The following is a 576716-nucleotide window of genomic DNA, read 5'->3' on the forward strand; positions in this document are numbered from 1 at the left end:
TATTTCATGGCAATAACTGTGATCTGGTCTGTGTTATGGTCTAATAAGATCCTCTAGTTCTGATGGTCCTGAGAGTGGTGCTTAGATAGAAAATAACATGCAGTTAGTCTGTCTCTGTTACCTAAAGTTTCATTACAGTCAATAGTAAGTGCTGGTAACTAGTGCATCTTGCAGGTCCTTGCAAACATGAAGCTTATAATTAGTTTGGACAGGAAGCAGGATTTTATTCTTTTTGCATGTGGAAGTTGTAGTTGTTTACTTTGACTGAATGCCAGATATCTACTGAACCTGTGCCCAGTCCTCCGGACGGAAGGGGAGGGGGGGAAAGGGGGGGAAAAAAAGGGAAAACACAATTGCCAAATCGAAGCTGCTAAGAAAAGATGGTTTATGTATTTACACAAAGAGGGAAAATGATATAAACACTATACATACAGAGGAGAACTAAAAATAAAGATACTTCCCCACAACCAATGCTCTTTTTCCCCCAAAGGAACTGCCTGAACTGCTCCGCTCAGTACCTGGAAGAGAAGAGAGAGCTCGCTTCCTTCCTGTCTGTTTATATATCTGGGCTGACATAACATGGTATGGAATATCTTATTGGCAGAATACACATCAAATGACCTATCCTATTTCCGTTTTTCTTCTCAGGGAGAATAACAAACCCATTACGCAAGTTCAGCTGGTTGCTGTCTAAAATGGTGATGTTCTTGCAGAAAGACATCAAAAGATGAGAATAGTGACTTTGTAGATATTGATATCTGAAACATAAGCGTGACAAATATCTCTAATTAAAATTTTGGAGACGGCCAAATAAAGTGAAACAAGGAACTTTATTAACAGCGCGCTGAGTTCACCGAACTCATGACCAGGTCCGAGCACACCCGAATGGGAGGGATGAGCCCTTTTAAGACCCTCTGATTTACATAACCACTCCCTCGCTCCTCCCATGCCAAGCCTCGCTCTTTTCTTCCTTAAAAGGTGATATAGTCTTGCAGTCCATTGGTTGTTTTAACCAACCTATCAAGTTGTTTCCCTGCCCCCGGCTGCATGGTCCCTTGGCAGTGAGCCCAGACTGGTCTTACTGCCTTACATGCTTTCTGGCCTGCCTGCACAGCGTAACTGTAAGTAACAGTAAGTAACTGTAAAGTGAACAGTAAGCAACCCACCAGTCCTCGGCCACAAAATGGCTCCCCAACTCCCCAAATAAAATGGCCTCCAGGTATCTCGGCACGAGGCAACCATGGAAACCCCTGCTTGTAATAAAATCGTCTTATTCATTTCCTACAAAAGATTGAGTCTCCTGAATCTTCTAGGACCTTCACTGCCTTTTGATTGTCCAGAACCAGGACAAATCAGGAGTGTTGTCTTCTGACATCAGCAGAGCTGGGTGGGTTTTGCTAACCAGGTTTTTAGCAGTCTGAAGATTGCCTTGGTTGTGTGAAAGATAAAGCCCTAGGTGGAAGTTGCCTAGGCTTCTCCAATTTTGGTGCTGTCATAGCTTTATACTTCTTGGTGAATTTTCCACACCAACAGTCTCTGCTAGAGTAAGATAAACATCAGGCTTCATTGTTTTTCTAGCTCGGACCTTAATGACTGTCCTATTGAAAGGCTAAATAACCTTGGCACACTGGCTGAATTGCTTAAGGGAAACCTCATCTCCCCCTGTAGCCAGGTGGGGTGGGGAGCATTGGGCGGTAGACTGGAGGAGAGGAAATTTGCTCACTTCTGCCCTGCTTCTTTGGTGAGGTGAAGGGAGACCTCAGTTTCCACTGTTGCTTATTTCCATCCCCCTCTGGTTCCATTGCCTTCAGTACTTGGTGGTTGCTTTGCTGAGACTCGCAGTAGCTCGAGAGGGGTCCTGGCTTGTCCCTCTACCCCATGCACACTGTGATGCCTGCTCTGAGGACTGCCATCACTGCCTGGGCACCTTTTGGAGCTACCAAGGACCAGCGCAAATCTGTGGAGGAGTTTCTAACCCCCTCCACTCTGATAAACGGTGAGAGAGTCCTTGTGGTGCTCATCCTGATGTCCCAGACTGTCTGCTGCCACTGAGACCCATCATTGCCACATGGGGTTTATCTGGAAGTCGGCACTGCTCCCTTGGCTGGCCTCTGCACCTCCCAGAGCCCAACAGCGCCCCCTGCCGGCCACCAGTGAGTAACTGCAACCTTTGCTTCTCCCAAGGCACAACAGCGCCCCCTGCTGGTTGAAAGGGAGTCACTGCAGCTCCCGCATTTTGCTGGGGCCCAACAGCGCCCCCTGGTGACCATGAGTGAGTCACTGCAGCCCCTACCTCCCACTGCGTGCCAACGCCCCCTGCTGGGTGTGGTTATAACTGCGCCGAAAGGCAAAAAGTACTTCATTGTTTTCGGTGCAAGTCGTGGTTACGGAATAGTTGCTTGTTCTGTTTTGTTATATATATATATATATATATATTTAGTAAAGAACTGTTATTTTCTTTTCCAAACCTGAAGGCCTAAAGTCTCTTCATTTCAAAGTTATTATAACTTAGAGGGAGGAGTTTGGTTTTTTCTTAACCTGCCCTCCTTAGCAAACATTTTTGTCTTGTTAAACTAAGACAGGTGCAATTGTCTTTTTTTTTTTTAAATACCAGTGAAAGTTAAATATGGGGAAATTTAGATTCCTCCTTCTGAAATTTCTGTATAAATAAGGGCACTTGGTGCTTCTGAAATTTGAATAGTTATAAAGAAATTGAGGGCAATTCTGTTGGATGTTTACTGGATATAGCTGGCAGATTTTGATTAAAGCAAGGATAGGCATCAGTCTGTACTAAAATGTAAAATACATCTGTTAGGCAGAGACACTGGGATAATAGCAAAGATAGATGTGAGATTAGAAGATTTTATTTTTAAAGTAATGCTAATCATATTGCTTAACTTTCATGATTGAAACTTGCTCTATTTATGGAAAACATGCACTGTTCAATCCCCCTTCCACATCATGCTTTTGAGAGGGGCTCTGGATATGTGAGCCTTTGCCTAACTCCAGTTTTTTGATGGTGAGCACTTCCTTTGTCTTCCAAACCAATGCTGTCTTTATTTGTAAGACCTATTTGTATATTTCTTTCTTCCTTTGTATAACAATAGTTTAAGAATAGTAATCCTTGAAATGAACACTTTTATACTGGTAATGAGAAATTATTAATTTCTGTAGATTGGAGGGTGTTCTATGCTAATTATTGATTGACTTGCCAGAATAATAATCTCAACTAACAACTTAGTGGGTATTAAGAAGAGTGTTTGTTGTTGTGGCGGTCAATAAAAATACACTAACAGTCAAGTTCAGAGCAAAATACAAGTCTCTATTTTTCGCATGTGCCTTTTTATATCCCTTGTTAGTAGCAAGCAGCAACTTTTTTTAGGTAAGCAAGCAACAGTGTTTTAATTGGCTATTATTTATTGCTGATATATTTGGCAAGGCTCAAGGCTATATTGAGGTTCCCACAGGACTGTCTTTTCTTTCATTAGGGCTGCATACATAGTTTTCTTATCTCAAGGATATACTCGCAAGTTTCCCAAGTCAATATCTTCTCCCAGAGAGCTGACAGACCCACTGTTAACCCTATTGCCTAAAGAAAATTCAGGGAGAAAAAAAACTCCGAAGCAAATTAGTTTTGGAGGTGAGATAAGGAAAGGGTTTTAATTTGTGCCTCTGAGGCATAAGGTTACAAGACGCATGCAAGTCCCTCTGTACAGATGTTACAATTTATAATATTGTCTGTCCAATCCCAGATATTTCTACCCTGTGGCTTTTGCCCTGATCCACCCTTGGTTCGCCCCTGGGGAATTGGGGCTAGGGGCTTTTCGAGACCCTCTTTTCATCAATCATCTTCTTCAGAGTACAAGAGGCATATATTCACCCAGTTCTTGACTGTACTTTTGCGGTTTAGGCCAAGGTACAAGCGTTCTCTAAACAAAATAGGCCTACTTTGACAAGAGACTAAACATTTTCTAATGGAATTCAGGAGTAGAATTGATATGGGGAGCATGGAATGGGGTGATAGGGTTGGGGAATGTGTGTAGTTACCATGCTAAGGGTAAAGGAATAAATGCTGCTACTTCTAAATCTACTTCTACTATATAACTACTTATAAAGCTTATAAAAATTAGGAAAATCAAAAAAACTAGATGGACCTTAAGGCATCAGTCCCCCCTTTAGAAATTGGACAAGACTCAAAGATCTTGTTCAATCTCTACTACTTAACATTATATCAGTAAGATGATTAATACTTATAACACTAATCATACAACAAGCTATTATGCAGATCTAACACTATATTCTACAAACATGAATGGTTGTTCTATTTAGGTTTAGTTTGGTAACTATGAAGTAAGTCTGTAGAAGATATCTTTGGAAACTTAATGAGATGCTTTTCAGAATTATCCAATATATATAATTTAAACTTGTTACCAAATTTCAGCCAAATCTATAGTGCAAATTCAGCACTCACTCTCATGAAGAATGTTGGGTGCATTTTGCTAAAGCCGAATGTAAATTTAGGTTCTAAACTTAATTCATAGTTACTGGTAGTATTAAACAATACAGACAGGAAAAAGCTTAAACATTATTTTAACAGTCCTTGTAATGGTCTCTGTTGTTCTACTCGTCTCAGGAACAGAGGTTTTTCTCTTCTGGGTAGCAAATTGAGGATTCTTGATAATAACTCTGACCACGATGGAGATGGTCTGCTGGATTTGAAACAGTTCTTTTGTTTGGCTTGCAAGAGTTTCAGTCCCATTGTTTAATATAGACTCAGTTCTTGGGCTGGAACAGATGAACAGGAGTTCATAGACTTAGATGACACGATGAATCCCTGCAGTTCCTGCAAAGCAGATCTTAAACCATTAAACAATTTTACAAATAAACTTTCCTCTATGTAAATAGGAATCATGTTGTTTTCCGCCTTGGATTGTATGTGGATCTTTAACATGGCTATAGGCAAGGCCTGAATCCACATAATTGATGTTTCTTGGCAAACCCTGTTTATTTTTGTTTTGTGAGTCGATGAAGTGTGACTGTCTGATGTCAATTTCACAGGAACTTTGAATCTTGGAATTCCTGCATTTTGACTGTGTGAGAGGAACTTGTGCTTTTATCACGTAAAGTGATTAACTGCCAGTCACAGATTTAATAGGCCAATCAGGAGCTTACTTGAAGCAGGCTGCATTTGGATGCAAACAGCACCCTGGCAGTGCCAGTAGCTCATCACAGAGAGCTTATACTCTCTGGACAGATTCTAGGCCTTATTGGGGGCAGGCTGTCCTGTTCCAACCTGTCCCAGACTGCAGTCGATCATCTTTACCTCATGAAGTGGTTCATACAGGGGCCTCTTATCTCCATGGATAAAAGCATCCTCACGTATTGAGTTAGGTGCGTTTATATATGCGAGCACCAACAAAACAATAAAGCTAAAAGTGATTATAAGCAAAGCTTTTAAGTAATTTAAACAAATCATCTTAACAACTATGTTACCAGTTTGCTTTAAAAATTGCAGGCAATGATGTAAGTCAGGTCTTAGGATCTCATGGATTTCAGAAAACTAGTGCTGCCTCAGCACTTAAGCTACTTTCTTATCCTTTTTCTGTCTTAATATAGGATTTCTTCTGTGTAATTCAGCATTCCTAGATGACACTAGATAAGAAAGCATTTTAAGGCGTACAAGGTATATAAATATGATTTCACAATCACATGAAAATCTTATATGGACTTTTCATCAGATCACTCCTTCAGGAGGAATTTTTCACAAGCTGCAGTAGCTAAAGAGACAGATGTTTTAAACAGTGTTTACAAACTGCTGGAGCAAAATATATGCAAGTACAAACTTTAAAATAATTCATGTAGCAAAAACAATATAAGCTTTCAATTCTTCTACAATTAAGCTAACAACAAGAGAAGCTCAAAAGTAACACAGAAGATAACAAACATACAATAATCATAGCATTGTTTGGTTTTTATATATGTACCACCTTTAGAAGTTACAAGTTGATCTTACAACAGTTCTCAACTGTGTCAGAAGTTTTTTATGCTAGCCTTTTGTTTACTCACTCTTGACTCATTTCAGGAATTTTATTGCAGTCCAAAACTCTTTGTCTTGGTGTATTTTACTTGCAGTTAATAAGGCATTAATTTACTGTACAAAAGTTGCTTTTATGATTCTCAGTTTGAGTTCTGGTCGCACAGTTTTGAGGTCTGCTTGCTGCAAAAAGCTTTCTGCAAATATTCAATCTCTGAAACATTATTAGTTTACATTCAAAATAAAACAGTATCCTCCCCTTTTGGTTTTTATCACAACTCCCCCCTAACTGAGTTAGGGTAGAGACATTCATTCACAGGCTATGAACCTGTAACAGTTTTAGAATACAGGGGACACAGGAGTCAACAGTTCTTTCAGTCTCACTTGTTAGGGACAAATCAGTTGCTTTCCTTCAGATCTACACAGCTCCCACAGCTTTTTGAGCTGAAGATATGTTGCTGATACTTCTGAACTATAGCCTGTTTCGTCATCAGATGTGTTTGTGTCAGAGATACCATTGCAACTACTACATATACTGCACCGACGGCTTTCAGCTTTCATGTTTGTGGGTGTTGTTAAAAGTTCTATCCTGGTGGAAGGGTATGGATCATGAAGGGTTGGGAGGGCTAGAGGGAGAGTGACAGCTCCGTCTCTGCCCCTAATGGCAGAACCAGAGGCTCCGATGTCGATTGGGGCTGGGACCTCGGTTACAGACACTGCTTCAGCTCTTTCTGCAGCTTCTGCAGTTTTAGCCGACATGTTGCCTGTAGCTGCCAAGGTATCATGGGTAGTTGTGTCTGTACCGACCACAGTTGAGGAGCAGTCTGCGTTTACTGCAGTCCCCACTCCGTCTGCAGGAGCGGCAGCAGCTCCTGTACCAAACCCAGACTCTAACTGTCCCGCAGCTGGACTTGCTCTCCCTGCACCAGCGGTCAGCGCCGCCCTCAGGGCAGTGTCAGCTCCTGCTGCTCCCGAGGGAGCTGCCGCCCTTGCGTTTACCACACTGGCCAAAGCTCCTTCACTAGTTGAAACAGCTGAAACCTTCCCCCCCCATGTTGGGACAGGCTGTACGAATTCCGTTGCTCCCGGCCCTGCTCCACTCGCCATGGGAGCAGGCACTCCAGTTGCCGTGACAACCGCAGAGTTGTGGGCTGGTTTTAAAACTTTCACAATACTTGCACTCACGGCAGCTGCTTGTGCAGGGTCAGCAGCAACGGGGGAAAGGGTTACTTTCCTTGCCATGCCCAGGGCAGCTCTGATCCCCACAGGGGCAGGACTGGGTCCCGTTGCTTCTGCAAAGTCAGTGGCCCCAGCACCCCCCCATACCGCAACGCCAAATGGTTTTTAGAGCTTTCACAGCACCTGCATTTACTGCCCCTGCCTGTGTCACACTAGCAGGGGCTAAAGCCAGAGTCTCCTTGTCAACCAAAACAACAACTGGGACAAAGTCTGCCTGTCCCTGCCTGTATGAGGGTGAATTTATGCTGATACTTTTGGTCTGTGTTTGGTCCAGACAATTGTAAAAGTTTTGTTCTTTCCCTGCCAAGTTATAAGACAACAAGTACTGATAGATGGGTACCTCGTCCTTGGAGAGAGAGCTTCTTGTATAAACTGTTTTAATTGGTGTTCTGTGATTGGCTAATCGTCCTCCAAGGTCGCTTGAAGGAGAAAGTGAAGACTATAATGATGAAGGACGCCCTCGAGTGCAGTACGCAGGCGCAGGGAAAGCCACACGTGCGCAGAAGAGATGCACTTACATTACAGAGGGGGTTAGACTGAGGGCCTCTGGCTGGGCGGTGCTGGCCACGCCGGCCTAGGTTGAGGTCACTCAATTGTATAAAAAGCAGATAGCTCTTTCTTGGAAGGGAGCTAGCTTCACCTCAAGGACAACATTGCCTTTGGCAGGGATGCCTGCCAGTTTGTGAACTTACTGACTCTCCAAGGATGCAACTTCTGCTATGGGTAATTATAGGCATGCTAGGTCGGTAAGATAACTTTATGGGCAACAGCTGGGTAACTGGGGAGGTCGTGCTGGGGGCTTATTTCTCTCCTCCTTCCTCCCTTTTGGGTTTGTTCATTTTGTTGGCCACCTCTTGGTAATAAATATTGGGTTTTGTTGAGCTTTCAAAGGTGTCATGGTTTCAGGTTTCAGTATGCTCGAACCCTCCCTAATATATATTTGGCGATGAGGATGGGATACTGAACATGAAACACACCGTTGCCAAGAACAAAGTAGAATTCGCAGGTGGGATGCATAGCCTGTGGAGTGAACTGCTGGTTTTTGTAGGAAATTGGGCTAGGGTGGCAGGCTACAGAATATAGCTGATTCCCTATGCTTCTGTTGATCTTCATCTTCTGTCTATGATGTTGTTGTGATACACTTGGTTTTGGCTGGGATAGAATTAAACTACTTCCTGATAGCTGTTACAATACTGTGGTTTGGATTCAGTGTGAGAATAACACTGATAGTCCTGTAATATTTCAGGCTCTGTAGAGAGCTGGTGCACATGAAAGCTGGGAGGGAGCACAGCCATGAGAGCTAGCTTGAACAGGCCAAAGGGATATCCCATGCCGTGGAATATTATGCCCAGCATATATGCTGGGAAGAGACATCAGAAGGGACCAATCACTGCTGGGAGTGGCAGGGTTGGCTGGTTGCTCTCTGACAAGACTCTTTCTGAGTCAAGAGTTAGTGTTTGTGAGCACGTCAGGGAACTATGGGTGAAGGACATGGTGTTAAAACGTCGGGATGGGGGTTGTACTGTTACCCCTTTCGTCGAAGTGTCCTGGGCGGACACAGGAGTTTTGATATTCACTCAGGGATTGTACAGGAGTCAAGTCCAGTGCCGGGCTGCTGCCCCTGGAGCCTCCAGGGAAAGAGGTTTCCCTGGGTGGGGGGCTGCGCCAGGCTCTGTGTTATCTGTAGCTAAGACCGAGACTCGCCAGGGGAGGGGTTTCCCTAGAAAAACTGTACCGGACTCTGTGCTACCTGTAGAAAAAACCGGGACTCGCCAGGGGAGGAGTTTTCCCTGGGGAGGCTGTGCCGGGCTGTATTAATTGTGTTTTAAACCAGGGCTGTTGGGGAGAGGGGCATTCCCTCCCGGGGCCATGCCGGGATGTGTTCCTAGCTGAGTTTACCGGGAGTTCATGCGGGGGGGCTGACAGGAGCCCAGCAGCAAACTGCAGCAGGCAGAGGAAAAAAAAAGATAAAAAGCAGCTTTTATTCTCTCAGGAATGCCTTATAAAGTTCCAGGGATTCTGCTTTGAACTCACCAGATCCAGGGACCGGGAGGATCTCCCTGAATAATACTTTTGGTGTGCACTGGAGTCCTCAGGTCCTGGAACCCATGGAGCAACAACAGCACTGTCCCTCCAGGGGGTCCCCAATTTGTTTCCAATGCTTCAAGAATACAAAATAAACTAAATACCAGTTTCCAAAAGCATATAAACTTATAAGTCCGTACTTCACAAGTTAATATCCAAAATACCAAACCCCAAAAGGATTGTTTGAAGATTCCTTTTTTAGAACCTGAAGTACCCATAATACAAAATAAACCAAATACCAGTTTCCTAAACCAAATAAATCTATAAGTCTGGACTCCCAAATTAATATCCAGAATACTAAAGTACAAAATACTAAAACACGAAAAAACAAATAACCCACTGTAGTGGGTTTCTGTGGCTGGGTTTTGGGGAGGGGCTACAGGAGTAGCTTCTGTTAGAAGCTGCTAGAAGCTTCCCCTGTCTGGTGGAGCCAATGCCACCCGGCTCCAGGATGGACTTCCTGCTGTTGGCCAAGGCCGAGCCAATCAAGAGTGACAGTAACGCCTTCGTGATAACATATTTAAGAACAGAAAGGTATTGTGCTGAATGAATTCCAGCCAGGGAAGAGCGGAGTGAGAACATGGGAATGACAAAGTAGACGCCAAGGTCAGTGCAGAAGGAGGGGCAGGAGGTGCTCCAGGTGCCAGAGCTGTGGCCCCTGGGGCCCGTGGTGCAGGCCACAGTGAGGCAACTGTGCCCCTTGCAGCCCATGGAGGACCATCAGGGTGCAGAGACCCACCTGCAGCCTGTGGAGGAGCTCATGCTGGAGCAGGTGGATGCATGAAGGAGGCTGTGACCCCGTGGGAGGCCCAAGATGGAACAGGGTCCTGGACCTGCAGCCCATGGAGAGGGAAGCCCATGCTGGAGCAAGTTTTTCCCGGGTAGGACTTGTGACCCCTGTGGGGGACCCACATCGGTACAGCTCATTTGTGAAGGAGTGCACCCCATGGAGGAGTGACCCATGGGGCAGCACTTTGGGAAGAACTGCTGCCCGAGGGATGGACTCATGCTGGAGAGGTCTATCAAGGACTGTCTCCCATGGGAAGGACCCCATGGGAGCAGGGGAAGGACTCCTCTCTCTGAGCAGAGGCAGAAACAACAACTGACCGCAACCCCCATTCCCCATCCCCCTGCACTGGGGGGGGGGGGGGGGAGGAGGGAGAACATGGAAGGAAGGAGGGGTGGGGGAAGGTATTTTTAAGACTGTTTTATTTCTCACTCTTTGGCTCTGATCCTGTTAGTAATAAATTTAAGTACTATCCCCACTTTGAGTCTGTTTTGCCTGTGAAGGTAATCAGTAAGTGACCTCTCCCAGCTCTTATCTCAACTCATAATCCTTTGTTGGTTTTTCTTCCTCTTCTCTGTTCACTTGCAGAGGGAGAGTGAGAGAGTGGCTTTAGTGGGTACCTGATATCCAACCAGGGTCAATCCACTATACCTGCTCAACATGTATGGGTAGGAGACCAGAAGAATGCCTTATTTATAAAATGCAACTGGAACTTACCTGTGTCCCAGACTGGTCCGGAATTCTGAGGTCCTTCCTGAGAAAATCTTGTTGCTGGCATGAAGATCCAGAGATCCCTTGAATCCACAGGAGAGCAGGAAGAGTGTCCCATCTGGGTTGCCAATTCTTTTGCCTAAAATTGTCTCTTATACCTCTAAGACTCAATTTGTGGGTTTTAGCATGCAGGCATTCTTTTATTACAATGTACTGGAATGATTCCAGCATGCCGAGAGTGTATCACTTCACATTTCCTGGTAGCTGATTATGTGGTGGGGCCTCCTCAGCACGTGTCACCTTTTCTTCCTCATCCTTGTCCTCATATAATAGTCCAAAATTTTCACCTTGGGCCAGTTCATGATGACTTCCAAGATCCCTGGGTGACTGGGGTTTCCTATTTGAGCTCATTGTGTGATCAGCGTGACCGACTTACTCCACGTAGCATCAGAGGCATGATGTGTGCAAGGGACTTTCCCTTTGAACATCCAACCCAGCACTGTCAGTTGGGGTGCCAGGAGGAACTGTGCTTCGGTGCCAACCACTTCTGAAGCAACTCAAACCCCTTCATAAGCTGCCAGTATCTCTTTGCCAGTTGAAATGTATCCTTTGTATCCTTGACTCCAGAACCCCAGGAGTCATCCTCGAGTCTCCCAGGATACTTTTTACCAGAGTCTCCAGGAAGGACCATTCTCCCCGGCTGCAGTGTAGAGCACATTTTTCACATCTTGTCCTGTCCTGACTGGCCCAAGGGCTACTGCATGAGCAATCTCCTGCTTAATTTGTTCCAAAGCTTGTTGTTGTTTAGGACCCCACATAAAATCATTCTTCCATGTCATATGATAGAGAGGGCTGACAATCCGACTGTAATCTGAAATATGCATCCTTCAAAAACCCCCAGTGCCTAGGAAAACCTGTGTTTCCTTCTTACTGATTGGTGGGGACACAACTGCTATTTTGTTGACCATGTCCATTGGAATCTGATGATGTCCATTTTGCCATTTGATTCCTAAAAACTGAAATTCCCTGGCAGGTCCCTTGACCTTACTTTGTTTTATAGCAAAACCAGGCTTCAGGAGGAACTTTGTTATCCCTTTCTCAAAAACGTCCTCTGCTTTGTTGCCTGTATCAGGGCTTAATTAGATGTTGATACTTTGATCTGTGTTTGACCCAGCCACTTGTGAAAGTTTGTTTTTTTCCTGCCAAATTATGAGAAAACAAACACTGATGAGAACTTCGTCCTTGAAGCAAGCTTCTTGTTGTCTCAGTTTGATGAGACTGGAATGTTTTGCTAAAGAGACTGAGTTATGAGATAGACCAAACTCCTCTCTCTCAGCAATTGTAAACCCAAAATTAAGGGGCTCTAATTGAGGAAGTGTGGGAAAAAAGAAGAAATAACAACCCTTTGTTAAAAGATATATATATATGTTGGCAAGAACAGTAACAGAACACAAAACCAGCTAGATAATAGTCGTGTACCCAAATGTCCCCTTCAAACAAAAGAAAAGGTCTGAGTACTTCTCTGTCCTTTAGCGTGGTTCTAATCACGGTTGGCAGGGGGCGCTGTCGGATCACTGGAGGTGCAGAGCATGCAGTACTCTGTGTTGGCCTGCAGGGAGCGCTGTTGGATTCTGGCGGTCACCACGCGGGAAGGGGGTCTGGGGGGTGGTCACGGATTGTGGGAGAAGCCAAAAAGAAAATGGGGACCCTTCCCTCAATGGAAGAAGGGGGAAAGGAAAACAGTCCACCCCCAGGGAATTCACTGTTGTTCTCAGATGACAGTGTTTCTAGGCTTCTCCTTTTTTCTTCCAGTGAGCACAAAAGTCCCTGATGAAAACACAGCAGGTTCGACCTGGAGACAAAGACAGTTTGCAAGCAAACCGAGACGAGTGGTCAGGGCTGACCAAGCCGAGAAAACCAGAAGGACCCGCCTCTAGGCTTTTTCTCCAAATGCACGCGTGCAAACCCCGTCTCCGTTCCAGAGAGAAAACACAGCAATCTGTCCTCTCCCTTCTGAGGATGGTCAGCAATTTCCCCAAAACTCTTCCCCCTCTCTCCAGTCTTCGATGGGCCATTGGTAGGAATGCAACTGACCAACTAGGTTCTTTGTAATGCTAATCGCCCCTCTTTCCATTCAAACTCCGTCTTTCCTACAGTGGAGGCAGGGGGAAGAAAAATTCTCCCCCCCTTGGATTTCTAACCTATAACACTTGTATAAACTCAAATTAATTGGTGTCTTCTGACTGGTTCATTGCCTTTCAAGGGTGCTTGAAGGAGAAAGTGAAGAAGAGGGTGATGAAGTAAACCTCTAGACTCATTTGGGAAAGACTCCCCCAGGTGCAGCACGCAGGCATGGGGGAAATTCCAGAGTACCCATGCATGTGCAGAAGAGATGTTACTTGCATAACGAAGGGAGGGACTGAGGGCCTCTAGCTGGGCGGTGCTGGCTACACCTGCCCAGGTAGATGTCATCAGTTAACTGTATAAAAAGCAGTTAACTCATGTTGGATGAGAGCAAGCTTCACATCAAAGGACAAGGTTGCCTTTCGCGGGGACGTCCACTATCTTGTGAACCTGCCGACTCTCCGAGAATGCAGCTTCTGCTTTGGGGAATTCTAGGCATTCTGGATTGGTAAGACAACTTCATAAGCAACACCCGGGTGACTGGGGAGTCATACTAAAGGGCTTATTTTCCTTCTCTCTCTCTTGGGTTTGTTCGTTTTGTGGGCCACCTCTTAGTAATAAATATCAGTTTTTGTTGATCTTTCAACAGTTTTTGGTTTCGGCATCCTTCGAACTCTCCCTATTACAGTTGCCCCATACAATGATGTCATCAAGTGTTCTGGAGCCTCACCCTTTTCCAGTGCAGTCTGAATCAGTCCATGGCAAATAGTGGGGCTGTTTGTCCATACCTGAGGCAGTCGGTTCCAGGTGTACTGGACACCCCTCCAGGTGAAAGCAAACTGTGACCTGCACTCTGCTGCTAAAGGAATGGAGAAGAACGCATTAACAGTGTCGATGGTGGCACCACTTTACTGCCTTGGACTCCAGTTTGTACTGAAGTTCAGCATGTCCGGCACACCAGCACTCAGTGGTGGTGTGACTTCATTCAGACCATGATAGTCTACTGTCAGTCTTCACTCTCCATTGCACTTACACACTGGCCATATAGGACTTTTAAAGGGTGAGCAAGTCTTGCTGATCATTCTCTGGCTCTCCAGTTCATGTATCATCTCATGGATGGGGGTCATGGGGTCCCATTTGGTGCAGTATTGTCAATGGTGCACTGTTGTGGTAACGATCAGTAGTTATTGTTCCTCAACCCTCAGCAGTCCCACAGCAGAAGGGTCCTCTGAGAGACCAGGCAAGGTATTCAGCTGTCTAATTTCCTCCTTCTCCACAGCAGCTATCCCAAAAGCCCAACGATGCCCTTTTGGGTCCTTGAAATACCCTCTCTTGAGGTAATCTATGCCAAGGATACACGGGACCTCTGGGCCAGTCACAAGGGGGTGTTTTTGCTATTCACTCCCAGTCAAGCTCACTTCATCTTCCAGTGCAGTCAACTGTGGGGATCCCCGTCACCCCAGAAATAGAGATGGATTCTGCCCCTATATATCTTGATGGCATCAGGGTACACTGTTGTGCTGGTGTCAACTTATACTCTTGTGTTTCTTATGTGCCATTGAATCCACACAGTCCAATAGATCCGATTTTCCCTTTCCTCCACCTGGCTGGAGGCAGGGCTCCTCTAGTTCTGGTCATAGTATTTGTTGTTCACTTCTTGTAAATATGAACTGGAGGTCCCTTCAAGAGGATTGGAAGTAACATCATCCCTTCTATTCTGTCTGACGACTTGACAACTGGAGCGACATTGATCCTTGAATTTCCTGTGATGGTTGTTCTTCCTCTCAACTCACATACCTGTGCTGCAGGGCAGAGGTGAGTTTTCCATCCCACTTCCTCATGTCCCCTCCACGATCACGCAGGTAAAACCACAGGTTACCTTGTGATGTGTCCCATCTCTCTCGATCAGGGGGGCATTTGCTCCAAATAGCAGAGCATGCGCCATACTGGTGGGGCATGGGACCCTTCCTCTCTAACTTCCTTGAGTCTTCTGAATTTGTCCTCAGTCTTGGACAGTCTTTCCACAACTGAGGCGCAGGTTGGTAGGGAGGAAAAAAGATGATTTTCATTTTGCCAGAGTCGGGTAGTCACCTGAAGCACTGTTTGTTCTCCTTCTCTCATTGACATCAATGCCAATGTGTTGGCATGTGACTGTGGTTTGCTCCGTACAAGCTACTGCCACATGGAGTGTGTGCACTGGACCTCATCTGGATCTACAGGGGACTGTTTGTTTTTTGAATCCCTATAGATTACCTGCAGTACAGCTAATTCTCTCAGGTACTGGATACCTTTCTCCATGGCATTCCACCTCTTTGAGCTCACTACTGGGTCATCCTTGAGAGAATAGCTTTTCTCATGCTTGACAGGAGTTGCCTCCAGAGGCTGAGGATTTCTGTCCTCTTCCCAATCCCCTTGTCAGTGCCCACATCCCGGGGCAGGGATGCCAGTTGTTTGGCTTTACTACCATCTAGTTTCATATCATGACCCACGATATCCCAACATCGGAGCAGCCAAGTCACCAGGGGCTCACCCAACTGGCGGCTGAAATCTTTTTGCATATCTCGCAGCTCACCCCAGGGACAGGGATTGGGTGATTATCTCTGGCCCTGCCTCTTCCTCCTGTTGTAAGGGCCCTGCTTCCTCTTCATCCCTCACTAAGGGAACTGATTTTGTCTTGCATTTCTTCAACTGTATAGGTACGACTGCTATCAGCACGGGTTGTTCCTCTGGTTCAGCTGCAGTTTGAGTGACCACAGTGCCTGTTGGTCTGCTTTCCTCCTCCTCCCCCTGAGGGTGCTGTCTGGTGACGAGCAGTGTCTGATAAATAGTAGCCAGGGCCCAGCACATTGCATAACTTTTAGTGTCTGGAATTACCACAGTATTTTTCCTTTACACATTTTATCACTTTATCAGGGTCCTGTAGTTGTTCAGGGGTGAACTTCCAAACCATTGGAGAAGTCCCCAAAAACTTGCCCATGTCCTCCCACCTTCCATGCCACTCATGACTACCCTCAAGGCAGATCTCTGAATGACCTTCCTAAAATTCTCTTTTGTAACTCTAAACATGGTGTGGACCACACTGAGGAGACCTGGCAGACTTAGCAACAAGAACATGCTTTCCTTAACATCCAAGGGGAATTCAGAATTGCCAAAAGCTGTTGTACCAGGCCTGAAGGAGGAAAAGGGGGTGAAAAGCTGGAGAAAATCATCCTCTCCTTTTCCCCTCACAGACTGGGTACGGTTATTAATGAATTCCCAGAGGTAGCACCTGAGGTAAGGGCAGGAGAGCAACACTGAATACACATCCCAAATGACCCTCATTGCCCTTGATGTTATCATGTCATAAACTGAACAAAAAAGCAATCCTGATCCCTCTCCCTGCTCTGAAAAAGGGCATTGCCAGGAGCACATAGTGAATATATAAGAATATACACAGGGTAAGGTACCACAACCATGTGAACAGACCAAGCAACATTGTGACCAGTGGCTCCATATCTAAAACAGCAAATGCTTAGATCAAATTTGTTTCCAACCCACGCTGGTCAGATCTGTTGTTATCTCAATGCTTCATGCCACACGTTGGGTGCCAAATTGACTGTCATGGTGTAGGAATGGTACTCCCCAATTTAGTTCTTCACTAATGCCACAGTGCTGCTCGCTCCTCCCTCCCTCTTGTGGGTTACTGGAGAGGAGAATTGGAGGCACAAAAGGTAAACATCATGGGTTGAGAAAAGAACAATTTACTGGAAACAGCAATGAGATAAGAAAATGAACAGTAACAGCAACGATATTAATAACAAAATTGTACAAAAGAGAGAGTGATTCACATGCAAAAGTACTCACCATGGTGCTCACAACAACAGTACCAGATGGCTCCCTCTGCCATGGTGTTTCAGTCAGAAAGAACCTTTCCCCAGAAGAGACTCTGTTTCCCCCATTCCCGGAAAGGACATGAGGTGGTATAAAATAACCTTCTGGTTCTGGCCATGCCCCCTCCTGGCTACTGCAAAAAATTACCCCGTCCTGGCTGGAACCAGGGCACATATAAACGTGTTCACAGAGATTTCTGCAGTGTTCGTTTTTGCAGCTCTTTGTCCAGGTAGTCAAGAAAGTAACTTTCTTGAGACGACCTTAGGAAAAGAATTGAAACTGAAATGTTTTGTTGAGATGATGGAAATGAATACTTTAGTAGGATTTTTAAAATCAGGTTACACTGCTATGCGTGGTCTGTCCCTGGAAATTCAGGAATAGAGTTCTTGTGTCTTGTGGGGCTTGTCACCCTGTGAAGTGAATTTGTATTCTTTGTAGCTCTAGTTTTTCTGACTTCTTTTAGTCTAAAAGGATTAGAGTTCTTGCGAAGTTGAACTTGACTGTAGAGGTTGAAGTCAGTAACAATAAGGTTGAGTGCCTGTGGATCAGAATCAGGGGGAAGGCCAACAAGGCTGATATCCTGGTGGGAGTCTGTTACAGACCACCCAATCAGGATGATGAGGGTGATGAATTATTCTACAAGCAGCTGGCGGATGTCTCAAAATCGCCAGCCCTTGTTCTCATGGGTGACTTTAACCTGCCGGATGTCTGCTGGGAACTCCACACAGCGGAGAAGAGGCAGTCTAGGAGATTCCTAGAGTGTATAGAGAATAATTTCCTGCTCCAGATGGTAAATGAGCCTACCAGGGCTGGAGCCCCACTAGACCTCCTGTTCACAAACAGAGAGGGACTGGTGGGAGATGTGGTGGTTGGTGGACATCTGGGCCACAGTGATCATGAAATAACAGTTTTCAATACTCAGGGATGCAAGGAGGGCTGTCAATAAAAACTCTACGTTGGACTTCCGGAGGGCAGATTTCGGCCTATTCAGAAGACTAGTTCAGAGTGTACCCTAGGAAACAGCCTTTGAAAACAAAGGGGTCCAGGAGGGATGGACGTACTTCAAGAAGCAAGTTTTGAAAGCACAGGAACAGGCTGTCCCACTGTGCCGAAAGGCGAACCGGCAGGGAAGACGACTGGTCTGGCTTAACAGGGAGATTTTGAAAGAAATTAGGGTAAAGAAGAGAGCTTACCGATCATGGAAGAAAGGGCTGACTACTCAGGAAGAATTTAGGAATATAGTTAGGTCATGTAGAAAGAAAATTAGAGAGACGAAGGCACAACTTGAACTAAATCTCGCCACCTCTGTGAAGGATAACAAAAAGTCCTTCTACAGATACATCAGTAGCCAAAGGAGGGGCAAGGAAAACCTCCATTCTTTACTGGACATGGGAGGGAATATAGTTATCAAAGATGAGGAAAAGGCTGAGGTATTTAACATCTTCTTTGTCTCAGTTTTCAACAGTAAGACAGGTTGTCCTGGGGACAACTGGCTTCTGGAGTTTATAGAAAGAGACAAGAATATGAACAACCCCCCTGTAATCCAGGAGGAAACAGTTAGTGACCTACTGAGCTGCTTGGATCCCCACAAGTCTATGGGACCAGATGGGATCCACCCAAGAGTGATGAGGGAGCTGGCGGAAGAGCTCGCTCCATCATCTATCAACAGTCCTGGCTCACTGGGGAGGTCCCAGATGATTGGAAGTTGGCAAATGTCACGCCAATCCACAAAAAGGACCGGAAGGAGGACCCAGGAAACTACAGGCCCGTCAGCCTGACCTCAGTGCCTGGCAAGGTTATGGAGCAGATCATCCTCAGTGCAATCACACATCACCTACAGGATGGACAAGGGATCAGACCCAACCAGCATGGGTTTAGGAGGGGCAGGTCCTGTCTGATCAACCAGATCTCCTTTTATGATCAGGTGACCCACCTGGTGGATGAGCGGAAGGCTGTGGATGGTCTACCTGGACTTCAGCAAGGCCTTTGACACCATCTCCCACAGCATACTCCTGAAAAAACTGGCAGCCCACGGCTTGGACAGGGGTGCTCTGCGCTGGGTTAGGAACTGGCTGGAGGGCCAGGGTTGTGGGGGCTTTTTGGGGTGGGGTTTTTTTTTTTTGTATTATATTTTTTATTGTGATTGCTTTCCCCCTGTCATGGGCAGAATGGGAGCTTCAGACAAAGTTTATTAGAGAAGCCCTCCCACTGAGTCATAAGGTGCAGAAATTGCCTCCTTGCTTTCTAAACTCCCTCTCAGAGAGGAGCCTGGGTGTGGCTGGATGCAGTCTTAGCCCCAGACTTTGTCAACAGTTTTATTTCTAAAGGATTTTACAGGTGTAATTGAACCTTTGTACAACTTTGTCCTGATGGCAAACCAGATATATAAAAATGAATGATTTATTATGATAATAATTAGACTAAAAGATCCTAATCAGAATTATTTACTACACAGTATAGGTAGCTATATGATATGAAGGAGTGTTTTAAAGTCTCTTAAAGAATCACTGGCAAAGGTATCAACAAAACCAGGTTTAATATAAAAGTGAAAGCAGGACAAAGATTGTTGGCAAGGTTCACTCTACTACTTACGAGATGGTTAAAGCACACAGAAAATAAACAATCAAAAATCTAAAATCAATCAATCTACAATCAGAAGCAACCTAGGCTGGGGGGGCAAGGGTAGGAAAGGATAAGGATAAAAAGGAATAAGGAAGACCCTCATTTCAATTCACAAGGTTCAGTGTAGATCCCTTTGCTAAACTGAGCCCCAGACTTGACTGACAGTTTAGGCCCTAAGGTTTTAACAACACTTAATCAATAGCTTAAGTTAAACAATTTAACAAAGGATTCATATAGAATTTCTATAGCACAACAGTAACTCGCAGACCTAACTTATGAATCTAACATACTTAAATATCTAGGACAGCAACATTCCCAGTACATGGTCACACACACACACGCACACAGACCTTAAGAGTCTGTACAAGGTATATACCTGTGAAGAATTCCCCTCGAATTCAGTGAAATATGTCAGATGCCTTTGCATCTTCTCAACAGGTGAAGAGTTGAGCTTTAAGTAGTCAGGGGTATTAGCCCAGGCTCTGTTGTTGGCAGTCCTCTGAGTACATCAAAAGTGAGGGTTCACTGTCTCTGAGAGGCCCCATTCAGAGGGAGATTGCTGGTTTCAGCTGCTGCAGTCCAGGAGAGCTCAAAGGGTCTCACTTAGGACCACTGTTTATAGTGATGCCTAACATGGGAGAAAATACCTCTCCAGACAATGTTAGTATAGATAAGATAGAGAGCAACTCTTTAATGAAGGCCTTCTGGTGCACAGAATACGAAGCGCACACCCATGTCCAGGGGTTCTACAATTTTGTAGTTCTAATCCATCCAATCTGAGAACTATCTGCCCCCAGATCCTCCCCAGATCTACCCGTCCCCACACGCCTCCCCAAAACTGAGTCAGAGGTCTCAAGACCCCTTTCTTCCTCATCTTCCTCCTCCTCCTTCTGGCACACATTATCTTTCGAGCTTCTCCAAGGTTCCGGGCCTCCAAGGTTGCTTTGGCTACAATGATATCTTGTTGTTCTAGTCTAGAGTGCATATGTTCTTAAACAGGATATGTTTGCTAGAGTCCTTTCTTGAAAAGAATTTTAAACAAGCTTTAAGAATTTAGAAAATTTGATATGAAGCGTGAGAGTAGGGTTTGGTAAGTGTCAACTGATATTCTAAAGTGTGAGAAACTGCACAACTACATTAAAATCTACAAAAAGCTAAAAATCTTAAAAATTCTAAAGCATCGATAGAGTCACAAGAGAGTTGGCTTTAGTCATAATAATTTTTCATCCTGGCTGCAGTTTGGGTCAGTAACTTTCTTTGAAAGTTCAATAACAAAAATGTTATTCCACTTGGGTTGTTATTCAGACAAGAAAAATAAGTTTCCAAGGCTGTTCATTAAAAAACAGGAGCTCGTTCCTGTGAACAGACGGTGTTTCTGATAAGCTCAAGAGGAACTTGGCCCAGATGCTATTCATCAAGGCCAAGGCTTAAGGAGCATTTCTGTGATCAGTGTGACCCGAGGGGGGATGCACCACCACACTATAACTAGTATAGTGCACTATTTTTGAAGCAATATTGAAACAATTATATTAAAGCTAGAAAAAACAGTCATTAAGTAGAGATTGATGTTACTCGGCCATAACAACAACCATGGGTAAATCTCTTTCACTCAGCCTTGAGGAGTAGCCTTAAGGGTTGTCCCCACCCAAGGGAGTGAATCCGAAAAGTCGGTCTAAGAAACTGCTCAGAGACTTTGATCTTTTGAGCAGCAAAGGTATTTATTTGCAGCGCTGGGAGCAAACCAGCTTGCGCTGGACAAACTTGCTCACCAACTCTTCAGAAAATCAACATTTTTATACAATTTTAGATGTGATTAAATGCATATTCAAACGATTACAACATCTATCAATACATATTAAAAATAGGCGGAGAATAGGTGGAGCTTGGGGCGGTGCTTCTCTTGGCACCCCATTTCGAGGGGTCATTCTCATCTTCCTCCATGGGGCAGGGGGCTTTAACTCCTCTTCCTCAGCTTGACCTTTCTTCTTTTCCATTGTTCTTGACCCGCTCACTGAAGCTCGGAAAAGGCCCTGGCTCCAGGCCTATTTCTCCTATTCAAATGTCTACCTGATCCTGCTGTATTCCTAATTTATTGCTTCTAGGCCTATTACATGTTCTTGTACTGTTCTCTTAAGCTTTTGGTCCAGTAAGTAGAACAGAACGGGTACAGATCGTTTTAGATGTTGATAACTTGTTTACAGGCCCAAATTTCTTAGTTAACTCTTTTGGACCTAACCCCTTGTATCATTCCCCCCTTTTCGTTTAGAATTTACGAATTCTTTCGTCAAGCTCTAATTGATTTTGATAGGTATGCATCACTGCCCAAATTATCTGTATCCTTCTGACCATGATGCTTGATTTGTACCATAGCCAGATAGTTAGGATCAGCAGTATAATCATGCCAGCTCCAATTACTAATATTGGATGGACCAAATAGTGGAACACTTGTGATGCCGTAGGGGAGTATCCAGTGAAGATGTCCCACCAGTGGTGTTTTCCTACTTTTTCCACTTTGGTTAAAACAGTTTTTATGTTCTCAGTGTCGTGTTCCACTTGCCAGAGCATTCGTTTAGTCGTTCTGTTCACTTCTTGGACCAGTACTTCTATATCAGGATGTTTAAGCATTGCCTTGAAAAGGTTAATGTTCATTCCTATCTGCAATTTTGGCACATCATGATACATTATATAATCAGCTTCAATCAATTGTCTAGTAGTCACTGGAACAGTATAATCAAAGTCACAACCTGTGATTCGAGTAAAATTACACACACAAAAATTAGTACCATTCGTGATTTCATGACAAGCATCTATAGTAAAATTAGCACAAAGGGTCCTAACACATGCACATCCATTTCCTACCTAATAGACTTGTGATTGGGCTTTAGCATGAGGAAACATCTCAAAGGTACACAAACTATTCTCAGCATCTAAGCATAAATCTTCATTTTCTACTACAGCATTTTCACAGATATACCCCAATTGTCCTTTAGGAGTACATGCCTCAATACTGACCGATTGCCACTTTTTCTTGGTGTGATCGTAGCTTGCCCAGACATTATGGTCTATTGGTTTGACAATTACATTCTGATGTATGGCTCCTAATGTCAGGATAGGAAAGATGGTCCTTCCTTTAGCTGCCCTGATAGTGAGTACATAAGCTTCAATTTGTTCATGTTGAGGGTTGTAAGTGAAATTCACTAATTGCCACCACGCTTGGTAATCTTTCTCAAATTGTGTAGTGGAACTATTCCTAGCTATTACTTCCCTTACTTCTTGTGGTAATATTCCTGAAGTTCCTTCCCTTAGTATTCCTGCAGCTACAGATTGTACCCACTGTTGAGTTTGGAGACATTGTATTACAAGTGCAAATCTTTTATGGATGGTACCAACATAGTCAACGATTTTGGTGAAATCTTTTGCAGTGTGATTAGCTACTAATGTTAACAATTTAACTGCCAATGATTGTGTTTCTGCCAGAGTGAGTAAAGATGATCTTAAAGGGACTTTAAGTTTTCCTAGATTTGATGTGACAGCACTCAGTTTATTCACTAGTACTTCTTGATCTATGGTGTTTAATACACCTAATCCTGTACCGAACCACCCAGTTACATCCCTCCGAGTCCTGGTATGAGGGGATCTGGCCTCCATCCATGCATACCAGCCTTTAAGGGCTGGTTGTATATAAGGTTGACAATCTTTTTGTATACTTGATATGTTCACTTGGAGATTTATTCGAACTCTTTTCAATGAGTATGTGGGATCTAACAACAGCTTTTGCTCATTTGAGTACCTGATCACATACGGTCCAGCAAAAGTCAAATTGTGAATGTTACTACAGGTTGGAGGAGGAGTCGTGGTGGTGGTGGTTGTGGTGGTGGTGGTAGTAGTGGTGGTAGGGGGTTTGGTGGTCGGGATACTTGACGAAGCATTAATTATAAATCTCCTAGTTATGTTTCCTTCGTCAAGTAACCACATACATAATCCAGAAACTGATGTGTTTAGAATAAAGGCATGCCAACACTGATCAGAATCACATGCATGTCCACTAATTGCACTCCCAAAATCATACGGGTAGGTGAGTTTTTCTCGCACTGTATCTCGTACAGTAACCTCAGTTTTGGGTGACCAATCAGTCCGTTGTCAGTGGTTTATATACTCTACATCCAATTCGGGTTTGTTCTCCAATTTTTCCTATTAAGGTACTTGTAGTGTAAGGACTACCAGTGTGGTTCCAATTATTTAGTACTCTTGGTCCTTGAAGGACTAGGACAGATGGGTTATACTCATTCAACTTGTTTGGAAGAAGGGGGAGTTCTGGGTCTATGAAGAATTGTAGACCAGAACTCTTGTTATAGGCTTGGGACCATAATGATTCTTGGGCAAGAATTTGATCAAACACCACTATACTTATCAGTCCAAAGATCAGCACTGAGGAGGCTTGACAGTAGCTGATTCTTCTCCCGAGGTCCATGTTCCCTCCGGAACCCTCTTGACTCGAGAGTAGTGGATCCACGTGGGTTTCTCTTTCACCCGGATCGCCGTGAAGGTGGTCATCAACACCTGGAAGGGTCCATTCCACTTCTCTCGTAGTGGATCTCCTGAAAGATTTCTAACATATACCCAATCACCAGGGTTGAATGGATGTAACTTACAATCAGGCTGCTTGGGTTGATGTTCCAGCACTACTGTAGCATTTTTCTGTAATTGTTTCCCAACAGCCATAACATAATCATACACATACTGATTACCAATTTGATCTACAGCTTCACTGTTCACTGTTTGCATCATGTAGGGTCTGCCAAACAAGATCTCAAATGGGCTCAATTTCTCTTTTGATCTTGGCTTGACCCTTAATCTAATTAAAGCAATAGGTAAAGCTTGATACCAATGTAAATTTGTCTTGACATATTTTAGCAATTTGTTGTTTAATGAGATGATTCATTTTGTCTACTTGTCCACTTACTTGGGGTCTGTAGGGCGTGTGCAATTGCCAATCAATTTTCAAAGCTTTACTTATTGCTTGTACCACCTCTGCACAAAAATGTGAGCCCCTATCTGAAGAGATACTCTTAGGTACTCCAAATCTTGGTATAATTTCATTTAACAGGACTTTAACTACTTCCCTTGACTTATTTGTTCTGCATGGAAATGCTTCTGGCCAACCAGAAAATGTATCAGTCAAAACTAATAAATAACGGTACCCCCCTTTTCTTGGAAGTTCAGAAAAATCAATTTGCCAAATCTCACCAGGAAAACTTCCTCTTTTTATTGCTCCTAAATTAATTTTAAGTTTAGTGTTTGGGTTGTTTTTCAAGCAGAGTTCACATCGAGACGTGACTTGCTTTATTGTGGTGAACAAATTTGGTCCTGCTACTCTAGTTTTTAAGTGTTGATAGAGTGGATCCACACCCCAATGAGTTTTATCATGTTCTGTTTTCACAAATTGCCATATCAATTTTTCTGGTAATACTAATTGACCTGTCTTTAATTGTCCCCATCCATTTTGTAGCAGCTTACCTCCGTTTTTATGTATCCACTGATGATCTGTTTCCTGATACTCTACCTGTTGATCTGTGTCTAATCCTTCTGGGACTAGAGCTGCTATTGGTTGTTCAGTACCCCTTGCAGCAGCCAATTTGGCTTCTGCATCTGCTTTTCTGTTTCCTATCTCTGGAACGGTGTTGCCTTTCAGGTGTCCCCTGCAATGTATTATAGCCACCTGTGATGGGAGTTGGACGGCTTCTAGCAATCGTAGGATTTCCTCAGCATGTTTTACAGCTTTTCCTTGTGTGGTCAACAGTCCTCTTTCTTTCCAGATCGCTCCGTGGGCATGTACAACAACAAAGGCATATTTAGAGTCAGTCCAAATGTTGATTCACTTTCCCTTTGCTAGTTCAAGAGCTCGGGTAAGAGCTATCAGTTCTGCTTTCTGGGCTGAGGTTCCTGCAGGTAAGGGGTTGGATTCGATTACCTGTTCTGTTGTAGTTACTGCATAACCAGCCATCCTTGTGCCCTGTTTCACGAAACTGCTGCCATCTGAGAACCAGTTGTCTGCATCCTGGAGGGGTTCTTCTTTGAGGTCTGGGCGACTGGAGTACACTGCTTCAATGGTCTCCAAGCAGTCGTGTACAACAGGTTCTGCTGGGGCTTTTCCTTCTAGGAATGAAGCTGGGTTGACAATGTTAGTCACTTGAATGGTCACATCATCTGATTCAGCTAGGATTGCCTGATACTTCAGGAACCGAGAAGGTGACAGCCAATGGTTCCCTTTCTGTTCTAGCACTGCAGATACAGTATGGGATACTAACACAGTCATTTTCTGTCCCATAGTAAGCTTTCTGGCCTCTTCTATGTTTACAACCACTGCTGCAACTGCTCTCAGGCAGGTAGGCCATCCTCTGCTTACCTCATCCAGTTGTTTGGAGAAGTAGGCCACTGCTCTTTTGTGTGGTCCCAGTTGTTGAGCCAAGACCCCTAAAGCCATCCCCTGACATTCGTGCGAGAACAACCAGAAGGGCTTCATCACATCGGGTAAACCCAACGCCGGAGCCCTCATGAGTTCTTGCTTCAGTCTCTTGAAGGCTTTATCTGCTTCAGGGGTCCAGGTTATGTGATCTTTGTTCGCTTTCAGCAGATCATACAAAGGTTTTGCAATTATCCCATACTGATATATCCACAAACGACACCAACCTGTCATCCCCAGAAAGGCTCGGAGGCTCCTCACTGTTTCTGGTCTGGCTGTCTGGCAGATGGTTTCTTTCCTCGCTGTCCCCAGGGATCTTTGTCCTCCCGATACTTCATATCCCAGGTACACGACTTTCTCCTGGACCAACTGGGCTTTCTGTTGAGAGACTCGATAACCACTTAAACCCAAAAAGTTTAAAAGAGATATTGTCCACTGAATACAGTCCTCTTTTGTTTCTGTTGCTATCAGGAGGTCATCTACATACTGCAGAAGTACGCCTTCTCCCGGTGGCTGTTGCCATAGTTCTAGCTCTCTGGCTAGTTCATTACCAAAAAGTGTGGGGCTATTCTTAAAACCTTGAGGCAAGACCGTCCATGTGATTTACATCTTTCCCTTTGTTAACAGATTCCCATTCGAAGGCAAAAATCTTTTGACTTTCCTGTGCTAGGGGTAGACAGAAAAAGGCATCTTTTAGATCCAACACTGTAAACCAAATCAAATTGTCCCTTAATTTAGTCAAAAGTGTGTAAGGGTTTGCCACAACAGGATGTATAGTTTTGGTTATTTGATTTACTGCTCTCAGATCTTGTACCAACCTGTAGGTTCCATTCGATTTCTTTACTGGAAGAATTGGAGTGTTAAAATCTGATTCACACTCTATCAGCAGTCCTAATTTCAAAAAGTTTTCAATTATTGGTTCAATTCCTTTTCTGTCCTCTAACCTCAGTGGATATTGTTTCTTTGCTACTGGTTTAGCTCCTGGTTGTAGTTCTATCTGAATAGGAGTTGCCCATTTTGACTTACCCGGGCTGTCAGTAGCCCATACCAGGGGGTACACCTGATTCATGATTTGATCAATATCTTGATTGTTTGGCTTTGGTTCCATGCAGCTCATAGCTAAACTCAGAGCTGCCAGCAATTGTTCTTCTTTCACCTTGAATTCAATTTTGCCTTGCTTAAATTTTATTACAGCTCCCAAATTTTCTAATAAATCTTTACCCAATGAGGGTTTAGGTGAACTTGGTAAATACAGAAACTGATGCAATCCCATTTGTTTCCCGATTTTAAACTTCAGAGGTTTTAAAAAGAAGGCTTTTTCTGACTGGCCAGTGGCACCAACAACTTGTACATAATCATCAGTTTTAGGTATCAATTCTTGGTTTAAAACCGAAAATGTTGCCCCAGTGTCGATCAAAAAATCCAGTTTTTCTTCTTCTTCCCCTAACCGAATTGTAACCAGCGGGTCTGCCAGGGAAAAACCAACCGGTCCCCGTCAATCACTATCTTGATGGGCTATGACAGCCCCCCCCGAATTTCTGTTTGCCCGAGTGGGACACTCTCTTTTCCAGTGTCCCTCCTTTTTACAATAAGCACACTGATTTTGACTTATCTCTGTTTGCCTAAAGGGTGAACCTCCCCTTCCCCGTGTTGCTTGCCCCTGGCCACGACCTCTGTAATATCGTCCAGCTGTTACCGGGTTCTGTGTTAAAACTGCAATCATTGCTCTTGTAAGCCTTCTGTCTTCCCTCTTATCCCTGTTGTTATATACTTTCCAGGCTTCATTCATCAAAACTTCTAAATCTTTATTGGCAGGGTGATCTATTTTCTGCAATCTTTTTCTAATATCAGGGTTACTTTGTCCCATCAATAACCCCACTAAATGCAGTTTACCTTCCTCTGATGATGGATCTAAGGTGGTATATTTTCTCATAGCAGCCCTCAGTCTATCCAAAAACTCTGTGGGGGTTTCATTTCGTCCCTGCCTTACATCATACAAAGCTGCCCAATTTACTGCTTTAGGGATAACATTTTGTAATCCCACCTTAATCAAATCTCTATATTTCATCAGCATTCTATAATGTTCTGAATTGTTTGGATCCCAGTTAGGTTGTTGCAATGGAAAAATTTGATCTACATCTCCTGTTAGAACTCCCGTGGCAATCTGGCTCACCACCTCTCGTCTAACTGTTTTTATTACCAGGTCTTTCTCTGTTTCTGTCAGTTCTGATAGCATCAAGTCAATATCATTCCAGTCTATTTCTTGGTTCTTTGCAATCAATTCAAATCTCTTAGCCACTTTCTCAGGATTTTCTCTGAAGCACTTAGCTTCCTCTCTCCAACTATTCAAATCACTAGCCGAAAAAGGTACTTTCACTTTTGCCTGCGTGCCTGTCGGTGCTATTACCTGATGCAGAGGCACTAACACATGACCAGTCCCTGCTGTTTGAGCCCTTGTCTTGACCCCGCTCCTTCTTCTACCACCTTGTGCAGAAGCCTGACCATGATGAGTGCTACTTATCCCTTCCTCGGGGTCATCTACACTCTCAGCTATACTTCTGGAATCATCTGCTCCTAATCCCGATTCCTGCGGGCTGCCTGGTCCTTGCCTAGTTGTTCCGGTCCTCTAAAACAAGTTGACTGCAATTCCTGAGGGTCCAAGATACTATCTCCATCACTCTCTCTCCTTCCCAGCTTAAGACACCTCTGACCTATGCTACAGGCATCACAGCAATGCTTTTTCGGCTTAATATTTTTCTGATTTCTTTCTAATGCCAGCACAAGAGGGTCCTGGGGGGCTACATTAATTCCACAACTTTTCTACCACTCTGGTTTATTCCTTAATGTAAAAAACATGTCGGCATACATGACTTCATCCCACTTTTGCTCCCTACGGAGAAATAACATAAGCTGCAAGATGGTATTATAATTAAGGCTCCCCTGTGGAGGCCATTTTTTACCATCATCCAAAGTATACAAAGGCCACCAATTCTGGCAATATTTTAAAAAGGTCTTTTTGCTCAGATTACCCCCAGGAGTTCCTCCTAATTCCTTCCAATGACTCAATATACATCCTACAGAAGTCTTGGAATTTATCTCCTTACTTCCACCGATTCCCATTATGGAAGCAGGGAATTAGATCTGAAATGTGCTAACAACCACAACTACTATATTCTACACAATATTCAACCACCAAACCCTAATACTGGTTTTCAACAAAGATTTCCTAGAATTATCAGCTTTACAACCAGCTTCTAAAATCACTAGTTCTTATAACGAACTTGCACTAATACAAAAATCCACAAGATGTCACCCTTAGACCACAAATACACCTGGCTCTCACAATGAGCCTATATATCCGCATAAATCCACAAGATACTGCTGTTAACCACCAAACGCCCACTTTTATAACACAAAATCCAAACCAGATGTTAAAATTCTGGGCGTATTGAAAGATACACTGGCCTATGAATCCTACAACAATGATACCTAACGCACCTAGTTTCCTCTATAGTTTGATTATTTCCACATCTAACACAATACAAATTTAAAGCCCAACCTAACCTTATTTCTTGGGAGGATCCTGGTCCTAGAATATACTTAAAACAGTTGTTACATAGAGCACGCACATACAATGAACAATTGCAAAATGGAGAGATCTTAATTCTGGGTTTTAAGCTGTGTGGTATATTCACAGTCAATTTCTCAGATCCCCTCCCCATACAAATTTAACAGGATGTTTCTATGATTGGTTTAGGTTGAACAGAGATTTCAGAAGTTCGAAATTGCCGACAACACAAAGCAAGAAAACAGAAAATTAGCAAAGCGATATAGCACACACAAACTGCTATGACAATTGCTATTTTCCAGGAGTACATAATAAAACATAGACAAAAGAATAACCAAAGGAAACGTAGGTGCTTTGTTTTCCTTGATGTAAACACTATTAGGCCAAGTACAAACAAAACTAGAACATACCAGCCCAGAGGGGTTATTCCCCAGGAAGAACGTCCTCTCCCGTATTCCCTGCGAGACGGCATCCCGTTTTCGACTTACGGGTATCCAATAACCAGAACCAGAATAAACAAAACCAGAAACCAGATATAAATACCTTTTATCAATAGGCAGTGTTCTTGTCCAGCCCCCGCAGGAGATCACCGAAGGAGGGAGCCCCTTCGGGTAGAAAGACTTACCCAAGGGCACCCAGGGGGTCCCGTCCTCCGAGGGTCTCCGCAGACGGGTGGAGAAGGTGTGCTGCCGCAGGTCGCCAAATGAATCCGAAAAGTCGGTCTAAGAAACTACTCAGAGACTTTGATCTTTTGAGCAGCAAAGGTATTTATTTGCAGCGCTGGGAGCAAACCAGCTTGCGCTGGACAAACTTGCTCACCAACTCTTCAGAAAATCAGCATTTTTATACAATTTTAGATGTGATTAAATGCATATTCAAACGATTACAACATCTATCAATACATATTAAAAATAGACGGAGAATAGGTGGAGCTTGGGGCGGTGTTTCTCTTGGCACCCCATTTCGAGGGGTCATTCTCATCTTCCTCCATGGGGCAGGGGGCTTTAACTCCTCTTCCTCAGCTTGACCTTTCTTCTTTTCCATTGTTCTTGACCCGCTCACTGAAGCTCGGAAAAGGTCCTGACTCCAGGCCTATTTCTCCTATTCAAATGTCTACCTGATCCTGCTGTATTCCTAATTTATTGCTTCTAGGCCTATTACATGTTCTTGTACTGTTCTCTTAAGCTTTTGGTCCAGTAAGTAGAACAGAATGGGTACAGATCATTTTAGATGTTGATAACTTGTTTGCAGGCCCAAATTTCTTAGTTAACTCTTTTGGACCTAACCCCTTGTATCAGGAGGAATCTCCACACACACTCCAAAAAGGGATATGCCATTAAAAAGTGGGACTGGGCTTTTATCCTTGTTATAGGTTATAAATCTGAGAGGTGAATTTTTTCTTTCCCTGCTTCACTTTAAGAAAAATTGGGAGTTGGAATGGGAGGGGGGAAGGGGAGGTCATTAGCCTCGCAAAAGAAATGGCTGGCCAGACTGCATTCCTGGCTAATGACCCGTTGAATGCTGGAGTGAGGGGGGAGAAGGTTTTGGAGATTCGGGGAACTGACCGCCCAGACAGAGGACAGGGCGGACTGAGGAGTTCTCTCGCCGGGACGGAGACAGGGACTGTACCCGGGTATTTCTGGAGGAAAAACCTGGGAGCCAGTTTTTCTGGTTCTTTCGTCCTGGTGAGGCCTGACCACTGGCCCTGCGCCGCCACTGCTTCGTGACTCCCGCCGGGACCTAGTGGTTGTTTTTCTTCTTTTCATCGGAGAGGTCTGTGCTTGCTGGGAGAGGAGAACCTTGGAACACCGTCATCTGGGAACACGCCCCCTGCCGACCACGACAGAGAACTGCAGGCCCTACATCTTCAGAGATTCAACAGCGTCCCCTGCAGGCCACGATTAGGACTGCACTAAAGGACAGAGAAGTATCCATTCAGACCTTGGTTGGTGTACTGGTGGTGGTGGAGCAGGGACCTTCAACTGCTCCTTGTGCTGGGCTGGTTGCTGTGTCTGGACACTGCCTGTAGATAGTGGGAGTTAACTAAGGGGAAATAAAATAGCTTTATTTTGGAAACTCTCTTTATATCAAACTGCCAGTTGTACTTTTAAGATGACTGTATTGCATCTGAAATGGTTTATAACATGTCCATATTGGTTTGATGGGGACTATCAAACTGAGGGTGTTTCCATGGTTGTCTGAAGCAAGTGCAAGTTTATATTGCTGCCAGGAAGAGGCTCTCACTTTCACTGGTTTTCTGCTTCAGACCTGTTATCAAATTGTGCTACTCATGGGCTGCATGGTCAGCAAGATGAGGATATTCTTTAAAAATCAGGTTCAGGTTATTTGGGCTCTGTTTCCACAACTGTACCACTTAATCCCCGTAGGAGTGTTTCAGATATTTTTGTGCATGCCTTTTTCCTTAAAGTATCCTTTCATCCTGAAAAACAAACAAGGTTCAAATAGCAAATTGAGACCCAGTGGAGTTAAGATATCTTAAAACACAGTGGGCTAATTCCAGACAATCATAAGTGAAGCTATTAGCTTATCTTTCAGAGAGGTTAGTGCTCTCTGTCATGTTCTCTATTAAGGGTGTTTGTTTTTATGTTTTTCATTGCTTATTGTGGTAGGCTCAAATCATGATGAACTGACTGATACTTTAATTGTTGAGTACCCATTCCTTGACCGCCTGCCGTAGAGGATGGTCGCCAGGTTGCGGGACCAGGTCGGGTTGAGTCGGGCCGGGAGGATACTGGGAGGGAGTCGGGTGGGCCTGAGAGATCCCCGGACCAGCGGGAGGGTGGGTGGGGCAGTCCTGTTTGGGGGAGGGGGCCGGGTGGGACTGTGGCCAGTGGGAGGGCGGGCGAGGAAGTCTCGTTTGGAGGGCGAGGAAAGGCCTGTGGTGACATGGGGGGAGTTAAGGTTAGGGTGTGTTTTTCTGGAGTTGGGGGTTTTAGGCTGGACTGGGGCTGTGGGATAGGTGCGGGGACCCCTTATCTGTGTGCCTGTACCGCCCAGGTGTGTGTCAGGATCGCTCCCTGTTCCAGCATTATTGTAGTGAGGGTGGGATGTGCTGGGCTTCTGCCCAGGAATGGTTTGCTTTGGAATTATAGTGTCTTGGAAGGGTGTTTAGGGCAAGGGAATGTCCTTGGGTTTGAGTGTAGGCGACTGGGGGGAAAAAGTAGGGAGAGAAAGGCTCATCCAAATCATTTTAGTGGGGGAGAAGCTTGTGTGCCTTTATGAGGTTGTGAACTGTGCTGGCAGTGGTACATTCCTTCGGCAGGGTCTCCCATGCCAGACAGGTCAAAACTGAAGGGTCAGATAAAATGTGTCCATGGGCAGGATGGGCTCGCTAGCCTTCCGGCAGTCATCCTAGGAGAAGGACAACTCTAATTCCAAACCCTGGCAGATGGAGCTCGCTTAGCCCTGTAAGGCCATCCATCCAAGAGATATACCTACGTCCTGAGGACCTTGCTGCCACCGTCCAAGCTTGCTAGGCCCTGGCAGATGAATCTTAGGAGTAAAGGGTGGGACCAGTTCTGCGCATGCTGTGCCTCACCTAAAAAATCCACTGCGCAGACTCGAAGGATATATCCACATTTGTAATGCCCTGTAGCGACAGGCAAGGGTCAAAACGGCAGGTGATAAGGTGCACTGAAAGCCGCAGACCCAACCCTGCATGCAGGCGGTTTAGGACACTGGTCACTTGAGACTGACCCTAGAGATGACAATCTCTTTCAACAGCATCCTGAATGACCAAGCAGCCTTTTTCAAAGAGAGCACTGCTTGCTCCACACGGAGAGGGGCCTAGAAAAGGTGGCCTAACCAAAGCTCATCTCCACCCTTCACCCAGTTGGTTAACTGTGGCCAATGGGCATCTTCTGAAGCGGTCAAATAAAGAGACAAAGGCATACACCTGCCTTTAAAGGTGTGTTCAAATTGACACTAGCATGCTGGAACATCAGAACCATGCTTGATACTGCGGATAGTGGACGTCCTGAGCATCGCTCTGCCTTAATTGCCCATGAACTATCACATCTCAACATGGACATTGCTGCTCTCAGCGAAGTTTGTCAATTATGCGCAGATTGGGGTGATTACAGAGGATTCTATGAGGCTTTGAAAGCAGTGTACGGACCTACACATCAGGTTCAAAGCCCTTTACTCCGTGCAGATGGTCAAATGCTTCTCACAGATAAAATTTCCATTCTGAATCGATGGTCCGAACATTTTCAGACTCTTTTCAGTACCAGCTGTGTAGTTCAAGGCTCAGCAATTCAGTCCATCTCACAACAACCGGTGAAAAATGAATTGGATATTGCCCCTACTATGGGAGAAACTCTTAAGACCATACAACAGGTGAAAACTGGCAAGGCAGCTGGGGTTGATGGAATTCCACCTGAAGTCTGGAAGCATGGGGACCTTGCACTCCATGCTAAATTTCACGAGTTCATGGCGCGCTGTTGGGAACTAGGCAAACTACCATCAGACCTTCATGACGCAGTCATCACCACCTTGTATAAGAAGAAAGTAGTTAAATCAGACTGTTCAAACTACTGAGGTATTACTCTGCTCTCCATTGCTGGTAAAATCCTTGCAAGAATACTTTTGAACAGATTAATTCCTGCTATCACAGAAGGAATTCTACCTGAAAGCCAATGTGGTTTCAGAGCCAATAGGAACACCTCAGTCAACTGCAAGAGAAGTGTAGGGAACAGAATAAAGGACTATGTAACTTTTGTTGATTTCACCAAAACTTTTGATACTGTGGCAGATTTTGGAACGATTAGGATGTCCCCCCAAGTTCCTCAAAATGATCATCTCACTCCATGAGGATCAACATGGCCAAGTCAGATATGGCAACGCACTTTCTGAGCCCTTTCTAATAACCAGTGGTGTGAAACAAGGTTGCGTTCTTGCACCAACTCTATTCACAATCTTCTTCAGCATGATGCTCCAAAGGACCACGGCAGACCTCGATGAAGAAGACGGTATCTACATCCTATATGAAACCGATGGAAACCTATTCAACCTAAGGCAACTGAAGACCCATACTAAGACTTAAAACCATCTTGTCCAGGAGCTACTTTATGCTGATGACTGATATGTGACCCACACAGAAGCAGCTCTGCAGCGTTTAACATCCTGCTTTGCAGAGGCTGCTGAACTTTTTGGGTTGGAGTCAGCTTGAAGAAGACAGAAGTTTTCTACCAACCTGCACCTCAGGAAGCCTTCCATCATTCCCACATCATCATTGGCAAATCAGATCTCAAGTCAGTCCAACAGTTTAATTATCTGGGAAGCATCATCTCCTCGGACGGTAAGATTGACAAAGAGATAGACAACAGGTTAACGAAGGCATATAGAGCTTTCAGAAAGCTTCATAAAAGAGTTTGGTGTAATAAACACCTGAAGAAAAGTACGAAGATTAGTGTTGACAGAACCATTGTACTGTCTACTCTTTTATATGGGTCTGAATCATGGGTCATTTACCACCACCACTTGCAACTCTTAGAACACTTCCATCAGCTCTGCCTCTGTACAATCCTAAACATCCACTGGACTGATTACGTGACTAATGTGTCTATTCTTGAATAGGCAGCGGTTACGAGTATTGAGGCCATGTTGCTGAGAACACAACTGCGTTGGGCAGGACACGTCTCAAGGATGAAGGACTACTGCCTTCCTAAGATCCTGCTCTATGGTGAACTTGCCACTGACTGCCAGAAGAGAGGAGCCCCGAAGAGGAGATACAAGGACTCCCTGAAACAATATCTCAGCTTTGGCCATACTGATCACCATCATTGGTCTACTCTGGCCTCCAATCGGGAGACATGGAGACACACTGTACGTAATGCTGCTGCTTCTTTTGACAACACACGCAGAAACATTCTTGAGGAGAAAAGGCAATGCAGAAAGAACCGTGTCTTGCCAATACCGCCTAAGGAGACTCCACTGTGCCTTTTGCAACCGGACTTGTCTATCTCGCACTGGCCTTTTTAACCATCTGCGTACTTGTAGCAAGTGTGGATAGAATCCTTCTCAAATCTTCATTCGGGAAGCCTAGCCATGATGATGATGGCTCGTTCCTTGTGAATGCTAGTGAACAATTGGGTATTGAACACATCCTTGTCCATACAATCACAGCAGTGTGCTCAGTTTTCATCTGAGCATTATTGTGCACCAAATTCGGTGCTAGCCAGCTTGCACCAAAGCTGCTGCCCTGACAAGTTTTGTGCTGAGGCATGTTCATACATCTAGGCTGTGTAGGAGGTGTACCCCAGGGATGCAGGGTGAAGCATTCTGAGTCTTGTAGTCTCCAGAAGTACACTGACACACATGGGCAATATGTGTTCTACTGTGATTGGGTCTAGGCAAATCATATGCTCCCTGAAGGGTATATAAGGTGGCATTTTCCTTTAAATAACAAGTTTGGCTGCTTGCCATCTGAGCTGCTGAGTCGTACTTTATTATATTACATTAATAAGCCACAGGGATGCAGTAAAAGCACTTTGCTGCTTGTTTGCACATCTCCTTCTGCCCAGGTACACCACTTGTAGGTTGTCCTTAGTTCCCTAAATTTGCAGGTTTTACTTCCCACCATCATGGGACAGAAAACAGGCAGTTGACGTGACTGTTTTGACCAGTCGAGAGATCTCTTTCCAATTATCATTACTACTATAAACCATGCTTGTCAATTAACCTTGGTTTAGATGTTGTGAAAACACAGGAGAAATAATAAATTTCTTGTTTCAAATTAGTGGTAGAGGATGAATGAGAATGAAAGCTGACTGCCACAAATGGGATAGTACTGATGTGCAAGGGTGTGGTTTTTCTTGTTGTTTTCTTTGTTACCATACAACCAAGGTATGTTTAAAGCAGGGTAATAGATAGTTTTGTAAATAATTTCTTTAAACATGAGGGAGAACATAAAAATATTGGCTTCAGAGGCTGTATTTAAAGGTAAGGAATGAAACACAGTAATCAAATCCAACGACAAAGTGTCATTGAATTGGACATTCCTTTAATGCAGCATGCTGGGGGTCATGAGGAATAATTCGCTATACGTACCCATTTTGATACAGTTTTCCAGGATTTAAATACATTGTAACATCTGAAGCTTCCTTCCAAAGATCCACCCACCCCATTACATCATAAACCCATTCTCTGGTTTCATCTTGATGTTCTTTCATGGAGCAAGACTGCCGTCTAGCATCCTTTTTCTGGCAAGAATATGAGGAGGGGGCTCGAAAGGGGGCTTCTGACTTCCTCATCGTCGAAGTCTTCCTCGTGTTCTTTGAGTGACCTGGCCCACGTTGGCAGGTTCCCTAGCATGTGTGATTAATTTTGCTGACCTCTAGCCTCCTATCTGATTGTTCTAGCTATCACTAAGACGCTTACATTCATCACTAGTTAATCTAAGTCTCTTCTCTATTTAAACAATTCTTTACTGAATTTACTTCTTAACAAAAAACTTTCTATTGATTAAGCTTTCTGGAGTGTGCAGACCTTCTTGAGTTAATTTCCTCTAGGTGCACCACTCAGCATTTTTTAATTAGCTCGAGTTTTTTATCTTCATTTACTGACACTAAACTAATCAAAATGGCAAAGTCCAGGAAAACATAAATTCCTTAGTTGATTAGGATACAGCTCCTTACAAATGTCAGAGACTGCTAAATTCCTAAACTAGTTGTGGTAGAGTGTGGTGGGTTGACCTTGGCTGGACACCAAGTGCCCACCCAGCCACTCTATCACTCCCCTTCCCAGAGGGACAGGGGAGAGAGAGTAAGGTGGGAAAAAAGAAAACAACTCGTGGGTTGAGATAAGACAGTTTATTTAAAGCAAAAAGCAAAGTGAAGCTTGCGCTCACAGAAGTGAAAGATAGCAGGGTTTATTCTCTACTTCCCATGAGCAGTGATGGTCGGCCACTCCCGAGAAACAGGGCTTGGGTATGCGGGACGGTTTCTCAGCAGGCAGCCATTAGACAATGAATGCCTGCCTTCCTGCTCCTTGCCTCAGCTTTTATATCTGAGCTGACGTCCTATGGTCTGGAATATCCCTTTGGTCAGTTTGGGTCAGCTGACCTACTTGGGTCCCCTCTCAGGATCTTGCCCTCAACTAAGGAAGGAATGTTACAGTGCTGATGCTGTGCTCAGCAGTAGCCAAAACACCGGTGTGTTATCAACACCCTTCTAGCTACCAATGCAAAGCACAGCACTGTGAGGGCTACTGTGGGGAAATGAACTGCAGCTCAGCCAGACCCAATACATAGAGGTATAGTTCTCTAATTCAGGATCATAATTTCTCTTATAAATGAGAGGTAAGAAGTAGAGTGGGCATTGACCATGACCTCATGTATATGTGCAGGAAAGCAGTTTAATGATAGACAAGAAAGGAACAGTCTAGTTTATGAATGTGACTTCTGTGTTAGCATTCTGAGTGGGTATGAGAGTGGTTAAATTCCAGGCATCAAAACAAGACAGCAGACATTAAAGAAATTTAAGGAGTGATACAACTGGAGCTAGAATTTCAGTCGAGTAGCAGATAGAAAAGTCTATATGTTAAATAACTGGGAAAACCTGTGAGATTTTGATGTTGTCTGGAAGTAGAGGTCTAGACAGATCCCAGTCAGCTGACAAAAATACTTTTTATTTACTTTATTTCCTCCTTTACTGTAAAGATTTCAATAAATTCAATAATAGTGTATTAAAGCTACTTTCTCAGGAGTCTCTGTATAGAGTTTGTGGTAAAGGCAGGAAGAGTTCAAGCTACTACATTTGTATGTTATATGGGTATCAAATCAGTACCCTGCCTTAACTCTTTTTTTTCCTTTCAGATTTTCTATTTTGTACATACATTGCTTTGTATATACTGTATATGATGACTTCAGTGAGCAGTGAACGCACCCGGGGCACTCGGGACAAAATGCAAATTTCAACCACACAGCCAACACAACCACAGAAACAAGTAGTACAGGTATGTGCTACCATATAATCTTCTTTGAGTTTAAAGTGAGCATGCAATGATATGCTTTTCTTCTGTAAGTCAGTAAAAACTGAGAAAAGGTGGGGGGGATATCACGGTCTAATTTGGAAGACTATGTTTGATATCTTGCTTTAATTGCTTAGTTATCCAGCACAGCATTAAGTTGTCCCTGTATTCTTGTCTCTGGAGGAGCTTTGCGTTCTTCAGCAACATTTATTGATAGTGAGGAATTCTATGCCTGTCCCTGTCAGGATTTCTGTCCTGTGACCTTAGTGTCTTTAGAGCTCAGCTCTTTCATATGCCAGCTTCATGATACTAGAAGATTTCTGGTCAATTAAGGAATTCGGGTGGGCGGGAAAAGTTTTGTTAGATGCATGTTGTGTTCTATAGCATGATGCAGCATATTTGCAAATCACAAAATCCTAAACTTCTTGTGCAGTGCCTTCAGAAAGTGAAATGAAGATGGGTTTTCACTAGCAGACTGAAATTATTTTGAGTATCTGAGAGATTGAAATTAAGATCTTACTTCATCGTCTTGGTTCTCAGCAGCAAAGTTGTGTGCTTGCCTGTGTTACAGAGTGCAAAATGTCTCTGCTCCTGGCAACTCATTATTCTCTTGTTAGGTACTTCTCAAATTTATATTCAATTCACACAGAATCACAGAACATGCTGAGTTGGAAAGGACCCACAAGGATCATCAAAGTTCAACTCCTGGCCCTGCACAGGATCATCCCCAAGAATCACACAGTGTGCCTGAGAGCATTGTCCAAATGCTCCTTGAGTTCTGGCAGGTTTTGGGCTGTGACTACTTCCCTGGGGAGCCTGTTCCAGCACCCAACCACCCCCTGGGTGAAGAACCTTTTTCTAATATCCAACCTAAACCTCCCCTGACACAACTTCAGGCCATTCCCTTGGGTCCTGTCACTGGTCACCACAGAGAAGAGATCAGTGCCTGCCCCCCTCTTCCCCTCATGAGGAAGTTGTAGACTGTGATGAGGTCTCCCCTCAAGAATTGCCTCAGTTCTCAATCTAGAGGTGCTCCCCTGGGAAATCGTCTTATTTTCTAGACTGATCTTTAACATTAAGGGGTTCTTCTGTTTTGTACAATATTATGTGACCTCAAGCCCTTATCTCCTTGTGTTACAGTGCTTTGCATAGTGATGATTCATGCTAATGTGTGGGTTTAGAAAGTGACTTTCAATAGATAAAGTTGAATTTGTTTTTGCTTTATAACAAGTAAGTCTGCAGGAGGTATAACGAACAGATTGACAGAAGTGATGGGTTCTCCTTTTTTGATGTTTGCAAGACAGCAGTGGAGTACTCTGTCCAGTTTTGGGTTCCCTGGCACAAGGCAGACATTGGCAAATGGGAGCAAGTCCAGTGAGGAGCTGTGAAAATGGTTGAGAGGCTGGAGCACAGGATGAATGAGTGGTGGCTGAGGGAACTGGATTTGGTCATCGCTAAGAAGGCAAGACCAGGTTGTGTCTTCTATTCAGATACCTCATGAAAGGGTATAGAAAAGGTTAAACTAGGTGAAGCCAGCCTCAGAGACAACTGCACAAGTTTGAACACTGGAAATTCCAGCTGTTGAAAGGAAAAAATTGTTTACCATTGTGGTAGTTTGGGCTAGGCCTTCCTTGGTGACCAGTTTGTAATCAAGGAAGGGCCCAGATTTTACCCAGTATTCCCTACGATTTTTACGTAAGCCAGACTATAATAAGAAAGGAGGAAAGGCCTTCGCTCTCTTTCCTTCCGGCGGCTTGGAGGTGCAGGTTCCCTGCTGTTGAGTCTGCCGTGTTGGGGAGCGAGGTCTGGTAAGACCTTGTCGACCTTGGGAGGCGGAGGTTGCCGGCGATTGTTCCAGAGCGACTCTCGGTTGTCCCAAGGAGAGTAGTGAGATATTTCTTTGCTAACTCTTTTAGTGGATAGATATTGGGCTACTAATTGGGAGATATATATATTTTATTTTGGTTTTGCTCCTTTTCCCTTCCCCCCTTCCCTTTCCCTTGTGAAATTGTATATATTTCAATTGTATATAATTGTAACATAAGTGTAAATATATTTATATATATCACTTTAACTGTCTCTCTCTCATTTCGGGTTTTCTTAGTTGTTTTTTCTCCCTCTTCTCCCTGAGGTTTGGGGGGGGGGAATGACAACACTTCTTGTGGTAAGGTTTGGAGACTTGGCAGGGAGCCAGCTTCAAACCATATCAACCATGAACACGGGCATGGATTAGAGAGGTTGTGGGATCTCTGTCTGGCCCCAAGTCGCTTCTCTGATGGGACACGCTCTCAGTGGGAGGTTGCACTGAGTATCACTAGGGGACCTTGTCAACTGATGTGATTTATTGATTTTAAGCATTGTCTTACAGACCTTTTACTGCACTTTGTCCACTTATTCTACCTCTAGCATAGTAGATATTGGTTTAGTCATTTCAGTGGAAAAGATGGTTATTTAATATACAACAGTTATGTTTTAGTGCACCATGTAGTTTAATTGTTAAGATATCAGATGGACCTCCCTCCTTATGCTTTACAGGTTAACAAAAATGTGGGATTTTACTGTTCAATTACCACTGATTCATTTTTTGAATGTAGAATGATATTGCTTTCTCAAATGGAGATTTCATTGTCATAATCACATTGATCATAATTTAAGTTTTTTAAGAAATTACATCACAGTTCTTTTTCATTGTTTCTGGATAATAAACATACCATTTTATTATAAGATCTGGGCCTATTACTGTCACTTTGTGTTTTGCACATTTCTGTTTTCTGGTAGTTCGAAGTTGTTAAAAATTTCCTTCACTCTGTTATGCTGCAAAGATTATCTTGTAAGCTTGAGTAAAGTTTTAGCTGTCTTAAAATGCTACCATTTTCTTAGTTGCAATTGAAACTTAATTATACTCTTTTATAGGATACTAGGAAGTCACTTGTAACAATGGTGCCTTAAAAACAAAGAAGAAACACTCACTGGAAAAAAAACAAACAAATTTTTTTGACACTGATTTGGTATTTGTGTAGTAAATACATCTTGTGGGGTTTTGTTGTTTTTTTTTTTTCTTCTGAATCTTCAGTTCTATTTGTGTGCAATCCACTGGCACAAATGTTAGTAATACTGCACCTGACTGTGTTTCTAAGCTTTCTCCTTACACAGGAAAACTAAAGATATTGTTACTCATTTAAAAGTGTTATAAAGTTTGTATATTTTTCTCTTCTAACATGGACTTGAAAAAATTGGTTTATGGAAAAAGGAATCTTAATGGTTTCCTGTTTCTGGTCAAATATTCTGTCATGTCTGTACAGAAATTACATTGAATGTTTTTATTCTGGATATCTTTTCACTAACTAAAAAGTTGCTGTGGGCATGAGGAGGCTGAAGTCAGAGCAAGAAGATGGATCAAGAGGATTTAATTTCTGAAACCAGCAGACCTTTTATTTTTGCTCTCTGCTGGAGGGTGGCATCAGGACTGGCACAGGAAACTCCAGAGCAGGCTCTCTGTGTTACCGAGTGACATAGGAAGCTGTCAACATGACACTTTGAAAATGTGAAGTACTTATCTAATTGTCTTGGGACATTGAGGAAAGCAAGTATCATTTCCCTCAAGGAACTGGGACAGCTGCAGTAACTTCTCAGCAAATAAGTAGCTGATGTTGTATGATGGAGTAATTTTTTTAGACTCTTCTCAGGATTTACACTTGGAGACCTCCTCTAGAGCTTGCATTTGTGGTAAACTCCAAAAGCGAAGCAGTTTGAAACTGACAAAGTCTGAACTCATGAGGCACAGAATTTCATGTGTGTATCCTGTGAAGTGAGACTGCCCAGGATGAATCCTTTCTGTCAAGAATTTCAGGGGATGATGTGGTACCCTTCTCAATAATGAAGTCTTCTGCAGCACATCAACTCACATTTTGGGTCCTGGCTCTCTTCAGTATCAACCTTCTCTAGCATGAACCTCTTCTGTTTGAGCAGAAATCAAATGAGGTCCAGGTTTATGTAGCATATGGTATTTTCATGGGAGTACAGTTCAAGTAGGCTGCAGATGCTGCACTATGATGAGTGGCCTGTATGATGTGACATTAGTGCTTTAGAATTTTTTTCCTCTGGGGCAACCATAACCTATTTGGGTTTATGTCTCTTTACTGCATCCATCCATTTTAGTATTTCAGCTGTTGGAGAAGTTGCCAGCATGGCTTTGTTGTCCAGAAACGTCACAGAAGCACCAAATATTTCATCAATAGCAAGATTCTTTAGCAGTTTTCAGAGACTGGTATTCAGTTATAAAGAAAATAAGTGCAACCATTCACAAGCAGAATCTTGAGGCATGACTCAACCTCTTTAAGTGCTCATAAAACTACAGTCAAGTGGTTGTTGGGAGAGTCACAGAAGGTGATGTGAGCAGGCATCATCAGATATGTTTAATTTAGAAATGCCATTGCCAGTTTGTTATGATAGAACTCTATCTCTGCAGTGGTAGATACTAAATAAAAGTAATATCAAAGTGCAAGTTTCTGTGGTAAATTCTATTTCATTATGTGGTTGTCTTCTCTATGTGGTGACCTTTAACTGTGGTTCCAACATGTTGGAACATGTTGAAATTACTTCTGTTTTAGTTAACTTTTTAACTATGAAATGGGCATAGAGGAGATATTAATCCCTTCCCTGTAGCACCTCTGTGCTCGTTGTGTATGTTCTTTTTGAGAACCTTGAGAGAAAAAAATAAAGGGACACTCTCTAGTGACCAGTGACAGGACCTGAGGGAATGGCCTGAAGTTGTGTTAGGGGAGGTTTAGGTTGGATATTAGAAAAATGTTCTTCCCCCAGAGAGTGGTTGAGCACTGGAACAGGCTCCCCAGGGCAGTGGTCACAGCACCAAGCTTCTCTGAGTTCAAGAAGCGTTTGGACAACACTCTCAGGCACATGGTGGGATTGTTGGGGTGTCTTGTGCAGGGCCAGGAGTTGGACTTTGATGATCCTCATACGTCCCTTCACACCCAGAATACTCTGTGATAACTAGGAGATACTTCTAAAAAATATAGTTTATTTTTGTGAACTTTATTGGATGTATTTGTTTTTCAGGCAACAGCAGAACAGATTCGCTTTGCTCAGATGATCTATGATAAGAATGATGCAGATTTTGAAGATAAAGTGAAACAAGTATGTTTCTTATGGTACAGAGTTTTTATGCCCTGCAACAAAACTGACTTGTGTTTTGGAGCTAGAGCATCTGTTTCTGATTTAGATGAAGGACAGAAGTTTAACTAGAAAAAGGTGATCTTACTGCACTGTAAAGTCCGTTTTCAAGAATCTGTGTGGCAATATAGCTATTACTATATAGTTATACTGGTGTATTTTCCTTTGGTGGTTTTTAAACCAAAACTCATCTGTGCTAATCTCTTCCAGACTATATCTCTTTAGTATGGTCCTGATGCTTAATGATTGTCAGAATAGAGTGTGCATTCAACTTGTCCACATGTACATGCACATGGGAAAAATGTCACCTTTGTAAACTGAGTTTGCCAATATACTGTCTGTTTTTCAGGAAAAGTAAAAATCATAGAATCATAGCTTAAAGGTAAATTTAAGTATTATTTAAAAAAACATCTGACCTCCCAGATGTGTGTATGCATTAAAATGATAAATTACACCGTGAAAATGAAATCTCACACCATTTCCTCTACCGTGATGAGTTTTCTGAGTGTAAATGCTCAAACTTCCTTTACCCAGTTATGGCTGAGACCATTAATTCAAGCAGTATTGAGAATCTGTGTCCCTGTTCTTCTGTGGATATTGGTGATTTTGTCCTAGTGAACACATCACCACTCACAAAGAACTGAGGAGTACACCCAGAAGGAGAATTATCTTGAATGCATTCATGCAGCAGACAAGCAAATGTCTTTACTTTTTCTTTGTAAAACCTCCTCTGAAGCATTAAGTACTTTTTGTTGTTATAAACTTGTTTTATTGATGTGCCAGAAGTGAAGTCTTGTACTTCCTGAAGCCAAAGTACCCTCATCAACAGTGCCTGTAGCTGTGCTGGTGGGAAGGATAAGAATTAAGTTCTGCATAGGAAATCTCCAAGCATAATGTTAAAGGGGAAAAAAAAGTGAAAGAGTGCTTTCTTGATTATCATTTAATTTGTGTTTACCTTTATTTAGTATTTTATTTTACTCTGACACAGTAGCTATGCACTTTTTTGGAATCTGTGGTGGTACTAACTCTTGTTTTCTTATGAAGATAATTTGGATATTTTAATATATCTGACTCTTACTGCCAGCTTATGGAAGTGACGGGGAAAAACCAGGATGAGTGCATAGTGGCACTACATGATTGTAATGGGGACATGAACAGAGCAATTAACATATTGCTGGAAGGAATTTCAGACACGGTAAGGTTTTACTTTCCTATTAAACCATTCTTTCTGTTTCTACTTCTTAGAAGTGATTGAGAAAGTCATATTTTGGAAGCTTTCAATTTCCATGTCTCCAAATTCTTTTGAAGGAAATGGAGATCAGGGCAACTTTTCTACTTCATGAATACCTTAGAGTAGGCTGAACCTTGAAAACATTGAGGGTGTTTAACTGGTCTCTTGCAGAATCTTTTGGCTTTCATTTACATGCAACAATTTTAACTGCAGCAGAAATCATTGCTCTGTCAGACACAGGTCTGTTTTTTGCTGCAATGTTTGTAGAACCTCACAACCATGAGACCTGAGTCTAAGTGTTTGCCACAAAGGACAATCTTTATAAACCTAAAGGGCAGGCAGATATTTTAAGTTGTGCAACTGCTGTAGGTGTGCATTGCCAGTATTGAAGTTGGAGGAGGTTTCCACATCTGAAAGTTGCATTGACAATGCTACTAATAGCAGAAGAGGATACAAGTATCCATTCACTGTTGCGCATTTGCATGACTTCATTCAAAACCAGAAAGAGGAGACTAAACAATGTGTATATACTGATGCCTTAAGCCCCTAATGTTTTTTTATTTTTCTAATATTTGTAAGACTTGTAAGTTTTATAAGTAGTGGAAGTAGACTCTAAAAGCAACCTCCCTTACATCCCTTTTTCTGTAGCACCCTTGTTTACACATTCCTTAACCCTCTTACCCCATTCTATGCTCCCCATATCAATCCCACTCCTGAATCCAATAGAAATGTTTAGTCTTTTGTCAAGGCAAGACCTAGATTGTTGGTAGAACAGCATATCAGGACCTAAACCACAGAACACGGTCAAAAACTGGGTAACTATGTACCCTTTGTGCTCTGATGAGGAGGAAGATGGGATGAACAGGGGGTCCCAAAAAGCCCCCAGACTCATTTTAAGGGGGTGGACCCGGGGCAGAACAGAGTAAAGGCCACAGGGTGGACACATCTGGGATTGGATGGATGGTATTATAAAATGTAACATCTCAGGCACAACCGGCACGCATCTTGTAACATCTTTAGCCTTGACAAAATAAACCCTTTCTTATCTCACCCCTAATTAACTGCTCCGGGAGATTTTTTCAGCACCTAAATCCCATGGCAACAATACCAACAAATAATGTCACTTAGAATGTTGCACTGAGTAATTTTCTATCCCAAGAGATACCAGGAAAATATCTTGTTGCAGTTGAAGCTTTTGCTGGAGGGACTTCCTACAGTTTGTCCAAGACAGTATACTAGATTCCATCTCATCTAAATTGGGAAAGAAACCTGGATTTCCTTTCTTAATGTTGAATATTCAGTAGTTCCTGTGATTTGTTAGGATGTGTAGTCTGTCTTATTGTTATCGAGGAAACCTACCCCCACACACCTTAAATCTAGAACGTATAGTGTTCTGACTGAGGGGACTTTCTTTCCTATCTCCTTTTCATTTATCAGAGGTGAGGTCATCTAGAACACAGAAATATATGATACTGAGCAAATTGGCAAGTTGGGAATAGAAGAGAGCATCTCATCTTGATTAAATCTGTGGTGGTAATGTGATGGTTTTGTGTTCTCTTGTACTTCTTGTATTTGCCATTTTCTAGTTAAAATAGTTTTCTGATTGATAGAGAGTTTTAAATGCTTTCTTCAGCAAATTTTTTCTAAGCAATGACAGGGAAGAAACTTCCTGAACTCATCAATTAGAAGGAACATATCAATATGTTCTGCTCTTTTGACAAGTCCCTCTGAACCCACTGCACTTTGTAGACAAAATGCAACTCGAACAAATACAGAGAACTTGAAAGGTTCAAGAAGGAAGGAGTATTAATTAGAAGGGGTCCACATCAGAGTGTGAATAAATTTATTCTTCTTTATGCAAATTTGTGGGCCTCTAACTTGAAGACCATTATACTCCAGAACATTTTAACTGTGGATTTGATGTAAGGTTGGAAGCAGAGGTGGTACTAGTTCTGAATGCAGATTCCCAAATCTCTTTTTCTAGTTTCACTCTACTTTGATATTCTAGAAGGTTTTTTTACCTCATTTGGAAGAAAAAGAGTCTATCCAAATTGAGGAATTAAAAGAACAAGGAGTGGTAGCTAGAATGTCTATTTATAATTTCTTTGGTACTCTGCCATTTTTGGTTTTTTTTTTTTTAATGCTGTGATCTTTAAGGCTTTATGCTGTGTGACTGTTAGTCTTCGTGAAGACTTGCAACAGTTGCGTCAGTCTGGTTTTGGATAGACAGAGACTTGCGGATGAGAGTAGAGTAGGGCGTGTTTCTTTGGTCAAGACTTCTATTCATTTAACTTCCTACAGGTATAAGATCCATTTTATACCTGGCCATGTGTTACTTCCTAAACCTTTCAAGATAGAACAAAAGGGACCTTTCAGATTATTCTTCTTTCCATCTAAGATCAGGTCAGCAAGAAGGCTTCTGTTACATATTTTTGAAGGTCAGGCCCACAGTTGTCATTTGGGTTGTCTCAGGCATCCTCAACTGAAATTGTAATCAGTTAACTCCCTTACAAAAAGAGATGGTTTCAATAGTCTATGATGGATTTCTGTGCCCAAAGGTAGCACCATACTGTATCTCAAAGGACATGACCAACTTTTTGAGGTTTTCCTCAAAATTATATTTTGGGAAAGCATGGATCCAATGCTTTCATAGACATTCTTTTACTGATCCTTCCCAAGTCATGTAAAACCTTACTAAGGAGAGACTGCTTCCTCTTAAGCTTTGTAGACTCATCCAGTTTTGGGTATTTGTTAAAATGGTTGAAGATCTTTTGGCATCATGCCCATCAGTGAAATAGTAGTGCATTCTGAACTATATAACTTGGTTCTTCAGTTGTCAGTGCAGGTATATTTTTTTCTTCTGTGAAATGTCTAAAACTTTAGAAGTGTTTTAGTGTGTAATACAGTTACATAGTTTTCTGCCTCACAAATAACGTGGTGTTGCTCAAATATGTAGTTTTCTACTTCTAATCTGTGCTGTCTGCGCTTCACCTTGACCCTGAGATTAGGTCAGTTGGTTAGAGCATGGTGCTAATAATGCCAAGGTTGTGGGTTCAACCCCTGTATGGGCCATTCATTTAAGAGTTGGACACGATGGTCCTTGTGAGTCCCTTCCAACTCAGGATATTCTGTGATTTTCTGAGATAGGACAGAACCTGAAAGTATTGATAACTAACCTTTTTTGTTGGTTGCAGGTGCCTGTCAGAGGTTATGGTTTTATGTAGTGCCACCTCATTTGTGTATGCAAATTTACCACTCAAATATCTTACCTAGACTATAAACTCCTAGAGATGGGGACATATACATAAACCTATCTGCCATCTTAATGGTTTACAAATAATACCTTTCTTCTTTCCTTTGCATCTAATGGCTCAATAGACTAACCATGCAATTGTATAATATATGAGTTGCTGTGCTATTCTTGGAGAGTGTTTTAGTTGTTTTATTTTCAACTTCTACAGAACTGATATGATCCCTGAATTTATTTTAAAGATGGAGTTTAATATTAAAGCTAAAGCTCCAGTCTTCCCAAGTTATTGTTTTGTCATTCTATCTCTTGGTACTTGAATTCTAGTACATCTGGATAATGGTTACCCCGAGTCATGTACTTACTCTCAGCAGTCTCTTGTTCAATGATGCTTATAAGCATTTTTTCATTTCCTTTGGAGAAAAGGATAGATCTGTACATGCTCCCTTGCTAGATTTATGGAGGTAGTTGAGAGGGAAACTGTTGCTTGCTTTGCAGATTTTCTGTGTTGTGGTGGTATCTAGGCTTCCTTGAACTAGTAAAAGGCCATTATAGCCAGAAATATTTGGGATTCTCACATTCCATAAGAAAATCCAACTTTTAAAACTTGTTTTTTTCATCTCTTTCCAAAAATACAGCTTATGTTTCTATTTGTGTGAATGTAGCTTGCAAGTTTTACATATGTGATGTTATGCAAATATCTGGTTTTTTCCCATGAGCTGGAGGGCTGTGAGGTAGAAGTATGCACTGAGAGCTGTCTCTTCCTTTTTGATTTTTGTATCTACTTCTATCCAAATAGACTTCTTGGGAGACTGTAGGGGGAAAGAAGAAAAGCCTTGGAAAGGAAGGTTTGGAAAACAAAGAGAACAGAGAGAAACGAGGGGACAGAGAAATGAGCCGCAGATGGGGAAGTTCCAACAGACGGGGAAGAGGAGGCAGCCATGACCGAGAGTGTACGTACAGGGGTTCATTTTTAAAGATTCAGAAACTTTTCTTGCAGCTGAAACTGACTGAGTAAGGAGCAAATGCTTAATGGAATAAAGTCTGTCCAAGCTATAGCTCAGCGCTGAAAGGGATCATAACGTGTTTATGCAACAGGTATGCTCGATGTGTCAATGTGACTTGGTTTTGGGATGGTCTGTGTTTATTCAGAGACACTCGATTTAAATTTCTGTCCTTTTTTGATTGATTGATTGATCTTGTACAAATTGCTGTTCTTTTTCTAAGTTTTATAATTGACTCTTTGTAAGACTGCTTGAAAAGCAAATATGTTGTTGCACAGCTGATACACTTTTTTTTCTTTTAATGAAAAAATTATCCAGCTTTGATTACATCTCCTTTTATGAGTGGGAGAACCTGAAGATGTTCTCATCTTTTTATAAGGGGAATGAAAAGACTGGGATCATTATTACTCTCTAGCATATGTTACTCATAAGCCAACCAAAGGTGAGTTTCTACAACACAGAAAGTTCTTTGTGGATTGAAACATTTAAATTTTTTCTACAGCTTATACAGGTGCAATAATGCATTGTACAAAAGAAAACTGATGTTTCCAAGGTAGGTAACATCACATTAGATCACCATTGGATGCACATTGCTTTTTTCGCTTAAGTTTTATCAGCAGTATCAAAGCTATATACATTGCCTGTAAGGGCCATACACAACACTGACAGATGAGCAGAGAAACCAGAATAAAAAAAGTATGTTTAACTTTTCACTTAAAAGCAGGAAAAATATTTACAATATTAGCCAACTCTTCTAATTAATTATTGGAAAATCTTCAAGTATTGTGCCAGTGAAGACATTGTGAATCTTTGTAGAATAATGACAAAGATAGGAAAAAATAGTAATAAAACTTACAACTATGCTTAGAAACATTGAAATCAGATCCATCAAAATAAAAGTGAGGGGCAAAATTTTTTCCAGAACCAGATGCTGCTTGTCTCTTTTTGTAAACTGGAATTAAAGATTTTTTCAGGTCGTTACCAAATCTTGATATCTCTTCCCAGTCCAGGCATTAATGGTTTTGTTGCTGCCATTAGGAAAAGTTGTGCAGGGCAAAATTTCAGCAGTGTTTTAAGTGACCAGTCTTTTTTTTCCCTCAAAGAACCAGCTATCTTTTGGAGTACTTCCTCGGGAGTTTTCCATTAAATAGTTAAGGTGCAGTGCTTTTCTAATGCCTCATCTTCACTCTGTTGTTATCCCTCTGATTTAAATACAGAGGAGAGTTCTTTTGAGTTTCCCTGGTTGTACAGGGATATGTGGTATTGGCAGACAGAAGAGTTGGTGTTCTTGGTTATTCTTTCACTGTTGCCATTCAACCTGTTATTGAGAAAGCATAGTATGAGGCAGCTTTATTTCCTACCTCATTAAAGAGGTGAGACCATAATTATTAGTGTAGGCTGCAAAACACTGCCTTTCTCCCCCCGAAAAACCCAACCCAAATGAAGTGCGTCTGCTGAGGGACATTTCCCTCTTATTAGATATTTTGCTTCCTGTAAAGGTTAAATGCATGCAGGTACCCCCAAAATACCAGACAGTGGAAGGATTTAGGAGAATTTATTTCCAAAGTCAAGAACACTTAACATCTCGGTACAAAAACTGCACCAGGCCTAAGAAAGACACCCCCCCTGTTCTTCTTGGGCTTTTATCGTCCCCGACCCCCCTCGCCATGGGGTCTTCAGATATGTCTGCAAGAACTCATCTTCTCTTGTACCCAGGGAGTCAACTTCTCTGGAATGTGGGAGGAGAAAACATCTAAAACTGTCTCTGGGATAGATGCCTCTTTCTAGGCAGGAAAGCTTTCTTAAGAGAAATAAATCCTCATCTCCTTGTAATAACTCTTCCAGAAGGGTCTTCTACACTTACACTTCCTAATTGTCTAGTGCAAGGTAAACATAACTTGCTTGTAGCTAGGCTCCAAAGAAGAAGGGTGACTGAGATGTATTAACCTACTGACTTTAAAATCTTGCCTTTTCTTTTGAGATTAAGGTTAAGCAGATGGCTATACTGTCTCATGTATGAGTCTCTTAAGCTGTCCTCTCTCCGCAGTTAGAGCTGAAGAGAATGGAGTGGGCAACAATCAAGGAGACAGGCCTTCAGACCGTGGGAAACGTGGCCATGTGAGAGGTGAGATGGTAGCATTGGTGCAGGACTAGCACCAATGATTTCATATCCTGAAATGGGACTCTCCTATTTACTTCTTTAAACACTTCTTTTTAAGCATTTGTTGGTTATCCTTTGGTTTCATAAGCATTTCAGCCACATTTAATTTAGGTACATTCCTCTCCCTTACCCCTTGTCATGTCTTGGTCTCAGAACAACTTAAAAGAATTGACACAGACCACTTTTATGGTAATTTCCTGTGTAGCAGGCTGGTGTGCTCTGGGCTCCACAGGATGTACCTTGGCAGCAGGAGAGTACAGGATTCCATCTGTAGAGCTCTCGGGAAAGAATTTGATGTGTACTTGTGCTGTTTCTTTGGGGTGAATCTGGTTGTCAGGCTTGCCTTCTGTTTTCGGTAGCCAATTAGAGAAAGTACAAACCACCTTATAGGTTTTTTGGTAACAGAAGGAATCCGGTATAGAGGGTTTGATGAGAAGAACTGTGGAAAAAGAATACTGCAGAGTCTTAGGTACAACTCTGATCCTATCCTATAGAAGAGGTAGGAAAGGTGTTGATAATGGATTTGTGGCAGTTGAGCCACATTAGAAATCCAAAATCCAATTTCCAGGCTTCCCCCCACCCCTTCCCACAATTTATCCTGACACTGGAGAGAAACTTTCAGGCCAGAGGCTTCTACAGGGGAAGGGGAAAGTATATACATTTATTTACACAAATAAATATAGTGTACAAACTAAAAGCAACTATATATATATATTTACATTTCTGTCAGTCCTTTTAGCCCCTCCCTTTAACTTTAGTCCAGGAAGAGCCTTTCAAGGCTGATATATAACCAGTCTCTCTCTCTCTCTCATGGGAGTGTTCTGGGCCCGAACGCTCCCCCCTCACCAAGCTCCGCCTGTTTGTTGCAGTCTTTCTCCTCACGAAGTCCAAGAAAGTAGCTTTGAGTCCTTGCTCCTCCGTTTGCTGTGTGATCTCTCCCTCTCGATCTCATACCTCGGTTCGTAGGCTGCTGCAGTGCAGTGTAGTTCAGTTTATCAAGCGTCCTCCAAGTCAGTTTTCGGCTGCCCCCGCTCAGCTTCAGCAGGCAACTCCCGAGCTCTTGGCCTGTCTCCAATTTCGCCTGGGATTCTTCTCCCGAGCTCCGGGCCTCCTCCTCCGGCCCATCTCTTGGCTCAGCCCCAATGCTGAGCCTCTCCTCCACTTCACAGCGGAGGGAAAGAAAAGCCCCCCTCCACAACTTTAACTGCAGAAAGGAGGGGGAAGAGAGGGCTTGGTTGCAAAGCCTGCCTCTCCTCTTACCTCAGGTGCTGCAAATTTCTTCCTTCACAGCACACACTCCAAATACTGCCTCCAACTCCGGCCCAGGCAGAGTCAGTGGGGCCACAGGGCTCCCCTCTCCCTCCCGGAGGGGGGAGAAGGAGTCCAGCCACCCCCTGGTCTTCTCCACCTACACGCAGCAGACACCAACAGCAAGACACCAAGACTGCCAACAGCTTCCGGTGCTGTGTATATATGATTTTGAGCAGAAGCGAACAACATGGATGGTGATTGGCTCTCCAGGGAACACTGCCCTGCACCCAATCACCTCTGAGCCCCCTCTCTCTCAAGGGGGGACCAATTTCAACCCATGACAGGATTTGATTTAAAATTAAGGGATGTGTAGTTGGTTTGGATTTTCATGAGATGGAGCGTAAAGAGGCTTGTTTCTTCTTAGAGCAAGAGGAATGAAAATGAGTAACTTAGGTACAGTGCAGATTGTGTGGGGAAGTGGGTATTAAATGAGTTAAATTGATGAAGTGCATAGCAGAGCTAATGTACTTAAGTAATGTCTGATTGGTGAAAATCTCTGCCTTCAAAGGGCTCTTTTCTTTGGAATATCCAGTAATGAGGCATTCAAAGACAGGCACATCCAACTTCATTGTCTCCAGATCTGCATCTTGAAGGAGTGGAAAGATGCAAAGACGTGTAGCTTCCAAAGGGTTGCAAGAATGACTCGATTGTGTCTGTGAATCAGCAAATACCAAATGGCATATGCAGAGAGGTAGCCTTGTGGGGAGGGTGTGGTACAGTTCATAGCTACAATTTTTTTGTATGTTAGCACTGTTGATGGAATGTAAATATTTCAGTTGTTTGTTTTATAAAATAATCCTTTATACTGAAATTATAAAGGTAGGACTTCTTAAAATTGCAGGAAATTAACCTATAGGTTAATTTCAAATGCAGTCTGTTTTTTGCTTCGTAACCTTATGAACAATACACTGTTGGTCTCTACATGAATATCATATGTCTTAAGCCAAAACACTGACCTATCTGACTGAAGAATCACAGAATCACAGAATACTCTGAGTTGGAAGGGACCCACAAGGATCGAGTCCAACTCTTAAGTGAATGACCCACATGTTATTAGCACCATGCTCTAGTGTACGTAGTATTGCTATATCTCTCTACCAAGTATTTTAGACTGTACATTAATGTGAGAAAAGTATCTTAATGAAGTGTTTTCAACTGTCTGTGATAAACTGGTTGACTTCAGTATCACTATATTACAAGTGTGTGTATTCTGTGTCAGGAAATATCTAATTACATTTTATAATGCAAACCTGTCCTGTTTTTTGACCAGGACAGAGTTAACTTTTTGCAGTAACTGTGAAGGGGTAAAGCCGAGAGCCGTGTGGGTGTGGCTAGGAGGTTATTCTATACCACCTCATGACACTGGGGGGTGTGTGTGTGCTGAAGTAAGGGACTCTAGCTTCTGGGAAGGAGGGGGCAAAAAAGATGATGGAGGGTCCCTCCTGCCATTTGTCGCAGGGGTTGCAAGGTACCAAGTCGTTCAGTGAGCACTTTTTTTGCATATAAATCACTCTCTTTTTAGACACTTTTGTTATTAATAATGTTACTATTACTGTTGATTTTCTTATCTCATTGCTGTTTCCAGTAAATTGTTTTATCTCAACCAGTAATCTCTGCCTTTTGTATCTCCCACCAGAGGGAGGAGAGCAAGTGGATGGGAGGGGGCACTAAATTAGGGACTGCCAGTCCTAAACCATGACAAAACCCTTGAAATCTGCAGGGAATTGTATAAAGTTGTGTAATTTACTTCTCAGTATTTCAGGGATGCATGACCTCCTTTCTTTGGATATTAGTAAAAATAATAATAAAAATCTTCCTGTCATTTTATCTGGTAGTCTTTCTTTTCTGTTACACAGAATAGTCAAATGTGGAATAAAGTACTTCAGCTGCAAGTAAATAGATGGCTGGTAATCACTACAGAACCCTTTTTCCAAAATGTTTAATGCAATGTGTGTAGTAATCTAGGGGTCAGCTAATATTTGTGGAACGTACTCTCTCTCTCTATTTTAAGCTACCTGCTCAGGGTTATCTTACTGGTTGCTTTCTAGGGGAATATTTACTGGACCATTGTGTTATTGCTTCACTGTAGAACAATATAATTTTAAGAAATTATATGCACTGAAAATAGCAGAAATGGTTTTGACACTGGTGAAAATATGATGTTCACTGAGGGGGAAAACCCCTGCTAATGAGTATTTCAATCTTGGTGCTGTAGACACTAGCATGTTTAGGAAACTGGTTGATGGAGTCCCTTGGGAGGCAGTCCTGAAGGGCAAAGGGGCCCAGGAAGGTTGGACATTGTTCAAGAAGGAAATCCTAAAGGTGCAGGAGCAGGCTGTCCCCATGTGCTGAAAGACAAGTCGGTGGGGAAGACCACAGGCCTGGCTGAACAAAGAACTTTGGTTGGAACTCAGGAAAAAAAAGTGTATTAGCTTTGGAAGAAGGGGTAGGCAACTTGGAGGACTACAAGGATGTTGGGAGGAAATTAGAAGGACCAAAGCCCAGTTAGAACTTAATCTGACTACTGCCATAAAAGAGAATAAAAAATCTTTCTATAAATATATCAGCAGCAAAAGGAGGGACAAGGAGAATATCCTTAATTGGGTGTATGGGGAAACATAGTGACAAAGGATGAGGAAAAGGTTGAGGTACTTAATGCTGCCTTTGCCTCAGTCTTTAATAACAAGACCAGTTGTTCTCAGGGTACCCAGCCCCCTGAGCTGGAAAACAGGGACAAGAAGCAGAATGAAACCCACATAATCCAAGGGCAAATGGTCAGCAACCTGCTACACCACTTAGACACACACAAGTCAATGGGCCTGGATGGGATCCACCCAAGGGTACTGAGGGAGCTGACAGAAGTGTTCACCAAGTCCCTTTCAATCATTTATGAGCAGTCCTGGCTAGCCACCTACAAGAAGGGTCAGATGAAGTATCTGAGGAACTTCAGGCCTGTCAACCTGACCTTGGTGCTGGGGAAGGTCATGGAGCAGATCATCTTGAGTGCCGTCATGTGGCACGTACAGGACAACCAGGTGATCAGGCCCAGTCAGCATGGGGCTATGAAAGGCAGGTCCTGCTTGATCAACCTGATCTCCCTATGGCAGGGTGACCTGCCTAGTGGATGAGAGAAAGCCTATAGATGTTGTCTACCTGAACTTTAATAAAGCCTTTAACGCTGTCTCCCACAACATTCTCCTGGAGAAACTGGCTGCTCATGGCTTAGATGGGTACACTGTTGACTGGGTAGAAAACTGACTGGATGGCCAGGTCCAGAGAGTGGTGGTGAATGGAGTTAAATCCTGCTGGTGGCTGGTCACTAGTGATGTTCCCCAGGGTTAAGTATTGGGGCCGGTTCTGTTTATCAGTAATCTGGTTGAGAGGATCGAGTGCACCCTCAGTAAATTTGCAGTTGACACCAAGTTGGGCTGGAGTGTTGATTGCTGGAGGGAAGGAAGGCTCTGCAGAAGGATCTGGACAGGCTGGATCAGTGGGCTGAGGCCAATTGTATGAGGTTCAACAAGGCAAAGTACCAGGTCCTGCACTTGGGTCACAGCAATCCCATGCAGTGCAACAGGCTGGGGGCAGAGTTGCTGGAAAGCTGCCCAGCAGAAAAGGACCTGAGGGTGCTGGTCAACAACTGTTTGGACATGAGCCAGTATGTGTCCAGGTGGCCAAGAAGGCCAATGGCATCCTGGCTTGCATCAGAAATACTGTGACCAGCAGGACCAGGGAAGTGATGGTCCCCATGTACTCAGCACTGGGGTCAGTTCTGGGCCCCTCACTACAAGAAAGTAGAAGTTTTCAAAAAGCATGTGGATGTGGTACTTGGGGATATGGTATAGTGGTGCTGGGTCAATGGCTGGACTTGATCTTAGAGGTCTTTTCCAACCTTAGCGATTCTATGATTCTAAAAATGATTAGTAGAGTACATGCAGTATACTGTGAAACTGATTCAATGCTTCCAGCTTTATGATAACTAATAAGACAAAATCATTTGAATTGTAATATATCATATAAATATGATAATATATTGAATATAACTTCAGTGTTTGTTTTGGTAATATGGAATACCTAGAATGTGAATTTTCTATACTTAGCCTCCTTATTTCTTCGTAAGGCTTAAACCTCTGTCACCTTGGCATCTGTTGGGTGGACGGCTGGCTCTGCATTTCCATAGCAGAGACCAGGACTGTTTGATTACTGTCTAGTCAGAGATAAGCGCAAATCTAAGGTGTTACCTGCCCGTCCAGTCCGCATTTCCTTTTCCTTTTAGTTGTTCTTAAGCCTCTTTCTTAACCTTAAAGTGTCTTCATCTAATTTAAACCTGTCAATGTGAAAATCTGAATTTCAAAATAAAACAACTGTGTTGCAGTGAAAGGATTTGGGTCTGCAAGCTCAGCAAACTGGATTTTCTACAGAATAGATTATTAAGTTAATCGACTAGTCCCGAGTTGTGATACTATATACCTTTCTCATGCTCCCACGTAGTGTGCATTTGTTTTGTGGGAAGAAATGTTGTGAAGAAGATGAACAATTCTTTCTATGCATGGATGGTACCAGAGTGAAGATGTGATTGTTTGATAATGAGTGTTTTGAACTCCCAGTGGGTTTTAGTGGAAACAGAAAATCTCACTATCTGCTTGGGTATGTGTTGACTTCTCTAGAATTAATTCCAGAAAAGAAAAATATAAATTTAATAAGTGATGGCTAATATGAACCTAGTCAACTGTGGGAGGTGTGGGGGAGAGTAGGAAAAAACCCCCTAACAATACACAGTTGATCAGAGTTACAGTGTTAAAGGAAACAAAAACATATTTTAAGTAGTTCGTTGTTTAAAATTACGTTGGATAGGGTAGTAGCTTAATAACTGCAGGAATTTTGATTGAAATCAACTGTAAACATAGTTGCCCAGTCCTGGGTTCCTGGAACAGAAATGAATAAGCAATTCTGCCTTGATATCTTAGGCAGCTGTTTGTAGATCCAAGTGTAAAAGAATGTGAAGAAATGTTATGAGATTTTATATGAGGCAGGACAGTAATTTTGTTATTTGCCTGATGTTCATCATTTACTTTTGTGTTCAATATGCTGATTGATTGTAAGAAAGTCTATTCCTTTAGACTCACTGGAAGATTTAATGAGTTACTGTCAAGTCACTTGTTCTTTTTTTGTTGGTATATAGAAATGTTGTTAGAAAAAATGCTGATTGTGAATTACCACAGGAAAAAAATTTTTTAGTAAACATTGACCATTCCAATCTAAACATATATATATGCATCTTTTTAGAGTAGTGTTAAAGCTATACTTTTATGGTAAAAGCATAAACTGGCATTACTGCTGGAGGAATTGATCTTGTCTATCTCCTGGTACATCTGAACTTGATCAGAGGATTGATCTAAGTTTAACCAAGCCAAAAAAGTAAAAATGGGGCAGGCAGCATGGTAACTGGGGACAACAGGGGTTTTGGTGGCTTATCCTAGGGTAAAGGTGACTGGTTTCCTGGCATTTAGCAAGCAGGAAACTGGTTTGAGGAGCTGATCCAACAGTGAACTAATAATTTTGTTTTCTGATAGTGGTTTTGTGCTCACTCATTTTGTGACAGTATGTGCAAAACTTAGTGCAGGAAAGAGCAGAGCTAGTGATCATGAATCCACATTGAAATGTGACTTGCTCTATTGTGGTAAATAAATTTGGTCTTGCTACTCTAGTCCTTAAATGCTAATAGAGTGAGTCTAAGCTCCAATAAGTTTTATCATGTTTTACTTTTACAACTTACCACACTAATTTCTCTAATAGTATTAACTGACCTGTTTTTAGTTAACCTCACCCATTGTCTAACACCTTACCTTCATTTTCATATATCCACTTATAATGTTTCTTGATATTCTACCTGTTGATCTGTGTCTAGTTCTTCTAGCACTAAAACTGCTACTGGTAGTTCTTTACTTCTTGCAGCAGCTAATTCAGCTTCTGCATCAGCTTTTCTGTTTCTTATTTCCAGGACAGTGTTACCTTTCAGGTGTCCTTGGCAGTGCATAATTGCCACCTGAGAGGGAAGTTGTACAGCTTCTAATAATCGTAGAGTTTCTTCAGTATATTCTACAACTTTTCCTTGAAGAGTTGAAAGTCCTCTTTCTCTCCAAATTGCTCCATGAGCGTGAACTGTGCCAAAGGCATATTTGAAGTCAGTCCAGGTGTTAATTTGTTTTCCTTCTGCCAATCCTAAAGCTCGAATGAGAACCATCAGTTCTGCTTTCTGGACTGAGGTTCCTGCGGGCAAAGGATTTGATTTGATTACCTCAATAGTGGTGGTCGCAGCATACCCAGCCATCTTCACACCTTGTCTTATGAAACTGCTGCCATCAGTAAACCGGTCTTCTGCATCCAGGGGTGGTTCTTCTTTAAGGTCCAGGCAGCTGCAGTACACTGCTTCAATGGTTTCCAGGCAGTCGTGCATGACAGGTGCAACCGAGATTCTTCCTTCTAGGAATGAAGCTGGGTTAACAATGTTAGTCACCTGAATGGTTATGTCATCTGATTCAACCAGGATTACCCGATATTTCAGAAACTGGGAAGGTGACAACCAATGATTTCCTTTCTCTTCCAGTACTGTAGATACTGTGTGGGACACAGTCATTTTCTGTCCCATTGTAAATTTCCTGGCTTCTTCTATATTTATGATCATTGTTGCTACTGCCCTTAGGCAGGTGGGCTATCCTTTGCTTACTTCATCCAATTGCTTGGAGAAGTAGGCTACTGTTCTTTTGTATGGCCCTTGTTGCTGAGCCAGGACCCCCAGAGCCTTTCCTTGTCATTCATGCGAGAACAAACAAAAGGGCTTCGTTATGTCAGGCAATCCCAAGCCAGAGTCCTCATGAGTTCTCATCTCAGCTGTTTGAAGGGGGTTGCTTCGGGGGTCCAGATGAGGTTGCCCTTAGTTATTTTCAGCAGGTCATATAAAGGCTTTGCAATTAGTCCATACTGATATATCTATAAACAACACTGACCTGTCATTCCTAGAAAGGCTCGAAGGTTTCTCACCATCTCTGGTTTCGGTGTCTGGCAGACAGTTTCCTTTCTTGTTGTCCCCAGTGATCATTGTCCTTCAGATACTTCGTAATCCAGGTACACCACTTGTTTCTGCACCGGCTGTGCTTTCTGTTGAGAGACTCGATACTCATTTAAGTCCAAAAAGTTTAAGAGGTTTGCTGTCCATTGAACACATTCTCCTTGTTTTTCAGTAACAATCAATAGATCATTCACATATTATAAAAGTACACCCTTTCCCGGTGGTGACTGCCATTGTTCCAATTCTTTAGCTAATTAATTCCCAAAATTGTGGGAATATTTTCAAACCCTTAAGGTAACACTGTCCAAATGAGCTGAGTTTTCCTTCCTGTGGTGGGATTTTCCCACTTGAAGGCAAATATCCTTTGACTTTCCTGTGTTAAGGGAAGGCAGAAAAAGGTATCTCTTAAGTCTAATACTGTGAACCAAATTACACTTTCTTTTAATATTGCTATAGGTTTGCAACAGGTGCATGTATATTTTAGCTATTTTATTTACTGCTCTTAAATCCTGAACCAACCTATGTGTTCCATTTGGCTTTTTGACTGGTAAAATTGGGGTGTTGAAATCTGATTCACACTCTACAAAAACCTTAATTTCAAAAAGTTATCTATTATTGGCTCAATTCCTCTTCTATCTTCCAGTCTCAGTGCATATTGCTTCCTAATTATTGGGTTTGCTCCTGGCCATAATTCTATTTCAATGGGAGCTGCCCTTTTCGACTTTCCTGATGTTTCAATAGCCCAAACTTCTAGGTATACCTGATCTAAAATTTGATTGACATTTGAATTACCCTGGCTTGGCTTCACATAGCTCATTGCTAAACTCAGAGCTGCTATTAATTGTTCTTCCTTTACCTTAAGTTCAATTTTACCTTGTTTGAATTCTATTACAGCTCCCAGATTTTCTAGTAGGTCTCTGCCCAATATGAGTTTGGATAAATTTGGTAAATACAAAAACTTGATGCATTCCCATTTGTTTTCCAATTTTGTTCAAAAGAAAACTTTTCTGATTGGCCAGTGGCACCCACGACTTAAACATATTTATCACTTTTAGGTATTAATTCAAAACAGAAAATGTAGCTCCAGTATCAATTAGAAAATCTAATTCTTCTTTTTCTTCCCCTAGCTTAATTTTTACCAACAGGTCCCCTAGGCACTGGCCTGCCGGCTCCCCCCTTCACTCAGTATTCTGTAAGCAACAACAACCCCTCCTATGCCTGTATTTCCACCTGTTAATTCAGGGCATTCCTGCTTCCAGTGTCCCTCTTTTCTGCAATATGCACACTGGTTCTGACCCAACCTTGTCTGTCGGGGAGGTAAACCTTACATCTGTTACACAAGGCTCATACATATAACTAACAGTTGCAAAACTGACAAATCTTAATTCTAGGTCTTATCCAAAGTGATGTGCTTATAGTTAACTCTTCAGCACTACCTCTTATATAGTAACTCTTAACATGATAATACCTTTAACTATATGCTGCTGGATGTTTTGAGGTAAGCAAGATATATCAGGTATACAATAACAATATTTGGCCAAATACAAACAAAACCAGACCAGACCAGACCAGAGGGGATATTCCCCCGGGAGAGCGTCCTCTCCTGTGTTCCCTGCGAGACGGCGTCCCTCCTCGACTCAGGGGTATCCAGAACCAGAATAACCAGACAAAACCAGAAACCAGATACAAATACCTTTTATCAATAGGCAGTGTTCTTGTCCAGCCCCCGCAAGAAGCCACCAAAGAAGGGAGCCCCTTCGGGTAAAAAGACTTACCCGAGGGCGCCCAAGGGGGTCCCGTCCTCTGAGGGATTCTGCAGCCGGGTGGAGAAGGTGTGCTGCCGCAGGTCGCCAAATGAATCCGAAAAATCGGTCCAAGAAACTACTCAGAGACTTTTTATCTTTAAGCAACAAGATATTTGTTTATTCAACGTTGGGAGCAAACCAGCTCGCGCTGGACAAACTTGCTCAAAGGTTTCACACAAAATCAGCATTTTTATACAATCTTCAGATGTGATTAAATGCATATTCAAGTGATTACAACATCTATCTATGCATATTAATAATAGGCGGAGTATAGGTGGAGCTCAGACGGGGCTTGGGGCGGTACTTCTCTTGGCCCTCAATTTTGGTGGGTCTGGGGGTTTAACTCATCTTCCTCAGCCTGACTCTTCTTCTCTTCCATTGTTCTTGACCCGCTCACTGAAGCCTGGAAAAAACCCTGGCTCCAGGTCTATTTCTCCTATTCAAATGTCTACCTGATCCTGTTGTATTTCTAATTTATTGCCTCTAGGCCTATTACATGTTCTTGTACTATTCTCTTAAGCTTTTGGTCCATTAAGTAGAACAGAACGAGCACAGATTGTTTTGGATGTTGGTAACTTGTTAGCAGGCCCAAATTTCTTAGTTAACTCTTTGGGGCCTAACCTCCTGTTTCAATCACTAGTAAGAAAGACTTCTGTTGTAGTAGTTCTGATTTAAATAGGTTTAAGTTACTGTGGGATTGCATGCTCTGAATTGTGGTTTGAAGCCCTGTTTGCTCACTGACATTTTAGTCATTGTTAAAAAGTGTAAAAAGTTTACAAATACCAGATGGGCATTCACAGTTGCTTCGTGACTAACTTCTCCATGTTAGAAGACTGTGTACCTGTTATTTGTTGTAAGACCATGTTTTAATTATGGTCGCTGAGAGAAGTAACTTTCTTAGCATGAGAATTTAAGATCATACTAGTGATTTGGATGTGTTAGAGAATATCAGTCCTTCCCACTGGCATCTTGCATTAATGACCATGATGTATGAGATTCTGTGTCAGGGTGGTCTTTCAGTGGTGAATATTCACTGTCCCATATTTTGAATCAGTTCTTCATAAGTGTCTTCTAGCTTTAAATTTAGTTCTAACCCTGCTGGTTTGGTACTGTCCTTTTGTCTTCATTAGAATACTTTTTGTTGCTTTTGTTGATTAAACTTAATTTCAGTTTTGACAGAAAGCATAGACATAGCTTTATGAAGTTATAGGAATCCACTTGAAATTCAAGTTCAGGATTAACTTTTTATACCAGATCACTTTGAAAATGCCTTGCTGACTAGTAGTCTAAGACTGCATGGAAATTCATGAACAACACAATTTCTTTCTAGCAATTTCTAAAACTGTTAGAGGTTCTTATTGCTGTTTTTAGCAGTAGTTTATTGTGCCCATGCTGGTACAGCATCTTACATATGCCTTGCTTGCTAAAACTTCATCTTATGTTTAATATGCTAAGGTTATTCTTTCAGACTTTTGCACTTGGGAGACTGAGGAGACTTACTTCCTCTTCTAAAATCTATTTCTACTTTCATGCTAGCTATTCCAGCTAATCTCTTTGTACCTAATGTCTGCCTCACTCAAAAATATTTCTGCTTGACTGTTACTGTGATTCTCAGCTCCCAATCAGACTTGTAGTTGAGTTTGTAACAAAACTGTTTATCTCTCTTCTGTGCATCATTAGTAAATGGTATTTAATGATGTATTGATAGCTGTAAAAAGTAGTGTCCCAAAGTAAACTTGTCTAGCTGCTTTTACTCTTAAAAAAACCCAAACAAAACCAACATTTACTAGGCAGAAAGATAATCCAGAAGTGCACTGATTTCTAGAGCTATGACCCTGTAAATGCCATGAATCGGCTTCCCAGATTGGGGATTTTAGGTGAGCGAAGGAGAGAAGAGCAGTAGAAGAGGTAGGCTGAGCAGGGAGGTTCAGAGACTGAGTTATCAGATGGATACTGCAGGGCTCTGTGACACTGTTTATGACAGAGCAAAGAGCACACTCCATGTGTGGGCTCAGTGAAGAGGGATAGTGATTGCCCTGTTGCAGTTGTTACCTCTTTCCTAACCTTTGTCTTCTCTCTAGATTGTGAAAAGAGAGCAAAGAGGGGGAAATGACCTAGTGTCAGACTTTATTCTTCTGTGTTCTTGTTGTTCTGTGTTGCTAGATGGGAATCCTTCCTCTGCAGGTTTCCATGATTGTCATTCTGTATAAAATATGGGTAAACCCTTTCATCAAAACGTGGATACAGCTATCCTGCTAATTTGATGCTTCTAAGAAGTCCTTGAAAATGTAGGTAGTAGATATTTGTATTGGGTATTTGTGGCAAGGTTTTGGTAGCGGGGGGGGGGCTACAGGGGTGGCTTCTCTGAGAAGCTGCCTCATGTCCAACAGAACCAATGCCAACTGGCTCCAAGACAGACCTGCTGGTGGTCAAGGCTGAACCAATCAGCAACAGTAGTAATACTTCTGTGAACATATTTAAGAACGGGAAAAAAATTGCACAGAAGTAATTGCATCCAGAGAAGAGAGGAGTGAGAATATGTGAGAGAAACAACTCTGCAGACACCGAGGTCAGTGGAGAAGGAGGAAAGGAGATGCTCCAGGCGCCAGAGCTGAGATTCCCATGCAGCCCATGGTGCAGCCCATGGTGAGGCAGCTGTGCCCCTGCAACCCATGGAGGTCCATGAGGGAGCAGAGACCCACCTGCAACCCGTGGAGGAGCCTCACACTGGAGCAGGGGGATGCCTGAAAGAGGCTGTGACCCTATGGGAAGTCTGCACTGGAGTAGGGTCCTGGCTGGACCTGTGGTCCTGTGGAGAGAGGAGCCCATGCTAGAGCAGGTTTACTGGCAGGACTTGTGACCCCATGGGGGACGCAGGTTGGAGCAGCCTGTTCCTGAAGGACTGACCCCATGGAAGGGACCCACACTGGAACAGTTCGTGAAGAAATGTAGCCCGTGGGAAGGACTCGCATTGGAGAAGTTTGTGAAGGAGTCTCCCATGGGAGAGACCCTATGCAGGAGCAGGGAAAGGACTCCTCTCCCTGAAGAGGAAGCAGTGACAGAAACAACATGTGATGAACTGTCCGTAACCTCCATTCCTCGTCTCACTGCACCGTTGGGGGGGAGGGGGTAGAGAGTCAGGAATAAAGTTAAGTCTGGAAAGGAGAAGGGAGTTGGGGGGAAGGTGTTTTTAAGATTTGTTTTACTTCTCATTATCCTACTCTGATTTTGATTAGTAATAAATTCAATTAATTTCTCCAAGTCAGGTTTGTTTAGCCTTTGACGGTAATTGGTGAGTGATCTCTCCCTTGACCATTTGTGGAGGGGAGTGATAGAGCAGCTTTGCTGGGCACCTGGCATCCAAACAAGGTCAAACCACCACAATATTTTAGAGGTCCAGAAATGTCTTTTAAAACATGGACAGTGAACTAGGGCAAGGAGAAGAATGAGTGGTGAGGGGAGGAAAAGGAAAGTCATTAAAATAGGAACTTTCTAAACTGGATTTACCATGTCTTGGAGCTGCTGTTTATTTCGCTTAGATGGTCCCCTGAAAATAAGGGGTAATTTTGATCCAAATTTGAAGCATATCATGGGTAATTCTGATGTTTGGACAACCAGTGTATCAGTGACTTAGGATTATAACTTTTGTACTCTGGTAAACTTGTAGTTGTTCAGTGACTTTTTATAGCCACATAATTTTGTCATTAAAATAAACATTGCGTTCTTCTCAGTCAGTAGCTCTTAACCTCCTCCTGTTCTTGTAATACCAAATAATATACATAGTCTTCCTCAAAAACCCCTAACAAACAAAACCTCAGATATTGAGGTTATAAAAAGGAAAAAATTCCACCAGAACTATGTAGAAATATGCCACATGTAAGAAATAGTTTCTAACAGTTTACATAGATGTGCTTTATGCATGGTTAAGTAAACAAAAATTTTCATGCCTTCTTAGCACTGTGCAACATACCATTCACTATATTAAGAATCTTGTTGTGAGGAAAGATTACGTGCAGGCATCCCAGATACCAGGCAGCGGTGGATTTAGGAAAATTTATTTCTGAAAGCTGAGAACACTGACATGATGGTGCAAGCACTGGGCATCCAAAGCACACACACTGTTCTCCTCAGGGCCTTTTATCATTTACCTGGCCCTCTGCTGCGGGGGCCTTCAAGCACGTCTGTGAGAAACTTCTTTTGTACCAGGGAGTCAGCCTCTCTGAAAAGCAGGATAAGAAAACACATAAGACTATCCCTGGGAAGATGTCTCTTTCCCAGGCAGCAAAGTTTCCTTGAGCTACATAAACCCTTGTCTCCTCGAGTAAATCTTCCCAAAAGATTCTTCTATACTTACACTTGTAAACTGAGGTCAGTAATCAAAATTGGAGGTAACAAATATTTGTTGTTGTTAAAATAGAAATTAATATTCTTGTGAGTGTTAACAAGGAAGTTTGAGTAATTTGAATTGAATAATTTTCATGTCAGTAGTTATGCTTAAGGGGGAATCAGAAGGAATGTGTGGTCACAGGTTGGTGAAAGCACAGGAGGGTAGGGGTGGACTGAGTCAGAGAAGGAAGCAAATGGAATATTTAAACTTTCTCCTCAGATAAGAAGTGACAGGGAATTTCTTGAGAGATCAAGGTATGCAGGGAGGCTGGGATTCTAAAGCATCTTAGGTAAGAGTAAAAAATTAGACAAAATTTTGAACAGTGATTTAGCAATAGCAGTCTAGTGGGATGATTCTTTAGGTGAGTCCTTTTCTTGGCATTTGGAGCTACTTCACTAGATACAGAAAAGATAGCAAAGAATTGCAAGTCCTGCTGAAACGCAAAGTCTTAGATGAACTGTGGCTTACTTGCATGTGTTAGGGAAATTTGGGAAGTAAATGGTATTTAACTTTAACCATAGTACTTTTATTTCGTCAACCATAATATTTTCTAATGTGACAGACTAGCAATTGGTGTCTCCTCTGCTGTTGCTGTTATATGGTGTTTTTTTTCCTAGGGTTTGGACGTGGCAGAGGGAGAGGAGCGGGGAGGTTTTCAGCCCAAGGCATGGGGTAAGAAACATGCAGAGCACAGATTTTGGCAAGGATCAAACTCACCGTCAATATTAATTGACAACGTTGCCACTGTATATGTCTTTAATATTGCTGTATGATTAACCAATATAGATGTAAAAATTAAAAAATTTCTTAGATTATGAATGGATTATTTTTGTCTTAATACAGTATTTCTAACTAGACACACATATGCAAACCTAATGTAAATTCACTTCATGTTAATATCTCAAACTTGGAGAACCCATTTGTACCTATCAGTAGCAGCCATCAGTAGTGCCTTGGAGGCTGAAAACTCTATGTGGTGCATATAGTTTTAAGTCAATTTAAAAAAAGATTTGTTTCAGTGCAATGTAGAACTTTCAAGTTCTATATAAAACCAGAAAGACTAGTGATCCTAAACTTTCTCCTGTTTTTGAGGTTTCATGCTTTAGCTGTTTGGACATACATTGACCGTAAAACAAACTTAAAAGAAGTTACTCAGCAACTCTAAAGTTTGTTCCAAGTTTTGTTGGAATAACTTGCTTCATGAAGTGTAACCTCGACTACTTTTACTTAGTGTTTGCCTTTAATGACATTTCATGTAACATCAGTGATGTCATGATGAACAGAAGACTCATTCTACTTTTCTAATAATTCTTCTTGTTCATACTTGTAGATGATAAACTGAAAAGAGGTTTTTCTTCAATAATTCTTTTTCACCTTTTAGCTGCATCTGTGTGTTTTGGCATTGGTATCAGGAGTGCATTCTGAAATAGTCTTACTGATGTTCCAACTCCTGTCCTGTACAGGTATGGTGCTCTGAAAGGACATGATACTGGTTTCTCATCAGTAAGCCACCTGCTGAGAAACTGTCAGCTGAGAGAAGCTTATCATTGTGCATATAAACTAATGCTTTATAAGACTGAAGGAGTAGGTATGCTAACTGCTTTTTCAGGAATTGTTGGTTTGGTTCAGTTTCTCTACAGTAATTTTTTTTCAGTCTCTTAATTTTTCTCCTTTTATCCCTCTTTTATCTGTGTCTGCTCATAGAGGAAAAATTTCTTTTGAAACCAAAACTATCAAGATTATGTGGAAATCAAGAAGTTTAATCAAATGCAACTTCAGATAAAAATGATGACACTTGTGTTCATTGAATGACCCATGTGTTCTCTTCCATTTTTAAACTTTTAAAACTCTAGGACATTTAACCCTGCAGACTATATGGAGTCTTCTGCCACTGATGGCTTTGGGACAAAATCAGATATTTGGGAGACTGGTCAGAATGATGCAGATGATGGAACTGGTAAGATACTTCAAGAAGTGGAAGGATTGAAATGAAGACCTGTAACAAATTGCAGTTAAAATAACCATTCTGTTCGTGTTCAGTTAACTTCTGAAAATGTGAATGCATTTCATGTGACACAGATAATTTTTATAGCTTAACTGCTACTAATGTGCAGAGCACGTGCTGTAGCCTGTGTGACTCATTAAAATGAAGGGAAGGCAATTTTCAACTTTTGTTTTAGTACCAACAAACCCTTGAGAGACAAAGGCATTTGAAGAGTTGTTGGATGAGCCTCGTATGTGTTAAAGGAGAAGCCACTGCCCGAGTATTCTCACACCATTCAAGGAGTCACACACATACCACCTGAGAATTTAACTGCTTAGACCAGAGTCCCTTCATAGTGGGTGACTCCAGTGAGCTGATGAGTTCCCCTTTTGACTCTGTGCTCACACACACACTTGCTCTCAGGCATGCTTCCTCCTCCTTCAGGCTTGACTCTAGGTTTCCCATAGAAGAGTCTCAGGTGTCTGATTTTATAAAAATAAATAATTTAAGAGTGGTACAGCAGCAGGTCAACTAGACCTGGGTGCTTCTGGAGAGGGACCCCAAACAAAGAAATCCCTGGGCTTTTATGCCCTCACAATCTATGCAACCATTCTTCACCTGTTCTTCACGCACCTTGCATGCACCTCTTGATCCAATGGTGATTTTTGGTCTGGGGTCTTCTAACCCCTTACTGGATTCTTTCTCTGTGTCCATGTAGACAGGCCATTAACTGTTCTTATCTTGTCAAGTTGCAGCTTCTGCTGACGACTGTAGCCTCCTTATCTTCTGGTTTGTACTTCTTGTGCACTAGCTCAGTTGACAGAGCATGGGAAACTGAAAAGTTTTTGATTTAGAGTAAGCACTATGTAGCAACAACTAAAACATCACTGTGTTATCAACATTATTGTCGTACTAAATCAAAAACACAGCACTGTAACAGCTACTAAGAAGAAAATTAACTATTCCACTTGAAAGCATATCTAGGTGAAAGTGAATTTTTTTGCATGTCACATTAACATATATTCAATTTACTTGAAATCCAGTGTCCAATCATACACAACTAGAATTAAATGTTAAACAACAGTAGCATTGGGACAATGAACTTTCATCGTGCTGATTAACTCTATCAAAGTTAGATTTTGAACTGTATCCAATTTGCAAAAAAAAAGAGCTTTCATTGGGTTTTCCAAGGGTTTGGTCACCCATTAGATAAAAATCTATGTCAAGTAGCTCCCCTTTAGTCTTGTTAACTTTATACCACAATGGGTCATCCATTGATTTTATACTTAGTCATGAAGTTGTGGTCCTCTGGGTCAACAGCACCAAGAGTAATGGGATGTCTCACTTCATCTCTTTGGTGTATAGATTCTTTCCAATGCAGTTATTTGTTAGCTGGTTGGTTATTCATAACTTGTTTGACATGAGAATGGTATATCCAGTTTTCCTTTCCTAAAACTTTAACAGCAAAATTAGAACACAATAAGACAGTATATGACCTCTCCCATTTGGGTTCTAATCTGGATTTTTGTGAAAATACCTGAATTAACATTTCCATCTCCAGGTTGTATATAAGGTACCTGTATTTCAGGTTTTCTTTTTTTCTTCAAACCCCTTTTCCATATATGTTAGACACTCTGCCTAGTACTTCAGAATTTTTGACAAAATGAAAATGTCACTGACCAACTGGAGTGCATGGAGCTCCGCCTAGGAATGGACGAAGAGATGGACGAAGAGATGACCGAGAGTTTATGGGTCAGGATTAAAGGGAGAGGAGGGACAGGTGCTATTATAGTGGGGGTCTGCTACAGACTGCCTGACCAGGAAGATCGAGCAGATGAGGCCCTCTACAGGTAAATAGGAGCAACCTCACATTCACAAGCCCTGGTCCTCATGGAGGGAGGACGACTTCAACCACCCCAATATCTGCTGGAGGGGGGCACCACAGAAGGGCATAAGCAATCCAGGAATTTACTGGAATGCATTGATGACAACTTCCTTCTCCAAGTGATAGAGGAACCAATGAGGAGAGGTGATATGCTGGACCTTGTTCTCACCAACAAGGAGGGACTGGTGGGGAATGTGAAGCTCAAGGGCAACCCAGGCTGCAGTGACCATGAAATGGTGGAGTTCGAGATCCTTAGGGCAGTGAGGAGGACGCACAGCAAGCTCACTATCCTGGTCTTCAGGAGAGCAGACTTTTGCCTCCTCAGGGATCTGCTTGGTAGTGTCATAGGATAAAGCCCTGGAAGGAAGAGGGGCCTAAGAGAGCTGTTTGATGTTCAAGGATTGTCTCCTCCGAGTTCAGGAGCAATGCATCCCTACAGAGGGGAAGTCAGGCAAAAATGCCAGGAGGCCTGTGTGGATGAACAAGGAACTCCTGGACAAACTTAAACACAAAAGCGAAGGCTACAGAGGATGGAAGCAGAGACAGGTAGCCTGGGAGGAATACAGAGAGGTTGTCCAAGCAACCAGGGATCAGGTTAGGAAAGCTAAAGCTCTGATACAACTAAACCTGGCCAGGGATGTCAAGGGCAACAAGAAAAGGTTCTGTGGGTAAGTTTGTGATGAAAGGAATACTAGGGAAAATATGGGCCCTCTCTAGAAGGAAAGGAGAAACCTGGTTATTCGGGACATGGAGAAGGCTGAGGTACTCAATGACTTTTTTGCTTCAGTCTTCACCAGCAAGTGTTCGAGCCACACTATCCTAGTTGCAGAAGGCAAAGGCAGGGACTGGGAAAATGAGGAACTGCCTGCTCGAGAAGATCAGGTTGGAGACCATTTAAGGAACATGGAGGTGCACAAGATCAAGTGCACTGGAAAAGGAGAAATATAACTCCCATTTTTAAAAAGGGAAATAAGGAAGACCCAGGAACCTACAGGCTGGACAGTCTCACCTCAGTTCCTGGCAAGACCATGGAGCAGATCCTCCACTAAACTATGCTAAGGCACAAGGAAAACAAGGAGGTGATGGGTGACAGCCAACATGGCAAATCATGCCTGACAAATTTGGTTGACGGGGTTTACAGATGTGGTGGATGAGGAAAGAGTGACTGACGTCACCCACTTGGACTTGTGCAAAGCATTTGACAGTCCCGCATGACATCCTTGTCTCTAAACTGGAGAGACAAGGATTTGATGGGTGCACCACTCAGTGGATAAGGAATTGGCTGGATGGTCACACTCAAGGAGTTGCAGTCAAGGGCTCAATGCCCAAGTGGAGACCAGTGATGGGTGGCGTTCCTCAGGGGTCAGTATTGGGACTGGTGCTGTTTAACATCTTTGTTGGTGACATGGACAGTGGGATTGAGTGCACCCTCAGCAGGTTTCCTGATGAGACCAAGCTATGTGGTGCAGCTGACACACTGGGGGGAAGGTATGCCATCCAGAGGGACCTTGACAGGTGGGCCTGTGCAAACCTCATAAAGTTCAACAAGGTCAAGTGCAAGGTCCTGCACCTGGGTCAGGGCAATCCCAAGCACAAGTATAGGCTGAGTGGAGAATTAATTGAGACAAGCCCTGGGGACAAAGACCTGGGGGTGATGGTTGATGAAAAAATGGATATAAGCCAGCGATGTGCAATTGCAGCCCAGAAAGCCAAGTGTATCCTGGGCTGCATCAAAAGCAGCATGGCCAGCAGGTTGAGGGAGGTGATACTGTCCCTCTACTCTGCTCTTGTGAGACCCCACCTGGAGTACTGCATCCAGCTCTGTCATGGTTTGAGATCCCCAAAATCTAATTCCCTAGTCCAAACCCCCTCCTACATCTCAACCTGGTGTGATATGAGTTTTCCAGACAACCACAAGACTCAAATTGGGGAAAAAATATATTACAATGACTGTACAAATAAATACTACAATACACTATATACAATCTTAATTATCTCTACCATGACATGAGTATTTACAATGGATCAAATCTCTTCTCCCCTCCAAATAAAAGTCCAGGAGGGAAGAAGGAAAGATCCTTTCCAACTCTCAGGGCAGCAGCTTCTTCAGAGTAGCAGTCTATCTCTCTCATGCATGCAGCTGTAGCTGGATCTCTGCCAGCACACACGAGGGGATATCCAAGCCCCTCGGCCACTTGTCCTCCAAGCGAGGTTCTTCTTCCGTGGACTGCGTTTCCCAGGACAAGGGGCACTATCACCACGTCATATCACAAAGCTCAGGGGTCTTCGTGACGGTCCTTATCTTCAGGGGATTCAAGTTCCCTACAGAACTCTGTGCTCTGCCTCAAGCAGCAGGGGGGCCAAGGTCAACCCCTCCGCATTCTTTTGTCTGAGCTTTTTAGCTCCTCTCTGCAGTGCTGCTGCAGTTTTAGGACTTCCATTCAGTAGGAGTCCATCCTTTCCACTTAGGAAAGGTCACAAAAGGAGTTTGGGGTTTTAGTTTCAGTTCTTACCCCAACTTCCTCTCTCTCTCTGCTGGTTCTCTCTCGACTCTCTCAGACACCTCTGTGTCTTCCTTGCTCAGCTGCATGCTGTTTTGCTGCTTCTCCAGTTCAGTTCTTATCTGTTGACTTTTAGCCATAGCCTCTGTTCACTGCTACCTCTGCCGCTGCTCCGTTTGTCCACTCATGGTGGAGAAAACTTCTTTAGCTTTCAGCCACAGGCACTTAGCCCAGCATTACGCTATTCCAAGTCCCTGCAGCTCCCCGCTGCTTTAAACTGAATGGCTTTAAACTGAATGAGAATAGATTTAGGTTAACTATTAGGAAGAAACTCTTCCCTGTGAGGGTGGTAAGGCACTGGCACAGGTTGCCCAGAGAATCTGTGGATGCCCTGTCCCTGGAAGTGTTCAAGACCAGGCTGGATGGGGCTTTGAGCCACCTGGTCTAGTGGAAGGTGTCCCTATCCACAGCAGGGGGGTTGGAACGAGATGATCTTTAAGGTCCCTTCCAAACCAAACCATTCTATGATTTAACAACAAGTCGGGCAACTACTGGTGATTCTTTTTGAAGCAGCATAAGTTCTTGGTGCTGATTATCTATCACTGCTCCCACATGAGTCTTCTTGTGAAACTGTCTAGCCACAGTAATTATGTATTTCTTTGGTAGTATTGGTTTCACTGTAGTTGTCTATATTCATTCATTTTTGTTTGCTTCCCATTCTTTCCACTGTTCTTTTTGATATGATGAACGGTCATTCTCATACATTTTGTGGTCTGTTAAATTTGGCTGTTTACTTTCGTCTATTGCTGGAATCACAACCATGCATCATCTTGGAGGTTGTCGGGCTGCAGTTTTCATGGTTGTTTTGACTAAGTCATTCCCTCTGCTAATTTCTGTAGCGCCCTTAGTATGGACTGGGCAGTATATGACAGCAATTTCTATAGGTAACTGGATTGATTCTGGACAGTTATATATTTCTTCTCCATTGGACACTTTCCTGATCAAGTGATGAATCCTCATTCTTTCCATAACATTCCTGTTGTGTGACATATCCTGAAGGCATTTTGAGAATCTTAATAAATATTGAGTCATTTACCTTTTCTCAGATGTGCTACATGTTTTAAAGCTACCAGTTCTTCTCCTTGTGCACTCATCGTTGCTGGTAGAGGTTCAGCTTCCGTTACTTGCCCATGGCTGGTCACAGCATATCCAGTCTGTTGTTGTCCATGCAGGTAGTAAAATGAGCCATCTACAAACAGAATTAGGTCTGGATTCTGCAAAGGCACATCAGTTAAATCTGCTTATGGTTTACTTGATATGTTCATCATCTACTCACACGTAATGTTGTTCCCCATCATCAGGCAAATGCATTAGGGATGCTGGATTCAAGGTATTGCATCTTTTCAAAGTTGCGTTATCTGCCATTAGAAGAATTAGCTTGCATCTGTGTGCCTGTTGCGGCAATAAGGCTTGGGTTGCATACTGTTTCAACAGTATTTCCACTTTGTGACCTAAACTGTTACAGGGTATCCCAGAATGAGGGGACAGACCCCATGCAATAAGTTCTATGTCCTCATTTCTTGTTGCTTCTGTCTGAGGCTTCATTAATTCTCGTAACTCAGGACTTCGTCAACAAAATCCCACAGTTCTAAGAAACCCTCACAACTGTTTCTTTGTAATCAGACGTGGAAGATTTATTTATAGCTTCTATTCTTTCTGGGTCTATTACTTGCTGCCCTTCCCTTAGGATAAACCCTAAATATTTAACTTCCTCCTGACACAACTGGAGTTCGGATGGAGATGTGGGGATGACCTTTCTCTGCTAAGGCAGTATGTAGATGTATAGTATCTGTTCTACAGGCGTCTTTATCTGTACTTTCTTTTAGCAAATCATTACATATTGTACAAGAGCTGATTTACCCAGTAGTTTTATGTCTTTCAAATAATTTCTCAGTATTTGTGAAAAAATTGTAGGATACCATAGGGAGGCTCATCCAGGTTAATTGTCCATTCCATGTAAAGGCAAACTTGTCTGTCCCTATCTGAGGAATGCTAAAGGCAGTGGTTAGATCAATCACAGTAAAATATCTTTCCCAATGTGATATTTGTAAAAGTATGATAGAGGAATCAGGCACTACTGGATGAGGAGCCACAGTGTGCTGATTAATTAGATCTTGTGCAAAATGGTATTCCAGGTCCCTATCTTCGTCTAATCTATTGGGTTTTTTTACAGGAAGTATAGGACTATTATTTAGCGACACACACTCTCTAAAAATTCCTTGAGTTAAGTACTGGTCTATTTGCTTTTGAATTCTCTTTTCAGCTTCTTGGGGATTAGTATACTGCTTTACAGCTGGGGGCAGGTTTCCTCCATGTTTTTGTTTATGGATTGAGCTGAAACTAGTCAACCTAGATCTGTGCTAGTTTTACTCCACAACTTTGTTGGTACTGATTTCAATATTTCCAGTATTTTTAGCTCACTGCGGGCTTTCAGTGGCCACAGTCATCATTCTTATGATTATTAAGCCTGTTCCTTCAGGTCACAAGTGTAATTCTATGTCAAGAGCCTGTGAGAGATCTCTCCCTAACAGGCATGTTGGAGAGTCCTCTGCTAATACAAATTGCCCCCATACACTCTTGTTTCCTATGGTTACTAATAGGGGTTTACTTGAATTCTGCTCTTTGTCCTGTGACTCCATGTATTAAAATTGTCTGTGGTCCTAGACTCTCTTTGGTAAAATTCACAAGGGATAATGTGACTCCTGTATCTACCAAGAATTCAACTTCACACCCTTCAACTTTACCTATAGTATGTCCCTGTTGGTCCAAATGAATTGCCCACATATGAAAATTTTTTAATCTTTACACACACACCTCCCCCCCCCCCGAATCTGCAGGGTCCCTTTTCTATAGTCATTGTGATTGTGAGTTTTCCTGGGACAATTTTCCCTGGTGACAATTTCTACCTTTTGTTATTTCCTGTGGCTGGAGTGGACATTCCCACTGAGTATGTCCTAAATTCCCACAATAACAATGCTCACTTCCAGCATTCCTTCCTGTTCCTCTTTCCTTTTTTCCTGGTCTTAGTTCAGATCTTGTATCTGGTCTTCTCACTCCCCGGTCTGTCCTTCACTTGTAAATTCCTTGTTAAAGATGCAACCAGTAAATTTATTTTCTGTTGTTTTGTTTTTCTCCTTTAATCTGCTCAACTTTTTGCCTTACCTCGTGCCCATCATATACAAACACAGCAATACTCAAAATCTTTTGCGCATTCTCTCCCTACCACCCAGGCATGTGTTCATTAAAGTATTTCTGTATATTGGAGGCTGCCTGATTCACAAAGACATTAATCATGAGCACATCATAAAAATTCTGCAACATCAGTCCTCTATGTTTTAGCAGAGCTTATTTGGAACCATCTACAGAAATCACTCAGATGCTTATTGGGTCTCTGCCTGTGTTCTTGTACTTTGGTCCGGTTCATCCCCTGTTCCCCACATGCTCTAATAGCTTCTACTAAATTCCAGAACCCTGTTTGAGAGATGGCTTGATCCCCTGCATTATTATAGTCCCAGTTTGGATCATTTGCTGGCCAGGGGTGTCTGTTACCTCTTGCCTGTTGAGTCAATTCAGAATACTTATTTATCTCTCTCATCAGGTTGGAATAATTCCTTCAGCAACACCTGGGTATCTCCCTAGTTCAGATTGTGTCCAGTGCATATATTGGAAAATAGTTGAGTGCATTTCTCAGCATCCTTCCATAGTCTTGGCATTTTACATCCCCCATAGAGCCAAGTCACCAGGATTCCAAGGTGATTTTGTAAATATTTGCAATACAGGTGGGGGTCCAGCTGCAGCTCTCTGTTGCATGGCAACAGGATTAGGCAAGACATTAGGAAGCATAGGATAGAGTCCGTCAGCCAGCAGAACAGAAGACAGACAGGAAGCAATAGGTGGCACAGGCACAATTGGGCAATTATCTAAGGCTTGTCCGGGCCAGTAGGTTTACCTACTGCAAGCATTATCTTTGGTGATGCCTCTTTCATCCCACACCTGACTTGGGTGTTTTCTCTCCCACACCTAACCATCCCAAATGTACCAGTAATCCATTTATCCTGGGAACCTATCTTCTAGTCGATGTTGCAGAAAGGTAAGTCTGTGCTGGTCAAAGGTCCCTTGCAGTGGCAACCATTCTGCCAGGGTTCCACCTCTAGGTATAAATGGCCGGTCTTCTTGACATAAAATATCTGTGTGCTTCTTTTTGATAGATTTGCTGAACCAAAAATTCTTTTCCAGTTTTGTAGTACCTTGACCAAGGGCCCCCCCTTTTCTATGCTGGGTATATTTCCCATCACTTATTTATCCTTGTGCGCTTTACTCTGATCAGGCCAAGCACCAACCCTTTCTCCTTGTGCAGTTTACACTGATCAAGCCAACCTCCCCCCCTCTGTTTCCACTAAGTCTACTCATGGAATTTTGACACACACTCACTCTTGGGGTCACTTCCTCCTTTTTCAGGCTCAACTCTAGGTTTCCCACAGCAGAGTCTCAAGTGTTGGATTTTATAAAAATAAGTAGTTTAATAGAGTGGTACAGCAGCAGGTCAGCTTGAGCTTAGGTGCCTCTGGAGAGGGACTCAGAACAAAGAAATCCCCTCAAAACACAGCACTGTACCAGCTACTAGGAAAATTACTAAGAAAATGAACTCTATTCCAGCCAAAAACATATCTAGGTGAAAATAAAGCTTGCAGCCTAAGGCTTCAGCACATCCAGCTACTCATGCTAAGCAAGTAAAGCTAAGCAAATGGCATACTAAATCACACAATATTATGACTCTTAAGTGATTCATTCTTATTTAAAATTTATTAAGTTAAACAACTCGTATCTCTCACAAGTCCTACTAAAAGTGATTGGTTCATAGGCATTGAGCAGTAGGGTGTGAATATTTAAGTAGAAAAAGAAAAAACACATTTACGAATATGAATCCACTCAGTGACACTGGGATGGTTTTGGCAGCCCCACCTGTATAATATAAGAATGTGAGTCTCTAAGATGGAGAATTCCAAGATCTGCCACTTTTGAAGAGAAGAATTAATTAAAGCATGAGTAGGCAACTGAATGAAAGCCAAAAGAGCAGTTGTCCTGTCTGAACACAGAGGCAGCTGTGTGTTTCTGTATGAAGTTTTAAGTGGGAAGTGCCCAGTCCTGACCAAAGGCAAGAGACAGATGTAGTTTGGAAAGGAACCTTTTAACAGTGATCTCGTGGTGATTCAGAAATGAAGTGTGTGACCTGCTTGTCTGTGATGGGAAAAACAGGATACCTTTCTGCTTCCCATATTCTGTGACAGGAGATAAAGACAAAGGAAACTCTGCATCATGTATGTTATTGTCTGCACCACCTAGTGATAGAATTTTTTTAACCCAGCAAAGGGTAACTTTTCTGATGTCTTCATCACTGAAGCCTACTCAGATGATTTTTCATCAACCCCTGTGTCAATTGTGGAAGGAGAAGACTGATACTGGAGGCCAGAGCATGCTCCATTGGGATCTGCTGTGAGCCTTTTGAGATGCAGCTTTCTAAACTTCATACAAGCCAGTTTCCACTTAACCAGAGAAGACAATAAAAGGCTCAGAGTTTAGGAGAGCCTATGAGTCTTGTCACTCTGAGTGCCTTCTAGTCCAGTATAGGAGAGTGACCTTGAGTATATTAATGGCTACTGAAAGGGAGTACTCTGGCCAAATTATGGTATCTTTCCAAGAAATTACTTTTAAAATTACTTGGTACTATGGTGCAAACAGAAACACATCTTTTACTTTCACTCATGTTGGTTTTTCAAAGAAGTTTATCAGATAATAAGAATACCTAATGACTTGAAAATTCCCCTTAGGAATACTGATACTGTTGTTTGCTATATGGTAGCAGAGAGCAAAATATGTTGTCACAAGTATTGCAGAAACAATAAGGTTAGCTAAAGAAAGAAGATAGAGAAGAAAGGTATGAGGACACTGGACCAGAGGTAGAAAATTCACTGATTAGTTATTAATGAATGCAACTGTAAGGCTTATGCATGACTTTGACTTGTGTTTCACTTCCTAAGTGAGTTCAAATGTTTTGTGACCCTCTCTGTTAACTCAGGGTAGCCTTCATGTGCCTCCCTTATGGCAGCCTCTGTTCCTTCTTGTAGACATCTCCTCAGTCTTCAGTAATGGAAGAATTCTACCTAGGAATAAGAGTATTTTTGGTGTTGGTAAACAGATCCCCATAAGAGTATGAATGTGCCTACATGAGGGGTGTGCTGCTAAGCAGAAAGATAGGTGGAAATTCAAAGTGTACTAGTTGACATGTGGAACTTTTGTTTGGATGCCAAGTGCATTGTTGCTGTTAGGCTGTGCATGTGTCACTGAGAACCGCACTGAACTTCAGTAACACAACTCAAGGCGTGCATGGAAAGTTGAGGAGCAAGGTGTGAGAAGGCATTTGGGAATTTTCCCTGTCCTTGTCGGATTAATGAATGAGTGTCAGTGTGGAGAGTTCCTACAAAATCTTTGGGGGTCTTGGATGGTCTTGATCCCCCCTACAGTCCATGCCTACTTCCTAATCTCATTCTTGCACTTGTGCTGTACTGTGTTGTGCTTATCTTCGGGAACTAGAACAAGGACGTTTGTCCCAAAAAAGTGCTGCCCTACCTTCTCCAGCCACATCTTGTTCTTTCTCACAGTGTATTACTACCAATAATCCTTGGTTGATCTTCCCAACAATCCTTGATTGGCTCCACAGCCATCCAGTTATCGGTGTTTGAGACATACACATTAGTCCCTTATCTTCTGGGTTTCTACATCTCTACGTATATGACTCTAGGGAGTGTGTTTTGTTTTAGTGTTTCTTCTTTAGACAAGCTGTAGAAATGTCAGAAATAAGTCCCTGAACCAAAAAGACTTCTTGAAAAAGAGTAGGCTTTAAAATTGAATCATTTAGTTTTGTCCAAGTGGGAAACACTTTCAACCTTGTGATGGAAAGCATCTTGAGGGTTATTAGAGGATGCTGCAGCTGAGGCAGTAGTTTTAAAATAGAAGAGAGTGCTGAGAAGGAAGATGGAAACAGAGGTGGGGAGGGGAAGGAGTGGCAGACAAGATGTGGGACTGGAAGCAGGTTGTACGAATTTGAGCAGTTAATCACAAGTATTAGTTTTCAATTTTTTTCCCTTTTAACTTACAGTGTTGTTAGGTTACTTACAAATCAACAGACTCAGTAATAAATATGTTACCAATGTGGAGTTACTAAAGATGTGAATGAGGGTGATGTGTATGTATGGAAACCAATAAAGGCTGCAGTGGGCTAGCAAAGGATTTCAGATAAGTGTATACAGAGAGGAAGGGCAAGATGGAAATCTGTCTTTATTCCTCATTACTCAGTCCTATTTCTACTTTAATATTAAAAAAAAATAAATTATCTCATACTGGCTACACAGAGAATTAGTATCTTTCATCTGCAGTTACATTAAAAAGGAGGTAACTGGGCAACTACCTGGAGAAACAAAACCAATTTTGCATATCAAAATGTTTTCTAAAGACATCATGCAAATATAAGCTCTGTGGAGTTTTGAATACTTAGTATTTCCTTTTTAAGCCAGTGGGAAATGATCAATATTAACATTTTCAATTAAAAATAAATACACTATTTGTTTCCAAAATGTACTTGCCCCCATACGTGCACTGAAAGCACTCTAGAACCTCTTGTCCTGAATTGTTGCAGATGCCAGAGGAATCACAGTATCCTGAATGAAAGGTGTTTCTAGGTGCACTGTTGTGTAATCCTATAGAAAAGCTAGTTGGTTCTGTGGAGGTAAAATTTAGTGTTGTTGGCTGAAATACAAAAAAAAGAGTAAAGGGCACATCTTCAATGGTTCATAATGTTTAAGTGTGATTGTATTTCAAATAATTCAGCATTGGGTTTTCTAAATCCTAATTTTTATAGAAGTAACATACAACTGAAAGGTAAAGAGAAGGGACAGGTAGGAGGAAACAAAACAACCAGTCCTCATTGAAAAGGGAATAAACTTGAACAGCATAATTGATATTTTTTTACAGGCATGCTGAATGTTCAGTCTCAGCTTTTTTTGTAATGTACAAGTCCATGGGAGATCCTGAACCTCAAATCACAAAAGTTCTTATAAATAAATTATGTTGGAGGTGGTCACTTCTCAAATTAGGTTACAAAAAATGGTATTATATTCTGGTAATTTAACGATACTTCTACTTTGACAGAGTTTCATAAATTTAACATAGAAACTTAATTTGTTATTATCTTGGCTATGAGCAGTCTAAAATAACTCTGAAACTGAAGAACAACATGAAAAAATAAATTATAGTGTAACTGTCAAGGGGAAGAAGGGAATTGTGTAGCTTAAAAGTTACAAGGAAGTTTTTTTTTTTAGGACTGCTGAAAAAGTCAGAAGGAACATTTTAGGAAACTTTCAGGTCATTCTAGAATGTGAATGTAATCCAGAAGGAAAGGATTATTACATAAGTTTAGGATAGAACAAAAAAAAAATTATTTGGGGGCTAATATCTATGGCTGATTATTCAAAAGAGAAAAAATCAAATAGTGTGACACGAAGTGAGGAATTGGAGAGAAATAGTTGAAGCCTTACCAAAAATATGTAGTATACTTTTTATTGGCTTTATAACTTTCTAAAACTAGACTTGTTACTAAGGGAAACAGGAAAGAATTGTGATGCTTTGCATGGCTTGGGGAAAAGGTTGGGAAGAGGATATATGGAGCTGCAATAATGTCAAGGTGGATTTTGGACTAAAAGGAAATTGTGCTTGTGGCAACATCAGACTTAGAAACCCATCAATAGGAGGAAGATGTTAGCAAACTGGATTTAGTGCAGAGAAGACCAGTGAAATAACTGAAACTGGAAGGACTGAGTGGGAAAGGTAGAGTGTTAAACAATAATAATAAACTTAGTAGTTTGAGTAAACTAATAAAAGAGTGATGTTGTGCTCAGTATTTAAAAAGACTAAACCCACAGAACCACGGTCATAAGTAGGAGCAACAGATAAATGTTTAAATTGAATATCAGGAAACTGTCTCAAGTATTATTCTAAGTAGGTTCAGTCTCCCAAAGGTGGTGGGGAAGCAATGGATCCCCTACCCTCTCACCACCAGGCAGGAAGAGGGGACCTTAGCAACGGAGGGGAGTGGAACAGGCTATTGCTTAGGGTGGCAGGCAAATCCCCTCCTGACCTACCTCACCTCCCCAGGTGCCTCTATACAATAGGTATGAGACCCTAAAATCTGAGGACCAGGGAAACAAGAATGTGGATGAAGGTATTCTGGGATAGAGGGATCACCTAGGGCAGGGCAACCCACCCCCCACATCAGGACTTGCTCAGTTAAGAAAAAAAGAAAGGTAGTAGTCATTGGTGACTCCCTTTTGAGAGGAATGAAGGGCCTGCTAAGCTGACTGGACCCAACCCATAGGGAGGTGTGCTGCCTCCCTGGGGCCTGGGTAAGAGACATCACCAAGAAACTTCCCAGTCTGGTACAGCCCACTGACTATTACCTGCTACTGGTTTTCCAGGTGGGCAGCTACAAAGTCCCAACAAAAAGGTTGCAGACAATCAGGAGGGACCTCAGGACCTTGGGACAACTGGATGAGGGATCTGAAGCACAAGTAGTGTTCTCTTCTGTCCTGCCGGTTATAGGGAATGATGGGGCAAGAAGCAGGAAAACCATGCAGATGAACACCTGGCTTTGAGACTGGTGTTACCAGCAGGACTTTGAGGTTTTTGATCATGGGTCAGTTTATACAACACTGAGCCTGCTGGCAACAGAAGGGGCCCACCTGTCTCAAAGGGGAAAAAGGATCTTAGCTCAGGAGTGAGCAGCGCTCCTTGAGAGACCTTCAAACTAGATTGGAAGGGAAATGGACAGGACAGGGCCAGGTTCAACAGAGATAAGGTGTGGGAAGGGGAGAACTATTAGTGACCACCTTAGTATCAAAAGGAGGCTTAAGAAGGGATACCTCGAGCAAGCACAAGCAGACAAAGATGTAACCATGGGGCATCCCCTTGCACCCCTACTGGGATGTTGACACACTCAAATACTTCTATAAAGTGTCTGTACAGCAATGTACGCAGTATGGAAAACAAACAGGGGGAACTAGAGATCTGTGTGCAGTCACAGGGCTTTGATCTCATTGCCATTTCACAGACATGGTGGAATAGCTCACATGACTGGAATGCTGTCATGAAGGGCTACACACTGTTTAGGAGAGACAGATCAGGAAGGTGCAGTGGTGGAGTTGCCCTCTGTGAGGTAACACATGGAATGTATTGAGTTCTGTCTTGGGGTGGATGATGAGCAAGTCTGGGTTAGGATGAAAGGGCAGACCAGTAAGGGTGGCACTGCTGTGGGTGTTTGCTACAGACCACCTGATCAGGAGGAGGAAGTGGATGAGGCCTTCTACAGGCAGCTTGAAGCAACCTCACAGTCACAGACCCTGGTTCTTGTGGGGGACTTTAACTACCCTGACATCTACTGGAAAAGTAACACAGCAATGCACAAACAGTCGAGGAGGTTCCTGGAAAGCACTGATGACAACTTCCTGATACAGGTAGTGGAGGATCCCACAAGAAATGATGTGCTGTTCCACTTCATACTAACTAAGGTCTTGTTGGAGATGTGAAGGTTGGGGGAATCATTGTGGACTTCAGTATCATGTGAGGAAGAAGTAGGACAGCAAGTAAGATTGCAACCATGGACTTCAGGAGAGCTAAATTTAGCCTCTTCAGGGATCTTCTTGGAAGAATCCCATGGGAATAGGCCCTGCAGGGAAGAGGGGTCCAAGAGAGCTGGTCAGTATTCAAGCATCCCTTCCTCCAGGATCAAGAACGGTGCATCATGATCAGTAAGAAGTTGGGCAAAGGGGGCAAGAGACCTGCATGAATGAACAAGGAACTCCCACCATTACTCAAGCATAAGCAGGAAATACGCAGGAGATGGAAGCAGGGTCTGACCACTTGGAATGAATATAGAGAGGTTGTCAGAGTAAGTAGAAATGAGACAAGGAAGGTCAAGGCCCATCTGGAATTAAATCTGGCCAAGGATGTCAAGGACAGCAAGAAGGGCTTCTTCAAAGACATCAATAACAAAAGGAAAACTAAGGATAATGTGCACCTGTTACTAAATCCAGGGGGGAATCTGATAACAGAGGATGCAGAGAAAGTTACTAAACATCAGTGCATCAGTCTGCACCTACAAGACCAGACCTCAGGAATCTCTGATCCAGGAGACCAGGGTAAAGGAATGTTGGAAGGAAGACTTTCCCTTGGTCAAGGAGGATCAGGTTAGAGAATTCCTAGGAAAATTTGGCATCCACAAGTCCATGGGCCCTGACGGGATGCACCCATGAGTGCTGAGAGAGCTGGTGGACACCATAGTGAGGCCACTCACGATCATCTTTGAAGGGTGGTGATGATCAGGAGAGGTGCCTGGGGACTGGAAGAAAGCAAATGTCACCCTGGTCTTCAGAAAGGGCAAGAAGGAGGACCCAGGGAACTACCAGTCAGTCAGCTTCACCTCTATTCCTGGAAAGGTGATGGAACACCTCGTTCCGGAGGCAATCTCTATCCAATGGAAGGCAAGAAGGTTATCAAGAGCAGTCAACATGAATTCACTAAAGGTAAATCATGCTTGACCAAACTGATTGCCTTCTACGATGAAACAGCTACCAGGATGGATCATGTTTTTGCATCTGTAGGATCATTTCCTGTAGCTTTCTCGTTGCTGCATGCTTTGGACTGCACGCTGTGCTCCAATGTTTGCCAAATAAACTCTGCCACAAGTTATGGGAAGAAACATTTTGCAGCTACAATGGAAGTTTATTGACTCTGTTACTGCTGTTATATGAATTATATATGTTTTAAGAGAAAATTGCTCTCTCAGGGGAAGGCACTGGGGTATTTTTGCCCTGAGGAGAGAGTTAAGACATTTGAAAGGAGCCTCCAGAGACATGTCTTAGATCTTGAATTTGAGTATGTTGAAAGTAGGATTATGGACGTTGGAGCAGGTGTTGTGGTCATATTTTGTTCAAGCTCTGTATAAATTTGTGCATTAAACTGGGAGATCCCATGGGAGAGTTGAGTAATCCCTTATTGTAATAGGAGGAAGTTCTAATGTTTACAATTAATCGCTGGTTGCAGACGTGTTCATGCAAATTATGTCTGGTACCATAGTGGCTAAAAAAATACCTGAAGTCAGAAATTAAAGGGAACCCCCCCCTTTCCCAAAATTGTAAATCTGCAAAACAGTTTTCTAGAGTTTCCCATGTTTCCAACCACTATCTCCTTGCTTTGTGTTCCACTAATAATGAAAGCAGGATTGCTTACAAAGCAGAATGGTTGAAATATGACATTATGCTTTTAGCTTGTAATTGTTTTCTTTCTTTCCCCTAATTACAATAGGACCATGGAAAAACTCAGTAGAAGAATGGACTGCAGAAGACTGGAATGAAGATGTAAGTGTGCCTTGTTAGACTGATTGATTATTTACCCTTTTCAGAGTTTCTGTGTTGTCTTCAAAAACTAAATGTTTGAAGTAATACTTTGTATGCATGCAGCGATATTTCTTATTGTGTTTCTTGCCACAATTCCTGTTTAAAATATATATATTTAGATAAACTTATTTTTAAAATAAAATTGAATCAAGAAATATTAATGTTTTTTACTGGGTGGACAATACATAGATAATAAAATTTTAAGTTTTATCCCAAGTTAAGTATTTGTGAATTATAATTCTACACTGCTCAATGCTGATGTGTGTTAACTGCATACTTCCCCCTACTATTATGTGAGGATTTTAAGCCATATTATCACAAGACTTTTATGGAATTAAGTGCTGAAGTTTACTATCAACTTTAGACTCCTCGTTTGATGCTTTTTGTTTGAAATCTTCATAATTGTTCCATTTAGCCCACTTCATGTTCATAATCTTAAAAAAGGAGCTGGTAGTATGCTGATGTTGGCACTTGATTGCTTCATTCCTGTTGCTTCATCATGATGTGTTGTCTACTTACAAGAATTTTGGTTCTCATTCTTTAACAGGCAAGAGATGTCTTCATGTCTGCAAAATAATTGACATTGTGATCATCATGCATGAAAATTGCATTCGTGATTTTAAGTTTTCAGTTATATTAAAGCGTAAGCAGTTTAGAAAACAGACTAGATAGCAAGAAATGTGGAAAGGAAAACTTAGCTTTTAAGAAGTCTTTCTTTTTTTATATGAACATCCATTATTTCAAGTTTATTTTCAGAAGAGTAAGAGATTGTCTCAGAAGTCATTCCTTTTGCCTCCTCCTGTAGGGTGGTATGTCAGCGTTATCCCTAGAAACGTGTGAATGTGTCATATAACAGATATGAAAACTCCATTCTTACCTAGCAAGAGGGACACGTCTTTCGAGAAAATGAAAAGAAATTCTAAAATTCGTAGGTTTTCTGTATCAGTTACTGTCCTCAAAAGCTGGCAGCTATTTTAAACCTGTCTTCTATTTCTGCAGTATATGCTAGAAATAAACTAAGGGCTAAGGATACTGAAAAATTATGGCCTTGTTCTCACCCTTGTTTGCTGGTACAATACAGCATTTGTAATACAGGAGGGGTGTTGAGCAATGCTGACTAGGTAATTAGCTATTAAACCCAAGTAATTTGTACATGAATCTTGAAGGAACAGCAAATGAAATCTCTAGCCTGTTGTTAATTTTTATTAATTTTGGTGTGCTGGAAAAATCCCTGTAACCTAGGAGAAAGTTGTTCATATGCTGATGATCAGAAAGAGTGAATGAAATAGCAAGCTGCAGACAAATTAGCCCAAAACATCCCTGGGGAAAAAATAAAGTAAAATTGATTCATCGGATTAAAAAAAAAAAAAAAAAGGAAGTGCAAGAATGCAATGCAGCTTGTGTCATTCAGTGTAGTTTTACGAAAATAGGTTCACTTCAAATAAACCTGATATTGGTCTTAAAGTAAATTACAAGTTAACTTTAAAGATAGAGTATGTCCTTGTAAGAGATTTAATCTACATCTTTTCTTCTAAATATAATTACATGCTTTCATGAAACACATTAAGTGGATTGAAATCTACCATGCAAATTTCAGCCAATAATCTTTTGCAGGAGGGCCCTTATTAAACATGGGCATTTCTAGGAGGGCTATAAAGGAATCCAGTCCCAGCCCAGATGCAATCTAGTGTCTTTATCAATGATTTGGAAGTAAAAATAAGATCACTGCTGAATAAAATGTATGGAAAATAAAAAAATTATTGGAATGCAATTAAAAGTAAGTCAGTCATACAGAAATCTGGACCTCTGCTAGACTTGACCTGTTCAAATGAAAAATACTTTAATATAGCCAAGTGCCCATTTGTTTAATAGGAATAAAGGCACACCTCCAGAATAAAGGGCTGGTGTCTAGAAAGCAGCAACTGAAAAATTTTCAGCATTGTAGCAGATGATGAAAAAAGAACGGCTCAGCATGATCTCCTAAAGGGCTGATGCTGTGACAAAAAAACCCTATTGTAGACTTTTTGACCATAGTCACTCTTCCCTGTCTCTTAATCATTCTTGATTTATATTTTTGTATGTGGACTCTTCTGAACTTGATTCTGAAATACTACATCCAATTTTTTATTGCTTTTACAAAACAAAAAATGTGGAAAATACCTGGAAATATTTACTGATAGCATTGGTGTTTGAGAGTGAGATTTTTAGTTTACTGAATCTGAAAAGGTTAGCATATAATGGGCTCTTGTTTTAGTCTAGCAGAAAAAGGCATAATATGAACCTGTGGCTGGAAAATGGAGCCATGCATTTAAACGTATAGTAAACAATTCTAGCAGCATGACTAATGATTGAAACAACCAAGGAAGTTGATGTATTTGCTGTCTGCAGGTAAAGACCAAGTGTTTTTCTGAAGAATATTTTTGTTTAAATGTTGTGTTCTCTAATCAGATACAAGTTAGGTGCAGGTGAGTGAAATTTCGTGTTGTTTGACCTGAGAATGATTTGATTTCTGCGACCTAATAGTCCTTTCTGGTATTTATCTTTCGTAGTGAGTATTGAGTGAGTATAGTAGGTTGTCAGCATACTAATTAATAGAGGAAACTACTTGCAGTGAAAATAGGAGGTTGTATAGACAATGAAGGACCAGACAAATATTGAGCGTCTGTAGATGGTTCTGGATTTTCCTCTTAAAATTGTGATTATATTCTCCTGGCTAATTAAAATAAAGTTTAACTACAGAAAGTATCAGAAGAGGAGAAATACAATACATACAAACTGCTAGAAAGTGGATGAAGGCAAAAATTTTCTGTACAGTATTGGTAGTCTTAGTTTTTATTTGAAACAATGGCAACACTTTAAAAAAAAATAATGTATTTTAGTGGGAGTGTTTCCTTTACCAGGAAGCAGCGTGAGAACTTGTTTTAATTTCTTTACCTTCAGTACATCATATCAAAACACTAATAAGGTTTTGTTATTTCTGATTTGTTGCTGTTGAGTTTTTATGAGAATGCCAGAGTATATTTTCCTGTGCTCCTCACTTATCAACTGGTCATAGGAGTTGATAGCTAGTTGTTAAATATATTGTCTGTTTGGTGATTGAAGAATTATTTTTATCATAGAAACAGGAGCTGAAAAGCACAGGCATTTCACTGCAGATGACAGAAATACCCTTGTGAGGCTACTGCTTGCAAATGGTTCACAACTGTTCATTCAGTGGGAAAATGCCAGAGCTTCAGTGGAAGATTTGCGAGTGTAGTGTACAGTGAGCATAAATAACTTTGTTAGGAGTTGATATTGCTTCTAAGAAATGCTAAAGACATCTGTGTAATAAAGCTTTTCAGCTGCTGCTGCACGTTTTGACAAATGCTGTAATCCCAGCAGACTTCTGAATTAGATGCTTGATTGGAGTTTGTGGCAGTGAGTTTGCCACAGGGTGTAATGTAAACTTCAATGTAGCCAAACTGGTAGCTGGAGATGTCTATTTTGCATGCTGGTTCAGTTGAAGAGAACATTTTCTCTCACACATCGAGCATGCTTTTGCATTGTCACAAACATCCTCAGGCTCCTTGATTTGATTACTTTTCAGGATTCATCAATGTTTTGGCCATGGTTAGTCTTATTCTGGGGTTTGTGAGCATAAGAAACTGTTGACATTACTAAGAATTTGCTATTTAACCAAGAGATTGCAGACCATAGTCTGCTGCTTGTGTCATTAGCTGACCTCCTTGTACCATATAATGCAGGAATCTCATGACACCACAGAAAGTACAGTACACGTTGTTCTAAAATAACACATATAGTGGGGAAAGGGCTGAGCAATAGAGAAATAGCCTTTTTAATTGGAAATATGCTTGAGCTGAATCTTCTTTCTTTGTTTTGGTCAGTACACAGAGTTGCGGGCTGGCAGCATTATGCACAGAACAGAGTTATGTTCCACAAATATGGGATTAAAATATGTTGTATTGGCAGGAAGGGAAGGAAATGGAGGAAGGAACTATGGTGGCATTTTTTCATGACCCAGTGTAGTGCTAGGAGAGCACATGAAACATTTGAACTTCACCTCTGAGTAGTAAGTGATTTGCTCCCAGTCAGACCTTCTGCATCCTGCTTAAATCAAGTGTTTCACAGGAGAATACCAAGCAGATGATCATGTACAGGGACATACATGCTTTCAGTAGAGCTGTTCATGGGATGGCAGATGAAATTGGCTTATGTCCGTGATGTCCTTTAAACTGGGCTACTAGCAATTAAAAAGGCATCGTTTCCTGGAAGAGCTAGATTCAAATGTCACATTCTGAAGGGATTCTTTGTGCATATCTCTGCCTTGTTAAATCAAACCTGTACTGGCTTAAGACTTCTTCTGGTTTGCAAGTATTCCTGTCAATAGAAAAGCTATTAAAAAACCCTCAAACAGGAAACAACCAACCCCCCTACAATCCAAAATCACCCCCTTTCCCCCCCAAAATGCCAACCAACCAGCTCCCCGTCTCCAGCTACCTGTGCAAGCATCTATCTTTATTGTAACAGCATGGTGGGAGCAGTACAGTTTTCTGCTGTGGATGGTCTGACTTCTTATACTAGTAAAAGCAATTACACAGTTCTGCCTTTATTATTGTTTTTAAACTCATGCTTTCAGAACAATCTATTTAAGATGTTATTACCACCCCTAGCAGAACTGCCAAGAAGAAACCACAAATGCTAGTTCACTGTACATACCTGAGTGCAAACCTGCCTCCACCAGTGATGTGAGCTGAAATGTAAAACACAGGGATACATGAAATTAATGGGAATGGTGCAATGTGTTAGACTTCTGCAACAAGGTTTATCAGAGTTGCTCTATGGAGTCCTGAATTATGTCTACACACTGATGATATACCAGATGTCACATTAATTACTTTCTAGTGGTATAGTTTTCAGTTAAACTATTTCCCAAACTGATGTAGTTACATTAGTATACTATTCAGTGTTGAGTAGATCAAATTTCCTAAGTTTAATTAAATTGGTACTTAATTCTGTGGAGAAGACTTTGCTGAAGTTTGACTACATGTTTTTGTCTTTTTAAGCAGAGCTGCAGCATAACTGGTTGTAATGATAGTTTGACTTTACTTTTATCTTAAAAGTGCATGATCAAGATGGAATTTCTGAAGATGTCACAGAACTGAAGTGTGAGCATGTGTATGATTAAAATAACTCTCCCCCCCACACTTTTTCAGCTTTCTGAAACAAAAGTCTTTACTGCTTCCTCTGTTCCAGCTGAGAATCATGTGACTCCTAGGCAGAGGTAAGCTCTTCTTCCACAGTTTCCCTATACCTTAAAAACTTTCTGCTTGGTGAAGCAATGCTAGTTTGCACATATAAAATGTTGACTAAAACACAGGGCAGCCTTGGTCAGAGATTGGTCAAACTAGTTTCAAAATTGTGAAAGTCTTGCTTTTGTGGGTTCCTGTGTTACCTATTATTGACTACAGAAGTGGAGTCAAACTTACCAAATCCGTGAACACAATACTGACAAGACCCTGTCTTCTGCACAGACTGCTTATAGGCAGGAACAAAAGTAGCCTGGAAGAAAACTTTGGTGCTGTTGAAAAGGAAGTTCTGGCTTTGCTGTCCAGAAAATGAAAACCCTGCCCCTGTAGATGCAGAAAGTGTTCAGAGCATAGTGCTTTGACAAATATGTTGACAGAAAAGCTTGTGTTGCTTACCAGGAAAATCTCCTTGCCATCACAATTTCTTCCCTTAACTGATGATATAGAATTCAGATAGAGAATGAAAAATATGGCAGTTGCTGCCTTTGCTTGTCTTTGTCTTCACCAAATGCATGGTCAATTATGTGGAATCAATTGCCTGCATTAGCCTCAGAGAGCAGGTTATGGTAAGACTTCTGTAGTTGGATAGCATGAGATCTGAAAACTAGATGACCTAATGGTCCCAAACATCCTGATACAGCTGTACTGCTGTACTTCAGACTGCAGTAAAATTTTCCTTATAACATGGGTGTGACCTGGAGGAGGCATGATGTCAGTTGACTTACAGTCTATATTCCATTCCTTTCCTTCTTAAAGGTGATGTGGCAGGGGGATTGGACTAGATGATCTCCAGAGGTCCCTTCCAACCCTAACTATTCTGTGATTCTGTGATATGCTCATATGTTCATTGTTTTAATGCAAATATTCTTCCAGTGGATGTCCCTCAAATTATGTTAGAAAATAGTTCATCAACTCGAATCCTGGTGTTTTGTTTTGTGGTTTTTTTGTTTTGGTATTTTGGTTGGTTTTTTACTTGCCATAAGAAAGGCTTGGACATTAAGAAATCTATGCTAATCAAAGTGTTGGAAGCAGCTCTTCAGCCCAAGCCTGTGGTATATTTAGGATAAACTTAAATCAAAATTTTTTAAGTAGATTGTTTTATTGTCTGAATACTTTGCTTTTCTTTGGATAAACCTGTGTTAAACATGTGTAGGCATTAGTAAGCCTTGTTAAATGTAAGAAAATTCACATTTCTCATCCTCCTCAGGTATGTGTGGTAGAGTAATTTTGGATATGTGCCTACTATAAAAAACTTAGCTTTTATTTCTGCTGCTCTTGTGACTTCCATACAATCACATATTTACTCAATTGCTGCATGTGACTTCATTCTTTACTGTCCTAATACCCACCCCATACAAAGGTAGGACTTTTATCCCTTGCTCTTTTTAAAGGAATAGCGTGATATACAGAGAATGTGGATTATTGATATATAATGGGTTTACAACTTAAATACAATGTATCTTTTATGACTTATCTCCAGTTACTTGGTTATATTAATCATATAGGTTATTTATGTGATACATGATGTTATAAATTTGATAATGTTTGAAATGAGAGCAAAGACAATTTATATTCCAGCTGTAATGGTAGGTTTCAGCTAGCAGAATTTTCTGGCAAAAACCTCTCTTCTGCCTCTTTTGTATGGCAGACAAGCAATATTTGAAAAGACTGTTAATGAGTAATAATTCTGTTGCTGGTACAGCAGCTTTAGTATTGTTTGTGCTTTCTTCAGTTTTAGCACAGTCTAATCATTGTGTTTATTCCAAACTTTTCTTTGTCTTATAGCATTGATTTGGTAACACTGTTTCAAAAGCCTGAAAAGCCTGTGACCTTTACCCAAGAGACAGAAGGCAACTCATTTGAGGTTCCCCAGCAGCAGACCTTTGGCCAAGCCCTAGTCTTCACAAATTCTCAGCACAGCACCCAGATGGCATCAGGAAGTGGCAGTTCCAGTGCTGTAAACTCTTATTCTCCTCAAAGTCTGGTAAAATTATTTTATGCTTTCTAAATATTCTTCATGAGTAAATATTTCAGGTTAAATAACTTTTCCAGTATGGGTCATTTCATGAGATGTTTCAATATTTATAAAATTCAGGTTGCAGATGTTGAACGAATTCTTAATTCTATTCCTTCCATTCACACACACACACAAAATAAAGATTACTTTTTCTTTCTGGTTTTGCTTAGTTGTTTCTTGGTTCACATGAAGTATTAATTTTTGAGTAGAGAGCAGATGAGTTTACTGCATGCGTATTTAGGATGAAATCACTTGTTTATAGTGAAGAGTTCTATGCCAGAAAACTGTGATGTGTTATTTGCAAGCACATATCTGACTGCTTTTTGTGAAAACCTGATTATTTCTGAGTCAATTGTGATGGTTTGAAATTGGGCACTTGAACTGATTTTCAGAGAATAAATGCAACTATTAGTTGCTATTTTGAGATGCATGGTTACAGAAAATCAGTATTGTAATCAGTGATGGAAGTTGTATCAGTGATAACCAGAGAGGATCTGGTCATATGCTCCAACTGCTGATTTTTTTACTGGTCATAAATTAAAACACAAGAAGTGCCACCTCAACATGAGGAAGAACTTCTTTCCATTGAGGGTGGGAGCACTGGAACAGACTGCCCAGGGAGGTCATATAGTCTCCTTCTCTGGAGACGTTCAAAACCCACCTGGACGCGTTCCTGTGTCACTTGATCCAGGTGACCCTGCCTTGGCAGGGGGGTTGGACTGGATGATCTCCAGAGGTCCCTTCCAACCCTAACAATTCTGTGATTCTGTGATTTATTAGTAATCTAGGAGTGAAGAGGTTTTGGTTGTTGATAAATACCAGCTGTAGGCATTGATCCTACGGTTATGTTCAAATTATTTATTAAATACACACCTCCACTCTTTCCCCTTTTTTTTTTTTTATTTTTTTGTGTCTTTTGGTAGTCTGCAGTTCTTTGTTCTGGCTTTGGTGAACTTGGGTCCTCTAAATTGACAAACTCTGCTGGATCTCAAATCTTGGACCAATTGAAATCTCCAGGTTTGGGTCAGTTTACCTCTCAACAAAACAATAATAGTTCTACCACCACTACCACATCATCCTGGGATCTAAAACCACCCATTACTCAGTCCTCAGTCCTTAGTCAGTTTGGTAAGTGCTTTGACATAGCTTTCTCTCTCTGTTAGTCTATAAGATTTCTTAATGCATATAACAGTTTAAAATGGCCTTAAATGAAAAGCTTTTTTAAAAAACCATAATCCTAATAATGTAATTGGTTACAGCATTGTGTTACACTTAGTCGCTGGTAATAGACATTAAGAATATATCACAAACTAAGTTTTGATAGGCTTAAGCCTATCTATAAATGTCACTGAATCTTTAGAGGTTGTTGAGCCTTCATGTAGTGACATCTTTGATTTTAATATGCTTGAATATTTAAGTGGAACTTTGATGTGACTTTGTGTTGTGGTATAATCCCAGCCAGCAGCCAAGCCCCATGCAGCTGGTTGCTCACTCTCCCACCAGTGGGATCTGGGAGAGAACTGGAAGGGTAAAAGCTGGAAAACTTGTGGGTTGAGATAAAGACAGTTTAATAGGGAAATGTCTCGGGTGGGAGTGGAAGGCTTAGACAAAATTTATTATAAAAGCCCTGCCGTTGAGTCACGAGGTGAAGAAAGGACTCCCTTGCTTTCGAAACCCCTGCTCAGAGAGGAGCCTAGGTGCAGCTGAATCCTATTTTAGCCTCAGATTATGTCAACAGTTTAAAGAATTACAGAGGCGTGATTGAACCAGTTTTGTCCCACAGGCTTTATTGATTAACAAAAGGAGAATATTTATATAAAATGAATCATTTATTATTACAAATGATCAGACAAAAGATCCTAATCAGAATTATTTACTACACAGCAATATAAATGCTAAAACTACTAGTAGTATAGTATAAAATAGAATAATGCACTATACTGAAGCAATTGTTAAAGCAATTATAGTAAAGTTAGCAAAAAGAAATAAAGTAGAGATTTGATGTAGCTCACCCATACCAACACTCATGGGGAGATCTCTTCCTCTTAACCTGGAGGAGTGTCCTTGGAGGGCGTCCCCACCCAAGGGAGGAATCTCCACACATACACCCCAAGAAGGGTTATGTTAGAAGAACCTGACTGTATTAAAGGGGACTGGACTTTTATAGTATAAAGTGATTAACTGCTAGTCACACAAATTAACAGTCCAGCTACCAGCTTATCTGTCAAATCCTGTTTCAACAGCAGGATGTGTATTCAAAGTCTGGTGAACCAGGCTGGTTTTAGTATAATCAACACCAAGACAGCACCCTGGAGCAAGCAGTTGAACTTGCATGATGGCTTGCATGATGGTTTGCATTGTATGCATTCTCTGACTGGATTTTAGGTCTGATTGGGGTAGGCTCTCCTGCCACAGCAAAGCAAAAGCCACAAGCAAAGCAGAACAAGGAATTCATTCACTGCTTCCCATGGACAGGCAGGTGTTCAGCCATCTCCAGGAGAGCGAGGCCCCATCATGTGCAACAGTTACCCAGGAAGACAAACAGTATCACTCCAAATGTCCTCCCCTTCTTCCTTCTTCCCCCCACTTTATATACTGAGCATGATGCCATATGGTCTGGAATATCCCTTTGGTCACTTGAGTTTGGTCACCTGTCCCAGCTGTGTCTCCTCCCAGCCTCCCGTGCATCCCCAGTCCCCTCCCCAGCATGGCAGTACAAAAAGCAGAAAAGGCCTTGGCTCTGTGCAAGCTCTGCTCAGCAATAACAAAGACATCTCTATCCTATCAACCCCATGTTCAGCACAAATCCAAAACACAGCCCCATACCAGCCACTGGGAAGAAAATTAACTCTACCCCAGCCAAAACCAGCACACTTTTTTTCTCAACAAATCCTGGAAAATACCCATTTCCAGTGTGCCTATGTTGCTTCTAGGTTGTACCATATTTTGTCTTTTTTCCCAATTTTTTCTCTTCTAATCATTCCATGAATTTTGAATGAGTACTATATAATTTCTTCATAATGTGCATCACATCTCAGTGTTCTTTCCCTAGTGTGAAGTCCATGTGTGCTGAAAATGATGCAGGTTAAATGATGCATTTTGTCTATTCATAATTGTATGGATTTTTCATTTAATTCAGTAAAATTAGTAGAAAGAGTAAAAATGACACAAACTTGGGTTTTGCAGTGTAGTTCCTAGCACTATTCTCACTGTGAAGAGTGATAGGTCTTGTATCTCTCTTGTGTGTATGCTTCCAGATAGGTAAGCACCGAATTTGGTAGCAGTTATAATCTTTGACATGCAGAAATTCTGAAAAAGTTTATGTACATTTTAAGTTTCTTTCTAATGTACTTCAACTGGATAAAAAAATCTTCACACTGCAAATGCTGTGAATCTCTTACAGTTGTTGACCAGTGCTCTAAGACACTTTTGGTGTCTGAAACTATGAAAGGGGAAGTCTTGGGAAAAAGCCCGTCAGCATCCAGTGTCTCTTGACTTTCAGCCATATTGAGATGGTAGATGACTTCCTATTTGTGTTGTTTGTAGGGGCAGGGGAACCCTAACTCATAATACCACTAAGTTGCAATTCCAGACCCCTTGGAAGTAGTCACATTTTATCAGCACAGTCAGTTGCAGTGAAACTTGCAGTGTTTGACTAAAATAATCTATAACAGTTTTTGAGGCCTAATGTGTGATACTGTTACGTGATGTCATGGTTTGAGAGCTCCAAAATCCAATTCCCTAGTCCAAACCCTCTCCCACATCTCAACCCAATTTGAGATGGTTTTTTTTTCCAGACACCACACAAGACTCAAATGAGGGAAAGGGAATATATTACAATGACTGTACAAATAAATACTACAATACATTATATACAATCTTAATTATCTCTACCATGACATAAGTATTTACAATGGATCAAATCTCTTCTCCCCTCCAAATAAAAGTCCAGGAGGGAAGAAGGAAAGATCCCTTTCCAACTCTCAGAACAGTAGTCCCTAAGGCAGCAGGTTCTCTTCTCTGCAGCAGCTGTAACTGGATTGTTGCAGCTGGATCTCTTCCAATACACACAAGGGGGTCTCCTTTCACCCCTCTTGGCTCTCCTTCGACTCCAAGCGAAGGTCTCACCTGTGGACTGCCAGCAGGGACAAAACTCGCTTCACCACAGGCATATCACGAGTGCAGGGGCATCTTCGTGAAAGTCCCTTCCTCAGGGGATTCACCCCTGAGTCAGAACGTCTCGGACAGCTTTCAGTTGAAAGCCTTTGCCTCAAGAGTTCTACCAGAGTTCCTGTGCTCTGTCTCAGGCTGCCAGCTTGGCAGCAGTGGCGAGGGGGGGTAGCCAAGGTCACCCCCCTCTGCATTCCTTCTCCATCCCGGTCCAGCTTTCCAGAACACTTTGAGCTTCTCGGCTCCTCTCTCTCCAGTGCTGCATGTTGCATTTTAGGACTTCCATCCAGTAGGAGTCCACCACCCCAACTTAAGAGGGGTCTCAAAAGGGTTTTGGGGAGTCTGGTTCAGTTCTTACCCCCAAAACTCTGTGTAGAGCTCAACTCTGCTCCCTCTGCTGCTGGCTTTCTCTCAGTTCTCCTTCCAGGAGTTCTCTTTGTGTGCTGCATGCCTTTGTTGTTGCTCGGTCTTATCTCATCTGGCTCTTTGCCACTGCTCCGTCCACTGCTGTTCTGCCGCCACTTTTCAGTGTCTCTTGCTGCGGCTCACAGTGGAGAAACATCTCCCAGCTCATAGCTATAGACACATAGTCCAGTTTAACACTGTTCCAAGTCTCTGTAGCCCTCCTGCCAGGGGCTGGGGGGGCCCAGAGGCCCCAAGGGGCTCCGAGCCCCTTCCTCGTGGCATTCACAACATGGCTACCTTCTTCTACCACCAAACCTACAACTACCTTCTCTTCCATTCTGGTTGTGATATGTTTATATTTTGCAGAAGTGCTCATTGGGTAAAACTTCAAAACTTCAAGGGTCACCACCCCCTGGGGTTTTACCATTTTATAACTTCAGGGGGAAAACTGCTTCCCCCCACCACACGTGACTATATGAATAGGTTTGGGTTTATATTTTTTAAGAAAGCCAAGGTAAGCAGCTCTGGTGCAGGTGCATTTTGCAGCGGAGCAGGGGATCTATGAGGGGGGTGTTGGTGATGGTGTCCTGAGCTGGGGAAACCCCAGGAGAATGCTGAGACTGGCAGTTTGCATGAGAGTGGCTGACGAGGCATGGACAAGGCCCTGAGTAATGACAGCTACCCCCTGTGGCACTTCAGCCAGGGCATGGTGTGGCAGGTTGTGCGGGAGGGCATGCAGGAAGGGTGCTAAGGCCCTGCCAGCTCAACCAGGGAGCAATGGTATCCACCTGGCAGACAGCTACGGCCTCTCTAAGCTCTGCACCCACCATGACTGAAACAGCTGTTTAGGCAGAGCTCTGATGGGAACATGCTGCTACTCAGGTGTCAGGCTGAAGGGTGGGTCCTGCTCTTATGCCAGTATTGGACAGCAGTAGTGAGCACACCTGTGGGAGGTGTGCCCAGGTAGAAAAACTCCTCAGCTTAGTGACAGAGCTCCAGGAGGAGGTGAGTAGGCTGAAGAGTATCAGGGAGTGCAAGAGAGAGACTACTGGAACTAAACCTTACCTTTCCTGGGACAGGCCCAACAGACAGACTAGGCACATAATAGGGAAGATTCCCTATCTTCTTTCTGCTTGGCTTAACATGGTGACTTAAAGGATAGGGGGTAATGGCGACAAGTTCCTAACCAATGCAGCAGGCACCTCTCATCTGTGACTACCCCACCTCCCCAGGTGCCCTGGCATAATAGGTACAAGGCTCTGCAAGTGGAACTGAACAGTGACAAAAGACAATAGTATATCTAGCATGCAGGTGTTGCTGAGGTTAAGTCAGCCTATGCCCTGCATCAAGACTGCTTCCATAAAGAAAAAAAGACCAGTCATTGTTATAGTAGACTCCCTTCTGAAGGGAACAGAAGGCCTCATATGCAGACTGGACCCACTTCTTAAAGAAGTCAGTTGCCTCCCTGGGGCCCAGGTAAAAGATGTGGTGAGAAAGCTTTCTATGCTGGTGCGACACTCAGATTATTGATTTTTTCAGGTAAGCAGCAATGAAGTTGCAAGGGCAATCAAGAGAGACTTCAGGCCTTTGGGGTGACTGGTTAAGGGATCAGGAGCACAAGAAGTGTTCTTCTCTGCCCTTCCAGTTGCAGGCAATGATGAGAGAAGAAACAGGAAGAGCCAGCAGATTGATACCTAGCTCTGAGCCTGGTGTCACCGGCAGAATTTTGTTTCGTTTTGATCACAGGTCAGTTTATATGACACCAGGCCTACTGGCAACAGAGGAGTTCACCTGTCTCAAAGGGGGAAAAGGATCTTTGCACAGGAGTTAGCAGGGCTCATTGAGAGATCTTTAAACTAGATTCAAAGGGGGAAGGGGATAAAGCCAGGCTCACTAGAGAAGCCTATGGGCAGCACACCAATGTTTGAGATACGCTGTGCCAGTGAGGTCCTTTGGTCTGCCACCTCAGTGGAGGTAGGGGATGGAGATCCATGTGGTAGCAAAGACACAAAGGTTACTGATGTGTTAGAAATCCCAGAAGTGCCTGAGAATGATCACACATGAATTGGGGCTTCTCCCCCCCAAAAAAGTGGCATGACTGAAGTGGATCTACACCAATGCCCACAGCATGGGCAACAAACAGGAGGAGCTAGAAGCCATTGTATAGCAGGAAAACTATGACATGGCTGCCTGTCTCAGTTTGAAGAGACTGGAAAGTTTGCTAAAGACGATGAGTTAAGAGACAAACCAAACTCCTCTCTCTCAGTAATTGTGAATTCAAAATTAAGGGGTTTTAATTGAGGAAGTGTGGGAAAAACAGAAGAAATAACAACTCTTTATTAAAAGATATATGTATGTTGGCAAGAACAGTAACAGAACACAAAAAAACCCCTAGGCAATAGTCCTGTACCCAAAAACTCCCCTTCAAACAAAAGAAAAAAAAACAAACAAAAAAAAGTCTGAATGAATACTTCTCTGTCCTTTAGCGCAGTCCTAATTGTGGCCTGCAGGGGGTGCTGTTGGGTCACTGGAGGTGTAGAGCCTGCAGTTCTCTGTGTTGACCTGCAGGGGGGGCTGTTGGATCACTGGAGGTGTAGAGCCTGCAGTTCTCTGCGTTGACCTGCAGGGGGTGCTGTCGGGCTCTGGCGGTCACCACGTGGGGAGAGGGGTCTGGGGGGTGGTCTCGGATCGCAGGAGAAGCCAAAAAAAAAAAACAACGGGGGGGCCCTTCTCCCAATGGAAGAAGGGCAGAAGGAAAAGCAGTCCACCCCCACAAGACTCACTGTTGTTCTCAGATGACGGTACCCCAAAGCTCCTCCTTTTCTCCCAGCGAGCACAGAGACCTCTCCGATGAAAACACACCAAAACTCGGGCCAGAGGCAAAGGCAGCCTACAAGGAAGCCGAGGCCAGCGAAAGAAAACCGACCTCAGGGCTCCCCTCTCCCAAAACTGCCCGCACACAGACTGTCTCCCTTCTCCAGAGTGAACCCTGCAGTCTGATCTCTCCCCTCTGACAAGAGCCAGCCACTCCCTCCCAAAACTCCTCCCTTCTCCCCCCAGCCTCTGATGGGCCATTCGGTAGGGATGCAGCTTGGCCAGCTAGATTCTTTTGTAAGGCTAATTGACCTTTTTTTTCATTCCTACTCCGTCTTTCTTACAGTGGGGGACAGGGGGAAGAAAAATTCTCCTGGATTTCTAACCTATAACACTGCCATCATGGAAACATGGTGGGATGATGATTCACACAACCAGAAAACTGCAATGGATGGCTATAAACTCTTCAGAAGGGACAGGCAAAGAAGGAGAGATGGAGGGGTAGCCCTGTGTGTTAGGGAATGTCTTGATTGTCTGGAGCTTGATGATCGTGACAACTGAGTGTTCATGGGAAGGAATCTGAGGGAAGGCCAATGAGGCAGATATTGTAGCAGGAGTCTGTTATAGACCACCCAACCAGGATGAAGAGGCAGCGAAAAAATATTCTATAAGCAGTTGGGGGAAGTCTCATGATTGCTGGCCCTTGTTCTCATGGGGGACTTCAACTTGCCAGATATGTTCTGTAAATACAACATAGCAGAGAAGAAACAGTCTAGGAGGTTTCCGGAGTGTGTGGAAGAGAACTGACACAGCTGGTGAGTGAGCCAACTAGGGAAGGTGTCCCACTGGACCTACTGTTTGTGAACAGAGAAAGACTGGTGGGTGTTGTGGTGATCAGAGGCTGTCTTGAGCACAGTGACCACGAAATGATAGAGTTTTGGATTCTTGGAGAAGTGAGGACAAGGATTAGCAGAACTGCTACCTTGGACTTTCAGAGGGCAGACTTGTCACACTATCATATGTCACAATGACAATCAAGTATTGATTGAGCATGCATGAGAACCCAGAAAACTACTACTCCCATGATTCCTTGTCACATTCTTCCTGCCACATCTCCCCTCTCTCTGTTTAATTAACAAGTTGTGAAACAATAAGTTTTTAAACATTCTTATCATAACCAATCTTATTTCAACTATTTATAAAAACCAGGGCCTATCGTCACAAGGCCTTTATTGAACTGTTTACAACTTTATTGGTTCGTGCAATATTCAAGCAACCTCAAATTATCCAGGGTTTGAAAATGTGTATAACCTTTTATCTGAGGGTGACTTTGTGTAATGGCATCATCTTTATTTGAAAGGGAAATGTGTTGGGTTGTAGATGTTGTGTTTGAGGTGGTGTTCTTTGAGGTAATGTTTAAAACGTCTTGCTATAAAGTATATTGCGTTCACACACACATACATATGTCCACTCAACTTTTTCATTCATACTCCAGTGGCCACCGTTTCATTCTCTCCTCACACATGCATTCTTAAACCCTTTATTGTGTTAGAATCATGGAGTTTTGGTTTTGTATTGGTTACTGTTTGTGTGTTTCTTTTGGTTCTGTTGTATCATTTATTGCTTCTTTGTGATTGTTCCTGTTTTGAAGAAGTGTTAATGTAGATTTACACATATAGGGACTAGATCCATATCTCTTTCCCCCCCTTTTTTTGTGTTTTTAGAGTATGTTTCTTAATGTGTGATGTGTTCCTTTTACTATTGTTGGTTGTGTTTCTTTAAATCTAATTTCTTTACTCATTTTATCTGGTGATTGCTTCTGTTGAAGGGGAGGGCCAATATAAGGCCTGATACCGCCAGAAGGAACCTCCCGCAATTTAGCACTCCTTGATACACAGGCATATATCTCCCCTCCATTTATGAAATCTACTGGTCTTGATCATTGCCTAGATACTAGACCTTCAATCACAATTGGTGCTTTGGAAGGTGAAAGCATTTTAGTTTTATGTTGGTATTCATACCTGCAATGGTTTGCATCATCACAGTTTAAGAAATTTAGAACATATGATGTTCCTATAAGTGTTCCTGATCCCCTTCTTTTTTGCCTTTGAAGCATTTTTTGTGTGTAGTTGTATTATTCTATTTGGAATGTGTGTGTGAATGGATGTGTTTTATGTGAGAGATTCTGTGTGATTAACAAGGAATTATGTGGTGTGTATTGTTCTAGGTAAATGAGGGTTAGTGAAATCTCGAAGGAAGGAGACTTCGAGATGTGAAAGTAACTCTGTAGCATAGCATGAATCAATTATAACATTCTTAGCTTAATTACAAAACAACTTAAATGTGCTAAGTACATGAGTAAGTTGTAGACTTGTATAGAACCTGGTCCAAGGTTTGTACCTTATTGTTCAATTGTCCTTTGTTCAGATGCAGGTGGTCTCAAACTTGTTCATTTCTTGTAGTTGTTCTTTATCCTTAAAAACAATCTTGGCAAACATGTTAATAACAGTTCAGTCTATTTTAGATGAAAGGTGGGCAGGAATAGATGCGAGGATCAGGTGGATCTGTAGTTTTTGAAGTAATAGCAGTGATTCACTCTATGTTATAGTGTCTTTTGCTTTTTGGTTGAAGGCTTTAAAGATAATCTTTTGTTGTGTAGTTTTCTTTGGAGATTTTATTGTTGGTCCTGTTGAATTTTTCTGGAACGTTTTACAGTCTCCATTTCTAATAACATCAGTTAGAGCAACTATAACCAGGTTTAATCCAGTCTCTTAGGTAGTTGTGATTTTCAAGCAGCTATTTTGCACTCTTGTTGACATTATGTATGTTGTTTTGTGACAGCAAAATGTTTTGAGAATGTTTGAATGTAACAAATATGGGGATGTTTAAGATTCTATACTTATTATTTGAATAACATTATTGTGATAATTGCATGTATGTGGATGCATTTGAGAATTTAATAACTTCTAATAATTTTTATTTTTAAAGTTATTGGGAATTGAATGAAAAATAGGGAAAATTTTTGAAGCTGTAGTGTTCTGGTTTTGTGGAGATAAACTTAAATGTTCTTGGTTAAAATGACACTAATTTACATAGTGAAAAATAATTACAAAGGCTTTTAGGCAATAAGGAGAATTTTTCTCTCTTTTTATACTATGAAGCAGAAGGTTTCAAATCCTTTTCTTTACCTTGAGTTCAGTAACTGATTGGTAATCAGCATGCAATTGATGCTGAAACAGCCTGTATGTGAATTTATTTAGCTTAAATCTAGCTCCCTAGTAAATTGTCCATATTGCTCCAGTTTCCGTAATGTGTAGCAACTTTGTTTGCTGATTGATAAAAGGTTCATCCTGCACACTCCATCACAGCTAGAAGAACATGAAACTGCCAAACCAAATAAAAGCTTTGTATCAGCCAGCTCTACATTTAAAAAATATGAATTAATGAACATACTGGGCTTTAAGATGGTGAGATGTTAAATTTCATTCCGTGTGTAAATGTTTTTAAACTACCCTCTACCCTTTATTTTCATTGTCAAGAAAACAATTTACAACACTTTTAAGAAAACTGATTTGAAGGCAAAAAACTACAAATGTTACAAGCAAAACTTATATCTTCTTGACAATGCAAAATGCAGCGGTATGAGTGAATAGTTAGCAAAGTTTTAGTTCACCATGTCCTGCCTTCCTTTTCCACGTTATGTAAAAAAGGAGATTCTGAGTGAGGGGTTTGCTTGTCGTCTTCCTCACCCAAAGGTAAATTACTTATTCGTTTAGCCAAGGAGTTAGTAGGAAAGTTTCCATAGGAACAGGAATAGCAGCAGAAAATGACAAAATCTAATTCCACCCAATTGTTAAGCAGTAAACTACTGTTATTATGTTTAAGGGGCAACACATTATTTCCTTTTTTGCAAAGGCAATCATGCAAGTATTTTTTACCCTTTTCCTTAACTAAAAAGTAAGTTGTAAAATCTTGGTTTTCAAAAACTTCATTCTTTTCTAACTCTGAGATAGGGGTAAAAAGCATGAAAATCCATCTTTCTTTAGGTTTGAGAGATTGATAGATTAGTGAAAGGGTTTCTGTACATAGTGAGGCTGTGTTTATATGGTTTTCTAGTAGTGTATGTAAATGCATTACCTCTGTTTTAAGGAAAGGTCATTGTTTTATTGATTTAGGGCTACCTGTTTCTTGGGTCACTTGTGGGTTCAGCTGCAATAAAACTGCCTTTGGGAAAAATCTGCTGTCAATTGACTTTCTCTTTGACAGAGGCAGTCTCTGTTCTACAGAATGAGTGATTTCAGTGGGTCCAATGGAAACAGAGTTTATGTCTGGGTTATTGCTGGTTATAATGTTTGTGTTTTGCTTTGGGGATGCTAGTTTAAGAAAACTTGTTAAATAGGTTTGGATGTTTTTTAAGGGCCATTGTGAGGTTATATCTGTTCTGCTGTTAAAAATGTTTGATATTCCTGTCTTTGCCTCCCATTCTAATTGTTTAATTTGGGTATAGGCCAATTTATGCATGTTTGTGTTTTGAGTGGATTTAGAGGTGTGTATTGATGTATGTTGCAACTTTGTGGAGCATTTTTGGGCTTCTGTTGTATGAGGGTTTTGTTTGTTTTGCTTTCTTAAGGCTCTTGCAGTGACTGTGTATAAAGAATTCTGTGTTTCTGCAGTTGAAATTGTAACTGGTCGTTTCTTTGCTACTAGTTTGACTTTCCATGTTGTGTATGGCACATGTTGTGTATATTGTCTAACAGCATTTTAAAATAGTGAGAAGTAAATACTTGATTTGGGGCCCCTCTTATTATTCTTACCCCCTGTAACACAAAAGAACTTTTTATAATAGCAAATAATCTGTCAATTAGTAAAGTTGTCCTTTTGTGACTTAGAAAATTAAACATGGTAGCTGATAGCTGTATGTCTGTTGTGTTTTGCAATGTTACCTCTAGATTGTTTGTTCTGTCAGTAGGTGGATTGTGTTGTCCCAGCTGAAATTCTTGCAGTACAAAACCAACAGCTGTCATCACCAGCAATGCAGTCAGCACACATACTGTCCACTTCAAAGTCGGTAGCTTTGACTTTGCTGATGGTCTGTGCTTGGGCCGGCAGATGTTCTGTGTGCTTTCCCAGTCTGCATCCTTTTCCTTGAGCTGAAGTAGTAGCTGTAACCACATTTGCTGTTCTTCCTCTTTTGCAGGATCCAAAACTGCTTGTCTTTTTTCTGGTTCTGTCGTCTCGCTGAGTTCAGTTTGCCACAGCTCGGCTAAGCTTTCTAGGGCGTCAATTTCTCTTCTTCCTCCTCCATCAGGCCGTCTTTGGTGTAGAAGCTGTTCTGAGGCTGGCAAAGGCTGTGGGTTGGTTTCTTGGTAGGAGAGCCATGGTGATGCTTTAACTCTTGTGCATTTATTGTGAGTTGTTTGAACTGGTGGTGATGGAAAAGGCACTTTCACTTCCGCCTCACGGCCAGAGCAAGCTTGCTGTGTCCATATTGCTGCGTGGTTGTTCTGCAGCGGCCTCATGGCCGCTGCGCAGCCAAAGGGTGTTAGTGGACCGCCCTGACCCCCGCAACAGCAGTCCTTCCGTTGCTCTTTCGTCACAGCCCCCGCTGCTGCTGGTGCCCTAGCCCCGAGCCCCAGCCGCCCGGCCGCGTCCCTGCACTCTCTCTGCGGTGGTCTCACGGCCGCCGCATAGCTAAAGGGAGATAGCAAATTCTCTTGACCCCTGTAATGGCAGCTCGCCTGTTGCCCCCCGGGTGCAGCCCCCACAGCGCCGGCACTGGTGCTCTGTACCCCCGCCAGCGTTCCGCTCTGCCGCGGCGCAGCCGCTGCCACGCCGCCTAACCCAGCCACCGCCCCAGCCCCCTCGGCCACCGTTCCGCCTGGCCCGGCGTATGGTGCGGGGGGCGCAGCCGTAAGCTGCAAGGCAGCGGCTGCAGCTGCGGCCGCCGGCATGAAGCTGGCAGCTCCCCACGCCGCCGCCGCCCCGGCCCCAGGCTGTCCCGGCACCGCTGCAAAACCGGCGGCTCCCGGTGCCTGCAGTGCAGGGGCTGCTACAACCGGGGTGGGCGAAGCGGCCGCGGGTGGTCTCTCAACGAAACTACCCGCCGGCCACGCTGCCTGCTTGGGCGGCGGGCACCCCAGGCAAAGCCCCAGTCGCCGACCCCGCGCCATTCCCCCCCCAGCCCGGGGGGAGGGGGCGCGGCCGTGAGCGGCTCTGCCACGGATCCGGCCGCAAGCCACGGGACCGCCACTCCCCCAGCCCCGTGCCGAGAGGCACAGGATCCCATGGCAGCCCCGGTCGGCAACGGAACCCCCGCTGTAGGGACCATGCACGGCGCGGCGGGAGGCCACACGGCCGCGCACGTGTGGGGTGCACCGCCCGTGGCGAGCGCCGTGCCCGACCCCGGACACGCGCCAATGGCGGCGGCTGGGGGGAGGGGGTAAAAGGAGCACATGGTTCCAGGGTGAACCCAGCGCCATGTGCTCCCAGACTACACGCTGCCGCTGCACTCTCCCCGCCCAGGGCTCCCCCTCCCCCCCATCTTTCTCCGCTAAGGTGCACCGTCCCTGCTCTATTGGTTTCAGGCCACGCGGTCATTGGGGGGCTGGGGCAAAAAGGTCCGCTGTCCTGGCTGTTTTTGCTTCTTTGTAATGTAAGTTCAAGGCAGTCATAACCTCTCTCCATGCTGCTAAATTTTTGATAGCTTCTATATCCCATTCACTTGTTTTTTTAATTAACTTGCTTCCTATTTTCCTCCAAGATAACACTTGGTGAATGCCAGTTAAAGGTAAAGCTGGTTCATTTATAGAAATCCAATACATTAAGTCCCAAAGTCTATTTCTTTCTATATTTCTGTTCTGTTCTTTTAAAAAATGGGTTATAGCTTCAGCTGTCTTTTTAATTTCTAAGGAAAACGTCCTCTTATGAGAATTCCTCCCTCCCATTTTGCCAGTTTCTGGTTACCTCTGTGTGCTGAAGCTCTGTTGTCTTTTCTTCCGGTCCTTTTTTCTTCCTTTTTTGTCCCTTTTGCAGAGGTAATCCAGCGTGCTGTATTCTTCCTTTTTAATCCTGGCGAGATGGACACCTCTGGACAGGTTCCCCAGAGCTTGCTGCTCCTGGTTCCCGGTAACCTGCTGTTGTGCCGATGCGGGCAGCCATATAAGGTGTTGTTTAAGGCACGAACCGCACTCAGACATGAATGCCCGAGCAGAACTGAAGTTTATTTCAAAACACTTCGGTTTAAATACAGCGCTTAAACATGTCACGTGATCTTTCAACCAATGACAATCAAGTATTAAATGAGCATGCGTGAGAACCCAGAAAACTACTACTCCCATGATTCCTTGTCACATTCTTCCTGCCCCACCAAGCCCCTTTCAATCATTTATGAGCAGTCTTGGCTTACCAGGGAGGTCCCTGAAGACTGGAGTTTAGCAAATGTGATGCCCATCCACAAGAAGGGTTGGAAGGAGGATTTGGGGAACTTCAGGCCTGTCAGCCTGACCTTGGTGCTGGGGAAGGTCATTGAGTATATCATCTTTAGTGCCATCATGCGCCAGGTACAGGGATGAGGGAAAGGCTGTGGATGTGTCTATCTGGACTTTAATAAAGCCTTTGACACTGTCTCCCACAATATTCTCCTGGGGAAACTGGCTGCTCATAGCTTGGGCAGGTGCACTGTTGGCTAGGTCGGTAACTTTGCAGACAATGCCAGGTTGGGTGGGAGTGTTGATCTGCTAGAGGGTAGGAGGGATCTGGACAGGCTGAATCAATGGTTCAAGGCCAATTCTATGAGGTTCAACAGTGCCAAGTGCTGGGTCCTGCACTTGGGTCACAACAACCCCATGCAGTGCTACAGGCCGGGGACAGAGTGGCTGGAAAGCTCCCTGTCAGAAAAGGACATGGATTGACAACCAGCTGAACATGAGCCAGCGTGTGCCCAGTGACCAAGAAGGCCAATGGCATCCTGGCTTGTATCAGCAATAGTGTGACCAGTATAACCAGGGAAGTTATTGTCCCTCTGTACTTGGCACTGGTGAGGCCACACCTTGAATCCTGTGTCCAGTTTTGGGCCCCTCACTGCAAAAAAGAAATTGAGGGGCTGGAGCAAGTCCAAAGAAGGAAATGGAGCTGGGGAAGGGGCTGGAGCACAAGTCTTATGAGTAGTGGCTGAGGGAGCTGGGGTTGTTTAGCCTGGAGAAGAGGAGGTTCAGGGGGGACCTTATTGCTCTCTACAACTACCTGAAAGGAGGTTGTAGCCAGGTGGGGGGTGGTGTCTTCTTCCAGGTAACGAGTGACAAGATGAGAGGAAATGGACTGAAGTTGCACTAGGGGAGATTTAGATTGGATAGTAGGAAAAATTTTTTCACAGAAAGGGTTGTCAAGCATTGGAATAGTCACCATTCCTGGAGGGATTTAAAAACCATGTAGATGTGGTGCTTAGGGACATGGTTTAGTTGTGGACTTGGCAATGCTGGGTTAACGGTAGGACTTGATCTTAGACATCTTTTCCAACCTAAACATTTCTATGATTCTTAATAATGCTTGCCCACAGTTGTTTAAATAAAGTCGAGAATATTGACAGGAAGCTGAACATGAGCCAGCAGTGTGCCCAGGTGGCCAAGAAGGCAAATGGCATCCTGGCCTGGCTCAGGAACAGTGTGGCCAGCAGGACCAAGGAAGTGATTCTTCCCCTGGACTCAGTGCTGGTGAGGCCACACCTCAAGTGCTGTGTCCAGCTCTGGGCCCCTCAGTTCAGGAAGGATACTGAGGTGCTGGAGCAGGTCCAGAGAAGAGCAACGAGGCTGGTGAAGGGACTCGAGCAGAAGTCCTATGAGGAGTGGTTGAGGGAACTGGGGTTGTTTAGCCTGGAGAAGAGGAGGCTCAGGGGAGACCTCATCACTCTCTACAACTCCCTGAAAGGAAGTTGTAGCCAAGTGGGCATCGGGCTCTTCTCCCAGGCAAACAGCAGTAGGTCAAGAGGGCTTGGTCTTAAGCTGTGCCAGGGGAGGTTTAGGTTGAATATTAGGAAAAAATTTTTACAGAGAGAGTAATCAGACATTGGAATGGGCTGCCCAGGGAAGTGGTGGATTCTCTGTCCCTGGAGGTTTTTAAGATGAGACTGGATGTGGCATCAGTGCCATGGTCTAGTAACCACGGCGGTGTTGGATCAAGGGTTGGACTTGATGATCTCGGAGGTCTTTTCCAGCCTGATCAATTCTGTGATTCTGTGATTAGGTGTTGGCCTTATTATTACAATGGTAATATTAAATATGAAACTTGTGTGATGTCTGAAAGACTTGCACATTCTATAAAATCTTAGCTGTCCAGTGTGTCAAGTCACCCACATTCTTTCAAAAAGGGTAGAAGCATGAATAACAGAGTTCAATGCTTTAATTTTGATATTTCTTTTTCCCAATACTGACCAGACTTGAAATCCCAGCCTGAACCCTCCCCAGTTCTGAACCATCTGGCCCAGCGACAGCAACAACAAACACAGGCAGTCCCTGTTTCTCCTCCTGGGCTGGAATCCTTCTCCTCCCAGGTAAAACTCCACAAGCCATCACCAGTAGACACTTCTACAGCTGTTAGCAAAATGTTACAGCTCTCCACTATATCTATGGATAACCAGGCAGTTACTGCCCACCAAAACCAGCAGAAGCAGATAAAACCACCAAAACGGAGGATAATTCCATCATCCAAGGTGGGTAATTGAGTTTGTCCTTAGTAAACATATAAACATACAAAAGCTTGTATCAGCAATAGTGTGGCCAGCATAACCGGGGAAGTTATTGTCCCTCTGTACTTGGCACTGGTGAGGCCACACCTTGAATCCTGTGTCCAGTTTTGGGCCCCTCACTGCAAAAAAGAAATTGAGGGGCTGGAGCAAGTCCAAAGAAGGAAATGGAGCTGGGGAAGGGGCTGGAGCACAAGTCTTATGAGTAGTGGCTGAGGGAGCTGGGGTTGTTTAGCCTGGAGAAGAGGAGGTTCAGGGGGGACCTTATTGCTCTCTACAACTACCTGAAAGGAGGTTGTAGCCAGGTGGGGGGTGGTGTCTTCTTCCAGGTAACGAGTGACAAGATGAGAGGAAATGGACTGAAGTTGCACTAGGGGAGATTTAGATTGGATAGTAGGAAAAATTTTTTCACAGAAAGGGTTGTCAAGCATTGGAATAGTCACCATTCCTGGAGGGATTTAAAAGCCACGTAGATGTGGTGCTTAGGGATATGGTTTAGTTGTGGACCTGGCAATGCTGGATTAATGGTGGGACTTTATGATCTCAAGGGTCTTTTCCAACCTAAATGATTCTATATATCAGTTTCTAGGGAGAAGGAAAGCAAAGACCATGTTCTGTTTCTTGTTTATAAAGCAGAAAATTCAAAGCTGAATAGTTTTTAGGTTCAAAATACAGTGTTGTCTTTTCCAAGCACATATCTGATTGCTCTGCATGGAAAATGACTGTTGCTGTGTGACTTTTGGATTGACTTAGTAGCCACAAGATTAATATTGGCTGAGGGGGATGGACACAGATGACACTTTGATATTGTAGAACAGTATGGCTTTTTGTTTCAGCTCCAGATCAGGGCACAGCATCGATAAATTTATTTCGGGTTACAAGAATGTAGTTAATTTATGTAAAGTGGGGGGTTGTCACAGATCTAATTAGCAGCAAAGTCTGAGGCAGTAACTGAAGAAGCCTGTAGTTAAGGGATGAGAGGATGTCATCTACTGATATCTTTAATACAGATAGTGCATGCAAAGGAATTATGCTGGGTTTTTTCCTCCTTTAAGATTCCTGCCTCTGCAGTGGAAATGCCTGGATCATCAGATGTGACAGGATTAAATGTTCAGTTTGGAGCTTTGGAGTTTGGATCAGAGCCTGCACTCCCAGAATTAGGATCAACTTCAAGCAGTGAGAATACCAACCAGGCAACCAACAATAGCTTGTACACAAAATCTCTAAAGTATGTGTGAGTTCCCCTCCTGCCTCCTTGCATGTCTTCTTTAAGGGGTCAAAACTGCCAAAAACATCAAGGCACAATTACCACATAATGGGAGGGGGAAATATGATGACATGTAAGGTGAACGAACGTGAGCCAGCAGTGTGCCCAGGTGGCCAAGAGGGCCAATGGCATCCTGACCTGTATCAGCAATTGTGTGGCAGCAGGACCAGAGAAGTGATTCTTCCCCTGTACTCAGCACTGGTAAGGCCACACCTCAGGTGCTGTGTCCAGTTCTGGGTCCCTCAATTCAGGAAAGACATTAAGATGCTGGAGCAAATCCCTGGTGAAGGGTCTGAAACACATGTCCTATGAGTAGTGGCTGAGGGAAGTGGGGTTGTTTAGCCTGGAGAAGAGGAGGCTCAGGGGGGACCTCATCACTCTCTACAACTATCTGAAAGGAGATTGTAGCCAGGTGGGGGTCAACCTCTTCTCCCATGCAACTAGTGACAGGACAAGAGGACATAGCCTCAAGCTGCACCAGGGGAGGTTTAGGTTGGGCATTAGGAAGAATTTCTTCACAGAAAGGGTGATTAGATATTGGAATGGACTGCCCAGGGAGGTGGTGGAGTCTCCTTCCCTGGGGCTGTTTAAGGAAAGACTGGATGTGGCACTTAGCGCTCTGGTCTAGTTGACCATGGTGGTGTTAGGTCACAGTTTGAACTCAATGATCTCAGAGGTCTTTTCCAACCTAATCGATTCTGATTCTGTGAAGTGTTTTCTGTGGATGGCATCTTAAAGGAGAAATTTATTTTCCAATGACAATCAAAATCTCCCTGGATGGGTTGATATGAAGCTGGAGATGACATGAATGTAAATAATTTTATAATTAAGCTACCCTTTGTAGAATTGCTTTCTCGTGTTTAATTGTCCTGATTTTCAAATTTTTTTAAGGGTTTGTTCCTCACAGCATGATTTTTTTCCTGCTTTTGGTTGAGGAGAGATGACCCTTGTACCATATATGTGTATTAGTAGATTGGCACCAGATTACAAATCTGATGCTTCTTTGGGATGAGAAAAGAAACTAGTCTTTCAGTATGTAGAACCTCTTACTGAAATGCTAAAATGGTCAATGATAAATGCCAGCGTACCAGTAACCCATTTTTTCTTCCTTATTCATTCAAAAATTGACTTCAATAAGTTTTCTGAAGCTAATTCAGAAATATTATTAAAAATGAATTTTCACATTAATTTCTAGTTCTATAAACTAAAAAAAAAAAAAAAAACTGTTTAGAAAGTAAAACAATCCTGCATTTTAAAGTACTTTTCTTCTTCGCATAATTCTGTTAGACAGCTACTTTAATGACAGAATTCTATTGTAAAAAGAGACTGGGTGTTTCTCATCATATACCAGACTTTATGTATCTACTTTTTTAAAAAATTTGGTTTATGTTCATAAATATATCCTTTGAGAAGGTGGAAACATGACCAAAAAGTGCTTGTGTTGTAAACTCTTGTTTTCATTGGGCTGGCAGGAGGAAGATGAATGGTGCTTAGTGCAGGTGATGGTTTTGAATCAGTGATTACTGGGGACCAAAGGAAAATTATATATTTTTTCTCATTATTAGATTTTCTAGTATAAATAATGTAGATTTGACTGCATGTTTAAAGTAGTTCTAGATAACTATATAGGAGCTGATATTTTCACAAAGGTGTTTGAGATGTCATTTACCATTTTGATAAATAATTTTTACTTTTTCCAGTGATCCTTTGAATACCTCTTTGCCAATATCCAATACAGTACAGGACTCCACCTACACAACCTCTGCCATCAGCTCTTCCAGTCTGACCTGCTCATCCCAGAGCACCAGCCCAGTAACAACTTCCTCCTATGACCAGACTTCTGTGCATAGTAGGATAGCGTACCAAAGCTCCATGGCTCCGTCTGAACCAACCCCTGTTGCAGATACAGTGAGTGAATTTCAGAAATAAGACTTTGAAAAAGAGGAAATATTCTTATCCATATTAAACTTGTATTACCCAGATATAGTAATATTTTAACCAAGCCAAGTGGTATTTTTTGATTCTCAAGTCCACTCTGTTGTTTTTTCTTTTCCTATTGTGTAGCTGTTTTTTGTATTTGATATATGAGTCTCTGCTTTTATGGGTTTTGACGTCTTAAATTGCTGTTTGACGTTTATTCTTAATAACACAACATTCTAGTTGAGTTTCCTTCCCTGAAGCTTAGTTTTTAAAAAAGGAACTATCTCTGTATGTAAATATTAGTCATGGTATTTTGCCATAACTTGACAATTTCTATCCAAAGGCATATTATTTATTAAATTAATATGGCACCTAACAAATGGATCCCAAACTGTTTTTGACCCTTCCAGCATTACTCTTTCGTTGGATGTAAATGGCAACGGGAATTAGTTACATCTTTTATTTTAAAAAGCATAGGGAGGGATTTAATCTAGGACAGAGAGAGTCTCAGGAGTATTCAAAAGCACCTACTCTATTTGTATATGGAATGTAGGTTTGTTTAAGAGAATTTAATTTATCAAATATTTAAGGAACTTGTGAGAGTTTGTAAGTTTATTTACTCCTGGCCTTTGTTATGTAATGGCTGTCACACTTGTCTTCTGCACTAGCTCATATGTACTGGTGAGGATCAAGCATAGACTATCTACTTCTGTACTCCAGCGTTATCCAAACAACAATTGGTGCCTCTCAAGTCTTATCTTTCAATTGAAAAAATTAGCGTCTCTGTGTAACTTGTATAGTTAAAATTGTGAGTTGCATTAAATCAAAAGCACAACCATTTCCTGTATGTTAATGCAATTCTTTCTTTCATATTGGTGTGAATCTGAAGTTTGTGTTATATACAGTACATGGGATGGTGTCCTGCTGATGGGTGTATTATGGGCAGTGTATGGGATTCTGTATGTTCAGGACACCTTGCACTTGAGACAACTTTATTATGTGGTTTTATTAAAGGCTGTAAAAAAAGTTAATTTTTTGTCTTTTTGGTCTTTCAATTTAGAATTGAATATAGAATTTTGCATGAAGCATGTTCTGTGTGTCATTCGGTCTGAAAATTTAATGTACCTGTAGGATAATTTATTCATCCATTTCTCCTTTGTTTACAGAATGGGCACAGCAGTGTTAGAACACAAGCAACTCTTGACAGTAAGTTTACAAAGCTTGGTTGTGCACAGGGCTTTCTGACCTTTCCTTAATACTTGCCGTGCGTACAACTATAGCAGTCACATCTGGTTTAAGGTTTTATATTGTTCTCACTGGCTATTTTTTTTGTTCTCACTGGCTATTTTTTGACTGACTTTTGAGTTTATTTTGTATTTGCATAGGATATACTATTTGCTGCTTGACTAAAACTGAAGTATGAAAGCAGCTCTATTAAATCTACAAACCTAAGCAGTCTTAGAATTAAAGAAGCTGCTTTGCTGTTGCTTTTTCTTTTGAATTTATCTGCCACAAATTAATATAAAATTTAAAAAATTATAGAATTAAAAATTAATATCAAATTTCTTAGTAATTCTTCCAATTCTCAGTTGGGAAGCTCTGAGTAGCATTTAGCTGTAATGACACAAAGTCACATAGTCTGAATGCAGCTCTCACTGGGTATAGTGCTACTTGTGCCCTGTTAGAAGCTCTGTCAGGTACCTTGCTGCCTTGCAGTGGAGTAACAATAACACAGTACTGGCTCTGATACAGGCATTACTTTGTTGCCTAAAATCAACTCTTAAAGAAATCTCTAAGACTCAATTAGTCAGTTTTAGAAACCAGGCATTCTTTTATTACGATGCGCTGCATGATCACAGCACGCTGGGTGCCCTGGGAATCATTTCCCAAAGTGCACGCAGAGGTGTCTCCACTACAGTTTATACATTACATGGTTATTCATTTTTTGTTCCCCACATTTTTGTTACATATTCATGACATTTACTGACTCTTATTAGCATATATACATATCCTGTGACGGTTTGGAGCTGGATCCCCACCAAGTTCCCAACACCACAGCAAAAGCTTCCCCCCCAAAAACCAAGGGAAAAGGAAAAAACCAAAAAACCTAAGAGAACCGAGATAACAGAACTAATGTAATATATATATATATTTACATATATTACATTTATATACAATTACAAAAACTGTATACACATAAGAAAGAAACTCCCAACACCCAAAACCAGAAAAAAACAGATATACCCAATAATAAAGAACTAACAAATGAAATCTTAATACTTTCCTTGAGAAAACAGAAACGTCTCAATCCACGGTCACTGCATCTCCTTCTCGAACTCGGAAAGAAGGCAGCAACCTATCGACAAACCACAGGCCCCACAGCCCCACGGCTGGAGGAGCCACAGGGAGGGCTACTTTCCTCCAAGTACGCCAGAAGAGAAGAAAGGGCTCGACCTTCTCTCCCTTCCTATTTACATGTCTGCTTACGTAAAGAAATAGAATGGAATACTGGGATATGGTACTTCCTTAGTTTAGACCTGGTTGCCAGGAAGAGACCTAGACCAAACCATTACAATCTCTGAGGGACTTCATTGGGGATCTCATGTCTGGAGCCCCCAAAGTTCGAAGTGACTTCCTTATGAACTTCTTTAAGACAATACGCCTGGTTATAGAGTAACTTGGTGTTGCTTGGCTACTGCCTCAGTTCCCTTCTTCACTGTTTCCTTACTTTGCTTGGTTAGTCCCTTTAAATCACTATATGGAGTTTTTATGGTACATTCCGCTGCAAAAACTATTAGTTCTTGTTACATCTCAAAACTCAGATATCAACTGTTATCTTCATCTTGGCCACTTTCTAATGTGGTATTTTACTTGTACCACCCCTACAGCTCTCTTCCTGGAGTTAAAATAATTAAATTATAGTATTCAATATTCTGACCTTTATGTTCTGCTCTGTGGAAGTTTTCAAGGGCTGCAGTGTGAATTAACATCTTTTGGAATTCCAACATTTCAATTTTAAGTCTATCTTCCTCTTAAGCATCTCTTCAGGTAGGTCATTAATAGGGCAGCCTTTTTTTTTATACTTCTGAGTAGAAAGAAGTTGAACATTCCAACCTATAAACAATGTTTTGTTAGTGCTAACTTGAATTTAAATGAGCAGGAAAAGTGTATATGCCCAAAGAGTTACCACCTGAAAGATTGTTATATATAAAAATAACTTTTCAAGTGGAAAACTTTCTTAATCTTGTGTACAGAATTAATAAACGATTTATGAAATTCACTACAGGACTTGTCTTTTTGCTATGGAACGCAAAGATCTGAGAATTCCTAATATTTTTGTAATTATTCTCTAACGTTTTTATTAGTCCCCTTTTCTGTGCCAGTTCCTCTTTGAGAACACTTTTGGTTTTTTCTGTTTCTCCAGCACATAAACTGGAATCAGTCTTCTTATATGTAACTATTTCATGCATGCAAACTATTTTGTAATTCTCTCTTCTTAACATTGTCTTATCAATGTCTTCTTTGACATTTTCACTTCTGTATGTGCTGATAATTTTCTTAGTTCATGGAATCATAGAATGGTTTGGTTTGGAAGGGACCTTAAAGATCATCTCATTCCAACCCCCCTGCTGTGGACAGGGACACCTTCCACTAGACCAGGTTGCTCAAAGCCCCATCCAGCCTGACCTTGAACACTTCTAGGGACAGGGCATCCACAGATTCTCTGGGCAACCTGTACCAGTGCCTTACCACCCTCACAGGGAGGAGTTTCTTCCTAATAGCTAACCTAAACCTACTCTCCTTCAGTTTAAAGCCATTCCCCTTTGTCCTATCTCTACATGCCCTTGTAAAAAGTCCCTCTCCAGCTCTCTTGTAGGCCCCCTTCAGGTACTGGAAGGCTGCTACAAGGTCTCTCCGGAGCTTTCTCTTCTCCAGGTGCAGAAGTTTGCTACACATGTAGCATTGAAATTTTATAAATCTATTGTAGGTGAACAACTTAAAGGGAAAAAATTATAGTTCTGTTGCTGTTTGAATTTTCATTAATAGCCTGGTTCTTGATACTGTTACTGGTTCTTAATGGTCAGGGTTTTTTAAACCAAGGGGACAACACTGTTGTGTTCCTGGATCCAGACTGGGATGTCAAATATGCTGGAATTTGTCTTTGAATGTCTATTTTTAACTTGTTGCAGCTACTTCATCAGTTCCTGTGCTTAAGACAGAACCTTCTCCCTCACTACCTTCTGGTGGTTCTCTGCCCAACATGGTGTCCACCACTGCTTCACTTCTGCCTTCAGCATCGCAGCATGCAGCAACGTTGTGCAGTTTGCCTCAGTCCAGTGATCTGGCTAGCAGCTCACTCTCCCAGTTAAGCAGGTACAGTAGGAGTTATGATAAACTGAAAGGGGTTCAATTGTGGGGAAAGGACAGATGTAAGGGTGATTGTGTATGGGGCTGTCAGGCACAAGGGTCTCCTTTTCTGACATTAACTAGAATTAGGAGAGAGATTCAGAAGAGACCAGGATATTTCTGGTTGCAAGGTATGAGCTCTGGGCTGCTGCCCTCAAGTTTTCATGGTATATAAAAAAACTTTGTGTTTCAAGGAGCTCTTGCTTCAGTGATGTCACCTAAATTCATTTTGTTTTTCCTACTTTGCCTGCATTGCCTACTCTTTGTTTAGTGTCGTATGTTTGAAATAATTCCCTAATAATTTACTTCCTGAATAATTTTGAAATATTGTATTTTCATTTATATTTATATTTCTTAAAATTAGAAAATAGAAATAATTTCACAGGGAAAGTGTGTGTCTTTTTCTAAGACATTTCTTTAAGACACTTTGAAATATCAGATTGGTGTTCCTGGAAGTGCATTTAGCACAGCTTAGCTCATTCGCACTGTCTGATTTTTCAGTGCCTGTTACTCGAGCTTTGTCCTTGGGCAGGTGACATCCTGAGGCTGTACTGGTTATGTTTTAATACTCACCTTTGTCATGGCTAGGCTTCGCGAACGAAGATTTGGGAAGGCTCTATCCACATTTGTTACAGGCACGCTGGTGGCTTATGAGGCTAATACGTGACAGACATCTGATTGCAAAAGGCACAGCAGAAAGACTCCTTAGATGGTGTATTCTGCAAAACACGTTCTTTCTGCATTGCCTTTTCTCCTTGAGAGTGATCCTGCGTGTGTTCTCAAAGGAGACAACTGCATTATAGATGGCGTGTCTCCAGGCCTCCCGATTGGAGACCAGAGTAGACCAGTTATGGTGATCAATATGGCCAAGGCTGAGATGTTGTTTCAGGGAGTCCTTGTATCTTTTCTTCAGGGCTCCTCTCATGCGGCAGCTGGTGGCAAGTTCACCATAAAGCAGGATCTTAGGGAGACGGTGGTCCTTCATCCTGGAGAACTCACCTTTGTACCGTATTTGTTAATATAAGAAACTTATTTTATGGGCTATCACAGTGTTTTTTGTGTTTCACAACTAGGACATGGTCTCTTAATACACTAGTGTTTTCTGTTGAATAAAATGGTAAATGTGTCAAATAACAAGAATTAATCCATTTACATTGAAAACATCTTCTCCCGACATTTGTTTGTTGAAAAGCTGTGTACATTGGTAGAAATTTTAGTTGGAGGATTGATACTGTTGGACAGATAGAAATAGTTTTCTCTGTACTTCATTTTTTTCATTAAATGGTAGTAGGATATTATTTAAAGGAAATATATCTGTAGGGGTGTGTGTATATATACACATATATATATATGTGCATATATATACACACTCCTACAGACAAGTTTTTCTTTAAATATCTACTATGTGTGTATGCGTATACCATACCTACGATTTTTATTCTTTAATATTCTGCTACCTACTCCGTGTTTGTATGTATATGTGTGTATGTACACATGCATATATATATATTAAAAATAGTTCTAAGGAAAACTGATTTTGTTAATTCTTTGCAATTTCTTTCTAGCTCCCTTTCCAATCATCAGAGCAGCCTGTCCCCTGCCTCAGTATTGTCTTCAAGCACATCACATGTGGTAAGTCCTATTTGCATTTCCACAGATGTTTGGCATATAGTCAGTTTATCTGATGCTAAGAACTGAAACAAGAGCTTTATCTCAGGGAAGGAGGACTGCCAGGTCTCTAGTGTTAAAAAGTCTTTACCACTTGTGATTTGTATTAGGTCAAGAATAGCTATCACAGAGATTTGCCAGTCACACAACTGTAGAGGAAATTTTTGTGCCAGCAAGGGGGGATAGAATAAAGAAAAAACTCTTATAACAAATATGTTTAAAAAAACAAATAAAACTTTAGAAGTGGCTGTCTCAAACTGCTCTAAAATGTGGACTGTTAGCAGTCTCCACTGGAGAGGTTAACTGGCAAAATTGCAGGTGATGGAATGATGCATGTCATGAAAAATGCCTCAGGGACAGATGATTTTAGAGTTACCATGTGACGTTGCCACCTGTGTATTAAGGCATTAGAGATAACAAGACAAATGGTAGTGAACACAGTGCTGTAGATGAGGTTGCACAAATGAAAGTCGGAGAGATGCTGCCTGTACAATCCCAGTTGGGGTGTGCAGATAGGTTACTGCTTTTCTTTATTCTTGAATTTTGGTAGTGCTCCATCTCTGCTGTATATATAATTAAAAATCACCCTTATCCAAATGTCCTTCTTTCTGTTGTCAGAGTTCTTTTGGCTTCTGTGTGTTGATGACACTGTTTGCAGGTGTGATCACCTTACAGCTAAGGCACTGTATTGTGGTGGATTCAAAACCAGGAACTCCTTTATCCTCATGGGTTCCTGTAATACATTGGTCTGCGTTTTGGTTTACCCGCATTGACTCTATGTGGGGCACTGCAGTTTTAATCTTTTAAATTCCACAAATGCATTGAGGAAATCACAATAGGCAGTGTCCTGTATTTTGAAACAAATACTGTCTTTTGGAAGAACATAGGAGTTTATTTAACATAACAATACTAGCTTAAAGGAGTATACAAGCAAAAAGGGCAAGAAATAATGAAATGGAGTGACATTTGAGTTACTGTAGTATAATTTTGTGATGATATAACAGTTGGAATTTGACTTTCATGTAATAATTTTCTTTGAATCGCAAAAAAAAAATCACAAGCATGCAACTTAGTTGCTTGCCTTTACATAGATAATGCATTATTTTTACATGTGCTGCTGTTACTTAAAGATTGTTGGTTTTGGTTTTTAGTTTTGTTCCCTCCCCCAGCATCTTTCACTGTGCCTCATTTGCTCTGTGATCCTCATTCTTTTTGTCTCCTTTCTAGCACACTAGTATTGAGAACACAACTTCGCTCCAGCCCTCAACAACCTTTTCAACTGCTTCAACCTCAGCCACTAGCACCACCTCCTCGGTTGTCAGCATGGCAAGCAGTATGAACACTACAAACAGCCTTGGCCTGAGCGTTACCAGTGTGTCTGCCACCACACGGGCAGCTCCCTTAGTGTCTTCAGGTTGGCAATATTGACAGATCCGTGGATAGACAGAGGATTTCAGTCAGCAGGGCTGTCAGTTGAGCATCTTGGCCAACCATAGCTATACTAAGAAATCCACCACTCTTGACTAGCATTTTCAGCATGCTTTATTTGCTGAATTATAAAATAAAGTTGCCTGGGTTTGTGTATTTGAAATATTTGTTAGGATGCTATGTGGCATTTGTGTAGCATATTCCATCCCCAAAGAGCTTTAAAAAAATAGAAACCAGAGCAGTTCTGACTTTGGAAGTTTTGGACTAGGAGATTCACCCTTTTGTACTCCAGCTCTGGCTGTGAGTTCACATTAACTTTAATTTCAGTCTTCTCTGTGACTTGAATTCATTTGACAGTATCAAACTACTGCAGTGTCCTTATTATGATATGCCACATCCCTACTGCCACTCTAGAGAAAGGAAAAAGTGTGATGTTTGTGTCATTTCCACAGAAAATAGCACTTCAGAGAAAGGAACCACAGAGAAGGTTGGGAGGCTTTCTACACTGAAGTGAAAGCAATGCTAAATTCTTTTTCTTTAATCAACTGAACTGCTAAAAGGAAATCCTATGGAGGGAAGCGAATGATTTAAACATTAAGATGACACTCACAGAAGAATTTGTCATTTCCATAACTTGTAAATAAAGTGTCTGATGACTGGTCAAAGTGCTTTTTTTACTCTTCTACTTCCTAGAACTCCTTCACGTAGGCAACTGAAACCATTTCAATCTCCTCTTTGCTATTCTCATCCGCAGTAAGTCACCCACAAAAAGTATGCTGGCAACATTTAGTGCTTCCAGTCTATTGCACTATTGTTGACAGAGCAGCAAATGAAAGGAGATAATTTGCTTAGACTGAGAACAGTGCCTGATTTTGCCTTCAGGAGATTGACAAGGAAAGGAGAGTTCCTGTAATTCTTGGTAATTCTCTTGGTCAGAGTAAATAACAAAATCAGATTGTTTTCTGATGGGACTGTTTTCAGTCTTAAGTGCCTGTGCTTTCCTTCCTTGAGGCATGGGTAACTCTCCAGGCTATTTTGAGTGTTTTCATCAACCAGCACAAATTCTCTGCGTAGTTCTGCTCTTTACAAGCTAGACAATGCAGCTGCCAGGACTCATGAGCTATCTGTTCAATGCTGAGACTTTCTTTCTAAAGACTTAATAAAGTGTCTGTATTTTGATTCTACAGGCAAAGCTCCCCCAAACCTGCCCCAAGGTGTACCACCCTTGTTGCATAACCAGTATATTGTGGGACCTGGAGGACTTCTGCCTGCCTACCCAGTAAGCAATTTAATTGTTCGTCATTAATTGTTTAAGCCTTGGTGCAAGTGGGCCCTCCAGACCTCTACTGTCTATGCCAAGGCATTCTGTTGGCACATGTTGTACCTGGAATTCTTGTTCCAAATGCTGAAGAATGTGAAATGTATTCAGTGAGGGTTTACTGTTGATAGTAAACTGTATAACTGTTGGTACAGACCTGATCTGGCTGCTCTTGTAGCTAAACATGCATGTTGCTATGGTTTTCAGTGTTATCAGGTTTTAGGCCCTTTGAATAAAATTAAACCCATTTAGGTTTGTGTTACTGGAATAGATAGTATTACATAGTGTTATGGTTTAGCTAAATGAAGAAGATTTTCTTGTTTAATGTTTTCATATCATCACATGGTTTTGGAGAGCGCAAGGGGACACCTCCCCTCTCTTCCCCTTGCTAACAGGACTGGAACATGCTCTCTCTGGTTCTAGAGGGCAGAAGCGCAGTTGAGCTCCTCTCTGTCTCTCGTTGTGGTTCTGGTCTCTGGTCAGTTTTCCCACCTCGCTGCTGCTGTTGCTGCTCAGCTGGGTTGCACCTTCGAACCATGCTGCCTGTGCTGCAACAGCTGTCCCTGCAGCCTCCCCTCTGCTTGAAGTTGGGGCAATCATCCCTGCCACCTGGAACTGTCCCTGCTGCCTCCCCGCTGCTCGAAGCCACTGCAATGGTCCCTGCTGCTGTTTGCTGCCATTACTGCCCTGGAGTAGTGCCGCTTGCAGCTGCCACTGCTACCTCCACTGACTGCTGCCGCCACTGCTGCTGCCCCTACTGCCTTGGAGTAGCACCGCTGGCACCACTCTGCACACCAGTACTCCCCCTCCCAGGTCTGAACATGACCTCCGTTGGGACTGCGTTGCCATCTCGGCGGCATGCACTGAAAGAGTGGTTGTAGGTGACATTCTTTTCTGTTATTGTTTGTTTTTTTCTTTTGTTCTGTTTTGTTCTCCATTTTTAGTAAAACTTATTAATTTTCATACTTCACTTGAATGCTTGTAATTTCAAAAAAAAATTGTCATTTTGGAGGGGGGAGTGTTTTTATTCCATCAGAGGTCCCGCCTCCTGGGACATATCGTCAGTAAACCAAGACAATAATTGGGCACCCAACGTGAGGCAATGAGTGAAAAAGTGGAAAAAGAATAAACAGTTTTGAATAAACCATTTGTGTATTGGATATAGAACTCCTCAGGCATCATATTGTTTGATTTATTCCTGTTTATTTGGCATGTATTCCTGCATATGTAGTTCCCATTCATAGGTGTTTATCTCAAAATGGATTCTAAAGCAAGATAGCTGTGGCTATTTTAAGTTTGTAACTTGGATTTGTGGGTTGTAAATTCATGCCTATAAATCTCCTTGGAATGTGTTTTTCAGGGTTGTTTTCCTACCCTAACCTAAACTGTTATCATTGGGGGTTTCATGATAATGGCACCCAATCTGGGGGAGGAACGCAGGGGAGCGTTTTCTCCCAATTCTTCACCCATTTCTCCTTCAGGTCTGCCACAACAGTTTTTGAAGAGTTTAAATTCTCTCTACATGTTAGAGATACCTTACTCTTTCTGGTATGTTTGGCAGTTTGCATTATGATGCTCTTTCTTATGTATGAAGGTAGGACCAAGATCTATCAGGAATGTGTCCAGAAGCCTACCCCAGGAGTGGATAGTTTTGAGTGGCATGGGTTGTGGGAGGACATGGGTAAGTTCTTGGAGAATGTTTCTACTCCAATGACCTGGAAGTTCACCCTTGAACAACTGCAAGACCCTGTCAAGGTGATGAGATTGGTGAGGGAAAAGTGCCACGGTAGATCTATGGAGGGGTAGCTTGTGGTTGCGTGTGGAGCCCTGGTCACTGCCTACCGAAAGCTGCTCAGTATGGTGCAGCACCTCCAGGAGGAAAAGAAAGGGAACAAAACACCTGACACCATGGCAACTCAAAGTGTAACAAAACCAGAGGGACAACCCAGGCCAATAGAAGTTGCCCCTATCCAAAAGAGAAAATATAAGACCAAATCAGTTCACCAGGTAGACGATGATGGGGAGGCAAGACCCTCACAAATAACAGACCCAGAGTCAGAAATAATCACCAAATCCCTTTCATTTGATAATCTCCACAACCTGAGGAAAGACATCACTTGATGACCGGATGACCCATTCTATCTTGTTGATTGAGTCTGGGATCCTATGGGTGAAGTTGCACTGCTTGATGGTACCGAAGCAAGGTATTTAGGATCCCTGTCTCAGGATGCGGGTATTTACCAGGGGGTTGTAAGGGAGTCAGAACCCCTTCATCTCTGGGCACAGCTTTCAGAAGCGTAAGAGAGAGTTTGTTTACAGAGATGACCTGCAGGGGCATCATCTTTGCACCTGGGAGACCATGGAAGATGGGATCCGATGCCTGAGAGAAATGGCACTGTTAGAGATACTTTTCGCAAGGGACAGGCAATCCAATAGAGACCCTGATGAGGTCAAGTGCACATCACAGTTGTGGTGGAACCTCGGACACACAGGGCCACCCATATATGCTAATTTCCTGGTGACAATGCACTGGAAGGAAAACCAAGAAAGAGTGGGCACTATCTTGAGTAAACTCAGGACATATAATGAGATTGTCCATGCCCTGTTATGACCCCCTATCTCTTCTGTAGAAAAATTAGTTGCAGGCCTCTGAGCACTAACTGAGGAAGTAAAAAATGACCACAAAAAACTCAGAGGGGAGTTTAAAGAGAGCATTGTCCATGTCTCTTGCCAGTGCAAACTGAGACCCCTGCTATCTGAAACAGGTGTCCCCTGACTAGGGAGAGGGGGTGCACCACATGGAGCAACCTGTGGTTATTCCTACGCAAACATGGGGAAGGACATTGGTAAATGGGGTGGAAAACCCAACTTGCTTATCAACATGGGCACGTGAGTTAAAAGGAAAAATGGCCAGAAGCAATTCCACAAGGATGGATGTAGCCCCAGTCTCCCGTGGGCAAGCCCCTAGACAGAACCAGAGCGACGATAACATGTCTGATCCCTTAGAAGACACCTCCCGTATGTACTCACAGGGAGAAAGCCATGATTACCAAGACCAGCATTAGAGGGGCGCTGCCCTAAGCCAGGTAGAGGCACAGGATAACCGTGTCTATTGGACTGTGTGGATCTGATGCCTGGCACATGAGACCCACAAGAATACAGAGCTTTGGTTGACACTGGTGCACAATGCACTCTAATGCCATCAGGGCATGTGGGCGTGGAGTCTATTTCAATTGCTGGAGTGACAGGGGATTCTCAAGAGCTGACAGTGGTGGAAACTGAAGTGAACTTGATGGGGAAGGAGTAGCAGAGGCAGCCCATTGTGACTAGTCCAGACGTCCTATGGATCCTGGGTATCGATTGCCTAAAGAATGGGCATTTCAAAGATCCAAAAGGACATCGGTGGGCTTTTGGGATAGCTGCTGTAGAGACAGAAGGGATTAAACAGTTGAATGCATTGCCTGGCCTCTCAGAGAATCCTTCTGCTGTGGGACTGCTAAAGGTTGAAGAATAGAAGGTGCCAATCACCACTGCAACAACGCATTGTGGGCAATATCGCACAAACCAAGACTCCATGATCCCCATCCATAAGATGATCTGCAAGCTGGAGAGCCGAGTGGTCAGCAAGAATTGCTCACCCTTTAACAACCCACATTTGGCTCATGCATAAGCCCAATGGAGAATGGAGACTGACAGTGGGTTATCATGGCTTGAATGAAATTACCCCATCGTTGAGTGCCGCTGTGGCAGACATGCTGGAGCTTCAGTATGAACGGTGAGTCTAAGCAGGCAAAGTGGTGCCACCATTGACATTGCTAATGTGTTTTTCCTCGCATTCCTTTGGCAGGAGAGGGCTGGCCACAGTTTGCTTTCACCTGTAGGGGCATGCAGTACACCTGGAACTGACTGCCCCAGGGGTGGAAACACATGCCACCATCTGCCGTGGACTGATCCAGGCTACACTAGAGAAAGGTGAGGCTCCAGAACATCTGCAGTACATTGATGACATCATTGTATGGGGGGAACATGGCAGAAGAAGTCTTTAAGAAAGAAGATCATCCAGATTCTCCCTGAAAGCCGGGTTTGCCACCAAATGGAGTAGGTCAAGGGACATGCCAGAGAAATCCAATTCCTGGGAGTGAAGTGGCAGGACAGACGCCATCAGATCCCAACAGAAGTCATCAAGAAGATAACATGCAATGTCTCCAGTGGCCCAGCAAGAAGGAAATGCAAGCTTTCCAAGGCACCATAGGTTTCTGGAGGATGCACATCCCAGAATACAGCCAGACTGTAGTCCTCTCTACTTTGTAACACGCAGAAGAATGAGTACCAGTGGGGCCCCAAACAGCAACAAGCTTTGAACAGTATGAAATAGGAGATCGCTGATGCTGTAGCCTTGGTACAGTCAGGACAGGACCGGAGGTAAAACGTGCTCTACTCTGGAGCTGGGGAAAATGGTCCTTCCTGGAGCCTCTGGTAGAAGGTGCCTGGGGACCACTTGGATTCTGGAGCCAAAACTATAGAGGATCTGAGGCCAACTACACTCCAATGGAGAAGGAGATTCTAGCAGTCTATGAAGGAGTTCAAACCACCTCAGTAGTGATCAGCACGGAAGCACAACTTCTCCTGGCACCCCGACTACAAGTGCTGGGGTGGATGTTCAAGGGAAAAGCTCCTTCCACGCTACATGAAGTGGATTGCCTTGATCACGCAGCTCACCAGAATCAGGAACCCTAATCGCCCTGGGATCTTGGAGATAATTACAAATTGGTCTGAAGGTGAGAATTTTGGTCTGGTAGATGATAGAACAGGTGGCATGTGCTGAGGAAGCTCCACCATACAACCAACTGCCAGAGGACGAAAAGCTCTACACTCTCACTGATGGTTGCTGTTGCATTGTAGGCATGAACCGGAAATGGAAAGCAGCTGTATGGAGGCCCACATGACGAGTATCAAAAGCTGTGGAAGGAAAAGGTGGATCAAGTCACAGAGCTCAGAGTCATCCAGCTGGCTTTGGATATTGCTGAACAAGAGAAGTGGCCAAGACTTTACCTCTACACTGGCTCGTGGATGGTGACCAATGCTCTGTGGGGGTGGCTGGAGAGATGGAAGAAGGACAATGGCAATGTAAAGGGAAACCCATCTGGGCTTCTGAAATGTGACCCAGGTAGCGAAGCTGATTGTGGGAGTCTGCCACATAGATGCACATGTGCCCAAAAGCCAAGCAAATGAAGAACAGGCAGACTGAGCTGCCCGAGTCAAAGTGTCACAGTTAGACCTTGATTGGCAGGACAAGGGAGAGTTGTTCCTAACTTGATGGGCCCATGATGCCTCAGGCCATCAGGTGGGCGTGAGACCAAGGGTGGATTTAACCATGGACACTCTCCCAGGTTATCCACGATTGTGAACATGCACTGCAATCAAGCAGGCTAAGAAAGTAAACCCCTGTGGTATGGTGGGTGATGGACCAAGTATAGATATGGAGAGGCCTGGTAGATTGATTGCATCACACCATCGCAAACTCGCCAAGGTAAGCTCTATGTGCTCACCATGGTGGAAGCAACCACCAGATGGCTGGAAACGTACTCTGTGCCTCAAACCATGCCCAGAACACCATCCTGGACCTCAAAGAGCAAGTCCTGTGGTGACATGGCATCCCAGAGCAATTGAGTCAGACAATGGGACTCATTTCAAGAATAACCTAGTTACCACCTGGGCTAAAGAGCAGGGTATTGAGTGGGTATATCATATTCCCTATCATGCACCAGCCGCTGGGAAGGTTGAATGGTGTAATTACTGTTGAAAACTACTTTGAAGGCATTGGGCAGGAGACTTTCAAGCACTGACATCAGCATTTAGCAAAGGCTACTTGGTTAATCAGTACTAGAGGCTCTGTCAACTGAGTCAGCCCTGCCAATCAGAGTCCCTTCCACTGTAGAGGGAGATAAAGTCCCCATAGTGCACTGAGAGATAGTTAGGGAAATGGTTTGGTTTTGTCCACCCCAAGCAAAAGCAAACCCGTTTGTAGGATTGTTTTTGCTCAAGGGTGGGTTGCACATGGTGGGGGATGCAGAAAGATGGAGAAACACGATGTATACTTCCTCTGGGGGACCTAATTTTTTGTAAAACTGTCCACTGTGCCTGTATGTATATACTTGTAAATGTGTATATAAGTGGAATAATGTGTGTATGTGTATAGTTGGAAAGTTCAAATTTGATATAGCATGATGGTATGAAAAAATTGCATTGGATAATGTTATGGTTTAGCTAAATGAAGATTTTCTTGTTGAATTTTTTCATATCATCACATGGTTTTGGAGAACGCAGGGGACACCTCCCCTCTCTTTCCCTGCGCAGGGTGGAGGCAGGGAGGGATGAAGGGTCCTGATGGGAAATACGACGAGAACTTAATAGGATAAACTTGCTAACAGGACCGGAACACGCTCTCTCTGGTTCTGGTGGGGGGTGCGAGGGCAGGAGTGAACACAGTTGGGCTGCTCTCCCTCATCGTGGTTCTGGTCTCTGTTTTTCCCACCTTGGTGCTGCTGTTGCTGCTCAGCTGGGCTGCGCCTTGAGCCACACTGCAACCATCCCTGCCTCTGCTGCCACTGCTTCTGCCTTAGAGTAGCGTCGCTTGCAGCTGTCACCACTGCCCACTGCTGCTCGCCCCGCACTGCCGGTGCCACTCTGCACACCAGCACTTCCCCCACACCAGTACTTCCCCCCCCTCACCTCCACACATGACCTCTGTTGGGACTGCGTTGCCGTCTTGGCAGCATACACTGAAAGAGTGGTTTTAGGTGACATTCTTTTCTGTTATTGTTTGGTTTTTTTGTTTTGTTCTTTCTTGTTCTCCTTTTTTAGTAAAACTGTTATTAATTTTCATACTTCACTTGAATGCCTCGTAATTTCAAAAAAAATTCATAATTCAAGGGAGGGTTTATTCCATCGAGGTCCTGCCTCCTGGAACATATTGTTAGTAAACCAAGACACATAGTGATGTAATAGTAATAGATAGCACATAGTAATGGTAGAAATGTGCCATGTGTCCTGTCTGTCATACTTTGGAAGATTGCACATAGCTTTTTGGTGTCTGACCAGGATCAACATATTTTTGGTTATCTGGTTTTGAATCAGAAACTTTATTCTAAAATTTTTCTATATCACACCAAATGCAAGGGTTGCTTTGTGGTCTAGTCATCAAATCTTAAATCTTGCTGCTCTCTGAAGTAATGATTACAGCAAAGAGGGCTGTTCCTCTTACTCCCAAACCTGAATGCCCTGTAGTTTTTTCGTAAGTTGAGGAATGATGCATCTGCAAAAACTGTATTGAACATGGAACAGTAATACACTCCTCAGAGGACTGCTGTCATCAGGAAACAACATCAGATTAAAAAGCCATTTTAAGCTTAGCTCTACTAACCTTAAAATGCTACAGTAGACCATGATAGCACAATGAACATATAGCTGTACACCTTTAAAATAGAATGGACCTAGGTCAAACTCTGTTTAAACAGAACTCCAAATTGATCAGCATCAGAGAAAAGTGTTATAATGATCTTGTATTTTTATCTGTCTTTAAGCAGATTTATGGTTATGATGATCTCCAGATGCTTCAATCCAGGCTGCCAATGGTAAGTAAATGACTTGGTTTATTTAATTTTAGACCAGTTGTCTTCAGTGTTGATCATTTGTGCAATGCAATTTAGTTCATTTAATGGTGATTAAGAGCTTATCTTTATATTCTATATTCTGTTTTTAATTATCCACAAACAGTTTTCTAGGTGGTAAATTGATACAGCGAAACTGTTGCATTATGCGTTTGTCTATTTGCAAATAGAAGCAAATGTGCTCTGTGCTTCTGAGTGGAGAAATTTCCAATTGTTGTTCTAGTTAGAGTATGACATCTTGTCAAATCTAGTTGAAGTCTGAGTGTCAATGTTTTTTTACCAAGAAGTAGGGTTGAACAGCAAGTATACAAATTGGCAGCCAGTAGGTGCTTCTGACAGGTTTTGGAGGCACTCATAGGTACAGGTCTCTGTGTGTGCATCACAGCAACAAATGCAGGTGAGCTGCAGGAGGGAGAGTATATGAAGTTTTCACAAAAAACCTCAGCCTAGATTGTGGAAAAGGAAAATATTTTTTTTTTCAGAAAGTAGAATAAGGGTCTTGAAGGGAACATTTGGTAGTATGTTACTGAGAAAAGTCACAGGATTAAGTGATGCAGTGTATTTATAGAGGCAGAAATCGAGCAATGAGCAGTGATCTGAAAAGAAATATCACTGAATGAATGCCATAGATAAAGGTCCAAGTCAGAACCAGGTCTTTAATGGGGAGTCTGGGGATAGCCAGAGTCAGACAGTCAAAGGTGAGTACAGGGATATCCCAGACAAAACCCTGTCAAACTCAGGCAACTTTATTTTATAATTCAGCAAATAAAGCATGCTGAAAAGCTAGTCAAGTGTGGATTTCTTGGTGCAGTTATGTCTGGTCTTAGGAGGCGTGGCTGAGGGAACTGGTGTTTTTAAGCCTGGAGAAAATGAAGCTTAGGAGACTTGAAAGGAGGTTGTAGAGAGGTGGATGTTGGTCTCTTCTCCCATGTAACAAGTGATAGGACAAGAGGAAATGGCCTCAAGTTGCTCCAGAAGAGGTTTAGATTGGATATTAGGAAAAACTTCTTCACAGAAAGGATTGTCAAGCATTGGAGCAGGCTACCCAGGGAAGTGGTTGTCTTTTCTGCAGCTGAACTTTCCCTTCCTGCCCGAGTCTCTTTTCTGTCTGTAATGTCCTGGTGTTGGTTGTGGTCTGTTTTCCTTTCCCTTGTGTGCCTTTGTTTTCATATTAGCTGATCCTTTCACATTGGAAGGATTTTGAAATTATGTTGTTTGTAAGAGTCTGGGGAGCCCCCTCCTGGAGCAAGGGCCTGGGGGCGTGACGGCAGAGGCGGCTTCCAAGGAGGTGGCTCTGGGTGTAGGCACTTGATTGTTGGATGTGTTCCTGGATACAGCTGCCTGTGTTTGAAGCTCCTGAGAATGAGTAAGAAAGGCTTTCCTTCAGATATATATTGCTCCTCCTCTTACTGGGTTGGGTCCCGACTGTGGTCCCATGTGTGTGTGCCTGTAGCAGGAGTCTTGTGCTTTCTCTACCTCCTTGCCTGAGGTGGCTGGAGAGCAAAGAAGAAAATGCCCCCTGTGAGGCTGTTTGTAAACAAAGGGTCTTGCGTTTGGGATGACCTTGAGCCCCTGTGCCCCTAGAGGAGGGGTGTCCAAGAGTCTTTTGGAGGTGGAGCTGAACCAGCTAATCTAGTTATAAAGCTCTAGTAGGAGGAGAAGGAGTGGCAGTTTCACTTGCTGAAGTTTTAAGGTCCCCTACAACAGTAGGGATCACATTCTGCTTCTATGAGAGCCATTATCACGTTTTATCAAAGCTTTTGGAGCAGGGGAGATGTGTGTGTGGTGGTGGTGATGGGCTGGGAGCCATGGTCTAGTCAGGCAATGTTGTGTTGGGGGTGCTGCCTTGGGGTGCTGGCATACCTAGGTGCTATCCCTGCAGGAGGCCATGGCTGGACCTTGTCTGTGTTGCCCTAGAATAGCTCATGGCTGTAAGGTGTTTTCAAGCAACACAATGAGACATTTGTCATGAAAAGTGATCTCTGCTGTGGCTCTCCTTCATGTAATCATAGAATGGGTTGGGTTGAAAGGGACCTTTAAAGGTCACCTAGTCCGATCCCCCGGCGATGAGCAGGGACATCTTCAACTAGATCAGGTTGCTCAGAGCCCCATCTAACTTGGCCTTGAATGTTTCCAGGGATGGGACATCCACCACCTCTCTGGGCAACCTGTGCCAGTGTTTTACCATCCTCATAATAAAAAAAGTCTTCCTTATATCTAGTTTGAATCTATCCTCTTTTAGTTTAAAACCTTTACCCCTTGTCCTATTGCAACAGGACGTATTAAAAGTCTGTCCCCATCTGTCTTATAAGTCCCCTTTAAGTGTTGAAAGGCCACAATAAAGTCTCCCCTGGAGCCTTCTCCAGGCTGAACAACCCCAACTCTCTCCAACAGGTCCATGTCTTCCTTTTACTGAGGACTCCAGAGCTAATGATTAGTTGGTCTAAACCAAGACAAGAAGGTGGGAAATGTTGAGGAGATACTAAAGAGATGATTCTGATGATGGCTAAACCCTGGCAGAGGTTTTCCAAAGAGGTTTAGGGAAGTTCATTCTTGGGGACATGCCAAAACAAAGAGTGGACAGGGCTGTGGAGCATGGGGTCTGCAGAGTTCTGTTTGGAGCAGGTGTTGAGTAGAGGTCACTTTCTCCCACCCCAAAGGCTTGTTCCTGTGCTTCTGAGACAAGAGGCACTGACATGCTTTTTTGTAACAGGTCTTTATTTTCTGTTGAATAAATAGGTGAATAAATAGTTAAAAACTCTTGTCAAATTAAATAGAATAGATGAGTAGTCAGTGGAGGCTCAGGGTCCATAGATGTTCTTGTGGTGGCTGCTGCCACCAGTCATGGGAGGTAGGAGGACAGGGGTGGAGATGGGGCAGTGGTCCAGAAGTGGTGGTGGTGGCATGGATGGGGCTCTATGTGTTGGGCGGGGTAGTTGGGCTAATCACGCATGATGCAGGTGTTGTGAAGATGTTGGAAGCCGGCATGAGCTTCTAGGCAGATGTGGTCCCAGGCACAGGGTTTGTGGTGGGTGCAGAGGAAGTCCTGGATGCACCCAAATATTTGTTGATGCTGAGCAGCAGGTTGCAGGGCCTGGCCTTTGGAGTATGCCATTGGCTGGCACATACTGCCCAAGCTGCTGGATGTGGTGCAGGAAGCTGATGCTGTGTCTCAGCGTCCAGTGGTGGTGGGCAGGGGTGTTTGAGCTGCTGAGGGTGATGAAGCTGCTGGAGGATACAGTGTGGTGGCAGCAGTTGCTGCAGGTGTAGGAGGGTTTTGGGGAAGAGGAAGGGTGCCTGCTGGTGGTGGCAAGGCTGTGACATGCTGGGAACCATGGCCTGGAAGAGCTGTAGGCTGTCCCAGGGGAAGGTGGTGTCACAGGGACGAATGAGAGTGGTGGTGAGACCCAGCAGGAGCACCAGGGTGCCATGCCACAGGCAGGGCTATGGGGTTGTGAGCACAGCCATGATGACATGTTGGGATAGCAACATGGGGCAGTTTTGCTGTTGATGGTTTTTTTGTGGTTTCTCCTTTCCCCTGGGCAAACTCTGATGACTGTTGTGTTCTGCTGAATTTCCCTTCCTGACCAAGTCTCTTTTCCTTATGTATATGCCAGTATTGGTTGTGAATTTTTTTAGTTTTGGTGTATTTGTCATCTTCGCTTTTGTGTCAATACATCATTTCTTTTTACATTTTGGATGATTTGTAAAATGATGTATTTCTTGGGAATCTCAGGAACTCTCCAAGTCGAGACATCATTTGAGGAGGTAGCTCTGGGTCTAAGCACTTGAACATTGAATGTTTATTGATGAAGCTTCTAAAATCTCATTGCTTCCCTTTCTCTGTTTGAACCTTCGTGATGGGAGATAAGAAGTCTTTTCTAAGCTTTTGTTTATTGAATGAAGGGGATGCAGCCAGAAATATTTTTGTATAGGGTGATTTTTACTCTTTTTGCCAGTTGAGGAATTTTTCATGACTGCTGTCTCGTGCTGCATGGAGGAAAAGGTCCTTAACAAACAATTCCATTTTTCCAATTTCCAGTGTTTGCATGGTGGAATGCTTCTGTCTTATGTTATGTCCTCATACTACTGGAACTTCTCAGCTTCTCTCTCTCTTTTTATCACTGTGAGTGCATCATTTCTTTCCATTTTTAAAATTATTTCTCAATGGTCTATTTTGCTTTGGAAGTCCAAGTGCAATCTGGTGCTGAGGGTAGGTGGTGAGGGTGGCCTTGTCCAGTGATGCTTTTGAATACATCTCCGGGAATGGACATTCTACAACCTCCCTGATCCCACTTCTAGTGTTGTATCACCTTAATGCTAAAGATAATAATGTGTTTATTCTTTCATGTTTGAATTCCCTGTATTCCAGCTTGTGTCATTACCACTCCTCCTCTATGTTTTTACGTCTGAGGAGGATTTACTTTCTTCAGCCGCCTCAAGAAGACAGAGCCAATGAGGTTGCCCCTGACTGGCGTCACAGGGTAATTCTGGTTAGAAGAATATCAGGAGGACCGTAGTACAACCTGGGAGTTGTATCTTGAGGGGTCGCTGTGTACCTGGATATATTTGGTCCCACTTGTTTTCTTGCTCTCCAGCTGCATGGGAAGTGCCCATTTGTGTTTGCATGGAGCAGTGTCCTTGCAGTGATGTGGTGATGGAGGTGATTTGAGCATGAAGAACAACCTCTTTGTCCTGTTTGGGAGGAGGTCAAAGCTGCTGAACTTTTCTGTTGCCTTGCTCAGGCTTACCTGTGTGTCATGGTTTAACCCCAAGTGGCAACTAAGTACCACACAGCCACTTGCTCACTTCCACCCCACCCTGGTAGGTTTGGGAGGAGGATCAGGGAAAAAAACCAAATCCAAAACTTGTGGATTGAGATAAGAACAGTTTAATAAATGAAACGAAATAAATATAATTATAATAATAGTAATAAATAGAGGGGAGAGAGAGAGAGAAAACCCAAGAGAAACAAGCAATGCACAATACAATTGCTCACCACCCACTGACTGATATTTGGCCTGTCCCTGAACTGCAATCAACCTCCCTTCTGGGTAACTCCCCCAGTTTATACTGGGCATGATGTTCTATGGTATGGAATATCCCTTTGACCAGTTCAGATCAACTGTCCTGGCCATGCTCCCTTACAGCTTTTTGTGCACCTGCTCACTGACAGAGCATGAGACACTGAAAAAGTCTTTGACTTAGGGTAAGCACTACTGAGCAACAGTCAAACCATCAGTGTGTCATCAGCATTATACTGAACCCAAAACAGCACTGTAACAACTACTGAGAAAAAATGAACTCTGTCCCAGCAGAAATCAGGACAATATCCACCCCTTATTCCATACCATGTACACCTGCCAGGTCCCACGCTTCCCAATACTCCATCACCTTTCATGTCTTTTGATAGATACATAGATATCATTCCTTTAGTCTATGGACCATCTCTATAAAAGTCCACTGAGCTCATTTAGTCCATGACTTTAGGCTCCATCTGTCCTAACAGTCTTTCAGGCAGGAAAGGTGGTGTGTGGTGTTGGATTGTTGCATGTTGAAGCCAGTTCTGATTACATCACAGCTGCACTCGTTCAGTTTTATGAAAGTTCATTCTTCATTAATGCAGGTGTTGCCCGTAACGAAAACACAAACCAACAGAGTGCCGGTTATGGGTGCTTTATTCGGGGCCCCGGGAACCTGAGGACTAGCGTCCCAAGTCAGGATTCCGAAGACCCTCATTTTCAGTTCAGTTTTTATACCTTTACACAAACATGTCTACGTGCAGTTCTTACTTGTAAGCAGTTACACTTAGTTACAAACACAAACTCATATTTCATACTGATAACAATTGGTAATCATCTACTTTTAATCATAAATCTGTTTAAGTTGTCCTACTCCATAGAAACCCCATAGAAACCGTTCAGCAGACCCTTACTGTATCTAAGGTAACAAATCGTTATATACATGCTTGGCTAAATCTTTTGATTATTGTTCCTACCTCTTCAGTACATTCCATTCTCACGAACAAGGCTGCTAACCTACTACTTTGGAGTGCTGCTCTCTAGGCCTACTCTCCTACTAAGCCTTAGCCATTCTACTAAATTTGAATCATTCTGCAACATGTCCCCCCTTTTGAGCATTCTTCAGGCTTTTCCTGCAAGGATGCTCAAATGTAGCAATCTTCAGGCTGCAGTTTCTTGATGAACAGGAGGTGATCCATCTTGCGGTGAGATTACTTCTTTTCTTGTTATGGCTTTCATGATGCGTCTCGTATGTTGACCTTCTTTTACAATCATTCCTAAAAGACACTTATAAACAATCATGGCTATAACAATAATTATTACAATCAATATTCCGTACTGGATAACAGAAGATATCCATCCTGAAACATGAAGACCTAGGGAGCTGAATAATTCTCCTATCCAATTGTGTTCTGCTTCCTTTGTAATTCATGAACATTTTCGTCAATTTGTTCTAATTGACTAATATCTTTCTCTACTTCTTGAGTGACATTTGGGATGTGCACGCAACAATGGTCGTCCTTTGCATGCAGGTATCCACAGACTCCGTGTTCCTTTAATAGGATTAAATCTAAAGCCATTCGATTCTGTACTGTCATCCTAGTGGTGGCTTGTAATTGTAAATTTAGATCTTTAAATCCTTTCTTAGTGACCGCTGCTAGCCTTTCAGTTTGCCCATTAATTTAAACAACATCTCTCTGTTTCGGTATGTTGAGATTGGTGCAAACAAAGATTCTAATACCCATCCAAATTTAACTCCTGCTGATGGTTCATGCCAATCTCCCAACCTCAAGTCATCAATGTCCTTACTAATTTCTCTTTTTCCCCGTGGTTGTATTTCTACTGATGTTAACTTATCCTGTTTCCAGAATGGACAGAGAGTAGGTATCCCTAGTGTGACAGGCACAACAGGACCATCTATTGGCATGTGGGTGGTCCACTGGCCATGCCCCATTACCCACACTAAATTTCCTGGACTCCTAACGGTGGTGGTACGACAATCAATGTTTCTCACAGATCCTTTAATAGTATGATTATATCCTCGACATTCACATCCTAACTGCAAGAGTGTTTTGACTGGTATCAAGTCTATTTCATCGTCTGGGGTATCGCATGTGTATATTCGAATACAATTCCAATTCTCCTTTGTACGTGTTTCTGTCCTCCAATTATGATTTCCTCTATTACCTGCAGAATAGTTTGATTCTTTTTCCCTTTCCAGTGAATACACCAGTGTACTTTTCCAATATAACTATAAGTCTAGTAGGCTGGGTCCCCAAATCGTTTGCCACTCCTCCATAGTTGTAGAGCTAGTAATATTTTGACATACTTCTTCTTGTTTTTCTCGTTTATTTGAACTGGAACTTTAGAACAGGGGTATGTACCAAATCTGTAACTAAACAAGATCCTTTAATTGGCCAATGTCTTCGCCTGTTACCCATGTCCCAACTACTACCCATCGGAAAAATCCGGGCATCTGTTCACATTGTTTTTTGGTCATTTTGTCTTTTAATAAACATGCATCTGTCATTTCATTCCATGTTTTGGTTACAAATCTGCAATTCCATGTAGTATTCTTAAACACTTTAGGAATTTCTGGCACTGGAATTATTCCCCATGGGATTGGGTCTCCTGCAGCATAAGGCATAGGGAGACATGCAGTGATTTTTGTAACATTCTGTACTTTCCCAAAATCACGAATTAGGCCTACGACTAGGTTTCTTGTTCTACTTCTCGATCTGGAATCTGCAGGTTACTTACTTGCCGGGTTGTTCTTTCAATCTTTATGTGGACGACAGTAATTCCAGTATCCCACCAGTCATCTCTATTTATCCAGCAAGTATATTGGCCCTCATCTTCTCCTCTTCGTATTTCTTTGATTTTTAAAACTATTGCATCTGCCCTCTTTTCAATCTGATGTCTCTTCCCGACTTTCAAGTTCTGTCCTTTAAACCACCACCCGTATTCAGAATACTGTCCTTCTGAAATTTTGCAACTTAAAGTCAGATCGCTTCCTTCCTGGGCCGGGTAAACACTGTATTCTGGTCTAACTCTTACTCCTTGATGTGGTACAGCCACTGCTGTCCTTATCCCGTAATCTTTTTCTTTTCCACATGAGACCACACAAAGAAATGTACCCTCTGTTTTTCCTACTCTGGGATCAGAAATATTCAACCACCCTTTACCTTCCTTACTATTAGACCACCAGCTAACTCCTTGATTTTGTGATTCCCAAGATTGATTTGTCATATTCAATTTCCACCACTTTACTTTAACTGATTTCTGACAATTATCAAATTGGAAGGCACAATTGATTTTAAGGGAGGACCATCCCACATGTCAATTGTTTCCTAGTGGGCATAACTCGCACTTTGGTCACCGTTTTCTGGGTCGTGTTTATTGTCCGTATTTCTATATGTTCATAATCAAAACTTTCCCAAATCCAAACTACACATATATGTTCCTTCCATAGCTTTAGACACTTTGGGTACCTGCAGGACGGTATAACCTTTTTGTGTTCGCATCCCAAACTGTCGTCACTCCTTCTGTCATGGCTCGATCTTGATCTCTCCATCTCCATTTGACTTTGACATCTCTTAATTCAGCTCCCTGGTCATCAGAAAACAGACAGGTTAAATTCACATCAGTGTACTCTGGTACAAATAATAAGGATCTGGGGTCTCAATTCTCACGGTGGTCTCTGCTAAACTCATCAACCCCAGGAATACTACGATCCTCAATGGTTGGCTCGAAATACCATCCTTGTAGGTGAGAGAGGTTCTACTACGACCACGAGACTGGAACCTTCTTGATTCGGGTGTAATGGATCCAATTGTCGATTCCCTCGACCTTCACCGCCGTGTAAGTGGTCATTATCACCTGGCGAGGACCGTCCCATGTTTCCTTTAACGGTTCCACCGACCAGTTTTTCACATAGACTTGGTCTCCTGGAAATGTCATGAACCGGATTCTCCAGGGGCAGAGGTCGATTCCACTGCAGCGCTCCTCTGAGGGCTGTGAGAGTTTTATTTAAGGATAACACATAGTTAAACACTGCTTGATCCCCCACCACATGAGGATCCCTTGATAGGTAGCTGCATGATAGGGCTTGCCATACAATATTTCGTATGGACTTACTCCTATTCTCTCCCTGGGTTTAATCCTGATTCTCAGCAAGGCAAGGGTAGCGCTTAGGGCCACGGGATTTTTGCTTCTTGACAAATCTTCTTTAATTGACCCTTCAATGTCTGATTCATCCTCTCTACTTGTCCACTAGATTGCGGTCTCCATGGTGTATGGAGATTCCATGTTATTCCTAATATAGCAGATATTTCTTGCACTATCCCTGCGGTAAAGTGTGGCCCTCGATCAGATACCCTAGAGGTACCCCAAATCTCGGAATATTTCTCTCAGAAGAGTCTTAACTACTTCCTTTGCTTGATTAGTCCTGCATGGAAAGGCTTCTGGCCATCCTGAAAAGGTACAAACATACTAACAAATACTTATAGGATTGGGCCTTAGGCAACTCAGAAAAATCTATTTGCCAATAGTCTCCTGGTAACTGTCCTATCTGTACTTTCCCATTTGTACCTGTTTTCTGACCACTGGGTTATTTTTAATACACATGGGACACATTGCATTTACCCTTTTTGCTAATGTTAACATCTGGTTTGAGAGAACCTCATTTTCAGAAATTTTACCATTGCTTCTGCACCCCAGTGGCACTTGTTATGTTCCGTCTCGAGTACTGCTTTCATTATTCTGACAGGTAAGATTACTTGTCCTATGGGAGTAATGTACCACCCTTTAATTTTTTCCTTGCTTTTGTTATTTGAGCTAATTTCTCCTTCTTGTGAATAATATGGTTTTTCTTTCATTTCTGCTATTGCTGGATTATTCCGAACGGGTAAAGGAGCCATCTGAGTCCATACTCTCTCGCGGCTCGTTTAGCTGCTTGGTCAGCTTGTTGATTACCTTGAAATTCTCGTCCGGGATCAGTCTGATGTCCTCGACATGCATTATTGCCACTGCCGAGGGCTTGTATATTGCCTCTAGCAATTGTAGAATTTCTTCTCGATATTCAATTGATGACCCTTGAGAAGTAAGAAGTCCTTTTTCTTTCCAGAGTGCTCCATGAACATGAGCTACTCCAAAACATATTTGGAGTCAGTCCATATATTAACTCTCTTTCCTTGACTTAGTATTAAAGCTCTCACCAACGCCCATATTTCGGCCTTTTGCGCAGACGTACCTGGGGGTAGTGCGTTTGCTTCTATCACTTGTTGTAGAGTTACCACTGCATACCCAGCATACATGGTGCCATTCTCCACAAAGCTAGATCCATCGGTATACAACTCCCAGTCCGGATCTGTCAATGGCTCATCCTTCAAGTCTCTTCTACTCGTGTAGACTTGCTCAATGGTCTCTACACAGTCATGTTCCAGGTACCTTTCCTGTGTAGACCTAAGAAATTCTGCTGGGTTGAGATGGTTAGTGATTTTCAGTTCAATATTACCTTGCTCTCTTAGCAAAGTCTGATACTGTAACATGCGGCTAGATGAGAGCCAATGCCCCCCTTTTTGTTCTAAAACTGCTATGACCATGTGGGGCACGTACACCACCATGTGTTTCCCCAGAGTCAATTTTCGTGCTTCTTGAATTAGAATAACCGTCGCTGCCACAGCTCTGAGGCACCCCGGCCATCCCCCTTACTGCGTCCAGCCGCTTGGAGAAATGCACCCAACCGGTCTCTTCCAGGATCCTAACCGCTGAGTGCGTACTCCTAAAGCTGTTCGTTGTCTCTCACAGACATAAAGCTGGAATTCTTTGGTTAGGTCCGGTAGTCCCAGGGCAGGTGCTTCACTGAAGGCTCCTTTCAGTTCTTGGAACGCTTTTTCCTGCTTCGTCCCCCAGGTCAGCTTGGGTTCTTTTACTGCTTCATGTAATGGTCTGGCAGTATTCCGAAGTTAGGAATCCACAGCCTGGCACCATCTGACCATTCCTAGAAAAGATCTTAATTCTTGATATTTCGGGGGTACTGGGATAGCACATATTGCTTGTGTACGATTTGCACCCAAACGCCGAACTCCTTGTGAAATTTCACATCCCAGATAAATAACTTTTCTGTTTTAATAGTTGAGCCTTTTCTTTTGAAAACCCGGTAGCCTGCTTGCCCCAGCATGTTTAACAGTTCAATGGTTAACTGACGACAGAGTCCCTGTTCTGTAGCTCCCAGGAAGATGTCATCAACATACTGAAGTATTATATATGAAAAAGGAGATTCTTTTACCTGAGTAGTCTTCCATTCTTCAAGTTCTTTTGCTAACTGATTACCAAATATCATAGGTGAATATTTGAATCCTTGCGGTAACTGAGTCCAAGTAAGCTGTCGCTTCCGTCCAGTCTCTGGGTTTTCCCATTCAAAGGCAAAAATCTTCCAACTTTCTTGTGCAGTGGTATGCAGAAGAAGGCATCTTTTAGATCAATCACTGTAAACCACTGAAATCTCTCAGAAAACAGATGTTAACAAGTTGTAAGGTTAACTACAACCGAGTGGATATCTTTTATGATGAGATTTACTGCTCTCAAGTCTTGTACTAACCTATACTTACCATTAGGCTTTCTTACTGGAAAAATGGGAGTATTAAACTCTGACTCACATTCTTTTAATATCCCTAAAACTAGAAAACTGTGAGATCATTGGGGCTATTCCTTTCCTAGCTTCTAAACTAATTGGGTATTGTCGCACTCTAACAGGTTGTGCTCCTTCTTTTAATTCTATTCTAACTGGAGTAGCAGCTTTGGATTTTCCAGGGACCCCTGTTTCCCATACCAGGGCACTACAGCCTGTTCTATTTCCTGCGGTATCTCTTCCTTTTCTACCTCTTTTACAACAAAAATTTTTTGCTAAGTTCTCTTCCGGAATTTCTATCTTGACCCTTCCTTTTTCAAATATAATTTTAGCTTGCAAGGCTGAGAGCAGATCTCTTCCTAGCAAACATTCAGGACTATTGGGCATGTACAAAAATGATGATCTAATTCTTTTCCTCTAAATTTGATATCTAGGGTCTTAGAAACGTCTTTTCCTCTATTTGTCCTGAAACTCCTACCACCCATGCAGTTGAATCACTTAATAGCCTCATCAATTTATTCATTGCCGAAAAACTAGCTCCAATATCCATTCTAAATTCTGTCAACTCTCCCTCTACTAATAATTCCTGGTAAATTCTTAACCTTTTATAATCTCCAGACACATTCCGATCCCACTCGGGATCTTCCTGCAGCACGAAATCATTTACTGTTCCTCCCTTCGCTCCAACTGCTTCCCGCAAAGGGGTCATCAATCTAGGGGGTGAGGGCGAAACGTCTGTCTCCCTTCCCCCTCCCCCGTCTCTTTTCTCTACTCCTTCCCCTTTCTTTTCGCCCCCTCCGAGTCCGTTCTGCTAGCGGAGTTCTATCAAAACCACATTCTCGCCCTCTCGTTACTTCCTCATCCGAGGACGATTCTAACGGGGGCATGGTGGGTGATCGTGCCCTCACATGTGAAGGGAGACTATCTCCCGGGGGCGCACTTGGAGTTATGCTGGGGGAGACTAACAAAAACACATCTTCCTCTGGATCTTGACATCCTATACATTTATCATCCAATTCTTTTAACACCAACATACCACATTCCTTTGCCATTCAGTCTTACGTTCCAAATAATAAAACAAATCTAAATACGGTATTTCATTCCACCTCTCATTCTCTCGTAAATTTTGCATCAAGGGGGTTATAATTTCCGAAGTTAATGTACCATTCCTAGGCCACTGCATTCCTTCTGTCTCATATTGAGGCCATACATTATTACAATAATCAATCAATTGTCTCTTACTTAACTCTTGTCCGAAATTTCCTTCCTTCCAATGTTTTAACAAGCAACCAAGCGGAGAATCGCTAGGGATATCATTTTCTGCACAAGATAGTGCCCTAAAGGTTTTAAAAGGCATCATAGTCACACACACTGTACAGTCACACAATAACAGTACAATACGAACAGCAAACAGTACAATACAAATAGTAAACAGTTCGATACGAACAGTATAAACCAATACCTTCCTATACCAACTTGTCAAGTCTCGCTATGAGTGACAAGTGCTGGTTCAGCGCGGCTTTCGCCCCGTCTTACGACCAGCGCCTAGGCTTCCCAATAAAACCTTTGCCCAACCCAGCGGGTAAACTCACGGTCCGTCTTATGGGCAGGCTCCCAACCAACAAACCTGAAAGAATAAAGCACCTCCGGGCTTACCTGGATGGTTGTCCGGCGGGCGCGGGGTCGGGCACGGGTCGATGTCTCCCCAGAAATCACCTGGTTGCCGGCATGGAGTGGATCAGCTCGTGAGCCGCCCCAGCTACCCCCCGGAATCCCATCTGGTTGTCGCCCAGAAAACTGTTGCCCGTAACGAAAACACAAACCAACAGAGTGCCGGTTTATGGGTGCTTTATTCGGGGCCCCGGGAACCTGAGGACTAGCGTCCCAAGTCAGGATTCCGAAGACCCTCATTTTCAGTTCAGTTTTATACCTTTACACAACATGTCTACGTGCAGTTCTTACTTGTAAGCAGTTACACTTAGTTACAAAACACAACTCATATTTCATACTGATAACAATGGTAATCATCTACTTTTAATCATAAATCTGTTTAAGTTGTCCTACTCCATAGAAACCCCATAGAAACCGTTCAGCAGACCCTTACTGTATCTAAGGTAACAAATCGTTATATACATGCTTGGCTAAATCTTTTGATTATTGTTCCTACCTCTTCAGTACATTCCATTCTCACGAACAAGGCTGCTAACCTACTACTTTGGAGTGCTGCTCTCTAGGCCTACTCTCCTACTAAGCCTTAGCCATTCTACTACTAAATTTGAATCATTCTGCAACACAGGGATTGGAGGGGAATCAGGTTCATATTTCCAGAATGGATGTTGCAACAATGGATGTCACAAAGTGCACAGCGTGATGATGCATATAGCTGCCACAGAAGTGATACTACACAGTGTTATATAGTTTTTAACACCATACAGTTAAATTCATTGGCTATTCTCACCTAAAATCCAATCCCTTTGAGGCACATACAGACTTCCCCATCCTCCCGCATCACCCACCAAGTGCACCCAGGTCCCTGAGCGAAAGCAATCCCATAGATGGATTTGCATATGGCTGAGGTAGGAATAACCCAGACTGATTCCCCCAGCATATTTTTAATGTGCACTACAGGAACTTTATCCTCTTCAACAGTATGTAAAAGTTTTGATTGGGCAGGGTCAGCCTGATTGGCAGATCCTCTAGTGATGACTAACCAGGTGGCCTTTGCTAAATGTGTATCCCAATGTTTGAAGGTCCCACCACCCATTGCTCTCAGTGTAGTCTTTAACAGTCCATTGTATCTTTCAAACTTTCCAGAGGCTGGTGCATGACAGGGAATGTGATATAACCACTCAATGGTTCTTTGGCCCAAGTGTCTATGAGATGTTTTGGAAATGAGTCCGGTTGTCTGACTCAAATTCTTTCTGGAGTACCGTGTCACCATAAGATTTACTTTTCAAGGCCCAAGATGGTGTTCCAAGTGGTGGCATGGGGCATAGGGTATGTTTCCAACCATCGCAAGCACATGGCGCTTGCCTTGTTGGGTTTGTGGGCATGTGGTATAGTCAATCTGCCAGGCCTCCCCATATTTGTATTTCAGCCATTGTGCTCCATACCACAGGGGCTTTACCTGTTTGACCTGCTTGATTGCAGCACGTTTCACATTCCTGGATAACCTGGGAGATAGTGTCCACGGTCAAGTCCACCCCTTCGATCACAAGCCCATCTATATGTTGCATCTCTTCCTTGATGGTCCGAGGTGTCGTGGGCCCATGGAGTCAGAAATAATTCACCCTTATGTTGCCAATCCACAACCACCTGAACCACTTCAGTCTTAGCAGCCTGATCCACCTGCTGGTTGTTCTGATGTTCTTCAGTGGCCTGACTCTTGTGTACATGAGCATCTACATGACATATCTTCACAACCGGGTTCTCCACCAGGCAGCAATATCTTGCCACAATGCAGCAACCCAGATGGGTTTACCCCTGTGCTGCCAGTTATTCTGCTTCCATTGCTGTAACCACAGGGCATTTGCCACCATCCATGAATCAGTATAAAGTACTGACCATTTTTCTTGTGCAACCATGTCCAAAGCCAGCTGGATGGCTTTCACCTCTGCAAACTGACTCCCCCTCCCCTTCAGCAGTTTTTGTGACTTGTACAAAATTCCATACATCCTTCCATCTCCAATGCTTTCCTACAAGACGGCAGGACCCATCAGTAAACAAGACATATTGCTTCTCACTTTCTGGTAATTTATTATGTAGTGGGGCCTCTTCAGCACGTCACCTCCTCCTTTGGTGACATTCTGAAACCTTTGCCTTCTGGCCAGTCCATGATGACTTCCAAGATTCCTGGATGACTGGAGTTCCCTATTGGAGCTTGTTGTGTGATCATTGTGACTCACTCACTCCATATAGCATCAGTTGCATGATGTGTAGGGAAGAACTCCCCCTTTGAACATCCAGCCCAGCAGGAGGAGCTGTGCTTCAGTACCAATCACTTCCAAAGTGGATTGAATCCCTTTGTAAGCTGCCAATATCTCCTTTTCAGATCCTCTGTATCCCTGACTCCAAAACCCCAGGGGTCAACCTTGAGTCTCTTCTGGTGCTCTCTGCCAGAGACTCCAGGAAGGACTGTTCTCCCTGACTGCAGTGTAGAGCACATTTTTTGCATCTTACCCTGTCCGGACTGGCCCAAGGGCTACTGCATGAATAGTCTCCTGCTGATTGTTCAAAGACTTGTCATTGCTCGGGGCAACTTCTGCCAGGTCACTTGATATAGAGGGCTGACAATCAGACTGTCATTTAGAATGTGCATTCTCCAAGATCCCACAACACCTAAGAAGCTTGTGTGTGTTTCTTGTAAGTTGGTGGAGACATTGCTGTTATTTTGTTGGTATCTGATAATTCCTGTCTTGCCATTTTATTCCTAAAAACTGGATCTTCTGTGCAGGTCCCTTGACCTTACTTTGTTTTATGGCAAAATCATCCTTCAGAAGGATTTGGACTATTTTCTTCCCTTTCTCAAAACTTATTCTGCTGTGTTGCCCCCTCACAATGTGTGGTGGTTTGACAGCCCCCAAAAATCCAATTTCCAATTTCCAAGCCTTCCCCCAATTTACCTCAACACCGAAGAGAAGTTTTCAGGCAGGCACAACTCACTATAGGGGAAGGGAATATATACAATTTATTACTATACAAAATAAATACTGTACAAACTAAAAGCAATTGCATACACAATATTAACACAATCCTACCACCCCTCGGACCCCTCCCGCAATCAGTTCAGGAGAAGCCCTCAGGCTGATAGTTAAGCAGTCTCTCTCTCATTGTGGTATCAGGGAAAAGGGTTCCTCTGACCACCCCCCACCAGTCTCAGCTCCTTGCTGAGGTCTCATTTTCATCACGAGGTCCAAGGAGATATCTCTGAGTCCTTCCTCCCTGGTTTCATGAAGGTTCCTCCCAGCAGTAAGATGCTGTTTTAAGTCCTTACCCAGAACACGCCTGCTGCTAATGGCTCTCTCACTCTTCTCCAGCTGCTGCAGCTCCCAGTTTTGGTAGTCCACGTCCAAACTGATGTAGGCACCTCTGGGCCTCTCTCTGGCCCACCTCCAATTTCTGCCTGGAGTTCTTCCAACTTTTGCAACGAGTCGCAACTGTTTCTCCTGGCAACCGAGCTTTCAGCCCGTCTCCTTGGCTCAGCTTCAATACTAAGCCTTAAAATTCACCCCCACCAGTCTCTATGCAGTGGGGGGAAGCCCCCTAGCTTAACTACAGGCAGCTAAAGGACAGCTCTAGGCCCAGGGCCCCCACAAACCTGGGAGGGGGGGCAGTTCAAACCAAGACACAATGATACCATCAATGTATTGCAGATGTTCCAGAGTTTCACCCTGTTCCAGTGCAGTCTGGATCAGTCCATGGCAGATAGTAGGGCTGTGTTTCCACCCCTGGGGCAGTCAATACCAGGTGTACTGGATACCCTTCCAAGTGAAAGCAAACTGTGGCCTGCACTCTTCTGCCAAAGGAATTGAGAAAAACACATTAGTGTTATCAGTTGTGGAACCACTTGGTTTCCTTTGACTCCAGTTCCTATTGAAGTTCTGTCATGTCCAGCACAGCAGCACTCAGAGGTGTTGTAACTTCATTCAGGCCATGATAGTCTACTGTTAGTCTCCATTCTCTGTTAGACTTTGCAACTGCCCATATGGGGCTGTTAAAGGGTGAGCAGACCCTGCTGATCACTCCTTGGCTCTCCAGTTGATGAATCAGCTTATGGATGGAATCATGGAGTCTCGACTGGTGTGATATTGTGGCTGGTGCACGTCTTGTGGTAGCGATTGTCACTTGTTCTTCAACCTTCAGCAACCCCAAAACAGAAGGGTCCTCTGAGAGACCAGGCAAGGTAGACAGCTGCTAACTTTCCTCTGTCTCCAGGGCAGCTATACTGAAAGCCCACCAGTACCCTTTTGAGTCCTTGAAATGCCCTCTGCTGAGATAGTTTATTCCAAGGATGCACGGAGCCTCTGGTCCAGTCACAGTGGGTACTTTTGCCACTCATTCCAAGTCAGACTGATTTCAGCCTCCAATACATTCAGCTGTTGGATCCCCCTGTCATTCCAGAAATAGAAATAGCTTCTGCACCTTTATAGAATCATAGAATATCCCAAGTTGGAAGAGACCCACAAGGATCATCAAAGTCCAGCTCCTGACCCCTGCACAGGACAGCCCCAAGAATCCCACCATGTGCCTGAGAGTGTTGTCCAAATGTTTCTTGAACTCTGGTGGGCTTGGGGCTGTTCCAGTGCCCGACCACCCTCTGGAGGAAGAACCTTTTCCTAATATCCAACCTAAACCTCCCCTGACACAACTTCAGGCCATTGCCTCAGGTCCTGTCACTGGTCACCAGAGAGAAGAGATCAGTGTCTGCCCCTCCACTTCCCCTCATGAGGAAGTTGTAGTCAGCTGTGAGGTCTCCCATCTCTTCTCCAGGCTGAACAAACCAAGTGACCTCAGCTGCTCATTGTGTAGCTTCCCCTCAAGGCTCTTCACCATCTTCGTTGCCCTCCTTTGGATGCTCTCTAACAGCTTAATATCTTTCTTATATTGTGACTTCCAAAACTGCACACAGGACTTGAGGTGAGGTCGCGCAAAGTAGAGCAGGACAATTCCCTCCTTTGACCAGCTGGCGATGCTGTGCCTGATGCTCCCTAGGACATGGTTGGCCCTTTTGGCTGCCAGGGCACACTGCTGACTCACATTTAACTTGCCATAGCTTGATGGCATTAGGGTACACTGTGCAATGGTATCTACCTAGAGCCTTATACTCCTGTCAGTCCGATGTTCAGGCCATCAAACTGATGGCTATGGATTTTTTGGATGTCCACGCAGTCTAGTAAACCCAGTTGTCCGTCTCTTCACCTGGCTGGAGGCAGGGCCTCTCTAATACTGATCACAGGATTCTCCACTTAGTTCTTGTAGAAATGGATTAGAACTTCATTCCATAGAATCAGTTGTGAAATCAGCCCTCCCATTCTGCCTGGGAATCTGTCCCCTGGAGCAACAACTTTCCTGGATGAACCCCCATTTGTGCTTGTTTTTCCCTGCAATTCCTGCACCCGTGCCTCTAGGGTCGAGGTAGGTTTTCCATCCCACTTCCTCATACCCTCTCCATAGTCCCACAAGTAAAACCACAGGGTATCCCATGGTGTGTACCTTCTATATACTCTCTCAAGGATGAAAGGACATCTGCTGTCAGTTGCTGAAATACAGCCCCGTACAGGGCGAAGCAACACAGCAAAGCACAAGCAGTCCAGGAGGTTGCTGGAAAACATTAATGACTTCTTGACACAGATGGTGGAGGAACCAACAAGCTGCTTAACCTTATACAAGGAAGGTCTTGCTGGAGATGTGAAGGTTGGGAACAGCCTTGGTTGCAGTGACCATGAGATTGGGGAGTTCAGTATCATGTGAGGAAGAAGTAGGACAGCAAGTAAGATTGCAACCATGGACTTCAGGAGAGTTAAATTTAGCCTCTTCAGGGATCTTCTTGGAAGAATCCCATGGGAATAGGCCCTGCAGGGAAGAGGGGTCCAAGAGAGCTGGTCAGTATTCAAGCATCCCTTCCTCCAGGATCAAGAACGGTGCATCATGATCAGTAAGAAGTTGGGCAAAGGGGGCAAGAGACCTGCATGAATGAACAAGGAACTCCCACCATTACTCAAGCATAAGCAGGAAATACGCAGGAGATGGAAGCAGGGTCTGACCACTTGGAATGAATATAGAGAGGTTGTCAGAGTAAGTAGAAATGAGACAAGGAAGGCCAAGGCCCATCTGGAATTAAATCTGGCCAAGGATGTCAAGGACAGCAAGAAGGGCTTCTTCAAAGACATCAATAACAAAAGGAAAACTAAGGATAATGTGCACCTGTTACTAAATCCCGGGGGAATCTGATAACAGAGGATGCAGAGAAGTTACTAAACATCAGTGCATCAGTCTGCACCTACAAGACCAGACCTCAGGAATCTCTGATCCAGGAGACTAGGGTAAAGGAATGTTTGGAAGGAAGACTTTCCCTTGGTCAAGGAGGATCAGGTTAGAGAATTCCTAGGAAAATTTGGCATCCACAAGTCCATGGGCCCTGACGGGATGCACCCATGAGTGCTGAGAGAGCTGGTGGGCACCATAGTGAGGCCACTCACGATCATCTTTGAAGGGTGGTGATGATCAGGAGAGGTGCCTGGGGACTGGAAGAAAGCAAATGTCACCCTGATCTTCAGAAAGGGCAAGAAGGAGGACCCAGGGAACCACCAGCCAGTCAGCCTCACCTCTATTCCTGAAAAGGTGATGGAGCGCCTCGTTCTGGAGGCAATCTCTATCCAATGGAAGGCAAGAAGGTTATCAAGAGCAGTCAACATGAATTCACTAAAGGTAAATCATACTTGACCAAACTGATTGCCTTCTACAATGAAACAACTCCCTGGGTGGTTGAGGGGAGATCAGTGGACAGTGTCTACCTGGACTTGATCAAGGCTTTCGACACTGTCTCTCAAAACATCCTCATAGGCAAACTCAGGATGTGTGGACTGGATGAGTGGACAGTGAGGTGCATTGAGATCTGTCTGAACAGCAGATCCCAGAGGATCATGATCAGTGGTACAGAGTCTAGTTGGAGACCAGTCACTAGTGGTGTCCCCTAAGCTTTAATACTGGTCCCAGTACTGTTTAAATTATTCATCAATTACTTGACTGAAGGGGCAGATGCTTCCTCATCAAGTTCGCTGACGACACAGAGCTGATACCACAGAGGGCTGTGCAACCCTTCAGAAGGACCTCGACAGGTTGGAGAGATGGGTAGAGAGGAACTGTCTAAAATTCAACAAAGGCAAAGTGCAGGGGCCCGCACCTGGGCAAGAATAGCCCCAGGCACCAATACAGGCTGGGGGCCGACCTGCTGGAAAGCCACTCTGTGGAGAAGGTCCTGGTGGACAACAAGTTGTCCATGAGCCAGCAGTGTGCTGTGGCGGCCAAGAAGGCCAATGGGATCCTGGGGTGCATTAGGAAGAGCATTGCCAGCAGAGCGAGGGAGGTGATCCAGCCCTGGTGATGCTGCATCTGGAGTGCTGCGTCCAGTTCTGGGCTCCTCTGTACATGAGAGACATGGAACTCCTGGAGGGAGTGCAGCAGAGGCTACGAAGATGGTTAAGGGACTGGAACACCTCTCTTATGAGGAAAGGCTGAGGTAGTTGGACCTGTTCAGCCTCAAGTAGAGATGACTGAGAGGGGACCTCATCAGTGTCTATCAGTATCTGAAAGGAGGTGTCAAGAAGATGGAGCCAGGCTCTTCTTGGTGGTGCCCAGCAATAGGACAAGAGGCAATGGGCAGAAACTGATGCACAGAAAGTTCCACTTGAATATGAGGAAGAACTTTACTGTGCGGGTCACTGTGCACTGGAGCAGATTGCCCAGAGAGGGCATGGAGTCTTCCTCACTGGAAATATTCAAGAACCATCTGGATGCAATCTTATGCGATGTACTCTAGGAGAATCCTGCTTGAATGGGGAGGTTGAACCAGATGACCCCACCGGTGGTCCCTTCCAACCTTACCAATTCTGCAATAACCCTCTGAATTTCTGGAACTCCCAGGTCAGTTTATCGATGTATTGGGTCTGGCTGAGCTGGAGTTCATTTCCCCACAGCAGCCCCCATAGAGTTGTGCTTTGCATTGGCGGCTAGAAGGGTGTTGATAACACACCAGTGTTTTGGCTACTGCTGAGCACAGCATCAGCACCGTAACATTCCTTCCTCAGTTGAGGGCAAGATCCTGGGAAGGGACATAGTCAGGCCAGTTGACCCAAACTGACCAAAGGGACATTCCATACCATCGGACATCAGCTCAGATGTAAAAGTTGAGGCATGGAACAGGAGGGGGGCATTCATTGTCTAATGGCTGCCTGCTGAGGAACCGTCATGCGTACCCAAGCCCTGCTTCTCAGGAGTGGTCGACCATCACTGCTCATGGGAAGTAGAGAATAAACCCTGCTATCTTTCACTTCTGCACACTCAAGCTTTGCTTTACTTTTTACCTTAAATAAACTACCTTATCCCAACCCACGAGTTGTTTTTTCCACCTTACTCTCTCCTCTGTCCAACTGGGAAGGGGAATGATAGAGCGGTTGGGTGGGCACCTGGCATCCAACCAAGGTCAACCCACCACAATTGGACAGTTTGTCTACAGCTGAGATGACGGAGGAAGAAATACTGTCTTCATATTCCCAGAGATGGTGAACTGCTTCGTCCATTTTTAGTGGTGTATTGTCTTTCCAGATTAACGTTGCCAATGGGTTGGCATGAACAGTTGGTGCGCTCTGTACACATTTCTTCCACATGGGTTGTATTCACAGGACTTTGGATCTATGGGGGATTATGCATTGTCCAGGTCATAGTAAATAATTTTTTGCTTGGCTAATTCCCTCAGGTATTGGATATCTTTCTCCATTGCAGTCTCACATTCACAAGCCCTGGTCCTCATGGAGGGAGGATGACTTCAACCACCCCAATATCTGCTGGAGGGGGGCACCACAGAAGGGCATAAGCAATCCAGGAATTTACTGGAATGCATTGATGACAACTTCCTTCTCCAAGTGATAGAGGAGCCAATGAGGAGAGGTGATATGCTGGACCTTGTTCTCACCAACAAGGAGGGACTGGTGGGGAATGTGAAGCTCAAGGGCAGCCCAGGCTGCAGTGACCATGAAATGGTGGAGTTCGAGATCCTTAGGGCAGTGAGGAGGACGCACAGCAAGCTCACTATCCTGGACTTCAGGAGAGCAGACTTTTGCCTCCTCAGGGATCTGCTTGGTAGTGTCATAGGATAAAACCCTGGAAGGAAGAGGGGCCTAAGAGAGCTGTTTGATGTTCAAGGATTGTCTCCTCCGAGTTCAGGAGCAATGCATCCCTACAGAGGGGAAGTCAGGCAAAAATGCCAGGAGGCCTGTGTGGATGAACAAGGAGCTCCTGGACAAACTTAAACACAAAAGCGAAGGCTACAGAGGATGGAAGCAGAGACAGGTAGCCTGGGAGGAATACAGAGAGGTTGTCCAAGCAGCCAGGGATCAGGTTAGGAAAGCTAAAGCACTGGCAAAAGTAAATCTGGCCAAGGACATCAAGGGTAACAAAAAAAGGCTTCTATAGTTACATTGGTGATAAAAGAAAGACTTGGCTGGATGGTCACATTCAAAGAGTTACTGTCAAGGGCTCAGTGTCCAAGTAGAGACCAGTGATGGGTGGTGTTCCTCGGGAGTCGGTATTGGGACCAGTGCTGTTTAACATCTTTGTCAGCTTTAAGCTGAAAGAGGGTAGGTTTAGATTGGGTTGTAGGAAGAAATTCTTCACTGTGAAGTTGATGAGGTACTGGCACAGGTTGCCCAGAGAAGTTGTTGATGACCCATCCCTGGAAGTGTTCAAGGACAGGTTGGATAGGGCTCTGAGCAACCTGGTCTAGTGAAAGGTGTCCCTGCCCATGGCAGAGGGGGTTGGAACTAGATGATCTTTAAGGTCCCTTCCAACTCAAACCATTGTATGATTCTATATATCAGGCATGACATTTTATGGTATGGAATATCCTTTTGGCCAGTTAAGATCAGCTGTCCTGGCCATGCTACCTGACAGATTTTTGTGCACCTGCTCACTGACAGAGCATGAGACAAGTCCTTGACTTGGGGTAAGCGCTACTTAGCAACAACCAAAACATCAGTGTGTTATCAACAGTTTTCTCACACTGAATTAAAAGCAGCACTGTACCAGCTACTAAGAAAAAGTCCAGCATCAGCAGGAGATGCCTTTGGACTTGGAGGACTGTGGTGGGTCCCTGAGAGTGGCCTGCTGTCCGGAGCCTTCAACCAAGGCAGGAAGCATCAGTAGGATGGGCTGCAGGAGGGAGGCTCATCCCGGCCTGTCTGCGGAGACCCTTTCTTTGCCTGTCAGATACATGTATGATGACCTCCTTCTCCCTTTCTGCTCTGTACAGCACAGCAATTTTCTCTGGTGCATGGGCTGTGTCACAGACTGGCCCCGGCTTCACCAGGATCCTGCCTGTTTCCTTGTTGGCACAGGCTCCTGACTGGAAAAGGTGCGAGTGGTGCTGAGCAATCCCAGCCCTGGCTGCTGTTGCCTCTACTCAATCTGTGGCTACTGATGTTGGCTGGAAATGGGCATTTGACACAGGTGTGTTTGGTGGGGGGCAGGAGCAGGTTGACTTTTCATCTGACATATGAATGTGTCCACGCTTTTGAAGCAGATGCAAGCTTTGAGGTGAACTTGGTCCCAGGGGCAGGCACTGTTGTTGTGGGTGCAGATGAAGTCCTGGATGAGCCGGAAGTATTGGTTGATGCTGAGAACAACAGGTTGTGAGGCCTTCAAAGAGCATGCCATTGGCTGGCACGCGTTGTTCCAGGTGGTGGATGTAATGCTGGAGGTTTTTGAGGAGGTCCTACCATGCCTGGTGATGACGAAAAACCCGGTCTGAAAAACTGCTCAGAGACTTTTGTATCTTTAAGCAGCAAGGTATTTGTTTATTCAACATTGGGAACAAGCCAGCTCGTGCTGGACAAACTTGTTCGACTTGAAAGTGCAAAACTAAGCCATTTTATACACTTTAGATACATGGTTACATCATTTATTATACATATTAATAAGTAGGTTAGTCTCTGGATGGAGTCTTTCAAGGCATGCACAGTCTTCTACTCTGTGGGTCTTCTCCTCAAGCCTTCATCCCTCTGGTGGTTGCCACACACGTCTTCCTCAATTTGACCACTTCGATTAGATGACCTGAATTCTTCAAGTTTGCAAAATCCTGGCTCTGGGCCTTCTAGATCTTATTCAAACATCTAGTTTACCTAATTTATTACTATGTGTATACTACTCCTTTCTGTAATAAGGCCTTTGGTGCAGTGAGCAGAACAGAACATGATATTAACCATTGCTCCTAAAATGTTCTTCTGGCAAAACAGGTATTGGGGTTTTTTAGCAGGCCAAGATATCTCAGTTAACTCTTTTAGGTCTGGCTCCTGTTTCAGTTCCCCCCTTTTCTTATGACTTGCAAATTCTTTTGTCAAATTTCAAAGGCAAAGAGTTTTGGTTGATTTTCATAATTGCTCATATTATCTGCACTCTTTTGATTATGGTGCTTAATTTATACTACAGCCATAAATTGAGTAATGATAACAATGCAACGGCACTCACCAATACTAAGATTGGATGCATTAGGAAATGGAATACCTGAGAGGCCGTGGGGGAGTATCCCAGAAAAATATCCCAACAATGATGTTCTCCTGCTTGCTGTATCTTTTCTATATCTGGGTGTTGGAGCATCTTCTGGAAGAGACTGATATCCATCCCTATTTGTAATTTAGGTACATCATGATACAACAAATAATCATTTTCAATTAATTGCCCAGTAGTTATTGGAATTGTATAGTTAAAATCACAGCTTATTATTTTAGTAAAGTTATAGAGACAAAAATTATTCCATTTGTAATCTCTTGAAAGATCTTTTCCTATACAATTGGCATGCCCAATATAGGGTTGAGATCATGGCCACTCTAATGATCCAGTCCAGGTTATAGTCACCATATTTAATAAGATCCCAATAGTCAGTCGGGTGAACTTGAGAGTGATTGGTCCTATGGCTTCTGAGGTCCATGGTTTCTCAGGGATTCTCTTGACTCGGTAGTAGTGAATCCAAGTGGGTTGTTCTTTTATCAGGACTGCTGTGAATGTGGTCAGCAACACTTGGAAAGGTCCATCCCACTTTTCTTGCAGAGGGTCTCCTGAAAAATTCTTAACATATACCCAATCACCAGAAGTGAATGGATGTGCTTTACAATCAGGTTGTTTAATCTGATTTTTCAACACCACAGCAGAATTCTTATTTAGTTGTTTCCCCACAGTTATAACACAATCATAAATATATTGATTGCCTATCTGATCCAAAGCTTCACTGTTAATATTGTTCATTCCATAAGGTCTCCCATACAGAATTTCAAATGGACTTAGCTTTTCTTTAGACCATGGTTTGACCCTGATTCAAATTAAAGCAATAGGTAAAGCTTGGTACCAATACAAATTTGTTTCTTGACAGATTTTAGCTATTTGCTGTTTATTGAAATGGTTCATCTTTTCCACTTGCCCACTTACTTGGGGTCTGTAGGGTGTATGCAGTTGCCAATTGATTTTTAGTGCTTTACTTATTGCTTGTACAGTTCGTGCACAAAAGTGTGAACCTCTATCTGAAGAGATGCTCTCAGGCACCGTGGTATAATCTCGTTCAACCACTTCTCTTGATTCATTTGTTCTACATGGGAAAGCTTCAGACCATTCAGAAAATGTGTCAGTCATAACTAAGAGATAACAGAACCTCCCCCTTTTCTTGGGAGCTCAGAGAAATCAATTTGCCAAATTTCACCTGGGAAACATCCTGTTTATTGCCCCTTGGTGTATTTTTGTTCCAGTATTTGGGTTATTTTTCAGACAAAGTTCACATTGGGATGTGACTTACTCTATTGTGGTAAATAAATTTGGTCCTGCCACTCTGGTCCTTAAATGCTGATAGAGTGAGCCCAAGCCCCAATGAGTCTTATCATGTTCTGCTTTTACAAATTGCTGCACTAATTTTTCTGGTAATATTAACTGACCTATTTTTTTGTTGACCCCACCCATTGTCTAACACCTTACCTCCATTTTCATGTATCCATTTATCTACTACTTGTACTTTGCTCTTTTCAGCAGTTTGCCTGGCTTCACTGTCAGCTTTTCTGTTACCTACCTCTGGGACAGTGTTACCTTTCAGGTGTCCTCGACAGTGTATAATTGCCACCTGAGAGGGGAGTTGTACAGCTTCTAGTGATCGTAGAGTTTCTGCAGTATATTTCACAACTTCTCCTTGAGCAGTTAAAAGTCCTCTTTCTTTCCAAATTGCTCCATGAGCATGAACTATGCCAAAGGCATATTTGGAGTCAGTCCAAATGTTAATTTGTTTTCCTTCTTCCAATTCTAAAACTTGAATGAGAGCTATCAGTTCTGTTTTCTGGGTTGAGGATTTGATTCGGTTACCTCAGTAGTGGTGGTCACAGCATACTCAGCCATCTTCACACCTTGTCTTATGAAACTGCTGCCATCAGTAAACCAGTCTTCTGCGTCCAGGAGTGGTTCTTCTTTTGAGGTCTGGGCAAATGGAATACACTGCTTCAATGGTTTCCAGGCAGTCATGCATGACAGGTTCAGCTGAGATTCTTCCTTCTAGGAATGAAGCTGGGTTGACAATATTAGTCACCATAATGATTATATCATCTGATTCAGCAAGGATTGCCTGATATTTCAGAAGTCAGGAGGGTGACAGCCAATTATTTCCTTTCTGTTCCAGTACTGTTGACACTGTATGGGACACCAACACAGTAATTTTCTGTCCCATTGTAAATTTCCTGGCTTCTTCTATATTTATGATCACTGCTGCTACTGCCCTTAGGCAAGTGGGTCATCCTTTGCTTACCTCGTCCAATTGTTTGGAGAAGTAGGCTACTGCTTTTTTATATGGCCCTAGTTGTTGAGCCAGGACCCCTAGAGCCATTCCTTGTCGTTCATGCGAGAACAACCAGAAGGGCTTCGTCACATCAGGCAATCCCAGCACCAGAGCCCTCATGAGCTCTTGCTTCAGTCGGTTGAAGGCTCCACTTGCTTCGGGGGTCCAGACTAGGTTGCCCTTAGTTATTTTCAGCAGGTCATATAAAGGCTTTGCAATTAGTCCATACTGATATATCCATAAACGACACCAACCTGTCATTCCTAGAAAGGCTCAAAGATCTCTCATTGTTTGTGGTTTGGATGTCTGGCAGATGGCTTCCTTTCTCGTTGTCCCCAGAGATCGTTGTCCCCCAGATACTTCATATCCCAGATTCACCACTTCTTTCTGTACCAGCTGTGCTTTCTGTTGAGAGGCTCAATACCCATTCAGGGCCAAAAAGTTTAAGAGGTTTACTGTCCATTGGACACATTCTTCTTGTTTTTCAGTAGCAATCAATAGATCATCCACATATTGTAAAAGTACACCCTCTCCGGGTGGTGACTGCCATTGTTCCAATTCTTTAGTTAATTGATTTCCAAAAATTGTGGGAATATTTTTGAACCCTTGAGGTAACACTGTCCAAATGAGCTCAGTTTTCCTTCTAGTGGTGGGATTTTCCCACTCGAAGGCAAATATCCTTTGACTTTCTTGTGTTAAGGGAAGGCAGAAAAAGGCATCTTTTAAGTCTAATACCATGAACCAAATTAGATTTTCTTTTAATTTTGTTAAGAGGGTATATGGGTTTGCAACAGCTGCATGTATGTTTTAGCTATTTTATTTACTGCTCTTAAATCCTGAAACAACCTATATGTTCCATTTGGCTTCTTGACTGGTAAAATTGGGGTGTTGAAATCTGATTCACACTCCACCAAAAGCCCTAACTTCAAGAAGTTATCTATTATTGGTTCAATTCCTTTTCTATCTTCTAGCCTCAGTGCATATTGCTTCCTAATTACTGGGTTTGCTCTCGGCTGTAATTCTATTTGAATGGGAGTTGCCCATTTCGACTTTCCTGGTGTGTCAGTAGCCCAAATTCCTGGACATACCTGTTCTAAAATTTGATTGATATTTGAATTATCCTGGTTTGGCTCCACATAGCTCATTGCTAAACTCAGAGCTGCTATTAATTGTTCTTCCTTTACCTTAAATTCAATTTTACCTTGTTTGAATTCTGTTGCAGCTCCCAGATTTTCTAGTAGGTCTCTGCCCAATAGGGGTTTGGGTGAATTTGGTAAATACAAAAACTGATGCACTCCTATTTGTTTTCCAATTTTGAACTTAAGGGGTTTCAAAAAGAAGACTTTTTCTGATTGACCAATTGCACTCATGACTTGAACAAACTTATCACTTTTAGGTATCAATTCTTGATTCGAAATAGAAAATATAGCCCCATTATCAATTAGAAAATCCAATTCATTTTTTTTCTTCCCCTAGCTTAATTTTTTACCAACAGGTCCCCTAGGGGCAGGCCTGCCGGCCCCCCCCCCACTCGGTACTCTGTAAGCAACAACAGCCCCTCCTGTGCCTGTATTTCCACTTGTTAATTCAGGGCATTCTTGCTTTCAGTGTCCCTCTTTTCTACAATATGCACACTGGTTCTGTCCCAGCCTTGTCTGTCGAGGAGGCAAACCTGACATCTGTTACACAAGGCTCATACATATAACCAACAGTTGCAAAATGGACAGATCTTAATTCTAGGTCTTATCCAATGTGGTGTGCTTATAGTTAACTGTTCAACACTACCTCCCATGTAGCAATTCTTAGCATGATAATACCTTTAACTATGTGCTCCTGAATGTTTCAAGGTGAGCAAGGTATATCAGGGACACAATAACTTTTCCAAAAACAAACAAGACAACACAAAATGACAATAAACACACACAAAACTATTAACACAATAGCGGCGCCCCAATCCCAAGTTCATAGGTTGGTTATGAACTTAAGGGAACCAATACCATAAACAAAAGAACAACCAAAAGGAAACTTAGATACCTTGTTTCCCTCAAAATAAACAATATTTGGCCAAATACAAACAAAACTGGAACATACCAGCGCTAAGGGGCTATCACCCCAGGAAAAGCATCCTTTTCCATTACTCCCAGTGAGACAGTGTCCCGTCTTTGTCTTATGGGAACTTCAAAACCAAACAAAACCCTAAACCAAGTAAGATACAAATACCTTTTATTAATAGGCAGCAAGTCCTTCTCCACCCTCGCAGTAAGTCGATGAAGAGTGGAGACCCTCCAAGTAAAACTCACCCTGAGCTCTGATGGATTCTGCAGTCAGATGGAGACGGTGCTGCTGCGGTCGCCAAATTGATGCCGAAAAACCCGGTCTGAAAAACTGCTCAGAGACTTTTGAATCTTTAAGCAGCAAGGTATTTATTTATTCAACGTTGGGAACAAGCCAGTTTGTGCTGGACAAACTTGTTCGACTTGAAAGTGCAAAACTAAGCCATTTTATACACTTTAGATACATGGTTACATAATGTAACATACATATTAATAAGTAGGTTAGTCTCTGGGCGGAGTCTTTCCAGACATGCACAGTCTTCTACTCTGGGGGTCTTCTCCTCAAGCCTTCATCCTTCTGGTGGTCGCTATGAATGTCTTCCTCAATTTGACCACTTCAATTAGGTGACCTGAATTCTTCAAACTTGCAAAATCCTGGCTCTGGGCCTTCTAGATCTTATTCAAACATCTAGTTTACCTAATTTATTACTATGTGTGTACTACTCCTATTCTTTCTGTAATAAGGCCTTTGGTGCAGTGAGCAGAACAGAACATGATATTAACCATTGCTCCTAAAATGTTCTTCTGGCAAAACAGGTATTGGGGTTTTTTAGCAGGCCAAGATATCTCAGTTAACTCTTTTAGGCCTGTCTCCCGTTTCACTGGGCATCCCAGTGTTGGGGAGTGCTGAGGCTGCTGAGGACGGCAAAGAAGTGCTGGAGGATGTGGAGGGCAGTGGCGACAGCTTGCTGTAGGAGGTTGATGTGGAGGAGGAGGTCGAAGGCAAATGGTGTATGCTGGTGGTGGCAGGGCTGTGGTGGGCTGGGGGCCATGGCCTGGAGGAGCTGGAAGCTGTCTTTGGGGAAGGTGCCATTGCAGGGACACAGGTGGTGGCAAGCGAGGGCAGTGGCAAAAGCCAGCAGGAGGAGCAGGAGCACTGGGGCACCATGCTGCAGGTAGGGCTGTGAGTCCTGTATGGGTGGTGCTGGGCAGGAGCCTGGTCAGGTTTGGTGGTGGGTAAGGGTGAAGAGTGTGCTTGGGGTGCTGCTCGGTAGCCAGCTTTATATGGTTTGGTGGCTTTCCTTTCATCATCATCATCTAGACAGCATTTCCATTTTCAGTTTAGCTTTCTTTCTCCTGAGGGCTGCTGTCAGGGTATGGGGGGAAGTCTGGTTCCTGTGTGTTAAGAGTATGGATTTGACTTTTGCCTAACAGAGCCCCTCCACAGACTTTCACTGAGACAGCTTCGCAAAGTTGAATATAGATAATTTATTGAGGTGACAGATATAACAGATTCAGAATTGCTGTTGATAAATGCACTTGCTGTGTTAACACTAAATATCCTAAGGCTAGCCAATGAATAATTGAGCTAAGTTGACAATTCACAGTTCACTAAGCTTAACTTCACATTTAATTAAGCTTTTAAATGCAATTTCTTACCTAAAGAGGCATCCCTGCTAATGGAGAAAGGAAAATGAGTCAGACCTGTCAATCTGCCCAGCAATCAGTGAAGTGTCTCCTCTTAACAAGGTGTTTCTTCTTTCCACTGTTTACAAAGTACCAGATTTATAATCTTGAGGTGATGAGACTAAGTCATATTTTATAAACTTCTAACAAGGCTTGTTATGTGTAGATAAGGGGGTGTGAGGCTAATGTCTGGTAGAGAGACATGGGTGCTCTTTGTGAGGCTTCTGTGGTTGTTTTTCTAGCTTCATTCAGACAACACTGAACTATGAGGCCTCCACCCGGACATCATTCAGTTGTTAGGAATGCCTTTGCGCAAGCCAGGTACAAGATAAGCAAGTGGCTCAGTTCATGTTCTTGCTCAACTAGTCTCATCAATTCTCCACATTTTGACACAGCAAGCCTGGCAGTTTTCCACACTGTGCTCTTATGGTTCAGCAAGCGATGAAAGCGTGGCAGCAGAGGCTTTTAGGGTAGCTGTACTGGGGATGTGTTTCAGGGTTTCCCTTTTGTCTCTTTTGTGAGTGACCTTGCTTGTTTTTATTTTCAAGTTAGTCAACCAACATCTATTTTTCTTATTTTATGCTCTGTTATTATTTGTATATATTAGTTAATGCATGTTGTCTTTTATTTGCTATTGACAAACATTTTTAGTTTGTTGGGTTTTTTTCTTTTTTTTTTCGTCCCACCTTTCCCTATAGCAGCTGCAGCCTTGCTGGTGGAAGGGTTTTTCCTCTCTGCAAATATCTTAAAGAATGTTTTTGGGGTCATCTGTCATTTCCCCCTCCCCCCAGTTTTTCCTCAGTGTGTTGATATTTATAAATACATGCATAAATGTTGTGAAGGTTTTTTCATCGATTATTCATGCGATGGTTGTGGTTTTAGATATTGGGATATTTTTATTGTGCTTTGAATTTGTTGTAGAAATTAGGCAATATTAGGTGTATGGGATGCAGGAACTCCTGGGAATATTTGTCTTTGACATACTGGTCTGTTCACATCTGGAAAGTGAAAGTGGACAGAGTCCCAAATGCAAGTTGTCACTGCTTCCTAGGAAGCTTCCAGTAGTGAGAGGTACTGGTGGCTGCTGATACAGTGAGTTGGGGGAGGGGTATGTGCATATCTTTTTAAATTTAATTCAATTTCTGTGAGGGAAAAATTGCATGCAGGTACCCCAGATACCAGGCTATTTAGAAAATTTTATTTCTGAAAGCCAAAACCAGTAACAGTACGGTGCTAAGCACTGGGCATGAAAAAATGCCCGCTTTTGTTCTCTCGGGGCCTTTTTTATAGCACACTTGGCCCCCCCCGCAGGGCCTTCAAGCATGTCTGTGAGAGCTTGTCTTGTAACAGGGAGTCAACCTCCATGGCAGGCAGGAATAAGAGAAAACACATAAAATTATTCATGGGAAAATGTTTTTTTCCCAGGCAGCAAAGTTTCCTTGAGCGAGCATTAACTCTTTCCTCCTCGAGTAATTCTTCTGAAGATTTTTCTACACTTACAATTTCTTAATGTCTATGTTGATGCTGTAAATTCTCACTGTGTTGTGTTTTGGGTTTTTTGTTTGTTTTGGTTGGATTTGTTTGTTTGTTTTATTTTTGGTGTGTATTACATTGGGATATGCTATCTTTTCTATTAGTCTGTTTCAGGTTGACTGTGTAGTAGAGATCTTATAAATGCCTTAGCTGGTGTGCATGGTACCTAGCAAGCTGTTTGGTATAGCTTACATCTATTACATCAGATCACTTATCATTTTTCAGTCCTTTTCTGTCTTCCATTTTGAGTCTCTTCCTGATATTTCAGTTTTGACTTTAGGTACCTTCTCCTGCATCCCTTCTGTAGGTCAGGAAATAGCTGTGTTGTTTGAAGAGCAGATGTTTTCTTATGGGTGGGCATGAAGTGTAAAGATAACTGGTTTGCACTAGTATTTTCTAATGATTTTTGTTTTGAATGTGTATATGCAGAGGTGTGTGGGATAGGGATATTCAGTGCTGATGTTGTTTTCCTGTTGTGGTTAAACCCAGCCAGGCACCAAGCCCCATGCAGCTGCTCCCCCACTCCCCCACCAGTGGGATTGGGGAGAGAATCAGAAGAGTAAAAGTGAGAAAACTTGTGGGTTGGGATAAAGACTTTAATATGGAAAGCAAAAGCCGCATGCACAAGCAAAGCAAAACAAGGAATTCATTCACTGCTTCCCACAGACAGGCAGGTGTTCAGGGCTTTGTGCAAGCCCTGCTCAGCAATAACAAAAACATTTCTATAATTATCAACCCCATGTTCAGCACAATTCCAAAACACAGCCCCATACCAGCCACTGGGAAGAAAATTAACTCTACCCCAGCCAATACCAGCACATCCCCCACCTGAGGGGCAGTGGAAATAACTGCAATCCTTAGACCCTGTTCTCATGCAGATTTGGTTATATTTTGTCAGGTTTATATGAGGGAAAATGCTACCGTGTCAGTTCTAATTCATGTCCATTGAATCCTGTTCAGATCTCTTCTCCAAATCTGCTTTTTGTGTTATGATGTTCCTCAGGAGATGGGAGTGCTGCTTTTGTGTAACCTGCAAAGACTTTGATTAGGAATTTGGTTGTGTTTTGTTATGTGATTCACGTTGGAGTTGCTGAGGTGGAATTACCTGGGAAGGAAAGGATGATGAAATATGTCACTGTTTCAAGTTACAGAAAGTACCTGCAATACTAAATCTTTGCTGGATGGTTTCATGTTCAGGGATGGAGGACTGGGTTTAGGAGACAGGGGAGGGATGCACAGAAATGCAGCAAGGTGGAAGGTGCTGGGGAATTTGCAGAGAGGGGTACGAAGGAGGAAGATGCTTTTCCAGTGTTGAAGATTGTGTGGAAATGGATATCTTAGTAGTTAAAGTATTAATTTTTGATGGATTTGAGGTGGTAAGGAGAAAACCATGAGAATTAGGAGGAAAATCACTTAGTAGAGTACCAGCCCCACATGTGGAGTTTACCCAAAGAGGGGAAGGCAAACTTTTCTCTTGTCCCAAACTGAAGACAAAATGCTGCTTTGGTTTTGCTGGCATGTCCTGTCATCTTGAAGTGTGAGCTTTCTAGGGTGAGGACTGTCTTACCTTCCTATAGAAGAATGATCTAAGGCAGTGGTCTCCACCTTTTTTGATTGCACCACCTCATCAGTAAAAAATTTGTGAGCACTCCCAATATATTTTTATTTATAAATTATATATGTATACTATTGCACTAATATGTATGTTATAAACCATACATGAAAATAAAAAAAAAAAGGATGAGAACAAATTTTTATTTTCATGCTATATTTTTAATTTTTTTAAACCTTATTTATTAATGGTACCAAACCCAATTTCTTCATGCACCCCAATGGATTTTCTTGCACACTCCACTTTGGAAACTACTGATCTGAGTTCTCTTGTAACATAGTTTAATTAAATTTTCCAGTCATCAGGTGGTAACTCTTTTTCACGTTTTTTTAGTATTTGTGCTGATTTCCTAGCTGATGTTTTTTACTTTTAGAAAACAGGGCATGGTAAAACCTTTAGACTACATCCAATCTGTGATTATGGTCCTGGCCTGACCCTAGGTCTTTGGCCCCTGATGGTCTGTTGCTTTTCCAGTCACAGTCTCACCAGAATATGACAGCTCAGAACTAAAGGTTGGGAGGGGTAAGCATTTAGTTGTTGCCTTTAATTTACCATAAAGAGATTAAGTATTTGTATATGATATTAAAAATGTCTGTAAAATAGGTTTATTTTGAAGTTGAGGATTCAGGTAAATCTTCAGCTATGCTGTAAGCGATGTCAGCTGCTGCCCAAACTTCCTTTAGTTCTTCCTTTTAAAATTTTCTTATGCATGTAATACAGGGTTCATAAGAGTTGTCCAGCTCTGTTTTGGTTTCAGCTATTGATAAATGATGTTGTCTTTTTCTAAGGATTACTATGGAATTACATTCCCTGCTCCTGCAACCTTGACAGGCAGAGATGGAAGCCTTGTTAATAACCCCTACTCAGGTGAGTGCTATTTAAACACGAGGATAGTGAGTGAGATGTGCTGGTCATCCTGCTGTTGTTGAAAGAGCAGTCATTTTTCCCTTCTGTAGGCAATTAAACTCATCAGTCCAAACTAGACAAACAAAAGCGAGCATCTCTCTCAACTCTGACACTGATTAGTTTTTTTTATTGATTTTATTTTTCTTCATGATTTTGGTCAGTAATTCATATGTGACTTGGAGGTTCTTGGGAGTAAGTTGGATAACCTTTGAGAGTAAGTGCAAAGTTGTTACAAATTTAAATGGTAGTGTCATCTAGCGTTCTTCCCAAGCACATACAGGTGCTTGAAAAATATTCCATAGCTTGATCATTCTTCTTGAAATTTGACTGGCTTGCTTTCCTTTGTTACTGCTATTTTAGTACTTCTGTGTTCTCAGGAGGAGCTGCACCTATCAGGCTCCCCCTCACCCTCCTCAAATCTGATGGACTTCATTCCCAAAAGCACGTGGTCTAAGAAGCCCTTGTTCATTTCTGCTCTTACTCTTCGGTTATTGTTGTGCAAAGATTACGTTAATGCCATCCAGGATTTTCAGCCAGTGGTTTTCTTTCACTGCAATCTGATTACAGCTTAAAACTGTAGCTATAGGTGTTATAATTCCTATAACGATGATATTAAGTGTTGTCATACTTTTGGGTAACGAACATAAAGGAATACTAGTTGGGAATGAGATAGATATGAGTGATTTATGTCACCTCACTAAAAACATGTGAGCATGTTGCTCTGTCATGGCTAGGCTTCGCAAACGAAGATTTGGGAAGGCACTACCCAGGCTTGTTGCAAGCACGTTGGTGGCTAAAAAGGCCAATATGAGATAGACATCTCCGGTTGCAAAAGGCACAGCAGAAAGACTCCCCAGGTGGTACACTCTGCAAGGCACAATTCTTTCTGCGCTGTCTTTTCTCCTCAAGAGTGATCCTGCGTGCTTTCTCAAAAGTGTCAGTAGCATTATAGATAGTGTGTCTCCAGACTTCCCGATTGGAGGCCAGAGTAGACCAGTTATGATGATCAATATGGCCAAGGTTGAGATGTTGTTTCAGGGAGTCCTTGTATCTTCTCTTTGGGGCTCCTCTCTTGTGGCAGCCGGTGGCAAGTTCACCATAAAGCAAGATCTTAGGGAGGTGGTGGTCCTTCATCCTTGAGACGTGCCCTGCCCAATGCAGCTGTGTTCTCAGCAACATGGCCTCAATACTTGTGATTGCTGCTTGTTCTAGAACAGATGTATTGATTACATAATCTGACCAGTGGATGTTTAGGATTGTGCGGAGACAGCGTTGATGGAAGCGTTATAGGAGACGCAGGTGGTGGCGAATCATGATTCAGATCTGTATAAGAGAGTAGACAGCACAATGGCTCTGTAAACACTGATCTTTGTACTTTTCTTCTAGTGTTTATTTTGCCAAACTCTTTTATGGAGTTTTCCGAAGGCACTATATGCCTTTGCTAACCCGTTGTCTATCTCTCCGTCAATCTTACCATCTGAGGAGATGAGGCTACCTAGGTAATAAAACTGCTGGACTGATTTGAGCTCTGATTGGCCAATGGTGATATGGGGATGATGGAAGACTGGTGCAGATTGATAGAGAACTTCTGTCTTCTTTAAGCTGACTTCCAGCCCAAAGAGCTCAGCAGCGTCTGCAAAGCAGGATGTTAAACGCTGCAGAGCTGCTTCTGTGCGTGCAACAAGGGCGGCGTCATCAGCATAAAGCAGCTCCCGGACAAGATGATTTAAGGTCTTGGTGTGGGCCTTCAGTCGTCTTAGGTTGAACAGACTTCCATCAGTACAGTATCGAATGTAGATACCGTCCTGATCATCGAGGTCTGCCGTGGCCCTTTGGAACATCATGCTGAAAAAGACTGTGAATAGGGTTGGTGCAAGAACGCAACCTTGTTTCACACCATTAGTTATTAGAAAGGGCTCAGAAAGTGCATTGCCATATCTGACTTGGCCATGCTGATCCTCATGGAGTGATATGATCGTTTTAAGGAACTTGGGGGGACAACCTAAACGTTCCAAAATCTGCCATAGACCTTTTCTGCTCACAGTATCGAAAGCCTTGGTGAGGTCGACAAAGGTTACATAGAGACCTTTGTTCTGTTCCCTACACTTCTCTTGCAGTTGTCTGAGAACAAATACCATGTCTGTGGTACTCCTGTTGGCTCTGAAACCACATTGGCTTTCAGGTAGAATTCCTTCTGCTATAGCGGGTATTAATCTGTTCAAGAGTATTCTTGCCAGGATTTTGCCAGCAATGGAGAGCAGAGTAATACCTCGGTAATTTGAGCAGTCTGATTTAACTCCTTTCTTCTTATACAAAGTGATGATGACTGCATCTCAAAGGTCTGATGGTAGTTCGCTTAGTTCCCAATAGCGCACCACAAACTCATGAAATTTAGCATGGAGTGCTTGGCTCCCATGTTTCCAGACTTCAGGTGGAATTCCATCAACCCCAGCTGCCTTGCCAATTTTCACCTGCTGTATGACCTTAAGGGTTTCTCCTAAAGTGGGGGCAGTATCCAATTTGTATTTCACCGGTTGTTGTGTGATGGACTGAATTGCTGAGTCTTGGACTACACGGTTGATACTGAAAAGAGTCTGAAAGTGTTCAGACCATCGATTCAGAATGGAGGTTTTGTCTGTTAGAAGCATTTGACCATCTGCACTGAGTAGAGGTCTTTGGACTTGGTATGTAGGCCCGTATGCTGTTTTCAGAGCCTCATAGAATCCTCTGTGATCACCTGTGTCTGCACATAACTGAGTTTTTTCAGCTAGACTGATCCACCACTTGTTCTGGATGTCATGGAGTTTCTGTTGGAGCTTGCTGCATGCAAGACGAAAGACTGTTTTTCTTGCGCGACAGGATGGCAGTGCAAGGTGAGCTTGGTGAGCGGTTCTCTTCTTCCTCAACACTTGGTGAGCAGTTCTCTTCTTCCTCAACAATGCTACTCTGTAGGCTGCCAGAAAATGCAAGTGTTCAGGAGTTTTTCTGCTGCATAATCATTTCTCTCAGGAGGTTGCTTTTGGGGTAATAACCAAATTTCCTTTCCTACTTCTTAAAAAGGTGGCCCACGATGCAAGTCTTGCTTTCTTGGCCTTCAGCTATTGTCTCCAGAACTTTGGTGGTGTGAGGAACCAGACATATTAACTAGTCATGCTTGACAAATAGACATTGACAAAAATATACCTATCACTTCCTGTAAATCCTAACTTGCTTTCAGCCCATGAGGCTTTGCTAGTCAGTTTAACCTCCAGGAGAGTCACACTTTAACCCAACAACTATTTGCTCTTTGGCTATTTGCCATACTTTTGCTTTTAGCATGTTTTATTGCAATGATCTGATATAATGAATCTGCTCAGACTGTGTGAGATAGGTGAGTATTGGTATCTCCATTTTATCAATGGATTAGCTATGGCATGGAGTTCTGTGCCATGAACAGGCAATGTCCCTGTGGCCATCAGGAACAGAGACTGGGAGAAGGCCTCCCATGAACAACTGCAGGCTTTCAAGTGTAGGATGTGTCTTCTTCTGTAGTTGTCTACTTGTATTCAGAGGTTTTGAATCCTTTGAATTCTCCACTTTTGGAGTAGCTTTGATAGCTTTTCTGATCAGTTCATTCTTTTGCAGGTGACATAACAAAATTTGGCCGTGGGGATTCTGCCTCCCCTGCTCCTACTACCACGCTCGCCCAGCCGCAGCAGAACCAGCCGCAGACTCATCATACAACTCAGCAGCCATTCCTCAACCCGACCCTGCCCCCAGGGTACAGCTACACTGGGTTACCTTATTATGCTGGTGTGCCCGGTGTACCCAGTGCATTCCAATATGGGCCAACCATGTTCGTAAGTGTGACAGCCTAAACTGTAACCCTCCCTGTGTGCCTCTCTGGTTTTGATCTCTCCAGCCCAAACCTTCTACATCTTAGAATCACAGGATGGTTTGGGTCGGAAGGGACCTTAAAGATCATCTAGTTTCAACACCCCTGTCATGAACAGGGGCACCTTTTACTAGATCAGGTTGCTCAGAGCCCCATCCAGCCTGGCCTTGAACACTTCCAGGGATGGGGCAGCCACAGCCTCTCTGGGCAACCTGTGCCAGTGTCTCACCACCCTAATTGTAAAAAACATCTTTCTTATGTCCAATCTAAATCTACCCTCTTTCAGTTTAAAGCCATTTCCCCTTGTCCTGTCACTACAGACCCTGGTAGAAAATGTTTCTGTGTCTTTCTTATAAGCTCCCTTTAAGTATTGAAAGGCCACAATAAGGTATTCCTGGAGCCTTCTCTTCTCCAGGTTGGATAACCCCAGCTTTCTCAGCCTTTCTTCATGGGAGAGGTGTTCCATCTCTCTGATCATTTTCATGGTCCTCCTCTGAACTCACTCTGACAAGTCTGTCTTTCTTGTGCTGGGGGCCCCAGAACTGGATATGGTACTCCAGGTGGGGTCTCATGACAGCAGAGTAGAGTCATATTTCCCAGTCTGCAAGGGATCTCCAAAAACATGCAAGCATGAGAAAATACCTGCAGTCTCTTCCCCAAGAAAATAGGAAATTTAGAAGTCTAGAACTCATGCATTCCTGTGCAGATCACTATAAATAGCAGACAGCTGCAGCTCATGGACTTGGTGTTCCTGAAAGCCTGTAGCACCCTCTGGATAGTCAAAGGGAGACCCAAAGCTGAATCAAGAGCCAAGAATGCCTAGGAAATCCTTTTGAGGATGGAGGAGATTCCATTAAGTCAGAGAGCATGGAGTCTCAGGAAAGAAAATGTTATTTGGAAAGAGGTGATGCTCCAAGCAGAAAGATAAATGAGTCTATTTTAGGGTCCTGTAGGACTGTGTCTTATGTAACAGCCTCAGGCAGCAGTTGATGTTTCATTTGATTCTGTGGGTGAGAATTTGCTGTTTACAGTCAGCGTATGAAAGAGGTTTAATAAGGCGAAGTGCTGGGTCCTGCACTTGGGTCACAACAACCCCCTGCAGTTCTACAGGCTGAGGGCAAAGTGGCTGGAAAGTTTCCTGGTGGAAAAGGACCTGGGGGTGCTGGTCACCAGCTGCCTGAACATGAGCCAGCATGTGCCCAGGTGGCCAAGAAGGCCAATGGCATCCTGGCCTGTATCAGGAACAGTGTGGCCAACAGGTCCAGGGAAGTGATTCTTCCCCTGTACTCAGAGCTGGTGAGGCCACACCTCGAGTGCTGTGTCCAGTTCTGGGCCCCTCACTGCAAGAAAGAAATTGAAGTGCTGGAGCAGGTCCAGAGAAGAGCAACGAAGCTGGTGAAGGGTCTAGAAAGTAAGTCCTATGAGGAGCGGCTGAAGGAGTTGGGATTGTTTAGCCTGGAGAAAAGGAGGCTCAGGGGAGACCTTATTCTCTCTACAACTACCTTAAAGGAGGTTGTAGCCATGTGGGGGTTGGCCTCTTCTCCCAGGCAACTAGTGACAGGACAAGAGGACATAGCCTCAAGCTGCACCAGGGGAGGTTCAAGTTGGACATCAGGAAGAATTTCTTCACAGAAAGGGTTGTTAAGCATTGGAATGGGCTGCCCAGGGAGCTAGTGGATTCACCATCCCCGTAAGTGTTCAAGAAATGACTGGATGTGGCACTTAGTGCTATGGTTTAAATGGCATGGTGGTGTTTGGTTGAAGGTTGGACTTGATGATCTTGGAGGTCTTTTCCAACCTTAATGATTCTATGATTCTAAAGAAATATGCAGCCTGTTCTGAGAGAGGGTTGTGCTGCAATCAGAGGGGCAGCTCTGGCAGAAAACTTGCATAAAGCAATTTACTTCTGGAAGTGTGAGTGTGCCATGTCCCTTGTCAGCCCAGTGCTCTGAACTCCAGATTGAATTTTCCACATGAAGGGAAGGTGACTTCTCCACTAGATGGCAGAGGGAGCTTGTGTTTTGTGTGCTGTTCCCTGATAAAGTCTTCTGTTTCCTTCCTTTGTCCAGGTACCTCCAGCATCTGCTAAACAGCATGGAGTCAACCTTAACACCACCTCGACTCCTTTTCAGCAAGCAAGTGGCTATGGGCAGCATGGCTATGGAGCAGGTATGCTTACCACTGTGCTTTTCACATGCATGTCTGCAGAGCTGCTTGCTCACTGTAACACCTTGTCTTGTACACACTGGCAGGCTATGATGACTTAACACAGGGAGCGGCAGCTGGAGATTACAGCAAAGGAGGCTACAATGTGTCATCTCAAGCACAAAACAAATCTGCTGGCACTGGACCTGGGAAAGGTAACATGAGGTTGCTCTTGACTGGGATTTAGTAGGGCCAACTCCCAGTGCTGTACAGTCAACACAGCAGCCAACTCTAAACAGGGTCATGATCCAAGCTGTTTCTCCATCTCCCATATACAAAATGCTTTATAATGGCCCAAGCGTTCCTTCTAAACCTCATGGCTGAACTTTGCACAAGGATTTGTGTGGCTGATGCGCAGCTTTGTCCACAATTATACATTGGAGAAATGATGAGCTGTTACCTCTGCCAAAGTTTTTTTGCTGAAGAATATAGTGATCCTGCAGCAGTGCTGTGTTTTTGAAGCCTAAGCAGTTGAATGCTGTTGCTGAAATAGTTCTCTGCAAAATGAAGACTAGATTGAGTTTCTTGGTAGGCACTTGAGGCAGCCGTGTGTTAGGGTTGAACAGGGCACTTCATACATCTCTGGGCTGTTTAGCTTCTGTCTGTACACCCTGTAATGATGCCTAAAAGCCAGAAAATAACTCTCTAAAACTCTTTTGAGTATTAGAAAGCAAAAAGCACTCATTTATTTAGAGCATGCTGGGTGCATAGGAATCATTTCCAAAGTATACCCCCGAATTACAGAGGTTCTACAGTTTTTATATTATAATATCTAGACATTACATCATCTGTTACACCCACTTCCCAAACCATCCCTCCCACAGTACCACCTTCGCCTCCCGAATTTGAGTCGGTGGTCCTAAAATGTCCACCCCTTTATCTTCATCTTTGTCTTCCTCGTCATCTCTGTCCTCCTTGGAATGGCTTCAAGGCCTCTGGGTAGCTTTGACTACTTATATCAAGTGGTGTGACTGTCATGTCTCTTTCTTAGTACATTTCTACAGATAAGTAGCTCTTCACCTTGCTAAAATCTTTTGTCTGTTGAAATTCTTGACAAGGAATGTTAAACAGCATTTTCAGAAATCTTGTACGAAGGTACTTAGCGAGCTAAAAGTACTAATGAGCTATACTAAAATCTTCTATAGATTTTAAGGTATCAGTAACTCATTGCCTTGTTTCATGCCTGGAAATGTTTCCTTTGTGACTGTAAAGGCTGAAGAATTTACACAGCTCATATGAAAGCTTTATTCTGCACATGCTGGTTAGACCTGAGAAGTGTGTACTTAACTGCTTAATGCTAACTAGTTCATCCTTGGACTTAAGCAAATACCAAGCATTTGCTGTGCATTTGAAACACTGTCTTCAGCCAAGAGGTAATCACGCTCTCCTCTGTGGAGAAGCAATCCAAAAAGGAGCAATGTCCTAGGAAGGGAACAGCCATAGAGCAGTGCACACCCTCTGAGTCCAGTCCTCTGATTTACTGGCCAAAGGAACAGCTGATTTTATTCTGATCCAAGTGAAATTATTAGAGCCAGTCTTTATAAGACTGAATAAGTGGCTGATTTGAGAATCACCTTGCTGGTGAGTGTTTCTGAGCCTGTTATGGCACCAGACTGTCCAGGTGGAAGCCAGACTGAATCAGTGATATTAATTTTCTTGGGGCAGAGGAGCATTGCGGACCTCACCCTTCTGCAGGATGTAAAAGGACAAGGGCTCAAATGTGTAGCAGATGCTGAGTCTCATTGCTTAGTGCACTACTGGAAAGTTCTTGAATGCTACAGTAGAGCCAAATGCACCCCTAATCTTAGGGGAAAGCTGCCTTTTTGTGAGCTTAAATGAGTGTTTGGTGCGGCCAACTGCTGCCTGGTGAAGTGCATTTGAATCCAAGTGGTAACCACTGGGTTGTGAATGTGGGTGATTTATCCCAGTGGACTGGTTTCCGGCTTTGCAGTGGGAGTGAGGAACCAAGCCATTTCTTCTGTTCCCATATGGAGTACTCTGACAGCATGGAGAACCCCATTGGGTGGGCCAGCAGCAGGGTGTGGGGTGCAGTGGTTGTAGACAAAGGTGCATCCACTGAAGCTGCCAGAGGTGCTGGGAGAAAAGCATGGGGCTCATGCTAGGTGGTGGTTGACTTTCCCATTGTTGGTGGATGCTTTTTGTTTTCCAGGTGTTTCTGTGACCTCAAGTAACACGAGTGTGCCTGATATCAACGGCTCAGTCTATAACAAGACTCAGGTGAGTAATGCTGGACCCTCCTCCCCTGTGGTCTGTGGCCAGGCTGATGGCTCCCCTTGTGGAGGAGGCTAGGGCCATTCCCAGACCAGTTGGTCTCAGGGTCAACAGGCTGTGGCATTTCTTATTGTCTCTGTTTGCTGTTGGAGAGGAGTCTCGCCCTCTGTCCCACTGCTTCTGCCATGTCAGCTCCTGATGGCAGCTGCTGACATAGGTGCAGCACTATGCTGCCCAAGCTTCCCCACATGTGCTATGTCCTGGGTGCAAATGAAGTGTGATGGCACTAATGCTTTTGGTAAAAGTATCCCCCAAAGCAAGTGAGTCAGGGGGAGGAAAAGTAGTTCTTGGGTTTTTGTTGGGCTGCCCTGGGTAGGTCAAGTAATTTCAGCCTGAGCCCCCATAATGTGTGAAGGACTAATTTCAGGCAGTTGCTGCCATCCCATGTCCCACTGAATAAAAAGAGGTCAGGGAAAAAAAGGGCATAGTAGCTGTGGAAATGAAATAATGAAAGCATTAGTGCAGAAGAACGGATGAAAAAAGGAGCTGAAACTCATCTGATGAAGTGCTTTCAGGTGTAACTTGGCATGCTCATGGGGTTGGTGAAAGTTTCAGGTGATGTGTCTGGGGCACTCTTGTTCTTGTTTGGTCACCATTGGGCTCCTCACACCAGTCTGATGCTGTCCTCCTCACCTCCTGTGCAGACATTTGACAAGCAGGGATTCCATGCTGGCACACCACCTCCTTTTAGCCTACCCTCTGGTCTCGGATCGACTGGGCCCCTGAACCCTGGTGCTGCTCCGGGTTATGCTCCAGCCCCGTTTCTCCATATCCTCCCTGCACATCAGCAGCCTCATTCCCAGATGCTGCATCACCACCTTCATCAAGATGGGCAGGTAAGTCAGCCCCTTCCACATCTACGGTATGCCTGAGGGCAGATTCCCAGCAGGATCTTGGGGGTTTTTGCTTTGCTCATTGGGAAAGGGCCTTGACAGCAATTGTAGACTAATAGACTCAATGCTGTTGATCAGCTTGGGGAGGGAATCTCATTAAGTTCAGCAAGGGGAAATGGCAAGTCCTGCCCCTGGGGAGAAACAACCCCATGCACCAGTATATGCTAGGGGCCAAAACAGTTTGGCAGAATAGGCCCTGGGCGTTCTAGTGGACACCAAGTTAACCATGAGCCAATAATGTGTCCTTGCTGCAAAGGTGGCCAATGGGATCCTGGGCTGCATTAGGAGGAGTGCTGCTAGCAGGTTAAGGGAGGTGATCCTTCCCTTCTGCTCATCATTGGTGAGTCCTGTGTCCAGTTCTGGGCTCTCCAGTACAAGACAAACATGGATGTATGGGAGAGTCCAACAAAGGGGCACAAGGATGATGAAAGGACTGGATCATCTCTCTTATCAGTAAAGGCTGAGAGAGCTGGGACTGTTCATCCTGGAGTGGAGAAGGCTCAGGGGGGGTTTCATCAATATATATATATATACCTGAAGGGATGGAGCTAGGCTCTTGTCAGTGGTTCCCAGTGACAGGACCAGAGGCAATGGGCACAGGCTGAAACACAGGAGGTTCCCTCTGAACATCAGGAAACACTTTTTTACTGGGATGGTGACAAAGCACTGGCACAGGTTGCCCAGGGAGGTTGTGGAGTCTCCATCCTTGGAGCTGTCTGGTCCTGAGCTGGTGACCCTGCTTGAGCAGAAGGATTGGACAAGATACCTCAAGAGGTCCCTGCCAACCTCAGCCAGGCTGTGTGATTCTGTGAAGAGACCATCCTAATGTGGGGTGTGGAGAGATGGACTGTGAGGTCTGAAGCCGAGGCAGGCATTGATGTCCCCTGGCTGTGGCAGGAGAGCAAGATGTGAGCACTTGTACTGTAATTCTGGGGGAAAAATCAAGCATCCCCTTGCAGGTTGCATGTTGGCTCCAATTTCTGATTTGGTTTTACCAGCTCATGTATTTCTTTTCCTCACTATAAATGTTCCCAGAAAAAACAGTGTTCTGCTTTAGAATCCAGAAATAGGAAATGACTTCTCTTTCTGAATGTGTGGCATCCTTGGCTGGTGCACCGCCTCCGTTCATCTTGGGAGAGCTCCTTTGTTGTCCTGTCCTGCTTCTCTCCTTCCTTGTCCTTGAACCTGTCTTGGGTGGGAGGTGGTGGGATGGTGTGTCCCCACACTTCTGCTTGGTTTCTCTGTGACTGTCCTGGATTGCAGGATGCAGAGATGTTGCAGAGCAGAAACAGATCCATTGCTGTGTTGAGTGGGAACTCTTCTGCTGATGTATGGACAGGCTTGCTTTCCTGGGAGTGCTGGTGCTCATCTCTCCTTTCTTTCCAATTTCTAGGGTGGATCTGGCCAACGCAATCAACCCAGCACCATGCAGCAAAAATCTCAGGCTACCAAAACCACCTATGGCACTTCTCCATACTGGACAAACTAAATCTGAAACCGGGGAAGGGGGGAGAGAATGAAAGGAGAGGAGAGAGAAAAAAAAAGAGAGAGAAAGAAAAAAGCCAAACCCCATTCCTAGAATTAATAGAAGTAACTGCTCAGCCAAATGTCTGTGCGGGGAGAAGTGCAGCTAGCCAGCCAGCCATCCTCTATGTGACTCGCCTGCTTCCTCTTTGAGTTGCTGTTGTATGTAATATATTTATGTATGTATTTGTAAATGTAATAGAGCCTAAATGTGGTTTTCTGCGTCTTGCAGCCTGTTTTATTTTCTTTGTAGGAAAACTTATTATTAATTTCCCATCTGCACCAGGGCATCCTTCCATTTTTTTAAGCTTTATAACTCTGTTGAAAGACAAACTGTGCCATGTTTTTGGAGCTGGAGCCCATTTATTTAATGCAGTTCTGAATTCAGGCAAATAAGGAGACCTGCCTTTCCCCCTCCAAAAAAAAAAAAAAAGAATCAAGATGTGTCCTGTTGGTTTGATTTCTGTCCTCAGCCCCCAATATAGCTGTTACTTTAAAGAGATAAAAAAGGGGCAGGGGGAAGGAAAAAGTTTTGTGAGTCTTCCCCTTTTTTTCATCTCCTCCTGCTGTGGAAGATGAACTCTCATGGGCAGTTTGTACACTGTGGCCCTGAGCTGCAGTCTCACCTTTTTATTTTTCAATTTTTTAATAATAAAAGCCTTTTTTTTGTTTTGTGCTTTTTGTTTGTTTGAAATTTTTTGTTGGGGGGGGGTTGTGTGTTTTGGTGTTGGTTTTTTTTTTTCTTTCTCTAGCAAGAGACTTTGGATGGCTCAGTGGGTCCTGCAACTTCCTTTCCATCATTAGAGGCAAAAACTATGTAGCGGTTTCTTAAATAAAAGTATAAGCTCTGTCTTCTACCTCTTTTTGCCTTGAGCCACCCTGCCCAGGAAAGACATAGCTACTTGATGAAAACTTTACTTGTCCCTCCCCATTTTTTTCTAAAACAAGACCCTGGAGGCAACTCCTGGTTCTTCTTGTTCTGCACCAGTGTGGTGAACGTTTTAAGAGTTTCATTTCTTTTTAGCCCTTCCTCCATCTAATAAATATCTGAGCATATCACTGGTGTTTGTCTGCATTTTCAAAGGCCTCGAGCAGTTTTGCTTTTACAGCCTGTCCTTTTATACCTCCTCCTGCTGGGAGGGTAAGAGCAGGAGATGGGTCTGCAGGGGATGCTGAATACCATGACAAAGGTGAGCGCACCTTGGTACTGAGAGCTCATAGGCAGCTGCAGTGGGGATGGGATCCTGGGGAGCACTCCTGCTGCAAGCATCGTGTCTCTGCATTTGCTGTCCTCTGGCATTGTGCTCTGTCTTTGGCCCTGTGGAGCAGCCTGGAATGGTAAGGAGGGAGCACAGCAGCACTGCCCTCCCTTGCTTTGCCCATGAATTCTATGGCATCCACCAGGAGGAAGGTCAGTGGTGAGGGCATCTGAGGGATAGCTCCTGCCCCAGGCTCATCCTCCTGAGCATCCAGGCCTTGTGCAGCAGAGGAGGTGGGTAAATATGAAGCCATGTGTGTCCATTCAAGAGGTGAGGGGCTTTTTTTGCACTTCCCAAATCTGTTTCTTACAAGGGGAAAAAAAAATTGTTTCTACCATGAGGACCACTTTTCTTAGTCACACTTTCATCACCTCTCAGATTCTGTGGGATCTAGTTGGCTGGGAAGAAGTCACCCAGACCTCCATCTACCTCTGGAGCAGCACAACAGGAACTGCACTGGCATTTGATAATGGTCAAACTTCAGCAGCTGCTGAAAGCCCTTGGCAGCTGCTGTCCCACTGCCACTGGTTTTGGGGCCTGAAATGTTTCTGCAGGCTGGGGACTTACTGTCTCCCCTCCCTCCCCTGGCAAGCCTAAACAGGATGTTTTCCCCTTTCCTTATCCTGTCAGCTCCAGCAGGGCTCTTCTGCAGAAATTTCCTCTCTAAGCCTCTGTTTCACAGTCTGATGGTAGAGCCAAGGTTGTTCTGCTGCACTTGGACATCAAGGAAATGGAGAAAAAAACCCACTCCACTCCCCCAAAAAAACCCCAACCACTGCACAAGGGGCAGCCAGGTTTGCCCAGTGCAGGGCAGCTTGGAGCATTTGTCCTGGCTTTGGTACAACACCTTCTGCTAGATTAGGAAGCTACTGGCAGCTCAGGGCAGGCTGGTGCTATAGAAGCCAGGCAGGAGCTACAAGCAGGCCTGATTCCAGTCAGAAGGCCCAGACAGCACCATCCTGTTCAGTTTCATTCCCCAATGTGGAGACTTCTCTAGGCAAGCAGCTCTGCAATGCCATCGCCATTCCTCCAGCATGGCTGTGAAGCAGAAACATTCAGGCCCCAACTGTCAGGGGTGACAGCAGGTCTGTCAGCAACCTGGCACTTATCGACGAAGCAATAGACATAAACCAGATTACAGTATACCCCTGAAAGGAGGAGAACACACAGCATGCAGAGGAATGTGGGCAACCTTCAGAAAGGAAGAAGATGGAAGACAGAAACGGACTTCCTGTACTCTGCTCTAGCTGGGTCATGATGGCTCAACAAAAGCTGTGTCAGCATGTTTGCTATTTTGCAGCCAATCCTGATGTATTTATACATGAAGACACCAATAGTAGATTGACGTGTATGGCCTGATGTATGTTTATATGAAGGCACCAATAGTAAGTTGACATGTGTGTTGTGTGAAAAGTATAAATGTCTGCAACCTGTTGCAATAGAAATCTTCCAGCCTTCTTGCTATCCTGTCCCTGCTTTGGAAGAAAATTCTGTCGCTTTGCCCGTCTCAACATAACAGCGACACCCAACCACATTTGACTCAGCAGTTGCTGTGCTGCCAACAATGTCAATTGTAGCAAATGCAATGCCTGTACATGTGTCCTGCTAATTTTAGCACTTGCAAAACCAAAAACTTCTGCACTCTTGAGCCATCGGGGAACAGCATGGGCCAGGCAGGATGAGCACTCCAAAGGGGTGGTTGGCAGTGATTACCTCAGTAACTCTGACTCTTCCGCATGAGGTCAAAGCACCTCGCCCCAAAAAACAAGCTTCCCCCACCTTGTCTGACCATTTCAGGAGTGTCCTGCTCCTGCCTTCCCAAGGAACTGGCCACCAGCAGTACCCCAGCCCCATGGCAGCAGCACCTTTACCCCAAGTCCTTGCATCCCTGCTGCAGTCATATGACACCATGAACTATCTTCTCCCTGCTCTTTCCTTTGCTGACTTAAGGTGAATAAATAAATATAACAGCAAAGCCCATGGCCTTTTGCCAAAGTGCTTTTCCAAATCAGCTTGTTCTTTACTCTTAGGTGTAGGCAGCTGTCAAACAGCAGCTTTATTTTTCCAATAACCTTGTAGATATTTATGTATATGTATAGGCATTGATACTGGAGCACCACTGAATTTGTGAACAGCTGTTATTCAAAGCTTTAACCTATGCAAATAAACCAACTCAAATAACAGGGAAGTAACAGTACTGGGATATTTTCATTTCACATTTTTATTAGTAGACAGATGTGCAGAAAAGACAAAATATAACTACTGAAGGGTAAGACAACACAAAAATGCATCAGTTAATTGTTTCTGGTAAATTATACCGAAGAAAAAAGGAAACCATCTAGGATTTCAGCTTAGAAAACTACTAAGAAATCTAGTGTACCCTGTTGGTTTCAGAATGGTTGAAAACTGCATTTGAAAGGGCAGGTAGTTGCAAATGTAAACACTAATACTGGCTGAGCTGAGAAAAAGGTTAAGAAAAAAACAGAATACAAAGATCAGGTAAATGTTTTTCCACAATTTCTTAAATAGTTTAAAAAAAACCAAACAAAACCCCAAACACAATACCCTCATATTTCAGTTGGTATCCCAAAAAAGGAAACCAGCAAGTCAACAAGAAATGACACTGCACAGGGCAGTGGGGAAGAGAAATTAGTCTGGTTACTGTCAGAGCTCTCAAAATAGGTTGCTTTTTGTCTTTAAGAAAGGGTAATAGAAAAGTCATGATAATGCATCTTACAACACCAAGCTTCAAAATACAACTCACTGGAGAGTATACAGTGAAGATGGTAAAAAATACAAGGGAAATCCTGAAAGATGCAGTATAATTTCAAACCAAGTCATCAGCACAGCCAGCGTTGCCATACTCTGCTCCTTCATGCCCCTAACAGCCCCCCAAAGCTGGAGACCTGTGTTCCTGTCCCAGTGTGGCCCTGAGACCAGTCCTGCATCCAGGAGTGCCAGAGGCTCATTTTCTAACTCTGGCACTGCCCTCACAGGGCTGGTATGAATCTGGGGGATGGGGGTGTGCCCCACACTGTAACTAGATGCAGAGGAGCCCTGCTGCTGGCTCCAAAAAGCACCAGGGACTGAGTTAGTCCTTGATGGAAAGATGACGTGAAGGAGCCCATGTGGGATGCTTTAGGAGGGGTCCAGCTGCCTCTCCAGGTAACAAGCAAGCAGGAGGGCAGACCATCACATAGAGCACCAGGGACAAGGTTTCACCATTTGGGCTGCCTTCACTCTGCCAGGGGTAGAGGGATGCACACTAACACACCCCAGGGTAGGGACTGTTCCTGCTGCAGCAAATCCCAGCCAAGCAACATTTTGAAAACAGATCTGCCTTGCTCGCTTCAAACAGAGCCCCACAGGCCTTCCTCCCCTCCCCAATGGCTGCCTTCCCCTTCTCTCCAGGCAGCACATCTTGCTCACTCTCATCTCATCCTGGGACACAGCCACCAAGCTGATCACAAAACAAAGTTTACTCTCGAGCCTACAGTTCTTATCAGGGTGACTGCCTCTGTACCTGTCAAAACAGAGGGCCTCACCCAAGTAGGGCCAGCACCTCCAATCTCCTCCTGGAGCTGCCAGGGCTAAGCACAGGAGGGCATGGCTGGCTGCCAATCCAAGGATCACATGAAAGGTGAATTCAGGGCACTGCACCACAGCTGAACAAGAGCACACTGCAACAGGGTGAAGGTGCTGAGGGATTGTGGAAGAGGATTCTGCACACAGGATCAGGGCATCAGCTGAAGCATGCTGCTGAAGAGCCTGTCAAACCCTGCTGCTGGCTTTCTCTCCCAGCCTTAAAGCACTGTGTAACCTTCTCCTGTAGGGCTGCACACATCCACCCGTGCCCCAGCCAGCCAGGCAGGGGAGAGCCCAGCACCTATCCACCCCTCTGCCCCATGTCCCAGCAGCCACTGCAGGCACAGGGACAGCCTGGCCGCCCCAGTCAGGTAGCAAAGGGAGCTTTGTCTTCTGTCAACCCTACAGAGCTACAGCAGAGCTGCATTTACCAACAGGTGACCTACATAAGCAACAGAAAAAAGGCTCAGGCCAGCACTGCACTTGGGCTGGAAGAAGCAAGGGCTACTAGCGAGCACTGGGGAAGGGGACTCTCACATGGCCGAAAAGAAGTTCAGGATGAATGCTGACCAACTGGGCAGCGGGATACACTTGTTTTCCTCCCTCGCTAGAGGGGCAGCTGGCAGCAGATTCCAGCAGAATGGAACTTTTTCAACCCCAACCTAGTCTGAAAAAAAATAAATAATGCAACCCAGGGCTCAGTTGTACAGATGTGAAGTGTTAAGTGTTTATATTTTAGGGTTCATATCACAAGCCTTTTTCAGAGACAAAGCTGACTCTGTCCTCTGGGGATCCAGGAGCCAGCTATTTCCTACCTTGAACAGGCTAAACAGATTCCTGTACCTTTCAGTAATATCCCATCAAGCTCAACACACAGTAGCTTTACACTCTCCACCCCACACCTCATTAAGGAAAAGCCACCATCACAAGGCTAAATGAATGTACACATGCTATTATTGTAAATGGAGTAGCTAAACCCTGGCAATTTGCTCTTCCCAGTAAATGCAATACTTGAACACCTGAAAATCCATCTTCCAATGGGTTTGTTCCAGCTTTAAATGCATTAAACATCTCAATGCAAGACTGAATTTAATTCAAGAATCTAAACACAAGCAAACCTGTTTCGCTGTATTTCATAAAGAAGTGGAAAACGAAGTTTCTTTTTTAAAAAGAAATCATAATACAGTGATGAAAGGGTTAAGAATGCAAGAATTCAGACATTCTGTGGAGGGTCTCTAAGAGGTCCATAAAAAAGGAGCAAACAGATCCATACAACAGGAGACAGCAGGAGACAAAGTTTTCTTGATCCCCCCCCTCCCACCACCACTTTTTTGTTGGACTGCTGCTAGGTTACCACTGCTCCCTTCTGGCCTGAGTTGACAGGGCAGTACAGGGGCATAGAGGGAGCAGGTCACGATTCCTCATTGCCAGAATCATCATCATCGTAACAGTCGGCATCCTCCTCCTCCTCGTCTTCGTCATCAATGTCATCATCGTACAAGTCGTCGTAAAGCAAATCCGAACTGTTGTCGTTGGAAGGCACTTTAGTTTTGATGCAGTACTCAGCCAGTGTAGTGGGGACCTTCACGCCATCCTTCTCAGCCTCAGCTTTGGTAGCCAAAACCTGTTTCCTGTGGGGAGGAGGGTACAGCAACATGAGCAGGGCCATGTGCTGGCAGCAGCGTGGCTCAACTCCCCACCTCCCAGCCAGCCCCTGTCCAGCCCTCCTGGAAGCTCAGAGACAGGAGAGCTGATGTTTGGCTGACGCACCACAAACAGCACTAGAAACAGCATTAGTTCCTGCAGCCTAGGCTTTGAAGCACTCCAAGGGTGTTAGCAGCACACACACTCTCAACAACATATGAAATCAATTATTCTGCAGGACTCCACGTTAGAAACCTGCCAGAGCTCAGAGCAAATCCCATTACATCTGCTACAGAAGGGATGGTGGGGGATTTCCTAAGATGACTTACTGCGGTAGGTTCAGAGATGCAATCCACAGCCATCCTCCACCACTGATGACTCTACCCCAACATGTTCAAAACTGCAATTCCCACAAGCATTTGTCATCTCTGAGCTCCCACTGGAGGGTAAGAGCAGTCAGCATGTGGCTGCACCCTGAGATTCAGCTATAACCCCAGCACTTCCTGGAGATAGCAGGAAACAGGTGTTTCTCATCACCCCAAGATGGGCTCTGGCTGCTGCCTCTCATCAGCACTTGGGCTGTGTATTGTTGCTGCCTCCTGGCAGGGAGGAAAGCAGATAGTGTAGTGGGTTGGCTTTTGGATTTTTTAGGCCTTCCTTAGCAACGGGAGTCAGAAATCTAAGGAAGTATTCCATATCATCCTTTAGCATAACACAACATATAAATATGGCGCAGATAAGAGAGCTCGCTCTCTTCTCTCTTCCGGTGGCTGAAGGCGACAGGTCACTCCGCAGACGGTCTTTGCTTGTATAGGCCAGGACCTGACTGCTCAGACCTGCTGTTATCTCCGGTCCCTCCAGGAGGCATGGGAAAGTTGGTTGGTGCTTCACACAGTTCTACTGTCTCATTCAGGGAAGTATTTAATTCGGGTTTTTTTGTATTTATTCGCTAGCTCTCTATTAACGGGTATATTTGGAGGATATTTGTTTTTAGGGTTTTTTTATCCCTGCTTCCCCCTCCCTTTTCCTTTTTTTCCTCCCAGGAGCTCCCTATTGTGTGTACAATATATTCAAATTGTATATATAATTGTAAATATATATATAATATATATATTTTTGATATAATTCTGTTTCGTCTGGACTTCTTTCACTTTTTCTGTGGTTCGTTTTCTTTTTCCCCTTGCTTGAGAGAGCGGGAGGGAGGAGGAGACAGCTTGGACTCGGCAAGAGAGACAGGCCAAACTGACACACATTTTTCATTGGTGGCCCATACGGGGAGCGCTGAGTGTTTTGGTTAAGTTTGGTCTGTTTTGAAAATATTGTCTGGGAAGACAGCCAAGCTCAGGTTTTGTTTTGTAAACAAATCTATTGGTTTTGGAACAGAGTCCGAGGATGCCGCCAGAGTCCGGGAAAACTGACAAGCGCAGTTTGTGTTTACAAAACAATTACCGGGAAAGTAGCCAAGAAAGCTTTGTTTGTATAAACAAGGGTTTGTTTGGGAACATGGAGAAAGAATAAAGGTAAACAATGGGAAGTGCTAACTCTGCCTTCTTTAGCCATTACCGCAGGAGCTCCGAAGATAACCATAACAATGATCCCGAAATCGGCATCGCCTGACAGTCCCATAGCACAAGGGTTCTCCTTTTAAGGGCCATTTTACCCATTTCCTTTCTGATTTTGGCAATGTTTGTGCCTGTCCTGGGCTATCCCATTGGGAAACGTCCAGGCCCAGAGGATGAATGTTACCAATACTTCTCTTAATTTCGACATCAAAGGCCTAGTAAAGGAGATCCCCATGGTTACAACTGACTCCAATTATTATCTAAATTGTGTTGCAATGATACTGTTATTGATGGAGGTAATGGAAGTGGTTTTTAAAATTGGAAGAATGGTGTTGTATTGCTTTCCCTGTTGTAGGAAAGATCGCACCTCAAAGGGACTCGCTGGAACTTTGGAAAGGGCTTTGGACAGGCCAGTCCCCGGGTGGCATGGAGCCTGGGTAGATTTCGGTAAATTAGTAGGACGTGTGTCACCTCGCATTAATTGGGAGTTCACGCCAGAACAAATGTTTGATTCTAGTGAGATGGCCCACTGTTTAACAAAAGGGTGTTTTTCCTACGAGGACCTGAATATGCGATTCTCCACTTTGTGTTGGGGCCTGACTAGTGCTTATCGAGCTGCTGTAGACCACTTTCAACGGGTTAAGACTGGGACAGGAGCTCAAACTATGCCACTTGAGACCAGTGGTGTTCCCATTGAGTCTACAGGAAGTGGGGCCAAAACACAGCTTAAAGTCAATGCCGTTTCTACTAAGTCCACTAGAAATGGGACTCAAGCTAAAAACCAGAAAGTCATTGTTACCCCTATAAAGAAAAAGAAGACATGGACAAGGGAGACTGCAGAACCTACAGACCCATCTCCACAACTGGAACGCACGGAAGAAGAAGAAAGAGGAGAAAAAGATGGAAGAGTAGAAGGACCTATCCCGTCCACGCAGGAAGTAGTGGACGAAGAAGCGACAGCAACAGACGAAGGAGCGGCAGCAATGGACAAAGGAGCGGCTGCAAGCGAGGAAGGAGCGACAGCAACGGACGAAGGAACGGCTGCGAGAGAGGAAGAAGCGACTGTGACAAAGGAAGGAGAGACTACAAGAAAAGAAGAAGCGACCGCAATAGAGGAAGAAGCAGCTGCCAGAGAGGAAGAAGCAGCTGCAAGAGAAGAGGCGTGCCCAAAAGAACTAGGGGTGCGTCCAAAGGAAAGTAGAGTGGTATCAAGAGAAAAAAGGTCAAAGACAGTACAAACAACCCGTGGCATATTGTCACTTGACAATTTATATCCTGACTACACATTCAGTGCTTCAGAAGACGTAAAGAAGGGGCTAAAGCGTTCCCCTCAACCTGAGGGACAATTATCCCTACCCCTCCAGACTCAACCTTCTCTTGGAGGCGTGGATGATTGGATGAGGCCCTTATCTCAACACCCAAAAGACTACTCGCTACCTCCACCTAATAGGTATGGCAAACAACGTAGAAGCTCGTTCCCGTGGCACGCTCAGTTCCCACCTCCACGCGAGACATAAAAGAGGAGGCGGGAGCGGTTTTGCATAAGAGCGCAAGAGTAAAAAGGAAAGTGGAAAAGATTCTACGTGGGAGAGATGGACGGGAAATAATGTGAGAAAGTGAAATTACATGATCACTGACCCCAAGAGAGATTCGAGATTTACGAAGAGATTACATTTGCTTGCCTGGTGAACAAATCCTCACCTGGCTGGTGCGATGCTGGGACAATGGGGCTAATAGTCATGTGCTTGAAGGTCATGAAGCACAACAATTGGGATCCCTTGCCTGAGATCATGTCATAGAACAAGAAATGGGAAAGGAGAGAATGGCGTCAAGTCTTTGGCTCCGAATCCTCCACGCTGTGAGGGAAAGATACCCATTTAAGGAGTATCTGACGAGATCTCCAAGAAAGTGGAACACTGTGGAAGAAGGCATCCAATACCTACGGGAATTGGCCATGCTGAAGATCATCTATTCTGATCCAGACAATTATGACATCTAAGTTCCAGAGAGTGTTCCCTTCACACAACCGATGTGGAAAAAGGTAATTAAAGGTGCCCCTAAACCATATATCTACTGTTTGATAACCGCATATCATCCAAAGATGGATGAACAAAGCGTGGACACCATGTGTTCCTGGATACGGAGCATAGCGGAAAATCTGGAAGACTCCTCTGATCCCCTACACTGACCCACCTCTGATAGGGAAAGAATGGAGAGAGTTCATGAATACTCCAGATATGAGGATGACCCTAGAGACAGAGATGACAGAAGTTATAGAGATTACAGAGAAAGGCCAATGGGACGAAGACGACCTCGACCTAGACCTCGATCTTGGTCTCAGTCTCACTCATGGTCTCCATCATTCACATGTCGAAGGAAAGAAAACCCTAAGCCTCGATCACGTAACCAACTATGGGCATATCTACGTAGCAAAGGAGAAAAAATGAAGAAGTGGGATGGTGAACCCACTTCCAAGCTCGAAGCTAGAGTGAGGGAGCTGAAACAAAAGGACACTGACAAGAAAGTTGTCTACGTGGTAGATACAGAATTTTTAGAAAAGAAACTGCAATCACCGAAACACAACAGGATGGAGGTCCGCTTCAACGATGACAAAAAGGCCTCTAAGAAGCCAAAGTCCAGTGACAAATGCTCTGATCAAGACTAGTAGAGGGGCCCTGCCTTCTGCCAGGAGAAGGAAAGATAATCGGGTTTAGTGGGCTGTGTGGGTTCGATGGCCTGGCACATTGGACCCTCAGAGATACCAGGCTTTGATAGATACTGGAGCCCAGTGTACTTTAATGCCTTCGGAGCATAAGAGTACTGAGACTGTTTCTATTTCTGGAGTGACAGGAGGGTCTCAAGAGTTGTCAGTGGTAGAGGCCGACATGAGCTTGACAGGAGACCAATGGGAAAAACATTCCATTGTGACGGGGCCAGAAGCCCCTTGCATCCTTGGTATGGACTACTTAAGAAGAGGATACTTCAAGGACCTGAAGGGCTATTGGTGGGCGTTTGGTGTAACCATGGTGATTGAAGAGAAGTCCAAGCAATTGTCTGCCCTTCTTGACCTCTCAGAAGACCCTTCCATAGTGGGACTACTGCGAGTCAAAGATCAAGAAGTGCCAATAGCCACGACAACCTTACACAGGCGACAGTATCAGATGAACCGAGATGCTGTGATCCCCATCCATAAGATGATCCAGAAGTTGGAAAGTCAAGGGGTGGTTAGTAGAACACACTCACCCTTCAACAGCCCCATCCGGCCTGTACGTAAATCTGATGGAGAATGGAGACTGACTGTGGACTATCGTGGCTTAAATGAAGTCACGCCGCTGTTGAGTGCTGCTGTGCCAGATATGTTGGAGCTCCAGCACGAGCTGGAGTCCAAGACAGCAAAGTGGTACGCCACCATCGACATTGCCAATGCGTTTTTCTCCATTCCCTTAGTGGCAGAGTGCAGGCCACAGTTTGCTTTCACCTGGAGGGGCGTTCAGTACACCTGGAATCGACTGTCTCAGGGATGGAAGCACAGTCCAACCATTTGCCATGGACTGATTCAGACCACACTAGAGAAGGGTAAGGCTCCAGAACACATCCAGTACATCGATGACATCATTGTGTGGGGGGACACAGCAGAAGAAGTTTTTGAGAAAGGACAGACAATCATCCAAATTCTCCTCAAGGTCAATTTTGCCATCAAGAAGAGTAAGGTCAAGGGACCTGCCTGAGAGATCCAGTTCCTAGGGGTGAAATGGCAAGATGGACTGCGCCAGATACCAACAGACATAATCAACAAGATTGTAGCAATGGCTCCACCAACAAACAGGAAGGAGACCCAAGCTTTTCTGGGAACCATAGGCTTCTGGAGGGTGCACATCCCAGAGTACAGCCAGATTATGAGCCCACTTTACTTTGTGACCTGTAAAAAGAACAATTTCCAATGGGGTCCTGAACAGCAGCAAGCTTTCAGGCAGATCAAGCAAGAGATTGCACATGCCGTGGCTCTTGGACCAGTCAGAACGGGACCAGATGTAAAGAATGTACACTACACTGCAGTTGGAGATAAAGGTCCCTCCTGGAGCCTCTGGCAAGAGGTACCTGGTGAGATACAAGGGCGACCGCTGGGTTTCTGGAGCAGAAGCTACAGAGGTTCTGAGGCAAATTACACCCCTGTGGAAAAGGAAATTTTAGTGGCGTATGAAGGCATATGAGCAGTTTCAGAGGTAATTGGTACTGAAGCACAGCTCTTCCTGGCACCCCGATTACCAGTCTTGAGCTGGATGTTCAAAGGGAAGGTGCCCTCTCCGCATCACGCCACCGATGCTATGTGGAGCAAGTGGATTGCTTTGATTACGCAGCGTCTCCGAATCAGGAACTCAAATCGCCATGGAATTTTAGAAATTATAACTAATTGGCCTGAAGGTGGGAACTTCAGTCTGGCAGATGAAGAAGAAGAAGAGCCAGGGAGTCAAGCTGAAGAAGCTCCACCATATAATCAGCTGCCAGATGAAGAGACGCGCTATGGCCTTTTCACCGATGGTTCCTGCCATATTGTAGGGAGGAGCTGGAAGTGGAAAGCAGCTGTTTGGAGTCCCATCTGACGAGTGGCGGAAGCCACTGAAGGTAAAGGCGAATTGAGTCAGTTTGCAAAACTCAAAGCTGTCCAATTGGCCCTAGACATCGCAGAGAGAGAAGGATGACCAAAGCTCTACCTATACACCGATTCATGGATGATAGCCAATGCCCTATGGGGATGGATAGACCAGTGGAAAAAGATGAATTAGAGACATAGAGGAAAACCCATCTGGGCTGCTGATTTGTGGCAAGACACTACTTCCAGAGTGAAGAAGCTGAATGTGAGAGTCCGCCATGTAGATGCTCATGCATCCAAGAGTCGAGTTAATGAAGAACATGCTAATAACATACAGGCAGACCGAGCTGCACAGGTCAAGGTATCATAAGTAGACCTAGACTGGCAACAAAAGGGAAAATTGTTCCTAGCTCGATGGGACCATGATGCTTCGGGACATCAGGGCTGAGATGCCACCTATAGATAGGCATGAGACCAAGGGGTGGATTTAACCATGGACACTATTTCTCAAGTTATCCATGACTGAAACCTGTGCCGCTATTAAACAGGCAAAAAGGTTGAAACCCCTGTGGTATGGTGGACATTGGGACAAATATAAATATGGGGAGGCCTGGCAGGTCAATTACATCACATTGCCACAGACCCGCCAAGGTAAACACTATGTGCTTACCATGGTGGAAGCAACCACTGGATGGTTAGAGACATATTCGGTACCACATGCAACGGCCTGAAATACCATTCTGGGTCTCGAGAAGCAGGTCCTGTGGAGACATGGCACTCCAGAACACATTGAGTCAGACAATGGGACTCATTTAAAGAATAATCTAGTGGTCACTTGGGCACAGGAGCATGGTATTGAATGGGTATATCACATTCCATATCATACACCCACTGCTGGGAAAGTTTAAAGGTGTAATGGACTGTTAAAAACAACTCTGAAGGCACTAGGTGGGGGAACTTTCAAAAACTGGGATAAACACTTAGCCAAGGCCACCTGGCTAGTTAACACTAGAGGCTCTGTCAACTGAGCTGGTCCTGCCCAAGCAGAATCCCTCCACACTGTAGATGGAGACAAAGTTCCAGCAATCCATCTGAGAGGTATGTTAGGTAAGGCTGTTTGGATTACTCCTCCCTCAGGCCGAGACAAACCCATTCGTGGGATTGTTTTTGCTCAAGGGTCCGGAAATACCTGGTGGGTAATGAGGAAGGATGGAGAGATCTAGTGTGTGCCTCAAGGAAACCTAACCTTGGGGAAAACCTAATTATGTGCTTTGAGTTGTATTTTGCAGGAAACCAGACACCAAATGAGAAAGACTTGAACAAAACTGATACCAGTATCCAATGATGTCCGATGATGAGATGACCCAGACCAGTAAACCAGTCCTAAACCCAGAACTGTGACTGTAACCAAGGAGGCAAAGGATCCGAACTGAACTGATGTTGATACTGATCTTCAACAACAGAAAACAGCCTCGAAAAATAAACAAGGACTATATATATATGTATAGATATGCGCGAGATATAGGTGTTACGTAAAGAAATGATATGGAATAAGGGATGGAGAATGTAGTGGGTTGGCTTTTGGATTTTTTAGGCCGTCCTTAGCAACGGGAGTCAGAAATCTAAGGAAGTATTCCATATCATCCTTTAGCATAACACAACATATAAAAAGGCGCAGATAAGAGAGCTTGGGCTCTTCTCTCTTCTGGTGGCTGAAGGCAACAGGTCTCTCCGCAGACGGTCTTTGCTTGTATAAGCCAGGGTCTGACTGCTCAGACCTGCTGTTATCTCCGGTCCCTCCGGGAGGCATGGGAGAGTTGGTTGGTGCTTTGCACAGTTCTGCTGTCTTGTTCAGGGAAGTATTTAATTTGGGTTTTTTGTATTTATTCGCTAGCTCTCTATTAACGATTATATTTGGAGGATATTTGTTTTTAGGGTTTTTTTATCCCTGTTTCCCCCTCCCTTTTCCTTTTTTTCCTCCCAGGAGCTCCCTATTGTGTGCACAATATATTCAAATTGTATATATAATTGTAAATATATATGTAATATATATATTTTTGATATAATTCTGTTTCGTCCGGACTTCTTTCACTTTTTCTGTGGTTTGTTTTTTTTCCCTTGCTTGAGAGAGTGGGAGGGGGGAGGAGACAGCTTGGACTCGGCAAGAGAGCCAGGCCAAACTGACACAGATAGCAACCTGTCCCTTCACTCCCACCCACCTGCTCCTTTTGCCATACTCTGTTTATGTAATACATCCAGCTCTACTGAAGCCAGTGGAGATGGAGGGGACTAAGATAACCTCCCAGCAAGGTTCTTTGCACAGCTCAGGTCAGCCCTGCATAGCTCCAACCAGGGCTATATCCAGCTAGCAGAGTCAATGTAGATGTCATATTGCCCCAGGCAAGCATGACAGCAGTCCCACTGCAGTATGGGCTGCCCATTTGCCACTCCACAGCAACCTTGGCTCAAGTTTACATCATCTCCCTACAGCACCTGATGAACCATAAATGTCTCAGCAAAGGGCAGTCAAGACTGAACAGTTCTTCCAGCTAATCAAACCCAGCTGTGGAAGCACTTGCCAAATCCTACTGATATTCCTTTGAATTGGAGGGACAAGATTATGATTCACGAGTGCATTAAGCACATAATTAGTAGGATGAAGGCAGTTTGAATCACTTCCCAAGAAATGCAAGCAGCACTCAAAGGCAAGCAGGGACTTCGACAGGAATTTAATACTAACCAATAGGTTTTGCAGAGCATCATGCTAGATTAGTCTGAAAAAGAACAATATGAAGACAGATCAGCCCAGTCCTCCTGCTCCAGAATTTTGCACCATTTCTGTCCAGAAGCATGGACTTGGAATAAAGCTGTCAAATTCATTTTGAAAGGAGCAGCCACAGTGAGAAGCTGGTTGCAGCAAATTCTGAAAGCAGCCTGTGTCATAGGATTCAAAGCAGGAGGCCAGTAGCACAGCATCACACACAGCAAAGCTTACCTTATGATTTCAGCATACTCCTTGTCTTTTCCTTTACTGTCCCTCCATTTCCTGAACATGACTGATGCATCCACATTGGCAGGAGAGAATGTGTTGGGCTCATTAAGCAAAGAGATTACACTCAGTAAGATAGTCCTGAAAAAGGTAATAATGACAGCAGTCAGACCTAACACATTCATGGATTCTGGATGCTGACAACTTCTTTAGGTGATGCATCAGAAACGTGTTTAAAGTCAAAACTTAAGTGAAGAATAATGAAGGATATCTAAGTGTAGTGGGTTGGCCCTGTCTGGATGCCAGGCACCCACCAAAGCTGCTCTATCACTGCCCTCTGCATCTGTACAGAGGAGAGAAAATATAAGGAAAGGTTCATGGGTTGAGATAAGGACAGGGAGAGATCACTCACCAAATACCATCATGGGCAAAATAGACTTGAATTGAGGATATTAATTAAATTTATTACTAACAAAATCAGAGCAGGATAATAAGAAGTAAAATAAAAACCCCTTTCCCCCATCCCTCCCTCCTTCCCAAACTCTACCTCCTCTCCCCCAGAAGCACAGTGAGATGGGGAATGGGGGTTACGGCCAGTTTATCACATATTGTTCCTGCCGCTGTTCAGGGAGAAGAGTCTTTCCCCTGCTCCAGCATGGGGTCTCTTCCATGGGAGATAGTCCTCCATAAACTTCTCCAACACGAGTCCATCCCATGGGCAACAGTTCTCCATGAACTGCTGCAACATGGGTCACTTTTCCACAGGGTCAATCCTTTAGGCACAGGTTGCTCCAACGTGGGTCCCCCATAGGGTCACAAGTCCTACTAGGAAACGTTCTATCATGGGCTCCTCTCTCCACAGGTCAGCAGGTCCCTGACAGGACCATGCTCCAGCACAGGCTTCCCATGGGTTTACAGCCCTCTTTCGGGCATCCCCCTGCTCCAGTGTGGGTATCCTCCATGGGCTGCAGGTGAATCTTTTCACTCCTGTTAACCTTCATGGGCTGCAGGGGCACAGCTGCCTCACCATGGACTGTACCACAGGCAGCAGGGGAATCTCAGCTGCAGTGCCTGGAGCACCTCCTCCCCTTCTCCTCCACTGACCTTGGTGTCTGCAGAGTTGTTCACATGTTTTCACTCCACTCTTCTCAGGCTGCAATTACATCTGTGCAATAACTTTTTTTCCTTCTTAAATATGTTATCCTAGAGGCATTACTGTCATTCCTGATTGGCTCAGCTTTGACCAGTGGCAGGTCCATCCTGGAGCCAGCTGGCATTGGCTTTGCTGGACATGGGGGAAGCTTCTAGTAGCTTCTCACAGAAGCCACCCCTGTAGCCCCCTCTGCTACCAAAACCTGGCCACACAAACACAATACACTAAGGACAATAGTTGAAGTAAGAGAAGATACTTATGAACTTCAGACCCTGGTCATTGGTGTAGGGAAGATGATGCAATACAAATCTCAAAGACCTAATCTGATGACAGACTATCATGTCCGTACACGTCTGTGACAGAGTAGGAGGCAAAGCTTGCATCAGACCAGAATTCAGTTTGTCCATACCACCCATAGATGGTGCAGGGTTGGAAACCTGCTCGGTGAGCCTATTCCTCATGACATTCAGCCTCCCAGCAGAAAGCCAGGTTCTTTGCCTACCCCCAACACTACAACCCAAGAGCATCAAATGAGGCTGCACTGACTTCCCTGTCCCACAGTGTATTAAGAGGTTGGAACTGTGGTCAGGTCTCTCCTCTCCTCAGCCTGTGTGCCAAGACTGCTGTAGCAGCACTTAAAAAACATCTGCACTGTCTTCCCCTTGCTGTACTCAACATCCAGGCAAGTCGCCAAGGGCCCAGCAAGATTCAGCTGCTGGTACTCAGCAAAGGCAGCATGAACCAGTCACATAACCCCTGGCAGACAGAAAGCCTTCCTGGATTTATAGCTGCCCTGCTCTGCTGGCATTTACCAGGGACAAACACCACTTCCCTTGCCCAGACCCCTCTGTATTTCCTACAACCCTTTGCAATTCAGAGATTGAGCCCTTTGTTCCTCACGCAGTGTCACAACTAGCACAAAACTCAACAGCAAGTCCCATCAGACAGCTCTACACACCTGGCCACCTGGCTATAGCTACCACCACAACAACTTCACATGTCTGAGGTGATCCTACTGGCAACAGTTTTCAATTTGAATGGAAGGGAAGAACAAGAGACAAGGAATAAGTCTTGAAATACAGCAGTACATAACAACTGCTTTGCAGAACTCGATTAAAGGAGACTACAGCCCCAACTGTAGTTCAGAGCAGCGCATGCTGAGCACATCTACCAAGCATATCATATATCTGGGATACAATTCCAGGAAATACTTGGCCATTTGGATGAAGAGTTTCTTGAAAGATTTTGGAACTAAACACTTTCATCTGGCCAGACTGTTCAGCACAGTTATCAGGAGAGTCATATACAATTTACTTTCCAAATAATATAATTCAGTAGGAAAAAGAACAGTAGCTCTGGAAAAAACTGTCTGGTCAGACTGGAATGACATGCAGAAGAGAAACCATCTTTTACTTCAACTCAAGAATTCATTTAAAAGTCTTTGAATTCTCAGCAATCAGGCTTCAAAGCCAGCATGTCAGCTACAGCATCATTACTGTAAAGCAAGCAAAATCTAGAGAAGGCTGAGGACAAGAATTCACATCTGGATGTAGCACCTGTTCTACCACACTTCCACCAAGAAAGTGAGGAGAAGCCAATTTCCACTACAGTGCCCCAGACTCCAAAGTCACTGCAAAGCTACTTAAACACACCAAGGTAATTGTCTATTAGAGGTGAGACTCTCTGCACTCTTCATTCCTGACCAGCACATTAGATCAACTCCATCACTGCTGATATCCTTAAGAGTTGGACAGTCTCCTCCAACTCAAACCCTGCTGCTGTGGGTAAGCAAGGTGAACAAAGTACAGTAACAGGAAGGGATCCCAACACAGGGGATCTGACAGGACAGAACTATAAAAAAGTTCAACCATGTGTGACTGAAAACATCCTCAGCATCGGATACAAACTGCACCAGACTGGATACAGACTGACCCTCTCCAGTACTGTCATGGATCTGTTTCTCCCTTAGGCAAGGTTGTTCTGGCATGTTGTTTCATGCAAGTTGTTTGCATGAAGAGTGGGGATTTCAAGCCCACCTTTGCTTTCTTACATCCCCTACTCCATTCTGGAGAACAGTTGGTGTTTAAAAAAAAAAAGGACAGGTTAGCCTCAAATGCCTCTGGTACTTAGTGATCCTTTGGGTCTTTTTGTCAGGAAGAAAGCTACCTGGCTAACTGCTCAAGATATCACACTGCAGGACAGGAGACACACAAATACTGTAAGGCAAATAGCAAGCAGAATTATGCACCAAGTTATTCCTACTGGGTCCAAATACCCAAAAATGTTCTTTTCCACTAGTGGTACCATGGAACAGTTTGAAAAATCTAACTGTAGGAGAACAATGACTGGGAAAGAGCAGAACATTTGAGATAATTTGTTTTAAGAGCATGAAACCCTGTGAACAGGACAGAAGTCTCCACATTGTTACCCCAGCATCAGGACACCAGCATCAGCACTTCAGACAACTTGATAAGTCTGGTTCCCATCCAGTTCAAGACCTAAAGCTCCCAAAGTCTTAAATTCTGTTCCAAAACTTTCCCAACACAGGCCTTAGTCTTGGAGAGAGATGACAGGTCTTTGAGGTCACTGCTGTACATCACAGATTAACAGTTACCTGACATTTTGGGTAGGGTTCCACCTCTCAGAGGGCAGCTCTCCACTTTGTGGGTCATCTACAGGTGGGTGAAGAATTGAAATACATACATCTCCATTCTGCAAGACAGAAACAAAAGTTGAGAATAGCCTGGCTTGAGGTAGAGGTCTGATGACACAGCCAAGCCAGCTGACCCAAATTGGCCAAAGGGATATTCCATACCATATGACATCACCTCAGACATAAAAACTAAGGAAAGTAGGAGGAAAGGGGGAGGCATTCGTTATTTACAATGTTTGCCTTTGGAGCAATTGCTACACATTCTGAAGCCCTGCTCCCCGGGAAGTGGTCAGGCATGACTTGCTGATGGGAAATAGAGAATAAATTTTTTTTTTATTTTTCCCTTCACTTCTGCATGCACAAACTTTCACTTTGCTTTAGTAAACTGCCTTACCTCAACCTACGAGTCATTTTCCATCTTATTTTCTCTCCCCTGTCTGTCTGGGAAGGGGAGTGATAGAGTGGCTTGGTGGGCACCTGACCCAGGTCAACCCACCACAGTCTTTTGGGTGCCCAAACGTGGGGTGAGACAAAGGCAGTTACACATATATGTATTGCATGCTATAGTAATAGTAGTTATTGAGTAGCAGGCTCGTGTGTGGGACATGGAGTTTGTCAGCTGCACTGCTTATCTCTTTATTTTGCTGAGTTTGGGAACATACTAATACAAACAAGCTCTAAGCTTTGTCCTGCCTTGCTGTGCTGGGTGAGTTATTTCACGGATAAGGGAATACATCTTCCTCTCCCTACCCAGGATTAATGTGAATGGTTTTATTATGCAGGTTCCTGAGGTCCTTGCTCATCCTTATATGAGTTGTTTAATACCACTAATTAATACTGTTAGTACATTATGGCGTTTGTGGAATCTGGTGTTGTCCTGATGCAAGAGAAAACAAATCTTGGATGAGGCAATATTGAAATGTGCCCTGAAGCACCTGGTCCCTGTGTGTCAGTGTGTGTGGAAGGATTTGGGCAGGTTCCTAGGGCAGTTAACACCTCCCATTACGTGGGACTTCACACCTGAACAGGTATTTGACCCTAGCAAACTGACACGTCACCTGATGGAAGGGTGCCTTGCCTACCCCAGTCAAAACCAGCAGCTTCTTGCCCTGTACTGGGGCCTGACCTGTGCCTATCAAGCCGCAGTTCAGTACTCTCAGAGGACTGTAGTGGAGGCAGGGACCCAAACTGCAATGGAGGACACTATGGCTGAGGTAGGGACTCAAACCACAACAACTACAGTCATCGCCCCAGTAGTTAAAAAGTGGACAAAGAGAACAACACATCCATACCATTGATTTGAAAGGGAGGAAGGGAAGGAAGAAGAAGAGGAGGAAGAATCAAGAAAAGAAGGATGTGATCAAGAAACCAGTCATTCAACAAAGAAATTGGAGAAAGGAATGAGACAAATCAAACAGGAAATCGAAGTTATCAGACCTTATTCTGACCTTATCAGAACTTCAAGACTTGTGAAAAGATTACAGCCACCAGCCAGGTGAGCGGATTCCTACCTGGCTGCTTTGATGCTGGGATAAAGGGGCTGACAGTCAGCAACTGGAAGGTCATGAAGCCAAATAACTGGGATCCCTTGATAGAAGTCAGGGAATTGAAAGAGGAATTGGAAAAGAGGCAGCAATTTGCAGTCTCTGGAGACAACTCCTCTCAAGTGTGAGGGCAAGATATCCATTTAAGGAAGATCTTGTGAACTCCCCAGGAAAGTGGACCACTGCAGACAAAAGTATCCAGTACTTGAGAGAATTAGCAGTGCTGGAAGTCATCTATAGCAATCTAAAAAGTGATGACATCCCTAAAGATCCAGAGGATGTCCCTTGCACCATGGCCATGTGGAGGAAGTGCCCCTCCATCATATTCCAACAACTTGTCAGCAATGTATTACCAGGAAATGGATATGCTAACTCTGGAGAGAGCATCTTCCTGGCTGCAAAACTTTAAAGAAAATCTCTGTACCTCCTTATCCCTATGGGCCAGCACCTCAGCTCTCAGGAGCAACCCAAGAAATCAGTCCTCTCCTGCCCTGGTCAGAGGGGAATGAAACCCCAAACGCAGGCCATGTGGTGCACTCTGGTTCTTTCTGCAGGGTCAGGGGAAGGACATGAGGAAGTGGGATGGTGAACCCACCTTTAATCTGGAAGCCTGGATATGTGAACTGAGAGGGAAGAGAACTGTTAAGAAGGGGTCACCCAAGAAGACTCTCAGTGTAGTTGCCACAGACACAAGAAGGCAATCAGCGATCTCCCAGACATGAAAGGACTGAAATCACCTCCTTTGATCCTGGTAAGGGGACTTTTGGTCTGGCATTGCAAGTGTCAGACAGGGAACACTCTGACCAGGAACAGGAATAAAGGGTCCCTGCCTTCAGCCAGGAGGAGGAAAGGGATGACCAGGCATACTGGATTGTGTGGCACACCAGATCCACAGAAGTATAAGGCTTTAGTAGACACTGGTGCACAGTGTACACTGGTGCCATCAGGGTATAGAGACATAGAACCCATCTGGCTCTCTGGAGTGACAGAGGGATGCCAAGAATTGTCTGTATTGGAGACTGAGGTGAGTTTAACAAGGGAAAAGTGGGGAAAGCATCCCATTGTGACTGGCTCAGAGGCCCCTTGTATCCTTGGCATCAGCTACCTCAGGAGAAGATACTTCAAGGATACAAAGGGCTTTTGGTGTAAGTACTGTGAATACAGAGAAGATCAAGTAGCTATCTACCCTGCCTGGTCTCTAGAAGATCCCTTCATTGTGGGATTTCTGCAAGTTGAAGACCAGCATGTACCAATTGCTACTGGGACAGTGCACTGGCAGCAATATAGCACCGAGACTCCCTGGCTCACTCACCTTTCAGTAGTCCCATATGACCAGTGCAAAAGTCTGACAGAGGGTGGAGGTTAACAGTAGGCTATTGTGACCTGAACGAAACAATGCCACCATTGAGTGCTGCTGTAGCAGACATGTTAGAACTCCAATATGGAGTCGAAGGCAACCAAGTGGTGGACTGCAACTGACATTGCCGATGCATTTTTCTTAAACCCTCTGACAACAGAGTTCAGACCACAGTTTGCTTTCATGTGGAGGGGTGCCCAATATACCTGGAATTGACTGTCCCGGGGGTGGAAACATGGCCTTTCCATCTGCCATGGACTGATCCAGACTGCGCTGGAAATGGGTGATGCCCCTGAACATCTACAATATATTGATGACATCATTGTGTGGGGCAACACAGCAGAAGTGGTGTTTGATAAGGGAAAAAGAATAATTCAGATTCTTCTGAAAGCTGGGTTTGCCTTAAAGAAAAGCAAGGTCAAGGGACCTGCACAGGAGATTCAGTTTTTGGGAATAAAATGGCAGGATGGATGTCATCATGAACCTACGGATATGGTCAACAGGGTAGCAACTATGTCTCCACCAGCTAACAAGAAGGAAACACAAGCTTTCCTAGGCCTTGTGGGGTTCTGGTGGAGGCATATTCCAGGTTACAGTCAGATTGTGAGCCCCCTCTATCGAGTGACCCGGAAGAAGAACCATTTTGAGTGGGACCTTGAGCAACAACAGGCCTTGGAGCAGATCAAACAGGAGATAGCCTGTGCAGTAGCTCTGGAGTCTGTTTGAACAGGACCAGTTGTGCAAAATATCCTCTACACGGCAGCTGGGGAGCATGATCTCACCTGGAGCCTCTGGCAGAGAACACCAGGAGAAAACCCGAGGTTGACCATTGGGATTTTGGAGCCACGGTTATGAAGGATCAGAAGGCCCACTAAGCTCCAACTGAAAAAGAGATATTAGCAGCCTATGAGGGGGTTTGAGCCACCTCAGAAGTTGTTGGAACAGAAGTATGCCTCCTCTTGGCACCGCGATTGCCTGTGCTGCACTGGATGTTCAAAGGGAACATCCCCTCAACATATCATGAAACCAGTGCTACATGGAGTAAGTGGGTAGCTTTGATCACACCCCAATTTCCCAGGAATCCTGGAAGAGATTATGGACTGGCCAGAAGGCAGTGATTTTGGAGCATTGCCTGAGGAGGTGGCTGGTGCGCAAGAGGCACCACCATGTAATGAGTTATCATAAGACGAGAGAGGCTATGCTCTATTTACTGATGGATCTTGCTGTGTGGTAGGAAACTATCGGAGGTAGAAAACTGCTGTGTGGAGTCCCACACGATGAGTCAATGAGACCACTGAAGGACAAGGTGAATCAAGCCAATTGCCAGAAGCGAAACCATCCAACTAACCCTAAAGATTGCCGAACGAGAAAAGTGGCCTGCGCTATATCTCTATACTGATTCCTGGATGTTGGCTAAGGCCCTGTGGGGGTGGCTACAACAGTGAAAGAAGGTCAATTGGCAATGCAGGGGTAAACCCATCTGGGTTGCTGTGTTGCGGCAGGACATCGCTGCACGGGTGGAAAACATGACTCTGAAAGTGCCTCATGTCGATGCTCACATGCCCAAAGGTCATACCACTGAAGAACATCAGAACAATGAGCAGGTGGATAAGGCTGCCAAGATTGGAATAGCCCAGGTAGACTTAGACTAGGAGCAGAAGGGTGAGCTATTTATAGCCTGATGGACCGATGAAACATTAGGACATCTAGGAAGAGATGCGACATACAGATGGGCTCGTGATCGAGGGGTGGACCTGACCATGGAGGCCATCACACCGGTCATTCATGAATGTGAAACACGTGCTTCAATCAAGCGAGCCATGCGAGTAAAATCTCCCTGGAATAGAGGGTGAAACAGGAACAAACCTAAAAGAGTTAACTGAGATATCTTGGCCTACTAAGAAACCCCAATACCTGTTTTGCTAGAAGAATATTTTAGGAGCACTGGTTGATATCATGTTCTGTTCTGCTTACTGCACCAAAGGCCTTATTATAGAAAGAATAGGAGTAGTACACACACAGTAATAAATTAGGTAAACTAGATGTTTGAATAAGATCTAGAAGGCCCAGAGCCAGGATTTTGCAAGTTTGAAGAATTCAGGTCACCTAATTGAAGTGGTCAAATTGAGGAAGACATTCATGGCGACCACCAGAGGGATGAAGGCTTGAGGAGAAGACCCCCACAGTAGAAGACTACGCATGTCTGGAAAGACTCCGCCCAGAGACTAACCTACTTATTAATATGTATGTTAAATTATGTAACCATGTATCTAAAGTGTATAAAATAGTTTGGTTTTGCACTTTCAAGTCGAACAAGTTTGTCCAGTATGAACTGGCTTGTTCCCAACGTTGAATAAACAAATACCTTGGTGCTTAAAGATAAAAAAAAATCTCTGAGCAGTTTCTCGGACCGAGTTTTTTGGAATCAAGGGCAGCGGCTGGATTTCCAATATGGTGAGGCCTGGCATATTGACTACATTGGACCACAGCCATGAACACACCAAGGCAAGAGTTACATACTCACCATGGTGGAGGCAACAACTGGTTGGCTGGAAATGATGGTAAAACCAGCATAAAATGACTGCCCAGAAACAGTTTTAAGTCTTTAAGCAGCAAAGGTATTTATTTCGAGCAACGTTAGAGAACTAACCAGCTCGCGCTGGACAAACTAGATCCGAAGTTCTCAGTGAAAAGTCAGGTAATTTATACATTTTTGATGAGGGATTATAATATTTTACATGAATATTCATTACAGTTACATCATCTAGTTATAATATTCATATCAGGAGGGGTTCAGGTGGAGCTCGAGGCAGAGTCATCCTTTTGGGTAAATTCTTGAGGGTCATTCCAACTTCTTCGGCCTTATAGAGGGTCGTTTTCTTGTCCCTCATCATCATGAACTTTTTAACTCTTCCTGACTACGTGCGAAACTCTTCCTAAAAACTCCTTTACTCAGGCTCTCCACCCCCCCAAAATGTCCATCTTTTCTAATTTATGACTACTAGGCTAACCTTTTTGTTATATTTCATTAGGATAGAGCATACCAAGGACAAACAGGCCTCTCGGAGCCTGATACCTTCTCTCCCTTAATTAATCTCATAACACGTTTTCTGTCTCTGTCATTACAACCTAAATGCAGCATTCCTCAAAGTGGTATCTGTGAGCCTCTTCTCAGAGCAGGATTTTAGCCTCTAAAAATCCTTCCTCTGTTTCAGAAACATATCCTGTAAACCAGAACACAGCTCGAAACACCACCTTAGGACTTGAGAGACACATTTTGTGGTGACATGGTACCCCAGAGAGAATTGAATCAGACAATGGGACTCATTTTCAAAGCAACCTCATAAACTCCTGGGCAAAGAAACACATCATTGAGTGGATGTACCACATTCTCCATCATCCACAAGCCTCTGGGAATATTGAGAGGTATAATCATAGAATCAGAATCAGCTCGGTTGGAAGGGACCTCCGAGATCATCAAGTCCAACCCTTGATCCACTACCGCTGTGGTTGCTAGACCATGGCACAAAGTGCCACATCCAGTCTCTTCTTAAAAACCTCCAGGGACAGTGAATCCACCACTTCCCTGGGCAGCCCATTCCAATGTCCGATTACCCTCTCTGTAAAGAAATTCTTTCTAATATCTAACCTAAACCTCCCCTGGCACAACTTGAGACCATGCCCTCTTGTCTTGCTGATAGTTGCCTGGGAAAAGAGACCAACCCCCACCTGGCTACAACATCCTGTCAGGGAGTTGTAGAGAGTGATGAGGTCTCCCCTGAACCTCCTCTTCTCCAGGCTGAACAGCCCCCAGCTCCCTCAGCCTCTCCTCATAGGACTTGTGCTCGAGTCCCTTCACCAGCCTAGTTGCTCTCCTCTGGACCTGCTCCAGGACCTCAATATCCTTCCTGAACTGAGGGACCCAGAACTGGACACAGTACTCAAGGTGTGGCCTCACCAGTGCGGAGTACAGGGGAAGAATCACTTCCTTGGACCTACTGACCACACTGTTCCTGATCCAGGCCAGGATGCCATTGGCCTTCTTGGCCACCTGGGCACACTGCTGACTCATGTTCAACTTCTTGTCAGTCCAAACTCCCAGGTCCCTCTCTGTCTGGTTGCTCTCCAGCCACTCTGTCCCAAACCTGTAGCACTGCATGGGGTTGTTGTGGTCGAAGTTCAGGACACGACACTTGGTTTTGTTGAACCTCATCCCGTTGGAATTAACCCAACTCTCCAACCTATCCAGGACCCTCTGCAGAGCCCTCCTGCCTTCCAGCTGATCGACACTTCCCCCTCAACTTAGTGTCATCTGCAAATTTGCTGATGATGGACTCAATCCCCTCATCTAAATCATCAATAAAGATATTAAACAGAACTGGGCCCAACACTGATCCCTGGGGGACACCACTGGTGACTGGCTGCCAACTGGATGCAACACCGTTCACCACTACTCTCTGGGTCAAAGGTTTTGCTGAAGTCCAGACAGACACATCCACAGCCTTCCCCTCATCCACCAGGTGGGTCACCTGATCATAGACGGAGATCAGGTTGGTCAAACAGGACCTGCCCCTCCTAAACCCATGCTGACTGGGTCTGATCCCTTGTCCATCCTGTAGGTGCTGTGTGATTGAACTTAGGATGATCTGATCCATAACCTTGCCAGGCACTGAGGTCAGGCTGATGGACCTGTAGTTTCCTGGGTCCTCCTTCCCATCCTTTTTGTGGATTGGTGTGACATTCGCCAGCTTCCAATCATCTGGGACCTCCCCAGTGAGTCAGGACTGTTGGTAGATGATGGAGAGCAGTTTGGCGAGCTCTTCTGCCAGCTCCCTCATCACCCTTGGGTGGATCCCATCTGACCCCATAGACTTGTGGGGATCCGAGCAGCTCAGCAGGTCACTAACTGTTTCCTTCTGGATTACAGGGGGGCTGTTCATATTCTTATATCTTTCTACAAGCTCCAGAAGCCAGTTGTCCTCAGGACAACCTTACTGTTGAAGACTAAGACAAAGAAAGTGTTAAATACCTCAGGCTTTTCCTCATCTTTGATAACTATATTCCTGCCCATGTCCAGTAAAGAATGGAGGTTTTCCTTGCCCCTCCTTTTGCTATTGATGTATCTGTAGAAGGACTTTTTGTTATCCTTCACAGAGGTGGCGAGATTCAGTTCAAGTTGTGCCTTCGTCTCTCTCATCATGGCTAGGCTTTGCGAATGAAAATTTGGGAAGGCACTATCCACATTTGCTACAGGTACGCTGGTGGTTTATGAGACCAATATGTGACAGACATATCCGATTGCAAAAGGCACAGCAGAAAGACTCCTTAGATGGTGTAATCTGCAAGACACGGTTCTTTCTGCGTTGCCTTTTTTCCTCGAGAGTGAGCCTGCGTGTGTTCTAGAAGGAGACAGCTGCGTTATAGATGGTGTGTCTCCAGGCCTCCCGATTTGAGACCAGAGTAGACCAGTTATGGTGATCAATATGACCAAGGCTGAGATGTTGTTTCAGGGAGTCCTTGTATCTTTTCTTCGGGGCTCCTCTCATGCGGCAGCCAGTGGCAAGTTCACCATAGAGCAAGATCTTAGGGAGGCGGTGGTCCTTCATCCTTGAGACATGCCCTGCCCATCGCAGCTGCGTTCTCAGTAACATGGCCTCAATACTAGTGACAGCTGCTTGCTCTAGTACAGATGTATTGGTCACATAATCTGACCAGCGGATGTTGAGGATTGTACGGAGGCAGCGTTGATGAAAGCGTTCTAGGAGACGCAGGTGGTGGCGGTAGATGACCCATGATTTGGAACCGTATAAGAGAGTAGACAACACTATGGCTTTGTAAACACCGATCTTGGTGCTTTTCTTCAAGTGTTTATTACGCCATACTCTTTTGTGGAGTTTTCCAAAAGCACTATATGCCTTAGCTAACCTGTTGTCTATCTCTCCATCGATCTTACCATCTGAGGAGATGAGGCTACCAAGGTAGTTAAACTGTTGGACTGATTTGAGCTCTGATTGGCCAATGGTGATGTGGGGATGATGGAAGACTTCCTGAGGTGCAGGTTGATGGAGGACCTCTGTCTTCTTTAAGCTGACTTCCAACCCAAAGAACTCAGCAGCATCTGCAAAGCAGGATGTTAAACGCTGCAGGGCTGCTTCTGTGTGGGCAACAAGGGCGGCGTCATCAGCATAAAGCAGTTCCCGGACAAGATGGTTTAAGGTCTTGGTGTGGGCCTTCAGACGCCTTAGATTGAATAGACTTCCATCAGTACGGTATCGAATGTAGATACCGTCCTGATCATCGAGGTCTGCTGTGGTCCTTTGGAGCATCATGCTAAAGAAGACAGTGAATAGGGTAGGAGCGAGAATGCAGCCTTGTTTCACGCCATTCTTAATTAAAAAGGGCTCAGAAAGTGCATTACCATATCTGACTTGGCCGTGCTGATCCTCATGGAGGGAGATGATCATTTTAAGGAACTTGGGGGGACAACCTAAACGTTCCAAAATCTGCCACAGACCTTTTCTGCTCACAGTATCAAAAACCTTGGTGAGGTCGACAAAGGTTACATAGAGACCTTTGTTCTGTTCCCTACACTTCTCTAGCAGTTGTCTGAGGACAAATACCATGTCTGTGGTGCTCCTGTTGGCTCTGAAACCACACTGACTTTCAGGTAGAATTCCTTCTGCTATAGTGGGTATTAGTCTGTTCAAGAGTATTCTTGCCAGGATTTTGCCAACAATGGAGAGCAGAGTAATACCACGATAGTTTGAGCAATCTGATTTAATACCTTTCTTCTTATACAAAGTGATGATGACAGCATCACGAAGGTCTGATGGTAGTTCACCGAGCTCCCAACAGCACACCACAAACCCGTGAAATTTGGTGTGGAGTGCAAGGCCCCCATGTTTCCAGACTTCAGGTGGAATTCCATCAACCCCAGCTGCCTTGCCAATTTTCACCTGCTGTATGGCCTTGAGGGTTTCTCCTAAAGTGGGGACAGTATCCAATTCATACTTTATTGGTTGTTGTGTGATGGACTGAATTGCTGAATCTTGGACCACACGGTTGGTACTGAAAAGAGTCTGAAAGTGTTCAGACCATCGATTCAGTATGGAGGTTTTATCTGTTAGAAGGGTTTGTCCATCAGTGCTGAGTAGAGGACTTTGTACCTGGTATGTAGGCCCGTATGCTGTTTTCAAGGCCTCATAGAAACCTTTGTGATCACCCATATCTGCGCATAATTGAGTTTTTTCAGCTAGATCGATCCACCACTTGTTCTGGATGTCACGGAGTTTCTGTTGGAGTTTGCTGCATGCGAGACGAAAGGCTGTTTTTCTTGCTTGACAGGATGGCAGTGTAAGGTGTGCTTGGTGGGTGGTTCTCTTCTTCCTCAACAAGTCTTGGATTTCTTGGTTGTTTTCATCGAACCAGTCCTTGTTCTTCTTGAGGGAGAACCCTAAGGATTCTTCAGAGGATTGCAGGATGCTGTTTTTAATATGGTGCCAGATTGTTTCAGGAGAGGAATCTGCAGAAACTGTGGGAATGTTTTCAAACTTGGTTTGAAGGTTTGCCTGGAAACTGTCTCTTACTGTGGCTGATTGGAGATTGTTAACTTGGAGTCTTCTCCTTGGGATACTGTCCCTTTTTGGTTTGAATTTGAGCTTAAAATTGAGTTTACAGCACACAAACCGATGGTCTGTTTGGCATTCTGCGCTGGGCATCACGAGGGTATGGAGGACATTGCGGGCATCTCTCTGTCATACCAAGACATAATCAATGAGGTGCCAATGCTTAGAACGGGGGTGCATCCAGGTTGTCTTCAGACTATCTTTCTGCTGAAAGATAGTATTAGTGACGGTGAGTTGTTGCTCTGTGCAGAATTCTAACAGAAGTCGACCATTATCGTTGCAGTTTCCAACACTGTGCTTGCCTAATACTCCTTTCCAGGCTTCAAAATTCTTGTCTACTCTGGCGTTGAAATCACCAAGGATAATGATCTTATCGTCTGCAGGAACTTTTTGGGTAAGGAGGCGCAGGTCGGTGTAAAATTTATCTTTTTCAACAGGGTCAGCTTGGAGAGCTGGGACATATATACTAAAGATGACAACATGTTGCTTGTTGTTTAGTGGAAGGCGTAGGGAGATAATGCGGTCAGAGTGACCTGTCGGCAGATTTTCGAGTTTAGGATCAATGGAGTTTTTGATCATGAAGCCGACTCCTGAGAGGTGTTTTTCGGTTCTAGGCTTACCTGACCAAAAGAGTGTGTAGCCGGCACCATGTTCTCTGAGGCTGCCTTCTTCATGAAGGTGAACTTCACTGAGAGCGGCAATGTCGATGTTGAGATGAGCCAACTCATGGACAATTAGGGCAGACCGACGCTCAGGACGTCTGCTATCCGCAGAATCGAGCATGGTTCTGATATTCCAACATGCTAGAGTTAATTTAGGTACACCTTTGGAGGCAGGTGCATATTTTTGTCTTTTGCTCTTTGTGCTACCGCATTGGAAGAAGATGCCCGTTGGCCTGCGGTTAACCAACCGGGTGAAAGTGGAGATGAGCTTTGTTTAGGTCACCTTTTCTAGGCCCCTCTCCGAGTGGAGCAAGCAATGCTGTCCTTGAAAAGGCTGTTTGGTCGTTCAGGGTGCTAGGCGGTTCAGGATATTGGTCATTTGAGACTGACCGGAGATGACAGTCTCTTCGTGTCTCTAATTTTCTTTCTACATGACCTAACTAAATTCCTAAATTCTTCCTGAGTAGTCAACCCTTTCTTCCATGATCGGAAAGCTCTCTTCTTTATGCTAATTTCTTTCAAAATCTCCCTGTTCAGCCAGACCAGTCGTCTTCCCCGCTGGCTCACCTTTCGGCACAGTGGGACAGCCTGCTCCTGTGCTTTCAAACTTGCTTCTTGAAGCATGTCCATCCCTCCTGGACCCCTTTGTTTTCAAGGGTTTTTTCCCAGGGTACACTCTGGACTAGTCTTCTGAATAGGTCGAAATGTGCCCTCCGGAAGTCCAACACAGAGGTTTTATTGACGGTCCTCCTTGCATCCCTGAGTATTGAAAACTCTATTATTTCATGATCACTGTGGCCCAGATGTCCACTGACCACCACATCTCCCACCAGCCCCTCTCTGTGAACAGGAGGTCTAGTGGGGCTCTAGCCCTGGTAGGCTCATTTACCATCTGGAGCAGGAAATTATCCTCTATACACTCTAGGAATCTCCTAGACTGCCTCTTCTCCGCTGTGTGGAGTTCCCAGCAGACATCCGGCAGGTTAAAGTCACCCACGAGAACAAGGGCTGACAATTTTGAGACATCCGCCAGCTGCTTGTAGAATAATTCATCACCCTCATCATCCTGCTTGGGTGGCCTGTAACAGACTCCCACCAGGATATCAGTCTTGTTGGTCTTCCTCCTGATTCTGATCCACAGGTGCTCAACCTTATTGCTACTGACTTCAACTTCTACAGAGTCAAGAGTCTCTCTAACATATAGAGCTACCCCTCCACCTCTTTTACCCTGCCTGTCCCTTCTGAAGAGCCTGTAGCCACCCATGGTAGCACTCCAGTCATGCGAGTCATCCCACCACGTTTCCATGATAGCGACTACATCATAGCTTTCCTGCTGCACGATGGCTTCCAGTTCCTCTTGTTTGTTACCCATGCTGCGTGCATTGCTGCACATGCACTTCAACTGGGCTACTGATTTGGTTCTTAACTTGGGTTGTCCACCCTTGGGCTCCTCTCTGGAGAGCCCGGTTTCAACCCCTTCCCCCTTCAAACCTAGTTTAAAGCCCTCCTAATGGACTGTTGAAGACTATGTTAAGAGCATTGGGCAACTGGACATAGAAGCATTGGGATAAAAATTTAGCAGAAACCACTTGGCTGTTTAACACCAGAGGATCTGCCAACTGCCACGGTCCTGTCCAAACAAAACCCTTACATACTGTGGGAGGGGATAAGGTCCCCATAATACACAAGGGGAAGTGACTGGGGAAGTCAGTGTGGGTTTCTCCTCCCATGCGAAAAGGCAAACTCACCTTTGTTTGAGCAAACTTGTCTTTGCTCAGGGATCAGTGTACTTGGTGGGTAACGCTGAAGAATGGGGAGACTTGGTGTGCGCCTCAAGGAGATTTAACCATGGGGGGAAAATAGTCTGTGGTGTGAGTTGTACGTTGCAGGAAGTAAAGTAGCAGGAACGACATGAACCGACAGTGAATTTTGTGAGAAGCAAGGAGAGTGCATCGATGTGTTGGTTTAAAAGTAAACTGGTGGGAGAAATGAACCCAACTCGAGAGACTACAAGTCAGAGTTACAATTTACTAAAAAGATTACAATAAATACAGTGATACAGAGAAAAACTGGTTTTAACCCACAGAAACATATGTATAACCCAGCACCCTGGGACAAGAACAGAATGGTGTTCATTTGCTCCTGTGCTGAGCACCACGTGGTCCCCATGGGGGTAAAGTAAAAGGAAAGGTAATCTGTTGGTCCAGGCGATGGTGGCAGTTCTGTTGAAGTAACGATCATGGTCTTGTTGAGAGTGGCAGTGGCAGTCCTGTTGGAGGTCTGGCCCTCCTCTGGATCCAACGAGTGGTACCAGAAGTTCCAAAACCCCAAGATTATATATGCTCAGGTTCAGGTGGGAATGTCCAGTACCTCCCCCAGGGCAGGGAGTTTCACAATGGGTGATTTAACTCTGTGAACCATGGGATATTTTTGGAATCTTTGATGGTCTAGGTGTTGCAGCTGCCTATTATGCCAGTCCAGTATGGTCCATTAGTAGAGACGACCCCTCAGGCTGGGTGTGAAGGTGCTAATTCCTCCACAGAGGGAAGTTATCACAGCTGAGTCATTAGGTGTGAAGACAAAGACACATTCCCCTGCTTTGCAGGATTTCTTTAACACCCAACTTGTAGCCTGAGGTGTCAGGTGTGCCCTGGGCAGCTGCTGTGAACAATCCATTATTAACAGTTCAGCATAAATGACACAGAGGGTGTAGAATACACAGTTTTGGTTGTATCCACATAGTGATAAACTGGTCCCGGCTCCTGTAACTAGGACAGACGATGACACAGGCTGTGGCAGTAAATCTGCAGTATATGAGAAAACTGTGGTTTAAACATGTTTCAAAATGGTTTTTTGTAGTCTCTTTGCTAACTCATGCTTTCTTCTTCCCAAGACCCCCCACAACAAGTGTTATCCCATGCAGGAATGTCCTGGGAAGATGTCCTAAGGTGTTCTCATTGGACCTTGTTAACCCCTTCCTGTGACTGGGTGTTCCTGTAAGCCCCTTGAGACTTCTAATTGGTTACTCTATGAGTCCTTCTAACCCTATAAATGTAACCCCCCAACAATAAACCCTCTCTTGCCTCCTCTCCACACCGGTGTGCTGTCTCTGTGCCTGCCATGGGACCACGTGAGTGGGAGGAGGGGAGAGCACCTCTCCCCTCCAGGCTCAGGACCTGAAAAAACCCCTGGCGCTGGAGTCTCCCCCCATCCACTTAAGCCATCGGAAATGGTTCCTCAGATGGAAATGGAACTAGAACTGGGCCGCCCCACGCCATGGGGGGAAAGAGATCCAGAACTGGTGCCACCATGTGAGGAAATGAATTGTATTGAACTCTTCTATGAACATAGGTTGATTCACAGGCGCAGAAGGGGGCGATTCTGCATTCCCCGACGGCCTGAAGTTTAAGCGGTTTGAAGTGTTAGCAGACTGCAGCTGTTTTGAACACTTCATCAACCTTCCTGAGGCAGGTAGGAGCAAACTTCAGCAAATTCTCTAAACCTTTCCCCCTGTAAACCTGTAACTACAAGAAGTGTGCGTGCCTCTTTGAGAGAGAAAAAGAATGCTTAAAGAACATATTTAATTCCATCGGCAAGTCATCTAATAAGACTACTTTGCTAACCCGAAAGATAGTTCCTTTTCCAACAAGGGACTCAGACCACGCCAGTATGGCTAAAAAAGGGTTAAAGCTACTCGAAACAGCTCCACAGCAATCCCCCACATGGCTCCTGGCCCCGGGCCGGCCCCGCACCGCACCGTTGCTCCAGGTCAGGCCCCGACATCAGCCAGCCCTACTCCTGCCCAGTGCAGAGACTTTCTTTTCCTCAACTGACGTGGGAACCAGCCACCGTGACCTCTGCCTGCCTTCACCGAGCCCAACCCCGCTCCCGCCGCGTCGCACCGTACCACCCGGGGTGGGCCCCTGCCCTGCAACGAACCGGACCGGACACCCGCAGTGCCGCCACCGGTCCCACCGATCCCTCCTCCGCCCTGCTCCCATCGCACACAGCACGTCCCCCCATCCCACAGTGTGGTTGAGGTGGCCGCCGCAGCCCCTCTGGACACTGGGACTGCCACCGAAAAACAGAAGAAAAGAACCATTTGGACTCTAATGAAACTAAATTAACAACAATAAGTAGTTTGTTTGTTTCAGCAGTAAATTGAAGGTTTGTGTAAGTGAAAAATTTGGTGCTGAGTACTAAAGGTGGTACAAATGAAATAGTTCATAAGTAGTGAAGTAGGGTTGGAAACAAGGGAAAGAAAAATGATAACTAAAGTGTGTAAAACATGTAAGATCAGAAACAACAAACTACCTGTACCTGTTTATAATTACATCAATAAAAACCTTTTTAAATTCTGTTTTATAGGGACACCCTCAAACACTACGAGAACGGGGTAAATTCAAAAATCCATATATCAATAAAGACATATTTAAGGAATAAAAAAGGGTCATATGTGGCAGTAAATCTGCAGTATATGAGAAAACTGTGGTTTAAACATGTTTCAAAATGTTTTTTTGTAGTCTCTTTGCTAATTCATGCTTTCTTCTTCCCAAGACCCCCCACAACAAGTGTTATCCCATGCAGGAATGTCCTGGGAAGATGTCCTAAGGTGTTCTCATTGGACCTTGTTAACCCCTTCCTGTGACTGGGTGTTCCTGTAAGCCCCTTGAGGCTTCTAATTGGTTACTCTGTGAGTCCTTCTAACCCTATAAATGTAACCCCCCAACAATAAACCCTCTCTTGCCTCCTCTCCACGATTGTGCTGCTTCTCCTGTCTTGAGTACCCATCCTAATGGAATAGAGCTCAAGTCATGACCTGTTTTTGAACATCTGGAGGGGTGGAGGAATCCCATGAAATGGGAAAAAAATGTCTGTCTGTGAAAGGATGTGGGATAGTAGTTAATGAAAATGTATAAATCTGTATGTTGGGTATAAACTCTGGGTTGTTTAGCCTGGAGGAGGTTCAGGGGAGACCTCATCACTCTCTACAACTACCTGAAAGGAGGTTGCAGCCAGGTGGGCGTCAGTCTCTTCTCCCAGGCAACCAGCAGTAGGACAAGAGGGCACGATCTTAAGCTCCACCAGGGGAGGTTTAGGTTGGATATTAGGAAGAAATTTTTTACAGAGAGAATAAACAGACATTGGAATGGGCTACCCAGGGAGGTGGTGGATTCACCGTCCCTGGAGGTTTTTAAGATGAGACTGGATGTGGCACTTAGTGCCATGATCTAGTAACCATGGCAGTGTTGGATTAAGGGTTGGACTTGATGATCTCGGAGGTCTTTTCCAACCTGGTTGATTCTATGATTCTATGATAAAGATGGTTTAAGAATGTAGATTATGTTGTAAATGTTGGTAAGAAGGGATTTCAGTAATGAGAATTCAATACAATGGAATAGTTAAGATATATATGTATCAAATAATGTGGGTATGATGCAAATGGTATGGAATAAGGGGTGGAGATTGTATAGGGTCTGGCTGAGATGGAGTTCATTTCCCCATAACAGAACTACTACTGTGCTTTGCATTGGTAGCTGGAAAGATGTTAATAACACACCAGTGTTTTGTCTACTGCTGTGTGTGCAAACTTTTGCTTTTGCTTTAATAAAATGCCTTATCTCAACCTATGAGTTGTTTCCCATCTTGTTCTCTCTCCCCTCTCCAGCTAAGAAGGGGGTATGGTAGAGCAGCTTGGTGGGCATCTGGTATCCAACCAAGGTCAACCCACCACATCAGTGGTAGCAGAGTCAGTTCCAGGAATTATTTTAATTGAAGGATTTAGCACACTCTACTAGCTCAGGTATCAAAACAATGCTCCTCCCAGGACACTAGGATGCTGAACAGATGGTGTGGGGCAGTCTTACACTGCTCCCCTAGGACACAACTGTTCAGGTGAAAAAGCAGGAGATGCTCTCTGTAAGTTTCACTGAAAATCCCTTCCAGCATGCAAGAGGAAGACTATTTTGGCAGCATATGGAAACCATACAGCTACATAATTGTCAGTCTGTGTCAATCTACTCACAGTGTTATGACCTGAATATAGATTTAAAGCTCCATAGCACCTACCATTTATAAACGCTTTAAGAAGCCTGTAAAACCAATTCTTCATCAGCAACAGCACTCCGACACAAATACTTTGTAGGACTGCTGTAGCAGTATCTACTACAGCTGATAGTCTTCACTGAAGTTATCTCCAAGGGATCATGGGGTCCCAATGCCAGATGAGGTGGAGGTGCAGATGGGGCCTGAGGTCAGACAGCAGATGTTGGCCTCTCCAGGGTCCACTGGCTTGCTGCCTCTTGCACCCAGTTGTGGGATGACTTACAAGTTCTCAGAGGCAGCCTTACACCTTCAGATGACACTGTCCCTTATCACCCTGTCATGGGTTTTAGATTTTCTTCTTGAATTTTCCCACGCCACCATAAGGGGGTGCGTGCCAACAGCAGTGCACGGCATTCACCACCGTGGTACCAGACCAACCTCCCATGGACAGGGGAGGGGGGTGGCGGGGGGGGAAAGATCCCCTGGGGTGGAGACACCCTGAAAACTGGAAAGAATAAAAGGGGAGCTGTTCCTGGTTTTGCTCTCTCTCTCCCTGGTGAGGCTCGCTGCCTGCACGGACTTGGGAAACCCCTGTGCGGGTTCAGCAGCCCCTACACTGACTTACTGCTGTGGGTCCTGCCATGACTTGCTGCCCAAAGTTGCTGGTCTGATTCACCTCCCATGCGTGAGTCTGGAATCACCCAACTACTGCCCGGTTGCAGCCCTCCCGTCTGCCAGCACCACAACCACTGGAGCCTTGGTGTCCCTGCACCCTGCAACAGCTACTGACCGGGAAGTTCCCTTTGTGTGGGGTGAGCGCAGCCGCAACTGTGGCATCATGTGGAACCTTTTCTGCATCCTCCGCTGCAGACCACCAAAAGCAAGGTACCCGCTCTGTGCACCTGGTGTCAGCACTACATACCAGGGTTCTTCCTGCCGCTGCTGCTGACTCCTGATTTGCTGCAACTGCTTGTGACTCTGACCTGCTGGTTTCCTGCCACCTGCCACCATTGTTGTTGCTTCCACGTGGCAACCACCTTACCACCAGGGCCATGTGACCACGTCGGAACTGCATTGTCGCCTTGGTAATGCAGAAGTGAAGAGTGATTTCTGGGTGACATTTTTTTCTCTGTTATTGTGTGGGTGTTGTTTTTGTTCTGTTTTGTTCCCTGGTTTTCAGTAAACTCTTTATTTCATTTCTACTCCTTGCTTGTGTCATAATTTTTTTTTAAATTTACAATAAGTCCAGCAGGGATGGGTTTCTGTTTCATCTGAGATCGCGCCTTCCTTGCAACACTGTCTTTAACCCAAGACGCACCCTGAGTCAAGACAGGTTAATGATAGGAACAAGAGAGAAGCTGTAGATCAGTTCTGTTCAAGACCACAGGCTGCTACTTCCCCATGCATCTGGTCTCAACTATGTCCTGAGGATCCTCCAAGGCTGCTCAACACACAGGAACCAAAACACAAAGTAGCACTGTGATAGCATCCATGCCTTTGAACCCAAGTCAGTGATCACAGCTACAGATAACAGTTCACCTGAAGGACATTTCTTTTATAGCCAAATGAGATCCTTCTTCGACACTGGAGGCGTATTTCAGGAGCTCACTAACCATTCCAGGTATGTTAATTAGCAAACCCTCATCATTTGAAGAAGTTTTGTCAAGAACACAACAAAAACCAGCAACATAGCATTTGGAGCTGCTGAATACCCAAGCAACTACTTATGTTGCTGGAACAGTTTGCCATAAAAAAGAAACTGCCTTGTTAGGATTCCAACAGGCTTGTACAATCTTGTATAACCTAATATCTTTTTAATGTGAAGTTAACCTTACTAATGTTAGATTATGTTTCACAGTCTATTCTGGTTTTATTCATAATTTCCATGAGTTTACCCAGTTTCTCCTTTAACCATCTCCTGGGAGATGGTGACCAGGAGAGGCCATTGCTGCACTCAGGGGAATTTCCTCATATGATCAGGTCAGCAGCATGTGGACAAGCAGATATTCAGCAATACAAAGTTATAGAGGGAACCAAGAATGTGAGAAGTTTCCCTCTTGCAACAATCAATGTTACATAACTGGGAATTCAAGCAGGGCAGCACTGCATAAGAGTCTGGATGGGTAAAGGTGTCATGGGACCTGATGAGATCAGCACAAGGTTTTAGGGATCACTGTAGTCAAGGGACGAGCCTTTCCCCACGTACATTCCTAGTTTGAAGTGGACACAAAGAAAGCCTGCAGAACCTCTCATAGGAAGACCTGTGATAAGGTGACAGAGCTGCACCAAATGGAACATTTCTGAAAGACCTTTAGCTCCTCAAACTATTCAAGCAGTAGTCCTAGCAGCCTGACACCTGGCTAGGACATCCAAAAGTTTAGCAGGGATTTGACTGGCCTCCACTAAAAGATTGAATTTTGAGCCAAAACAGGCCTTCAATTTTCAAATACAGCCATGAAATTTTGTAATTTTGAACTATTTGTATGAAATGAAATGCTGCTTTTCACAGTCTTTGCAGCAGCACTATTAAACTCTGTCTCAAGCTGCTGCTCACATGAGTTTTAACATAACAGCTCAACTCAACCTTAAAGGTATAAACCTTAAAGGTCACTTGACAGATGAAAGTCCAGCAAGAAACACAACATAGTCCATTCACACCAGATGCAGGGCAATGTATCCTATGCCCCAGCAGCATCAGAGGTTAATCTGAACACTGCCATATTAACACAGCTGGGCCACTATCAGCCCCTGAGCTAGTCAATCAGCAGAACACCACACCATGCTGAGATGCACCAGGTATATCCTCATGGCAGCTCTTCCCCTAGTGCTTTGGTCCATGACAACTTTACTTTAAATCTCTCTAAGCAGTCCATGCTCAGCATCATGAAGAAAATGCTTTCAAACTAGGGAGTACTGCTTTCTAAGAAACACATATATAAAAGCATTCTCCTTCTGAACCTGCTATGTAGTTGTACCATGATCAAATCATGGACTTGATAGCCCAGTGTTACCCTGTGAACATCACTCACACATGCACTAGACTAAGGGCCACTTCAAATTGACTAGTAGACATTAAATTCAAAGGTTCACTCTGGTCCCAGGGTGATCAGGCTGTGCATGACTCCTCCTGAAGCTGGACTTCAGCTCTGGTTCTTCCTGCAGTTGGAGCACCCCAAGTCCAACCCCCTTCATAATAGGTTGACTGCTGCAGGAGATTGTTTCCCAACATTTCTTGTCTCATCACACAGTTTTGTAGGATATACTCAAATTAAAAATGTACTTGAAAGTCATAAAAACAACAACTAGTTGTCTAAGTATCACAGTAGAGCAAGACCCCATACACCAGCTTAGGGGATCCAAGAATCCTCTGAAACTGCCAACACTTGCGACATAATGCTTCAGCTGGAGCTGTTTGCTGCACTTGCAGGTATGAGAAAGGCTCCATCCCTGTCTACAGAAACAACATTTCCTACAATGTTTAGATTTAACTCTGCAACCATGAAGTTGACATTTAAACACAAACAGCTAACCGCTTTAGTTATGGCTAGAGATGTTCCAGAAGTTTAAGGACATAGGAAACTTTGGCATACACCTGAGAAAAAAATTAATTAGTTTAAAAAATACTTTACCTCATAAATGTTGGGGTGCCACATTTTGGTCAGGAATCTGAAGGTAGGTGGTGAATATGGATAGTCAATAGGAAATTTAATGTGAGCCTGGAAAATAAAGCAAAATATTTTAATTATGAAACAGAACAAAGAGACCAACAAGCAACCATTGCAGTGAAAACACTGAAAAAATTTCCATTAAGTCCATTAAATATTTTTGTTTATATATCAGTGCTCATGTGGACCCATAGTATAACTCTACACAATTTCTTATGAGCAAAACACTAACTGAACAAGAAAACTCTAAACACCAGGCTTTACCTGGGCTGGTAACACTCAGAAAACAAGTCATAAGGTGTCAGGGTTATCAACAGGTCTGTCAGAAGGAAGTAAGAAGATGGAAGACAGGAATTACAAAAATGGAAATCCTGGACTTTCTGCAAGTCACGGTGACTGTGCTTTAACCAGATCATCATGACTAAGTAGATGCTGTATCACCATGACTTTGCTATTTGGCAGCCAATCCTGATGTATGTGTACATAAAAGCACCAATTATAGGTTAACATGTATGTTGTGTTAAGGTCTATAAATGTCTGTAACGTGTTACAATAAAGATTCCTTCTATCCTGTCCCTGCTTTGGAAGAAGATGATTCTGTGTTGCTTCGACCGTCTCAACAGTGACATATGGTGACTCCAATGCGATTGCTGTGCCGAAGAAGATTTATCTCCGAGAGAGAGTTTGAAGGGATTTTTCTCCGAGAGAGAAAGACTTTGAAGATTTATCTCTGAGAGAGTTTGCAGTGATTTCTCTCCTAGAGAGAGAGGGAGCAGTGATTTCTCTCCTAGAGAGAGAGGGACTTGTGGGTCGACGCAGGAGGGAGACAGCGCCCAATGTAGCTTTGAGAGCAGTGGAGTTTCTGCCTGGTTCGGACATGAGATTTATTAACGCCTCATTTAGGTAAGCTATCGGGGCGAACCGTTTGGAATAAAAATTGTACAATGGGACAGCATATAACTAAAGATGAAAATGTAGTTTTATCTATACGGAAAACCCTCCTTAATCATAGGAGTGTCAAGGTTAACGATTTTGATTTACGACATGTGCTGTTATGGTGCTGAAAAGAAGATTTTAAAGCTACTATGTTAGTTGCATTTACTTTGTCTGCCTGGCACTTGCTCAGTGAGACTTTGAAAGATTTAGAAGCAATCTATGCAATAATTCACATAAGAACCAAACTCTGAGACACAGCTACCCAGGAAGATAAGCAGGTTGCCGGTGTACTGAAAGTGTAGCAAACTGCCTTTGAACCATGCCTCCAAGCCAGAAAATGTAGAAAAACCTAACAATTCACTCCCAGAGGCAGAAAAGAAGGAGGGGCCCCGCCCCTTCATTACCACCGCTGCAGAAAAAACAGTTTTTCCACCAGATGACTCCGCCGAGAAAATAACTAATGAGAGAAATTCAAATCGAGATGTACAGGTGAATGGAGAGGGGCAGAAATAAACTAGAGAGTAGGAGTCGGACGGAGAACAAGAGAGCAGAACCCATCTTTGTACGAACCATCGGACTTAAGAGTCAACACTCACCTTCTTTTCTTTCTTTTTCACAGCCTGGGTTACCTATTTGTTCATGTGCTAGTTGGCCATTTCAGTTTCACAATGTGTGTGGGGCAAGACACATAAGCTATGCAACAGTTTTAAAAAGTTCTCACAGATTAAATTTAATGTAGTGAAAGCCTGAAGAAGATGATCCCTGCCACCTACGAGCAGCGGGGGGAGAGAGGGGGGGGCAAACTAGAAAAGCTGCCTTCTGATATTTCTGCTAACTCTTGTGTTAACTCTATTGTCTGTCCAATGTGTCGTTGTGAGTTCACAGTGTTACTAATGTTACTGTGTGTGTGTGTGTGTGTGTGTGTGTGTGTGTGTGTGTGTGTGGAGAAGGGACCAAAGCTTTTGCCAGGAGAAAAAAGAAAAAGAAAGGTAAAAAATCCTCCTTTGCAAAATTCAGCCTTACCAGGAAGAGAAATAAAGTGTATTCACACAGTAGAGACAGTTTGTTGCTTAGCAACCAAGCAAGAGCTCAAATCTCCCCCAACCAAATCCACGAAAAGTTTAAAATACCAATTTCTCGGAGTTAGGGAGGGAATAAAACCCTCATGCTTTATAGAAACTGTAACTTTGCAACCTTTTGATTAGAGAAAGAAATTATCTTTCTTTGCAATCAAAGGGGGGGGAGTGAGAACATACATAAACGTAATAGAGAAGTAGAGTTTTTAAAGTTTTTGTAGCGACTACTGACAGATTTTCTTTGAAGTCTAAAAATCCATCCCGCTGCCTGCGATAAGAAATTCCAAAGTGTGTGGGGGGACCAACTTTCCACCTGAACAGAGTGAAGGTGGTGTCAGCTACAGTTGTGCTGCCTTCCCCCTCCTTTCCTCCCCCCCCCCCCCCCCCCCCCCCCCCGGCGCAGACAGTAGTGCAAACACCCTTTCGTTGCTTCTGTGTTTTACAGACAAGTCTTTAGAGATTTCTAGAAAAGTTTTTGGGTAGACTAATTTAGTAAAATGCCTAGTTCCAAGATATCTTATTCCACAAAGGTAGTTTTTACCAGAGAAAAAAGGAAAAAATAGACTGTTTTAGCCTGAGATTTCCACCTTTGTGGGGAGGGAGATAAGATCTAAAGAGATAACACAGAGAATTGCCTAGCAACAAGCAACCTTTCAAGTTTAAAATGATCATTAGTTACAGCTTTACATTGCTTGGTTTGAGTTTATTATATTTGAGAATTCAAAAGACAAATTCTACCTTGCTCAGATTCTATAAAATACAAATATGAGTAATTTTGAAAATATCTAAAATTGTCTTAAACTGCATCTGTTCTAGTCTCTGTGCTAAGCAGCAGAGGTGTGTCCCTGTTATTGAGTAACAACCTTAGACCAGAGCTGTTGCTGCTTTGCCAAGAAGCATCCCTGATCCCCTGGTATGTTCCTATAAGCAAGATCCTGGTTTAAAGCAACCTGAAGGTTGGATGACACTGCTTAAGTCTGAAAGGACATGACTATTCTCCAATTTCATTTTTTTGCATCCAGAGAGACAGAAATCTGCCCTATGAATTAGTGTGAATCCTTACATTAGAAATGCTGTTCAAATCCCAAGTTGTGACTTGATAACAGAAAGGTAAAAGAGATGAAACTATATTTAATCCAATCATGCAAATAAACCCTTATCCATGGAGGCAACACAAAATGAGGACAACTGTAGCCAAATGAAAGTAGGGGGCTCCTTGGACATTTTTAATTCCAAATTAATAGACCACCCTTACTGTAAAAGTCCTCTCGAGGAACCTTCACTAGAAAGCACAAGACTGAAATCAGGAACTCGGAAGGGAGGCAAAAGGGACAATCAGAAAACTTCCCGGGTGGCTGATGAGCAGTTGACAACGTGGTTTTGTGAATTCCTAGATGAAGTTATGAAGAAATATGGCAGTTTAATACCACTCTGTGAAAAAGATGTCATGGGAAGATTAAAAGAAATCTTTAATGAAGATTTCCACCATAGAAAACCTTTTATCACCAGGGAAATCATGAAATACTGAGAAAAACATCCAAAACCCTCCACTTGCAATTTCCGAGTCTTCTATAATAAGCGCATGCTAGATATGGATGATTTAGCTACACTGGAAGGCCAGAATTGGTTGAATGACCAGATAATTAACATGCATGGTGAACTCCTAATGGATGCAGTCCCTGAAAAGGTTCATTTCTTTAACAGTTTTTTTCATTAACAGCTCGTAACCAAAGGATATAATAGGGTAAAACGATGGACTAAAAAGGTGGACTTATTCAAAAAGACTCTTGTTAATTCCTATTCACCTGGAAGTCCACTGGTCCCTCATTGCTGTGAACATCCCCAGTCGAATTATTTCATTTTATGATTCATTTTAACTTTTGTGTAGAGAACATTCGAAAGTATTTGTTGACTGACGCAAAGGAGAAGAATCGCCCGAGTTCCTTCAGGGTTGGCAGACTGCTATGACAAAGTGCATTCCACAACAAAAAAATAACAGTGACTGTGGAGTTTTTGTGCTCCAGTACTGCAAGTGCCTTGCCTTAGACCAGCCTTTTCAGTCCTCCCAAGAAGATATGCCCTGAGTGAGAAAAAGGATTTACAAGGAGCTGTGTGAACACCAACTAATAGACTAATAAATGCAACCAACCTAATTTATCTGGCATTTCTAACAAATTGCAACCAGTATTTGTGTACTTGAATTTCTAAAAACTTCCAAGAATTTTGAGCTATTCTCAACTGAGTGGTGTGACCACTATCATTACTTCAATTTTTTGACAAGTTCTTTAATTAGCAGAACATGACAGAGCTGCCATAGAATATTCCTAATGTCACTTTGGTTCTCTTATATTCTCAGCATGCATATAGGCAAAGCATGCAACTAAAACCATAAAACAGTAGATTTAGTGCACCTTTGAGATGTAGCTAGAAATGACAAATATGGGTGAATTTGTCTGGAAACATAAAGATACATGGTGTGTTTTCTGATGCAATAATGCTTTGAATCAATAACAGATAATAGTCATAACAATGGAATTTAGGTTGTGAAACAACGTAAGTGCATTTCAGTTAGAAATTAAAAGTGTACAAGCATTACTTTCTTATGTTCTTTTAGCTCAAATGACATTGTTTTTATTGTGCTACATAGAAAAATCAAATTACTGCAAGATACAAATATGCAGAAATTCCTAACTCACTCATGGAACAAGTTGTTATCAAAAAAGTATTTTACACATCAAATGAATATTTTTAAATACAAAAAAAAGGGAAAGAGACTATGTATGCACATAAACAGATGCTAACTCAGAATAGATCTGAAGTTGGATCAGGACGGGCAGAAGGAATGCGGGGAAAGTGGCCTTGTCCCCCCCGCTGCTGCCATGTTGGCAACTGAGACAGAGCAAAGGAGCTCTAGTAGAACACTTGGGGCAAAGACTGAACTGAGAGCTGCCCTAAACATTCCGACTCAGGAGGAACTTGAATCCCCTGAGGAAGGGACTTTCACGAAGATGCCCTGCACTTCGTGATATGATGTGGTGAGGCGAACCTTTGTCCCGGCTATCGCAGTCTACGGGAGAGAGACCTTTGACTGAAGCCGAAGGGCCGAGGGGTGAGAGAAGACCCCTCGTATTGTAATGGAGAGAGAGAGATATATTTTCCAGCTACGACAACTCCAACTACGACTGTTGCTTTGAAGAGGAAAGGCACTGCTGCCCTGAAAGTGGAAAGGATCTTTTCTTCTTCCCTTCTGAACTTTTTATTGGAGGGAAAGAAGAGATTTGATCTAATGTAAATGTATTGCTTTACCATAGGAGAGAGAGTTAGAATTGTATGTATAATGTATTATAGAATTTATTGTGTAGTAATAAACTGTAATATAATTCCCCTCCCCCCATACTGAGTCTTGTGTTATGTCTGGAAAACCCTCTCACACTGAAGCAAATTGTGGGAGGGGGGCTTGGACTTAGAAATTGGATTTTTGAGGATCTCAAACCACGACAGGTGACCACCTATTGAATGACTGAAAAAAGACTGTATGAGAGAGAGAAACTGTATAGATATATATGTGTGCAAACTTAAAAATACTTTACATTAGAGTGTTAAGATTTTAAGGAAATGTGTTACATAAATCTGTCAGACTATAGTGAGTCCTTATTCTAGATGGTAGATAAAGTCTCTAACTTTTTTCTTGGTGAAGTGTTGTTATCCATCCTTATTGTAGGATGCTGCATTTCTTCTTAACTTTGAATCAGGGTTTGTCGATACTGATGCCTTGCTTGATCAACCTGTTGCAAAGGACCCTGCAACAGACTGTCAAGGCCATCTTTGTGGCATAAATACAAAAAAAAGGAGGAATTGTGGGGGTTATCATCGGGTCTGTTGGAAGGAAGCAAGAAGATGGAAGACAGGAATTACAAAAACGGAAATCCTGGACTTTCTGCAAGTCACCGTTGTTGGGAGAATAGAGATCATGTGTGAACAATTTCCTTTGCATTTCTGTAGGTCTTGCCTTGGCATGGCTGGGTGTAGACAGTAAAAAGAACTGCGTGGCTAACATGGTTTCAGCCTTTGAAGTTAGAACAAAGAAGGCTCCCTGCCAAGGTTAAGGTGGAGTTTCAAGAGGGTGAACATGTGCCCTCAGCTCATATGGACACCTGTTGTGGTCCAATTAGTAGTGGACAACAAAGTATGTTTCTCTTATGTATCCAATGCTGTGTGAAGAAGAATCACGCGTCCGGGTGTAGCAGCAGTATATAATGAGTGTTCTTCTTGTAATAAACCGACATTTTGCCGACCAAATTGGCCTGTGAGCAATCTGTTCCGTGCCCCTCCACCAATACACCGTGACTGTGCTTTAGCCAGATCATCATGACTAAGCAGATGCTGTATTGGCATCTGCTATTTGGCAGCCAATCCTGATGTATGTGTACATAAAAGCACCAAGTATAGGTTAACATGTATGTTGTGTTAAGGTCTGTAAATGTCTGTAACCTGTTACAATAAAGATTCCTTCTATTCTGTCCCTGTTTTGGAAGAAGATGATTCTGTGTCGCTTTGGCCATCTCAACAGTGACAATAAGGCATTTACCAAGTCCTAGTTCAAGCAGTACTATCCAACAATTGTTGTTCAACAAGGTAAAATAGATTTGAAAAGCTAGAACTCAAGATATAATTGTTTTCTTGCTAGGTTCAGATGCAGGCTAAAAACACTTACTAAGGTGAAAGGACCTATTCTACATTTGCCAGTGCAAAGGTTTTCAATTACTCTTTCTCAGTGGGAAAAAAAAATTATTAAATACATGCCCAATTGAGATCCAAAGGGCTGGGGTTTTTTTACCTTTCTTGTGCTAGTTAAACTGGTCCATCTACCTGTGTTCCTAATAGTTACTTAATTTCTTGCCACAAGCATTTCCCAAGTGTGAATACCATCTGTTTGTTTAATAAATCAGCATAACTTGATGAACCAAATATTGATGGGCAATGACATCAAACATTACCTTCCAGGGCCTCTGAGGTCAGTAGTCATCTGTGGGGCAGGACTCCCAGAGCCAAGTTAGTTGTGGGAAGACTGCAGAAATCCCACCACTGAATATTAGTTTCTCTGTGCCATCCTGACATTCACAGCAGTCAGGAAAGCCAAATCTGGACTGGTTAATGCCAGAAATGTTCCCCTCAAAGGAGGACTCACTGTGCTGGTTTAAAAGTTAACCAGCAGAGGAAACCAAGCCAACTCAAAGAGAGATTACAAGTCAGAATAACAATTTAATAAAATAATACAATAAGTACGACCACACAGACAAGCAACAGGCACTAACCCACAAAGCCCAAATGTACAACCCAGCACCCCGGGGCACAAACAAAGCGGTGCTACCTGGGACCCCCCTTGAGTCCAAAGCAAAGGGAGAGGGGAAAAACCTGCTGGTGGGAGAGCTGCTGCAGTCCAGCCAAAAGTGGTAATTGTAGTCTGGCCGAGGGTGTTGGTGAGTTGCAGTCTGGTTGAGAGCGATGAGCTGCAGTCCTCCTCTGGATCCCACGAGTGGTGAAAAGGTTCCGAAACTCCAGGTTTATATACTCTCCAGTTCAGGCAGGAATGTTCAGTCCTCCCCTCAGAGCGGGGAATCCCATAAAAGGGTGTTTAGTCCTCCCCTCAGAGCGGGGAATTCCATAAAAGGGTATGAGGGTGTTCATTCCATAAAAGGGTATGAGGGTGCTCAGGAACATTCCCCCACACACACCTGGCAGGCCTCTACTGACAGCAGTTTCTGGGAAATGGCATGGAGGGCTATAGAATACACACTTTGGGCTATACCCATTCAGTGATGAATTGGTCCCAGTTGTTCTAACCAGGACACTCACACACCACTTTCTGCACTGTGGAGCACAGATCCTTCCCTTGGCACTGCTCAACCCTCCAAGAAAGTCCCACCAGTCTAATGTGGCATCTCCAGAGAAGCATTTCCTGGCACCTGCATAACAACTGGGCTCACACGCAACTGACAATACAAAAAAAGACCCCAAAAGTAGGTCACATACAATGAGAGCAGAATCCTGGGTCATCCTCTTCCACTTAAGCGCCTAACCATGCAACTTGGATGCAGGGCACTGACCTTGTTCAACAGGACAAGCTATAGGAAGTTTTATTTCCAGAAAAAGAAGCAGGCAAACAGAATGGATTAAAGAGCCATTGAGAACCTGGCTACCATTTTACTTAGATCAGTGTATGCTTTTGCCTTGCAACCCAAATTTTATGAGGCTAGAGTGCCAGCTAGCCAGGAAAAGGTTTTTCTGTTCACCTTTATGAAACAAATTCAGCAGCTCACATGGCTTTACAGTCTGTACATGCCTGCTCATGATACTGACTCTATGTTAAGACAAAAGGATCAAATTAGGCAATAAACTTTTTTTTTTTTTTAAATAAAGCAGTAGCTCACAGAAAGGTTTACAGCCTACAATTTCACTGATGTAAGGCCAATCAGCTATCTGAGCTTAATTCAACCAGGTTGCTAGGTACTAAAGAGTGGCAGAGTTTTAGGGAAGCTTGTTGTTAGGTCAGTTACAGTCAGACAAACTAATTTAGGACTAAACATGCAACTCATTCCCCCACCTACAAGTACCCAACCATTACTGCATTCACCATGTTTGACTCCTCTAGCTGAGCTTAAACTGAAGAAATCTTATTTCAGTGTCCTGATTTTAGCTGCCTGCTCACCATAGCTCTTTGACACCACTGAACATACTCAATAGCCAGGGAGGTAGAGATGACAGTCATCAACCCATTCCCCCCTTCCCCAGTTTATAACTAATCATGCTTATAGTCCCTAGAAAAAGAATAAACTCCCCTGATGTTATACTCAGTAGACCATCCAGGCAGAAGATTCAACCCTTTATAGGCATTTACAGTTACTGCACAAGAACTTCAGTTTTTAAGTTACACCATGACACATATTTCAAGAATATTGCTACTAGCACAGTCACTTTGTTTCCTATTTTACTGCCTTACTCCCTGGCATCCTCATTAGTGCCTGCACTTCGGGTTTGTTATTTTTCTTCTATTTGGATAGGGAAAAACCATAGTGAAATCTATATATGTCAGAAAAATAAAAGTCTTACTAGATACCATGCTATTTGACTGAAAATACAAACCTAAATGTTTCTACCAACCACCTAATTAAGTCCCAATTCAGTCACTATGAATAACTACTACAGTGACTTGACACTTACATATTAATATCATCTCCCTCTCAGCAGGGAGCACTAATGCAGGCAGGGCTCCTTCCTAGTTTCAACTGTTTAGAAATTCAGTACTTATTCCAGCCTAGCTGTATATAACACTTCTATAGTTCAACATTGATTTCTTCTACTCTTCTCAAGCTAACAAAACCTACATCCACGATTTTTAGGCAGCAAGAGTAGGAATGGTAAATCCATCCTATCTGCCCACTGCAGAGAGGTCACGGGGGAAGAGTACACATTTCCTGGAAAGCCACCACCATCACAACTGACCTGATTTGGGGAAATCAGGAACACCAGCAGCTTTTACAGCTGCCAACAAAAACTACTCAGCATTTCTGGAAGCACCAGTTAAATATAATTATCATTTTAAAACATCACAAGTTTAATGCAAGCCCTATGAAAACAGCATCAGTGAAACTGAGCATCCTTCGAAAACTATATTTAAGTTCAGGTAAGAAGGAAGCATATGAGGTTTTAAAGTATTTTGTGTTTTTTTTGTAATGATCTGCTACAGTCAGTCCACAGACAAGCTCCTACTGACTCTACGTGCAGGTACCACCAAGGTCTCCTACAAATCACCCACTCTGCTCCGGTAAGAGTTACAGTGCTTGCAGACAGCACAAAGCCTCCTCATCTTTCTTTGTAACAGGCATAACCAGGCTTCTCGCTATGCACATAGTCACTTCCTGTAGCTGCATGCCTAATGATGGCTCCTGACAACATGCTGCTAAACTACACCACACATTTAACATGCAAGAAAGTCAACAAGAACAGGAACTACAGGCCACTACTAGGTTAAGTGTTAATATCTAATCCCATAAAATTCCCTTTACTGCTTCGAGTGCATCAAGCATTCATACAATTCATCTAATGGATTCTCCTCTTCCACATTAAACCTGGATTAGTGCATTCAGTATTAGATACTATGTGCCAGAAAACACATTCAGTAAGTACTAGCCTGTTTCTCGCATCAATGAGGTAGGTTTAAAGTGCCCTGATATCGTGCAGCTTCAGAACCTGCAAAGCAACATTATAGCTAGCCACACTGTGTTGTTGACTATTTGACAAAGTAAAAATGAATGTAGGACCAACATTGCTATTTCAGTTCCAGTTATTATGACTTAGGTCCAAAGTAATTTCTTGTGTCAGAACTGGGCACTAACCTGGTGATTTAGCAAGAAACAAGGTTAACTTACACAATCAGAGACTGGTTTGACAGGCAGGAGCCCATTCTTGTTTCACACTAAATCATATCTTGTACACACTTCCTAATTTATTTATCTGGGGCATTGCTAAAAGCTATCACTTCCAATGGAAGACTCCTCTGGTATAAATTAGGTTTTTTCTTTTACCAAAACTTCTTTGAGCAGCAAGTTGTTATTAAATATTTCTCTGTTATGCTGGTTTTGGCTGGGATAGAGTTCATTTTCTTCACAGTGGATAGTATGGGCTAGTATGTTTTGGACTTGTGCTGAACACAGCATTGATAGTATAGAGATGTTTTTTGTTATTGCTGAGCAGGGCTTGAACAGTGTCAGGGTCTTTTCTGCTTCTCACAATACTTGCCAGTGAGTAGGCTGGGGGTGCAAAAGAAGTTGGGAGGGGACACAGATGGGTCAGCTGACCCCAAGTGACCAAAGGGATATTCCAGACCATATGACATCATGCTCAGTATATAAGCTGGGGGAAGAAGGAGGAAGGGGGGGACACATTTGGAGTGATGTCATTTGTCTTCACAAGTCACCATTGCACATGATGGGGCCCTGCTCTCCTGGAGATGGTTGAACACCTGCCTGTCCATGGGAAGTGGCAAATGAATTCTTTGTTTTGCTTTGCTTGTGTGCACAGTTTTTGCTTTCCCTATTAACCTGTCTTTATCTCAACCCACGAGTTTTCTTGCTTTTACCATTCCGATTCTCTCCCCCATGCCACTGGTATGGGAGTGAGTGAGTGGCTGCGTGGGGTTTGGCTGCTGGCCAAGACTGTCTGTGTAGCTATGTTCATAAAGTTGAGACTGTTGTTAAGTCACTCAACCCCAACCAAAGCAGTAAGCCTGCGATATGAAAGTCAAAGTTACAATTACACCTTTAAAGATAGGGTTTTCACCCACATATTACTATTTCTGTTCCTTAGATCTGAAATCAGGACTAACAATAGACATGAAACCAGAGTTGAGCTGAATGATGAGGGAGGGATTCACTACAACCCTGTTAAGCTGGTTTGCATCCAAGCTCCTATGATCTCATAAATTCACATTCCTGTTGACTGGGCCATCTCTCAAGGGAACCAGATGCTGCTCCCCCCGCCACTTTCTACTCCAGGGATGGGCTTGAGAACTGGAGGCACAAAAGGTGAAAAATCACAGAATCACAGAATCAACTAGGTTGGAAAAGACCTCTGAGATCATCGAGTCCAACCTATGACCCAAAACCACCTTGTCAACTAGACCATGGCACTAAGTGCCACATCCAGTCTCTTCTTAAATACCTCCAGGTGAATCCACCACCTCCCTGGGCAGCCCATTTCAATGTATGATCACTCTCTCTGTAAAGAATTTCTTTCTAATGTCTAACCTAAGCTTCCCCTAAAAAAATCTGGACAGAGAAAAGGTTTGACTCAGCCTGGATCATGGACAAGCTTCCCAGGGACTGTGGCAATTCCTGGAGCCAGTCCCACCATGGTTGGTTAAACAAACACCAACTTTAATATAAACCCCACTTTCTTAGAGCAAAAGAGAAAGCAGCAATGACCAGTGTCACACCTGTCTGGGGGCATAATCATGGGTTCAGATAAGAACAAATTACTGGAAACAGCAATGAGATAAGAAAACAGTAAGAGTAACAATACTAATAACAAAAGTGTACAAAGAGAGGGTGATTTAAATGCAAAATACTCACCAAGTCCTGGACAATGAAAAACAATGGCAGACACATCCTCCACCTGCCACACTTTCCCAGGACCAGAAAGGAACGTTGTTCTTATCTGAAGGGAGAGTCCCTCTTCCCCACCCCTGGCAATGACATAAGGTGGTATTGAATAACACCATGTCTTGGCCATGCCCCCTCCTGATGATCTGGGCTGGAACCAGGACATACATTTAGGATCTCAAGCAGTTCAACAGTTAAAGAAGATTATTTCTTTCTTGCAGTGGGTTTTACTGCAGGGACAGTCCATGGTATTGTCCAGTTAATTGTTCTGCTCAGTCTGAACCATGCAACAACCACTCTTGCTCTGGGTAGAAACATTCATTGTCAGCGCTCTTGAACCAGGAAACATCCAGCTTCATACAAGGTAGGTGTTAATGCTTTTGTGTGGAGAGCTTGCTGGGGACAGAAAGCTGGGAACACTGGGAACAAGTCTGAAAGTTGAATAAAAAGTTTCTGTTGGCCAGAGGCCACCTGCACACTCCTGAAGCTGGTTCCTTCCCTGGTCGCGCAACCAAGCACAGTCCCAACAGCACAGGGCCAGTAGGTGCACAGGTGAGTCCTGTAGTGCCCATGGTTTGACAGAGAGGTTTTTTCCTGCCTCAGCTTTATGTTCCAGGCTGATAATGGCAAAACAAGAGCATTTCCAGACAGGGTTAGACTTTTGAACTCCTTAGTATAGACCATTAAGACACAGCTATGTTACTTTGACAATTTTTTCCCAAAACTTCAGGTCAATACCCTCAGAGTTCAGGCAAACAAGCAGATTACAGGAGCACTCACCTACATTAGGGTAACAGCTGCCAGGTTCACTTCCATTACTTTGACTGTCAGTTTGTCTTCTCATAATGCTACAGAAAACACCATCATTGCAGCAGCTGCATGAGATGTAGCATCCAGCAAAAGATAAGTGAGTTGGAAATAGTGGCATCCTGAGCCATCCAAGTATTTCTTCTATAACCTGTCCATTTTCATTCAACTTTTGCATTTGTCTGCCACCTCATCACAGAAAAGACAGCTACCAGCAGCTATATAAAACCTAACACCAAAACAGAACTACTTGGTCCTCTTCTGTAGAGCAAGTTGCCAGCCCAACAGCTTTACCGAGTTTCAACCCCAGGGGTCAAGCACTGAAGCAATTTCAGATTCCCACATGAGGAAACTGACATCATACTGAGGTTTCTGTACTTTCCTGAGAATTCCCATGCTGAAATATTACTAGATTCTGCCCTCAATTCAACCTTGACTCCAGGATCAGACCTGATTAGGAGAAAAAAGTTAAGATATTAGATTGTGACAGGCCAGATGCAAGGAGACTTCTACCATCACTTAAGGTCTCATGTTGAGATTTTGCTCTTGGGTCTGACTCCTTCTGGTTGTCCACAGACTGTATTCAAGTTGTATGGCTTGAAATCAGGCTCACTGGGTGTGTGCTATGCAGGGAGGCTAGTCTGTATGACTATTTTCCAGGCAGAAACAGATGACTCCATTCTCATTTATACCTGAACAAACACTGACTTCCTCTTTTGGACAAAATAGGAATAACAACTTCAAATGTGTGAAACTTAAGTCTCCCTAGTGTGTCTAATACTTGCTGAAGGAGCCAAAGATACTTGGCAACACTGCACCTAAAGTTAACTCCAAATCATACATCTCCTCTTAGGTGTCTGCTTTAGTGGAGAAGCTGGTGCTTGAAATAGTTATACTGCAGGTATCTGAGGATGCTGGTACCTGAACTGATAAAGCTCTAACACTAGTGCAACTGTTCTAGAAACTGTTTGTGTCTGCTTCAGAAAAAGCAATTTTCCAACTATTTCTATTTGCAAAAATAATAGAGTTTTGTTGGAGCAGTGGCAGGAATATTTGAGGCTGCTTATTCAAAGTATCATGCTACATTATTGGCATCTCTGGCAGCATGTGTGGAAGTCCTCCAGTTATGTGTGCATGAAGTTGATATTCTGGGCACCTGTCTCCACTTGCCAGGCCTCAGGGTCCAAAAGATTGTCTCTTTTACTGGGAACTGCATTAGCCTATGTCTTCAGCATCCTGTTCAGTGTTATATTTTGACCTTTCATGACCTGGAAAAGTAATTTACTTCCTTGAAACAGATTTACATACAGGCATGTCTATGGAATGGTTGAACATGAGACAGTATGATATACTTTGGATTTATCCAGGTCATTTCTCTAGTTTAGTTTGCTCAAATTTAAGTTATCATGACTAAAGCATATTCACATCATTTTGCATCAGGCTTGACAGAGTGAACTTACTTATTCGTTCTCTCATTTGCATACTTACCAAAACACAGCAGATTGCTTTATTCTGTGAAGCAAGCCATACCCTTTGCATCTGCTAAGTGATGTCCAAGTTAGCTCAATATACTAATACGCTTTCCTTCAGCCTGTTTTAACTATTTTTTTGACAATTCTTTAAACAAGCACCATTCATAAGTCAGTGAATGACTAATTGCCTTGATTCTCTTTGTATGCAAGCCAGGCTGGATGCAAGAGGAAAGCTCTCCTCAAAGGACAACCAATCGCATGCTCTGCTAAAAAACCAGGGCAGGTCTTGATGCAGTCACCTCTTTCAGAAGCAGCAAGGGGAAAGGAATATTTATAGCATTTTAAAGGCAAACCATAACACTGTGCTGCAGTGTTACACAACTTTGCCTTTCCCAGTGCAACAGGCAGTAGTTCTTTACTCCTCAAGCTGGCATAACAGCATTTATTTAAACAAGGAACATAGGTTTCTAGAAACTGAATAGCAACACCTAGGAATTACAGTCAAAAACTTATCTATGTTGTCTGCCACAAAAGCAAACTAAGGACTTATGAAGCCATATTTCACAGAATCAAAGAATATTTTGAGTTGGAAGGGGTCACACAAAGATCATCAAACCCATCAAGTGAATGGCCCATGCAGGGATCAAACCCACAACCTTGGTGTTATTAGTACCATGCTCTAACAAACCATGCTACTTATTTTTCAGACACTGCACTACCAATTGTAAACCCTACTGTTTGGAGTAGGTCATAGGCAGTAAAACTAGGGAGACATAGGTAACACTTACTGATATAACTGTATTATGCATAGCTCCAGTGTGCAACCCATCTGCAAAGTGTCTATAATCCTGTACGAGACAGTGAGGTCCAATACACCAATGCCAGCTGCCTCCCTGCCCAGCATCCTCCAGTTCACTGCAGGAACCAGTACTATGTCAGAAAGCATTCACTAGTGAGAAGTCTATGCTTGAGACACAAAAGCAAATTTTCACATTATTGCATAATGATACACCTATCAGCTCCATTATCATAGTCTGCTTCAAACAGATCAAGTTTAAGCTAAAATAAATTAGCCGATACATATCCATCCTTGCTCCTCAGGCTATTGTTGTTACAGTAACAGGTTTGGGGTGTTTTTTTGCTAGTGAGGAGTTAAATTCAAAAGGCATTCAGCATGCTGTCATTCTCGACCTCTTTTCACCCCTGCCTTGTGCTTTAGGTGATTTGGAGTTCACAGCATTACAATCACTGTAACTTTACTCAAGAGCAGCAATGACTTGGTTGCCAGTAAACTGCACTGCAAAGGATAAGAATTAAAGAAAGATGAATCCTAGACCAGATGTCAGGTTTATTTTTTTCCAAACAAGACAAAACCCTAAATTGCACAATATTATTGAACTGTTAAGAGTCTCAATTAGAGTTTTGACCTGCTAAGGAAAGAGAGCCCAGTTCATATGATATGTTTAATTAATTTAATGACTTCAAAACACAAACACCCACCTTAAATCAAAAATCAAAACACAGAGGCACATCACTGAGGTCCACGGAACATTAGAATCATAGAATCAACTGGGTTGGAAAGGACCTCCAAGATCATCAAGTCCAACCCTTAATCCAACACTGCCGTGGTTCCCAGACCATGGCACTGTGCCACATCCAGTCTCTTCTTAAAAACCTCCAGGGACAGTGAATCCACCACTTCCCTGGGCAGCCCATTCCAATGGCCGATTACTCTCTCTGTAAAAAATTTCTTCCTAATATCTAACCTAAACTTCCCCTGGTGGAGTTTAAGATCATGCCCTCTTGTCCTACTGCTGGTTGCCTGGGAGAAGAGACCAATCCCCACCTGGCTACAACCTCCTGTCAGGGAGTTGTAGAGAGTGATGAGGTCTCCCCTGAGCCTCCTTCTCTCCAGGTTGAACAATCCCAGCTCCCTCAGCCTCTCCTCATAGGACTTGTGCTCAAGTCCCTTCACAAACCTTGTTGCTCTTCTCTGGACCTGCTCCAGCACCTCAATATCCTTCCTGAACTGAGGGGCCCAGAACTGGACACAGCATTCAAGGTGTGGCCTCATCAGTGCTGAGTACAGGGGAAGAATCACTTCCCTGCTCCTGTTGCCACACTGTTCCTGATCCAGGTCAGGATGCCATTGGCCTTGGCCACCTGGGTACACTGCTGGTTCATGTTCAGCTTCCTGTCAATCCAAACTCCCAGATCCCTTTCCTCCTGGCTGCTTTCCAGCCACTCTATCCCCAGCCCATGGGACTGCAGGGGGTTGCTGTGGTCAAAGTGCAGGACACAGCACTTGACCTTGTTGAACCTCATCCTGTTGGAATCAGTCCATCTCTCCAGTTTGTCCAGGTCCCTCTGCAGAGCCCTCCTGCCTTCCAGCAGATCGACACTCCTCCTCAACTTGGTGTCATCTGCAAATTTACTAATGGTGCACTCAGCCCCCTCATCCGGATCATCGATAAAGATAATAAATAGAACTGGGTCCAATACTGATCCCTGGGGGACACCACTAGTGACTGGCTGCCAACTGGATGCAGCACCGTTTACCACCACTCTCTGGGCCCGGCCCTCCAGCCAGTTCCTAACCCAGCACAGGGTGCCCCTGTCCAAGCCATGGGCTGCAGTTTTTTCAGGAGTGTGCCATGGGAGACGGTGTCAAAGGCTTTGTTGAAGTCCAGACAGACACATCCACAGCCTTCCCCTCATCCACCAGGCAGGTCACCTGATCATAAAAGGAGATCAGGTTGGTCAGACAGGACCTGCCCTTCCTAAACCCGTACTGGCTGGGTCTGATCCCTTGTCCATCCTGTAGGTGTTGTGTGATTGCACTTAGGATGATCTGCTCCATAACCTTGCCAGGCACTGAGGTCAGGTTGACTGGTCTAGAGTTTCCTGAGTCCTCCTTGCATTAAGCTGCTACTTCTCATGCTACAAAGTACTCTTGTCTTGGTTGGGGGACAAAAGCAGCAGCTGACAGCCCAAATCTTCTATGGTAGCAGCTCCTGCAAATATATATTGAACAGCTGCATTACACCAGGCAGACAACTATCTCTTACACTAAACATCTGCCTAATCCAACATTATTTTTCAATGTGTTACAATGTTCAAGTTGTTGTCCTAAATATGGGTTCTACCTCATGTGTAAGAAGCCAATCCACACAGTTACTTATTTCATGTCTGCACAAAGATGGGTGCTGGGTGGTGAATCCACAAAGCCAGCACACCCTCAGTATGCCAGTTACCCACTTTTATACACTTCAAACAATGAAAGATCAATACTTCCCCTATACACCACAATCTAAAGCTATAGCCATTGGCTGTAGTTTCCTTCATCTCCATTTAAAGATACAGTACACAAGTATTTTATCAAGCATGTTCTATGCAAACATGTAAAGGGGTTTATGTGAGTAAGGAGCAAATGGACAGGTATTTTACTATGTTAATGACTAAAGGTTATCACAAAGTTTAAGTAAAATTCCTCTTTGGTTTCAACAGCAGTTAGCACCATTATGGCAATTAGTCTTATTATTCTCCTAAATCAACTCCTCAAGTCTGGTAACCAAGACGTAAGCCACTCCCCTACTTTAACAATACCTAAGGATGTACTTTGTACTTTATGTAATATTTTTACTTTCCTTATAACATTTGTCATTACTATTTCTAGGTTTAAGTAAATTATTATTTTTATAGATTACCACTATAACTATAGGTAACAATATCACTAATACACAAAAGCAATAACAATAGTCCTTGAGGACAGTCTAAGTTAAGGAGATTCAGATTCCCAGGTGCAATTCATTAAGGTTCTTTGTGTAGTTTTATTTTTCATGGTCTCAATGCCATTGATGTCCACTGTGATACGAAGCAGTTTTCTTCACTCTGGAATAGTGAATCCAAGAGTTAATTCCTTCTACCTTTACTGTTGTGTAGATTGTTAAAAGTACCAAATGGGGTCCTTTCCACTTTTCCTTTAATGACTCATCCTTCCAAGTCCAAATGTAGACATAGTCTCCAGGTTTGAAATCGTGCACCAGAGAGTGCAGAGGAAGCAAAGTCTACTGGTTAAGATACCTGTATGGGGAGGATAATACCCAAGAAAGAGACAGCAAATAATTTTTTATAATTTTCTCCCCTTTTTAAGTGCATTTGGTCAGTTTGATTTCCCATATCACGTATAGGGTATGGTTTTCCATGTAATACTACAAACAGACTTACTCCTCCCTAACCCATGGAGTTATCCTAATTCTCATCAACACAATAGGTAAAACCTCTACCCATTTAAGCTGTGTTTCCTGACATAATTTTGTGATTTGTCTCGAGAGTCTGATTCATTCCTTTTTTCCACTTAATTGCAGTGTCCAAGGAGTGTGTAAATCCCATTTCATTTGGAGAAATTTTGATACTCCCTGAACTACCTCTGAAACAAAATGGGTCCAATTACCTAAGGATAGGCCTTCGGGGATCCCAAATCTAGGGATTATTTCCTTTAGTAAGACTAACAACTTCCCTAGCTCAATTCTTACAATATGGGAAAGCCTCTGTCCATCCTGAGAAGGTATTCACTAAAACACAGAGATGTTTATTATGCTCACTTTTTGGTAACTAAGAGAAATCTATTTACCAATACTCCCCAGGAGCTATTCCTCTTTTTACCTCTGCCACTGGGGGTTTTCTTTGGATCTTAGTTTTATTTACACAGCAGACAGGACATCTTCTTGCTATTATATCTGCAGGGAACTGCATTTTTGGTCCTATAACATGTCTTTTGATATAACTTATCAAAGCATCTGCTCCCATATGGGTCTCTTCATGTAACTTCTTGAGCAGTGCCTCCATTATTTTAGTATTAGTTAAAATCTGTTGGTTTGGGGTGACTCACCACCCTTCTGTATTTTTGGTGCACTTTAGTCCCACTAATTGATCTTCCTTTTCTGAATATTCAGGGGGTTTCATCTCCATTCTTCTTTCAGGTATTAAAACTCCAATTATTTGTTTTTGGTTCACTGCCTTTTTTGCCACTAAGTCTGCTTTTCTATTTCCCTGTGTATTTGGTCTGACTGAGTTGGAGTTCATTTCCCCATAGCAACCGTCACAGTGCTGTGCTTTGCATTGGGAGCTAGAAGGGTGTTGATAACACACCAGTTGTAGGGATAGGTGCAATTGCACAAGAATTTGTAATGGAAAGCTAGAACTTGTTTTGCTTAGGAAAACTGCAAAATGCCTTCTCAAAGGGTGTGATGGTTTCACTCTAGGCCTTCCTGGAGACCAGCTTGTAACCAGGAAGGAACTAGGGTAATGACTTAGGAAATATTCCATGCTATTCCTTTCCATAACACAACATATAAAAAGGTGCAGATAAGAGAGTTCACTCTCTTCTCTCTTCCAGTGGCTGAAGGCGACAGGTCTCTCCGTAGACAGGCTTTGTTTATATAGGCCAGGGCCTGCTACTCAGACCTGTCGTTATCTCCAGTCTTTCCGAGAGGCGTGGGGGAGTTGGTTGTTGCCTTGCACACCTCTGCTGCCCCGATCAGGGAAGTATTTAATTAGTTTTTATATTTATTGACTAGCTCTCTATTAACGGGTATATTTAGGAGATATTTGTTTTTAGGTTTCTTTTTATCCCTGTTTCCCCCTTCCTTTTCCCTTTTTTTCCCTCCTCCCGGGAGCTCCCTGGTGTGGATAATATATTCAAATTGCATATATATATATATAATTGTAAATATATACTTTTTTGATAGAATCCTGTTTCGTTCAAACTTCTTTCAGTTTTTTTTCTGTGGTTTGTTTTTTCTTCCCTGTCTGGGAAGCAGGCCTTGTTGTCAAGTTTCGGAGACTTGGTGGGAAGCCAACTCGAAACTTGCACAAAAGGGGTTAGATTTTTTTTCTTTCCTTCTGCATTTCAGAGAAACTTGCAGGGAGAAGCTGAGAGCAAGATATCTCTCTCTGTAGTATGCAGAGAGATAACATCTTTGCAGACGTACAAGGCCTCCTTGGGCCAGAGAGGGTGGGGGAGGAGAGAGAGAAGATATAAAAAGCCTTGGAGGAGGCGGGGCATTGCCTTTGCCCCTGGGGCTTGATGTGTGCAACATTGTAAAAAAGTGGTCCTTGCATCTGAAATAAACCTTTTTTTTAATCCTTCCACTGCCTTGGCATTCCCGGGAAGAATACCTATGCATGTTCACCATATGTCAGTGTTGTGGCTACTGCTGAGTGCAGTATCAGCACTGTAACATCCCTCCCCCTAATCGAGGGCAAGATCCTGAGAGGGGACAGAACCAGGTCAGCTGACCCAAATTAACCAAAGGGATATTCCAGACCATATGATGTCAGCTCAGATATAAAAGCCAAGGAAAGGAGGAGGAAGGGGGGACATTAGTTGTTTACAGTGCCTGCCTGCTGAGCAACCGCTTCGCGTGCTGAAGCCCTGCTTCCCAGGAAATGGTTGGACATTGCTTGCTACTGAGAAGTAGAGAATAAACTTTGTTATTTTCCACTTTGCTTCTGTGTGTGCAAACTTTCACTTTGCTTTAGTAAACTGCCTTATCTCAACCTACGAGTTGTTTTCCACCTTATTTTCTCTCCCTTGTCCAGCTGGGAAGGGGAGGGATAGAGCAGCTTGGTAGAGGCAGCTGGCATCCAGCCAAGGTCAACCCACTACACCCTGAATCACTTTGCTCTGTCTTTTCTGATGTGCATTATAGTCACTTCCTTAGGTTCCAGTACCACCTGCAGAAGTTTTAGAATTTCCTGCCTGTACTTTATACGCCTTCCTTGAGGATTCAATAGTCCTCATTCTTTTCATACAACCCCATGAGCATGTACTACCCTAAAGGCATATTTTGAATCAGTAAATATATTGATCTTCTGGTCTTTTCTAATCTCAAGGGCTCTAGCAAGTGCAATAATTTTGGCATTTTGAGTCAAGGTATTCAGAGGCAATGGTTTCACTTCTATTTCCTTCCCTAACATCACTATTGCATATCCTGCCCTTCTTACTCCATTTTGCACAAAGCTACTGCCATCAATGTACAGTTCTTTATCTGGATTCTGTAAAGGTTCATCCCTTAAATCTGGTCAACTTGCATATACCTGCTCTATGGTATGTAGACATCTGTGTTGTAGCCATGTGTGTGACATCAACTTTAAATCCAGCCACTTTGCTATCTATTGAAGAGCAAGAGCCTTTATATCTCCCTGTTCCATTAGCATAGCATGGTATTTTACCAGTTGGCTTGGAGAGATCCAGTGATGGTTCCAAACCTTTTTGTGGTTCTATTCTTATAGGATATCAGGTCACGCTTACTGGTTTAGGTCCTGGTTTCAATTTTATCTTAATCGGAGTCACTTTTACTTCTTTTGTTCTGAAACCTATACCAGTTGAATCACCACATTTGAAACATCATCTGGAATGTTTTCTGATTTCTTCTAATGGCTTACTCATTAGCAGGCAAATTTGAGTTTTCCATACTCTCTCAGGTGGAATGTGGAACTGCAGGGAATTCTCAGAAAAGGTTACTTGTGCATTTAACTTACACAACATATCTTGTCTCAGCAAGGGAAGGGGGCATTCTGGCATATATAGAAATTCATTACTTTTGTGTCACCATTTGTACATTCCATAGGTTGTAGGAGAAGTCACAGAGTTCTCTTTCCTGTGGCTCTAACAATAGGTACTTTGCTTAAGAGTCCTTTACGACTTGTTATCACCAAATGCATGGCTCTGTGTAGTCGTTTGGACTTTGTTTTCCCCCAGAGGATTGCAATGGATGAAAAGACAGAATGGGAGAGATATGTGGCCTGGAAAAGCATTAATGGAGTCTGAATGGACTTTTTACTTACGGAATAATCCACCCAGCAGACTGGCAGTTTTTCCCCAGTTTGCTGTTGTGTGCTTATGAACCCTTGTACACCCCAGTTTATTGTAAAAATTTATAGATCCTGCTGTACCTCCATATTGTCCCTATTTCTCCCTCAGGCTTCCCCTTTGAAAGCTGTTTATCTCTTCTTCTCCCCTGTTTTCCCATGCCTCTGTTACTGATAAGCTGTAGCTATCACAGTGCAGAGAGAGCTACCATTAGTCAATCCCCTCTGATATTCGAGAGTTCCACCCATCTCTCCCCTGTCCCCCTACCACATCTTTCCCTAAGCTGTCAATCTCTTGCTTAGCATCCACCCCTCAAACCGCGGTTTTTTAAACCCTTGTTTCCCTTGAATAAAGGGGCATTGCATCACGAGACCTCAACTGTGTCCGAACCCTAACCTCAGTGCCTGGTCCCAATTTCCCCTATCCCTGCGGACCGAGGCAAGTGGCTCCCAGACGTGGAGCACAGTTGAGGGCTCTCATACTGAGAGAACTCCTGTGCCTGCACTCTGGTTCAGGCGACGCCGGGGAAGGCGCTCGTCCCCGCCGGTCCTCTCCAGCAGAACGGATGGCTGCGGGCTTGTAGAAGCTGCGCGGGTCAACGCATCGCACAAGGTGAGCTGCTGGGGACATTCCCTGCACCCTACCCCATCACCCATACCCCGATTGGACACTGAAAGAGAGGATTTTCCATCCGAGACTGGAGTGGGGACCTGCACCATGGGACTCACTCTCTCGACCTCTCAAAAATTTGTATATCGGCGCTTGAAAGATTTTCTTATAGAGCATGGCCATCCGCTAGACAAACGATCAGCTAAAGCGCTTGCCAGATGGCTTGACCACAAAAGCTATAAGCTTGCCGAGGACACTGATATCGAGAAGTGGCAAGCTGTGGGACATGACCTCTGGCGGGACAGTGATAAGGGGGACAGTTTAGCCAAAGAAGCTCTTATCGGGTGGAGGCTAATTCTCATGGTGCTACAGCACCAGGTGATGAACAAGGATATCAGACTCCCAGAAACTGAAACTAAAAGGGCGGAGATGGACACTGGGCAGACAGATACACCATGTGACGGGGAAGGGAAGAAACCATCGCGGCGATCTCAAAAGGATATCAAGGAGGAGGGACACGGGGACTGCACGGAGCAAAGGCAGAAAGGGGCGGCGCAGAAAAAACCCGCGCGGAACGGGAGAAGCTCTGCCCTTAGACCGCCCCCGCCTCTGCCCGATCGCGTCAGGGATCCCTCCCCCGGCCTGCCCACAGATACGCCTACCTCCTCCAGTCCCGCCTCTTCCCCGGATCCGTCACCTGACCGGGGCGGCAGGGTAGCGAGAAGCAGGGGCAGGGCGAAAGTCAGAGCCTCTTCTCGGAAAGGTGGCCGCGCCCATAAGCCTCATAGCACCAGAGTCTGCAGCTATCCTGAACCCGGTTCAGACACAGAGGCTTACCCTGCCTGTCAGTACCTGCAGCCAGACACAGACTCCCCTGAATGGCAGCCAAAACTCCCGGACATCTGGAAGGCTTTCAGGGAAGAGGCTGCTTCAGCTAAGGATACTGAATTCCTGAAAGCGTTTCCTATTTATGTAGAAGAAGGAAAGACCCCGGAGTGGAGACCCATATCGTACCCCATGCTCAAAGACATTAAAAAAGCAATCGTTGAATATGGGCTGGGAGCACCCTTTACCATCGGGCTGCTAGAATCCTTTTTTCTTGCTTATACATTAATTCCTTATGATATTCGTGCAGTAATAGGAGGATTGTTCACCACAGTACAGTCCTCAGTATTTGAGGCTGAATGGAAAAAACTGATTACTGTATATGTGAATGAAAAAATGGAAAGAAGAGGAATTCCTATCCAGCAGGCAATAGATATGCTTTATGGGGAAGGGAACTATTCTAGTAGGAAGGATCAAGCTAGAATTGACCCCAAATTTTTAGAAGTAATCAAAGAATTGGCATTAGAAGCTGTGAAGAGGGTAGCTAATGCCTATGTTCAGGCACCCTCCTTCACTCTTATTAACCAAGGTACAAAAGAACCTTTTGTGGAATTTATAACCAGGTTAAAAGAAGCAATCAGCCGGCAAGTCCATCAAAAGGAGAGCCAAGAAATTTTGTTTAATAAATTGGTTATTGAAAAAGCTAATGAGGACTACCAGAAAGCATTAAAAATGTTAAAAAATCCCTCCTTACTAGAAATGATAGAAGCCTGTAAGAACATAGGCTCTAATTCCCATAAGGCACGTCTATTGGCTGCTGCTTTTACAGGGCCTCAGCATTGTTTTGAGTGTGGGGAGAAAGGACATTTTAAAAAGCACTGTCCTAAATTAATCCCTGAACCAAATTTGCCTAAAACCTTATGCCGGAGGTGTGGGAAAGGGCGTCACTGGTCCTCTAGTTGCAGGTCCATAACCAACCTCAATGGTGAACCTTTGCCCCCCAGGAGATCCCCAGGGCCAAGGAAAAAAGTCACATTTCAATCCTTGCCTGATCTTCGTCCCTGCTCCTGTGAACCTCAGGGAAACGGGGAGCAGAGCGCCCGGGGGGGCGCGATGACACAAATCACCCCTGCTCTCCGCTCAATCCTGCGCCCCACACCTTACCCTGTTACCCTGTAAGCCCAAAGCCTCCGGCAGATCCTATTCCCCTGAATCTAACAGACCCTATTCCTGTTCCGTGTGTTTCCCCTAATTTTGCAAACCCTGTTCCAGTTCAAAATCAATGTGTTCCCCTTAACTGGACCATTCTCTCTGTTATTCACCCCTCAACACACCTAAACTCCTATGAGCAATTGGCCAAAGTCAGGCCATCTGCCCCAGTAGACCCTGACAAAACATATCTAATGATATCACATCTCTCAGCAGTGGCTAAGGGAATCATTGTTGTACCCACCCTCCTGACAGGACTTACAAATACCAACATTGCTATATGCCTAACTGTGCATCTCCCGCCTGTGCAGCTAGATGAACGCTTCCCCGTGGCAAAGATGATCTCCACAGATGACCTGCTCTGCGTGAAATCCTCAGACGAGGAGCAGAGGGAGGAAGCACTGAGGGAAGTCCACTGGACTACCTCAGTGAAAACCTCCCGCCCACTTCTAACATGTCTGGTTTATTTTTCACAGCCTAAGCACCCCCAGAAAGTCAAAATAGAGGGCTTACTTGATGCAGGTGCTGATATATCGATCTTTGCCTCCAAAGATTGGCCATATGGCTGGCCAGCTCAGTCTACTAACGTCAGAATCAGTGGGATAGGAGGATCACAGTATCCTGTCAGGAGCAAAGAGGTACTAACAGTCTATGGACCAGAGGGGAGACCAGCATCGCTCCAACCGTATGTACTTAACATTCCAATCACACTGTGGGGAAGGGACGCAATGGAGCAGTGGGAGCTCACTTTGGGAACCCTGTCTCCAGATGAAAATTTTTAGGAGGGGTCACTGAGCATTTGCAGCTCCCCAAACTGAGCTGGGAGACAGAAACGCCAGTTTGGGTGGATCAGTGGTCCCTGCCCAAACAAAAGCTGCTAGGAGCCATTAATTGGATTAGACCTGTGCTGGGGATCTCAACCAGTGATCTGCACCCATTATTTGAGCTGCTGAAGGGAGATGCTGGCCTGTCCTCTCCTAGATCATTAACAACAGAAGCTGAGAAATCCCTTGCCATTGTTGAGAGAAAAATATCAGAGAGACAGTCTTTTAGGAGGATGGAGGGATTGCCATCCTCCCTTGTAATAATTAATGAACAGAGACAACCACTGGCCCTGCTGGGTCAGTTTACTACTGATAATAGAGACTTCTGCTTATGGGAGTGGGTATTCCTCCCTCATCAATTCGGCAAAACAATTACAACCTTAGCAGAAATGATTGGCAAGCTGATATTTAAAGGCCGCACCAGGTGTTTAGAGCTCAGTGGGGAAGAGCCAGATTTCATCTACCTTCCACTGACCTCTGAGCACCTGGAAAAACTGATGCAGAGTTCTATTGATTTTCAAATTGCCATCGGAGGCTACCCGGGAGAAATCAAATTCCATCTCCCGGCGTGCCCGTTTTTGCAAAGATTGATTCCAATTCCTCTGAAATTAAAAATTGTGCAATCAGACTTACCAATTAAAAATGCAAAAACCCTTTTCACTGATGGCTCAGGGAGAACCGGAAATGCAGTTATTGTTTGGCAGCAACATGGCAATTGGCACCAGGATATACATAAAGTTCAAGGTTCCCCCCAAATCGTAGAACTCTCAGCAGTTGTTCGTGCCTTTCAAATTTTTAGTGAAGAACCAATTAATATCGTTTCAGATTCAGCCTATGTTGTAGGTGTGGTGAAAAGGATTGAAAATTCCTATCTAAAAAACGTGTCTAATGAAAATCTCTTTAAGCTGTTAACCAAATTGTTGTTTTTAATAGAAAACAGAAAATTCAACTTCTACATTGTCCACACCAGATCACACACTGCTTTGCCCGGTCCTGTAGCAGAGGGAAACCAAATCGCCGACCATTTGGCAGGTATGGTGGTCACCCCTAACCTTTATCAACAGGCAAAAATTTCACACGAGTTTTTCCATCAGAATGCACGATCGTTACAGAAACAATTCGGACTAAAATTATCCCAAGCCAAAGAAATTTTGAAAGCGTGTCCTGACTGTCAAATGCTTGCACCGATGGTTCCAGAGGGGACCAATCCCAGAGGTTTGACAGCCCTAGAAATCTGGCAGTCAGATGTCACGCACGTGGCAGAATTTGGCAAACTAAAGTATGTACATGTGTCTATTGACACCTTTTCAAAAATGATTGTGGCCACTGCACATTCTAGTGAGAAGAGCCGAGATGTTAAAAAGCATTTTCTGTCCGCATTTGCAAGGATGGGTGTCCCCAAACAGGTGAAAACAGATAACGGACCGTCTTATGTATCTGCAGACACAAAAAGGTTTTTTGAAGAATGGGGGGTACACCATACCACCGGAATCCCTCACAACCCCACGGGACAAGGCATAGTAGAGCGTGCTCACCAAAACATTAAAAATTGGCTCAAAAAACAAAAGAGGGGGAGTATTGGCCTACCCCCTCAAGAAAGATTAGAAAAAGTTATGTATGTTTTAAATTTTTTAAATATGATGGAGGAACAAGACACTCACATAAACAGAAGTCCAATAGACAGACATTTCAAATCAGATTTTACTCCATCACAGCAAAAAGCGAAAGTTATGTTTAAAGATCCAATTACAGAGATGTGGACGGGCCCTTTCCCTTTAATCACCTGGGGGAAGGGGTACGCATGTATTTCAGGCAACAACGGACCAAAGTGGGTCCCCGCAAGAAGAGTGAAGATACACCAGGACTGAGACGAAGGATGCACACTCTCCAGGCCTACGCTATCCTGATCTGTCTTCTCAGATTTGTCACCAACGTCACTGCATCCCCTCTGAGGGATTGGATGAACCAGCCCTCTGAGAACCTCTGGGTAACCCTGGCCAAGGCCACAGGCACTGACACCTTGTGCCTGACCTTGTCCAGTGCTAGTAATCCATTCAAAACCTGCCTTATAGGGATTCCTGTGACTCCAGGCAAAGACTGGGACACATTCGTGGAAAAAACCCGGAGTCTAGGATTCTTACAGCTAAATTCAGTCACCCTAGCACAGATGGTGTCCAGGCAGGCGTTTACCACCATCCCTCCACAAGAAATAGATTTGCTCGGTTCGCTACCCACTGGCAATTGTGTTATATTCCATCGGCACACAGAACCCCACCGGCAATTGTGTTATATTCCATCGGCACACAGAACCCCACCTATTTACCCTCCACAATGTCACCGCCAATAAATTAATTTACAAAGGGGCCACTTCGCCGTGGTGCAACAATTCAATTGCCACCACAGTACCAACAGAGCACGTTCCTAGGAACATGAAGCTCCCCGAAGGGTTTTTCCTCCTGTGTGGGGATCGGGCGTGGCAAGGTATTCCTGTCTACCCGGAAGGGGGTCCCTGTACAGTAGGGAAGCTGGCTCTGTATAACCCGGCGAAGTTTCAATTAGCAGATCAATCGATTGTTCCCAAAAATAAAGTCAAAAGGTCCCTCCGTATAAAAAGAGGAAAGTCTCCCAACCCTAAAAAAAATGTAGCCCCAAAGAACCCAATCATTCCTCCCCTTAATGCAGCACCACGTGTGGTAGGTACCATCATTACTCCGCCACCGCCCCTACCCTTCCCAGCAGACTGTGATTCCAGCATTCACATTTGGTCCCGCATGAAAAACTTTTGGGCTTCCTTCCCTATCCCCGGGATAGGAACTGCCCATGCCCTTTCCTTGCTTTCCCACCTTGGTTGCTGGTTAACTAAAGAAGCGAATGCAACCACGAAAGCAATTGAGGGTCTGCTAGCAGACACTCAAAAGCTGAAAGAAATTAGTCTCCAAAATCGTGCAGCCATTGACTTCTTACTCCTGGCACACGGTCATGGGTGCCAGGATTTTGAAGGAATGTGCTGTATGAATTTTTCAGATCACTCACAATCAATTTATGAAAGCATACATCAACTAAAGAATCTTGTAAAAGATATCCACCAGTCCCGTGATGAAGGATTAGATGGACTTTTCGATTGGATAAAACTCCCCTCTTTACCCAATTGGTCCCGAAAAATCATAATCATGCTAGTGATTTCCCTATTTGCCCTTGTGTTCTTGTGTGCCTGTTTGCCGTGCTTTGTCATTTGTGTTCGCCAGATGGTCATCCACAGTGTCTCCGTGAATGTCACCACGACTGAAAACAGAGAAGGGGGAGATGCGATGGATGAAAAGACAGAATGGGAGAGATATGTGGCCTGGAAAAGCATTAATGGAGTCTGAATGGACTTTTTACTTACGGAATAATCCACCCAGCAGACTGGCAGTTTTTCCCCAGTTTGCTGTTGTGTGCTTATGAACCCTTGTACACCCCAGTTTATTGTAAAAATTTATAGATCCTGCTGTACCTCCATATTGTCCCTATTTCTCCCTCAGGCTTCCCCTTTGAAAGCTGTTTATCTCTTCTTCTCCCCTGTTTTCCCATGCCTCTGTTACTGATAAGCTGTAGCTATCACAGTGCAGAGAGAGCTACCATTAGTCAATCCCCTCTGATATTCGAGAGTTCCACCCATCTCTCCCCTGTCCCCCTACCACATCTTTCCCTAAGCTGTCAATCTCTTGCTTAGCATCCACCCCTCAAACCGCGGTTTTTTAAACCCTTGTTTCCCTTGAATAAAGGGGCATTGCATCACGAGACCTCAACTGTGTCCGAACCCTAACCGCAGTGCCTGGTCCCAATTTCCCCTATCCCTGCGGACCGAGGCAGAGGATAAGAAAAGTGGTAGACCCCAAGGGGTGGAAACCCCTGGAAGTTTTGAAATTCTGTCCAATGAGTGCTCCTGCAAAAATGTAAACATACCACAACCAAACGGAAGAGAAGAGTTGTAGTTTTAGGTTAGAAGAAGTAGTCATGTTGTGAGCCACGAGAGGAAGGGGCTCTGAGCCCCTCGGGGCCTCTGGGCCCCCCCCAGCCCCAGTTGGGGGCTACAGAGACTTGGAACAGTGTTAAGCTGGACTATGTGTCTGTAGTTGTGAGCTGGAGGATGTTTTCCATCGTGAGTGAGCAGAGACAGAGCAGAAGCAGCGGCAGCGTCCAGAGGTTATGGCTAAAAGCCAGTTGATAAGACCTGAACCAGGGAAAGCAGCAGAAACAGCATGCAGCCAAGGAAGACTCAGAGCTGCTGAAGCCGAGGTAGAGAACCGGCAGCAGAGAACAGAACTAAGTTCTACAGAGAGAAAGTTTGGGGGTAAGGACTGCAAAACTCCCCTAAATCTCATTGGAGATCCCTCCAAAAATGGAGGGGGTGGACTCTTACTGATTAGAAGTCCTAAATGGAGTAAAGGAGCTAAGAAGCACGGTCGTCCTGAGAGCTCAGCCAGGACGGTGTGTGGGAGGTTGGCCTTGAGGGGGCCCTCCCTTGCTGCAAGCTACAAAGAAGCTCGCAGCCTGAGACAGGGCACAGAGGCCCTGCAAGGAGCTTGAATCTCCTGGAGATACCAGACCGTCACGAAGACTCCCTGTGCTTCGTGATATGACATGGTGAAACGACCTTTGTCTGGGGTTACGAAGACCACGAAAGACCCCTCAGTTGGTTGATGACGGGGCCGCGAGGGGCTTGGATTCCCCCTCGTGTGTACTGGCAGAGATCCAGCTATCAGCTGCATGCATGAGAGAGCCTGCTGCCTTAGAAGAAGCTGTTGCCCTGAGAGACTGGAAGGGATCTGTCCTTCTTCCCTCCTGGACTTTTATTTGGAGGGGAGAAGAGATCTGATCCATTGTAAATACTTATGTCATAGTAGAGATAGCTAAGGTTGTATATAATGTATTGTAGTATTTATTTGTATAGTCATTGTAATATATTCCCTTTCCCCCACTTTGAGTCTGGTTGTGTTTTGTCTGGAAGAACCCATCTCACATTGGGTTGAGATGTGGGAGGGGGAATGGAGGTAGAGAGTTGGATTTTGGGCTATCTCAAACCATGACACTCTGCTATCCATTAAAGAGTTTATTATTTCATTCCCCAGCTTTACTGAAACCAGGGGATCATCAGGGGATGCCCTGATATTTTTCCCTGGTCCCCTTCACTCATTGTCAAAATCCTCCAACATCGTAAAGTTTATATCTGCTAATTGACCCTTCCTGCCTACAAATAAAACATTGATTCAGGTCAAAGGAAGGGCCCTTTCAGACCCCAGCACCCCCCCCCCCGCTCCTCCTCTTTCACCTTCTCCAATACCACTCTCTTTTCTTCTACCATAAAAAGGTATTCAATATAACCTGCATATCCCCCCAGTTAGGGTTATGAGTCAGCATGACAGTTTCCAAAAGCTGATACATTCCTTCAGGATTCTCTCAATACAAACCAACAGATGGTTTCCAATTCAACAAACCCAAAGTAGTAAAAGGGAGACCTACAAAAACTGGCAGACCCTCTGCCCCCACTATTTCTCTTAAAGGTGCCTGTATCACTGGTCAGGTATGTCTCCGAGTCCTGCCTGCAACAGGACTAAATTCCTCACTTCCCCTATACTCTTAATATGTTGATCTGTATCCTCTTTATCCATCCCCACCTCAATGTTATATGGGAGTGAAAAGGCAGGAACTAACACTTGCACATCTTGCAATTCATCCTCTGCAACATACAATCCCTTGCTTTTTCTCCTTTTCCTCAGTACATGGCATCAGCATATCCCTTCCCAATTTACACTTTTTCTGAGTATCTATACCTCTATATAATGTCATTAAAGCATCAACATAAAAAATCCCCAACTTGTCTCATTTACCAAGTCAGCAACAAAATAGTGATACTTAAACTGTTATAATGCAAAAAAAAAAAAAAAAGACTGTGGGGGGTGTGGAACGATGGATAGGGTTAAAATTTAGAGAAGGCAAAGAATTCTAGGGTAAAAGGCAGTAGCTACTCCCTGGACAGAATGCAGTCAACATGTTCCCCATACAATGATAATTGTCTGCTCAGAGGAATGGAATGGAGAGTGGAACAAAGTGGAGACTACATGGCCCCCCTCCATTCAAATCCCAGCAGAAAGGGGGAACATTGTGGTACTTTGAAGATCATGAGACCATACAGTACCTGTCAGCCAAGGGAGAATCAAGGTGTTCTGCTGCTGAGCCAACAACCATGTCAAACCCACTCCTCAGGTGCCAAGCCACAACCACCCCCCTCCCATTAGGTATGGGGAGAGAACTTTACACCAATCAGAAATAAAAGGTATTTATGACCAAAGCCACCCAAGCTCCACCTAAACATAAAGAAATAGTATAAAAGTAAGTTGGGGATAGAGGGGAAAAAAATCAGAGAAGACTCCACTGAAACTGCCAGGATCAGTCAACAGGTTGAGTTTATCTTCCCCCCCCCCCCAGGGACGCCTTGGGTAAGAATTATACTCTATGGGTATTAAATGCTGCTTTTGGGACTAGAGCTTGTGTTTGTGCTTGCTCTATAGTATATTAGTAGATTGCTTCATATCAGAGCTTGTGCTAGCTTAATATATCAATAGATTGTTTAAAACACATTTTTGCAGTTAGAAACTATCACCGACAACCTTTGAACCTTATTAATGTCACAATTTGTATTAATAAAAAGTGTTATTCTGTGAACTGTTAAAGTGAGTCCTTTTGGTTGCTGGCAGCAGATAACACCTTAGCTGGGCCTGCTGAGGGGTCTTCACTCTGTTGAGTCCTCCCTGACAATGGCAGTCGAATCACCCTCTGATCTTATGAATCTGTTGGTGAAGGATCTAATTACAAGATGCTGACAGACTGTTGGACACAAGGGTCTCAACTTTCCCGGGGGCACTGACATGCAAAAAATCTTAACTCCCCCCTTTCATGTGACAGGGGAAATTAAATTTACAAGGTTAACTGAGAAATTCAGTGAATTATCTTCCTGCTAACATGAAACATCAGGAGTACTACATTACACTGTGCCATTCTCAACTAAAACACTGCAGATACCCTAACTGAGCCTCCAGCATCCATCTCTGGGGGACAGGTTGCCATAGGAGCAGCACACGTAGATAAGACACTGAACAGTCATTGTTCACACAAATGCCTTCAATAATTTACAAGGGGTAACCAAACCATATTTAAAGTTGTTATTTTGTTCCTCTGGGGATGGGACACCCGGCTGCGGGGGGCTTCCCGTGCCATGTGGTCGGGACTCTTGGCTGTTGGGAGCTTTCCCGCGCTCCGGGGGTGGGACCCCCGGTTGCGGGGGGCTTCCCGTACCATGTGGTCGGGACCCTTGGCTACCAGGAGCTTTCCCGCGCCACGCGTGCGGTTGAGTCCCCGGGTGCGGTCGTTGCAGGAGAAAGGAGAGAGAAGGGGAGCCTTGCCGGCAGGGACTGCGCCTCCATGAAAGAGGAGAGGGAAGCTTCGGAGTACACAGAGGTTTGCCGTTCCAGGTTTGGGGGGGGGAGGTGGGGGGGGGGGGGGGGGGAGGATTAGGGTAGGGTGTCGAGCAGGCCGAGGGGGTCCGCTGACCGGCAGGAGAGAGAACAGCACAATCCCGTATGAAAGGTCGCAGGTGAGCAGTGTACCTGAAGATATGTGGGGGAAGGATAAGGTCAGGGTGGATAGTGGGTTCTTTTAGAATAATGGGGGTCCCGGCCAGGCTGGGGCCATGAAAGGCACCCCCATCTGGATGGGTACTGGGGTCAGAACGACTGCTTTGTTTGTTTTGTCTGTCTGTTTTTGGTTCACCTGTGGCTACTGCCCAGGTTCGGCATGTTCTGGATATATTTGCTTTACTCTGTTACATCCTGAAACGGTGGACAGGACAAAGGGTTGTTCCTGGGTATCTCCTTCAGTTTGTTTATAGATAGGTGATAATAAAGTAAGAAATGAAAGACTTGCCCAAATCATTCTAATAGGAACATAGTCTCTGGACCCCTATGTGGTTGCGAGCTATGTGGTACATGCCTCTGGTAGGGTCGCCCATGCCAGACAGGTCAAAACCGTAGGACCAGATTTAATACATTCTTGGGTACGATGAGCTCATTAGCCTCATGGCAGTCATCCTAGGAGAAGGACAACTCTAATCCCAAACACGGGCAGATGGAGCTCGCTTAGCCCTGTAAGGCCATCCATCTAAGAGAAGGTCACTCTAATCAAACCTACGTCCTGAGGACCTCACTGCCACCGTCCAAGCTCGTTCGGCCCTGGTAGATGAACCTTAGGATTAAAGGGTGGGTTCAGTTCCGCGCATACTGTATCTCACCTAAAAATCCATTGCGCAGGCTTGAAGGTTTTACCCACATAGAAAAAGTCCTGTAGCGATGGGTGAGGGTTGAAACGGCAGGAGAAAGGTGCACTGGAAGCCGCAGACCCAACCCTGCATGCAGGCAGTTCAGGATATTGGTCATTTGAGACTGACCGGAGACGACAGTCTCTTGGGGTAGCACCCTGAATGAGCAAGTAGCCTTTTCAAGGACAGCATTGTTTGCTCCACTCGGAGAGGGGTCTAGAAAAGGTGGTCTAAACAAAGGTCATCTCCACTTTCACCCGGTTGGTTAACCGCAGGCCAACGAGCATCTTCTTCCAATGCAGTCGCACAAAGATCAAAAGACAAAGGCATGCACCAGCCTCCAAAGGTATACCTAAATTAACTCTAACATGTTGGAACATCAGAACCATGCTCGATTCTGCAGATAGCGGACGTCCTGAGTGTCGGTCTGCCCTAATTGCCCATGAGTTGGCTCGTCTCAACATCGACATTGCCGTTCTCAGTGAAGTTCGCCTTCATGAAGAAGGTAGCCTCCGAGAACATGGTGCCGGTTACACACTCTTTTGGTCAGGCAAGCCCAGAACCGAAAAACACCTCTCAGGAGTCGGCTTCATGATCAAAAACTCCATTGTTCCTAAAGTCGAAAATCTGCTGACAGGTCACTCTGACCGCATTATCTACCTACGCCTTCCACTAAACAACAAGCAATGCGTTGTCATCTTTAGTATATATGTCCCAACTCTCCAAGCTGACCCTGCAGAAAAAGATAAATTTTACACTGACCGGCACCTCCTTACCCAAAAGGTGCCTGCAGATGACAAGATCATTATCCTTGGTGATTTCAATGCCAGAGTAGGCAAGAATTTTGAAGCCTGGAAAGGAGTATTAGGTAAGCACAGTGTTGGAAACTGCAATGATAATGGTTGACTTCTGCTAGAATTCTGTGCAGAGTAACAGCTCACCGTCACTAATACTATCTTTCAGCAGAAAGATTGTCTGAAGACAACCTGGATGCACCCCCGTTCTAAGCATTGGTACCTCATTGATTATGTCTTGGTGCGACAGAGAAATGTCCACGATGTCCACCATACCCGCGTGCTGTCCAGCGCAGAATGCCAAACAGACCATCGACTTGTGTGCTGTAAACTCAACTTCAATCTCAAATTCAAACCTAAAAGGGGCAGAATCCCAAGGAGAAGACTCCAAGTTAACAATCTCCAATCAACCACAGTGAGAGACAGATTCCAGGTAAACCTTCAAACTAGGCTCAAAAACCATCCCACAGTTTCTGCAGATTCCTCTCCTGAAACAATTTGGCACCATATTAAAAACAGTATCCTGCAATCCTATGAAGAATCCTTAGGGTTCTCCTTCAATAAGAACAAGGACTGGTTTGATGAAAACAATCAAGAAATCCAGGATTTGTTGAGGAAGAAGAGAACCACCCACCAAGCACACCTTGCACTGCCATCCTGTCACGCAAGAAAAATGACCTTTCGTCTTGCATGCAGCAAGCTCCAACAGAAACTCCGTGACATCCAGAACAAGTGGTGGATTGATCTAGCTGAAAAAACTCAATTATGCGCAGATTCAGGAGATCACAAAGGATTCTATGAGGCCCTGAAAACAGCATACGGGCCTACATACCAGGTCCAAAGCCCTCTACTCAACGTTGATGGTCAAACGCTTCTAACAGATAAAACCTCCATACTGAATCGATGGTCTGAACACTTGCAGACTCTCTTTAGTACCAGCTGTGTAGTCCAAGACTCAGCAATTCAGTCCATCACACAGCAACCAGTGAAATACGAATTGGATACCCGCCCCCACTTTAGGAGAAACCCTCAAGGCCATACAGCAGGCGAAAATCGGCAAGGCAGCTGGGACTGATGGAATTGCACCTGAAGTCTGGAAACATGGGGACCTTGCACTCCACACCAAATTTCACGAGTTTGTGGTGCGCTGTTGGGAACTAGGCGAGCTACCATCAGACCTTCAAGATGCAGTCATTATCACTTTGTATAAGAAGAAAGGAATTAAATCTGATTATTCAAATTACCATGGTATTACTCTACTCTCCATTGTTGGCAAAATCCTGGCAAGAATACTCTTGAAGAGACTAATACCCCCTATTGCAGAAGGAATTCTACCTGAAAGTCAGTGCGGTTTCAGAGCCAACAGGAGTACAACAGACATGGCATTTGTCCTCAGACAATTGCAAGAGAAGTGTAGGGAACAGAACAAAGGTCTCTATATAACCTTTGTCGACCTCACCAAGGCTTTTGATACTGTGAGCAGAAAAGGTCTATGGCAGATTTTGGAACGTTTAGGTTGTCCCCCTAAATTCCTTAAAATGATCATCTCACTCCATGAGGATCAGCACGGCCAAGTCAGATATGGCAACACACTTTCTGAGCCCATTCTAATAAAAAAATGGTGTGAAACAAGGTTGCGTTCTTGCACCTACCCTATTCACAATCTTCTTCAGCATGATGTTCCAAAGGGTCACGGCAGACCTCGATGATCAGGACGGTATCTACAGTCGATACCGTACTGATGGAAGCCTTTTCAACCTAAGGCGACTGAAGGTCCATACTAAGACCTTAAACCATCTTGTCCAGGAGTTGCTTTATGCTGATGACGCCGCCCTTGTTGCCCACACAGAAGCAGCTCTGAAGCATTTAACATCCTGCTTTGCAGACGCTGCTGAACTCTTTGGGCTGGAAGTCAGTTTAAAGAAGACGGAAGTCCTCTACCAACCTGCACCTCAGGAAGCCTTCCATCATCCCCATATCACCATTGGCCAGTCAGAGCTTAAATCAGTCCAACAGTTTACTTACCTAGGTAGCCTCATCTCCTCAGATGGTAAGATTGACAGAGAGATAGACAACAGGTTAGCAAAGGCATATAGTGCCTTCGGAAAGCTTCATAAAAGAGTATGGCAGAATAAACACTTGAAGAAAAGCACCAAGATCAGTGTTTACAAAGCCATAGTGTTGTCCACTCTCTTATACGGTTCCGAATCATGGGTCGTCTACTGCCACCACCTGCGACTCCTAGAACGCTTCCATCAATGCTGCCTCCGTACAATCCTCAACATCCACTGGTCAGATTATGTGACCAATACATCTGTTTTAGAACAAGCAGCAGTCACTAGCATTGAGGTCATGTTGCTGAGAACGCAGCTGCGATGGGCAGGGCACGTCTCAAGAATGAAGGATCACCGCCTCCCTAAGATCTTGCTTTACGGTGAACTTGCCTCCGGTTGCCGTATGAGAGGAGCCCTGAAGAAAAGATACAAGGACTCCCTGAAACAACATCTCAGCCTCGGCCACATTGATCATCTTAACTGGTCAACTCTGGTCGCAAACTGGGAGGCCTGGAGACACACCATTTTTAACGCTGCCGTTTCCTTTGAGAATGCACACAGGGTCACTCTTGAGGAGAAAATACAACGTAGAAAGAATCGTATCCTGCTGAATACACCACCTAAGGAGTCTTTCTGCTGTGCCTTTTGCAATCGGATATGTCTATCTCGTATTGGTCTCATAAGTCACTAGCGTGCCTGTAACAAACCTGGATAGTGCCTTCCTAAATCTTCGTTTGTGAAGCCTAGCCATGATTTTGTTCCTCTGTTCCTCCCTCCAAAAATAAGGCAGCTGAACTGGCACTGTGTAAGTTTTTTATTAAAACATAGCAGACAGTATCAGAAACAAAAACAGTGGACTGAAGCAGATATAAACAATTGTGATTTAGTGCGTAAATCAGTATTGGGAAGAACAACAAATTAGAAAATGAGTTCGATTCAAATATCAACTGTTTGGAAGTAACCATATATTAGTATCAAAACCAGATTTGGAGATTCTTTCAAGCTGATTTTCCATGCAGTCAGCTTCATTGTGCTGTAGCACGAAGAGCCTATCAACATCAAGAAGGCATTTTAAAGTAATAGAAACTGTGAATACATTAAAGCACTAAGGAAGCTCAAGGGGTACTGGATGGTGAACACAGACTGAAACTAGTTTTTAATGGAGATTAAATTGTGACTTGGACTTCTCAGATGAAGAGAGCTTTCAATTCCAAGAAGGTATTGTAAAGAGGAAGTAGCATTCTTGTAAACTCCTTGCTCAGTTCTTGTAAATATGAACTGGAGGTCCCTTCAAGAGGATCAGAAGTAACATCAGTCCTCCTATTCTGTCTGAGGACTTGCCCACTGGAAACTGGAGTAGCATATACCCTTGAAGAATTTCCTGCGGTGGTTGTTCTTACTCTCAACTCACATATCTGTGCTGCTAGGGCAGAGGTGGGTTTTCCATCCCACTTCCTCATGTCCCCTCCATGGTCACGCAGGTAAAACCACAGGTTACCTTACGGTGTGTCCCCTCTCCCTCGAGCAGGAGAGCACTTGCTCCCAATAGCAGAGACTCTGGTCTGTACTGGAAGAGCATAGGACATTTCCTCTTTAAATTGGTAGAGGTACTTGGATGGTCTTTCCATGGATGAGACACAAGTCCATACTGGGGAGGAGATACTTTCTTCATATAGCTGGAGTTTGGTAACCAAATTATCACCCTTTCGTTCTCCTTCTTTCCATGAAATCACTGTCAATGAGTTAGCATATGGTGATGGTGCACTCCATAGGAACTTCCACCACATGGTTTGTGTATGCTGGACTTCATATGGATTTATAGGGGATTGCTCATTATTTGGAACCCTATAGACTACCTCCATGCACAGTTAATTCTCTCAGGTACTGGATACCTTGCTCCATGGTGTTCCACTTGTCTCAGTGCACTAAAAGACCATCCTTGAAAAGATACCTTTCCCTCACACTTGACAGGAGTAGTCTCCAGAGGCTGAGAGTTTCTGTCCTCTTCCCAACCCCCTTGTCAATGACTGCATTCCTAGACAGGGATGCCAGCTGCTTGGCTTCACTCCCATCTAGTTTCATATCGTGGTCTGTGATATCCCAGCCTCAGAGCAGCAAAGGTCACCAGGGGCTCACGTGACTGGCAGCTGAAATCTTATCTCGCAGCTTACCCAGGGACAGGGATTGGGTGATTATCTCTGGCCCTGCCACTTCCTCCTGTTGTGAGGGCCCTGCTTCCTCTTCATCCCTCACTAAGGGAACTGATTTGGTCTTGCATTTCTTCAACTGTACAGGTACGACTGCTACTGGCCCAGATTGTTCCTCTGGTTCAGCTGCAGTTTGAGTGGCCACAGTGCCTGTTGGTCTGCTTTCCTCCTCCTCCCCCTGAGGGTGCTGTCTAGTGATGAGCAGTGTCTGATAAATAGTAGCCAGGGCCCAGCACGTTGCATAACTTTTCGCCTCTCTGGAACTGCCACAGCATTTTTCCTTCGCATATTTTATCACTTTAACAGGGTCCTGTAGTTGTTCAGCAGTGAACTTCCAAACCACTGGAGCAGAGAATTTCCCCAAAAACTGGCCCACATCCTCCCATATTCTATGCCACTCAAGACTATGCACCCTGAGAGCAGATCTCTGAATAACCTCCCAAGAAATCTTTCTTGACTCTAAACATGATGTGGACCACATTGAAGAGGCCTGGTGGATTAAGCAACAAGAACATGCTTTCCTTAACATGCAAAGGGAAATTCAGAATTCTCAAAAGCTGTTGTACCAGGCCTGAAGGAAGAAAAGGGGTGAAAAAACAGGGGAAATCATTCTCCCCCTTCCCCCCACAGACTGGGTATGATTATTAATGGACTCCCAAAGGTAGCACCTGAGGTAAGGGCAGGAGAGCAACACTGAATACGCATCCCAGATGACCCACATTGGCCTTGATGTTATCATGTCATAAACTGAAATCACACAGTGCAGCAACAAAGCAATCCAGATCCCTCTCCCTGCTCTGAAAAATAATACTGCAAGGAGCAGTATATATGGGAATATACACTGGGTTAGGTACCACACCCACATGAACAGACCAAGCAACATTGTGACCAGTGGCTCTGTACCTAATATAACAAATTTGTTTCCAAACTGCTCTGGGTAGATGAGATGGTTTAAAAGTAAACCAGTGGGAGAAATGAACCCAACTCGAGAGATTATAAGTCAGAGTTACAGTTTACTAAAAGTACATTACAATAGATGCAATGATACAGGGAAAAACTGGTTTCAACCCAGCACCCTGGGACGAGAACAGAACAGTGTTCGTTGGCCCCTGTGCTGAGCACCATGTGGCCCCCCTGGGTGCAAAGTAAAAGGAAAGGAAAACATGTTGGTCCAGATGATGGTGGCAGTTCTGTCAAAGTAATGATCACAGTCCTGTTAAGAGTGGCAGTGGCAGTCCTGTTGGAGGTCTGGTCCTTCTCTGGATCCAACGAGTGCTACAAGAAGTTCCAAAACCCCAAGATTATATACGCTCAGGTTCAGGTGGGAATGTCCAGTACCTCCTCAAGGGCAGGGAGTTTCACAATGGATGATTTAACTCTGTGAGTCATGAGATATTTTTGGAGTCTTTGATGTCTAGGTGTTGCAGCTGCCTACTGTACCAGTCCATTGTGCCCCATTAGCAGAGATGACCCCTCAGGTTGGGTGTGAAGGTGCTAATTCCTCCCTAGAGGGGAGTTATCACAGCTGAGTCATTAGGTGTGCCCTGGGCAGCTGCTGCAAATGATCCATTATTAACAGTCCATCAGAAATTATATAGAGGGTGTAGAATACACAGTTTTGGTTATACCTGCATAGTAATAAACTGGTCCTAGCCCCTGTAACAGCAGATCTGTTGTTATCTCAACCCTTTGTGCCCCACATTGGGCACCAATTAAGGCTGTCATGGTTTAGTAATGGTATTCTCCAATTTAGTAGTCCCACTGAAACCACCCTGCTGCTGCCTGCTCCCCCTCTACCGCCCCCCCTATTGAAAGCACAAAAGCTAAAGATCACGGGTTGAGATAAGAACAATTTACTGGAAAAGCAATAAGAAAATGTACAGTAACCGCAACAATATTAATAACAAAAGGTACAAGACAAGGAAACAATTTACAGGTAAAATTAAACAATATTGGACCATTTCACCTGCCACGCTTTCTTCCACCAGAAGGGATGCCCTTCTCTTCTCAGAAGGGAGGTAGTCCCTTTCCCCACCCCTGGCAATGATGTGAGGTGGTATCAAAAAACATCAGGGCCTTGGCTACACCCCCTCCCACTGATCAGGACCGAAATCAGGACAGTAACCTACTTGCTTTTTTAGTGATAAACATAGCCAAGCCAAAGATTTTTAACCAGACTTAGTGATCACCTGACTTACAATGTAGATTTTAAAATTACAGCTTCAGCAGCACATATACGTCTACAGAGCATGTCATTAACATCCCATGTTTAACTGTATGAGAGTGGAAGAAGAAAGCACCAGAAGCCAGTTCCTATACAGTCTAGTTACAGGAAAAAAAAAAGAAAAAAATCACCCATCGCCAGCCTTCAGAGTATGCTGGGCTTTCAAGAGAACTCAAATTTACTTATATTTGCATGCTGCAAGCTGTACAGTAACCATAATTTTTGCATCTCATTAGTAGCCACAAAACCCTTATTGCATTTGTGGGCTAGGTTAATTTTGCAGGTTTGAGAGCACCTAGAAAATCATAGGTTCATTGTACTGGATATTACACAAGGAGTAACACACATCTTGCCCTTAAAATATGCCAACAGCACTGCCTGTTGCCCGCAAAAGGAGAGGAGTTTCAAAATATGCTCCTTTACTCTTGTTATGCAGAGATTAGCCTCATTTCACTAGATTGTTTGCTGTTCAAGTGTTTTCAGTTGGCCTTTTCCCAACAGAACATTCAAAGTATCAATGTGTGATCACAGAAAAAAGAAGAATCAGATGCTCCAAATTAACACAAGAACACAAGTTAAGAGTCAGTTCCAGGTGCTTTAAAAAAATTTAAAAAAAAAATCAAAAAAACCCCACCCCCACCAAAACCAACCAACCTTTGAGTCAATTTGGGTTTTGCAGGTAGTACTTTCTTCCTGCTGGCAAGATGGCTCTTGTGTTCAAAGCAAATGTACTGCCAGCTTTGCTGCAGATCCAGTATATTTTATGGCTTCAAAGTGTTTATCTCAAATATCTGAAGGACATCACATAATTATCTAATGTTTAGTGTTGCTCAGAAAAATCACATCATCTTTTCAAGGTAGAAAGCCAGCAGAGATGCAAAGGTTGAACACAGTGGCTGTTTACAGCCCATATTAACAGCAAGTGGGACAGCATTTCAGGCTCAACAGTCCTGATCTTAAAGGGAAAAATCGAGGAGTCAGATGCTGGGGAAGTGTCTCAGTTTAATGAGACTGAAGTGTTTTGCTTAAGTGTCCTAGTTAAAACAGCTGGGACCAGTTCATCACTGTATGAGTGTAACCCAAACTGTGTATTCTACACCCTCCATGCCATTTCCCAGAAACTGTTAACAATAGACCATTTACAGCAGCTGCCCAGAGCACACCTGATCCCTCAGGCTATAAACTGGGTGTTAAGAGGCCTGTGAGATAGGAGGATGCTCCTGTCCTCACACCCACGACTTACATTCACCCATTGTGGAACTCCCCGCCCTGGGGGAGGTACTGGGCATTCCTGCCTGAACCTGAGTGTATATAATCTTGGAGTCTTGGGACTTCTGGTACCATTCATTGGATCCAGAGGAGGACCAGAACCTCGACCGGACTGTGACCACCACTTTCAACCAGACTGCAATCATCACCCTCGACCAGACTGTGACCAGCACTCTCACCAACAGGTTTTCCCTCTCCTTTTACTCTGGACTCAAGGGGCCCACATGGGGCTCAGCACGAGGGCCAACGAACACCACTCTGTTTGTGCCCCATGGTGCTGGGTTATACATCTGGGTTTTGTGGGTTAAATCAATTGTTTGTCCATATAATTGTATTTATGGTATTATTTTTATTAAATTGTAACTCTGACTTATACTCTCTTTGGAGTTGGGTTCATTTCTCCTGCTGGTTTACCTTTAAACCAGCACATTTCTTGGCGCCCAACGTGGGGCAGAGAGACAAGTCAGAATTACAATTTCATTTTAAGCATTTGTGTATTTGGATAGAGAAACTCCCTGATCACCATGTTCTTTGATGCATTCATGTGGATGTTGTATCTGAGCCTGTTCATATTTCTGCATATGGGGAACTATTTGCCTATTTTGATACTCTCTTTAAGATCAGGGAGAGGGATCCAAATTGCTTTATTAATATATTGTGTTTATGTCATCATAACATCAGAAGCAGTGAGTTTCATTGTGAATGTGTATTCAGTCTTGTTTGCCTGTCCTGGTTTGGGTTGCTACCTCTGGGGCCTCATTGAAAATCGCACCCAGCCCTTTGGGGAAACAGGAGGGAATGGTTGTTTCCAGCCTTTCACCTCCTTCTTCCCCTTCAGACCTGCTACAACAGTCTTTAAAAATATTGAGTTTCCTTTTGATGTTAAAGACAGTGTAATGTTGTTGTTAGTGTTGCTTTGTCTGCTCTGTACTGTCTACACCATGCTGAGGGTCAGAACAGGGCCTTCTAGGGAGGTTGTCTGGAGGCCTGCCCTGGGAATGGATAATGTTGAGTGGCATGGGAAGTGGGAGGACACTGACCAGTATTTGGAGAAGTTCTCTCCTCCAATGATCTGGAAATTCACCCCTGAACAACTGCAGGATCCTGCTAGCATGATAAGATTCGTGAAGGAAAAATGCTCTGGCAGCTCCAGAGATGGCCAGTTCACAGCAACCTGCTGGGCCCTGGCCACTGCCTACCAGACACTACTTGACATGGTACAGCACTGTCAGGGGGAGGAGACAAGGAGCAAATCCACAGGCACCACGTCCACCCAAACCACGGCTGAGTGAGAGGGAAAAGGAAATAAATCAACCAGCACTGTGTCCACACAAACCATCAAGGAGCCAGAAGGACAACCCAAACCAATAGCAGTCGCCCCTGTCCAGAAAAGGAAATCAAAGACTAAATCAGTTTGTATAGTGAATGATGACAAAGAGGCAGAACCTTCTCATCCACCGGAGGAGACAAAGTCAGAAATAATCACTCGGTATCTATCCCTGGGTAAGCTACGTGAGCTCTGGAGAGAGTTCACACGACAGGCAAATGAGTCCATTCTGACCTGGCTGCTCCAAAGCTGGGATGCTGGCACTAACAATACAATTCTAGATGAGAGTGAACCAAGGCAACTGGGATCCCTGTCTCGAGATGTAGTCATTGATCAGGGGATTGGAAAGAGGCAGGAAACTCTCAGCCTCTGGTGGCAACTGTTGTCCAGTATGAGGGAGAGATACCTTTGTAAGGAGGACCTCGACGTACAGCAAGGACAGTGGTATCCGGTGCTTAAGGGAATTAGCTGTACTGGACATAATCTTTTCAGAGGACAAAAGATTCCCTAAAAGTCCAGATGGTGTACAGTGCACATCCCAGATGCGGGTAAAGATTGCATGGCACAGGTCAGAAATGTATTCCCGCTACTTAGCAACGTTGCAATGGAGGGAGGGAGAAGACAAGGTGGGTGCATTGGTTAGTAAACTCGGGATTTATGAAGACACTGTCACCCCCCCCCATTACGAGCCAACATCTCATCTGTGGAAACCAAACTGGCTGAACAGGTCCAAAGCCTAGAAGAGAAGATTGAAGAGGGACACCAGAAGCTAAGAGAGGAAATTAAGGAAGGGATCTTCCATATCTCACCAGGACAAACAAGAGTCTCTGCTATCAGGAGCAGGTGACCCCCATCTAAGGAGAGAGGGTACACTCCACATGGCAATGTTTGGTTTTACCTCCATGAGCATGGAGAAGATATGAGGAAGTCGGATGTAAAACCCACCTCTTCCTTAGCAGCCCGGGTACATGAATTGAAGTCGGATGGGAAACCCACCTCTTCCTTAGCAGCCCGGGTACGTGAATTGAAAAAAGGAACAAGTACCAAAAGGAACTCTTCGAGGATAAATGCTGCTCTGGTCTCTCGTGGACAGGACTCCAGACGGTACAGGAATGATGATATGTCTGATCCTCTTGAAGGGACCTCCAGGTCATACTTACAAGAAGAGCGCAGTGAGTACCATGACCAGGACTAGGGGTGCCCTGCCTCTAGCCAGGTAGAGGAGAGGGACAATCGGGTCTATTGGACAGTGTGGATTCGGTGGCCTGGCACATCAGAGCCACAAAGATATAAGGCCTTTGTTGACTCTGGCGCACAACGTACTTTAATGCCATCAAGATACGTAGGGGCAGAATCCATCTCCATTTCTGCGGTAACAGGGGGATCCCATCAGTTGACTGTACTGGAAGCTGAAGTGAGCCTGACTGGGAAGGAATGGCACAGACACCCCATCCTGAGTGGCCCAGAGGTCCCATGTATCCTTAGCAAAGATTACCTGAGGAGTGGGTATTTCAAAGACCCAAAAGGACTTTGTTGGGCTTTTGGCATAGCTACTGTAGAGACAGAGGAAATTAGACAGTTGAACACCTTGCCTGGGCTCTCAGAGGACCCTTCTGCTGTGGGACTGCTGAAGGTTGAAGAACAATTGGTACCGATGGCCACAGCAACAGACCTCATGGCTAGGTTTCGCGAATGAAGATTTGGGAAGGACTCTACCCACATTTGTTATAAGCACATTGGTGGCTAAAAAGGCCAATACGAGATAGGCACGTCCGGTGGCAAAAGGCACAGCAAAAAGACTCCTTAGGTGGTATATTCTGCAAGGTATGATTCTTTCTGCATTGTCTTTTCTCCTCAAGGGTGATCCTTTCTCAAAAGCATCAGCAGCATTAAAGATAGTGTGTCTCCAGACCTCCCGATTGGAGGCCAGAGTAGACCAGTTATGTTGATCAATATGGCCAAGGTTGAGATGTTGTTTCAAGGAGTCCTTGTATCTCCTCTTTGGGGCTCCTCTCTTGTGGTAGCCGGTGGTAAGTTCACCATAAAGCAAGATCTTAGGGAGGCAGTGGTCCTTCATCCTTGAGACGTGTCCTGCCCAGCGCAGCTGTGTTCTCAGCAACATGGCCTCAATACTTGTGATTGCTGCTTGTTCTGGAACAGACGTATTAGTCACATAATCTGACCAGTGGATGTTTAGGATTGTACGGAGACAGGGTTGATGGAAGCGCTCTAGGAGTCGCAGGTGGTGGCGGTAGATGACCCATGACTCAGATACATATAAGAGAGTAAACAACACTAAGGCTATGTAAACACTGATCTTTGTACTTTTCTTCAAGTGTTTATTATGTCAAACTCTTTTATGAAGCTTTCCGAAGGCACTATATGCCTTTGCTAACCTGTTGTCTATCTCTCTGTCAATCTTACCATCAGAGGAGATGAGGCTACCTAGGTAATTAAACTGCTGAACTGATCTGAGCTCTGATTAGCCAAGGTTGATATGGGGATGATAGAAGAGTTCCTGAGGTGCAGGTTGATAGAGAACTTCTGTCTTCTTTAAGCTGACTTCAAGCCCAAAGTGCTCAGCAGCATCTGCAAAGCAGGATGTTAAATGCTGCAGAGCTGATTCTGTGTGGGGAAAAAGGGCGGCATAAAGCAGCTCCCAGACAAGATGGTTTAGGGTCTTAGTATGGGCCTTCAGTCACCTTAGGTTGAATAGACTTTCATCAGTACGATATCGAATGTAGATACCATCCTGATCATTGAGGTCTGCCATGGCCCTTTGGAGTATCATGCTGAAAAAGACTGTGAATAGGGTTGGTGCAAGAACGCAGCCTTGTTTCACACCATTAGTTATTAGAAAGGGCTCAGAAAGTGTGTTACCATATCTGACTGGGCCGTGCTGATCCTCATGGAGTGAGATGATCATTTTAAGGAACTTGGGGGGACAACCTAAACGTTCCAAAATCTGCCATAGACCTTTTCTGCTCACAGTATCGAAAGCCTTGGTGAGGTCGACAAAGGTTACATAGAGAGCTTCATTCTCTTCCCTACACTTCTCTTGCAGTTGTCTGAGAACAAATACCATGTCTGTGGTACTCCTGTTGGCTCTGAAACCACATTGGCTTTCAGGTAGAATTCCTTCTGCTATAGCGGGTATTAGTCTGTTCAAGAGTATTCGTGCCAGGATTTTGCCAGAAATGGAGAGCAGAGTAATACCATGGTAATTTGAATAATCAGATTTAATTCCTTTCTTCTTATACAAAGTGATGATGACTGCATCTCGAAGGTCTGATGGTAGTTCACCTAGTTCCCAACAGCGCACCACAAACTCGTGAAATTTAGCATGGAGTGCTTGGCCCCCATGTTTCCAGACTTCAGGTGGAATTCCATCAACTCCAGCTGCCTTGCCAATTTTCGCCTGCTGTATGGCCTTAAGGGTTTCTCCTAAAGTGGGGGCAGTATCCAATTCATACTTCACCAGTTGCTGTGTGATGGACTGAATAGCTGAGTCTTGGACTACACGACTAGTACTGAAAAGAGTCTGAAAGTGTTCATACCATCGATTCAGAATGGAGGTTTTATCTGTCAGAAGCATTTGACCATCTGCATGGAGTAGAGGGCTTTGGACTTGGTATGTAGGCCCGTATGCTGTTTTCAAGGCCTCATAGAATCCTCTGTGATAACCCGTATCCGCACATAATTGAGTTTTCTCAGCTAGACTGATCCACCACTTGTTCTGGATGTCATGGAGTTTCTGTTGGAGCTTGCTGCATGCAAGACAAAAGGCTGTTTTTCTTACGTGACAGGATGGCAGTGCAAGGTGTGCTTGGTGAGCAGTTCTCTTCTTCCTCAACAATTCCTGGATTTCTTGATTGTTTTCATCAAACCAGTCCTTGTTCTTATTGAAGGAGAACCCTAAGGATTCTTCAGAGGACTGCAGGATGCTGTTTTTAATATGGAGCCAAAGTGTTTCAGGAGAGTCATCTGTAGAGTCTATGGAATGGTTTTCGAGCCCAGTTTGAAGATTTGCCTGGAATCTGTCTCTCACTGTGGCTGATAGGAGATTGTTGACTTGGAGTCTCCTTCTTGGGATACTACCCCTTTTAGGTTTGAATTTGAGATTGAAGTTAAGTTTACAGTGCACAAGTCGATGGTCTGATTGGCATTCTGCACTAGGCATAACGCGAGTATGGTGGACATTGCGGACATCTCTCCGTCGCACCAAGACATAATCGACGAGGTGCCAATGCTTAGATCTAGGATGCATCCAGGTTGTCTTCAGACTATTTTTCTGCTGAAAGATAGTATTAGTGATGGTGAGCTGTTGCTCTGCAAGGAATTCTAGCAGAGGTCAACCATTATCGTTGCAGTTTCCAACACCATGCTTGCCTAATATTCCTTTCCAGGCTTCAAAATTCTTTCCTACTCTGGTGTTGAAATCACCAAGGATAATGATCTTATCATCTGCAGGCACCTTTTGGGTAAGGCGGCGCAGGTCGGTGTAAAATTTATCTTTTTCTGCAGGGTCAGCTTGAAGAGTTGGGGTATATATACTAAAGAGGACAATGTATTGCTTGTTGTTTAGTGGAAGGCGTAGGGGGTTGATGCGGTCAGAATGACCTGTCATCAGATTTTCGACTTTAGGAACAATAGAGTTTTTAATCATGAAGCCAACTCCTGAGAGATGCCTTTTGGTTCTGGGTTTGCCTGACCAAAAGAGTGTGTAACCGGCACCATGTTCTCTAAGGCTGCCTTCCTCGTGGAGGCGAACTTCACTGAGAGCGGCAATGTCGATGTTGAGACGTGACAGTTCGTGGGCGATTAGGGCAGAACGACACTCAGGATATCCACTATCCGCAGAATCAAGCATGGTTCTGATGTTCCAGCATGCTAGAGTTAATTTGGGTACACCTTTGGGGGCAGGTGTATGCCTTTGTCTTTTGATCTTTGTGTTACCGCATTAGTAGAAGATGCCCGTTGGCCACAGTTCACCAGCTGGGTGAAGGGGGAGGTGAGCTTTGGTTAGGCCACCTTTTCTAGGCCCCTCTCCGAGTGGAGTAAGCAGTGCTATCCTTGAAAAAACTGCTTGGTCATTCAGGATGCTGCCCAAAGAGACTGTCATCTTTGGTCAGTCTCTAACGACCAATGCCCAGAACTGCCTGCATGCATGGCTGTGTCTGCGGCTTCCAGTGCACCTTTCTCCTGCCGTTTTGACCCTCGCCCGTCGCTACGGGGCTTTGCAAATGTGGGTAAAGCCTTCAAGCCTGCGCAATGGATTTTTTAAGTGAGACATAGTATGCACGGAACTGAACCCACCCTTTAATCCTAAGGTTCCTCTGCCAGGGTCGAGCGAGATTGGACGGTGACAGCGAGGTCCTCAGGACTTAGGTTTACTTAGAGTGACCTTCTCTTAGATGGATGGCCTTACAGGGCTAAGCGAGCTCCATCTGCCTGGGTTTGGGATTAGAGTTGTCCTTCTCCTAGGATGACTACCAGAAGGCTAACGAGCTCATCCTGCCCAAGGATATATTCTATCTGGCCCTACGGTTTTGACCTGTCTCGCATGGGCGACCCTACCAAAGGCATGTACCATCGCTAGCATAGCTCGTAACCGCATAAAGGTACACAGGCTTCTTTCCCATTAAAACGGTTAGAGCAAGCCTTTCACTCCTTACTTTTCTCCCAGTCATCTATATTCAATCCCAGGGAAATGCTCAGGAACATCCCTTTGTCATGACTACCATTTTGGGACGCAACAAATATATCCAGAACATACCGAACCTGGACAGTAACCGCAGGTGAGCCAAAACCAAACCGTTCCGACCCCTGTACCCACCTGGGGCTCGAGTACCTCTCAAGGCCCTAGCCTGGCCAAGACCCCCAACCCCCCAGAAGACCCCATTATCCACCCTGACCTTATCCTCTCCCCACCGTGTTACCTTGTATCTTCCCACGCACCGCTTACCTGTGACACTTCATGCAAGGCTTCCCCACCTGCCCTCCCGCCAGTCCGAGGACCCCTATGGCCCACCCGGCACCCTTCCCCTTCCCCAAATCAGGCCGGCAAACCTCTGTGTGCTCTGAGGTTTCCCCTCTCCTCTCCCACAAGGGCGCAAAGCCACGTCGGCGAAGTTCCCCCTCTCCTTTCCCCTGCTGAGGGCGGTCCCAGGCCGCAGCCCTGCGTGGTTCCAGGGGGGACAGCAACAGTACGCTGTCGGCAATACTCCACCAGCCGAGACTCCGTGACTCCTATACATAAGATGATCCATGAACTGGAGACCCAGGGGGTGGTCAGCAAGACTCGCTCACCCTTTATGGCCAGTGCGTAAATCCAGCAGAGAGTGGAGGTTGACGGTGGATTACCGTGCACTCAGTGAAGTCACACCACCCCTGAGTGCTGCTGTGCCAGACATGCTGGAGCTTCAGTACGAGCTGGAGTCCAAGGCAGCCAAGTGGTATGCCACCATTGACATTGCCAACGCCTTTTTCTCCATTCCTTTGGCAGCAGAGTGCAGGCCACAATTCGCCTTCACTTGGAGGGGTGTGCAGTACACCTGGAATCAACTGGCCCAGGGGTGGAAACACAGTCCCACCATTTGCCATGGACTGATCCAGACTGCACTGTTAAAGGGTGAGGCACCAGAACATCTACAGTACATCGATGACATCATTGTATGGGGGAACACAGCGGGCGAAGTCTTCGAGAAAGGAGAGAAAATAATCCAGATTCTCCTAAGAGTTGGTTTTGCCTTTAAACAAAGTAAGGTCAAGAGACCTGCTTGGGAAATCCAGTTCTTAGGAGTGAAGTGGCAAGATGGACGCCTCCAGATTCCAATGGAGGTGATTAACAAAATAGCAGCCGTGTCCCCACCAACCAGCAAGAAGGAAACACAGGTTTTCCTAGGCGCTGTGGGCTTTTGGAGGATGCATATCCCCAAGTACAGTCAGACTGTAAATCCTCTCTACTTTGTGACACGGAAGAAAAATGATTTCCAGTGGGGCCCTGAACAACAACAAACCTTCGAACAGATTAAACAGGAGATTGCCCATGCAGTAGCCCTTGGGCCAGTCAGGACAGGACAGGACATGAAGAACGTTCTCTACACTGCAGCCGGGGAGAATGGCCCTTCCTGGAGCCTCTGGCAGAAAGTGCCTGGGGAGACCCAAGGATGACCGCTGGGATTCTGGAGTCGGGAACACAAAGGATCTGAAGTCAGCTATACACCAACTGAGAAAGAGATCCTGGCTGCTTATGAAGGAGTTTGAGTTGCCTCAGAAGTGATCGGCACCAAAGTGCAGCTCCTCCTGGCACCCCAACTACCAGTGCTGGGCTGGATGTTCAAGGCAAGAGTTCCTTCTACACATCATGCCACCAATGCCACATGGAGTAAGTGGATCGCTCTGATCACACTGAGAACCCGGATAGGGAATCCTAATCGCCCTGGGATTCTGGAAATTATCACCAACTGGCCTCAAGGTGAGAGTTTCGGACTATCCTCTGAAGAAGAGGAGCAGGTGACACGGGCTGAGGAGGCCCCACCATATAACCAGCTACCAGAAGATGAAAAGCGATATGCTCTCTTCATGGATGGCTCCTGTCGCATTGTAGGGACAAACCGAAAATGGAAGGCAGCCGTATGGAGTCCCACACGGTGAGTTGCAGAAGCGACTAAAGGACAAGGTGGGTCAAGTTAGGTTGCAGAGCTTAAAGTTGTTCAGCTGGAGAGAAGTGGCTGAGACTCCATCTCTATGCTGACTCATGGATGGTGGACAATGCTCTGTGGGGATGGCTGGAGCGATGGAAAAAGGCCAACTGGCAGCACAAAGGGAAACCCATCTGGGCGGCTGAGATGTGGCAGGACATCGCTGGCCGGGTAGAGAAGCTGAGCTTGAAGGTCCGTCACATAGATGCTCATGTACCCAAGAAACAGGCTAATGAAGAGCATCATAAAAATGAGCAGGTGGACCGAGCTGCCAGGATTAAAGTCTCTCAGGTAGATCTGCATTGGCAGCACAAGGGAGAATTATTTCTGGCTCGATGGGCCCATGATGCCTCCGGTCACCAGGGGAGAGATGCAACATACAGATGGGTTCGTGACCAAGGGGTGGATCTAACCATGGACAGTCTCACAGGTTATCCATGACTGTGAGACATGTGCTGCCATCAAGCAGGTCAAGTGGGTGAAGCCTCTATGATATGGTGGACGGTGGTTGAAATACAGGTATGGGAAAGCCTGGCAAGTTGACTACATCACACTTCCCCAAACCTGCCAAGGCAAGCGCTATGTGCTGACCATGGTAGAAGGAACCACTGGATGGCTGGAGACATACCATCCTGGGCCTCATGCCACTGCCCGGAATACCATCCTGGGCCTTGAAAAACAAGTCCTGTGGTAACACGGCACCCCAGAGATAATTGAGTCTGACAATGGGACCCATTTCAAGAATGGCCTCATAGACACCTGGGCCAGAGAGCACGGTGTTGAGTGGGTGTATGGTACCCCCTACCATGCACCAGCTGCTGGAAAAGTTGAACTGTGCAATGGACTGCTGAAAACCAACTTGAAGGCACTGGGTGGAGGGACTTGCAAACACTGGGAGTTGTATTTAGCAAAGGCCACCTGGTTGGTCAACACCCAAGGCTCCATCAGTCGAGTTGGCCCTGCCCAATCAGAACCTTTGCATACTGTAGATGAAGTCCCCGTGGTGCATATGAGAGGTATGTTAGGAAAGACTGTTTGGATTAGTCTCACCTTAAGCAAAGGCAAACCCATCCAAGGGATTGTTTTTGCTCAAGGACCTGGTTTCACTTGGTGCGTAATGCAAAAAGATGGGGAGACACGTGTACCACAAGGGGACCTAAATTTGATTAAGAATAGTCTGTAATGTTTCATTGTATATATATATATGTATATCGTTTTTAAAAGGTGTTAATTTGGGCATGACACGGATGGTATAGAATAAGGGGTGGATAATGTCCTAGTTAAAACAGCTGGGACCAGTTCATCACTGTATGAGTGTAACCCAAACTGTGTATTCTACACCCTCCATGCCATTTCCCAGAAACTTAACAATAGACCATTTGCAGCAGCTGCCCAGAGCACACCTGATCCCTCAGGCTATAAACTGGGTGTTAAGAGGCCTGTGAGATAGGAGGATGCTCCTGTCCTCACATCCACGACTTACATTCACCCATTGTGGAACTCCCCGCCCTGGGGGAGGTACTGGGCATTCCTGCCTGAACCTGAGTGTATATAATCTTGGGGTCTTGGGACTTCTGGTACCGTTCATTGGATCCAGAAGAGGACCAGAACCTCAACCAGACTGCGATCACCACCCTCGACCAGACTGCGACCAGCACTCTCACCAACAGGTTTTCCCTCTCCTTTTACTCTGGACTCAAGGGGACCACATGGGGCTCAGCACCGGGGCCAACGAACACCACTCTGTTTGTGCCCCAAGGTGCTGGGTTTTGTGGCTTAAAACAATTGTTTGTCCATATAATTGTATTTATGGTATTATTTTTATTAAATTGTATCTCTGACTTATAAACTCTTTGGAGTTGGTTTCATTTCTCCTGCCAGTTTACCTGTAAACCAGCACACTAAGGAGGATGAGTTATGAGGAAGACCAAACTCCTCCCTCTAAGCAATTGTAAATCCAAAAGAGGCTCCAATTGAGGAAGTATGGAGAAAGGAAAAATAACAGCCCTTTTTGAAAGGATATATGTGTATTGGTAAAACAACAAAAGAACACAAAAACAACCAAAACAATGATCCTGTACCCAAAAACACCCCTCAAAAAGGGAAACAGTTCAGTACTTTCTGCTTTTTTTAGCACAATTCTAACCACGGTCAGCAGGGGGCACTGTTGGATCTCTGGAGGAGCAGAGCCTGCAGTGCTTGGTGTTGGCCAGCAGGGGGCGCTGTTGGGCTCTGATGGTTACCACGTGAGGCCCCGGTGGGCAGGAGAAACTGACAATGGAGATTTCCCCCCCACACCAAGAAGGGGAAGGGGAAAATGGGTAAAAGGGGGCTCTTCCCATGAAACTCACGCTGTCTGCAGCTGTCTGCAGCTGGCTGTGGCCGGGATTTCCCCCCTTTCGTCAATGAGCACAAACCTCTGCCAAACATGGGAGTGGAGGAGGGAAAGGGTAACCTCCTCCCCCAAAAGTTCCTCTGCAGATGGATCAATCCTCTCCAATGAAGTCTGAGCAGGTCTGGGTTGGGGGCAGAACAGGGCGCAAGAAACAAAGGCAAACCGGAGCCAGAAAACAGTCAGATGACCAGGTCAAGAATAAAACGACCTCGGAGCCTTTCCAACATGCACCTTGCCTGAGTTAAGGCAAAAGTGAAGTGTCCCCATTTCCGAGAAGAAAAAAAAAACTCATCACCCCTCCCCACAGTCTTAGAGAGGGTCATCAGCTTGGAATGCAGGCCTGCTAGTTAGTTCTTTTGTGTAGATCAATCACCCAAGGCAAACCACCCTCCCCCATTCAACATCTTTCTTTTACGGTGAGGCAGGGGAAAGAAAAATTCCCTGCTTGGTTTTTAGAACAAGTAAACCTATGACAGGAAGTGACCTTAGAAGTATCCAAGCAATGATATACACAACACAAGTTGCTTTGTGTTTGCTGCAATGCTGTCCAATCCTTGAGGATAGTATGCCTGTGGACACCAGATTTCATATTTCACATAGGGCTATCTTACTGGCTGCAGCCATCAGGATTAAAATGCTGTCATTTTCACATCAGTAGGGGGAAAAAAGTTTTCCTCAGTAAATCCAAAGCAGGGTAACCCATACTGTGCACTAAGTTGTATGTGCTGCAGAGCTCACATTAATTGTACAATCACTTCTGCACTGGGCATTGCAGTCTGTATTGTATAGGGGTTTTTTAATGCTTCTGCTCTAATCTCCAAAATAAGCATATCTAATTATATATAAGGTAACACATTGCCCATTTGCTGTTTTACTGTGAAAGGTTAGCTATAAACACAGCTAGTGCAATATCAGATTAATGATCATGGAAGTCTGCCTCATTAGTTCATTACCCTTACAGTTCAGTAGTTTAATACAAAAAGCCACAACAGTAAGATTTTCAATTTGCAAATTAAACACTGACTGATCTGACATTCTCGTATCATAGGACATTAAAGTTGTTTCCAATGGGAAATGGTGTCTTTAAAAATCACAGCTTCATCCAAGAGACAATTGACTACAGCAAACTAATGCGAAAATTTCACCATAAAAACTTAAAAATATGCAAAAAACCCCCAAAACCAACAATCCAAAAAACACCTCAGCCAATGACAAAGTGTTTATATGGACAGATTTTAAAGTCATCATCCTTTTACACAGAAAGATTTTCTCATGTATTTCCTCCATAAATATATAGCACAGAGACTACCTCCTTATCCTATATGTAATACCAGTGTCCTCCAAAAAGATAAGCACAGAAGTTTACCCAGGTAAAAAAGATACTGCACTTTCCATGAAACTAAAGTCAGGTCTAAAAGAGTTAACTGAGATATCTTGGCCTGCTAAGAAACCTCCAAACACCTGTTCTGTTGCTAAGAGTTGTTCTGTTCTGCTCACTGGACCTAAACCTAGAAGAATGCTAGAAACAGTATACAATGAACCTAAGGGAAATAAATTAGGATAAGGTAGACATTTGAATAGGAGAAAAAGGTTTGGAGTCAAGACTTTCTGCAAGCCTCAGTAGTTAGGACAAGAACAATGGAAAGGTAAGAAGGTCAGAATGAGAAAGATGAGAAAAAGACCCCTGACTTGAGGTCGAAGGCCAGATGTACCCCCAAAATTCAGTGCCAAGAGAAGCACCGCCCTAAACTCCGCCTAGATTCCACCTATCATTAATATGTATAGATAGATGTTGTAATCATATGAATATGCAAGTAATCATATATGTAAAACTGTATAAAACCCTTGATTTTGTGTGGTGCCTTCGAGCGAGTTTGTGCAGGGCGACCTGCCTTGCTCCCAACATTGTATTGCAATAAATACCTTGCTGTTCAAAGACAAAAAGTCTCTGAGCAGTTCTTCACTCTGAGTTTTTCAGCATCATCCAGAAGAAATTTAATTAATAGCTTATCCTTTGATTTTCTGGACACTGGTAGAACAGGAGGGACATGATAAGCATTGCATAGGTGAGCATTACAAGTCTGGTCTTTGGGAAGTGCATCTCAGGAGCCAGGACTGACCTAGGGACCTACCCTGGGAAACTCCAGGTCTAAACCCAGAATTCTCCATATATCCCTTCTCAATAATGCTTTGTGAGCTGCCTAAGAGAAGTGATAAGGAAGGAAATGCTGACACGTCCTGAACACTGAACTCTGAATTTAATACTGAACTCGAGGTTACAAGCAGGTATCTGTATGAGGTTGACTCAGAGCCTGAAATCCTGTACATAACCACCTTTGCCATGCGTTTAGTTCAGATAATTGTCTTATTTTCCTCAAGAAAGGTTAAATTGGGACACCTTCTTCAGTCACCTGGCACTGGGGCATTTGGCCCAAAGGCACTTTAACTTGCATCCTCCACCTTCCAGGTGGATGCCCTACTCTAAAGGGCACTGTCCAAACAGGAATGCAAAAGTCCAAGCCAGAAGACAAAAGGAGCCTGACTGCTGTCCTGGTTTAGGAATGGTATTCTCCAATTAAGTACTCCCACTAAAACCACATGCCACTTCCCCTCCCTCCCCCTTCCAAATTAGAGGCACAAAAGGCAAAGATCATGGGTTAAGAACAATTTACTGGAAACAGCAATGAGATAAGAAAACAAACAGTAACAGCAACAATATTAATAACAAAAGGTATAAGAAAAGAAAGGATTCATATGGAAAGCCCATGACAGTAAATAATACCAGACAGCTCCCCTCACCATATTTTTCTTGACTGGCAGGAACCCCTTCTCCTTGGAAGTGAGGGTCCCTTTCCCCCTGCCCCTGGCAATGATGTGAGGTGGTATAGAATAACCTCTGGATCCTGGTCATGCCCCCTCCCAGCTACTGCAAAAAGCAACCCTGTCCTGGTTGGAACCAGGACACTGCTCAGAACATAAAGCTCAGAAAAAAATGTCAGGATTATAAATATTTCATACTGGAAAGTGAGCCAATAAACAGGAGCAAGCCCTCCTTCCAGCTGAGCACCTTAGGCTATCAGAGGCACATTCCCTTACTGCTGGTTGGGTTTTGGCCCTACCCCATTATGCAGCCAAGAGCCCAGGAGGCAAAAGTTTCAACAAGGGAATGAAGGATTCCCCAGTATAAACTCACAGTCTTGATAACTGTTACTCCATAAAACCCCCAGAAGATATGGGTTTAGTCTCTTCAAGACGAAGAAGGAATTGAACCCATCTCCAAGCAATAAAGCCAAGTCTGGCCAGTACTTTTGGCTGAGACATATTTCATTTCTTACAGAAGCCAAAGTCCTGAAGAGGGCACAGTTGTCCTCAAATACAAAATGGTAGAACCCAAGTCCCACTACAAAGCTGGGCACTTAAGTGAGATAGCCCTTAATGTCACTCTTCCGTACTGAAGTTGTTGACATTTCAGGCACCTCTGTACAGTTTTAGTTCTTTAGCCTGCTTACCACAGACTGCTCCAAAACTGTGATAGAGTTGCAGGACAAGATTATATGGACTAAAAATATTGCAAAAAAAGCATAGCAGGGATTATTTAAGAAGTCCTTGTTATTCCTTGTTTTTAATTAGAACATTGACCTTGAACAACTAAACTCGCCTAGAACAAATGCACCTAAGGAAGAACAAGGAATCAAAATCACAAAGTGAAGTCCTCTCCATTATCCTAGCAGAGTTAAACAACATTCAGATGAGACATCCAAAATGTCTAGACACCAACAACCATTCCTTCTTTACCATAGTTACATGTAAGAGCAGCATGGTTAAACTGAAAGCAGAATGGGAGTTGCATTGCCAGATCCCAAATCTGCATTAAAGGGACACAGATGCTCCATTTTATTTGTGAATGGAAAGCTGCCTACTAAATACTCCATACTTTGTGAAGGAGGCTATAAAGTACTCTTAAAGTCCTGCCATGTCAAGTGGAAACACAACAAGAACTAGGAAGACAAGTTTAAAAAAAGATCTGAGCTCAGGGCTGGCAATCAGACCGATGCAAGCATCAGTCTGAACAGGTTCCCATTCACCATTCAGCAGTGGAAGTACTACCAACATAAAAGCTTAACAGGTCAGCACAAACAAAATTTCAAAGGTTTGCTCAAGAGTTAAACAATACACACAAACCATCTATATTTTGCTAATTATTGCTAAGCAACATTAAGGCAAACAGTTTAGAAGAATTCAAAAGGGATTAGGCATTATATGGGTAGTAAGAACATCCACAATTACATTAGCTGGGATAAAACAGTTTATAAAAGGATTATAGAAGTACCAAGTATTGTGGCATGAGTTATAGATAAATCGATCTTTCCAAATGTTTTGCTTAGCATAAAGCAGTTGAAACCATGCCCACTGTTCTAGTAACTGTTAGTTAACTGCTAGTTAAATTGTACCAAGGATCAGCCTACAAAAACCAAAATCAAACTGGATTTCACTTGCCCAGCTTCAAGCTTCTCTAGTGAGCTTGTTCGACTGTATATTACATTTATCTTGAAACAAAGGCAACTCACACCAAACTTTAGCTGATCTATATTCACAAAGGCTTGCAAGGCATTAAATTAGAGTTGAAACATTAAAGACACAGAAGTTGTGACCTGGCTTTCAGGGTGTCACGTGAATGAAACACCCAGACCATTACAATGAAACACCTAAGTGAGCAACTCTGCTGATTTCAGTAACCAGCTACTAACTGGAGCTAGAGGAAAAAAACAAAACCAACCAAACAAAAAAATCCCAAACCAAAGGTCTCCAATACGTTTGCCTTGTCCTGTCCTAAAACAGATCAGTCAGAGAATATAGATCCTTCTCCATTTAGAAGAAGGTTTGTCTCAAGTGGTAGGACTATTCATTCCTTTTAGAAGAGTTTAACCACTTTGATCCAACAGCGCCCCCTGCAGGCCACGACAGGGTACTGCAGGCCCTGAACCTCTAGCAATCCAACAACTCCCCCTGCAGGCCATGATTAGGACTGCGCTAAAGGACAGAGAAGTATTCATTCAGACCTTTTTTTTTCCTAGGACTACTGTCTAGTTTTTTTGTGTTCTGTTACTGTTTTTGCCAACATACATATATCTTTTAATAAAGGGTTGTTATTTCTTCTGGTTTTTTCCACACTTCCTTGATTAAAGCCCCTTAATTTTGAATTTACAATTGCTGAGAGAGAGGAGTTCGGTCTATCTTGTAACTCATCCTCTTTAGCAAACATTCCAGTCTCCTCAGACTGAGACACGTGCCTCTACCTGGCTAAAGGCAGCGCCCCTCTAATGCTGGTCTTGGTAATCATGGCTTTCTCCCTGTGAGTACATACGGGAGGTGTCCTCTAAGGGATCAGACATGTTATCGTCACTCTGGTTCTGTCTAGGGGCTTGCCCACAGGAGACTGGGGCTACATCCATCCTCGTGGAATTGCTTCTGGTCATTTTTCCTTTTAACTCACGTGCCCATGTTGATAAAGCAAAGTTGGGTTTTCCACCCCATTTACCAATGTCTTCCCCATGTTTGCGTAGGAATAACCACAGGTTGCTCCATGTGGTGTACCCCCTCTCCCTAGCCAGGGGACACCTGTTTCTCTTGCACTGGCAAGAAACATGGACAATGCTCTCTTTAAACTCCCCTCTGAGTTTTTTGTGGTCATTTTTTACTTCCTCAGTTAGTGTTCAGAGGCCTGCAACTAATTTTTCTACAGAAGAGATAGGGGGCCATAACAGGGCATGGACAATCTCATTTTATGTCCTGAGTTTACTCAGTGCCCACTCTTTCTTGGTTTTCCTTCCAGTGCATTGTCACCAGGAAATTAGCATATATGGGTGGCCCTGTGTGTCCGAGGTTCCACCACAACTGTGATGTGCACTTGACCTCATCAGGGTCGCTATTGGATTGCCTGTCCTTTGTGAAAAGTATCTCTAACAGTGCCATTTCTCTCAGGCATCGGATCCCATCTTCCATGGTCTCCCAGGTGCAAAGATGATGCCCCTGCAGGTCATCTCTGTAAACAAAACTCTCTCTTACGCTTCTTGAAAGCTGTGCCCAGAGATGAAAGGGTTCTGACTCCCTTACAACCCCCTGGTTAATACCCGCACCCTGATCCTAAATACCTTGCTTCAGTACCATCAAGCAGTGCAACTTCACCCATAGGATCCAAGAGTCAAATCAAACAAGATAGAATGGGTTCATCCGGTCATCAAGTGATGTCTTTCCTCAGGTTGTGGAGATTATCAAATGAAAGGGATTTGGTGATTATTTCTGACTCTGGGTCTGTTATTTGTGAGGGTCTTGCCTCCCCATCATCGTCTACCTGGTGAACTGATTTGGTCTTATATTTTCTCTTTTGGATAGGGGCAACTTCTATTGGTCTGGGTTGTCCCTCTGGTTTTGTTACACTTTGAGTTGCCATGGTGTCAGGTGTTTTGTTCCCTTTCTTTTCCTCCTGGAGGTGCTGCACCATACTGAGCAGCTTTCGGTAGGCAGTGACCAGGGCTCCACATGCAACCGCAAGCTACCCCTCCATAGATCTACCGTGGCACTTTTCCTTCACCAATCTCATCACCTTGACAGGGTCCTGCAGTTGTTCAAGGGTGAACTTCTAGGTCATTGAAGTACAAACATTCTCCAAGAACTTACCCATGTCCTCCCACAACCCATGCCACTCAAAACTGTCCCCTCCTGGAGCGAGCTTCTGGACACATTCCTGATAGATCTTGGTCCTACCTTCATACATAAGAAAGAGCATCATAATGCAAACTGCCAAACATACCAGAAAGAGTAAGGTATCTCTAACATCTAGAGAGAATTTAAACTCTTCAAAAACTGTTGTGGCGGACCTGAAGGAGAAATGGGTGAAGAATTGGGAGAAAACGCTCCCCTGCGTTCCTCCCCCAGATTGGGTGCCATTATCATGAAACCCCCAATGATAACAGCTTAGGTTAGGGTAGGAAAACAACCCTGAAAACACATTCCAAAGGAGACTTATAGGCATTGAATTTACAACCCCACAAATCCAAGTTACAAACTTAAAAATAGCCACAGCTACCTTGCTTTTAGAACCCATTTTGAGATGGGTTTTGAGATGGAAAATACATATGCAGGAATACATAAACAGGAATAAATCAAACAATATGATGCCTGAGGAGTTCTATATCCAATATATAAATGGATTATTCAAAACTGTTATTCTTTTTCCCCTTTTTCACTCATTGCCTTATGTTGAGTGCCAAATTATTGTCTTGGTTTACTGACAATATGTCCCAGGAGGTGGGACCTCCAATGAAATAGAAACCCCTCCCCACTAAATTACAAAAATATTTGAAATTACGAGGGGTTCGAGTGAAGTATGAAAAATTAATAACACTAAAAACAGAGAACAAACCAAAAAACAAACAATAACAGAAAATGTCACCTAAAATCACTCTTTCAGTTCTGTGTCACTGAGATGGCGGTTGTTACAATCTACTTAAATATTGCAGAAAGAACTTTCAGATTCGAATATTCCCTTGAGCAAAATTAAAACTCATACAAGTTATCTGTTAATACCAAAACTGTTTTTATTAATTGCTAAGAGATGCAAAGAGAAAGAGGAAGAAATAAGAAAAGGTTGGAAAATGCTAAGATTACTTTTAGAAGCAGAGAAAAGATACCACCAAAAACTACCTTTCCGTCGAGTTGGTCTGTGGGGTGGGGAGAGAGAGAGAGAGAAGCAGTTTTCTGCCCTTTTTTCTCTGTCTCTGCCGCTTTCGATGTTATCTCTTTAGCTGCCAGAGGTCTTTTACAGCTTTAGTTCTCTGGAATGCAGCCAGGATGTGGGCTTCGCCACTCACACCGGGCCGTGTCCCAGGTCGTGCAGAGGTCCCGGTCCAGCTGCATCTCTCGGCCCTCAGAAATATGGTCAGGGTGGAGAACTCACGCGGGTGGCACGGTGGGTCTCAGTCCACTTCAAGACGGCAGAGGTCCAGTCTCGGGCAGGCAGCATACGGTGGCAGAAGAAAAGGTGAGGGCGAGGTGAGGGAGAGACTCTTAGCTGCTATAGCCAATTCTCTCTCCCACTCCTCTTACCCTACTTTTCCCAAATTTCTCCTCAACTTTTATAGTGTTCAAAGCAGGTTGTGTGTGGTTTCTTGGCACATAGCCCTATTCAGATGTTTGAAGAGATATGATAACCATGAACAATAACAGGATCCTTTGGCAGGAAAACTCCAGTGGGAAAATTCTGGTGAGAATGTCTGGTGGAAAACTGACACAGAATTTTTGGTAGGAAGTTTTTTGACAGGCAGAAACAATGGCGAAACATAATTTTTGGCATTTATATGTTATCTGTCTGTTACAGCAGCGCAGTCCCAACACGGTCACATGATCATGATGGCTGCATGAGCGGGTGACTTGTGAAAGGTTTACAAAGAGGAGCTCTCGAGTCCCTCCAGCAAGGTTGCAGTAGCAGTGCCGCCGGCAGCAAGGACAGCGACGCAGAAGTGGCTACTTTGGTCAGAGGTGCCGGTGGCAGCAGCAACGTCAGCGACATGTAAGCAGTGGTTCCAGGCAGTGGTGGCAGCGTGACTCTGAGGGGCACAGGCTGTGGCATGACTCCGAGGCAGTAGCGGCGGCGGCGGCAGCAGCAGCAGGGAGCATGGGAAGTGGCAGCTGCTATCGCAGGCAGCGAAGATGGGGGTGTGGGGCGAAAAGCCAGAACCAAAAAAAAAAAAAAAAACACAGCAGGAGAGAGAGCAGCCTGACCGTGCTCCTGCTTTCGTATCCCTACCGAAACCAGAGAGAGTGAGTTCTGGTGGCACCAGCAGTTTTATCCTTCCTAAGTTCTCGCAGTACTTCTCACAGGGACCCCCACCCCTTCCTACCCCCACCCTGCATGGAAGGTGGACTGTGCCTCTCATGCCCTCCAAAACAACATGATGATATGAAAAAGTTCAACAAATAAAATCTTCTTCATTTAGCTATATTTTAACAAATTCCTTGTACAAACCTCAGGTTGCTCATTGCTCTGGGTTCTTCTGTCAATCCATCACCATTTCTCAATCTTAACTTTTGCTTTTTATTTTCCTAGAACTTTTAAGTGACTGCAGTTTCCAGGAAAACCACCTAATCAATACCAGCACCTCAGCTCATCTATCCTAGGCTTCCCTTCCATTCACTATGACTTCTAGGAAGTCAAATGCCAGAAACAGTCATTTTGAACTCTGGTTGTTTTTTTTTTTAAGCTTTTAGTAGCCTTTGAGACCTTTTTTAATCTCCAGTTCCTGTCATTAGAACAGATTTGTGTTAATTATACCCCCAGAAATGAGGCTTCCTGCAAAGCTGGAAGAAGTCCAATAGCTTAAATTCCAGAGCACTGAGGCAATGAAGGGAAAGATGCAATCACAGAGATACACATCCAAAACAGGTTTATGCACACCTATGCTGTCACTTTCAGTAACTCACTGAAGTCTCCTTCTACTTTGTTGTCCATTACCAAGAGAAGCAGAGTGACTCAATATTTGTTATAATACTGATCAAACTCAACTAGGCCTTGAAATGCATGCTCATAGAAGTGTCTTTGAAAAAAAAAAAATCACAGAACTTCCCACAGAGAAATTAGTAAGTGGATAATGCCCATAGCTATATGCATGTTTTAATTGTGACTCTCCTGCCATGGCAGCCATGAAACCTGGTGGCCAATTCAGCTGAGCTCTGCAAGCAGCTAAGTCCTCAGAAGACACAATACAGTTTCTACGAGTTTCACAGCAGTAAAAGTAGAGAAGTAAGACCCTGTATAGCACTCTCCTTCTTCCAATCCATCTATGTTAGATCCAAAAAAAAGAAGGTATCACAACAAAAGATTTGATCAGAAATTACATCTTATAAAATATGTGATAAGCCAACAGAAACAGTTAAGCCAGGTTTGGTTAAATTCTACCACTAAAGCTACCAGCAGCATTTGAAGGCATTCGAGAACAGCTTTTCAATTTTATGTCTATATGGCTCACACTGCTGTGACTTGCACACAGATTTACAGCTGCAACTGTACTAGCTTTGCATCTGTTAGCACAAATACTAGTATTGGTGTAACCATGGCAACATGGGATTAAGCATGGACTACAAAACCAACTCAAACTGGGTCAATTCATAATTTGTGTTAAATATCATGCTGTCACTACCAGACTACTACTATACTTAAACACTATAAAATGATCTAAATGTTTTAATACTGTGAACCTTGGTGGTTTGCCATGATTAACAGCGTCATTGAAAAAGCCCCGAGTATTCCTTTCTCTGTACCTATTAATACAAGGTTAACAAAACTAGAGCAGGAATATATTCTGCCTGAAATTCCAACTCTACATGGCAATCACATTAAGCTGAGACCAAACATGATTTTAGTGAATAAGTATACAACAGCATTTATCATTGCATTCACAATTAAAGCAAAGACGCATCCAGCAGTTAGAAACACCAGCTTTCCTTATAAAGGTACCTGCAGGTCAGTTGTGTGGTAGTTTTCTATTTAAAGTGCTTGTTAAGTGTAGAATTTGGCTTTCTGCCCACATTTTAAGCTCAGTGTTACAGCATAGCCTGAGTAATTGCACTTTAGATGACAAGCACAACAGAACTCAAAAGCATGTTAATAATATACTTTAAACCTCATCTTAAATTACTAGAATCAAATCTTGCTCTGTGAAGGTGCCAGCTCTACAAAGCATCATGCCAGGATGTTTCCACTTGCTATACTACAGAGCTGCAAGCCATTTCACACTTCCACACTTAACATCAAATCCTGAGTGCCAGTTTTACTACACTGAGAGGCTTTATTTTAAACCTAATCTTCAATGCACAGGAGATAAGACCTGAGGTGGCTGTAGTAGGATCTGGAGCAATTAAGACAGTACAAGAATAAAATCCCAGAGGTAGGAGGTAAAAAAGCTCGGTAGCTCTGAAATCACTGTGGATCCCTCTGATATTTCAAACGATGAGGTAGCCAAGTCATAGCTTTGCCTTCTCCAACAAGTTTACCCAGATTCTCCCCAATACTCTAAGAATTATTTGTGAAGCCTGCATAGCATACAGCAAGTCTACATAGGCCTTGACAGCTTTCTATTCAACACCAGGAATGTCCCCCTCCCAGGGAAAGTTGCACAATCCCAGCTTTATTTTTCACTCTTAGAGAATTGCTGCAGTTGCCTCATGGACAGTCTGTGCAGAGGAGTGTGACTTGTCAGTACATCAAGATCTGTGCTGGGGTGCTTCAGGAAGCTGCTCAGGGTTTTATTTTTAAAAAAACAGGAATAAGCAGTTCTCATTAAAAAAATCTCTTTGCTTTTGTGCTTAAGCTATTCACTCAACAATTTCTTCAGCTACTTCAAATTTAAATACTGTACTTAAAAAACATACAAGTTGAATTTGTTTTGGAAGAAAGCTTTTCCATGTGCTACTTGTTAAGAACAAAATGCTTTCTACCTACAGATTTAGTCAACTATGCTATTATAAGATATGCCCATTTTACGTAAAAATGTTAATTTATTCAAGATCTTGCATACAAATCCCATACAGTGATGCCTCAGAGGTTTTTTTTGGATTTTTTAACTTTTATAGATTTTAGAAGTAGATGTATAGTGAATGTAGATTTTAATGTAGCTGTATTATATCCCTTACCCTGTAGTATAATGTTTATACATACCCAGCCGCTCCTGCCAGGGCTGCGGGCGCTGCCAGAGCAGGCCCGGTTGCTGGGGCAGCGGGGACTGCTCCTGCTGGAGCGGCGAGCGCCACGGGGCCAGTGGCACTGGGACCTGCCGCAGGTGCAGTGGGCGCGGGTCCCACCGGGGCCGCAGGCATCGCAGAACAGGTGGGAATGGTTGCCGGCACTGGTCAGGAGGCCGCAGGGGCCGCAGCTGAAATTGTAGGTGCTGCCGCCGGCGTTGCCACAGGCATAGTGGGAGCAGGTCCAGCTGCGGGACCGCCAGGGGTTGGGACTGGCACGGGAGTCACCGCGGCGAGTCCGGCAGCAGCGACAGGGATCACGGGAGCTACGAGACCGGCGGGGACAGTGCCTGCCACGGCAGCTACCAGAGCCATCGCCATGGGGGCGGCGGTGGGACCCACCGCTACGGGAAAAACGGCTGCCGGTGCAGTCGCCAGAGCAATGGGAGCTGCCACGGGTCCAACGGATGGAGCGGGAACTTGCGGCAGGCACAGACTGCCCCTTGACTGCGACCGGCATGAACACAACTACCCACGATACCTCGACAGCTACGGGCAAAATGGCTGCCGGCGCTGTGGGAAGAGGAGGAGCGGGGGCGGCACCTGCAGCCAGAGTCCCCGCCCCAATCGACACCGGAGCCTCTGGCTCCGCCATAACGGGCGGATCAGGAGCCGCCTCTTCCCCTTGAACCCTCCCAGTCCCTTACGGTCCTTACCCTCCCACCGGGTACACGGGGGGCGTGGTCATTCCGACTGCTACCCCTTGGTATGCAGGGTTCCCCATTCCGGAAGGGAGGGGGCAGCACCCGGGGCATTTCCAGCTTTCGCCCCATATCATCAGGGAACAGGCATGCCAAAGAGAGCAGATCATTCTCAGCCCCCTTTGACCCCTCGAGCATGAAATTCAAAACTAGAGACAGTGATCTCACTGACACAGGTACAGAAGCCTCTGATGACGAATCAGACAGTACCTTAGAGGAGGAAAAAGCTCCTGTAGTAAAACCAGAAACAAAGGCAACGGTTTCCATGGCAACTGCCAGGGGAAGGGGGAGAAGGGTGTGCGAGGCTCTGTCGGATCCAAGCCCAATGGGTAGGAGAACGAGAACAAAAAAGGAGAAAGCTGTCATAGAGGCTCCCCTGAGACAGGCCATGGGTAACCAAGGACCAGTCTTGACAAAAGTTCCTTTTTCTCTGGTTGAGTTAGAACAATGGAAGGCCTCAGTGGGGGCATATAGAGATAACCCAGAAAAGGTGGATAATTATGTAGAAAGAGCAATAAGAACACAAAATCCAGACTGGTATGATCTGCAAGTCATGATGGATACATTACTTGATAGTATGGAGAAGGAAATGGTTAAGTGAGCTGCCCGGTCTGGGATTGAGCTACTACTACCATCTGGAAAACTCACAGGGGAACCTAAGGATATATTCCCCCCAGAGGACCCAAAATGGGATCCCAATTTACCAGAAAAGAGGGAAGCATTGAAACGCTATCAGGATTGGGTGGTGTATGGTTTAATACATGGTATTCCAAAAGCAGTAAATTGGTCAAAAATGTATGAGGTGAAGCAAGACAAGAATGAATCCCTGACAGACTTCCTGAATAGGCTGAAAGAGGTCATATGAAAGTATACAGATGTGGACATCGATTCAGACCTTGGGAAAAAATACCTGGTCTATTTGTTCATAGGTCAGTCTGCAGATGATATAAGGAAAAAGTTGCAAAAGGCAGGTGAGAAGAAAGATATTGGTGATTTGTTGGATATAGCTTGGAAGGCATGTTGGAATAGGGATCAGAAAGGCAAGGCAGAAGTGCTGGAGGTGGAGGCAGATGGGTGCCACACGCCCTACAAATGCAGTAACTACCATGAACGCCGCAAACACAGTGTCCACCACAAGTTGTGTAAATGCAATTGCCAGCATGATAAGGGGAACAATCGGTGTTCTTTCTGCAAAAAGAAAGGGCACTGGAAAAGGGATTGTCCAGATTTGAAGTGGAAACCCAGTCCCTCAACTGGCTGTGGACCAGGATGGACAGGGTGTCTGAAGGGGACCAGAGGATTCTTACCCAGCAGAACCTCTGGTTGTAGCTAGGCTGGGGGGAGAAGAAGTTGAATTCTTGGTTCATACAGGTGCAGCATATTCTGTGTTAAATACTTAGGAAGGGAAACTGAGTCACGACAGTGTAACGGTGGTTGGTGCTACAGGGGCAAGCAAAACAAGGCCTTTCTTTAAACCTTTGAGATTTAAATTGGGAAAGCACTGGGTAACTCATCAATTCCTCTACATGCAAAACTCTCCTAAGCCTTTACTGTGTAGGGATCTATTGGAGAAATTAGAAGCCGAAATTAAATTCTGCAAGGGGGGGGAATAAAAGTCATGATTTCTGACACTAAATATATCGAGGCAGCTACCTTTTTCATACAGGAGAACCACGGAGAGATCCCTGCAGATGTTGAGAATGCTGTCATCCCTATAGTGTGGGCTAGCAATTGTCCCGGGAGGTCCAAGCAAGCAGAACCTGTAAGCATCACACTCAAACCAGGAGCAACACCAGTAAGAAAAAAACAATACCCTTTGAAGATATAAAGCCGTAAAGGATTAGCACCCATAATTGAAAAGTGTCTTAAATTTGGGTTATTGGTAGAATGTGAATCCAAATACAATACCCCCATCCTACTGGTAAAAAAGGCTGATGGTAAGAGCTATTGATTGGTGCAGGATCTAAGGGCAATCAACAAAACAACAGAGGATATACACCCAGTAGTGGCCAACCCCTATACCTTATTAACCACATTAACAGAGGATTTAGGGTGGTTTACTGTGCTTGATCTCAAGGATGCCGTCTTCTGCATTCCTGTGCATAAGGACAGTCAAGAGTTTTTTGCTTTTGAATGGGAAAATCCTGAAACAGGGAGAAGAACTCAACTCACCTGGGTAGTTCTACCCCAGAGCTACAAGAACAGTCCGACTATATTGGGAAACCAACTGGCAAAAGAACTGGAGGACTGGAGAAGGCAGCAGCCAGAAGGAGTTGTCCTGCAGTATGTGGACAATACTAATTGCTGCCAAAAGTCGGGATGAGTGCATCCAGCTCATTGTAAGTCTTTTAAACTTTTTGGGACTAACTAGGTATAGAGTCTTGAAAGAAAAGGCACAGGTTGCAAAGGAAATAGTCATCTACTTGGGACTTGAGATCTACCGTGGACATCGACGACTCAGCACAGACCGGAAAGAAGCCATCTGTCATCGTCCAGAGCCCCACACCATATGAGAAATGCAGGCTTTCCTAGGAATGGTAGGATGGTGTAGTGGGTTTGTAACCCTCCCTGGGAGGGAAATGGAACTAGGATAGGTCACCTGATGTATATTTTACCAATAGGTTATTCCATACCATGTTACGTCAGCTCAGATATAAAGAGATGAGAAGGAAACAACTCCCTCTCTTCTCTTCTGGGACAGTTGCACGGGATAGACGGCTGTTATTCGGAGGAGGAAAACACCTTCCACAGGAAAGTAGTCTTTATTGTCAGTTTTCCCTGTGTGTATAGTGCTTATAGTTCTTTTTTTTTCTCCTCTCTGTGTAAATATAAAACCGCCTTTCTCGGCAGTCTCGGTTTTGCAAGGTTTTTTTTCCTCTTCTTTCTCCCCTTCTCTCCTCCTTTTCCCTCTGGGAGGGGGGGTTGGGTGGAGTCTTGGTGGACACTGGGTGTTCAGCCAAGGTAACCGATAACAGATGGTGTCGCCTGTGGATACCTAACTATGGGTTACTAGTCAAACCCCTATACGGAGCACTAAAAGCAGCCAGGGAAGGAGTCGTGACATGGACAGACAAAACCAGAGCCGCATTTAAACAGCTGAAACAATCTTTAATGTCAGCTCCAGCATTGGGACTACCAGACCTTTTGAACTGTTCACATATGAGCAACTGAATGTTGCTCTGGGGGTATTGTCACAGACCCTGGGAAACCAGCGAAGGGCTGTGGCTTACTTCTCCAAACAGCTAGACACTAAGCCAAGGGCAGCCCAGGTATTTGAGAGCTGTAGCAGCAACTCTTATCCTGATCCAGGAGGCCCGAAAACTCACCCTTGGGCAGCACATTGTCATTTATGTACCCCATGCAGTCCAAGTTGTGCTTGAGCAAAAGGAGGGCCACTGGCTGACCCTAGCAGAATGCTTAAATACCAAGCTGTGTTGTTGGAACAGGATGATGTTACCCTGAAAACAACATCTACTGTAAATCCTGCTATGTTTCTGTCCTCAACATTGACTGTGTGCCTGAGCATGACTGTTTGCAGACCACCGAGGACACCTATTCCAGCAGACCAGACCTGAAGGACGTGCCTCTGGAAAACCCAGATTGGGAACTGTACACGGACAGAAGCAGCTTCATGCGGGATGGTAAACGAATGACAGGGTATGCAGTAACAACCAAGGACGAGGTAATCGAGGCGAAGGCCTTGCCAGTGGATGTGTCATCCCAAAAGGCGGAACTAATTGCACTGACAAGAGCTCTAGAACTGAGCGAAGGGAAGAAGGTAAATATCTGGACTGCTTCTAAATATGCATTCCATGTTGTACATGCCCATGGAGCCATCTGGAGAGAAGGCTATTAACTGCCCAAGGCAGTGGGATCAAACATACAGACCAAATCCATGCACTCCTGCAGAGTATTAGGAAACCTGAGGAGGTGTCTATCATGCATTGCAGAGCTCATCAAAAGGGGAAAACAACTCCCAAATTGGGAAATCATTTTGCCGACCAGGCAGCAAAAGGGGTTGCAAAAAAAGGTATCCCAGCAGTAATACCACAGAAGGAAATCGATCTGACAGGGTTCACCCAAAAATATGATGAGAAAGACCACCAGTTAATTAAGTCCCTTAATGCTGAAATCAAAAAAGGTGGATGGGCTGTTATACCCACAGGACAGATTGTGGTCACACCCCAACTCCTTCAGGAGATAGCTCTGCGGGAACATGAGGCTACCCACTGGGGAACAGAAAATCTTCTAAAACATTTGAAGAATGTAGTGATAAGGGACAGGTATGACCCAAGTCGTGCAATTCATTTTAAGAAAATGTGAAATCTGCAGGCAAAACAATCCTGATACAAGCAAGAGAGTGGTGCCAGGGGTAACAAAGGCCGGGGACCTTCCTGGAGATTATTGGCAAATAGATTTTGCTGAGTTACCACCCAGGGAGGGACACAAGTACATACTGGTACTGGTTGACACCTTCAGTGGATGGCCTGAGGCTTACCCCTGTCGCACTAACACAGCAAGGGAAGTGGTAAAAGCTTTGCTCAACCATATAATTCCAAGGTTTGGGGTTCCTCTAGGAATGTCATCAGACAGAGGGACACATTTCATTGCAACGGTAGTGAAGGAGGTTTGTTGCGTCCTGGGAATTGCCTGAGACCTGCATACTCCCTACAGACCTCATGCAAGCGGCAAAGTAGAACGTATGAATGGTACTCTTAAAATGCAAATTGGTAAAATTTGTCAGGAAATATCCATGTCATGAGTTCAGGCTTTGCCTCTAGCTCTGCTGAGAATTCACATCCAACCAAGGTGGAGAGATAACATCATCGTGGCTAGGCTTCGCGAACGAAGATTAAGGAAGGCTCTATCCACATTTATTACAGGCACGCTGGTGGCTTATGAGGCCAATACGAGATAGACATATCCGATTGCAAAAGGCACATCAGAAAGACTCCTTAGATGGTATATTCTGCAAGACACGGTTCTTTCTGCGTTGTCTTTTCTCCTCAAGAGTGATCCTGCATGCGTTCTCAAAGGAGACAGCTGCGTTATAGATGGTGTGTCTCCAGGACTCCCAATTGGAGGCCAGAGTAGACCAGTAGATCAATATGGCCAAGGCTGAGATGTTGTTTCAGGGAGTCCTTGTATCTTTTCTTCGGGGCTCCTCTCTTGCGGCAGCCAGTGGCATAAGTCCTTATGAAATATTGTATGGAAGACCATACCAAGCTCCGCATGTTCCAGGGGACATTCACATGAGGGGAAAAGTTGATCTACGAAAGTATTTAATGGCTCTAGGCTCTACTTTACAGAAACTCCAGAGATTCATCGAGTTATCCAGACCCATAGGATTGGACACCCCTGCTCATCAATTCCAGCCTGGAGACTGGTTCTACGATAAATGGTGGGACAGTGACCCACTGCGAGCCAAGTGGAGAGGACCATTCCAAGTCCTGCTGACTTCCCTCACTGCAGTCAAAGTTGCTGGCAAAGGACCCTGGTTTCATTACTCCAGAGTTAAGAAAGCTTCAGTTACTGGAACAACTAGCAAAACAGAGCCTGACACTGATGAAGAGGATGTGGTCTAAACTGTTTCTACTGTGTATGTTATCTGTACGGTCAGTAACTATGACTCAGATTTAGAACCAAAATTTACATTTGACTTAGTAAAAATGTATCCGATATTCTTCATGATAGTGAATGCTGGATTTGCGCTATAGATTCGGTTGAAATTTGGCAACAAGTTTAAATTCTACACTGGACAATTCCTGAGGATGTCTCATTAGGTTTACGGAGATATCTTCTATAAACTTACTTCATGGTTACCAAACTGGACCTGGATAAAACAACTGTTGATATTATTGATGTACATGGTTAGTGTTTGTATAATAGCTCATTGCATGACCTGATGCTGCAGATGTTGGTCATCCCTTTGGTATAATGCTAGGTATAAGCATTTTTTTTTTGGATTTTTTAACATTTACAGGTTTTAGAAGTAGTTGTGTAATAAATTTAGATTTTAATGTAGCTGTATGTAGTGGCTTGATCCTGGCCAGATGCCAGGTACCCACTAAAGCCACTCTCTCACTCTCCCTCTGCAACTGGACAGAGGAGAGAAAAAAAACCAGCTAAGGATTCATGAGTTGAGATAAGAGCTGGGACAGGTCACTTACTGATTACCTTCACAGGCAAAACAGACTCAAAGTGGGGATAGTACTTAAATTTATTACTAACAGGATCAGAGCCAAAGTGTGAGAAATAAAACAGTCTTAAAAAATACCTTCCCCCCACTCCTCCTTCCTTCCATGTTCTCCCTCCTCCCCCCCAGCAGTGCAGGGGGACGGGGAATGGGGGCTACGGTCAGTTGTTGTTTCCGCTGCTGCTCAGGGAGAGGAGTCCTTCCCTTGCTCCTGTGGGGTCCCTCCCATGGGAGACAGTCCTTGATGGACCTCTCCAGCATGAGTCCATACCTCAGGCAGCAGTTCTTCCCAAACTGCTGTCCCGTGGGTCACTCCTCCATGGGGTGCAGTCCTTCACGAATGAGCTGTACTGATGTGGGTCTCCCACAGGGGACACAAGTCCTACCCGGGAAAAACCTGCTCCAGCGTGGGCTTCCCTCTCCATGGGCTGCAGGTCTCCAGCAGGACCCTGCTCCATCTTGGGCCTCCCATGGGGTCACAGCCTCCTTCATGCATCCACCTGCTCCAGCATGGGCTCCTCCATGGGTTGCAGGGGGTCTCTGCACCCCAATGGTCCTCCATGGGCTGCAGGGGCACAACTGCTCCACCATGGTCTGCACCACGGGCTGCAGGGGCCACAGCTCTGGTGCCTGGAGCACCTCCTGCCCCTCCTTCTGCACTGACCTTGGTGTCTGCATTGCTGTTCTCATGTTCTCACTCTGCTCTTCCCTGGCTAGAATTCTTTCTGCACCACAACCTTCTGTTCTTAAATATGTTATCACAGAGGCATTACTATTACTCCTGATTGGCTTGGCCTTGGCCAGTGGCAGGAAGTCCTTCCTGGAGCTGGCTGGCATTGGCTCCACTGGACAGGGGAAGCTTCTAGCAGCTTCTAACAGAAGCGACCCCTGTAGCCCCCCCCCCTGTCGGGGTTGACAGAGAATCTGTCAGCAGCCTGGCAATTAGTGATGAGGAATTTAAACAACTTTTAGGAAATATTTACTGTAATGGTGGACGGAACAAACATAATGCAGCCCAGACCAAAGGTCACCAATCAAAATGTGTATAGTGTCACCAATAGCATGTCACAGCATGCACAGTGTCTTCAGTGTCACCAATAAGAGTCTGTGCAGTGTCTTATGTTTGAGACTTTTGACCAATTGTGTTATGGCACCATAGTGTACAAAGAGTATAAGAGAAACACTTGAGAGCAATAAACAGCTTCCTGATCACCTTGCACCTGGACTATGCCTGACTCTGATATCTGTGTCGCATTGGCCGTTCCGACATTATCAGCGACATATGGAGACGCCGACGTGATTACAGCGTTGAAGAAGAATTTATCTCCAACTCCGAGAAAGAGTTTGGAGGGATTCCTCTCCGAGAGAGAGGGGCTGCCGTGACTTCCCTCCTAGAGGGGGAAAGAGCAGAGGATTTTCTCTCCTAGAGAGAGATTGGACCTGTGGGGCGAGGCACAGGGGGAACGGAGCCCGGTGAAGCTTGAGAGCGGGTGGTTCCCGCCAAAAGGTCCGGACCTGAACTTTTTGAACCCTCATTAGGTAAGCTAACGGGGGTGCCACCGGGGACTATATTTTAACGACGGGTCAGCATATAATGAAGGAGGAAAGTGTAGTTCTATCTACGTGGAAATCCCTCCTTAATTGAAAGAATGTCAAGGTTGCTGAATTTAATTTACGACGTGTGCTGTTATAGTACTGAAAATAAGGCTTTGAAGCTACTACGTTAAGTTGCATTTCGTGTGTTTGCCTGACACTTGCTCCGTGAGACTCTGAAAGATTTAGAAGCGTACGGGAGGCAACAATCTATGCAATAATTCATATAAGAACTAAAATTCTGAAACGCAGTTGCCCAGAAAGATAAGCAGGTTGCCGATGTAACAAATTGTCCTTGAACTACACCTCCAAGCAAAAAAATGCAGAAAAATTTAATAATTCACTCCCGGAGACAGAAAAGAAGTAAGGACCCCCCCTCTCCATTGCCACCACTGCAGAAAAAGCAGGTTTTCCACCAGATAACTCCACTGAGAAAACAACTAAGAAAAGAAATTCAAGTCAAGATATTTAAGCGAATGGAGAGGGACAGAGATAAATTAGAACAGTGGGGGCTGGGCAGAAAACAAGACAGCAAGGCCCATCCCTGTATAAGCCTTTGAACTTCTTCGCAGCCTGAGTTACTTCTTTTTTGTTCATGTACTAATTGGCTGTTTCAGTCTCACAATATGTGTAAGATAAAACACAGAAAAATATGCAACAAATCAAGTTTGGTGTCATGGAAGCCTGAAGACGACGATCCCTACCGGGGAGAAAAGGGGGGCAAAAACTGCCTTCTGATATTTCTGTTAATTCTTGTGTTAACTGTAGTGTCTGTTGAATGTTTTTGTGAGCTCACAATATTATTGTTACTGTGTGTGTGTATGTGAAGAAACAAAGTTCTTTGCCAGGACAAAAAGGGAAAAAGAAAAGTAAAAAGCCCTCCCTTGAAAATATTCAGCCTTGCCAGGGAGAAAAAACAGTGTGTATTTCTCATGATAGAGAAGGTCTGTTGCTTGGTAACTAAGCAGGAGTGAAACTCTCCTACTTTGTAAAAATTGCAACTTTGTAACCTTCTGATTGGAGAAAGAAATTGTCTTACAATTTCATAACATAGTCTTACTAACTGTTTTCTGAAGTTGTTCATTAAAATAACCAAAATTGTTTTAAAATACATACATAAATGTAATGGAGAAATGGACTTTTTAAAGTAACTGCTGACAACTGCCTGTGATAAGAAAATTCCAAGACGTGTGGGGGGAGAGATTCTCCAGCAGAGCTGCTGGGCACAGCTGCTCTACCTTCCCTCTCCCCCCCCTGCTCAAACAGCTCTGTAAACATTCTTTTGTTGCTTCTGTATTTTACAGATAGGTTTTTTGAGATTGTTGAAGAAGCTTTAAGGTAGACTTATTTGGTGGAATACCTAGCTCAAAAATATCTTATTTGACGGGGCAGCTTTTGCCAGAGAAAAAAGGAAAAATAAATAAACTGTTTCTAGCTGGAAGTTTCCACCTTTGTGGAAAGAGAGATGAAATCTAAAGACATAATACAGGAAACTGCCTAACAACAGACAGCGTTTCAAGTTTAAACTGCATCTGTCCTAGTCTCTGTGCTAAGCAGCAGAGGTGTGTCCCTGTTATCAGGACAAGCTTAAACCAGAACTGTTGCTGCTTTGCAGGTGTGCATTCTGGATCCCCTGGTATATTCTTATGAGCAAAACCCTAGTTTAAAGCAGCCTGAGTGAGTTTTATTGTGGCTTTATGTAAGTTGCTAAAGTTGAAAGCTACTTTACAAGTGTTAACTTCTTAAATACATTGATGTAAGTTAAACTGTTACATCTATTTTGTTTAAATAAGATGTTTAAAGTTTTCATGCATATCCCAGAAAAATGTATAAATATTAGCAAAAATTCAGAATTAGCTGCTTATAAATCCTAGCTGATCATATCATTTCAGAGGCTGGGTGAGACTGCTTAAGTTGTAAAAGGACGTGACTGTTCTCCAGTTTCATTTTTTTACATTCGGAGAGGCAGGAATCTGCCCTATGAATTTGTGAATCCTGTTCAAATCCCAAGTTGTGTGTGGCTTGAAAAAAGAAAAGATACAAAACTATATTTAATCCAATTATGCAACTAAACCCCTTATCAAAATCAGTAATTCCATCCTCTGAAAGATTTCCATATGCTGGGATTTTGAACAGCCAATTGTTTCTTCATAATGAAAGCTGCTATTTGCTTTTATTGAAGTTACAGTGACCTTCCTGAAATTCAGTGTGTTTTACTTTACTATAGGAGAGAATTTTTCTGCAGTACAACATGATAAAATGCTGCTCAAAATGATAAAAGCAAAGTAAAAGGAAATACAGAAGTTAGAGACCTAAAAAGATGAGTTAAAATTAAATGTGATTGTTCTAACCAATGTTATTTGAGAAGCAGGATTGAAGAATGCTCCAGGAAAATTCAAAGAACCAAGCCATGGAACCTATCTCCAACGGAGAGAATTACACTGCAAAGAATCATCACTAGGCCTTCAGCTTCAAAGAAAAACTGCAAAATTACCCACAATACCCACTTAAAACTGACTGAACTATTAATAACAAATTTGTGAGTTTTGTATTAAAGGTGAAGAACAATTAAAAGAAGCAGATGAACAAGAGCCGAGAGTTAATTACGTCCCAGACATCGGAGACAACTTGGACTGACTTCTCACAGAAGACACTGAATTTCAAGCTGTATTAGCAGACTGTAATAGTGATTTATCTATTCATTTTTCTAGGTACTGACTATAGACAGAAATCATGTGTTGCTGCCAATCACACATTACTCACGTAACTCAGACATTGGTTTAACTTCTCCACAATTTAGGAAGTTTTGAAAAACTGTAAGGACAAGTAATGTTGTAATTTGCTGGTTTTTCAGAACTAAAACAATTCTTGCAGGTTAGAGTGCACGTCACGCTGCAGACATCCAGCATAAATCTCTAAAAGTTACATTGTAATCAGTGTGAGAGGACATGAACCTCTTTAACAGAATTATTTGCAATGTACTGCCTGAATTCTAATACCTGTTTTGTTTTCCTTTAGTGACTACTGCTGAGAAGCTTCTCTTAGTATACCTAATGTAAATGTTCAGAAATTCTCTTTCAGTATTAACACTGTTGAGTAGATGATCCCACGATAACGTATTGTACAGGCTAATTTAATCCATATTTGATACAATATTCCTTCAGTTCAATCAAGATGCGAATTATGAGTAACTAAATTCAAGAAGTGAAATACCATTTGTATTAATTTACAGTTCTTACAGTATGTTGCTAAAGGATGAACAAAAATATAGAATTAGATGATGTGCTAATAGAATAACATAACCCTGAATTTTACCCATCAAATGAACATTCTAAAATATAAAAAGGGGGGAAAGAGACTATGCAGGCACATAAACAGATGCTAAATCAGAATAGATCTCATTTAAATTTTTTAGGCCTTATATTCCTTGTATGTATTCCTTTTCAAGCCAGGTACAGTTGTTAGACGTGACTGCCAAAGATGACAAACTGAGAAGTACACAGCCAATAACTACTTAAAAAGTAAACTGTGTAATTAAAATGTAAAAGTATAATAGAAATTCCAGCTATGTGTGAATGAAGAGCGACTGAGGTGGCCACCAATGAATGACTGAAGAGAGATTGTGTGAGAGAGAGAGACTATGTAGATATATATGTGTGACAATATCTGTGTGTGCAAACTTAACAATCCTTTTGTATTGGAGTGTTGAGACTTTGGGGTAATGTATTACACAGATCTCTCGGACTGTAGTGGATCCTTGTTTTGAATAGTGGATGAGCTCTCTGGATTCTTTCTTGGTGAGATGTTGCTGTGTTTCTTTTTAGCTTTGGATCAGGGGTTGCCAATGCTGATGCCTTACTTGATCAGCCTGTTGCAAAGGGCCCTGCAACAGACTGTCAAAGCCATCTTTGCGGCATAAAATAAAAAAAGAGGGGGAATTGTCGGGGTTGACAGAGAATCTGTCAGCAGCCTGGCAATTAGTGATGAGGAATTTAAACAACTTTTAGGAAATATTTACTGTAATGGTGGACGGAACAAACATAATGCAGCCCAGACCAAAGGTCACCAATCAAAATGTGTATAGTGTCACCAATAGCATGTCACAGCATGCACAGTGTCTTCAGTGTCACCAATAAGAGTCTGTGCAGTGTCTTATGTTTGAGACTTTTGACCAATTGTGTTATGGCACCATAGTGTACAAAGAGTATAAGAGAAACACTTGAGAGCAATAAACAGCTTCCTGATCACCTTGCACCTGGACTATGCCTGACTCTGATATCTGTGTCGCATTGGCCGTTCCGACATTATCAGCGACACCCCCCCACTACCAAAACCCAGCCACAGAAACCCACTACACTGTATTATATCCCTTACCCTGTAGCATAATGTTTACACATACCCAATCCTATTAGCACATTTCATATCAATCCCTCTAAAGTCCTGTTAGCGTGTTTAGTCTTCTTTTCAAGGTAGAACTGTAGAAAAACATCCTAAGGCCTGGACCAGAAGATATCACACAGACACAGCGACCTTCAAGCCCAGAACTCTGAAGGAACTCCTAGGACTGTATGTGCTTTGAAGAAGATGAAGATGAGGAAGAAGGGGCCCCAAACACCCCCAGACCCAATTCCCGAAGGGGCGTGTCAGGGGGCAGAACAGGGCAGAACCAAGGGTGGACAGATCTGGGATTGGATGGACCTGTCTAGGTGTGTGCGTGGTATGTATTCCCTGGGCCTCAGGCCGGAGATCAAAGGACCTGCTCCCTTTATCTTATACACTATATTGGCCTGGAGTCTTTTTCCTCCGAGGTCTTTTAGGCAACAACAGATAAAAGACTTTTGATCCCTATCCTGTTCACTAAATTATACTGCCTCTTACTGTTGTCAAAGAACATTTTGGCCCTACCTTACATTCAAAGCTGTACAAACCACCCCTATGCCTACATGACTCCTCCCATCCTAGCCCTGTGCCCTTCAGATGAGCACCTCTTACAGTCACCAACAGATCTAAAACAATGCATTGCACTGGCTCTCTTATCCTGTTTGTGTAGCATCCACAGACTATTCTGGACAAGTGCCATGCTTCACCCACACAAAGGGCCTAATAGATGATGAATTCCAAATTGTATATCACTTTCACCCAGTCTAACATCAGATTGTAGCAATTCACGTTCAGAATAAACACGACAGCAATATTCAACAGCTTTACCAAACAAAGCTCAACTAAACATGTACCAAAGCTTGTTGACTGCTACCTAGCAGAAGACAATATTTTGTTGACCATATGAGCATCTAGCAACAGACACGAACCTTTCTTGTAAAGAAGAAACTGATTTCCCATCATACTCTTATTTCAAGTTGATAATCTGTAAATTAAGGTCCAAATTCAACATGTCAATCAAGCATTATTAGTAGGTTTTAGGCTCAGCCTAAATTTTGTCATCCTCAGTTTTTCTGCATTACTACAGTTGCACAAGTTATGTATCGCATAAAAGTAGTCTAACAAAACAGAAGTCCCTTACAAACATAGGGACTCTTCTTCCCAGTGCCATCATGTTCTTCCCTAACACACCTGACTCATATATACATATATATATATATTTTAATAAAGAGATTTAAAATAGAGTTTAAATTACAACACTGCAAAAGTAAGTGAACAAAAAAATGCTATTCGTACCAAGTTTGTTCCAGGAAATATACTGCATCTATTCTTCTTTCTAGAGTACAGAAATCACTGCTCTATACTTAACAAGAAAAGGGAAGAAAATTCCCTAAATTTGAACAAAATGCTGAACAAAACAGCTAGGATATCACAAATAAATTGGTGTATACAAAAGCTAAGGATATAGAACTGATGCAGCCTTACAACACTTCAAGAGTTTCTTTCTATCCACTAGACTCTATCCAGAGTTCTGCTAGATTTGTTGAAGTATAACTCACAGGCTCTCCCTACCATCACCAGCAAACTTACTTTTGTTTTAATAGCAGAAATTAGCCATTTTAGAAGTAGTGGTTAAGAGTAAGCAGGTCAAAAATACTTCACTGTTCTCTTGAAAATAGGTGAAAGTCACTCACATGCTCAGCAAAGTTGATAACTGCAGAGGGAAAGATGAAATGGAACAAGGCTGAGACACCAGGAGCTCTAATCAGATCACGTGGTGACCTTACATCAGCCCTCAGTCACACCCCTGTCTTAGTTTAAAAGACAAATGTCTACCAAGGAAGGCGGGAACCTTCCTGGAATAAAAAGACCTCTCCCTCTGAGTTATTACAACTGAAATTAAGAGGCTTTCAGGTAAAAATGTAGAAAAAGGAATAACAGTTCTTTACTAAATATATATAGAGAACAAAAACAGAACAAACAACAACACCATAACTGAAGCTTTCAAACAATTAAGTCCTACTTTCCCTTCTGGCGCAGTTATAACCACACCCAGCAGGGGGCGCTGGTATGCCTCAGGAGGCAGGGACTGTAGTGACTCACGGATGGCAGGGGGTGCTAGTGGGCTCCGGCAAGGCAGAAACTGCAATGACTCACCTGCAACCAGCAGGGGGCATCCGCGGGCTCTTCCTGGCAGCTCCGCAGTTGCCGGCAAACAGGGTTCACCACACAGCACAAAGGGAATTCCCCCGGCTCTGATGGCTGTGGGCATGGTCTTCAGCAACGGCTCTGGGTTCTCTCAGCCTGGGGGTGGTCAGCAGCAGCAGCGGAGCAGTGGGGGAACAGGCAGCGGCAGCAACGGGCAGGCAGAAGGCAAGGCACTAGCGAGGGGGGTGAATGGAAGCTCCCTCACCAAGATGCTGGCTCTGACGTCCTGGCAGAGGATGGGGGATGCGAGGCAGACGGTCTCCGAGGGTGCCGGGGGGTGCCGCTAGCACAGGCAGTCGGCAGCAGGAACACAGGGGGCAGGAGGCAACGGCAGTTGCTAGCCCTCCTCAATGTCAGTGTTCTCCAAGCCACACAGAGAGAGCCAATATCCCAGGCTATGATTCTTAAGTACTCACACATCTCGAGATTTCACTCCAAAGGGGACTTCCCCCCCCAAAGGGGACTTCCCCCTCCTCCCCCATCCCCACCTGCCCTGTGTCTGCTCTGGTCGCAGCCTAGCACAAGCCCTTCCACCCCAAGTCCAAACTCCTCGTCCATGCTCCCCCCCACACCCCCCAAGCAATTGGGTTGGTATGCGGAGGCCCATCAGCCACTCTTTAATGTTGGCTAACTGCCCCAAGCTCAGCTCCAGCAGGCAGCAAAACACTCAGTTCCGGCAAGCCACTTTGCTCTGGTCCCCCACCATCCCCAAAATAGCTGTGTTGGCAAGGGACAAAAATTCCACGAAAGATTTTAAAACTATAACAACCCCAAAGGTACAGTTGGTTCAGTACAGGAAGAGAGATGAAGGAACAGACACCCAAGATGGGCTTGGATTCCCAGAGACCCCAAGATGGATGAAGAGGCCTAGTAGCATCACAATGACAGGTCTTTTGTGGCCAAACATACTAGAGCCTTCCTCTATGCCTCTGCCATTGTACAGACATGACGCCACAGTATGTGGTATCATCTATTTGGACACCAGGCAAGATCAAGTATGGTGCACTCGCCAAAGATCACTGAAGATTTGCCCATGAGGCATGGGAACAGGAAATGTCATGCTTTGGGATGGTTGCTCACTGTGGGAAATGACTGGGCTGTAGACAGCTTAGGCCTTGAATTTGAGCAGTTGCAGCTATGAGGTTGTAAAAGAATATAAACATCGAGGGTGAGAAAGCTGAAAACGAGAAAGAACTGGAGTAAATAACAGGTGTTGTTTTGAGATTTGCCAGCATGCAAAAGGATGCCGACCATCTATTAGAGGATGAGCTTGGACGCGCAGACAAGAACACATAACCAATGAGATATGGTATATTTGCGTGTGGACAGAAGAAAAAGACTATAAAACTAAGTCTACTGTAAATAAAGTGTTCCTTGCCTTCCAACTTGCTGTCAGAGCATCATTTTAGGCTGTTGCAACTCACTACCCTTACCCCAACCTGACCTGATCCACTACTTAGCAACACACCTATAACTTCAAGCAGGAAGCTCCCTGGCTGAGGTAAGCAGCACGTACCTACAGCAACCAGCCCAGCTGTGGTCTCATGAACATTACCATTAAGCAGTATGGCTTTTCATAACATCCTGAAGAAAGTGTCCAAGATCAGCAGCCTTCTTATGCCATCCCTCCTTAGTAACAGCCAATACAACTATGATATCCTTCCAACTGATGCCTTTGAACTTTTTAGATTTTTAGTTTTTTGTAGATTTTAGAAGTAATTGTGGAGTAAATGTAGATTTTAATGTAGCTGTATAGTATGTCTCACTTTAGAACGGTAGTTTACATTCACTAAACCCTTTATCCCCATTTCATATCAAATTTTCTAAATTCTTCGGGTGTGTTTAGACTCCTTTTCAAGATAGAATTGTAGACAACACCTCTGTTTAAGAACATTTGCACCCTAGACCTGCTGTCTTTATCTTATTTCTATACTAAATTAGCTTGGAGTATTTTTTGGCTCCAGATCTTAAGGCAACACAACCAAAGAATAGCCACGGATAATATGAGTTCAAGATCACAAAGCATTTAAAATAGAGCTCCAGAACAACATTCCACAATAACCCTGCTGAGGCTGGTCTTCAGCTCCTGATGAGTCTGCATATAGTCCTCTGGGGGTCAAAACAAACTTTAGTATTAACAAATTTTCAAAAAAAAATCCAGACAGTAGTAAAGCATAAAAGCCCAAATGTTCACAGCCCCAAATAAAGCCTAGCCCACCTACCCAGCTTTCCCCAGCAGTGCCACTATTGCTATATTTCAGGTCAAAGGCAGCCAAGCTTCTTCCACACAAATGAAAGTTAAATTTCACAGAAAGAAGGCATATTAGCCAAGTTTTAAAGCACATAAGCCTTCAGGTTTCTGGTAGACATTAAGAAATGGAAATCACTTCATATGTTGGTCTAAAAACTTTCATTTTTATATGCTCCAATGCAGACCATACAGCAACATAAAATGGGTAGCTTCATTTAGAAGTTCACTGGTGTCCTTGTTCCAGGCAGGACAGGGTTTATTTTTGCAGCAACCAGGAGGGGCACGGCCAGGACCCTGGGGTTATTAAATACCACCTCACACCATGCACAGGGAGGTAACAAATTCAATCTAAGCACTTGTTGTATTAGGTATGGAGCCACTGGTCACAATGTTGCTTTGTCTGTTCACATGGTTGGGGTACCTAACCCTGTATATACTCCATACATGCACTATGTGCTCCTGGCAATGCTCTTTTTCAGAGCAGAGAGAGGAATTGGGATTGTTCTGCTGCTGTACTGTCGGATATCAGTTTATGACATGATAACATTAAGAGCAATGAGGGTCATTTTGGGATGTGTGTTCAGTGTTGCTCAATACTAGACAGCATCCTCGGGGGAAGAGGAGGAAAGCAGAGCAACAAGAACTGTGGTCACTCAAACTGCAGTTGAACCAGAGGAACAATCTGTGCCAGTAGCAGTTGCCTGCATACAGAAGAAATCCAAGGCAAAAATCATTTCACTCAGGGATGAAGAGGAAGCAGGGCCCTTACAACAGGAGGAAGAGGCAGGGCCAGAGATAATCATCCAATCCTTATCCCTAGGTAAGCTGTGAGATATGCAAAAAGATAGCAGCAGCCAGTCCAGTGAGCCCCTGATGACCTGGCTGCTCTGATGCTGGAATAGCACGATCCACAGTTGGAAACTAGAGGGTAGTGAAGCCAAGCAGCTGGCATCCCTGTCCAGGAATACAGGCATTGACAAGGGGATTGGGAAGAGGACAGAAACTCTCAGCCTCTGGAGACTACTCCTGTCAAGTGTGAGGGAAAGGTATCTTTTCAAGGACGATCTTTCAGTGCACTGAGACAAGTGGAACACCATGGAGCAAGGTATCCAGTACCTGAGAGAATTAGCTGTGCTGGAGGTAATCTATAGGGTTCCAAACAATGAGCAATCCCCTATAAATCCATATGAAGTCCAGCATACACAAACCATGTGGTGGAAGTTCCTATGGAGTGCGCCATCACTGTATGCCAACTCATTGGTGGGGATGTCAATGAAAGAAGGAGAACAAAGGGTAGATAATTTGCTTGCCTTTCTCAGTTTAACAAGACAGAAATGTTTGCTAAGGAGGGCGGGATAGGAGAAAGCCCAAACTCCTCCCTCTGAGTAATTATAACTTTGAAATTAAGAGGCTTCAGTCAGAAAGGTGTGGAAAAGAAAAGAACAGCTCTTTACTAAAATATATATATATATGTGTAACACAACGAGACAAGTAACAATCCCGGAACCAAACTTCCACCAAAAACCAATGAAGTACTTTTTGCCTTTCGGCACAGTTATAACCAACCCAGCAGGGGGCGCTGGCATGCCTCGGGAGGTAGGGGTTGCAGTGACTCACGGTCACCAGGGGGCGTTGTTGAGCCTCCGGAGGAGTGAAGGCTGCAGTTGCTCACCGATGGTCGGCAGGGGGGCGCTATTGGGCTCTGGTGGCCGCCGCGTCTGTGGGGTCAGTCGCGCGGGAGCAGCTGGGTCAGTCCAAGGCACCTCTCCGGGAGGAAGGCGGGCTGCCGGCGGCACAAGAAGGGAAAGGGGGGGAAGTGTGGTTCCTCCTGTGGACTCACGCTGTCGAAGGCGGGCTCTGGCTGGGACCCGATTTTTTTCGATGGGAGTAAGCTGCTGCCGACACGGGAAAAGAGGAGGCGGAAGGAAAGGTGCAGGCAGGCCCCCCCTCCCCCCCCCCCAATCTCCTGAGCTGGACGAGTGATCCCAAAAACCAGCCAAACTGCTCCAGCCCGGCTCTCCAAAAGCAAAAGGTAAAAAAAAAAAAAAAACCAAAGAAAAAAACAAACAAAAAAAACCAAAACAAAAAAAAAAAAAACAAAACAAAAACAAAACAAAAAAAAAACCACGAAAAACCAAGCACCTCCCAGCCCCAAACTGCCAGCCCCTTCTCCCTTCTGGCTGCTGCTGCTTCGGCTAAAATTACACAGTAAAAATCTACCTTCCCTCCCTGCCTCGGGCAGAGGGAAACAAAAAAGTCCTGTTTCTTGCAGAGAAAAGTCATTAGCGTTTCAATGGGACAGTCATTAAGGTCCAAGCCAGGCAAACAAAGCCTGAGCTTACCCCACCCTAGCCAGGCTGTTGGTGTGGAAAATTCACCAGGAGCTAAAAAAGTATAGAACTATAACATTGCCCAACGCCAGAAATATGAAGGAAGTATCTCTTCCTCCCTACAGCCCATGTCTCATCTGTGGAAAGATAGTCTAAGGACTTGCAGCAATTTAAAGAAGAAATGTCCCATGCCCTGTCAGTATGGACCAGAGTCTCTGCTACTGGAAGCAAGTGCCCCCCTGACAGAGAGAGAGGGTGCACACCACAAGGTAACCTGTTGTTTTACCTGCATGATCACAGAGAGGACGTGAGGAAGTGGGATGGAAAACCGACCTCTGCCTTGCAGCACAGGTATATGAGTTGTGAGGAAGAACAACCACTGCAGGAAATTCTTCAAGGATAAATGCTGCTCCAGTTTCCAGTGGGCAAGTCCTCAGACAGAATAGAAGGGCTGATGGAATAGAAGTCCAATAGAGAATGGAGACTGACAGTAGACTATTGTGGTCTGAACAAAGTCACACCACCGAGTGCTGCTGTGCTGCACATGCTGAACTTCAGTACGAACTGGAGTCCAAGGCAGTAAAGTGGTGCTACCATCAACATTGTTAATGTGTTTTTCTCCATTCCTTTGGCAGCAGAGTGCAGGCCACAGGTTGCTTTCACCTAGAGGGGTGTCCAGTACACGTGGAACTGACTGCCCCAGGTGTGGACACACAGCCCCACTATTTGCCATGGACTGATCCAGACTGCACTGGGAAAGGGTGAGGCTCCAGAACACTTGCAGTACATTGATGACATCATTGTATGGGGCAATACAGCAGAGGAAGTTTTTGAGAAAGGGGAGAAGATAATCCTCCTGAAGGTCGGTTTTGCCATAAAACAGTAAGGTCAAGAGACCTGCCAGGGAAATTCATTTTTTAGTAATAAAATGGCAAAATGGACATCATCAGATCCAATGGACATGGCCAACAAAATAGCAGTCACGTTCCCACCAACCAGCAAGAAGGAAACACAGGCTTTCCTAGGCACTGAGGGTTTTTGGAGGATGCATATTCCACATTACAGTCAGATTGTCAACCCTCTCTATCATGTGACATGGAAGAAGAACGATTTTAAGTGGGGTCCTGAACATCAACAAGCTTTGGAACAAATTAAACAGGAGGTTGTTCATGCAGTAGCCCTTGGGCCAGTCAGAACAGGACAAGATGTGAAAAATGTGCTCTACACTGCAGCCAGGGAGAACAGTCCTTCCTGAAGCCTCTGGCACAAATCACCAGGGGAGACTCCAGGATGACCCCTGGGGTTCTGGAGTTGGGGTTACAAAGGATCAAGGCTTGTTACACCTCAACTGAAAAAGAGATACTGGCATCTTATGAAAGGGTTTGAGCTGCTTCAGAAGTGGCTGGCACCAAAGCACAGCTCCTCCTGGCACCCCAACTGCCAGTGCTGGGCTGGGAAAGTCCCTTCCACACATCATGGCACTGATGCCACGTGTAGTAAGTGGATCACTGATCACACAGTGAGCTCAAACAGGAAACCCCAATCATCCAGGGAACTTGGAAGCCATCACAAACTGGCCTAAAGGTGAAAATTTTGGAATATCATCAGAGAAGGAGAAGGTGACACACTGAGGAGGCCCCACCATATAATCAGCTACCAGAAAATGAAAAGCGATACGCTCTCTTCACTGATGGTTCCTGCCCTATTGTAGGGATACATAAAAAAATGCAGTCCTATGTGGCAAGTCACAGAAGCTATCGAGGGACAAGGTGGATCAAGTCAGGTTGCAGAGCTGAAAGCTGTCCAGTTGGCTTTAGATATCCTTGAACGAGAGAAATGCCCAGTGCTCTACCTCTACACTGACTCATGGATGGTAGCAAATGCTCCCTGGGGGTGGTTGGAATGATGGAGGAAGGCCAATTGGCTGCACAGAGGGAAACCCATCTGAGCTGCTGAATTGTGGCAAGACATCTCTGCCCAGGTAGAGAAGTTGGCTGTAAAAGTTCATCATGTAGATGTACACATACCCAAAAGTCAGGCTACTGAGGAGCATCACAACAATGGACAGGTGGATCAGGCTGCCAAGATTAAAGTGTCTCAGGTGGATCTGGACTGGTAACATAAGGATGAATTATTTCAGGCTCGGTGGGCCCACGATGCCTCAAGTCATCAGGGAAGAGATGCAACATACAGATGGGCTGGTGACCAAGGAGTGGACTTCACCATGGACACTATCTCCCAGGTTATCCAGGAATGTGAAACATGCGCTGCAATCAAGCACGCCAAACAGGTAAAGCCCCTGTGGTATGGGGGAACAATGGTCAAAATATAAATATGGGGAGGTCTGGCAGATTGATTACATCACACTCCCACAAACCCTCCTCTACAGTGGTAGAAGCAACCACTGGATGGCTGGAGATGTATCCTGTGCCTCACACCCCTGCCCGGAACACCATCTTGGGCCTTGAAAAGCAAGTCCTGTGGCAACACAGCACCCCAGAAAGAATCAAGTCAGACAACAGGACTCATTTCAAAAATAGCCTCACAGACACATGGGCCAGAGAGTATGGGACTGAGTGTGTGTATCATATTCCCTATCATGCACCAGCCTCTGGGAAAATGGAATGGTACAGTGGACTGTTAAAAACCACATTGAAAGCAATGGGTGGTGGGACCTTCAAACATTGAGATCTATGTTTAGTGAAGGCCACCAGGTTAGTTAACACTAAAGGTTCTACCAATCGAGCTGGCCCTGCCCAATCAAAATCTCCACATACCATAGAAGGGGATAAAGTCCCTGTGGTGCATATGAGGAATGTGTTAGGGAAGACAGTTTGGATTAGTCCTGCCTCAAGCAAAGGCAAACCCATCCATGGGATTGTTTTTGCTCAAGGACCTGGGTGCACTTGGTGGGTAATGCAGAGGGACAGAGAAACACAATGTGTACCTCAAGGGGGTTTGATTTTTGGGTGAGAACAGTCAGTGATGTTGAATTGTATAACATTGGTTGCTGAATGACACTGCCACTGTGTGCCATAACTACCATGGATTATAAGGATGGACTGCTCCAGATACACCAGTTGTGAGCCCCTGATGCAGCTTGCAACCAGCTGACAGCCCACTAGCCCTCCTGCCCTGGAAGATATCTAGGACAGATAGAACCCACAGCCATCAACTAAATTAACAGACATTTTGGAGGGATGGCCATTGACTAGGGAAATGATACCTGTGTGTGTGTGTATATATACATATACACATACATATATATATATTTGGAAGGTGCAGGATCTGGATATGACAAATGGTATAGAATAAGGGGTGGATAACGTCCTGGTTCCAGTCAGGACAAGGTTAATTTTTGCAGTAGCCAGGAGGGGAACAGCCAGGACCCTGAAGTTATTCAATACCACCTCATGCCATGTGCAGGGGGGATAGAGGGTGGTGGCATTTTTCTGGTTTTGCCAGGGTGTGTGGTCTGGTGGTGCTGGGTTCCGCATGGTGAGCAATCACATCTCAATCCATTACCTGTCTTGTACACTCTGCTATTAGTATTGTTATTGTTACTGTTCATTTTCTTATTTCATTGTTGTTTCTAGTACATTGTTTCTATCTCAACTCGTGATCTTTACCTTTTTTGTGCCTCCACTTCTCCTCTCCATCCCATCGCAGGGGAAGGTAGCAAGCGGCACATGGTCTGGGGTGTTTCAGTGGGAACACTAAAATGGGGAATATCACTCCTAGACCATGACAACTGGTCTTTCAAAAAAAGACGTGACAACAGGTCCTCTATAGAGAATTAACATGACTGGTTGCCTCAAGAAACGGTCATTTAATACTTAGAATTATACAGGAGAAGAAACAATCATCTATTCAATTAGAGGGTTATACAAGCAAACTTTATGCAAGACCAAATGCGTATTCACAGAATGCATTGTAAGTCAAAGCTACTCCATGGCATGGCTTTTGTTTCGACAAGGCCAAAGAGGGTGCTGCAAAAGACAATATTATTTCAGCCTTTTCCTAGGTCTGACAGTAAAAGGTTTCTAGTTGTAGAGATGCCTAAGAATTAATTTAAAACCAAGAATTTTTGCACAATGGACAAGTGTCTATTGCACAAGAATTGACCCAAGTGGCACAACTGGCTAAACACTGGTCTTTACACTTGTTCCAATACTCTAGCAAAGGGTTTTGCATCTTAACTCCTCCAAATATTTTGCTACAATGAACATTAAAACATATGCTTTAAATACTTTAACTAGGATACATAACTTGGGGAAGAGTCACATAGCTATTGATAATATGTCCCTACTGCTATCAACTTAAGTTTCTTTTCCCAAGCAAAAGCCCTTTACCCAAATTTCTCAATTACTTGTATCATTTTAAGAGAACAAAACAGACCAATGGAAACGTATCATGTCATGCTTTTAGTACCAAAACCTTAAGGAATAAGACAGTCTGCTTGCCAGGCAGCCTTCTCTAGGATTAACAAATACTACAGTATCTGAAAGTGTCACCCATTGAAGACAGCCCCTTGACATTTCCCTTGTTCTCTATGTGATAGTCTCAATTAAAAAAACCCAAATATCCAGAAAGTCTTAAAGTGACATTTCTTCAAATCAAGCAAGATTCCAAAATATCATATGTGCATCCCAAATCGGTAGCTTTATCATTTTTCTCCTATTTGTAGGCCACTTAGGGCAGATATTTATACATTTTAAATATTTCAGAAAATGTGGAGATAGACAATCAATTTGGCTCATCTTGCCTACTAGTGCTTCAGGGGTGGTGTCAGAGACTGAAACGGTTAATGATTTTATGCATCCTAGGATTGCCAAGGGACTTTTGCAGGCTTCTGCAGGACTTTTGCATTATACCTCCGATGGCCCATCAAAGCCCATCCCTCTCTCTGCCAATCTTGAAAGGCGGGAACCAGGCCACACACAGAAACTCTGCACAGGCCCAGGAGAGGTTGGAGGCTCGAGGCATGGCCCATGACACTAACCATGGATATAATAACTCATAACTTCTTGGAGTGTGGGGGCTTCCCTCCTTCACCCCCAGCAGATCAAGGCCACCACTTCAACTGATAGACATGGAAGTTGCAACTACCAAGTTTCATCGCTGGACCCCGTGGGCGGTGACTATATACATCTGTCCACTCTCAGCTTTTCTTTCCCTTGCTCTCCCTTAGCCTTACCCTGTCTTTCCTTTCTCTCCCTTATGCATTTTCCCCCCAGGAGTTATCCCTATGATAGATAATATAGATGACAACACCCAAAATCCTAACATACCTGTTCAAGCAAAATTGTTAAAATAAACCCTACCTATATATGTTTTCAGACACCGATTATTCAGTGTCGTTTCGCTCTAATCCACCTCAAGGGAATTATTGATAAGAACCTGGGTTACTCCCCTCCCCTTTTTCTGGGGCGGGTCGTAACAGGAGGGTACACGGTGCCAAAGTTATTACTATTAAATTCATCTGGTGAGATGAGACATTATCATTAAGTCACTACCACAAAAGCTTAGTAATTGAAATTCTTCTAACTCAAAATGCCATTTTTAACATTTTTAAAAAATAAAGTAGCACTCTGGAAACAGGAAGCTAATTTTGTGCACATGCACGTGTATGCACACATCTGATGACGTGTAGTCCAATTATAAGAGGACATGCTACATTATGAGTCGCATAACCTTTAGTCCAGCCACACTGCAGTCCATCTGTAACTGTTACATTTCCAACTAACTCAGTTACACTTCAAGATAAAGTCTCCACCATTTAGCCTATACTACTCATTACTATGAATACCTGATGATAGCCATAAACTACACAGCCAAACCGCATGTCAAAGAAGAGAGTTAAAGTTCTGCAAGCATTTTTTTCTGGCATTTCCTACCCTCTAGATGTAAAATGAGCATCATGGATTAGAACTAAAGTGTTATTAAAAAGAAAACATTCAGTGTGAATATATCACTATGTAAAATAGCAAGCAGTGTAAACGTGACTTCAGAAACAGTGCTGTAAAAACATGTTTGAGCTTTTGAGAAGTTATATATGGTCCAACACTCAGACACTGGCATAATATTACTGCAATAGCAGAGATCTTAAGGATTTACCAGGCAAACAAAATATTAAGAACACCCTTTAACACCTGAGAGTCAAAAGCTTCCATTAATTTCCATAATATGAACCAGATCTAAAGCTATCTACATGCTTTTAGTTACTATCTCTTGAACAGACTCGCAAGAAATTTCAAGATGCACAATTCTTCACATTGCTATTCAAGTCATTTTTTAGTTTACCTTATCCAAGGATCACTGTGCAGACTCATGGAAATACAGCCAAACAATAGAAGAATTATGCAAACTGAAAGTACTCAATCTTTCCAAATGGAAAGCTTTCTATTTTTATCCTAATGGCAGAGCCAGGGTCTCCTCTTGCCATACAACAGGATCTAATTGCACCTGGTCTTATATTCTCAGGAAGTATTAGAACTGCAAACCACTATCTGTGCTTCTTAGCATACACAATATCCCTACTTGTATCAGAGGAGTCCTAGGGAAAGGGCTGGAAGTTGGCTACTGTCATTACCTTGCCTGTTGCCTTCTGAAGCTAGGCAGCTGTCCAAAACAGTCTAGGAGGTTCTGTGGGTCCCACAGACACAACCATCTAAAAACCTATATGCAACAGCAGAGTGAGGGTCAATCAGGTATTCCTCAGGCCTGAGAGTTAGAGATCATAAAGCATGCTTATGATCTGTGAACCAACATCAGATATTTTTTGCCTACAGACAGCTTCACATCTCTTATTTTGGAGATAGCCAACAACAGATGATCCTATCTTACAGATAGGTGGGTTGCATATTAGCATCAATGATACCTAAAGACAACAAAAATAGAAGTTTAAGTACGCTGAGAGAGAAGCTTTGTAGCACCTTGCAATGCAGAGGCCTGCAGAAGGCAGTTTTTATGCTGAGAGTAACGCACATTTTTTCCTTGGCACCAAGAAATATTTTTGTGGAGTTACATGTTCTACCAGTTACAATTTCTATTTGCTTAATTTTAAGCTTTCTAGGAAGCATCCTACAATACCAAACTTTTAAACATGGTGCTCATACTTGCCATAAGTTATCTGTAAGTTCCATATCAATTCACTGCTCTGAAAAAAAAATAAATTATTCTCACATATTGCAAGTCGCTTTGAAATCAAAACAAATCCCTTGGAAGAAGTTGAGATCCAACAACACAGAACTCTAAACAGCACACAGTTAACAAGTTACAAAAAGCAGGGAAAACAATGCCGTAACAAGTATTTAGCCCCCAAATTACTTGAAAAAACTAAGCATAATGCTTGGGTTCCTCCTCCCCACTTGTGTCAAGACTTGCTCCTTCATGTAGCAAAAACACCTTATGAAATAAATTGTCTTAAGAACTATCAAACTCTAACAGTGCAGTTCATTTTTCTTGTTTCCTTTCATGTTAGGTGTATTCATTAAGGGTTGGACTTGATGATCTTGGAGGTCTTTCCCAATCCAGTTGATTCTATGATTCATTCTCATCTACCCAGCCTAAATCCAAGGAGTTTTCAATATTGACTCTTGCTCTACATTAAACATGTTTCTTGACACAGCATATTTGGTCAAACTGTTCTTCTGGGCAGCACTACACATCTAATGAAGTTTTTATTTATATAATTTCTCACTTGCACCTTCCCTGAAATATTGGGTCCCAGCACAAGAATGGGAGATAACTGGTGCATGAAATAACAACTCCTTCCTTGAGGGTGGTGATCTAGAACCTGAGCAAAGGGTTGCCCAAAACATTATTCCCAGTCATAATGAATAGCTACATAAAGTCACTAGATAAGACAAAGATTGACAGGGATAAGGAGAGCCATGCAGAAACACCTGGATTTGTGACAACCTTCACTGCAGATGTACACTTTTAGCTGATTGCATGAGGGGGGCTTGTGGTTCAGAACTGCTCCTATCCCTCACTGATACAAGCTGCTCTCCACAAAGTGGTTGCTGCCCTTTCCATCTAGCTAGGAGGTCCTAAACTATGACGTACTGCAGTAGACCCGAGCATGCTATATTAGTTTATAAAATATGCTTAGATGCTGTGCTTGAATTTTTAACAAGTCCCCAACTTTATCAATATCTTAGTGCTGGCTACAATAATCTACCATTTAAACAAACGTTCAAGGGGACAGGTTTTCTGCTTCAATTTATCAAATACTGGTTACAGGATTAGCAACTGAAACCAGGATCTGTTGAAATGTTGAACCAGCCTTTAACAGCAGTAGCTCCTATCAAGAAGGTACAAAGAGAACACTTCTCGTATTTCAGTTTATTCAGCTAGTTCAACAATCCAGAGAGAAAGGTCATATTTATCAAAGAATAAAGAAGGTACCAAAAGCTGATGTTACCAGTTCCAAGTGTTCCATGGGCACAAATCAAGCATTTGTATTCCCAATCAACTATCACTAACACTTTAAGGTTCCATTAAACACAGGTCTTTCTCAAAATGTTTATACTTTAACTTAACTAGAAGGCTTTGTACTTCCCCTCTAGTTCCTACCCTCAAACCACACCTCAAGGGGAAGAAAATTCCCAAACTCTCATTGTCACAAAATTGAAAAAAGTTAGAGTGCATATTTCTAATCCTGTTTAGCTACCTTAGGAAACTAAAAAGACAAAACAAGATGAAGCTAGATACTTCATCAAGTCAAGAAATCTGAAAAACTAATCAGATGCTGATCTGAACTAGTGCTCACCTTGCATATACTATGAATGTATCATAGAAGTCACCCCACAAAATAAAGTTAGATATTTACCTTATCTCTAAATAATTCAGTAAGCCAAGTCTAACACATCTAAAAGTTTGCCTGAAGGCCCAATACAGACAAAGTCAACAACATCACTTCTCAGGACCACAGGACTCCTCCCTAGTGACAGAACAGTGGTCTAAAAAAATCACTTTTTCATAGGCTCAGAAGTTAAGATGCATAACCAAAGATCAAACACTACCAAAACAAAACCCACCATGCGCAGCTCCTCATGGAGGAAAGATGAGACAAAAACAACATATGAGCCATGCTGCTTGAAGGGAATTCCTCTACTGTGGAGGGACAAAGGCATCACGAGACCCTCATCTCCCAGTCAAAATAAGCATCACGGGATTGGTCAGAAGGATTTAGAAGAAAGGTACAACAGTTCAAGGACGTAAAATACCAAAAGAGATACCACATTCATAATACTGAGGTAAGGCAACTGGCAACATTTGTTAATGCACATCCCTGGATTATTTCACAGGCTGCTTCAGCTTCTTTCCAGGAACAATTACAAGCATACAGTCCAGAGAGCTCCCCAACCAAAGATATTTTGATCCATTGTGATTTCTTTGAAAAAAATGGATGAGTAAGGTAAGGGCAGGAAGAGGCTGCCAAACCATTTGGATGTAAAAATGACCCAATTACCAACCCAAGACTAGAGCAACTTCCTGAATAAGTAATAATGAAGGCGAGTCTAAGAATACACCTATCACATCTACATGAGCATGCCAACCAACTCATTAGAAAAAGCAAGTCTTGTGCCAAAGCCTTCCCTTCCTTCTAAATGATGAAGCCAAACCAAATGCGACTCAAATCTATTATTCCCCACACTACAGGTTATTTTGGTTTTGTGTTAAAAAAGTTCTTAAACCTTGACCCAGAGGCCAAGATGCATGTCAGCCAAGCAAAGAAATCATCCAAAAATTAAATTTGGTTTGACAGAAATCAAAGGGCATGAAATGACAGACACAAGAGTCACTACTAAAACAATAACTCCTGGGAGAAGCAAGCTTAAGAGGACATTATTTTGCTAGAGACCAAGCAGACATCAAGTGCAAAGGAGTATGCCTGATGCAACATATCTTCTGCAGGCACCATGTTTTTTCAATTGCTTCCTTTAAGAAAAAACATGCAATTCCTCCTCCAATTGTTTTGAGAATTTAAGTCTTCTCCCTTTCTGGGGCAGCAGTGCCAGACTTCTTGCTTACTATATTTACAAGAGAACCACAAGATTTTTTTTTGTTAACAGGAAGACAGAGATAAATTAAAAGCATTTATCTACCTTCATCAATTATGTGTTGCTGTAGCCATTTGAAGGCTGCCCTCTAGAAGTTTAAAGAGGAAGAAAAGGAAAACGGGGGAAAGAAATAATGAAAAACAGTCCTGAAGTCCATGAATTTTTGAAAAAATATACCCTTTATCTGGAATTAGTCATCCTACACAGGATGCTCCTACATGACAAACAAAGCTATCGGGGGAAGCCCCCTTGAAATAAACATACACAGACTAGAGCCAAGAGGATAACTTGGGGGTGAAAGGGAAGAATTTGCACCGTGCCATGAGGTACCTGCCTTTCTTTGGGGTTAAAACAGAGAAAGAATAGAGACAGCTGTAACACGGCCTCCTCTCCCCAGAGGGCATCCTGAGAGAAGACGCCCTGCAGGCCCCAGCCAGCCTGCCCTGCAGACCGTCCCCCCGCCACCGGCAGCGGGCGGGGAAGGGCAACTCACAGAGCACCACCTACGGGCGCCAAGCCGCCCTGTCCTCCCTAACCCTGGCCCCCTCCCGCGAGGGGCGGAGGGGTTGACAGCGGCCGCGGGACCGCTGCCCCGCCACGGCCCCTCCGAGCCCGACAAAGAGACCTGGCAGGCGGCGAGAGGAATGGTGCAGGCCCCGGCGGCCCCACGCCAGGACCTCCGCGGCGGCGGGAGGCCCGGTCCACCAGCGGGGCGGGGAAAGGTCGTACCTTGAAATACCCGCCCTCGTAGAGGGTGTTGGGGGGCCCGAAGATCGCCACCTCCCAATTGTAGAGGTCGGACTCATCGACCAGGGTGATGCGGAAGCCCTCCACCGGCTCCTCCTGCAGCGACTTCAATTCCAGCATCAGCGCCTTCTGCGAGCTGCTCATCTGCTGCTGGGCCATGGCGCGGCGCGGCCCCCGCCGCCCACGCTGCTGCTGCCGCTGCCCCGCCGCCGTCGCGCTGCCCCCACGGGCCCCCCGCCCCTCCCCGCGCTGACAGCCGTCGCCGTCGCCGCCGCCACTTCCTTTTGTGACGGCGCCCGCTCGCAGCTGACCTCAGCGCGCCGCGCCGCGCTACATGACAAGCCACACCCCACCCCACGTCCCGCCCCTACCGGCGCGCTTAAAGGGGTAGCGCTCTCCACCACAGCGTTTGTGGAATGTATGAGTGAGTAGTTCCTGGTGTTGCATCAGCCCTTACGGACCAGGCCCGCATCTCACCTGGAGCGGAAGAGAAGTTGCGTGCTGAGTTATGAGTGGGATGGAGGGGGTGGTGCTCTGTGGGGGTCACGGGTGGGTACGGCGGGGCATGGCCAGTCCGTGCTGCTGCGCTGACAGAAACTCACGGTCAAAAAAGAGCAGTTTTTGTACAAAGGATGGTTTTTGAGAAGCGACCTTGCATGACCCAGCGTCCCCTAAAAGCCCTGCAGCAACCCCCAAGCAGCAGTAGGAGAGGAACTGGCAGTTACCTCTCTCCCATGGGTGTTGTTTTCAGGTGGCTCCACAGATGTGTGAGGTGCTACAGGCAGAAAATGCAGTTTCAATCCTTCCTCCCATTTTTAGATACAGTTAAGGGAGAAAAATGTTTGCAGAGGTGGCAAGGTACATCACGTGTGAATGTGAGCAAGCACCTCAGATCGTTCTTGTGATGTCCTATTCCTTATCTGGCCTCTAATAAGTAATAATATTGTTAACTATATTATTAATGGTAAAAATAAATAAATGAAAAACCCAAAGTGATTGTGCAGGAGGAGGAAAAATAGCATAGCACAACCCCAGATGTGGTGAATCTGGGTTTCACTACTGGAAATGTTAATGTACGCACCTGGCTTGGCATCACAAAGGACCACCCAACTGCATAAGAAATATCTGGCATGGAGACAGAGTTGCAAGCTGGACATCTTAGCCAAGACAGGAGAAGCAATAAGGATGTAACAGCCCTGACAGAGAAAAGCTGATGTCTATTTCTTGGTAAAGAATTAATGTGGTTCTAGCAGGAATAATTTAAATAAATAATAGGCTGTGATAAGTTCTAAAGTAATTGTAATGTCCCCCAAAATGACAGAGTTATTTGAAGGAAATCTCTGTTGTCTGTGGACTTGTGATCAAATAAAATTAGAGATGAATAAAAGTGAAAATCACGTAATGCCTTAATATAAATCTGTGGCATTAGATTACATGGAGTCCAGGGATGAAATGGTAAAAGACCCTGAGATGCTACTATATAGAGAGGGATTGAGGAGTGTTTACCTTTAGAGATTACTACCCTGGAGTGAGCTCAGATTTACAGAAAGTTGCTTAATTCTACTCTCACATCCTCAGCCTAGGGGCTGGAGGGCTGGATCACAAACTCTTGTGTGGCCGAAACACTGTTTGTTGGAGGAGCTCCTCAGTAGCCAGGTCGTACTGTGCTAGGTGTGTTTTCTGGTAGGAGCTCAGACCCATGTTTTTGTTATTTATGTCTTAGAATAGAACAGTATATACTAGAATAGTTCAGTTGGAAAGGACCTACAGTGATCGTCTAGTCCAACTGCCTGACTACTTCAGGGCTGACCCAAAGTTAAAGCATTTTATTAAGGGCGTCACTGTCACAGGAGAGAGGCTTAGACAAAGTTAGTAAAGAAGCCCTGCTGTTGAAGTCACAAGATGCAGGAAGGACTCCCTTGCTTTCTAAACTCCTTCTCAGAGAAGGGTCTAGATGAGGCTGAATCCTATCTTAGCCTCAGACTGTGTCAACAGTTTAAATTTAAGGAATTATAGAGGTGTGATTAAATCACTTTGTCCCACAGGTTTTAATAATGGCAAAATGGATATATTTATATAAAATGAATTATTTATTATGACAAATGAACAGACGAGTGAACAGATGAAAGATCTTAATCAGAATTATTTACTACACTGTCTAAAAACTAAAAACCTACTAGTAGGGTATAATATAGCATAAAGTAGTATAGTGCACTGTATCAAAGCAATTATATTAAAGCAATTGTATCAAAGCTAGCAAAAGAAACTGTTAAGTAGAGATTGATATAACTCACCATACAAGATAGTGGGCAGATCTCTCTCTTAACCCCTGGGGAGTAACCATGAAGAGGTATCCCTGCTTCACAGGAGAAGCTCCGCACTTCAAGGAAGTCTGTGGAAGAATCTGCCATATGAAAGTTGGACTAGGCTTTTATAGTTATAAAGTGATGGACTGGTAGTCATAGATTTACAGACCAGAGAGCAGCTCATCTGTCAAATCCTGCTTAAAAAAGCAGGATGTGTGTTTGAAGTTTGGTGAAGCAGGCTGGTTTTAGCATAATTCAACACCAAAAGAGCACTCTGGTGCCAGCAGTAGAACTTGCATGATAGCTTGCATTGTATGCATTCTCTGATCAGATTCTAAGCCTTATAGGGGTAGACCATCCTGCCACAGTTACCCAAATGCCTCTTAAACACTGACAGGCATGGAGCATCGACCACCTCTCTAGGAAGCCTGTTCCAGTGTCTGTCCACCTTCTCTGCAAATAAATGCTTTAGAATGTCAAGTCTAAACCTCCTCTGATGCAGTTTTGAACCATTCCCACAGATCCTGCTGTATACCAGGGAGAAGAGATCAGCATCTCCCTCTCCACTTCCCCTCCTCAGGAAGCTGCAGAGAGCAATGCGGTAGCCCCCTCAGCCTCCTCTCCAAACTAGACAAACCCAGAGCCCTCAACTGCTCCTTATAGGATATGCCTTCCAGCCCTTTCACCAGCTTTGTTGCCCTCTCCTGGACACATTCACATACCTTAACATCCTTCTTAAATTATCTTGGGTTGATGGACATAATGTTTTGTCAATACAGGATTGGGTTGATTGGCAGGACATGTGGGCTGGGAGCTATGTTTTCACTTTGATGCCAGGCTTCCTGGGTAGCGAGTACTTCCATCACCATTAGATTTGTCCAACCATCTCATCTGGGTTACATCTGAAAGTGTTGCAGATATGATGCTCTCAGCAATGCTCTCTCCAAGAGAGAAAAAGCTCTTCACGTCTGCCCACCGTGTCCAATCCAGCCCCATGACAGGGGTCAGTAATGAATCTTTGTATTTATCCCTATTCTTCCCAATCCCAGCATCTTGGTCCCAAGCTGCCCATGCTTCATTACTGCTCCCTGCTCCCCAGACCTTATCAGCCCCATTCACACCCCCATTCCCACCTTCCAAATGCCCAAGTTTAACCCACCATCATTCCCAAATGCCCCAACTCTAGCACCCACTTACAACTGCCCCTCCACATGACCTGTTTCCATTGCTAATGAGTCTAATAATGCATCCAACCTGGAGGGCCACACTGTTACCTTCTCCAGTTGATGCCAGGCAGCAAGGACCTGATCCATTAACACAGCATCCCAACTCACACTATGGTCAAACATGGTTTTGCTCAGGCTTGGAGGAAAATGTTAGGTTGATTCAATATGCAGAAGATGAGCCCTTTGGGGATTGTACTCTCCCTATTTCTATGGTAATCGAAACACCTTTCCTTGCAACCAACCTCCAGCACAGGCTTTGTCTGAACCAGCCCAAAGCTGGGAGAGATGGGAGAAGCAAACTTTAGAGCTTTTCAGGATTTCTCCCTGCCTGCTGCCTGTCTCAAATGTTAATGAAAGAGGTAATCATGCAAGGCAGAAAGTAAAGTAAATCCTGGTGTATTCAATAGGGCAGGCTGAAAATTTTCCATCAGGTCTGCTTTTGGAGAGAATATTGGTCTTTTTCCCCCCAGCTTTTTTTTCCCCCCTCTCTTACGAAAACATCTGATGATCACAGAAAATAGAAACTGTCAAAGCAACAGAGAACTTTGAAACCTGGGCAGCCCCCTCCAAGGTTCCTGTCTGCATTTCTGCCTGTGCTCCTGAGGAGGCTCTGCTGCTCTACCTGGGTCCCCTTCCCCATGACCAGGCTGCCCTGTGACTGGCATAACTTTTTGACTTATATGACATTTCCCCCTCTGTTGGAGTATAGAGATTGTATGTGAACAATTTCTGTTGCATTTCTGTAAGCCTTGCCTTGGCATATTTGGGTGTGGACAGTAAAAGCAACTGTTAGTTAAATATGGCTACAGGCTCTGAAGTTAGAACAAAAGAGGCTTTTTGCCAAGGTCAAGGAGGAGTTTTCGGCAGGTGAACAAGTTTTCTCATCTCCTATGGACACCTGTTGTGGTCCAATTAGCACCGGACAACAAAGTATGTTTTCCTTATGTATCCAATCCTCTGTGTAGAAGAATCATACGTCTGAGTGTCATAAGCAGTATATAAGGTGTCTTTCTTCTAATAAAACCGACATTTTGCTGACCATACTGGTCTATGAGCAGTCTGTCCGTGCCCCTCCATCAACACCCCTTCTAATCAGAACCAATATATCTCAGTGAAAGGATTAAGCCTTGTCATCACAGATGGTTACTGCCCACCTGCAAGCAGGGTTCTTCATGAGGTGTTCTCTGCCACAAAATGTAGAGTTGTTCTCTCTTCAGCTCTTTTTTTTTTTTTCACCTGAAGGAATCAGTTTGGGCTCAGAGAACAAGAAATAGGGTCTGGTATATGAACAGGTGGCTCCAGGAAGGAGAAGTCTTACCAGGAGAGGAGGAGGCTACATGTGCCATTAATCCTGCCCCTGGCAGCAGAACTTGTCACTATAAACTGGACCTCAAGATGTCACTAGTGTCTGATGTAAATCTGAGATGAAAACTTCCATTCAATTTCTTTCTGCTTTGTTCTTATAATCTATTTTTAATATTTATTTTCTTCTTCTCTTTCTTCCTTCCTGCGAGCCATGTTCATGAAGGATGACAGTCTTCTGCTTAGCTGACACCATTTCCTCTCCTGCTGCCTCCTCCCAGCTTCTCTGCTCTGCTGAGGCACCAGTGACTCTGGGCTGGACTTCAACACCATCTCACCCCTGGCATGACAGATGGATGCTCCTGTGATGGAAAAGATCAGGCAGGGGATTAGGAGCTCTTCTCATCTCCCCTGCAAACTGCTTACAGACCCCTCTAGAGACCCTTGTAACTCAAACTACCGACAACTATTCCTTGGGCTGTACTGAAGGACACCTGGAGGTCCACCTCATCACCCTCCTGCCCCAAGGCAGTATCAGCTTGTCCTAAACAGCCCAAGACATATTTACTCAACCAGTTCTTTAATATTTCTCCTTCAAACTGCCCAAAGTGGAAATTCGCTTGCTCCTAGCTCAATGTGTCTCTGGGCTCAGCTAGAGAGCTGTTATATGTATGTCCCCAGTGAATCTCATCCTGTTTCTTTTGGTCCAGGTCACTATGGGGATATGGAAGATAGAGAGAGGGGCCAGGATTATTTCCTCCATCTCTTTCCTGGAGTGCCATTATCCAGACTGGATGCAAATCTCCAGCAAAGACCATACCAGTGTTGGCAGTGCATCATTCCCACTACAGCAGCACACATTGCCTGTGGGCCAAGGGGAAACACCACTTGGGGCTTTGCAGGCTGATTTCTCAGCCCCAGAGGAACTGGTGATAGAAGAATCTGGGGATGCTTCTTTTATTTACACTAGATAACTCGGTCTCAGACCAAAGGGCAGACAAGCACCACGGTGATGGATCTCAGCCTAGGCACTAATGCTCTGTTGCCAAGGAAAGATTTCCTCCCCAAAAAAATCCCTGAGCATTTAACAAGGGACATCAAAGTGCAATTCTCTGCTCTGCTGCCCAAGTGAGCAATGCAGGATTACTGCATGGGGTGATTCACACCTCCCAAAAAAGAGAACGGCTGCACAAAAGTCCTCGCCTTCACGTTGGCACCTATATAGGTTCCTATATTTGGGGAACAGAGCATCCGAGCACTTAAGGGAAGCAACTGTGAATCTTTGAGGATAAAGATCTGTTCAAAAATCACCTTTTAACTCTCTTTCACCTGAAAATAGGGCAAGCTGATCCTCAGGCAGAACTCATCACAGGGATGACAAGATGCTTTTGAGCATCAGTCGGCAGCATCTGGGTTAATGGGAGCCTCCTTCATCAGCTGTTAAGAAAGAAAGAAGGGTAGGAAGGCTCTGCAGAGGGATCTGGACAGGCTGTATTGATGGGCCGAGGCCAATGGTATGAGGTTCATGTTGCCTTGGAGTTTTTGGTTTTTTAATTTTTATAGGTTTTAGAAATAGTTATGTAGTGAATGTAGGTTTTAGAAGTAACTGTATTATATCCCTTACCCTTTAGCACAGTAGTTTACGCATATCCAACCCTATTGCCCCATTTCATATCAATTCCCCCTAGATTCCAGCAGCATATTTAGTCTCTTTTTCAAGGTAGGCCTTCATTCTGTTTAAGAACATCTGCACCCTGGCCTGGACAACAAGATATCATGCAGGCAAAGTAACCTTCAAATCCAGAACTTTGGAAAGCCTCCAAGGCTGAGGAAGATGAAGATGAGGAAGAGGGGGTCCCAAAACTCCCCTAGACTCAATTCCCGAGGGGTGGGGCAGGGCAGAACAGGTCAAAGGCCAGGGGGTGGATGAACAGGGATTGGATGAACATCATTATAAAAATTGTAACTCCTGGGTCGGGGGCGTGCTTGTAGTTTGTATTTCCAGAGCCTGAGAGGCTTCATTAAAACCTTCCCTTATCTTACCTCCTACTAAATTGCCCTGGAGTTTTTTTCTCCCTGAATTTTTTAGGCAACATTCAATAAGGTCAAGTGCTTCAGTCATAACAACCTGTGGTGGATTGACCTTGACTGGATGCCAGGTGCTCACCCAGCCGCTCTATCACTCCTCAGCTGGACAGGGGAGAGAGTAAGGTGGAAAAAAACAACTCGTGGGTCGGGATAAGACAGTTTATTTAAAGCAAAAAGTAAAGCAAAACTTGCATGCGCAGAAGCGAAAGATAGCAGGGTTTATTCTCTACTTCCTATCAGCAGCGATGGTCGACCACTCCCGAGAAGCAGGGTTTCATCACGTATGACAGTTTCTCAGCAGGCAACCATTGGAAACAATGAATGCCCACCTTCCTGCTCCTTGCCTCAGCTTTTATATCTGAGCTGATGTCCTATGGTCTGGAATATCCCTTTGGTCAGTTTGGGTCAGCTGGCCTACTTGGGTCCCCTCCCAGGATCTTGCCCTCAACTGAGGAAGGAATGTTACAGTGCTGATGCTGTGCTCAGCAGTAGCCAAAACACCAGTGTGTTATCGACACCCTTCTAGCTGCCAATGCAAAGCACAGCACTGTGAGGGCTACTGTGGGGAAATGAACTCCAGCTCAGCCAGACCCAATACACAACCCCATGCAATGCTATAGATTGGGAGCAGAGTGGCTAGAAAGCTTCCCAGCAGAAAAGGACCTGAACATGAGCCAGTGTGTGCCAGGTGGCCAAGAGGGCCAATGGCATCCTGGCTTGCATCAGAAATAGTGTGGCCAGCAGGACTAAGGAAGTGATTGTCCCCCTGTACTCAGTACCAGTGAGTTTGCACCTCAAGTGCTGTGTCCAGTTCTAGGCCCCTCACTGCAAGAAAGAAATTGAGGTACTGGAGCAGGTCCAGAGAAGAGCAACGAAGCTGGTGAAGGGTCTAGAAAGTAAGTCCTATGAGGAGCAGCTGAGGGAACTGGGATTGTTTAACCTGGAGAAGAGGAGGCTCAGGGGTGACCTTATCGCTCTTTACAACTACCTTAAAGGAGGTTGTAGCCAGATGGGGGTCAGCCTCTTCTCCCAGGCAACTGGTGACAGGATGAGGATATAGCCTCAAGCTGCGCCAGAGGAGGTACAGACTCTAATATACAGTCAGGTAAGCAAGCCCACGGCAAGCACAGGAGCCTGCTCATGACTAGCTAAACTGCAATAACAGCTATAAATTCCATTTAGTACATCCCAATCAAATCTTTCATCATCTCAAACCCTTCAAGCCCTACATTGGCCACCAAAAAGGACTGTCATGGTTTAACCCCAGCCAGCAGCCAAGCCCCACGCAGCTACTCGCTTACTCCCCACCAGCTGGATCCAGGAGACAATCAGAAGGGTAAAAGCTAGAAAAGTCATGGGTTGAGATAAAGACAGTTTAATAAGGAAAGCAAAAGCTGTTGTCATGGTTTGAGAGCCCTAAAATCCAATTCCCTAGTTCTAGCCCCTCTCCCACATCTCAACCCAGTGTGAGATGGGTTTTCCAGATACCACACGAGACTCAAAGTGGGGGGAAGGGATTATATATTACAATGACTATACAAAATAAATACTACAATACATTATATACAATCTTAACTATCCCTACCATGACAAAACAGTATTTACAATGGATCAAATCTCTTCTCCCTTCCAAATAAAAGTCCAGGAGGGAAGAAGGAAAAGATCCTTTCTACTTTCAGAGCAACAGTGTCTCTAAGGTAGCAGGCTCTCTGTCTCTCTCTTCCACGCAACAGCTGTAGCTGGATCTCTGCCAGTACACATGAGGGGGGTATCCAAACCCTCTTGGCCCTTTGTCTCCAAGCGAGGGTCTTCTCTTCCGTAGGCTGTGTTCACTGGGACAAAGGTCACTTCACTACGTCATACCACGAAGCGCAGGGGTCTTCGTGACGGTCCCTATCTTCAGGGGATTCAAATTCCCCTACAGAGCTTCTGTGCTCTGTCTCAAGGCAGCGGGGGGGGGGGGGGGGGGGGGGGGGCAAAAGCCCTCCTCTGCATTCCTTTGGCCGTCCCGGTCCAGCTTTCCAGGACACCTGAGCTTTTCAGCTCCTCTCTGGAGTGCATGCTGCATCTTAGGACTTCCATTCAGTAGGAGTCCATCCTCTCCACTTAGGAGAGGTCACAAAAGGAGTTTGGGGTTTCTGGTTTCAGTTCTTACCCCAAAACTCTGTCTCTGTAGAGCTTAGTTCTCTCTCTGCTGCTGACCCTCGTCTCTCAGGCAACTCTGTATCTTCCTACTTGGCTGCATGCTTGTTTGCTGCTTCTCTCTTCTCTCTTTTGGTTCTCTGCCACTTTTCCTCGGTCAGTGCTGTTCTTGCTGCCGCTGCTTTCAGTATCTCTTGCTGCTGCTCACAGTGGAGAAACATCCCCCAGTTTATACTAAAGGCACTTAGCCCAGTCTTACACTGTTCCAAGACCCTGTAGCCCCCCAACCGGGGCTGGGGGGGGGAGGGGGGGGAGAGCCCCCCAGGGGGCTCCTGCCCCTCAGCTCGTGACTCTACAACATGACTACTTCTCCAACAACAACTGCAACTACTTTCTTTTCCGGTCTAAGTGTGATATGTTTATATTTTGCAGAAGCCCTCATTGGTTCAAACCTCAAGGGTCACCACCCCCTAGGGGTTTACCATTTTATAACTTCAGGGGGAAAACTGTTCCCCCCCCCAACTCTGCACACAAGCAAAGCAAAACAAGGAATTCAGTCACCCCTTCCCATAGGCAGGCATGTTTTCAACCATCTCCAGGAGAGCAGGGCCCCATCACATGTAATGGTGACTTGGGAAGACAAACACCATCACTCTGAACATCTTCCCCTTCCTCCTTCTTCCCCCTACTTTATACACTGAGTATGATGCCAAATAGTCTGGAATATCCCTTTGGTCAGTTGGAGTAACCTGTCCCGACTGTGTCTCCTCCCAGCCTCCCATGCACCCCCAACCCCCTCCCCAGCATGGCAGTACAGAAAGCAGAAAAGGCCTTGGCTCTGAGCAAGCCCTGCTCAGCAATAACAAAAGTATCTCTATATTATCAACTCTGTTGTCTTAGTTTAGCAAGACACAAATGTCCGTTAAGGAGAGGAGGGGGGGCAGAAAAGAAAAGCCAACCTCCTCCCTCCACGTTATTACAACTCCGAAACTAAGAGGCTTCAGGTGAAAGGTGTGGAAAAAGAAAAATAACAGCTCTTTATTAACAAATCCAGATAAACAAAGTCCTAATTCCCAGGGGGGGGTGGGGGAGAGCTGTCCCCGGAGGTTCAACAACCATTTACAGCCACGTGATAGATGGTGGCTTCCACGACCAACAATGAAAGAGTTTTTTTCCTTCCCCCCGCTCCTTCCCCCTTCCCACCTCCCCGCACACTGGAAAAAAAGGGATGGGGGGGCATGATTGATATTGGGAAAAAATTCCAACATCTCAACCACTGGGAAGAAAATTAACTCTTCTCCAGCCAACACCATCATGGGGTGTTTTTTTGGCTTTTTTTGGAAATTCATCCCATTTCAAACTTATAACGTTATCTACCCTAAATTTTTTCCCATACTAACATACTATATCGGATTCAAACTTTCCAACCATATACATACATACATTACCCCAACTGTATACATATTACTAATATTTACATATAAATACAGGCACAGTGTTATGGGCAGTTCAGCCAAATCTAAGGTCTCCTTGAGGTATACACCGTGTTTCTCCATCTTCCTGCATTACCCACCACGTGAAGCCTGGTCCTTGAGCAAAAACAATGCCACGAATGGGTTTGCCTTTGCTTGAGGCAGGATTAATCCAAACTGTTTTACCTAACATACCTCTCAAGTGAATTACTGAGACTTTGTCTCCATCTACCATGAGGAAGGACTCTGATTGGGCAGGGCCGGCTCGATTGACAGAGCCTCTAGTGTTGACTAACCATGTAGCCTTTGCTAGGTGCCGATCCCAGTGCTTGAAAGTCCTTCCACCCAATGCCTTCAGGGTGGTTTTCAACAGTCCATTATATTGTTCAACCTTCTCTGTGGTTGCTGCATGGTATGGGATGTGATACATCCACTCGATGCCATGCTCCTTCACCGAGGTGGTAACGAAGCTGTTCTTGAAATGGGTCCCATTATCTGACTCAATTCACTCTGGGGTGCCATGTCTCCACAGGACTTGCTTTTCAAGGCCCAGGATGGTATTTCGGGCAGTGGTGTGGGGCACTGGATGTGTCTCCAGCCATCCAGTGGTGGCTTCCACCATGGTGAGCACATAGCGCTTGCCTTGGCGGGTCTGTAGCAGTGTGATATCATCAACCTGCCAGGCCTCCCCGTATCTGTACTTACTCCAACATCCACCACACCACAGGGGTTTCAGTCTCTTAGCCTGTTTAACGGCAGTGCATGTCTCACAATCATGGATAACCTGAGAAATAGTGTCCATGGTTAAGTCCACCCCTCGGTCTCGCACCCATCTATAGGTGGCATCTCTGCCCTAATAACCTGAGGCATCATGGGCCCATCAAGCTAGGAACAACTCTCCCAACTCTCCCTTGTGCTGCCAGTGCAGATCTACCTGTGACACCTTGACTTGTGCAGCTCGATCTGCCTGTTCATTGTTGCGATGCTCCTCATTGGCTCAATTTTTGGGCACATGGGCATCTACGTGGTGGACTCTCACAGCTTCTCTACCTGGGTGTATTCATGTTTAATTAGACACTGCTACCTTTGGTCTGTGTTTTGGCAGAACCATCTGTGAGAGTCTGTTCTTTTCCTGCCAAGTTATGTGAAAACAAGCACTGATTAAACAAGAACTTCGTCCTTGAAGGAAGTATCTTATATAAAGTGAAATTAATTGGTGACTGGTTATTGGCCGAAGGCCCTCCAAGGGCATTTGAAGGAGAAAGTGAAGAGGAGGATGATATAGTAAGCCACCAGACTCATATAGGAAAGACCCCCAGAGGTGTAGCACTCAGGCACAGGAGGGGTACCACTTACATAACGGGAGAGGGACCAAAGGGCTCTAGCTGGGCGATGTTGACCACACCTGCCCAGGTAGATGTCGTAGGTTAATTGTATAAAAATCAGAGAGCTTTTGCTGGGAGCAGACTCAAGCTTCACATGGAGGACAATGTTGCATTTGCAGGGACACCTGCCATTTTGTGAGTCTGCCGACGCTCCGGGAATGCAGCTTCTGCTATGGGGAATTCTAGGCGGCATTCTGGGGTAGGTAAGACAACCTCATAAGTAATGTCTGAGTGAGTGGGGGGTTGTACTGAGGGCTTATTTCCCTCGTCTTTCCTGTTTCTCCATTTCTCGTCTTGTTGACCACTTCTTTGTAATAAATATTGTTTTGTTGAGCTTTCAATGGCGTACTGGTTTCAGTTTCAGCATTCTCCCTGCTACACTGGGAAGCAATGTCTTGCCACATAGCAGCAACCCAAATGGGTTTCCCTCTGCGTTTCCTATTGGCCTTCTTCCATCGGTCTAAACATCCCCACAGAGCGTTGACCATCATCCATGAGTCAGTGTAGAGGTAAAGCTTTGACCACTTCTCTCGTTCAGCAATGTCCAATGCCAACTGGACAGCTTCGAGGTCTGCGAATTGGCTCGATTCACCTTCTCCTTCAGTAGCTTCTGCAACTTGTCATGTGGGACTCCATATGGCTGCTGTACATTTTCGGTTCATCCCTGTGTCATAGGTTTACTTGTTCTAAAAATCCAAGCAGAAATTTTCCTTTCCCCTGTCCCACTGTAAAAGAAGGATGTTGAATGAGGGAGGGGGGAGGGGTAATTGACCCATACAAAAGAACTAGTTGGCATATCTGCATTCCAGGCTGATGGTCCTTCCTAAAACTGATGGGAGGGGCGATGAGTTTTTTTTCTTCTCAAAAACGGGACACTTCACTTTTTGCCTTAACTCCGGCAAGGTGTATTTGAGGGGTCAGAAGTTCACTCTGTTTTCAGCCTAGTCATCCGGCTGTTTTATCTGGCTTCAGTTTGCCTACGCCCTGCTCTATCCCTAGCCTGGACCTGCTCAGATTTCATTGGAGAGGTTTTGCCCACCTGCAGAGGAACTTTTTGGAGTGGGAGTCGCTCTTTCCCCTTCTCCGCTCCTGTGTTTTTGGGAACAGTTTCTGCACATCAACGAAGGGAGGAGTCCTGGCCACAGCCAGCAGCAGACAGTGTGAGTTTTGTGGGAAGAAACTGCCCTTCTTTCCCCTTCCCCTTCTTGGTGTGGGGGGGAAATCTCCATTTCTGCTTCTCCCGTGCACTGGGGCCTCACGCAACCACCACCAGAGCCCAAAAGCCCCCCCTGCTGGCCACCACAGAGCAACTGCGGGCTCTGCTCCTCCACAGATCCAACAGTGCCCCCTGCTGACTGTGGTTAGAATTGCACCAAAGGACAGGAAGTATCGTACTGTTTCTTTTTTGAAGGGGACTTCTGGGTACAGGATTATTGTTTAGTTGGTTTTGTGTTCTTTTGTTGTTCTGCCAATACATATATATCCTTTAATAAAGCGTTGTAATTTTTTTCTTTCTGTTTTCCATACTTCCTCAATTGGAGCCTCTTAATTTCAGATTTACAATTGCTGAGAGAGAGGAGTTTGGTCTACCTCATAACTGATCCTCCTTAGCAAAACACTTCTGTCTCATTAAACTGAGACACCCTACGATGTGACAGGAATTGTCAGTGAAAAGGGCATAGCGTGTTTCTTCTTCTGGTAGTTGATTGTATGCTGGGGCTTCCTCAGCCCATATCACCTGCTCTCCTTCTTCTTCATCTGCTAGACCAAAATTCTCACCTTCTGGACAGTTTGTGATGATTCCTAGGATCCCGGGGTGATTCGGATTTCCAATACGGGTGAGCTGCGTGATCAGAGCAATCCACTTACTTCATGTAGCATCAGTGGCATGATGCGTAGAGGGTGCCTTTCCCTTGAACATCCAACTCAACAGTAGTAGTTGGGGTGCCAGGAGGAGCTGTTCTTCTGTGCCAATCACCTCTGAGGCAGCTTGTACTCCTTCATAAGCTGCTAGGATCTCCTTCTCTGTTGGCATATAGTTGGTTTCAGATCCTCTGTAGCTTCGGCTCCAGAATCCAAGTGGGCGGCCTTGGGTCTCTCCAGGCACCTTTTGCCAGAGGCTCCAGGAAGGACCATTATCCCTGGCTGCAGAGTAGAGTGCATTCTTCACATCTGGTCCTGTCCTGACTGGTCCAAGAACTACAGCATGGGCAATCTCCTGTTTGATCTGTTCAAATGCTTGCTCCTGTTTGGGACCTCAGTGGAAATCATTCTTCTTATGGGTTACTAAGTGGAGAGGGCTTACGATTTGACTGTACTCAGGGATGTGCATCCTCCAAAAACCTATGGCCCCCAGGAAAGGTTGCGTTTCCTTTTTGCTGGCCACTGGACCCATTGCTGTGATCTTATCGATGACTTCTGTCAGGATCTGACGACGTCCATCTTGCCATTTCACCTCCAGGAACTGGATCTCTCGGGCAGGTCCCTTGACCTTACTCTTTTTGATGGCAAAACCGGTTCCCAGGAGAATCTGGATGATTTTCTCTCCTTTCTCAAAAACTTCCTCTACTGTATCCCCCCATATGATGATGATGTCATCAATGTACTGCAGGTGTTCTGGAGCCTCACCCTTCTCTAGTGTAGCCTGGATCAGTCCATGGCAGATGGTGGGACTGTGTTTCCACCCCTGGGGCAGTCTATTCCAGGTGTACTGCACACCCCTCCAGGTGAAAGCAAACTACTGCCTGCACTCTGCTGCCAAGGGGATGGAGAAGAATGCATTTGCAATGTCAATAGTGGCATACCACCTCGCTGCTTTGGACGGCTTGTACTGGAGCTCCAACATGTCTGGATCAACCAGGTCAAAATGGGCTCGTTTTGGTGTCGAGTAACGTCGTTCCGCATATTGTAGAACTGGTCATATGACAGGGATTCGGTAATGATCTTGGGCTCTGAGTCCTCTACTGGTTGTGAAGGCTCTGGTTCCCTGTCCTTGTTAACTAGGCGTATTGACTTAGCTTTATACTTCTTCCTCTGCACTGGGGCCACTTGCACTGTCTGTGACTTCCCTTCTGACGTGACTGGGGACTGAGCACTTGTGATGTCTATTGGTTTCTCTGTTCCACTATCTTTCCCTTCTGACTGTAGGTGTTGCCCCGTCCATACCATGGTGCGGTAAGCATGGGCTAAGGTCCAGCACATTGCTATGAGCTGTCCATGTCTGGAATTTATGAACCGATGTTCTTTCAGGCACTCAGTAACCTTACAGGGAATCCGTGTTTGGTCAGGGGAGAGCTTCCAAACAATTGGGGGAGAGTATTCCTTCAGCACCTGGCTTATCTCCTCCCATGTTCCCATCCAATCAGGGTGATTTATGTCTAGGGCAGGCTGTTGGACCATGGCAGGTGACTGGACAGCGGCAGGTGGTTGGACCGTGGCAGGCTGTTGGACAGTGGCAGGCTGTTGGACAGGTTCCTGGGTAGGGTCCCTAGTGTCTGGAATAGATCTTGTGGCAGTTACCAAAGACAACCTCACCCTGTCTCTAAATGCTGGGTAGGCCACACTGAACAAACACAGCAAAAACATCATCAAGAATAGAGTATCTTTAACTTCCAGGGGAAAATTCAACCCTTCAGAAGCTACTGTGGTAGGGCGATATGAGAAGTGGGTGAAGGGTTGGGAAAAAGCATTTCCCTGTGTTCCTCCCCCAAAATAGGTACTATTATCAGTGAAACCCCAATAAATAGGAACCTGGGTGGTGATAGTAATGCAGCCATGTATATATATTCCAAAAGGGAACTCCGGGGCCAGAATTTTTCAGCCACTGGTACCAATTTACAAATTTGATAGCAGCCACAACTATTGCAGCCATGGTGTCCATCTTTAAGCAGTGATGTATAAATGGAAAACCCATATACACGACCATATGCCAAAAGAAGTTGGACCACATGATGCCTAATGGTGTCTCTATATGCAACACACAGTTAAATTACAGAAGAGAGGTTATGCCTTTTCCACCTTTCCTCTCGTCGAACCCCATGATTTGAGCACCAATTAAATGTCTTAGTTTAGCAAGACACAAATGTACGTTAAGGAGAGGAGGGGAGGGCAGAAAAGAAGGGCCAATCTCCTCCCTCCACATTATTACAACTCTGAAATTAAGAGGCTTCAGGTGAAAGATGTGGAAAAAGAAAAATAACAGCTCTTTATTAACAAACCCAAATAAACAACAATGGTGCAACCAAAACTTTCAAACAAACAAAGTTCTTATTCCCCAGGTCGGGGGGGGGGGCGAGCTGTCCCCAGAGGCTCAACAACTGCTCACAACCATGGTCAACAATGAAAGAGTTTTTTTCCTGCCAGTCCCAGGGCTATGGCACGGTGCTCAGGTCAGGCAGTGCCGTGGGAAGATGCTCTGCTAATGCTACCCCACAGCCTGGGGCAGAATACCTCGCTCCAAGACAGTCAGGGGCTCTTCCAGACATCTTCTCACAGAGGTGTCTGGCAGGGAAAGGAAAAAAAGAAATAACTTCTCCTCAGGGAAAAGTGTGTGTGTGGGGGGAATGTGACCAAAACCGAGGGTGGCTGCCACTCTGTTGGTCAGTGGACAGCAAGTCCCACAGACAAAAAGGACGTCCAAGGCGTGGTGCTGGCTGGTTTTAAAGAGAAGCCTCCCCCTACTCCCATGCTGCCCTGCACGTGGCCCCGCTCCTTCCCCCTTCCCACCTCCCCGCACCCTGGAAAAAAAGGGATGGGGGGGGTGATTGATATTGGGAAAAAATTCCAACATCTCAGCCACTGGGAAGAAAATTAACTCTTCTCCAGCCAACACCAGCATGGGGTGTTTTTTTGGCTTTTTTTGGAAATTCATCCCATTTCCCAAAGAACTTTGAGATGTTGTCTTCTTGCAAGGGGATCCGTATCTGCTTGTTGTACAGGGCTTTGCGTCAATGTCTTCCTGGTGGGCTTGTGGGCTACCCTCTTGGTGACGACAGAGGCCAGAAGTAGTTGTGTGGGGTGGGCTCTGGGGCTTGTGGTGACTTGTTGAGCTCTTGTTGACTCAGCCTTCTGTTTTCACCAGGCTTCAACAGATTTTTGGCCTTCATGCTGATTACTGTTGCCGTGGGATTTAGGTGCTGAAAAAATCTCCCGGAGCAGTTAATTAGGGGTGAGATAAGAAAGGGTTTATTTGCCAAGGCAGAAGATGTTACAAGACGCGCGCGCCCGTGCCCGAGAGGTTACATTTTATAATACCATCCATCCAATCCCAGATGTGTCCACCCTGTGGCCTTTACTCTGGACCGCCCCGGGGTCCACCCCCTGAAATGGGTCTGGGGTGCATTTTGGGACCACCTACTTCATCACCTTCACCATCATCAGAGCACAAAGGGTACATAGTTACCTAATTTTTGACTTCATTCTGTGGTTTAGGCCCAGATATGCTGTTCTGTCAACTGTCTAGGCCTTGCCTTGACAAAAGACTAAACATTTCTATTAGATTTGGGGCTATAAGTGATATAGGGAGGATAGAATGGGGTAAGAGGGTTAAGGAATGTATAAACAAGGGTGCTAGAGGGAAAAGGATAAGGGACAAGGGACAAAGAAGGGAGGGTTTCTGCTTTTAAAACCTACTTATAAAACTTACAAGTCCTACAAATATTAGAAAAATAAAACCATTAGGGGCTTAAGGCATCAGTCCCCCCTTAGAGAGTGGACAAAACCCAAAGGTCTTGTCCAATCTCTACTACCTACACCTACAACAACTATAACATCGGTGCATGCAGTGAGCTATTACACTAACACTAAGTATGTACAATACTAAAATAAACAGTTGTCTCATCCATGTCCAGTTCGGTAACCATGAAGTGAGTTTGTGGAGGACATCTCCTAAACCTAGGGAGACATCATCTAGAGATATTTGATGTAAGATTTTGGTTTGATTTCGAATTGCGGCCAAATCATTATTAATTCTACCAGTCTGATCTATGTAAGAACAGCAACTGGTATTGATGACTTTACACACGCCTCCCTGTGAGGCTAGCAAAAAATTGAGGGCCATTCTATTTTGTATTACTACACGAGACAAGCTTTGGAACTGTTCTTTTAGGGTTTCAATTGCATCCAGAGTGTGATCTTGAATGTTTTCCATAACAGCCGAAATATTTACAATTGCCTTTTCCAATTCACTCACTCCTAGAGATGGGACTAAAGCCCTGACTATGCTGTGGAAAATTGTAGGGCGCTCAATGAGGGGATTGCTAGTTCTTTTTGCTCTTTTTGGATAGGGTTTTTTCCATTCTTGTTCATCAATTGGATCGAGAATTGTTATATTTGGAATCACTGCCCCCAAAGCACAGGCCCGATCTTTATCAAGGGGCAAAACTTTCCAGGCTTCCTTTTCACAAATCCAGTACCATCCTGATCCCTGGGGAGGAATTAATCTCAAAGGGAACTGTGCCATCCCCGCAACAATTTCTGGGTTTATTTCTTCTTTTGAATTGTTTTTATCACAGTGGGGGGGGAGAATGATTTCTCCTGTAGCGTTTATAATCATGCAGGGAACAACATCCTGATTAGAAATTACATTACTTAGGGCCACTGGATAATAAGCCTCTGTAACTGGCTTCCAGGTCCCTGGGAAATTCATCATGGACTTACCGAAGTTTGTCTCATTTAGTAAAATGCCAATTAGGGGCCACTCACTATTCTCATCATCAATTGCTGGTACTTGAGTACAAATCCAGCATTCTGTTTTCCGGAGAATTTTAGATACGTTTTGGACTAGGGCCACATGCAATTTTTGGTCCCAAACTCGGTTCATAGTTACCGGTTGCACGAACAGAATATACAGAACAAGCAGTCTATTCCACATCATCATCATCGGTGTCCAGTTCTGGTTGGCTGGTTGTTCCAGGAGCTGATGCTCTCTTGACTCTGGAGTAGTGGAACCAGGGTTCTCTGCCAGCAACTTTGACGGCGGTGAGGGAAGTCAGCAGGACTTGGTATGGTCCTCCCCACTTGGCTCGTAAGGGGTCACTGTTCCACCACTTGACGTAGACCCAGTCTCCTGGCTGGAATGGGTGAGCAGGGGTGTCCAGTCCTATGGGTCTGGATAACTCGATGACCTTCTGCAGCTTCTGCAAAGTAGAGCCTAAAGCAATCAAATATTTTCGTAAATCGGTTCTCCCTCTTAAGTGTACATCCCCTGGTATGTGTGGTGCTTGATATGGTCTTCCATATAGTATTTCATATGGGCTTATGTTATCCCTCCGCCTCGGCTGGATACGAATCCTCAGCAAAGCTAGTGGCAAAGCTTGAACCCAGGACATAGATGTTTCCTGACAAATTTTGCTTATTTGCATTTTCAAAGTGCCATTCATTCGTTCAACTTTGCCACTAGCCTGAGGTCTATAGGGGGTATGTAGGTCCCAGACAATTCCTAGGATGCGGCATACTTCTTTTACTACTGTCGCAATGAAATGTGTTCCTCTATCTGATGCCATTCCTAGAGGAACCCCAAACCTTGGAATTATGTGGTTCAGTAAAGCTTTTACCACTTCCCTTGCTGTGTTAGTGCGACAGGGGTATGCTTCAGGCCGTCCACTGAAAGTGTCAACTAATACCAGGATGTATTTGTACCCCCCCCCCATGGTGGTAACTCAGCAAAATCTATTTGCCAGTAATCTCCGGGTTGGTCTCCAACTTTTGTTACCCCTAGTACCACTCTCTTTGATGTATCTGGGTTGTTTCGTTTGCAGATTTCACACTTACCTACTATGGACTGCACAGCTTCAGTCATATTTGTTCCTATTACTGTTTTCTTTAGATGTTTCAGGAGGTTTTCCGTTCCCCAATGGGTAGCCTCGTGTTCCTGTTGAGCTATTTCCCTAAGGAGCAGTGGTGGGACTACAACCTGTCCAGTAGGGGTAACAGCCCACCCCCCTTCTTTGATTTCAGCTTTCAGTGATCTAATTAGCTGATTATCTCTCTCATCATACTTAGGGGTGTATTTTGTCAAATCAACTTCCTTTTGTGGCACTATTGCCAAGATGCCTTTTTCTGCAGCCCCTTTTGCTGCTTGATCAGCAAACCGATTTCCCAACTCGGGAATTGTTTTTCCTTTTTGGTGGGCCCTGCAATGCATAATAGCTACCTCCTCTGGTTTCCAAATACTCTGCAGGAGTGCATGAATTTGGTCTGCATGCTTGACTCCACTGCCTTGGGCTGTCAGTAGTCCTCTTTCTTTCCAGATTGCTCCGTGGGCATGTACAACGCTAAATGCATATTTTGAGTCAGTCCAGATATTTACCTTCTTTCCTTCGCTCAGTTCCAAGGCTCTTGTCAATGCAATTAATTCTGCTTTTTGGGATGACACATCTGCTGGCAAGGCTTTTGCCTCGATCACTTCGTCTCTGGTCGTCACTGCATACCCTGTGAAGCGCTTACCATCTCGCATGAAGCTGCTTCCGTCTGTATACAGTTCCCAGTCTGCATTTTCCAGGGGCACATCTTTCAGGTCTGGTCTGCTGGAGTAAGTCTCCTCTATAGTCTGTAAACAGTCATGCTCAGGGACACTGTCAGTTAGTGTTGAAGACAGAAACATAGCTGGATTTACAATAGATGTTGTTTTCAAAGTAACATCGTCTTGTTCCAGCAACACAACCTGGTACTTAAGCATTCTGCTGGGGGACAGCCAGTGGCCTCCCTTTTGTTCAAGCACGGCTTGAACTGCATGGGGTACATACACGGTGATACGCTGCCCAAGGGTGAGCTTCCGGGCCTCTTCAATCAGGATAACAGTTGCTGCAACAGCTCGCAGGCACCCTGGCCACCCTTGGCTAACACTGTCCAGCTGTTTAGAAAAATAAGCCACAGCTCTTCGTTGGCTTCCCAGAGTTTGCGATAACACCCCCAGAGCAACATTCAACTGCTCATGTGTAAACAGTTCAAAAGGTTTAGTCAAATCTGGTAGTCCTAGTGCTGGAGCTGACATCAAGGACTGTTTCAGCTGTTGAAACACATCTCTGGTCTCATCTGTCCATGTTACAACTCCCTCTTTGGCCGTTTTCAGGGCTTCATACAGAGGTTTGACTAGCAACCCATAGTTAGCTATCCACAGCCGACACCATCCTACCATTCCCAGGAAAGCCTGCATCTCTCGTACAGTGTGGGGCTCTGGGAGACGGCAAATGGCTTCTTTTCGGTCTGTGCTGAGTCGCCGATGCCCACGATAGATTTCAAGTCCCAGGTAGATGACTATCTCCTTGGCTATCTGTGCCTTCTCTCTCGAGACCCGATACCCACTTAGCCCCAAAAAGTTCAAGAGACTTACAGTGAGCTCGATGCATTGGTCCCGGCTTTTGGCTGCGATTAAGATGTCGTCAACATACTGCAGGACAACTCCTTCTTGCTGCTGTCTTCTCCAGTCCTCCAGTTCTTTTGCCAACTGATTTCCGAAAAGTGTTGGACTGTTCTTAAAGCCTTGTGGAAGAACTCTCCAGGTTAGTTGCGTTTTTCTCCCTGTCTCAGGATTTTCCCACTCAAAGGCAAAAATCTCTTGGCTGTCTTTGTGTACAGGAATGCAGAAAAAGGCATCTTTAAGATCGAGTACAGTGAACCATCCTAAATCTTCTGTCAATGTGGTTAACAGTGTATAGGGGTTGGCTACCACTGGGTAGATGTCCTCAGTTATTTTATTGATGGCCCTAAGATCTTGGACTAGCCGATAGCTTTTGCCATCAGCCTTTTTCACTGGTAGGATGGGGGTATTAAATCTGGATTCACATTCTACTAGTAAACCAAATTTAAGGAACTTTTCAATTATAGGTGCTAGGCCTTTTCGGCTTTCTAATTTCAAAGGATATTGTTTTTGCCTTACCGGGACTGCTCCTGGCCTGAGTGCGATGCTTACTGGTTCAGCTTGCTTTGATTTCCCAGGGTACTTGCTGGCCCAGACTAAAGGTATGACAGCATTTTCAACTTCTGCAGGGATCTCTCCATGATTTTCCTGTATAAAGAAAGCAGCTGCCTCGACATATTTAGTATCTGGGATTATAACCTTTATGTCTCCCCCCTTGGTGAATTTAATTTCAGCTTCTAATTTTTCCAGTAAGTCTCTACCCAGTAAAGGTTTAGGAGAATTTGGCATGTAAAGAAATTGGTGAGTTACCCAGTGCTTACCCAATTTGAATTTTAAAGGTTTAAAAAATGGCCTTGTTTCACTTACCCCTGTAGCACCGACCACAGTTACAGTTTCATGGCTCAGTTTCCCTTCCAAAGTATTTAAAACAGAGTATGCCGCACCTGTGTCAACCAAAAATTCAACATTCTCCCTTCCCAGCTTAGCTGTAACCAGAGGCTCTGCTGGGGAAGAAGCCTCCGGTCCCCCTCATACACTCTGACTCACAGCCAGTTGGGAGGCTGGGGGTGGTGGGGGGGGAAGTGTGTTTTCAGTTCCCCTCAGCTCCGGGCAGTCTTTTCTCCAATGTCCCTTCTTCTTACAGTTAGAACATCTGTCATCTGCTATGTCCTGCCGACGGTTAGACCTCTGATACCTGGGGTTATGTTTATAAGGCTCTCTATAGCCACCTTCTTGTTCCATCACCCTTGTTTTCCTTTTATGCTCCCTATTTTGATATACCGTCCAGGCTATATCTAACAGCTCACTAATATCCTTTCTATCACCACCTGCTTTTTGCAGTTTTCTTCTTATATCATCTGAGGACTGTCCTATAAATAAATACACCAGATTTTTCTTTCCCATATCTGATTCAATGTCTATATTGGTATATTTCCTGATAACATCCTTTAATCTGTTTAGAAAATCTGTGGGTGACTCATTTATGTCTTGTCTAACCTCATACATTTTGGACCAGTTCACCGCCTTTGGAACTCCATGCCGAAATCCATAAATTACCCAGTCTTGATAACGTTTCAAAGCTTCTAAATTTGCTGACACATTAGGATCCCATCCGGGATCCGTGAGGGGGAAGATATCTTTGATATCTTCGCCTGGAAACTGCCCAGAGGTTTTTTGTATTTCTATTGCCTTTTGAGCAGCTCTTTTCACCATCTCTTTCTCCGTTTGGTCTAATAAGGTATCCATCATAACCTCTAGATCACACCAATCAGGATTCTGAGTTTTGATTGCTCTTTGGACATAATTTGTCATCTTTTCTGGATTATCTCTATATGCCCCCACACAATCTTTCCATTGCTGTAACTCAACCAGTGAGAAAGGGACCTTTATTAATACCGTGCCTTGACTGGTCACGGCTTGTCTTAAGGGGGCTTCTAACGGTGGCTTATCTTTTGCCCTTGTTCTACTTGCAACCGGGTCGGGGACTGCTAACGCTTCGCGGGCCCTCTTTCCCTTTGGTCTTACTACAGGCGGGTCTGCTTCTCCTTCCCCCGGGCTATCACTTAATTCACCCTCTGCTTCTGTGTCCTTATCAAACGGTGGTAAACCTCGCTTCTCCCTTCTCTCAGCAGCTGAAACCGGCTTGCCCTGTCTATGCGTCTCTGTTCCCTCTTCATGAGGGGCAGAAATTGGAAACTCTCTCGGTTCCTCTTTTCTTCCCCCCCCCACAAGGATGGAATGTCCCCCCTCGGGAGGGGAAAGCGTGGGAAAGGGGGCGGCTCCAGCCCCACCTCCCAAGTCAGTCAGGACAGAGGCCCCGCCTGTTGGCACCGCCCCTGCCCCTCCTGGAATTCCAGGGGTTGTTCCTGCTACTGCTCCTGGGGCTCCTCCCCCCGCCACCGCTGCGGCCGGGGCTGGCCCCAAGCCTATTACTCCCGCAGTGCCTGCTCCTGTACTCGTTGCCATGGCAGCAAGTCCCGTACTGACCATGCCCGGAGCGGCTCCCGCCACCCCCGAGCCTACTCCTCCGGAGATTCCAACTTGTCCAATTCCCCCCAGCGCAGCCATACCCGCGCCAGGGAGTCCCCCCACGGCTCCCGCCTGCCCAGCCGGAACTGGTCCAGGAGCCGCCACCCCGGCAGCCCCAGCCCCCCCCGCTGCCGCTGCAGCGGGGAGTCCAATTTGTGGAGCTCCCAGGGTATTTTCCCTCATGTCAGGTGATATCAACATATCTAAATCATCTTCTCCGGTGTTCTTAAATAGGATTTGTGGGACAGGAGCAGCCTCAACTCGATCTTTCCTTTTCCCTCTTCTTAAAGCCATCTCTGCTTTTTCCTTCGGTTTTGAACTTTCATTTTTCTTATCTTCTACACCTGATTCAGGGCGTGTTAACAGCCTCAAGAACAGCTCTGCATATCGAATTTCCTGCCACCTCTGTTCTACATGAAGAAGCGAGATCAATCGAAGCACTGTACCTAGTTCTAACGGACCAAATTCCGGCCACGCCACCCCTCTCACTTGTCCGAACAACGGCCAGGCATCAATACACAGCCTACGCAATTCTTCCTTCTTTAAAGTTGTTTCAACACCAGTCAAAGTTTTCCACTGCTTCAAAATCATTCCCAGGGAGGATTCCTTAGGGATCTCAACTTTTGAATCCACACAACCCATGTTTGCAAAACAAAAACAAACCACAGTCACACACTGGGTTTCAAACTTGCTACCTTTAGGTTACAAGGCTGTTACGTAACCCCTCAGCTATTTACTGAGTCGCACCGACCCCAGAGCCCCACCGGCTCTCCCACAGCGTCAGAGCACCGGAGGGCGTCCCCTCCAAACCACACAGCCCTAGGCTGAAACCCGCCCTGACCTGCGATGGTGAACCACCCGTTCACCTCCTGGAAAGCGACTTTCGCGACTGTCTGGGCCCAAGTCTTTAAGTTAACTTTCCAGTAACCCGTGTTCCCTATCTCGGAACACAAAACACAAAACTTTCCCGCAGCTGCTAACTAACCAAATAGGTACCGTTTCCTTATTCGCTCTTTTTTATCTCACCTCTATGCTCCGTGCTTGCTTCCGTGGGTTCTGTGGAGCTGGGCTTCTCAGACCGGGGCGGGAATTATCTCAGATAAAAGCCGGCTTCCTGAGGAATATTCCTGCACGATGAAATTTTCCAGTCTGAAGAAGTCCCGGTCCAGGTCTCCCCAACGTACGGGCCACCAACTGTTGCCGTGGGATTTAGGTGCTGAAAAAATCTCCCGGAGCAGTTAATTAGGGGTGAGATAAGAAAGGGTTTATTTGCCAAGGCAGAAGATGTTACAAGACGCACGCGCCCGTGCCCGAGAGGTTACATTTTATAATACCATCCATCCAATCCCAGATGTGTCCACCCTGTGGCCTTTACTCTGGACCGCCCCGGGGTCCACCCCCTGAAATGGGTCTGGGGTGCATTTTGGGACCACCTACTTCATCACCTTCACCATCATCAGAGCACAAAGGGTACATAGTTACCTAATTTTTGACTTCATTCTGTGGTTTAGGCCCAGATATGCTGTTCTGTCAACTGTCTAGGCCTTGCCTTGACAAAAGACTAAACATTTCTATTAGATTTGGGGCTATAAGTGATATAGGGAGGATAGAATGGGGTAAGAGGGTTAAGGAATGTATAAACAAGGGTGCTAGAGGGAAAAGGATAAGGGACAAGGGACAAAGAAGGGAGGGTTTCTGCTTTTAAAACCTACTTATAAAACTTACAAGTCCTACAAATATTAGAAAAATAAAACCATTAGGGGCTTAAGGCATCATTACCTACCTGATGATGAAATGCAAGATCGTCAAGATGATGACTGGGTACCATGTGCTGAGGAGCACCCTGCAGTTCCTAGGCAAGTTTCCAGGGGCCTCTCTGGGCAAGGAAAGGCTGGTATCAACAGTCTCTCCATGAATCCTGAACACAGTGGGGGAAGACGGAATTGTGGCTTTTCTCTCTCTGATACTGAGACCCTGTGGGTGGGATGGACAGAAGGGGATGAGGCAGCAGAGCAGGGCTGGATGGAGCAGCTTGCAGAGGGGTGGGTAGGTCCCATCACAGGGTAATGGCCAGTATTGCATTGCAGCACTGCTAATGTTGCAAGACGATGGTGATGAGATGGTGGTGTTGAATCCGAAAAATCGGTCCGAGAAACTACTCAGAGACTTTTTATCTTTAAACAGCAAGGTATTTGTTTATTCAACCTTGGGAGCAAACCAGCTCACGCTGGACAAACTTGCTCGAAGGCTTCACACAAAATCAGCATTTTTATACAATCTTCAGATGTGATTAAATGCATATTCAAGTGATTACAACATCTATCTATGCATATTAATAATAGACGGAGTATAGGTGGAGCTCAGACGGGGCTCGGGGTGGTGCTTCTCTTGACCCTCAATCCTGAAGGTACTTCCGCTCTTCCTCCATGAGTCTGGGGGCTTAAACTCGTCTTCCTCAGCCTGACCCTTATTCTCTTCCATTGTTCTTGACCTGCTCACTGAAGCTTGGAAAAAGCCCTGACTCCCGGCCTATTTCTTCTATTCAAATGTCTACCTTATCCTGCTGTATTTCTAATTTATTGCTTCTAGGCCTTTTACATGTTCTTGTACTATTCTCTTAAGCTTTGGTCCAGTAAGTAGAACAGAACAAGCACAGATCATTTTGGATGTTGGTAGCTTGTTAGCAGGCCCAAATTTCTTAGTTAACTCTTTTGGGCCTAGCCTCCTGTTTCATTCCCCCCTTTTTATTTATAACTTACTAATTACTTCGTCAAGTTCTAATGGGTTTTGATAGGTATGCATCACTGCCCAAATTATCTGCATCCTTTTGACCATGGTACTTAATTTGTACCATAGTCAGACATTTAAGATAAATAGCAGAATCATGACAGCTCCTGAAACCAATATTGGATGTATTAAATAGTGCTACTTGCCAGAGCATTCACTGAGTCATTCTGTTCACTTCTTGGACCAGTTTTTCTATATCAGGATGTTTAAGCATTGCTTTAAAAGATTAATGTTCATTCCTATCTGCAATTTCGGCACATTGTGATACATTGTATAATCATCTTCAATCTGTTGTCTAGTAGTCACTAGAATGATATAATCAAAGTCACAGCCTATTATTTTAGTAAAACAAAAAAAATTAGTACCATTCACTACTTCATGACAAATACCTATGGTAAAATTAACACAAAAGATTCTAACATATGCACATCCATTTCCTACATAATAGACTTGTGATTGGGTTTTAGTATGGGGAAGCATTTCAAAGGTACACACACTATCTTCAGCATCTAAGCATAAATCTTCATTTCCTACTACAGCATTTTCACAGATATATCCTAATTGTCCCTTAGGAATACATGCCTCAGTACTGACTGACTGCCGCTTTTTCTTGGTGTGGTCATAACTTGCCCAAACATTATGGTCAATGGGTCTGACAATTACGTTTTGGTGTATGGTTCCTAATGTCAGGATAGGAAAAATGGTCTTTTCTTTAGCTGCACTGATAGTGAGTACATAAGCTTCAATTTGTTCATATTGAGGGTTGTAAATGAAGTTCACTAACTGCCACCACGCCTGGTAATTTTTCTCAAATTGTGTAGTAGAACTGTTACTTGCTATTATTTCTCTTACCTCCTGTGGTAATATTCCTGAGGTTCCTTCCCTTAATATTTCTGCAGCTGCAGATTGTACCCACTGTTAAGTTTGGAGACACTGTATTGCAAGTGCAAACCTTTTATGGATGACACCAGCATAGTCAACGATTTTAGTGAAATCTTTTACAGTGTGGTTAGCTATTAATGTTAACAATTTAACTGCCAGTGATTGTGTTTCTGCCAAAGTAAGCAAAGATGATCTTAAAGGGACTTTGAGTTTTCCTAGATCGGATGTGACAGCACTTAGTTTATTCACTAATACTTCTTGATCTATGGTGTTTAATACACCTAATCCTGTGCCAAACCATCCGGTTACATCTCTTTGAATTCTGGTACGAGGGGATCTGACCATCACCTATGCATGCCAGCCTTTAAGGCTTTGTTGAATATAGGGCTGACAATCTTTTTGTATGTTTGATATGTTTACTTGAAGGTTTATTCGAACCCTCTTCAGATCTAACAACAGTAATTATAAATCTCCTGGTTATATTTCCTTCCCTGAATGTCCATTGACACATCACAGAAACTGATTTATCTAGAGCGAAGGTGTGCCAACATTGATCAGAATCACATGCATGTCCACTAATTACATTTCTGTAGTCAAACGGGTAGGTAAGAAATATTTTCACAGAGTCACGTACAGTAATGTCAATTTTGGGTGACCATCTAATCTGTGAGGGTGATTTATATGCTTTACATCCAATTTGAGTTCGTTCTCCAATTTTTCCTATTAGAACACTTGCATTGTGAAGCCAGGTAAAACCCGAAAAGTTAATAGAGCAGTGTAAGGATTAGAGAGAGAGTTAAACGCAGAATAAGCTTTAAGCAAGGCATAGAGAACTCATTATTAGGAAATAGTGGAGGCAATAAATTCACTAAAATACAGGTCACTCTGACATGAGGGAACACAAGCATGGACAGAAAGAACTGAAAATGCTAACACACACAAAAAAGGACATATGGAGGAAACACAAAGGGAGATAAGGAAAGGGACAAATCAAGTAATCAGGTACCCTTGCCAGATACTGAGAACCCCTGCCAAATGCATGAGGAAACTACCCAAATTAGGGAAGGTTCAAAAGTTTATGAAGATGATGATGAAAAGGACACGAGTTCATGATGAAGGACGACAGGAACTCCCACCAAAGTTCTCCCCAAATTAGAGACCACGCCTCCAACTCCGCCTCGACTCCGCCTGATATGAATATTAAAAGTAGATGTTGCAAGATAATGAATATTCATAATATGTGATGCAATTGCTTGACAAAAAGTGTATAAAAGCTCGATTGTAAGTTTCTCGAGTGGAGCAGTTTGTCCAGGGCGACCTGGCTGCTCCCTGGCTGTGAAATTAAATACCTCCTGCTTATTGACTGAAAATTCTGTCTCTGAGCAGTTCTTCCGAACCTTCTTTGGGGCAAAAATTGGCGTCAATTGTAATATCTGTATTTATAGCAAATCGTAGACTAGAACTCCCATTATAGACCTGAGACCATAATGATTTTTGGGCAAGGGTCTGATCTAACACCAATGTACTTATCAGTCCAAAGGTCAGCACTGAGAAGGTTTGAGAGTAGATGATTCCTCTCCCGAGGTCCATGCTTCCTCTGGGACTCTCTTGACTCAAGAGTAGTGGATCCATGTGGGTTTCTCTTTCACCCGGATCACTGTGAAGGTGATCATCAGCACCTGGTAGGGTCCATCCCACTTCTCCCATAGTGGATCTCCTGAAAGATTCTTAACATATACCCGATCACCAGGGTTGAATGGATGTAACTTACAGTCAGGTTGCTTGGGTTGGTGTTCTAACACCACTGTAGCATTTTTCTGCAATTGTTTTCCTACAGCCACAACATAATCATACACATACTGATTACTGATTTGATCTACAGCTTCACTATTCACAGTTTGCATCATGTAGGGTCTGCCCAATAAAATTTCAAATGGATTCAGTTTCTCTTTTGATCTCAGCTTGACCCTTAACCTGATTAAAGTAATAGGTAAAGCTTGATACCAATGAAAATTTGTTTCTTAACATATTTTAGCAATTTGTTGCTTAATGAGATGATTCATCTTTTCTACTTGCCCACTTGCTTGGAGTCTGTAGGGCATATGCAGTTGCCAGTTGAATTTTAGTGCTGTAGTGGTTTGGACTTTGTTTTCCCCCAGAGGATAAGAAAAGTGGTAGACCCCAAGGGGTGGAAACCCCTGGAAGTTTTGAATTTCTGTCCAATGAGCGCTCCTGCAAAAAATGTAAACATATCACAACCAGACCGGAAGAGAAGGGTTGTAGTTTTAGGGAGAAGAAAGTGGCCATGTTGTGAGCCACGAGGAAGGGGCTCTGAGCCCCACAGGGGGGCTTTGGCCCCAACCCCAGCGGGGGGCCTCTGGGGACCTGGAACAGCATAATGCTGGGCTAGGTGCCTGTAATTATGCCGGGAGATGTTTTCTCCATTATGGGCAGTGGCCGTGGGCAGTGGTCAGAGAAAGCAGCAGCTGGCACTGACCAGAGAAACGGTGGCAGAGAGCCAGAAGAGATAAGATGGAGCAACAGAGACATGCAGCACCAGAGAAAGAACTCCTGGAAGGAGAACCAAGGAAGAGAGAGTCAGCAGCAGAGTTCTACAGAGTTCTGGGGGTAAGAACTGATACCAGGCCCCCCAAAACTCCTTTGAGACCTCCGAGAAGGAGGAATAGATGGACTCCTATTTTGAGAGGAGCCCTGAAGTACATGCAGCAGCGGAGAGAGAGAGAGAGGAGCTGAGAAGCTCGGTCGTCCTGAGAGCTCAGCCAGGACGGAGTGTGGGAGGTTGGCCTTGAGGGCCCTCCCTTGCTGCAAGCTACAAAGAAGCTCGCAGCCTGAGACAGGGCACAGAGGCCCTGCAAGGAGCTTGAATCTCCTGGAGATACCATACCGTCACGAAGACCCCCCCTGTGCTTCGTGATATGACGTGGTGATACGACCTTTGTCTGGGGTGACGAAGCCCACGGAAGACCATTCGTTTGGAGAGACGAGTGACCGAGGGGGATACCCCCCTCGTGTGTGCTGGACTGCTGGCAGAGATCCAGCTATCAGCTGCTGCAAGAAACAGAAGAGAGAGAGAACCTGCTGCCTTAGAAGATGCTGCTGCTTAGTGACTGCTACTCTGAAGAAGCTGTTGCCCTGAGAGACTGGAAGGGATCTGTCCTTCTTTCCCTCCTGGACTTTTATTTGGAGGGGAGAAGAGATCTGATCCATTGTAAATACTTATGTCATGGTAGAGATAGTTGTAGTCGTGTGTATAATGTATTGTAGTATTTATTTGTATAGTCATTGTAATATATTCCCTTTTCCCCACTTTGAGTCTGGTTGTGTTTTGTCTGGAAAAACCCATCTCACATTGGGTTGAGATGTGGGAGGGGGGATGGAGCTAGGGAATTGGAATTTGGGCTATCTCAAACCATGACAAGTACTTTACTTATTGCTTGTACAATTCATGCACGAAAGTGTGAACCTCTGTGGCAGTTTGAACCACATCAGAAATCTAAAATCCAATTTTTTAGACTTCCCCCACCCCTTCCCACAATTTATCCTAACACCGGAGAGAAACTTTCAGACCAGAGGCTTCTGTAGGGGAAGAGGGAAGTATATACATTTATTTACACAAATAAATACCATACAAACTAAAAGTAACTATATATATATATTACATTACTATCAGTCAGTCCTTCCAAGTCCCTCCTTTAACTTTAGTCCAGGAGTAGCCTTCAAGGTTGACATGTAACACAGTCTTTTGCTGTGGGAGTGTTCTGGGCTCCTGAACACTCCCCCTCTCACCAAGTTCCAGCAGTTGTTTTGTTGCAGTCTCTCCTCATGAAGTCCGAGAAGATAGCTTTGAGTCCCTGCTCTTTTGCTGCTGATTTCTCCCTCTCGGTGTCTCACCTCGGTTCATAGGCTGCTGCAGTGTAGCTTATCAAACGTCCACATCCTGGAATCTTCATTCCTCCACATCAGTTCTCAGCTGCCTCCAGTCAACTTCGGCAGGCAGGCAGCTCCCGAGCTCTTGGTTCTTCTCCAATTTCGCCTGGGACTCTTCTCCCAAGCGCCGGGCCTACCTACACGACCCGTCCACTTGGCTCAACTTCAGTGCTGAGCCTCTCCTCCACTTACAGTGGACGGAAAGGAAAAAGCCCCCCTCTACAGCTTCACTGCAGAAAAGGCGGGGGGAAGAGGGCCTGGTTGCAAAGCCTGCCTCTCTTCTCTTACCTCCGGTGCTGTGAATCTCTTCCTTCACAGCACACACTCCAAATGCTGACTCTATCTCTAGCCAAAGGTTGAGTTGGGGGGTCGCAGGGCTCCCCTCTCCCCCCCGGAGGGGAAGAGAGGGAGCCCAACCACCCTCTGACCTTGTCCACCTACACGCAGCAGACACCAACAGCAAAACAACCAAGACTGCACTGCCAACCGTTTCCGGTGCTGTGATATATGATTTTGAGCAGAAGAGAACAACATGAATGGTGATTGGTTCTCCAGGGAACACTGTCCTGGCACCAAATCACCTCTGAGCCCCCCAGCATCTCAGGGGGGGCCAATCTCAACCTATGACAACCTCTATCTGAAGAGATGTTCTTAGGCATTCCAAACCGTGGTATAATCTCATTCAACAAGACTTTAACCACTCCTTTTGATTCATTTTTTTTCTACATGGGAAAACTTCAGGCCATCCAGAAAATGTCAGTCAAAACTAAGAGATAACAGGACTTCCCCCCTTTTTCTTGGGAGCTCAGAGAAATTAATTTACCAAATTTCACCTGGGAAATGCCCTTTACTTATTGCCCCTTGGTGTATTTTTTGTTCCAGTATTTCAGACAAAGTTCACATTGGGATGTGACTTGCTCTATTGTGGTAAATAAATTTGGTCCTGCTACTCTAGTCCTTAAATGCTAATAGAGTGAGTCTAAGCCCCAATAGTTTTATCATGTTTTACTTTTAAAAATTGCCACACTAATTTTTCTAATAGTTTTAACTGACCTGTTTTTAGTTAACCTCACCCATTGTCTAACACCTTACCTTCATTTTCATATATCCACTTATAATCTGTTTCTTGATCTGTATCTAGTTCTTCTAGCACTAAAGCTGCTACTAGTAGTTCTTTACTTCTTGCAGCAGCTAATTCAGCTTCTGCATCAACTTTTCTGTTTCTTATTTCCAGGACAGTGTTACCTTTCAGGTGTCCTTGGCAGTGCATAATTGCCACCTGAGAGGAGAGTTGTACAGCTTCTAGTAATTGTAGAGTTTCTTCAGCATATTTCACAACTTTTCCTTGAAGAGTTAAAAGTCCCCTTTCTTTCCAAATTGCACCATGAGCATGAACTATGCCAAAGGCATATTTGGAGTCAGTCCAGGTGTTAATTTGTTTTCCTTCTGCCAATCCTAAAGCTCGAATGAGAGCCATCAGTTCTGCTTTCTGGACTGAGGTTCCTGGGGGCAAAGGATTTGATTTGATTACCTCAGTAGTGGTGGTCACAGCATACCCAGTCATCTTCTGCATCCAGGGGTGGTTCTTCTTTAAGGTCCAGGCAGCTGGAGTGCACTGCTTCAATGGTTTCCAGGCAGTCCTGCACGACAGGTGCAGTCGAGATTCTTCCTTCTAGGAATGAAACTGGGTTAACAATATTAGTTACCTGAATGGTTATGTCATCTGATTCAACCAGGATTACCTGATATTTCAGAAATTGGGAGGGTGACAGCCAATGATTTCCTTTCTGTTCCAGTACTGTAGATACTGTGTGGGACACTAACACAGTCATTTTCTGTCCCATTGTAAATTTCCTGACTTCTTCTATATTTATGATCATTGTCGCTACTGTCCTTAGGCAGGTGGGCCATCATTTGCTTACTTCATCCAATTGCTTGGAGAAGTAGGCTACTGTTCTTTTGTATGGCCCTTGTTGTTGAACCAGGACCCCCAGAACCATTCTTTGTTGTTCATGCGAGAACAATCAAAAGGGTTTCGTTACGTCAGGCAATCCCAACGCCGGACTCCTTATGAGTTCTCATCTCAGTTGTTTGAAGGTTCCACTTGCTTCGGGGATCCAGATGAGGTTGCCCTTAGTCATTTTCAGCAGGTCATATAAAGGTTTTGCAATTAGTCCGTGCTAATATATCTATAAACAACATCAACCTGTCATTCCTAGAAAAACTTGAAGGTTTCTCACCCTCTGTGGTTTCAGTGTCTGGCAGTTTCCTTTCTTGTTGTCCCCAGTGATCATTGTCCTTCAGATACTTTGTAATCCAGGTACACCACTTGTTTCTGCACCAGCTGTGCTTTCTGTTGAGAGACTCGATACCCATTTAAGTCCAGAAAGTTTAAGAGGTTTACTGTCCATTGGACACATTCTTCTTTTTTTTTCAGTAACAATCAATGGATCATTCACGTATTATAAAAGTACACCCTTTCCCGGTGGTGACTGCCATTGTTCCAATTCTTTAGCTAATTAATTCCCAAAATTGTGGGAATATTTTCTAACCCTTAAGGTAACACTGTCCAAATGAGATGAGTTTTCCTTCCTGTGGTGGGATTTTCCCACTTGAAGGCAAATATCCTTTGACTTTCTTGTGTTAAGGGAAGACAGAAAAAGGTATCTCTTAAGTCTAATACTGTGAACCAAATTACACTTTCTTTTAATATTGTTAATAGGGTATATAGGTTTGCAACAGCTGCATGTATGTTTTAGCTATTTTATTTACTGCTCTTAAATCCTGAACCAACCTATGTGTTCCATTTGTCTTTTTGACTGGTAAAATTGGGGTGTTGAAATCTGATTCACACTCTACAAAAACCTTAATTTCAAAAAGTTATCTATTATTGGCTCAATTCCTCTTCTGTCTTCCAACCTCAGTGCATATTGCTTCCTAATTACTGGGTTTGCTCCTGGCCGTAATTCTATTTCAATGGGAACTGCCCTTTTCGACTTTCCAGGTGTTTCAATAGCCCAAACTCCTGGGTATACCTGATCTAAAATTTGATTGACATTTGAATTACCCTGGCTTGGCTTCACATAGCTCATTGCTAAACTCAGAGCTGCTATTAATTGTTCTTCCTTTACCTTAAGTTCAATTTTACCTTGTTTGAATTCTATTACAGTTCCCAGATTTTCTAGTAGATCTCTGCCCAATACGAGTTTGGATAAATTTGGTAAATACAAAAACTGATGCACTCCTATTAGTTTTCCAATTTTGAACTTTAGGGATTTCAAAAGAAAGCTTTTCTGATTGGCCAGTGGCACCCACGACTTAAACATATTTATCACTTTTAGGTATTAATTCAAAACAGAAAATGTAACCCCAGTATCAATTAGAAAATCTAATTCTTCTTTTTCTTCCCCTAGCTTAATTTTTACCAGCAGGTCCCCTAGGCACTGGTCTGCCGCCCCCCCCCCCCTTCACTCAGTACTCTGTAAGCAACAACAACCCCTCTTATGCCTGTATTTCCACCTGTTAATTCAGGGCATTCTTGCTTCCACTGTCCCTCTTTTCTGCAATATGCACACTGGTTCTGATACAACCTTGTCTGTCGGGGAGGCAAACCTTACATCTGTTACACAAGGCTCATACATATAACCAACAGTTGCAAAATGGACAAATTTTAATTCTAGGTCTTATCCAAAGTGGTGTGCTTATAGTTAACTGTTCAGCACTACCTCTCATATAGCAATTCTTACCATGATAATACCTTTAACTATGTGCTCCTGGATGTTTCAAGGTAAGCAAGTGTCATGGTTTGAGATTCCCAAAATCTAATTCCCTAACTCCATCCCCCCTGCTACATCTCAACCCAGTGAGAGATGATTCTTTCCAGACAAAACACACGAGACTCAAAGTGGGGGAAAGGGAATATATTACAATGACTGTACAAATAAATACTACAATACATTATATACAACCTTAGCTATCTCTACCATGACATAAGTATTTACAATGGATCAGATCTCTTCTCCCCTCCAAATAAAAGTCCAGGAGGGAAGAAGGACAGATTCCTTCTAACTCTCAGGGCAGCAATGTCTCTAAGGTAGCAGACTCTCTCTCTTCTTTTCTTGCAGCAACTGATAGCTGGATCTCTGCCAGCACACACGAGGGGATATCCAAGCCCTTGACCACTCGTCTTTCAAGCGAGGGGTCTTCCGTGGGCTACGTCACCCCAGACAAAGGTCGTTCCACCACGGTCATATCACGAAGTACAGGGGGTCTTCGTGACAGTCTGGTATCTTCAGGGAATTCAGATTCCTTGCAGAGCCTCTGTGCCCTGCTTCAAGATGGTTGCGAGCTTCTTTGTAGCTTGCAGCAAGGGAGGGCCTCAAGGTCAACCTCCACACACCGTCCTGGCTGAACTCTCAGGACGACTGAGCTTCTTAGCTCCCTTACTCCATCTAGGACTTCTAATCAGTAAGAGTCCACCACCCCGACTTAAGAGGGGTCTCAAAGGAGTCTGGGGTCTTTTGGTTCAGTTCTTACCCCAACTCTCTCTGTAGAGCTAGTTCTGCTCTCATCTGCTGCTGTTGACTCTCTCTTGGCTCTCTGTCTCCTTCCAGGAGTCCTCTCTGCAGTGCATGCCATTTGCTGTTTAGTTCAGTTCTTATCTGTCCTGGCTCTCTGCCACCTTCTCCGATCAGTGTTGCTTCTGCCGTCGCTGTTGTTGCTCTGTCTCCGCTGCCCACGGTGGAGAAAACATCTCCCGGCATAACTACAGGCACCTAGCCCAGTCTAACACTGTTCCAAGTCTCTGCAGTCCCCCAGCCCAGGGCTGGGGGGCCCCAAAGGCCCCAAGGGGCTCCGGACCCCTTTCCTCGTGGTGTCAGAACATGGTTACCACTTCTATCAACCCAAATTACAACTCTTCTCTTCCGTTTGGTTGTGATATGTTTATATTTTGCAGAAGCACTCATTGGACAAAATTTCAAGAGTTACCACCCCCTGGGGGTTACCACTTTCAACTGCAGGGGGAAAACTTGGTTTAAACTGCTAACGCTTGGGCTACAAACCACTGGCAAATCGTGGGCGAATTTTTCATACCCTAGGGTAACACCTTCCACTGATACCTTTTGGATGGTTCAGTATGATTGATTGATGGAACAGTAAAGGCAAATTTCTCTTTGTCAGGTGGCGCTAATGGAATAGTGAAAAAACAGTCTTTTAGGTCTATGACTACAATGTTCCAATCCATAGGAATCATTGATGGTGCCAGAAGGCCTGGCTGTAAGGTTCCTGTTGCCGTGGGATTTAGGTGCTGAAAAAATCTCCAGAGCAGTTAATTAGGGGTGAGATAAGAAAGGGTTTATTTGCCAAGGCTAAGATGTTACAAGACGCGCGCCCCTGTGCCCGAGAGGTTACATTTTGTTATACCATCCATCCAATCCCAGATGTGTCCACCCTATGGCCTTTGCTCTGGTCCGCCCTGGGTCCACCCCCTTGAAATGGGTCTGGGGTACTTTTCGGGACCACCTACTTCATCACCTTCACCATCACTTACCAGATTTCTTTTTTATTACAAAGACAGGGGTATTCCATGGACTATGGGAGGGCTCAATGTGGTCAGCAGCAAGTTGTTCTGCCACTAGTTGTTGCAGGACCTGCAATTTTTCTTTTGGCAGGGGCCACTGATGAACCCACACTGGAGAACATGTCAGCCAAGTTAAAGCAAGTGTAGGTTGGCGGATGCCCTGCAACACAGTGACCCCCATTAAAAATCCATTGTGATTTTCACCCCCCATTGCTCCAAGCAATCTCTCCCCCAAAGAGTCAGAGGTGCTGTAGTGACATAAGGTTTTATGGTGGCTCTCTGCCCTTTGGAGCTGATGGTTGCCAGAGGCAACTGGGACACATGGTTTTGAGCAGTCCCTCCCAATCCAACCACCCCCATCACCATATTTACGAGTGACCAGGACAGGGGTCAGGAGTGCTGAGAGATGATGGTTACATCTGCTCCAGTATCCAGTAACCCCGTAACCTTTATAGAGGATGATGTGCAGGTCTTGCTGAAGATGGTGCAAGTCATCTGCGGTCGTTATGCAGAAACGGTTTGGGACCAGAAGACTTGAGGTGGTCTGGTCAATCCAAATCCTCCAGACTGCGGCTCTTGTTGCTCTGTTTTAGGAACACAACTCACAAAAGGTATGAGTTGAGCGATTTGAGTCCCTTTTGGTATAGTCACTGGAGGATAAGGAGTAGACACCATTGCACAGATCTGCCCTGTGTAATCGGCATCAATGACACCTACATGAATAATTAGCCCAGTTATGATGCTACTATATCGTCCAATTAACAGTGCACTAAACCCTCTTCCTATTGGAACTTGAGTGTCTAGTGGCACCTTAACAATATCTCTTGTTGTTAGAGTTATTGTGTCGGTTGTGTATACATCCATGCATGCTGATCCACTGTTTTTTCTGGTGAGGCAGTCACAGAGGGATAAGCCATTGGGGCTGTCCCCATGTATGGATTCGGTGTTTGAGGTACTTGTGTCCCCACGTGCCTCACCGCACTCCTCTTCCCGTTTCCCTGCAACGGCTGTCTGTTGGCATGGTATTTTGATCGACATGATCTAGTAAAGTGCCCTAGTTTTCCACATCGGTTACAGTTAGGTTCTACCTCTGGTGTTTTGTCTCTCTGCTTACTCCCCTTTTTCTTGACTGGGCATTCAGCCTTAATATGTCCTTGCTTTCCACACCCATAGCATCTGGGATTAGGTTGAAGGACAGCAGCTAATGCAGTCATTTTATGTGCCACCAACCCCACCTTAGAGCATGCTACCACCATTTCAGGGATGGATGGATTCCCAGGAATTGTCTCAATTAATTTTGGCGATCCTTATTAGCATTATCCTTTGCTAACTCCAGGCATAACCTTTGTCTTAGGTCTTCATCATCTACTTGTTTTTCTAATGAGGTGGCTATTCGCTCTACAAATTGCAGGAATGGTTCCTTAACTCCCTGTTTCACAGTGGTGTACTTAGACCATGGAACCGCTAGCTCCATTATTTGTATTAGTGTTGATATTCCCATATGCTGACATTGTTCTAGCAACGCAGGGGACCACTGGGCTTGAATTTGAGGGTTTGAGAAAACTGCACCCATTCCCAATAATGTGTCAACTCCAGCCCCTCTTCTCAGGTCTCTTGGAGGCAACTGCATGTTATCTAGTGCTGCCCTCTCAACTAGCTTTCTCCAATTTACCAGAAATACTTGATACTGAATGGGTTGAAACAAAATTTGTGCAAGATGTGTAATATCATAGGGTGCTAACAAGTCTGTATTTATCACCCTTATCAGCCTCATTACTTCTGTGGAATTTATCCCATACTTAGAGGCACACATCTGCAAGTCCTGTACCACCTTCCAAGCAAACGGAGTATGCTCACCTTGTCGTCCCGAGTTTGGCGCTGCCTTAAAAACTAGGAAAGCCTCAGGACCTGAAGGTGCAACTACGTCACATGTCTCAGAGGGATAACCGATCCTATCCAATAGATTCCAGTTCCCTACTTCTGCTACCTTTTTCTTTACCTGGTTCCAAAATTTGCCTGGGTGTCGAGGTAACACTGTAACAGTCACAGGGGGCAGAGTCCACAACTCTGCTGCTTTCCGAAGGGGCCGACAGGCAACTCCTCTCTTTTGATCAGTGACAGGGGGCTGACAGTTATATGCTGTCCCATTGTTACAATTTTTGTTCCCGATGGCTCACTCCGATAGCTTACCTAACAAGGCATCAATAAATCTCAGATCCGGACCTTGGCAGAACTACCACTGCTCTCAAAGTTTCATTGGACGCGCCATCTCCACTGTACTTCGACCCATGGTTCCATCTCTCTCTCTAGGAGATAAATCACTGCAAGTTCTCTCTCTCTCATAGATAAATCTTCAAATTCTCTCTCTCTCGGAGAAAAATCACCTCGAACACTCTCTCCGAGATAAATCCCTTCGGTGCAGCAATCGCGTCGGCGTCACCAGATGTCGCTGTAGAGTTGAGATGGCAAAAGCGACACAGAATCAGTCTTCTTCCAAAAATAGGACAGGAGAGGGGATCTCTATTGAAACAGGTTACAGACATTTATAGCCCTTCACACAACATACATGTTAACCTGTAATTGGTGCTTCTATATACACATACTTCAGGATTGGCTGCCAAATAGCAAAGTCATGCTGATATTGCATCTGCCGACTCATGGTGACCTGGCTAGAGCAGATTCACGGTGACTTGCAAAAAGTTCAGGATATCCGTTTTTGTAATTCCTGTCTTCCATTTTCTCGCTTCCTTCCAGAGAGTTGTTTACATTTTTCTGCATTCTGTGTGTCCTCCTTTCAGGGGTATACTGTAATCTGGTCTATGTCGATTGCTTTGTTGATAAGTGCCAGGCTACTAACAGACCTGCTATCTCCCCTGACAATTGCTGAACAGGGTTAGGGTTAGGGTTAGGGTTAGGGTTAGGGTTAGGGTCAGAGTTGATAATATAGAGATACTTTTGTTATTGCTGAGCAGGGCTTGCACAGAGACAAGGCCTTTTCTGCTTTTTGTACTGCCATGCTGGGGAGGGGGCTGGGGGTGCATGGGAGGCTGGGAGGAGACACAGCCAGGACAGGTTACTCCAACTGACCAAAGGGATATTCCAAACCATTTGGCATCATGTTCAATGTATAAAGTAGGGGGAAGAAGGAGGAAGGGGAGGATGTTCAGAGTGATGGTGTTTGTCTTCCCAAGTCACCATTACATGTGATGGGGTCCTGCTCTCCTGGAGATGGCTGGACACCTGCCTGCCCATGGGAAGTTGTGTTTTGCTTGTGTGCACGACTTTTGCTTTCCCTATTAAACTGTCTATCTCAACCCATGAGTTTTCTAGCTTGTACACTTCCAATTCTCTCCCAGATCCTGCTGGTGGGGGAATGAGTGACTGCATGTGATGCCTAAAATGGAAAAAAATTTCTCCAAACAATATTAGTATAGATAAGGTTGAAACCAGTTCTTAAATGAAAACTTTCATGTGCACAGAGTACATAGGTGCACGTACACACAGAATTCTCACACTTTTATAACTCCAACTAATTATCATATTTAGTGGGTACATCCAACCTGAAAACCACTTTTGCCCCTGGCACCATCCACAGAACTGCCCCATTGGAGCCCCTCCAAGGGTTCTGGGCCCTCTATCTTGTTTTGACTACCATATGTTTTATCATTCCGGTCCAGGTGCATGTCCCAAATAGGATGTCCTTGCTAAAATTTGTCTTCTTGAAAAGATGGTTAAACTGAAGTTCAGGAATGTGTGAGAAAGTTATGGGATGATGGATAGAGTTAAACCTAGAAGGGATTCAGAATTTTAAGGTAAAAAGCAGCTGCAACTCCCTGGACGGACTGAGGTGGACACGCTCCCCAGTACAACAATAAACATGTGCTCAGAGAAACAGAATGGAGCATGGAACGAAGTGGAGACTACATGACCCCCCCTCCATTCTAATTCCAGTTGAATGGGAGAACATTGCAGTACTAAGGCTGTACAGTACCTGTTGGATAAGGGAGAATCAAGATGTTCTGCTGCTGAAACCAATAACCATGTTGAACCCCCTCCTCAGGTGCCAAATCACGACCACCACCCCCCTTCCATTAGGTACACCAATCAGAAATAAAAAGTATTTATGTCTAGAGCCACTCAAACTCCATCCAAACGTAAAGAAAATAGTATAAAAGTAAGTTAGGGATAGGGGAAAGTGGGAGAAGACCTCCACCAAAACTGCTGGGATCAGTCGATGTGCTGAGTCCATCTTCTCCCCCCAAAGGGATGCCTTGGGGGAGAAATATGCTTTTCGTACATTAAATGCTACTTTTAGGACTAGAGTTTTTGCTTGTGCTTACCCCATAGCATATTAATTAGATTGTTTCATATCAGAGTTTGTGCTTGATTAATATAAGTATCAGTAGATTGCTTTAAAACATATTTTTGCAGAAGACAATATCACTGACAACCTTCGAACTGTATTAATTTGTCACAATTTGCATTAATAAAAAGTGTTATTCTGTAAACTGTTAAAGTAAGTCCTTGCAGTTGCTGGTGCCAGATAACACCTTGACAGGACCCACTGAGGGGTCCTGACTCTGTTGAGTTCCCCCTAACAAGGTAGGTCGAGGTACCCTCCGATCTTGTGAATCTGTTGGTGAAGGGTCTCCTTACAAGATGCTGACAGACTGTCGGACATAAGGGTCTCAACTTTCCTGGGGGACCAACGAGCAAAAATCTGAACTCCCACCTTTCATGTGACAAAAGTAACTGTTTAAAGTGAAAGAAGATTATACAGCCATACTAAAAATCTTTATTTGCTACAAATCTTAAGAAACTTAAGGTATCACATGGTGATTGGTTACCAACTGGGGTTAAACCCCGACAGTGTCACCAAACAGGATGAAAGAAACTTATCCAGCACCAATTTGATGCAGTTTATATATCTTTATCCTTACATAAGTTCCATTCTTCTATTCACTTTTATACTTGTTACGCTCCATTTACCCCACTCTTAAATCTAACCTTTACAATGATTGGTTCGTTTATTTATATAGCCTTATCCTACAACAATCATTGACCTATACTATTTAGCTATACTAATTGGAATCCTTAGTACCTGGACCAAGATGGGGAGGGTGCGGGGGACTTCAAAGCAGCTTTGTATGGTACAGAATGTCTCAGTTTAATGAGACTGAAGTGTTTTGCTAAGGAAGATGAGTTATGAGGAAGACCAAACTCCTCCCTCTAAGCAACTGTAAATCCGAAATCAAGAGGCTCCAATTGAGGAAGTATGGAGAAAGGAAAAATAACAGTCCTTTATGAAAGGATATATGTGTATTGACAGAACAACAAAAGAGCACAAAACCAACCAACCAATAATCCTGTACCCAAAAACCCCCTTCAAAAATGGAAAGTTCAGTACTTTCTGAGTTTTTGGGGCAATTCTAACCACAACCAGTAGGGGGCGCTGTTGGGCTCTGACAGTCACCACTTGAGGCCCCGGTGAGCAGGAGAAACTGACAATGGAGATTTCCTCCCCACACGAAGAAAGGGAAGGGGAAAAGGGGAAAAAGGGGGTTCTTCCCATGAAAATCATGCTGTCTGCGGCTGGTTGTAACCGGGAATTTTCCCCCTTCATTGATGAACACAAACCGTTGCCAAACATGGGAACGGAGGAGGGAAAGGGCAACCTCCTCCCCAAAAAGTTCCTCTACAGGTGGGTCAAACCTCTCTGATGAAGTCCGAGCAGGTCCAGGTTGGGGGCAGAACAGGGTGCAGGAAACAAAGGCAAACCAGAACCAGAAAACTGCCAGATGACCAGGCTGAGAACAAAACAACCTCGGAGCCTTTCCAACATGCACCTTGCCTGAGTTAAGGCAAAAGTGAAGTGTCCCTGTTTCCGAGGAGAGAAGGAAAAAAACTCATCACCCCTCCCCACAATCTTAGAAGGGTCATCATCTTAGAATGCAGGCCTGCTAGTTAGTTCTTTTGTGTAGATCAATCACCCAAGGCAAACCACCCTCCCCCATTCAACATCTTTCTTTTAGAGTGAGGCGGGGAAAGAAAAATTCCCTGCTTGGTTTTTTAGAAAAAGTAAACCTATGACACAGAAACTCCTTGGCAAGGTTCCTGTGGTTGCATGCTTTCAAACACAATACCCCTAATAATTTTGTACATTGTACTTTATAATTTCTCTATCTTTAATCACAACTACTTCTTTTATATTATCAAATCTTTATTATTTTATCAAATCATTTGCAACAACAGGAGTCAACAAAATCTTGTGAATGTTTTTGTAAGGAGTCATGAGTCCTTTTATTCTTTCATGCTACCATCAGCATGACACACAGTACTCCACATACGAAGATGAGGATGGGGCAAGCATTGTCCATAAGGGGAAAGGAGTCAAGGCTTGGCATTTCCCAGGCTGCCATGTCCCCCTGTTCTGGATCCATCCTGCCCCCCAGTTGTGGATGGAGAGATCCCAACCCATACTGGATATAAATAGTTGAAGAGTTGTTCAGTCCCTTTTAGCCTTACAAGAATCCTGTCCGTGATGCCAATTTATTGTCACGACCCACTGGTAGGGGCCATGATGTTTGTTGTAAATTCTCATCAGGTTGAACAAAGACACCAGACACGTGTCAGGTGACTCTTATGCTTTTATTGTACAGTTACCTTAACTCCAGCAACCAACCCACTGTTTAGACTCAAAAGGCGTTGACTAACAAGTCCTTAAATTCTTACAGTACACTTCAATAAACTCCTAACTCCCACCACAAACTTCTCAAAGGTGCTGGCTCACAAACCACAACACACTTCCACAAACCACTCACTCCCACAACAAACTTCTGTACAGAGTACAGGGTAGACTATGATATCTGTGCTTTGTCCAGAAAAAGCAAGGGAGGAGTGAAATAAAGACAGAAAAGAGAGAAAAAGAAGAATATCACCAGTCCTTAGATCCCATGTTGGTCCTGCCATGAAGATGGTTCAGAGTTGGGGTAAACAATAAGAATGAAAGAGAAAGAGAGGAAAAAGAGCATGAAGGGGTCCAATCTGCCTCCCGTTATAGTTAACCTGGTGCAGCCTCTTATGTAAACTAGATTTTTCACGCCATTTCGTTCATGCATGTGCGGCCAGACCTTTGAGCCCTCCTCCAAGAAGTGAGTTGGGAAAAAGATGGGACTGAGCATGAGTCTCAAGGTGGAGTAGGAAGTTGGCTGAGACCAGTGCTACCCCACCTCCATGCGACCCTCTCTTCTAATCACAACTTTCCTGTTGTAACAGTCATAATGTTTGAGCCAAAACATGCTTAATGCCTGGTCCTCCACACCTTTTCTTCTTCAGATTGAACAGTCCCAATTCTCTCAGCCTTTCCTCATAGGAGAGGTGTTCCAGCCCTGTGATCATCTTCGTGGTCTCCTCTGGACTTGTTCCGACAAGTCTAGGTCCTTCCTGTGCAGGGAACCCCCCCCCAGAGCTGGATGCAGTACTCCAGGTGGGGATCTCATGAGAGCAGAGGAGAAAGGCAGAATCACATCCCTTGACCTGTTGCCCATGCTTCTTTTGATGCAGCCCAGGTGTTAAGTAAGATACACTCAGGTATTCCCCCAAAAATGCCAAGGCAGTGGAAAGAATTCAAAAAGGTTTATTTCAAAGGTCAGAATCCTAAAAAACTTACAAAGGAAACCTGCACTGGGTTGCAAAGCAGAACTGGGCCTGAGAGAGAGAGTGCACGCAAGTGAGAGAGACTCCTCTTCCTTCTTCTTCAGTTTTATTATCTCTGGTCCCCCCTGCTGCGGGGGTCTTCAGACATGTCTGCAAAAACTTACCTTCTCTTGTATCCAGGGAGTTGACTTCTCTGGAATGCAGGAAGAGAAACATCTAAAACTGTCTCTGGGAAAGATGCCTTGTTCCAGGCAGGGAAAGCTTCCTTAAATGAAAACCAAGTTCTACTTCCTCGTTACAAATTCTTCCAAAAGGGCATTTACTCCTACTCCAGGATACGGTTGATTTTCTGGGCTGTGAACGCACATGGCCAGGGCATGTCCAGTCTCTCATCCACCAGCATCCCCAAGTCCTTCTTGGCAGGGCTACTCTCAATCTATTCATCCTCCAGTCTGTAGTGATACCAGGGGTTGCCCTGACCCAGGTGCAGCACCTTGCACTTGACCTTGTCAAACCTCATGAGATTTCCATGGGGCCAGTTTTTGAGCTTGTCCAGATCCCTCTGGATGACCCTGTCTTTCAGGAGTGTCAATAGCACCACTCAGCTTGGTGTCATCTGCAAACTTGCTGATGGTGCATTCAATCCCTTTGTCATTGATGAAGACATTCAATAACACTGGTACCAATATGGACCCCTGAGGGAAACCACTTGTCACTGATGTCCATCAGGACTCTGAGTTGTTGACCACGACCCTCTGGATGCACCCATCCAACCAGTTCCTCATTGACTGAACAGTTCACCCATCAAATCCATCTCTCTCCAATTTAGAGAGAAGGATGTTGGGAGGGACTGTGTCAAAGGCCTTACAGAAGTCCAGATAAATGACATCTGTAGCCCTTCCCTTGTCTACTGATGGAGTCACTCCATCATAGAAGGCCACTATGTAAGGGTCGAAACTCAACTATCAGCAGGAAGGAGTTTGATGGGTTTAAGCAGCAAGCCTTGGGCAACAGGGGTTGAGAGAAAACCCATCACCTGAGGACCAGACAAGATCCACTGATAGTCAATCATGTTAATTGACCTGTCTCCTGCAGCAGGATATGGAAAGACTTTGTGATAGTGTTATCAGACCATGTTGAAACTCCTTTGTTTTCTTCCCCCCACATGTAATCCTGGATACGGGAAATGTTAATCAATTGTGTAATCCCCTAGTTAACATAACTCGTCCTCCTCATTAACATGTCCTGCCCCTGAGACCCTTAAATTGCATTTCACATGTTCAATAAACATTCCAGTTTTCACCCCCAAAATTGGGATCATGTAGTTTTGGACCTTTACACCACTAGGTTGGTCAGGCAGGACTTGCCCTTGGTGAAGCCATACTGGCTGTCTCGAATCTACTCCTTGTCCTCCATGTGCCTTAGTAGAGCTTCTAGGAGGGTCTGTTCCATGATCTTCCCAGGCACAGAGGTGAGGCTGACAGGTGGGTAGTTGCCAGGGTCCTCCTTTTCACCCTTTTAAAATATGGATACAATATTTCCCTTTTTTCAGTCACCTGGGACTTCACCTGACTGCCATGACTTTTCAAATATCATGGAGAATGGCTTGGATACTACATCAGCCAATTCCCTCAGGACTCTGGGATGCATATCATTGGGTCCAATAGACTTATGTATGTTAAGGTTCCTTAGGTGGTCATGAACCTCAGCTTTACCTACAGTGGGAATCACTCTGCTCCCACAGTCCTTCTGTGGTGGGTTGATCTTGGCTGGATGCCAGGTACCCACTCAGTCACTCTATCACTCCCCTTCCCAGTTGGACAGGGGAGAGAGTAAGGTGGAAAAAACAACTCTTGGGTTGGGATAAGGCAGTTTATTTAAACCAAAAAGTAAAGCGAAACTTGCACGCACAGAAGCAAAAGATAGCAGGGTTTATTCTCTACTTCCCATGAGCAGCGATGGTCGACCACTCCCGAGAAGTAGGGCTTGGGTATGCATGACAGTTTCTCAGCAGGCAGCCATTAGACAATGAATGCCCACCCTTCTGTTCCGTGCCTTAGCTTTTATATCTGAGTTGACGTCACATGGTCTGGAATGTCCCTTTGGTCAGTTTGGGTCAACTGGTCTGCTTGGGTTCCCTCCCAGGATCTTGCCCTCAACTGTTACAGTGCTGGTGTTGTGCTCAGCAGTAGCCAAAACACCGGTGTGTTATCAACACCCTTCTAGCTGCCAATGCAAAGCACAGTACTGTGAGGGCTACTGTGGGGAAATGAATTCCAGCTCAGCCAGACCCAATACAACCTGTATCAACCAAGAATTCAACTTCTTCTCCCCCCAGTTTAGCTACAACTGGAGGTTCTGCTGGGGAAGAATCCTCTGGTCCCCTTCAGACACCCTGTCCATCCTGGTCCACAGCCAGTTGAGGGACTGGGTTTCCATTTTTCTTCAAGTCTGGACACTCCTTTCTCCAGTGTCCTTCTCCCAGTGGAAGCAAGGTCAGGCAATATGGGAGGAATACAGAGATGCTGCTTGTCACTGTAGGGAGAAAATTGGTGCGGTCAAAGCTCAACTGGAGTTGAAGCGTCAGGACTGTGGGGGACAATAAAAAGAGTTTTTTAAAAATACATTAATATCAAAAGGCATTGCAGAAATAACATTGACCCCTTAAAGGATGAGGATGGTCACCTCACAAACAGGGACAGAGACAAGGCAGAGATGTTTAATGCCTTTTTTGCCTCTGTCTTCAACACCGATGATGGACTAATGGGGTCCCAGTTCCCTGAGCTGGAGGACCATGACTGCAAGAGTGATAAACCCCCAGTCGACCCTAAATTTGTGTGGTATCTGTTGCTCCAGCTGGATCCCTATAAGTCCAAGTGTCCTGATAGGATTCATCCAAGAGTACTCAAAGACCTGGCTGATGTCATCTCAAGGCTTCTCTCAATGGTTTTTGAACAATCTTGGGAGTCTGGAGGGGTCCCAACAGACTGGAAGCTGGTCAACATTATCCCAATTTTAAAGAAGGGCAAGAAGGAGGACCCTGGAAAGTACAGGTCTGTCAGTCTCACTTCTGTGCCTGGTAAAATTATGGAAAAGATTAATCTGAGAGTTATTAAAAAATACCTGAAGGACAATGCAGTCACTGGTCAGGCAGCATGGTTTCATGAGAGGAAAGTCCTGCTTATCAAACTTGATTTCCTTTTAGGACAAGGTAACCCACCTGGTTGATCAAGGGAAGCCGGTTGATGTAATCTTTTTGGATTTCATTAAAACTTTCGTTCCTGTCTCCCCCAGGATCCTTCTGGACAAACTGTCCAGCCCACAGCTGGATAAACACATCATGTGGTGGGTGAGCAATTGGCTCATGGGTCAGGCATAGAGGGTAATAGTGAATGGGACAACATCAGACTGGTTGATGTGGGGTTCCACAGGGCTCCATCTTAGGCCCTGTGCTCTTCAACATCTTCATAAATGACTTGGACACAGGGCTGGAAGGGATACTAAGTAAGTCTGCAGATGACACAAAACTCTGAGGAACTGTTGACTCCCTCAAAGGCAGGGAGGCTGTAGTGGGTGGACCCTGGTCAGATGCCAGGTACCCACTAAAACCACTCTCTCACTCTCCCTCTGCAACTGGACACAGGAGAGAGAAGAAAAACAGCTAAGGATTCATGAGTTGAGATAAGAACTGGGAGAGGTCAGTGACTGATTAACTTCATGGGCAAAACAGACTCAAAGTGGGGATATTACTTAAATTTATTACTAATAGGATCAGAGTAAAAGAGTGAGAAATAAAACAGTCTTAAAAACACCTTCCCCTCACCCCTCCTTCCTTCCATGTTCTTCCTCCTCCCCCCCCGGTGCAGGGGGACGGGGAATGGGGATTACGGTCAGTTGTTTCTGCCGTTGCTCAGAGAGAGGAGTTGGAGTCCTTCCCTTGCTCCTGTGGGGTCCCTCCCACAGGAGATAGTCCTTGATGGACCTCTCCGGCGTGAGTCCATCCCTCGGGCAGCAGTTCTTCCCAAACTGTTGTCCTGTGGGTCACTCCTCCATGGGATCAGTCCTTCACGAATGAGCTGTAGCGACGTGGATCCCCCACAGGGGCCACAAGTCCTACCCAGGAAAAATCTGCTCCAGCGTGGGCTTCCCTCTCCACGGGCTGCAGGTCTCCGACAGGATCCTGCTCCATCATGGGCCTCCCACGGGGTCACAACCTCCTTCAGATATCCACCTACTCCAGCATGGGCTCCTCCATGGGCTACAGGTGGGTCTCTGCACCCCAATGGTCCTCCATGGGCTGCAGGGGGACAGCTGCTCCACCATGGTCTTCACCACCAGGGGCCACAACTCTGGCACCTGGAGCACCTCCTGCCCCTCCTTCTGCACTGACCTTGGTGTCTACATTGTTGTTCTCATGTTTACTCTACTCTGACTGGAGTTTTTGTCTGCACAACAACCTTCTGTTCTTAAATATGTTATCACGAAGAAGTTACTATTACTCCTGATTGGTTTGGCCTTGGTCAGAGGCAGGAAGCCCATCCTGGAGCTGGCTGGCATTGGCTCCATGGGACAGGGGAAGCTTCTAACAGAAGTCACTCCCTGTAGCCCCCCCCCACTACCAAAACCCAGCCACAGAAACTCACTACAAATGGATAGAATGTAGTTTAGTTTCCCAGTCCAAAAGTATATTTTACAGGGTGGCAGGAAGAGAAACACACATTTCTGTACTCCAGTGCTTTTTAACTAGACAACAGTTGGACTCAGTGATCATAGAGGTCTTTTCCAACCTTAATTATTCTATGATTCTATGATTCCAAGTTGTTAAATTTTAGTACAAATTGACGTAATTGCTGGTGGCACCAATAAAAACGATGTACTGCTGAAAAGACCTGACCTGCGGATTGCTTCATCTGCTTAAAGTTTTACTGGTTTGGCTAAAAATGTTTGACTAAAGCACAGGAATCTAAATTAAAGAACAAACAGAAATAGGAGACAAAAATCAATGGTGAAAGATTAAAAGTTGATTGCCTAAGCTGATCCAATAAGTTTCTACCCTGAAAAGAGAGTAGAAGTGACCCTTTCACTCCAAGAAGTGATGGGACCAGGTTAACAATGTTCTTCTCTGCATTACTAAACATCTGCAGGGAAAAAGGAAAAGTGGATTTATTAGGAAATAACCTTTTCCACACTCACTACACTCACAGTAACTGAGCAGTCCTATGGGCAGTAAAGCCATGACAGCATGGAAATGGTTTCCTGATTAATCATTTTATCTTATTAAAAAATCCCCAAAACATATCTAAGACAACAAAGGTAGTTGAGAACACCAAAAGCTGATACAAGTGTCTGTGTTGCTGTGGAGGGGCAGTATCATGAGTTGCATGGTCCCCCACATACACCCACCATTGCCAGTGGTACAGGAAGATTATACAGTGAGTCCAAAGGCCCACATCAGCACTGGCACTGCACTAAAGTATTCTTGGAGACAGTCCTCATCCTTAAGAATTTACAATTTAAACAGACAAGATAGAACAAGGTACGAGAAAAATAAACCTCTGTAGGAATAGGTTAATATCTGACTGCCAAGAAGTTTTCAGAAGTATTTCTGTATACAGTATCCAGTACTTCTCTCTTCTGACCAAAAGACCACCTTATGTGGATAAATAACATCAAGTTTCACATCTCAAGATGTCACTGTGTTGACTTCATTCCCCTTCCCCACACAGCATGACTTAGCCCAATTAAATGTACTGCAGTAGAGGAATGACTTTCTATTGACATGACAGGTACTGACCACTGTACAAGACAGACCTCTGGGCTTGCTGGTTCAGCACTCTGACACAGTAAGGCAAATACCATATTTTTATAGGATTCACCCCAGAAAACAATGTTAACATCCCTTGTTTCATTTATGCAAGATGCTACGTAATTACTTCCTAATAAAGGAATAAATGCTGAAGCAGAAATTCCAGGTCAGCAACATATGGGAAGATCCAGCAGAAGAAAGGACAGAGACAGCTAAGTCCAGAGCTAACTAGAATCAAGAAACTTTACATTGTATCCTGGTGTGTGAGTCAACACAGATAGGCAGCCAGAACAACCACAAAACCATGGCTAAAATGCAAAGAGTAAATTTATTTCATTCCCTTGTTAACTGGAGGATCCCGAAGCAACACCTGGGCACACAATTGGGAATGCAGGCACTGTTGGGTTCAGTCCATCCCAGTGGGCAGTGGGGTTGCTGTTTGCACCCATTTATCAAGGGTCCACGCACGCATAGTTTACCACCATGCTGAGATCTCCTCTGTGCTTTTTATGATCTCTGAGCTTTGATCTCTCACCCAAAATGGGGAACTCAAGCATGTCGGTGAGAGTGCCTCCAAGTCTCTCCAAACACCTATGTTATGTGTAGCGTTGCGGGTACTTTACATGGTAAAGAATGAGTACACTCCTTGTGAGGTGGTGAAACAAAGAGGGTTTATTTCAAAATCGGTGCGGTTTTATCTTTTAACACCATGTGACTTCTTTAACCAATAAAGTCACCTATGTCGGTGCATGCTCCCCTGGGTTCTTCTGCCCTGGCACGTACCCTGTGCCCTGGACGCGCCTCCCACATCACCCCTCTCTTAACTATCTAAAGAAGTCACGAAAACAGTGCAAAACAATCAGAACAGTACATTGTAAACTACCAAGGCTCGCAATGACTCAGCACATCGCTTACTTGGCCTCTTCTACTTCTATTGTAAACTTTTTAAAACTTTCTTATATTCCTATAGGGTAGTGCAACTTGGAGAAATAACTTTATTAACTTAGGGGCCTTAGTCCAACCGTGTATAAAACTATAGCTTTTATTAACCTGAGGGTTTTTAAATAACTGGGGATTTCAAATTTATTTGAGAAACAGGATAAGCTTAGTAAAACTAAATTCTCTTAAAATGACTTTGTGGCTAAGGTAATGTTATTTTGTGAGGTGTTCTGTGTTTTAGTATTTGACCAGTCAAACAACTCCTTTCATTCATTCACTCTTTTCATTCATTTTCATTCATTGACGACCGCCTTCACTCACACACACACACACGCACAGATACTTTACAGATGCTTTTTACCACATTGGTCATTCCTTAATGTAAACTGAAACATAAACATAACTTTTTTATACTTCTGCGTTACTCTGGTTCCTGCTACTGTGGGTGTGTACCTGAATAGGGTTTTACACACCTGGAAGAAATCTGCTTACGTTCTTTTCTTGTAGCCACACAGGCATAGTTTCCTCCCCTTGTCACAAAATCTAGGGATCTCGTCCACTGTCCTGAAATCAAGTTCCTTACCATGACCGGTGGTTCGGGAGAGGCATAAACCAGGGGCCTATGTTGCCTTTCATACTTACTCTTTTCAGTGTTGTCACAATTTAAAAAATTGATAACATACATAGCTTTTTACAGATGTTCTTCAGACCACACAGATTCTCCCCCTTTTTGTTTTTATCTAGTATGTGTTTCAATGTGTGATGTGCCTTTTTAATAATTGCTTGTCTTATGGTTTAGTGTGGAATGCTTGTGATGTGAGAATTTTCCTATTTGATAGGAAGTAAAACTGTTTTATTATTATTGTTGATCTGCTTTGGGGTACCAAAGGTTGCTAAACAACTAAGTCATTGTGTTTTAAACTCTTGCGTTTTGTCCAGTGGATGCTGTGGCAGTTATGTTTTGTGGATGTGTATCTATTTGCATGTACATATTTCAATATGTCCAATTTGGATATGTGTATATCTGTTTGCAGGGGACCCCCTGTTGGGGGGGCTTCCCGTGCCTCGTGGCTGGGACCCCCGGGCTACCGGGAGCCTTTCCCGCACTCTGGGGCGGGACCCCCTGCTGGGGGGACTTCCCGTGCCTTGTGGTCAGGTCCCCCAGGTGGCCGGGAGCCTTTCCCACGCCGCGCGCCCTCCGCCTGTAGCTACGGGCTAGGGTCGAAACGGCAGGTGAAAGGTGCACTGGGAGCCGCAGACCCAACCCTGCATGCAGGCGGTTCAGAATATTGGTCATTTGAGACTGACCGGAGATGACAGTCTCTTGGGGCAGTACCCTGAACGACCAAGCAGCCTTTTTCAAGGAGAGCACTGCTTACTCCACTCAGAGAGGGGCCTAGAAAAGGTGGTCTAAACAAAGCTCATCTCCACTTTCACCTGGTTGGTTAACCGCAGACCAACGGGCATCTTCTTCCAATGCAGTCGCACAAAGATCAAAAGACAAAGGCATGCACCTGCCTCCAAAGGTGTACCTAAATTAACTCTAACATGTTGGAATATCAGAACCATGCTCGATTCTGCGGATAGCAGACGTCCTGAGTGTCGGTCTGCCCTAATTGCCCATGAGTTGGCTCGTCTCAACATCGACATTGCCGCTCTCAGTGAAGTTTGCCTTCATGAAGAAGGCAACCTCAGAGAGCATGGTGCCGGTTACACGCTCTTTTGGTCAGGCAAACCCAGAACCGAAAAACACCTCTCAGGAGTCGGCTTCATGATCAAAAACTCCATTGTTCCTAAAGTCGAAAATCTGCTGACAGGTCACTCTGACCGCATTATCTACCTACGCCTTCCACTAAACAACAAGCAACGTTGTCATCTTTAGTATATATGCCCCAACTCTCCAAGTTGACCCTGTTGAAAAAGATAAATTTTACACCGACCTGCGCCTCCTTACCCAAAAGGTTCCTGCAGACGATAAGATCATTATCCTTGGTGATTTCAACACCAGAGTAGGCAAGAATTTTGAAACCTGGAAAGGAGTATTAGGCAAGCACAGTGTTGGAAACTGCAACGATAATGGTTGACTTCTGTTAGAATTCTGCGCAGAGCAACAACTCACCATCACTAATACTATCTTTCAGCAGAAAGATAGTCTGAAGACAACCTGTATGCACCCCCGTTATAAGCACTGACACCTCATTGATTATGTCTTGGTGTGACAGAGAGATGCCCGTAATGCCCAGCGCAGAATGCCAAACAGACCATCGACTTGTGTGCTGTAAACTCAATTTTAAGCTCAAATTCAAACCAAAAAGGGGTAGTATCCCAAGGAGAAGACTCCAAGTTAACAATCTCCAATCAGCCACAGTAAGAGACAGTTTCCAGGCAAACCTTCAAACTAGGCTCGAAAACATTCCCACAGATTCCTCTCCTGAAACAATCTGGCTTCATATTAAAAACAGCATCCTGCATTCCTCTGAAGAATCCTTAGGGTTCTCCCTCAAGAAGAACAAGGACTGGTTTGACGAAAACAACCAAGAAATCCAAGACTTGTTGAGGAAGAAGAGAGCCACCCACCAAGCACACCTTGCACTGCCATCCTGTCACGCAAGAAAAACAGCCTTTCATCTCGCATGCAACAAGCTCCAACAGAAACTCCGTGACATCCAGAACAAGTGGTGGATCGATCTAGCTGAAAAAACTCAATTATGCGCAGATACAGGTGATCACAAAGGTTTCTATGAGGCCTTGAAAACAGCATACGGACCTACATACCAGGTCCAAAGCCCTCTACTCAGTGCTGATGGTCAAACCCTTCTAACAGATAAAACCTCCATTCTGAATCGATGGTCTGAACACTTTCAGACTCTTTTCAGTACCAACCGTGTAGTCCAAGATTCAGCAATTCAGTCCATCACACAACAACCAATAAAGTATGAATTGGATACTGCCCCCACTTTAGGAGAAACCCTCAAGGCCATACAGCAGGTGAAAATCGGCAAGGCAACTGGGGTTGATGGAATTCCACCTGAAGTCTGGAAACATGGGGGCCTTGCACTCCACACCAAATTTCACGAGTTTGTGGTGCGCTGTTGGGAACTCGGTGAACTACCATCAGACCTTCGTGATGCTGTCATCATCACTTTGTATAAGAAGAAAGGAATTAAATCAGATTGCTCAAACTATCGTGGTATTACTCTGCTCTCCATTGCTGGCAAAATCCTGGCAAGAATACTCTTGAACAGACTAATACCCACTATAGCAGAAGGAATTCTACCTGAAAGTCAGTGTGGTTTCAGAACCAACAGGAGCACCACAGACATGGTATTTGTCCTCAGACAACTGCAAGAGAAGTGTAGGGAACAGAACAAAGGTCTCTATGTAACCTTTGTCGACCTCACCAAGGCTTTTGATACTGTGAGCAGAAAAGGTCTGTGGTAGATTTTGGAACGTTTAGGTTGTCCCCCCAAGTTCCTTAAAATGATTATCTCACTCCATGAGAATCAGCACGACCAAGTCAGATATGGCAACACACTTTCTGAGCCCTTTTTAATTAAGAATGGTGTGAAACAAGGTTGCGTTCTCGCTCCTACCCTATTCACCATCTTCTTTAGCATGATGCTCCAAAGGGCCACAGCAGACCTCGATGATCAGGACGGTATCTACATTCGACACCGTACTGATGGAAGTCTATTCAATCTAAGGCGACTGAAGGCCCACACCAAGACCTTAAACCATCTTGTCCGGGAGCTGCTTTATGCTGATGACGCCGCCCTTGTTGCCCACACAGAAGCAGCCCTGCAGCGTTTAACATCCTGCTTTGCAGATGCTATTGAGCTCTTTGAGTTGGAAGTCAGTTTAAAGAAGACAGAGGTCCTCCATCAACCTGCACCTCAGGAAGTCCCCCATCATCCCCACATCACCATTGGCCAATCAGAGATCAAATCAGTCCAACAGTTTAATTACCTTGGTAGCCTCATCTCCTCAGATGGTAAGATCGACGGAGAGATAGACAACAGGTTAGTTAAGGCATATAGTGCTTTTGGAAAACTCCACAAAATAAACGCTTGAAGAAAAGCGCCAAGATCAGTGTTTACAAAACCATAGTGTTGTCTACTCTCTTATATGGTTCCAAATCATGGGTCATCTACCGCCACCACCTGCGTCTCCTAGAACGCTTCCATCAACGCTGCCTCCATACAATCCTTAACATCTGCTGGTCAGATTATGTGACCAATACATCTGTACTAGAGCAAGCGGTTGTCACAAGTATTGAGGCCATGTTACTGAGAATGCAACTGCGATGGGCAGGGCACGTCTCAAGGATGAAGGACCACCGCCTCCCTAAGATCCTGCTCTATGGTGAACTTGCCACTGGTTGCCGCATGAGAGGAGCCCCGAAGAAAAGATACAAGGACTCCCTGAAACAACATCTCAGCCTTGGCCATATTGATCACCATAACTGGTCTACTCTGGCCTCCAATCGGGAGGCCTGGAGACACGCCATATATAACGCAGCTGTCTCCTTTGAGAACACACGCAGGATCACTCTCGAGGAAAAAAGGCAACGCAGAAAGAACCGTGTCTTGCAGAATACACCATCTAAGGAGTCTTTCTGCTGTGCCTTTTGCAATCAGATATGTCTGTCACATATTGGCCTCATAAGCCACCAGCATGCCTGTAGCAAATGTGGATAGTGCCTTCCCAAATCTTCGTTCGCGAAGCCTAGCCATGACAAAATGATGACAATATCTGTTTGCCAGATCTCATTTACCATTAACTCTCTAGGGTTAATGCTTTCCTGAGATGACATGGGTGTGATTTTGTGACAGTCTGGGCATGCCCTGATAATGTCTGAACTTTATTAACTGTTATTTTGAATTGTTTCTTTAGAGAACGTGCATTCTGATGGAAAAATAAATGAGACAATTTTGCTTGCCCTAGAACTCTAGGTATGGTGTTAAACATTGCTGCTTACTAGCTTCTCAGTTTCTGTCAGTTATTGGCCCTGGCATGTCAGCATGTGATTTTGTGTGTATTATATAGAAATCATACCTTCTGTGAATCACAAGAAACCAAACAAAATGCATTTCAAACAACAGGTGAGGGTTAACAATATCTTAAAGAAACTAACTTTCAGGACTGGTGATTTACCTTATGGTATAACAGGCATAGTTACAACATTAAAGGGTTTTTCAGAAAATTTTCCCAAGGCAATATGAATGGCAGTCAGTTCCAGAATCTGCACAGAGCTTTGGTTCATGGTCTGTACCTCTCGTTCCCATTGTCCTGTATCAGGATTTACTCAAGATATTGCAACCTTTCATGTTTTTTCTAGATGCATGTGTGAAGGTTCTGAGACCTTTTACTGTTTCAGGTTTGCATCTGGTGTGGCTTTTAAGGGTAAATTACCAATTTCTGCCCACAATCTGTGCTTAGGGAGATGAATTTAAATGTCACTGTCAAAACTTGCCAGGGCAGCTTGGAATCCTGCATCCTCAGCTAGCATCCTATTCAAATTGTCCTTCGAAGCTGGAATGTTGGCGATGGCAGAATCTTCTCCGTCTGGCTCCTGCAGTCGTCCTCTGCCTTTAATGACAAGCTTTGCAAACATCTCATTTACAGTCTACACAGTTTTAGGTGGTGTGTGGGGCAGAAACAGCCACTTAGAATTTGCAGTGGATCTTGTCAGTCTGATCCCACTGAAACAAAACTGCAATGGTTTATACCTGCTGGAAACAAGGGTTAGGCAGATTTACCATTCAGGATTTCTCCTGTTTTGTCTGCTTTGTATTGCCTTGGCACAAATGTCTAACACCTGTCTTGCCTCTGCTGTCAGAGACTTGTTAGACGTTAGGCTGGAGTTCCCCTTTAGCAGCTCAAACAGAGGGTGTAGGTCCCCTGTGGTTATGGTTAAAACAGATCTTAACCAATTGACAACCCCCTGAGGCTTCTGCAATTCATGTAAATATAAAGTGTTTTTTACCTCAAGCTGCAGCAGCTGCGGAGAACCTTTTTGCTGCATTGATTCCCGTCCAAGGTAAGTCCAGAGTTGTGATTACTGGATCCTCTCTAAAACAATCTGAAGTCCTGCATCTTGGACAGTTTTGGTTAGAACAGTAATAACAAATGGCAGTTCATTTCTTGTGGTCCTGGTTATTAATGTGTCATCTGCATAATGATGTATCATGGTTGTTTGATATCTTGTCGGGCTATTTTGCATCCCCTGAGGAACGACAACCCAACAGTGATTTTGCATGGGTTGTGCATTGTTCAAGACCATGATGGGAAAGAAAAGCCTCTGCGCATCCTCAGGGTGTAGGAGGGTGGTAAAGAAGCAGTTCTTTGAATCAGTTACCACTAGTGGCCAATTTGCTGGGAGCATAATGGGTGAAGGCAGTCTATTCTGCAATGTTCCTGTAAGCTTTATGACTGCATTTACTGCTTTTACATGTCGCAGCGTTCTCCACCTGTCACCTTTCTTGGGGGTGCAGAGTATAGGGGTATTTTTGGGGCTGGTTGATGGCACATTGCGGCTCACCTCAAGTTGTTTCCTCTCTTGCACGTGAAAGGTGGTGCTACAGAGGAGTACAGCGAGTAGTACCTTAACAAGCAGTGTGATGCTTATGGCATAGCCTTTGCCTTGCTTATGGCACCCTTGGTACAACTCAGCCCATTCCCTGCTGTTAGGGTACTTATGAGATGTTGCTACTAAGGGTCTCCAAGGGCAATCCCTTTGAGAGTGATCATTGTCTCCACATCTAACACAACTTACCTTATGTCTGGCTTCTTTTTGTACTCCTAGCTGGGCATTTAAGGCTGCAGCTAAAGAACCAGGCTGGTGCTTCTCAGAGCTAACTCTTTGGTAGGGTTGAACCAACTCAGTAATGCTGCAGCCTTCCCCTGCAGGAGGGGTCTGCAAAGCTCTTTCACAGCTTGTGTTTTCTTTTCAAAAGCTAATTGCTTATACAGCATCTCTCTGGCTTCATTGTATTCAACTTGTTTGTTTAAAGCAGATTGCAGCTGGTCTAAACATCTCAAATTTGGTTCAGTACAACCTTGTAACACTTTTATGGGGAACAGGTAATCATCTTGGTTTGTAATGAGAATGTTTTTCATAGCCTTTAGGGTTTGCCTGGCCACTACACCGCATATCCCTCTATGGTATTTAGATTGTGTATCTATTGAACTATAATTTGCATCCCCGGTTAACTGATGTGCTGTTATGCTTGCTTGGGTGTTAGTTGCTGCGTATTTGGCACAAATTTCCTGAAAGCCAGATAACCAGACTGTATACTGGGTGTCATTAAGAACTAATTTCATTAGCTCTTTCCAGTCATGTGGGGTGAAAAAAAAGATGGAACTCAATGTTTCTAAGTACCCTAGGGTATTTATCAAAGACATGCCAGTATCTCTTACCGAACGCCTCAGTTTCTCTGTAGCCCCATACAGCGGTTGAAGCTGAGGGGACTGGCTTTGGCTAAATTCGTTTGAGCATGCCTGAATATAATTCAAACTTCCCATTCGAAGTGCCTTGTCCAGATACTGTTCCCACATGTTAACTGACCTCCCCCCATTTGCCTTTTCATTCCCTCTCGGTGGAACCCTCCCTGGTTCCTTCTCCCCATCCCCCCATTCCTCCCCCCCTGTAGCCCCAGTGAACCCGGTTCCCTGTGGGGGAGTGGTGGTGGGCGGTGGGTAGGGGGCGGGGTTACTTTCCCCTTTGTGTCTGTGGGTGGGGCGGGGCTGCGCTGGGGCCAGAAGAGAAGGATCGGTGTCTGGTCTGTGTGGCAGGGAAGATGGCTGCCGCCACGCCGGGCCATGTGGTCGCTGGTCATCCGCAGTGTGGGGTGGTGAATATACTGGGTCACCTCCCCCATGACTGTAACAGAGCTCCCTGCGTTGATCCCATGGACGGGGATCTTGCATATCGGCTTTGTCTCTTCCCAGTGACCCGACCCGTGGTCTCCCGGCTCCCGACTCTCGACCCACAGTTTAACTCACGAACGGCTCCCGTCCCTCCCCCCTGTATGTCCCGTGAGTTTCTGTTACTATGTTGCAAGTGTGAGAAATAAAAACCCAGTCGGGCAATTTCCAATCAGAATTTATTATATGATAAAAGCAAATTCAGCGCTGGGTGATCAGGGAAGGGGTTCAACAACTCCCAACGCCTGTCACACCCAAAGAAGACAGTTGTTCTACATTTATTTCTAGCTACTACATGAATATTCATTATACATAAGTATAAACATTACACATTGTTAGGTACATGAGTGTAGAGGGCTGGCTAGCAAGACAGGGACATATGGATATAGCTAAAGCTATGGATGAGCTGTTAGAGTATAGAACACGGTCTGTCTAGGCCCGTGAGAAGATCTGAGATAACGAGGTTACAGTGCCCTTGTACGTGTTAGTTGGCTGGTAAACAGGACACTGTGATTAGCAAAACAAAAAGCAACTGAAAGCCACCTGTGTCAACAAAGGAAGGGAGTGAGAGACAGAATTAACATCTAAGTGTCAACAATGTTAGGGAGTAAGGAATGAGGTCAACATTTAAGCAGAACCAATAATGAGCTTAGCTTTTGCAATATGTATGAGCTAATTATAAAGTGTATATTAAACTGTTAGTAGTGATCAATAAACGAAGTTTGCTGATTCTCATATTGAGCGTCTCATTCTTCCCTCGTCACAACACATGAGTATAAACATTATTTCTTAACAAGAATGTTATCTATAAGCATAATATATTGTTAAATCAGACATTCAGCAGATGTTTGCTTGTTATCTATAAATTTTAAGAAAGGTGCTATTATCTAGCTAACTAAACAAAATTCTCACTATAAATCCTACACAAGGTAAAAGGGAGGCAACTTGTTTTATCTCTTTATAGGGGCCCAATTAAGTTTTACCATTTGTTTTTCTTTTCTCTCTCCAGGTCATATTGACCTTACACTGTTTTCTCTTAATTAACCCGAATCATTTTCTCAGTTTATCACACAAGTTTGGTAATTGCTTGTGTGTGTGTCTTGGTTCAGAATATGGTAAGATTTTAGCAGTAAAGTTAATGTTTCAATGTCTCTGTGAGGTTTCTATGGAAACAAAGCGTCTTATGTTACCTTAGCTCCAGGCAGTTGCTGGCGCACATGGCTGGGAGTTCCTTTGTGTAGCAGTTTCAGTTTTGACTTGGCTGTTCGTCTGCCATTTTTTTTTTTTCTCTTGGCGCGTCTGCAAGGTTTGGGGTTGCTCCGGTTGCGGTGGGGGGGGTGGGGTGCGGGGCTGCTCGGGCTGCTCCGGGCGCGGCTGGGGTCCTCGGCATGGGCTGCGAGCGGCGGGTGCGGGGCGGGAGGCTGGCGTCGGTCAGGCAGCGGCAGGTGCTGGTTTGGCGGCGGCGGCGGTAGCGCGTGGCGGTGGGCGATGTCTGCGGTGAACGGCAGCAGGAAGCAGCGGGCGGTAGCGGCTCTGCGCGGGGTGGGATCGGCACGGGCGGCTCGGCAGGCGCCGCATGGCTTTTAAAACATGACGCAGGGCTGGCGGGGGAGGGGGGGCGGCGGGGCGGTATGGAGCTGCAGCGCTTTCCGCTAGGTAGAAAACCGATGCGGGGGTCGTGCGGTGGAACTGGGATGGTACAGGCTGCGGCGGCGGCAGCAGGGGCGGCAGTGGTTTCCCAGCGGTTTCAGTGTGTTCCACCGCCCGGGTTTTCCGAACTGGGAGCAGTCCTAGCCGCGCGGGCTGCCTTTCAACTGGACTCATTGCTTTGGTGTTGCGTTGGACCCTCTCCGCTCTCTCCGGTTGCCTGCCCTGATCGCTCGGCTTCTTCTTTTCTTCTTTCTTCTTGTTTCTGTGCACTATCTCTAATATTTTGGAGCTCACTAAACTAGGATTGCATTTCTCAGACGCTCTGAGACAATGGTTTTACTGACGTCAATGTTTTTTTTGGTGAAAATTCCCGCCTCCAGAAAATTGAACCAATAACGGAATTACCGAGTGTTTTACCTGATTCAGGATAATCTAAACTGACTTAATATAAGTTAAAAGAGTCCCTTGTTCGGGTGCGCCATGTGTAGCATTGCGGGTACTTTACATGGTAAAGAATGAACACGCTCCTTGTGAGGTGGTGAAACAAAGAGGGTTTATTTCAAAATCGGCGCAGTTTTATCTTTTAACACCATGTGACTTCTTTAACCAATAAAGTCACCTATGTCAACGCATGTTCCCCTGGGTTCTTCTGCTCCAACACGTACCCTGTACCCTGGACACGCCTCCCACAGTTATGTACACAAAGATTCTACTTCTCAAAAAAGACAGACAATAAGCGGCAGTAGGGCATAATTTCTGGGGTTTCCCTCACTGTTATTCTCCAGGTCTTGGCATTCCCAGTTGCAAGGTCACTTGAGTGAATCTACCATCCTTTTCACCTTTTAACCCTTTTCTCTGTTGCCCAAAAACGGCTCTTAAAGAAACCTCTAAGACTCAATTTATGAGTTTTAGAAACCAGGCATTCTTTTATTACGACAAGCTGCATAACCACAACCTGATGGATGCCCTGGGAATCGGTTCACCAAAGTGCACACAGAGGTATCTCCACTACAGCTTATATGTCAACATCACATGATTATTCATTTTTCATTCCCTGCATTCTTGCTACATATTCATGACATTTCCCAACACTTATTAGCATATATACATATCCTTATTAGGTCTCTGAGGGGCTTCACCAGGGGTCTCTAGTGGTCATCTGTGTCTGGAACCCCCAAAGTTCCAAGTGACTGCCTTATGAACTTCTTTAAGACAATATGCCTGGTTATATAGTAACTGGGTGTTGCTTGGCTGTTGCCTCAGTTCCCTTCTTCATTTTCTTTACTTTGTTTGGTTAGTCCCTTTAAATCACTTGACTCAGCTATATGGAGTTTCTATGGCACATTTTGCTGCAAAAACTATTAGTTCTTGTTACATTTCAAAACTCAGATATCTTTCCCCCCTTTTTCTTGAGACTTGACCATTAGGCCAATGTCTCATTATTTAAAGCATACTTTGAACCATAAGTGATTACAACAGGTACAGCATTCAGTCATAAAACAAGTTAATATGCAAACACAGAGGATAACTTTTAAGGATTCAGTTTGTTCTGCTTTCCAATCAAATGGAGCTTTCTTAACTTGAGAATAATGTATCCAAGATCCTTTTATGCAACTTTAACTGCTGTAAATGTGGTCAACAAAACCTGGAAAGGTCCTTTCCACTTCACCTGTAGGGGTTTGGAGTCCCACCATTTGACACAGACTCAATCTCCAGGCAGGAATAGATGAACTGGGATGTCCAATCCCACCATTCAAGATGTTATCATGAATCTCTGGAGTTTCTGCAGAGTAGATCAGTTCATAAGGTCTTAAATTGTCTCCTAGACTGAACGTGAATTCTCAGCAATGCAATAGGTAGGGTCTGTGCCCACGTCACTGAGGTTTTTTGACAAATTTTATTTATTTTGTGTACCACTGCTGGAATAAAATGTGATCCTTTATCTGATGACATTCCTAGAAGAATTCTGAACCTGGGAATAATGTGTTTTAAGAGGACTTTCCTTACTTCTCTTGCTTTATTGGTGTGACAAGGAAAGACCTTTTTCTGGGGTTACTCAGTAAAGTCTATTTGCCAATAGTCTCCAGGAAGATTTCTGGCTTTGGTGACTCCTATAGTCATTTTATTGCTAGTGTTTGGGTTATTTCATGCTCTCTTATAGTTATTCAATTTCCTTTTTATTAATCATACTTTGGGGCAATTTTAACTAACACTACCTCCTTTTCTGGGACTAAAACCAGAATGTCTTTTTCTGCTGTCTCTTTTGCAGGTTTGTCAGTGAAATGGTTTCAAATTTCAGGGAAACTTTTCAATGCCAAATGTTTAATCTGTTTCCTTGACTTTAATCCAGAGCTCTTGTAACAGCAGTTAGTTCTGCTTTCTGAGCTGAGGCAATAGATGGGAAGGCCAGTGATTCAATTACCTTGTCAGCGGTGGTCACTGCACTCCTTGTCATTCATTTCCCCTCCCAAACAAAGCTGCTTCCATCAGTATACAATTCTCATGTGGGGGACCCCGGTTGGACTGAGGGTCTGACATGGAATGAGGACATGATTGAGAATGAAGGCCTAAACCCTGACAACATATTGGTGTACCCTGGAAGAATGGAAAAGTACCAGGAAGAAAGTTATCCATGAGAAACAAGAACCTGTTGTGGATAAAGGAACCGAGTAAGACATAAACAGACAAGATAACGGAACAGATGTGCTGAGGAAGTGTGAGAAAGTAAGATGGAAAGAACCAACCTATCAGCTGTAAGACTATGTTGCTATGTTTGAGATTGACCTATGAGTAGAGAGCACAAATGCCTAAGAAATGTATAAAAGGAGTTGTAAAAGTGCAAAGTAATTCCTATTCCTATTCCTATTCTATTCTTCTTGCCTTCAATAAAAGTCTTTCTACTGAAACTTTCCAGTGGCATATCTGTCCCAACAGTGACATCTGGTGACCCTGACGTGATACGGTGTTGACATGATAATGCACTAATTTCGGACGGTGGGGAAAACCATGGGGACAAAGCTTGGTGAAACTTTAGAGCAATGGAGAAATTGCCAGGCCAACCTAGACGCAGACACCTGGACAAGGTGAACCACTGAGAACATGGAAACTACTCTTAGCAAAGAGGAATCTAGTGTTGTATCAATGTGGAAATCTATCCTGATTAAACGGGGGGTGAAGTTAGACAAACTGACTTTGCAAAAGATGTTGCTTTGGAGCAAGGACCAGGGACACGAGGCAGATACTGTTACCACTTTTAGTGTTTCTGTCTGGAAGGAACTCAGTGATAAGCTTTTTGATGCTGCCTCCAGGGGAGAAAAGGTTACTGCCTCCCTTCTCACAACTTGGTGGTTTTTATATGAAACGGTGAAGGATCTTAAGATACAGACTGTTAAAGATAAGACGGAGTCTCCTGATTCTAAACCTGCAAGTGAGGTGTCTTCTGCCGATATCCCTGCAGGCTCCCGGTCCTCTCCTCCTGCACTTCCTCAACAGAATGCTCAACCTACTCCTGCAAAAGATAAGGCACCTGCAGGGGACTCAGAGAACAGTAAGCCACCTCAACCTCGATATAGATCTACCTTTTGGGGTGAGGGCGAGGATGGCATGTATGGGAGAGGGTCGGTAGCAGTCAGCAACCAAACTTATAAGAGGCCTGATCAGTCTATCCTCCCTTCAGCACCACTGCCCCCCTCCAATGAGGAGGATAAAATTGAGAAGGAGGGGGATTCGCCTCGAGGGGATTGTGCCCCAGTGGGATCAAGACGACTGGAATGGGGATGAACCCATGACAGGGGAGACATCAGGATGGGAACCAGTTCCCCTGTCCCCAGGAAAGTGCCACAGACAGACTCAGGTCAGGGGGGACCGGTGTGTCACTGGAAATCTGGAAAACAGAAGATACCCCGACTATGGGAGTTTCCCCTCTCCCAAGTTACCGTCCAGTTCAAGGATCCAGTTAAATTTTGGCAGAAAATAAAGCAACAAGTCCTTATGGCAGCCAACTGGGAACTATCAAAGCTGTTACAGTGCCCCTCGCTGAGGGCAGTCCTATTACCACAACTGATGATCCCATGACCTTTCCGGTAGTGCGAGGAGATCCCAGTAGAAAAGTTATGGATGAACATCGACCCTGGGCTTGGAAAGTTATTTAGGACTTGCAAGTATGCGTGTCTAAATATGACCCTAACTCTCCTGCAATGATGCAATTGTTACTCCTTATTACTATGGACAAAGTTACACCCTATGATATAAAAATGCTTGCACAAGTAATGTTTCAACCTGTGTAATTCAATGTATTTTCAACCATTTGGCAACAGCTGGCAGAGACCCAAGACATAACTAATTTACAGTTTCCACAAGATGATGTACGATTTGGTAATGGGGCTGATATTTTAATGGGAACTGGTCATTTTTCTAATCCACAGCATCAGGCGCAGTGGGACCCATTGGTTTTAGAGCAGGTAAAATCTATAGGGCAACAAGCATTATTGCGGGCTGCAGAGTTAGCAGAACCCAAAGTGAGGTAAACGGGTATACTCCAAGGTACCCGGGAACCATTCTTACAGTTTGTGGAAAAGCTACAAGCTGCTGTGGAGAAGCAGGTTTTTGATGCTCGGTTGAGGAAACTGTTAGTTACACAGTTAGCTAAAGATAACGCTAATACAGACTGTCAAAAAATAATAGAGGCATTATCAGGGAACCCTACCCTTGACACAATGATACAAGCATGCGCCAAGGTGGGGTCCATAGACCATAAAATGACTGCGCTTGCAACTGCTATGGCAGCAATGAAAACCTCAGATCAAAAATGTTTCTCATGTAACCAGAAAGGGCATTTGAAGGTGGACTGCCCAAACAGGGGTAAACATAAAGATTTAACAGAAACAACCATGGTTACGTGTCATCGTTGTGGAAAGAATGGTCATTTTGCCAAACAATGCCAATCTAAGTATCGCCTTGATGGTCAACCTTTACCCGCGGGGCAGGGAAACGGCAGGAAGAGTGTGAAGGGGCACGTGCAGACACAAGTACCTGCCATGTCTCCCAACAATCCCTTTGCCAACCGTCCACCCACCTTTGTGACCGGATATCAGGAAAAACCCGCGGATGTATCCACCTCCAACACAGTAACTATAAAGATGCACCAAGTGCACAAAGTCCCTTTGGACACATGGGGACCTATTGGGAGGGGACTCAGTGCCTTATTAATAGGTAGATCTAGTGCTACTCTCCAGGGTATTTTAATACATATGGGAGTAATTAATGCTGACTTTGAGGGACAAATTTGTGCTATGGTATCTACTCCTACTCCCCCGGCTACGATAGAAAAGGGAACTCAAATTGCTCAACTTGTGTCTTTTGTGAGTTGTGTCCCTAGGACTGAGCAGGTGACTCGGTGCACAGGTGGATTTGGATCTATGGGACCTCCGCAAGTGTTCTGGACCCAAACACTGACGGATAGTTGCCCAGAAATGACTTGCGTCCTCTCTCAACACACCACTACGCCTGGAAGACTTAAGGTATCTTGGCTGCTGGACACTGGGGCGGACGTCACCATAATATCTCAGAAAGACTGGCCTCCCACGGGACCTGTAATTTCTTCCACTCGAGGTGTGGTGGGTCTAGGGGGTTTAGCACAAAGCTTGATGGTTGCCCAACCAATGACTGTTACTAACCCTGAGAGGCAGATAGCAACAGTACGTCCCTTTGTCACAGTAGCACCTTTAAACCTATGGGGACGGGACTGTCTCTCGCAATAGGGGATGCGCATCACAACAGATTTTCAGTAGGGACCACTGTGTTGCAAGGCATGAAGAGACCCACATTAGCCCTCAAATGACTGACTGACAAACCAATATGGGTAAACCAGTGGTCCCTCAATCAAGAGAAACTTGAAACCCTGCGTCTCTTGGTAGCAGAACAATTAAGAGTGGGTCATATCGAACCCTCCAACAGTCCCTGGAACACCCCTGTGTTTGTTATAAAAAATGAAATCAGGCAAATGGTGGTTGCTGCATGATCTGCGACGGATCAATGCTGTCATGGTCACCATGGGTGCACTACAACTCCGTTTGCCTTCCCCAACCATGATTCCTATGCATTGGGAAATCATTATCATGGATCTTAAAGACTGTTTTACCATCCCCTTAGACCAGAATGACATGGAAAAATTTGCCTTTACTGTCCCGTCTGTAAATCATGCACAACCTACACAACGATACCATTGGAAAGTACTTCCTCATGGGATGAAAAATTCTCCCACCATATGCCAATGGTTTGTGGCTCAAACCTTAAGTCCCATCAGAGAATGTTTTCCTAATTGTTATTGTTATCACTACATGGACTGTCGTAACATAGAAATTGTGTGAACAATTTCCTTTGCATTTCTGTGTGTATTACCTTGGCATGGCTGAATGCTGATAGTAAAAATTACTGCGCCACTAAGATGGTTACCCGAACTAAAGTTAGAACAAAGGTGGATTCATGCCAGATGCCAAGGAGGAGTTTTGGCAAAGTGAATAAGGTGTTCTCATCTCCTATGACCACCTGTTGTGGTCCAATTAGCAGTGGACAGCAGAACATGTTTTCCTTATGTAACCAATGTAGTGTGAACAAGAAACTAAGCGTCATGAGCACTATATAATCTGTCTTTCTTCTAATAAAGACGACATATTGCCTGATCATATTGACCTAAGAGCATCTGTCCGTTCCCTTCCATCGAAAATGGACGATATTCTTTTAGCTACTCCATAACCTCAAATCTTAAATTCAATGGAAGTCCAAACACGATTGTCCTTACAACAATTCAACCTTGTTGTTGCCCCTGAAAAGGTGCAACGCCAACCCCCATAGCTGTATTTAGGACTGAAGGTCCTTGATCGCACAGTGCAACCCCAACCCATTGCTATAAATTTTGAAATGAAGAACCTGAATGATGTGCAGAAATTGGCTGGCATGATCAATTGGGTGAGACCTTATTTAGGCCTCTCCTCCTCGTAGTTAGCACCTCTATTTGAACTCTTGAAAGGCGATACTAACCCATCTGCACCTCCTCATTTGATGCAAGACTCAAAAAGGGTCATTGAGTTGGTGGAGCAAGCACTTCAGAATAAACATGTATGGCGCACTGATTTCTCTGTTGAGGTTCAAGTTTTTGTTGTAATTGATGAGTTGATCCCTACTGCCATGATTGTTCAGTGGAATGAGAAGTGGGATGACCCCCTTCATGTATTGGAATGGGCTTTTTTGTCGTTCCGTAACAAGAAAACTGCCCCAGGTTTGTTTGAGTTATTGGCTCAAGTGATCATTAAGGTACGACTGCATTGCGCTGAATTGTTGGCAAGAGACCCAGCACATATTGTTGTGCCAGTCCAAGCTGAGTACTTTGAGTGGTGTCTGTCCAACAACTCAGCACCACAGGCAGCGCTGATGAATTTTACTGGGCAAATTACTTATCATCTCCCTTCTCATCCATTGTTGAAACTGGCAAGTCAAATTTCATTTGCCCAGAAACAACCCAGTTCACAGGACCCCATGTCCGGTCCCACCGTTTTTACGGATGAATCAGGAAAAACAGGAAAAGCCAATTCACAATGGCATCATATTGTAGAACGACAACAAGGCTCTCCACAGGTTGTGGAACCGCGTGCTGTTTTGTTAACCTTTCAACACTTTATTGATGCTGTTAATATTGTTACTGATTCTGCTTATGTAGTTGATTTCGTTCAAAGACTTGACAAGGCTGTTTTGGGGGATGTATCTTGTTATAGGTTAGAAATTCAGGAGAATTTTTCTTTCCCCTGCCCCCCCCACTGTAGCAAAGATGGAGTTTGAATGGAAAGGGGGAAGGGAGTTAATTAGCCTTACAAAAGAACTAGTTAGCCAGGCCGCATTCCTAGCTGATGGTCCATCAGAGGTTGGAGGGAGAGGGGAGGAGTTTTGGGAGGGGGTGGCTGGTTCTGCTTGGAGGGGAGAGATTGAGACTGCTGGGTTCTCTTTTGGGGACAAAGACAGAGTCTGTGTTCGGTGCATTTTGGAGAGAAGGTCTGGAAGCCTGTCTTTCTGGTTTCCAGTCCTGGTCAACCCTGACTGCTGGTCTCAACTTGCCTGCGAGTTGTCTTTTGTCTCCAGCCCCGACCTGCTGCGTTTTCATTGGAGAGTCTCTGTGCTCGTTGGGAGAAAAGGAGGAGCTTTTGGGGCACCATCAACTGAGAACAACAGTGAGTCCTGTTGGGGGTGAACTGCTTTCCTTTCCCCTTCCTTCCATTGGGGGAAGGGTCCCCCATCTTCTTTTTGGCTTCTCCCGCGACCCAAGACCACCCCCCCAGACCCCTCTCCCGGTGTGGTGACCTCCAGTGATCCAACAGCGCCCCCTGCAGACCACGACAGAGTACTGCAGGTTCTACACCTCCAGAGCACAACAACGCCCCCTGCAGGTCAACACAGAGAACTGCAGGCTCTACACCTCCAGTGATCCAACAGCGCTCCCTCCAGGTCAACACAGAGAACTGCAGGTTCTACATCTCCAGTTATCCAACAGTGCCCCCTGCCAACCGTGATTAGAACTGAGAGAAGTATTCAGACTTTTTCTTTTGTTTGAAGGGAACTTCTGGGTACAGGACTATTGTTTAGCTGTTTTTATATTCTGCTACTGTTCTTACCAATAAACATATATCTTTTAATAAAGGGTTTTTATTTCTTCTTTTTTTCCACACTTCCTTGATTAAAACCCCTTAATTTTTGAATTTACAATTGCTGAGAGAGAGGAGTTTGGTCTGTCTCATAACTCTTCCTCTTTAACAAACATTCCAGTCTCTTCAAACTGAGACAATCTAATGCCCTTTTGTTTGGTGTTATACAGTTTTTATGGTTGACCATTCACAAACGCTCGCATCCCTATTATATTCTACACATCAGAAGTCATACTTCTCTTCCAGGATTTTTCACCAAACGTAATGCACAAGTGGACCACTTGGTTTCTGCACTAGCATTTGGTCCAGTTCCGAATCTGCATCAACAGGCTGTTGATTCCCACTGCTTTTTCCATCAAGGTTTTCGAGCCCTGATGAGACAATTTCATCTTTCAGTACGTGATGCACAGTCCATTATTACTGTTTCCCCTGGGGCCAGGGTGCAGGTAAAAAATTTGCAGACAGGACAATGGGACATTGTTGGGGAATTATTAACTTGGGGAAGAGGGCATGTTTGTGTCTCCACAGATGAAGGGCTATGCTGGGTTCCTGCACAGTGTGTGCATCCTGCTATTGGCCATAGTGATGATCAAAGGCGACCTGAACCCAATCAGAAGCGATCTGAACCCGTGGAACAGTAAAAATGTCTGGGTCACCCTGATGAAGACCTTGAACCAAACCACCTTTTGTGTCTCACTTGCACAACCCGAGTAGCCTTTTCATATCTGCTTGGTGGGGATTCTGTTAAACAGCAATGAGGCCAACCTTGTAACGGCTGACCTTAGACCCCTAAAGAAGACTTTTTGCAGAGTTATGCGGAAGTGTACGGACAATTGGGATTTGTGGGATCATTCTCTCCCACATGCTTTGCTGCCTCAAGAATTAGACATCTTAGGGAGTTTAAAGGCCGAGAGTTGTGTTTTCTTTAACCATAGGTCTGGTCATGATATATAAGAGGATGATACAATGGTCCTACAAGATGTATCCCCTAGCATACCCCTTTATCAGAATTATTCTGCTTGGTACCAACACCTGGGGTACAATAAGACTGATCCTGCCCCAGGAGTTGACGTTGAGAAACGATTGCCCCTGGTCTGTTTCTCATATGTGGAGACAGGACCTGGTCGGGAATTCCCAGAAAAATAAAAGGAGGACTTTGTACCATAGGTTATCTAGGACTGTTAACACCTTCTCATAAGGTGCTTCTTAACCACACCCACCTATTTATCCACTCTAGTGCTAAACATGTCTTGACTGTTGATTCTGGGTGTGAGGATTCTGTTAACCTGTGGAGTCATGGGGAAATAGTAGCTGCTTCTCTTTTTGGGGCCTCAAGTAACTGCCGTGAAAGCATTAGGAACTTTGAATGGGTTAGCCTGCTGGATTACAAAACAAGCCAATCGAACATCTCAAATTTTATATCAATTAGCCACGGATGTTGATAGTGTCCGTCATGCTACTTTACAAAACAGAGCTACCATTGATTTTCTGCTTTTAGCTCATGGACATGACTGTCGGGAGTTTGAAGGAATGCGTTGCATGAATTTATCTGATCATTCTGAATCGATTTATAAACAGATTGTGAAGTTACAGAGGGAAACTCAAAAGGTTACACAGGACACAGGGTTTTTTGGATTAGATGACGTGTTTAAGGGATGAGGGTTACTGATATGGTTTCTTTCTTACCTGAAGACAGGACTTTTCATCATTGTTATAATTGTAGTTGTGCTTCTGATGTTGCTATGTATTGTGTCGCTTGTGCAAAGGGCCCTGCAGAAGATGGCACAGGCAATCTTTGTTGTACAAATACAAAAAGGGGGAATTGTGAGGGACCCTGGCTGGACCAGGGGCCTGACATGGAATGAGGACATGATTGAGAATGAAGGCATTAACCCTGACAACATATCGGTGTACTCTGGAAGAATGGAAAAGTACCAGGAGGAAGGCTGTCTGTGAGAAACAAGAACCTGTTGTGGATAAAGGAACTGAGTAAGACATAAACAGACAAGATAAAGGAACAGATGTGCTGAGAAAGTATGAGAAAGTAAGATGGAAAGAGCCAACCTATCATCTGTAAGACTATGTTGCTATGTTTGAGATTAACCCATGAGTAGAGAGCACGTATGCCTAAGAAATGTATAAAAGGAGCTGTAAATATACAAAGTCAATCCTATTCCTATTCCTATTCCTATTCCTATTCCTATTCCTATTCCTATTCTATTCTTCTTGCCTTCAATAAAAGTCTTTCTACTGAAACTTTCCAGTGTTGTGTCCGTCCCAACAGTCAGGATTTTCCAGAGGAACCACCTTTAGGTCCAGTCAGCTGGAGTAGGCTTCAGCTCTTCACTGATTCCCTAGAAATTGTGCAAGCACTCCTAAGGCAACATTATGCCTCTCATAGGTAAACAACTCAAATGGTTTTGAGAGACTTGGCAGACCCAGACCTGGGGCTGTCATCAGGGAATGCTTTAGCTGCTTAAAGGCTACTCTTGCATCATCTGTCCAAGTGAGGAAATTCTTACAGACTGTTTTTAAAAGTTCATATAACAGTCATATCAAAAGTCCATAGTTAGCAATCTAGAGTCGACACCATCCTACCATTCCCAGGAAGGAATGCAGTTCATGAACTGTTTGTGTCAGGGAGGAGTCAGGTGGTTTCTTTTCTTCCTTCTCAGTTTCTGGATTTTCCCCGTCAAAAGCAAAGATTTCTTGGCTTTCCTTGCTCAAGGGGATGCAGAAAAAGGTATCTTTTAAATCTAATACTGTAAACTATTCTAGGTTATTATTTAAGGTGGTTCTCTCAGGTCCTGCATTAATCAATAATTGTAGTAGGGAGATTGCTGAAACTAAAACCAGAACACCATTGAAAGTTCAACAAAACAACATTTATTCCAAAGAAGTAGCAAACAAAACGAGAAACCAAGAGACAGGAAAGAGAAGGGAAACAAACCCCCAAGACAATCCCCCACTCACTCAGACGTTATTTATGAGGTTGTCTTACCGACCCCAGAATGCTTAGAATTCCCCACAACAGAAGCTGCATCCCCAGAGCATCGACAGGCTCACAAAATGGCAGGCGTCCCTGCCAAGGCAACCTTGTCCTCCATGTGAAACGAGTCTGCTCCCAGTAAGAGCTATCTGCTTTCTATACAATTAACCTACGACATCTACCTGGGCAGGTGTGGCCAGCACCGCCCAGCTAGAGGTCTTTGGTCCCTCCCCCATTATGTAAGTGGTGCCCCTTCTGTGCACACGTGTGTACATTGGAATTTCCCTGTACCTGCGTGCTACATCTTGGGGGTCTTTCCTAAATGAGTCTGGGGGCTTACTTCATCCTCCTCCTCTTCACTTTCTCCTTCAAATGTCCTTGGAGGGTCATCGACCAATAACCAGACTCCAATTAATTTCAGTTTATACAAGATGCTTCCTTCAAGGACGAAGTTCTCGTTTATCAGTGCTCGTTTTCACATAACTTGGCAGGAAAAGAACAGACTCTCACAGGTGACCGGGCCAAAACACAGACCAAAAAATAACAGCGTCTAATTAAACATGGCTACAATAATCTTTCCCATTTACTTTCTTTACGGGTACTTGGATTCACATTCTAAAAGCAAACCATACTTAGTAAATTTGTCTATTATTGGAACTAATCCAGCTTGACTTTCTAATTTTAAAGGATACTGGTTTTTCCTTACCAGTATAGATCCTGGCTTAAGGGTAATTCTTACAGATTGTGTTTGTTATGGGTTATAAATCTGAAAGAGGAATTTTCCCTTTCCCTGCTTTCCCTGTAAGAGAAACAGAGTTCAAAGGGGGAAGGGGATCGATTAGCCTTACAAAGGAACTGGCTGGCCTGGTTAATGGCCCATTTGACTGCTGGAGGGAGGGGGAGATGGTTGGGCAGAGTGCTCTGGTCAGGACAGAGACGGGGACTGTTTTCAGGCATCTCTAGAGGAAAAGCCTGGGAGCCAACTCTCTCTTTCCTGGTTCTTTCGTCCTGGTGAGACCTGACCACCAACCCTGCACCGCCAGTGTCTCGTGACTCCTGCCGGGACCGAAGAGTCATTTCTGCTTCTTTTCATCGGAGAGGTCTGTGCTTGCTGGGAGAAAGAGGGGAGAGCCTTGGAACACTACCATCTGGGAACAGTGAGTCCTCTTGGGGGGTGAACTTTTTTTCTTACCCCTTCCTTCCGTTGAGGAAAGGGGCCCCCTATTCCCTTCTCAGCTTCTCCTGCGGGCCGGGACTGCTCCCTCCAGACCCCTTCTTCCCACGTGGTGACTACCAGAGCCCAACAGCGCCCCCTGCCGGCCACAACAGGGCGCTGCAGACCCTGCACCTTCCAGTGATCCAACAGCGCCCCCTGCAGACCACAATTAGGACTGTGCTAAAGGACAGAGAAGTATTCATTTAGACTTTTTTTGTTGTTTTTGTTGCTTTTTTTCTAGGATTGCTGTCTAGTTCTTTGGTGGTTTTTTTGTTACTGTTTTTACCAACATACATATATCTTTTAATAAAGGGTTGTTATTTCTTCTGTTTTTTCACATTTTCCTCGAGTAAAGCCCCTTAATTTTGATATTACAATTACTGAGAGAGAGGAGTTTGGTCTACCTCATAACTCATCCTCTTTAGCAAACAGTCCAGTCTCATCAGACTGCAACAGTGTTCTTTTCAATTTTCCTGGAATTCCACTGGCCCACACGATAGGAACAACTGCATCTTCAACTTCAGTTGGGATGTTGCTGCTAACTGGAGTTATTTCCTGCACAAGAAGAGCTACTACTTTGACGTATTTAGTTTCATGAATTACAATTTCAATATCCCTATTTTTAAATTTAATTTCTGCCTCAAGCTTTCCAATAAATCTCTTCCTAGCAAAGGTTTAGGGGAGTTTGGCATATAGAGAAACTGATGAATTACCCATTGTTTTCCCAGTTTAACCCCTGTCACACCAATAACCTTTACACGTGTCATTCCTTAATTCTCCTTCCATTGTGTTAAGAACTAAGTTGCACCTGTGTCTGACTAATACATGGGCAAACCACATGGTGGGGGCCAGAACCCATACCTTTTAACCAGACAGTGGGGACTAGAACCCAGACTTTTTACAAGATGGTGGGGACTCGAATCCACACATTTTAACCAGATGGTTCTTACAATTATATTTAATAGAAAATAACCAATTATACCATCACTAGTGATTTCTTAATCCAAATATCACACTTCTTCTTATACAGTTATATGACCACTTTTATAACCCAATTGTATTACATTATAGAACTCTATTTCTATGATGGTTATACTCTCAGGAATGCCTTAATAAAATTCCAGGGATCTTGCTTTGAACTCACCAGATCCAGGGACCAAGAGGATCTCCCCAAATAATACTTTTGGTGTGCACTGGAGTCCTCAGGGTCCTGGAACTCATGGAGCATCAACAGCATTGTCCCTCTTGGGGGACCCCAATTTGTTTCCAATGTTTCAAGATACAACCCAAAAGTGATTTGTTCAAGATTCCTTCTTTGGAACCTGAAGTACCCATAATACAAAATAAACCAAATACCAGTTTCCAAAACCAAATAAAGTTATAAGTCCAGACTCACAAATTATTATCCAAAATACCAAATAACCCACCCAACATGTAGGAAAATCCTCATGGCTTATATGGGTAGGAAACCAGAAGAATGTCTTATTTATAAAATTCAGTGGGATCTTACCTGTGTCCCACACTGGTCCAAGGATCTGAGGTCCTTCATGAAAAAATCTGGAATGAAGATCCAGAGATCCCTTGGTCAAATAAAGACAAAACAAAATAAAAATTTAGCCATGTTAGTTGAAATTTACCATGGAATGTGACTTTGCAAATTGTAGCTGCCTGCAAGTAGGGGTCTGCCCAATTGTGGGCAGTTAAAATAAAGGGGAACTATGGTTTGCATGAATGGATAAGATAAGAGACTGACAGGGAAAGCTGGAAAAGAAGCGCTTTTAGCACATAGCAAAAGTAATCAATAACATTGCAAGGGAAACAGGAGATGGGTGGGGGAAACATAGTTGCTTGAAATGATAGAGTTTTATGTAACTACCCTATAGTAATAAAAATAGGGGATAGGTAACCGAATGTCCATTTAGATAAGGCAGACTTCGTACCAATTCTCAAAGAATGTATATGGTAGATAATTTTTGAAACTTACTCCTTCCAAATGTATAAAAGTTGTTGGTTTTTTTTACTTGGCGGACACGCACTTGGAGGGTGAAACCCCCTGTGTGGCCCCAGTCGTAATAAAAGTGTACTGTACATATTGTTTAAGGATTCCTTTGAATCATCAGATCCATGGGAGAGCAGGCAGAGTTGTCCCATCTGGAGTGTCAATTCTATTGCCTAAAATAGGTTCTTAAAGAAACCTCTAAGACTCAATTTGTGAGTTTTAGCAGGGAGGTTGTAGTGGCTTGACCCTGATTGAACGCCAGGTACCCACTAAAGCCTCTCTCTTACTCCCTCTGCAACTGGTCAGAGGAGAGAAAAAAAACAGGGAAGGATTAATGAGTTGACATAACAGCTGGGAGAGGTCAGTTATGGATTACCTTCACGGGGAAAACAGACTCAAAGTGGGGATGTTAATTGAATTTATTACTAACAGGGTCAGAGCAAAAGAGTGAGAAGTAAAATAATCTTAAAAACACCTTCCCCCCACCCCTCCTTCCTTCCATGTTTTCCTTCCTCCCCCCCCCATCAGTGCAGGGGGATGGGCAATAGGGGGTTACAGAGAGGAGTCTTTCCCTCACGGGAGACTGTCTTAGTTTAGCAAGACACAAATGTCTGTCAAGGAGGGGGTGGGTGTGGAGGAACAAGGATCAGAATGGGAACGGTTTCAGGAATGGAAAAAGATATACAGCGATTGAAAGGACTTTATTATATGGACTTTGCAGTTCTTATGTGTTTACAAATATATACATTGCATGGTTCCCCCTACAGTTGTAACTGCCCAGACATGTCCAGACATGCCTCGTGGTGCTTGCTTCCCTGTTTCCCTGCTTCCCCCTCTGATTGGCTGAAGAAGTTGCAGAGAGGAGAGAGCTACCATTCGCCCTTTCCTTCCCCATTTCCTCCCCCATTCCTCCCTCTTCGCCTGAGTCCCTATCCCTATTCGTTTCCCTGGTTGTCTGTCTCATGCTCCACCCCATTTTCTGGTGCATTCCAAGCCAGAGCTCATAAAACCCTTGTGCACCCCCATTAAAGTGGCATCGCATTGCAACCTCAAACCTCGTCGGACCCTTTTGTGCAGTGCTGCGGCCCTTCTCCCCACCCCCATGGACCGTAGCAGGTGGGGACCAGAAAAGAGGAACCACCCTCCTCCCTCCACGTTACTATAACTTTGAAATTAGGAGGTTTCAGGTGAAAGGTGTGGAAAAGGAAAATAACAGTTCTTTATTAACAAACCCGAATAAACAACAATGGTGCAACCGAAACTTTCAAAAGAAACAAAACAAAGTCCTAATTCCCAAGGTGTGGGGGGGTAACCTGTGGTAAATCATCGGGGGGGGGGGGACGGGACGAGAGCGGGTTTTTTTTTTCTCCCTGGCAGCTCAACAGCTACTCGCAGCCATGTGAGCGAAGGATGGACCTGCGACCAACAATGAAAGGGTCCTTTTTTTTTTCCCTCCGGTCCCAGGACTATGGTACTGTCTTGGTTCAGGCAGTTGCGGCGGGAAGACGCTCTGATAATGCAACCACTGATAATGCAGGGGAAACTTCTAGCAGCTTCAAACAGAAACCACCCCTGTAGCCCCCCCTGCTACCAAAACCTAGCCACAGAAACCCACTACACAGGTATTCATTTATTACGACGTGCTGCATGATCGCAGCACGTCGGGTGCCCTGGGAATCAGTTCCCAAAGTGCACACAGAGAGGTATCTTCACTACAGCTGATTTGTCAGCATTACGATTGTTCATTTTTCATTCCCCGCATTCCTGTTACATATTCATGACATTTCCCAACACTTATTAGCATATATACGTATCCTTATAAGGTCTCTGAGGGGCTTCACCAGGGGTCTCTAGTGGCCATATGTGTCCGGAGCCCCCAAAGTTCTAAGTGACTTCTTTAAGACAATACGCCTGGTTATATAGTAACTGGGTGTTGTTTGACTACTGCCTCAGTTCCCTTCTTCATTTTCTTTACTTTGCTTGGTTAGTCACTTTAAATCACTTGGCTCAGCTATATGGAGTTTCTGTGGTACATTCCGCTGCAGAAACTATTAGTTCTTGTTGCATCTCAAAACTCAGATATCTCCCAACACCTGGTGATCCCCAGAGATGGAAAGAACACTTTACAAATATATGCCCAATGAATCCGAAAAATCGGTCTAAGAAACTGCTCAGAGACTTTGATCTTTTGAGCAGCAAAGGTATTTATTTGCAGCGCTGGGAGCAAACCAGCTCGCGCTGGACAAACTTGCTCACCGGTTCTTCAGAAAATCAGCACTTTTATACAATTTTTAGATGTGATTAAATGCATATTCAAACGATTGCAACATCTATCAATACATATTAAAAATAGGCGGAGAATAGGTGGAGCTTGGGGCCGTGTTTCTCTTGGCACCCCATTTCGAGGGGTCGTTCCCATCTTCCTCCATGGGGCAGGGGGCTTTAACTCCTCTTCCTCAGCTTGACCTTTCTTCCTTTCCATTGTTCTTGACCCGCTCACTGAAGCTCGGAAAAGGTCCTGACTCCAGGTCTATTTCTCCTATTCAAATGTCTACCTGATCCTGCTGTATTCCTAATTTATTGCCTCTAGGCCTATTACATGTTCTTGTACTGTTCTCTTAAGCTTTTGGTCCAGTAAGTAGAACAGAACGGGTACAGATCGTTTTAGATGTTGATAACTTGTTTGCAGGCCCAAATTTCTTAGTTAACTCTTTTGGGCCTTACCCCTTGTATCATTCCCCCCTTTTTGTTTAGAATTTACGAATTCTTTCGTCAAGTTCTAATTGATTTTGATAGGTATGCATCACTGCCCAAATTATCTGTATCCTTCTAACCATGATGCTTGATTTGTACCATAACCAGACAGTTAGGATCAACAGTATAATCATGCCAGCTCCGATTACTAATATTGGTTGTATCAAATAGTGGAACACTTGTGATGCCGTAGGGGAGTATCCAGTGAAGATGTCCCACCAGTGGTGCTTTCCCACTTTTTCCACTTTGGTTAAAACAATTTTTATGTTCTCAGTGTCGTGTTCCACTTACCAGAGCATTCGTTTAGTCGTTCTGTTCACTTCTTGGACCAGTTCTTCTATATCAGGATGTTTAAGCATTGCCTTGAAAAGATTAATGTTCATTCCTATCTGCAATTTTGGCACATCATGATACATTATATAATCAGCTTCAATCAATTGTCTAGTAGTCACTGGAACAGTATAATCAAAGTCGCAACCTGTGATTCGGGTAAAATTGCATACACAAAAATTAGTACCATTCGTGATTTCATGACAGGCATCTATAGTAAAATTTGCACAAAGGGTCCTAACATATGCACATCCATTTCCTACGTAATAGACTTGTGATTGGGCCTTAGCATAGGGAAACATCTCAAAGGTACACAAACTATTCTCAGCATCTAAGCATAAATCTTCATTTTCTACTACAACATTTTCACAGATATACCCCAATTGTCCTTTAGGAGTACATGCTTCAGTACTGACCGATTGCCACTTTTTCTTGGTGTGATCGTAGCTTGCCCAGACATTATGGTCTATTGGTTTGACAATTACATTCTGATGTATGGCTCCTAATGTCAGGATAGGAAAGATGGTCTTTTCTTTAGCTGCACTGATAGTGAGTACATAAGCTTCAATTTGTTCATGTTGAGGGTTGTAAGTGAAATTCACTAATTGCCACCACGCTTGGTAATCTTTCTCAAATTGTGTAGTGGAACTATTCCTAGCTATTACTTCCCTTACTTCTTGTGGTAATATTCCTGAAGTTCCTTCTCTTAGTATTCCTGCAGCTACAGACTGTACCCACTGTTGAGTTTGGAGACATTGTATTACAAGTGCAAATCTTTTATGGATGGCACCAACATAGTCAACGATTTTGGTGAAATCCTTTGCAGTGTGATTAGCTACTAATGTTAACAATTTAACTGCCAATGATTGTGTTTCTGCCAGAGTGAGTAAAGATGATCTTAAAGGGACTTTAAGTTTTCCTAGATCTGATGTAACAGCACTCAGTTTATTCACTAGTACTTCTTGATCTATGGTGTTTAATACACCTAATCCTGTACCGAACCACCCAGTTACATCCCTCCGAATCCTGGTATGAGGGGATCTGGCCTCCATCCATGCATGCCAGCCTTTAAGGGCTAGTTGTATATAAGGTTGACAATCCTTTTGTATACTTGATATGTTCACTTGGAGATTTATTTGAACTCTTTTCAATGAGTATGTGGGATCTAGCAACAGCTTTTGCTCATTTGAGTACCTGATCACATACGGTCCAGCAAAAGTCAAATTGTGAATGTTACCACAGGTTGGAGGAGGAGTTGTGGTGGTGGTTGTTATAGTAGTGATGGTAGTAGTAGTGGTAGGGGGTTTGGTAGTCGGGATACTTGACGAAGCATTAATTATAAATCTCCTAGTTATGTTTCCTTCGTCAAGTAACCACATACATAATCCAGAAACTGATTTGTTTAGAATAAAGGTATGCCAACACTGGTCAGAATCACATGCATGTCCACTAATTGCACTCCCAAAATCATACGGGTAGGTGAGTTTTTCTCGCACTGTATCTCGTACGGTAACCTCAGTTTTGGGTGACCAATCAGTCCGTGTCGGTGGTTTATATACTCTACATCCAATTCGGGTTTGTTCTCCAATTTTTCCTATTAAGGTACTTGTAGTGTAAGAACTACCAGTGTGGTTCCAGTTATCTAGTACTCTTGGTCCTTGAAGGACTAGGACAGATGGGTTATACTCATTCAGTTTGTTTGGAAGAAGGGGGAGTTCTGGGTCTATGAAGAATTGTAGACCAGAACTCTTGTTATAGGCTTGGGACCATAATGATTCTTGGGCAAGAATTTGATCAAACACCACTATACTTATCAGTCCAAAGATCAGCACTGAGGAGGTTTGACAGTAGATTCTTCTCCCGAGGTCCATGTTTCCTCCGGAACCCTCTTGACTCGAGAGTAGTGGATCCACGTGGGTTTGTCTTTCACCCGGATCGCCGTGAAGGTGGTCATCAACACCTGGAAGGGTCCATTCCACTTCTCTCGTAGTGGATCTCCTGAAAGATTTCTAACATATACCCAATCACCAGGGTTGAATGGATGTAACTTACAATCAGGCTGCTTGGGTTGATGTTCCAGCACTACTGTAGCATTTTTCTGTAATTGTTTCCCAACAACCATAACATAATCATACACATACTGATTACCAATTTGATCTACAGCTTCACTGTTCACTGTTTGCATCATGTAGGGTCTGTCGAATAAGATCTCAAATGGGCTCAACTTCTCTTTTGATCTTGGCTTGACCCTTAATCTGATTAAAGCAATAGGTAAAGTTTGATACCAGTGTAAATTTGTCTCTTGACATATTTTAACAATTTGTTGTTTAATGAGATGATTCATTTTCTCTACTTGTCCACTTGCTTGGGGTCTGTAGGGCATGTGCAATTGCCAATCAATTTTCAAAGCTTTACTTATTGCTTGTACCACCTCTGCACAAAAATGTGAGCCCCTATCTGAAGAGATACTCTTAGGTACTCCAAATCTTGGTATAATTTCATTTAACAGGACTTTAACTACTTCCCTTGACTTATTTGTTCTGCATGGGAATGCTTTTGGTCAACCAGAAAATGTATCAGTCAAAACTAATAAATAACGGTACCCCCCTTTTCTTGGAAGTTCAGAAAAATCAATTTGCCAAATCTCACCAGGAAAGCTTCCTCTTTTTATTGCTCCTAAATTAATTTTAAGTTTAGTGTTTGGGTTGTTTTTCAGGCAGAGTTCACATCGAGACGTGACTTGCTTTATTGTGGTGAACAAATTTGGTCCTGCTACTCTAGTTTTTAAGTGTTGATAGAGTGGATCCACACCCCAATGAGTTTTATCATGTTCTGTTTTCACAAATTGCCATATTAATTTTTCTGGTAATACTAATTGACCTGTCTTTAATTGTCCCCATCCATTTTGTAGCAACTTACCTCCATTTTTATGTATCCACTGATGATCTGTTTCCTGATACTCTACCTGTTGATCTATGTCTAATCCTTCTGGGACTAGAGCTGCTATTGGTTGTTCAGTACCTCTTGCAGCAGCCAATTTGACTTATGCATCGGCTTTTCTGTTTCCTATCTCTGGAACGGTGTTGCCTTTCAGGTGTCCCCTGCAATGCATTATTTTGTATGGCCAGTCTTCGCGAACGAAGATTTGGGAAAGGTCTTTACCCTTCAAGCCTGCGCAGTGGATTTTTTAGGTGAGACACAGTGTGCGCTGAGCTGAGCCCACCCTTTAATCCTGAGGTTCATCTGCCGGGGCCGAGCAAGCTTGGACGGTGGCAGTGAGGTCCTCAGGACGTAGGTTTGTTTAGAGTGACCTTCTCTTAGATGGATGGCCTTACAGGGCTAACGAGCTCCATCTGCCCGGGGGACTCCTCTGACCGGGAATCGAACCCGGGCCGCGGCGGTGAAAGCGCCGCATCCTAACCACTAGACCACCAGGGGGCCCCCGCAATGCATTATAGCCACCTGTGATGGGAGTTGGATGGCTTCTAGCAATCGCAGGATCTCCTCAGCATGTTTTACAGCTTTTCCTTGTGTGGTCAACAGTCCTCTTTCTTTCCAGATCACTCCGTGGGCATGTACAACAGCAAAGGCATATTTAGAGTCAGTCCAAATGTTGATTCGCTTTCCCTTTGCTAGTTCAAGAGCTCGGGTAAGAGCTATCAGTTCTGCTTTCTGAGTTGAGGTTCCTGCAGGTAAAGGGTTGGATTCGATTACCTGTTCTGTTGTAGTTACTGCGTAACCAGCCATCCTTGTGCCCTGTTTCACGAAACTGCTGCCATCTGAGAACCAGTCGTCTGCATCCTGGAGGGGTTCTTCTTTGAGGTCTGGGCGACTGGAGTACACTGCTTCAATGGTCTCCAAGCAGTCGTGTACAACAGGTTCTGCTGGGGCTTTTCCTTCTAGGAATGAAGTTGGGTTGACAATGTTAGTCACCTGAATGGTAACATCATCTGATTCAGTTAGGATTGCCTGATACTTCAGGAACCGAGAAGGTGACAGCCAATGGTTCCCTTTCTGTTCTAGCACTGCAGATACAGTATGGGATACTAACACAGTCATTTTCTGTCCCATAGTAAGCTTTCTGGCTTCTTCTATGTTTACAACCACTGCTGCAACTGCTCTCAGACAGGTAGGTCATCCTTTGCTTACCTCATCCAGTTGTTTGGAGAAGTAGGCCACTGCTCTTTTGTGTGGTCCTAGTTGGTGGGCCAAGACCCCTAAAGCCATCCCTTGACGTTCGTGCGAGAACAACCAGAAGGGTTTCGTCACATCGGGTAAACCCAACGCCAGAGCCCTCATGAGTTCTTGCTTCAGTCTCTTGAAGGCTTTATCTGCTTCAGGGGTCCAGGTTATGTGATCTTTGTTCACTTTCAGCAGATCATACAAAGGTTTTGCAATTATCCCATACTGATATATCCACAAACGACACCAACCTGTCATCCCCAACTGGGCTTTCTGTTGAGAGACTCGATAACCACTTAAACCCAAAAAGTTTAAGAGAGATATTGTCCACTGAATACAGTCCTCTTTTGTTTCTGTTGCTATCAGGAGGTCATCTACATACTGCAGAAGTATGCCCTCTCCCGGTGGCTGTTGCCATAGTTCTAGTTCTCTGGCTAGTTCATTACCCAAAAGTGTGGGGCTATTCTTAAAACCTTGAGGCAAGACCGTCCATGTGATTTGCATCTTTCTCCCTTTGTTAACAGATTCCCATTCGAAGGTAAAAATCTTTTGACTTTCCTGTGCTAGGGGTAGACAGAAAAAGGCATCTTTTAGATCCAACACTGTAAACCAAATCAAATTGTCCCTTAATTTAGTCAAAAGTGTGTAAGGGTTTGCCACAACAGGATGTATAGTTTTGGTTATTTGATTTACTGCTCTCAGATCTTGTACTAACCTGTAGGTTCCATTCGGTTTCTTTACTGGAAGAATTGGAGTGTTAAAATCTGATTCACACTCTATCAGTAGTCCTAATTTCAAAAAGTTTTCAATTATTGGCTCAATTCCTTTTCTGTCCTCTAGCCTCAGTGGATATTGTTTCTTTGTTACTGGTTTAGCTCCTGGTTGTAGTTCTATCTGAATAGGAGTTGCCCATTTTGACTTACCCGGGGTGTCAGTGGTCCATACCAGGGGGTACACCTGATTCATGATTTGATCAATATCTTGGTTGTTTGGTTTTGGTTCCATGCAGCTCATAGTTAAACTCAGAACTGCCAGCAATTGTTCTTCTTTTACCTTGAATTCAATTTTGCCTTGTTTAAATTTTATTACAGTTCCCAAATTTTCTAATAAATCTCTACCCAATAAGGGTTTAGGTGAACTTGGTAAATACAGAAACTGATGCAATCCCATTTGTTTCCCGATTTTAAACTTTAGAAGTTTTAAAAAGAAGGCTTTTTCTGATTGGCCAGTGGCACCAACAACTTGTACATAATCATCAGTTTTAGGTATCAATTCTTGATTTAAAACTGAAAATGTTGCCCCAGTGTCGATCAAAAAATCCAGTTTTTCTTCTTCTTCCCCTAGTCGAATTGTAACCAACGGGTCTGCCAGGGAAAAACCAGCCGGTCCCCGTCAATCACTATCTTGATGGGCTATGACAACCCCTCCCGAATTTCTATTTGCCCGAGTGGGACACTCTCTTTTCCAGTGTCCCTCCTTCTTACAATAAGCACACTGATTTTGACTTATCTCTGTTTGCCTAAAGGGTGAACCTCCCCTTCCCCGTGTTGCTTGTCCCCGGTCACGACCTCTGTAATATCGTCCAACTGTTACCGGGTTCTGTGTTAAAACTGCAATCATTGCTCTTGTAAGCCTTCTGTCTTCCCTCTTATCCCTGTTGTTATACACTTTCCAGGCTTCATTCATCAAAACCTCTAAATCTTTATTGGCAGGGTGATCTATTTTCTGCAATCTTTTTCTAATATCAGGGTTACTTTGTCCCATCAATAACCCCACTAAATGCAGTTTACCTTCCTCTGATGACGGATCTAAGGTGGTATATTTTCTCATAGCAGCCCTCAGTCTATCCAAAAACTCTGTGGGGGTTTCATTTCGTCCCTGCCTTACATCATACAAGGCTGCCCAATTTACTGCTTTAGGGATAGCATTTTGTAATCCCACCTTAATCAAATCTCTATATTTCATCAGCATTCTATAATGTTCTGAATTGTTTGGATCCCAGTTAGGTTGTTGCAATGGAAAAATTTGATCTACATCTCCTGTTAGAACTCCCGTGGCAATCTGGTTCACCACCTCTCGTCTAGTTGTTTTTATTACCAGGTCTTTCTCTGTTTCTGTCAGTTCTGATAACATCAAGTCAATATCATTCCAGTCTATTTCTTGGTTCTTTGCAATCAATTCATATCTCTTAGTCACTTTCTCAGGATTTTCTCTGAAGCACTTAGCTTCCTCTCTCCAACTATTCAAATCACTAACTGAAAAAGGTACTTTCACTTTTGCCTGCGTGCCTGTCGGTGCTATTACCTGATGCAGAGGCACTAACATATGACCAGCCTCTGCTGTTTGAGCCCTTGTCTTGACCCCGTTCCTTCTTCTACCACCTTGTGCCGAAGCCTGACCATGATGAGTGCTACTTATCCCTTCCTCGGGGTCATCTACACTCTCAGCTATACTCCTGGAATCATCTCCTCCTAATCCCGATTCCTGCGGGCTACCTGGTCCTTGCCTAACTGGTTCCGGTCCTCTAAAACAAGTTGACTGCAATTCCTGAGGGTCCAAGATACTATCTCCATCACTCACTCTCCTTCCCAGCTTAAGACACCTCTGACCTATGCTACAGGCATCACAGCAATGCTTTTTCGGCTTAGTATTTTTCTGATTTCTTTCTAATGCCAGCACAAGAGGGTCCTGGGAGGCTACATTAATTCCACAACTTTTCTGCCACTCTGGTTTATTCCTTAACGTAAAAAACATGTCGGCATACATGACTTCATCCCACTTTTGCTCCCTACGGAGAAATAACATAAGCTGTAAGATGGTATTGTAATTAAGGTTCCCCTGTGGAGGCCATTTTTCGCCATCATCCAAAGTATACAAAGGCCACCAATTCTGGCAATATTTTAAAAAGGTCTTTTTACTCAGATTACCCCCAGGAGTTCCTCCTAATTCCTTCCAATGACTCAATATACATCCTACAGGAGTCTTAGAATTTATCTCCTTACTTCCACCGATTCCCATTATGGAAGCAGGGAATTAGATCTGAAATGTGCTAAAAACCACAACTACTATATTCTACACAATATTCAACCACCAAACCCTAATACTGGTTTTCAACAAAGATTTCCTAGAATTATCAGCTTTACAACCAGCTTCTAAAATCACTAGTTCTTATAACGAACTTGCACTAATACAAAAATCCACAAGATGTCACCCTTAGACCACAAATACACCTGGCTCTCACAACGAGCCTATCTATCCACATAAATCCACAAGATACTGCTGTTAACCACCAAACGCCCACTTTTATAACAAACCTGTATACTCAAAACACAAAATCCAAACTAGATGTTAAAATTCTGAGCATATTGAAAGAGACACTGGCCTATGAATCCTACAACAATAATACCTAACGCACCTAGTTTCCTCTATAGTTTGATTATTTCCACATCTAACACAATACAAATTTAAAACCCAACCTAACCTTATTTCTTGGGAGGATCTGGGTCCTAGAATATACTTAAAACAGTTGTTACATAGAGTACGCACATACAATGAACAATTGCAAAATGGACAGATCTTAATTCTGGGTTTTAAGCTGTGTGGTATATTCACAGTCAATTTCTCAGATCCCCTCCCCATACAAATTTAACAGGATGTTTCTATGATTGGTTTAGGTTGAACAGAGATTTCAGAAGTTCGAAATTGCCGACAACACAAAGCAAGAAAACAGAAAATTAGCAAAGCGATATAGCACACACAAACTGCTATGACAATTGCTATTTTCCAGGAGTACATAATAAAACATAGACAAAAGAATAACCAAAGGAAACGTAGGTGCTTTGTTTTCCTTGATGTAAACACTATTAGGTCAAGTACAGACAAAACTAGAACATACCAACCCAGAGGGGTTATTCCCCAGGAAGAACGTCCTCTCCCGTATTCCCTGCGAGACGGCATCCCGTTTTCGACTTACGGGTATCCAATAACCAGAACCAGAATAAACAAAACCAGAAACCAGATATAAATACCTTTTATCAATAGGCAGTGTTCTTGTCCAACCCCCGCAAGAGATCACCGAAGGAGGGAGCCCCTTCGGGTAGAAAGACTTACCCAAGGGCGCCCAGGGGGTCCCGTCCTCCGAGGGTCTCCGCAACCGGGTGGAGAAGGTGTGCTGCCGCAGGTTGCCAAATGAATCCGAAAAATCGGTCTAAGAAACTGCTCAGAGACTTTGATCTTTTGAGCAGCAAAGGTATTTATTTGCAGCGCTGGGAGCAAACCAGCTCGCGCTGGACAAACTTGCTCACCGGTTCTTCAGAAAATCAGCACTTTTATACAATTTTTAGATGTGATTAAATGCATATTCAAACGATTGCAACATCTATCAATACATATTAAAAATAGGCAGAGAATAGGTGGAACTTGGGACCGTGTTTCTCTTGGCACCCCATTTCGAGGGGTCGTTCCCATCTTCCTCCATGGGGCAGGGGGCTTTAACTCCTCTTCCTCAGCTTGACCTTTCTTCCTTTCCATTGTTCTTGACCCGCTCACTGAAGCTCGGAAAAGGTCCTGACTCCAGGTCTATTTCTCCTATTCAAATGTCTACCTGATCCTGCTGTATTCCTAATTTATTGCCTCTAGGCCTATTACATGTTCTTGTACTGTTCTCTTAAGTTTTTGGTCCAGTAAGTAGAACAGAACGGGTACAGATCGTTTTAGATGTTGATAACTTGTTTGCAGGCCCAAATTTCTTAGTTGACTCTTTTGGGCCTAACCTCTTGTATCACCATGCTTTTTAAAGAATTCCAAACATATAACAGAGGGAAGCCAATTAAAAAGGTACTAAATACAGAAGACTTCAACTTCAGTGATTAGTGCTAGGTAATTTGCCTCGTGATAAACAAGACATTCAAATCAGTAATAGACCTGAGGTTGTTCCACAGCTCAAAAGCATTTCTCTGAACTTTATGTGGTATCACAGCAAGTGCCAATGTTTATAAGTTAAATTTTGCCATGCAGCTCTACATCTTCAAAGCTAGCAATCCCAATAAGTGTTTGCAAAAGATACCCACTATCTTCAGACTTAATGCTGACCACTACAGTCACTAAATCAGCATAGGTTCCGCTCAGTTGCTATGTGCAATAGCCAGGTGCAGCTTGTAACTTCTCCTAAGTATTAAAAAATGAAATGAATGAATGAAGGAGAGACTGGGTTGGATTTTTTTCCCAAATCTATGGAAAATAAATTACATTTTGGGGACTATCCCTATCCAAGTAACAAAAAACATCATCCAACTGTGAAAAATCTCAATTTCATCACTGCAATATCAAGAAGGAGGAGGGAGAAGGAAGAGGAAAAGAGAAGAAAAAAGTAGTGATAACTGAAAAAAATACCATAAAGGACAACCATCAGTGAAATTTGCCCCTGAAACTTAGCAGAATTGTAATGGTTTTCTCTTGCTTAAATTGATTGGTGTAGCAATTTTATAAAATTACTATTAAGATTCATTGTGCACAAAAGAAAGTATGAAATGTCAGCCAACTGTACAGCAAAAATAATGGGTCCTGAACCCCTGTTAGTAAAAAAATTGTTTTGTTTCAAATTAGAAATTGATTTTTTTTTACACAGACCCTTTACAGGCTTCCAACTTTTGTAGCTGTGCCTTGGAAGAGATTAACCTCAGCCACTGTTTGGGTCCAGGCTTTTTTGGGTCCATACCCTTTCGAAAGTTTCTTCACAGGGACTGCTTTTTAATGTTGGTATGGTCTTAGCCAATAATACAAGGTATTTGTTCCTTTGACAACTGCACCACATTTCTTCTTATTTTGCCACTTCCTTTATTTATACAGCAAACTCGCTGACAAGTTAAAATTTTAAAAAAACTATCTCATAATTGAACCATGGATTATGTTCATGGTTCGGCAGTGAAACATCCAAGCTGCTTTTATTCCCAATCCTTTCTCTTCCTAACAAAGATTGCTTTGCTTCTCTACTCTTTAAGTGGAGGTACTAAGCCAAAGACAGGATAGATTCTAGCTGTACAGACATCCCTGTGTGGTAAAATATCAGGTTGTGAAGGTGGAGCCATTACTTAGTGAGGAAAAAAGACGTTAAGAACACTACATTTCAAGAGCAAGACTACCTGCATTTATTCTCTGCTTACTGGAAAAGGAATAAGGACTGTTGAAGTAGCTTTTTGAGATTTTTCCCTTCCATAAGGAACACCAGTCAATAAAATCACTTATTTGCAAGTTTTTCTATGCTTTTTATTACTTTAAACCTAGCTTTTTTTGTTTGTTTTAAGCAACTTGCAGTCCTCTCCTTCTAATTGTGCGTTTTATGCTCTTGAACACACATAGCTTCTAAATGTCATCACCACACTCATGGGCCTGCAATACAGTATGATTCCCCTTACCTTTTCTTGACTTGGTGCCTTCCCTCTTGGTTTGCATCAGAAGGGTTTGCCCATCTTCCATGTTTGCACCAAAAGTAACTGCTTACACTACTGATCCCTGGCGTTCTGGAGGTTTTGCTCACTGGTGGTGTACCTGGAAAATAATCTTCATGTTTCAACACTGGTACACTGTGAGGAGAGAAAGGTCACACTATTATATGATGCATTCAGCCCTTTTAACACTGTACCCATCCCTCTTCTCTGCTTTCACTCTCCAGAAGTGTAATCATCATGCTGCTGGTTGAGTTCCTGCTGAATTCATTTACAGTGCCTGAAAGCAGGATGCATAAGGATTGAAGAGTTACCAACCTACTCTAACTTTTAACTCTTTGATTAACAGCAACTGACAATTATATTGGAGTTTTGTGATATTTGGTCCATTCCCTAAAGCATTAGGTCCTGGATTTCCTGAGTGGTTAGAAAAGAAGAAATGGGGTGAAGATACAGAAAGTACTTTGTCCAGCATAGTGGAGCAAGGATGGAAGAAAGAATAGAAAAAATGCTCACTTTGCTAGGAAAAAGGGGAAACAGAGAAGATTATGTGAAGAGAAAACTGGAGTAATCATTTGCAAAAGGGAAGCTGATGATACACTGATTCAAGAAGAAAACAGATGCAAAGAGATGAGACAAAAAGAGGTGAGATGAATTAACAGAATAACTTGAAAGCAGGATAAAGACTGGGAGACTATCAGGTACAGCAAGTGCAACAGTTTGGGTAGAGTAAGAAAAGAGAAAGCTAACCAGAGTCAGTATGGTTTGAGATGAACTTCTACACAAGAACATAAATACTGCATTGATAGAGTCAAGATGCAAATTTGGTAATGTGGAGCAATCATGACTTCAGTCTCTGCAGTCACAAGCAATCACAAAACATTTTGGACAGATGGGAATCTATGGAGACCCATCTTACATGAAGAAAACTGTAGTGGGTTTCTGTGACTGGGTTTTGGTAGCGGGCAGGGGGCTACAGGGGTGGCTTTTGTTAGAAGCTGCTAGAAGCTTTCCCTGTCCCATGGAGCCAATGCCAGTCGGCTCCAGGACAGACTTCCTGCTGCTGGACAAGGTCAAGTCAATCAAGAGTAATAGTAATGCCTCTGTGATAACATATTTAAGAACAGAAGGTTGTAGAGCAAATGAAAATTCCAACCAGGGAAGAACAGAGTGAGAACATGGGAACAACAATGCAGACACCAAGGTCAGTGCAGAAGGAGGGGCAGGAGGTGCTCCAAGCGCCGGAACTGTGACCCCTGCGACCCGTGGTGCAGACCATGGTGGAGTAACTGTACCCCTGCAGCCCATGGAGGACCATTGGGGTGCAGAGACCCACCTGCAACCCATGGAGGAGTCCATGCTGGAGCAGGTGGATGCATGAAGGAGGTTGTGACCCCGTGGGAGGCCCAAGATGGAGTAGAGTCCTGTTGGGGACCTGCAGCCCTGCAGCCTGTGGAGAGAGGAGCCCACACTGGAGCAGGTTTTTTCTGGGTAGGACTTGTGACCACTGTGGGGGACCCAAACTGGTACAGTTCATTCATGAAGGACTGCACCCCATGGTGAAGTGACCCATGGGAGAGCAGTTTCATGAAGAACTGTTGCCTGTGGGATGGACTCACGCCGGAGAGATCCATCAAGGACTGTGTCCCCTGGGAGGGACCCCACGGGAGCAGGGGAAGGACTCCTCTCTCTGAGCAGCAGCAGAAACAACAAGTGACGATAACTCCCATTCCCCATCCCCCTGCACTGCTGGGGGGGAGGAGGGAAAACATGGAAGGAAGAAGGAGTGGGATGGGGGGAAGGTGTTTTTAAGATTATTTTACTTCTCGCTCTTTTGCTCTGACTCTGTTAGTAATAAATTCATTTAACATCCCCACTTTGAGTCTATTTTGCCTGTGATGGTGATAAGTGATCTCTCCCAGCTCTTAACTCATTAATCTTTAGCTGGTTTTTTTTCTCTCCTCTGTCCAGTTGCAGAGGGGAGTGAGAGAGCGGCTTTAGTGGGTACCTGGTGTCCAACCAGGGTCAACCCACTACAACAACCCACCTCTTTCAAATATTGTTCTCTGGGAAAGGATTACTGCTTTAAATGGGGATTCTCAACCTGTATAGGTCATTGTGTTGGTTTAAAAGTTAACCAGCAGGGGAAATGAACTCAACTCAAAAGAGAGATTACAAGTCAGAATAACAATTTAATAAAATAATACAATAAGTACGACTATACAGACAAGCAACTGGTCCTAACCCACAAAGTCCAAATGTACAAGACAGCACCCCGGGGCACAAACAAAGCGGTGCTCCCTTGGCACCCCCCGGAGTCCAAAGCAAAGGGAGAGGGGAAAAAACCTGCTGGTGGGAGAGCTGTTGCAGTCCGGTCAAAAGTGGTGATTGCAGTCCAGCCGAGGGTGATGGTCTCAGGCAGGCTGAGAACGGTGAGCTGCAGTCTGGTTGAGAGCGGTGAGTTGCAGTCCTCCTCTGCATCCCACGAGTGGTGGTAAGGTTCCGAAACTCCAGGTTTATATATTCTCTGGCTCAGGTAGGAATGTTCAGTCCCTCCCCCAGAGTGGGGAATTCCATAAAAGGATTCTCAGTCCTTCCCTCAGAGTAGGGAATTCCAAAAAAGGGTGTAAGGGTGCTCAGTCAGGGAATTCCACAAAAGGGCATGAGGACAGGAACATCCCCCCACCTCGCAGGCCTCTACTGACAACAGTTTCTGGGAAATGGTATGGAGGGCTATAGAATACACAGTTTGGGCTATACCCATCCAGTGATGAATCAGTCCCAGTTGTTCTAACTAGGACAGTCATTATCTCCCATCATAAAAAGCCCCATTATAAAGAACAATTAAAACATTTTTAAAAAAAATTCATCCCAAGATTATACTACTCTACTTGCAATCATGGGAGTGACATACAGCTTTCATAACTGAACGGAAGATGAAACAAATCTTAAGGGTGGGGCAAGATGATCTTAGAGGTCTTTTCCAACACAAATGATTCTGTGATAAATCTTTTTCCTGTTTAAGCACCAATTGTATATGGGCAACCCAAAGACTGACACTGAATTTGTATTATTTGGGATACAGTTTTCTGAAGGTTGATTCACAAGAAGCTTTTACCTCAAAGCTTACACTACTGAAGTTACTGTAGATCTGAGGAAAAGAGATATCTGATATTCCCATCAGGAAATGATAGCTAAATTAAAAGTTTCAGACCAGTGTGCTGTATAAGCCATTGTTTAATAGGGTCTACTGCACCTGTGAGACAATTAGTATGGTTGATGACCACAAATGGTCATAACTGGTTGAAGTGTTGAATAAAATTTCTCTGAATAACCTTTGTTTACTTTAGGGCTTCAAACTGCATGGTCACTAACAATATTGCAAACTGTTATGAAAATTTATGGTGGACTAAATTAGTATCTTATTTGAATTACATGAACTTCTTAACCTACTAATTCCTGTAACCCCAAGTACAGCAAGAGGTGGGTTTAAACCCTAATAACTGTTTAAAGAGGCTTAAAGGTGTAATACTTGACCAAATTTCTCTGTTAATACATGACTTGATATTTCATTCGCCTGTACTTGGATGATTGTCAGCATTTTAAAAACTGAGGTTGTCATTATTTTTAAAGTACATTTAATTGCAACCTACAGGTCTTCCATGAAGACAGTGACCTTTGGCTTGTAGATGAGGAGGTGATTACTCCACTGGTTCACTGTGATACCTTTTACATGGTGCAGTTACCTCTAGAATACTGAGTTCTGGTTTAAATGATGCTATGACAGAGGCAATTCAAACAGAAACAGATACCCAGAAGAAGTTACAGAAGCTAATTTATGAGGAAATAACAAAAGCTAATTTATGAGGAAATAACAAAAGCAAGCGCATTTGCATTTATAACTCACTGAATCGGAGCCTGGTTCTCTAGTATTTAATCAAAGAAAGTTCAGTCTAAAGTTTTTCTCAATTAAGGATAGAGAGTAAAATTTTAAAATGTCGAACACTTAATCTGAGAGGTGTGCAGACCAAGGAAGGAAAGGGATAATGCAGAGAGATGAAAAAATTAAGTAATCAACAATGTACCAAAATTTAACAAGGAAAATGTAAGGAAAAGAACTATTTCAGAACAAAGTTATTCATTCACCCATGGAATAATTAATAAAACTAATAAAGTGGCTATTAAAACCTGGAAAATTTAAAAATAACATGATCCAAAAGAATCAGTTATGTATAGGTAGACAGATTAAGCATTGCCAGAAAAGAAGAGAGTCTCAGCACTGTTGCCTCCCTATGAATATTGAAGTACATCGCCAACAAAGGAAAAAACACTTTGAATGCCTGTGCCTCATATTGCAATATCCCTGCTGAGCACAAATGGCAAATTTTAAATGTAGTTCGGGACTCATTGAATACTGCTAGTATTTGCATTCCTTAAAAAGTAGAAATGCATTAACCTTTTGTTTTATTGAATTAAAATGTCATGGAAATGCAGATGCAGTCTTCAGACACTGAAATACTTTTACAAAGAGTAGTTGTAATTTATTAGACACAAAGAACAATTACTTGATTGGATGTTTTCTCGCAAAAAGCAGATTGGTCTTTTCATCATAGAAAGGCCAATGTGTTTGAACCACATTAGAAATCCAAAATCCAATTTCCAGACTCCCCCCACCCCTTCCCACAATTATCTCAACACTGGAGAGAAACTTTCAGGCCAGAGGTTTCTATAGGGGAAGGGGGAAGTATATACATTTATTTACACAAATAAATATACTGTACAAACTAAAAGCAACTATATATACATATTATACTTCTGTCAGTCCTTTAAGCCCCTCCCTTTAACTTTAGTCCAGGAGAAACCTTTCAAGGTTGCTGGGTAACGCAGTCTTTCTCTTGTGGGAGTGTTCTGGGCCCCTGAACACTTCCTAACCAACCTTAAGCTGTTTGTGGAAGTCCTTCCTTCCTTACGAAGTCCAAGAAGGTAGCTTTGAGTCCTTTCTCCTCAGTTTACTGTGTGATCTCTCTTTCTCAGTCTCATACCTCGGTTCGTAGGTTGCTGCAGTGTAGCTTATCAATGTGCGCGTCCTGGAATGTTGATTCCTCCTCTGGGTTTTCGGTTGTCCTCCTTTTAGACCACGGCAGAGACATCCTCCGGGCCTCTCTCTTTCGGTCCATCTCCAATTTCACCTGGGATTCCTTTCCCTGGCTCCGAGCTATATTTAGCCTGTCCACTTTGGTTCTGCTTCGATGCTGAGCCTTGCATCCACTCCCATTAAACAGTGAGAGGGAAAAAACAGCCCCCTTCTGCAGCCTGGCTGCAAAGGGCAGGGGGGAGAAGAGGGTCTAGTCTCAAGGCCTGCCTCTCTCTCCTTGCTTACCTCAGGTGCTGTGAATCTCTTCCTTCACAGCACATACTCCAAATGCTGCCTCTAACTCTAGTCTAGGCAGAGTTGGGGGCCGCAGGGCTCCCCTTACCCCCCAGATGGGGGAAAGAAGGAACCTAGCCACCCCCTGACCTTCTCCACCTACATGCAGCAGACACCAACAGCAAAACTGCCAACAGCTTCTGGTGCTGTGTATATATGATTTTGAGCAGAAGCGAACAACATGAGTGGTGATTGGCTCTCCAGGGAACACTGCCCTGGCACCCAATCACCTCTGAGCCCCCGAACTCTCAGGGGGGACCAATTTCAAACTATGACACCTACATAGACCTCTGAGACTTGAATAATTTAAAGCTGCACTTGTTTAATTGTTTCAAATTTACAAGTTAATTATGGCTGATAAACAAAAAGGACTGTCATCTCCATAGAATTTTACTTCCTACCCTCTGCATTACTTAAGTTAGATTTTAGTATGCATGAATTAACTTTCTAAATAATCACATGGTGTGATTAAATGGCTCAGTAAAATGAGCTCTGATCCTCAGAATAAGCATTAATGGACATTAGAAAGGTTATCAGGACCCATGTTACTTATAAATATTTTTAATGGGGTCTTATTTACTAATGTTTATGTACTGTTCATGTTAGGGCACCATATAGATACATTATTCTACTTTAATAGAGGAAAGTCAGATCTTCAAGACACCAAAACAAATGTCCGTTTACAACCAACTAAATTAATTTTTAAGTTAATGAAGGAAAACTCTGATAGAATTTAACTTTAGCTATTCATCCTGATGAATCAATCCAACATAATGATAGCCTTGGTCTGCAAATGGAGTGTTATAGATCTATTGAATTGCTAAGCAACTCAAGTAGCTAAGACTCTTGCCCCAGAGTTGTGTTTACTATCCAGGTGAGTGTACGCTGATGAGGTGCACGGAGCTTGGAGCAGGCCATGTTGACTGTTCACGAACAACACTGCCAGGATATGCAAAGAGTAGTAGAGTGCTTGGTGTTCTGCATCGCTGGTGCACAGCCACTGGAACAGGGTGCAGGTATGGTCTCGCCCTCCTGGGTTCTTACCCCTGTCAAGGATCCCTCTGGGGGTCCCGGGAGGCGGGATGGAAGTATTTTGACAGTCTTATGGCTCCAAAGTTGAATTTGAACCTAACCCAGCAGACACTGGGTTGGTGCAGGCCCGACCCCTGACACAGGTAGAAGAACAGCAAAATCTGCCGAACAGGGGGGTGCAGATCACATGGACGTATACTCCAAAGGAGTTGAAAGAGTTCTTAGACACTCATCAGAAGAAGCCTGGGGAATCCATACTGGCATGGTTTCTGCAAGTGTGGGATGATGGGGCCCCACCTATTCCCTTAGTAGTGGTTGACAAGAATTTATTGACTCCCATGGCTGTTGATCATGAAATTCAAAGGGAGTACCTCTGACTTCAAAATATAAAGGGGTTTGACAGGCAGGAAATCTTAGCCCCCACCCTGTATCAATGGCTATGTGCAGCAGTTGTGGCAGTGTATGCTGACCCTGCAGAGCTGTTCTTGTCCCTCAGGCCCTGGTATACAATAGACAAAGGTGTTAGGTCATTAAGGCAAATAAATGCAGTTCATGCCCTAACTGAAGGATTTAACCCTGATGCCATACCCCTGACAAGAGATATCAAAAAATTATTTATGAATGGGGTGCCTGATGATTTGGGATTGATGTTGCTGTGGCCAGACGTGACTGCTGAAGGTACAGTAGGGGATTTTTGCACGCATATTGAGAGAAATAGATATTCTAACTGCTAGACCCACGGTGGGGATAACGGGAGGCACTAAGCTGGTAAAGCTGAGAAGGCCCCCTGTGGGGACTGCTACATCTGAAATGTTTCACCACTGGCAGAGGCCGAAGCCTGTGAAGAAACCTAGCCCCCTCCTGCTTCTCCTGTTGCTTCTCTGCACTGCGTCTCCTGGCGGAGGCTGGAGCAGGGAGGGGGGGGGGACGGGTCTACAGATTGCACCAGGCCACGGCTGCTGCAGTCCTGTGTAAGGGGGGGCAGCGATCCCCATGCATTTCTCGGTCTGCTGGGCAGTAGCCTGGGGGAACCCTGCCTATGCCGGTTTCAGTGTATGAAGGCTTAGGAACTGCTGTAATACACAGTAAGGTTGTCCCTCCTGGAGCTGCTCTGCAGATTTGTGGCCTGGGGGCATCCCTGCCCCCACTCTCCAGGGTCAGGTTATTTTGACACTGAGAGGTGCCATTTTGTTTGTGTTCATGGTGTTCATTAACCCATTAAAGGTTTCGTTTCAAGCCCTAATGCGATGTGGATGGCTATATGCCAGTCCTGCAGTCCAGAAGGAGGGGGTACTACAACAGCCCTCAGTTGTTCCAGGGGCAGTAGGGAGATAAGGACACATTGACTACTTCTAATGACTCTATTTGGCCTGTTTGAAAACTCATATCATACTTGAGGAACAGCTGTTGCTCATGACCATTTGGACACAGTCCATCTCCCTATATGAGACCAAAGTTGGATATTTAATGCAGGGCCCTAATGAATTATACATCTTCCTGGCAGCATTACTGAGTTCCCTACAAGACTTGACCAGGATAAGAGCTGTTTGACAGTTGGCCAAACAGCAACAAAAAACTTTGAACACTTGCAAGAATACCTTAAGGGTGCCCAATTGTACTTAGTTGTATTTGAGGAGATTATGTAGACCTTGAAGGATATTATAAGGGGGTCAGTAGGTTTGATGCCTGGCAGGTACCTGCATTGACCCTTCTGCCCCTATCAAGGGGGTGGCTGTACATGTTCACAAGTCATGGGTATGGTGTCAGGGGCATTTCTGCTGCATTCTCTGCTAACATCAGCTTCTCGAGTTCCTGTATTTCAGGTGTCTTCCACAACCCCCAAGACCTTCTCCAAGAGGGGAAGCACTGGACCTGTGCTTCGGGTTTCAGGCTTGCACTCCAATTGACATCTTGCTGAGCAAGAGTGGTTTGTGACTCACTAGTCTGGGTGGGCAACCACCCCATCCCGAGCTATCAGATCTGGGTATATCCTTGTAGAATTATCCTGTAAATACTTGTGTGCATTAATTCCTTTATTTTATTTCTGTTCTCCACGCAGTAGATATAGACGACATGCGGTGTGTTTGCACCTGAGAACTTTCCCAGTCCCATTGCTGCTATGCTGCCTTCTGTCTCAATACTACATGCACTGTTATGAGCCTGACGGCATGTGCTGCTTCCACATAACTGCTGAACCAGCTGCATTGAGAGGAACTTCGACATCAGCAGGACTCCATATGACAACTAAGGCACCTTGTTGGTGATGCCCTGCTGGTTTAATGGTTTAATATCGTGACAGAAGGACTGGGACATTTCCCTCATAGCATTACATGTTTATCCCTTTCCTATATGCTTTGCCATGTACCTTTGCACACTGTTATGTTCTATATTTCTGGTCCCAGCGTGAACGTCTGCAGTATTTCCTCTGTTTTAATGGCACCCACTATAAGTATATAATTTGACAGTCTTGTTCTGAACCCTAAGGCATTTTAACAGCCTGCTCAATGAAAATCAACATGAATTTCCCCAATAATTTCACTACCTTTTTTGATTGAGCTTCTTATAGACTGATTGAGGCTTGAGAGAAATTCTGACCAATCACTTGTTGAACACAAGATATCAAACAGGGGACACATAATAAAATACACAAAACTTATTTTGCAAATGAAACTTCATTTAACTCAGGGTTATGTGTCTCTTATTTTTTATCTAAAGGTGTTTATGCATATGTGAGGCAATATAGTTTATGCATTTGTGAGCAAAACCAGAATATATTAATAATCATATATTCATACATTCACATGCATACATTCACACAACTTTCATGCGTGATGGCCATCACTTCATGTTCTCACACAAACATATTTTTGAGTTGTATTTTACTGTGTTTTCTGGTTGTAAGTTGAGAAATTATCATTCTTGTGTTTTGCCCTCAGATGAGTAAGATCTAATTATGTATTTCTTGTTTTTATGAAAGTATAACTTGGAAAACATAAACATATTTCTGCTTCATGTTCAATTCAAAACCCAAATACATACAAACATTCTTATAGTTTAAAGATAAATATATCATCATGGCAGTCTTTGCGAACAAAGATTTGGGAAAGGTCTTTACCCTTCGAACCTGCGCAGTGGATTTTTTAGGTGAGACTCAGTGTGCACTGAACTGAGTCCACCCTTTAATCCTAAGGTTCATCTGCCGGGGCCAAGCGAGCTTGGACGGTGGCAGCGAGGTCCTCAGGACGTAGGTTTGTTTAGAGTGACCTTCTCTTAGATGGATGGCCTTACAGAGCTGACGAGATCCATCTGTCCAAAGGAGTTCCCTGACCGGGAATCAAACCCGGGTCGCGGTGGTGAGAGTGCCGCATCCTAACCACTAGACCACCATGGGTCCTCTAAAGATAAATATATACTCCTTCTATTTTTAAAGCAAAACACACACTTCTCTATGCAAATGGGCTTTTGGACTTCAAAGAGAACTTGTCAGTAGTTACTACAAAAACTTCAAAAGCTCTACTTCTCCACCACGTTCATGTATGCATCTTAAAACAATTTTGGCTATTTAGATAAACAACTTCAAAAAACAGTTAGTAAGACCATCTCATGAACCTGTGTTTCCTCACTCCCTTCCCCCCTTTTTTTTTTGGTACTGGAATTAAACTGTTAGGTTAGTTGTTACATGAATAAAAAGCCTTGCTTTGCTGACTTTGAGTTTAGTGTCCTGTGTAAGGACAGGTTTTTATATAAGTTGCCTATGGCGTGTTGTATCTCAGGGGTCTCTTAACATCATCTTTTTCACTGTTTCTATCAAATGTTTTTGGAGGGTTGTCAACTAGGAGTAAAATACCAATTAATCTCAAGTTATACGATGATTGTGTCAGGGATGAAGTTCCCGTCTATCAGCTTACATCATCCAATTAAGCACAAATACATTCCCATTGCATGGTCTGTGGTTGGACCATGCCATTGTTGAACAACTTAAGTAGTATATTGATGAAAAACAAGGAAAACAACATAAAATATCCACAACAAAGGACTAATAGTAAAAGTGTAGACAATAATATCTTTGTAATCATATCCATCTTTAGTGAAGAGATCAGAATAGGTTCTAGCTGTTCCTGCATCATTGGGTCAGCCAGGGTCACTTGCATGCTATGCTGTGGTTGTAAGTAGTCATAATCTCTTTGCAGTCAGCATACAGGGGGTCAGCATCCTACTTTTGAACGTAGACTTAGTCTCCAAGTTGGAACAGATGAATAGGAGTGCTCAATCTCACGGGTCCGGAGTACAGAATGAACCTGTGGAATTTCTGCAAAGTACAACCTAGACTATTGTCACCGTTTGAGATAACCCCAAAATCCAATTCCCTAGTTCCATTCCCCCTCCCACATCTCAACCCAATGTGAGATGGGTTTTTCCAGACAAAACACACCAGACTCAAAGTGGGGGAAAGGGAATATATTACAATGACTGTACAAATAAATATTATAACACATTATACACATGATCACAACTATCTCTACCATGACATATAGTATTTACAATGGATCAGATCTCTTCTCCCCTCCAAATAAAAGTCCAGGAGGGAAAGAAGGACAGATCCCTTCCAGTCTCTCAGGGCAGCAGTTTGTTCAGAGTAGCAGTCTATCTCTCTCTCATGCATGCAGCTGTTGCTGGATCTCTGCCAGTACTCACGAGGGAGGTATCCAAGCTCCCTCGGCCCCTTGACGCAGGCAAAGGGGTCTTCCTCCGTGGACTACGTCACCCCAGACAAAGGTCGTTCCACCACGGTCATATCACGAGATGCAGGGGGTCTTCGTGACGGTCTGGTATCTCCAGGAGATTCAAACTCCTTGCAGGGCCTCTGTGCCCTGTCTCAGGCTGCGAGTTTCTTTGTAGTTTGCAGCAAGGGAGGGTCCCCAAGGCCAACCTCCCACACCGTCCTGGCTCAACTCTCAGGACAACTGAGCTTCTCAGCTCCTCTCTCCCTCTCCGGTGCTGCATGTCCGAAACTGCTCTCCAGAATAGGAGTCCATCTCCCTCTTTTTTCTCAGAGGGATCAAAGGAGTTTGGGGGGGGGGGGGGTGTCTGGTATCAGTTCTTACCCCCAGAACTCTGTAGCTCTGCTGCTAGCTTCTGCTACTTCTCTGGTTCAGTTCTTGTCTGTCCTGGCTCTCTGCCAGTCTCTGGGCGCTGCGTCTCTGCTTTCTGCTCTGTCTCCGCTGCCCAGGGTGGAGAAAACATCTCCCAGCATAACTACAGACACTTAGTCCAGTCTAACACTGTTCCAAGTCTCTGCAGTCCCCCCCCAGCCAGGGGTTGGGAGGCCCCAGAGGCCCCGAGGGGCTCAGAGCCCCTTCCTCGTGGTTCTACAACATGGCTACTTCTTCTAACACCCAAAACTACAACTCTTCTTTTCCGGTCTGGTTGTGGTATGTTTACATTTTTGCAGGAGCGCCCATTGGGCAGAATTTCAAAACTTCCAGGGGTTTCCACCCCTTGGGGGTTACCACTTTTCTTAGTCTCTGGGGGGAAAACAAGATCCAAACCACTACAACTATTAAACAATTTTCACAAAAGAATTTCAAATTTCAGAATTTTTGTAACTTGGCTGTATGAAAGGAATTTAGGTTTTATAGTAGGAAGTGGTTGGTTGCCAGTTACTAATAAAAGGCTGTAGAGAATCATGTAGGACAAAGTAGGTAGTGCAATACAGTCAGGCACCAGGCACTGTCACTGTTTCTGTTAAATGGTCAAGGTTTGTGTGCTGTGAAGAACCCAAGAGCATTAAGAGCATGAAGAAAAATATCCAGGGCGTGATCAAAATTCACTCAACGAAGGCATTCAGTAAAGCAATGCACAAGTTAGACAAAACATTCAAACAAACCATCATGCTATGAAGTTAGCAGTCTATTAAAAGATTGCAGGCATGATACGAGCTAGGGTCTATGGGGGGACTAACCACTTTCTTTGCTTTTCAACACAGGGTCCTTCTTCCGTGAGTCCCAACACCCCATGCACTGTTATTTATAATCTTGTGTGGACTCATAAACTAAGAGGTTTCCTTCATATGTTGCAATAGTTAGAGAGGAGAGATATTCAAAACAATCCTTGCCACTTGCTATAAAACCACTGGGACAAAACATATATAAACACCACCAATCTTCATGAAAGACAATAAAAACATAATATCAATAACTACAGTATTGTCTGGTAACCTGACAGCACTATTCACACTATACAAGCAATTCACCCTTTCAAAGCCTTTCCAGTCTGTATATGATATAGAATTTTGAGTTTGTTTTCAAATTTTAGCTAAATTCATAATACAAATTCAATTATAACCTTCTATACTGGAGAAAAATGCAAGTTTTGACTCTAACTCTGATCCTCACCCGCCAGCAATACAACATCACATACAAAAAGAATAAGTTAAAACACATTGTTGGTGACAGAGACTTTCTTAACTCTGGAATAGTAGATTCAGGGATCTATTAGGGCAAGAGGCCTGCTATATAAGAAAGAAAAAAACAATGCATTTTGTTCTTTAAGATGTGTGGCCTGCATTGAATGGCTAATGCATGGTTGTAGTTATTGTTCTGATTAATACAAAGATGACAAAAGCAATAAGAACAGTTTCTCTAATTTACTGTATTCTGCATCATCTTCTCAATCTCGGACTAGGCTCACCGGAGCCACAGATTGGCTCCTCTTATTCATGACAATTACTAATGATAGATTGAGAGTGAATACTTTTTGATTTGCCATATAACTAAACAAATAAGGATCACTTGAAGGCATATTAAAGGTATTGTTAGTCATATTAATTACAACATGAGGTACATCTCAGGTCTTTTCAATACAGACCATACATTTTTTGCACTTGGGATCAAATTAAAGATTTTGTTTTGTTTTCTCTCTTTTTCCAAAATTATAATCAATATTATCTCAGTAGGAAATTAACAATATAACCCCAAAACTAAAAATATAACTAAAAAGGTTTTTCACTTCAGAACACTGTAGAAATGTTACCCACTATTCCAAGAGGGAAGGAAAAGTTAATTACTTAAAAGTTAATTGTGGTAGTTTGAGCCACATTAGAAATCCAAAATCCAATTTTCAGGCTTCCCCCCACCCGTTCCCACAATTTATCCTAACACCGGAGAGAAACTTTCAGAACAGAGGTTTCTACAGGGGAAGAGGGAAGTATATACATTTATTTACACAAATAAATATACTGTACAAACTCTCATGGCTAGGCTTCGCGAACGAAGATTTGGGAAGGCACTATCCACATTTGCTGCAGGTACGCTGGTGGCTAAAAAGGCCAATACGTGACAGACATATCCGATTGCAAAAGGCGCAGCAGAAAGACTCCTTAGATGGTGTATTTTGCAAGATACGGTTCTTTCTGCGCTGCCTTTTTTCCTCGAGAGTGATCCTGCGTGAGTTCTCAAAGGAGACAGCTGCGTTATAGATGGTGTGTCTCCAGGCCTCCCGATTGGAGGCCAGAGTAGACCAGTTATGGTGATCAATATGGTCAAGGCTGAGATGTTGTTTCAGGGAGTCCTTGAATCTTTTCTTCGGGGCTCCTCTCATGCGGCAGCCAGTGGCAAGTTCACCATAGAGCAGGATCTTAGGGAGGCGGTGGTCCTTCATCCTTGAGACGTGCCCTGCCCATCGCAGCTGCGTTCTTAGTAACATGGCCTCAATACTAGTGACAACTGCTTGCTCTAGTACAGATGTATTGGTCACATAATCTGACCAGCGGATGTTAAGGATTGTACGGAGGCAGCGCTGATGGAAGCGTTCTAGGAGACGCAGGTGGTGGCGGTAGATGACCCATGATTCGGAGCCGTATAGGAGAGTAGACAACACTATGGCTTTGTAAACACTGATCTTGGTGCTTTTCTTTAAGTGTTTATTACGCCATACTCTTTTGTGGAGTTTTCCAAAAGCATCATATGCCTTAGCTAACCTGTTGTCTATCTCTCCGTCGATCTTACCATCTGAGGAGATGAGGCTACCAAGGTAGTTAAACTGTTGGACTGATTTGATCTCTGATTGGCCAATGGTGATGTGGGGATGATGGGGGACTTCCTGAGGTGCAGGTTGATGGAGGACCTCTGTCTTCTTTAAAATGACTTCCAACCCAAAGAGCTCAGCAGCATCTGCAAAGCAGGATGTTAAACGTTGCAGGGCTGCTTCTGTGTGGGCAACAAGGGCAGCGTCATCAGCATAAAGCAGCTCCCGGACAAGATGGTTTAAGGTCTTGGTGTGGGCCTTCAGTCGCCTTAGATTGAATAGACTTCCATCAGTACGGTATCGAATGTAGATACTGTCCTGATCATCGAGGTCTGCTGTGGCCCTTTGGAGCATCATGCTAAAGAAGACGGTGAATAGGGTAGGAGCGAGAACGCAACCTTGTTTCACACCATTCTTAATTAAAAAGGGCTCAGAAAGTGTGTTGCCATATCTGACTTGGCCGTGCTGATCCTCATGGAGTGAGATGATCATTTTAAGGAACTTGGGGGGGACAACCTAAACGTTCCAAAATCTGCCACAGACCTTTTCTGCTCACAGTATCAAAAACCTTGGTGAGGTCGACAAAGGTTACATAGAGACCTTTGTTCTGTTCCCTACACTTCTCTAGCAGTTGTCTGAGGACAAATACCATGTCTGTGGTGCTCCTGTTGGCTCTGAAACCACACTGACTTTCAGGTAGAATTCCTTCTGCTATAGTGGGTATTAGTCTGTTCAAGAGTATTCTTGCCAGGATTTTGCCAGCAATGGAGAGCAGAGTAATACCACGATAGTTTGAGCAATCTGATTTAGTACCTTTCTTCTTATATAAAGTGATGATGACTGCATCACGAAGGTCTGATGGTAGTTCACCGAGCTCCCAGCAGCGCACCACAAACTCGTGAAATTTGGTGTGGAGTGCAAGGCCCCCATGTTTCCAGACTTCAGGTGGAATTCCGTCAACCCCAGCTGCCTTGCCGATTTTTACCTGCTGTATGACCTTGAGGGTTTCTCCTATAGTGGGGGCAGTATCCAATTCATACTTTACTGGTTGTTGTGTGATGGACTGAATTGCTGAATCTTGGACTACACGGTTGGTACTGAAAAGAGTCTGAAAGTGTTCAGACCATCGATTCAGAATGGAGGTTTTATCTGTTAGAAGGGTTTGACCATCAGCACTGAGTAGAGGGCTTTGGACCTGGTATGTAGGCCCGTATGCTGTTTTCAAGGCCTCATAGAAACCTTCGTGATCACCTGTATCTGTGCATAATTGAGTTTTTTCAACTAGATCGATCCACCACTTGTTCTGGATGTCACGGAGTTTCTGTTGGAGCTTGCTGCATGCGAGACAAAAGGTTGTTTTTCTTGCGTGACAGGATGGCAGTGCAAGGTGTGCTTGGTGGGCGGTTCTCTTCTTCCTCAACAAGTCTTGGATTTCTTGGTTGTTTTCGTCAAACCAGTCCTTGTTCTTCTTGAGGGAGAACCCTAAGGATTCTTCAGAGGAATGCAGGATGCTGTTTTTAATATGAAGTCAGATTGTTTCAGGAGAGGAATCTGTGGGAATGTTTTCGAGCCTAGTTTGAAGGTTTGCCTGGAAACTGTCTCTTACTGTGACTGATTGGAGATTGTTAACTTGGAGTCTTCTCCTTGGGATGCTGCCCCTCTTTGGTTTGAATTTGAGCTTGAAATTGAGTTTACAGCGCACAAGCCGATGGTCTGTTTGGCATTCTGCGCTGGGCATCACGCAGGTATGGAGGACATCGCGGGCATCTCTCTGTCGCACCAAGACATAATCAATGAGGTGCCAATGCTTAGAACGGTGGTGCATCCAGGTTGTCTTCAGACTATCTTTCTGCTGAAAGATAGTATTAGTGACGGTGAGTTGTTGCTCTGCACAGAATTCTAGCAGAAGTCGACCATTATCGTTGCAGTTTCCAACACCGTGCTTGCCTAGTACTCCTTTCCAGGCTTCAAAATTCTTGCCTACTCTGGCTTTGAAATCACCAAGGATAATGATCTTATCGTCAGCAGGAACCTTTTGGGTAAGGAGGTGCAGGTCAGCGTAAAATTTATCTTTTTCAACAGGGTCAGCTTGGAGAGTTGGGGCATATATACTAAAGATGACAACATATTGCTTGTTGTTTAGCGGAAGGCGTAGGGAGATAATGCGGTCAGAGTGACCTGTCGGCAGATTTTCGAGTTTAGGGACAATGGAGTTTTTGATCATGAAGCCGACTCCTGAGAGGTGTTTTTCGGTTCTGGGTTTGCCTGACCAAAAGAGTGTGTAACCGGTACCATGTTCTCGGAGGCTGCCTTCTTCATGAAGGCGAACTTCACTGAGAGCGGCAATGTCGATGTTGAGACGAGCCAGCTCATGGGCAATTAGGGCAGACCGACGCTCAGGACGTCCACTACCCACAGAATCGAGCATGGTTCTGATATTCCAACATGCTAGAGTTAATTTAGGTACACCTTTGGAGGCAGGTGCATGCCTTTGTCTTTTGATCTTTGTGCGACCACATTGGAAGAAGATGCCCGTTGGCCTGCGGTTAACCAACCGGGTGAAAGTGGAGATGAGCTTTGTTTAGGTCACCTTTTCTAGGCCCCTCTCCAAGTGGAGCAAGCAGTGCTGTCCTTGAAAAGGCTGCTTGGTCGTTCAGGGTGCTGCCCCAAGAGACTGTCATCTCCGGTCAGTCTCAAATGACCAATATCCTGAACCGCCTGCATGCAGAGTTGAGCCTGTGGCTTCCAGTGCACCTTTCACCTGCCGTTTCAAACCTCGTCCGTCGCTACAGGACTTTTTGCATGTGGGTAAAGCCTTCAAGCCTGCGCAATGGATTTTTTAGGTGAGACACAGTGTGCGCGGAACTGAACCCACCCTTTAATCCTGAGGTTCATCTGCCAGGGCCGAGCGAGCTTGGACGGTGGCAGTGAGGTCCTCAGGACGTAGGTTTGATTAGAGTGACCTTCTCTTAGATGGATGGCCTTACAGGGCTAAGCGAGCTCCATCTGCCCGGGTTTGGGATTGGAGTTGTCCTTCTCCTAGGATGACTGCCAGGAGGCTAAAGAGCTCATCCTGCCCAAGAATGTATTAAATCTGGTCCTACGGTTTTGATCTGTCTGGCATGGGCGACCCTACTGGAGGCATGTACCATATAGCATGCAACCACACGGGGGAACGGAGACTATGTTCCTATTAGAACGCCTTAGGCAGGTCTTTCATTTCCTGCTTTATTATTACCTACCTATAGATAAACTGGAGGAGGTACCCAGGGACAACCCTTTGTCCTGTCCACCGTTTCAGGATGTAACAGAGCAAAGCAAGTATATCCAGTACATGCCAAACCTGGGCAGTAGCCACAGGAGAACCAAAACCAGACAGACAGAACAAACAAAACAAACATTCTGACCTCAGTACCCATCCAGGCGAGGGTGCCTTTTATTGGCCCCAGCCTGGTGGGGTCCCCCATTATTCTAAAAGAACCTACTATCCACCCTGACCTTATCCTTCCCCCACTGTGTTTCCACATATCTTCAGGCACCCATATCAGCAGGGGTTCCCTCCCCCTGAGGCGCGGGGACAAGCCCCAGCCGCCCCGGGGACGGGTCTCGACTGTGGAGGGTCCCGGCCACGAGGTTCGAGGCTCGGGAGCCCTCCCCCAGCAGGGGCTCCCTCCCCCCGAGGCGCGGGGACAAGCCCCAGCCGCCCCGGGGACGGGTCTCAACTGTGGAGAGTCCCGGCCACGAGGTTCCACTGTACAAACTAAAAGCAACTATATATATATATATTACATTTCTGTCTGTCAGTCCTTTCAAGCCCCTCCTTTTTAACTACTTCAGTCCAGGAGTAGCTTTTCAAGGCTGATACATAACACAGTCTTTGCCGTGGGAGTGTTCTGGGCTCCTGAACACTCCCCCCTCACCAAGTTCCAGTTGTTTGTTGCAGTCTCTCCTCCTCAGGAAGTCCAAGAAGATAGCTTTGAGTTCTTGCTCTTCTGTTGCTATGTGATTTCTCTCTCTCATACCTTGGTTCGTAGGCTACTGCAGTGTAGTTCAGCTTATCAAGCGTCTGTGTCCTGGAATGTTGATTTCTCCTCGGGTTTTCGGTTGTCCTGCATTTTAGATCACGGCAGAGACATCCTCCGGGCCCCTCTCTCTCTCTCGGGGGGTCCGTCTCCAATTCTTGCCTGGGATTTTCTCCCTAGCAATCGAGCCTCCTCCGGCCCGTCCACTTGGCTCTGCTCTAATGCTGAGCCTCCCATCCACTCTCACTAAACAGTGAGAGGGAAAAACACAGCCCTCCTCTACAGTTTGGTTGCAAAGGTGGGGGGGAAGAAGAAGAGGGCCTGACCGCAGGGTCTGCCTCTGTCTCTCCCACTTACCAGTTGTTTGTGAGTCGCATCCCTCACAAACATGCACTCATTCCAATGCTGTCTCTAACTCTGGCCTAGGCAGAGTTAAGGGGGCCGCAGGGCTCCCCTCTTCCCCCCAGAGGGGGAAAGAGGGAGCCCAGCCACCCCCTGGCCTTCTCCACCTACATGCAGCAGACACCAACAGCCAAAACAACCAAGACTGAACTGTCAACCACTTCCGGTGCTGTGATATATGATTTTGAGCAAAAGCGAACAACATGGACAGTGACTGGTTCTCCAGGGAACACTGCCTTGGCACCCAATCACCTCTGAGCCCCCCCAGCCTCTCAGGGGGGGTCAATTTCAAACTATGACATTAATTTACTTACTTTCCAATATATTTAGTATGTTTGAGTCTACAACAGTGAAAAAATACTGTTTGATTATTCTTTTTCATACTCAGCTTTAAGTTACATGTACAGTTCAGAAGGATGGAGAAGGTCAGATTTCATCTTGCAGCTGGTTCCTTAGATGCTTGTATTTTTAGGTTTTTTGTCTATGAAATTCTGGTAAGAGAACAAAATTCACAACATAAGCAGCACAAAGGAGAACAAATAACTAGTTGTAAGATCATGTAAAAATCAGCTGAGTAAACTTTTAAAACACAACTCTAAAGGAGTAAACTTTTTAAACACAATTCTAAAGATGTGATTAGTGTAATGCCAACCCAGGGTAAGGCCTCTGGCTTCAACCACTTGTATTCACAACACCAACTGTGGGAGTGTTTCCAGAAGACAGTTCCCCCACTCCTGCAGGCTGAGGGTCTAGAGAAGAACTGAGCAAAGTACACACAGAATCTGACAGGGTCATTCCACTGTCACAGTCACTTATCAGTTTATAACAGGAAGATAGAAAGATGTTTTATCTAAGAGTTAAGGAAATCCTCAGCCTGTTGGCTTTCCATTTATCTTATTTGCAAAGTTGTAGTTTTTATAAAGCAGGAGGGTTCTACCCCCCCCACACACACAGCCCCCAGAAACCGGTAATTTAAACTTTTTTGAGTTCGGTTAGAGGAGGTTTAAGCCTCCCACTCGGTTTCTAGGCAACAAACTATCTCTATTGTGTGAGCTACTAACACCTTATCTCTTTCTCTGCTAAGGCAAAGGCAAAGTTTTGCAAGAGGGCTTTTTATCCTTTTTGTCAAAACCCTGCTTTTTTTTTTTTCTGAATACAACATTTTGGCAGAAGGTTTTTATAGGGGTGCAATACAATCAAGAAGGAATTTCAGTAAAACTTTTGTACAAAGACTCATTTCCCGGAAAAACTCCCTAAAACTGTCTGCATACTAGCTTGCAGTTAAATGCAATTCTTTGGTTTTAAGTTATCTACAAGTGATTAGAAGGACTAAAGAGAGAGATTTTGCTTTCTTTTCTCAACCGGTCAGAGGAGTCCCCCGGGCAGATGGAGCTCGTCAGTCCTGTAAGGCCATCCATCTAAGAGAAGGTCACTCTAAACAAACCTACGTCCTGAGGACCTCACTGCCACCGTCCAAGCTTGCTCGGCCCCGGCAGATGAACCTTAGGATTAAAGGGTGGGCTCAGCTCAGCGCACGCTGTGTCTCACCTAAAAAATCCACTGCGCAGGCTCGAAGGGCAAAGACCCTTCCCAAATCTTCGTTCGCGAAGACTGACCATACTATACTCTCAACCACTTACATGTTTGGTTTCTGCGGGGCAAATCCCCCGCAAGCCGGTCTCTCACTAATTTCCAAATGGCAGGAGTTAAAGATGGAAACGAGAACTGTGGAAAGGTGTGTACTTGTTTGTTTTAAATACTTATTCCCCAAGAGTAACAGAAAAGGGAAAGAAGACTTTTGTTTCTCTTTCTGACTGCAGCCTCTGCTGCCGTTCTTACTCACTTCCCCCCCCCCCCCCCTTCCCCGCGGGGCGGGGAGGAAGAGAGAAAAGGCTGGAGCTACTTTTCGTTTCTTTTCTTGCTGCTGCAGTCACCGCCGAGCTCGCCGTCGGTCTGCTGTTCCCCGGGCCGCCCCGCGCATCGTGGAAGTCCTGGGGACCCCCGTAGAAGTCTGGTTGGCTCTGCAGAAGCAACTCTCGGCGCTGCCGCCTGCTCCGCCGCCGCCTCTGTCACTGGGGTCCCTCTGCCGCTCCGCCTCCTCCTGCCGTGGCTGCCAGCGCTGCCTTCCCCCCGGCCCAGCTCGGGGCGGCGGCAGCCCCAGCGCGCAGCTCCCAGCCCTGGCGCGCGGCCCCGGCGCCGGCACGCCGGACTCAGGCAGCAGTTTGAATAATCCTAAAGTGAATTTCTATGCTCGTGTTCACCTGAGACACTCTAACGGGAGGAGATTCTCCCGGACTCTCATCTCTGGGTTTTAACAGTTACTAACAAACTTATGGTCGCTTCTCCATACACACACAACCCCCAACACACACACACACTAGCACCGTACCCTTAGCAACACTGTGAGCTCACGACGACATTGGACACACAACACAATTAACACGAGAGTTAACAGAGATATGGGAAGGTAGTTCTCTAGCCTGCCTCTCCTGTACACAAGAAGTGGCACTTTTTCGGGGTTGTTCTGTTCTTGTTTCCCTCTGGGGTTGCTCCGTTCCTGGTTTTTTCTTGCATTGCTGCTGCCGGGCTGTCCTCTTGCTGGCTCCCAGGCACTCCGGCCCTACCCGTGCGGTGCTGCCTAGCTCTGCTCCGCCACGCCGTTAGGATTCTCCAGCAGCCGTAGTGGCTCTCTAGTGTTCATCTGCACCACAACTCCGCGCGGGGTGGCAGCAGCCACGATTCGAACTCGCACTGTTCGATCGGTGCAGTGTACGCTGGGCAACAATGTGCTACCCCTTCCAGCAGGGCGACTGCATGGCCGAAAAGTCTCATATCAGCGGCGAGGAGGGGTGACCTTTCTCTTTTTACTGTCTCTGAGGGTGATTTGCTAGGTTTTTCTTTATTTTCTGGTTTGAAGGGTGGTGATTTTTTAGAAGCATGATCTTTAAAAGTTTTAAAGACAGTTCACCACAGTTTCAGGATGCTGACAGCCTGCTTAAGAGACTCAGTGACTGCATTACAAATCACTCTCCCTGCAGAGTCCCAAATGTCTGTACCAAATGCTGACTGAGCATCTACCCCATTTCTTTTGCACCAACTATATAAGGTGCAGAGCACACATTTCTGATATCACACACCGTGCTTCTCTAGTATCTCTGTTAGCACTATGCCAACAGATTCCTCCTCCACGGATATCAGTGCTTCCATTATTTATTCCCCAATCGCTCACCTTCTTTCCAGGTGTCTGTAAGTCTTGACTTACTTTTCGGCTCTAAGGTCCACCGCTCGGCTCTGAGGTCCACCGACAAATGCTACATTGGGGTTCCATCATCACTGCTCTAAGGTCTGCAGTTACCGCTCTCAGGTCCGCAGCAACAAATCCCCTTACTACTGCTCTAAGGTCCGGGGCAAATCTTCTGCAATAAATCTTCTCTATCACCGCTCTAAGGTCTGCAGTCTTATGCAAGGAATTCTCCTTGCAGTAAATCTTCTGCGCAGTAAATCATGTCGGGGTCACCAATTGACGACGACCAAGAATGCGCTCAGATAGCAGGGAAAGGCACACAGCTACTTTATTGCTCTCAAATGTTTCTTTTATACTCTTTGTATACTATCATGCTACAACATAATTGGTTAAAAGTCTCAAACATAAAACACTGTACATACTTTCATTGGTGACACTATACACATTTTGATTGGTGACCTTTGGTCTCAGCTGCATTACGTTTGTTCCGTCCGGCATTGCAGTAAATATTTCCTTTGAGTTGTTTACATTCCTTTGCAACTTCAGAGTTGCAACTGCTCAAATTCAAGGCCTACCATCCAGTCGTTTCCCACCGAATAACTCCTGGGGAGTATTGGCAAATAGACTTCTCTGAGTTAGCAAAATGTGGACATTATAAATATTTGCTCATTTTAGTGCATACCTTCTCAGGATGGCCAGAGGTTTTCCCACATCATAACAATTGAGCTAGAGAAGTTGTTTAAAATTCTACTAAAGGAAATAATTCCTAGGTTTGGGATCCCCAAAGGTTTATCCTCAGATAATGGACCCCATTTTGTTTCAGAGGCAGTTCAGGGAGTATAAAAATTTCTCTGAATGAAATGGGATTTGCACACTCCCTGGAGACTGCAATCAAGCGGAAAGATAGAATGAATCACTCTGTTGAGCAGAAAATAACCCCCTTGCATTCTAGCTGTTCCTCAGATATCAGAGGGTCTGGGTGCGGTTGGGCTTAATTTCTGATTAGAACCAATAAGCACTGTAAGTCTGGTCTCGTTCAATAAGATCCCAAATGCACAAATAGTGTGGCTTACACTGTAAGTCTGGTCTCATTCTCGATCACAGATTCAGCAATAGTGTGGTATACTGATTCAACACTAGAAGAAGTCTGGTAGTGCTCAATAAGATCTTCCATGATCACAGATTCACAAATAGCATGGTTTATTGAAGTAACAGATTATAGATTCTTCTTAGATTGATGGTGATAAATGGACTAGATCTACAAAATATAGGTGTATAGCGCTATGTTCAAGTGTTCCCAGGTATACTCTGATGCAGTCGGATGTACAAATCTTACCAAAGAAGCGTCTCTGCTTTGGGGAGAAGAGAGGAGAAAGCCCATCAACTTGTCTGCAAGATAGTCATATTTTCATTCTTGGGTGAAGTGGAGGTAAGACTGTAGTCAAATATCCTGTTACTGCCATCATAAATGGGGGAGGGCAGACACTTTATATGTAAATTAAAAATATCAAGAGTTACAAAGAGAGACCTTACAAAGGCTGTGGATCTTGTGCAAGGGTGGAACAGAACTGCGACACCTTAGTATCACTTCCACCTGGCCAATTGCAGGGATAAGGGTCATCCAACATCCACCCAACACCCTATCACCCCCATCAGTAGGCTATCACACTCACATTAATCCCTTCGCCACATATTTTATGGCATATCTCATGGCAATCCTTTTACCACATGTCTCATGGCATATGTCATGGCTGTAGATCTTATTCCTACAGACTCTCAAGAGGCAAATCACAAAATTATGTCAGGAAACACAGGAGGTTTTACCTATTGTATTGATGAGAATTAAGATAACTCTACAGGTTAGAAAGGAAAGAAGTCCCTTCAGAGTATTATATGGAAAACCATATCCTGACCAAATGCACTTAGAACGGGAGGGAATTATGAGAAATCATTTGTTGTTTCTTTTTCAGGTATTATCTTCCTTGCACAGGTATCTCAACCAGCAGGTTCCACTTCCTCTGGACTCTCCGGTGCATTATTTTGAACCTGGAGACTTGGTCTACATTCAAACTTGGAAGGTTGAACCATTAATGGAAAAGTGGAAAGGACCCCATTTGGTACTTTTAACAACCTACACAGCAGTAAAGGTAGAAGGAATTAACTCTTGGATTCACTATTCCAGTTTGAAGATAGCTCCTCTGGATCACCAGTGGACATTGACAGCATTAGACCATTAAAAATGAAACTACACAAGAACCTTATATAATGAATTGCGCCTGGGAATCGGAATCCCCTTGAATTAAAAACCTCAAATTAAACTGTCCTCAAGGACTACTGTTATTGCTTTTGTGTATTAGTGATATTGCTACCTATAGTTATAGTGGTAATCTATAAAAATACTTTTTTGCTTAAGCCTAAAAATGATAACAACAAATCTTATAAGGAAAGTAAAAATATTACATGAATTACAAAGTGATGATATATCCTTAGGTTTTGCTGAAGTATGGAAGTGGTTTACATCTTGGTTACCAGACTTGCAGAGTTGGTTTAGGAGAATAATAGGACTAATTGTTATAGTGATACTAACATTTGTCTGTGTCTTTGTTATAAGCCAATGTTGCTCTTTTTGTTTTACTAAAATGACCATGGGAAACAAAGAACAAGAAATAATGATGATGACCCCAGATTTAAAAAGGAAAGAACGGGGAGCAAAATATATAAAGGCTAGGCAGGATTTTTGGGAATGACAATTAGCCAAATATCTCATAAGAATGAAGCAAAACTTTTTAGCAGATGTTGAACAGCAAGAAAGGGAAGCAACAAAATGAACTATGCTAAAGAAATGGCATGAAAATGAGACTTGAAGAAAAATAAGTATTTTTAAACAAGTCTCAAAGGGGGGATTTGTTGCATATATAATATACTTTGTAGATAGCTAGCTGAAACTAGGACCCACGACCGGAGAAGCAAGTAAGAGCAGGATTACACCATAAATGAAATCAACGAGGAGATACAGTAACAAGCCGCTGATAAAGCAAAAGAATTTTGCTTAAACTTTGTGTTAACCTTTAGTCATTAACAAATTAATCTATTACAATATCTGCCCATCAGCTGTAATTGTCCCTTACATAAGCCCCTTCCCTATAGAGCAAGCACTGTAAAATACTTGTATACTGGATCTTTAAACAGAGATGAAGGAATGTATAGCCAATGGCTTTAGATTGTTTTGTATATGGGAAATGTTGATTTTTCACTGTCTGAAGTGTATAATATGGATAGCTGGCATACTGAGGGTGTGCCAACTTTGTGGATTCACTACCCAGCACCCATCTTTGTGTAGACGTAATAAAAAACTCGACTCTGTGTGCGGATTGACTTCTTGCACGCCAGGTGAAAGAACCCTACTTTTAGGACAACAAAACCACTATGAGCCGACTGTGCAGATTGGTTTCTTGCACGCCAGGTGAAAGAACCCTACTTTTAGGACAACAAAACCACTATGAGCTGCAACGGCCACACAGACCTCCTGCTGCACAGCCCTAAATGCTTTCTGAATGACTGCCTACAGGGGACTGTTCCCCCCACAGCAGCTCCACAGCAAGAAAAGCATTCCTGGGACAGACACCTCCAGCAGGGAGGTCACCCCAGCTGGGAACAAGGCCCAACAGAATCAACAGGGAGGTGGCAGGAAACAAGGAGCCATGTGGGCTGAGGGCTTGTTATGTTATAAACAAGCATTTGAGACATTCAGATTTGAAAGAAAAAAAAAACCAAACAAACCAACCCACAACACAGGTAGTAGGCACATCTTTGTTAACAAACAGGACATCTTATAATAGTAATCAACTGGTAAAATATAGTTTATTTCCAAATTTTTATTAAACACTCATATCAAAACAACTATGATTTAAAAAAAAAAAAATATAGCACCATCGGGATGAAACTTTTATCCATTACCTAGTGAGTTATAATTCACATGGGTCAATCATGTTTGTCCACATTTTTAAAAAATTTACAATACAAAGGCAAGATAATTCAACATGCTCCAGTGGAAGAAAGTTTGGGAATATAGATCAATTGGTATATTTGCATAAGTTGCCTCCTTACAATCCTGGCATATTTTTCAGTGAAGTTTTGTTTCACAACCTATTGGCAGATACTAGTGTGATACTAAAACATGGTCTGCAAGATCAGTAGGAACATCTAAAGAAAGCAGTTTCAACAGCAAGATTTACAAAGCATAAGAAAGTTATACAACAGACAACTGTTGTGGATTCAAATAGCTTGTCAGTCCCTCTTTCTCCCTCCCCCACACTGTATAACCCCCCCCAACAAACAAACAAAACAAAAAACCCCCACCTCAACTCTGTTCCAGCGGGAAACTTGTCCATCAAAACTGATTTATCATACCAGTAAAATTTACTTTAAATAAAGCTATGCATATAGTACACTTTTGCCAGAAACTCACTTCAACTTCCACATACCAAGACAAAATAATAACCATGGTTACCTTAATGCATAAGAGAGTCAAAAAAGTATATAAAAATTAAAACCTTTTGCACCTTGACACCTTACACTTGTGGTCAGCATTACAAATTTGCAAACCAGGATCAGATACCATTTACAAATATTTACTTTAACATACACAGGAAACTCTTTCAGTGATTCCAAAGCAGTTCCAGATGAGGAATTATGGAAAAAAAAAAAAATCTGTGCATTTGTTATATTGTACGAGTGCAGTATTTAACTCCACGAAACACAAACCTCCACTTAAATAGGATTTGCAGTTGGTCTCATGTTGACATCTCAATCTCAGGAGTTTAAATCCAAAGCTTTCTTTAACAGAAATCTTCCACTTTGAGATACAGTAATACAGCTGTGCATTACAGGGACAGTGTGTGACACTTGAGGATAAAGAATTAAAGTTGTAACTTGTACCTACATACTAGGCAGACCACAACATCTCCCAGTTCAGAACAGTTATAGGAGCTCCAGGGCTTAAGCAGCTTCAAGTTTCATCAAATTCTGTGCTGTGCATATTCATAACTGGAACCAGTTGGCCTGGATTACACTATTCTTATAGCTGTAGCTAGTATTTTTCAGCTAGACATTGACAATAGCTCCCATTCATTTCCAGGGTCAAAGTTTCACTGTTCATAGTAATGCCTTGATTTCCGGTCTCTAACCAGGAGAGCAATCTTCAAAACAAAGTAGATAATGAAGAAATTTTGAAGAGAATAATCATGGTTGAATGCAAAACTAAATGTTTTATGACATAGTTTATTGTGCAATGTTTACATCTATTAGTGCCAGATGAAAATGGAACTGTGGATAATTAAATCCAGTTTACAAAAGATTAAATGTTTTTGCACAAGTACTAGCTACAATTTTAACATTTTGTGGTGGTTTGGGCTAGGCCTTCCTTGGTGACCAGTTTGTAACCAAGGAAGGGTCCAGATTTACCCAGTATTCCCTACGATTTTTACATAAGCCAGATTATAAGAAGAAAGGAGGAGAGGCCTTCGCCCTCTTTCCTTCCAGCGGCTTGGAGGTGCAGGTTCCCTGCTGTTGAGTCTGCCGTGTTGGGGAGCGAGGCCTGGTAAGGCCTTGTCGACCATGGGAGGGGGAGGTTGCCGGCGATCGTCCCGGAGCGACTCTCGGTTGTCCCAAGGAGAGTGGTGGGATATTTTCTTTGCTAACTCTTTAGTTACTAGATCTCGGGTTACTGATTGGGATATATATATATACACATATATTTTATTTTGGTTTTGTTCCCTTTCCCTTCCCCCTTCCCCTTCCCTTGTGAAATTCTATATATTTTAAATTGTATATATTTCAATTGTAACATAAGTGTAAATATATTTATATATATCACTTTAACTGTCTCTCTCGTTTTGGGTTTTCTTAGTTGGTTGTTTTTCTCCCTTTTCTCCCTGAGGTGGGGGGGGGGGAACGACTTCTGGTGGTAAGGTTTGGAGACTTGGCAGGGAGCCAGTTTCAAACCATATCACATTTAAGGTTCAATTTTCTTCCCAAAACATTGCAAAACCCATAACTTCAGTATGATTTATGACACTGGTAAAAGAAATACACTGTTAAAAACTTTTTGGATACCTAGCACAAGTAAAGGTTGGGCATAGAATGGATTGAGAATTAGCCCTGGGGAGGACTGGGGATGTTTGTGGATGAGAAGCTCAATACAGAATCACAGAATGGCCAGTAAGTAATGCTTTAGCTACTCTGGTAATTTCTTCATCTCCTGTAAATGTGTGGTAATATTACTTTTCTGGTATTAAGATTAAATTTACTTGTATGTATACAGTGCCTAGGTAAATAATGTAAAACAGTTAATGCACTGTAATTATCATAGAATCACAGAATCATAGAATGGTTTGGGTTGGAAGGGACCTTAAAGATCATTTAGTTCCAACCCCCTACCATGGGCAGGGACACCTTCCACTAGACCAGGTTGCTCAGAGCTCCATCCAACCTGGTCTTGAACACTTCAGGGATGGGCAACCACAACCTCTGTGGGCAACCTGTTCCAGTGCTTCACCACTCTTATAGTAAAGAAATTCTTCCTAATATCTAATCTAAACCTACTGTTATCATATTATATAAACAGCTGTATCAAAGTATGAACATATTTTTAACAGTGAAAATTTTAGATTCTGGAATAGCATGCAAGATGCCTTAGAGTTGTGCTCTTAACTACATGCATATGTTTATAAGGAACAGGATTCTCAGCCTGCAGTAGCAGTGGGGAGCTGATGTGCTGCTACCATGCTAAGATATGAGCTAGTAAATCTGCACAGATAAGGAATCTGCTGACAGCTCCTTCACAGAGGCACATTTTGTTTCAGCCCACAGAGTGCCAAGTCTTCTCAGCATTGTCTCTCACCACTGTTGTGGCCCGAATTGTTCTGCTTACAGCCCACAGAATTTCACTCTTAGCACATTACAAAGCACCTACATGTATTTCCACCTGGCTGGATTTGCATGGATTAAATAAAATTTATCCGTTCTTAAATGCAGTACATTATAATGCTGTCATGGTTTAAGCTCAGATAGAAATTAAGCACCATGCAGCCCCTCGCTCAACCCCCCCTCTGTCCCCCCCACCCTGGTAGAATGGGGAGGAGAATTGAAATAAAACTTGTATGTTGAGATAAGAACAGTTTAATAATTGAAAATAAAGTAAAATAAAATAATTATGGTAAATAATAATAATTATAATAAAAAGGAAAAAACAAGTGATGCACAATGCAATTGCTCACCACCCACTGACTGACGCTAAACCCCCCCTTCTGAACCCAGATCAGTCCCTTCCAGTTAACTCCCCCAAGTTTATATATCAACCATGACATTCTATGGTGTGGGACATCCCTTTGGTCAGTTCGGGTCACCTGTCCCAGCTATGCTCCCTCCCACTGGCAGGGCATGAGACAAGGGAAAAAAAAGTCCTTGACTTATGACATGACTTAGCAAAAACCAAATTGTCAGTGTGTTATCAACACCATTCTCATTCTGAAACCAAAACAGAGCACTGTAACACCTACTGAGAAGAAATTAACTCTACCCTAGCTAAAACCAGGACAAATGCATTAAAACTATCCTATATCATTTACTGCCAAATAAGGGAGAGGAAACAGCAGTTTTAACATATTACTGTTAGATGCTGACAATTCTGATCAACTGAGGCACAACTATAGATGATGATCAACAATTCATACTTAAGTCATTGAACTAGTAAGTATACATTTACTTACAGTGTATTAGATGTATGTATTACCAGTGAAAAAACCAAGAAGGTCAGCATAACTTAAATATTATATGAATTCTAATGTGTTATGAACACTGCCCCAAGGGCATGTGACTTCCTGTACCTGTATTATGCTATTGGACAGCAGACAATCAGAATTCACTCCAGATTCAAAATAATATACATAACTGCCTATAATCATTCCAATCCCTCTGCAAATTGCATTCTGTGGCTAGTTTTTTCAGTACCTTAGTTAATTTAACTTGATTAAAACTGGAAGCATCTGACTATGATTTAGGCATGCTTATTGTTGTAAAAAAAATAAGTCCATTTTCAAAATTATTGTGCAAGTATTTTAATAAGATTTGCACACATCTCGAAGAACTCTATTGTATGACTCCCTGGTCTTGGAGTTAAGTCAGCTTTAGAAGAACCAAGTGAAGCGATCACTGAGGGTGTAAGGGATATATCTGCAGATTTTCCTTGTGCATCAGCATCTGAATCTTTTTGACAGGATCTACAGTTGCTCACAGAACCTGATCTCTGTGGAGTTGCAGTCCCAGATTTTGCTTCAGTAATTTCATCTGGGGAGTAAATGGAGGAGGAAAATTAGTCATCAGTACCAAATAAGTCATAGGAACAGCAAACTTCTTCCCCTTTTCACACTTCTAATATTATTTTTTTAAATTTTGATTAATACATAAACAGCTTTTGCAACTGTATATAGTTGATACAAAATAAAAGCTTATACACATAGCAACACAGAATCAAATGTCCTTAAGTAAATTATTCTTGTGCTCTGAACTGTGCTCCAGGGCTATCTGATCTAGTTTAGACCAGCACTCACCATATTTTTCATGAAGTTATTTCCAGGGGAAGTTAGTGAACACAGGAGTTTTCACATCAAAGCTACTTTAAACTACAATTTGTAAGAGGAATAGAGAACAGTTAGTTGTGATGGAGGGAAAGTCAGATCAGCTTCACTATTGGAAGAGAGATGCCAAATTCATGCCCTTGGGTTGTATTTCCTCAAGAGTTGAGGCCAGGACTGCAGCTGCTCCAGTTGCATGGCTCTTAAGCAGTCACCTCCCCTCCAACAGGAATGGCGTTCATCTTATACTGCAGTAGAGGTCAGTGCAGGAAAGTGATTAATCCCCTGTGTCAAATACTACTAGATCTAAGCAAGCACTTGTCAGAAGGGACAAGGCAAGAATTGCAGTGTCAAGTCAGATCAGGTAAACTGTCACGAAACTCAGCCTCAGCCATCCTATACTATGATCCAGCCATATTCCAGTGAATCCTTTTCCCATGCCACATGCTTTCCTAGGCATATCATGTACACCATTAGCTATAAATAATTTGCTTTAGTCTACTATGCTCTTAAACAAGCATTATGGTCAGTCTATATTTGCTCCTCCATTTTCAGGAAGGTATCTGACTTGCAGATTTGGTTGGGATAGAGTTAATTTTCTTCCTAGTAGCTAGCATGGGGCTATGGTTTGGATTTGTGCTGGAAACAGTGCTGATAACACAGGGATGTTTTTATTATTGCTGAACAGGGCTTGCACAGCATCAAAACTTTTTCTGCTTCTCACATAGCCCCACCAGCAAGGAGGTTGGGGGTGCACAAGGAGTTGGAAGGGGACACAGCTGGGACAGTTGACTCCAACTGACCAAAGGGATATTTCAGACTATATGGTGTCATGCTCAGCATATAAAGCTGGGGAAAGAAGAAAAAAGTGGGAGATGTTTGGAGTTGATGGCATTTGTCTTCCCAAGTAACTGTTATGCATGATGGAAATGGCTGAACACTGCCCTGCCCATGGGAAGTAGTGACCAAATTCCTTGTTTTGCTTTGCTTGCACATGTGGCTTTTGCTTTCACTATTAAACTGTCTTTTTCCTCAACCCACGAGTTTTCTCACTTTTACCCTTCTGATTCTCTCCCCTATTCTACCTGGGGAAAGTGAAGGAGTGGCTGTGTGGGCCTTAGTTACCAGCTGGGCTTAAACCACAACAGAGTTGTATGCTGTGTTACTGCCACTCTATAAAAGTTTTTTCTACAGATCTGTCCAACTGCTTTCAAGACTTCACTTACTGCAAGCATGCAATTCCCATCACAAATTTTGTCTACTACTAGCATTGATGGGTTGGACCTGGTTGGCAGCTAAACCCCCAGCCAGCCCTTCATTCACTCCACCCAACCTTAGTGCAATGGAGGAAGAGAATTGGAAGGACAAAAGCAAGAAAACTCATAGAGCGAGATAAACACAGTTTAATAAGATGAAGGAAGAAAGAAAAAAAGAAAGTGATGCAAAGGCAATTACTTGCCACCTCCTGCAAGCAGACTAATGCACAGTCAGTCTCTGAGCAATGGTTACCTTCCCCAAACTCCTGTCCACTCAGATTTTTTGCTAAGCGTGACATCATATAGCATGGAATACCACTTTGATCAAGCCGGGTCAGTTCTTCAGGTTATGTCCCTTCACAACTTCTTGTTCACCCCCAGCCTACTCATTGGGTGCACCACAGTGAGAAAACAGAAAGACTAGTTACTATGCAAGTACTGGTCAGCAATAGCCATAACACTGTTTTAGTCATAGATCAAAAACACAGTCACAGATAAAATAAACAGCACCATACCAGCTGCTATGGAGAAATTTAGCTCCATCTCAGCCAGACCCAGTACAGCAACATACAGCTCAAGTCAAATTTGCATGCCTAAATGCCAAGCTTTATCTTCACTAGGAAAACATGTTCCCATACTTAAGATCTAAATTAACATTTAAATTTGGGGGTGAGGCTGCAAAAACAATTTAGGTTGATCCAAAACTTACTTCCCACAATCCTTCCCCTTTTGCATCAGCAGTATTAGTGCTGGTGCAGACACAAAATGGAGCAGTTCTGGAGTTGATATAGCTAAAAAGTGATTATTTAAGGAATGAAACAGCTAACCATCTGATCATAGGAACACTAGACCAGGAAGGAATAAAGAAACATTAATGCAGATCTAGTTTGGCTTAAATTAATAAAGGGCAACACTTACATCACTTATAAACAAGTAAGTTAAGACATGTTTGCATTTAAAATTATTTCCCTTACAAGTCCATTGACTTATGTAAGTCTTTACATACCATCAATGCTACGGAAGTCCAGTAAGTATGTCCTGCTGTCCACCTGATACAACTGTAGACTCATTTTGGAATATGCATTTGTCACTGGATTCTTCCTTCGAACACGCAAATAGTATGGATTTACAACCTAGTACATGAGAGATTTGACTTAGTAACTAGAACTGCTTAAGAAGCATTGCACATTGTTTTTCTTATTTCAACTCACTGGTATTATCAAGTGATTTCAGGTTTACCTGTCAGAGTTTTGTTTTTTTTTTTTTTACCAACAAAAACACACCCAAAAAACCCCAAATAAAACACCCTACTCAACACATTCCCAGAGCCCCAGTAGAAAGGTTAAACACATTAGCAAGATTTTTCCTGTCAGCATAAATAGCCTCCCCCAAAACCCTTCCTGCACAGCCAAGCACAAGCTGTCAGTACAGTCACGAGACTATCTTCCACAGCACAGGAGAACAGTTTCAGACTTCTAGGCTATGTAGTTACACAGCTCAAAAATTTTCCAATGTCTGCTGTAAAGACCCTTTATTCTTTACCTTCCATTCATAATCCAGTTGTTTAATTGCTCGACAAACTTCAGCCATGATATCATTTGGTCGACTCTGACTCCGTATTCCCAAGTGCCACTTCGCTTTTCTTACACCTTGGTGTTTTGACTTCTGTGGATTCAACTCATCAAGAGTATGGCGGGGACGTGGTGTTTCAGCTACTAAGAATGGCACTCTTTCAGGATGAGGTCGAGACAGATTGTGATCATCAAGAAAAGAATCCAGTGGGCTTGTAGCCAAGTAGAAGTCTTTGGCCTCATTCATTATTCTTCTATTATCTATAATGAGGTGATAAGCAACCACTAAAGGGTCCTGATGATTTTGGCTGTATAGACAACTTAGCACTTCCTCTTCAGTGCATTCAAACTTCTCACACACTTCTTTTAAGGCTTCATCATCAATCATGGTAGAACTATATGAGGGGTCTTCAGGAAACAGGTATTTGGGAAGGTCCTGCTTAAACCATTCATGTTCTCTAGATTTAAAAATAAAGTCTGAGTATATATATGTACAGTAAGCCTTTTTAGTATTAAATAATTTAAAAAATAAAATTATTCTTCATCTATACAAAAAAGATCAACAGTTGTCAGTCCAAGCCCCCTTCTGTGCAGCACAACAGTACATAATGAAAAGTAATTATCTCCTTCACAAGATTTTGTTAGACATTTTGCAGGAGACTGAAAAATGCCTCTTTCCTCTAAGGGTTTCAACTACCTGATCTCCAATAATATCTTTGTATAAGTCAACCACCTTTTTATATAAATAGTTGTTCTTTTGGCATTGGGTTTGTGGTTTGCTTTTCTTTTTACTACTTTGCTATTTTAGTTTTGAGATATTTTCAACTGAAATCTGTATGCTATCCAATCAAGCTGTCCCTCCCCAAGTACATACATAACAAATTAAAGAAATCTTGATACTGAATAGTTTCTTTGGTAATGTTTGAACATTGAAGTCCACACTCTCTACCCCCAAGAAGCTGCCTATCATTTTTTCATTCAGAACCCCCCCTGCTCTCTCTTCAAGCCTTAAAGAGTAGAGGGAAGGCTATGGAAGAGTCAATCTGTACCTCTTTACTAGTGTATCCATGGGCTAAGAGGGAAAAGGAAATATACAGAAGGGACCAAATACTTAGGTTGCCCAATCACACAGAAAAAAAATAAAGTAGTTTTGTGTGCCTAGAGTAAGTTGTTTAACTAGTCAAAGGATATGGTATGATGCTAATTTAAAAAGTATCCTACTCTATAGCACAATGACTTGCTACAGATTTAAGAGCAGTTATATTGATCAAGCTCTAGTCAGTATGAGCCTGAGAACACACCTCAGCACAAGTGCATTGAGCAAAATGTACTTTCATCATAAGAAAGCAGTTAATTTGGAAGTAAAAAAAAACTTTTCCCATACGACTATAACGCACAGCTCTAGCTGAATAACTATTTTGTTACTATTTGTTGCAGTGGACCTCTTCCTTTGCATACACACACCCCTAGAAAAATTAAGGTATTCGATTAAACTCAAAAGTTTATCCTTTAAACTGAGATGATGTCTCATAGCTAACAGGACAAAATTGTTTAGGATTCAAAGTCCAACCATGCTCTGTAGTCAACAACTTTCAACATCTTTTTTCACATCACTTCTCTTTCAGACTTATTTAACATGACTCAGATGAGTGGATAGGAACTTAAGTTTTACAGTGTTTAGTTCTCAGTGCTTTGATTTCTGCCAGTCTTCTCAATGACTTCTATGCCTCAGTCTTCAACGGCAAGTGCTCCAGCCACACTGCTCAAGTCAGGAAAGGCAAATGCAGGGACTAGGAGAATAAAGACCCTGAGCCTACTGTAGGAGAGTATCAGGTTCAAGACCATCTAAGGAACCTGAATGTTCCCAAGTCCATGGGACCCAATGAGAACCATCCACGGGTCCTGAGGGAGTTGGCAGACGAAGTTGCTAAGCCACTATCCATTGTTTTTGAAAAATGATGGTAGTCAGGTGAAGTTCCCGAGGACTGGAAAAAGGGAAATATAACCTCCATTTTTTAAAAGGGGAAAGTGGAAGACCCAGGGAACTACAGACCAGTCAGTGTCACCTCTGTGCCAGGCAAGATCATGGAGTACATTCTCCTGGAAACTATGCTAAGGTACATGGAAAACAAAGAGGTGATTGGTAACAGCCAACATGGCTTTACAAAGGGGAAATCATACCTGACAAATTTGGTGACCTTCGATGATGGGGCTACAGCACTGGTGGATGGGGCAGAGCAACTGACATCATCTACCTGGACTTGTGCAAAGCATTTGACACTGTCCTGCACAACATCCTTGTTTCCAAATTGGAGAGACATGGATTTGATGGATGAACCACTTGGTGGATAAAGAACTGGTTGGATGGCCGCACGTAAAGAGTTGTGCTCAACGGTTCGTTGTCCATGTGGAGACCAGTGATGAGTGGTGTCCCTCAGGGGTTGGTACTGGGGCCAATACTGTTCAACATCTTTGTCAGCAACATGGACAGTGGGATCGAGGGCACCCTCAGCAAGTTCACTGACGACACCAAGCTGTGTGGTGCAGTTGACATGTTGGAGAGAAGGGATGGGCCATCCAGAGAGAACTTGACAGGCTTGAGAGGTGGGTTGATGCAAACCTCATGAAGTTCAACAAAGCCAAGTGCAAGGTCCTACACCTGGGGTGTGGTAATCCCAGACACACCTACAGGTTGGGTGGAGAAGGGATTGAGAACAGCCCTGCGGAGAAGGACTCACGTGAGACTCCACCTGGAGCACTGCGTAAAGTTCTGGTGCCCCCAACATAAGAAGGACATGGAACTGTTGGAACAAGTCCATAGGAGACCATGAAGATGATAAGAGGACTGGAGCACCTCCCCTATGAAGACAGTCTGAGAGAGTTGGGGTTGTTCAGACTGGAGAAAAGAAGGTTGCGTGGAGACCTCATAGCAACCTTCCAGTATCTGAAGGGGCCTACAGGGCAGCCAGAGAGGGACTCTTCATCAGGAACTGTAGTGACAGGACAAAGAGTAATGGGTACAAATTGAAAGAGGAGAAATTTAGGTTATATATTAGGAAGAAATTCTTTACTGTGAGGGTGGCAAGACACTGGAACAGGTTGCCCAGGGAGGTGGTGGGTGCCCCAACCCTGACAGTGCTCAAGGCCAGGTTGGATAAGGCCTTGAGCAACCTGGTCTAGTAGGAGGTGTCCCTGTCCATGGCAGGGGGGTTGGGACTAGATGATCTTTAAGGTCCCTTCTAACCCTTTAACATTCTATGATTCTATGAAAGTACTTCCCATTGTAATAAAGTAGTAAGGGATATATGTAACACATTTTTTATTTTACTGAAAGAACATGAACATTGCTAACTTGCTAACTTCGAACCCTAAAAGAGGAAGCATTTTCACTAAGGTAGTATTTCAGAGCTCTCTCCTTAGAGTTTCTTACAAAGAAAATAGGAAAACCTAACTATGCTACTGCATGAAGGACAGTTTTATCAGCTACCTGTTTTTTTTAATTCTACCCGCTGTGCATTTGTCAAAGTGGTCACCCCCTCCAGAATCCTATCTTGAAATCTGGAGTCCATGATGGCTATCTGTAGCTACAAGCTTAAACTTGTCAGTTTTCTACGTACTAATTGTCACTCATACACAGGTTCATGTCAGGGTTTTGAAGCTAGAATAGAATGCCATCTTATACATGGAATATTCAGTCTCAACAGATTATTTTGCTGAGTCTGCAGAAATATGAATAAAAGTGATAGTTATCAGGTTAAAGAGTCATAACTTCTCCTCAGACATTTACAGTACAAAGTAGCAGTTCTTAACAGCAAATAATGTTCTTGCCCAGAGAAGTCAATAGAGTACAGTTTTTGCAAACCATTCTGCAGGTAAACAGGCTTGCTTTAGCAGTCTTAAATCTAGAATTTCTCAGAATGTTTATATGTAACATATATATTTGTTTTACTGTGACCTCCAATAGATACTACATTGGTCACAGGAGATCAGAGCCAGAGCTAAAGTCAAACAACCAGAAGTTGAATTTTTCATCTTAGACTATAAAACAGGGACAAGTTATATGAATGATTTCTTTGTTCTGCATATTTTCACTAAAATTACCATTCCAGCATCCTATGATCAGACATGAGTTAATGTTTTACCTAATGTTTCTGATTGTTGCTCTCTTCATTGGATCTACTTGCAGCATGTGTTTCAGAAGACTAGATACAGATGGATTCAGGTATTGAGGGGTATAAAAGATACCATCACATATCTTCTTAAAAAGGGTTGGCACATGATCATCATCAAATGGAAGTGTTCCACATAACAAAGCATAGAGAATAACCCCACTGCTCCAAATATCTACTTCTGGACCTGCATATAATCTGGGAAAAAGATAACTATTAGCAATTTGTGCTTAACACATTTAATTAGGGTTTTTTTTCTACATTCTTACATTGTATCGCGTTAATTGAGAGTGTGTGAACTTTGGACAACTTATCTGCAATTACTATACCATTTCAGTGCTATGCTTTGAACTCTAGTGTCCTTCCCCTTCAAATATGTAACGAGCTAGGGCAGAAGTACTTAGTTTTTCTCTCTATTCTATAAAAATAATCCACAGATACAATTTAAGACAATGGTAAACTGAAAGAAACTTGCACCTGCTACCAAGAAAGCTCATGTTATACTATCATTGTTTGAGTACAATCTATGTAGTCATCTAGCCTCCAAGTCTTGGAGGTTAAGTTTAAGACAAGTCCATATAGCAAAACTTGTCACATCTTCTATGCTACTGCCTGAATAAAACATACATTTGGCCTCCAATTAGCAAGAGATATTAGAGTGGGTAGCATAAAGCAGTAGATTTGACAATCACTGAATAAATTCAGACTGAATACCTATTCTGCAGCAGATATTTCACTGCTACTCAACTTCACAGTAGACTTTGCCTGTATTTCTATCTATACCTCTACTTCCAAGATCTGAGCTGTAAATGAGATTTTTAAACCAATTCAGGCACACTGCACACACTGGATTTGGGACATCACACACGACCTCCACCTTACAAAAACTATTCAAAGATAGCTCATTGAAGCTCTAAATGTTTATGAAAAATTATCAAGGCAATTAAGAGTTCAGTCCACAGTTTCTTAGCATCAAGCTTGTGAATTGCACTAGTTTTGAAGCCTTTAGAATTAAGCAGCAAAATGACTGAAGTACGTGCACATATGCATCCAATAGAAAAGAAACTACCTTCCTGAAATTACTTCTGGTGCAGCATAGTTAGGGGAACCACAGCTTGTTCTTAAAAATTCTCCATCTGACATCATATTTGATAGACCTGAAAGTATATAAGAGTAACTACTAAAGATTCAGAGAGCAAAGTAATTCACACTGCATATACCACCTAGAACAAATTACTAGTAATTCAAATTAGAAAGTTAACTAATTTATCTCAGTAAGAAGGCAGCATTGTTTGGAATTATTGAGATTTTTATATGAGAATGCTACATGATCCTGCATTTAGTTTACCAGAAACTTGAGTAACATCAATCTGTTATTGCACACAACCTAGGAATGTTCTAAAACATATTAATTCCAAGACAAAAACCAACCCATTCTCGATTACACAAGCATGATAGAGAACAAAGCTGCTCTAAGGGAGAGAGGAGCATAGCAACATAGGATTTTGGTCATTAACAAGAAAGCGTCTTAAAAACCATATTCACTTCTAAATGCCAAAGTGGAAGATGCTACCACAGAATTGTCTAAAATTGTTTAAGAGGTTATATAGAATAAGGGAACTGAGGAGTGCATACAGCTTCACCACAATTTAGACACCGACACTGCTTCAACAGGTTTTTGAAACACTGCAGTTTAAAAATCAAGCTATACTGTAAGTATAACCTTTAGAACCAGACCATCCTCATCCACCAGCCTTTAGCATATCCTATGATCAGTAAAGAATTACCACTTCTAGAATAGCTGTGGAAAATATCTTCTAGTTTCCTCCGTGAGGGCTGCATAATCAAAATCAGTACAGGCCAGAGAACTCAGACAGAAATTATGCCCTTTTACTGGGGGGGGAAGAATACGAAAGAACACAACTTGGCTAGTTTTCATACTTGCACTCATATACTTGAACACTATCGTTTTAAAATATATTTAGAAGACTCAGCATTACCTAGCATCTTTCAGAGACCTCCAAGTGCTTTACAAGGGCAAGTATTTTCTACTATACCTACAAGAGTATGAATACCTTACTATGCTTATATGGTCAGGTTTCCCGATTCAGACAGTTCGAAGAACTAGCTACCAGTCTTTGCAGCAGCTGTGTTAAACAGTTAGTATAAACAATTAAGCTTTCTGATTAGTTAGGCAGCTATATAGCTAAAAGCACAGGAGTTTGCAAAATTGTTCTTATGTTACCTTTTATGTTTTAATTACACTTTTCAATCACATCTTTTGAGTTTTCAAAGTGAATTTAGAGCAGTTTCTCAGGAGAAGTAGTGTATTTTACTAGAGCAATGTGGCTCTTAAATATGATGAACTTTCCTTGCGCTGTACTTACAAGAGAGCTAAGCATCTGCATTTTACAGATAAAGAAACAGACAATAAGAGAGTCAGTTTTGAAGTAGCAAGGTGGGGAACTAAGTCTATTTAGAATTATTTGAGAAAATATTAAGCAAGACCAAACAAGACAGTTCACAACTTCACCCAGTCACAGAAAATACCCGACTTGAAGAGAAAGCTTTAAAGGAAAATAAATTTGACACATGTGCAAGAACATCATTTTGGTTTACATTGAGATTTTCTTGTATTATGTCCTACCACCAGGATATTCAAATATACACACTTTATTATTTCCCATAGTAATTAACAGGATCTAAATAAAACCAGAAATGTGATCAGATATAAAATAGCAATGCTTACCAAAGTCAGCTATCTTGGCATTCATGTGTGCATCAAGCAGCACATTTTCAGGCTTCAGATCTCTATGTACTACCATATGCCTGTGACAGTAATCCACACCAGAAAGGATTTGCTGGAACAGACGTCTACTTTCCTTCTCATCAAGCTAAGACAAACAAAGGTTTTAAACAATTTTGAGACAGTGGAGGGATAACTTGGTTTTCCTCTATATGAATTAAAGGAAACTTTCCCATGACTGAAAGTTATCATTTATAGTTTTGATACTTTATACAGCAGATGATCAGTACTTATAGCAGAAAGCTTCATAGCTTACATCATTTTGTTTGTACCTGTCACAAATCCAGTTTGTACACAGTAATTGTAAATTAACATATCAGTATCATTTATTTTTCAGTAGAGTGGAAAAATGCTACAAAATCATACATAAAGATCTGAAACATGTTAACATATAACTGTTTTTAGTTTCAAAACAAGATGTAGTCATAAAGTATATTTTAATTGCTAACCGCAAAATTAATGCTGAATACATAAGAAACAAACCTTCATTTAACAGGAAGGTTGCAAAAGCAATAACAGAATGCAAGTCATTGATTTGTAGAGTTGGACTACTTCTTACCCTTCCATTTTTACAGATATAATCAAACAGTTCTCCTCCTGAAACATATTCCATCACCATGAAAATGTCAGTTGGTGTACTGATGACCTGGTACCTGATAAGAATAAGTATCTGTTAGTCTGTGCACTCAGTTAAAGCAGCTAGTTACATTTAGTTAAAACCAAAGTTGTGCAAAGAGTCAGATAAAAGTATATTTAAAAAAAATTAACAGCTCATTTACAGTTACTGGAATGATAATATTTTTTAGAAGCTATTTCCTCTCCTTTTACTATGTGATGCCATCATTGCCAAGACTAGCAGGGAATTTGTATTTCCCACCAGGAAGTTGGGTCTTTGTACTTTCAGAGGACTATTCTCAGTCCAAATTGTTTCTGTGAAGCCATATACAGTACTGCCTCACAGACATTTTAGTGCAGTGAGGAAGGAATTCAAAAGGACTTTGCTAGTGTCTCAAAAGCACACACCCTTCAACAAGCAAAAAAACCTTGCCTTGTCATAAATAAAAAAAGTGTACTTCAAGAACTGAAAAAATATTCATGATGATGAGCAATTATCTTTTACAAAGAGACCTAAATTTGTCATTAGTATTTAAGAGTATTAACACCCTGGTTATTATATTTTTATCACTATACTTTAAGGTTAGCTTTGAGGTTTTGAAAAAACTAGGTTATGTTCAAACTCCCCACTTAAGAGATTGATATGTTTTTTACATATCCTTACCTAAAGGTTGTTTAATTTTTCCCCCCTTACAGCAGTCAGAAGTGATCAATTTTTAACATAACAAGAAAATGCACACTGGTAAACCTTCAGTCAAAAATTCAGATACTATATTAAGAAGACAGGAGGTAGCAATTGGATGAAAATGAATGTTCCAAGGTACTACACTTAAGCATACAAATATCCCAATTGTAAAAAAATAATTGAATTCACACACACTACGGAACTGAAATGTTCTTCAAAATGTTGATTCTTAAGACAAGGGGGGAAAAAAAGACACTCCAGCTTACAAAGACAAGTTTTTCTTGACAGCAATGAGTTCAGTCTATTCAGGTGAATGTATGTGTGCACATATATATGTGTGTGCATGTATCTATTTAAACAGCTTAGTATCGTAGTGTAACTGCCTCAGAATAGTATTCAGGTTATTTTCAAAGTTAACTTTACCTAACATCTTATAGTCCAAGATGCTTTACCTTTACTAATTTTCTCTCAAATACCTTGGTTGAAAGTATGTCATGTATTTAGACATGAACATTCTGAAGTTGTCACTAAGACACTACAGAAATAATCCAAAAGTTACAGTGCAACCTCATTTTTAACACCCTTACTGTTAATGACCTTTCCCATAGTTGTGAAATCACCGAGTTTCAGGCAAACATGAGCAACAGTTTATATTTTAGATCTTCACAGTGATTTTCCATCCTCTAGATGATGTGATAATGAACAATGTTGGGAGATAAACCTCTTAGCATCACTGAAAAGAACGAGCCATTCTGCACCTCATGTTTTCAGCATCTTGGAAGACTCAGTCATGCTTCTCTATAGTCAGTTCATTTTTCTAGTTATGGAAAAGGAGGTAGTGAAATAGTTACATATCTATAATATAAGTAAGGTCATCAAACCACACAGCACAGATGAACAGAATGCACAAAGAGGCAATTTATATAGGAAAATAAGATGCATTATATTGCTAGAGGTCAAAAACCACAAAAGGAGATGCTCCAAAGGTTTTTATTTAAAGCATGGTATAAAAAGAAAATCTTATTGAGGTAGACTTGCAACTGTATATATTGCTAAAGCATTGTATGAAAATTTTAATAAAGCACAATGTTCCAAATTAGACATTGTCTAATTTGTAATATTCAGCTGAAATAATCTGATTACCTTTATGCCAAATATCTTGAGCTGCTACCTAGCAGTTCCCCAATCCAGCTAATAGCACAAGCAGCATGATCCAAAGTCACCAGCAAGTCTACCTACACAACAGTATCAATTATAACTCAAATGCTATTTACATTCAGGCTAATAACCCTTCTATTTTGGAAATGCAGGTTGAACAACTGAAAAGCTAGGGATCCATCAATTTTTCCATCATCTCCTTCATCTTGTCCTTTCACTCAACATGCAGAAGTGAAAATTCGTCCCATAATTCCCCGAGAAAGAAATTGCAACCTAAAACCTGTTAAACTGACTTAAAGGTTCAGCAGCACCAGAAGCACACATCCCTGTTCCACCCCAAATATCTCAATTGGTACGCTAATACTTCCTATTTTGTTTTAGCTACAGGTATGTACTTTGGACTCATTCATGAATTCTAACTGGCAGCACTAGTAGCTCTGCAGCCAGACAAATCAGCTCAATAGTCTTCTGAAAACTGACCCACTGAAGAAGTCAGTGTGATCTGACACAATCCAATTTAGCTCCAGTATAAGTGCTGTTGCCAAATGAGTGCATAGGGATGGCATATGTCAGTGAAAGCACGGTCTTAAGAAAAGACTGACAATAAAGAAAACCTAAACTCCAACACCACAATTAACAGCGAAAGTCACCCACATTCTAGATGTGCCCTGCTAGATGTGCAGGTTGACTTTATAGGAAAAGTAAAAAAGTCAATAGCATTTATAGTTTATTTCCTCAGACCAGATACAAGGCGTCTACTCTGGGACATATTTAATTGTACTCTAAACTCTGCTGATGAGCTACTGATCAAACAGATGTAAATAGGCACACTGTAAATATCACATTTATTCAGTTAAGCGGTAACAGCTATATTGAAGACTTCTGAAATATGAGATTGCATTTAACAGACTGCACATCTTTCAGAAAAACCTTGCAGAGTACCATCTACATAGGAAAAACAGGGCACTGACCAACACATCACTAAAAAATATTTTGAGTAAAGAAAATACAATAAATTTACTATATAACTACCCTTTACAATCTTGTTCTGAACTCAGTTTCTAAGCAGAAAGAAAGATCAAACATAACCAGAAAAAAGAAAATGGAAGCAGCAGATAAAAAAACTGAGATGGATGTTACTATAAGCTGCTACCTTCTATATACCTGCCCAAAGAATTTGTAAGTCAAGATCTAATGGAAGACCTCTGCCCTGCAGAAAAATCAGTTTTGTGAAAATGCATTACAAAGTACACCAAAAATGGTTACATAGTTGAAAACTGGTTACTTTCCTAAAAATGTACTGCTAATAACATTGCTCTTTAAACATGTTTCAGATCAGTGAGAGCAAGGGATTACTGTTTAAATAGATTTGATCATAGCAAGCAAAACTTACAGCTTAATTATATGAGGATGTCTGAAGAGTTTGAGGTTCTGGATCTCCCTGCGGATTTTTCCTACAACATCAAGGCTGCGAATCTTCTGTCGATTTAGGATCTTCACTGCAACTTTATGCCCAGTTAATTCATGTTTACCAACTGCAAGAAACAAGGCCAAGAAATACCACAGTTATGATGTAAGAATTCCACATTATCCCCATTGTCTGGTAGAAAACCAGATGGCATGTCATTTCTTCTACTCTAATTTCTCCCACAATTCTATCATTAGAAGATGAACTGGATATGTAGGAACAAACCTTAAATCTAACCCTCAGAAGTCTTGCAGCATGACTATGTCTCCCAGGGGCTTGGGTAAGGGACATTACTGGAAAACTCTCCAGCCTATTAAGGCCCTCTGATTACTATCTGTTATTGGTTCTCAAACTGGCAGTGACAAAATAATAAAGAGAAGTCCAAGGGCAAGCAAAAAAGACTTCAGGGCCCTGGGACGATTGGTAGAGAGATCAGGAGCACAGGTAGTGATTTCCTTGACCCTTTCAGTAACACAGAATAATATTGATAAGAATAGACAGATCCATCAGGTCAATGAGTGGCTCGGAGGTTGGTGTAATCAAAAATATTTGGGGTTTTTTGACCATGGGATGATCTACTCAACGTCTGGTCTACAGACACCAGATAGGATGCACCTATTTCAGAGGGAAAAAAGTTCTAGCACAGGAGTCAGCAGGGCTCGTTGATAGAGTTTTAAACTGGCTTGGAAGGGGGAAAGGGACAAAATCAGGCTTGTCAGTGATGTGATGGGATGGTGTGACAAAACTTGAAGAAACCAGCATATATGGAATCCCTCAATCTGCCTCAAGAGGTGTTGTCTACAATGGACCACGCCTGAAATGTTTCTACACTAATGCCACAGCGTGAGGAACAAACAAGAGGAGCTCGAAGCTTTGGCCCAGTCACAGAGATTGGGCATAATTGGCATAAGTAAAACCTGGTGGGATGAGACCTGTGACTGGAGTGCCCTGTTGGATGGTTACAGGCTCTTCAGGAGGGATGGGCAGGGCAGAAGAGGCAGAGGGGTGACACTATGTAATAGAAGGGTTAGAATGTCTGGAGCTCACAGTTGGCAACGGCACAGTTGGGAGCCTCTGGGTAAGAATCAAGGGGCAAACAAATAATGCAGATGTTACCGTGGGAGTCTGCTATAGACCTCCCAGCCAGGATGACGACGCTGATGAATTATTCTTTGAGGAACTAAGGGATACCACCAAATCAACTGTCCTTGTCCTTATGGGGGACTTCAACTTACCAGAAATTAACTGGGAGCATCACACAGCTGGTACAACCCAGAACAGAGGATTCCTAAAAAATCTGAATGACAACTTTATGGCACAGGTCCTAAGGGAGCCGACTCAGAAAGATTCCCTCCTTGATCTGCTGCTTGTCAGTATGCAGAATGATGCTACCTTTTACCATAAAATGATTTCTCCCACTACTCTTTAGAAAAAGTGATGTTCATAGGTGTGTACTCTTCACATGATCAATAACTACAAAGCAGCCTAAAAGAACACCCAACTTAAACCAAATAAGGTAGACAGAGGGGTATTATAGAAATAGAGCAATAAGGCAGATTATTAGCCCTTCAAGTTAATTTTATTTGATGAAATATTAATAGGATTAATGTTTAATAACATGTTAAAATTATAACAGTAGCTCCACCACAACAGCCCTTTTTGGTACCCATTGTAAGGGCATAAGGAGTTCAAGATAATGACAGATTTGATTGGGATGTACTAGATGGAATTTATAGCTGTTATTGCAGTTTAGTTAGTCATGAGCAGGCTTGCTTACCTGACTATATATTAGAGTCTAGTACTCATTAGTGGCCACTTTTCGCTTTCACTGCTCCTGTAGTGCTATGTTGCTCATCACCTCACTCTGCTATGCCTGAGAGCATTCTGATAACAGCAATGGTTTGTGTGTTGATTACAGAATTCAATCCCGACAGGGTGTAGAATCCCAGAAGATAAGGGGCTAATGTGTATGTCTCAAACACCAATAGCCAGATGGCTGTAGAGTCAACCAAGGATTGTTGGTAATAACCAAGGATTCTTGTTAATAACACGCTGTGAGAAAGAACAAGATGTGGCTGGAGAAGGGGTCATGCGGAGGTAGGGCAGCACTTTTCTGGAACAAACATCCTTGTTCTAGTTCATGGAGATAAGCACAACACAGTAGAGTGTAAGCGCAGGAATGAGGTCAAGGAGTGGGCATGGAGGGGGATCAAGACCACCAAAAACCCCTGAAGTCTCCGACCCATTTCCAGAAAGGCCTGAAAGAATGGACTGTGCATGTGGACTAATTTACATAGAAAGAGAGAAACCTATCTTTGGGGCAGGGAAATCTATCCATAAAAAGGTACCCCCCCCCAAGCCTGGGGGATGCCCCCAGGGGCCTGGATATCCCATCACTTGGATCAACACTGGAACTAGGACTGGTGATCTTTTTCTCTCTTTCTTTCTCTCTCATCCTCTTTAATTCATCTCTTCCTGACATACCAATTTCCACGCCAAGTGTGTAATTTGCTAAGAAAACTTTGTGAGTTTTTGCAGTCCCTCTGACTTTTGTTGTTCCTTTCAATCATGAGCATTTATGAATCTTGGCTGCTCCCTTCCCCTTAAGGGTGGAAGGCCACACAGGGTAGCAGTAACAAGAAGTATCAAAATGCAGCTTTTGAGAGAGGTGCCTGCCTCACTAAAACCCTTGATTAGATCAGCAGTCACAAATGCTACGGGTGATGTAGGTGCCCTAGCAAATACCTTGAAGGAAACTGGGGTTGTAACTTTGGGACGATCTGTGCAGGTGGTGAATAAAGGAAAGCCAGCAAAACCAAAAGGAGTTACATCACAGATGATGATGAAACAAATGTGGGATGATTTCATACAAACCGGCATACCATGATCAGAAATAAATGGGATTAAAACATCAGAAATGTTCCGCCAACAGCAAAAGTTAGCACCTATGCAAAAAAACCAACCACCCCACTCCCACCCCCAACTGCCATCTCAAGGCAAAGTACTACCTGAAAAATGCCAAAATGGCAGAAATGAAGGTTTGGCAGGTGTAGCAGGATCCTCTGCCTTGATAGGTCTTATTTGTCTTGGGCCTAAAATCTGGTCAGAGAAATGCAAACAATGCAAGCTGTCTGCGGTGAGTTACCAGTGGTGCCATGGTATTGCTTTTAGTGTTGAATTATGCTAAAAACCAGTCTGGTTCACCAAACTACAAACACACATCCTGCTCTTTTAAGCACAATTTGACAGATAAGCTGCTGGTTGGCCTGGAATATGCGACTGGCAATCAAACATTTTATAAATATAAAAGCCCAGTCCAACTTTTATATGGCAGATTCTTCCACATACTTTCCTGAAGCATGTGGAGCTTCTCCCATGAAGCAGGGGCAGCTTTTCATGGTCACTCCCCAGGGCTTAAGTGAAGGAGAGAGATCTGCCCACGATCATTGTGTGGTGAGTTACAACTATCTCAATGATTGTTTCTTTTTGCTAGTGTTGTGGTTTAGATTTTCTTACTGAATTTTTCCATGCCACCACGCTGGGGTGCCGGTCACGGAGGAGCAGGGGGAGAAGATGGAGGTTCCCACGAGAACTGAGGCAGGATCCCTGGAACGAAATCCTGCAGGAACTGGGGGGAATAAAAAGGGCCAGTAGTTCCACTTTCGCTCTCTCGCTTCTGGGACGGAACCTGGGAGGTCCCTGACTGCCGTCGCCCCTTAACTTTCGCTGTCAGTCGTCCAAGTCGAGGCACCCATCCCATGCTCCAGGTACGAGCACTGATCCGCATACCAGTGCTTCCCCTGCCAGCACAGTCATCACTTCTGCCACTTTTCGACTGCCAGCACAGCCACTGCTGCCCTCTGACCGCCGGCGTAGTCACCACTTCTGCCAGCTGCCCAACTGCTGCTGCCTTTCAACTGCCACCACTTTTCGACCACCAGTGCAGCCACCGCCTTTGCCGGCTGCCCATCCGCCATCGCAGTTGCCAGCTTCCTGCCACCACCGCCACTGTTGTCGCTTCCATGTGGCAGTTGCTCCACCACCATTGTTGCTCGCACGGTCACATTTCTGCCCAGGCTACAGTGGGACCACATGACCGCATCAAGACTGCATTGCTGCCTTGGTGGCGCAGAGGTGAAAGAGTGATTTTTGGGTGACATTTTCTCTGTTATTGTTTGGTTGTTGTTTTGTTCTCCGTTTTTGGTAAAACTTATTCGTTTCTACAGTTTACTCGAACGCCTCATAATTTCAAATTTTTGTAATTTGGAGGGAGGGGTTTCAATTCCATTGGAGGTCCCGCCTCCTGGGACACACTGTCTATAAACCAAGACAGCTAGCTTTGATACAATTGCTTTAATATAATTGCTTTGCCATAGTGCACTATACTGTGGGAGGCAATTGAGCTGTGGACAGCTTGGGCCCTGAATTTGAGTGGTTGCAGCTGTGAAGTTGTGAAGGAATGTAAACAGTGAAGATGAGAAGCTGGACAGGGAGGACAGAGCTGCGGGGCAGCTGGGGTAGCCAGAGAGCCTGGACTGTTTGCTGAGTCACCCTGAGTTGCAGAAGCTGTAGAGCAGCCAATCTTAAGATGTGTATGTAGTAAGGGCACCAATGGTGGTGAAACACGCTGGCTAGGGGAGACTATAAATTGGCCATGTTTGTATGAAATAAAGGCTTTCCTGTGTGAAATCCCAGTGTGGTGCCCATCCCGACAATGACACTATCTTACACTAAGTATACTACTAGTAGTTTTTAGCTTTTATACTGTGTAGTAAATAATTCTGATTAAGATAATTTTTCTGTTTATTTGCCTGTTCATTTGTCATAATAAATAATTCATTTTATATAAATATATCTGATTTGCCATCATTAAAACCTGTGGGACAAAGTAGTTCAATCACACCTCTATAATTCCTTAAATTCAAACCGTTGCTGTAATCTGAGGCTGAGATTGGATCCAGCCACACCCAGGCTCCTCTCTGAGAAGGAGTTTAGAAAGCAAGGGGGTCCTTTCTGCACCTGGTAGCTCAACGAGAGGGCTTCTCTAATAAACTTTATCTAAGCCTTCCACTGTGTCATGGTTTGAGAACCCCAAAATCCAATTCCCTAGTCCAAACCCTCTCCCTCATCTCAGCCCAGTGTGAGATGGTTTTCCAGACACCACACGAGACTCAAAATGGGGGAAAGGGATTATATATTACATCATCATCATCATGGCTGGGCTTCGCGAACGAAGATTTGGGAAGGCTTTATCCACATATATTACAATGACTGTACAAAATAAATACTACAATACATTATATACAATCTTAGCTATCTCTACCATGACATAAAATTATTTACAATGGATCAAATCTCTTCTCCCTTCCAAATAAAAGTCCAGGAGGGAAGAAGGAAAAGATCCTTTCTGCTTTCAGAGCAGCAGTCTCTAAGGCAGCAGGTTCTCTCTGTCTCTCTCTTTCATGCAGCAGCTGTAGCTGGATCTCTGCCAGTACACACAAGGGGGTATCCAAGCCCCCTCGGCCACTTGTCTCCAAGCGAGGGTCTTATCTTCCATGGGTTACGTTCACCCGGACAAGGTCGTTTCACCACGGTCATATCAACGAAGCTCAGGGGTCTTCGTGATGGCCCGTATCTTCAGGGGATTCAAGCCCCTTTGCAGAGCTCTGTGCTCTGTCTCAAGCAGCGGGGGGGGGGCCAAGGTCATCCCCCTCCGCATTCCTTCTCGGAGTTTTTCAGCTCCTTTCTGCAGTGCTGTAGCACTTCAAGACTCAAGTAAGAGTTCATCATCCTCTCTCTCGGAGGTCTCAGAGGGGTTTGGGGTTTTGTTTCAGTTCTTACCCCAACTTTCTCTCTCTCTCTGTAGAGTCTAATTCTCTCTCTGCTGCTGGCTCTCTCTCGGCTCTCTCTTCCAGGAGTTCTCTCTGTGTTGCTGCATGCCTGTTGTTGCTGCTTGGTCTTATCTCTTCTGGTTCTCTGCCACTTTCTCTGTCCACTGCTGTTCTGCCGCCGCTTTTCAGTATCTCTTGCTGCGGCTCACAGTGGAGAAACATCCCCCGGCTCAGTTACAGACACAGTCCAGTCTTACAGTGTTCCAAGTCCCTGCAGCCCCCAACCGGGGCTGGGGGGGCCAGAGCCCCCCAGGGGGCTCCTGCCCCTTCTCCTCGTGGCCTCAGAACATGGCTACCTCTCCAACAACAACTACCACTACCTTCTCTTCTGTTCTGCTTGTGATATGTTTATATTTTGCAAAAGCACTCATTGGCTCAACCAAACCCCAAGGGTCACCACCCCCTGGGGATTTACCATTTTATAACTTCAGGGGGAAAACTGTTTCCCCCCACCACACACTGAAACAAGAAGCCAGGTCCAAAAGAGTTAACTGAGAAATCTGGGCCTGCTAAGGAGCTAACAACATCTAAATGATCTGTGCTCCTTCTCTTCTACCTACTGACCAAAACTTAAAAGAATGGTAAAAAAAACATATAATAGGCCTAGAGGTAATAAATTAGAATGCAATAAGATAAAGTAGACATTTGAATAGGAGAAACAGGCCTGGAGCCAAGGTTTTCTCCAAGCTTCAGTGAGTGGGTCGAGAACAATAGAAAAGAAGGAAGGTCAAGCTGAGGAAGATGAGATTAAGCCCCCAGACCCATGGGAGGAAGAGTGGATGTACAACCAAAATTCAGGGTCAAGAGAAGCACCACCCCAAGCCCCACCTGAGCTCCATCTATACTCCACCTGTTATTAATATGTATAGATAGATGTTGTAATCACATGAATATGCATTTAATCATATATGAAAATTGTATAAAAACTACTGATTTTGTGCGAAACCTTGGAGCAAGTTCTTTGTGGTGCAAACCACACTTGCTCCCGGCACTGTCAATAAATAATACCTTTGCTGCTCAAAGATCCAAAAGACTGTGAAGAGTTCTTTATACCGGATTTTTCAGATTCACCACTCCTCCCCGCGACAGCAGGTCCCCCAAAATTGCCACCACTGTATCCTCTTATTGTGAGAGGGAACCAATGTCCCTATGTTCCTTTAACTATAAAGTGGTGGTCTGGGGAGATATTACATGTGTTAGCTCTGGTGAATACAGTAGTTGAGGTTACTGTATTATATAGTGATATTGCTAATAAAGAAGCCACTTCACAGATCTGTGGACTGAGGGGAAATCTAACCTCTGCCCTCCGAGCTAAGGTTACCTTAACAATAGGAAATGCCACTCCATTTACCACAACAATGTTAACTGCCCCAGTTAAAAAAAATCTATCTTGGGTATTGATATGTTGGCAGGACAAACAGTTGAAACTTTAAACAGTCACTGTGCTGGTTTAAAGGTAAACCAGCAGGGGAAATGAACTCAACTCAAAAGAGAGATTATAAGTCAGAATAATAATTTAATAAAATAATACAGTAAGTACAATTATACAGACAAACAATTGGTTTTAACCCACAAAGCCCAAATATATAACCCAGCACCCTGGGGCATGAACAGAGTGGTGTTCTTTGGCCCCCCTGAGTCCAAAGTAAAAGGAGAGGGAAAAACCTGTTGGTGAGAGTGCTGTTGCAGTCTGGTCAAGAGTGGTGGTCGCAGTCTGGTTGAGAGCGGTGATCTGCAGTCTTCCTCTGGATCCCACGAGTGGTTCCAAAAGTCCCAAGACTCCAAGATTATATATTCTCCAGTTCAGGCAGGAATGCTCAGTACTTCCCTCAGGGCGGGGGGGTTTCTTAATGGGCGTGAGGACAAAAACACCCTTCTATCTCGCAGGCCTCTTAGCACTTAGTTTGTAGCCTGATGAGTCAGGCTGCTCTGGGCAGAGGGTGCGAATAGTCTATTGACAACAGTTTCTGGAAAATGGCATGGAAGGCTATAGAATACACAGTTTTGGGTTACACCCATCCAGTGATGAACTGGGCCCAGCTGTTCTAACTAGGACAGTCACTTCTGCTTCGGGACTTTGCAAGTGGAATTTATAAGAGTCTTGGGCTGATTCTCCAAGTGGGATCCTGTTGTGCTGCCTGTGCCTGCCAAAGTGGTAACTGCAAAACAATATCATATTCCCTGGGGGAAAACAGAAAATTACTCAAACCATTCAGGCACTTCAACAAGTGTGAATTGTTAAGGAAACCATGACTACTTTTAACAATCCTATTTGGTAGCCTGTTAAAAAACCAGATGGCACTTGGAGAATGACTGTAGATTATAGAGAATTGAATAAAGTCATCTCCCCCTTGCAGTTACAGTGCCAGACATGGTTACCCTCATAGAAAAAATAAGCAAGTATTTACAACCCTGGAAGGTGGTGATAGATCTTGCTAATGCTTTCTGTTCTGTTGCCATTCACATTTATAAAGTATGTGCACGTAATTGTACTGTTTGTACTCAGTTACATTTAAGGACATTATATAGGACATGGGCAAAGATAAAACAGGGTCAGCGAGCCTCGAATATGTGGCAGGTCAATTACATTGCCCCCCTGCCCGCGTCAAGAGGGTGGTGATATGTATTCACCACTGTGGATACAGCATCAGGACAATTTTTTTGCTAAACCCACCAAATATGCTAATCAACATAACACAAAGCACTAGAACAACTCATTCTTCAATATGGACCTCGTCACCAAATGCAAAGTGACCAAGGGACACACTTTAGTGGACATAACTTCCAAGATTGGGCTGAAGGGCTAGTGATAGAGTGAATATTCCACATTGCCTACCATCTCCAAGCTAACAGCTTGACTGAAAGAATGAATGAAATGTTGAAGAAACAATTAAAAAAAGCTAACCAGTACTAAAACTTTACAACAGTGGCATTCACATCTTACTAAAGCAGGGCTTTCTTGTTAAACAGCTGGAGTATTCATAATCAAACATCCTATGATCAGATCGCAACACATCCAGTACAAAACATGGCAGACTGAATTTCTTCCAGATGGTATCTCTTCCAAAATATTACCTAGAGGGCAAAGGAAACTGTTTACACCAGCAGATTGCATGGTGGGACTGCAACCTAATAGTCTAGACATGAAGATTCATAGAATAACCCCCTTGAATGTCATATGGTTCTGTACCCCAACTTCTCTTATTTTACATCCTCTGTTGATATCAGATTCTCAAGTTCTTGTATTTGGGGTATCTTCAATGAATAACTGTGCTTTTTCTAGAGGAGATAGCATTTGAACAGTGTTACTGGTGTCACAAACCCAACATCAAATTGAAACTCTTCAATCTGTATGGGCAATTACCCCACATCAGGTTATCAAACCTAGAACAACAGTAGTTGAAGGAGCTGGAGCAACAGTATATGTATTACAGGAAGGAAATTACATTCCTGTTTTCCTCCCTTAACACAAGGTTGGTTCATCATGCTTTGTAGTCTTGTACTACAAGTACGTGCACTGGATATATTTCTGTGAGATCAACATGCAAATACTTGGATTCAGTTGGCCTCTACTGTAACTAATTTGTCTGCCTTTTGTATTGAGGGAGGATAAACAGCTGCAGATCTCTTGAAAACGTTTCATTGGTGCGCCAATCCCAATAGCTATATTACAGAATTATACCATGTAAGTGCTTTTGATATTAATGTTCCTCATTGTTATTCTTTCTGAGTAGGTAATGACTGTATGCCAAGGAACATTACAAAATCAGGTGGTGGTGGACTGTCTCCTTCTTCAACACCATAAACACTGCTCCAATTTTGAAGGCATGTGTTGCTTCAATGTAACTGATGAATCAGCCACCATAGAGGACAACATTCAACATCTCCAGGACTTACTGCATCAAATGAAACAATCTACTGGTGGTGCTTGGCCAGCTGAATGGTTTAATTCCCTGGCAGGATGAGTGAGTGTAATGGATGAGAACTTAACTGAGAATTGACCCCTGCTCATGACTATGAGAAACATGATAAAGTATGTCTTTGAAAAAGTGTATTCGATAAAGTATATAATTGTTATGACTATATGTTGGGGAAAGGTAGGAAACGTGTGCAGCTGTTCCATGACCTCCACATTTGGCCATGTCAGGGCACCTGGCCAATGCTCTAGGTATGGCCAACTTCAAGATCATGAGAAACTGCATGTCCACACGGATGGATAGTTGCAGACCTGGCATAAAGTTGGTTTTGTTTCTAAGCGTATAAAAAGCGGGACCCTCTTGTAGTCGATCTGAAGCCTCACCTATGGGTGGACACGTCACGTAGGAATTCTCCCAGTTACCAGAGACTCCTGGCATCAGTTGCAATGGGGTTTCCCAGCTGAAGTGTGGGCCTGGATGTTGAGCATTAGGTGGTAAGTGGTGACATATTTCTTCTTAATCACTGTTCTCTCTCTCTACACAGTAATGATTTGATGCAATGCTAATTTCCATTTGTACTATATATATATCCCATTCATTTTACTGTGTTTGTTTAATAAACTGTTCATATTATACAATGACTAGTCTGCAGTTGCTTTGTTGAGTACCCTGCCTGTCTGCAAAACAGTGGGACACCTGATTCAAAGCACTATTGTGACGAACCTAGTGGCCTTCTATGATGGAGTGACTATATCAGTGGACAAGAGAAGGGCTACAGATGTCATTTATCTGGACTTCTGTAAAGCCTTTGACACAGTTCCCTAAAACATCCTTCACTCCAAATTGTAGAGTGATGGATTTGATGGGGAGATGCATAAGAAAGTGGTTGGACGGTCACATCCAGAGGGTCGTGGTCAACAGCTCAGAGTCCCAATGGACATCAGTGACAAGTGGTGTCCCTCAGGGGTCTGTATTGGGACCAGTGTTTTTTAATATCTTCATTAATGACATAGACAAAGGGATCGAGTGCACCCTCAGCAAGTTTGCAGATGACACCAAGCTGAGTGGTGCAGTTGACAAACCTGAAGGACAGGATACCATCCAGAGGGACCTGGACAAGTGCAAGAAGTGGGCCCATGTGTAACAGACAGATAACATACAAATGCCAAAAATTATGTTTCGCCATTGTTTCTGCCTGTCAAAAACTTCCTACCAAAACTTCTGTGTCAGTTTTCCACCAGAAGTTCTCACCAAAGTTTCCCACTGGAGTTTTCCTGCCAAAAGATCCTGGTATTGTCCATCCTTATCATATCTCTACGAACATCTGAACAGGGCTACGTGCCAAAACACTACAGACTACCTCCTTTGAACACTATAAAAGCTGAAGAGAAATTTGGGAAGATCAGGGAAAGAGGAGTGGGAAAGACAATTGGCTTTACCAGTTGAGAGTTTCTCCCCGCCTCGCCCTCACCTTTTTTCTCCTGCCACCGAAAGCTGCCTGCCCGTCACCAGAGACTGAACCTCTGCCGTCTGGAATTGGACCAGGATCCTCCGTGCTACCCCACGTGAGTTTTTTCCACCCCAACCCTATTTCACAAGCCTGAGACAGGGTCAGTGTGAGTGACGGCGTGAGTTGCGGAGAAGCCCACATCCTGGTTGCATTCCAGACCTCCTGCAACTAAAGAGATAACATCACTGAAAAGAGGTGGAGCCAGAGAAAAAAAAACGGCGAAAACTGTTTCTTTCTCTCCCTCTGCCCCCCCCACTCCACAAGTCAGCGTGGACGAATAGGTAGTTTTTTGGTGGTAATCTTTTTTCTATGCTTCTAAAAAGTAATCTTAGCATTTTCTAACCTTTTCTTATTTTTTCCTCTTTCTCTTCGCATCTCTTAGCAATTAATAAAAACAGTTTTGGCATCAACAGTTAACTTGTATGAGTTTTAATTTTGCTCAAGGGAACATTCGAATATAAAAATTCTTTCTGCAATATTTTAGCAGATTGTAACATTTCTTTTGGCGCAGCGAGCAGGGTACCCTTAAGCAAAACTGTTTATTCCAAAACCTGATAATTGCTAATTTTTATGATCGATCATTCTGTGATAGGAAAATCAGAGTAAGGTACCTTACCTACCTTTCTTACCTACCTTTCTCCCTACCTTACCTCCTTACCTTACCTACCTTTCCTCCTTCCTTACCAACCTCCCTTACCTTCTCTTCCCTTCCTTTTTTTTTTGACTTTATGACTGTGTGACTTAAGGACTTTGAATTTACAAATTATTTGTTTGTTTGTTTGTTTTTTGTTTTGTTTTGTTTTTTGAAGTTAATGTGCACATTGTAATTTAGTGCTTTCTGGGGAGAAAGGGGTGAAATTCTGGAAAGTAACTTTTACGAGGGGCCCCCCAGATAAGTTCACCCCGGTTTTGGTTGTAACGTAACTTTTTTAAGAGGTAACTCTCTGGAGGAAGGAGCGAGACTTTGGGAAATTTGCTGTAACTTTTAAGAGGGGCTCTCCAGAGAAGATCGCTCCGAATTTGTGAGGTAACTTTTTTAAGAGGGGTCTTTCCAGGGAGAGGAGTGAAGAACTTTGGAAATTTGCTGTAACTTTTAAGAGGAACCCCCTGGAGACGTATTCACTCCGAATTTGTGGTAACATGGAACATAATGTGCAAGCTCTTACTAATTTGCTAGATGAATTTGGTGCCAGGCCATCTCCTCAGGGAATGGAATGGGCACAGGATAATTGGTGTAATATTCAAGCAATTGTTGATCGAATCTCTACCCTGCGGGCAGGGGCGAGAAAAGGTAAAGGAAAACCTATCGCTTTTTCAATATTAGGTGCAGCTGTAATAACTGCAATTAACAACAAAGAACAGCAGAAAAAAGCTCACATGAAAGTGGTTAACTCACTGCAAGAATCCATTGTCTTTGCAGATGCAGTTGGAGGAACAAAAGGCTACTGCCACTGTCCTCCAGGAAGAGATAAGGAATGAAAGGGCTTCGAGAGGAGTTGTATGCAAGATTAATGAGAGAAGCTAAAAAAGAGTCAAAACTGGAATAATCTAAAGAAATATACCCTCTCTCTGACTTAAAACCTTTGCGTGATCAAGTTGAAAAGCTGTCGGTGTCTCTCCATCCCCTAATTAAAACAGAATACACATATGAGGGCTCGGATGACGACACACCTCAAATAACTACAAAAGAAATCCCTTATACAGCAACTGAATTAGCTAAGTTAAAAAAGGAATATAGCAGAACCCCTAAAGAATCTGAGACTGAGTATGTTTGGAGAGTTTCTCTTACTGGGGGTGATCAAATTTTGTTATCAGAAAAAGAGGCTGAAGGGTTTTGGGGAGCTGGAGTTTTCCTGACTACAGGAGATAATTGGGCACCCTGGTCCCTTACCCAAAGAGCAGCCTACTGGGCTGGAGGTCTCAACCCCTTGGAAAGGGGAGATCCTCTGGCTATAGTGGGAAATGTTAATCAGATTGTAGAAAGTGTTCAAAAGGCTACTTGTTTACAAATGATGTATGATAGAGAATTAACACCAAGACGTGAATCCCCCATGATGCTGCCTGTAGATCCTGAAAGAATGATACCCCTTATCAGAGGACTCCCTGAGGCTATGAAGCCTATTGGCATTCAGCTAAAAGGACAAATAGAAAGTCTCACCAAAGGGGAAAGAACTGCAGCCGCTTTAGAAGCAGCTTTAACCCCCAGTCATTACCTTAAAGAAAATAAGATTTGGACCTGGGGAGAAGTGGCACAAGAATTAATTAATTATGGAAGAAAATATGGTCCAGTACCCTCAATTACTACTTATACTAAATCAATTCGCCGCACAGAATGCAAGAGTACTCCAGCAAACCTCAGAAAGGTAACATTCTCCTCTGGACAAGGAGGACCCACTAACACTGGGGGATACAGGGAAAAAAGGAATGCCCTGTGGATTGCGGGCTTGCAAAAGGGAATCCCAAAATCCCTAATGGATGGCCAACCCACAGATAAATTAGAGATATTAATTCAAGAATGGCCAGTAAAAGAGGAATCCCTGAAAGCTGTCCCTGCTACAGCCCCTGCCCTGGAAGAGTCACAGAAAGGGGAGGGATCACAGCAAGGGGAGGTGACAGGAAACTCCTCTCTTCGTCCTCAGTAGGTAAGCCGGGGACGAAGGTTGGTTTTACATTAGACGGCTTACCAAAAATTCTAAAGGAGATTTGTTAATAACTTTTCCTATTGGCCCCTGCAGAACTCCTGTAACTTTTTTGATAGACACTGGTGCTCAGGTATCTGCCCTGAAAATTGAAGATGCATCTGCATGTGGAATCACTCCCTCACGTAAAGGCATATTTGTCGCAGATGCTTTCGGGAACATACAACCCCAAATAACAGCAAAGGTAAGATGCTGGTTACCAGGGGAGGAGAAAGCAGTTGAAACCCTAATGATTTTGGGTAAACTTCCTACCAATTTACTGGGACTAGACCTCCTGAAGGGAAGGTCTTGGACTGATGAGGAAGGAAACATATGGGCTTTTGGAAAAGAAATCCCACATCTGTGTTTACTAAGTCCTGCCCCTGCTCTTCCTCCCTCCCTAGTAACCAATGTCAAACCTTACCCCTTACCCTTGGGAGCAAGGGAAGGAATCACTCCAGTTATTGGAGATTTAAAAGAAAAAGGAATAGTGATTGCAACACATTCTCCTTATAACTCGCCTCTGTGGCCTGTTCGTAAGCCAAATGGCAATTGGAGGCTAACGGTAGACTACCGACGTCTTAATGCAAATACGGGACCCCTTACTGCAGCAGTCCCAAATATAGCTGAGTTAATAGCAACCATCCAAGAACAAGCCCATCAAATCATGGCCACTATTGACATCAAAGATATGTTTTTTATGGTTTCCCTGCAGGAACAGGATCAAGAACGCTTTGCTTTCACATGGGAGGGCCAGCAATACACTTTTACCCATCTCCCACAAGGATTTAAACACTCACCCACTCTAGCACATCATGCACTGGCACAGGAACTGTCACTCATTCCTCCTACACCAGGAGTAAAAGTGTACCAATATATTGATGACATTTTAGTAGCAGGAAATGAGATTGCACCTGTGCAAACAACCCAAAGAGACATTATCAGGCATCTTGAGTCCCTGGACTTACATATCCCTCCTGAAAAGGTACAACCTCCTTCACAAGAAGTAAAATTCCTAGGCATTTGGTGGAAAGGAGGAATGGTTTGTATTCCCCCAGACACACTTACCTGCCTAGACCAACTTAAAACACCAGAAAATAAAAAAGATTTGCAGCATGCTTTAGGCCTGTTGATTTTTTGGAGAAAACACATCCCTGATTTTTCAATAATTGCACGGCCCTTACATGATTTATTGTGGAAAAAAGCAAAGTGGGATTGGACCCCCCTTCACGATGAAGCCCTACAACTCCTGATTTTTGAGGCTAACACATACCACTCATTAGGCCCCATACACCCTACTGATCCAGTACAAATTGAGTGGGGATTTGCAAGCTCTGGACTGTCCATACACTTATGGCAGAAAGGACCTGATGGCCCCACCAGACCTATAGGGTTTTATTCACACAGTTTCAAAGATGCTGAAAAACGATATTCTATCTGGGAAAAAAGCTTATTTGTGGTGAGTATTGCTTTTCGTGAAACAGAAAAAATTATCTGTCAGCAACCTCTAATTTTAAGGGGACCCTTTAAAGTCATCAAGCCTGCTTTGGCAGGAACCCCACCCCCTGACGGGGTGGCCCAACGAGCTACTGTTCAGAAATGGGGTGCACCATTTTTCAGGTAACAGAGGGAACTCGCAAAAATCTTCCCTTACAAGATGAGGTAACTTTAAATTGCACAGCTGATTCTCCACCTTCTGTGATTGAAGCAGCACCCCCATACTCAGAACAATTGCAGAATGTGTGGTTTACTGATGCCTCAGCTAAATGGGAAGGTAAAGTTTGGAAATATCATGCTGTAGCTTTACAAGTACCCACAGGAGACAAAATAATAACTGAAGGAGAAGGCAGTGCACAGGTAGGAGAATTAGTAGCAGTTTGGAGTGTATTTAATCATGAAACCGAGACCTCTGACTCTGTATATGATTACACTGATTCTTTTGCTGTGTTCAAAGGGTGTACCGAGTGGCTCCCCTTCTGGGAGAACAATGACTGGGAAGTAAACAGAGTCCCTGTTTGGCAAAAAGAGAAATGGCAAGAAATTCTTGCTATAGCAAAGAAAGGGAATTTTTTAGTTGGATGGGTAGCCTCTCATCAAGAAAATGAAACTCCAGCTAACCACTGGAACAACAAAGTAGATGAACTGGCCAGATTAGCCCCTCTAAGTGTAAAATCTCCCGCAGAGAACTGGGACAGACTGAGTGGTTGCATTTAAAGAGACAGCACACAGGAGCACAAGATCTATACAGAGAAGCAGGGGATGGCCAGTAACTGGAGAGATGTGCTGTTCCTGCATATCCTCATGTGAACAGTGCAGAACCCGACTCGAGCGTCACCCTTTAGAACAACCCCTGTTACATATCAGAGACAGAAAAGGGCTGTGGGACACATGGCAGACTATATTGGACCCTTTCGAAAGTCTGAGGGAAAACAGTATGTGTTAGTGGGAGTGGAAGTCAGGTCAGGATTAGTGCAAGCAGAAGCTTTCCTGCGAGCAACCAGTACAAACACTCTAGAAGCTCTTAAAATGTGGTTCAGTTTTTTCCCAAAACCTGTATCTATTCAATCAGATAACGGATCACACTTCACAGCTACCATCGTCCAGGAGTGGGCCAAGGAAGAAGGAATCCAGTGGATATTTCACACACCATATTATCCACAAGCAAATGGCATAGTGGAAAGAACAAATGGCCTGCTTAAACGATTTCTAAAACCTCAGAAATCCAACTGGACTACACGACTATGGAATGCTGTAAAAATGGTAAATGACAGATGGGGAGTGAATGGCTGTCCCAGGCTCACCGCTTTTTATCCACAGCCTCCCTCCCTGATACCAGTAACATCAAAACCTGAGAATAATCAGAAACCCTCTCACTTTCCTGGACAACCTGTATTAGTGGAACTACCTACTGTAGGAGCTGTACCAATGATACTGACCATGCCCTTGAACATATACACCTGGAAAGCAAAAGATGCTTATGGCAAAGAACACAAAATAAGCTCTCGGTGGATTGTTCCTACATTTTAATATTGGGCCCTAAAAGGGGCCAGACAGACCTTTTTCTTTTCTTTTACAGGTAACTGCCCAAGGGAGAAAAGTATTCAGAACTGTGAATGAATAATCTCAGATTTGGACTATGGTTCAGTTTAGGTAACTGTAATTTGTTAGTTATGTTTGTATGGTTATTTACCTTGTACATGTGCTCAGCAGAACAGGTTGTTAAAAATGAAAAACAAAAGAACCTTGCCTGGGAACTAGTCAAAGGGTTTGCAAAAATATGGAATCATACCGATCAAGGTATATGTGTATCTTTACCTGAGTCTGCTGAACAAGGATTGCGATTTTTTATGATACCTTTGAATTTATCTTTTGTTTTTAACATGGCTAGTGTGACAGCCCCATTGCCCCTACCCGAAAAATGGACCAGCAAGACCAACGGAGCCCAACTACTAAAGGTACCCCTATAATGCATGGTCTTTACCAAACTTACACCCCACCTCCTAATATAACTCAAGACTGGATGTCACGCACCAAATATTGTAAAACAATACGTCCAAAGGTAAATGTAACCATCTTATCTCAAATTGAATCCCCTCATCCATCTATTACATCAAGTAAAGGGGAATTTGAACCTGGAATAATAACCTTTGAGGAATATAATGCTAGACAACCCTGTCTTATTTACACATGTGATCCTCTCTTTGACCCATTATACTCACCAGATGTATACGAAAGTAAATATGACACAGTTTTTAGTCCTTCCTGGTGTGTACAACTTCCTAATATAACAAATATAACTCCAATTAACCGGAAAAACTTAATGTGGGCATGGTCTGTACAAGCATTTTTTAAATCCAAATTTACAGAACCCAAATTTGCCGTGCCTCAGGTAGAAGAAAGTCCTTTATTCAATTGCTCAAAGGTTATAACATGTAAAGAAGGACCAGGAAATCCCCCAGAAACATGGTTTGCACTCAGAATTAGAACTTTAATAAGAGATATGTGTACTTGTTGGAGATACCCTTCAAAAGGCTGGAGAAATCAGGATGAATCCTGTAACTCGACCTACAAATATCTTCTTAATCACTGTGGAGTTCCCTACACCCACTACCCAATCCATGGTACTCCAATAAATACTAAACCAAAAATCACCATCCTTGACCATGCAGACAATACTGACTGTAAAACTGCAAAATATATAGCCCCTCTGGGAATGGCTTGGGGATGCTCTGATGGAAAGTTTTATTCACATTTGTCATTAGAGCAGCATGCTGGACTTAGGTGTGCCCCTGGAATTCCCTCTCTCTGCCCCAGACGTGTCTTTACTTTCACTAAAGTGTCTAAAGAATGTCAGCATCGCAGTGTTATTCCCTCTCCAAAAACAACACAAAGGCCAAAATGGGCAATTAAAGGAGTTGATCTTCCAGATTATTACACCACTGGGCAAAAAGCATCCCTTTTTCTTGAGAATTTCTTTACCCCCTATGTCACCTTAAAAAGACACCAATTTGTATTAGAAGACATTACCTGGCAATTGTTTTAAGCAATTGGACACAACATGCATTTGGAGAATTAAACAATCAAGTCCAGCAAACTACTAAGATGACATTGCAAAACAGATTAGCATTAGATATGTTACTGTTAAAAGAACAAGGTGTTTGTGGAATGTTAAAATTATCAGAAACCGAATGCTGTGTAACAATTTATAATGCTTCAACCTCCATTGAGGAGGCACGAGCAACAATGAGAGAAATAAGTAATCACACTAGAAATTTGTTTTATGCAATGCAACCACCAGAAGTGTTAGATGGAACATGGGTTACCAACATCCTAGAGTCTTTTGGACTTACGGGATGGGGAAAATGGATAGCACAAATTGGAATAACAATTGTCATTGGAATTTTGTTCCATATTGCCGGCATTGGCCTGGTTAAATGCATGATAAACCGCTTGCTTGTTTCTTTCTCCCCCTCTGTTCGCTATATTCGCATTACCACCACTGAAGAAAATTACCTCGATGTACCGAGAAGCAATGTCGAATCACGGGGTGGAGTGTAACAGACAGATAACATGCAAATGCCAAAAATTATGTTTCGCCATTGTTTCTGCCTGTCAAAAACTTCCTACCAAAACTTCTGTGTCAGTTTTCCACCAGAAGTTCTCACCAAAGTTTCCCACTGGAGTTTTCCTGCCAAAAGATCCTGGTATTGTCCATCCTTATCATATCTCTACGAACATCTGAACAGGGCTACGTGCCAAAACACTACAGACTACCTCCTTTGAACACAATAAAAGCTGAAGAGAAATTTGGGAAGATCAGGGAAAGAGGAGTGGGAAAGACAATTGGCTTTACCAGCTGAGAGTTTCTCCCCGCCTTGCCCTCACCTTTTTTCTCCTGCCACCGAAAGCTGCCTGCCCGTCACCAGAGACTGAACCTCTGCCATCTGGAATTGGACCAGGATCCTCCGTGCTACCCCACGTGAGTTTTTTCCACCCCAACCCTATTTCACAAGCCTGAGACAGGGCGTGAGTTGCGGAGAAGCCCACATCCTGGCTGCATTCCAGACCTCCTGCAACTAAAGAGATAACATCACTGAAAAGAGGTGGAGCCAGAGAAAAAAAACGGCGAAAACTGTTTCTTTCTCTCCCTCTGCCCCCCCCACTCCACAAGTCAGCGTGGACGAATAGGTAGTTTTTTGGTGGTAATCTTTTTTCTATGCTTCTAAAAAGTAATCTTAGCATTTTCTAACCTTTTCTTATTTTTTCCTCTTTCTCTTTGCATCTCTTAGCAATTAATAAAAACAGTTTTGGCATCAACAGTTAACTTGTATGAGTTTTAATTTTGCTCAAGGGAACATTCGAATATAAAAATTCTTTCTGCAATATTTTAGCAGATTGTAACACCATGGAAATCTCATGAGATTTAATAAGACCAAGTGCAAGGTGTGCACTTGCAGCCCAGAAAGCCAACCGTGTCCTGGGCTGCAGCAAAATACCATGGGCAGCAGGGCATGGGAGGTGATTCTGCCCTTCTGCTCTGCTCTCATGAGACCACACCTGCAGTGCTGCATCCAGCTCTGGGGTCCCCAGCACAGGAAGGACATCAACCTGTTGGAGCAAGAGGAGGCCACAAAGATGATTAGAGGGATAGAGCACCTCTCCTATGAGGAAGGGCTGAGAGAATTGGTATTGTTCAGCCTGGACAAGGGAAGGCTTTGGGGTGACCTAACTGTGGTCTTCCAGTACCTGAAGGAAGCCAACAAGAAAGATGGAGAAGGACTTTTTACAAGAGCATGTAGTGACAGGACAGGAGGGAATGGCTTCAAACTGAGAGTAGGTTTAGATTAGATATTAGGAAGAAATTCTTTACTGTGAGGGTGGTGAGACACTGGAACAGGTTGTCCAGAGAGGTTGTGGCATCCATCCCTGGAAGTGTTCAAGGCCAGATTGGATGGGGTTTGGAGCAACCTGGTGTAGTGAAAGGTGTCCCTGTCCACGGCAAGGGGGTTGGCACTAGATGGTCTTTAAGGTCCCTTCCAACCCAGAGCATTCTATGATTTTATGATTGTATGAATATGTTTATTCCTTTTTCTATATGTGTTTATTACATGCCCCTGTAAATGACACTACCCTACACCCAACAAGTTCAAATGGACACCTCCAGCTTTGCCAGCCCCAGTGGAAACTGTCCCTTGAGCAAGAGGGTGGAACGTGGAAAAATAACAGAAGATTGACAATGAGGATTGCAAACATGCTCAAGTGACCTGCAGCTGAGGTGTAGAAAAATACATATCATGTTAATTGTTGTTTAACCTTGTGTGTTTGACAAATAGAACATCTGCATTTAGATAAAATAGGCCTGTGATAAACTTAAGAGGCACCCTACCAAACATGCTGATTCCTGCCCTGCAATAGGAAAGACCAAAGCACAGTGGTAAACTATGTTTGTGCAAATCCGTGATAAACAGGTGAAAACAGCAGGGTCAGTGATCCTCCAAGCCTGGACTGAGCTCTGTGGTGCCTTCATCCCTGCTCGTGTGCCTCTGCCCAGGTGTTACTTTGGGGATCTCCTAGTTGATGAGGTAATGAAAATAAATATACTCTTTGCACTTCAGCTGTGATTTTGTGGTTGTTCCTGCATCCTATCTATGCTGGCTCACACACTGCTCCCCATTGGCTGGGGGTGGTGGAGTCACTTTATAAGCCGGCCCTGAAAAAAACCAACCAGGAGTCAACAGGCTTTAGTCTCAAGATATTCTTCTACTGCTTTCCTAGATAGTTTTAGAGTCAAATATATTCCTATCTTCTATAGCATGCTAGAAGTTAAGAAGCAACTTCCAGGTATGATTTGGTTCTACTATTATGCAGAGCACTGTCCAGGACATCACTTTCAATTTCTAGAGAAGAAAATCTATGCTCTTCACTCACTTTCTTCAATCATACAAAGAGATGCCCCTAATCCAATGCTAATTCTGGGAGAAAGAATTTAAACTTAAAGGAGGAAAATTTGAAATGAAACATGGTAACAGACTGCTGAAACATTAGTCATTTCTTCAGAACACGCCAACAGTTGAAAGAGCTTGTACAAAGAATGTACAATAGAAACATCTACACTGAAAAAAAGATATCATGTTAAAAGACAGCTAACACATTGGATACAACAGGTTTTTTACTGGTTATACTAGGTACATGAGCAATCCACTAGGTTAACCATAAAAAAACCCACAAACTTATTTTAAGAATACAACCTGAATCTGGTCTAACTCATTTATGAAACAGTTTTCAATTTGCATACCCCAATATTTCAACAACTCTCACAAACAACACAACAGGAATAGTTTAAGATAATACAGAGTTTTTTCACCTGTGGTGAATGGCATCAAGGGAGAGTTTAATTTCTATTTTATTTCTACTAGGCTTCAAGTTTACTGCAAGGCATCTGCACCCCTACTGGGAAAAGCTGTTTAAGTCTGTGCTGAAAAAGAGCCCCTTTGAAAATCACTGGTCAACCGTTTTTAGCACAGTCTTTTCACATCTGTGTCAGATGTGTTGCTCATCATGGCTGGGCTTCGCGAACGAAGATTTGGGAAGGCTTTATCCACATTTGTTACAGGCACGTTGGTGACTTATGAGGCCAATACGTGACAGACATATCCGGTTGCAAAAGGCACAACAGAAACACTCCTTAGATGGTGTATTCCGCAAGACATGGTTCTTCCTGCGTTGCCTTTTCTCCTCGAGAGTGATCCTGCGTGTGTTCTCAAAGGCTTCCGCAGCGTTATAGATGCTGTGTCTCCAGGCCTCCCGATTTGAGGCCAGAGTGGACCAATTATGGTGATCAATATGGCCAAGGCTGAGATGTTGTTTCAGGGAGTCCTTGAATCTTTTCTTCGGGGCTCCTCTCTTGCGGCAGCCAGTGGCAAGTTCACCATAGAGCAAGATCTTAGGGAGGCGGTGGTCCTTCATCCTGGAGACGTGCCCTGCCCATCGCAGCTGTGTTCTCATCAGCATGGCCTCTACACTTGTGACTGCTGCTTGCTCAAGAACAGATGTATTGGTCACATAATCTGACCAGTGGATGTTTAAGATTGTACGGAGGCAGCGCTGATGGAAGCGTTCTAGGAGACGCAGGTTGATGTGTTGCTAGTTAATCCAATAATCTCAGGCCCATCTTTTTATGCTTATTTCTCCCCTTATAGAGGGAGAAAGCTTGTCTTCCTTATAAGGGCATCAAGTATTAATATTTGTGCAGCAAAGCATACAGACAGCTCAAGAATTAAGACTGCCTACTTTCATTACATATCCGATGATGTTTTAAATAAATGCAGTATAATTAGCTTCCAAGAATTGTTTCCGTAAATACAGAAGAGAAAAATTTTGCTCCTCCAGCGATTATTTCCCATTGCAAGTCCCAATCCCCGAGAGGTCAACTAATACAACTCCCCTTTCCTGAAAGACGTTCACAGCATACCAGACGCTATTTCCACACCACCACGCCCGGTCGACGGCATTCAGAATGTAGCCCCTGGCCGCCACCCTGTAGCCACCGCGTCTGGGGGCGAGGCTCCAGTTAACAGCCTTCTCGCGGTTGCCCCAAAAACACGTCAACCCTATAGTCGCTCTCCCCACCCCCTTTCCCACCCCCTCACCCCCGTAGGCCCCCGGTGCTAGGGCCGCCATATCCCGGTGACCTACCTGGCTTGGCGGGTACGGCCGGGTACCGCCCCCAACGAAACTCAGACCCCCTACTCCCACCCCCGCCCCCCCAGCACTGAGCGGAAAACAGAGCGGGACCAAGCCCGAACTAGGGCGGCAGCCCAGCCCCAAAACGCCCCCTAGCCCCGGGCAGGCCTCAACGGTCACCTGACCCCAGCCCCAGAGGACCGGCTATCGTGAGGCGGCCGCAGGCGGCCGCGTCCCTCAGCCGGCAACGGAGACTCCGCTGGTCGGCCCAAAATACCCCCCCAGCGCGCTACCTCCGCAGCCATGCCACTCCGTGGGGAAGGCGAAGGCCCCACTCCTCGTCACTCACCCTTGACTTTGCCGAAGGTACCGACGCCGAGCGTGTCGCCCAGGATATAGTGCCCAATCTTCACCCGTCCGTGTTCGTGCTTCTGCTTATCCGCCGCCGCCATCTTGAGCCAAGGGCCGAGCCTGCTCTAAGCGCGGGCCCGTGCCACAGTACTAGCGGAGGAGGAGCAACCCACCCAAAACCTGGAAGTGAACTCAGCATTTATCACTTTCCTGCCCTCCCCGGGAACAAACCTTTGCTGTTCGGTGGGGCAGGGCTAGGTGGGGTTAGCGGCGCCCTGAGGGGCGAGGCTTCTGCAGGCAGGCCCTGCCGGCAGGGCAAGGCGGCAGGATGGGAGAAACAGTCCCCGAAGGTTGTGGGGCAGAGTAAGGGGGCCGGGGCGTTTTTACGCCACCACCTTCCCCGAAAAATACTGGAGATTCACATGGATTTCGGGAACGGGGGGAAAGGCGGGCGCAGGGCGCACTCAGCGGCGGTGTTCCCCTCAGCACCGGCGCAGTGCGAGGACCTGGCCTAGGGCTACCGGTGTCAAGAAGCGGCATCGCCTGGAAGCTGAAGCCTCTCGTGTTGCTGGCTGGCACTGCAATCACCCGCGAGGCCTGTGTCCGCAGGCAGCGGGAAGCTAGGGCTAAGCGTTCCCCACAGCACGGGTTGCCCTTCCCGATGCTAAAGTGAGGAGATGTGTCGAACATAGGCATACTTTTAACTGAGAAATCGTGATATCACAATGAGATTGATAGGCTGTCTGCATTGCCACAGCCACGGGGTGCCACTGCACACTGCAAGGACTGCCTGTGGAGAGCAGGCAGCAGCTCTTGCAGGGGTGGCAGCTGTACACCGACACGCAGGCCGGGTTTCAGGCACTAATAATGCAGTGTGTTGCATATCACAATTTAAAGGTCCACTCAAGATGCAGTTATTGCTGATATGCTTGGCTCTGCCAGCAATGCTGATGGCCAAACCCATTTTGCCATGCCATGTGAGGAGTAGCATCCAGGCACAGGGAGCATACTGTTTCTAAACCACCCATGCTCAGTGGTGAAGAAAAGGTCTGTGACATTTTAAGATGAAGCAAGCTGGGGCCACCATGTTTTGATCTCTCTGCCTTACTTTCACATACGCAAACACCAGTCTTTTCCTTCAGTAAGGTAATTCAGGAGCATAAGCGGCCAGAAGACCAGTCATACTAAAAAATGAGTATTGGGATCCTATGACAGAAAACAGCCACTCACAAAAAACAGACATGCCAAGTTTCTGTATTTCCAGTTAACCTTGTAAATTAAATATGTTAGTTCTCCTCCCCCTTCTCCCTTCCTCTACCTAGGTCCAAATCCAGACCCTATTGTGGGAATATGAAGAGCCTTAGGACCCTCTTAACTCCTACTACTTTGACCAGATAATCTATCCTCCAGTTTGTCTTGCTAATTCATTCATTCACATTGAATTTAGGGCTGTAGCCTTCCTTCCATTTGTGCATTGTGTGCTTTCTACATATCAATGATCATATTCTTTTATTGTTGACTATAACCGGATTATTTTTTAATCACTTTCCAACCCTACCTTCAAAGAAACATATGAAACTGGAGTGACAACTGGATGAATATTTTTGCATGGAGAGATCATCAGCTCGAGGAAGGTTACAAGCAACTCCCATCCCTTCACCTCCTTTCCCCAATTCTCCAGACTAAGTGAATGATATAAACTAAAATGCTTTCTCTTGCCTATCCTAAGAATATGTTTGCAAACAGATAAATATATTACAGAAACAATATAAAGATTTTTAAATGAGCAGACATCAGGAAGTTTAAAAACTTTTTTTTCTAGTAATAGTCTTAAATATGATTCAGACAACATTCAGTATTACTTATGTTACAGTCATGAATTTAACAGAAAGTTGGGAAACAAATTCTGATCCCTGAAAAATCTTTATGTGTTGAAGCATCCCCCTAACCTAATGCGACAAAAAATTAAAACCCATCTGTTCATTACTGTGGAAGAAAAAAATCTGAAAAATCTGAAAGATTTAATAAGAAATTATATGCAAAAGCATATTTCATAAAACATATTACAGACTGTGTATGGTAATAATTCTATACATAGAATCATAGAATGTTAAGGGGTTGGAATTGATAGGAGAAATAGAACATTGCTCACAACATTCTGCTATGGCCAAATAAGGAACAATATAATCTTAGAGAAGTCCTAGAGAATTAGATAAGGGATGTAACTCAGAAAGATGCCCTCCTTGATCTGCTGCTTGTCAACAGAGTGGATCTCATGAGCGAAGTGGAGATTGGTGGCCGTCTTGGCCACAGCAACCACAAAGCAATCGAGTTTAAAATCTTTGTTGACAGGAGGAAAAGTGCCAGCAAAACCTCAACTCTGGACATGAGGAGAGCAGACTTCAGGCTGCTCAGGGAACTAGTGAATAAGGTCCCCTGGAAAAATGTTTTTGCAGGTGCTGGGGTCCATAAGTGCTGGTCACTTTTCAAACATTACCTCCTAAGGGCACAGGAGAAGGCAATTCCCAAATGTTGGAAGTCAAGTAGGTGAGGCAGAAGGCTGGCTTGGTTGAGCAGGGATCTTTTGGAAATAAGGCAAAAAAGGAAGCTGTATGCCCAGTGGAAGCAAGGTCAGGTGACATGGGGAGAATACAGAGATCCAGCTTGCCACTTGTATTAGGGAAGGTTCAAAACATACCGAATCTTGAAACCATGACACCATTAAAAGCTTAAGAAAAACCAATATTTATTACCAAGAGGTGGCCAACAAAATGAACAAACCCAAAAGGGAGGAAGGAGGAGAGAAATAAGCCCCCAGCACGACCTCCGCAGTTACCCAGCTGTTGCCCATAAAGTTATCTTACCGACCTAGCATGCCTATAATTACCCATAGCAGAAGCTGCATCCTTGGAGAGTCAGTAAGTTCACAAACTGGCAGGCGTCCCCGCCAAAGGCAACGTTGTCCTTGAGGTAAAGCTAGCTAGCTCCCAAGAAAGCGCTATCTGCTTTTATACAATTAACAGAGTGACCACAACCTCCCAGGTGCGGCCAGCACCGCCCAGCCAGAGGGCCTCAGTCCCACCTCCCGGTTATGCAAGTAATATCTCTTCTGCGCACGCGTGGCTTTCCCTGCGCCTGCGTACTTGTGCTGGTTTAAAGGTAAACCAGCAGGGGAAATGAACTCAACTCAAAAGAGAGATTATAAGTCAGAATAACAATTTAATAAAATAATAAAATAAGTACGATTGTACAGACAAACAATTGGTTTTAACCCACAAAACCCAAATATATAACCCAGCACCCTGGGGCATGAACAGAGTGGTGTTCTTTGGGCCCCCTGAGTCCAAAGGAAAAGGAGAGGGGAAAACCTGTTGGTGAGAGTGCTGTTGCAGTCTGGTCAAGAGTGGTGATTGCAGTCTGGTTGAGAGTGATGGTTGCAGTCTGGTTGAAAAGTGGTGGTTGCAGTCCAGTCGAGAGTGGTGGTCTGCAATCTGGTTGAGAGCGGTGGTCTGCAGTTGAGAGCGGTGATCTGCAGTCTTCCTCTGGATCCCACGAGTGGTTAAAAAAGTCCCAAGACTCCAAGATTATATATCCTCCAGTTCAGGCAGGAATGCTCAGTACCTCCCTCAGGGCGGGGAGTTCCTTAATGGGTGTGAGGACAAGAGCAACCTCCTATCTCGCAGGCCTCAACACCTAGTTTATAGCCTGAGGAGTCAGGCTCTATGTGCAGATGGTGTAAATGGTTCATTGATAACAGTTTCTGGGAAATGGCATGGAAGGCTATAGAATACACAGTTTTGGGTTACACCCGTCCAGTGATGAACTGGTCTCAGTTGTTCTAACTAGGACAGTACTGCACCTGGGAGAGGGTCTTTCTTAATTGAGTCGGTGGGTTTACTTCATCCTCCTCCTCCTCAATCTCTCCTTCAAGCAACCTTGGAGGGCAATTAGCCAATCACAGAACACCAATTAAAATAGTTTATACAGAAGTTCTCCCTCCAAGGACAAATTCACTGTTTTATCAGTGAACTTGCCAGGGAGAATATAAACTACTACAGGTGGCTGGGGCCAAACACAGACAAAAAGTATCAGCATAAATTCACCCTGCTACACCACTGTAGGGCAAAAATTCGTACAGCCAAAGCTCAACTGGAGTTGAAGCTGCCAGAAATGTGGGGAACAATAAAAACAGTTTTTTCAAATATACCAATGGCAATAGGCAGTATAGAAATATCGTTGGCCCATTAGAGGATAAGGATGGTCAACTCACAAACAGGGACAGAGACAAGGCAGACGTGTTTAATGCTTTCTTTGCCTCTCTCTTCAACACGGATGGTGGGCCAACGGGATCTCAGTGCCCTGAGCTGCAGGACCATGACTGCGAGAATGATCCACTCCATGTTGACCCTGAAATTGTGCGGGATATGCTGTTCCAGCTGGATCCCTACAAATCTATGGGACCTGATGGGGTTCATACCAGAATCCTCAAAGAGCTGCTGATGTGTCATAGGTTTACTTGTTCTAAAAATCCAAGCAGAAATTTTCCTTTCCCCTGTCCTGCTGTAAAAGAAGGATGTTGAACAAGGGAGGGGGAAGGGGTAATTGACTATACAAAAGAACTAGCTGGCAGACCTGCATTCCAGGCTGATGGCCCTTCCAAAACTGTAGGGAGGGGGGAGGAGTTTTTCTCCTCCTCTCCTTGCAAACAGGGGGCACTTCATTTTTTTTTGCCTTAACAGGGGCAAGATGTGTGCTGGAAAATCTCTGAGGCCATTTTGCTCTCGACCTGGTCATCTGGCTGTTCTCCAGCCTCGGCTTGCCTATGGTCTGCTCTGTCGCCAGCCAGACCTGCTCAGATTTCATCGGAGAGTTTGTGCTCGGCAAGGAAAGGGAGGAGTCCTGACCACAGCCAGCCACAGACATTGTGAGTTTCGTGGGAAAGAAACCGCCCTCCTTTCCCCTTTTTCCCCTTCTCCTCCTCGGTGGGGGGGGGGAGATCTCCATTTCGGCTTCTCCCGTGATCCGGGGCCTCACGCAACGACCGCCAGAGCCCAACAGCGCCAACCAACGCCGAGCGCTGCAGGCTCTACTCCTCCAATGATCCAACAGCGCTCCTGCCAACCGTGATTAGAATTGTGCTAGAGGACAGAGAAGTATCAAACTGTTTCCTTTTTGAGGGGGACTTTTGGGTACAGGATTATTGTTTAGTTGTTTTTGTGTTCTGTTACTGTTTTTGCCAATACACATATATTCTTTAATAAAGGGTTGTTATTTCTTCTTTTTTCCATACTTCCTTGATTGAAGCCTCTTAATTTCGGATTTACAATTGCTGAGAGAGAGGAGTTTGGTCTACCTCATAAATCACCCTCCTTAGCAAAACACTTCAGTCTCCTTAAACCGAGACATGATGTCATCACAAAACCTCTCTCATTGATTTTTGAGCAGTCTTGGGAATCCAGAGAGATACTACTTGACTGGAAGCTGGCGAACGTTGTCCCAATTTTCAAGAAGGGCAAGAAGGAGGACCCTGGAAAGTACAGGCCTGTCAGTCTCACTTCAGTGCCTGGTAAAGTTATGGAGAAGATTATTCTGGGAGGTATTGAAAACACCTGAAGGACAATTATCGATGGAAGGGAACGGAGAGATGCTCTTAGGTCAATATGATCAGGCAATATGTCGTCTTTATTAGAAGAAAGACAGATTATATAGTGCTCGTGACGCTTAGTTTCTTGTTCACACTACATTGGTTACATAAGGAAAACATGTTCTGCTGTCCACTGTTAATTGGACCACAACAGGTGGTCATAGGAGATGAGAAAACTTTATTCACCTGCCAAAACTCCTCCTTGGCATCTGGCATGAATCCACCTTTGTTCTAACTTCAGGTCCTGTAGCCATCTTAGTGGCGCAGTAATTTTTACTATCAGCATTCAGCTATGCCAAGGTAATACACACAGAAATGCAAAGAAATTGTTCACACAATTTCTATGTTACGACAAATCCCCTTTTTCGGTTTCTGAACAATTTGTTTTGCATTTCTGTATCACTCTTTATTGTACCAATAACATATCAATAAACATGAATACATATAACAATAATAGTACATTAACAAAGCTAACAACCTATTAATTTCAAGGTTTGTGCTCTTAAATTTTCCTAAAAGTGTTTTTCTAAATATAGGATTTATTCTTGAAAATCTTTATTCAGTTTAAAACACTTGTGGATGGAACTTCATTCATTTTTGAGTTATGTGTCTTCTGTGTTTATTCAAAAATATTTGTGTATTTGATGGATCAAAACACATTAATCATCATACATTCACACACACACACATACAAGCTCTCACAGTGGCCACTGTCAACATTCACACAAGCATACTTTTGAATTCCATATCACTGTGTTTTGTGAGCTATAATTCTTTAGTACCTTATAATGTTAAAGCTTCTTGACCAAATAGATAAACTTTCTTTTACTAATATATAGTGAATAATCTAAAGTTCACACAACACATTTTCTTAAATTCTAAACTTCTATAATTATGTGCTTCTTACCTTCTAGACTTGTGTGTTTTAAAAATATCAAAAATTGTGCTCATAATACCTAAAATTGTGCTTTTGTAATACTGAAAAAACTGTGCTCAAAAAAATTGTGCTCTCAGTAAGACTAAAAATACTGTGCCCTTTTGGTAATTCACTGTTACCTGCAACAGCAACAACATCAGCTCTGTTTTGAAGAACCAGCTTCTTTCCAGGGTATCATTTATGTGCAGATAACCAGAAAACACCTGTGCACAAAAAACTTAAAACATATAAAACACTTTTGCAAGTCAATAGAGGAAAACTGATATCTTTCTTTCCCCCTTTTTCTTTGTGCAAAAGTGTGTTAAAAAATTCTTAAATCACTGATTGCTTTACTAAATATTCTTGTGTTAATAATCTTAAACCTATAACAACTTTATTCTATAACAAACTCCACTATACTAATTCTATTATTTAATAATTCTGAAAAATTTCTAGGAATGTTGCTGATCTGTTCTAAACTCCAGTATTATTTTCTTCTTCATCATCATCAGAACTTGTGTCTGATTCTGAAGAAGTGTCAGTCTCAACAGACAAAAAAGGTTTTATTGCTGCAGTTATTGCATCAGGTAAATAGGCTGCTTTCTCTTGTTGGACTATTTTTACAGCAGCTTCTAAAAACTGGGCTGTAGCAGCACTCCTAGGTAGTGTACCCAAAACCTGTTTTGTATTTTCATTAGCATTATTATAGGCCAGCATGTCTAAGAATTTTGCTTTCATGTTATTATCTATGTCCGGATCTGAATTGATTGACTCATGTAAACGATCTACAAACTGATTGTATGTTTCAGTGGGTCCCTGCTTGATTGAAATACACGGGAGTCTTGACTTTGCATCCCTTATCATAAGCAATGACTTATAAGCTAAAGCCTGACTAGTTTTTAATACCTCATCTGGAAACTGTGCTTGTACATCTGCTTTTTCATACTGACCAAGACCCATGAGCATGTCAGCAGAAACACCAAAGAGAGGGTGTCCTTTCTGTCTAGATTGTGCAACCATTGCTGCACAACTGGCACTCCATTCGTTGAAGATTTCCAGTTACTGGGAAGGAGAAAGTAACATAGATATAATTATACGAATATCATATGGTGTTAACAAATGAGCAGTAAAGAGATGCCACAGTACTATTCGTGTATAAGTACTCTTTAAACCATACTGCATAACAGTTCTTTTAACTTCTTTTAAACTTTTCCAGTCCAAAGCTTTCCAGGGTTCACTCTCAATTAAAGTTGAAACATTAGAGGGGGCTGTATTCAGCTGAACAAGCTGTCTCTCTCCTAATTTAGACTCAAGCTCTTGAAAGCAAAGCAATAAAGTTTCTTTAAGGTCTTTTATTGCAAGCAAAATAGCTGTCTCGCTTCCATTGTCCAAGCTCTTGTCATCAGGAGACAAGCCTGAGGATGGAAATGATGAAAATAATTCTTTTGCATTACCACGATTAAGTTTTTCTTTCTCCTCTCGTAGCAGAACTGAAGCAGGTGAAGGAGTCATGCTCGCTTCGGCAGCGGCTCCGGTCCCCGTCGGAACGGTGGTGGCTTCTGCCGAAACGGCAGCTCCCGCTACAACAGCAGTAGCCTCTGCCGAGGCGAGGCGGCAGTCCTTGCTGAAATAGCTTCAGTTGCTACGGCAACACTTGTAGGGGTAAAGCCGGCTGCAGTAACTGCAGTTTCCATGGTTTGACTTCCTGGTTCTGATGAGACGACCGCTGATGACGTGATTTCGGGCGACATGATGCTTCCAGGCAGTGGCGATGTAGCGACATCTAGTGGCTCGGAGGCTCCTAGCAGCTCTGTTCCAGGCTGCGCATGTGCAGAAACAGCTTCTTGCTCTGCTGACCGCGCATGCTCAGTAGAAGGTAGCAGTGCTGGCTGAGCAGGCGCAGAGAAGGGCGGTGGTGCTGGCAGAGTGCCAGCGACACTCCCCGCTGCTCCTACTTTTCTCACAGTCTCTGCTGGCACAAGTGTGCTGCTAAACTGAGTCAGTCCCGCTGCTTTTATTAGCGTTCGCGGCTGTGCAGCTGCAGGCACTAGGACCTCCCCGTAAACAGATCTATCAGCTCGGGCTCGGAGACACGCCACAGTCCCGCTGATTCCCGACAAAGTTCCCTGAGCAACTATAAGTTTTCGCTGATCCGTAGTTAACTCTTGCAGCGATTCAACGATCAAACGCCAAACTTTAGGGTATTTTCTATATCTTTTAACATTTTTAGACCCTTGTTCCATTTCTTCCCATAACTGATCCTTTATAGCATCCCATATGGATACCTCAAAGGCGGCTTGAGCGGAGGGGATTAAATTCTTAGCTCTCGCACAAACAATTAACCCTTCAAGGGCTTTTTTATCGTAATTTGGCTCTCTTAGAGAGACTATACATTGCATCAGCCTTCCCACAGCTTCTTCATCTTTAGAAAGAGTGGACCCCATGCTCCCGCCAGTTGACTCACCGGGCCAAGGCGAGCTTCCAATTTGACCGTTCACGGCTTTGTTCACAGCACCGGGGCTCAGTGCTGCCTGTAACAGCTGCTTCCTTCAGCTCTTCCGTTCGCCTTACGTCCCGGAGAACTGACGAACTTTGAGTCCCTGCGTTCAGGCACCAGATATCGATGGAAGGGAACAGACAGATGCTCTTAGGTCAATATGATCAGGCAATATGTCGTCTTTATTAGAAGAAAGACAGATTATATAGTGCTCATGACGCTTAGTTTCTTGTTCACACTACATCGGTTACATAAGGAAAACATGTTCTGCTGTCCACTGTTAATTGGACCACAACAGGTGGTCATAGGAGATGAGAAAACTTTATTCACCTGCCAAAACTCCTCCTTGGCATCTGGCATGAATCCACCTTTGTTCTAACTTCAGGTCCTGTAGCCATCTTAGTGGCGCAGTAATTTTTACTATCAGCATTCAGCTATGCCAAGGTAATACACACAGAAATGCAAAGAAATTGTTCACACAATTTCTATGTTACGACAGACAATGCAGACACTGGTCACAGCCAGCACAGCTTCACAAGAGGAAAGTCCTGCATATCAAACCTGATTTCCTTTTATGACAAGGTAACCCACCTGGTTGATCAAGGGAAGCCAGTTGATGTAACCTTTTTGGATTTCAGTAAAGCTTTCGATCCTGTCTCCCCCAGGATCCTTCTGGACAAACTGTTCAGCCCACAGCTGGATAAACACATCCTGTGCTGGGTGAGCAATTGGCTCACGGGTCAAGCACAGAGGGTAATAGTGACTGGGGTGACATCAGACTGGCAACCTGTCACTAGTGGGGTTCCACAGGGCTCCATTTAGGCCCTGTGCTCTTCAACATCTTCATAAATGACTTGGATGCAGGACTGAAAGGGATACTAAGCAAGTTTGCAGATGACACAAAACTCGGAGGAGCCGTTGACTCCCTCGAAGGCAGGGAGGCCCTGCAGAGAGACCTCAACAAATCAGAGGACTGGGCAATCACCAATCATATGAAGTTCAACCATGGCAAGTGTCGGATTCTGCACCTGGGATGGGGCAACCCTGGATGTATGGACAGACTGGGGAATGAGGTGCTGGAAAGTAGTGCCATGAAAAGGGACCTGGGGGTCCTGGTTGACAGCAAGTTGAATATGAGTCAGCAGTGTGCCCTGGCAGCCAGGAGGGCCAACTGTGTCCTGGGGGGCATCAGGCAAAGCATCGCCAGCCAGGCAAGGGAGGGGATTGTCCCACTCTACTCTGCACTGGGGCAGCCTCACCTTGAATACTGTGTGCAGTTTTGGTCTTTGCAATATAAGAAAGATATTAAGATATTAGAGAGTGTCCAAAGGAGGGCAACAAAGATGGTGAAGGGCCTTGAGGGGAAGCCGTATGAGGAGCAGCTGAGGTCACTTGGTCTATTCAGCCTGGAGGAGACCTCATCTCAGTCTACAACTTCCTCGTGAGGGGAAGAGGAGGGGAAGACACTGATCTCCTCCCTGTGGTGACCAGTGACAGACCCTGAGGGAATGGCCTGAAGTTGTGTCAGGGGAGGCTTAGGTTGGATATTAGAAAATGGTTCTTCACTCAAAGGCTCCTTGGATGCTGGAATAGGCTCCCCAGGAAAGTGGTCACAGCATCAAGCCTGACAGAGTTCAGGAAGCATTTGGATGATATTCTTGGGCACATGGTGTGACTCTTGGGAATGGGTGGAGGGCTAGGAGTTGGACTTGGTGATCCTTGCGGGTCCCTTCCAACTCAGCATATTCTGTGTTTCTGTGAATAACAAATCTCCAGTCCCTTCATGCCTGGCAGTATGCATGCTCCAGACTTGGCAGTTTCTTTTTACCCAAACAATGACCCAGTGAATAGGCAATACTTTTGCAGGCCTTTCAGAGCCACAAAACAGTGAACCTTGGCTAAGACTGGGAATTCCTCTTAAGCAATTTCCTCCCAGATCAGCACTTAGAGACATTGGTCAAGTTACCATCTTTGCGATAAATTCTGACTCTCCATGCTAGGGCACAACGAAACTCAGTCCATAGTGCCAACATTCCATTTCTCTTGCAGGCAAGTTCTTTTGAGTAACACATATAACCCTCTTTTAAAATTCAGCAATTCAAGGTGGAGGTGCTATCAAATGAAAAGTCAATTAAGGGATTATTTTTAATTAATTGCTTCAGTGCATACCATCAACAATTTGTGTGTGTAAATACATGTATTTTCAGGAATCCCATGCTTCCCTGAAGTAAAACATATACAAAAGGTGACATTTTCTGGATAAGACAATTTATTTTAACAAATACATGTATCTTTATGATGAACTGGAGGCTGCAACAGCTGCTCTCTTGGGCTTTGGCGTGGTTCCCTCACGGAATCCATTCCTGCAAGTAGAAATATGGTTACTACTTTTTGAAAGGGTGACTTCTGCTCCAAGTTATTTTCTAACAAGTAATGTTTCAGATCAGGTTCACCAGCTTTTTTCAGCTTCTCTCAGTAATGCACTGAAATCACTATGGAGTTCATATGTTTGGACATTTTTAATAAGAAACATAATTGACAAGCTGTTTTGAATAAGCAATATGGTTTTCTCTTCTGCTGAAGTAAATTTGACTTCTTCAAACAGGAAGATTTCAGTAACTGAGTAAACACTGCAAGACTGAATTTGATACAGCACACCCACTGAAGGCATGCCTTACTTTATGTTCCTACTAAGCAATTCAGCAAAAAATTTCACATTTGTTAGTATTGAAGTGCAAGTCAATTTCTTACAGAAATCAGACCCAAGCTTGCTTTTGGATATGACATTTCTACTTCAGCAACACTTGGTGGAAATCAGGCTGCAGTTGCACATTGTAAGGTATTTTCTGGATGCTTCTGGGAAAGACTGTGCTCACCAAAAAACTCCTGATGAATGAATCCCTCAACTACACCTAGGTCCTGGACTTAAAAGACTCCTACTTTTCACTATAAAATCCAATATACATTTTTAGGAAAAGACCCTTGAACTGCTTGGTAATTTTCATCCATCTTTCTGATGTATTAGGCCAAAAGTTACAGAGTTGTGCTTTAGAACATGGAGGTCATACAAAAAGAAATTCTTAGCAAGTTTAACAGTAGAGTACCTTTTAAGTACAACTCAAAGCTTTATAACACATTTTAGAAACCTCTAACTCAGAATCTGATGTTAGTTACTGCTAATTGAACTCCAAATTAAAGAGCAACCAATAAAGTACTTAAATCCTTAACTTTTTTTGTGGGCAAGAGGAGATTGGAATGCATTTCAAGAATTGCATCTTATAAAAATACAACTTCAGTGCAACCAGCAATTTCAGACTCCCCCAAAGAGGCAATGCTACGCAAAGCATACCTTTTCAAATGTGGGTGTTTTATTACAATACCCTCTGTGTTCTGTACTATCTACACTTAACAGAAACATCAGAGCTTGCTATACATCCTATGTATTAAAAATGAGTGAGCTTTTTATAATTGGCAGCATATTCATCTAAAGATATAAGGCATAATTTATTTCCACAATATATTTAAAAAGAAACACCATACCTCATCAAGTGTACTAAATAAGTGTTAACTTTGAATGATGAATTTTATAATTCAGTGAAACCCATGCAAGATTTCAGATTACACTGGTTTGTAATATCGTACCTGAATCGACGGTAGACCCTTTTCAGGTGTCTCATGCGACCAGTACCAGTGGTGTTGCGTCGTTTAGCCTTTGCACTCCAGTTGTCTAGAACACAGGAGTTACTATTACTCATCTGCAACAAATAATTAGTTGCACAGTACATTTGAATAGCACAACTATTCAATCTGACAGAAGCAAAAAAAAAAAAAGCAATTATTAATATAGTTTAATCTGTTTAATTTCAAAAAAAGCTCCAAACACTGCAAGATGTATTCTTGCCTGGTTGGAAAAAAGCCAGACTATTGAAGACAACAAAGAAACAAAAGTTTTTAAATTCAGCTCTGTTACTTACACTTTCTCTTACGCTTAGCAGGATAACCGCATTTCCCACAGGTAGATTTCTGCAGATGGTATGCCTTGGACCCACATCGACGACACAAGGTGTGTGTCTTATTTCGTCGCTTACCAAATGATGATGTACCCTTCGTCTGAGAAATATTTCAAGACATTGCACATTGTATCACTATCATTCAAAAGTCATATAACTGAAAATATAGGCTTCTCTAAAAAACACTCACAAATTCACAAAGCCCAATAAACATGGCAGAGGCACACTGAACTCTGAAACACCAACTCCTTACACCTCTTTGCCATTCCTATACCCCTGCCCAGTGCTGAAATAAAACGAAGCCACCGAGTGGTTATCTCCAACTCGTTTCTCATCTCCCCCAAATTTATCGGTGATAAACAGTAAAGTGCTTTTCCCTGAGGGAAGGTATTTATTCTCACAGATCAACCGAACACTCACAAGAGGCTTTAGCAACCAAACCCCCTTATCTGAAAAGCTGCCCCATCCCTGGGGAGAGCGCTAGCCCGGCCAGGCCCGCAGCAAGCAGGGAGACCCCGAAGGAGATCCCGCGGTAGCACGGCCCCATATCCCATCGCTGCCTCTTCGCCCAGGACCAGACGCCCCGCGCCCCCACACGGGCCAGGAACGGGGTCCACCGCCAGGCCCTCAGGCTCAGCTCCCAGCATCGTCTCCCCGCAGCGCCGAGCCGCCGCTGAGTCCGGCCGCAGCAGGGCACAAGGCCTCCCCACGCCCCAGACGAGGCCCGCGGCCCCGCGGAGGCCGGCACGGCGGCGGATGAGAACAGATACCCCGCACCCGGGCCCCAGTGCTCACCATCTTCTCCGGGCGCCAGCACCAAAGAGGCTGCACCCCGCCCCGCTTCCGCTATAGTCCGGCAAGCACTTCCGGGGGAGCACTGGGAGTGTCCAGTTGGGCACGGCGGAGGGATCCGATCCGGTGGCCCGGTTGGATAGGCCTGGCCTGGCCTGGCCTGGCCTGGCCTGGCCTGGCTCGGCCTGGCTCGGCTCGGCGCGGCAGACAGCGAGTGCTCTCTCTGATTGGCCTCATCCCAAATTGTGTTTAGGAGCCCCTCCGTGTGATGGCCCCTTCCCGCCGGGTCCAGCCTGCTGGGACATACGGAGTCCCTGAAAGCCTTGATGTCCTGGGTGAGACCCTCGGGGGCCAGACTCCAAAAGCTCCCCAGTGACACTACCTAAAAACCGGTGTTTATTAGGGCATCACAATGTGTCCTAGGCTATGGTGCGACTGGGCCTGGAAATAATGATTAAGGGGTATCTATGCGTAGATATGTCAGGAAAACATTTAACACACCGAAGTTGCCTTACTGGTACATAATTTTTAACTCTAATGCATCTTCTCTGTGATAGTGCCTATGCTGCTATTCACAGGTGCCTATAGTTCCACTTCAGGCTGCAGAATCAAGTCCTGGCCCTATTTCTACATCAAGTGAAACCTACTTTTATGCCTGAAATTCAGGGACAGGATATTCATGGCTGTAATACATACTTTCAAAGTGAATTCCCTTAAGAGATAGGCAGCCCCTACTGCACTCTTTGTCAGTGTGTCCCCCCCAAGCTCTGAACACGCAAGGTGACAGTCTGCCTAAAGCATCTCAATGGACGTCATTAATGCAAAAATTGGTTTTTATTCAGAAGCATCATTTAAATTCTTACATTCCAACCTACCATGCATCTTCAGTAGACTCACAATCTATAGGCAATTTTATCTAAGAAAAGTTAATTTTGGAGAAATAATATGTACAGAGAAAACTTGAAGAAATTTGTGTTTAACTTATCACCAGTTCAACACTTGTCTCAAAGTCAGAAATTGATGATAAAACCATTTTATTTAACCCTGATTGTATAGTTATATAACCTTATCTAACAGCTCTTGATGAAAGTATGTATTTATCTGACAGGCTAAATCTCATTCCTTCTGCTTTTGGTTTACTGAAGCTGACTAAAAATGTAGTTATTCCAAAATGTCTGGGCCTGCCACAAGCCAGAAAACTGAGGAACTCTTGCACAATGAATGTGTGGACAGTTGAACCCTTGTAACATGGAACTCATCCAGAAAAAGGCATCATCCCATGGCATAATCTCCAAAGCAATTAAGTTGTGTCCAGCTGCTGCATTTTCACTTCTGGACAAACCAGTCTTGTATGGTTGTCTCAATATTAATTTATCTTCACTTGTTTTCTAAGTGTGGCCTCTCGCTGAATTCCTTTGGTGCTGATTTGTATGCTGGGAGGCTTTTGACTTCTTCTAAGGGTAAGGGATGGGGAGAAAAGCTTTTACTTCAGCTGCATTGTTCCAGATGCACAAAGATGTGGCCCAGGCTGTTCTCTCATCTCTTTAATTTTGGTTGGCAATTTCTACCCCTGGAATAACACCTAAGGCGGAGGTCTTTGTTCACATTCCTTTTACCTCACCTGAAAATCCAGGAATTTAGTCCATCCATGATCCCGCTGTAGTTAAAGGAGAGAGATAAATACTGCCAAAGGGTAAATCATGCCATCTTAAATTAGGTGTCTAAAATAGACTGGATAAATCATCCTTGCGAGGAACCCTTCTCCTTCCATTAATTCTAACAGGAGCTTAGACAGCCCTCTTAGGCTAGGCACATAGATGGCTGAAGTTAGGTAAAATGAAGTTGGCAATTCTGTCTTTCTTGCCAAAAATCAAAAACAAAACCTCTGTGTTCTATGGATGAAATGCCATACAGAAAAAACTTCCCAATTAAGTCAAAGTATAAATACATCCTACAGGCTGGACTGGGTCTTATTTCTCCCAGCAACCTTGCTGTGTGCCTTTTAACTAGTGCCTCCTTTCCTCTTCCTTTCTCGTTAGATCTCAAAGATCTGGAAGATGCTGTGAAGACATTGGACAGATGCCATGGCAACAGCCTCCAAAGGAAGTATGTTGGTTTGTCTACCTGCAAGGATATGCTGCCAGAGGAATTATTCTTGTCCTATGTGGGATAAAAATAATCTTGTTCATTTACATGTCTTCAAACCTGTTAGGAAAGAAAGATTTTTTTATGTCATCATGAAATCATCTTTAGTATTCAGGAGCACTGGATACTTCTAGGGTAGGTGTGGTGGGTTGACCTTGGCTGGACACCAGGTGCCGACCCAGCCACTCTATCACTCCCCTTCTCAGACGGAAAAGGGGAGAGAGAATAAGATGGAAAATGACTTGTGAGTTGAGAAAAGGCAGTTTATTTAGGCAAAAGTAAAGCAAGAGCTTGCACACACAAAAGCGAAGCGAAAAATAACAAGGTTTATTCTCTACTTCCTATGAGCAGTGATGACCGGTCACTTTCCTGAGAAGCAGGGCTTCAGCACATGTAATGGTTTCTCAGCAGGAAGCCATTGGAGACAATGAATGCCCCCCCCCCTGCTCCTTTCCTTAACTTTTATATCTGAACTGACATCATATGGTCTGGAATACAGTCAGTTTGGGTCAGCTGGCCTACTTGGGTCCCCTCCCAGGATCTTGCCCTCAACTGAGGAAGGAATATTACAGTGCTGGTGCTGTGCTCAGCAGTAGCCAAAACACCGGTGTGTTATCAACACCCTTCTAGCTGCCAATGCAAAGCACAGCACTGTGAGGGCTACTGTGGGGAAATGAACACCATCTCAGCCAGACCCAATACAGTAGGTAATGGGCAGAGATGTGGCTGATACAGTAAAATCCCAGAAGCTCTTAGCTGCAGTACAGGTCATGGGTCACTGCCGATAATGAACTCCAGCTTACTCAAACCACACAGACCTCATGTACTAGCAACTGCTGAATGGTACCAGCTAAATTCAGCACTGGCTAATTCACCCTTCTGCTTCAATGTATAGGAAGTAGTCCAAACAATTTAGAAGGTGACACATCTGGATTTCAGGACTGTCTTTTCAATGTAGGAAACAGCAGTCTGTCACAGCAACCTGTGTCCCTGTGGTGGTTTGACCCTGGCTGGCTGCCAGGCACCCACCAAAGCCACTCTATCACTCCCCTCTGCAACTGGACAGGGGAGAGAAAATATAACAAAAGGCTCATGAGTTAAGGACAGGGAGAGATCACTCACCAATTACCATCATGGGCAAAACAGACTCAACTTTGGGATATATAATTGAATTTATTACCGATCAGAATCAGAGTAGGATAATGAGAAGTAAAACAAATCTTAGAAACACCTTCCCCCCACCCCTCCCTCCTGGGCATAACTTTATTCCTGAGTCTCTACCTCCTCCCCCCAAGTGGCACAGGGAGACAGGGAATGGGGGTTATGGTCAGTTCACATGTTGTTTCTGCTGCTGCTTCCTCCTCAGGGAGAGGAGTCCTTCCCCTGCTCCAACATGGGGTCCCTCTCACGGGAGACAGTCCTCCACGAACTTCTCCAATGCAAGTTCTTTCCATGGGCTTCAGTTCTTCACACGCAAACCCAATACAGTCCCATTGCAGCTTCTGCCCAGCACTTTTGGTCCAGCCAGGTCCAGTGATGGGAGAAACTCTTTGTCATGCCAGCAAAAATGTGATCCTATTAAGCATCTTGATCAGGGTTTATTGAAAACTGTGGAAGCGGGTGCCTTTTTGTATCCCCTAGCACCATGTTCTGCTGACTGTCCTATCTGGTTGGGGTTGAAAAATGGAAGCAAAATGCAACACTGGACATGTCCATCCATTTTTTTCTTCTATCCCTCTGGGGAACAAGCCCCTCTGCCTCAAGTTGACCCTATCCAAGGCCCATGGACCTTCCTGACCTTCTTATTCTACTGTGGCACTTTGATGGGGAAGAGGAGAATCACTCACTACCAGTCCCTCCTCACAACTAAAGCAGAACAGCCTTATCTGTAGATAAGTCCAGCTCAGGGACAGGGAGACCAAAACCAGGGCTGGCTCGGCAATACAGAGGAAAGTAGGTATGTGCACCAAATAACCTCAGTGGTATTTGTTTTGCATAGGTTTGGTGTCATACTACATAGGACTATTGTCACGGTGCAGTACATCCATACAGTACCTGATGTGACTATGGTGGAATTTATATTTGTTCTATGAAATTTTAACACTGCTGAAAGGACTTGTGTGTGGCAAATGCAAGACTGATATCCAAACGATTTCTGTCTAATGTCATCATTTTGGCATCACTTACTTGTGCACATGTGGAACGCCCTTTGTGCAAGTGAGGATGACTGCAAGGCATAGGAATGGTGAAGATTCAAGCTTGATATATGCTAGAAGCTAGTTGGTGCTTGATACCAATTATCTTCAGAGATGCAGACAAGGTGAAGTCTTTATTTCTAAATGTGACACTGTCTCCCATAATATACTCCTGAAAAAACTGGCAGCCCATGGCTTGGACAGGGGCACTCTGTGCTGGGATAGGAACTGGCTGGAGGGCCAGGCCCAGAGAGTGCTGGTGAACGGGGCTGCATCCAGCTGGCGGCCGGTCACCAGTGGTGTCCCCCAGGGATCAGTGTTGGGCCCAGTTCTGTTTAATATCTTTATCGATGATTTGGATGAGGGGATTGAGTCCATCATCAGCAAATTTGCAGATGACACCAAGTTGGGAGGGAGTGTCAACCTGCCGGAAGGCAGGAGGGCTCTGCAGAGGGACCTGGATAGACTGGAGAGTTGGGCTGGTTCCAACGGGATGAGGTTCAACAAGGCCAAGTGCCAAGTCCTGCACTTTGGCCACAACAACCCACTGCATCGCTACAGACTGGGGACAGAGTGGCTGGAGAGCAACCAGGCAGAAAGGGACCTGGGGGTGCTGATCGACAGGAGGCTGAACATGAGCCAGCAGTGTGCCCAGGTGGCCAAGAAGGCCAATGGCATCCTGGCCTGTATCAGGAACAGTGTGGCCAGCAGGACCAGGGAAGTGATTCTGCCCCTGTACTCAGCGCTGGTGAGGCCTCACCTGGAATACTGTGTCCAGTTCTGGGCCCCTCAGTTCAGAAAAGATGTTGAGGTGCTGGAGCAGGTGCAGAGAAGGGCAACGAGGCTGGTGAAGGGACTTGAACACAAGTCCTATGAGGAGAGGCTGAGGGAGCTGGGGTTGTTTAGCCTTGAGAAGAGAAGGCTCAGGGGAGACCTCATCGCTCTCTACAACTACCTGAGAGGAGGTTGTAGGCAGGTGGGGGTTGGTCTCTTCTCCCAGGCAATCAGCAGTAGGACAAGAGGACATGGCCTTAAGCTGCGCCAGGGGAGGTTTAGGTTAGATATTAGAAAGAAATTCTTTACAGAGAGGGTAATCAGCCATTGGAATGGGCTGCCCAGGGAAGTGGTGGATTCTCCGTCCCTGGAGGTTTTTAAGATGAGGCTGGACGTGGCACTTAGTGCCATGGTCTAGCAACTGTGGTGGTAGTGGATCAAGGGTTGGACTTGATGATCTCAGAGGTCTTTTCCAACCCGTCTGATTCTGATTCTATGATCTCAGATCAAAGGAATGCTTTTAGGTCCTCTTGGATATTGAACACTTTAACCTAGGTAACAATGTCTCAGGAAGGCTGCAGGAGAACTGAGGAATTCAAGGGACAAATTTTCATGAAGGTCAGTTTGGATACCTTTGTTTCTGGATATCATCTTGATTTGCAGAGATAGACACCTCATTTGAATTAATGGGGAAGAAAAACTACCTGAGTATCTGTCCTAGTTAGAACAGCCGGGAGCAGTTCATCACTGTGTGGGTGTAACCCAAACTGTGTATTCTACACCCTCCATGTCATTTCCCAGGAACTGTTAACAATAGACCATTTGCAGCAGCTGCCCAGAGCACATCTGACCCCTCAGGCTATAGTTATGGGTGATGTTAACTCCCCTCCAGGGAGTCATTAGCACCTCCACACCCAGCCTGAGGGGGTCATGTCTGCTAATAGGCCACCAAGGATTCCAAAAATATCTCATGACTCACAATCACCCATTGTGGAACTCCCCACCCTGGCGGAGGTACTGGGCATTCCTGCCTGAACCTGAGTGTATATATGTCGCTGATAAAGTTGGAACGGCCAAAACGACACAGATATCAGACGTAGTCCAGGTGTAAGGTGATCAGGAAGCTGTTTATTGCTCTCAAGTGTTTCTTTTTTACTTTTTGTACACTATCATGCCACAACACAATTGGTCAAGTCTCAAGCATAAAACACTGTATATACTTTAATTGGTAGTACAGAAGACACTGCACACACTCTTATTGGTGACACTGAAGACACTGTGCATGCTGTGACATGCTATTGGTGACACTATACACATTTTGATTGGTGACCTTTGGTCTGGGCTGTATTACGTTTGTTCCGTCCGACATTACAGTAAATATTTCCTAAAAGTTGTTTAAATTCCTCGTCACTAATTGCCAGGCTGCTGACAGGTTCTCTGTCAACCCCGACAATTCCCCCTCTTTTTTTTTTTTTATTTTATGCCTCAAAGATGGCTTTGACAGTCTGCTGCAGGGCCCTTTGTAACAGGCTGATCAAGCAAGGCACCAGCATTGGCAACCCCTGATCCAAAGCTAAAAAGAAACACAGCAACAACATCCCACCAAGAAAGAATCCAGAGAGCTCGTCTACCATTCAAAACAAGGATTCACTACAGTCCAAGAGATCCATGTAATACATTCCCCCAAAGTCTCAACACTCCAATACAAAAGCATTGTTAAGTTCGCACACACATATATTGTAACACATATATATCTACACAGTCTCTCTCTCTCATACAATCTCTCTTCAGTCATTCATTGGTGGCCACCTCAGTCACTCTTCACTCACACATAGCTGGAATTTCCTTTATACTTTTACATTTTAATTACACAGTTTACATTTCAAGTAGTTATTGGCTGTGTACTACTCAGTCATTTTTGGTAGTCACGCTTAACAATTGTACTTGACTTGAAGAGGAATTAACACAAGGAAATTTAAATGAGATCTATTCTGATTTAGCATCTGTTTATGTGCCTGCATAGTCTCTTTCCCCCCTTTTTATATTTTAAAATGTTCATTTGATGTGTAAAATGTTTTCTTGACAACAATTTGTCCTATGAGTGAGTTAGGAATCTCTGCGTATCTGTATCTTGCAGTAATTTGATTTTTCTACACAGCACAATAAAAACAATGTCATTTGAGTTAAAAGAATATAAGAAAGTAATGCCTGTACACCTTCAATTTCCAACCGAAATGCACCCAATTTGTTTCACAACCCAAGTTCCAGTGTTATAACCATTATTTGTTATTGATGCTATTTCATTTTGGGTACTAACTTCCAGTTAAGTCAAAGTTAAGAAGACAGTATTACATACAGAGTATTCTAAAGGAGATGATCAAGGAACATCAAGAGAAATTACACATAGAATAGAATCATAGAATCATAGAATAGATTGGGTTGGAAAAGACCTCCAAGATCATCAAATCCAACCCCTGATCCAACTCCAATTACTATATCATGGCACTAAGGGCCACATCCAATCTCTTTTTAAAAACCTCCAGGGATGGTGAATCCACCACCTCTCTGGGTAGGCCGTTCCAATGCCTGATAACCCTCTCTGTAAAGAATTTCTTCCTAACATCTAAGCTAAACCTCCCCTGACAGAGCTTGAGCCCATGTCCCCTTGTCCTATTGTTGGTTGCCTGGGAGAAGAGACCAACCCCCACCTGGCTATAACCTCCCTTCAGGTAGTTGAAGAGAGTGATGAGGTCGCCTCTAAACCTTCTCTTCTCCAGACTAAACAACCCCAGCTCCCTCAGCCTCTCCTCATAGGAGAGGCTCAAGTCCCTTCACCAGCCTCGTTGCTCTTCTCTGGACCCGCTCCAGCACCTCAATATCCTTCCTGAACTGAGGGACCCAGAGCTGAACACAATACTCAAGGTGTGGCCTCACCAATGCAGAGTACAGGGGAAGGATCACTTCCCTAGTCCTGCTGGCCACAGTTCCTGATGCAGGCCAGGATGCCATTGGCCTTCTTGGCCACCTGGGCACACTGCTGGCTCATGTTCAGCCTCCTGTCGATCAGCATCCCCAGATCCCTTTCCGCCTGGCTGCTCTCCAGCCACTCTGTCCCCAGCCTGTAGCGCTGCAGGGGGTTGTTGTGACCAAAGTGCAGGACCCGGCACTTGGCCTTGTTGAACTTCATTCCATTGGAGTCAGCCCAACTCTCCAGTCTATCCAGATCCCTCTGCAGAACCCTCCTGCCTTCTGGCAGGTTGACACTCCCTCCCAACTTGGTGTCATCTGCAAATTTGCTGATGATGGACTCAATCCCCTCATCTAAATCATTGATAAAGATGTTAAAAAGGACTGGGCCCAGCACTGACCCCTGGGGAACACCACTGGTGACCGGCCGCCAACTGGATGCAGCTCCGTTCACCAGCACTCTCTGGGCCCGGCCCTTGGGCCAGTTCCTGACCCAGCACAGAGTGCCCCTGTCCAAGCCGTGGGCTACCAGTTTTTCCAGGAGTATGCTATGGGAGACAGTGTCAAAGGCTTTGCTGAAGTCCAGATAGACCACATCCTCAACCTTTCCCTCATCCACCAGGTGGGTCACCTGATCGTAAAAGGAGATCAGGTTGGTCAAACAGGATCTGCCCCTCCTAAACCCATGTTGACTGGGTGTGATCCCTTGTCCATCCTGTAGCTGCTGTGTGATTTCCCACAGGATAATCTGCTCCATAACTCTGCCAGGCGTTATATATGCTACCTGATCTTATTTTTAGTTCCACTTGTCCCGTGGGCTTATTTGCATAAGTGTTTAAGTCAGTTCACTGTGGAGACAACATAGTCTCGATACTCAGGCCACACACCTGACTTAGTTATGCAAAAAAAACCCCCCTTATTATTTGACTGAATAGACTTCCTCAATGAGTTTGCTGCAGGGAGACACAAATGTGATGACAGGAAGGGGGAAAAGGAAAGAAGGTTTAGTTTGCAATCACCGGATTACAGTAACCTGGATTAGGATTAAATTTTTTGAATTACTCTTAATTATTCTTTTAGTAAGCAGACATATAGAAGGGCAAAAAGGAAAAAAAATCAACAATTTAAACCTTTGAATTTAACTGCAACGAGTTAAAGAACTGTTTGAATAATAAAAATCTCAGGAGTTTTTAAACATCAGTAATTTAAGTATAAACGTAAGGTTTTGTCCCTTTACACAGACAACATACAGTACTGCACTACTAGTCTTACAGCTGGTCCCTGTAAGTTAAAACATAAGGTAAATAAGTTAAAGCTTCTGTCTGTAGTTGAATATTATTGTATCACGTTCTTCACTATAAAACAAACTTAAAAGGAGACAGTTATTTTAGTGAAAATTTCTGAAATTGCAATGCTCAAGTCATATGTACTCTTATCTTTTATGTAAAGTCAGTACTTAAAAGTCTTATTTTTCCTGAGATAGGTGGGACATGTTTGTAGCTTACTGAAATTTAATATTTAAGGCACTAACATCTATTTTTCCATTAGAAGAATTATCCTTACTTTCACTTTTAACATTAATTAAAAAGGGTATCAGAAATTTTGTATGGAATGAAGTGCTCTATAAAGCAACCTCTATTCATGTGTAAAATTCAGGGTTATGTTAGTCTATTAGCACATCATCTAATTCTATATTTTTGTTCATCTTTTAGCAACATGTTGTAAGAGCTGTAAATTAATACAAATGGTATTTCACTTCTTGAATTTAGTTACTCATAATTCGCATCTTGATTGAACTGAAGGAATATTGTATCAAATATGGATTAAATTAACCTGTACAATACGTTATCGTGGGATCATCTACCCAATAGTGTTAATACTGAAAAAGAATTTCTGAACGTTTACATTAAGTATATTAAGAGAAGCTTCACAGCAGTAGTCACTAAAGGAAAACAAAACAGTTATTAGAATTTATGCAGTACATTGCAAATAATTCTGTTAAAGAGGTTCATGCCCCCTCACACTGAGTATAATGTTGTAACTTTTAGAGATTTATGCTGGATGTCTGCAGTGTGACATGCACCCCAACCTGCAAGAATCGTTTTAGCTCTGGAAAACCAGCAAATTACAACATTACTTGTCCTTACAGTTTTTCAAAACTTCCTAAATTGTGGAGAAGTTAAACCAATGTCTGAGTTACGTGAGTAATGTGTGATTGGCAGCAACACATGATTTCTGTCTATAGTCGATACCTAGAAAAATGAATAGATAAATCACTATTACAGTCTGCTAATACAGCTTGAAATTTAGTGTCTTCTGTGAGAAGTCAGTCCAAATTGTCTCTGATGTCTGGGACGTAATTAACTCTCGACTCTTGTTCATCTGTTTTTTTTAGTTGTTCTTCACCTTTAATAAAAAACTCACAGATTTGTTATTAATAGTTCAGTCAGTTTTAAGTGGGTATCGTGGGTAATTTTGCAGTTTTTCTTTGAAGCTGAAGGCCTAGTGATGATTCTTTGCAGTGTAATTCTCTCTGTTGGAGATAGGTTCCATGGCTTGGTTCTTTGAATGTTTTCCTGGAGCATTCTTCAGTCCTGCTTCTCAAATAACATTGGTTAGAACAATTACATTTAGTTTTAGCTCATCTTTTTAGGTCTCTAACTTCTGTATTTCCTTTTACTTTTATCATTTTGAACAGCATTTTATCATGTTGTACTGCAGAAAAATTCTCTCCTATTGTAAAGTAAAACACACTGAATTTCAGGAAGGTCACTGTAACTTCAATAAAAGCAAATAGCAACTTTCATTATGAAGAAACAATCGGCTGTTCAAAATCCCAGCATATGGAAATCTTTCAGAGGATGGGATTACTGATTTTGATAAGGGTTTTAGTTGCATAATTGGATTAAATATAGTTTTGCATCTTTTACTTTTCTATTATCAAGCCACACATAGCTTGAGATTTGAACAGGATTCACAAATTCATGGGGCAGATTCCTGCCTCTCTGAATGTTGATGCCTTAAGCCCCTAATGGTTTTTATTTTTCTAATATTTGTAGGACTTGTAAGTTTTATAAGTAGGTTTTAAAAGCAGCAACCTCCCTCCTTTGTCCCTTGTCCCTTATCCTTTTCCCTCTAGCACCCTTGTTTATACATTCCTTAACCCTCTTACCCCATTCTATCCTCCCTATATCACTTATAGCCCCAAATCTAATAGAAATGTTTAGTCTTTTGTCAAGGCAAGGCCTAGACAGTTGACAGAACAGCATATCTGGGCCTAAACCACAGAATGAAGTCAAAAATTAGGTAACTATGTACCCTTTGTGCTCTGATGATGGTGAAGGTGATGAAGTAGGTGGTCCCAAAATGCACCCCAGACCCATTTCAGGGGGTGGACCCCGGGGCGGTCCAGAGTAAAGGCCACAGGGTGGACACATCTGGGATTGGATGGATGGTATTATAAAATGTAACCTCTCGGGCACGGGCGGGCGCGTCTTGTAACATCTTCTGCCTTGGCAAATAAACCCTTTCTTATCTCACCCCTAATTAACTGCTCCGGGAGATTTTTTCAGCACCTAAATCCCATGGCAACATGTAAAAAATGAAACTGGAGAACAGTCATGTCCTTTTAAAACTTAAGCAGTCTCACCCAGCCTCTGAAACGATATGATCAGCTAGGATTTATAAGCAGCCAATTCTGAATTTTTACTGATATTTATACATTTTTCTGGGATATGCGTGAAAACTTTAAACATCTTATTTAAACAAAATAGGTGTAACAGTTTAACTTACATAGATGTATTTAAGAAGTTAACACTCGTAAAGTAGCTTTCAACTTTAGCAATTTACATAAAGCCACAGTAAAACTCACTCAGGGTGCTTTAAACTAGGGTTTTGCTCATAAGAGTATACCAGGGGATCCAGGATGCACACCTGGCAAAGCAGCAACAGTTCTGGTTTAAGCTTGTCACCTGATAACAGGGACACACCTCTGCTGCTTAGCACAGAGACTAGGACAGATGCAGTTTAAACTTGAAACGCTGTCTGTTGTTAGGCAATTTCCTGTATTATATCTTTAGATTTTATCTCTCTTTCCACAAAGGTGGAAACTTCCAGCTAGAAACGGTTTATTTATTTTTCCTTTTTTTTTTCTCTGGCAAAAACTGCCCCTGTCAAATAAGATATTTTTGAGCTAGGTATTCCACCAAATAAGTCTACCTTAAAGTTTCCTCAACAGTCTCAAAAAACCTATCTGTAAAATACAGAAGCAACAAAAGACTGTTTACAGAGCTGTTTGAGCAGGGGGGGAGAGGGAAGGTAGAGCAGCTGTGCTTAGCAGCTCTGCCGGAGAATCGCTGCCCCCACATACCTTGGAATTTTCTTATCACAGGCAGCTGTCAGCAGTTACTTTAAAAACTCTATTTCTCCATTACATTTATGTATGCATTTTAAAACAATTTTCGTTATTTTAATGAACAACTTCAGAAAACAGTTACTGAGACTATGTTATGAAATTGTAAGACAATTTCTTTCTCCAATCAGAAGGTTACAAAGTTGCAATTTTTACAAAGCAGGAGAGTTTCACTCCTGCTTAGTTACCAAGCAACAGACCGTCTCTATCCTGTGAAATACACTCTGTTTTTTCTCCCTGGCAAGGCTGAATCTTTTCAAGGGGGGGGGCTTTTTACTTTTCTTTTTCCTTTTTCTCCTGGCAAAGAACTTTGTTTCTTCACATACACACAGTAACAATAATATTGTGAGCTCACAGAAACACATTCAACAGACACTAGAGTTAACATGAGAATTAACAGAAATATCAGAAGGCAGTTTTTGCCCCCTCTGTTCTTCCCCCGGGGCAGAGATCGTCTTCTTCAGGCTTCCATGGCACCAAACTTGATTTGTTGCATATTTTTTGTATTTTATCTTACACACATTGTGAGACTGAAACAACCAGTTAGTACATGAACAAAAAATAAGTAACTCAGGCTGTGAAGAAGCAAGAAAAGAAGGTAAATGCTGACTTTTAAGTTCGAAGACTTATACAGGGATGGACCTTGCTGTCTTGTTTTCTGCCCAGCCCCCACTGTTCTAATTTATCTCTGTCCCTCTCCATTTGCTTATATATCTTGACTTGAATTTCTTTTCTTAGTTGTTTTCTCAGTGGAGTTATCTGGTGGAAAAACTGTTTTTTCTGCAACAGTGGCAATGGAGAGGGGGGATCCTTATTTCTTTTCTGCCTCCAGGAGTGAATTATTAAATTTTTCTGCATTTTTTTGCTTGGAGGTGTAGTTCAAGGACAATTTGTTACATCGGCAACCTGCTTATCTTTCTGGGTAACTGCGTTTCAGAGTTTTATTTCTTATATGAATTATTGCATAGATTGTTGCCTCCCGTATGCTTCTAAATCTTTGAAAGTCTCACGGAGCAAGTGTTAGGTAAACACACGAAATGCAACTTAACGTAGTAGCTTCAAAGCCTTATTTTCAGTACTATAACATCACACGTCATAAATTAAATTCAGCAACCTTGACATTCTTTCAGTTAAGGAGGACTTTCCACATAGATAGAACTACACTTTCCTCCTTCATTATATGCTGTCCCATCGTTAAAATATTGTCCCCGGTGGCACTCCCGTTAGCTTACCTAATGAGAGTTCAAAAAAGTTCGGGTCCGGACCTTTTCGCGGGAACTATCCCCACTCTTAAGCTTCACCGGGCTCTGTTCCCCCTGTGCCTCATCCCACAGGTCCAATCTCTCTCTAGGAGAGAAAATCTCTGCTCTTTCCCCCTCTAGGAGGGAAGTCACAGCAACCCCTCTCTCTCAGAGAAGAATCCCTCCAAACTCTTTCTCGGAATTGGAGATAAATCTTTCTTCAACGCTGCAATCCCGTCGGCGTCTCCATATGTCATTGTTAAAGTTGGAACGGCCAAAACGACACAGATATCAGACGTAGTCCAGGTGTAAGGTGATCAGGAAGCTGTTTATTGCTCTCAAGTGTTTCTTTTATACTTTTTGTACACTATCATGCCACAACACAATTGGTCAAAAGTCTCAAGCATAAAACACTGTATATACTTTAATTGGTAGTACAGAAGACACTGCACACACTCTTATTGGTGACACTGAAGACACTGTGCATGCTGTGACATGCTATTGGTGACACTATACACATTTTGATTGGTGACCTTTGGTCTGGGCTGTATTACGTTTGTTCCGTCCGACATTACAGTAAATATTTCCTAAAAGTTGTTTAAATTCCTCGTCACTAATTGCCAGGCTGCTGACAGGTTCTCTGTCAACCCCGACGTATATAATCTTGGGGTCTTGGGACTTCTGGTACCACTTGTTGGATCCAGAGGAGGACCAGAACCTCGACCGGACTGCAACCACCACTCTCGACCAGACTGCAACCATCACTCACACCAACAGGTTTTTTTCCCCCTCTTCTTTTACTTTTGGACTCAGAGGACCACATGGGGCTCAGCACGGGAGCCAATGAACAACATTCTGTTCGTGCCCCAGGGTGCTGGGTTATACATCTGGGGTTTTGTGGGCTAAAACCAATTGTTCATCTGTATAATTGTATTTATTGTATTATTTTTATTACATTGTAACTCTGGTTTATAATCTCTTTTGAGTTGGGTTCATTTCCCGTGCTGGTTTACCTTTAAACCAGCACAATATCCATTACCAAGCAGCCACAAGAAATGTAACTTTTTTTATATATGTCGTGGTTTAACCCCAGCAGGCAACTAAGTACCACACAGCCACTTGCTCACTCCCCCCCATCCCACCCCCCACCCCTCCCCCCCGTGGGGAGAACAGGAAAGAAAAAATAAACCTCGTGGGTTGAGATAAGAACAGTTTAATAATTGAAAACAAATATAACAGTGATAATAATAATAGTAACAGTAGCAGTAATAATAATATTAGTAATTATAAGGAGAGGGAGACAGTAACAGAACCCAAGAGAAACAAGTGATGAACAATGCAATTGGTCAGCAGGTGGTGAGTATGACGTTCCATGGTATGGAATACCCCTATGGCCAACTCAGGTCAGCTGTCCTGGCCATGCTCCCTCTGAGCTTCTTGTGCAGTTCCTTCCTGGCAGAGCCTGAGACACTGAAAAGCACTTGACTCAGGGTAAGCACTGCTGAGCAACAGCCAAAACGTCACTGTGTTCTCAACATGATTCTGTACTGAATCCAAACCACAGCACCGTACCAGCTACTGAGAAGAAAATTAACTCTACCCCAACCAAAACCAGGACAGTATATTATCCACATTCTTCACTTTGAAAGGAAAACTTTTGTGTGAATTTGAACCAGAAACGCTAGCGACCACAAGATGACAGTATAGTTCAACTAAAACTTCTCTTAAACAACTCTGTAAAAACTCTCTAAACAGTAACAGTAAATTAGGTTAATTAATTGAAAACAATATTATTTGTACAGTTCTTGTCTCTATGACAATAACTGAAAATATGAGCAAACAGCAATGCTTATGAAAAAGGCTGCTGCATTCTGCTAAGAAACTACTGATTATAATACAAAATGTTTTCTATTTGTTTAAAATGAAAATGGGTAGAAGAAAATTAAACAGCTGTCACAAACGTAGGAAATTGCTTGCTATAATATAGTGGAAATGATCAAAACAATGATCAAACTAATTTGTAAAACAAAGATTAAATAATGTGTATAAAATACATTTGATACTGTTGCTTCCTATAGCCAGTCCTCAATGGGAAGAACCCCTTTATCACAACTATGTACTCTTTCCATGCATTCAGACTCTTCCATAAAAACCAGCACAAATATGACCTCACATGTAGCATATTGAAATCAACACCAGAGTTTAATAATAACGATCAGTTATTCAAACTCACACTAAAGAGGGCCTCTGAGTGTTTTTCTCAATATTGAATTAGAAATTTTCATAGTCACTCATCCTCTCTATTTATGATGGCATGAATGAGTTTGTACTGATGATCTCTACAGTGCTCATGAGCAGTGTTCATGCAGGTAAGTTACATTAGCAATATTTTTCTATTATGGTTCAGTAGCATTGGACAGAGAGACCAGATAATAGTCTTCAGATCACTGACAAATGCTTGGAGGGTGACACTAATGCTTGGTAAATCATGGTTGAAGCATGACTACCACTACAAACATAGCAGGAGCAAGAGCTTCCCACTCACTTCCTCAGCTGCATTTAACCTTTACCTTGGGATAGCCAGGAAGGATCCTGGGTCCTTCCCCACAAGAAACCCACTAAAATCTTTCTTTGTTGTTACATCTTGCTAGGGGAACAGGGGCAACATACCTCTATACAACAGAGAGAACTACAAACCTGGGACACGTCACACAGTGCAACAGTGTCTTACAGAATTTTAAAATTTCCCTAGGTTTTGAGGGTTTTTTTAATGCTTATACTTAGACACATTACAGAGTTGTGGGGCATTGTTGCATCAAAGCAGTAAGTCTCAAAGGGGATTTCACTGGTTAACCTCAAGCTTGCAGAGGTGGTGGCATGGCAATTTGGGCTAAGCACTAGAAGGGATGCATACAAGAAAACTGCAAGTTCCTTTACAAGGTAACAGCCATTTTCTTCTCTTTTCAGTTGTATAGCAACTAAATATTCTCATTTTCTCAGTGTTATTTTGATAACAAGCAACCTATATTGATCTTGTTTTGTTTGACATTGTTGTCTTAAACCTTTGTTGCATTATTCATGCACAAATATATGCACACACAAACCTTGAACAAAATTTTCACTGGAGATACACAACAAGCTTTTGAACCACCAGTCTGGAATTGTAGTCTGCATCACATTCCAGGTGGAAAGGCCCAGATTCTAACCACATTCCCCTTAAACTGTAGCAGAAAATATTTTAGTTAGTTTTTAGGAAAACTTCTGTACTAGTGCAGACTGTAAAGCACTGGAGCACTTCAAATGATTCTGGCGTTTTTGAGAAGAGACTTGGCAAATGTTTGTCTGAAAAGGCTTAGGTGTAGCTGATCTTGTAGTGGAGAGGCAAATAGGCTGGATGATCTGAGGTTCCTCCAAGCCATATTTCTGTGATGTTATGATTGTATAAGAAGCCTCTAAGTATAAAGACATAACTGTATGTCTAATCTTCCTGGGTGTCATGTTCTCATGTCGGGGTTGACAGCAGGTGTGTCGGAAGGAAGATAGGACTATAGAGGCAGATACCCTGAGCTTTCTGCGGAGTCACGGTGAGCTTGCTGGAGCTTAGTCACTATGAGTCTACAAATGCTGAATCATCGTGAGTGTGCTACAGGACAGCCAATCCTGATGCATGTTTATTTGCAGACACCAATTGTAGTGTAACATGTATGTTATGCCAAGGGCTATAAATGTCAGTGATCTGTTACAATAAAGGATCTATCCCTCTCCTGTCCTGGTTTTGGAGGAAGACTTTTTCTGTGTCGCTATGGCTGTCTCAACAGCAACATTCTCAGACGAATGCATTTGACTAATTTTATTCTTGGGAAAAAAGGTCAGATCTTCATGAATTCTGCATTCGAATGTTGTCTAGTTTTCCCATTACATTAGTTGGCCAAATAGATGCTATGGTATTTACCTTATGACAGGTTGACATTTTAAACATCCATCCTTCCTCAGGGCAATGTATGTCTCTGACTTGCATTTTCAGGATTATTCTAAAGCACATTAAACCAAAAAGATTTATTATTGAACAAAAGAAAAGCAAATGTTTCCCAGTCATATGTGTATATATGTGTGTATATCTGTCCTAGTTTGGACAACTGAGACCAGTTCATCACTGGATGGGTGTAACCCAAAACTGTGTATTCTATAGCCTTCCATGCCATTTCCCAGAAACTGTTATCAATGAACCATTTATACTACCTGCACATAGAGCCTGACTCCTCAAGCTATAAACTAGGTGCTAAGAGGCCTGCAAGATAGGAGTTGCTCTTGTCCTCACACCCATTAAGGAACTCCCCCCCCCCGCCCTGAGGGAGGTACTGAGCATTCCTGTCTGAACTGGAGGATATATAATCTTGGAGTCTTGGGACTTTTTTAACCACTCGTGGGATCCAGAGGAAGACTGCAGATCACCGCTCTCAACCAGACTGCAGACCACCGCTCTCAACCAGACTGCAGACCACCACTCTCGACTGGACTGCAATCACCACTTTTCAACCAGACTGCAACCATCACTCTCGACCGGACTGCAATCACCACTTTTCAACCAGACTGCAACCATCACTCTCGACCGGACTGCAATCACCACTTTTCAACCAGACTGCAACCATCACTCTCGACCGGACTGCAATCACCACTCTTGACCAGACTGCAACAGCACTCTCACCAACAGGTTTTCCCCTCTCCTTTTCCTTTGGACTCAGGGGGCCCAAAGAACACCACTCTGTTCATGCCCCAGGGTGTTGGGTTATATATTTGGGATTTGTGGGTTAAAACCAATTGTTTGTCTGCATAATCGTACTTATTGTATTATTTTATTAAATTGTTATTCTGACTTATAATCTCTCTTTTGAGTTGAGTTCATTTCCCCTTGCTGGTTTACCTTTAAACCAGCACAATATCTCTATGCAAGTGCATACATGTGGAGGGTAACATACTTAGCAGTAGTAGCAATGTTTTCTTTCCTTTCTTTTTATTAATAAAAACAACCACAAAAGCTTGTCTGATTCATAGATAGACACAGTCTAAATCTAAGTCCAGATATTATGGCTGAAATTTACTAACTTGGAAGTCCAAGGTTGAGTGTCTAATATAACCAACAATGTTAATTCTTTTATACTTTCAAATGTAAAGATAGATTCGAACAGCTGACTATCTTACCATCTCAATTTTTTCACTTTTTATGTAGAATTACACTCTTGCCTAGGTATAGCTGTGCCATCACATTCCCTCCATGTGCTACTCAGGTATACTTCAAGTACACATGTAAGTGATTTTACTTCTCACCAACCATTCCTTAAAATGTGACTTGATGTTCTCCTTCAAGAAGACTTCTGTGTAGCTGGAGAACCACATGCATGCCTTGTAGCAGCTTATGTCTCCAAAGGTAAGCAGGTAATTCGATTTTACAAGACCCATCCAGGATTGGCAATCATTAGTGTTAAAAGCGATGGTACAGCATGTACATGGTACAATACATTTTCAAATTTTACATGTATGTTGCATTTAGAAAGTATTGGAGTACATGAATAAATACAAAGCTGTGCACAAAATGTGCATTAGGTATATATAATGTGTCTGATTTTCTTTCAGAAACACTTATTTGCTTCTCTGCTGGTTTTGGCTGGGGTAGAGTTAATTTTCTTCCCAGTGGCTGGTATGGGGCTCTGTTTTGGATTAATGCTGAACACAGGGTTGATAATATAGAAATGTTTTTGTTATTGCTGAGCAGGGCTTATGTGACGGAATGACACACGGACCTCTGGTTTGATGGACAGAAATCCCTTTATTGCTAAAGATCCAGGGTTTTTATATCATTCACTTTCAACTGGGAGTGGTTAAGCAAATCAAGGCAGAACACAGCTGCAAGCCACACATCAACCATACTCACAGGCCGGCCGACCCTGCAGACACCACACACACAGACCTTGGAGTTTCAAGTTACCCTTGTACACACCCCCTGCATAGTAAATTGCAAACCAAGAGCTCAGCTCCATTCCCTGGACAGTAAATCAAGGCTTTAGATAAAACAATACAAGGTCATTTAGACATTTCCCAGGCCTTTCTGATTTTCTTCTTTCTTGTTCTCATACTGGCTTGCTACATGCTTACATAGAGCCAAGGACTTTTCTGCTTTTCATGCTGCCATGCTGGGGGCTGGGGGTGCATGGGATGTTGGGAGGAGACACAGTCGGAACAGGTGACCCCAACTGACCAAAGGGATATGCCAGAACATAGGATGTCTGCTCAGTATATAAAGAGGGGGGAAAGAAGGAGGAAGGGGGGATGTTTGGAGTGATGGTGCTTGTCTTCCCAAGTAACTGTTATGAGTGATAGAGCCCTGCTCTCCTGGAAATGGCTGAACACCTGTGTGACGATGGAAGCAGTGAATGAATTCCTTGTTTTGCTTTGCTTGTGTGCACGGATTTGCTTTCCCTATTAAACTGTCTTTATCTCAACCCATGTATGTATGTATGGCCAGTCTTCGCGAACGAAGATTTGGGAAAGGTCTTTACCCTTCGAGCCTGCGCAGTGGATTTTTTAGGTGAGACACAGTGTGCGCTGAGCTGAGTCCACCCTTTAATCCTAAGGTTCATCTGCTGGGGCCGAGCAAGCTTGGACAGTGGCAGTGAGGTCCTCAGGACGTAGGTTTGTTTAGAGTGACCTTCTCTTAGATGGATGGCCTTACAGGGCTGACGAGCTCCATCTGCCCGGGGGACTTCTCTGACCGGGAATCGAACCCGGGCCGCGGCGGTGAAAGCGCCGCATCCTAACCACTAGACCACCAGGGGGCCCCCATCTCAACCCATGAGTTTTCTAGCATTTACCCTTCTGATTCTCTCTCCCATTCCACCATGGGGTGTGTGGGGGTGTGTGTGTGCATCTACGTGGTACTTAGTTGTTGCCTGGAGTTAAACCATGGCATCTTCTCACAAATATTTACTGTTCATACATTTCAAGTTTTACTTTAGATCTAACATTCAGGGGAAAAAAATAGATATGTTTACAGTGAAGTGGAAGGTCAGAGAAGAAAACATTGGAGAAAATTGGGGTACACTTGTTTAATCTGAAAACCAATAAAAATAAACCTAACATATTAGGATCATTAGCCCTTGTCCTTATGGGAGACTTCAATTCCCCAGACATCAACTGAGAATATCATACTGCTGCAATGAATAAGTCTGGGAAATTCTCGAAGTTTGTGGATGATAACTTCTTGTCACAACTACTCAGTGAGCCAACTAGCAAAAAGATGCCCTCCTAGACTTGTTTGTGAATAGAGAAGGACTCATGGGAGATGTGATGGTAGGTGGTTGTCTTGACCACAGTGATGACAAAATGGTTGAGTTCAAAATTTTTGGTGTGATGACAAATCAGACCAGTAGAGTTGCTACCCTGGATTTCAGAAGAGCAAACTTGAAGCTGTTAAGGGAGCTACTTAGCAGTGTCCCCTGGGAATCTGCCTTGGAGGGCTTAGGGATTCACAAGTGCTGGTCAGTTCTTAAGAACCACTTTTTAAAAGCACAAGAGCAGGCAATCCCATTATGTTGAAAGTCAAGCAAGTGGGGCAGAAGACCAGCTTGGCTGAGTCATAGAATAGTATGGGCTGGAAGGGACCTTTAAAGGTCATCTAGCTCAAGCCCCCTGCAATGAGGAGAGACAACTTCAGCTAGACCAGGTTGCTTAGTGCCCTGTCCAACCTGACCTTGAATGTTTCCAGGGATGGGGCATCTACCACTTCTCTGGGCAACCTGTTCCAGTGTTTCACCATCTGCATAATTAAAAATTTCTTCCTTGTAGCTAGTCTGAATCTACCCTCTTGTAGTTTAAAAACATTACCCCTTGTCCTACCACTACAGGTCCTATTAAAAATTCTGCCCCCATCTTTCTTATAAGCCCCCTTTAAGTCTAGAAAGTCCACAATAAGGTCTTTCCGGAGCCTTCTCTTCTCCAGGCTAAACAACCCCAACTCTCTCAGCCTGTCTTTGTAGGAGAGGTGTTCCAGTTCTCTGATCATTTATGTGGCCCTCCTCTGGACTCACCTCAACAGGATCATGACTTCTTTGTACTGAGGACCCCAGAGCTGGATGCAGTACTCCAGGTGGGTGTTGTTGTTGGGACAGACTACGACATATAATATTCAGCAAGAAAGTTTATTGGAAAGAAAAATGAAGCAGCAGCAGTCATGAGCTGCACTTTACAGCCTCTTAAATACAGCTCTTTTGGTACACGTATAACACACAGATAGGTCAACTTAAATACACAAACTACAATTCTTACAGCTAATAGGTAGATTTTAGCTGGACTTTCTCTGGACTTTCTCAGTCCCACTTTCTCACAACATTTCTGTGCACCTGTCCCTGTTTTCCTTTGATGTTTATATTTTTCTCAGTCACTCTGTTCAAAACAAGTCCTCGTTCTCATGAGACAGTGTTCCCTGTTCCCACGGGACAGCTCTCTCCTGCTGCTCCTCTCCTCTCTCAGGATGCATCAGTACGTTGTCAGGACCAGGGCCTCCATTCTCAGCCAGTTTCTTTTTCCATACCAGGGGTCCCGGCCCAGACAAGATTCCCCACATTTCCCTGTCTGTTTTTATGTGAAGCAATTGCTTCAAGGTACCGTACATCATCCCTATAATAGCCTGTCCTGTAGGAGAATGTGAGCTAGCGGTAACATGAGTGACCTTTCGCAAGGCAAAGAAAACTTGGACAGATTTACAGACACAAGGTAGTTCATTGTTCGCCCGCATCTGAGCGGGCACCTCAAATGCAGCAATAACACCATGACCTTTTTGTGTAGTACATGTATTAACAACCACCACGTGGGAAGACATCCAATGGACATGCTCTAAATTACCAATTTCATCGACTTAAATCATCTGATTGCCAAATCTGTAAGGCTGTAAGACCTCGAGGGTTAGTACTAAAATAGACAGTACAGGCACAATGACAATCTGGACAAGAGACAACAACCGAGCGAGTAATAGAATGAACTAAGCTAAATCGACATCAGAAGGCTTCTACATGCTGTGCTCTCAGTTTCCCACCAGTACCCTCCTTCTTGCCTTCAGCCTTGTCGCGAGGCTCAGGCGCCATGGCCAAGGCGGGTGCTGTGGTCAGGCTGAAGGACAAGCTGACCTGTCCCATCTGCCTGTACATTTACAGGAACCCCATGTCCCTGGGGTGCGGTCACAGCTTCTGCAAGGAGTGCATCTAGAAGGAACAGAAATGCCAGCAGGGCCCTTCCAAGTGCCCACTCTGCCTTTACCCCACAGGCCCCACCGGGAAGCTGAAGCCCAACTTTCACCTCCGCAACATAGTGGAGAACTTTTTGGATGCTTCTGTTCATCAAGGGGAGGAAAAGCAGAAAGTGCAATGCAAACAGAAGGAGGAAAGTTTGGGGCAGCAAGCAGAGGTGATCCTGTCAGGAGCCCCATCCGGCCGTGAAGACTTGCCTGACCTGCAAGGCTTCTCTGTGCCAAGTCCACCTGAGCAAGCACAGCACAAAGAACACTCAGAAAAACTACGTCCTGGTGGAACCCTGTGGTGCCCAGGTTTTGGCTGAGAGGAAATGCTCCCAGCACGGTAAATTGCTGGAATGCTACTGCGAGAAGGACAAGGTCTGCATTTGCATGCAATGCTCTGTCCTCAGCTCCCACAGGGACCACAAGACCATCAGTTTAGAGGAGGCCCCTGGCCAAGTACAGCGTACCTTTCTTGAAACTCTAAAAGAGGTGAAAAACTATGAAGCTGCACTGGATCGAAGCATAGGAAACCTGTTGGAACAATCCTCTGCAAAGGAGTTCTTTAGAGTACAAACAACGCTTGAAAAGTAAGACCTGGAAATGGACAAGTAAGACTTGGAAATGGACAATACAACACCACCTGATCAAGTCACTGTAACATATGCAGAATCAGCAATAACATCAAGTCACTGTAACATATGCAGAATCAGCAATAACATTCAAAGGTTGATCTGAAAAGCAAGGGTTACCGCTCAACCACAGCTTTACCTGTCTTTCTCAAGACTGTATGACCATCTTGGGGCTTTTTTTTTTTTTTTTTTTGATTCAAGGTTGTTCTTGCAACAAATTCCAATACACTTTGTTGCATAACTTTACAAAACAACTTTGTCAAGGGTCTGAGGCTGGTTGCTATAAGGCTGGCCTCACTGCCATTTAACAGAACTCCTACTAGACAGGTATGAAAAAGCCGCTCGAGCCATGCAAGCAAGGCACAAACGGTGGTTTGGTTCAAGGCCTTCATTAAGGTGATCCAGACATTGCACTCCTTCTATGGACTAATGAATGATAAGGAATTTGGCCGTGGAACCCAGCTAAAGCAGTTCGCATTTCACACTACTCAAAGTAATGAAAGTGTACAGGTACAACAATGCGAACTGGATCTCTGTCAGTATACTGTACACATCTTTCTCTAGCCTTAATGGTGATTTGAGCTATGAGCTCAAACAATCCAGGAGCAGGTTTTTGACAAAAGGAACTCTGTGATATGCAAAAATGAAAAATTAGACAATTTGACAATGATCAATGTGTGAAACAAATTTAGAATGTCAAGCTTGCTCTACTTGTTAGATGGTCCAAACTGCTCTGTTAGTCAGTTCTCTCAGTCTGTTCCCTCAGTTCTTGAAAATTGTCAGAATGTTTGAGCAGGTGAAATTGCGGTGCCAGCTGGGTGTTTGGCAATTGCAAGTATGATGCAATCTAATTTAAAGATCTTAATAGCTACTGTATGTCAGTAAGAGTTTTAACATTAATATCCAATTGAACTGGTTGAGGAATGACTGTTTTTTGTGTACGTGAACCCTAAATATTTCCAGGGTACCTCATTGCACCGTGTCAGGAGCAACTACTAGGCCAAAGAATTGTAGACTCTTTTTGGTTTCAGCATCCAGCACACCCAGCTGATCCTCAGTGGCTACAGCCAGCAGAAATATGATCTATATAATGACAACAAAAGACAGTCAGAAAATTGCATTAGTACGGGAGATAACATTGGAATCACAAACCACTTACAAATTATAGAAAAACTTTTCATTCCAGGGAAGAAGGTTTTCTATGGATAACACTTGTAAGGTTCTGCACAAATAATAGATGGAACTGAAAATGCAAATTTTTTCTCTATCACTGGGGTCTAACTGGATTGTGAAAAAATAACCTGTCAAATCAATAATAACAATGGGCTATTCAGTAGGATGCATAGAAGGGGTCAGTAAGCCAATGCTTACTAACCATGACTGCACCAAGCTGTCTGAGATCATGCAACAGTTTTCATTTCACAGATTTTTTTCTTTATCACAAAGACAGGGGTAATTAAAGGATTCTGAGATGGTTCAACGTAATCAGCATCACAACCCTGACCTTTGGAATAACTACAGAATGACTACAGAAGTTTGTTTGGACAATTAACAGCAAGCTTTGAGTATCACAAAGAGTACAGGTTGCCTTGTACAACTCTAAACATTCACTAGTCAAATTATGCAAGCAATAGGTCTGGTAGGAAACAAGCAGTAGTCACAAGTAATGAGGCTATTTTGCTGAGAACACAACTGCAATGGGTAGGGCATGTTTTAAGGAGGAGAGACTAACCGTTTTACAATGAATATTGCTACCAGCTGTTGCATGGGAGGGGTTTGAAGACAGTATATAAGGACTCTTTAAAACAACACTTCAGCTCTGGTCACACTGATCAATATAACTGGTCTGCTCTGGCCTCCAGCCAGGAGACCTGAAGACACACTATCCACAAAGCTGCAGATGCTCTTGAAAAGGCACACAGGATGGCCTTGACAGTCTGCAAGGGCCCCCCTGCAACGAGCTGAACAAGCCAGGCAGCAACATCGACAACTCCTGATTTAAATCCTAGAAAACACAGAAAAGGTCCAACGACCCTCACTACTGCCATAGCAGATGCAAATGCAATTATTTGATGGTCTAAGGACCCCCTCGGCATAAGCCTGCATCACCACACCAAGGATAGTACCTTTTGACAGTCTGTATTGGCATTATCTCTAGCTAGTTATGTAACTAGCAGCTTCTGTAACTGAGTGTCAAAAAACCTGTTTCTCTACAGCGTCTTGCAGCTTTTCCATGAATTGTAGGAATGGTTCCCGGGCACCTGGACACATAGTGGTGCACCTTGCTCCGGGCTCTGCTAACCCTGCAGTCTGCATTAATGTTTGCTGGCTTATGGTTTTTACTCGCTCCAAAACTAGTGGTTTCCTGCGCAGCTCACACAGCTAAGGAACAATATTAGTGGAAAAACTCCACCTGAGATTCAAATTTCACAATCTTCATACAAGGCTGTAAAAGAATACCAAATTTTTGTAAGAATTTCTTATTTAACCTCAGTCCTAATACCTTCTTAAAATCTCGACACCGACGGAAAGTATTTTTAAGTTTACACGGTTACACATTCATGTAGTTTTTCTCTTTCACACAATCTTTTTTCATACACTCTTAGGTGGCCACCTCAGACATCCATCATTCACACACACATTTTCAAGTAGTCATTGGCTGTGCACTTCTTATTAGTTTCATAATTCAAAGGAAATTTATGGCATAGCTGCCATCAGCAGTCTGCAAATCCTGCATAACTCTTCATGTAAAAGACAAATACAACAAGAAAGAACAGAATATTATCTTGGAAATCTTTAACTCTTCTCATAGAGCAATCATATTCTGTCATAAAGGCAATAAAACTACTTCTGCAGAGGGCAAAACTACCCCCCTTCGTCTCATCATTCTGTCTGCAAACCTTCTACCCGCACCCCTCCCCCTGGGGGAAACAGCCAAATTTCATGTAAGAGAAGCGAAATGGCAAACTATAGGCGATTCCTAACAACCTTCTGCAATATGCAAAAAAGCTAAGCATGGATGTTGCGTTATTTCTAATCTTGCTTCAAGGGATTTTTCGTCAGTCTCCCTTTCTGTTTTTGAAGAAAACGTTTGAGAATGCCATGAGCACGCTGCATGCGTAACACCTATTGCTGTAAATACAGTGCAATCTTATTTGATTTATAAGTTGCGATATTGTTAAAGTTGTTTTTCCCTTTTCCCTTTTTTCCGTCTTTTTCCGTCTTTTGCCCCCCCCCCCACGCCCCCCATTTCCCGAAGGACAAAGGAGGGGGAGGAGGGGCTGGGCTCACCCAGAGAGAATCAACAGAAGGAATTAACAACTTAATCACAGGGCCTGCTTAAGAAAAGACAAAACATAGGAGGGGGAGAAAACAGCTGCAAACAGGCACATTTCAGAGAGGGGGTGATTGGAGTAATGAGGAAAAAAGACAAGCAGCTTTCCCCCCTCCCCCGACTGCACTCCCCAAAGCCGTTGCTACTGTTATCAACTCGCCGCTCTAGGAAGAGGAGTGGCACCAGGGAAAAAACACTCGCTGCAAAGAAGGGAAGGGGAACGCACACCCCCCGGGACCACGGCCGCCAGCAGCGCAGGGGAAACAGAGGCCCCCCCACCGCCTGCCGCGCCCGGAGCTACCGGCGTGCACGCACGCGGGCGCACCGCTCCGACCCGGGGCCACGCACGGCGCTGCGACCACCGCCACTGCCCCGCCGCCCGGCACCACCCCATAGGCACCCGCCACAGGCGGACAGACCCGACGCCTACACGGGTTCACTCAGCACGGCGGCGGAAGCACCCAACGCCGTGAATGCAGCCACAAACCGTGCCGTGCAGTCCCGCAGCACAGTTCAGATAAAAAGCAAGAAGTTTCTTAAGGTGGAACTCAGTCACAGTGTTCGTAAAGTTCGTCCCCGGTCCATCAACAGTATTTTCACGCCGCAGCCGCCGTCTCCGATCGTCCTGGATATGCACTGCCGAGACGCTAGCACCGCGTTCATTTTGGCGGGGCCGCTCGGTTGTCACCGGCCCCGCTCCGTGATCTCTGATCCCGCTCCGGCTCCCTTCAACTCCACTCGACTCCCTTTTTGCACGATTTCTCCGTATGATGGTATCTAGTAGCTTTCTAATGTCCTCAGACTGTGCTTTAATGTCTTTTACTGTTCCAGATAACAATCGCCAAGTTGTAAAGAGGGAAGCAGCAACTTTTTCTCCCTTAGAGGCAGCAGTAAAGAGCTTATCACTAAGTTCTTTCCAAGTAGAGATAGTAAAGGCAGTTACAGCGTTCACTTCAAATCCCTGGCCCTTACACAAAAGCAGCATCTGTCGCAAAGCCAGTTCGTCTAATTTTTCTCTTTTTTAAACAGGATAGACTTGTTCTCGGTGGCTCACCTATCCAGGTGTCTTGTCTGGCCGGCCTGGCAGCTTCTCCACTGCTCTCGTGCTACACCGAGCTCCATCCCCTTGGCAAACCTCCCTGCCGCCCTTATCGGCTTCTCTGCTGTCCAATATTCACGAAGACGCAGCATCGCATCGGAGTCACCAAATGTCGTTGTTGGGACGGACTACAACATGTAATATTCAGCAAGAAAGTTTATTGGAAAAGAAAAAAGGAAGCAGCAGCAACCACGAGCTGCAATTTACAGCGTTTTAAATACAACTCTTTTGGTACACGTATATTACACAGATAGGTCAACTTAAATACACAAACTACAATTCTTACAGCTAATAGGTAGATTTTAGCTGGACTTTCTCTGGACTTTCTCAGTCCCACTTTCTCACAACATTTCTGTGCACCTGTCCCTGTTTTCCTTTGATGTTTATATTTTTCTCAGTCACTCTGTTCAAAACAAGTCCTCGTTCTCATGAGACAGTGTTCCCTGTTCCCACGGGACAGCTCTCTCCTGCTGCTCCTCTCCTCTCTCAGGATGCATCAGTACGTTGTCAGGACCAGGGCCTCCATTCTCAGCCAGTTTCTTGTTCCATACCAGGGGTCCCGACCCAACCGAGATTCCCCACAAATACCCCCATCTTTCCAGTAAGGAAAGGCGATGGGACATATCAATTGGTTCAAGACCTACGGGAAACTAATAAGATAGTTCATGTTCGACATCCTGTAGTACCAAACCCATACACCATAATGAGCAAAATACCTCCAGAGTGCAAATGGTTTTCAGTGGTTGACCTGAAAGATGCATTTTGGACTTGTCCACTGGATAAACATTCCCAAGATATTTTTGCATTTGAATGGGAAGACGTAGAGACAGGCAGGAAACAACTCAGATGGACAGTCCTCCCGCAGGGGTTCTCAGAAGCACCTAATTTATTTGGACAGGCTCTTGAAAGAATAATGAATGAATTTGAACCAAGAGAAGGAATTACTGTTCTACAATATGTCGACGATTTGTTGGTAGCTGGGAAAACCCAAACGGAAGTGGAAAAGGGAACAGTGAGGCTGCTAAACTTTTTAGGAAAACAGGGATTAAGAGTGTCAAAGAGCAAACTTGAGTTTGTGGAAAAGGAAGTAAGGTATCTGGGGTACATCATAAGCAAGGGTGGATGGAAACTGAGTCCAGAAAGGATAAAGGGAATCCTAGACCTTCCCCTACCAATGACTAAAAAGGAAATGAGACAATTCTTGGGGTTGGTGGGGTTTTGTAGGCTGTGGATTGCAGATTATAGTAGCAAAACAAAGTTCCTATATGAGAAACTAATGGATACTGCCTCAGGAAAAGTTTACAGGGCGGAATATTCCTCAGAAGAAATAGAAACATTCAAGAAACTAAAAGAAACCTTGACCCAAGCTCCAGTGTTGCCATTACCAGACCTAAAGAAACCCTTTGATCTTTATGTAAATGCCTCAGAAGGGACTGCGAAAGGAGTTGTCACCCAAGACTGGGGGGGGGGGGGGGGGAACAGGAAATCAGTAGCTTTTCTGTCAAAGATGCTGGACCCAGTAATTAGGGGATGACCAGCATGCATGCAGGCAGTAGCTGTGATGCCAATTTGTGCCCCAAAGAAGGTGCAGAAGAACTGCTCGGCGATAGAGTTTTCAGTCTATAAGCAGGAGGTATTTATTTTTCCATGACCGGGGAGCAGCCAGGTCGCCCTGGACAAACTGCTCCGCTCGAGAAACTTACAATTGAGCTTTTTATACACTTTTTGCCAAGCAATTACATCACATATTATGAATATTCATTATCTTGCAACATCTACTTTTAATATTCATAACAGGCGGAGTCGAGGCGGAGTTTGAGGCGTGGTCTCTAATTTGGGGAGATCTTCGGTGGGAGTTCCTGTCTTGTTTCATCATGAACCCTGTGTCCTTTCATCATCATCTTCATAAACTTTTGAACCTTCCCTAATTTGGGTAGTTTCCTCGTGCATTTGGCAGGGATTCTCAGTATCTGGCAAGAGTACCTGATTACTTGGCTTGTCCCTTTCCTTATCTCCCTTTGTGTTTCCTCCATATGTCCTTTTTTGTGTGTGCTAGCATTTTTAGTTCTTTCTGTTCATGCTCATGTCAGAGTGTCCTGTATTCTAGTGAATTTATTGCCTCCGCTATTTCTTAATACTGAATTCTCTATGCCTTGCTTAAAGCCTGCATTCTGTGTTTTAACCCTCTCTACTTCTTACACTGCTCTGCTAAATTTGCTTTCCGGGTTTTACCTGGTTTCAGCTGCTACGACCATCCTTGTGGAAGAAGCAAGAAAACTAACATTTGGAGCAAAAATTAGAGTTCATACCCCACATGCAGTAAGAACAATATTGAGCCAGAAATCTGGAAGGTGGATGACAGATTCCTGGATATTAAAGTACAAAACCATATTAATAGAAAAAGATGATTTAAGTATAACAACCAATTCATGTGTAGATCCATCACAATTTTTGTATGGGCAGAACGCCATGGAAAATGAGGAAGTTGAACACAATTGTTTAGACATTATTGATTACCAGACAAAGATCCGAGAAGATTTGATGGATATCCCTATAGAAGGAGGGGTGCACCTGTTTACGGATGGGTCATCAAGAGTAGTGGAATGGAAACGAAAAAGTGGTTACGCAGTGATTGATGGAGAAGATCTCACTGTAATAGAATTAGGCAGTCTCCCAAATACTCAGTCCGCTCAAGCATGCAAAGTATATGCAGTGATTAGTGCATTACACATAATCGGCAGTGGAGTGGGAACCATATACACTGATTCTAAATATGCCTGGGGGATAGCACATGTTTTTGGGAAAATTTGGCACGAGAGGGGAATGGTGACCTCTCAAGAGAAAGATTTAAGCCATCGAGAGCTTCTGGAGACCTTGATAGAAGAAATACAGTGGCCTCAGGAAATTGCCATTGTTCATGTTAAAGGCCATAGAAAAAGGAATAATCGAGCAGATCAAGCTGCCCAAGAGGCAACCCTGAGTCACAAGGTGCCTGAGGCAAAGATAATGGCTCTAGTACCGATATCGAAGGAGATTCCACAACCAATATTTACTGACAAAGAAGAACAAAAGTTATTGGAAATAGGAGCTAAGAAGAATGCAAGGGGGGAGTGGTTCCTCCCAGATGGGAGGCAAATGTTATCAGAAGCAATTACGCGGGAAGTGTTAAAAGAACTGCATAACAGCACTCATTGGGGAACTCAAACCCTGATGGACACATTCCTAAGAGTTTATGGGCACCTAAGGGTATGTACAATTGCCAAGCAAGTTACAAGCGAATGCCTAATTTGCCAGAAAGTAAATAAGAGAGTGCAAAGAACTTGTCCCCTTGGAGGACGAGAACATACAAGCAGGCCCTTTCAAAGAGTTCAGATAGATTTTACTGAGTTACCCGCGGTACAGAGGTGGAAATATTTGTTAGTAATTGTAGATCACTTGACTCATTGGGTGGAGGCATTCCCAGTCTTGAGGGCAACTGCTCAAAGCATAGTCAGAGTACTATTAGAACAAATCATTCCCAGATTTGGATTACCTGAGACCATAGACTCTGACCGTGGACCATGCTTCACCTCTAAGACTTTGAAACTAGTATGTGAAGCCTTGCAAGTTAACTGGCAACATCATACCCCTTGGCACCTCCAGAGCTCAGGAAGGGCGGAATGCATGAATCAAAAATTAAAACAAACCATCACCAAGTTGGCACTAGAAACGGGATTACCTTGGACAAAATGTTTACCGTTGGCTCTCTTTAGGATTCGGACAGCCCCCAGAAAGGATCTGAATGTATCTCCCTATGAAATGTTATTTGGGCTGCCTTATCCCTCATGTTATAAAGGTGTTTGAACCCTGACCCTGGAGCTGGGCGACAAATACCTCAGAGAATATATCAAAATAGTAGCTGAAAGACTGGAAAATCTCAGGCAGCAGGGACTACTTGCCCAAACTGTGAAGTTAGAGATGAAAGTACACAACATCTCAGTGGGGGACTGGGTTTTGATAAAGACCTGGAAGAAAGAACCCCTCAAACCAGAATGGGAGGGACCCTATCAAGTGGTATGACCAGTCTTCGCGAACGAAGATTTGGGAAAGGTCTTTACCCTTCGAGCCTGCGCAGTGGATTTTTTTTTTTTAGGTGAGACACAGTGTGCGCTGAGCTGAGTCCACCCTTTAATCCTAAGATTCATCTGCCGGGGCCGAGCGAGCTTGGACGGTGGCAGTGAGGTCCTCAGGACGTAGGTTTGTTTAGAGTGACCTTCTCTTAGATGGATGGCCTTACAGGGCTGACGAGCTCCATCTGCCCAGAGGACTACCCTGACCGGGAATCGAACCCGGACCGCGGCGGTGAAAGCGCCGCATCCTAACCACTAACTACGGAAACTGTCATATGGACTATAGAGAAGGGATGGACCCACGGTACCAGAGTCAAAGGACCTGTGGCACCTCCTTCCTCTGTTCCAGAGTGGAAATGTCAAGGGGAGTTCCCAAAACTTAAAATAATTCAAAAGTAAAATTCCTTTACAGTCGCCCAGAGACGACAGCTGCGGACATGCCACTCCTAGCGAGAGAAGCCAGGATCCAGGATCCTAGTGAATGGGAGGGGCCATCACTGTGAAGGCTGATAGTAAGAATACAAACTCAACGGCAAGACCAAGGCATAATATGTGTCTTTGTTAGTTCTATGTCAGGACTAAATGCAATACTTGTGATTTGCGCTTTACATTTCATTTGCAGTGTTTCAAGTATAGACAAACTAACAGGTTACATGACGTACAGTGGCTGAAGTATTACTGTCGCCAAACTCGCAGATACACATGGTGGCATTTTTGGCCTGTCATGAAGTAAAGCAAAAGAGGGCAAGACCAGGTTAGCCTCGATACTTGTCACAAGAATATCTCTCTACCCTGCTATCGACTGCAACCCGATAGGCATGGGGAGTGGAAGTATATGCTATACTGGACCTCTGCTTGCTTTAACTGTGCTCCAGCTAACAACCATTGCCAATGATTGTTACTCAAAGTGTCACCAAACTGCATACTATGAGACAGGTGTGGTAACCACCTTTATGGCATATGAGTACGTGAACGAAGTTTGTTATGATGAAAAGGAATTAGAAACCTGTACAGTAGGTAACAGATGCTATGGGGTAGCAAAGAATTTGGAGCTGGAAGGAGCACAACCAGGAATAAACTGCCCTGTGGGCGAGACATGGATTTGTTGGGATATCATCAACAGGTGGGGGATCCTTGACCTAATAAAGGAAGAGATCATGATAAACACTGAACAAGAGACACCAAAAGATCACCTACTATTGTCAAAGTTGAGTGATTTATACTCTGAATTGACACGGGAAGAGATCAGAGATTTAGAACTCCCCTCAACGGGACAAAACTTGTTTGTTGATTTGACTGAGAAAATTGCAAAAGGGCTAAATGTAAATCACTGTTGGGTTTGTAGTGGACCTTTGATGATGGAGTAATGGCCCTGGAGGGGTTTTAACCTAGATGCTCGAGAAATCATGGCTAGGCTTCACGAACGAAGATTTGGGAAAGGCTCTATTGACATTTGTTACGAACACGCTGGTGGCTAATAAGGCCAATACAAGATAGACATGTCCAATTGCAAAAGACACAGCAGAAAGACTCCTTAGGTGGTATATTATGCAAGACATGGTTCTTTCTGCGCTGTCTTTTCTCCTCGAGAGTGATTCTGTGTGCTTTCTCAAAGGAAGCAGCAGCGTTATAGGTGGTGTGTCTCCAGGCCTCCCGATTCCAGACCAGAGTATACCAGTTATGATGATCAATATGACCGAGGTTGACATGTTGTTTCAGGGAGTCCTTGTATCTTTTCTTCGGGGCTCCTCTCTTGCGGTAGCCGGTGGCAAGTTCACCATAAAGCAAGATCTTAGGGAGGCAGTGGTCCTTCATCCTTGAGACATGCCCTGCCCAGTGCAGCTGTGTTCTCAGCAACATGACCTCGATACTTGTGACTGCTGCTTGTTCTAGAACAGATGTATTGGTTACATAATCTGACCAGTGGATGTTAAGGATTGTACGGAAGCAGCGCTGATGGAAGTGTTCTAAGAGACGCAGGTGGTGGCGGTAGATGACCCATGATTCAGAACCATATAAGAGAGTAGACAGCACTAAGGCTTTGTAAACATTGATCTTGGTACTTTTCTTCAAGTGTTTATTACACCATACTCTTTCATGGAGTTTTCTGAAAGCACTATATGCCTTTGCTAGCCTGTTGTCTATCTCTCTGTCAGTCTTACCATCCGAGGAGATGAGGCTACCTAGGTAATTAAACTACTGGACTGATTTGAGCTCTGATTCGCCAATGGTGATATGGGGATGATGGAAGACTTCCTGAGGTGCAGGTTGATAGAGAACTTCTGTCTTCTTTAAGCTGACTTCCAACCCGAAGTGCTCAGTAGCATCTGCAAAGCAGGACGTTAAACGCTGCAGAGCTGCTTCTGTGTGGGCCACAAGGGTGGCATCATCAGCATAAAACAGCTCCCGGACAAGATGATTTAAGGTCCTAGTGTGGACCTTTCATTCGCCTTAGGTTGAACAGGCTTCCATCAGTACGGTATCGAATGTAGATACCATCCTGATCATCGAAGTCTGCCATGACCCTTTGGAGCATCATGCTGAAGAAGATTGTGAATAGAGTTGGTGCAAGAACGCAGCCTTGTTTCACACCACTGGTAATTAGAAAGGGCTCAGAAAGTGCATCACCATATCTGACTTGACCGCGCTGATCCTCATGAAGTGAGATAATCATTTTAAGGAACTTGGGGGGACATCCTAATCGTTCCAAAATCTGCCATAGACCTTTTCTGCTCACAGTATCGAAAGCCTTGGTGAGGTCAGCAAAGGTTACATAGAGAGCTTTATTCTGTTCCCTACACTTCTCTTGCAGTTTTCTGAGAACAAATATCATGTCTGTGGTACTCCTGTTGACTCTGAAACCACATTGGCTTTCAGGTAGAATTCCTTCTGCTATAGTGGGTATTAATCTGTTCAAAAGTATTCTTGCCAGGATTTTGCCAGCAATGGAGAGCAGAGTAATGCCATGGTAATTTGAACAGTCTGATTTAACTCCTTTCTTCTTATGCAAAGTGATGATGACTGCAGAGTTCTTTTACATGGAGTTTCCCAGACTGCGTGTACAAAATGAATTCCTGTTCTCAGTATACAATCCCTTCCAATCACCGTGGAGCTTAATATCCACCCTTCTGGCTTACTTTATTACGAGAAAAAGTATAATTCCCCTTAAGTATTTCTCAAGCGCCAGTCCAACTGTACTGTTGCCTAAAAGATTCGGGGAGAAAAAAACTCCAGAGCAATTTAAGTAGGAGGTAAGATAAGGGAAGATTTTAATGAAGTCTCTCAGGCTCTGGAAATACAAACCACGCGCACCTCCTGACCCAGGTGTTACAATTTTTATAATGATGTCCATCCAATCCCTGTTTGTCCACCCCCCAGCCTTTGCCCCATTCCGCCCCCTGCCCCGCCCCTCGGGAATTGAATCTGGGGGAGTTTTGGGACCCTCTCTTCCTCATCTTCATCTTCCTTGGCCTCAGAGGCTTTCCAAAGTGCTGGATTTGAAGGTTGCTTTGCCTGGATGATATCTTGTTGTCCAGGCCAGGGTGCAGATGTTCTTAAACAGAATGAAGGCCTACCTTGAAAAAGAGACTGAATATGCTACTAGAATTTAGGGGGAATTGATATGGAATGGGGTAATAGGGTTGGGTAAGTGTAATACTGTGCTAAAGGGTGAGGGATATATACAGCTACTTCTAAAATCTGCAAAACTTAAAAAATCAAAAATACTCCAAGGCAACAGTACGACTCCCTTAACCGGGAAAAAAGGGCAGTTGGAGAGAAAGTATCCTATATTGGGATTAAAGGACACTTGGTGGGAGGATCCCAGAAATGGGGAGAGGAAGGGTGGCCTCCCGAAAGGATTATTGAATATTATGGACCAACCACATGGGCGCAGGATGGGACATGGGGTTACCGTACACCCATTTATTTATATGCTTAATCGAATCATACGGTTACAAGCTGTGGTCAAAATAGTTATAAATCAGACTGTGACAGGATTACAATTGATAGCTGAACAGCAGTGTCAAAGTAGAGCCACAATATATCAAAACAGACTGGCCTTAGACTATCTTTTGACAGAAGAGGGAGGAGTGTGTGGGAAATTTAACACCTTGGATTGTTGCTTACAGATTGATGATAACTATGAAGCAGTAATGGAAATAGCCTCTAACATCCGCAAAATAGCCCATGTGCCAGTCCAAAGCTGGAAATCCATGCTAGATGGAGGGTGGTGGTCTGATCTATTCGGAGGAGCTTGGTGGAAACAAGTGGGGTTTTTCCTTTTGTGTGCTATTGCCGGACTGGTATTTTTACAATGTTTAATCCCATGTTTCATAAGATTGATTACTAGTGTTGTTCAAGGGATGCAAATGATTGACATGCCTATGGATTCAAAAGCTACTGCAATAAGAGGCCCGGGAACCCAGAAGATTATGGTCCTGCAAAACAAAGAAATGAAGAATTCGCCAAAACTGTTGCTTGAATGGGAATGCTCCAAGAAAACAGAGAATATGGATGAAGAGATGGATATATTAGCCAAATGGGAGAGAGTCCAGAGGATAAGAGGGCGATTTGATGTATAATCCCTTTGATGTTATCATAAAGTAAAAAAAAAAAAAAAAAATTGAGGATTATGAGATATAAAAATACGGTTTTTATTATAAACAAAATTATAGGTGCATTGCGAAGCTGTAAGGTATCCAGTTCCCAATTGGACCAGATGACAGGGCCCCCTTTATCTGCTGGGATAAGGGAAATATAAAATTCCCAAAAATGAAAACCTTTTTGGGCTATTTGGCCAATTTTGAAAGCAGGGGTTTTTTTCTTTGGGCTAAGAACACAGGAAGATACATCATTTTTGACAGAGGACACCTCCCAGGCAATTGGAAGGAGGAGAAAGCCCCTTTTTGGAGAAAAGAAACCTTTTTAAGAAAAAATGAATATATTAAACTGATCTGAAAGGGGTGGGATTTTGTAGAACTATAAAATACATGAAATTTAAAGCCAAGGGGTCTTTTCTCCCCAGGAGCTTGGTGTGAGATAAGACCCAGTGCGCTGAATAAATCCTTCCTTGTTGCTACAGTTTCTTTGTTTCACGAGTTTTTGTCGTCTTTCTAAATTCGAAGGAGGAATTTTTTCCCACACCATCCCCAGTAAATGAGCTGGGGGACAGCCAGCAGAGATATCTTAGATGACTCACTGAAAATAAAGAAGGGGATATTGTTGGTAACCTTCTCCCTTGACCCCTCACAATCCCCAACCACCTTTTTAGTCAACGCAGGGGCCCAGATACATGCCCTGAATGAAGAAACTGCAAAAAGATGCAGGATAGTCCCTGACAAAAAATGGGTATATGTTGCTGATGTGTTCAGGTACTCTAAGCTGCAGGGGTGTGCAGAGTGAAATGTTGATTGCCTGGTGATGATTACCCCACTGAGACCATGATGATATTGGGTTATTTCCCTCTGAATATTATGGGATTGGACCTCCTGAAGGGGAAAGTCTGGGTAGATTCTAAGGGAAAATATGGAAATTCCATTCCCCTGTACTCTCAGTAAGGCTTTTGCAAACCGTTCCTGCATTACCACCATCTAAGGTAGTGAATGCAAAGCCTTATCCCCTGCCTCTGGGAGCTAGAGATGGAATTGCGGAGGTCATTCGGGAGTTGAAGGAAAAGCGAATCCTTGTCTGAACCCATGCTGCCTACAATTCTCCCATATGGCCCATTCACAAACCAAACGGAAGGTGGCGCTTGACTGTGGACTATCGCTGCCTGAATGTGAATACTGGCCCCTTGACTGCTGCAGTACCGAATAGAGCTGAACTGATTTCCGTCATTCAGGAACAAGTCCCCCTTGTGTTAGCTACAACTGATGTAAAGGACATGTTTTTCATGGTTCCCCTCAAAGAGGGAGATCAGGACCATTTTACTTTCACATGGGAAGGAGTACAATACACATTTACGCATCTCCTACAGGGATACCGGCACTCACCCAATATAGCCCACCACGCTCTGACTCTTGAGCTGGAGCAAATTACCCCAGATGGGGATACCAAGGTGCATCAATACATCGATGATGTATTGATCAGGGGGGTTGATGTCACTAAGGTGGGACAGACTCAGAAAAGAATAATTGACCACCTGGTAAAAATAGACCTGCAGATTTCCCTGGAAAAGGTGCTACTTCTTTCTTCAGAGCTGAAGTTTTTGGGTATATGGTGGAGACGAGGAGCTATCTGCATTACCCCTGACACACTCGCTATCCTGGAAGAGGTGAAAATTCCTGGGAGCAAAAGGGAGCTCTAGCATGCCTTAGGATTATTAGTGTTTTGGAGGAAGCATATTCCTGATTTTTCTATCATAGCCCAACCTTTGTATGACTTAACCAAGAAAAGAGCTTCTTGGAACTGGGCTCCAGTCCATGATGAAACCCTAAAGCTGTTGGGTTTTGAGGCAGGAATATATCAAGACCTTGGGCCCATTCACCCAGAAGACCCTTTACAGGTTGAGTGGGGTTTTGCCATCCGTGGACTGTCAATTCATGTGTGGCAGCATGGACCAGAGGGTCCCATTTGTCCAATCCAGTTTCTTTCACACAGCTTTAAGGATGTTAAAAAGCGATACTCTGTACAGGAAAAGGGCTTGTTTGTTGTGAACTTGGCCCTACAGGAAGCAGACAAAATTGTGAGACAGCAGATAAGAATACTGCAAGGACCCTTTACGGTCCTTAAGACAGTCATCTTAGGTACACACACACCTCACCCCTCCCCCCCCCGTAGGGGTGGCACAAAGGGAGATTGTCAGGAAGGGGTGTGCCCAGATCGAGTATTATTGTCATGTTCACAGAGTGGAGGAAGGACCACCATAAACCCTCTCTGTACAAGAGTCGACTCAGACTGAGCTTCAAGAAGCCCCTTCACTTTCTCCCATTAAATCTGCACCTCCTTATTCCTCTGATTTATGGAATGTCTGGTTTACAGATGCCTCTTCAAAGAGGGAGGGGAACACTTGAAAATAAAGGGCAGTAGCCTTGCATGTCGACACAGGGAATCAAATCACAACAGAGTGGGAGGGCAGTGCTCAAGTGGGAGAGTTAACAACAGTCTGCAGTGTGATTGTGAGAGATGTGGATGAGAAGGAGCTAGTCTTTGTTTATACAGACTCCTATGCAGTATTTCAAGGGTATACTGAGTGGGTCCCTTTTTGGGAACAAAATCATTTGGAGGTAAATAAGGTGCTGGTATGGCAAAAGGAGAAGCAGGAGAAAATCCTGAAAATTGCAAGATCTAAAACTGTATCAGTTGGATGGGTAACAGCCCATCAGAAGGGGAATCATCCAGCCCACCTCCTAAACAACCAAGTAGACTCCCTCACTCAGTTGACTGTCTTAGCTGAGGGAAAAGAAGCAGAACAAGAAGATAAATGGGGAAATCTATTAGAATGGCTTCATGCGAAGCGTGGCCACTCTGGGGTGAAAGACCTGTTAAGAGAGGCAGTAAGTAGAGGATGGCCCATCACCCGAAGAGCATGTGAAACAGTTCTTTCTGCCTGCAGCCAGTGCTGCACCAGACTGGAGAAACATCCCCTGCAAGATCCCCCTCTGCACCTAAGGACAGGAAAGGGGCTATGGGAAACTTGGTAGGTTGATTACATTGGCCCTTTCAACAAATCAGGGGGAAAACAATATGTGGTGGTGGGAGTTGAAATAGTCTCAGGTTTCGTGCAGGCAGAAGCAGTGGCATGGGACACAGGGGAAAGTACTGTGAAAGGGTTAAGGTTATGGTTCAGTTTTCTGCCTAAAACAGAATCAATACAATCAGACAATGGCAGTCACTTCACAGAAGGAATAATCCAGGAATGAGCAAAAACTGAAGGAATACTGTGGGTGTTCCACACCCCCTACTATCCACAAGCCAATGGGATAGTAGAAAGGACAAATGATCGCTTAAAACAGGCTTTGAGATCTCAGGATTCAGGGTGGTCTGACTGACTGTGGAATGTTGTAACAAAAGTCAATGACCAGTGGGGAGTAAATGGATATCCACGACTTCCTTGTGTGTCCCTTCCAACTTGGCATATTCTGTGACTTTATGGTATTTTTCCCCAAGGCACCTACTACTCCTTCTGGAAGCAAAGGGACTGACGATCTCCAGAACCTTGTACATTTTCCAGGTCAGCCAGTATTGGTAGACCTGCCAACTATCAGGGAAGTCCTGCTAGTCCTAAAGACCCCCTGAACATGTACACATGGGTAACCACAGAAGCCCATGGTAGAGAACACCAAATTAACACCAGATGGATAGATCCTTCTTTTTAAAACTGGTCTGGGGCTTTCCAGGATCAGGCCCAACCAGCATGGGTTTAGGAAAGGCAAGTCCTGCTTGACCAGGTGACTCCCCCTAGTGGATGTGGGGAAGGCTATGGTTGTAGACTCATAGGATCATAGAATGGCCTGGGTTGGAAGGGATCTCAGAGATCATCTAGTTCCAGCTCCCTTTCACTAGACCAGGTTTCTCAGAGCTCCATCCAACCTGGCCTTGAACACTTCCAGGGAGGGGGTGTTATGGTTACATGCCAGGGAAGAGAGTTATAGCGATGAATATTCATACCATTATGTCTTCTGAAGGGGGCTGCCCTGCCCTCCTGGTGCAGGCACTTGGAGGGGAGGAGGGGGCTTCGCCACTCATAAAAGTTGTTTCTGGGGTCTCAGTCATGACCTGAAGCCATCCCTGGCTGGCCGGGACAGCAGAAAAACTGCACCAGGAACCAGAAGTACGCCATCTTGCCTCAGTCACTGAAGTGGTGTGGACTGTCCTCCCAAAAAAAACCCCACAGTGGAACACCGCCACCACCACTGCCTGTGCTGTAGCCACCGTTAGAGTGCTGAAGCTGCCTGCACTGCCATTGCTACTGTAGCCACCACCACCCTGGGACCGTCGCTGCCTGACTGCCACCCTGGGACCACCGTACCAGATCGCATTCTCCTGGAAAAGCTAACAGCCCACAACTTGGAGAGGTGCACCCTTCACTGGGTTAAAAACTGACTGGATGACCAAGCCCAGAGAGTGGTGGTGAATGGTGCTACATCCACTTGGTGGCTGGTCACCAGCGGTGTTCCCCAGGGCTCAGTATTGGGGCCAGCCCTGTTTAATATACTTATTTTAATATCTGGACAAGGGGAACGAATGCACCCCAAGTAAGTTTACAGACTACACTAAATTGGGCAGGAGTGCTGACCTGCTGGAGGGTAGGAAGATTCTGCAGAGGGATCTGGACAGGCTGGATTGATGGGCCAAGGCCAATGGCATGAGATTCAGCAAGGTCAAGTGCCAACTGGGGTGCATCCAGGTTGTCTTCAGACTATCTTTCTGCTGAAAGATAGTATTAGTGATGGTGAGCTGTTGCTCTGCACAGAATTCTAGCAGGAGTCGACCATTATCGTTGCAGTTTCCAACATCATACTTGCCTAATATTCCTTTCCAGGCATCAAAATTCTTACCTACTCTGGCGTTGAAATCACCAAGGATAATGATATTATCATCTGCAGGCACCTTTTGGGTAAGGTGGCGCAGGTCAGCGTAAAATTTGTCCTTTTCGGCAGGGTCAGCTTGGAGAGTTGGGGCATATATACTAAAGAGGACGAAGTGTTGGTTGTTGTGGAGTGGAAGGCGTAGGGACATAATGCGGTCAGAGTGACCTGTTGGCAGATTTTCGAGTTTGGGAAGAATAGAGTTTTTGATCATGAAGTCAACACCTGAGAGATGTTTTTCGGTTCTGGGTTTACCTGACCAAAAGAGTGTGTAACCGGTACCATGTTCTCTGAGGTTTCCTTCCTCGTGAAGGCGAACTTCACTGAGGGCAGCAATGTCGATGTTGAGACGAGCCAGTTCATGGGCAATTAGGGCAGAATGCCGCTCGGGACGTCCACTATCAGCAGAATCAAACATGGTTCTGATGTTTCAACATGCTATAGTTAATTTAGGTACACCTTTGGAGGCAGGTGCATGCCTTTGTCTTTTGCTCTTTGTGTGACCGCATTGGAAGATGCCCGTTGGTCTGCGGTTAACCAACCAGGTGAAAGTGGAGATGAGCTTTGTTTAGGCCACCTTTTCTAGGCCCCTCTCTGTGTGGAGTAAGCAGTGCTATCCTTGAAAAGGCTGCTTGGTCGTTCAGGGTGCTGCCCCAAGAGACTGTCATCTCCGGTCAGTCTCAAATGACCAATATCCTGAACCGCCTGCATGCAGAGTTGAGCCTGTGGCTTCCAGTGCACCTTTCACCTGCCGTTTCAAACCTCGTCCGTCGCTACAGGACTTTTTGCATGTGGGTAAAGCCTTCAAGCCTGGGCAATGGATTTTTAGGTGAGATGCAGTATGCGCGGAACTGAACCCACCCTTTAATCCCGAGGTTCATCTGCCAGGGCCGAGTGAGCTTGGACGGTGGCAGTGAGATCCTCAGGACGTAGGTTTGATTAGAGTGACCTTCTCTTAGATGGATGGCCATACAGGGTTAAGCAAACTCCTTCTGCCCGGGTTTGAGATTAGAGGTGTCCTTCTCCTAGGATGACTGCCAGAAGGCTAACGAGCTCATCCTGCCCATAGATTTATTGTATCCAACCCTGCTGTTTTGACCTGTCTGGCATGGGTGACCCTACCTAAGGCATGTACCATCGCCAGCATAGCTCATAACCACACAGCGACACACAGGCTATGTTCCTGTTAGAATGGTTTGGGCAAGTCTTTCATTTCCTGCTTTACTATCACCTATTTATATACAGTCATAAGGAGATACCCAGGAACAGCCCTTTGTCCTGCCCGCCCTTTACAGGACGTAACAGAGTATCGATGGAAGGGAACGGACAGATGCTCTCAGAACAATATGATCAAGCAATATGTCGTCTTTATTAGAAGAAAGACAGATTATATAGTGCTCATGACGCTTAGTTTCTTGTTCACACTACATTGGTTACATAAGGAAAACATGTTCTGCTGTCCACTGTTAATTGGACCACAACAGGTGGTCATAGGAGATGAGAACACCTTATTCACTTTGCCAAAACTCCTCCTTGGCATCTTGCATGAATCCGCCTTTGTTCTAACTTCAGGTCCTGTAGCCATCTTAGTGGCGCAGTAATTTTTACTATCAGCATTCAACTATGCCAAGGTGAAACACACAGAAATGCAAAGAAATTGCTCACACAATTTCTATGTTACGACAAATCCCCTTTTTCGGTTTCTGAGCAATTTGTTTTGCATTTCTGTATCACTCTTTATTGTACCAATAACATATCAATAAGCATGATTACATATAATAATAATAGTGCATTAACAAAGCTAACAACCTATTAATTTCAAGGTTTGTGCTCTTAAATTTTCTTAAAAGTGCTTTTCTAAATATAGGATTTATTCTTGAAAATCTTTATTCAGTTTAAAACACTTGTGGATGGAACTCCATTCATTTTTGAGTTATGTGTCTTCTGTGTTTATTCAAAAATGTTTGTGTATTTGATGGATCAAAACACATTAATCATCATACATTCACACACACACACATACAAACTCTCACAGTGGTCACTGTCAACATTCACACAAGCATACTTTTGAATTCCATATCACTGTGTTTTGTGAGCTATAATTCTTTAGCACCCTTATAATCTTAAAGCTTCTTGACCAAATAGATAAACTTTCTTTTACTAATATATAGTGAATAATCTAAAGTTCACACAACACATTTTCTTAAATTCTAAACTTCTATAATTATGTGCTTCTTACCTTCTAGACTTATGTGTTTTAAAAATATCAGAAATTGTGTTCATAATACGTAAAATTTGTGCTTTTGTAATACTGAAAAAACTGTGCTCAAAAATTGTGCTCTTTTGGTAATTCACCGTTACCTGCAACAGTAACAACATCAGCTCTGTTTTGAAGAACCAGCTTCTTTCCAGGGTTTCATTAATGTGCAGATAACCAAAAAACACCTGTGCACAAAAAACTTAAAACATATAAAACACTTTTGCAAGTCAATAGAGGAAAACTGATATCTTTCTTTCCCCCTTTTTCTTTGTGCAAAAGTGTGTTAAAAAATTCTTAAATCTATAACAACTTTATTCTATAACAAACTCCACTATACTAATTCTATTATTTAATAATTCTGAAAAATTTCTAGGAATGTTGCTGATCTGTTCTAAACTCCAGTATTATTTTCTTCTTCATCATCATCAGAACTTATTCTGATTCCTAAGAAGTGTCAGTCTCCACAGACAAAAAGGGTTTTATTGCTGCAGTTATTGCATCAGCTGTTTAGAGTGACCTTCTCTTAGATGACCTCACTGCCACCGTCCAAGCTTGCTCGGCCCCGGCAGATGAACCTTAGGATTAAAGGGTGGGCTCAGCTCAGCGCACGCTGTGTCTCACCTAAAAAAAATCCACTGCGCAGGCTCGAAGGGCAAAGACCCTTCCCAAATCTTCGTTCGCGAAGACTGGCCATACATATTGCATCAGCTAAATAAGCTGCTTTCTCTTGTTGGACTATTTTTGCAGCAGCTTCTAAAAACTGGGCTGTATCAGCACCCTTAGGTAGTGTACTCAAAACCTGTTTTGTATTTTCATTAGCATTATTATAGGTTAACATGTCTAAGAATTTTGTTTTCATGTTATTATCTATGTCTGGATCTGAATTGATCGACTCATGTAAGCGATCTACAAACTGATTGTACGGTTCAGTGGGTCCTTGTTTGATCAAAGTACATGGGGGTCCTGACTTCGCATCCCTTATCATAAGCAATGATTTATAAGCTAAATCTTGACTAGTTTGTAATACCTCATCTGGAAACTGTGCTTTTTCATACTGACCAAGACCTATGAGTGCATCAGAGGTAACACCATAGAGAGGATGCCCTTGTTGCCTAGGCTGTGCAGCAGCTGCTGCGCAGCTGGCATTCCATTTACTAAAAAATTGTAATTGCTGGGAAGGAGAAAGCAACGTTTTTATAATCATACGAGTATCAAATGGTGTTAACAAATGTGCAGAAAAAAGATGTTGCATTATTGATTGTGAATAACTGCTTTTTAAACCATATTGTGAAACAGTTGCCTTTGCCTCTTTTATGATCTTCCAATTTATAGCTTCCCAGGACTTATTTCCTGCATTATCTACAAATACAGGAAAAGCACTAGATTCTAAGAGCTGAAAATCCCCTTCAGAGGCAGCAGCCTGTATAATGTTTTTCCAATTCTGTGCTGGATTAACACTCACCCCCTCCCTCCTCCTCCCTCCACCCGGCAAGGTTGGAACCCTTAAACCAGAAGTTCCCACCCCGGGCATCCCAGGAGAGGGGTTTGGAGGAGGCGATGCTGGCACTGCAGGCAAGGTTGGAACCTGGGAAAAACTTGGATTTTGCGGCACGAACTGTCTCTCTGTTAAATGAGATTTAAGCTCTTCGAAGCAACGTAACAAATTGTTCACTTGATCTTTTGTTGCAAGCATCGTAATCTTGTCGCTTTCATCTTCCGGGCTCTCCTCGTCAGAGGCTGAGTTGGGAGACGGGAGTGAGGAAAATCGCTGTTCCACGTTGTCGTGATACAGTGTTTCCTTCTTCCTTTGCTGCAGCGTTGGTACGAAGCTGGCAATTTCTCCCGCGGCAGCTTCAGTCGGGGTAGCAGCAACTTTTTTCAAAATAGATCTGGTTGCCATAGTAGCAAGTTTCTGAGGGCGTCTTCCTGGTTCAGAGGTGTCGACTCTTGATGACGTAAATTCAGGCGACATGGTGCTTCCAGGCGGTAGCAGTGCAGTGACATCTAGTGGTGCGGAGGCTCCTAGCAACTTGGTTCCAAGCTGCGCATGTGCAGAAACAGTCTGTGACTCAGTGCCCACAGCAGGTGCAGCTGAGGGGGGGGCTGCTGGCTGCGCAGGCTCAGTAGAAGATGGTAGTGCTGGCAGAGCAGGGGCAGAGAAGGGCGATGGTGCTGGCAGAGTGCCAGCGTCGCTCTCCGCTGCTCCTACTTTTCTCACAGTCTCTGCTGGCACCAGTGTGCTGTTAAACTGAGTTAGTCCCGCTGCTTTTATTAGCGATCGCGACTGTGCGGCTGCAGGCACTAGGACCTCCTCACAAACAGACTTATCGGCTTGGAGACACGCCGCAGACCCGCCGACTCCCGACAAAGTTCCCTGAGCAACTATAAGTTTTCGCTGTTCCGTACTTAAGTCTTGCAGCGATTCAACTACCAGACGCCAAACCAGAGGGTATTTTTTAGCGTCCTTTGATCCCTTAGAGATCTCGTCCCATAACTGTTCCTTTATAGTATCCCATATAGATACCTCAAAGGCAGCTTGAGTGGACGGAATTAGCTTCTTAGCTCTCACCCAATCTATTAACCCTTTCAGAGCTTTTTCATCATAATTTGGCTCTCTTAGAGAGACTATACATTGCAGGAGCCTTCCCACAACTTCTTCATCTTTAGAAAGAGTGGACCCCATGCTCCCGCCAACTGACTCACCGGGCCAAGGCGAGCTTCCAATTTGACCGTTCACGGCTTTGTTCACAGCACCGGGGCTCAGTGCTGCCTGTAACAACTGCTTCCTTCAGCTCTTCCGTTCGCCTTACGTCCCGGAGAACTGACGAACTTTGAGTCCCTGCTTCTCAGGCACCAATTATCGATGGAAGGGAACGGACAGATGCTCTCAGACCAATATGATCAAGCAATATGTCGTCTTTATTAGAAGAAAGACAGATTATATAGTGCTCATGACGCTTAGTTTCTTGTTCACACTACATTGGTTACATAAGGAAAACATGTTCTACTGTCCACTGTTAATTGGACCACAACAGGTGGTCATAGGAGATGAGAACACCTTATTCACTTTGCCAAAACTCCTCCTTGGCATCTGGCATAAATCCACCTTTGTTCTAACTTCAGGTCCTGTAGCCATCTTAGTGGCGCAGTAATTTTTACTATCAGCATTCAGCTATGCCAAGGTGAAACACACAGAAATGCAAAGAAATTGCTCACACAATTTCTATGTTACAACAGAGCAAAGCAAACTTATCCGGAACATGCTGAACCTGGGCAGTAGCAGTAGATGAGCCAAAACCAAACAAACTGACCAAGTGTTCTGGTCCTTGTACCCATCCAAGGCTGAGGTGCTTTTCAAGTCCCCAGCTTGATTGGGACCCCCATCACTCTGAAGGAACCCCACTATTCTCCCTGACCATGTCCTTCTTCCACTGTGTTACCAGGTATCTGCAGGTGCACTGCACACCTGTGACACTTCATACAGGAGTGCCCCGCTTCCCCCCCCATCAATCAGAAGCCCCCCATGGCCCGCTCGATACCCCTCCCCTCTCTTCCCCACTCCCTTCCCCTGTACCCTCCCTCCCCCTTCCCCCCAGACCTGAAACAGCAAACCTCTGTGTGCTCCGAAGCTGCTCTATCCTCTTCCATAGGTGTGTAGCAACTGCTGGCAAGGCTCCCCCACTTTATCTCTCCCCTCTCCTGCTGAGACTGCACCTTGAGACTAAACCGCCCTCGCGCTGCGCGCACAGCACATAGCAGGCACCCCGGACCAGCCCGGGAGCCAACTCCAGCACCTAGCCCGCCCCCCCCAATCCCTGCACTTCCCTTGTCACGCAGGGGGGATCCCCACACTGACCATATAGGGCTATTAAAAGGTGAGCAAGTCTTGCTGATCACTCCCTGGCTCTCCAGTTCACATATCATCTCATGGATGGGGGTCGTGGAGTCCCAGTTGGTGTGGTATTGTCGATGGTTCACTGTTGTGGTAGCAATTGGTACCTTTTGTTCTTTGACCCTCAACAGTCTCAGAGCAGAAGGGTCCTCTGAGAGACCAGGCAAAGTATTCCACTGCAAGACTTTCATAATCAGAAACGCTACAATGAGCTGCAAGAATTCACAGCCAGGTGGAAAAAAGACACACACAGGAACCAGTCTCCTGTCTTACATATCAAAGGCCTGACACATATGCAGATACCCACTAAGCTGTTCTTTTACAGTTTTAACTTTATCTTCTTATCTCACTTCCCCCCAAGTCTGTGAGAAAGAATGCTTTGAAGTTTTAAACAACTTGCAGTTATCTTCTTTGATAAAAACTTAATCTGTTTTGGCAAAAATAGCCTGAGGGAAAGAAAGAATGTTGCAGTTCCCATACTATACTTCTCCTAGTCTTAACCTTCCAGGTGCCAAAGGTCTCTTGAGCAAAGAAATCGTTAAACAACTCACCCTTCCTCCTTGCTCAAAATCTTCCATTTGTCAACCCTGCCTCCCCACATCCACTGTCTAATTTCCTTTGTCTCCATAGCAGCTATCCCAAAAACCCAATGATGTCCTTTCAGGTCCTTAAAATACCCTCTCCTGAGGTAATCTATGCCAAGGATACACATGGGACCTCTGGGCAAGTTGCAGGGGGATGTTTTTTCCATTCATTCCCAATCAGGCTCACTTCAGCTTCCAGTACAGTCAGATGCTGGGGATAGAGATGGATTCTGCCCCTACATATCTTGATGGCATCAGGGTACATTGTGTGCTGGTGTCAACTACAGCCTTATACTCTTGTGAGTCTGATGGGCCAGGTCATCGAATCCACATAGTCGAATAGATCCAATTGTCCCTTTCCTCCACCTGACTGGAAGCAGAGCCCCTCTAGTTCTGATCGTAGTACTCGTTGCTCACTTCTTGTAAATATGATAAAGTGGAAGTCCCTTCAAGAGGATCTGAAGTAACATCAGCCCTCCTATTCTGTCTGAGGACTCACCCACTGGAAACTGTAGAGGCATTTATCCTTGAAGAATGTCCTATGGTGGTTGTTCTTCCTCTCAACTCACCTACCTGTGCTCCTAGGGCAGAGGTGCATTTTCCATCCCACTTCCTCATGTCCTCCCTGTGGTCATGTAGATAAAACCAGAGGTTACTTTGTGGTGTATCCTCTCTCTCTCAAGCAGGAGGGCACTTGCTCCCAATAGCAGAGACTCTGGTCCATACTGGCAGGGCATGGAACATTCCCTCTCTAACTTGCTTGAGTCTTTTGAATCTGTCTGCAGTCTTGGACAGTCTTTCCACAGCTGAGGAACAGGTCAGTAGGGAGGAAAAGAGATGATCTTCATATTGTTGGAGTTGGGTAGTCACCTGAAGCACTGTTTGTTCTCCTTTTTTCATTGACATCAATGCCAATGAGTTGGTGTGAAACAAGAAGCCAGGCCCAAAAGAGTTAACTGAGAAATCTGGGCCTGCTAAGAAGCTACCAACATCTAAACAATCTGTGTTCGTTCTGTTCTGCCTACTGGACCAAAACTTAAAAGAATGGTAGAAGAAGCATACAATAGGCCTAGAGGTAATAAATTAGGATGCAGTAAGATAAAGTAGACATTTGAATAGAAGAAACAGACCTGGAGCCAAGGCTTTCTCCAAGCTTCAGTGAGCAGGTCAAGAACAATGGAAAAGTAGGAAGGTCAAGCTGAGGAAGATGAGATGAGACCCCCAGACTCACTGGAGGAAGAGCGGATCTCCCATCAAAATTGAGGGTCAAGAGAAGCACCACCCCAAGCTCCACCTGAGCTCTACCTATAGTCCGCCTGTTATTAATATGTATAGATAGATGTTGTAATCACATGAATATGCATTTAATCTTATATGAAAATTGTATAAAAATCACTGATTTTGTGTGAAACCTTTGAGCAAGTTCTCTATGGTGCAAACCATGCTTGCTCCCGGAGCTGTCAATAAATTCCTTTGCTACTCAAAGATCCAAAAGTCTCTGAGCAGTTCTTTATACTGGATTTTTCAGATTCATTTGGCGACTGTGGCAGTATGATACTTCTCCACCCAGGTGCGGAATCCCTCGGAGGACGGGTACCCCTTGGGTGCCCTCAGGTAAGTCTTTTTACCCGAAGGGGCTCCCTTCTTTGGTGACTTCTTGCGGGGGCTGGACAAGAACGTTGCCTATTGATAAAAGGTATTTACATCTGGTTTTGTTTATTCTGATTCTGGTTATTCTGGTTCTGTATTCCCATAAACCGAAGGTGGGACACTGTCTCTTGTGGGGATACAGGAGAGGACGTTCTTCCTGGGCAATATCCCCTTTGGGCTGGTATGTTCTCGTTTTGTTTGTATTTGGCCAAATATTTTTTATTTCGAGGGAAACAAGGCATCTAAGTCTCCTTTTGGTTGTTCTTTTATCTGAGCTTTAAGGTGCCTATTATGTATTCTTGGAAAATAGCAGTTGTCATAGTATTTTGTGTGGTTTATGTTGCTTTGCTAATTTTGTGTTTTCTTGCTCTGTGTTGGAAACAAAATTGAACTCCTGAAGTGTTTGTCTGTCCTAAACCAACCATAGAAATATCTTGTTAAATTTGTATGGGGAGGGGGTCTGAAAAATTGACTGTGAATACACCACATAGTTTGAAACCTAGAATTAAGATCTGTCCATTTTGCAATTGTTCGTTGTATGTGCATGCTTTATGTAATGATTATTTGAAATACATTCTTGGAACCTGACCTACCCAGGAAATAAGATTAGATTGGACTTTAAATTTATATTGTATTAGATGTGAAGCTAATCAGACTTTGGCGGAAACTAGGTGTGCCTGATATTACTGTTGCAGAACTCATAGGCAAGTGTTTCTTTTGAAACATTTAGAGTCATAGAATGTGTGGGTTTTTTTAGATTTTCGCGTCTCTTAAAAGTACTCAGATTTGTTAGAGAGTGTGAATTTGGTGGTCAACAGTGGCATCTTGTGGATTTGTGTGGATATACAGGCTTATTGTAGAAGCCTGGATTTGTGGTCTAAGAGTGACATCTTGTGGATTTTTGTATTAGTTCAAGTTGGTTGTAAAACTAGTGAATTTAGGAGGTTTTTGTAGAAAAGTAGTATTTGGATTTGAGTGGTGGATATTGTTTGGAGTATAATAGTTGTGGTTGTTAGGATATTTTAGATTTAATCGTCTATTTTCACAATGGGAGTCAAAATAAGTAAGGAGATAAATTCCAAAACTCCCGTGGGATGCATATTGAAACACTGGAAAGATCTGGGAGGAACTCCCGGGGGAAACCTGAGTAAAAAGACCTTTTTAAAATATTGCCAAAACTGGTGGCCCCTGTATATTTTAGATGATGGCAAAAAATGGCCCCCTCAGGGGAGTATTAATTACAATACAATCCTGCAGCTTATGTTATTCCTCTGCAGAGAACAAAAGTGGGACGAAGTGATGTATGCTGGCATGTTTTTCACTTTAAGAAACAAACCAGAGTGACAGAAAAGTTGTGGAATTAATGTAGCCCCCCAGGATCCCCTTGTGTTGGCATTGGAAAAGAATCAGAAAAATAGTAAGCCGTGAAAGCATTGCTGTGATGCACATAGTATACGTCAAAGGTGCCTTAAACTGGGAAAGAGAGATAGTGATGAGGAAAGTATCATGGACCCTCAGGGACTGCAGTTGACACAGTTTAGAGGACCAGAACTGGGACTAGGGATGGAGGACTCTGAGAGCGTAGAGGACCCTGAGGAAGGAGTGAGTAGCATCCATTGTGGTCATCCTGCAGAACAGAAAGCTAGGAACAAGACTGGGGTCAGGACAAGAGCTCAAACAGCAGAGATGAGCCACACACTGGTACCCCTGCGCCAGGTAATGACACCTACAGGTACTCAGACAAAAGTGAAAGCACCCTTTTCAGTGAGTGATTTGAATATCTGGAGAGAGGAAGTTAAGTGTTTTAGGGAAAATCCTGAGAAAGTGGCTAAGAGATTTGAATTAATTGCAAAAAATCAGGATATTGATTGGGCAGATATAGATTTGATGCTATCAGAGTTGACAGAAATGGAAAAAGAACTTGTAACAGAAACCGTTGGACGAGATGTAGAAGGACAGATTGCAACAGGGGTCTTAACAGGGAACATAGATCAAATTTTTCCATTTGGACCCAAACAACCCAGACCATTACAAGCTGCTGGTCCAATATAGAGACTTAGTTAAAGTGAAATTACAAAATACTATACCTAAAACAGTAAATTGGGCAGCCTTGTATGACATAAGGCAGGGACGAAATGAAACCCCCACAGAATTTTTGGATAGACTGAGAGCTGCCATGAGAAAATACACTACCCTAGATCCATCATCAGATGAAGGTAAACTACAGTTGGTGGGGGTATTAATGGGACAAAGTAATCCTGATATTAGAAAAAGGTTACAGAAAATAGAACACCCTGCCAATAAAGATTTAGAGGTGTTGATGAATGAAACTTGGAAAGTGTACAACAACAGAGAGAAAAAGGAAGATAGAAGACTCACAAAGGTGGTGGTTGCAGCTTTAACACAGAATCCAATAACAGCAGGATGGTATTACAGGCAACACGGGGGAGGGGGAGGTTTACCCCTCCAACAAGCAGAGGTGGGTCAAAATCAATGTGCCTATTGTAGGCAAAAGGGGCATTGGAAGAGAGAGTGTCCTAACCGGGTAAATCCAAGAGGGGTTGTCATAGCCCACCAGGATAGTGAATGAAGGGGACCAGTTGGTTTATCCCTAGTAGACCCACTGGTTACAATTCGGCTAGGGGAAAAAGAAGAAAAATTGGATTTTTTAATCAACATTGGAGCTACATTTTCTGTTTTAAATCAAGAATTGATACCTAAGAATGATAACTATGTACAAGTTGTTAGTGCCACTGGCCAATCAGAAAAAATTTTCTTTTTGAAACCCCTAAAATTTAAAATTGGGAAACAAATGGGAGTACATCAGTTTTTGTACTTACCAAATTCACCCAAACCTCCATTGGGCAGAGACTTATTAGAAAATCTGGGAACTATAATAGAATTTAAACAAGGTAAGATTGAATTCAAAGTAAAGGAAGAACAATTATTGGCAACTCTGAGTTTGGCTATGAGCTGCATAGAACCAAAATCAAACAAGAAGGACAATGATCAAATTACAAATCAAGCATACCCCCTGGTGTGGGCTGACATACCAGGTAAGTCAAAATGGGCAACTCCTATTCAAATAGAACTAAAACCAGGAGCTAAGCCAGTGGCTAAGAAACAATATCCACTGAGGCTAGAAGATAGGAAAGGAATTGAACCAATAATTGAAAACTTTTTGAAATTAGGGCTGTTGATAGAGTGTGAGTCAGACTTCAACACTCCAATTCTTCCAGTGAAGAAACCAAATGGGACCTACAGGTTAGTACAAGATTTAAGAGCAGTAAATGAAATAGCTAAGACTATACATCCTATTGTAGTAAATCCTTATACACTTTTAACTAAATTAAAGGATAATTTGATTTGGTTTACAGTGTTAGATTTAAAAGATGCCTTTTTCTGTCTACCCATAGCACAGGAAAGCCAAAAGATCTTTGCTTTCGAATGGAGGTCTGTTAACAGAGGGAGAAAAATGTAAATTACTTGGACAGTTTTGCCTCAGGGTTTTAAGAATAGTCCCACACTTTTTGGTAATGAGCTAACCAGAGAGTTAGAACTATGGCAACAGCCACAGGGAGATGGCGTTCTGCAATATGTGGATGATCTCCTGATAGCAATTGAAACAAAAGAGGACTGCATTCAGTGGACAATATCTCTCTTAAATTTCTTAGGTTTAAGTGGTTATCGAATCTCTCAATAGAAAACTCAACTGGTCCAGGAGAAAGTCATGTACCTGGGATATGAAGTGTCAGGAGGACAGCGATCCCTGGGGACAGTGAGGAAAGAAGCCATCTGCCAGACGCCCAGAACAGAAACGGTGAGAGACCTCTGAGCCTTTCTAGGAATGACAGGTTGGTGTCGCTTGTGGATATATCAGTATGGGATAATTGTGAAACCATTGTATGACCTGCTGAAAGTAAATAAGGATCACATAATCTGCACCCCTTGAGGCAGACAAAGCCTTCAAACGACTGAAGCAAGAGCTCATGAGGGTTCTGGCATTGGGTTTACCTGATGTGATGAAGCCTTTGTGGTTGTTCTCGCATGAACATCAAGGAATGGCTTTATGGGTCCTGGCTCAACAACTGGGTTCGCACAAAAGAGCAGTGACCTGCTTCTCCAAACAGTTGGATGAGGTAAGCAAATGATGGCCTACTTGTCTAAGGGCAGTTGCAGCGGTGGTTGTAAACATAGAAGAAGCCAGAAAATTCACTACGGGACAGAAAATGACTGTGTTGGTGTCCCATACTGTATCAGCAGTGCTGGAACAGAAAGGGAACCATTGGTTGTCACCTTCCCGATTCCTGAAATACCAGGTGATCCTGGTTGAATCAGATGATGTAACCATTCAGGTAACTAATATTGTCAACCCAACTTCATTCCTAGAAGGAAGAATCTCAGTAGAACCTGTTGCGCATGACTGCTTGGAGACCATTGAAGCAGTGTACTCCAACCATCCAGACCTCAAGGAAGAACCACTCCAAGATGCAGATAACTGATTCTTGGATGGTAGCAGTTTCGTAAATCAAGGTGTGGTAGTTTGAGACCCCCAAAATCCAATTCCCGAGTCCAAACCCCCCTCCCACATCTCACCCCAGTGTGAGATGGGTTTTCCAGACACAACACAAGACTCAGTACGGGGGGAAGGGAATTATATTACAATCACTATACAAATAAATATTATAATACATCATATACATAATCTTAACTATCTCTCCTATGATAAACCAGTATTTACATTGGATCAAATCTCTTCTCCCTCCAATAAAAGTTCAGAAGGGAAGAAGGAAAGATCCTTTCCATGTTCAAGGCAGCAGTCTCTCTTCTTCCATGCAGCAACTGTAACTGGATCTCTTTCCATTACACACAAAGGGAGTCTCCTCTCGCCCCTCCTCAGCCCTTCGACTCCAAGCGAAGGTCTCTCTCTCTTCTGTGGACTCCGTTATAACTGGGACAAAGGTTCACTTCACCAGGTCATATCACGAAGTGCAGAGGTCTTCATGACCTTTCCTCAGGGAGTTTACCTCTGAGTCAGAATATCTCGGGCAGCTTTCAGTTGAAAGTCTTTGCCTCAAGAGTTCTATCAGAGCTCCTGTGCTCTGTCTCAGGCTGCCAGTTTGGCAGCAGCAGCAGGGGGGGAGCAAGGTCACCCTCTCCGCATTCCATCTGACCGTCCCAGTCCAGCTTCCAGGATGTCTCTGAGCTTCTTAACTCCTCTCTCTCTGTTGCATGCTACATTTTAGGACTTCCATCCAGTAGGAGTCCACCCCCTCCTCTTAGGAGGGGTCTCAAAAGGGTTTTGGAGGGTTGTTGATTCAGTTCTTACCCCAAAACTATGTCCGTAGAGCTTAGTTCTCTCTCTCTCTCTCTCTCCATTAGAGTTCTCTGTCTCTCTGCTTAGCTGCATGCTTGTTTCTGCTGCTTCTTATCTCTTGGCTTTCTGCCACTGTTCTCCGCTCAGTGCTGTTGCTGCTACTGCTCCTGCTGCTGCTCACAGTGGAGAAACTTCCCCCAGCTCTCAACTACAGAACTCAGTCCAGTTTAACACTGTTTCTGAGTTTCTGCACCCTCCAGTCGGGGGGCTGGGGGGCCATGACCCTCCAGTGGGGTTCCTACCCCTTCTCCTCATGGATTCAGAACATGACCACTTCTTCTCCAACAACCTCATCCTCCGTCTTTTCCAGTCTGATGTGATGTGTTTAAATTTTGCAGGAACGCTGATTGGGTCACCATCAAGAGACACACCACCCCCTCGGGGGTTACCATTTTTTTTAACTCCAGGGGGAAAAACACTTTTTTTCCCCACCACACAAGGCATAAGGATGGCTGGCTACGCCGTAACCACAACAGAACAGGTAATTGAGTCAAACCCTTTACCTACAGGAATGTGGTAGGGGAAAAAACAGTTTTCCCCCTAGAGTTATAAAATGGTAAACTCCCAGGGGGTGGTTACCCTTGGGATTGAGCCAATGAGCGCTTCTGCAAAATATAAACATATCACCCAGACCAGAAAAGAAGGTTGTAGTTGTAGTTGTTGTTGGAGAAGAGGTGACCATGTTCTAAGCCACGAGGAAGGGACCTGGAGCCCTGGTGGGGGTTATGCCCCCCCCCAACCCCTGACTGAGGGGCTACAGGGACTTGGAACAGTGTTAGACTGGGCTAAGTATCTGTAGTTGAGAAACTGGGAGGTTTTTTCTCCACTGTGAGCAGCAGATGGAGCAGCAGCAGAACAGCATTGACTGGAGAACAGTGGCAAAGAACCAAGAGATAAGAGAACAAGCAGCAAAGACAAGCATGCAGCAACACAGAAAGAACTCCTGCAAGGAGAGAAAGAGAGCCGGCACAGAGCAGAACTAATCTCTACGGACAGAGTTGTGGGGTAAGAACTGAAACCAAAACCCCCCCAAACCCTTTTGTGACCTCTCCTAAGTAGAGGGGATGGACTCCTACTGAATGGAAATCCTAAAATGCATCATGCACTGCAGAGAGAGGAGCTGAGAAGCTCAAGGCATCCCGGAGCTGGACTGGGATGGTTGAATGGAATGCGGAGGAGGGCTTTGTCCCGCCGCTGTTGCTAAGCTAGCAGAGCTGAGACAGAGCACAGGAGTTCTACAAGGGATCTTGAATCCCCTGAAGATAGGGACCATCACGAAGACTCCTGTACTTCGTGATATGACGTGGTGAAGTGACCTTTGTCCCAGTGAACACAGCCCACGGAAGAGAAAGACCCTTGCTTGGAGTCGAAGGGTCGAGAGGGGTTTGGAGACACCCCCCCCCGTGTGTATCTGGAAAAAGTGATCCAGTTACAACTCCTGCATGGGAGAGAGAGAGAGAGAGACTGCTACCCTAGAGAGACTGCTGCTCTGAGAGTGGAAAGGATCTCTTCCTTCTTCCCTCCTGGACTTTTATTTGGAGGGAGAAGAGATTTGATCCACTGTAAATACTGCTTTATCATAGAAAAGATAGTTATGATTGTATATGATGCATTGTAATATTTATTTGTAAAGTCATTGTAATATAATCCCTCCCCCCCATTTTGAGTCCTGTGTGGTGTCTGGAAAACCCATCTCACACTGGGGTGAGATGTGGGAGGGGAGCTTGGACTCGAGAATTGGATTTTGGGGCTCTCAAATCATTAGAAGGAACTTCAACCCAGAAAGCAGAACTAATAGCTCTCACCCGAGCTCTTGAACTGGCAAAGGGAAAGCGAATCAACATCTGGACTGACTCTAAATATGCTTTTGCTGTTGTACACATCCATGGAGCAATCTGGAAAGAATGAGAACTATTGACTGCCCAAGGAAAAGCTGTTAAACATGAAGAGAAGATCCTACGATTGTTAGAAACTGTCCAACTCCCATCACAGGTGGCTATAATGCATTGCAGGGGACACCTGAAAGGCAACACTGTTCCAGAAATAGGAAACAGAAAAGCTGATGCAGAAGCCAAATTAGCAGCTGCAAGAGGTAATGAACAACCAGTGGCAACTTTAGTGCCAGAGGGATTAGACACAGATCAACAGGTAGAGTATCAGGAAACAGATTATCAGTGGGTACATAAAAATGGAGGTAAGCTATTAGACAACGGATGGGGTCAACTGAAGACAGGTCAACTAGTGTTACCAGAAAAATTAATATGGCAATTTGCAAAAGCAGAACATGATAAAACTCATTGGGGTTTGGATCCACTCTATCAACACTTAAAGACTAGAGTAACAGGGTCAAATTTATTTACCACAATAAAGCAAGTCACATCCCAATGTGAACTTTGCCTGAAAAATAATCAAGACACCAAAACTAAAATTAATCCAGGGGCAATAAAAAGAGGACACTTCCCAGGTGAGATTTGGCAGATTGATTTCTCTGAACTCCCAAGAAAAGGGGGGTATTGTTATTTATTAGTTTTGACTGACACATTTTCTGGTTGACCAGAGGCATTCCCATGTAGAACAAATAAGTCAAGAGAAGTGGTTAAAATCTTGTTAAACGAGATTATACCACGATTTGGAGTACCCAAGGGCATCTCTTCAGATAGAGGTGCACGCTTTTGTGCTGAAGTGGTAAAAGTAATAAGTAAAGCACTGAAAATTGATTGGCAATTGCATACATATTCACTGAAAAGAGTTCAAATAAACATTCAAGTAAACATATCACACATACAAAAGGATTGTCAACCCTATTTTCAGCAGAGTCTTAAGGGCTGGAATGCCAGATCCCATCGTACCAGAATCCAAAGAGATGTAGCTGGATGGTTTGGCACAGGATTAGGTGTACTAAACACCATAGACCAAGAAGTGTTAGTGAATAAACTAAGTGCCGTCACTTCTGATTTGGGAAAACTCAAAGTCCCTTTAAGATCATCTTTGCTCACTTTGGCAGAAACACAATCATTGGCAGTCAGATTGTTGACATTAGTAGCTAACCACAATGCAGAGGATTTTACCAAGTTTGCTGGCTATGCTGGCAACATCAATAAAAAGTTTGCACTTGCTGTTCAATGTATCCAGACTTTCTCAGAACAAAGGCAAGAAGGCATCTGGTCCCCTCGCACTGGACCATGAAGCTTGGGAGAGCAAAAGCAATGTGGCAAATGAATTTCTGCAGTTTAACATCCTCCTCACAGCCCAGAAACAATGGAAAACAGGGGCAAAACAAAACCTGGAGAGTTATTTTGTCTGAATAAGGAGTTATGCAACTGAGCTGCTCACTCCACAGAACCCAGCAGGGCTCGGATCCCTCTGCAGTTTTCCGTGGGCAGCGGTACCGTTGGGGGTGCATTGCTGTCCACTTCATCACCAAAGAGATCAGTAGTTGTGTAGAAAACAGGAGGGAGGACCAATGGGCAACAGAGGGATCGAGTCCACTGGAGTTGATGGGGACAGTCCCTCTGCTGGAGCAAGTGAGGCAAGATGGTGCACTTCTGGTCCAGTGCCACAGCTTTTCCTGCCAAAAACCATACCCCCAGCCATGACGTGCATGGTATGGAACTAAACAGTGCTAGAAGCTCCACCTCTTTTCTCAATAACCATGACAATGATGTTTAGAGTCAGGACATAGATTTCTATGGAGGTTATTTAGAGATCTGCCCTGAGGGTGGATAGTCATGAGTGGCATGGAATGTGGGAAAAAATGGACGAGTTTTGGGGGATCTCTGCTCCGATGGTTTGGAAGTTCACCCCTGAACAACTACTGGACCCTGGTAAAGTGACAGAATATTTGCAAGAAGAATACTGTGGCAACTCCAGAGAAGAGTAACTTAGTACAGTGTGCTGGGCCCTGGTTACTGCTTATCGGGCACTTCTCATTATTAGAAAGCACCCTCAGGGGGAGGAGGAAGAAAGAAGACTAACAAGAACTGTGACCACTCAAACGCCAACCAAACCAGAGGAACAACTCATACCCATAGAAGTCACCCCTATCATCATCATCATCATCATCATGGCTGGGATTCACGAACGAAGATTTGGGAAGGCTTTATCCACATTTGTTGCAGGCACGTTGGTGACTTATGAGGTCAATACGAGACAGACATATCCGATTGCAAAAGGCACAACAGAAAGACTCCTTAGATGGTATATTCTGCAAGACACGGTTTTCCTGCGTTGCCTTTTCTCCTTGAGAATGATCCTGCGTGTGTTCTCAAAGGCATCCGCAGTGTTATAGATGCTGTGTCTCCAGACCTCCCGATTTGAGACCAGAGTAGACCAGTTATGGTGATCAATATGGCCAAGGCTGAGATGTTGTTTCAGGGAGTCCTTGAATCTTTTCTTCGGGGCTCCTCTCTTGCGGCAGCCAGTGGCAAGTTCACCATAGAGCAAGATCTTAGGGAGGCGGTGGTCCTTCATCCTGGAGACGTGCCCTACCCATCGCAGTTGTGTTCTCATCAGCATGGCCTCTACACTTGTGACTGCTGCTTGCTCAAGAACAGATGTATTGGTCACATAATCTGACCAGTGGACGTTTAAGATTGTACGGAGGCAGCGTTGATGGAAGCGTTCTAGGAGATGCAGGTGGTGGCGGTAGATGACCCATGATTCGGAACCATACAAGAGAGTAGACAGCACTATGGCTCTGTAAACACTGATCTTGGTGCTTTTCTTCAAGTGTTTATTACGCCATACTCTTTTGTGGAGTTTTCCGAAAGCACTGTATGCCTTTACCAACCTGTTGTCTATCTCCCCGTCAGTCTTACCATCCGAGGAGATGAGGATGCCTCGGTAATTAAACTGCTGGACTGATTTGAGCTCTGATTCGCCAATGGTGATATGGGGATGATGGAAGACTTCCTGAGGTGCAGGTTGATGGAGAACTTCTGTCTTCTTTAAACTGACTTCCAGCCCAAAGAGCTCAGCAGCCTCAGCAAAGCAGGATGTTAAACGCTGCAGAGATGCTTCTGTGTGGGCGACAAGGGCGGTGTCATCAGCATAAAGCAACTCCCGGACAAGATGGTTTAGGGACTTAGTGTGGGCCTTCAGACGCCTTAGATTGAACAGGCTTCCATCAGTACGATATCGAATGTAGATACCGTCCTGATCATCGAGGTCTGCTGTGGCCCTTTGGAGCATCATGCTAAAAAAGACTGTGAATAAGGTAGGAGCGAGAACGCAGCCTTGTTTCACACCATTCTTAATTAAAAAGGGCTCAGAAAGTGTGTTGCCATACCTGACTTGGCCGAGCTGATCCTCATGAAGTGAGATGATCATTTTAAGGAACTTGGGGGGACAACCTAAACGTTCCAAAATCTACCACAGACCTTTTCTGCTCACAGTATCAAAAACCTTGGTGCAGTTGACAAAGGTTACATAAAGACCTTTATTCTGTTCCCTACACTTCTCTTGCAGTTGTCTGAGAACAAATACCATGTCTGTGGTGCTTCTGTTGGCTCTGAAACCACACTGACTTTCAGGTAGGATCCCTTCTGCTATAGTGGGTATTAGTCTGTTCAAGAGTATTCTTGCCAGGATTTTGCCAGCAATGGAGAGCAGAGTAATACCACGATAGTTTGAGCAGTCAGATTTAATACCTTTCTTCTTATACATAGTGATGATGACTGCATCTCGAAGGTCTGATGGTAGTTCACCGAGCTCCCAACAGCGCACCACAAACTCGTGAAATTTGGTGTGGAGTGCAAGGCCCCCATGTTTCCAGACTTCAGGTGGAATTCCGTCAACCCCCGCTGCCTTGCCAAGTTTTACCTACTGTATGACCTTGAGGGTTTCTCCTAAAGTGGGGGCAGTATCCAATTCATACTTTACTGGTTGTTGTGTGATGGACTGAATTGCTGAGTCTTGGACCACACGGTTGGTACTGAAAAGAGTTTGAAAGTGTTCAGACCATCGATTCAGAATGGAGGTTTTATCTGTTAGAAGGGTTTGGCCATCAGCACTGAGTAGAGGGCTTTGTACCTGGTATGTAGACCCGTATGCTGTCTTCAAGGCTTCATAGAAACCTCTGTGATCACCCATATCTGCGCATAATTGAGTTTTTCAGCTAGATCGATCCACCACTTGTTCTGGATGTCACGGAGTTTCTGTTGGAGCCTGCTGCATGCGAGACGAAAGGCTGTTTTTCTTGCGTGACAAGATGGCAGTGCAAGGTGTGCTTGGTGGGCGGTTCTCTTCTTCCTCAACAGGTCCTGGATTTCTTGATTGTTTTCATCAAACCAGTCCTTGTTCTTCTTGAGGGAGAACCCTAAGGATTCTTCGGAGGATTGCAGGATGCTGGTTTTAATATGTTGCCAGGTTGTTTCAGGAGAGGAATCTGTAGAATCTGTGGAACGGTTTTCAAACCTAGTTTGAAGGTTTACCTGGAATCTCTCTCTTACTGTGGTTGATTGGAGATTGTTAACTTGGAGTCTTCTTCTTGGGATGTTGCCCATTTTAGGTTTGAATTTAAGATTGAAACTGAGTTTGCAGTGCACAAGCCGATGGTCTGTTTGGCATTCTGCACTGGGCATCACACGGGTATGGAGGACATCGCGAACATCTCTCCGTCGCACCAGGACATAATCGATGAGGTGCCAATGCTTAGATCTGGGGAAGTCACCCCTATACAGAAGAAGAAATGCAAGACCAAATCTGTTCACTTAGTGAGGGATGAAGACGAAGCAGGGTCCTCACAACAGGAGGAAGAGGCAGGCCCAGAGATAATCACGTGATCCCTATCCCGGGTGAGCTGCAAGATATGCAAAAAGATTTCAACCACCAGTTGGGAGAGCCTCTAGTGACCTTTGCTGCTCTGATGCCAGGATATCATGGGCCACAATATGAAACTAGATGGTAGGGAAGGCAAGCAACTTGGATCCCTGTGTCAGGATGTGGGCATTAACAAGAGGATTGGGAAGAGGACAGAAATTTGCAGCCTCTGGAGGCAACTCCTGTCGAGTGTGAGGGAAAGGTATTCTTTCAAGGATGACCTAGTAGTGTGCCCAAGGAGGTGGAATGCCATGGAGAAAGGTATCCAGTATCTGAGAGAATTAATTGTGCTAGAGGTAATCTGTAGGGATTCAAGTAATGAGCAGTCCCCTGTAGATCCAGATGAGGTCCAGTGCACACAGTCCATGTGACCATCATCATTCGCCTGAATCCGAAAAATCCGGTATAAAGAACTGCTCAGAGACTTTTGGATCTTTGAGCAGCAAAGGTATTTATTGACAGCTCCGGGAGCAAGCGTGGTTCGCACCACAGAGAACTTGCTCAAAGGTTTCACACAAAATCAGTGATTTTTATACAATTTTCATATAAGATTAAATGCATATTCATATGATTACAACATCTATCTATACATATTAATAACAGACGGAACTCAGGCGGAGTTTGGGGTGGTGCTTCTCTTGACCCTCAATTTTGATGGGAGAGCTGCTCTTCCTCAGCTTGACCTTCCTACTTTTCCATTGTTCTTGACCTGCTCACTGAAGCTTGGAGAAAGCCTTGGTTCCAGGCCTTTTTCTCCTATTCAAATGTCTACTTTATCTTACTGTATCCTAATTTATTACCTCTAGGTCTATTGTATGCTTCTTCTACCATTCTTTTAAGTTTTGGTCCAGTAGGCAGAACAGAACGAACACAGATTGTTTAGATGTTGGTAGCTTCTTAGCAGGCCCAGATTTCTCAGTTAACTCTTTTGGGCCTGGCTTCCTGTTTCAGTCCCCCCTTTTCTTATGACTTGCGAATTTTTTCGTCAAGTTCCAAAGGGCTTTGATCGGTATGCATCACTGCCCGCATTATCTGCATCCTTTTGATTATGGTACTCAGTCTGTACCACAGCCAAGCATTTAAGAGGGATAGCAGAATTATAGCTGCTACTAAACCCAATATTGGATGTATCAAATAGTGAAACACTTGTGTCACTGTAGGGGAGTACCCTGTAAAGACGTCCCACCGATGATGCTCTCCTACCTGTTCCATTTTAGTTAAAATGGTTTTTATATTTTCAGTGTCATGTTCCACTAGCCAGAGCATGCGCTGAGTTGTTCTGTTCACTTCCTGGACCAGTTTCTCTATATCAGGATGTCTAAGTATTGGATTAATGTCCATTCCTATCTGCAATTTCGGCACATCACGGTACATTGTATAATCAGCTTCAATCAGTTGTCTAGTAGTCACTGGAACAATATAATCAGTGTCACAACCTATGATTCGAGTAAAATTACACACACAAAAATTAGTACCCTTTGCTACTTCATGACAATTATCTATGGTAAAATTAACACAAAAAGTCCTAACACATGCACATCCATTTCCTACGTAATAGACTTGTGATTGGGTTTTAGCATGGGGAAGCATCTCAAAGGTACACATACTATGTTCAGTATCTAAGCATAAATCTTCATTTTCTACTACAGCATTTTCACAGATATATCCTAATTGTCCCTTAGGAATACATGCCGCAGTACTGATTAACTGCCACTTTTCCTTGGTGCAATCATAACTTGCCCAAACATTATGGTCTATGGGTCTGACAATAATGTTCTGATGTATAGCTCCTAATGTCAAGATAGGAAAGATGGTCTTTGGTTGCTCTGATAGTGAGTATATAAGCTTCAATTTGTTCATGTTGAGGATTGTAAGTGAAGTTCACTAACTGCCACCATGTTTGGTAATTTTTCTCAAATTGTGTAGTGGAACTGTTTCTAGCTATTATTTCTCTTATCTCTTGTGACAGTATTCCTGAAGTTCCTTCTCAGATTGTACCCATTGTTGAGTTTGGCGCTCTCTTTGGGGAGTGTTTTTGTTTGTTTGGTGATGAATACCCTTTTGTGGATAGAGCACTCTCTCTTTTGTGCCCTCTTTTATTGATATTGTTGTGGTTATTGAGAGTTTTTTCAGTAAAATTGTGATTCCAACTTGTGGTCACTCCTAGTGTTTCCTCCACTGTCAGAAGGGGGTGGGGGAGAGGGGGGCAGATTGAGTGGGGTAATTTTTCCTGTTGGGTTTCAAACCAGAACAATGATGTAGACTGCACTGTGGAGACCTGGCAGACTTAGCACCGAGAACATGCTTTCCTTAACATCCAAAGGGAATTCAAAATTCTCAAAAACTATAACAGGTCTGAAGGAGGAAAAGGAGGTGAAAGGAGGTGAAAGGAGGTGAAAATCATACTCCCCTGTTCCCCCCACAGGCTGGGTACAATTACTAATGGAGTCCAAAAGGTAGCGCCCAAGGTAAGGGCAGGGGAGCAACACTTAACAGATGTCCCAAATGACCCTCATTGTCGTTGATGTTACCATGTCATAAACTGATATCACACAGCAACAAAGTAATCCTGATCCCTCTTCCTGTTCTGAAAAAGAACGTCAGGAGGAGCACATATAGGAATATATACAGGGCTAGGTACCACACCCACATGAACAGACCAAGCAACATTGTGACAAATGGTTCCTTACCTAATACAACAAATGCTTAGATCAAAATTGTTTCCAACATGCTCTGATCAGTTCTGTTGTTATCTCAAAACTTTGTGCTAATTAAGGTTGTCGTGGTTTAGGAATGTCACTCCCCAATTCGGTGCCCTCACCAAGACTGTCTCAAACCAGATGTTGCTTGCTCACTCCCCCCCGACTACCTGTTGTTAGATGAAGAACTGCTTGCACACCTGGTGGGTTTACACAATGATTATTTTTTAAAATCATTAGCCTATGGAATCCACAGTTAAAACTACAGTATACATTAACCAAGGGAAGGAATGAGAGAATACACTTTGTTGATCTAAGGACTCGCAGATTAATGAACTAGACCAGTTATACCAACTCAACTCCATATTTGGGAGGTACCATTGAGTTCATTGGGCTGTCAGGTATAACTTTAGGGTTGGCAACAACCAGAGACCCCTGGAGAGACCACTGGGACAAAAAAACTCATGCACTGATGGGAGGGGAGATGCTAATTACTTTGGGGAAATGATTATCATATGTATGGTTCTTCTGGGAAAACCAATGAATATGTATGTAAAATATAGTATATAAACTGGAGCTTTTCTATACTCAGCATGCAAGCTAGGTATAGCTATTCCCCTTGCACCCAGCATTGTAATAAAGAATGTCTGCTTCTTAATGCTACATTGGTGTTAGGGAGTTTATCAATCGATTTTGGTAACACCCTGAGGTGTTTGCAGCAGCAGTTGAGAAACACTGGGCAACCCCTGGTGCAAGGTCCGGGTACCTGCAGTGTTGGCAACCATGGTGCTGGTGGTTGAACCCCAGTCACACGGTATCTGGTAAATTTTGTCAAAGTCCCTCCTCCAGGATTACATAGATGTGCTTCTTATACACACATGCAAAAACTCTGTTTCTAGCATTTGAGTCAACTGCAAAAATCCTGAGTCTCTTGACTTCAAAAACATCAAAAGTGGTAAAAGACTAATCTTTGAATCTCCTCAGGATCAACTTCCCATAAATAGTCATCCTACAGCTTATTCCCCTACCCTGAGACTTTTTCCTCAACATGACCTGCTTGCCATCTCTGAGTTTTGCTCAGATCTTGAGCCTTCTTGCATCCCTGCAATTCCATTTGAAGCTCAGCAGGATTGCAAGTGTCAGGTCCGGAGAGGGTGATCCTGTGCTGTCTGCTATGGGACAGCCTCAAAATGTCGGGTCCCTCGAGGGCAGTCCTGGACTGTTTACTCTGAGATAGCTGATATTAGGGGCACCCTAAGGAGAAATGAAGCCAAACAATCAATTAGAAAGTTTTATTTATGGCAACAATGATTTAAACTTTATGATAGGTTGAACAGTCTGTGGTGGCAATGATTTAAACATTTCTGAACAGCATGGAGACTGAACTTTTTCGGAACAGCCAACAACAGCAGTGAATTAAACTTTTAAACTTATGATGGATAGGCTGAATGGTTGGCAACAGCAGCGATTTAAACTTTTAAGGAGAGGAAGAAAGGAAGAAAGAAAGATAGGAAAATAGAGGTAGAGAAAAAGATCCGAATCACCACCCAGGGTTCCAGTGCTGTTTCTGGTCTGGTTCCTCAGAATGGTGGGTGCACACCCCACCTCTCTCAGTTGTGCTATTTATAGACTAGTCCTCATGCGTTGTTATTCTCTAACTTTTCAGAAGGGGGTTGGAGAGTCCCATGGTTTCAATTCCCCTCCTCCCTGTCAGAGACACAAGTGCAATGCTGTCTCAAACTTGTTTTTAGAGATAGTTACCCAAGATAAGGAAGTTGGTCCCAGAAAAGAGATATCCTACCTCTGAAAGACCCTCTTTTTTAACGGAACTTTATCTCGTTGGCATGGTAACATTCCTTTTCTCTTCTGCCAAATGTTTGAGACATTAACTCTTTCAGGTTTAGGTTACCAGATGAAATTCACTGTCCTCTACTAGAGAAGATGGGTGAGATAATTACAGCAGTCATTTTTGGTTGATGAAAGGTGTGATACCAAAATCCTTTACACATGCAAATATTTTCACCAATTGTTTTGCGATTCTACTGTCAATGCATAAAGTTTTGTCTGAGAAGCCTTATTTTCAAATGTTGGCTGCTTTGCTGTGAGACACTGAAAACCTGAAAATCTGAGTAGCTATCTAAAAACATCACACCTTTCATCTGTCAGCATCTTGGGGCACAGAACTGTCATATTTGTATGGTTGGAAAGCAAGACATCTATCCCAACCCTTGCATATAACAACATTACAAATTGCAGTTCCAGAATTTCTTCATAGGAATTTTAAAGTCAAAAATGACTGCTGTAATTATCTCACCCATCTTCTCTAGTAGAGGACAGTGAATTTCATCTGGTAACCTAAATGTATCACTAATTGCATGTTTTTAGATAACTACTCAGATAGATGAGATAAAAGATCAAGGTAGATTTCTTGCCATGGGCTTCAGTGAGGACAAGATTTCATTTCCAAACTCTGGTGTTCTCTTACTGACTATCAGATTTCTTGGCTTATGTTTTGGGTTTTTTTGTTTTCCAGTTGTGAGGTCAGGATAACACTATCACTCTACTCTATGAGAGCATTCAAAAGGTGAAACTACTGATGACCAACTATCATTGTTGGAAATTATATAACTTTCCTAAATTTTTAATTAATGGTAACTGGTGGCTAGGTTTCTTTACACAGACTCTTGTCAGTTTGATCTTTAAACCAACAAAACTTTGAGTTTCTCTGGACTAGCTTTGATAAACTTCAATAAAGAAAGTCTTAGGGAGTTGGAGATTGGATATCTGGGATCTTAAATTTATGACCCTACAAAGACATGTTGGACTCACCAGAAATACAGAGGCGATTAACAAAAACATCACAGCTGGAAAATTGGAGACTCCCCCTCTGAGAAAAAGATGATAAGAGGACTATAGAATGTGGACCAAATTAGCATGAGAAGAGGAAAATCAATAACCAATAGAGGATAGAATACTAATTAATGAAGAGAATTATGTAACTTAGGACCAATGAGCATAAATTTCTTTGTTTGCTAAAAATGTATAAATATGTGAAAAGTCTTCAAAGGCACGTATGTGGCTATAATGATTGTGGTGGTTTGAAAAACCTTTTCTCTGAGGTAGTAATGGTTTGCCCCACTGATAATACTGGACCAATCAAAAGTCCACATGCGCCCTGCGGAAATTACATACCCACAGAAACAGAAGAGAAGGTGGTGAAGATAGTTTAGAAGGTAGGTAGCCATGATCTGAGCCAGGAGGAAGCAGGGGGTCAGTGAGCCCCTCTGGGGGCCAAGGGCCCCCAACCTCCAGCTGAGGCTACAGGAGACCCGGTATAGTGTCAAAGCTGGACTGGGTCCCGTAATCAAGAGTTGGAAGAGTTTCCTTACTGTCAGTAGCAGCAGAAGACATTGAAAGTGGCAGTAGAGCAGTCCTGAACAGAGACAACTGTGGCTAAAAACCAAAAGATAGCCAGTAGCAGTGAGATAACGTGAAGCCGGTTGAAAGACGCAGAGATGTTCCTGCAGGAGGGAGAGCTGGCAACAAAACAGAGGAAAACTCAACAGGGTTGTTTTGGGGTAAGACTGTATCACTTTCTGTCACAGTCTGAGGAGACTGGAATGTTTGCTAAAGAGGATGAGTTATGAGATAGACCAAACTTCTCTCTCTCAAGAATTGTAAATTCAAAATTAAGGGGCTTTAATCTAGGAAGTATGGAAAAACAGAAGAAATAACAACCCTTTATTAAAAGATATATGTATGTTGGCAAAAACAGTAACAGAACACAAAAAAACTAGACAGTAGTCCTAGAAAAACAAACAAACAAACAACAAAGTCTGAATGAATACTTCTCTGTCCTTTAGCGCAGTCCTAATTGTGACCTGCAGGGGGCACTGTTGGGTTCTGGCGGTCACCGTGCAGGAAGGGGGTCTGGGGGGTGGTCTCGGATCGCAGGAGAAGCTGAAAAAAAAATGAGGGACCCTTCCCCCAATGGAAGAAAAGGGGAAGGGAAGCGGTTCACTCCCCCGGGACTCACTGTTGTCTCAGATGACGGTGTCTCAAAGCTCCTCCCTTCTCTCCCTGTGGGCATGCAACTCTGATGAAAACACAGCAGATCCGGGCTGTAGACAAGAGACAGTTCTCAGGCAAGTTGAGACCAGTAGTCAGAGCTGACCAGGACGAGAAACCAGAAAGGCAGGTCTCCAGGCCCCCTCTCCAAATGCACGCACGCAGATCCCCGTGTCCATCCCAGAGCGAGAACTCCGCAGTCTGTCCCTCTCCCCCTCTGAGCAGAGCCAGTCACCCTCTCCCAAAACTCCTCCTCTCTCCCCCCAGCCTCTGATGGGCCATCAGCGAGGAATGCAGCCTGGCTAGTTAGTTCTTTTGTAAGGCTAATTAACTCCCTTCTGCCTTTCCATTCAAACTCCATCTTTCGTACAGTGGGGGGTAGGGGAAAGAAAAATTCTCCTGAATCTCTAACCTATAACACTTTCCCAAAACCCAGCGACCTCCTGAAGAGGAGGGGTGGACTTCCAAACCCTTAGGGAGTCCCAAAATGCAGCAGCAGCTAGAGAGAGAGAGAAAGGAACTGAAAAACTCAGAGTCGTCCTGAGAGTTGAACCAGGACGGAATGCGGAGGAGGTGGCCTTGCCCTCCATTGCTGCTGCTGCTGCTGCTACCATGCTGGCGAGCTGAGACAGAGCAGAGGAGCTCTGGTAAGACTGAACTGAAAGCTGCCTTAAATGCTCTAACCCAAGAGAAGTGAAGGTCTCCAAGGAAAATCCCCACAAAGTAAGAACGAAAATCTTGACTGCCATACTTAAATCTTCTGCCTTAAAAAAATGAAAGACACTAACCAGTGCCACAAAAAACTGAAATGAAGGAACTGTGGCCTGAGGAGTGACAGAAAGGCTTTTCTCTTTTCTTCTTAGACTTTTATTGAAGGAAAAGAGGAATTTAATTTAATGTAAATATATATATGTATGTAAATAAACCTTTGTAAATATTTTCCCCTTCCCCCAATACCGAATAGTTGTGTTTTGTCTGAAAAGTCTCCACATGAGGCGAAGAAGATATCAAGTCCATGCCATCACTAAACCCTCTCACAGGGGCAAATTGTGGGAGAGGGTTTAAACTTAGAAATTGGATTCTTGGGAATTTCAAACCACCACATAACCTGACCATAATAAAGAAATGACACTTTCTAATACTGAAATTACAGCGTTAGAATTTTTTATTCCCAATTTTCGGTGACATTATGGTAAATACTTCTTTGAAGTAGCTCTCTAAAAAAAGTTACGAGCCCTAAGCACATTTTCACCACCCATGCCCACATGTATGAGATCTGCATGATGTTAACTATGTTCAAAAGTAATGTTGCCAAATGTTGTGGGTTGAGGTGAGTGGGTTTTTTGGTAGCGGGGGGGGCTACATAGGGTGGCTTTAGTTAGAAGCTGCTAGAAGTTTCCCCCTAATGAAGCCAGTGACAGTTGGCTACAGGAGGTACTTCCTGCTCCTGGCAGAGTCAATAATCACGCCTCTGTGATAACATATTTAAGAACAAGTTTGTTGTGCAGAAGAATTTCCAGTCAGGGAGAGCTGACTGAAGCTCCCAGGCGGCTCCGTTGCCTCCCCCGCCGCGGTGGGGGGGGAGCAGCGGTAGCCCGGCCTGGGCCTCTTGGCACCTAGCCCGGAGCAGGCAGCGGTGCTCCGGTTGAGCCGCCCGTTCTGCTCTCGGCAGTGCTGGCGAAGCTGAGCGGTGACCCCTGCAAAGGGGCGGCCGGGGCGGGGACGTGCGACCCCGCGGAGAGCAGCTCTGTAGCCCCTGGGCCTCCCCTGTGAGCAGCCTGTGCTGGAACCCATCCTGCCTTATGCCTAAAGGAGCTGAGGAAAAAACTCCACGGCAATTTAATTAGAGGTAAGATAAGAAAAGGATTTAATTGTACCTCCAAGGCACAGAAATTACAAGACGCGTGCATGCCCTGTGCCTCAGGTGTTACAATTTTATAATACTGTTCGTCCAATGCCAGGTTTTTCCACCCCTTGGCTTTTGCCCTGATCCACCCCTGATCCGCCCCTTGGGAACTGGGGCTAGGGTCTTTTTGAGACCACTTCCTTCATCACTTCGTCTACCTCAGAGCACAAAGGGCACACGTTCACCCAGTTCTTGGTTGTATCTTGGGGTAAAAGGGTTGGGATATGTGTGTAGTTACTGTGCTAAGGGTAAGGGAATAAATGCTGCTGTTTCTAAAACCTACATTTTCTACATAACTACTGATAAATCTTATAAAAATTAGAAAAATCAAAAAATCAAAAAGACTCTAAGGCATCAGCCCAAGGACCTGAACAGCACCAACAGCACCAAAGCCCCCAAGGTGAACTGCAAGGGGTGAGGCGGGGGTGCCCTGCAGGCTAGGTCAGGGTGGTAGAGTGGCCCCTGCCGGAGGGCACTGCCCTCCCTTCTCTCCCGACCAAGTTGAGCCGGGCTGGGCCGGGGTGACCCGCCACGGTGCAGCCAAGCCCATGCTGGAGCAGATGGATGCATGGAAGAAGGTCATTACCCCCCATGGAAGGCCCAGGATGGAGCGGAGTCCTTCAAGAGACTTGTGACCCGTGGAGAGGAAAATCCACTCCGGAGCAGGTTATTCCCGGGTAGGACTCATGGCCCTGTGGGGGATTCACATTGGCACAGCTCACCCTATGTAGGACTGCATCCTATGAAGGACCATTGGGGTGCAGAGATCCCCCCCTGCACCCCATGGAGAAGTGACCCTTGGGACAGTAGATATGGAAGAACTACTGCCTGAGGGGTGGACCCACGTTGGAGAGGTCCATCAAGGACTGTTACCCGTGGGAGGGACCCCACGGAGCAGGGGAAGGACTCAGAGCTGGGGGCCCCCCCTGTAACCCGTGGTGAGGACCATGGTGGAGCAGACTGTCCCCCTGCAGCCCATGGAAGAGTGACCTACGGGACAGCAGATTTGGAAGACCTGTTGCCCGAGGAGGTGGACTTGTCTCCCTGCACTGCTGCGGGGGGAGGAGGGAGAACATGGAAGGAAGGAGGGGTGGGTGGAAAGTGTGTTTAGGACTGTTTTATTTCTCACTCTTTAGATCTCGTCCTGTTAGTAATAAATTTTAGTATTAACCCCACATTGAGTCTGTTTTGCCTGTGTGACCTCTCCCAGCTCAGAGTGACTTTAGTGGATGCCTAGAATCTGGTCAAAGTCAACCCATGACACCAAATAAACTGTTTGGGGTGTCTTATTTACAGCAGCAAGACATGAATATGCGGGTTTGGCTCTGTAGTATCCCTTTGACATGGAAGGTGCTTCCTGGTTCATGTTAGAGGTTTTTTTAGTTTTTCTGTCTGTATCTCTAACGGTTTGTATTGTGCAATATAGCAATGTGCACTCCAGTACATTACAGTGATGTTTTTCTCTGGTTCTTTTCTCCATCTCTCCACTCCTTCTGGGAATTTCACACTTTTTGTCCCAGTGAAGTAGTCCAAAGCATGTAATTTGTGCCACCATATTAATTAGAATTGAACTACAAATTCTGGGAAACATTACCAATGTTTAGTGTTTGTTTCTTTTAAATAACAAAGAGTGTCTCATTCAGAAAGATGTCTTACTCGGGAGTTTGTAGCACTAGAATTTATTTTAAATTTTCTTTTGGGAAGTCTCATGAATCATGGAATCATTGAGGTTAGAAAACACCTCTAAGATCATCGAATCCAACCATTAATCTAGTACCACCATGTTCACCAATAAACCATATCCCCAAGTGCCACATCCTCATGCCTTTTGAACACTTCTAGAGACAGTGATTCCATCACTTCCCTGGGCAACCCATTCCAATGCCTGACCACCCTTTCAGTGAAGACATTTTCCTAATATCCAATCTAAACCTCCCTGGTGCAACTTGAGGTCATTTCGTCTTGTCCTGTCACTTGTTGCCTCGGAGAAGAAACCAACCCACACCTGGCTACAACCTCCTTTCAGGTAGTTGTACAGAGCAATAAGGTCCCCCCTGAGCCTCCTCTTCTCCAGGCTAAACAATCCCAACTCTCTCAGCCACTTCTCATAAGACTTGTGCTCTAGACCCTTCACCAGTTTCATTGCTGTTCTTTAAACATGCTCCAGCACCTCAATGTCTTTCTTGCAGTGAGGGGCCCAGAACTGAACACAGGATTCAAGGTGTGGCTTCAGCAGTGCTGAGTACAGAGGGACAATCACTTCCCTAGTCCCGCTGGATATAATGTTTCTGATACAAGCTAAGATGCCATTGGCCTTCTTGACCACCTGGGAACACGCTGACTCATTGTCATAGGTTTGAAAAGAGATGTTGGAATTTTCTTTTTCTTTCCCGGTGTCCTGTCCCCCCCCCATCTGTTTCTTCTAGGATGGGGGGAGTTGAGGAGGGGGTGGGGGTCGAGCAGAGTCGGATGTGTGGGGCAGTGCAGGAGCGGGGAGAGGGGAAGGTCTCACAGGGAAGCACGGTGGTCGCAGGGAGAGTTGTGGGAGAGTCCTTTGTTCGGGGGCTTTTGGGTTTGGTCCGGGACCAGACAGAGTGGGAGTCCGGTTTTTAGGTGCCTGTTTCTCTTTTCCTGAGAGGAAGTTTTTTCCCCATGGGACACCTCACAGAGAATGACCCATCTCAGAGCGAGGTATTCTGTTTTCAAGACTGCCTGTGGGAAAAGAGACTTCTTCATTTCTGACTGGAAGCACACGTGACTGGGAGTAGTTTTTGAACTGCTGGGACAGTCCTGCCTTCCTCCCCCCCCCCTCCTCCCCGGGTTGCCGCAGTTTTCTCCCCCCCACCTGGGGATTTTGGACTTTGTTTTGTTTCTTCTGAAAGTTTTTGATTGCACCATTTGTTGTTTATTCAGATTTTGTTAATAAAAAGTTGTTTCTTTTTCCTTTTCCACACTTCCACCTGAAGTCTCTTAATTTCTAAGTTGTAATCTTGTTAAACTGAGACACTCATGTTCAACTGGCTGTCAACCAATGCCCACAGATCCTTTTCTGACAGGCAGCTCTCCAGCCACTCTGCCTCCAGGTTGTAGTGCTGCAGGGGGTTGTTATGAGTGAAGTGCAGGACCCAGCACTTCACCTTGTTGAACCTCATACAATTGGCCTTGGTCCATCAATCTAGCCTGTCCAGATCCCTCTGCACAGCCTTCCTACCCTCAAGCAGATCAATGCTCATGGCCAAACTTCAACCCTGGACACGAGGAAAGCAAACTTCAGTCTGCTCAGGGAACTAGTGAGTAAGGTTCCCCTGGGAAACTGCTTTAGAAGGTGCTGGGGTCCATTAGTGATGGTCACTTTTTAAGTACCACCTCCTAAGGGCACAGGAGCAGCAATTCCAAAATATCAGAAGTCAAGCAGATGAGGTAGAAGGCTGACTTGGCTGAGCAGGGATCTTCTCTTGGAGCTAAGGCAGAAAAAGAAAGTGTAGGCCAGCAGAAGTAAGGTCAGGTGACATGGGAGGAATACAGAGATGCTGCTTGTCACTGTATGGAGAAAATTCATGTGGTCGAAGCTCAAGTGGAGTTGAAGCTGTCAATGCTATGCAGGATGTTGCCTAAAGAGACTGCAGAGAAAAAAACCTCCAGGTCAATTTAGTGTATAAGATAAAAAGAGTGGGTCCTTTATTTAGACCTCAGGTCCAGGGGAATACACACAACACATGTGCACCCAGACAGTGGTTATATGATTTTATAATAAGGTCCATCCAATCCCAGATCTAGCCATCTCTGGGTTCTGCCCCCCAACACTCCCCTTTGGGAATTGGGTTTGGGGTCTTTGGGGCCCCTTCTTCCTCACCTTCATCTTCTTCACAGCATGTATAGTCCTTGGAGCTCCTCCAAAGTTCCAGGTTTGAAGGTTACTGTGTCTGTGTGATATCTCCTGGTCCAGGCCTAGGGTATGATGTTCTTAAACAGAGGTGTTCTTCTACAATTCTACCGTGAAAGGAAGACTAAACGTGTATTAGGGAGGGGTTTGAACATACTGAAGCCTGAAAACCAAGACACCGTTGCAAGTTCAAATAAACAGATATTTATTACAAAGAAGTGGCTGAACTAAACAGGCATCCAGAAGAAAGAGAAAAAACCAAAGAGGAAAACACGACACCCTACTCACTTAGGTGCCATTCATGGGATGATCTTACCCACTCCAGATACTATAAAATCCTCTGCAGCAACTGTGTTTTCTGAAGGGTTGGCAGGCTCCCACTTCAGCAGGCGTCCCCGTTAAAAGCAACTAGATCCTTTGTGAAGAGCGAGCACCCCACACGGAAAACTTGTCTACTTTTATACAATCCATTGAGCACCTCTGCCCGGGGAGGTGTGGCCAGTACCTCCACGCCAGAGGTTCCCAATCCCAACCTTGTCAAGTCGTTGAACCAAACCAGCTATATAAGCAGAGTCAGTGACAATATTTACAGGAATATTAAAATGTGGAAAGACTAACAAAACAGCACTGCTTGGGGAACATAACTCACAAAAGGCATAAGTTGAGTTATTTGTGTCTCTTTTAGAAATCATCAGTGGTGGATAAGGTATGAAAACTATAGCAACATGAACAAAAGGTCTTGCAAGTGTGCCATTAGAACAACCGATTAACAAGGCACTTAACTCGTGTTGTCTTCTTACAACCCTAAACATTCACTAGTCAAATTATGCAAGCAATACGTCTGGTAGGAAACAAGCAGTAGTCACAAGTAGTGAAGCTATTTTGCTGAGAACACAGTTGCAGTGGGCAGTGCACGTCTTAAGGGGGAAAGACTAGCTGTTTTACAATGAATATTGCTACCAGCTGCAGCATAGGAGGGGTTTTGAAGACAATATATAAGGACTTTTTAAAACAACACTTCAGCTCTGGCCACATAACTGGTCTGCTCTGGCCTCCAGCCAGGAGGCCTGAAGACACACTATCCACAAAGCTGCAGATGTTTTTGAGAAGGCACGCAGGATGGCCTTGACAGTCTGCAAGGGCCCCCCCTGCAACGAGCTGAACAAGCAAGGCAGCAACATCGACAACTCCTGATTTAAATCCTGGGAAACACAGAAAAGCTCAAACAAGCTTCACTACTGCCATAGCAGATGCAAATGTAACTATTTGATGGTCTAAGGACCCCACCCCGGCACAAGTCTGCATCACCGCACCAAGGATAGTACTTTTTGACAGTCTGTATTGGCATTATCTCTAGTTAATTGTGTAACTAGCAGCTTCTGTAACTGAGTGTCACAAAACCTGTTTCTCTACAGCGTCTTGCAGCTTTTCCACGAATTGTAAGAATGGTTCCCGGGCACCTGGACGCATAGTGGTGCACCTTGCTCTGGGCTCTGCTAACCCTGCAGTCCGCACTAATGCTTGTTGGTTTATGGTTTTTACTTGCTCCAAAACTAGTGGTCTCCTGCGCAGCTCACACAGCTAAGGAACAACATCAGTGGAAAAAACTCCACCTGAGACTTAACTTCTATAATTTTCATACAAGGCTGTAATGGAATAGCAAAGTTTTGTAAGAATCTCTTATTTAACCTCAGTCCTATCACCTTCTTTAAATCTCGACACCAACAGAAAGTAGTTTTAAGTTTACACAGTTACAGAGTCATGTAGTTTTTCTCTTTCACACAATCTTTTTCCATACACTCTTAGGTGGCCACCTCAGACACTCTCATCAATCATACACACATTTTCAAGTAGTCATTGGCTGTGCACTTCTTATCGGTTTCATAATTCAAAGGAAATTTATGGCATAGCTGCCAACAGCAATCTGCAAATCCTGCATAACTCTCCATGTAAAAGACAAATACAGCAAGAAAAAACAGAATATTATCTTGGAAATCTTCAACCCTTCTCATAGAGCAATGATATTCTGTCATAAAGGCAATAAAACTACTTCTGCAGGGGGCAAGACTACCCCTTTTGTCTCATCGTTCTGTCTGCAAACCTTCTACCTGCACCCTGCCCCCAGGGGAAACAGTCAAATTTCATGTAAGAGAAGTGAAATGGCGAACTATAGGAGATTCCTAACAACCTTCTGCTATATGCAAAAAGCTAAGCACAGATGTTGCGTTATTTCTAATCTCGCTTCAAGGGATTTTTTCGTTAGTCTCCCTTTCTGTTTTTGAAGAAAACGTTTGAGAATGCCATGAGCACGCTGCATGCGTAACACCTATTGTTGTAAAAACAGTGCAATCTTATTTGATTTATAAGTTGGGGTATTGTTAATTTTAAGTTGTTTTTCCCTTTTCCTTTTTTTCCGTCTTTTGCCGTCTTTTGCCCCCACTGTTGGGCTCTGGGAGGTGCAGGGGGCCAAGGGAGCGATGCCCCACGTGGCAATGGCGGGTCTCAGCTGCGGCAAATGGTCTGAGACCCCAGGGCAAACCCCCCACACGGATTCTCTTGCTGTGTCCCAGAGTGGGAGGGGGTTGGAAGCTCCTCCGCAGATGGCACTGGTTTTCTGATGAATCTGAGGCAAGTCCAGGCAGTGGGCAGAGCAGGATGTGAGGGATCAGAGGTGAACCGGGACCTTCCCAGGGCCACTGTTATCCCCAGCAAGGTGGCAGCCGAGCCCCAAATCCCATGGGACCAGAAGAAGCCAGTGACCTGGCCAAAAATGAACCCAGGGACTCCATTCCACACCACTCCCTGAACCAGGGAAAAAAAGTAAAGTGAAGTCCAGTCAGCAGAAAAAAAACTCACCTCCCCCTCAAGTCTCCCAAAGCAATCCGGTTGGGATTTGGGCTGTTAGTTAACCCTTTTGTGTGTGGATCCGTTGTTGACCATCCCTTCAGGTCAGGGGAACCCAGTCAGCTAGCCCCCTCCCCCCTCCAACTGGTCAACACCTTTCTTTCACAGTGATAAAGGGAAAAAATTCAAGTAGGATTTTTAAAAGGAAACCTATGACAAGTATCCAGTTAAATACTCCCACGAATCAGGCACAGCCCAATATAACAAAGATAGCTGATTAAGAAAAGAAAAAAAACCACATCTGGATAGGTCTTCTGCTCTAAATCCTCCTTTTCTGGATGAAAAGATCAATATGTGCATGTTTCTCCAAATGACTGCCCTTCCCATTTTATTTTAGGATTCTCCCAACCATGTCCCTTTTCATGACTTTCCAAATGGTGGTGCAAAACACATAGGTGGAAAATGCTGTACCGGAGCAAATCTAGGGTCTAGAGGAAAAGGTCTCTATATAGAAAGCTTCACTAATATCCATTTCTCCCATCTGACAGAAAGGACTGACTGATCTGTCATATTATGCTTAGCCACATGATCCCATTGTGGGAAATAAATACGGCGGTTTTATTACAAGCAGGGATTTCCATGGTTACCTTGTGTTGAGATACCTGGAGGTCATTTTGTTTGGAGAGATTGAAGAGTCATTTTGTGGTCAGGAGCTGGTGGGTTGCTTGTTATTCTGTTCACTGTTTTGCTTACTGTTCTTGTTGTTCTTACTGTTCTGCTTACTGTTATAGTATGGAGGCAGATGGGAAAGTGTGTAAGGCAGTAAGACCAATTTGGGCTCACTGCCAAGGGACCATGCAGGGGCAGGGAAACAACCTGATAGGTGGATGGGAACAACCGATGAACTGCACCAAAAGGCAAAGATCACCTTTTAAGGAAGAAAAGAGCAAGGTCTGGCATGGGAGGAGCGAGGGAGTGACTATGTAAATCAAGAGACCTTAAAAAGGCTCGTCCCTCCCATTCAGGTGTGCTCAAATCTGGTCACGAATTCGATGCACCCAGCACGCTGTTAATAAAGTTCTTTGTTTCACTTTATTTGGCCATCTCCAAAATTTTAATCAGAGATATTTCTCACACTATGACTTCAAAAAAGTGGTCTTCTAACAGCAGAGTCACAGAAACAAGCCACTACTATATATTAAAAATGGCTTCTTAAGCTCTGTACTCCCCTGCTCAACTGGTAGTTTCCAGGTTGTGATCTCCAGCCCCATAAAATAAAATATTCCTAATAACATGACAGAAGTGGTTTAACCACAGCCCTGGCAAGCAGCTCTTTTCACTCCAGTCATCTAGTTACACTCATCAGTGTCGCTGGGTACCTGTCAAAAGGCCTTGGTCCTGTGGGGGAAGAAAGACACGCGACACACACACACTAGGATGAAGAGACACACTAGGATGAAGAACCAGAGAGATGTCTGCCTGCTACGCTGAGCAGGCAGCTTTTTTATTAGTGCCAACTTCCACTTTTCCCACACATACACTACAAACATGTTCTTACAAAACATCCAGGAATGCAACACCTGCAGTTTGTCAAGCAGCTCTGACCTTGCATTGTCCAGCACTCAGGGTTGTTTCCATGGGAACGTGCAGTTATCTCTACTTTTCTCAAGGGAACAGTCTTACTCCCTTTAACGCCTCAAGTTCCTCTACTTCCAGGGGGCCCAGGGGTTCCATGGGCCTGCCATCTCCCCCCACACATCAGCTCATAAAAAAAATATCCCAAGTGCCCAATACGGTGTGTGAACTCTATTATTTTTGTTTATTGTTCATAGTATCCCCAAATAGTCTCCAAAGAAAGAACAGTCCATTGAGAGAGAGAAGAATATTAGAACCTTGCCAAGATCGAGATCAGTGCTAGATCCAGAGCTAAACCCCTGACATATGGCAATTTACTTAAACCACTGTTGAAACAATGCCTCCCAAGCAAATATCCTAAAGAAATGGACAGCAATCAAAGCATATTATGAGAAATAAAATACATTTTTTATAGATGTATCGAGAAGTTGTAAGATATCCAAGTCCCAGACTGGACCTGGATGTCAGGGAAATATAAAAGTTCTTAAAAAAATTAAAATCTTTCAGGGTCACGTGAGAATTTTGTAGATAGGGGTTTCTTTTCTCTCTTGGGGCTAAGAACAAAGGAAGATCCGTCATTTTTGACAGAGGATGCCCAGCAGCCAATCGGAAAGAAGGGAAAGCTCCTTTTCAAAGAAAAGAACCTTTTTAGGCAAAAATGAATATATTAAGCTTATATGAAAAAAGGTGGGATTTTGTGAAACTATAAAATGTATGAAAATTAAACCCAAAGGGTCTTTCTCCCCAAAAAGCTCGGTGTGAGACTAGAGTCAGCGCACTGAATAAATTCTTTCTTTTGTTTCATGAGTTTTTGCCGTCTTTCTAAATTTAAAAGAGGAATTTTTCCCACAATATCATTCTAGAGAGACTTCTCTAAAAAACTGAATGAGTTTTATCCAATTTATGTGGAGAGAAGGAAGGGATTTATGTCATTTCTCAGGGCTTCCAAGTAGCAGAGCACATCAGCAACCACCTTTCTCTCTCCCTAACATCATGCTGTTTCATGATTGCTCTGTCCTAGCTGCCAGTGAATGCAAATGTTAATTTATGTAACATAATAAGATGTTCTTGTTGCACCTTTTATAAATCTGATCTTGGGGGGTTCCCAGGAGATCACCTTGCTTGGATTTCCTGCCCCAAAAGGCACAGGGCTGTGGTAGACATGCCCCCTGTTGTCGGAGACAACAAGTCTGTCAGAAGGAAGTAACAAGATGGAAGACAGGAAGTACAAAAATGGACTTCCTGTACTTTCTGCAAGTCATCATGACTCGACAGAAGCTGTGTCAGCATGAGTTTACTATTTTTCAGCCAATCCTGATGTATTTATACATAAAGACACCAATAGTAGATTGACATGAATATGACCTGATGTGTGTGTACATGAAAATACCAATAGTAGACTGACATGTGTATGGTCTAATATATGTGTGTATGAAAGTACCAATAGTAAACTGACATGTATATAGCCTGATATATGTTTACATAAAAGTACCAATAGTAAGTTGACATGTGTGTTGTATAAAAAGTATAAATGTCTGCAGCCTGTTGCAATAAAGGTCTTTTTCTAGCCTTCTTGCTATCCTGTCCCTGCTTTGGAAGAAAATTCTATGTCGCTTTGGCCGTCCCAACTTAACAGTGACACCCTGTAGCAGAGAACAGGACTTGGCAATTCTCTTGAGGATGGTGTTCAGCCAATCTTTATTCAGCATATTATAAGACCTCACAGGAGGTGAACGCTGTGTCAGAAACACTATCTATGTCATGGTTAAAGTAGGTTTTGGTATTCTATCCCCTTTTCCAACATTTTTGGTGATTGCAGTCCAGTCGAGGGTGGTGGTGAGCTGCAGTCCTCCTCTGGATCCCACGAGTGGTGGTAAGGTTCTGAAATTCCAGGTTTATATATTCTCCAGCTCAGGCAGGAATGCTTAGTCCCTCCCTCAGAGCGGGGAATTCCATAAAAGGATGCTCAGTCCTTCCCTCAGAGTAGGGAATTCCATAAAAGGGTGTGAGGGTGCTCAGTCAGGGAATTCCACAAAAGGGCATGAGGACAGGAACATCCCCCCACCTCGCAGGCCTCTACTGACAACAGTTTCTGGGAAATGGCATGGAGGGCTATAGAATACACAGTTTTGGGCTACACCCGTCCAGTGATGAATCGGTCCCAGCTGCTCTAACTAGGACACAAAGGAAGAACTTTGTAGGCTGTTTGTAAGTGCTTGGCCTCTGTTTGGACAAATGAGACGGGTGACTTGGTCGGAATTTGGTTCTTTTGAACTAGACACTGTGTTGCAATTAATTTCGCTTCTTAATGTAGAACAGAAATGGGAAGAAATCCGATATGCAGAGCTGTTTATGTTTCTATTAACACGCCCTGGATTGAGAGAGGGAGATAAGAAAAATGAAAGCTCAAAAGAGACAGAAAATGTAGAAATGGTTTTAGAAAAAGAGAAGAAAAGTCAAGTTAAGACTGCTCCTGTTCCACGAATTTTATTTAAAAACACGGGGAACGATGATTTAATATCACGTGATAGGAGAGAAAATGACCCGGGGGCCCCACAGATAGAACTCCCTGCTGCTGTGGTGGCGGGGGGGGGCTAGAGCTGCAGGAGTGGCGGCCTCTGCACCAACTCCTGCTGCACAGGCAGGGGCTGGGCAGGCAGGGGCCACTGGAAGGCTCCCTGGTGCGGTTGCACCGAGGGAAGTTGGGCAAATCAGAGCCTCCGGAGGAGTTGACTCGGGGGTGGTGGGACGGAGTCCCTCCAGTGTAAATGGTAGAACAGAGGCTGTCAGCTTGACTGGAGTAAGCACAGTGGCGCAGATAAGATCGATGAGGTCAGTTTTTGTTGGAACTGCTTTTGGCGCGGCAGAGCTGTGGGGCTAGCTAGCTCAGAGGTAAAGTCTAGTTTGACCGCAACAGGGATAACAGCAGGAGCGGCTCCTGGCCCCACAGGAGCAATGAAAGCGGGACCCTCCCCGCCTGTTCCAGTGAGCGTGGAGAGAGCAGCCCGTAGCCTTGCAGCTGCTGGCGGCTTTGCCGGAGCAGACAGAGTTGTCATGGTAACAGTAGAAGTGAGCGCAGGCATAGTAGAGTAAGTGAGAGCTGAAGTTGATAGTTCTACCAGTGACGGGACAAGAACTGTAAGGTCTAAAAAGTCGGCTTTTACTAGAGTTGCATTCGGCGTGGTAACACCAGAGAAAGTTACTGTAGATGCAGCATCTGTTGTAGAGACAAGGGAGACTAGAAATCGTGGCGAAAGCGCTGCAGGAACCGGCCAGTATAGTGACGGCGGCAGGCGTGGGAGTAGCTGGCTCTGACGGTGGCAGTGAAGTGAAAGTGAAGGCGTCGGCCCCAGGAGGGGTGACAGCCCTAGGGGTGCTTGTGAGACCGAGCAGCCCAGCACCGCAGGCAGGTGCTGGAACCGTTGATTCTGTCAGTAGCGATAGCGGTGTGAGAGCTGTAAAAGCGAGGCTACATGTCCTGATTGCAGGAGAGACCCTAGAGTTGACTGTTGAGAACGCAGTAGAGGTCGTGGCTTTCGAAAGAGCAGCCCCAGACACGGTGGGCGGCGAGGCGATTCCAGGAACGGTCGTTGCCGTGGGAATGGGGTTACTTGCTCTAATGACACCGAGGGCAGGACAGAGCCTGGCCGGAGCAGGGGGTACAAAGCTTTCTGCTCCAACAGCAAAAACTACTGCGCTGAGTGTGACCACCATAGCAATAGAGATTTACACAAAAGTTGTTGGGGCACAGAGATTGCCTAGAGTGGACTCGGCAGCCCCAGCGGGAGCCGGGGCTGTAAACTTTGCGAGTACAGTGGGCGGTGGAGCAATTTTGAGAACAGACGTTGTCACGGCAACGGAACTCCCAGCTCAGAGCACAGGGGAGGTTTCCGGAATGGCCATTACCACGGCGACAGAGCTAGCTGGCGCAGGGAAAAGAAAGTTGCTGCCTGTTCCTAATGCTATAGGAGTGCGCATAACCGGACAAAAACAAACAAAGTTTGTCCCAGTTATACTAGCAGGCGAGAAAGGAGGAGAAGACCCAGGGACAGAGAGAGCGAAGTTCGAACAGGGAGCGATCCCGAAGCTGCTTAAGACCGTGGCAAACACAGTAGGGTGGAGACAGGCAGAGCTAGTCCCAGTTGTTGCTTTAGCTGATGAGGAGGCTTTGATCCCTGCTAGTGTGACCCAAGCAGGGGTGGCAGATGCGAGTACTGTGAAAGCTCTAAAACCATTAGGTATGGTGACACGAAGGGGTGCTGGGGCCACTAACTTTGCGGAGGTGACAGGACCCAGCCCTACCCCTACTGTTCCGAGAACTGCCCCATGCATAACAAGTGCGACTGTAGATCGAGTCGTAACAAAGGCACCGAGAGCTGCGAGAAAAGCAGGGGCAAAGAGAATGAATAAGCATATAAAACCTCCCCCGTCTGTACTAACTAACGTGGAAAGGGTAACCCTTTCCCCTATAGCTGCTGATCCCGCGCAAGCAGCTGCCACGGGTGCAAGGGTAGTAGAAATTTTAAAACCAGCCGACAGCTTTGCAGTTGTCATGACAATAAAAATGCCTGCTCCGATAACAAGTGGAATAGGGTTGAGGCCGAGAGCGGCCAGCGGTCAGCCTATCCCAACGTGTAGAAAAGGAAAAAGGAGATCACGTGACAGTCGCAGGCGCCGCCGCCGCTTTGTGAGTGCAGGAGCAGCGCTGACCACAGGCACAGCGAGAGTAAGTCCAACTGCGGGACAGTTAGAGTCTGGGTTTGGTATAGGAGTTGCTGCCGCTCCTGCAGACGGAGCAGAGGCCGCAGCGGGTGCAAGGGCAAATCACTTCCTAACTGTGGTCAATAGAAAGAGAACTGCTCATAACACCTTGGCAACTGCAGGCAAAAAACCGGTTGGAACTGCAGAAGCTGCAGAAAAAACTAAAGCAGCGTCTGTAACTGGGATCCCAGCACTGCCTGACACGGGACCCTCTGGTTCTGCCATTAGGGGCAGAGAAGGAGTTGTCACTCCCCCTCCAGCTCTCCCAAGCCTTCACAATCCACACCCTCCCACCAAACTGAAAAGGGGGGGGCAAAATCAGTGTGCATTCCCAACAAACATGAAAGCTAAAACTTGCCAGTGTAATATATGTAATAAGTGCAAAAGTTTCTCTAGCACAGACACAGGTACATCTGATAACAAAACAGACTATAACTCAGAAAAATCAACAACATATCTTCAGCTCAAAAAGCTGTGGGAGCTGTGTAGATCTAAAAGAAAAACAACTAATTTGTCCCCAACAAACGAGACTGAAAGAACTGTTGTCCCCTGTGTTCTAAAAATGTTACAGGCTCATAACCTGTGAATGAATATCTCTACCCTAACTCAGTAAGGGGGGAGCTGTGAAAAAACCAAAAGGGGGGGGGGACCTGTTTTATTCTGAATGTGAACTGACAATGTGTCAGAAGTTGACTGTTTGCAGATAGTCTGTTCCAGCAAGCAGACCTGAAAGCTGTGCCACCAGAACTCAAGCTGAGAGCCATGGAAACAACTTTTGTACAAAAGTAGACAAATGTCTTAACAACTACAAGTGAAATACACCAGGACAAAGAGTGTTAAACTGCAATAAAAACAACAGTGAGTAAACAAGAAGTTAACATAAAAACCTTCTGACACGATTGAGAACTGTTATAAAATCAACTTATAACTTCTAAAGGTGATACATATACATATGCTGTAATTATTGTATTTGTTTTGTTATTTTCTATTCTATATTATTTTTAAGCTTCTCTTATTTTTAGCTTATTTGCCAAAGAATTGAAAGCTTATATTGTTTTTGCTTTGCTACATGAATTGTTTTAAAGTTTGTAATGTTTGTACTTGCACGTATCTTGTTTCAGCAGCAATTTGTAAACATCTGTGTCTCTTTAGTTACTGCAGCTTGTGGAAGAATTCCTCCTAAAAGAATAGTTTAATGAAAAGTCCATATAGAATTTCATGTGATTGTGAAATCATGTTTATATATTTATACTTTTAAGATGCTTTCTTATCTAGTGTCATCTAGAAATGTGTGAATCTGAATTGCATAAAAGAAGTCCTGCACTGAGACCAAAGGGCGAATAAGAAAGTGGTTTCAGTGCTGAGGCAGCACTGCAACAGCACTGATTCTGTGGACTCTCCTATGAAACCCTGAGACCTGACTTGCACCATTGCCTGCAATCTTTAAGACAATCTGGTAACATCGTTGTTGGGATGATTTATTTAGATTGCTTAAATGCTTTATTTAGAATCGCTTTTTAGCTTTATTGTTTTGTTAGTACTCACAATATATAAATGCAGCTAATTCAATAGGTAGAAATGCTTTTATCCATGGAGGCAAGGGGTCCCTGTACGATCACTCCATGAGGTAAATATGATCGACTGCAGTCTGGGACAGGTTGGAACAGGACAACCTGCCCCCGGTAAGGCCTAGAATCTGTCCAGAGAGTATAAGCTCTCTGTGGTGAGCTATTGGCACTGCCAGGGTGCTGTTTGCATCCAGACGCAGTCTGCTTCAAGTAAGTTCTTGACTGGTCCATTAAATCTGTGACTGGCAGTTAATCACTTTATGTGATAAAAGCACAAGCTCCTCTCTCAGATGATCAAAATGCAGGATTCAAAATTCCTGTGAAATTGTCATCAGACAGAGAGTCACACTTCATCGACTTCCTAGTTGCATAAAGAAGTTTATTTGTGAAATTGTTTAATGCTTTAAGATCTGCTTTGCAGGAACTACAGAGATTCATCGTGTCATCTAAGCCTATGAGACTCGACACTCCTACTCATCTGTTCCAGCCCAAGGACTGTGTCTATATTAAACAGTGAGACTGAAACTCCTGCAAGCCAAATGGAAAGAACTGTTTTCAAATCCAGCAAACCATCTCCAACGTGGTCAGAGTTATCATCAAGGACCCTGAATTTTATCCAAGAAGGAAGAAAACCTCTGTTCCTGAGATGAGTAGAGCAACAAAGACTATTACAAGGACTGTTAAATAATGTTTAAGTTTTTTCTCTTGTTTGTATTGCTTAGTATTGCCAGGAACTATGAATTAAGTTTAAAACCTAAATTTACATTTGGCTTTAGCAAAATGCACCAAACATTCTTCATGAAAGTAAGTGCTGAATTTGCACTACAGATTTAGCTAAAATCTGGTAACAAGTTTAAATTATATATTGAATAATTCTTGGAAATGTTTCATTAAGTTTATGTCATGGTTTGAGAGCCCCAAAATCCAATTTTTGAGTCCAAGCCCCCCTCCCACATCTCAGCCCAGTGTGAGATGGGTTTTCCAGACACCACACAAGACTCAAAATGGGGGGAAGGGCTTATATATTACAATGACTGTTCAAAATAAATATTACAATACATTACACACACAATTTCAACTATCTCTACCATGACAAAGCAGTATTTACAATGGATCAAATCTCTTCTCTCTCCAAATAAAAGTCCAGGAGGGAAGAAGGAAGAGATTCTTTCTATTTTCAGAGCAGCACTGTCTCTAGGGCAGCAGGTTCTCTTTCTTCCATGCAGTAGCTGTAGCTGGATCTCTGCCAGTACACATGAGGGAGGCCTCCAAGCCCCTCTCAGCCCTTTGACTCCAGGCGAGGGTCTTTTTCTTCCGTGGACTGCGTAGCAGGGACAAAACTCACTTCACCACATCATATCATGAGATGTAAGACCCCCATGAAGGTCCCTTCTTCAGGGGATTCACCCCTGAGTCAGAACATCTCGGGCAGCTTTCAATTGAAGGCCTTTGCCTCAAGAGTTTAATCAGAGCTTCTGTGCTCTGATCTCAGGCTGCCAGCTTAGCTTGGCAGCAGCAGTGAGGGGGGCCAAGGTCACCCCCTCCACATTCTGTCTGGCCATCCTGGTCCAGCTTTTCAGGACGCCTTGAGCTTCTCAGTTCCTCTCTGCAGTGCTGCTGCACTCCACCCCTCCTGTCTAGGAAGGGTCTCCAAGGAGTCTGGGGGGTTTTGGTTTTCAGTTCTTACCCAAACTCTCTCTCTCTTTGTAGAGCTTAGTTCTCTCTCTGCTGCTGGCTCTCTCGCTCAGACAACTGTGTCTTCCTTGGCTACATGCTGTCTCTGTTGCTTCTCTCTTATCTCTTGGTTTCTGCCACTTCTCCGTACGCTGCTGCTTCTGCTGCTCATGGTGGAAGAGAAAAACTCCCAGCTTCTCAGTCACAGACCTCAGTCCAGTTTAACACTGTTTCTGAGTTTTTGTGACCCCAGCTGGGGGCTGGGGGGCCGTGGCCCCCCAGAGGGGCTCCTGCCCCTTCTCCTCTTGGCTTTCACAACATGGCCACCTCTCCAACAACTACAACTACAACAACAACTACCCTTCTTTTCTGGTCTGGGTGATATGTTTATATTTTACAGAAGCACTCATTGGTTCAACCTCAAGGGTAACCACCCCCTGGGGGTTTACCATTTTATAACTTCAGGGGGAAAACTGTTTTTCCCCCCACCACAGTTTACTTCCACAGACTTACTTCATAGTTACCAAACTAAACCTGAATAGAACAGCCATTTATGTTAGTGTTAAATCTACATAATAGCTTGTTATATGATTAGTGTTATAAATATTAGTCATCTTACTAATATAGTGTTAAGTATAAGTAGTAGAGATTGAACAAGATCTTTGAGTCTTGTTCAATTTCTAAAGGGGAGACTGATGCTGTAAAGTCCATCTGGTTTTTCTTATTTTCCCAATTTTATAAGTTTTCTAAGTAGTTAAGGAGAAAAGTGTGGGAGGCATGTCCAAGGCACAGGGTATGTGCCGGGTCAGAAGAGTCCAGGGGCTCCTTGTTATATAAGGACTTGCGTCCCCTACACACGGCGCACCCGAACAAGGGACTCTTTTAAGTTATATTAAGTCAGTTTAGATTATCCTGAATCAGGAAACTCAACGGTAGATTCCGGTTATCGAGTCGATTTTTCCTACTCGGGAATCTTTCACCGCAAAAAACCAAGACGTCTATAACCCGTTGTCTCAGTCGCGTATGAGAAACGGAAAGTTAGTCTAGGAGCTTCATAATATTAGAAAAAGTGCACGATTCGAGAAGAGGAACGAAGAAAAGAAAAAGCCGACAGATCGGGGCAGTCCGAGAGGCGGAACGGGGTCCTACATACACCGGAGAGGTGAGTTAGGTTGAAAGGTAGCCTCAACATCTAACATGAGGCAAAGACTTTTCCCTAACCGGTACGGTGCCCGCAGTGGGCCCCCTGGTGGTCTAGTGGTTAGGATGCGGCGCTTTCACCGCCGCGGCCCGGGTTCGATTCCCGGTCAGAGGAGTCCCCCGGGCAGATGGAGCTCGTCAGCCCTGTAAGGCCATCCATCTAAGAGAAGGTCACTCTAAACAAACCTACGTCCTGAGGACCTCACTGCCACTGTCCAAGCTTGCTCGGCCCCGGCAGATGAACCTTAGGATTAAAGGGTGGGCTCAGCTCAGCGCACACTGTGTCTCACCTAAAAAATCCACTGCGCAGGCTCGAAGGGTGTAAGACCTTTCCCAAATCTTCGTTCGCGAAGACTGGCCATACATACACGGTGCTCGCAGCTCGGAGACCCAGGCGGCGGAGCACCTTAAAACCTCCAGGGGAAACCCCGCTACCTCCCACTTGCCACGGCTCGGCCGGGTGCGTAAAAAGCGTCTCCGCCGCTGCCGCCTCTAACATCCTCAGCCACCGCCGGACCCCGCATCAGTTTTCTGCCCAGCAGAAACTGCCGCGGCTCCCCGTCCGCCTGCTGCCCCTGCCGGCTCCGCGCCAGGCTTAAAAGCCCCGCCGCAGGAACCCGCGTCAGGAGTGCCCGTCTAACGGAGCCCAGCGCCACCTTTCCATCGCCCGTGTTCGCCCGCTGCCCCTGCCCAACCCGCGCTGCGCTCAAAAGCCACGTGGAAAAGGCAGAACTGCGCTGCGACCCTACCGGAGCCTCTGCAGCGTCCCGCGCACCGGAGGACCCTCCAAGCCGAGGAAAAACCTTTCAGAAGCCGTGGAAACCCCAAAGGAACTTTTCGCCGCCGGACCGGCGCTAGGACCGCCCACCGCCCCCGCCGGCCGTGCGCCACGTTTAAAAACCACGTGGCGCCCGCCGAGCCACCCGCGCTGATCCCACCCCTTGCAGAGCCGCTAGCCTGCCGCTGCTCGCAGTCCGCTCCGCCGCTTCCCGCCGCCGCCGAGCCAGCGCCTGCTGCTGCCCGACCGATGCCAGCCACCCGCCCCGCGCCGAGGACCCCAGCCACGCCCAGAACCGCCCGAGCAGCCCCGCGCCCCCCCACCCCGCAGCCGGAGCAGCCCCAAAACTTCGCAGACACGCCGAGAGAAAAAAAAAACGCAGAAAAACAACTCCCGAGAAACTGAAACTAAAGCCGGCCAGACAAAAGACTCCGAATACGTGTGCTTGCAGCCGCCCAGAGTTAAGGTAACATAAGATGCTTCGTTTCCATAGAAACCTCACAGAGACATTGAAACATTAACTTTACTGCTAAAATCTTACCATATTCTGAACCAAGACACACACACAAGCAATTACCAAACTTGCAACATAGTAACAGAAACTCACGGGACATACAGGGGGGAGGGACGGGAGCCGGGGGAGCACGAGTTGCTGGGAAGAGACAAAGCCAATATGCGAGATCCCTGCCCATGGGATCAACGCAGGGAGCTCTGTTACAGTCATGAGGGAGGTGACCCAGCATATTCACCACCCCACGCTGCAGATGAACAGCGACCACATGGCCCGGTGTGGCGGCAGCCATATTCCCCACCACACAGACCAGACACCGATCCTTCTCTTCTGGCCCCAGCGCAGCCCCGCCCCACCCACAGACACAAAGGGGAAAGCAACCCCGCCCCCTACCCACCGCCCACCACCACCCCCCCACAGGGAACCGGGTTCACTGGAGCGACGGAGGGGAGGAGTGAGAGGATGAGGAGAAGGAACCAGGGATGGTTCCACCGGGAGGGAACGAAATGCCAAATGGAGGGAGGTCAGTTAACATGTGGGAACAGTGTCTGGACAAGGCACTTCAAATGGGAAGCTTGAATAATATTCAAGTGTGCTCAAACGAATTTAGCCAAAGCCAGTCCCCTCAGCTTCAGCCCCTGTATGGGGCTACAGAGAAACTGAGGCGTTCGGTAAGAGATACTGGCATGTCTTTGATAAATAACCTAGGGTACTTAAAAACATTGAGTTCCATCTATTTTTTCACCCCACATGACTGGAAAGAGAGAATGAAATTAGTTCTTAATGACACCCAGTATACAGTCTGGCTATCTGGCTTTCGGGAAATTTGTGCTAAATACACAGCAGCTAGCACCCAAGCAAGCGTAACAACACATCAGTTAACCGGGGATGCAAATTATAGTTCAATAGATACACAATCTAAATACCATAGAGAGATATATGATGTAGTAGCCAGGCAAGCCCTAAAAGCTATGAAAAACTACAAACCAAGATGATTACCTGTCCCCAATTAAAGTGTTACAAGGTTGTACTGAACCAAATTTGAGATGTTTAGACCAACTGCAGTTTGCTTTAAACAAGCAAGTTGAATACAATGAAGCCAGAGAGATGCTGTATAAGCAATTGGTTTTTGAAAAGGAAAACACAAGCTGTGAAAGAGCTTTGCAGACCCCTCCTGCAGGGGAAGGCTGCAGCATTACTGAGATAATTCAACCCTGCCAGAGTTAGCTCTGAGAAGCACCAGCCTGCCTCTTTAGCTGCAGCCTTAAATGCCCAGCTAGGAGTACAAAAAGAAGCCAGACATAAGGCAAGTTGTGTTAGATGTGGAGACACTGATCACTCTCAAAGGGATTGCCCTTGGAGACCCTTAGTAGCAACATCTCATAAGTACCCTAACAGCAAGGAATGGGCTGAGTTGTACCAAGGGTGCCATAAGCAAGGCAAAGGCTATGCCGCAAGCATCACACTGCTTGTTAAGGTACTGCTCGTTATACTCCTCTGTAGCACCACCTTTCACGTGCAAGAGAGGAAGCAGCTTGAAGCGAGCCACAGTGTGCCATCAACCAACCCCAAAAATACCCCTATATCCTGCATCCCCAAGAAAGATGACAGGTGGAGAACGCTGCAACATGTAAAAGCAGTAAATGCAGTCATAAAGCTTACAGGAGCATTGCAGAATAGACTGCCTTCATCCATTATGCTCCCAGCAAATTGGCCACTAGTGGTAACTGATTCAAAGAACTGCTTCTTTACCACCCTCCTACACCCTGAGGATGCGCAGAGGCTTTTCTTTCCCATCATGGCCTTGAACAATGCACAGCCCATGCAAAATCACTGCTGGGCTGTCCTTCCTCAGGAGATGCAAAATAGCCCGACAAGATATCAAACAGCCATGATACATTATTATGCAGATGACACATTAATAACCATGGCCACAAGAAATGAACTGCCATTTGTTATTACTGCTCTAACCAAAACTGTCCAAGATGCAGGACTTCAGATTGTTTCAGAGAAGATCCAGCAATCACAACTCTGGACTTAGCGTGGATGGGAATCAATGCAGCAAAAAGGTTCTCCGCAGCTGCTGCAGCCTGAGGTAAAAAACACTTTATATTTGCATGAATTGCAGAAGCCTCAGGGGGCTGTCAATTGGTTAAGACCTGTTTTAACCATAACCACAGGGGACCTACACCCTCTGTTTGAGCTGCTAAAAGGGAACTCCAGCCTAAGGTCTAACAAGTCTCTGGCAGCAGAGGCAAGACAGGTGTTAGGCATTTGTGCCAAGGCGATAGAAAACAGGCAGGGCAGGAGGAGAAATCCTGAATGGTAAATCTGCCTAGCCCTAATTCCCAGCAGGTACCAACTTTGCAGTCTTGTTTCAGTGGGATCAAACTGAGAAAGACCCGCTGTTAGTTCTGGAGTGGCTCTTTCTGCCCCACACACCACCTAAAACTGTATGGATGATTAATGAAATGTTTGCTAAGCTTGTCATTAAAGGCAGAGGACGATTACAGGAACTGGATGGAAGAGATCCGGCTATCATCTACATTCCGGCCACGAGAGACAATTTAGATTGGATGCTGGCTGAGGACGCAGGATTCCAAACTGCCTTGGCAAGTTTTGATGGTGACATTTCGGTCCATCTCCCTAAGCACAGATGGTGGGCAGAAATCAGTAATTTACCTTTAAAAACCACACCGGATGCAAACCCGAAACAGTAAAAGGCCTCGGAGCCTTCACACATGCATCTAGAAAAAACATGAAAGGCTACAATGTCTTGAGTAAATCCTGATACAAGACAATGGGAACGAGAAGTACAAACCATGAACCAAGGCTCTGTGCAGCTTCTGGAACTGACTGCCATTTGTATTGCCTTGGGAAAATTTTCTAAACAACCCTTTAATGTTGTAACTATGTTATACTATAAGGTAAATCTTGAAGGTTAGTTTCTTTGAGATATTGTTAACCCTCACCTGTTGTTTGAAATGCGTTCTGTTTGGTTTCTTGTGATTCACAGAAGGTATGATTTCTACATAATACACACAAAATCACACGCTGACATGCCAGGGCCATTAACTGACAGAAACTGAGAAGCTGGTAAAGCAGCAATGTTTAACACCATAACCAGAGTTCTAGAGTGAGCAAAATTGTCTCATTAATTTTTCCATCAGAATGCACATTCTCTAAAGAGACAATTCAAAATAACAGTTAATAAAGCTCAGACATTATCAGGGCATGCCCAGACTGTCAGGAAATCACACCCATGCCATCTCAGGAAAGCATTAACCCTAGAGAGTTAATGGCAAATGAGATCTGGCAAACAGATATACACATCTCTGAATTGGACATATTGAAATATGCACATGCAAATAGACACACATCCACAAAACATAACTGCCACAACATCCACTGGACAAAACGCAAGAGTTTAAAACACAATGGCTTAGTTACTTAGCAACCTTTGGTACCCCAAAGCAGATTAACAGTAATAATAAAACAGCTTTACTTCCTATCAAATAAGAAAATTCTCACGTCACAAACATTCCACACTAACCCATAAGACAAGCAATTATTAAAAAGGCACATCACACATTGAAACACATACTAGATAAAAACAAAAAGGGGGAGAATCTGTGTGGTCTGAAGAACATCTGTAAAAAGCTATGTATGTTATCAATTTTTTAAATTGTGACAGCACTGAAAAGAGTAAGTATGAAAAGCAACATAAGCCCCAGGCTTGTGCCTCTCCCGAACCACCGGTCATGGTAAGGAACTTGATTTCAGGACAGTGGACGAGATCCCTAGATTTTGTGACATGGGGAGGAAGCTATGCCTGTGTAGCTACAAGAAAAGAACTTAAGCAGATTTCTTCCAGGTGTGTAAAACCCTATTCAGGTACACGACCACAGCAGC

General features: G+C 44.0%; 4 protein-coding genes, 3 long non-coding RNA genes and 2 other non-coding genes across 9 annotated transcripts; 4 read left to right on the forward strand and 5 right to left on the reverse strand.

The window, feature by feature from the left end:
- The first annotated feature begins 38380 nt into the window (after positions 1–38380).
- LOC116780027 (ubiquitin-associated protein 2-like) lies at positions 38381–174770 on the forward strand. Its single transcript, XM_032674529.1, has 27 exons — positions 38381–38479; positions 43571–43648; positions 44769–44879; positions 48962–49115; positions 51214–51291; positions 66517–66571; positions 67753–67856; positions 84741–84793; positions 90046–90113; positions 91924–92122; positions 93079–93283; positions 108973–109247; positions 110336–110514; positions 112248–112455; positions 113634–113673; positions 116658–116841; positions 118440–118506; positions 119770–119956; positions 121158–121249; positions 128875–128922; positions 163858–163936; positions 167600–167814; positions 169919–170019; positions 170100–170209; positions 172225–172292; positions 172991–173182; positions 174633–174770. Exons 1-27 carry the CDS (start codon positions 38381–38383, stop codon positions 174726–174728), a joined length of 3345 nt encoding a protein of 1114 aa, XP_032530420.1. The 3' UTR covers positions 174729–174770.
- On the reverse strand, positions 71946–96327 carry LOC116780061. The gene is made up of 3 exons (XR_004354304.1): positions 96223–96327; positions 89457–89461; positions 71946–71985 (listed from the first exon to the last, which is right to left on the reverse strand). It is a non-coding gene; the product is annotated as an uncharacterized LOC116780061 (long non-coding RNA).
- LOC116780093 lies at positions 109943–110025 on the forward strand. Its single transcript, XR_004354325.1, has one exon. It is a non-coding gene; the product is annotated as a small nucleolar RNA SNORD121A (small nucleolar RNA).
- LOC116780070 lies at positions 153154–158756 on the forward strand. Its single transcript, XR_004354313.1, has 3 exons — positions 153154–153306; positions 155137–155141; positions 158744–158756. It is a non-coding gene; the product is annotated as an uncharacterized LOC116780070 (long non-coding RNA).
- Positions 174771–180914: 6144 nt separating the features above from the next.
- LOC116780044 (ubiquitin-conjugating enzyme E2 R2) lies at positions 180915–311665 on the reverse strand. Its single transcript, XM_032674552.1, has 5 exons — positions 311472–311665; positions 215062–215148; positions 194161–194258; positions 190400–190534; positions 180915–181238 (listed from the first exon to the last, which is right to left on the reverse strand). Exons 1-5 carry the CDS (start codon positions 311646–311648, stop codon positions 181019–181021), a joined length of 717 nt encoding a protein of 238 aa, XP_032530443.1. The 5' UTR covers positions 311649–311665; the 3' UTR covers positions 180915–181018.
- A 119664-nt stretch (positions 311666–431329) lies between these two features.
- On the reverse strand, positions 431330–469235 carry LOC116780040 (5'-AMP-activated protein kinase catalytic subunit alpha-1-like). Its single transcript, XM_032674549.1, has 9 exons — positions 469118–469235; positions 445515–445656; positions 442223–442316; positions 441607–441751; positions 439927–440014; positions 438831–439055; positions 434660–435146; positions 434124–434250; positions 431330–431574 (listed from the first exon to the last, which is right to left on the reverse strand). Exons 1-9 carry the CDS (start codon positions 469218–469220, stop codon positions 431330–431332), a joined length of 1656 nt encoding a protein of 551 aa, XP_032530440.1. The 5' UTR covers positions 469221–469235.
- Positions 469236–480422: 11187 nt separating this feature from the next.
- On the reverse strand, positions 480423–483030 carry LOC116780049 (60S ribosomal protein L37). The gene is made up of 4 exons (XM_032674561.1): positions 482982–483030; positions 482151–482286; positions 481819–481903; positions 480423–480539 (listed from the first exon to the last, which is right to left on the reverse strand). Exons 1-4 carry the CDS (start codon positions 482982–482984, stop codon positions 480470–480472), a joined length of 294 nt encoding a protein of 97 aa, XP_032530452.1. The 5' UTR covers positions 482985–483030; the 3' UTR covers positions 480423–480469.
- Positions 480641–480721, reverse strand: LOC116780098. Its single transcript, XR_004354329.1, has one exon. It is a non-coding gene; the product is annotated as a small nucleolar RNA SNORD72 (small nucleolar RNA).
- A 7058-nt stretch (positions 483031–490088) lies between the features above and the next one.
- Positions 490089–493186, forward strand: LOC116780057. Its single transcript, XR_004354300.1, has 3 exons — positions 490089–490212; positions 491431–491432; positions 493156–493186. It is a non-coding gene; the product is annotated as an uncharacterized LOC116780057 (long non-coding RNA).
- Positions 493187–576716: the final 83530 nt, after the last annotated feature.

Source organism: Chiroxiphia lanceolata, chromosome W, assembly GCF_009829145.1.
Source record: "Chiroxiphia lanceolata isolate bChiLan1 chromosome W, bChiLan1.pri, whole genome shotgun sequence".
NCBI classification, from domain to species: domain Eukaryota; kingdom Metazoa; phylum Chordata; class Aves; order Passeriformes; family Pipridae; genus Chiroxiphia; species Chiroxiphia lanceolata.

Coding starts and splice junctions, on each gene's coding strand:
- LOC116780027 (XM_032674529.1), top strand. CDS start 38,381: ATGATGACTTCAGTGAGCAGTGAACGCACCCGGGGCACTCGGGACAAA. Junction 49,116..51,213: donor AGGCAGCCATGACCGAGAGT/GTACGTACAGGG, acceptor CTCTCTCCGCAG/TTAGAGCTGAAGAGAATGGA. Junction 84,794..90,045: donor CAGAAGACTGGAATGAAGAT/GTAAGTGTGCCT, acceptor ACACTTTTTCAG/CTTTCTGAAACAAAAGTCTT.
- LOC116780044 (XM_032674552.1), bottom strand. CDS start 311,648: ATGGCCCAGCAGCAGATGAGCAGCTCGCAGAAGGCGCTGATGCTGGAA. Junction 215,149..311,471: donor ACGAGGGCGGGTATTTCAAG/GTACGACCTTTC, acceptor TTTATTTTCCAG/GCTCACATTAAATTTCCTAT. Junction 190,535..194,160: donor AACCCTACCCAAAATGTCAG/GTAACTGTTAAT, acceptor TACCTTTTTCAG/GACTATCTTACTGAGTGTAA.
- LOC116780040 (XM_032674549.1), bottom strand. CDS start 469,220: ATGGCGGCGGCGGATAAGCAGAAGCACGAACACGGACGGGTGAAGATT. Junction 442,317..445,514: donor CATCCTCATATAATTAAGCT/GTAAGTTTTGCT, acceptor TATTCTTATCAG/GTACCAGGTCATCAGTACAC. Junction 434,251..434,659: donor AACTGGATTATGAATGGAAG/GTAAAGAATAAA, acceptor CTCATGTACTAG/GTTGTAAATCCATACTATTT.
- LOC116780049 (XM_032674561.1), bottom strand. Junction 481,904..482,150: donor TGCTAAGCGTAAGAGAAAGT/GTAAGTAACAGA, acceptor CCTGTGTTCTAG/ACAACTGGAGTGCAAAGGCT. Junction 480,540..481,818: donor AGGGTCTACCGTCGATTCAG/GTACGATATTAC, acceptor TTCTACTTGCAG/GAATGGATTCCGTGAGGGAA.